General features: G+C 44.3%; 2 protein-coding genes and 1 non-coding gene across 8 annotated transcripts in view; 2 read left to right on the top strand and 1 right to left on the bottom strand.

The window, feature by feature from the left end:
- The window catches only part of C2H9orf152 (chromosome 2 C9orf152 homolog), a 6052-nt gene extending 4397 nt beyond the window's left edge, over nucleotides 1–1655 (top strand). Inside the window, exon 2 of the mRNA XM_066365629.1 lies at nucleotides 1–1655. This exon is cut by the window's left edge and continues 160 nt beyond it. Within this exon, the coding sequence (XP_066221726.1) occupies nucleotides 1–364 (364 nt within the window). The 3' untranslated portion in view covers nucleotides 365–1655.
- A 23577-nt stretch (nucleotides 1656–25232) lies between these two features.
- PALM2AKAP2 (PALM2 and AKAP2 fusion) lies at nucleotides 25233–473197 on the bottom strand. Of its 6 annotated transcripts, XM_066367466.1 has the most exons (14): nucleotides 473179–473197; nucleotides 472740–472929; nucleotides 356158–356203; nucleotides 282940–283020; nucleotides 269302–269432; nucleotides 234174–234288; nucleotides 233272–233293; nucleotides 226905–227006; nucleotides 214964–215659; nucleotides 163671–163756; nucleotides 53493–55914; nucleotides 36532–36710; nucleotides 31301–31339; nucleotides 25233–29403 (listed from the first exon to the last, which is right to left on the bottom strand). In XM_066367466.1, the coding sequence occupies exons 2-14, from the start codon at nucleotides 472799–472801 to the stop codon at nucleotides 29305–29307; spliced, it is 4080 nt and encodes a 1359-aa protein (XP_066223563.1). In that variant the 5' UTR covers nucleotides 472802–472929; nucleotides 473179–473197; the 3' UTR covers nucleotides 25233–29304. The 6 variants fall into 6 exon arrangements, with proteins under 6 accessions (XP_066223563.1, XP_066223564.1, XP_066223565.1 ...); XM_066367467.1 differs by lacking the exons at nucleotides 31301–31339; nucleotides 356158–356203; nucleotides 472740–472929; nucleotides 473179–473197 and adding an exon at nucleotides 300601–300747; XM_066367468.1 differs by lacking the exons at nucleotides 31301–31339; nucleotides 36532–36710; nucleotides 356158–356203; nucleotides 472740–472929; nucleotides 473179–473197 and adding an exon at nucleotides 300601–300747.
- A 48440-nt stretch (nucleotides 473198–521637) lies between these two features.
- TRNAI-GAU (transfer RNA isoleucine (anticodon GAU)) lies at nucleotides 521638–521713 on the top strand. Its single transcript has one exon. It is a non-coding gene; the product is annotated as a tRNA-Ile (tRNA).
- Nucleotides 521714–563855: the final 42142 nt, after the last annotated feature.

The following is a 563855-nucleotide window of genomic DNA, read 5'->3' on the forward strand; positions in this document are numbered from 1 at the left end:
CACACACTTACAGATGCACTGCTCAGTCCAAGCCGTCCACCAGGAACCCTGTCAAGTAAAACATAAGGGCAAGTTCATGGGGTCTGAGCAAAGGCTTCCTCAGGAAAGAGACCCTGGTTTGCTTGAACACAAGCAGATGACTCAGCAAGGGACCATGATGCCAGAGGCAGCCCAGCATGAACGTCAGGTGGGTAACACCCAAACAAAGGCAGTGGGATCCGGCTTAAGCAATGGCATTCGGCGCGCTTCTTCCATGAAGAACACACCCAGGCCTGGAACACCAGCTCACTATCCATTTCCCCAGAGGAAAACTCCCAGGATCTCCCAAGCTGCTCGGAACCTGGGCTTATATGGCCCAGCCTGAAGTCTTCTACTCAACCAGATGTCCCAACCTTGAGGCCATCTGTGGTCTCATCAAAGAAGCCAGGAGGCAGAGTCACAATGAGGGCCTCTAGGTCTGAGCAGAACTGGACTGTCTCAGTGGTAGGGATTGTGGGCGGTGGACTTCACAGTGGCCACGTGGGCTTGTCCTTCAAAGGAGAGGAGGTTGTCCAGAGCAGCCTGCTCGCTGTTCAGGATGAAAGTCTGTCTGGCCAGGGCAGCCCCACTCTGCTTACATAAGAAGACATCGCCACGCGGCCCTGGACGCCCATTCCTTGGGGAGGTCCAGTAAGACATCTGCTTAGTCTCGAAAACCAGGGAATCTTGAAACACAAAATAGGGACCCTAGCCAATGCAAAGCCTTAGCAGTACCCTGGAGTCAACGAACAAGGGCAACCTTGCCTCTAATATCTTCTGGTGATTTCTCACATGTTCTGGAGAAGATGAGCTCTGAGAATTGCCTTTCTTCTGGTGGCTCCGCCTGGAGGGTCAGCTCACTTAGAAGTCACTACGTTCACTTGTAGTGACCACACCATTACAACCTGAACTTCCCAAAGTATGGTCACCCTGGGTAAAAAGGGGTAGAACAATGCCACCCACCATTTTGTATGTGTAAGGGGTCTTTAGGAAGGGTCGGTCCCCTCTCACCTCTCACTGAGGCTGCAGGTTCTGGTGTCATCACTGATTTATTTCCTTCTCTACCTCCCTCCTTCCCTTCTTCTTTCCTTCCCTTCTACTTTTCTCTTTGTCTTCTCTCTCTGTTCCCTCCCTCCCTCTCCCCCTCTCCAATCATTGAAGATCTGTGGCAATCGGAGCCTGAGCAGAAGGAGCCAAAGAAATGCTCCTGCTTGAAACAGGTGTTTCCCACAAACTGCTTCCTTTTCAGTCCGTTGGATCACTCAGACCCTCCCTGGGATACTTCAAACCTCAGACAAAGTGGAGCAGCTGTTACTGCGGTGTGATGGCAGATAAAAGTATGTCTTTTCCTGGTTAGCGTTTAACTTTAGTAATGACATTTAAACACATCTAAAGTGCCTTCTCCTCATATCGATCCTCTCACTGCACAGGTTCAGCCACATCTTTCTCCCCCGCCACAGTGCAGCCTCTCCTGTCCACAGACAGGGTTGTTAACCAGGATTGTCATTACCTGTCAAAAACGCATATGTGCCTGCTCCTTGGACCACCCGGAAATGCACTCCTATGTGGAGATTCATTGTGATTCCTTTTGTGAATAATTAATAAGAGCCAGTAGTTAATTTTTTTATAGCTAATGAAAAACAAGAAAATTTTCTGAAAAAAAAAAATTAACTGTGTCCTATGATTTTGTTTTACAAAAGATTCCCACACTAACCTCCTTTTCTATACTGTATCAGTCAGGTTAGACTAGACTGCTGCAGTAACAAACAGCCCCCAATTCTCATACCAGGAGCTTTTTTGTTCACTCATGAAAAGTCTACCATGGGTGTGGACAAACTCCCAGGGCAGCTGTCCCGCATCTATTACCAGCACTGCAGGCTGCTGCGATCTTGCAGCCCAGCCACATCAATATTGGTTGCCCCCATCACTGTCACGGGAGAAGAGAATATGCACTAACGGTCATGTACCGCCTTTCATCCCTTTTACTCACATTTCATCGGCCAAAGCCAGTCACACTGTCGTATCCCCACTTGCAGGGTACAAATGAGAAAGTGCAATCACCCCATGTGCCTAGAGGAGAGGAGCAGTGGAATCCTGGGTGAGCAGCACTAGTGGCTAACACAGGTGGAGAGGGGCCAGCTCAGAGGACAGGACCAGATTTCACGTGGAACACGCTAAGTAGCCACTAAGGGACTTAGATGCGAGACTCAAATGATTTGATTTGCGGTCTAACCAGGTTACGTTGGTTGTTCTATGGAGGATGAGTTGAGAGGGACCTTGAGAGGCAGTGTCAGGGGGAAAAGGCCACAGCAAGCTCAAGGAGGACAGGTGTGGTTATCTCCAGCAAGAGTGGAAGCAGAGAGATGGAGAAAAAGCGAGTACATGTGATACATACTTTGGAGATAGACTAGGTAGGATTTACTGAAGGAAAGCCCTGAGTTCGGTCAGAAGGAGACAGAGTTTGAGACACTCAGGAGACACACAAATAGAGATACCAACTAGGCAAGTGGGTCAGTGAGACTGGAGTTCTGGGCCACACTGAAGAATGTGTCATCAAAAGAATGAGAAAAGCTGAGCTCAGGGATGCAGGGTGGAGAGAGAAGACAGGGTCCAGAATGCGTCCTGAGAACGCCCAGTTCACTTCATGGAAGAATCTGTAAGGATTTTTATGATTCTTACTGTTTAGAAGAGGTGGGGTAGATGGAGGAGGGGGCAGCAAAGGGAACTGAAGGGGAGCGACCAGGACAAGGAAGAGGCAGGCGGTGTGAACTCACAGACCTCAAGAGGCAAGAGATAGTTGGAGAGGTTGCAGTTTACTCCCCTAATCACAAACCTTCCACCAAGGAAGGGGGGAAGGGTTTCCCAGAGTCCATATTCTTCAGTCTGGGGTCGTTTCTTCTCCACGATTTTAAGAGTCAAGTCCAAGAGGAAATGCCAGATGGGGGAAAGTTTTCAACCAGGGGCAGGCCAGGTCACGGTCAAGTGGGTCAGAGCAGGCTGAGGGTGCCTTTGCCTTGCAGGCCTGCCTGACCCCAGGACTGGGTCAGCCCTGGCCTGGGCTGGGCTGCAGATTGACTGTTCACTGCGGTGGAGCTCGAAGAGAAAGGAGACAAGGGGAGGCTGGTTGGCAACCCTCCCCCTCCCTTCCCACAAGGCCGCCCTGCCAGGAGCATTGGACCGGAACCACCTGTCTGTGTCTCAAGCACACATACATACTTTCACCAACCCTTGGGCTTTCAAACCCCCTCTGGGACAAAGGGCTCAGATTACACATGGGCTGTCACTCTACCCCAGACTCTGATTTTCTCTCCCGTGCTGGTCAAGCCTGAAGCTCATGTTCTATTCCCACAGTCTGCACAGTGCTAGCAGAAGGCTTTTCTCCGTTAGAGAACCGGCCCACATTGTAAATCCTACACCGGGCAGGTTACATCCGTTAGAGCCACCCAAGTCAGAGCCCACCAACCTTCAGCACCCCGACCTCCCAGCCCACAGTCAGGACGCCCCCGCGTGGCTGCCGAGAGATTTGCTTCAGTCTTCCTGGGGTTGGAGGCGGGTGCATCTGGGTTTCAGTTTCAGCACTGCCTTTGGTAGACATGACCTTGGCTGAGTCACTTAATTCACAGTCACAGATTTCCCAGTTGTAAAGGGAGACAATAAATAGACCCTGTGGGGTGCGAATGGGGATGGGAGGGTCTTTCCCATTAGCTGTCAACTGTGCTCCGTCCAGCTAGGGAGCAGGCACTCTCCACACACGCTCAGCCGGTTCCCTAACTTTTCAGTCACTCCCCATCATTAAAACGCTTTCGTTACCGTTCTTAAGTATGGGAATTTAAACGTCTATCTCATAGTCAAGTCAGGGCCGACCAACCCTCAAACTGCCCCTCTCCCCCAGCACACACCCCTCCCCCTTCCGTGCCCACAGCACTTTGGCATTAGTGCAGAAGGACGCACAGAGGGCACAGAGGGCTCTTTATGTGACTGGCGGTGGTGTCCTTTGGTCTCCTTTCCCCGGGCTGTTTACACTGACCTAACTCGAGCCTGCTGGCTTGGGATGGACACGCGGTGGGCCCCACAGGCTCCTGCAAAGGAGAGACGCACCTGAAGCAGCTCCTCTAGCGCTGGGGGTCCCCTGCTCCTGCTGGCCCCCTCCCACTGCAGCAGAGGCCCACCTCTCTTTGCTGGTTACGCCAGTCTCATCTGTCCACAGTCGGTCCCAAAATTCGAATCGGTTTGTGATCCAATAAACTCTTCAAGTCTTAATATGCCTCAGTTTATCTTTTTAACACTACTATGTTAAACTACCTTCTTCCGACCCCTTCCCCTCACTGATTTCTATATCACCATAGCTGAGAAATCCCTCGAATACAGGAGGGGGCCAACATGGCATATAATACAATAATTAATAATAATAACAGGAATAAACTCTGTTTCATCTACTCACACTGTACACCCACTTTTGCCCCACCCTGTATTTTGAAATGGTGAAATCGGTGCTTCTATCTGGAGGCCAGCGAGAACCATGACTTTCTCTAAGTGCATGCAAACGAAAAAGGGGCGATGTAATAAACCTGACAAGCTCTGGGAGTGGGGTGGGTATAACGCAGCCCTGACAAACTCAGTGACCAAGGGGAACCACCCAGGAGGGTCTGATCATAAATCCCTAACTGGGTAGGCCATGCGGGGAGTCCCATACCGGGCCTACAACCTCCTTAGCAAAGGCCAGTTTGTACCTAAAGTGAGCCCTGGCCACAGTACTTGTGCATCTATAATAGGATAACACACCTTTGAAATGTCTGAGTAGTTTTCTTTTCTAGACCCATCTGCAGGTGTCTTTTCTAGACACAAGCACAGGTGTCAGAACAGGAGACGATGGAAGCCCTCTTTCTTACCCTGTGCCTCGCATACCGTCTGTCTCCGTGTGCCGTAATGTTAATTATTAACTATCCTGTACCCACCAATGTAAAAGAAGTATGCGTTTCTCCTCTTGTCTTTGAGCCAATCCTAGAGCTCATCCTGCTGTGCTTTCTCCTGCCTCCTTAGTCCACCACCAAAGGATGTCAAGGAACCCCCTATGTCTCCTCCTTTGATGCTAATGTAGAAAACAAGCTGCAAGGCTGCCTTCCCCGGAGCGTTTTCTCAAACCGGTGAGATTTTGTTTCTGGGCATGTCCTCAACACTTTGGCTTAAATAGGCTCTTATAAGACTTTTCTATAGGTTGGACATGTTTCCTGAAACCTAAACTTTCCCTGCTTTGCATAAACATCCCTTTAGGTCATTGATTGTCCCTGCTTTGCACAAACTTCCCTTTAGGTCACTTCCCTATTGTTGAGAAGGACCCAATTCGCCTCCTTTCAATGTTTTCCATGAGCACACTGTTTTCTGCACTTTTCCCTGCTGTGATTGTGTTTCTCCCACAGCTAATGAATAAGAGGCTCCCTAGAAACAATGTTCAAGGGACTGAAATTTTGATTGTAATTTTATCTTTTGCCCTTAGGTTTGTGACAATTACATTAAGTTTTCTCCTCCACTTCCACCCGGAAGGACGATACACCCACGATATGTTATTAATCCATTTATCTTCCCTTTGTCTGTTCATTGATAAACCTGAGACCTGGCGATGCTGGAATCCATCCCCGAGTTCCCCAAATCCAGGATTATAATCAGGATTTGGCATCATATCAACCCTTCAGCCCTGGCCAAGAAAAGGAGGAGCAGGAAAAACTGGTGGCGGCACCCAGAGCATCACCTGCCAACCCAAACTGCAAGTGTTTTTTTAAAGGACCTTGAGCTGGCCCTCAAAATCACTCTCAGGCTCAGATCCACATCAGCAAATACTGTCCCCGTGCAGGCGCTGCCTGTGCTTCTGTCCCTGTCCCTGCCAGTCTCGGGTCCCACCTGCTCAATCCCCTCTCAACACCTTGCTCTCCTTTCAAGGTGCCATCCACGACATGGGTGGTGGCGCTCACAACCTGAGGACTCAGAGAGACTGCCCGCCAAATCCCAGGCTCCTCTCTGCTGAGCTCTACCAGATGCTGCCAAGATGGATGGGGCCTTGGCTGGATAGCTTCGTTGGTAAGAGCATCATCCTGAAGCACAGAGGTTACTGGTTCGATCCCCAGTCAGAGCATATACAGGAACAGATCGATGTTCCTGTCTCTCTCTCTCTCTCTCTCTCTCTCTCTCTCTCTCTCTTGTGTGCGCGCGCGCAAAAAAAAAAAAAAAAAAAAAAAAAATGGATGGAAAAACCCCTCAACCTCTAACCAGCCAACCACCGCCACCAGAGGGTGTGTATGCAAAGGCAAGGCGAAACAAGTGCATACTGAGGTGAAACCCTGGGACCTCCCCTGAGCCCCTTTTTGTTCCTCCAGCCCTAGGATTACACCAAGGTTGGCCCTGTCCTCTAAGACAGGCTTCTCTGCCTGTCTACACAGAGAATCATCAGGAAGCTTGGAGAATAGTCAATGAAATTACAGTCTCTGGAGTAGGGTCATCACATTAGTATTCTATATTTTTCTCTTTAAATCAAGGCATAAATATGTAGTATGGGAAGTGCACTAATCTTGTATATAGCTCAAAATTTTATTTTCACATATATATATACTTATTTTCAGAGACACACACAAACACACTTGTGCGATTACACAAAATACACACTCCCAGCATTCTAGAAAAGTCCTCTTCCCGCTCATGAACCACAGTTGACTTTTCCATTGTCCTGTTCCCATTTTTTTGCCATTATAAATAAAGCTAGTTTCATTCTTTTTGCATGTCCTTTGCTGAACGTTTGTTTTCATTTCCTTATTATGTATCTATTTTTACAGATGTCTGTCTGGATGGGCTGGCCCTGAGCATGGGCGCTTTCAGAGAGCTCCCCCTGGTGGTTCTCTGGTGCGGTCAGCATTCCGGCCCTCTGGGGCCACACAGATTGCAAATCGGAGACACAGACAAAATTGCTCAAGGGACAGATGAGGCCAAGCTTACCACTCGTCAGAACCTCCACATCCCCTCTCTTTTGGGTCCCACTCTTACTCTACTTGACCTTGCCAGGAGGGGGAGCAGCAGTGGGGGATGGTCCTACGTGGGAGGCAGCCCCATGCCTATGTGATGACATCAGCCTGTGGGTGGGAAGCTCTGAAAAGAAAGTCGACCAGAAGGGCCATGGTCCCTCCTACCAATGTGCAGGCCGCCCATGTCCTCTTTGGGGGCAGAGTCACGGGGGAGGGAAAACCTCGAACTTCCTCACTAGGACCAATCACAGAGGGAGCCAGGAGCACTGCTTGTTGGAGGGTTCTCTCACATCAGGAGTCTTCTGGAGATGAACTAGAAGCCATACGCTGAGGAGGGCATGCTCAGTGATGACAGCGGGGACCACTTCAGGGCCAGGGCCTGAAAGGGTTTGGGCCAGAAGCTCCCGAAAATCCTCTCTGTGTTTTTTAGCCAGAGGTGCGGAGGGAGGATGGCAAAGGATTATCTTCGGAGTGTTTTAAAGACACTTAAAAATTTCAGAGTGGCTTGACCAGGAGGTGGTGCAGGGGATAGAGCGTTGGACTGGGACATGGAGAACCCAGGTTCAAGACCTCAAGAATACTGGCTTGAGCGCCAGCTCATCTGGTTTGAGCAAAAAGCTCACCAGCTTGGACCCAAGGTTGCTGGCTTGAGCAAGGGGTTACTCAGTCTGCTGTAGCCCCACAGTCAAGGCACATATGAGAAAGCAATCAATGAACAACTAAGATGTTGCAACAAAGAATTGATGCTTCTCATTTCTCTCCATTCCTGTCTGTCCCTATCTGTCCCTCTCTCTGACTCTCTCTGTCTCTGTCACAAAAAAAAAAAAAAAAAAAGAAAAGAAAAAGAAAATTTCAGAGTGATTGGAGCTGCCAATGGCATCCTGGCCAAACTCCTATAGCCCAGCTCAGTGGCTCACAAAGTGTGCTCTGTGGACCAGGACCAGGACCAGTAGTATCCACATCTTGTGGGAACATGTGAGAAGTGAAAATTCTCAGCCCCACCCACCACCCTGACTCAGAAACTGGGAGTGAGGCCCAGCAATGCTTTAGCAAGTCCTCCAGGTGATTCTGAGGCAGGCCCGCGGGTCACGATATAACTAGGTTGTCCCCTGTCTTCCTGTGTGTGTGATCAGTATGGATGGCTCACGTTTGGTAGATTTCCTCTTGCAGATTTTTTAAGCAAAAAGTATCCCCATTAGTGTCCTAAGCACTTGTACAGAGATAGAGAATTACTCACTCATATTGAAGAGACTATGCCATTTTAACAAGTTCACATAGGTACTTCCAGCCCCATTTTCCTATTCTCATCTAAAGCATGTCAGTCCTGTTAGCCCTGTGAAGAGGAAAAGGAGGACAGAGAGATCGTCCCCTGCAGGCCCCACAGGAAGGTGCACAGAGCCTGTCCCCTTTGGTAACAGTGGCCCAGCAGATGGATGTCCGCTTGCTGAGTGCAGGCTGGTGCGAGGTGGTTAGGAAGTAAACAGTCTACTTACAGACAGAGAACAAACCTTTTGCAGGTACTGGGCATCTCCTGCACGCCAGGCTTGGTACTGGGACAAAAAGGAGAGAGACACACAGGCAAGTTACACACTTGTTCTTTTTTTTTTTTTTTTGTATTTTTCTGAAGCTGGAAACGGGGAGAGACAGACAGACTCCCGCATGCGCCCAACCGGGATCCACCCAGCACGCCCACCAGGGGCGACGCTCTGCCCACCAGGGGGGGATGCTCTGCCCCTCTGGGGGGTCGCTCTGCCGCGACCAGAGCCACTCTAGCGCCTGGGGCAGAGGCCAAGGAGCCATCCCCAGCGCCCGGGCCATCCTTGCTCCAATGGAGCCTTGGCTGCGGGAGGGGAAGAGAGAGACAGAGAGGAAGGAGGGGGTGGGGGTGGAGAAGCAAATGGGCGCCTCTATTATGTGCCCTGGCCGGGAATCGAACCCGGGTCCCCCGCACGCCAGGCCGACGCTCTACCGCTGAGCCAACTGGCCAGGGCCCACACTTGTTCTTAAAGAGAGAAAGAAAAATTTTAAACACACTGGACAGGCATGACTCATGGGATATTATCATAAATGACTTCCATGGATGAAGTTCATGGCAGGGCATGTCACCTTTCTGATCCATCATAGGAAACAAAAAATAGTCCTGGCCACTCTGAGTCACAAAACACAATTCTGGGACTTCATCTTTCCTAGCCTGCAGCTCTGGCCTAGACGGCCACATTGGGAGTGGTCGCTGCTTGGGCAGCTGCTTTCCATTCCACCTGGGGCTGCTGGCTCTCATCCCGAATGACTTAGCCAGGCTCTGTCCTCTCCAGGGCTGGGGATGTGTAATGGCTGGGAATGAGGGGGAGGGAGGTAGGACTTTCCTCGATTAATATTGTCATCAGATGGGCAGGGAAGGAATTAAACACCAGCACATTTTCTTTCCTGGTTTTGGGGACTCATCTTCTCACCGCTGGGCTCCTCCTCTGATGTCAGAGGACGCATCCCGGCGTCTATCACCGTAGCAGCCTCCCCGCCCCCTGTGCGCCTGTCCCCGCCCCCTGTGCGCCTGCCCCCGCCCTGGGCAAGCCTCCAGCTCCTTTCTGCTGTTGTCCCCCTACCTCTGTCCAGGCAGCCCTTGTGTAGGGGATGTGAGAAAGCCTCACACCATCCCTCTTGAATGAGATACCCATCTCTGCTCCCTGGGAAACCCACACCATGCTTTACACCCACAAATTCTGGACAGGGGGCCAAACTCACATGGTCACCTCTCTTTGCTCTGTTGTTAGGAAGTGGCAGTTACAGCCAGGAGCCCTTTGGTACATCACACACCAATACGCATGGTCCATGATCTCCATAACACACTGCGTGCGCCCCCTCCCAGTCCCCTTGCTCTCAGATAAAAAAGAGGCCACATCCCCCTTCCTTTGGGGAGGGACTCTGAGCTCCCTGACATTCTCTCCAACACCCTCTTTAATTGCCAACTCCCTACGTGGCTGTTTATGCGGTTGTTGATGGTTGTGTATGAAGTTAAAGTTAGAATTATCATGACCCCCGCAACTCCATTCCTAGGTGAGTACCCCCCAAAATAGAAAGTGGGGACTCAAGTGCACATACACACGTGTTTACAACAGCATTGCCATTCCCCTTAGAATGAGCCTTTCCCTTTCCAAGTCACCTGACTCGTCGCTAAGGTTAGGTGACTTAAGCATATGAAGATGCAATGAGAACATATGTATGTTGCTATCTCTCCTCCCACCTCTCCCCCTCTCTCCTTTCCAAAAATGTGAGGACACAGCTAGAAGGCAGCCAGACGCAAGTCAAGGAAAGAAACCTCACTGGAAACTGAATCTGTAGTCACTTGGACTTTGAATTTTCCAGCCTCCGGAACTATGAGAAAAATAAATTTCTCTTGTTAAAAGCCACACAGTCCATGGCAAGATGGTGATGGAGTAGGCAGACATACCAACTTCCACCTCCCAGAACCAAAGTGAATTACAACTTAATTTTAAGAACCAGCATCTGGAAAAACCAACTTTGTACTAAACTAAGAGGACTCTTTAACCAAGGAACACCGAAGAAGCCACACTGAGACTGGTAGGAAAAGTGGAAATGCTGAGGGCTGCTCCCTAGAGCGAACGGCATTCCGGAGGGACTTGCATGGCGAGAAGTGAGTTTAGCAGAGAGGGGAGGGTCCTGAGCCCCAGCCTGCAGCCCCAGAGCCTAGAAGAGGTGTATGGACAGTATTTAGCTGTGAAACAAGTTGGGATACTGTTTGTGAGAAAGAGACAGATTTCTTGAACCCAGGATTCTTCTTAAAGGGATTGTGCAGAAAACCTCTCTCACAACCACCCACCCGGGGCTCCAGGGAATGGGAGAGAGGAGAGGACCGGAGCAGTGGGAAGAGAGTGTAATCTAGGAGGCATAGGGAGAAACACTTTGAGGGGAAACCACTCTAACCCCTGGGCTGAGTCACTCCCCAAATCTGAAGTGAATATTTCCCCTGGAAACAGCAATACCAGCAAAGGGAAGCAGGACACCAGCCAAACAAGCTCTCCTGCAGCATTCAGAGCAGAGTCACTTAGAAGGAGGGAGCTTTTGGGACTACAATAGTGAGTCTTAGGGTATGAGCTACAGTGCCCCCACCCACAGGGCTGAGGGCTCCCCCGAGGATGGGCGGGGATGCAGAAGCACAGTTCAATTGGCAAGGGCAGAAGCTGGCTGGCCACCACTGAGGCTGGGGGGTGAGCTCAGTCTTGCCCAGCAGGGGTGAAGGGGAAGTGGAAAGTGGTCAGGCCCAGCTGCAGCCCTCCTGCAACCCAGCCTGCAGGGGAAAGGCGGGAGCCCCAGAAGGGGTAAGACACGTCACTGAGCAAGGACATGCGGGCGCACAACCTTGCTGGGCCTGTGGAACCAAGGCTTGCAGCCCAACACACAAGCCGGCTGCTCCCACAGGGTTGGAAAGAAAGCTTGAAACAGGCGGAGACTTGCGACTGACTGTGGGTGCACAGCCCCACCTGGCCCATGGAGCCAAGGCTTGCAGCCCACCTGCAAGCAAGCTCCTACCACAGGGGCTGGGCGAAAACCTGGAAACAGGTGGAGACCCGCAGCTGAGCAAAGGTGCTCACCCTTGCCTGCAGTGCCAAAGCTTGCGGCCTGGGTGCTGTGCATAACCCCACCTGCGGGAGTAGGGCAAAGGCCCAGGCCTCCGAGGCTTGTAGACTCCACACGTGATCACAATTCCTCCCATGGAGGCTCAGAAACCACAGCGACAGCCCCAGTGGGCTAGCATTGGCAACACCCATACCTGACCGCCCTAGGCCCATGATGACAAACCTTTTTATAAAAACCACAGTGCTGGTCAACCTGGTCCCTCCTGCCCACTAGTGGGCATTTCAGCTTTCATGGTGGGCAGTAATGGAGAAACCAAATGGCCCCACAATTGGCCCACCATGAAAGCTGAATGCCCACTAGTGGGTGGGAGGAACCAGGTTGACCAGCACTGCAAAAGTGGGCGGTTTTTATAAAAAGGTTTGCCATCACTGCCCTAGGCAACAGTGGCAGAGGAGGTGGCGGGCCTGTGAAGAGATCACACCTAGGGATCACAAAGGCCACACCCATTGGACTCTAGTGGCCACACCCTTCTTATACACAGACAAAATGGGAAGGCAGAGAAATGCAACACAAATGAATCAAGAGAAATCCCCAGAAAAGGACCTGAATGAGTCAGATATAACCAAATTACCAGATGCAGAGTTTAAAATAACAATTATTAGGATGCTCAAAGATCTTAGAACAACAATAAATAGATGGTCATTACAAACACTTAAATAAAGACATAGCAAATATAAAAAAGGACATTGAAATAATAAAAAAGAATCAGTCAGAAATGACAAATACAATATCCGAAATGAAGACCACAATGGAAGGAATTAAAAGCAGGATAAACGAAGCTGAGGATCGAATCAGCAAGTTAGAAGACAAGATAAATGAAGGCACAAAAGCAGAGCAGAAAAAGGAAAAGAGACTCAAAAAGTCTGAGGAACCTCTAAAAGAGATCTGTGACAACATAAAGAGAAATAACATCTGCATTATAGGGGTTCCTGAAGAAGAAGAGAAAGAACAAGGGATAGAGACTTTGTTCAGCCATATCATAGCTGAAAACTTCCCTAAATTAATGCAGGAAAACGTCTCACAAGTTCAAGAAGCACAGAGAACTCCACTAAAGAGAAACCCAAAGAGATCTACACCAAGACAAATCATAATTAAAATACCAAAGCTAAGTGATAAAGAGAAAATATTAAAAGCTGCTAGAAAAAAAAGGGTTATCACCTACAAAGGAGCCCTCATAAGGATGACATCTGACTTCTCAACAGAAACACTTGAGGCCAGAAGGGAATGGCAAGAAATATTCAAAATAATGCAGAACAAGAGCCTACAAACAAGACTACTTTATCCAGCAAGGCTATTGTTTAAAATTGAAGAAATAAAAAACTTCCCAGACAAAAAAAATACCTCAAGGAATTTATTACAACCAAACCAATGCTGCAAGAAATGCTAAGAGACTGGCTGTAAACAGATCAAAGGGGAAAAAGAATATAGCAAAAGAGGAATGCAGCTTTAAAGAATAAAATGGCAATAAACAACTACATATCAATAATAACCTTAAATATAAATGGATGAAATGATCCAATCAAAAGACATAGGGTAGCTGCGAGGATAAGAAAACAAGACCCATACATATGCTGTCTACAAGAGACACACCTTAAAACAAAAGATGCACATAGACTGAAGGTAAAAGGATGGAAAAAATATTTCATGCAAATGGAAATGAAAAAAAAAAAAAGCTGGGGTAGCAATACTTATATCAGAAAAAATGGACTTCGGCCCTGGCCGGTTGGCTCAGTGGTAGAGCGTCGGCCTGGCGTGCAGAGGACCCGGGTTTGATTTTCGGCCAGGGTACATAGGAGAAGTGCCCATTTGTTTCTCCACCCCCCCCCCTTCCTCTCTGTCTCTCTCTTCCCCTCCTGCAGCCAAGGCTCCATTGGAGCAAAGATGGCCCGGGCACTGGGGATGGCTCCTTGGCCTCTGCCCCAGGCGCTAGAGTGGCTCTGGTCACGGCAGAGTGATGCCCCGGAGGGGCAGAGCATCGCCCCTGGTGGGCAGAGCGTGGCCCCTGGTGGTTGTGCCGGGTGGATCCCGGTCGGGCGCATGCGGGAGTCTGTCTGACTGTCTCTCCCCATTTCCAGCTTCAGAAAAATACAAAAAAAAAAAAAAAAAAAAAAAGGACTTTAAAACAAAGACTATAGTAAGAGATAAAGAAGGTCACTACATAACGATAAAGGGAGCAATCTAACAGGAAGATATAATCGTTATAAATAGCACACCTAATATAGGAGCACCTAAATATATAAAGCAGACTTTGATGGACTTAAAGGGTGAGATCAACAGCAATACTATAGTAGTAGGGGATTTCAATACCCCACTAACATCACTAGATAGATCCTTAAGAAAGAAAATTAACAAAGAAACAGCAGACTTAAAGGACACACTAGATCAACTGGATTTAATTGATATCTTCAGAACCTTTTACCTTAAAGCAGCAGAATATACATTCTTTTCAAGTGCTCATGGTACATTCTCTAGGATAGACCACATGTTAGGGCACAAAAGCAGTCTCAACAAATTTAAGAAGATTGAAATCTTATCAAGCATTTTCTCTGATCACAATGGCATAAAACTGGAAATCAATTTTATGCCATTTTCACAACAGAAAAACTAAAAGATACTCAAACACTTGGAAACAAAATAGCATGTTACTAGTAATGACTGGGTTAACAATGAGATCAAAGAAGAAATTAAGAAAAATCCTAGAAACGAATGATAATGAGCATACATCAACTCAAAATTTATGGGACACAGCAAAAGCAGTCCTGAGAAGGAAGATTATAGCATTACAGAAGCAAGAAAAAGCTCAAATAAACAACTTGACCCTGTGTCTAAAAGAACTAGAAAAAGAACAGCAAGTAAATCCCAGAGGTAGTAGAAGGAAGAAAATAATAAAGATCAGAGTGGAAATAAATGACATAGAGGCTAAAGAAACAATACAGAGGAGAGGATCAATGAAACCAGGAGCTGGTTCTTTGAAAAGGTAAACAAAATCGATGAACCCTTAACCAGACTCACCAAGAAAAAAAAAGAGAGGACTCAAATAAATAAAATTAGAAATGAGAGTGGAGAAATAACAACTGACACAACAGAAATACAAAATATTGTAAGAAAATACTATAAAGAATTGTATGCCAAAAAATTAGACAACCTAGATGAAATGGACAAATTCCTTGAAACATATAATCTTCCAAAAATTAATCTGGAAGAATCAGAAAACCTAAACAGACCGATTACAACAAATGAGATCGAAACAGTTATCAAAAAATTTCCAACAAAGAAAAGTCCTGGACCTGATGGTTTCACAAGTGAATTCTACCAAATATTCAAAGAAGAATTAACTCCTTTCTTTCTCAAGCTATCTCAAAAAATTCAAGAGGAAAGACTTTCAGGCTCCTTTTATGAGGTGAGCATAATTCTAATTCCAAAACCAGGCAAAGACAACACAAAGAAAGAAAATTATAGGCCAATATCCTTGATGAATTTAGATGCTAAAATCCTCAACAAAATATTAGCAAACCGGATCCAGCAATATATGAAAAAAATCATACATCATGATCAAGTGGGATTTATTCTGGGGAGGCAAGGTTGGTACAATATTCACAAATCAATCAATGTGATTCATCACATAAACAAAAGGAGAAAAACCACATGATAATTTCCATAGGTGCAGAAAAAGCATTTGATAAAATCCAGCACCCATTCATGATCAAAACTCTCAGCAAAGTGGGAATATAGGGAACATACCTCAACATGATAAAGGACATCTATGACAAACCCACAGCCAACATCATACTCAATGGGCAAAAATTAAATGCAATCCCCTTAAGATCAGGAACAAGGCAGGGGTGCCCCCTTTCATCACTCTTATTCGACATAGTTCTGGAAGTCCTACCCACAGCAATCAGACAGGAAGACGAAATAAAAGGCATCCAAATTGGAAAAGAAGAAGTAAAACTATCATTATTTGCAGATGATATGATATTGTATATAGAAAACCCTAAAGTCTTAGTCAAAAACTACTGTAGCTGATAAATGAATTCAGCAAGGTGGCAAGATATAAAATTAATACTCAGAAATCAGAGGCATTTTTATATACCAATAATGAACTGTCAGAAAGAGAAATTAAGGAAACAATCCCCTTCACTATTGCAACCAAAAAAATAAAGTACCTAGGAGTAAATTTACCCAAGGAGATTAAATATTTGTACTCGGAAAATTATAAAATTTTGATAAATATATCAAGGAAGATACAAACAAGTGGAAGCATATACTGTGCTCATGGTTAGGAAGAATAAACATCATTAAAATGTCTATATTACCCAAAGCAATTTATAAATTCAATGCAATACTAATTAAAATACCAATGACAAATACTTCAAAGATATAGAACACATATTCCAGAAATTTATATGGAACCAAAAAAGAACATGAATAGCCTCAGCAATCTTGAAAAGAAAGAATAAAGTGAGAGGTATCACATGTCCTGATATCAAGTTATACTACAAGGCCGTTGTACTCAAAACAGCCTGGTACTGGCATAAGAACAGGCATATAGATCAATGGAACAGAACAAAGAACCCAGAAATAAACTCACAGCTTTATGGACAACTGATATTTGACAAAGGAGGTAAGAGCATACAATGGAGTAAAGACAGCTTCTTTAACAAATGGTATTGGGAAAATTGGACATCTACCTGCAAAAAAAAATGAAACCATGGTGTAAATGAAAAAAAAAAAAATGGTGTAAATGAAACCAACTTACACCATTCATAAAAATAAACTCAAAGTGGATAAAAGACTTAAACGTAAGCTGTGAAACCATAAGCATTTTAGAAGAAAACATAGGCAGTAAGCTCTTCGACATCTATCGCAGCAATATATTTGCCAATTTATCTCCAAGGGCAAGTGAAATAAAAGACAGGATAAAAAAATGGGACTATATCAAACTAAAAAGCTTTTGCACAGCTAAAGACAATAAGAACAGAATAAAAAGACAAACTACACAATGGGAGAATATATTTGACAATGTGTCTGATAAGGGGTTAATAACCAAAATTTATAAAGAACTTGTAAAACTCAACACCAGGAAGACAAACAATCCAATCAAAAAATGGGCAGAAGAAATGAATAGACACTTCTCCAAAGAGGACATAGAGATGGCCAATAGGCATATGAAAAAATGCTCAACATCACTAATCACTAGAGAAATGCAAATTAAACCACAATGAGATATCACTTCACACCAGTCAGAATGGTGCTGATCAACAAAACAACACAGAATAAGTGGTGGCGAGGATGTGGAGAAAAGGGAACCCTCCTGCACTGCTGATGGGAATGCAGACTGGTGCAGCCACTGTGGAAAACATTATGGAGATTCCTCAAAACATTAAAAATTGAACTGCATTTTTGACCCAGCTATCCCACTTTTAGGAATATACCCAAGAACACCACAGCACTGTTTCAAAAGGAGAAATGCACCCCCATGTTTATGGCAGCATTGTTCACAATAGCGAAGATCTGGAAACAGCCCAAGTGTCCGTCAGTGGACGAGTGGATTAAAAAGCTTTGGTACATATGTACTATGGAATACTACTCAGCCATAAGAAATGATGACATCGAATCATTTACAACAACATGGATGGACCTCGATAACATTATACTGAGCGAAATAAGTAAATCAGAAAAAACTAAGAACTGTATGATTCCATACATAGGTGGGACATAAAAATGAGACTCATAGACATGGACAAGAGTGTGGTGGTTGGGGAGGGGAGGGGCACAAAGAAAACCAGATAGAAGGTGACGGAAGACAATTTGACTTTGGGTGATGGGTATGCAACATAATTAAATATCAAAATAACCTGGAGATGTTTTCTCTGAACATATGTACCCTGATTTATCAATGTCACCTCATTAAAATTAATAATAAATTTATTTTTATTGAAAAAATGTGTGTTAATTACACATTATAATTATATAAATCTTCTACTGCTGGAGGCACTCACAGAGTCCAACAGTTTACACTCAGACAGCCTTGTCACAGGCCAAGATTGTATATAATATACCAACTTCAGGGGAGAGATGGGCATTGGAAGGGCCTCCCACTCTCAGGCATAGGCTTCACTTTTTTTTTTTCCAATTACAGTTTACTTTCAATATTATTTTGTATGAGTTTCAGGTGTACAGCACAATGGTTAGACAATCATATACTTGACACAGCATTTTCCCCTCGTATTTGCAGAACCCATCTGGCACCACACATAGTTACCGCACGATTATTGCCTGTGCTCCCTAAGCTGTACTTTACGTCCCCGGGACTACTTTGTAACTGCCGATCTTGACGTCTCAATCCCTTCACCTCTCCCCCAGTCCCCCCCACCCGCCTGCCCTCTGGCAACCACCAGTCTGCTCTCTGTATATGAGCCTATTGCAATTTTGTTTTTGTTCATTCGATTCCACAGATTCATAAAATCATATGATTTCATGACTGACTTCTTTCACCTGGCATAATACGCTCTGGGTCCATTGATGCTGCCATGGATGGTGAGATTTTCTTCTATTTTAAGACACAGGCTTCTTTAAGCCACATAGGTCTTCTGCCACTACTGAAGCAGCATACAGGCAAAGCACCTGAGTGCTCCAAGCCCAAAGTCTCCTGTGCTGGGGGGTCTCTCCCATTTGGTCTTTGGGTGTCTTCCAGCTATGTGGCCAGTCTTCAGGATCTCCCCCTCCAGGCCCACTAAGCCCAGATGCATTTCATAAGCTCAGTTATTATTACTTAGCATCTCTGGCAGGCTGGTACATCCCACCCAGAACAACTCATAGACTCATGATTCAAGAACATCATTTATTTTATTTTTTTTCTTTTTCTGAAGTTAGAAGTGGGGAGGCAGACTCTCGTATGCACCCGACCGGGATCCACCCGGCATGCCCTCCAGGGGGCGATGCTCTGCCCATCTGGGCATTGCTCCACTGCAATCAGAGCCATTCTAGTGCCAGAGGCAGAGGCCATGGAGCCGTCCTCAGCACCTGGGCCAACTCTGCTCCAGTGCAGCCTTGGCTGTGGGAGGGGAAGAGAGAGAGACAAAGAAAGGAGAGGGGGAAGGGGGGAGAAGCAGATGGGTGCTTCTCCTGTGTGCCCTGGCTGGGGATTGAACCCAGGACTTCCACACACCAGGTTGACGCTCTACCACTGAGCCAACCAGCCAGGGCCACATCATTTATCTTTAGTAATACGTTATAGAGGGCTAGCTGAGGGTCACTGCCATGCGCCAGCAGTTCTGGAGATAAGCATGAGGTCATTCCAAATCCACTGAGATGAACCCAGACTAAACAGCATGCCAACCATATTCAGCAGCCACCAGAATCTCCTCTGGATCAATCTCCATGGCTTACAACTCAGAGTGCGAGGCACTTGTGCAAGTACAAGCAGCTGCGCCTGAGAGGTTCTGAGAGCCCTCAGCTGCACTGGCGTGAGACACAGCGACATTTAAACATAGTCAACTTACATGTATCTGTGAGTGATTGTCCTGGTGACATCACAGCCCAGGCTACGCCTCCCATAAGCCTTTGCTAAGCATGCCAACACTGTTATGCTCCCATGTTATGTAGGATTTGTGGAATACAGGAATTTTAGCAATCTTGTATTGCACAAGGAGGCATGTGTTATCCTTGGTGTTAAAATATAATCGGTATCCTGATCGATTTAGAACACTTTCCAGGACCGGGGAAGTTCAGTGTCCCTCTCATCCGTCCTAACTATTCTTCTTCCCATAATTGGTGCTGCTGTAACTACGGGAAGGGGTAAAGTAGATGTGGAGTGTGTACTGAGGGACAATGTGCAACCTCAGTGACAGTCACAACAGCCCACTCCTTTGGGCGTTGAGGTGTGCCCTTGCAGCTTTCGTGATAGCAGTAGGAATCCCAGAATTACTGTTTCCTAACTCTAGAAGCCAGCTTGCTATTTTCTCCAATTCCGGGAAGTCACCGCTACTGAAGATCCAGGGAAGATCCAGGAAACGGGCACACCTATTGTTTCAGTAAATGGCTTTATTGCATCTTCCCGTTTCCTAAGTCTGGGCCATGCCCATGATGGCAGGTTCGCGGGGTGATGGAGGAAGAGGTAGAAGAAGTCCGAGCCTCTAAAGTTCTGCTTGAAACATGTCTTCACTCGGAGCTCGAATGCTCCCCGTGGACCGTAATGTGAGAAATAAACTTTTATCTTCTTTCAGCCACTGAATTAATTATTGGGTCTCTTTGCTGGCAGTCTAGCTTTACACCACAGAATACAGAAACAGACACTCAGAATTGGGATGACTCTTTAATGTGTGTGCATGCGCGTGTGTGTACACGTGAATAATAGGAGCCACAGAAAACAGGTGCTTCGGGTTGGAGAGCAGCATCTCTCTGGCCTAGAATACCACAAGCTTTCTGGGGCACTCTAGAACATTTGCGTGGCTCAGGGACACGGGTGACAACTTAGTCGCATGCCTACGTGCTCAGGGAAGCTGTTGGAAAGAGCCAGGATCTTAGTGGGTGTCGGCTCTTCGTGACAGCGGCTGAGTACCGTGAACGCTCCACTCGTACTCAGATCCCCACGGCTAGCCCCTTCAGCATACAAGCCCATTTTCCAATCGTCAGTAGTACCATCTCCCTCTTGGTGCTGGTGCGTGCTGAAGAGAGGCCCTCCTGGTCTGAGAGAAGACCGGGCTGGCCCAGAGGTTTGTGTGCCACGGAATCAAGTCAACGAGAAGGAAAGTCTGGGAGGTGAGAGCACAGGCTTTGGCACGACTGCCTGGGTTCGAATCCTCCTTCCACCATTGGTCACACCACCTGAAGCAAATTATTCACGCTGAGTGTGAGTTTTCTCGTTTAGAAAGCGGGAATATAAACTGAGAGTCGTGGACGTAGATAAAAGTGAAGCGGTTACCAGGGGCCCGGGGCTGAGGTGGAGGGCAGTAAAGAGGGACACATATACGGTGACAGAAAATGATTTGACTTTGGGTGATGGGCACACAATGCAGTGAACAGTTCAAATGCTATAGAAAGGTTTACCTGAAACCTACGTACTCTTATTGATCAATGCCACCCCATTCAATTTAACTTCGAATAAAACAATTTTAATGACAGAAAAAGTGGGGATGATACGAACAATGAATACTGCAAAGGAGCATTGTAAGAATGGAATGGCATAATCGGTGTAAAGCCTTCATCACAGTGCCTGGTACAGAGCTAGCGTGTCAGAACCGTGGGGCGTTATTGCTAGCACGCAGGTGTCTGCTGCCATCTGGTGGCAGCAGGCAGTTTTTCATTGAAATGTAAGAGTAAGTAAAGTGCCGCATTTGACCTGCATGTAGGATTGCAGAAGTGGTGGTTTGCATTGCGGTGTTTCTGGAGTGGCTGCAAGCCCCTCTCAATGGAGTCCTGTCTTGCCCGAAGAGTGGGAAATGCCCTCCATACCCCAGGAAGGCTCAGGGCTGTGGAAGTTGTTTTTACTTTAGGAATCACTGCCACCTACTGGCCACATTTCACATTTGTGGGCGAGGTTGACCATCTTGAGTCAAACCCAAAACATTGAGAACAGCAGCAAAAGGAATTCCCTCCACCCTTTTATAATCAATGCGGTGCTTCTGCAACCTTCATGTTCATCTTGGGAAGTTGCTTCCAGAATGTCTCCTTGCAAGCTCCTAGCACCTTTTGACCTCCTACTGGTGAGTTCTGAATCTTTCTGGCTTTTATTAAGCATTCTATCACTTGGATCTCTCTGGTGCAAAATACAACTTTATGGGCCCTACAATGAGAAGAAAAATTGAAAGCATGCTAAGACAGTCAAGTTTATCCCAGGTGGCTCTATTTGATAGGCAGCTGCAAGAGCATTGCTTGACCTTGGAGCAATTTTGTCCCCACATTCCCAATGAGCTTCCCCAATTCCAGTTGGAACCATCTTTTAAAACGCCCCTTCCATTGGTTGTTATATGATATGCACAGAGCTTGACACATGCTAAGCACTCAGTAAATGTTTGCTGACTGAACACGGGACTTTAAAGGAAGTGAACTCTGAGCACATTTGTACCTCCCACTCGCCAAGCACTTCACACCTGACTTACTTAATCCACACAGCAACTCCCTGAGTCAGAAACCCAACCTGCAGTAAGCAAATGGTTAATGGTTCCACTGAAAAAGTGAGGGAGCCCCACGTGTGAGTGCCCTGCCTGATCCCACAGGCTGAGCACTTGTCAGAGAGACAATGACACTGAATGTAGGGATTGCTGATAGATAACTGGGAAACTGTCTGCAACACAGGCGCTCCTGTGTCACATATTTGGTCTTCCCAGCATCCCTTTCTCCCCTTTCCTCTGCCCCAAACCCTGTCAACCGGGGTGGGACCAGGCCCTGGGCTGGGTTTCCCACTATCTAGGACTGATCATGATCAGATGATCAGAATATTGAATCCCTGATTACTACCTTCTGCAACTGGTTCGTAAGAGCCACTGCAGGCAAATGAAGGCTCTTACTAATGGGGGCTTTAGTCCTACATCTCCAGTCATCCTGTATGTCTTCTTATCACCGTGGCCTTGCTCTCCACCAATTATTAAACATTCAGGAATTCTGTGAACTAGTTCAACTCTTGGTATCTTGAAATCAGCTATTATAGAAATATTTACACCACGAAAATTGGCAAACACTTATTGGACAAGTAAATGGAAAGAACGGACATGGCTTCCTATAGCAAAAATCATCCCGTGGCATTTTGGGCCTCTGTTCGTTTGAGCTCTTTCTCCACACATACCTATGACAGGTTAGAGCATGCCTACGGCAACCCTTGTAGCTTGTTTATCCTTCAGTTAACCCCGAAGTTTTATAGCTGGGCCTGTCAGTCATAGGCACGAAGGCTTCCTGGCGGCAGTAGAGCTGAGAGTCTCAGAGGAGGGATAAGTGTCACTTTGAACTCCCAGCCCCCTCCCATCACCAACACTGCTCTGACTCCTGGTACCAGTGAGATGGTCCGGTTCAACCCTTCAAGGCCTCTTACTAATTTCACTTTGATGTTGCCCCTGAGAACTTTCTGAAGTGGATCAGGTCATGAAGCAAACACATTTCTCCACGAGACTAGAGATGCACAACCCTGGCTACACATTAGAAGCCCCTGGGGTGCTGCTAAAACATCCCCACGTCGCTACCCACGCCTGCCCCATTTAGAGAAAATAAGACAGAATATGTAGGGATGAGGCCTACCTGTCAATTCCTTAACACCCACCCAGATGATCTTAATGTGTAACAGATTTGAAGCCAAGCCCTGGACGGCGATGCTCAATGTCCCTGGATGCTTCTGATACAGATTAATGCCTGGGTTCTCACCAGGACCACCTGACGCCAAATACTGAGGCTCTCTAGGTGATCCAGGCAGTGTCAGAATTGAGAAACGCTTTTCTAGACCAAGTGAGAATTACCTCTTATTTTGCATCTTATCTCAAATCGTGTAACCACATTATTCAAACAAATTTATATTATTGAGTCTTGATTTTTCTATCACTCTACACAACAAAAACTTCTTCCTGAGAGTCAAAGTAATCCTGCGAGCTTACCCTGCAATTAAAGCCTGAGCATAGATAGATATCCTCTCTTTACATTTTCTTCATAGTCTGCTCAGAGCCATCGGAGAGAGGGATTCGCTGCAGTCTGGGGTCTCCGGTCTGCTTCTCCAAGACCCACAAAGTTATGCGTTGATATGCTGAGAAAACACCTAAAAGCCGCCAACAAATATTCAAAACAGCCCAGAATGACATGTGATTGTATGTGAAGCTTATAAAGCATGAAGCAATTCCCGTTTTCAAACAGAAGTGGTATGCCCAGGTCCTGTTCATTACTTATTCTCTGGACCAGTGATTCCCAGAGTGAGGTCCCTGATCCAGCAGCAATAGCAGCATCTCCGGTCTATAAAGTCTCTGGGCTGCACTCAGACCTACTGAATCAGAAATTCTGGGCTTGGGGCCCAGATCTGTGTTCAACAAGCCCTCCAGGTGATGCGAATGTCCTCCCAACCCCACATGTGAGAACAGTGCTTTCCAGGGCCGTGTGGATGTTACCAGCGTATTACTGCAGAAATGCAATGTTTTCTAAATGGGAGGGCAGAGAAAAACCAAGATGGGAGACAGGAGATTGTGATTTCACCTCTCTAGGGTACCAGCAGAGCCAGGCCAAGGATTTCAGAGCCCGCGGCCTCTGAACTCTGAACAAAACGTCTGGATAATCCCACCGAGGTTCACAGATGCCCCAATAAACGCAACAAAAGGGGTGGGAGGTTCACTGACACCGAGATGATCTTGGCTACATTGTTTAATAAAAGCTGTATTATGCAAACACTCTTCCTTCTCCGAGAGAAAGTACTGGAATGCTTGGGCAGCCTTTAGAAGTGGCCAGTGTGGTATCTCTAATTATTTCCCGAGGCCCCACTCTTTGCTGTTGTGGCATCTTGTACACCGAAAACCTTTTGAATGCTTCCTTTCACTTCCCCATTTGTTCTCTGTGCCCCTAGCAGCCCAATTTTGAATTTTGTGTGGGTTCTGTGTAGGGAGAGATATAGTCACTATCCTCTTCACACATCAGGGTGGTTAATTCTTTCATGGACGGGCATGAAAGTCCTGGTGGACCAGTCCACTGCTTTACATCATAGATCAAAAATTCTGCTTCGCATGAGGTTAATGCTTCACATGGGTGGTTTTGCAGGAAAAGCCTCCACAGAATCCCTCAAAAACACCTTCTACTCGGACCATACTACACATACGTCCCAACTCCCGGCTTTTCTCAGCCCGAGCGCCCAGCAGCTCTGCCCGCTAAATCTCAGCCCTGTGTTTCTCGACTCACCTGGCTCTGCCCAATGCCCCAGATGTTAGTATGGATAGAACGAGGACCAGGACATCTGAACCCACAGCCAACCACAACGCTACTGGCAGCTGCATGTTGGCATGAAGGACTCCACACATTCCTTTCAACCTAAGGCTGGGGTGTCACATAAATGGGGAGAGATTAAGAGGCAGGTGAGAGGGGGACCGTAGGAAGAGGGGCAGGGTGGGGGTGGGTGAGGAAGAGCAGAAACAGGTGGTCAGGGGCATGGTGAGGGCACGGGGTGGAGATGTGGCACGAAGCAGCTGTAGACGGAAGAGGGAGGAAAGCCTGAAATTCTCTATTCTTCGGTGGAGGGCCAGCTACAGGTGCTGGGAACGTAATAACGAGAGCCTAAAGGCCACATGGAAAGCTTGCGTTTTACTGGCTGTCCTACCATCTCACTGACCTTGAAGTCTACTTACCTCATCAAGACGCACCCGTGCCATTTCGGTGGGTCCTGTCAGAGTTTCTGGCTACTGTCTGGGGCAGCTGGAAACCATATTGCAGAAGGAGCCTGTGTGAATAGTGCCCCACCAGCTGGGTTGCTGTCTTGGCCCAAATGGGCAAGAAGCCGACTCTGCCACCCAGTAGAGACCAGGGGCACTGGATGCCACGGGCTCATCAGTCTTCTGACCTCCCCCCCCCCCCCCAGTCAAACAAGCAGCCATCATCTACAAAAACACAACACACACCGGGTTTTAATGAGAAAATAATTGTATACTTGCATTGAATGCCTCACAATCACTATAAAACCGAAGCAGAGTAATGACATTTAAGTGGTTAACATACACAGGAGAGCCAGATACAGAATATAATATTCAAACACAGTATTGCTGCTTTTCCCCCCTCCTCCTCCTCCTCCTCAAAAAAAAAAAAAAAAAAAAGTCATTTGGGTAAAGAGCAACACACAATCAAAATTGGCAGCTCACTCACTGAATGCTTAAAATTCAGAAAATTGGTTGTCACTAAAATTGGATATAGTCACCATCTCTAAACACTTAGGCTATTTTTGTTTTTCAATACATAGCTTCTTTACATCCATTTTTAGCTGGAAAAAAAATGTTTAATTATTTGTCTTCAGAGACAAGAGTCAACACTGTTGTAGCGTTCCTTGTTAGGCGTTATATGTGTGTATTGTGGATATAGGCAGACATTGATCAATATACTGCTTCTAGGCCATTGTCTAGGGTGGGCGGCATGCACGGGTGTGAAGAGGCAGGGAAACTGCATTGTGTCATCCCAGGAGAACACAACCTGGCCTCCTGCCACTGACAGACCCTGTTTCCATAATTTCTGGATGAGAAAGCCAAGGCATGTCAGTAGTTCATCAGCGGCGGAGGGAAGTGGACATCTATTATAAACACTGCGGAATGGGACACTTTCAGGGAAGCCTTTAACATCTACAGAATCTAAACATTTGTTTATAGTTGAGATTAACAAGCTTGCATACTACTGGAGGGGGGGCGGGGACGCGCATTGGAGGCGGGGTTTCCCACCAGCCTCTTCCTCTTGAAGCGTTAGATGGGGATGACTTTCCTCCAGGGCTGTTACATCTTCATCAAGTTAAATAGGGCTTCACTTGGGATCCTAGAGCCTAGCACGGTGCTATGTACAAAGCAGTGGCCCGGTGTTTCTGGAATGAGTAAAAAAAACTAGAGAGCGCAGAGAAAATCTGGCTCTTCCAAGGGAACTGCAATTTACATGTTAGTAGGATTTGAAGTGAGTGGAAGGAGGAAATAGACGACAGTTAGCCAGAAGGCAGTATAAGAGAACAAGCTAACTTCAGAAAGGAAGGGGCCACAGTCAGTGAAGAGAGGGCGGGGCAGTCACAGAAACTCGGCACTTGTTGCCTCATCTACACACGGAGCGTGGGCTGAAGGGCTCAGTGCGCTAAGCGCCTCTGGTTCAACGGGCTGCAGAGACCCATGTGTCTGCCTCCCAAGTGATCTCAGGTTGTGTGGCCTCCTAAGCCTTCTTTTCAGCTGCAGATTCTCTTCTCAAGTGTCGGTGGAAGGTAGGTACACGGGTTTCCTTCTCTATGGAACAAAAACCTTCGGGGAAGTCCCGAGGACTGATTCCTCTTGGGAAAGATGAAGGAGGAGTTTGTTTAGATCAGTGTTTTTCAACCACGCGCGTCCATGGACCGGTGCCAGTCCGCCAGACATTTCCTGCCGGTCTGGTCCGTGAAAGAGTTAACCACCCTGATGTTGTGTGAAGACTAGATTAACTCTTTTGTGGACCAGTGTGGAATTTCTGGCGGACTGGTGGTTGAAAAACACTGATTTAAATCAAGTCTGTGGTCTTCACCAGATTCGGAGTCAGTCCAGAAAACAGGAAGCTCATCTCATTTTTCTGTGCAACTCACAGAAGCACTGGCTCTCGGGGCCACATGAAGCTGCATCCCCATTTCTTTCCATCCACGTGCCTGCCTTGGGAACCCTGGAAATCCTCAGGCATCCTTCTTGGTTGTCCCGTTTCACTTGCTAGGACTTCTCATCTAACCCAGATCTCATTTTCCTGAGAATGTCTGTCCCCACGCCAGCCTCCCCGACTCGAACACGAATTCCTTGCAGTAGGGATAGTCTCTGTCTGATATCCCCAGCGGCTGGTACGTGTTGTTGAACATTCATTCGGAGTGTTCAGGAGCATTAACCGTCTCAGAATGGCACCAACTGCCTATCGGTAGAATTTGGCGTCAAATTGCAGGTTCCCTTGGCAGTTTTAAAGGATCCTTGTAAGTTATCAGACAGTTCCATTTTCACCTTGTGCCCATTACTGGTCTGTGAATAAACTTTCCCCTAAGTCAACACTAGGCTAATAAAAGAAACAAAGATAATGTGTGTAAGGTCTACATACAAATTTCGTGGAACTGCTACTTGTCAGAATAACATATGAGAGCTTATGACACACCCATATAAAAATGAAAATAAATTTTAGTGAGGTCTGACTTAATTATTGCTTATTTTTAAAAACCACAGTTTTAAAACAAGAGGAAAAAATAGAAAGAATGCTGGTCAGTTTTTTGTTGTTTTTTTTCTCGTGGCCAGAATGGAAAATTTTCTCATCCAGAAATTTAGGGCACCCAATTATTGAATGCCCTTATCATATTGCTTTAAATGACAGAAAGAGTAAAGCTGGTGTCCTCTATGGTATACTAAGTATGACTACAAAGCATGAGAATAAATATGGTACTTTCCTGAATGTCAAATTACAAAACCGCTCAAAACTCTGCACTTGTGACTCATGCGGATACCATGTTATTAGATCAATTCAATATTACAAATACTGCATCAGTTCAGCGCCTCTATATCCCTTTTCATAAAAAAGAAATTCTCACTCACTCCTGATGCTGGCTATCAGCTTTGGAGGAAATAACTGTACACCCTTGTCCCATTATCACTCTAGGATTTTAATCCTAACACACGCACACCCTTAACTCATGAGCATACATGCTTTACACAAATGCACCAAGGTATGAGTCTGAGTGTGTGTGCACGCACACTTGTACAGACATGCACACACATACTATCCTTGGGGTTTGTAGCTGATTCCAAGCCTGCACTTAAATTCTATCCTATATTTCTCTGTATCATCCTGAAAAACACTGGTTACTCAGCAAAAATATCTCTTACGTCCTTATTTTCCCCACTCTTTGTCCCTCCCTTCTCTACCTTCATGACCTTTCTTTAATGTTTCACTTCTGATTGATCCAAAATAATCTCTGATTCTTCCCTTAAGGTCCACTTTATGATATAAAATATAAACCCTTTTTTATTTCTTGTCACCTTCCTTTCTAAGGCAGCGTTTGCTCTGTTTTTCCCCCAATTATTGCCACTCTAAAAATACCCCTACCCTCTTGAACCAGGCTGTCCAATGTGTACAGGCTTTGTACAAGTATATATTCCCCTATCCCGTCACAAAAATAGTTGTTGTCCACTAAATATAGTTTTCATATGAAGAAACGTAACTGCAAAAACGTGTTCTCCTAACCTGCAGATCAGTCAATATAATAAGCAGACAAGATCCTAAAGCTAAAATAACCCATTTGGTTTGGCTTTCTCCCCCTTTCTCAACCTCCTAATGCAGAATAGATTGTGTTTGCAACATGAAGAAACATTGCCTTGAAAATATGGATTTTATGTACTGTGATCATTCATTGCTCCCGATTAAAAACAATTAAATATAAGAGAATTGGAATCATAACTGCCTCTTCTTGGCAAGCAGAGAGAGACATATCATTCATTTTATGGCTGCTGGAGTAAATGGAGTTAACCCAACACCTCTCGGATGCTGAGCAGTGGCCAGGAAGGAAACAGGTGCGGAGAATATCCTATGCCATGTAGATTGCCCCAGCTTGGGCTCTACTGCTCCCTAAATGGCCCCATCGCCACTGTTTCCTCACCACCCAGCACGGCTGGTCTCAGTTCTGCCTGTAGCAACCATGTTGATTTGCTTCTATCTTCTTTGTTCTGTCAGATCAGCTGTGGATTGGTCCAAAGCCAGGCGATTATTGGAGTCACACACAAAACAATCCTTTCTCTGTGGACTCCTGGGTGTTGGAGTTTAATGGGCGGACTTCTTTTCACTTTGTTTTTCATCACTGTTTATTGCAGCTCCTGGTCTATGGAAGGATTGTTGAATTGTTTGCACTTTAATAAATAGTCCATTAAAATGCTTTGATGAGTGGATTGCTTGGTTTCTTGGTAACCCAAGCACCAATAAAGTTTCCTGGGTGGAAGGAAGTTTATTCATTGTCCTCTTCCTCCTGGTTGGCATAGATCCCCGCCTCCCAGCGCAAGGCCAGGGCGCTCTTTCTTCGATTAACCCGTGTGGCCTCAAGGACCTGAGAGAGAGGGAAAAAAACAATTATGCAGAGTTCATGGATGTTCATGGACAAGCCAACTTGTCCGTTTTGTTCCTCCCTGTCCTCCCTCTACAGCATCTAACGAGAGGGGAAATTTTAACAAGTGGGACTCTGGGAGGGAGGAAGAAATGAAAGGTTGTGAGGTTCTGCGTGTACATTCAACTCATAGTCAAAGCTCACGTGCTCTTGGACCTATAGTTATCGATACGGAGAGATTCCATTTTCCAGAAATGTTCTGCTAGCTTCTTTGAACTGCACTGAGGTTTTAGATAACAAAACTTACTTATGAAAGAAAATTGCTGATAATCATCAGCTTACAAATATATGTAGTTAACTATAATTCTTTGGCTAAATATAGAGATTTTAAAAATATATATTGTGCTATGGGTAAGCACAACCAACTGGAAGAATAATTTGCAACATGTAGTGAGTGTAAGCCCTATAACCACTTTCTCTTTCTAGATAGTGAGAGAAATTCTCCCATAGGTGCACAGAGAGATATGTATAATAATATCCAGCCAAGCATTGTTTGTAATGGCAACAAGAATTTTTTTAAGAGAAACAACCTACATTTCTATCACTAAGAAGATGAATAAACAGTGATATGTTCATTCAACAGAATACTATACAGCAGTTATAATGAGTGGCCTAATGTCATAACTATCCATAGGGACACCTCTAAAAACAGTGCAGACGAAATAAAGTAAGGAGTGGAAGATACTACAACATGATGTCATTTGCAGAAAGCCCTAAAACATGCAAAACCAGCACATATTATTTATGTCTACATAGTAGAAGTATAAAAACATGCATGAAATTGATGAACACCAAACTCAAGGATAGTTACCTTCCAGGAGAGGGAGAGATGGGAACAGGGAGATACAACAGGAGGGCTTGCGTTCTGTTTGCAAAATTAATTTCCTTTTAAAATATGAAGCAAGTTTATGAAATGATAAGAATGGACAAAGCTGGAGAGATGGGGATTATTATTTTATTATGTCATCTGATTTGGCACAGTTGAATGCCTGCCCCATGACATCGGGGACTTTTGTTTTGTTGACAGCTCTATTCTCAGAACCGAGGAGGGCCTGAGAGAGGGGGTGCTCGATAAGCTGTTAACTGAGCACATGAATGGATGATGCTCCCCACACTGCTGTATAGCTGAAATAACCCTTTTAAAAAAGTAAATACAATACTATAGAAATAAGAATATGAAAAACACTACGCTTTTTCACAGCAAAAACAGGACAGAAGATATGAAAAAATAGGGAAAATTTAAAAAATGTGCTTTTTCACAGCACAAGTTTGTGAAATTTGGGTAAAAGGAAGTTGTGTAAAAGGGGAAAGAAAACTTTTGGAGAAACTCAGTGCTTAAAGAAGCTTCCAGAACAAAGATGCAGAGTTAACCACTGGGTAAGAAGGAAAGCTGGGGTGGCTCACTTTGGGCAAAACTTATCCTGCTGTTATGACATGGAGCTCTCTGGATTTGTGTTAAGATAAACAAAGGACTCCATTCTCCTGAGTTGCATTATTTTCTAACCAGACTAGGGTATATTTGTTATCTGTGCCTGAGGAAACTTTTTTAAAAAATCCACTTTTGTGCCCTCTAATGCATACGTCTTCCACATCCCGGAGCCGGACAAGTCTCAGATCGCAGCACACGGCACATCAAAGCGCCGTGGGGTGGGTCGCCGTTGCGTGCACACCACAGCACTTTGAGGCAGCCCCCCAGTTCAGAAATGGCAGGAAGAAAACAATATGGAGACCAACTGCTTTCTTGCCCTTCTCATTCAGCCCACCAGGAAATGGCAAACCACACCAGCATGCACCTGGGCCAGGCATGCAGCAAGACCAAGACACACGAGTTGAATAGTACCTCGGAAGTCACCTTGCAAGACAGTAACTTAGAGGTGTACTGGCAGAGAGGGAAAAGACCAGGGTTAGTACATGACAGAGACACACTCACGGAATCCCAGCAGCCCATGATACACCCATGCCAAGACTTGCTTTATCTGATATTAGTTTATTTAGAAGTCTGTATCTTTTGAAGCACATAGATGCCCTATTATTATTTAATAAAAATATCAGATAAGCCATACTTTGTTAATTCAAGATTTGTTGCTTCCATTTTCTGTGCTTTGAATTAACAAGATTCCCCCAACCCATTGGTATGCAGACAGGTGCTCACAGCAAGGTCCTTGATGGCCATTTTGGATTTGCTAAAATCTATATACATCTGTAGATAAAGAGATTTTTCCCTTCCTGTAGGCTTTTTTGAACCCCAAAGCAGTCTTGTAGCCTGCTGTCCTTAGAAAAAGAGATCCTAACTATAGTTAAAGGTCATTCGAATGCAAGTTTATTGCAGGCTGATACTCTGAAACTGACCTAAAGGAGGCCTGAGGGACCTGTGGTGGCACAGTGGAGAAAACGTCGACCTGGAAATGCTGAGGTTGCTGGTTTGAAACCCTGGGCTTGCCTGGTCGAGGCACATATGGGAGTTGATGCTTCCAGCTCCTCCCCCCTTCTCTCTCTCTCTGTCTCTCCCTCTCCTCTCTAAAATGAACAAATAAAACACCTAGTGAGGAGGCCTGAGGAAACCACACAGCCCCTCTAATCACTACCTTGAGGCCCGGGACAGCTGGGGTGCTCGTGTAGGAATTAAAATGATCTTTTACTTCCTATAGGAGACTAAAAGTCACTGCAAGAAGAGCTCCGGGGGAAAAAAAGTCCTGGTTATGGGAAATGAGATAGAAGAACCAACTTTGGACAGCCACCTCTAGAATTTAATAACCTTGCATTTATACTTCTAAGGGCATCGGAGGCATGACTGGTGTTTGGCCTTGGTAACCACCGAGGTCATCTATACCTGTGATCACTGACTGCTTCTTATATGTAGCACTTAGAAATCCCAGTCCCGTCATGATCAGGCTGACGGCTCTGAGTGGAGGAAGCTGGAGCTCTCCTCCCCTCTGGACCTTCCTGGGGTGTGAGTGAAGCAGGAGGCTCCATCACTGATGGTGCCCGAGCTCCTGTAGAGCCTGGGCTGCGGGGGCCGGGGGTGGAGGGTGGAAGCAGATAGGCTTTCCTTCAGTGAGAGTACAGCCACAGCTCCCAAAGGGGTGTCCTGGTTAGAGAAAAGCATGTGCCCGGAATTCTTCAGAGAAGCAGTAACTGCTTGTCCCAACTTTGACTTAACCCAGGGGAATGGATGAGACCTTCTCTTAGTTCAAGACAGGGAGGGACATCTGACAGTCCTCTCAACACCTGTTCTTGGGGTGAGAGGGAGAGAGAAATATAGGAAAAACCCACCAAGAGTGGATCCTGTGCTAGCAGTGAGGGCGGGGCTGTCATTTAGACTCATGCCAGCATCCTTTCAGTCAAGAAAGGGAAGGCAACCCACCAAGCTCACGAACATCACCGACTTGAGGGCCCACCGTCTTCTGAGGCTCAGGTCAAGTTGGGGGAACAACTGGCCAGAAAAACACTTGTCTCAATAGCCTTCTTTTGCATGGCACCAAGAAACCCTTTAGGACACTGACTCACCAGTCTAGTTCGTGCTGCGTGACGGACCAGAGACGGCATCAGGCCCAGAGAAGGGGACATTTCCACACAAGCTTTTCAGGTAGGAGAGACCACAATAAGAGCAGGGCTGCTGCACCTGTTGTGTGGTGTGCCCACTGCACAGAAGCACTGGGCAGGAGGGGAGCGATGGGGTTGGGCTCAGTCCCCGCACTCCACTCACCCACTGTGTGGCCCAGTGCAGCGCTGTGTCCCCACAGAGGATTAAGGGTCCTCACTAAGGCCTTCTGTAGGATACTAACCAGTCCAGGGTAGGGGGTGGGGATCGCAACCCTCCCACCCGCAGATAGCCGAGGGGCGCTTTAGTAAGTGGGGCCCGGTTGAAGGCTCGAGCACAGACACTGTTGGGGACTACACCATGCAGAACAAGGAAGCTGGCCCAGGGGGTGGGGAAGTGCAGGCTGTGGGCTCACGCTCCAAGGTGGTAACTAGGATGGCCATTTGGGGGCAACTTTTTGAGAGAAGGGGCTCGTCCTGGTTCTTCGTCATTGAGTTTTTCACCAATTGCAAAACGAGCAGAATACCCACAGGCAACTCAGCATCACCGATACAGTGACTCCCAGGTCGATGTTCCAAGAGAGAGTTCCTGATTTAACTCATCATCATCTGTCATTCTCTGAGCCCTCCCCTGGTTTCCAGCAGAAGAGAGGGACAACTCAGGAACAAGAGAAGCCCAAAATGTTGTCCAGTGTCCCCCACATCACCCCTGGCAGGGATCCCATAAGCCAGAGGCCTCCCTGCCTGTCCCAGATGTGATTTTTCACAAAGTGGAACTATGTCAGGGCCCTGATCTAGGGGTAGGTCCCCAGAGACCACTATTGCTCTGGGGTGGGGGACACCACACCTGTTTTGATGGCAAAGGTCAGTTTTCTCAGGTAGGTTGGCAAGAGTCACTCATGAACACTGGGCACAGCTTCATGGGGCTTCTCTGTCTCCTCTCCCTTCTGTCCTCCAAGCTCATTCATTACCATCATGTCTAACGTATCACTATGCACACATCCTGGCCACCCTATTCTGTTTTTAAGTCTGCCTTCTCCTTAGGAAGCACAGCAAATAAGAATTGTTTTTTGTTCAATTCAGAAAGAGCTTGCTACTTCCTGTGGACAAACACATGGTCAGGTCTCGGTCATGTGTGAGGGACTTTTTGGAAGGCATATTGGCAGGCGGTCCCACCAATATTGGTGCCGGGGTGACACAGGACCCGAGTGAGCCATGTGCCGTTCTTAGAGATTGGAGACTCTAAGAAGCCAGAGTTTGCCCAGAGAATAGTGGGCGTGGATGGAGCCAGAACAGAACTACAGCTTCCGGGGGCAGGGAAGCCAGTTACACAACTCAAGCATCAAGCGCTCCACCTGTTCTTATTTAACCTTCTGGTATCAGAGGCAATTAAAGAAGGGGCCACGGATCAGGTAGGAAAACAAATGGAGGCTTGTTCATGCCAGTAGGTGAACTTCAATGTATTCTCCAGTGACTGATGCAGACACAACAGAAAGACCCCCTGGATCAAGAAGGGTAAGAGACTTTGTAACAGGGGACTCTGATCATATATTTGCTTTCAAAGCAATCTAACTATGCTTTTATTCCAGATCCGGGTTTCTTAAATGCGCTACAATGGATTAGATAGATTTTGTTGTGTTCTGTTCCTAAGAATTTTCAACAACAACAAACTTGGTTTTCTTGTAATATCAGTAACAGTGCAGAAACACTTGGCCTTGAATCCAAGATCCGGGGCTAGTAACAGCCCGATTAGTTTGCAGGTTTCTTCCTTATACGAAATGTATATTTACTCGGAAAAAATAGAGACGGGAGGCTGCCACGTCATCGTTTCATGCAGAGCGATCAGCATTTACAGATCTGAGTCCGAGCAGCTGCCCTAATGCGAGGAGGAAACCCAACCCGCCGGCATTCGCCCGGGGGCTGCCTGAGTGTTAGGGTTTGCAAGAAAGAGGCTCTGGCAGCCTCCGCCTATGAAATGAGGTAAGAACAGGCTCTCCATTCTGTATTTTTTTTTGCCTTCAATATCTGCACTTCAACACAAAAGGCACACACCGGGGACATGTAAAGGGTGCTTAGAAAACACTCGCATGGCGCACATGCAAAGTGGTTCCATCTGTTCTTCCTCTCCACGCCGGAACGCGAGGGGTCCACTCAGCCAACTTCCCCGAAGCTGCTGATGGATGCAGGGCGTGGAATCACTGGAGAAAAGAAACAAGCTATTCTTTCCAGCACTAGGCTTCAAAGTGGTCACAGACTCCGGAAAATACCTAAAGGTAAACTCCGTCTTTTAAGTGGGGCTGCAAAGAAGGGCCGGCTAAAGTTACTCAGTGCAAGGAAAAGTCCTGTGGGCTCAGGGAAGGAGGTCCGGCAGTGGCCCAGGCCGCGGAGCGCCAGACCCCATCCCACCGTGCGACCGCAACACAGCTCAGCAACGCTCCGCCCCACAGAAGAGCTGAGCCAGGACTCCACGGAGCTTAGGTGGAGACCCAGGAGAGAGCCTGTGTGCTCGCTTTCTTTACTATCAAATATTGTGAAGGCAACACTGAGTATCAGCTGCAGGGATCCTTTAACTCAGTCAACCAGGATATGACGGTCGACGACATTCTGACTGTGATCCCTGCAGCATTCAAGTTTAAGGTGACCAAATAATTGATCATCCAAACTGGGGCACTTTTAAGAGTGAGAGGGGATGCTATTAATAATAACACCAGGACAAGAAGCATAAACCAGGCCTGTCCCAGGTAAACTGGGTGGCATCTTCCCCTGACCCAAGCTATCTGTGACCTAAGTGTAACCAGGGAGAAGAGAGGGTCACCTCATTAAATTCTAAGAGATGGAGACCAGCAGACTCGTAGGAGCTTGGCGTGGACCCGAGGCTGATCCCCAGCTCCTGTCTGGAGTAACGGCCCTTATATTTTACTGGAGAAGGAAACCACAGAGCAGATGACTTCCTCCATGGTTAATGTGAACATCAGGTGCAAAGTTCTTAAGGCTGGGGGTAGCAGGGTTGCCATATGGTTTTGTAACTGTCATTTTAAATGGCTCTTTGCTGCCAAACTGTACACACTCAGTCTTTCTGAGCACTGAGTACCATTTAGACTGGGACTGCAGACAGGGAAGGAGAGGTATTGTCATAGTTCTCTAGAGAAATACGATCCTACAGAGCAGGCCGGCAGTGGTAGGTATCAGCTCCTTGGTGCCTGGGATGCCTCCAGGGTCCTTGTGTGTTCCTTCCCTTCTCGCCTGGTGTCTTCCTACCCACCAAACATCTCATGCACTAACACTGCCGATGGGCTCAAGCTAGAGCTGGCAGCAAAAAGACCTATTCCTTGCATGATCAGTGTTTTTTGAGAAACAAGGCAAAAACCCAACCCCGAGTCCAGGCATGTTAAACCACACCCTTGAAAACAGGCTTTGGAACCGGGCTGCTGGCGGACAGCGGTGGACGCGTCTGGGCCTGAGCCGGAACACCGCGCGCCCAGCGGACGCTCGCCCGCGGAGAAGTGAAAGAGGAAAGGAGAAGAAACTTACACTACTATCATCCATTCTCTCGCGCCTTTTAGATTTGTGTGTCTCATAGTCTTCCATGAGGGTCTGCATCAGATTCTTGGGCCGCTGGGATCCGGCAGCCTCTTCAGGGGCTAAGTCAGGCTGCGAGCTGGGGCCTTCAGGTGTGGGGGATGGAGGAGGTCTGACTTTCTCTATTTTCCCTGAAACAATACGAAGAGAACACCCTTTCTAAGCTTGTCTGCTCGTGACTGCTTTCAGAAAGAGCAGAAAACTGGCAAAAAAAAAAAAGCAACCTCTGACTTAGTGGTACCCGAACGATGCTTACATGCAGGAAATGGTATTACAGGATCGAAGCGCTTAAGGATAATGTCACAAACCATCCAACAAGGACCCCAAGGACCCCAGTGCTAAAAAAAGTCTGACCTGAGTAGCCTTTGGGCACTTTGCAAAGACATGTCAGACAGACAGACAGACAGACACTGGATCCAGCTGTTTTGGGGGACATGTATTCTATCACAGATCAGAGAATCAGACCCTGAGGTGACCGCGCGGTGGAGCCTTGGAGAGCCACTTTTCACAGACGAAGAAAGCAGAGGTTCTGCAAAGGCAGGGTGTGCTCAGGTCACTGGGAGCCGGTGAGGGGACCCAGGTCTCCTGGTTTCCTCACCAGGTTCTTTCTTCTCTATCAAAGGCCACCGGTCATCTGACCTGCCCTGGCTTTGGGCACGGAGGGTGCAGGGTTGTAAAACCTTTGAGTGAGAACTAGGTTTGCATTTCCCAGGTCCCCCAGTCTTACAGAGGCCGGCTTCATTCACTGATCTTACCTGCTGTGGTTCTACAGCATTGGGTTTGAGACACCCTCCCCCAAACCTTAAGGAATGAATGCCAGCGAGGACAGCTTTGGTTTGGGCGGCAAGGCGCGCACTGGACTTGGGAAACGTGAGATGCGGACTCTGGAAATGCCTTAGAGGAGTTCTCAGATAAGGAGACCAGGTCCGTGGGGGCCTGCGCCGAGACCTTCTGCATCCCCCCCTCTTGGAGAATGCCTGGCCCTGACCTTGGGCCCATTGAGGAATGGGTTTTGACATCACAGAGCCCCAAATACACCTCCGAGAAGCATCTTTGGGTATAACAGTCATGATTGTTCCAACTTTGTCCCTTGTGGGAAACAAAGGGCCCGTGAATAAAGAATGTGAAACATACACACACAGAAATAAGTGGGACCATTCAGGTCCACAGTTTGGAGATTGCCAACATTAGAGTCGAGACCCATCTGACCCCTTCCAGTCCACAGCTGAAGGTGACTCATCTTTCTTTGTCTTATCCCGCAGACTTTTAACTTGGCAACTGCCTCACACAGCTGGACCTCCAAGGGAAGCCTGGGGTCCGTGTCTCCCGGTGGGCTGGTAGAGCCCCTTTCTGGGCACAGCTGCTTTTGATGGGAGCTGGAAATCGCCCTAGAATTCAGGAAACCAGGTTTGAATTCCTGCTTTTCCAAGAACTAGCTGTGTGGTTGGCTGTAGACAATCATTTAATATTCCCACTCTAATCTTGGGCTAATCTTGGGCTGATCACCTCAGTTCTCTTAGTTATGAAATGAGAATTTTGGAAAAAGTGGTCTTTGAAGTCCCTTCTAACTCGGGCATTTTGCTATTTCTCTCAAATATAATTGGCCAGAAGAGAAACCCTTATTGATCCAAAGAAAAACCATGGCCATCACATTTGGCAATTAGCAGGGAAGCTGTTTCTTAATAAACAGAACAGGGCACCCCGTTTGCAAGAGCTACTAGCACATCAGTAACTTAGGGAAGCTCACTGCCTTGCCCTACAGTACCCAGATCATTTACAAAGAGTCTTTTGATATTAACAGCAAGGTAAGCAATATTTCAAAGTTCCTATTCACCCAGCAATGATCTCTATTTTTCATTATGGAAATTAGGGAATGCTAAAATGGCTCCCCATCAATTACATAAACAGAAGCGGATTTAATGGCAGGCGCACTACACGTGCGCCCTGGGCCCCGACTTCTGAGGGCCCTGCCAAACCCCAACTTTACAGTTTTTTCTAATGACACCAAGTTTGGTTTCATGTGTGCAATTTTAACATTAATAGTACATAATATTTTTTTATTTATTTAAAACTATGGTTATCATGTATTTTTATTTTCCCTGTCTCTCTCTCTTTTTTAAGGGGCCCAATATTTTCTTCTGCACCCAGGGCTTCAACCGACTTTAATCCGCCTCTGACATTAAACATTTATCAAGCCTTTACCACACCTGCTTTATCCTTCTTCCCCCCCCTTCCTCCCTCCCTTCCAATACTGAAATATTTTATAGGAATCCCAGACCTAAGCTAATATCACCTCTGTGTACTTAAAATATATCTTTACAATTTCAGATTGACTTAAAAATGAAGGTTTGAGAACCAATTTAGCACAGAGCTGAGCATGCAAGCCCTGGAGCCAGCCTGCTTGGGTCTGCATCCACTACTTAGCAGTCAAATAAACATGGGCAAGTGACTGTTTTCCTATCTTAGTTCCTTCATCTGTAAAATGGGCATGATAATAGAGGCAACCCCAAACAGTCTGTGAAGACCATTTCTATCCTCTATGACCCCTTAGTTCATCTGGATATAAACTCCATTAAGGCAGGACCTTGTCTGTCCTGGTCACTGCTGGATCCCAGCACCCACTGTGGTATTTAGCACAAGGCAGGAGCTCCAGTTTGTTGAATGCACCAGTAAGTACATTATGCAATGTGCATAGCAGCCATGTATTAAATGCTTGTGGGTGGGGACATAATTCCCAATAAAATCTGAGGAAAGAGTTTAAATGCCTTCACCAAAGCACACAAATGAAAACGTCTTGGTCCACAGAATCACAGGCTCAGTAGCATTGCAGTAATATAACAAGCACATTTAAATGGCATTGCATCTGCAGGCTTCACATCACTCGATCCTCACAGTAACCTTGGGATGCAGTCAGGGTGGATATCATGACGTCTGGGAACGGTTTGGACCATGGAGGGTCATATGCTAATGCCAGCCCAAGTTACATTCGCTAGTCACAAGCAGAGTTAGGTCTGGTCTGGAACCCAAATCGTGTTGATTACGGCTAAATTACACTGATGGGATGCAGGCTGAAAGAGAATTGTAAAGAGGGCAAAGGGTTAATACAGAAAAGTGGTCAAGCATTAAACATTAGAGACATTTCCTGCTTATTTCTTTGTATTCTAGCAACAACCACCCATCCCTAGAGCAAGTTGTACCATTCATAGACACTAGAGGTCACACGAGTAGCAGGAAAGAAAGACGAGTTAGCAGGTCTGGACCAGCTGTTTACAGAGAAAGCTGAAAGGTCTTTAGGAGAACCGGTGATTACAAATAACCAAGCCCACATCAGAACCTCAGGAGAAGCTGTCACAGGTCCCCAAAGAAAGGAGACACTGCACCCATCCCCTTGGTGTTGGGGAAGTCAGCTTGGCCAGGCTTCTCTGCTGGGCCCTGTGATCTGCAACCAACTCCCCTCACCCATCCATCCCCTGGGTGGTGCAAACCATGCACTGGAATGCTGTGTGCCATTCTAGGAAGCACGCAGACTGCTACAAAGCTGTAGAGGGACCTGTTCTACACCCACCTTCTTCTTCAGAAGTCTACAGCCAACAGTGCTTGCGATTAGGACGGTGAAAAAACTTCGACTGTTCTTCCCCAGTGGTGGACATAGACACCATTGTTTGGGCCTTGAGGACCATTACAAGAATGCGATGCAAATGGCCTGTGCCACAGGTCGGGAAAGTCTGTCTCTTCCTCATCTATGGCCTCAGGGCCCGCTGAAATTTCTCAGCTCTGAGGACACCCCCAGTAGAATCCCCAATGACAGTCCTCTCGGGTGCTCATTGTCACACCCTCACCCAGCACCTCCCCAGGCCCCCAGTGACCATCCCCACCTGCCTCATCACACCTCACTCTCATTTTTGTTTAGTCACCTGGTGAATGGCTGGTGACAACTTAATGTGAGCTCCACTTTCAATAACAACATCCTGCCAGTCTAGCTTCTCACCAAGGCTGAACACTCTACAAAACGACTCTCTTGAAGGACCCCAGTCACTGTCCCTGGGAAACAACAGGAACAGAAAGTGTCACACAGACCTCAGGGCAGACCTCATGGTCTTAGCCAAAGGCTGGTACCCGATGTTTACAGAGCAGGGAGCAGGTACCCCACGAGCTCTCTGATACAAGGAACTAACAGAACAGAACAAAGCTAAACTAGAATTCTGAGTGTAGGGTAGAAAATAGTTTCCAGTTAACTTTATAAACATGATTCTGTGCAAACTATTCCACCTAGAGTAATTTTAGACTGAAGCTTTTAAAAGTGTTTAAGGGTAACCAGCTTCACTTGGCTGAGATGATTCCAAAGCTGTAATCCCCAAACTATGCCCAATACCTAAGTTTTGTAAGGTAGTATTCAGTGCTGCAAACAGAAAGTCATTGATCACATAAGCTTGGGAAACACTGGGTTAAAGAAATCTTTAAAAGAGAAAGAGAGAGAGAGAGAGAGAGAGAGAGAGAGATTTCTTTACCAGTGGACTTCTCCAAGGAATGTGATTGTGAATCTCTAATTCAAGGATGGGTATGCAGCATTTCTCAAGTTGATTTAACCAGAGCCCCTCACTTCATAGAATTCCTATTACATCTTAAGGAAAAATCTGTGAAATACCATTCTCGAGTTTCTACCAGTTAACCAGCTCCCAAGGGACTTCACAAGTTCAGCAAATAATTAAGTACAGGCACAAAACTTTCACCATTGTAGTTTTCAATAAATACACGAGTGGAGCCTTGGCCACTAGCTCAATTGGTTAGAGCGTGGTCCTGGCAGACCAAGGTTGCAGGTTCAACCACATACAGGAATCAACCAACAATTGCTTAAAGAAGAAACAACAAATCAGTGTTTTACTTGGGGAGGGAAAATTCCAATAAATAAAATAATAATTACACAGGTGTTAACAACCAAGATATCTGACTACAGAATAATGGTTAAAGGAGTTATGGCTCATTTAGATGATGGAGTATTTACTCAGCCATTACAAATCATGCTTTAGTCAGATTTATAGAGTCATGGAAAAACATATTAAGATTTAAAAATAAGATATATTGCAGTTGTTTTAGGAGTGCAGGTTCCAGACCTGGACTTCCTGGGATCAAATTCTGGTTCACCCCTTATTAGCTGTAGGAAAGAAAGCAGAAGTATATGCATGGCACACGGTCAAAACTCCGTCAGAATCGGAGGCCCACGAGTAAGTTTTGTGATAGGCGGGATGGTAGCTTCCACAAAGATGCCTAAATACCAATTCCCCAAATCTGTGAATATGTTTCCTTACATGGCAGAAGGACTTCGCACATGTAATTAATATAAGAGCCTGGAGATGAGAAGACTATCTAGATTATCCAGCTAGGCTTGGTGTCATCGCAAGGGTCCTTAGAAGAGGGAGGGAGAGGGAAAAGGAGAGAGAGAGAGAGAGTTGAAGATGTTATGCTGTAGGTCTGCATGGAGGAAGGGGCCAGGAGCCATGGAATGCTGGCAGCCTCCTGCATGACCCCATTCTCATCTCATCTAACCCTAATTACCTCCCAGAACATCCACCTCCAAATACCATCCCCATTGGCAGTTATGACGTCAACATATGAAATTGAGAGGGGGTAAAGTTCAATCCATGACCAACACATTATATAGATTGCTAACCTCTAGAGCTGTAACAAATTTGTGTTGTTTTAAGCCGTGGTATTTGTGCTCATCTATCACAACAGCAATAGGAAACAAATATAAATACAAATATAAACCCAGTGTTATCTTTCACGCACATCTGTGCACGAAGGCAGATAGGGGGTTAGGATCGTGAGTCACTTTGATTCTTGTCATTATTCTCCAATTTTCTTCTACCATAAGCATCAATTAATTTTAAAATATTATTAGTCACAATAATTCTGACTATTATTATTAGTCAGAAAAGGAGAGAAAGCTGCTCTCTTGAACCTTTAGGAATTAGGCGGATCCACAAGCCTTCCCCCTCGCCAGGCAGCACACAGCAGGGGAGCTGAGGAGCCCCAGGCCTCGGAGAAGCACGGGTCACACTGGTGGCAGTGCTGCTCACAGGCTGCAAGCGTTGCCAGGCAGACTAAGGAGCAGAGAATTTCACTCCAAATGAGTAAATGCTGTCCCCCATTGTGAGTGGAAGAGAAAACTAGGAAATGTGAATTTACGTTTCCTGTTTATTTAGTATAAATAGTTAAAGCACTTTGTGGACCTAAGAAAGCAAGCCCTGTCTTGGCTGCACTCCTGGATTTCCTAAGCAAGATGGTTTCCCTGGGGCATTGGGGACAGGCTGTGTGGATGGGGGCAGAGGGAAAGAGCTCATTCCTCTAGCCCAGGGGAACCCAAGCAGGGGGCCTCATGTCCTCAGAGCACAGCTGTTGCCATCCCTGGCGGCCCAAACACCCCTGTATGAATGGGACTCAGTTCTAAAGAGCCAAGGACGAGGATTCCAGAAGTTTAGAAACTTAAAATCTGGTCACACGTTATGATCTTGGTGGTTAGTATATTCCATGTACATGGTGTCTGAGATCTTAAATCAAAGAGCCTTTGTTTCTACACTTTTCTCAAAAGAAAAAGCCAGCACCCACTCTTATTTAAAAAACAAACCAAACTGAACAAAGACGCCCACCAGATGACATGCCTTGGCCCAGGCCTCCTTCCATGACCTTTCCTTATGCAGCATTGGAATGAGGTTGCAAACATCAAAAAAAAAAAAAAAAAAAATTAGCTCACAGGTCACTGACGTGAGCTCAGAAAGAAATGAGCTCAGACTTGCATGTTCAGTTTCATTTCCTCTCAGTAAAAGGGAGGATCCCGCTGTCAGGCTCAGCGTGATGGGCCGGTGCTGTGTGCAGCTGTGACCCCCACTCCCAGGGCTGGTCCCAGGTCCTTCCATCCCCTCTGCTGGCCCCGGCGTTGGGGGAATGCGATGAGACGACTCTTTAGGATAAGTCTAGTTCAGAAATGAGAAATACCCTGCCTGGTGAAATAAGTCTGAAGAACATCCAAACGACATTATTTACAGGAGATAAGCTGGGGTGCTGGATGAGTGGCTGACACTGGGACATTCCTTATGAAAGAAACCGGAAGATGATGACGGGAAGAAGGAAGGAGCTTGCTGTTCCAGGGGAAGCCCAGTTTAAAACCCACACAGAAAACATCGAATTGAAACAGTAAGAATGAACATCGTGGTAAATGGCAATTCGCTTAACCCAGATCTTTTTGCAAAACTCATTTCTACCAATGTGGTGGGCTTTGGCTGTGTGACAATTTTACTCCCCAGGAAGGAAAAAAAGGAAATGCTTTTATGGTAATACTTGTCACTTTACTGTTTGTTACCCAGTACACCTAATGATGGCCTTTGTTTATTTTGAAATCACAGCTGACTATGGAAAGCTAATTCCTGAACTCCGATGTTGTAAAAGAAACTTTAAATCTAAGGAGGCAACTATGAAAAACATCCCATCTAGAAAGCAATTTCATAATGCATATTCCGCCATTTATTTCAGGGTCACAGCAGCTGCAGAAGAGTGACTCATCTGTAATTCTGTTAAGGTTTTCTAAGCCTTTTCTTAAAACATACTGGTAACTGTAACAATAACCACAATCATAAAACTCTTCTTGGAAGTCTTCTGTGTACCAGGCACTGCCCAAAGTTATTGATGTGATTGGTACTGTTTTACTCCCATTTTACTGGTGAGGAAACTGAAGTCTGGACTGCTAGCAAGCAGCAGTCAGGGTAGGAACTATAGATATAATTCCAGACATGTGGCTGTCACATTTAGGTCCATAATTTTCTCTGACCAGCTTTTTATATATAACTTAAAGTGTGAATTTTTTTTTTTTTTTTTTTTTTACAGAGACAGAGAGAGTCAGAGAGAGGGATAGACAAGGACAGACAGACAGAAACGAAGAGAGATGAGAAGCATCAATCATCAGTTTTTTGTTGCACGTTGCGACACCTTAGTTGTTCATTGATTGCTTTCTCATATGTGCCTTGACTGTGGGCTTTCAGCAGACCAAGTAACCCCTTGCTCGAGCCAGCGACCTTAGGTCCAAGCTGGTGAGCTTTGCTCAAACCAGATGAGCCAGCGCTCAAGCTGGTGACCTCGGGGTCTCGAACCTGGGTCCTCTGCATCCCAGTCCGATGCTCTATCCACTGCGCCACCGCCTGGTCAGGCTAAAGTGTGAATTTTTATTTGAGTAATGGGGAATAACTATGATGTCAGATGCATACAAGTTTGGGGAAAGCTCTGATGTTTACATTCAAGCTCATGAGAAATAACACACGTTATATGAAATATAAATGTGTTCTCTGGGTGGTCTCATGGCCTGTCCTGTACATTCTGTCTTCCAGCCCTTAAGTAGCCGCTTATTCACAAAGACCAAGCGGAACTGAAGTGTTGGTCTCCTTAGTGAAGTACACAGCAAGTCACCACAGCTAGCAGGAGACACAGTCATATCCTGCCCTGAACTCCAGCAGTCACAGGGAACATCCTGTTCCCAGGCCTGGCTTTGATTAGCTCCCATTTCTTACCAGGCAGAAAGCAGGGATCCTGCAAGAATTAAGTCTTTTGATTCATCTTTTCATTCCAAGCCTAAGACTACATCTTTCTCTACATGTGGTGAAGTCTGATTTTTCGGAAGCTGCTCTCTAACTTGGAGCGTGGAATAGCCATGCCGGGTAAAGGCAAGCAACAAGGATACCATGTGGTGTCCCCAGTAAGTTACAAATTCCACTGGGAGCCAACCCAGACTCCCTGGATATAAAGGAAGACCCAGCACAATTAGCAGTGACAGCAGAACCTGCTGACAGAAGGAAATTATACTGGTAAGAAATGTGCATTTTCCCAAAGTCTGTTTCCAAGAAGCCATGACCATAGCCGTGTCACAGAAGAAAAGACAGGAGTCTAGCCTTGGCCGGGTAGCTCAGTTGGTTAGAGCATCATCCCAATACGCCAAGGTTGCAGGTTCCATCCCCAGTCTGGGCACATATAAGAATCACCCAATGAATGCATAAATAAATGGAACAACAAACTGATATCTCTCTCTCTCAAATTAATAAATCAATTAATAAAAAAAAAGAAAGAAAGGAAAGACAGGAGTATATATCCTCTCAGGAGTGAGACTGATGGCTTTAACCACGGTATTTGCGCTTTGGAAACCAGTGAATAAAATATCCAAAAAGAACTGTGAATTCTGTAATTTGCGAAGTCCTGATGACTTCATTATATACCTTCACCCTTTGCCAAACACTGCTTCAATCTACCTTTTCTTACCAATTCTTTCCCAAATAGCATTTTTTAAAACAAACATATTGGGGGTGGGGGTGGGGGTTCAGATAAATAAAATTCTGGGTGTTTCTGGTGCAAGGCAGAAGGATCAATCTCCAAGAGCAAAAGAGAACAGCAGAGACCAGTCCTGGTGTTCAACTACCGCAAATAAGCTAACATGGTTGACTGGCTTTGCCTGCACATGGCCAAACACATTCAGTTAGTGGAGTGAACACTCACTCCAGCTCGTCCTAAACTCAGCAATGGATTCCTTGCTTCAGAACCCAGTTCTCTCAATGATTTCAGGGAATGAGCCTGTGTGGAGTGGATGACTGAGCTTCCTCCTGGAGAATGGACTTTGGGAAAGAACTCAGAACAGTTGGGCTGGACGGGTGACCTGGGCTGTGCCAGTCCCTCTGCCAACTGCTCAGATCTTTGGCCAGTACCGGCAATTTTGTCTATTGTAATTTGGAGCACTGGAACTTTGTTCTAAATGAACAAGGGAACCATTCTGGGTCACTGGGAACCACTGTCTCATGGCCTCTGGGAGCAAACTCATCCACCCTGGCCACTCGAGCAGAGGATTCCAGAGCTACAGTGGCTCTAAGAAGGAGGGGTAGGAAGGACCCGAGAAAACATAGGGGTCTGGCCCGAGGGCAGGAAGAGGGCCGAGGGAAGCAGCTCGGTCATGGCTGGTGGGAGAGGGGAGCTCTCCTCCGCACCTCACGGACCTCCTCAAGAGCAGAGGGTTCAGCAGGGGGCAAGAAAGGGTGTCAAAAGAATACGGACTTTGTGGTCAAATGAACCTGGGTTTGACCCTGGGTCTGCCCTTCCTAGCTGGGTGACCTCAGCCAAGTTACTTAATCTCTCTGGGCTCTGGTATTAATTCTTCAAAAAGGAAATATTATTAGAGGTTCACAATCCCTGATGCACAACTCCGAAATCTAGAAAAAACTGTGAAAACCAAGTTCTGTCATAACCTTTCTGGCAGCAAAACCTGACGTTGATTGGGCGCAAGGCCCCTCTTAGTCTCTATTTATCCGATGTACTGTAACCAGCTCTTTTTAGTTGTACAGCAGAAATCTAACTTCATGACAGGGTGCTGCCCCAAATCCTGCTTGAGTGTGTTACATAGTAGTATATACATTTTATTGATTTTCTAAATAACAGTATAAACATTTAAGGCTTTTCTAAAAATCAAAAAAATTCTGAATATATCTGACCTCAAGGGTTTGGATAATTTGTATTACCCCTTAGCCAGGGGTCTCAAACTCGCGGCCCGCCCACCAATTTTGTGGGGCCGCAGACTGGCCTGCAGACTAATCCACGAAGTTTGATTAGTCTGTGGGCCGCACAAAATTGGTGGGCGGGCCGCGAATTTGAGACCCCTGCCTTAGACACCAGTTGTAAGATTAAATGAGAAAATATGTGTGAAATAACTAGTAGAGGTAACAGCTTTTAGGTCTTGGTAAGTCAGAACAACCAATGATTAGGCTTGTGTCACCAGAGTGTTCAGGAAATACGTTAGACAGTAGATATAACCCTCTGTAGGATCTATGCGTGGAGTGAGTCATGAATACTGTGCTGACATAAACATTTTTTTCTGTCTAAGACTTTTCCTTTGATATTTGAAGATGATAAAGGAGAAAGAAGAAAAACCCAGTCAACAATCTTAATAATGTAATCATCATCACATGTGTCTCGTAGTTCAAACTGGTAACAGAAGCTGAAACTCCTTAATGCTTTATTTTCATACAATACATAACTATCATATCATTCCACATATTAAAAGAGATGAACAGACACCCTAAGTTATGGGACTCAATATGCACGCCTCCTCCTTTACCCCTCTCCGTAATGTCCCTTTGGGAAAATTATCTGACCTGGTAGATCTATTCAGCACCTGGCATCAAGTCAGAAACTATTTTAAGACCTAGACTTAAAAAAATAGAAAAGAGCAAACATACAAAAAAACTAAACAAATCAGCTAACTGGGTTTTCTGCGATGCCTGGAACTTGGAAGTGAAACCAGTGTGTCTAATAATAGACTACAGGCACTACAATGAGAACTGTTGAGGCCCTTCATTTGAAAAGAGATTTTTAAGATCTAAATTGTTAACTTCAATAAAATGTTTGGGTTGTCCTCCTAAATTGACCCCTCAAGGGTATGTGTTAGACCTTCAACTCAGGCTTGTGCACCTGCCAAAGCACTCTCTCTGCTCTCTGCTTCCAAGTACCACAACGGAAAGTGCACACGTGTGCACTCTGGGAGCCTGCCCCCTCACACAGCTCGTCATTGCTCAAGTGGGCAGCAGGCACTCAGAAGTGCTCAGAGGAAAGGCTCAATAGAAGCTGGTGGCCCTGGCCGGTTGGCTCAGCGGTAGAGCGTCGGCCTAGCGTGCGGAGGACCCGGGTTCGATTCCCGGCCAGGGCACACAGGAGAAGCGCCCATTTGCTTCTCCACCCTTCCGCCGCGCTTTCCTCTCTGTCTCTCTCTTCCCCTCCTGCAGCCAAGGCTCCATTGGAGCAAAGATAGCCCGGGCGCTGGGGATGGCTCTGTGGCCTCTGCCTCAGGCGCTAGAGTGGCTCTGGTCGCAACATGGCGACGCCCCGGAGGGGCAGAGCATCGCCCCCTGGTGGGCAGAGCGTTGCCCCTGGTGGGCGTGCCAGGTGGATCCCGGTCGGGCGCATGCGGGAGTCTGTCTGACTGTCTCTCCCTGTTTCCAGCTTCGGAAAAATGAAAAAAAAAAAAAAAAAAAAGAAGCTGGTGGAATGACCTCCTTAGTTGATGAACCCATCAGTTCATGAATGAAGGAAGGACAGCTTGAAGATGTGTGGAGATAATCACCCCTTTGGATAATCCTCATGGGCTTCCTACTCACCATGGGAGAAAGTCTAAAATCTAAAACCTAAAGGTTGTCTGGCTCCAACCAACTTTGTTTTGATTTACATTTCTTCCTTTAATTCACCAAGACCTCCAATGTGCCAAGTTTTCTATTCCTTTTGGGCCCCTCTAGGTGCTTTTTTCTATAAAAATTGTTCCTGGAACAATTTCCTCCGCCCCCCCGAACCTAACTTCTTCTTCAGTGCCAAGCTGAAAGCTGAGATGGCGGTTTCCTAGAGAGGAAGACCTCCCTCAGCCCCCCAGGGAGGTGGTCTTCCTCGCTCTGTGCTCCCCCACGTCTCCATGCTTCTCTGTCATGAAATTCCCACCTTTGTTTGATGTTGTTTTTCTTCCTGAACTCTAAGCTCCCCAAGGATAGGGAACTGCCTTGTTCTCCTCAGTATGAACAGATGTAACACAAATCCTATTTAAGAAGGACGTCTTCCTTTAAAAATCACATAAGAACCAACAAAATAAAGCTTCTAGATAATACTTTCTAATAATTGGTCTTTGAAAATTACTGGATCCTTTAAAAAATATAAAATCCCTATTATCCTCCATCTTTGAAAGATAGGGAAACTAAAAGCAAAAACAGGTACGGTTTCAACTCCTGGGGTATGGTTAGGGAAATTCGTGGATTTCTCTTTCCTTATCACATCTTGGCTCTCAGTGGATTTTGCTTAAGGTGAAATTCCAGCATGTCATTAGCACAATATTCACAAGAGGAAAAGTTAAAAAGTATATTTTTCATCACCTAACATTAAATCATCAATCTGAGTCATGCAGCAAAGCAACTGAGTCACCTCTTCCAGCATGAAACACGGAGGGGTACATTAGTAACATCTCCATTCACAACACCGAAGCTGGAGCCAGCGGTCCTGACTCTGGCCATGAATCATCCAGTTTGGCCACTTCGAAAGATGTGTCAGCCTCCTCCCTGATTGTGAATTTGGAGGTTGGCTGGCCAAGCAATACTCCAAATGTTCCCAGGCACGGATAGAAAGCATATTACATTTTGCATTCAGTTTCTTTCCATCCGTGTTGTAATCCTGGGAAGCCCTGCCACCTACTTGAAATGTTCAGGAGATGAATGTGAAAGAATGAGGTACACACACATCGTTATCGTGACTGTGCTCAAGGCGACAGCCAGAAGGGAGCAGTGCTCAAGGCGACAGCCAGAAGGGAGCAGTGCGCAGACCTGAGTGGATGAATTAGCCTCTTACCAAAGGGGCAGCCGTCAGCCCTACAGGGATGGGATATGGGAGAGGAGATTAGCATCAGTGTGGGGGGAAGTGCTGGGACAATCAGTACTGCGCTGCTGGAATGCTGAGGGCAAACAGTAAGATCCTGTCTTATTTTAAGCCTGGTGGGGAAGACTGACAGACCACAGCAGGTCAGGGAACTAGGGGACAATGAAATGTCTTTATTGTTTTATCCGTGTGCTAGAAGTGAATTAAGGGGGCACTAGGTAAAGTGAAGAAATTACCCACTAAGCATATGTACCTGAGAGAAGGTTCTAGAATGAATAATGTAACGGGGGCTAGGTAGGTGGTACCAGCTATACTTGATAGGAGAACCTTGGTACCTGCCTCCCATGTGGGCGGAAGGGGCTGAGATGCCCGAAGAACCCTCCTCTGTCAGACTGGGGGTCCTTATGCAGGCCACTGAGAGTCACTTACTTGTGAGTAGGTTTCCCAGACTGGGCTGAAGTCAAGTGGTATGAAACGTTTTTCTAGAAAGCCGTATAGAACGCCCAACTGGCATCTCTGTGTTAAGCCAGCCCACTGTTAAGCATGAACAAAAAACCCTCCCCTATAAGTCCTCTTTGCCTGAAACACTCAGCTGACCACTGTTCTGAGACCTGGAGAAATTAAAAAACATACCAAGTCATCATGCTTTTCCCTCCCTTCATCCCCTCGCTTTCCAAATAATTTAGTTCAAAAGCCACGAGGTGGAGTTGAACAAGAGGGTGTCTCCAGTGGGGGTGGGAAGAGCCACCGTGGCCCAGAGCGGTGTGCTGGAGCCAGAACAGGATAGGCAAGGGAGAGTGGTGACCTGGCAAAGGGCGTTGGAGTCCAAGCTGGGTAAGGAAGACAGGAGATTGGTTGCATGAGGCGGGAGAGGATTGATCATATCATTAGCATATTGAGAATAGGAATCAAATATCTTCTTATCAAGGAGGAGGTTTAAATATAAAAAGAGAGAAAATGAACCCTGAGACTATGATATTAGAATTAAAGATATCAGGGTGAGCTCATGGTTTTCAAGATAGATAGATAGACAGAATATGCACACATTTTCTAATTCTGTCCGCTGAGAGTGCTTGTGATAATCCAATAGCAATGAGCACACCAACTAACCAGATCATGGTTTCTAACTACTACTCTCACTAAAAGGAGAAATGGCTAATTTCAGGCTTAGAAAAATATAAAACATGACTGGGACATTTCATGGTGCCCAAAAGACAGACGTGTCCAAATAATAATGAAGACATGTCAAAAGGACACTGAAGTTATTTTGTAAGGTCTTCCATGAGCTAAAACTGAACAAATTAAGGATAACAGTAATAATAGAAATGTATTATAACCCACTGAATATAAGAATCCATGAGTCCATAATGATATAAATAGACAAAATGAGTAGATTTCAAGTGTGATGAGGAGCAGGATAAAGATTACATAGAACCAGAGTACCTCCCCATAAAATACGTATTAATTACCAAAGGAAAGAGTAACTCTACTGTGAAGAAGCCTGGCAGATACTCCTTCAATCAGGTGATCAAAATTAGTACTTGTGTAAGAAGTTAACATCTGTCCCTGTGATGGGACAAATTAACCCATGTTCTACCTGACTGGATACAGTGAAAAGAAAATAAACATCATGGCACAGCAGTAGAGTGGCAGCCTGGCATGTGGATGTCTGGGTTCAATTCCAAGTCAGGGCACACAGAAGAAGTGACCATCTGCTTCTCCACCCTTCCATCTCCGACTTCTCTCTCTCTCTCCCACTCCCATGGCCATGGCTCGAATGGTTTGAGCAAGTTGGCTCCACGTGCTGAGGATGGCTTCATAGCCTTGCCTCAGGTGCTAAAATAGCTCAGTTGCCGAGCAATGGAGCAATGCCCCAGATGGGCAGAGCATCGCCCCATAGAGGGCTTGCTGAATGGATCCCAGTTGGGGTGCATGTGGGAGTATGTCTCTCTGCCTCCCCACCTCACACTTAATAGAAGAAGAAAGAAGAAGGAGAAGGAGGAGGGGAGGAGGAGGGGGGGAGGAGGAGGAGGAGGAGGAGAAGAACAAGAACAGGAAGAAGAACAAGTAGAAGAATAAAAAGAAGAAGAAAATAAGCTCTCATTTCTGTAGTTTCCTACTAAAGATGCAGCACTTAAATGAGAAAGCATCAGACAAACCCAAATGGAGAAACGTTCTACAGACTATGGGGCTGATGGAGCATCATGCTGGCGATTTACTTGCCAATGGTTGAAAAAAGATATTTAAACTTGGGAACTTTTCTTTAGGTTGAGATTGTTTCAAAATTTAAAAATTAATAACAAAAGGAATTACCCTGTGTCACTGTAGATTTGATGGAAGCCAAGTGTCAAGATGGGATTCAGATTTGGATGGACCAATTTAAATGCCCACAGTTATATATAACTGCTCACAAAAATTAGGGGGTATTTCAAAATGAATATGAAGCTCTAAAATACCCCCTAGTTTTTGTGAGCAGTATATATTAGGGTAATACTTTTAAATTACCTCTGGTGAAAAACAGTTTTTTCTCCCAATCTATTACAGACCAATACTTTTTAAACTAGGATTTGAGGACAATATCAAATGGCTACAGAGTTTTCAAATGCTTACCCTCACTGCCTGTATTTATGTCAGCATAGTCCCATAACCAACACTCCATAGACTAGCTTAGGCCACACTTTCAGCAGCGTCTCACTGTGGTTGAATGTGTGGTTCTCCAATCACCATCATGTCCAAGTGAGAAATAAAAACCACTGGTCACACTGTTACCCTTAATGGTAGCAGTAATAACTACCACTATAATTAGCATCAACTGTCTATACAAAGTATTCCAGAAAGGGCCTGCCCAGGCGATGAGGGAATGGATGAAAGACCTACTTTTTCAAATAGTAACTCAACGTCTCGAAATGGGTCACAGGACATGAATAGATGAGACCACCCCTAATTACAAAGTCGTTGCTTTGTGGTGACTGAAAGCAAACCCAGTCATGTAGAAGGAGGGACAAAAGCATCTTCTCTGGGTCAACCTGTAACACCAAGTCATGGCTGTCATTACCAGGAAGGGACCTCCCATCAGAAAGGATTAGTAGAGCACATCCCCCAATCAGACAGGTTTGATTTAACTACAGACACCAGGGGTTAAGCTGATGACTCCAATAGTCCACATGGGCCTCACACAGGCCCTTCCTCTGCCAAGAAGCAGCCCCTTCAAATAAGAGAGAACAATTCTCTGTACTAAACCACGACCAGAGCAGAACGACGAGACAGGAGCCATTGCATCCTCTGGGAAACAGCTAACACCATCCAGGCTCGAGGTTCTTCCAGAAGACACTCTCACAGTTCCATTGCATGTCCTGAATGCTGAGGTCCTTGTGCTAGCGCAGCCTGGACTTTTATTCCAGCCACACACAGAGGAGGCCTGCACACAGAAACCTGCAAGCTGAAATCAATCAACAGCATCTGTCTCCGGTCCGCAGCACCTCACTTACCTGGAGCGGTTTTGTAGTATGACATCCGGGAGGGCAGAGATAAGGCGTTCTTTGCCCTGGAGCTCTGGGTACTCTGCAAGACTTGTCTCTGCCTCTTCAGCTCCTCCTCCCTTTCCTGGGCTGCTCGGATCTCTTCTTCGATCATGGACAAAGTCCGCTGCTTCCTTGACCTCAGCTTGAAGGGCCCAACCATCACGTCAGACTCTTGAGTAGCCAGGAGAGAGGCCGTGCTTCTCAGCTCAGCTGCCTCTGAGTACTTGCTGAAATAGCTGCCTTCTGGTCTGGTCTCCTCCATGTTTATTGGGCCACTGGGCTGCACTGCTGGCAATGGCGGGGAGGGTCCCCCCCGTTCCCTGAGCACCCTGTCTTCAGCAGGCAGGATCTTTGGTAATACATCCCTTTTCTCTTGAACAGGAGAAGACACCTGAGGTGGTTCAAATGTGCTCTGAGGCTTCTCTGAGCTAGGAGCCCCGGTTCCAGCTTCCTCCAGAGTTGCCTTAGGTCCCTGCTGTCCTGCTCCACCCTTGCTGGGTCCAGACACAGCTCTATCCACTTGCTCGGCAATGGCTTGTTGAATGGCATTTTGCACCAGGAGACCAGCCTGATATTCCAAGGGGTCATCAACCGACGGAGAGTCTCCCAGAGTGGAGGAAGGGGAATAGAAACCATGATCACTAAATGATTTGGAGACACCTTCTCCTCGGCCTTCTGAAGGGTTGTCAGTTTGGGGAGTCTGGGGCAGAGAAAAGTCAGCCAGTGAATTATCCTGGAGGGCACTGGTTGTCTCATTGGAAGCGCCGCTGTCGCTGATGTTGTCCATGCTGAAATCATTGGACAGGGTCTCCAGGACGGTGGTATCCTGGGACCTCACCGACAATTCATCCAAACCAGAGTCAAGCTCCTCTTGGGTCAAAGAGACATTGACGGATCTTGAAAACTGATCCATAATCCCAGGGTCATCATCCTTGACCACGGTGAGGACGGCCCGGGCACTTGTGAATTCTCCGTCGTCCGCCCACAGTTTGGATAGGGGCCCGCGTTTGGAGGGCTCACTGTAGGGCCCTTCCTTCCCCTGAGGGGCTGCGCTGCCCTGGCCTCCTCCCAGAGACTGGCTCTCCGGGGCACAGTGGGCTTTCTGCCCCCTGGCGGCTGATGCACCACGGTCTTCTGGAGGACCCGCGACCGAAGCTGGTCTTGAGATGGTCAGTGGCTTGTCTGAGTTGATTGAACCCAGAGGCCTGTAGAAGGGCTTGATGGAGAAGAGCCTGGGTGTACTCTGGCCCTTGGCCACTGTCGGCCTGGAATTCTCCATGAGCTGGAACTGTTTGCGAGCAGCAGAGAAATCTATCTGCTCCGTAACGACGTCCACCTTCACATTCTCGGTCATGCTGGACGGTTCCCGCGATGGGGCAGGGGCAGGGGCAGTGCAGAGCTGCGGAGGGGGCTGCTGCTGCTGCTGCTGCTGCTGTTGCAGCAGCAACTGCTCCTGCTGCGCCCTTCTCTCCTTGCGCTCCTTGTACTTCTTGTGCGACTCCAGGTGCTCCTCGTCCAGCTGCTCCTCGATGCTTTTCTCCTGGGGAGGATTCCACCATTTGGCCGCAATGCCAGGGTTCTTTTTCACGGCCTGGCTCCGGATGAGCTCTCGCCTCTCCTTTTCCAGCTCCAGCATCTCTTCGGTCGGCCTCACCTTTCGGACGCAGTACTGTTCTTTCTCATTCACGTCGTCCTCAAAGAGCTTGGAGGGCTTCTTGTCCTCGTGGAAGGCACGCAGCTCGAACTTGGCTTCCTTCTTCAGTGTGGTGAGTGTGAACTCCCCATCTCGGGATGAGCACCACGAGCTGGTGGAGGAGCTGGGGCTTGCGGGGGCCTGCAGGCTGTCCCCCAGCAGGTCTCTGGGCTGGTCAGGGGAGTGGCCGTTCGTTCTTTCGCCCTCTGCCATGGGGTCAGAGTTGCTCTTACTGAGCTCAATGTGAGGAGGCACCTGCCTGCCAGCTGCTCTCTCCATGGATTCCGGCTGGACAGCTGTGTGGGCAGGTGGGCTCGGGCTGCCCACCAGGAGGGCTGTGCCGGGCTCCGGGGAGGATGTGCCGTTGTATGTTCCGTCCACAGCAGAATCACAGCAGTTGGCCTCCAGCACCTCGTCTAGATATCGGATCTCACTGGCCACGTCATTATCCAGAGATTCATGGTGATCAGCGAGGAGGCCGTTGTGGGGGGGCGAGTAGAAAGGGGAGGGATGGTCCATGGAATGTGGAGTAGAGGTGATTCCGGGAACACTTTTACATTCTGCAACAGAGACCTCAATTTCCATGTTTTTGTGATCTGGGGGAAGGGAGCTGACCACGGGATCCAGGGGGTTGGCACTACAGTTGTCTCTTTCGGTTTTTAGCCGGATATCATCCTCGGAAAGCTGAGGAGGCTTCTGGAATAAAGAAGAAATGAAAATCAGGCTTAGATACCACATTTCTTACAGATGTAAACACCAAGAAATTAACTGATAACTAACAGAAAGGAACATTGAGGCCCTGGCCGATTGGCTCAGCGGTAGAGCGTCGGCCTGGCGTGCGGGGGACCCGGGTTCGATTCCCGGCCAGGGCACATAGGAGAGGCGCCCATTTGCTTCTCCACCCCCCCCCCTTCCTCTCTGTCTCTCTCTTCCCCTCCCACAGGCGAGGCTCCATTGGAGCAAAGATGGCCCAGGCGCTGGGGATGGCTCCTTGGCCCCTGCCCCAGGCGCTGGAGTGGCTCTGGTCACGGCAGAGTGACGCCCCGGAGGGGCAGAGCATTGCCCCCTGGTGGGCAAAGCCTCGCCCCTGGTGGGCGTGCCAGGTGGATCCCGGTCGGGCGCATGCGGGAGTCTGTCTGACTGTCTCTCCCCGTTTCCAGCTTCAGGAAAAAAAAAAAAAAAGAAAGGAACATTGAAACAACAACAATGAGTTCTTTCAATGAGTTCTTTCGAATAGAGATTTTCCTTCTAATAATGCATCACATGTTCATTTTGTTGTTATAACAGGTACCTACACCTCTCCATTATACAGGTTCCATTTTGTTTATTGGGGTCCAGAGTACGTTCAATCAATGCTAGTCCTTTTTTTTTTTTTCTGAAGTGAGTAGTGGGAAGGCAGAGAGACAGACAACCGCATGTGCCTGACTGCGATCCAGCCGGCATGCCCACTAGGGGGCGATGCTCTGCCCATCTGGGGCATTGCTCTAGTGCAACTGGAGCCATTCTAGTACCTGAGGTGGAGGGCCTAGAACCATCCTCAGTGTTCAGGCCAACTTTGCTCCAGTAAAGCTTTGGCTGTGAGAGGGGAAGAGAGAGACAGAGAGAAAGAAAGGGGGGAGGGGGAGAAGCAGATGGTTGCTTTTCCTGTGTGCCCTGGCCAGGAATCAAACCTGGGACTTCCACATGCCAGGCTGACAGTCTACCACTGAACCAACCGGCCAGAACCCCTAGTCCCATTTTTTAAATTTAAAACTAAATTAGGACTCTGATCATTTAAAGATGTACTCAAATATCTTCTAAAGTAGAAGACATTATACAGCAAACATACCAGAGTCTTCCAAAATATTCAGAGCAAACTACTGCAGGACAGTAATAGGAGTATTTGTGTGTCCCCAGCTACAAAAAGGAGATCCTTTTGCATGAAGAAATTTTCTTGTAACCATGATTCTCTGCCAAATGTGATACAACTATGCTGGAGACAAGAAACTTCATAGAAATGTTTTCCAAAATAAAATACTGGAAAACAGTCGACTCCTTCAATTACTCCTTACAGGCTACAGAGCCCGGCTGCGTGGCTGTTTGGCTATGTGCATTATAAACACCATCCCCAAAGCCCCTGACTGTACAGTTCTGTTCTCCGGGACTCCATCAAAACAATACTCCTTAGTTTAGGAGTGAGTGTTGCTTTGAAAAGCTAGTGTCTGGTGGCACCTCTCCCCTAATTCCTCAAAGGTTTTATTTTATTTAACCACAAAATTGGAGCTATCATATTAAATCCAATTCTGTGGGTAAACAAGAACACCATATCTTCTTAATGGTTTTATACATCATATTTTGTCATCAGTTATCAACCCCATGTAATTCTGTTATTGACTTTAGTAAGATTAACTTCAAATTCTAGGGTAATTATTGTTCCATACTGAAGGACTCTGGTTTGTCTCAGATAATTCAGCAGTGAATTATGTGCTTATTTTGAGTTCCACCCTCAAAGATGTCACTAACCCCTTGGGGTTAGCTTTACTTCCTTGTCTCTGCTCGATGTTGTGCCTGGAATTATGGACGTAGCACCACGCAAATTGGCAACAGGGTACAGATTTTTATTTATTTAAGTTTTAAACAATTTCAAAGGCTTACAATATAATATTAAAACCCCACCTTAAGATGATTCTAGGGGATTAATTTCAAAATCCTTCCAAGGAAAGTGGATAATTATAGATTTGTTCGTGAGACAGAGAAAAGCACAGTCATTCAGCTACTTGCTGTGCTCTGCTGTCAGAATACTGAAAAAACCCTCATGGTTACCCAAGCACTGACTGGGAGGTTATCCCTGAACCAGATGCTTATCCCTTAACTGGGGATTTCCTTCACTCCTCATTTCCCATACCCCCCTTCAGACTTCAGTCAATAGAGTGATGTGTACTCCTTTTTTCGTACAGGCAAAAGATGATCTAGTCAAGGTCTGGACTTTGACGAAGCCTGCTACTTAATATCATTGTAATTGCATTTTAATTTTATTGTTGACTATCAGCAACTCAAAATCTTTTATCTTTATAGTGAACTACTACAGGAGCACATCAAAAAACTTTTATTGTTCTTTTAAAAACATTAACTAATTTTTTTATTTTAGTAAGGCAATTACCAGTGAGTTCTACGCCATTAAGAACCACAGAACATTTGAATGCCTAAACGTACTGGCCACCATTCAATTTCAAGTAAACCCAGGTCACAATGAGCTCACTCCATGCCAAGCTGTTATTGGAATAAACAGACCAACACAGAGAGAAGCATAGCACTGCTAGGGAGAAATCAGATTATCCTCCACCCCCCCCCCCCCAGCTCCATTCAGTCAATAGTTTACTGATAATATTCTTCATGGGAATAAGTGGAACTTTCCTCTTATGCTTTCTGGAGACTGAGGAGAGGAGAAAAAAGTAGTAGGAGCTGCTGGGATGGAAATACAGTTAAAAATCACTGCTCTACTGAAATACAGAACACTTTCAAAAAGTTGACAGCCTGACCAGGCAGTGGCACAGTGAATAGAGAGTCGGACTGGGATGCGGAGGACCCAGGTTTGAGACCCTGAGGTTGCCAGCTTGAGCGCGGGCTTATCTGGTTTGAGCAAAGCTCACCAGCTTGGACCTAAGGTCGCTGGCTTGAGTGAGGGGTTACTTGGTCTGCTGAAGGCCCACAGTCAAGGCACATATGAGAAAGCAATCAATGAACAACTAAGGTGTCGCAACGAAAAACTAATGATTGATGCTTCTTATCTCTCTCTGTTCCTATCTGTCTGTCCCTATCTATCCCTCTCTCTGACTCTTTCTCTGTCTCTATATAAAAAAAAAAAAGAGAGAGAGAGAGAGAGAGAGAGAAAGTTGACATGAGAAGGAAGAGGGCAGTCTAACATGAAAGAAAGCTAAAAGGCAAATAATTAATTCTATAGTTCATTTAGTCATTCATCCCCTCATGAAACACATGAGAGGCTTATTCTGCAGGCCCATAACACAACTAGCTCCACGATAAGGTCCAGACAACAACACCTTTTTCTTAACAAAAATTAAATTGCCCACGCTTCTCAGAAAGCCATGTCTGTTGTGGAATTAACTTGGTCTAGTTGGGCGGAGTAAAAACCTTCCCTATATTTATGTCTTGTAGTTGTTGAGACTTTCTCCACAGCATTTCCCCAGAACACTTTCTGGTCCTCACATCAGCATGTGTTTTTGTCTTAGATGTTTCCTGGCTTCATGTTTGATGATGGATAAGCAAGTGCCCTGACAGCGTTCTTTTTTTTTTTTTTTTTCTTTTTAATTTTAATGAGAAGCAGGGAGGCAGAGACAGACTCCTGCAGGCACCCCGACCGCACTCCACCAGGGCCCTCTGCCCATCTGGGGCCCTTGCTCCGTTGCAACCAGAGCCATTTTAGCACCTGAGAACCACCCCCTGCCCCGAGGCCAACTTGCTCCAATGGAGCCTTGGCTGCGTGCGGGAGAAGAAGAGAGAAGGAGACAGAGAAGTGATGGGGGAGGGGTGGAGAAACAGATGGGCACTTCTCCTATGTCCCCTGACCGTGAATTGAACCCAGGACATCCACACCCTGAGCCAAACCTCTACTACTGAGCCACCCAGCCAGGTTTATTTTAAAACTTAATAATTCTATTGATTCTCTCCAAGGCATACTCTCTGAATGAGCAATAAGTATTCCAATTCAAAATCTCAAATCTGAGAATAGCATCTAACAGTACATTTTTTGCAGCATCAAAGAAACTACCTTTGTCCTGGCCTGTGAGGGCACTGTGGATAAGGTGTCAGTCAACCTGGAATGCTGAGGTTGCTGGTTTGAAACCCTAGGCTTGCCAGGTCAAGGCACATATGTCAAGCAATCAGTGAACAACTGAAGTGAAGCAACTATGAGTTGAGACTTCTCACTCCACCCACCCTCTCCTCTTTCTTTAAAATGAATAAATAAAATCTTTTTTAAAAATACCTTTGGCTTTCAGTCAGGAATCATGAGTCTGTTGGTTATGTTTTTTGTGATGTGTCCAACTGATATTTTTAAAATGCTAATTATTGGTTAAAAGCCAAAGTTTGCGGTCCCAGGGCAATGTGAGATGCATCTTTTCCAACACATTTAAAAATAAATATATTTAGACACTGGAGGGTGTAAACGGAATAGAGGCTCCCCATTCTGTTAGTTACATGTGCCTGCTCCATACTGAAGGACTCTGGTTTGTCTCAGATAATTCAGCAGTGAATTATGTGCTTATTTTGAGTTCCACCCTCAAAGATGTCACTAACCCCTTGGGGTTAGCTTTACTTCCTTGTCTCTGCTCGATGTTGTGCCTGGAATTATGGACGTAGCACCACGCAAATTGGCAACAGGGTACAGATTTTTATTTATTTAAGTTTTAAACAATTTCAAAGGCTTACAATATAATATTAAAACCCCACCTTAAGATGATTCTAGGGGATTAATTTCAAAATCCTTCCAAGGAAAGTGGATAATTATAGATTTGTTCGTGAGACAGAGAAAAGCACAGTCATTCAGCTACTTGCTGTGCTCTGCTGTCAGAATACTGAAAAACCCTCATGGTTACCCAAGCACTGAGGTTATCCCTGAACCAGATGCTTATCCATGAACTGGGGATTTCCTTCACTCCTCATTTCCCATACCCTCCTTCAGACTTCAGTCAATCGAGTGATGTGTACTCCTTCTTTCGTATAGGCAAAAGATGATCTAGTCAAGGTCTGGTCTTTGACGAAGCCTGCTACTTAATATCATTGTAATTGCATTTTAATTGTATTGTTGACTATCAGCAACTCAAAACCTTTTATCTTTATAGTGAACTACTACAGGAGCACGTCAAAAAACTTTTATTGTTCTTTTAAAAACATTAACTAATTTTTTTATTTTAGTAAGGCAATTACCAGTGAGTTCTACGCCATTAAGAACCACAGAACATTTGAATGCCTAAACGTACTGGCCACCATTCAATTTCAAGTAAACCCAGGTCACAATGAGCTCACTCCATGCCAAGCTGTTATTGGAATAAACAGACCAACACAGAGAGAAGCATAGCACTGCTAGGGAGAAATCAGATTATCCTCCACCCCCCCCCCCCCCCAGCTCCATTCAGTCAATAGTTTACTGATAATATTCTTCATGGGAATAAGTGGAACTTTCCTCTTATGCTTTCTGGAGACTGAGGAGAGGAGAAAAAAGTAGTAGGAGCTGCTGGGATGGAAATACAGTTAAAAATCACTGCTCTACTGAAATACAGAACACTTTCAAAAAGTTGACAGCCTGACCAGGCAGTGGCACAGTGAATAGAGAGTCGGACTGGGATGCGGAGGACCCAGGTTTGAGACCCTGAGGTCGCCAGCTTGAGCGCGGGCTTATCTGGTTTGAGCAAAGCTCACCAGCTTGAACCTAAGGTCGCTGGCTTGAGCGAGGGGTTACTTGGTCTGCTGAAGGCCCACAGTCAAGGCACATATGAGAAAGCAATCAATGAACAACTAAGGTGTCGCAACGAAAAACTAATGATTGATGCTTCTCATCTCTCTCTGTTCCTATCTGTCTGTCCCTATCTATCCCTCTCTCTGACTCTTTCTCTGTCTCTATATAAAAAAAAAAAAGAGAGAGAGAGAGAGAGAGAGAGAAAGTTGACATGAGAAGGAAGAGGGCAGTCTAACATGAAAGAAAACTAAAAGGTAAATAATTAATTCTATAGTTCATTTAGTCATTCATCCCCTCATGAAACACATGAGAGGCTTATTCTGCAGGCCCATAACACAACTAGCTCCACGATAAGGTCCAGACAACAACACCTTTTTCTTAACAAAAATTAAATTGCCCACGCTTCTCAGAAAGCCATGTCTGTTGTGGAATTAACTTGGTCTAGTTGGGCGGAGTAAAAACCTTCCCTATATTTATGTCTTGTAGTTGTTGAGACTTTCTCCACAGCATTTCCCCAGAACACTTTCTGGTCCTCACATCAGCATGTGTTTTTGTCTTAGATGTTTCCTGGCTTCATGTTTGATGATGGATAAGCAAGTGCCCTGACAGCGTTCTTTTTTTTTTTTTTTTTTCTTTTTAATTTTAATGAGAAGCAGGGAGGCAGAGACAGACTCCTGCAGGCACCCCGACCGCACTCCACCAGGGCCCTCTGCCCATCTGGGGCCCTTGCTCCGTTGCAACCAGAGCCATTTTAGCACCTGAGAACCACCCCCTGCCCCGAGGCCAACTTGCTCCAATGGAGCCTTGGCTGCGTGCGGGAGAAGAAGAGAGAAGGAGACAGAGAAGTGATGGGGGAGGGGTGGAGAAACAGATGGGCACTTCTCCTATGTCCCCTGACCGTGAATTGAACCCAGGACATCCACACCCTGAGCCAAACCTCTACTACTGAGCCACCCAGCCAGGTTTATTTTAAAACTTAATAATTCTATTGATTCTCTCCAAGGCATACTCTCTGAATGAGCAATAAGTATTCCAATTCAAAATCTCAAATCTGAGAATAGCATCTAACAGTACATTTTTTGCAGCATCAAAGAAACTACCTTTGTCCTGGCCTGTGAGGGCACTGTGGATAAGGTGTCAGTCAACCTGGAATGCTGAGGTTGCTGGTTTGAAACCCTAGGCTTGCCAGGTCAAGGCACATATGTCAAGCAATCAGTGAACAACTGAAGTGAAGCAACTATGAGTTGAGACTTCTCACTCCACCCACCCTCTCCTCTTTCTTTAAAATGAATAAATAAAATCTTTTTTAAAAATACCTTTGGCTTTCAGTCAGGAATCATGAGTCTGTTGGTTATGTTTTTTGTGATGTGTCCAACTGATATTTTTAAAATGCTAATTATTGGTTAAAAGCCAAAGTTTGCGGTCCCAGGGCAATGTGAGATGCATCTTTTCCAACACATTTAAAAATAAATATATTTAGACACTGGAGGGTGTAAACGGGATAGAGGCTCCCCATTCTGTTAGTTACATGTGCCTGCCCCTTCCTCTTCTTTCCATAAATTCAGAAAATCCTTCCTGACAATTCCATCTACTTCAGGAAGTAACAGCTCTAAGCCTTAAATCCTAATGGGGGTAGACATATCTGAAGAAATAAACAACTCTGCATTACTGAGTCACAATCATGCACCAGAGGTCCAGAGCTTAACGAAGAGCAAAGTCCTGAGTTTTATTCTCAGCAGGAAGAATTTACCTTCACGCAAGATAACCTGGTGTGATCAAAGCCACCAGCAACTGACACCAGGTAAATGGAATTGGGCTGCAAATCCCAGAGTCTGAATCTGGCAGGAGTCTGGACTTGACATCGTTAAATGATGTCTTGTTTAAACCAACAAATGCTTATTGCTCTCTTTGAAGATCAGAAAGACCAGAGTTTTCTCCATGCTTCAGATAACATGAACCCGATTTCAGATTCAGATAAAATGCATATTCAATAAATGGACTGGAAAATCCTTTCTGAAATGAACTATGCCCCAATGCAAAAAAACAAGAAGCTATCAAAGGACCACTTTCAAAGGTCAGAGAAAGCTTAGGGTGCTAAGGGGCCCATGGGAAATCACTGGCTTCCTCCCGCTAACACTTCAGGTGGAGCCCTAACAGCATGGCACAGGATACCTGTCTTCCCAGAATAGCTGTCAGCTGGTCAGGATGTCTACTCTACCATTTACTTTAAAATACTCGGGCAGAGACACTGTAACACAGCTGTGTGTGTCTGAAATTAGCTTAAATTATATTCCAGGGGTAGACAGTCATCCCCATTGGGAACATCCGCTCCAAGAGTGGTCAACCTGGATCTAATCAGAAATGCCATGCTCCCTAGGGGGTGGCTTCCTTCTTCCAGTAGTTCAGCTCTCTTAAACTCCCACAAGGACTCTGAGCCCTTGCTAATTGGCAGTAATTAAGGTGAGAAATGAATTTTTATTGGTAAAATGAATGGCTTGTCAATTAGCATAATAAAATGCTAGAATTGGTGGTGTTCAGATTTAGACTAGAGTAATTCCCCACCCTTCCATGACTAGGGCACACCAACAGAGGAGCGCCTTGGCTGGTACAGCCTCAGGGGTGGTGCTGGAAGTCCGAGAACTAAAACAGCCCTGTGCCCAGCCTTGGGTTATGATGGTTGTTGTTTAATACCCACGATGTAGTAACAGAATCCTGCCTTTGTAAAAGTGCCACATCTGTCTTGGTGCAAGGTAGGGTTGGAGCATCTGGAACCTATCAGAGCTGAGACTTCTTTGAGATTACAGAGTGATCTTATACCTCCTTTTACAAATGTGTATTTAATAGATGTCTCTATGAGCACCAGAATTTGGTCTAAGATCTGCTTTTTCTATTACCTAGTGGCCAGGTTATGTCTAAAGCTATTATTGACCTAATAGTGTTTGTTTAATAATTATGTAAAGCAAATTAGTTATGGTTTAATTTACAACATAGGTGCCCATGTCTCAGGTAAGAGTTCTGCCAGACCCTGTGCAAGAACATGAACCTCTTCTGAGAAAACAACTCCTTTGTAAACACGGCTCAGAATAATCTCTCAAATCTGTTTTGAGACATAAATTAGATAAGGTATTTAAAAGTACTGGGTGAACTATAAAACATAAATATAAATGTTCATTATTCTTAAGCAATTTTACACTAAAATGCAAATGACCAATGTTAAATTCTTGTCAAGAGCAGGCTGGCTTTCCTTTGGGGAGAAAGCAGGGTGTGATGGTGAAGTGTTGCTGTTGAGAAGAAAAAAGAAAATCAACATGAGGAGATTAAAGGACAAAGGCCCAGGCAAAGATGACGTCAGATCCTAGGCACCTCTAACTTCCCCATCTTTCCTCTTCCCAGCATTCCAGATCTTTAAATGTCAATTTTAGGTGAAGATAAGGACACTAAGAAAGATGCCTTTACTGCTGCAGGAAACAGAATAATTGCATACAATACCCTTAAAAGTCAAATTCTGGAGGTGCAATAGAATGGACAGTCAAGAACTACCTCTACCTGGGGCCCTGGTCACATGGGAGATGGAGGTGGGGTCTCACATTGGTCTGAACAGAACCTGGTCCATCCCTGACACTCTCTAGCCGAGTAAATGAGCAAATGAGCATCAGGAGCCTGTGCTCGGGGTGTGATGAGGGCCATGTCCCCGTTTTATTGTCGACACGTCCAAGAGCTTATCACCATGGCGGTATACATGCACAGACACGATCTCCACCAATGCTCACAATAGGACCCTTTGTTACCTGGGAAAGGCAGTTTTTACTCTGGTTTTAAAACTTCAGAACAAGAGAAATCAAGGAGCTTTTCCCAAGACCGCCTGGCTAGCAAGAGGCACAGCCAGGATCTGAAGGCAGTTCTTCCTGCCCTGGCACTTCCAAAAGAATTCTCAATGGCCGAAGGCTTCCGAAAAGACACGGGGAATGTTAAGAAGGGCGGGTGGATTTAAAGAGCATTTATTTGGCTTTCTGGTTGATAGTTTGCACACTTGACTCTCCAGAAGTCATGTGAGACTCATGCTTTGGCTGCAGAAGTCAAAGACCCCTTTCTTCTCTTTATTCAGAACTGGCTAGAGACAGGCCCCCTGGAGACTTTGAATGTGAAAAAAGAGGGGCCACATGCTGAACCTGACCTGCATGGTGGCCTTACAAACTCGGAGACCTAAAGTAACCACATAGGACAGTCTGAAATGAAAAATTTCTAACTAAAAGCAGTTTATAGATTGGTGTTTTTCCCTAACAAAGCCCAATCTTTACCTTAAGTCTGTCTGTTGTAAAAATTTTCCTGAAGTGAGAAGCAGAAAGACTCCCACATGCGCCCAACCAGGATTCACCCAGCAAGCCCACTAGGGGGCGATGCTCTGCCCATCTGGGATGTTGCTCCGTTGCAACCAGAGCCATTCTAGAGCCTGGGGTGGAGACCATGGAGCCATCTCAATGCCCGGGCCAACGTTGCTCCAATGGAGCCTTGGCTGTGGGAGGGGAAGAGAGAGATAGAGAGAAAGGAGAGGGGGAAGGGTGGAGAAGCAGATGGTCACTTCTCTTGTATGCCCTGGCTGGGAATTGACTGAGGACTTCCATACACCAGGCCAATGCTCTAACACCGTGTCTGTTATACTTTTATTATTATTATTATTATTATTATTATTTGTATCTATCTGATAACATACTTTTACGATATTAATTTCTTTTTTCTGGACATGTCAGCACAACCACAAAGACCAAAAATCCTCTCACAGTTATTATTATCATGTTAATTGTTAGCAATCCTAAACCAACTTGTATAAAAAACGTATGTGTCTATTTGTCTTACTTCTTATCCAATCCCAGAGATTTCCTGCTTTGCTTTCTCCTGCTTAACCTATCACGCATGGATTTCAGTAACCCTTTCCAACTTTGATTGCAATGTGCAGAATAAGCTACAAAACTGCCATTCTCAGGAGCATTTTCAGCATCCACTGAGATATTGCATCCCAGCAACTGTCTCCAGTTTGGCTTAAATAAACTCATACAAAATTCTTACAGGTATGGACGTTTCATACTTTGACAGGACTTCTAACTTCTGCTCTACCTTTAGGATCAACCTGTAAGACCCTCCAGCTAGAAACAAGGTGCTGACTTCCTGCTCGGTCTGAGGACTTTACCCTCTGAGACAGGTCTCCTCCTTCCTCTGATGATATCCCAGAGCTGAAATATTAAAATCCTGCATCCCAGATGTCACCATAGACACCGTGGAAAACGCCTTGGACTCCTCCCCAGCACCAGAGTCCACAGAACAGGTGAGATCCTAGAAACCTATTTAGTTTGCATAGAAAATACATCAGGGACTTGACACCTGTCCAGCTGGGATGATAGACAGCAGTTTTTGCTCTTTCCTCCCAGGGTACCCAGGCCTGCAGCTAGCTGCATCAGGACAGAAAAAAGGATGCATTTTCCTCAGCAGATCTGGCTGGGCCCAGAGACACCAGAAAGATGTCCTGTCCTTCACTCTAAGGACAAGCGTGAAGCTGAAACTTCTACTCATGCCCACCGTGTTCTCAGCTTCCCAATTTGCCCATCACATTCAGGCTGTTACCTCTTGACAGTATCTGTTACCAGCTTCAACCTCCTAGGCTCATAGCCTAAATGCAGTGTGACCCAAATTACTCTCATCGGGTGCCTGCCTGCTGCACAACCAGGTTTCTACACCCTGAACAACGCAGATTACTTCCTCCTACAGCCAGGATATTTAAATTAGAAACCCTTTTCCCCAGGTAATAGGTGACCTGATCCTTTAATCCAGTTATTTTTAAGTTCCACTGAAAATACAAACTCACTCTTGGCCCAGGAACAGAGGCTTGGCTATGAAATAAAACTTCCTCATATCTGTGAAGCCAGACAGTGTCTCTGTTAGCCCTTCTTCCCTCCCTCTCTTTCCTAAATTGGGTTTTTAGTACACGGAGCACAATTGCTGTAGGCATAGAACTGGCTCCACGTGCCATAGGTGGCTGGCTTTCGAATGGCTCTTGCAGGATTCTGCACTTTCTAGATGAAGTTTCCATTACTGTAGGCAATGTGAGGAGGGGGTGCAACCTGGTTGATGGATGACGCTCAGACACCTGCAAGATGCCCACTTTGGTGGCTGAACTTCATCAGTCTTGAGGGAACCAGGGCAGAGCTACAAAGTCAGGAGGTTTGGGAGAGACAGGCTCCTCCAACCAAGGGAACCTGCCCTGGCTGGATAGCGTGGTTGGTTGGAGCATCATCCCGATGCTCAAAGATGGGTGATTCCATCCCCGGTCACATACAGGAGCAGCTTGAGGTTTCCGTTTCTCTCTTTCTCTCTCCCTTCCTCTCTAAAATCAATAAATTACACACACAGACACAGACACACACACACACACACACACACACACACACACACACACACACCCCAACCTGAGGAATGTGGGAGGCGGCCACAGAGGCTAAAGAGGTCAAAGTGCATTCCTGCAAGGATAAGCAAGCACTGAGAACCTGCAGGGACCGTCCCTGTGCCTGGGGTCAGGGGAGGTCCCCAGGGCTCTGAGGTGGTCCGTCTCTGCAGCAAGGAGCTTACAGCCTTGGAGGAAGAGAGTACCGAGTCTCATAAAGAGAGCAAACAGAGGAAGCGCTGTAACAATAACGGGAAGGAAAATCCCGACCCTGTTCAGTGCTGCAAGTTGTGCCGGTTGAGAAGAGTTTACGAAGGAAGCTGGGAACACCAGCGGTCCTCAGCGGCTGGCCTGCAGCAACTCTGCCCGCCCCCTCGCCCCCTCCACCCCCGATGAAGATGGCAGGCAGAAGGCAGGCTGGAGAAGAAGCTGGGATTCCCAGTGGGCCCCTTTCGCCCACCCCTATAAAGTCACCAAGAGTAGGAATGTCTGAGAATGACTTGACTTGCTCTGGCAGAGCCTTCGGGCCAGGAAGCGGAGGGGAGAGGTGATAACCTAGGCCACATTCCAGTCCAAGGCGGCCTTTCCGTTTCCACCCCCAGCAGCGCTTCTTCCGCCTGGAGGACCGGGGGCCTGTGTTGATGGGGGAAGCTGGAGCCCAGCCACCCCACAAGGAGGCAGAGACACCCCCTCTTTTCCCACTGACGGAAGGCAGACTGAAGACCCCAAGCACTACTGAGTAGTTGCAGGCTAAATTTAGACCAGGCAGGCTCTGGTTAACTGTGCGACACACACACACACCCCCCACCCCCAGCCCCGGGCCCCACCTCCCTTAGGAGCACTAACACTAACAAAGCCTCTTGGTTTCCCCTACACTGACCTCCTGCCATGAAGCCATTACAGCTAACAGTGCCCGGGACAGTTCCTGTCCCTACAGACCCAGCCTTCCTTTCCCAGAGCTCCCATGGTACAAACAGCCAACACAGCAGTCGCACCCTGCTACCCTCTCTGTCTTCATGCTTGAAGACAGCATGAAAATCCCTTTCATTGGAAACAAGGCCCACCTATGTCTTGGCTCCCTCTCCTGGGGAAGGAAAATGGTCCATTGGTAGCGTAAGGGAGCCTCCCCAACACCACAGCCTGCCTTATGAATAGCGTCCATCACCTGGACCCTGCTAAAAAGTCACCCACCCGCTCAAGCAGCAGGCTGCACATCTGGAAAATGTTAAGGTGGTGTTTGATTAACACATTTACAGCTTGGGCTTTCTGTGGAAGAGACTGAAGACGGTGTGTGCGATGGGGGTGAGAGGTGGGGAGGGGAGGAAGCTGTGGCTTTTCCTGCCGCGCCCGCCTGGTGAAAGGCACGTTTCTGTTACTTGGAGGTCCACTCCCTGCAATAGGGACTGAGAACCGCTGGGAGGGCTCAGGGTTTCCCCAGCGCAGAGAGAGATGCTTCATTTCAGTGCCAAGAAAGTCAAGTTTCGCTGCCTCCTCCTCCATGCGGTCCACCGCGTGCTCCATCCAGGGGTCCTTGGGGGCTGTTCAAACCAAAGGCCTTAGCACTGTGAGATTCTTTTGCAGGGCAGTCTCCACCTCCAGAAAAAAAACAAGATCGAGGCCACAGAGGGAACCCTGGCTCCCGCAGCCTGAAATTTCTAGGGTAACTGACTCTGCTGAAAGCCGAAGCAGCTTTAGTTTTTTATAACTTAGCTGTGTCCCTCTTGGTTTTAAAATAGTGCAGGACCTTGGGTTTATGCCTGGCCAGCCAGTAATGGCAGAGAGCAAAAGCTTAACAACAACAAAAAAAAACCCCAAAACTGTGGACCCGGCAAAAATTCACTATGTTGGGGCAAAGAGCCAGGAGAAAGGAGAAGACAGAGCCAGATGCATTTGAGATGAACCCTTTGTGCAGAGCGACTCCGTGCACAGATGGAGCTGAGGAGCTTCTCACGGGTCCCGCAGCAGACAGGCACACGCGTGCCCTGAAACGCCGTAAGCCACGGGGATTGGGGGAGTTCCACAACATGGAAACAGAGGGCTAGCTGTAGACTAAACAAACACAGGCGATAACTAGAAAACCAGGTACCAGAATCGATGGGTCCTTTGGTTCCCTTCTGGAAGAGGGCACGCACACACACACACACACACACACACACACACACACACACACACTTTCTCTCTCTCTGTTTCACAAACACACTCATGCCCCATCTTCAAAGCATTTTCTGCCGCAGACACCTCGGTGTCTTTGCACGCGCTGCCTGTGTAGTGCGGAGCTTCCCCTTTGCCCTTCCTTTAGCATGAAAGCTGGGATTTTACAAGATTTGCAAAAGGGATGCCGGTGGCCACTGTGAGCTCAGGTGCCCACTCTTTTTCTAGCTGGAAAGGACTCCACCGTGCAGCACAGCAGTCCTGACTCTACGGAAACTGTGGCCTCCAAAGGAAACCCTCTCTGTGTCCAGATGAGAGAGAAAAGGACAGTGAGACAGGTCAGCAGACTTGGCTTACCCTGAGCCCAGCATGTGCATGTCAAAGGTCCCCAGTCGGTGGCTCTTTTTCCCCTGACAGACTCCGGAGCACTGGCTCAGGCTGCTGAGCCTCCAGACTGAAGACTGTGATGTCACAGCTGGCCCTCCCTCTGCTCCCTAAAAGGCCATTCACACAAAGAAGTACTTTAACCCCCTTCCAAGAGGCCCGGCCCCTCCCTCGCTGGCCTGAGCCTGCAGGGCAGAGGCAGCCCGGCCCAGCCGGCGGCTCCCACAGCACGCAGGGCTCAGTGGGGCAGGCACGTGCCGATGTGAACCAGTTACGGCCGTCTTCTTGAAAAGTCAGAGATGGGCCTTGGATAGGCAAAGAATTAATATCCCCCTGAGAATGAGGTACCAAAAAATCTGAAAGAGCCTGAAGATCCAGTTAAATGAACTTTTTAGGACAGTTTATATGTGTGTGTGTGTGGGGGGTGTATATACATATATATGCAACAGTATCTGTAAAGTAAGAAATGCTCACTGTAGAAAATAAGTTATTCATCCTCCCTCCACTCAGAGAAAAACAGTTAAGAGACTGCATTGCATGCGGTCTCCTTTATAAAAACATGTATTTAATATATTTGAGATCAGACAGTATATGAGATTTTGTTGCCAACTTTTTTTTTTTTTACACTCCATATTATCTCACACACTTTTCATGTCTTTTAATGGTTTTTATAAGGCATATTGTCACTGGTTACATTATGTCCCATGCTGAAGTGGGACAGAAGAATCTGAAGTCAGGGACGAGTGCTCTGATTTCAAGGAATGTCTGGGGGAAGTGCTCCACTTTCCCATAGCTAACCAGCATTTTCTGCCACAAAGAAAACATCTCCACAGTTGCCTTGGGTAGACACAAGTGTCACAGACAAATCTCTCACCCTTACACTGTGAGAGAGTGTTACAGACAAAGCTCTCACCCCTACACTGTGAGAGAGTGTCACAGACAAAGCTCTCACCCCAGCACTACACACGAGAGCTAATGGAGTGCTGATGTGTCCCCCTGCCTGAGAACTCCGAATGGCTCCCAACACTAGCCCCAGCTCGACTCACCATGTCCTCAACTTTGGGGCAAGCCCTGGCCAGGTAGCTCAGTTGCTTAGAGTGTCATCCAGACATGACAAGGCTGTGGGTTCAATCCCCAGTTGGGGCACATAGAAGAGGCAACCAATGCAGGCATAAATAGGTGGAACAACAAAATGACGTTTCTCTCTCTCTCTTTCTACCTCGCTCTTCCTCTCTCTCTAAAATCAATAAATTAAAACAATTTTTTTTTAAAGAAACTGTAGGGTATAACTTTGGGTCTGGCTAACTAGAAAGTTAATCAAAATTCTAGGTCCATGCAGAGCCACAAAGAACTCTTTTTCCTCCACAAGATTTTGGAGAAGGCAAAGAAAATTGAGATGTACAGTAAAGTGACTGGGAAGACAAATGTCAAAGATGGTCCCCTGGCCTGACCTGTGGTGGCGCAGTGGATGGAGCGTTGACCTGGAATGCTGAAGTTGCCGGTTCAAAACCCTGGGTTTGCCTGGTCAAGGCACATATGGGAGTTGAAGCTTCCTGCTCCTCCCCCCCTTCTCTCTCTCTCTCTCTCTCTCTCTCTCTCTCTCTCCCTCCCTCCTCTAAAATGAATAAATAAATAAAAATAATTAAAAAAAAAAAAAAAGATGGTCCCCTGTGGGGCCAGCTCTCTGGGGTCAGTGTGGGAGCAGTTTGTCGTGGTGAAGCAGCTGAACTGCCCAAAGATGGCGGCAGGGCTCCACCCCCGCAGCCTGCCAGTGGCCCCGCAAGGCCGATCCTGCGACCCTCTAGAAAACGCAGTTCAAGGAAGGAATAGTCGGAGTGGATGGGGGTTAGGAAGGTGCTTTTGAAAAGGAAGCTACAAACAGGCTATACTTTACAATGAGTCACCATGCCTAAATGTTTTTCGTATGCTGAAATGGATCCGTGACTAACTTGGTGATACCAAATCACCAGGGAGCGCTATGGCAACTGACTTCATGCGCCCTTTGGAATAACTGGAATGTTTGGTTGTACAGCCAAAGGCATTTCAAGATGCTACTTGACTGTCTAAAGTAAAATGAGGTGGAAAAAAAATATCAAACACCAAGGGTAGCATTGTTCTGCTTGAGAAAGATGAGCCAGAGCAGGGAGGGTCCTCCAGGAAGGGGTGTCTCCAAGCCAGGAGGCAAGAGTGACACCCAGGACCTGCTACATAATCACACCTGCCCCCCACGACCATGAGGAGGTTGGCTTTAAAAATGCTTTAAATGTGCCCCGTTCACAAGAGAGAAAACTTACATATATATATATATATATATATATATATATATATATATATATATATATATATATATATTCTGAAAATGCTATTATCTAAGTATTAGGCATGCTACTGACTGGAGTCCGAGATACTCTGGCCCACGACACACACGTACACACACATACATGAACACCATTATACAATGAATCGCATCTCTCCCTGTCTCTACTCCAACTTCCTATGTTTAAATCTGAACACACAGTTCCTCAAAATGTGACCTTATTTGGAGATAGGGTCTCAAGTAATCAAGTTAAGCAGCCATTAGGGTTGGCCCTAATCCAATACGACTAGTGTCCTTATAAAAAAGATGCAGACACAGAGACATATCTAGAAGGCAGACAACGCAGAGGGACAGAGAAGACAGACAGCTATCTCTAAGCCACTGGAGAGGGACAACTCTTCCCTACAGCCCTCGGCAGGAAGCCCCGCTAGTGACACCTGGTGTCTGCGCTTCACATCTCCAAGCTGTGTGGCAGTAAATTCCTGTTGTTTAAGCCATTCAACGTGTGGTACTTTGTTTGCGGGACTTGTAGCAAAGTAATATACACACACACATACAGATGGACACACACACACATGCATGTACTCTCATGCACACACATACCGAAATTCACACTTGTGTACACAGACATATAAATGTACAAATACGCATATGTACACTCGCCTCCCTCCAGCTACAAAAGGGTTTAAGTTTAGAAAAATACCCTGTGGCAAAGTCACAGTGAGGTGCTTATACTCAGAGGTAGAGGGAGAAATCAAGCCCTGGCCAGATAGCTCAGCTGGTTAGAGATTCGTTCCAAGGTGCAGAGGTTGTTGGTTCAATCCCAGGAAGGGCACATACAAGAACAGATCAATGTTTCTCTCTCTCTCTCTCTCTCTCTCTCTCTCTCCCTCTCCCCCTCTAAAAATCAATAAAATAAACATTTTAAAAAATCAAATCAAACTGGTGAAGTGGCTTTAAGCCGCAAAAGCATAAGCCCAGCTGCCCCACGTACAACGGCAGTGGGGTCTCTGCCAGGAACAAGCCAGCCCAGCAGGCAGAAGCCAGCAGCACTCACCTCGCTCCTGCTCATCTTCCCACGTCCCTTCCCTCCCAGTATGAACACTGAGCTTGGGTTGATTTCTCTGAGTTTACGGAAATCGGTTTGTACTGCCAGTTTACTTCTCCTGGTGCTGTAACCTGATCTGTTTAGTCTCGGGGCCGAGGGCGCCTTGCACTGGGGGACACGAAGCGGTTCTGAAACACAGTCCTGGCTGACTGGGAAGCAAGCAACAACCTGCAATGTGTGCGGCTGGGCAGCTGGGGTCTGGAGGCAATCGGGTTTCTGTGACCGTCATTCCGCATATATCTGGCACACCTATGAGGTGCCAGGCCGGTGTGATACACCCTTAGTTACCTTCTTTACTCCTCACATCAACAGCAAGGTGAGGGTCTCACCCATTCCACAGAGGGGTGCGCCTTAGCCTATGGGGCCAAGCCCGCCCAGGGTCGGGAACAGGGCTCTGAATCCATCAATCCCATGCACAGAGCAGGGCTCTGCCCCCGGGAGCCACACAGGGGGCTGTTCAGGAGGGAGCAGACCCAGGAAGGGTGCGGAGCCAATCCACAGAATGAAAAAGGGACACTTAAAGAGCAGACGCGAGGCAGCCATGCACACTCTTTGAAACCACGCGCCTGCCTGACCTGGTGGTGGCGCAGTAGATAGAGCGTCGGACTGGGATGCGGAAGGACCCAGGTTCGAGAGCCCGAGGTCGCCAGCTTGAGTGCGGGCTCATCTGGTTTGAGCAAGGCTCACCAGCTTGGACCCAAGGTCGCTGGCTCCAGCAAGGGGTTGCTTGGTCTGCTGAAGGCCCACGGTCAAGGCACATGTGAGAAAGCAATCAATGAACAACTAAGGTGTTGCAACGCACAATGAAAAACTAATGATTGATGCTTCTCATCTCTCTCCGTTCCTGTCTGTCTGTCCCTGTCTATCCCTCTCTCTGACTCACTCTCTGTCTCTGTAAAAAATAAATAAAATTTTATTAAAAAAAGAAACCACGCGCCTGCTGCCTCCTGTAAAATGAGAGAACCAGACTGGGTGAACCTCCCCATATTCACTTCCTTTCTGCTGCTAAGCTATAATTCTGTGATGTTAGCAGGACCCTTGTGCAAAGGTGAAGCACTGGGTAGGTCTGAGTCTGGCAATGACGAGGGCAGAGCTGAGGGGAAGCAAGCCAGAAAGCAAGCCAAGGCCGCCGCAAAGCCCTGAAACCACCTGACAGTCTTGCCAAGAGAGAGAGAGATAGCAAGGGTTCCGTTCCGGGAAGCCACTCAGCTCTGTCTTAGATGTTCTCCTTGTCAGAACTTTTATCTCTTCAGTTGGAGGAGTCCATTCTGCTAAGTGGAACCATCCTGTTTTGTACCTTAGTGTGGTGGAATGTTCCGAGGTGGATTTGCTGAGATCAGGAGGCAGGCAATGTGGAGAGGCTGGCTTCAAACATGCTAAGACAGGGAACTGCAAAGTGGGAGGGGGGCCGGGGTAGAGGGCGGTGCAGGGGGCTCCCTCTGCATGCTCCCAGGGGTGTAGGGAAGCTGAAGACTTTTCAAACTGCTCCAAGGCCTGGTTCAAGGCACACACATGGGCCCAGGACATCCAAACGCCCTTTCTAAATGGCCAGGGCAACGGTGGTGTCCTCCTCTGGCTGTGCTGTCCCCGTTAACTTTCAGTTAGGTCCCACCTCCAAGTCCCATCTCCAGGAGGCTCCACATCTCAGAATGCAGCTGGGTCTTTAAATGCAGCTGGGTCTTAGTTGTGAATCTGATGGGAATAGTTACAACTGAAAATAGATGCTTGTTTACCCAAAGGAATCCCTAAGAGGGTTCAGTGTGGGAAACAGAGACTTACCCAGCCCTAATTTATGGAGGGAAGACTGATGAGAAGGGAACAGAACAGGACTTGCCTTAGAAATGAGAGATTTCCTTAGGAAGTCTAGACTCAGCACCTCCCCGGAGGTCAGGACGCTGACATCTGCAGGGCAGGGAGGAGAGAAGAACCTACATGGATAGACAGACCACCTAACTGTGCCCTACCGGCAGAACTCCCGGGGAGTCCAGATGTCAATCTCATTTAGACTTGTAAGAAATATTATTCTACAGAAAAAAATATATACATTTCACCACTGCCAAGCTCTTCCCTTCCCACTGTACCCTGCCAGCTCCCAGCCTATTCTCTGATTGCTTCCAATACTGCCCAGGACGTCAGCTTGGGGAGGGAGGAAAATCTGGTATGTTTCCTTCCTTCCAGGACCAGGTGAAGCTAGTGGTGACGTGGGAAGGAGGCTGCAAACTCGAGCAGGTCCAGTGCAGTTCCCAGCATGCACTCCGTTTCTGCCTTGAGTCTGTGAGTCCCTCCATCAAGCCTCGTAGACTGGAACGGTACCTCTGCTTACAACCTCAGACCCTGCACTCTCCTCTTCTGTAAGAATATCGGTGTCACCATGGTGTACTATGGAAGGCAAAGCTTTAGAAGAAATGCACTGCAATCCTGTCTAGAACAATGAAAATTGCTGGCCACAAAAATGTGTAGTAAAAGAATCAGCATCCATAAAGGGCAATTTGCTTAAACGATGAAATGTATGCAACCTTTAGAAAGGATATTTATCAAAACTGTACAGCAACCTGGAATGATGTTACATCAATATGTTGTGCACGTAGGGGTACAGAGTTCTGGCTAATAATGGGCTTTGATATCCAACAGACCCGGGCTTCTCCCTCTCTGTAATTGGTACAAAATTACTACTGCTTTAGGGAGCTGACATGAGGCACACGTGCTCAAGCTGGAGCTTGTCCTACTGTAAAGACCCAATGAATGGTGGTTAGGATAGAAATAAACAAGAAAATATTCGCAACTTGCAAAAGGGTTTAATATTCATGATGTATAAAGAATTCTTACAAATCGGTAAGAATAAGACCAAGAACCCAAACACAAAAATTGGTGAAAGGCATGGACAGTTGACACACAAAAAACACATAAATTATTCGTAGACAGACAGAAGGATTCCCAATCCCTCTCAATAAAAGGAAAAGCAGAATTAAATTGTGAGATAAGTATGCCACTGATAAAATTAGTTATCAGTGCAAAAGGAAACAAGTATCTTCATCCAACTCCATGAAGTTGCATGACAATTTGGCATAGGTACCCAACTATAAAATACACAATGTCTTTTACCCAGTAATTCTACTTCCAAGAAATTTATACTCAGATATAGTGGTGCATGTATAAAATGACCTGTGTCCGAGAATCTTCGACACCACATTGCTTGCGATAATAAAAATTTTAAATAACCTAAGTTAATAGGGGGCTAGACTATTCATAAAATGAAATATTATTAAAACTTTAAGAGAACAGTATAGTTCCCAGTTCTGAGAATTGATATAGAACAATCTCAAAGAGCTATTGTTAAGTAACAAGTGGTCACTTATATATAAAATATATAGTATATAGTGTATATACTATGCTACTTTTGTCATTAACAAAAATGAATGTCTATATATATATATATATGTATATATATATTTATATGCATAAATAATCCCTGAAAGGATAAATGAGAAACTGATTAAGAGTGGTTGTCTGTGGGATGAGGAGGACAGGACATCAGAGGTGGTAGACTTCTTTTCACTATGTCCTTTTCTACACCATTTGAATTTTTAACCACGTGCATATGTTAACTTGTGGAAAAAAAAATAAGGCCCTGACTGGGTTGCTAAATGGATAGAGCGTCATTCCATTGCACCAAGGTCACGGGTTCAGGGCACATATGAGAAGTAACCAATGAGTGCACAGCTAATGGCACAACTAAGTAGAACAACAAGTTGATGCTTCTTTTTCTCTCTACTTTCCTCTCTCTCTCAATCTCTGAAATCAATGAAAATATTTTTTTAATTAAAAAAAAGTTAAGTACATAAAAATATAAATAGTAAGACAGATAGATGGGTAGGAACTAAAAGGAAATATGGCACCTATGATGGGAAATTAACTACCGGGAGGTGACTGAATCACCATCTCAAAATTGAGGGTATCACCTGCATACATAACGTATGGAAGAATCACATCCACATATTAACTGGTTAAACTGGAGAATGGGGAAGACTTGATGTTGAAGGGAGGATAAAAATCTGAAGTATAATCTATAATTTTTATTTTATAAAGGTTTGCATTACTGAGCAACTTTTGTAATTAGAACATAATCATTGAAAGTAATCATTCATAAATAAATAAGTGGCAAAGTTGAGCTTTACATATACCTAGACTTAAACAAAAACAAAAACACCAAAATCAGCCAAGGCTAGTCGGCTTGTTAGATACTGCAACACCTCAATCTTCTCTTCCTGTCAATATAATGAGTAAAAGTGAGGCCGTTATTCAACCGTGATGAGCAAATTGTGTATCAAAATGTGGCCTTCTCTTGAGGAAATTGTCCTTTCTTATAACATGTCATACTTCCAGGAGTCGACTTTCATTCTGCACAATTGTGTGATAATATAATCGTCCTTTTTCATCAAAGATATGCAATTGACTGCTGTTTTATATAGATCTTTTCCTTCTATGAGCTGCCTTTCCACAGAAAAGTTGTAAAACACTCTTGTGAGTAACCAAATTCCTCTTTGGGAGTCAAATGGTGTAGAATTTCATCGACTATGTCACAAACAGGATTTGTCATAGGACACCCCCACTAAAAAATTTCCCCAAGGTCCAATCAGTCAAGCAGAGAACAAAAATTAGAGGCTGACTTTATCTATTATTCTAAACAACAGTCCTTTTTTCTCCACTCAACTTAAATGTGCAGATGAGTTAATCGTGTAACCTCCCCATCCACCTATCAAACCGACTAACAGACAGACAGGTAGATACACACATACAAACAAAAACTCATTTGAGTGAATTTTTCACTCTACTCAAGTATTTCAAAGCTTTGAGTAAAGTTTTAAAAGTAATATTTTGGGTTTGCTAAATCTAGTCTTCTGAAAGCAAAACCACCATGTCTTTTATTACTGTTTAAAGCAAATACGGAGGGATGGGGGATGTACAGTAACTGCACTGAGGCAATCACAGATGCTGGACGCAAAGTCAGCGTCGGGATCCCTGCCCTCTGCCACCCAGTGCCTGGCCCTTAGGCTCAGCCTGAGGGCATGAGGTCAGCAAGAGGACTTAGCTTGGAGCCCAGTCCTCTTACAGGAATCACCAAGCTCTCCCCTGCTCCAAGGCAGGAAGTGTCACACAACAAGCCATCTGGTCCCCAACACAGCACTCCCAATTCTGGAGATGAAAAGAAAACCCAACAACTAAGAAATGTTTTTTTTAAATATATAAAATACCTGGTGGGCACTAAAAAAACTCAACCAAAGGATGTACCTGCCACTTACCGACAGGAAAAGGTTTGATTCTATTGAATCAGCTACTGATGGAGTGCAAGGGAACAGCTGGAAAGCTCCAGAAGGTTTAGATGGCCATCTACAGAACAGGTCTCATCGAGGCCCTGGCCAATTGGCTCAGTGGTAGAGCATCAGCCCAGCATGTGAATGTCACAGGTTTGATTCCTGGTCAGGGCACACAGGAGAAGCGCCTATCTGCTCCTCCACCCCTGTCGCTTCTCTCTCTGTCTCTCTCTTCCCCTCCTACAGCTATGGCTGGACTGGAGCAAGTTGGCCCAGGGGTTGAGGATGGCTCCATGGCCTTCACCTCAGGCACTAAGAAGAGCTCAGTTGCTGAGCAACGGAGCAATGACCCAGCATCAGCCTGGCATGTGAATATCCCAGGTTTAATTCCTGGTCAGGCCACATAGGAGAAATGCCCATCTGCTTCTCCACCCCTGCCCTTCTCACTTCTCTCTCTGTCTCTCTCTTCACCTCCTACAGCTATGGCTAAACTGGAGCAAGTTGGCCCCAGGGGTTGAGGATGGCTCCATGGCCTCCACCTCAGGCACTAAGAAGAGCTTGATTGCTGAGCAATGGTATATTGCCCCCTGCTGGGCTTGCCGGGTGGATCCCGGTCAGGGCATATGTGGGAGCCTGTCTTTCTGCCTCCCCTCCCCTCGCTGAATTAAAAAAGAAAAGAAAAAAGGAAGGGGTCTCATTATCATGGATTTTAGTATCACCATGAATTGCTGCTTATTCTAAAAACCCATGAATGGCCTTTTCTTAAGTTTCTTTAAAAGCACAAAGCCATATGTGAAGCCCGACTGAGCAGCAAACAGACTTCTGATCCTATTCGCTCTGATACAGTCTGGCGAAATAGCAAAACTCCCGGGGAGTCCAGATGTCAATCTCAGAGTCTGCCCTGCCAGGACTAAGTGGTGCTTCTAGACCAGGTCATGCACTGGGGGCACTGTCTGAGGTGAGCAGGGCGTGGAAGGCACCCAAGCAGCAGTGAGGGCACAAGCCAGGCCTACTCCAATTTCCTGACTCCAACCTCATGCAGCAAACTGATGCCATTGACAACACGGGAATCTGAGCCTGGTCCCAGAGGTGCGTTTGCGGTTTAAACGAGGAGGAACTTGCCCTACACACGGAGGACCTCACTCTGGTGCTCGTCCTGCTCCACTCCTGTACAGCAGCCAGAACCACGGCAGCAATGGAATCACCTCTTTCCTGCTACTGCTCTGTGCTCTGTGCTCTCCCAATCTTGCCCGAGACATCTCTGCTGGACCACGTTCTAGGAAAAGTGGGGCAGCCCAGCTCTGGGGGCAGCTGAGGGCCAGTCACCTGCTTCCGTTTGTCGCCTCTGTGGTTCTGAATGCCAGGAAGGAGCCTCTGCAGGAGAAGGAAAGCATGGCATGTCTCCGTCCACCAAGGGGCTGCACGATGAGCACAAGCCAGCAGTAAGATGGGTGCAGGGAAAGTTGTGGGAGGGTATTTGGCCTCATGCAAGAAATGTGCTCCTTCTCTTTGCCTAAAGCCAACACATCCCAACCACTACCTCACGTGTCGTCTATGAGGATGCTCTCTGCCCGACCATCGAATCCCAGGAGCAGAGCACTGTGGTTAAGAGTCAACAAATTATACTGACTGTGCGAACAGGATAAAGTCTGAGGACCAGAAGCCAGAAAGGGGGTTGTCGTTCACTTGAATAGCCTCTGCTTCATCCTGTTTCCCCTGCAGAGACCCCCTCTGATCTAGTGGTCAGCTGCTGCTCACCATTTTCCTGCCATGGTTTTTAGACCCTGGTCTATTGTCCATTTCTTTGTGTGTGGTAAGGTGATCCGGCAGAAAGAACACGAGTCTAGAGAAAAGAAGTCCATGGTTTTGAAGTCACTGGTGTCACAAACGGACTGTGTGATGTGATGCTTACAGAAGGGCTTTTCTCCACTCTGAAACTCAGGTTTGTCATCTGTCAAAGGGGTATAATCACTACAGTAGGTTTAACAGGGTCCCCTCCAAAATGCATGTCTATTTGGAAACTTAGAATATGACCATGTTTGGAAGTAGGATCTTTGCAAATGTGATGAGTTAAAATGAAGTCCTATGCCCTAACCAGGCGGTGGTGCAGTGGATAGAAATTTGGCCTAGGATGCTGAGGACCCAGGTTCAAAACCTTGAGGTCGCCCCCTTGAGCGTGGGCTCATCAGCTTAAGTGCTGGGTCACTGGCTTGAGCATGGGATCATAGACATGACCCCATGGTCGCTGTCTTGAACCCAAATGTTGCTGGCTCAAGTCCAAGGTTGATGGCTTGAGCAAGGGTTCACTCAGTCTGCTGGATCCCCCTGGTCAAGGCACATATGAGAAAGCAATCAATGAACAACTAAGGTGCCACAACGAAGAACTGATGTTTCTCATCTCTCTCCCTTCCCGTCTGTCTGTCCCTCTTTCTCTTTGTCTCTCTCTGTTACCCTCATTTAAAAAAAAATGCTGAGGTCATACTGGTGAGAGGAGGCCCTAAATCCAAGGACCGGTGTCCTTACAAGAAGAAAGGACACACAGAGATACACACAGAGAACTCCAAGTAACACAGACACAGATGTTGCAGTGATTCATCTACAAGTCCAGGAGTGCCAAGGATTGCTGACAATCACCAGAAGCCAGGAGAAAGGCAGGACCACGAAGTTCGCTCACAGCCCCCCCAAGGATCCAACCCCACCATCCCAGATTTCAGACTCTGATCCCCCACACTTCTCATTTTAAGCCAACAAATGTGTGGTCCTTTGGTGCAGTAGCAATAAGAAGCATGCCACCTCTTAGCCATCACACAGATCACCTGAGAGGCAGCACGGGAGATGAGCACAGTGGCCGTGACTGAGATACGACAGGCCCTCGCACGTGGCCGGTCACTCCTGCGTTCTCCGCTGGCAGCAGGCCAACCAGGGGATTTTTCAAGACTTATCAGGGACGAATGGTCCCACTGCATTTGCACATTTTAAAACTTGTGGACAGAGCAGAAAGAATAAAGAAATGCCAGGGGACAGAGGTAGATTAAGGTTGGTTGAGGCCTCGGGCGCAGAAGCAAATATTGGGCCCCTTAAAAAAAGAAGAGAGAGGGAAAATAAAAATACATGTTAACCATACTTTTAAGTACATAAAAAATATTATGTACTATTAATGTTAAAATTGCACATATGAAACCAAATTTGGTGTCATCAGAAAAAAGTGCAAAGTTGAGGTTTTGTGGGGCCCTTCATCAGAAGTCGGGGCCCAGGATGTGCAGCTAGTGCGCCCGCCATTAAATCCGCCTCTGCCTGGGGAATAAGTGCATGCAGGCAGCTGTCCCCAGAAGCCGGTGCGCAAAGACCAAAGCTGCAAAGTCCTAGAGTTGGCAGTGAGCATGCACCTTGTTAAACTGGAGAGGGGACACAGGGGCCGGTTTTGCTGAGGTCGATGAACAGGTGATCATGACCTTATATGGAGCATCTGTGACACACCAGGAATTGCACTAAGTGATTTTAATGCACAATCCCATTTATGTCTCAAAAATCAGCCTATGAAGCCATTGCTCTTGATCACACAGCTCAAGAAACTGAGAGTCACAGTTATAAGTGACTTGCCTGTGGCATCAGCAGTAAGTAGTGATGCTGGGGTTAAATGGAGGCCACCTGTCTCCGGGTCTTGAACCACCATCTTGGCTCTGGTAAATGCAGACAGACAAATTGAAACAATCTAGACTGGAGGCTTATCAAACAAGGAAGATTGGCCCCAAGATTCCTTATCTGCTTTACCGCCTACTCTAAATGGTTCCTAGAACTCTTCCCAGGTGCTCTCTGGCTTCAGTATGTGCCAGCTTTCTTTACAGGAGATAGAAATGATACGGATGGCAGTAATGAATTAAAGACTGCAATGTGTAGGCATTTCACTCTGCCCATTCCACATGTTATGTCAGTGAACCCACGCAGCAACGCCTTGAATTAGGGTATAACCTCTATTTTGCAGATGAAGTCACTAAGGGTCAGAGCTTAAGTAATCTGCCCAAGGACACAAAGCAAGTGACAGAGTTGAGATCTAAGCCCTGGCTCGTCCAGCTCTCCAAAGTCCACCGGCTTGGAGGCAAATCTTGCCATCCTTTTTGCCTTCTCAAGACACACGGTATGCCGCAACTCACTGAACCTAAGAGTTCACTTTGAGCTCTTAGCTATACCTTAAAAGGCTGGGTCTGCCCTCTGCCCCTCCTTCAGATGCTTGGAGTTCTCTAAATGCTCCAGGTGAGTGACGTCTTGAACGGAGTGGTTGGAATTCCCTAGATAATGTCTGGTCACTCCCAAAAATGGCTGTTTGTCTTGTACACAGTTTCGACCACAATAGCAGGGATCCAGCCAGCCAGTCCACTAGGGACACGGACCCCTCCCCAGACAAGCAGGGCAGAAGGTGGGGGGGGGGGGAATCCAAGAACAGGAACTCACAGAGACTGAATATAGGAATGAGAGGCTTCAATGTGGCAGGAACACAACCAACAAACATCTCAAGCTGTGAGATGGTAGAAGGCTGTGTAGTTAAAAGGTTGACTCCAGCCAAGATGTTGCATTGTTGTATTCTAAAACGCTCAATCTCCCCTTTTTTTCCCCTAAGTTTGTTGAGCACGTCTTATGCAAGATGAAAAAATATAACCTCGAGCCACACTCCCTGCATTGGTGACACCATGCTGAACCTCAGAGTGGGTGCAGATGGTTAAAACTCCTGTGTCTCATCTTATCAAGACATCTGGCCATTGGGGATAGAGAAGGGAGAGAACATGAGGCTTTGCCTGCAAAGCCTGACGGGTCATAACAAGGGATTTCTCAGTCCCGTACTAAGTCAGCCCCCCTCAACGTCACTGTGCGATGCTGAAGTGAGTAAGTTGGCATGTGTTCCTTTCAGTAAAGTGCTAGAACCTCTTAGGAAAGCATTCTTTAAAATCACTCCTTGACTTCACTCTCTAATTCATGTTTAACAAATAACAAATGGGGCCAACGATTTTCGAACGGTGCACTGCAAGAACTTTTTAAACATGCAGTACCTGACTCTTTAGTCGGGGGGCACTGAAGGCTTTCCCCTTAGACTGTCAAATAAAAAAAAAATGACAGCAGCCAACACACTAGCTGTCTGGTATGAGTGAATCAAAAACATACCCTTATACTGGCAAAAATATATATTTGATGTGCCACAGATGTTTAGTAATTAGTCTATGTGTGCCATAAGATAAGAAAGGTTGAAAATCACTGGTTTAAGCCAGTGAATTTCAGAATTGGGATATGAACATAAAACTGGAGCCCAATCTGATTCAGATCTCCGGCTTGCTGTAGCCTGGATCTCATTGTTTGCAATATTTCAGGATTCAGGAACATAAATTCTGCATGATCACTGCTTCTAAGACCAGAGGTCCCAGGGGTAAAGGAGGTCAGATGTGTGGTCCACAAAGATGCCCCCAGTCTGCAGTCTGAACCCTGGCCACCCCAAAGGGTGCTTTAGATCAGGGGTGCCACTGTTGCCTGCTTGCTCTGGGTCTTCCTTCCCTGCCCCTCAAAGCTTGTCACAGACCTTTCATGCCTTTCCCTCTCTCACTGGACTTTCCCACAAAGCCCAGGTCAAACCTGCTTCCCCCACCCCCATCCCAAATCTCCAGGTGTGAGAAACACCCCAGGGAAATGAACTGCTCAATCACCATCCTTCTAGAGGGTTTCTCCAGCTATTGTTGGGGCTCCCTGGGGGTAGGCTTTGCATTCACACTTTTGTAAACTGGAAGGCTACTGGGGAAGGTCCTCATTTGTCATTGTCACTTAGGAGCTATCATCACTGCTCTCTTCCCAGGGACTGAGGACATCAGGAGGAGGCTCCTGTGTTCCCCACAGGGGTTTAATGACCTCAGCCTGAAACCTGACCTCTCAACCCTCAAAGTTTCTGAAGTTTTAACAACACCACCCCACTGCTGAAATTTTCTCTGAATTACCGGCTTCATCCAAACACTAAACAGTATTTGAAAAATCTCATTTGTTGAATCTCACAAAAAATAAACTCCACACTAAAACTTTCCCCTGGCATTACAAACTCGGAAATCTGTCCATGCTTTCCTTCTGAAAAAAAAGGAAAAAAAAATGGCTAGTTTTCATACACCTTTTATAAAACCAAGATAAATATTTATGACATAAAAGTTGCCGTTTTTTTTCATTTTAAGGGCCTAATGCAGTGGCCATTAATTAAACTCACAATGTTGTGTAACCAGCACCACTATCTATTTCTAAAATTTTTCATCACCACAAACAGAAACTCTATGCCCATGAAGCAATATGGGGCAAAATTCTAGAAACATTTATGAGGTTAATGCACTATGAAACAGAAGCTAGGTAGAGGATTACATATTTGCAGCAAACACAGGGGGAAAACAGACTAGAAGGGAATAAAATAATTACTGATTGTATTAGGGTAGTGGAATAATTACTTTCTACATTTTTGGTAATTAATTTTTTATATCCCTTTTTGGCCTCATAAGCAAACTAGAAAACTAAAAGTATACTAAAAGACAATACGAAATAGCATGATTTAATAAAATGAATGTTTCCCTAAAATTGTATGTAAATTAACACTAGCATTGATCAGTATTTGAAAATTTCTAAAAGTAAAAGAAATAAAGCAAAAAAAATCTTATTTTCACTTGCAAATTACAAACACACAATTACAATTTACCACATCGGCTTTGCACTTAAATTCACAATTTTGCTAATATTATCATAAAATAAATGGTTCTGCTTACTTTTAGTTTAAAAAAAAAAAAAAAACACCCTGGAAATGTAATAGTATTAGGACCAGTTCTTGAAGGAATTAAAATGGTAACTTATTTGGAAAGGAAACTAAAGTCATTTCTATCCCAGCCTCAAGTGATTTTGAGATCCAATTACTAGAGTGACTGCAAAAACAAACCAAATAACTAGAATACTTCTGCACTTTTGTCAGCCTTTGCCTAGGTAGAGATTAAGTCTTTGCATAAGAACATATCCCAGATAAATAAAGTCAGTGGTTAACAACTCAGAGATAATCCTATACTGTAAAAGTCCATTTTCAGCTTAACCCTGCAGTTGGGTTAACTGACCATTTAGCTTCCATTAGGGGCGCCTTGCACATCAAAGCCCAGTTTGGCAATGGGGCAAAGCAGACTGGAGGGAGGGAGGCTCTTTACTCCTCGGAGCTAATTGCTGGAATTGAGTATTTCCTAATGGAGAGAGTAGCTTTCAGCTTCATAAACAAGCCATTTGTTTGAGAACTGAATGGCAGTCCAATTTCTAGGCTGTTGATGGATGGATTTGTGCACACACGCTTGTGCACACATACAAAGCAACAAGCCTCTGTCCACGAAGCCTCCCAATCCGTTCCTGGCTGGTGTTCTCCCTCCTTCCCTAGCACTCCTGTCTTGCTGCACCTGGGACCCAAAATCATGGACATGCACTGAGTGTCCATTAGGTACCTCTCTCTTCCCAGTAACTCCCTCCTTCAGTGCACACCTGCCATGGGAGCCTCCTCCCATCCCCACCCAAAAGAGAACGCTGCAGCCTTCCACAGGCCCCAGCAATAGAGCCCGGAGGACTCTAAGGTGCTTAGAAGAAGGACCTCTCCCCTTTAGGGCCAGTGCCTCACTTGCACTCCCTGAGCTGGAGGGATTAGTATGATATATTCCTCCTGCCAGCCACCCTGGGACCAGCTTTCGGGACTTCTGAGCACCTTAGTGATCAACTCTCTCAGACTTTGGTCAGTTTTGCTAATAGTATCATAAAATAAGTGGTTCTGCTTACTTTTAGGGAAAAAAAAACCACTAGAAATTTAATAGTATTAGGACCAATTCTGGAAGGAATTAGAATGGTAATTGTCTGGGATTGGAGCTGTGACCCTACTGAGACTGCGTAGTTCCATCTGGTTGTACACCTTGGAAAAAAACCAACCCGAGGGACATAAGGTCTTCCTTTTCAAAAAAAGAAAAGAAAAGAAAGAAAGAAAGAAAGAAAGAAAGAAAGAAAGAAAGAGAGAAAGAAAGAAAGAAAGAAAGAAAGAGAGAAATAAAAAAGAGAGAGAAGCCTTGTTTGCCAAAAGAAGTACTCTTATCAATGCAAAAAATATGCAGATATAGCCACTTGACAATTTCTAAAATAATTAAGACCGTTGCCAACCTGGATTGCTTTGCTTTATCAAGCAGGGGTTCTTACAGCATTACACAAACAGGTTTGGAATGAAAAACACCTAGACTATTGTGCAAAATTAACTAACTAGCTGAGGGAACTCCCAAGTCTAAAGGATACTTGTAATAAAATTAGTTCCTCTTGGATTAGCCCGCTGATAAATGTTTTGTCCACCCATACGTAAAAAAAATAAAAGTGAGACCAACTACCTCACAGTAATGAGACATGAAACATAGCAGTACTTAGGCATCTCATTAGCTCTGCTGGTCATCGCCAATGAACAATAGAATACCATGAATACGGGCAAAAGACCTGTTTAAACATAATACATTTGTAGCCACCAATTAGACATTATAAAAAATTTCTAATTATTTCTTTAATGATGTGTGCACATGTGGGTAAGTAACCAGAATCCTTTACAACAACCACCACTTAATGTCCATGACAAAACCTCCCCCACACTGTAGAAAAACAAGGCGCTTCCAATCAAGTACACTTTTTTCAATTCAACTCCCCTGTAGGAGCTACAAAGCAACCACATTTCAAGTAGCTATAATACAAACATTTAGCTGCTATAACGGAACCACCAGCATAGACTATTGCTGTTGCATAGGAGCTAAAAAGCAAGCATTTACATCCCAAAGTTATTCTGTGGGCTCTTTTTTAATATAATTAACCCAAGGACTTCACAGCAAGCCAATCTCAAAGGTACAGGATCTCTACCTACGTAGGCTTCTGATTTATTAACCCTGATAAAACTCTTCATTAAAATAGTTATTTTTTTAAAAAAAAAAAAAAGGTATGCAGAACTGTGCCTGAATGTATAATCTAGAAGGATCGCTCCTCCTGTAAAATGAAGGTGCTGTGTCAGGTGACACAGAATAGAATCTAAGAGAAAATATCACTAAACTGAGCAAGTTTATCAATCTGTCAGCTAGTATCTCAGTTTGGTCAGGGGCCGGGGGAGTTCCAGAGAGGAAGGACTGGGGCAATCTCAGGACACATACAGCATACCGTTTGGCGCTTTGGAAGCACTAGGAAGATAGAATCGATACTTCTATGATTTCATCAGCAGCCTTACCAGAGAGCTTGGATCTATCATCATGTTTTTGAGATAAATACACAAAGGAAGCATAATTCCAGGTTCTAAACATTCTAACCAGGTGCAAAAATCTCAAGTGAGTCCAGGTTCTAAGCACATTACGACTGAGCAGAGGAATCAGGTTTAGAAACTGGTTTTATTCTCCGTCTGTGAGCCGTGGCAGCCCTCTATCTCGAGTCTGCCTTCTTGGAATTCCTAAACTCAGTCCACTCTGCTCATCCCAAATATTCAGGTCTGAGGCATTTTCAGGCCATTGGAGCTCATAAACCAAGGCTATCCGCCAGCTATAAAAACCACCCTTCAGAGCTTGATAAGATGAGGCCACAGAGGTTTTGATGCGTATTTTCCAAGTCCCTGGAACACAAGCAGATTAATTATTAACTGTTTTCTACCGAGAGTGTTTACTAGGAATGCAAAGATTCAAGACTGAAGAAGGGCACTTAGGGGTAGCTTCAGGGTAAGGGTTGATTCGTGCTCTGGGAGGAATCTTAAACATGACCGAACCTGGACCTGTTTCAACTTAAATCGCACTTTGTTTGGGGCTAAACATCTGAAACCTAAAACAAAAATCTGGACAGAATTCCGCTTGACACTGAACACAACTCAAGAGAATATGATAACTTGAGCCACCCAACCAAAAATCCAACTCCTGTGAGTTTCCTAACTGGCATTTATATTTAGATTAGGGACAAGGAGGGAAGAATAGAACTGGGTCCCAGTGACAAACAACAGCAATGGAGGAGCTTCCTGGTGGGAAGTCAATAGGATTCCCTGTCCCTGGGTGGAGTCCCCGGAGTAGTCCCAGGGGACTGGCAAGCCTTTAGATGTCCCAGGGATCATAACACAGGCCGGAGAGGAGCCGAGGGAGAGGAGAGGGATCCAAGTTCACGTGGCCCAAATAGAAATCTAAGCAAAAAAGAAAGTAATAAAAATTTTAAATGGATCTTTTGCCAAGAAGGTAAATAATTTCTTTCTACACAAAGGGGCTTTGGGACCAAGAGCCCAGCTCTATGTAATCCTGGACGCCTTGGTGTCAGTGCCTCGGACTGATCGCAGATCAAATCTCAATGACAAATGCCCCCTTAGGGCAACTGAGGTATGTCATGCGGAGTCCGGTGAGGGCATTTTGCCTCAAGATAAAAATGCAGGAAAAAGTAGAAAAACCAGCGAGAGTAAACACCACAAAGAAGACTCTCAGCAGAGGTCAAACTTCAGGTTCTAATTCCAAAGCAGAATGGGCACAAGCTGAAGAGCGAAGCTTCCTCAAAAGCCAATTCTTGGGATTTCCCAGCCACTCTCCTAAAAGACTCTCCATAGGCTGTTTACACGAAGAATGGCCGAAAAAGTATGGAAACTTGAAGTGAGAGGGGACAAGCTCTCCTTTTCAACTTAATACCACTGCTAAGAAATGTGAGCTGTGCGCCTGAGTGTCTCCCTTGTTGCAACCTGAGCACAGCTGACGCAGTCACTGTGAGCAGGAGATCCAAGTCCTTTGCTGGGCTTTACTCCATTCATTCATTTGCCTTCACAAATGAGTGCCTACTGTGCTTCAGGCACTGTGCTGGGCATAGGGGGGAGGACCAGGTATAGAGCTGCCCTCTGGAAACTTATTGTGAGAGGGAAACAAGACATTTTCAATCACAAATAAAGGTCAAGTTGTGTCTACAATAAGTACTTTGACTCAAAGGAGCCTAGTGCTTTGACAACCTCTCACAGGGGAATTTGAGCTAGTCAGAGAGATCTGGGGAGGCTTCTCTGAGGAGGTGACAATTGAGCAGCCATCTGAAAGATAAGAAGTTAATTAAGCCATGAAGGGGACAGAAGGCTGTTCCAGACTAGTGCGAAAGGCCCTGAATAGGGGCAAGAAAAACTTACAAGAAATGTACTTACAAGAAAGGTACTTACAAGAAATGGTGATAGTTTTGGTGGCCGGTAATGGGTAGCAGAAAATGCCACCCTGAGATAGGTCACTTGGCCGTAGGATTATTTTGAGCTGGAGACAACTGAGACTAAGCAGATGCCAGAAACTCTCTGCCCTCCCTCTACGTGCCGAAAAGCAGGACCTGAATGTAAAAGGTGCCCCGCTCTCCTCTCTGCTAGGAAGGACAGACGTTAATCATCAGAGATAACTCCAGACCCTCCTCAGCCCAGAGGAGGGATCGACTGTGCTCTAACAACAAACCGTGCTAAAACTACCCCTTCTCTACCATTTGTTTCCCCATAAATTTGCCTTCATACAATTTGCTTCTCCTAGAAACTCAGTCCTTTTCCCCTCTGTCATGTTACTTCTCTACAAAATTATCGTTCTTTGCTAAGATGCTATAGGAGCTCAAGTTCTCAACAACCCCTTTGAGTTACTCATCGCTAAGTACTCCTGAACACGCACGCTATGCGCACTGTAATAAACTTCTGCTTGTTTTCCTCCTGCTAATCTGTCCTTTGTCAGTCTAATTTTCAAGGCTCCAACCAGTGAGCCTAAGATGGGTACAGGGAAAAGATTTTCCCCCCACTACCTAGTGGAAAAGATGCCTGGAGAGGGCCATAGCCAGATCTCGCAGGATTTGGGACTTAATTGAAAGGACTCAAGTGTGGGGGTGGGGAATGACATACCAGTTGCTTAGCCAGTCTGGGTTTTCATGTCCTGCTAGCAGCCTGCTGGTCTGGCTGACCCTCAACAAGTCTAAGAGCCTGATTAGGGAATGCCCTGGTCCAAGGAATTTGGGATTATGATTTCATGGCCCCATAAAAACAGGGAATTTGAAACCAGGCCTGAAATAATTTATTTACTTTTGAGTGTCTGATCTCTTTTTAAATTAACTTATTCTCTCTTAATCCAGCCTTAGGAATAACATAAAAAAAACAACAAAAAAATGATGTCACAAACACTGGACTACAAATGTCTTCTCTGCTTGATAGTTTAATATTTAGTATATAATAATAAATTCTGGGATTCTTTCCAAACCCTTGCATCTTTCTAACAGTCTAGGAAATGTGGTCTGGGACCCAGAAGCGAGCCTGATTTCTCTCGCATCTCCCGCTAATTCAGACAGTCCTGTTCTCAGGTGGGGTTAGATGAGCTCACCTGGGGCTCAACGCGCATGAAGCAAACTGCACGAGAGGTAGAGTGTGGGATTCGGCATCAAACAGCCCCGTTTGGGGATCCTGGTTCTGCCACCTGCTCGTTGTAGAACGAGCTGCTGGACCTCTTTGAGCCTCAGTTTCCTTATCTGAAAATGGGATGAGAACATGTCCTTGGGGGCATCACTGTGTCAAAGATGATCACGTTTGCCACATGCACAGAGGGCACGCAGGAACTGTCGTGGCAGCAGGAGGGGTGATCTGGGAAGGACACCCCCAGCTCCCTGTGGGCCAGGGATCCACCAGGCTGCTTTGTGAGAGGCTGCACGTTACATCCACAAGGAAAGGGAACCACAAAAAAGAATATATTTCATACAGAGGATTTTCCAGATTAACCGCAGCCCGAAATCCCTTTATACTCATTTTAAAAGCATGTGAGCAGCTGCACTCCCAGACAGGCACAAAAACGCCAAGCGCGGTCTCTCCCTGGGGAGGCCAGGGGAACGGCAGCGACAGCTGCCCCGGGACCCCCAGTGGAGAAAGGCAGGGGTGGGGGGGGGGGGTCCGCATCGGAAAGCGCCCACGTGAGAGTGCGCAGCTGCGACTGTCTGCCTTGTCCTGGCCCATCCCCCGACAGCCACTGACATTGTTTCCTACCCTCTGTCTTTTAGACAGATTCGGACAGTGACAAGGACAGAGGATTAGCTCCCAGTAAATGTCCTGGATACCATGGGAGAAGCAGGGGACTCCATTTCTGGACATACAGCCTTGGCACTGGGTGTCAGTGTGCCTGGTTTCCTAACAAGGTTTGACCCTCGATTTGCTAGAGAAGCTCGTGGGGGGCGGGGGGGGGGGAGGATATGATACCCACTAGAAAGCCACAGGGTCACATCGTGCACTTCCACCGCAGGACAGAGACTCGTTGGCTCTCAAAAGCCTCAGCTTCTGTGAAACGGTCTCTATCATTTCCATTCACTTTTCTTCTATTCTGGGTTTCTGGGAAAGGTCTGATGGGTCATCAAGTTGACATCAGAAGGCATCCTGACGTGGCTTCTGGAATGTTCTCCAGACACTCAGCTGCCCTGCAGCCACCACTGGCTCCCTGGCAGGCCTGCAGCCTCATGGCTAACCCTCAGACCAGCATCCTCAAGTTCAAATACAGAACCTGCTCCTTTTCTAGCCTGAGGGGTCAGGCCAGCCTCACATGACCTTGTCATGCATTCAGTGTAAAACCATCGCAAGTTCTGGGGAAGGATTTCTCCTAGTTACAAGGAACTTCATAGCTGGGACACAGATATGAAATAGAGAAGTGAAAATGAAGCCACCCACTTCTGATGTCCTATCTCAGCCCCCTTTCCCCTGTCCATGGACACAGAGCTCTTTGGGGCAGATCACCTGCTCATCTGAACCAAAACCTGAGCCCGTTTTATATTAAATGACTCTGCTGAGCCTTAGGATCTGCTGCCTCAGTTTCCTCTGTGTGTGACTGAGAGAAGACCAGATCTGTGGGCAACCACGGAAATAGGCAGACAGTCACCAGCTCCCATGTCAGTGGGCAGAGGGCTGCGGCACAGGCACAGCCTTCCTCCCCACCAGCCCGCACCTTTCCAGAACAGCGGCCATGCAACCCGCATCGCTCTCTGGGCCTGGTGCTGCTCCTCTCCTCTGAGCTTTTAAACCGCAGCTTGGGGGAGGGTCAAATGTCTAGTCCTTGGTAAGTCAGCTTTATAAAAGGATGTGTGATGAAGGAATTCTGCTACCCAGTTCTTAGTTCCTTTCTTGCTAAAGTGCTCAAGTCAAGAAAATAAAAACGTGTGTGTTGTGCATGTGAATTGAGTGAGTCTCTTCTTGACAACCCCTCTGCCACCCCTCCTGCTCCAGTTCTTAGCTGTCAGAGCTAAATTACACGGCCCAGATGCTGCCATCTTAGAAAAGGGAAGGGGAGACAAAAAGGCTTTTACAGCTGGTTTTGTCCCTGCTCACAAGAAATGGAACTCCGTTATAAGCCCTCTCCATCACAAAAGTATGAAATCACTATGACTATTACCTGCCAAGTCAGAGCAGTTTCAGGGCAGGACCCTGATTTTGATGGGTCCCTGTACATTACTGTCCTATTTCACCATTTTTCATTCTTCAGATTTTGTTTTCTCCGGACTCCTGAACTGATTCATGCAAAGTAAATGAGGTTTCATAATAGACTTTGGTACAATTACACCCCCTGGGGGCAAACCTATTCATTCAATGTCCGGTGAGGTAATGCTGCCATCTGCTCGGAAAAGCCTGTGCTGTCTGGGCCTCGGAAGGAAGAAGCACTTCCAGTTCATCTCGGGGAGATGGATGGGCTGAAAGCATGTACCTTCTTAGGTTTCCTTCCTACAGATAGCTGCTCAGGACACCCAGGAAAACGTCTCATTCAGAGCTGCCTGGAAACTTGAGCTATTTTTTCCTGATGATAGTAATTTCACTAGTTCAGGGAAGTGGTTTCCCCTGGTCCTCAATACCAGATGTCAGGAGGAGAAAGAAATCCCAGAACCAAGCATATGGCAGAGAAAGCAGGAGCCGAAGGCTGCACGGCGACACTGGACCTGAAATGGTTTTGATACTGTACAAATGTATTCAGCAGGGAAAAAAAAACCACACAAAAAAACCACATCACCATTTTATTTCTAAAGCACGCCTTCCTTATTTTCTATTCTCGATCTTTAGACTTAGAAAGTCTCAAGAATAAGATTTTCTTCACCATGGGAACAAAAGTTATTAGTTTTGATAGTGGTGGTGGTATAGGGGAGTGGAGGGGGAGGGGAGTGATTTTTAAATACTGTCCCTGTCTTGCAAGAAGAAGCTATGTTTGTCTTTCTCTCTCTTTTCTTTTTCTTTCTTTTTCTTTCTTTCTTTCTTTCTTCTTTCTTTCTTTCTTTCTTTCTTCCTTTCTTTCTTCTTTCTTTCTTTCTTTCTTTCTTTCTTTCTTTCTTTCTTTCTTTCTTTCTTTCCTTCTTTCCTTAGAAGCTACAATCCTTTTTCCTTTGACAGCTAATTCTTAACTGTTAGAAATTGGGGAATTGGAAGCAATAGCTTCAACCGGAAAATCTAACAGAAACCTGTCCATTCTATATCCAGAGCTGGAGAGGATGTTAGGAGTATTTTTCCTAGTATACACAATATATTTGTCTGAAGTCTTGGAAAACATGGAGGTATGTGTGTGGCAGGTGAGGGGAACAACTGGAAAAAGTTACTAAAGGTAAAATGCTCAAGTCTGAGGTCATAGCATTATTTTTTCTTAAGGTCTGGCTCTACGCCAGAACAGAAAGCGACTTCAGCTTCCCATCTGAATTGCGATCTTCACTTATTTATTTGCAAACAGCTCAGCGTGTATGCCAAGGGACCTGAGCTCTGGCTGCATCTCTGCTACTTACTCGCCTTGAGCAAGTCACTTTCCTGCTCAGTTTTAAAACGCAGGGCTAAGCACATAATAGGTACGCAATTAATTTTTCTTTTGTATTAACAGCTTCATTGAGATGCAATTCAGCTACCATAAAAATCACTCTTTTAACATATGCAATTCAGTGGTTTCTAGTGGATTCACAGACTTGTGCAACCCTCACCACTACTCCGTTTTTGAATGAATCGGATGTTTAAAGGTAACATGGCTCTCAGTGCCACGCTGTATTCTGAACACTTCTGATAAAATACTTCATGCAATGCCCGTATAAATTTATGACACTGGCACTATTATCACCTTCATTTTACAGAACAGCCCACTGAGACGTGGGCCCAGGTTGTCCAGCAACAGAGCCAGCATCCTTAACCAGCTTGAAAATTCTTTGATTCTATGAAAAGAGTCGTTAATAAAGAAGTTCCTTATTTATTACATCATTCCTGCTAGGAATACCAATAAAATATCAACAGCCTTCCTTTTCCTGTTTATGACAAATTTGCTGTCCTACGCCTTACATTTCTCTTTTCTAGGAAGTAGCTGGCAGGAGGTTCAGCAGACCACACACCCATTCGTGCAGGGCTGCAGCTGACTGATTGTCGGGCCCCTAGCACCTAACATGGAGCAGAATCTCAGTAAATGACTGAATGGTAGGAAAAGGCATGACCGCTGCCTGTCACGCATCGTACATGGGCAGCCTAGACATCTCCATTGAGGTTAGCCAGGAAAAAGAGCCAGGTGCCTGTGGTGCATGATTAAGCTGTTCCAAATCACATTAGCCATCACCAACTAGTGCCAGGGGCCCCTGGACCTGACACTGCCTTAATGCTGCAGTTTTGTTTTGGGAGCAGTAAGAATGAATCAGTCCAGATAAAACAAGAAGAAACGTTTCAACCCTCCGCACAACAGAAGGAGTAGCCTGTCCACTTCAGCTGGAAACCAGATTCAAGCACGTGCTTTCAGACACCACAGGCAGACCCGGAAGCCTGTGTGAGCAGCTGTACATTTAAGCAGACAGGAGCGTGGGGGAGACAGATAGACATGCTAGTTCCCACCAGAGGACAAGATGTGGCCTGCCCAAGGTGGTCCGGCTCCATTAGCTCTGCTCTCATTCTCAGTCTGTGAACAGCAATCACTTTTCCATGGCTGCGGCCAAATGCTGTGATTCAGCCTAGAGAACAGCAGCAGTCCTGGTGCCGGTGTACAGCAGCAGTTCTGGTGCCGGTGTACAGCAGCGGGCCTGGTGCCGGTGTACAGCAGCGGTCCTGGTGCTGGTGTACAGCAGCGGTCCTGGTGCCGGTGTACAGCAGCAGTCCTGGTGCCGGTGTACAGCAGCGGTCCTGGTGCCGGTGTATAGCACAAAATGGGGAGAGGGTCATGGAAGGGAAGAATTACGGCAATGTAGTGTCATGCTACAAGAAAAAGATCTCCCTCCCTAGAACAGAAAAGCTATTCTCCTGCTTGACAGCAGGCCATGTGCAATCTGCTTTTATAGCTCAGGGTCACCAGGAAATCTCAGGACTGAGTGGACGCTCAGCTAGAAGCCTGGCGTGGCTGAAGGGAGGCCTGGCCCCTTTGTGCCTGAGGCATGCCACCCACCCAAACACAGCAACGCAAGTTAGAGGCACCCTCCCCCTTTGGACTGCCCCCCCTCCCCCGCTCACATCTAGCAAGCCTGTACAGAGCAAGACCACCTGTATCCCCTTGGCCTGCAGTCCTGAATAACGAAATAGGTTTCAAACTCACTGCATTCAGGGTGACCCACTTAGACTGTGGCTCCCATTTACAGTTTGCAGAGACGCCTCCATGAGGAGTTCCTGAGGTTTCCTGGCGGCCCCTTGCTCCCAGGCAAAAGGCCCAGGGAACGAGGGAGTCGCTGCCTTGACACGGGGTTTGGTATGAGGGGGAAAAAAAAGTCCAGTAGCCAGAATACTCCAGGTTCATTATTTCTGCTCCTAGAGTTGTTCCTTGTTGATTTCCTTTTTCTTGCCCATCTAGTCTCACCAATCCAGATCTACACATATACGGAAAGTGGAATGGTCAAAAGTGAAGGTGAGCACTAGCAAAAATCTTTGCCAGAAGCAGTTCCAGAATGTGGCCAGGCCCCCAGTTCATCACGCGAGACGTAAAATCGAATGGTACCCTAACTGTGCATCCAAAAGAATTGAAAGCAGGCTCAACAACAGCTACTTGTACACTGATGGTCACAGTAGCACTATTCGCAATAGCCACAAGGTAGAAAAAACCCAAATGTCCACTGATGGATGAATGGGTAAACCAAATGTAGTACACGCCCACAAGCACAAACACACACGTAGGAATGTTATTCAGCCATGGAAAAGAATTAAATTCTGATACATGCTGCAATGCGGATAAACTTTGAAAACATTTTGCTGTGTGGAAAAAACAAAAATGAAAAGGACAAATATTGTATAATTCAGTTTGGGATGGCGAAAAAGGAACTGGCAATAGTGGTGATGGTTGTATAACACTGTGAGCATACTTCATATTAATTCTTATGTTCTGTATATTTCAGCATACTAGAAGACCAGCCAGTAAGCCTCTCAGAGGCTGAGACCCTATCTTGGCCATCTTTGAGTATCTCTTGAATCTAACACACTCCAGCTCAGAGAAGCAACTTCCCAGAAGGCTGCTGAACTGATCACTGAGGCAGTAGAATGGTTGTACGGTTAAGGTTTATATTAGTCTACAATACACCTTCTACCAGGCATAGCTGATGTCCCAGGACCCAAACCACACTAGAGTTATCATTTCAAGAACTCACCAAAACGATCTCATCTGCAGAAGTAAAAATTCACCCAGCTATGGTTGTCCAGAAGTGTTATGTCCATTAACTTTAGGAAAGTTTCATATAAATCGTCTTTCTCTTGCTACCAGGACCGAACGTTGGCATGATAGCCTACATCATGAACAGAAACACTGAAATGGTCCCAGACACACACCTATTTGGCACAAGAATATAGAGGCAGACAGCTGTTGATGAATCTTCAAAGTCACTATAGTTTTACAGAAAAATGCAGATATGGAAGGGGTCTTCGAGGTGATTTTCTTAAAAAACCCTCAAATAAAACATAAGGATTAAATTTATTCAAAAAATATTTATTGAGTAGCTGATCTGAACTACTAGGTACCCACCATTCAGGGATGTGGTGTTTAGTGGATTTTCTTAGATTCTAAATTTGTGAAAATCAACTAAGTCAGACCAACCTGTCCATTTATAAAATCATTTATAACCAAATGACATATTATTTTATAAGACTGAGGCTTTTAAAAAGTACCATGCTAACACTTCTTTAATTTCTTCCACTGTTTGTGACAATCAACCCCAAGGCACCTTTCACAGAAGATCGAGAAGCAAAGACAGGCTTGGGTTTGCAGCTACGCAGTGCAAGACGAATAGGGCCTCTGGTGGCCTTGATCTTGGAAATGACTAGTCTTTGCTATGTGTTCACTGGTAACTAAACCAGGAAATATTTTATCTTTTCTCTTATCCAATTCTCTTTAAACTACTTTTTCCTAAGGACCTACCCTGTGCTAGACCTTTCGGTATGAAAGATGTAAAAATGCAAATTACATATATAGACTTCAGCCTCATTGAGAAGATAACACTCAAAACAGAAACAGCAAGCACTGTGGCAAGCGCACTGCTTACCAGGGTTCCCCACTCTGGCACTATTGACATTTTGATCAGATATTCCTTGTTATGGGGCCATCCTGTGCATTGTAGGCTGCATCCCTGGCCTCCACCAGCTAGATTCTAATAGCAAAATAATCACAGATGTCTCCCACCATCGCCAACTGTCCCATGGGGACAATAGAGCTACCAGTTGAGAGCTGCTGGTAAAGACTCACACAAGATATCACGAGAGCACTGAAGAGAGATTCTTAAGCCAGAGAGGTACCGTTAGTGAATGCTTCTCAAAGAACATGCCGCCTACTGAGTCTTAAAGGACAAGTACAAGCAAGCCAGAGAGGGATTCCAGGTAGAGGATCGCACTAGAGATACAACAGGGTGGTGTAACATGCCTGATATAGACTCCAAACTACAAACAGATTAGTGATGTTAATAACAAGTGCAAGGCCCTGGCTGGTTGGCTCAGTGGTATAGCGTCGGACTGGCGTGCAGAGGTCCCGGGTTCGATTCCCGGCCAGGGCACACAGGAGAAGCGCCCATCTGCTTCTCCACCCCTCCCCCTCTCCTTCCTCTCTGTCTCTCTTTTCCCCTCCCGCAGCCGAGGCTCCATTGGAGCAAAGTTGGCCCGGGCGCTGGGGATGGCTCTGTGGCCTCTGCCTCAGGCGCTAGAGTGGCTCTGGTCGCAACAGAGTGACGCCCCGGAGGGGCAGAGCATCGCCCCCTGGTGGGCAGAGCGTCGCCCCCTGATGGGCGTGCCGGGTGGATCCCGGTTGGGCACATGCGGTAGTCTTTCTGACTGTCTCTCCCCGTTTCCAGCTTCAGAAAAAATACAAAAAAATAAAAATAAATAACAAGTGCAAGACAGCAATAGAGGGGAGGAGTAAGGGGACAGGGGACGTGGGGGATAGGGCTGGAGAGTTAGACAAGGCCAGGTTATAAATGCCATGTTTTGGAATCTAGACTTCCTTCTGGAAGCAATCACTCTTCACGTGATTAGACCAGCTATTCCAGTCCTTAACCTTCATAAACTCTCATCAAATGTTCCTAATAGCTATCTCCTCCCAAGAAACCATTTCTATTCTTCTCGGCAATGCTGATCGGTGCTGAATTTTCAGTCGATTGCCATCTCTGTTATCTTCTCGTTGCCCTGACTTTTCCCCCAGATGCCTGTTCCCTGTTCACTGATGGGTACAGGACCAGTGCTTCCCATGCCTCACCCGCCTAACGTGGCAGAATCCTACGGCACTCGGTTTCTACTGTTCTCCAAAAATATTGCATCTCACATAAAAAAAAAATGAATCCTGAAAACCTTTTCTTGTCTGGGAAGTTAGCTTAGAATAGATATTTATAAAGATGATTAACACACACACACACACACACACACACACCCCTCAGTACGTCGCCTGAATGTCACAGCTATAGAAAATACATATTTTCTTGATCTGTCTGGTATCCTGCTCCTTGATCTCCCTTAAAGTCTTTCGCCACAATGTCCTCCTATGCTGTGGTCTAGGGAAGCTGACATCCCTTTTGACTCCTGCAAGCAGGGGACCCGAGCCCAGCCCTACCACCCTGCACCTCATGGCCATGAGGGGCAGGAGAACCAACCAGAGCAAATGAGACTCCAATCTGAGACTTCAGTTGGACATCTAAGGAACTGAGAAAATGAGACAAAGGCTTGGAGGTGCTGTCAGTCATCTTGATACCACAAAGAAAAAAAAGGCGACCAAGAATGGAGCCTGCACAGAGGAAGACACAGCTGAATGGGGAAAGAGGTGCACAGATGATGTCACTTGAACCACTGGCGTCTGCCATGCCTGGAGCCTATCTCCAGTCATGTCAGTGATTGGAGCCACTCAATTCCTCTTTCCAAGCTGGTTTGAGTTAGGAAGTTCTTGCTTTTAGCAGCATTTCCCTTCCCATCAGACCACACAGAACTAAATTTACATAGGAATGTAAAACTAAACTACAAAAAAATGAACTTTTCATTTTAATATATTACTTTTACTAATTATAGTATTTATTACAAATTTCTTCAGTTGTTTTTTATAAAGTGTACTTTCCATTATGCCATTTTAATCCTCTGATTAAAATATGAAGAAACAACTAATCACATAGTGTGATTTTTTTTCATTTATAACTCTTTGAACGAAGACTCAACAAAGCAGACCTTGCTTCTAACGTCTCACTCAACCTCACACATGGAAAGGGCCAGACACAGCTGTGTTATTTGTTACACGATGGTTTGGCTCCCTCTTCAAAAGTAAGAGTAAACTCCACATCCAAACACGCCAATAGAAATTCTAAACAAAATACAAGGCTTGGTATAATCGAACTGTTCTGCATCTTGACTGTGGTAATAGATCCTCAACTGTATGCATGTATTCAAACCAGAGAGTCCGTTTTGCCATGTGTAAATAAAAAGTGAATAGATCTTAAACATAAGTTTTAAAAAGAAATCATGCACACCTACACACATACACCAACAACACAAAACCATATGGGATTAGAAAAGCAACAAAAATCATCACACACATTATTACTTTACAAACCAGCACAGGCAAAAATGTAAAAGGGTTCTAAATATGAAGTCACCTCTTTTGATTTAAGAGGGCTTTTTAAGCAGTCTGCACTGACACAGACAGTCCCTGATCTCTGCGAACTTGAAGAAGTTCAAGTGCGCAGCTCCGCGTTTCCTTTCTCTACTTCGCTGTCACTGAGTGGTACAGACAGGATTTGATTCGGGCTAAAATAAGATCACAAAACACAAAAACTGACCCTCAAGCCCCTGCAGGGTACAGAATGCCTGGCTAGAAGTCGGTCTGAAAGGGAGTTCATATAATAGTTTCAAACCCCGAGAAGGAGATTCTTTAGCTTTACCCCCGTGCCTACCTACCTTGCCAACATGTTCAAGGTCAAGGGCAAATAATTTGATCAGATTTTCATACATGACATATCTACCTTTTATGTCTCCCATAGCTTGTAAACGATGCCTCGTTTTCCAACAATGCATCTAAAATCATTACTAACTGGTTTAGAAAGAATTATAGCATGAAATGATTAGCTAAAAATCCCAGAAAATGTTTCCACTTAAAACTTTGCCTCCCTGAGAAGACAGTGCTATCTATATAAATGGAAGGTCCAAAGCTATTTCAGTAATTACTAGGAAGAGAAAACTAATTTACACCCAAAGTGGGACTTGAAACAAAACAGCATTTTCATAGACTCAGAGCTGTGCTGCTGGCTTTCTAAAAGAAAAGTTGGCCATCAGAGCACACTAGTAGCTATTGAGAATTTCCAGAGCCTGAAATGTCACTCTGATGCCTCGCGTTCATCAAGGTAGTCTCCCTAAAGAATAATGGAAAATGCGCCTAAATGAGTTTGAGGCACTGAAGGTGAACATTGCCTGAGCGGCACACAGCAGAACTCGACAATAAAGGCAAGTAACTGAGGAGACCTACCGTGAAGAGAGAGAACAGCATCCAGGTGGCAATCATGACCTAACTGTCCCTTCGTTACAACCTTGATCGTGAGAACCAGCTGCTCCCAAAGCGTCACCCAGGTTTCCCTTCCTCGGACGGACACCCGTGGGAAGGACAGAGCCCTCTGCCAGGTCACAGCGTTTCAGGAGGAGTGGGATTGAGCTAGCATCCTGGGTGCGCTCGAAGCCGGTGGACGCTGCCCCAGGCAGCACACAAACTGCAACGTGAACCTGCCCGACTTCTCCGATTCAAAGGTACACTTTGGAACCATGTTAGAGCCTTCAAGGGCAAATGAAACAGGAGTCGAGTGTATTTATTTTTACACAGCTACTAATTATCAGATTACATTTTATCAGATCCATTATGATCCAACAAATGCTAGCTGTTAGTTGAATTTAAATGTAATGGGATAGCAAGCCCTGAGGAAATAGTGGGCAGTTCATTCTTTTTTTTTTTAAAGTTATGATGACTTATTTTATAATACAAACACCAGAAAGTGACCTTCAAGACTTTTTTTCCTTCTGTACAGCCTCTGGCTCGCGACAATAAGGAAAGTCACTGGACACTGTGTTTACAGTAAAGACAAGTAACCCTATTGGTTCAGACAAAGGCACCTTTACAAAGAGAGGAAGAAAACCTGTTTAGCAAAGAGGCAGGTGCAAAAAGGGACAAGCATTTCATGAAAAGTGATACGAAATGAAGTCAAGGCACTGATGCTCCTGTTAATGGAACAAGAATTCTAGCCACCTAAGACACAAAAGTCAGAATCCTATTTTTACTAGGAAATGTATTACAAAGGATTAAAGATAATAATAATAATAATAATAATAATAATAATAATAATAATAACAATGTCCTGTTTTTAAGAGATTTGGGGAAAAAAGACATGGGAAATGATGTTCCTGGCATCAGTTAGGAAGGTTGGCTCCCTCCTGCTGCGGCTGACGGGCTGCACCATGACCTCACCCACTGCACCCACTGGTCACTGACTCAGCCACTAGTTATCTCCGACCCAGGCTGTATTCTTCAACAGAGGTCTTTTCTCAGTCGGTTTCTTTTCTTCACATATTTTATATTATTTATAGAGATCATTTCTTTATTTTAGAAATTCTATCAGACACATCTAGTTTTGACTTCAGCCTCAATTTCAACAAGTGAAATTAAAGGAGGCATTTCTTGGAAATACACACATGTGCTCTTCTCCAAGTCATATAAGTTCACTTCCTACCCTGCTTTCCTCATTGGCCTAACCAATGCCCTCTCTCCAGGGCTTACTTCACTCTAGCCACAATTGTCCCCTCGACACCAATCTGTTCCTGCCTCATGACCTTTGCACTCGCTGTTCCCTCTCTTCTGAATGTTCCTTCTCTAGCTCAGTTCTGTTCAGCAAAACTTTTCTGCGATGATGGAAATGTTCTCTATCTGTGCTGTCCAGTCTAGTGGCCATCAGCCATATGTTGGCTGTTGACTATTTGAAATATAGTTAATATAACTGTAGAACTCATTTTTTTTTCTTTTAATGTTTACACTGAATGACAGAGAGGGGAAGAGGTGGGGAGAGAGAGAGAGAGAGAGGCATCATTTTGCTTTTCCACACAGTTGTTCCATTTTCTTGGGTATTCATTGATTGCTTCTCATACGTGCCCCGACTGGGGATTGAACCTACTACCTCGACACAGTGGGACAACGCTCTATCTCCTGAGTCACCTAGCCAGGCTTGACTGAAGAACTGATTTTAAAATGTTGTTTAATTAATTTAAATGCAAATTTAAATAGCAAATTTAATGTGGCCAGTGGCTTCTAGATTTTCACCATTCAGGCCTCAGCACAAATGCTGCCTCTTCAGACAGCCCTCTCCTGATGACCTCATCTAAGCAGCCTCCTGCCCTCTCTTCCCTTCTCAGCACTGACCAGCCCCTGAAATTGCTGTCCCTGTGTTTGCTTCACAGCGCTTCCCTCCTCCGGAATGGAAGGTCCCCAAGAGCAGAGACCTCATCTCATTTACTCCCTGCTGTCTCCCAAGTACCCACAACAGTGCCTGGCAAAGGGCAGACACTTGGCACATGTTTGAATCAGTCAATGAACCATTCAGTTCGCCTGGTCAAGGTGCTTCCTTGAAGGAACAGGAAGAGAGGGAAACCTACACATTTTGGCAAGTGAACTGTGAATTGCTATCATCAGAACTTGGGCCCATGGAACCAGGGCTCAGCCTTGGCACCCAGCTCTGTTCAAACAGCAAGGAGATACAGAAGCCTCCAAACCGGAATCTCATGGTTGGAGACTTGGAAACCATGGCCTTGCAATCCTCTATGAACAGACATGAAGCTCCTCTCAAGGATGGGGAGAGCCACTTCTGAACCAATGGCTACAACCCTGAAATCCCACAGGACTAGTGGCAGCCCCAGTGGGAATGACCTGGGTCAGGCACTGGGTTTAAGGCAGTGATTGAGCACCCTACCCTTTGGGTACTCAGCTCCTCCCAGAAGAGACAGATACATCAATAGTGTTGAGATGTGGCATTAGCTCTGGGACTCTATGGGCAGGGTGGGGGCAGCTCTCCCGTGCTTTGAGAGCACAAGAGGAGACACCTCACTTGGCCTGTGGTAGTCATGGAAGGCTTCCTGGATGAAGAGCTAATAAAGCTGAACCTGGAAGAGGGACAGAGTTAGGACTGTGGTGGTTGTGGGGGTTGGGGGTTGGAAGTGACATGGAGCTGGGGAATGGCTATTCCAGGCAGGAAGAACAGCAGAACAAATACAGGCATAAAGCGTCAAACTGTTTACAGAGAACATTTGCGTTGGTTTTACTAGAGTGCAAAGAGCAAGGTCTGGAGTGGCAAGAAAGTAACGGGAGAGCAAGTGAAAGCATAGATCTTATAGGCCCTGAGTGCCAAGGATTAGGGGTTTTATTTTTAGGGAAATGGGTGAGGGGCTTTAATAAGAAGGATGAAATAGATATCTGCTTTGAATGAACTTCATGATCCTAGAGATGAGATGTGCTGGGGGTGAAGAAATTGGAAAAGGGCCTAACACTTGAGACAAATACACTATGTAGGACAGGGATGGAAAATACTGCCCGTGTGTCCAGGAGCCTGCTGGTGTCAACTGGACCAGAAGTGATATGGCTGCCAAAGACAGGCCGAAGCAGTCCCATCATCGGGACTGACTTTACAACCTAATGCATGCACGCGCGCACATACACACACGTGCACGCACGTAAGCATACACACCTTGGGGATCATGAGCCCAATGCCCAATGCCCTCAATACAATAGTGACCATTAGCCACAGCAAGAAATACCACCTTAGAAAGTCAGAAAAAGTTGTCAAGTTATTCCCTGCAGCTTTGCAAAAAACTGTCTCCAAATGGGTCTGGTCAAGCACAGATTGCTTAAGATTCAAATCAAGCAAACATTTATTTAGCATCTATTGTATGCTAGGTTCTTTCACAAACATAATCTCCTTTAGTAATCACAGTAATAAACACATCTCTTAGGCAGACTAATGATCACAACTGTCTGTACCTGTACATTGTTTTCCTTTTTTTTTCTGAAGTGATAGGAGGGGGGATAGTGAGTCAGGCTCCCACATGCTCCCCAACTGGGATTTATCCAGCAATCCCTGTTTGGGCCAATGCTCAAGTCAACTGAGCTATTTTTAGTGCCTGAGGCTATTGCTAGGACTAACCAACCTATCCTCAGCACCTAGGCTGATGCTCAAACCACTTGAACCACTGGCTGTGAGAGGGGAAGAAGGAGAAAAAGGGGAGAGAAAAGGGAAGAGAAGCAGATGGTTGTGCCCTGACCAAGAATCGAACTCGGGACATCCATACGCTGGGCCAATGCTCTATCCACTGAGTAAACCGGCCAGGGCCTGTTTTTCTTTTTGATATTGTAATTTTTTAAAATCACCATTAGATAAAAATGCACATAGCATATTCTAGAGGAATCAGATGGTTGTTTAAAACTCAAATGGTTGTTTAAGGGTTAAACTGTCAAATAGTTACCCCATGTCCTCTCATTTCTTAGTCTTACATAATTTTCAACTATTTTTGGCTATTTCTTATGGTATTGGCCAAAATTTTCTAAATGAGATGTTTATGTTATGTGGCTTTTTATTTATCAGTTTCAGACATTGTCCACTGACTTCCTTTCAGTTTGTTCTCTTAATGTTTCATTTACTTTACAAATTTTGGTTAGTTATTCTTCAGTATTTACATTACAGGGGGTTCTTGGGTTATATGTCAGTGTCCACATAGGATGTTTAGAGTTCATGATGCTCACTCCCATAAAAGCTTTAAAAAATTGAGACAAGAGTGTTTCAGCTTACATTGTTAGCATTGTACTTATGGATTACATAGGCAAACTAGTTTGGCTGCATGCAGTGGAAATGTACGCAGTAACGCAGCATGTGAGTGAGGGAGTTGGTGTCCCCCAATATGTTTACCTACGCCATTTTGGACTGTTAAAAGTGCAAGTGTTCCATTTGTGTTAGGCTAGGTTGTGTCTTGACTTACTCCAAAATTCAGGTTACGTACTGTTGTAGGAATGGAACTGTGTCATAACCTGAGGACCCCCTGTACTAGGACACCAACTACACAATGATTAGGTTTTTCTGTCTAATTTTATATATTTTCCTGGAATGAATAATTACCTCATTTCCCCCAATTCTTAGGGGTTTTTTTGTGTGTGTATGTGTGACAGAGACAGAGAGAGAGAGAAAGAGAGATAAAGAAGGATAGATAGAGACAAACAGACAGGATGGGAGAGAGATGAGAAGTATCAATTCTTTGCTGCAGCACCTTTCTAGTTCATTGATTGATTTCTCATACGTGCCTTGACCAGGGGTCTATAGCAGAGCGAGTGACCCCTTGCTCAAGCCAGAGACTGTTGGGCTCAAGCCAGCAGCCATGGGGTCATGTCTATGATCCCATGCTCAAGCCAGGAACACCGTGCTCAAGCAAGCAAGCCCACAATCAAGCTGGCGACCTCAGGGTTGAGAACCTGGGTCATCTGTGTTCCAGTCCGAAGCTCTATCCACTGCGCCACTGCCGGGTCAGGCTCTTAGTTTCCTATGTGCATATTTCTAACTCTTCCCACAATTCCATAAGGTCTGTAAATCCTTGCCATCATATTTTTGAAATAGTTGAAGTGACCAGAAAACCGATCCTGTTCCTTACCCTTGGTCTTCCTGTTGCTCTCTGGCCTGATTGATGGCTAGACCACACTTTGCATACTCTCTGAGATCGCTGGTTTTCTACATGCCTTCTGTTTTCATTTACTCCCTCATTTTGCTGGAGCATATCCTCTAGTACTCTTTTCCTTTCCCCACATTGTCTTCAATTTAATTACTACTTTTATTAAAGTCATATATAGGCACACAATTTAAAGTGCCTAACAGCTTTAAAGATTTTACAGAGCACAGCAATCCCTTAACTAACTCCACCCCCTCACCCTACTTCTCTCCAATTCTTCCTCTCAAGAAATAAGCACTTTAACCTGTTTTAGATGATTCTGGGTAACAATTTTATATTGCTCCTTTGTGATTTTTCAGTTCTTGGCACTATTCATGTTGACTTTCAGTACTGAAAATGAGGATTTCCTGATTTCTTCCCATCTATGCCCTCACCACACAAGTGTATCCTTCCCATGTCCCTATCCTCTCAATATAATTATATTGAAACTTTTAAACATCAACATTTTTATGAGTACAGGACACTCCTTTCAAGTGAGGCATGTGGCAAACTATGACGAGTTTTCCTTTTCTAAACATCTTACTGTTTCCTCTAAAGTTAATAACAAACCTTTCCCCCCTTTACTTGGTATTTTACATACTTAATAATCCACACAAAATTTAAACTCTATCCTTATATCTATTCTCATGACACTGAAATGCATCAACTATTCTATCAATTCCACGTTGGGAAAGAAATCACTTCCTGAGCCTTCTGATGAATTTTGGGAGCACAGCTGTCATGCTGGGATTTCCCACACTGTCACACCTAGAAATTTCCTCTGCCTCTTCCACGTTTGATCTCCTGTTTCCTGGATCACTTGTGGTTTACTTTCCTGGTTTACTCCTTTATTCCAGTGAACCACCTCCTCCAGTCACTTCCTGACCACCTGTGTGTCTGAAATGGTCATTGCTCTGCTCTCGCTCTTGATTTAGAATCTGGCTAGACATAAAGTTCTAGCTTTAAAACCATTTCCCTCCAGACCACTGAGAGCATATGTCCCATTGCCTTCTAGCTGTCAGTATTGTTGTTGAGAAGGCAAAACCCATTTTGATTCCTGATCTTTGCATGTGATCTATTTTTCTTCCCCAAGAAGCGTATTAGATCTTCTCTTTGCCACCAATGGCTTTTAAATAAAACTCTGAAAAGTCAAAAGCAGACACATAAGTAATTATTTTTAAAAATTCTTTTTGCTTGCCTAGAAAATAACAGATCCTAATCTGTTGGTAGGGAAGGCTGAGAGCCCATGGATTTGTATAAAAGACTCAAGAATGTTTTGTCATTCTTAAAACAGACCAATCCTCTTTGTTTTAGCCATATATCCCCTTCAGCTTAGAGCCAAAAATAGTTTGTTCTTGTTGCGCGTGTGCTTATGAATTTTATGCCTTTTAAAAAACTCCCTGAGATGAGATAAGTCAGCCACAAAACAACAAATGCAGTCAACTCCACTTGTCTGAGGTATCTGGAATAGTCAAACTCAGAGAGTAGGGTGGCTGTTGGGACTGCGAGGAGGGGAAAAGGGGGAGTTATGTTTAATGGGCACAGAGTTTCATTTGGGGAAGATGAGAAAGTTCTGGAGAAGGATGGTGGTGATGGTTGCACAACAATGTGAAGGTACACTTGAAAATGGTTAAAATGGTAAGTTAATGCTATGCTACATAATTTCACAATGACAAAACACACCTCCTTTTACATCACTCTAATGAGGATTTGCTTGGTATGGAGCGAATGCATGTGTTCAACCCACTACCTTTGTGCCGCTTTGGCATGTAAGATTTGTTGTTTCTTTAATTCTATTCTTTAAGCTAGATCATTAGTTCTAAACTTTAGGGTGCAAAAGGATTTTATTGTAAAAGGTTATAAAACCACATGTTGTTGCCTGATCAGGTGGTGGTGCAGTGGATAGAGCGTCAGACTGGAATGCAGAGGACCCAGGTTCGAGACCCCGAGGTCACCAGCTTGAGTGCAGGCTCATCTGGTTTGAGCAAAAGCCCACCAGCTTGGAACCCAGGGTCACTGGCTCCAGCAAGGGGTTACTTGGTCTGCTGAAGGCCCGCAGTCAAGGCACATATGAGAAAGCTATCAATGAACAACTAAGGTGTTGCAACGTGCAACGAAAAACTAATGATTGATGCTTCTCATCTCTCTCCATTCCTGTCTGTCTGTCCCTGTCTATCCTTCTCTCTGAAAAAAAAAAAAAAACCAAACACATAGTGTTGCCTGACCAGGAGGACAGGGACGCAGAGGGCCCAGGTTCAAAACCCCGAGGTCAGCTTTAGTGCAGGCTCATCTGGCTTGAGCATGAGCTCACCAGCTCAAGCACGGGGGGGGGGGGGGGGGGGGGCGCTGGCTTAAGTGTGGGATCACAGACATGACCCCATGGTGGTTGGCTTGAAGCTCAAGGTCACTGGCTTGAGCAAGAGGTCACTCACTCTCTGCTGTAGCCCCCCGATCAAGGCATATATGAGAAAGCAATCAATGAACAACTAAGGAGCCGTAACAAAGAACTGATGCTTCTTATCTCTCTTCCTCCCTGTCTGTCTGTCCCTATTTTTCCCTCTCTCTGTCTCTGTCACGAAAAAATAAATAAATAAAACCACATGGTATTTCTATATATTGTACTTAATACCAGTTTCCACCTCTTACATGCCTGTGTTTTAGGGCCTGACCTCCCATGATAAGATGCTGCTTTCTGCATTATCTTGGGCTCTATTAACAAAAGTAAGAAAGTAAGAACCAGAAGTGATATTCTGGACTGGCACATGGGTCCTTCTCTTGACTCCACATACTAACAAGGTTACGGTTAGTGGTGAAGGGTTTTAACTATCAGATGACTTGGAGGAACTGACTGATATTCAGCTCGATGAAGAAGGCTGGGAGAGTTGAAGGGTATGGTGAGAACGTGTAAACATACCTTCAAATCTCTAATACCGTAAGGGTAGTCACAGGACAGGAGACGCACAGATTCTGTAAAACCTCCAACAAGGATGAGGCTCAAGAAGAAAAGTCAATGTGAGAGATCTGAGTTTAGTCTAAGCGAGAATGTTCTGTCAGTTGGGCACTGCCCAAGTACCGACTGGGCTGCCACTGAACAAGGAAGCCCTAGGGACTGGCAGAAACACCGCTCGGGAAGAGGCGGTAGGACCTGCACGACCTGACCCTGGGGAGCTCTTCCAGTCTGGGGATCGTCTGTGCAGAGTTTCATGTCCACAGAGCACCGCCCGAGCAGTCACCACGCTCCTGCCAGGCTGGAGAGTAAATGTAGTAGGCTCTATTTTAAGAACATAATTCACTAGGAAGACAGGATTCCGAAAAAGGAACACATGATTATAGGCAAGGTGCAAGCCATGAGTCTATTCCCACCCCTGCCTTCCCAAAGTCTCTCTTTGGACAAAGCAAATTTCAAAACGCAAGCGACCGTAATTCTCAAGGAAAGGCTCTGGCGTGAGTTGTGAATATTTTCTCCTTAGATGTACTTACTGCCTTTGGGTTCATCACTTTTCATCAAGGGAACACCTTCAACTTCAACTAATTTGATTGATTTTCCAAACTACACATTTTGTTAGAAGGCTTTGGAAAATTAAGCAAATAAGAACATATTTTTTAAAAAAATCACCTTCTCTTATTTCTGAAAATGTGTTTTTTCCCCCCAAGATTTTTGTGTTGAAGCGGTTTAAATTTGTATTTTTATTCAATTTCTGGGAAAATACAAAATATAACACAAACCACAGCTTCTTGAACTTTTGTTCATTGGTTTCCTAAGAAGCTCAAAACACTGTAAATATTCAGCTTATCCAGGTCTTTCTGAATTTATTGGTGGGCATTGTGTTTATAAATAGAGAGAGTGAAAAAATCACGAGTGGTGAGCACACTCTTGGGATAGGCTCCCCACATCTAATTTTAACCACTATGTGTCCCAGGCAGACACTGCGCTTCCCATCTCTTATCCTATCTAAGGTCACTACTCTGTGGTTTTGATTATCTAGAATTATCAACCTTAGCGGTCACTTCAATCAAATCATCGCCTAGTGGCATAAAGCACAGAGATGAAAATGGATAGAACGCATGACTTTTCCTCCCTCAAAGTTTTTGTTCTCTTAGGAAAACAGAAGACACTGAAGACCTTGCCTGCCAGTTTCCATGACTACCATGGGTCTTCCTTCTGGGAGGCTGCCTCCAGATCGCCAGCAGGTCAACAGTGACGATGGGCCACCTGTTTCTATCCGCAAGGTGACCTAGGACAGTGCCTTTCACCTGGTATGTGTGTTCATGAAACTAAATGAGGAAGAGAGAACAAAAACACTCTTTGGGGAGAGGAAACCCCCACCTTCTAATCAAAGTCTACACGCTCTCCCACACTCTCTAGAGGTGACAGCGCCGCTCTGTTCATTGGCTGAATTGCAATAATTTTCCCTCCAATTACCTAGGGAGGCTGAAGGTGAGCCCAACATCTCAGCTTGAAGATTAAAACAAGCCCATGCCCTCGCTCCTTGCTGTCCAGCGGAAACCTGTGATTTGCTTCCTTTCAGACAAAGCGCTGACCACAGCCAGGGGATTCTGAGACCCTCATCAACCTCTACAAATGGCCAAGCAGCATTTCTTGGCAGGCTAATGTAGAATAATCACCGAGGGCAACAAAGTACTTATTTTAAGAGGAAACATCTTTACTCAGCCAAAGTTGAACTGCCCAGGGCAATTTTCAAATGAACTATACAAGTTTCCTAAAATTAATTGTCATACAGGGCTGCTATTATTGAACACCCTCATGGACAAAGTAGAGCTAAATGCATTTCAAACACAAGAAATGTTCCTAGAGCAAACACCCCGTGTGCACCCACAAGCGGGCTCTAGATTATAAAGGGCAGCTGTTTACTTTTGAGAGAACAAATGTGTCCTCAGCCGTTATTTTTAAAAATTATTTGAGTTAACAGTAGTACAAGGGTGCAAGTGAGTTGTCTAATTAAAACAAAAGCTGTGTAAATCCCCAAAGAGAGTTTTTATTGAAAATTGTCCTCAGTGTGAGAGAATGAAAATAAAATAACAAACTGATATATAATAAACACTAAGAATGCCTGAAGATATTTTGTTAATCTACTTTTGGGGATAAAAGTTCTTTTCCCAATCTGCTTTTCATGTCATTTCCAAACAATGAACAAAAACAAAACAAAATTTTAAATTCCCACGTGCTAAATAAACCATGCTTTAAAAAAAAAAAAAAAAAGAAATCTATAGCGTTAGAAAAATTCACTGTAGGAGAAAATAAATTGATAGATGTTCTCAAGTATTTACCAAGGAGTGAGCAAGTACCTACTATGTGCTAGGCCTAAGCTACTGGAGCATTCTTCATTATGTCTAAGAACTCAAAAGAAAGTCCTTGTGAGGCCCAAGCAATGAAATGCACATGCCTCCCATCGTGCAAACTGTCTAAATCCGGGGTTGATAAAAACAGCCCATGCCTGAGCCAAATGTGGTTGCCACCAGTTCTTATAAACACTGTTTTATTGGAAAGTGGCCACACCCATTTATTTACACATTGCCTGTCTGTTTTCAAGCTCCAACCGCAGAGATACTGCAATAGAGACCACATGGCCTGCAAAGCCTAAAATATCTGCTATTTGCTCTTTACAGATAAGTTTGCCAATGTCTGGTCTGTAACAAGATATACCTGGAGGAGAACCCTGGGGTTTATTTGACATCGGCCTAAATAGCTTTGGACCTTCAGGTACAGGGTTATGGGACACGCAGTGGAATTCTGGCAAAGAGCCCTCACCTGGGAGGCAGAGAAGTGAGATGAATGCCGGGCCTCGCTTGCTGTGCGTCGGCTACAGAGCTTCGGCAGCTCACAGAACCGCTCTGAGTCTGGGCTTTCCCAGCTGTCAAATGTAAGAGCCACTCCTCACAAGACTTGAAAGCGATGTGGGCCACAGTAAGACACAAACAGACTGTTACAATAATTATGAAAGCTAACAGGGAATATGTGCTTAGGATGTGCCGAGTAGAGTGCTAAGTGCTTTCTGTGTGTTATCTCAACCACCCTATTAGATGGGTACTATTACCATCCTCCTTTTACAGATAAAGGAACCAAGGTTCAGAGAGGTTAAGGGATTTGCTCAGTGTCACACAGCAAGTGAGTGGTGGAGCTGAGACTCAGACCTAAAAGTGTCAGACTCCACCGCTGTGCTCTTCACTACTAAGGGCACTGATTCCCAAAGCTGACCCAAGGAGGGGTTACCTACCAAATCTATCCATTTCATTGAACAAAGGCCCATTGGAATTGTTTCTGAGACAAGTGCTGTGCCTGGGCCTGGCACTGGGGTGGTACGGTCTGTGTGACAGCCCCGCTCGTATGCTAGAGATTAAGAATTGCCCATAAAATAAACATTACAGCTTTATCTACACAGGCAGTGAAAGGGAGCCTCAAGCAATGATACAGTCCTCTTACCATGATGGATGTCAGGATCAATTTCAAATTAAGAAGTAACCCATAAAAACTGGCTTGCCTACCAGCTCAGAGGTGGCCTCAACTACCTTGTTTTCTCCACACTTCTAAAGTTTATGCATGCAAAAGTCAGGGCCCTGCATTTTTGCATAACAAAGCACATTTAACACAAATGTTAGAGTATACTTTGTGGTAACAACATAGACTCTCTCTGTAGATCTTCATTTTATATTCCTGGCTTTCAAACATGGACCTTAATTTGACAACTTGTGAGATTTTATTATCGCTAGTATTGCCCTTTTGAAAAACAACCTGGAAATACGTCTCAGGAGGCTTTATAGCTTTGCCAGTGTATCTGGTATTTTCATTTCCAGGATATGTTAGATGGAAATAATCAGGAGTGCTTACAAACACGTGAGGATAAGCGTGTTCACTGCAAAATTATTTATAAAGGCAAACCTCTGGAAGCCACCAAACCACCCAACATAAACAATTATCAAGGGAGATTTCAATGGGACAGTCTGTAGCTCTAAATGACCATGTGTCGAAAACAGACTAATCTACCCAGAGGGACATTGCCTGGACTCTTATTAGTGTCAATGGCAACTAAAGGGCTGAGGAACTTTCCCAGATTAAAGGAGGCTAAAAAGACATGACATCTAAATGATCCTGAATTGGATCCTGGTTTAGGAATTTAAAAAATTGCTATACAGGGAATTTTGGAGAAAATTAGCAAAATTTGAAAATGCAATTTATATTAGATATCTGTACTGTATCCATGTCAAATTTCCTGAATTTTAAAACTTTATGTGATTATGTAAAATAATATAAATAAAGGAGCATGATGTCTGCAACTTATTTTAACTGGGTCAGAAAAATATATTAAAATTAAATATAATAATGTATATATAATACACATACATTATATATATAAATTCATATACTATATATACCTATGAAGAAAGACAGAAAGCAACTATGGGAGATGATAATAATTGGTGAAGTGAACACAAAAATTCTTTGTACTATTTTGGCAATCCTTTTGTAAGTTTAAAATTATAGGCCCTGGCCGGTTGGCTCAGTGGTAGAGCGTCAGCCTGGCGTGCAGGAGTCCCGGGTTGGATTCCCAGCCAGGGCACACAGGAGAAGCGCCCATCTGCTTCTCCACCCCTCCCCCTCTCCTTCCTTTCTGTCTCTCTCTTCCCCTACCACAGCCAAGGCTCCACTGAAGCAAAGTTGGCCCCAGGCCGCTGAGGATGTCTCTGTGGCCTCTGCCTCAGGCACTAAAATGGCTCTGGTTGCAACAGAGCAATGCCCCTGATGGGCAGAGCATCGCCCCCTGGTGGGCGTGCTGGGTGGATCCCAGTCAAGCACATGTGGGAGTCAGTCTGACTGCCTCCCTGTTTCCAGCTTCAGAAAAAAAAATTTTTTTAATTAAAAAATTAAAAAAAAATTATATCAACATGAAAAGCTAAAAGAAAGTCTGAAATTCTGTTACATAGGAAAATGCTTATGTTAAAAGGAGTAAAAACATTAGGATACAAACTATATATTCAGCATGATGTCTCAAAAATGGCAGTTTAAAAAAATAAATATGAGAATAAAATCAGCCTACATGTTACTTACCAGTGACATGTCATTTCTAAGTGGTGAGATTCTATTTGGACTTTATTTTTTAAATTCTTTTTATACCTTTTGTGTGTCTACAGTTTTTATAGTATGTAGCATTTTCACAATTGGGAAAGAATGAAATGTTATAGGAAATATAAACATTTTTATGACTCATACAAACATTTGACTCAGTCTTCAAAAACCTTTACTCACTAGTTTCATACTTCATGGCAGAGGAATTTTAAGATAAGGCATCTAAGCCCTAAAGAGATTAAATCCTGTGTACAATATCACACTAGTAAATTTCACTGCATATTTGAAATTGCTTTCCACACTAAGCTCAGAAAAGCAAGGGCAGACTAGAGGGTCAGTGCATGAAAAATCTGGTGTCCCAAGCTTCAGCTAGAACTTTTTCAAGATTGTCAAACTAACAGCATAAATAGTTATGCCCGCATGAAAGAACATATCCTTCTAATTTGTCTCTTACAATAATGTATTTAATCTATTTTCAGTCCTAAAAATTAAAACACTACACGGTGTCTGTATGTATATTATTTTTTTTCTAAACCATTGGAATCAGTTGCAGATAGAATGTCCCATTATTTCTAACATTTCAATGGCCATTTCCTAAAAACAAGGACTTTTTCACACCTAAGAACAGTACAACCTCAAAATCATGCAATTAGCATTGACAGAATCCTACCATCTAAATTAAAATACCCTATTCAAATTTTAACAGTGGTTCTAATGATGTTCTTACCAACAAAATGGTCCAATCCAAGGTCCCATGTGGCATTTAATTCTCATGTTCCTTTAGTCTCCTTCACTTGGACCACTCTCTTGGTCTTTCATGTCCTTGACATTTTTAAAGATTACAGACTGGTTATTTTGTTGAATTGCTCTTCAAGTTAATTATCTGCTATTTCATCAAGGTTAGAGCTAAGTTATTCCTATATTTTGTAGGAATATTGTATGCTGTATTTTTCTCTTTTCTCATTGTCAATTTGTTCGATTACGGATGGTTTTAACTTTGAATATTTGATTAGGGTGGTGTCTTTACAGCAGGTTCCTCTGCTGTAAAGTTGAGCTATTTGCTCCCTTTGCAATTAATACATATTTTGTGGGGAGATTCATGAAGCTATATAAAATCCTGAGGCCAGTATAACAGTTTAAAAAAATTCTATGCTAAGTAACAATAAATTCAGCCTCCAGAAAATAACTAACATATCTTCATAATATAATTGCTAGTTATAGTTAAGAAATATAGTACCCCTAAAAAGATTTTTTTCAGAATGTCACAGATACAAGATTTTGGGAGGGGATGGGAAGGGGATTTCCCATGATATAAAACTGCAATTTGTCAACAGTAAATCTACTTTGATCTGCAAGAGTCACAGAAGGATGTGCAACCTATAATCCCTGGGGAAACTGAGAAAATAAATACTGTTTGATCTCTAGTTACATTCTTGGAGCCGGCATCTAAAATACATTCTTGACTCAGCTAAACTTTGTTTGTTCTTCTAACAAAAGCCTTTCAAGTGAGATAAAACAACAAGCCAGGCTAACCCTGGGCTGAGTCGGTGGGTCACATACAAAGTGGGTCCTTGCAGAACATCCTATTAAAAGCCATGTCCGCCATGGTAATTCTCAGCCCAGTCACGAGGCTCGCTTCAAGTATTCCAGTTGGGAGTTGCAGAAACTCCCACGGGAGCACAACCTGAGTCTTTTTACTTAAGCATCCCCCCCCCCCCCCGAAAGCTTGTGTTTATCTAAAAACACAAGACCAGTGATGACGCACTCTTGCTCAGAACAGAGAATGTCATAAGATGAACTTGCAGATAGAGGGTTCAGGGCTTCGCAATAAAGGCTCATTCTGTGCTTTAGAATTTATGATGAGGCCTTAAAAAGAATAATGCAGAATCAATTGTAATTTTCCTTCTTGTATCTGGCAGGCACAATGTTAGAAGTCTTTCTCAAGGCAATACTTTACAGTTTGAGTTTGTTGCTGTGTGAATTCCTAGGCCTAAATGAAGGTTTTAAAACAACAACAACAACAACAGTAATGCATTTATATACTTTTTCATTGCCACAGATTTCATTTTTTAATAAAAAGGTCTCTGAATCAAAATGGAGTTGACATGGAGAGTTAAGCAAAGGAGAGGGGAAACCTGGCTAGGTGTGGCAGAGAAGGGTCACTCGGGGCATCAGGTCAAGGTGGACCTGGGGCAGAACCCAGGAGACAGACAGGTGAATGGAGCAGTCCGGGAGATAAGAGCAGAGTACAAGGAAAAGAGTCAATTAATCAGCGAGTCATCTACAAGCCAGCTGCTCCCCAGTGTGGTGACCCGGGCAGGCTGGCTGCACTTGAAGGATAAGATTCACACAGTTGCATTATCCCTTTTGGTGGTTCATATACCTCGAAAGTATTTTTGCTCTTATATAAACACTGCACCCCAATCAAGATATTATTCCTGGCCCTGGCCGGTTGGCTCAGCGGTGGAGCGTCGGCCTGGAGTGCGGGGGGACCCGGGTTCGATTCCCGGCCAGGGCACACAGGAGAAGCGCCCATTTGCTTCTCCACCCCCCCCCCTTCCTCTCTGTCTCTCTCTTCCTCTCCCGCAGCCAAGGCTCCATTGGAGCAAAGATGGCCCCGGAGCTGGGGATGGCTCCTTGGCCTCTGCCTCGGGCGCTAGAGTGGCTCTGGTCACGGCAGAGCGATGCCCCGGAGGGGCAGAGCATCGCCCCCTGGTGGGCAGAGCATCGCCCCTGGTGGGCATGCTGGGTGGATACCGGTCGGGCGCATGCGGGAGTCTGTCTGACTGTCTCTCCCCATTTCCAGCTTCAGAAAAATACAAAAAAAAAAAAAAAAAAGATATTATTCCTGCACCTAAGGATGCCCGTGTCCTAACTCCAGATCTCTCTCAAGCTAATGTCATCTTCACTGCCATCCCCAGCCCTTAGTGCCACGTGCAGATACTGGGGGACACAGGACAAGTAATCTCTCTCAGGTCCACTTTCAGTTTTTCTTTCAGCTCCAGAAATGACACCATAGGCCAATTCTATCATCTGTATGATTCTGGAAAGATGCACGTTTAACAGTGGGCCTTCTTGCAAGACTTCTGATGGATCAGGGATCACTCCACTCCGATTGGCCACTTGCTAGGCAAGACAGGGGGCGATATGGAGTGAGCCCACCACTCTGAGCCACAGTGGGCAGCCTGGCTTTAGGGTGTTCTGAGGGCTATTTTTGCCCTCCTGACCTGGGCTTAGCACCCTTCTCTCCTTCACGCAGGGGCAGGAAGTCTTGTGTTTTCTTCATTTTTTCTTTTTCTTTTTTTATTCAGTGAGAGGAGGTGAGGCAAAGACAGACTCCCGCATGTGCCAAGGGGTCCACGTGCCAAGCCCACTAGGGGGTGATGCTCTGCTCATTTGGGACCTTGCTTTGTTGCTCTTCTTAGCACCTGAGGCAAAGGCCATGGAGCCATCCTCAGCACCTGGGCCAACTTACCGGAGGGAAAGAGAGAGAGAGAGAAGAGCTAGAGGGGGAGGATGGAGAAGTAGATGGGCTCTTCTCCTGTGTGCCCTGACCGGGAATTGAACTTGGGACATCCACACGCCAGGCCGATGCTCTACCACTGAGCAAACTGGCCAGGGCCAGGAAGCCCTGTGCTTCAAAGAGCCCTGCCTCAGCGCCGGCAGCCTGGCCCGTGCTGGGCATACATCCCAACCTGTTTCTCTTACGGGCCACCCTAGTTGATGAGTTACTAAGTTTACGAGAAGCAAGAATTCACTTGATAAATTCCCAGAGCTGAAGGTAAATGCCAGATCTTGAAAGGCTGCTGTGGAATCCTGCCCCCACAGAGAAGAAAAGGAGGAAGGATGGAAAGGGAGCCAAGCAGGGGTCACATGAAAGGTCAGGAAAGGATGAGCCTGCCTCTTCCTTGTTGTCCCATGACCGTCGCCCTCCAATGCTCACTGGACTTGAACCATTATGAGTGCCTCCAAAACCATCCTCTGGTGGCTGCCTGGGAAGTCTTTCCAAATGATACCACTTCAGGAAAATGTTTTCTTTCTGCCTTAGATCCGGTATTTAATAAGGCATCTAAACAGGCAGGACCTGCCCCTTCACAGGACAGTATTATTCACAGTCACTGCCACATGGAGGTAGTGAAATTTATTCTTCCAATGTTCCCATTTCTTCTGTTTCCTGTTTTTAAATCTAGATTGCAAGGCTAATAAGATGCCTAGTAATAAAAACTATGAAGACAAGCAAAACAGATGACACATATCTGAAGTTTTAATGAAACAAGATAAATCTTGAGAACGTACGCAGGGAGATGAATTTTACCACTAGGCATAAGAAGTTGTTGAAAAGTTAAGTTTTATATAAATGCCACCTTCCTTTTTCTTAATCGTTCCAAAGACAACAAACAAAAGGGCTTACTTAGCTTGTCACTTTTGAGAACAGAAAACTGAGTTGAGTCCTATGAAAAAAGATGAAGGTTTTAGATCGTCTCATTTTCTCTTCTTTCTCCCCTTCCCCCACCTCTGCCCAAGTCAACAGTTTGTTTTATAATGAACCGTGATTGAGAATCTACATTTTACCAATAGGCTTAAGCAACAAATTTCCCTGGGTGTAGTGTTATATTGGTTCAGAGAAAACTTTTGAAAAGGAAAAACGGGAAATTCCAATAAAAGTAATTAATAATACGAACTAACAATAACTCCTCCTTCACTGTTTCCTTAACATTCACTGTCTGCACTGTCTATAAATATACAATGGTGAGAAAATCACAAATAACCAATTATTTTACTTAGAATGTTCTTACAGATCTTGTCTATTTATAAACAAGTCATTTGAAGCCCAAGGTCAAACATTTAGCTAATAACTCAGTGATGTCCAGAATATAAGTATCCCAAAAATCACCCTCAAGTTCATATCACTCAATAACACTGCTTCCATATATGGGAACTTTATAGCTATGATCTTAGCCAAAATTTACCCAATAGTAGACTTCCCAGCTAAAAATCTTGTAAGTACACCTATATTCTATGCATCAATGAGTTAGGGCAGTTATTACACAGAGAAGCTTCTAAGCTAAAAAGAAACTGATCTTTGCCTGACCAGGCAGTGGCGCAGTGGATAGAGCAGAGGTAGTCAACCTTTTTATACCTACTGCCCACTTTTGTGTCTCTGTTAATAGTAAAATTTTCTAACCACCCACCAGTTTCACAGTAATGGTGATTTATAAAGTAGGGAAGTAACTTTACTTTATAAAATTTATAAAGCAGAGTTACAGCAAGTTAAAGCATATAATAATTATTTAACAAGTACTTTATGTTGGATTTTCGCTAAGTTTGGCAGTATAAATCTTTATAAAACAACTTACTAAAGCTAAATCTATCTTTTTATTTATACTTTGGTTGCTCCACTACCGCCCACCATGAAAGCTGGAACTCCCACTAGTGGGCGGTAGGGACCAGGTTGACTACCACTGGGATAGAGCATCGGACTGGGACCCAGAGGACCCAGGTTCAAGACCCCGAGGTCGCCAGCTTGAGCGTGGGCTCATCGGGTTTGAGCAAGGCTCACCAGCTTGAGCCCAAGGTCGCTGGCTCGAGCAAGGGGTTACTCCATCTGCTGTAGCCCCCACCCCCACCCCATCAAGGCACATATGAGAAATCAATCAATGAGAAACTAAGGAACCACAATGAAGAATTAATGTTTCTCATCTCTCTCCCTTCCTGTCTGTCTGTCCCTATCTGTCCCTCTTTCTGACTCTCTGTCTCTGTCACACACAAAAAAAAAGAAAGAAAAGAAACTGATCTTCAATAAAAGAAAACTGGAAGGAGGGGTTGCAGAGGACCTGTCTCCATCCAAGCGAGCAATAACAGAACAGGAGAAAGGGACCTGAGCCATGAACCATCAAAGATGTCAAAGGGCTGGACTTGAGGGACTGTCAGCGGAGGAGGACACTCATGTAAGCGGAAGGCTTTCCAAAGTCAGAGAGCTCTGAGTAAACTTAAGAAAATGCAAAGCCATATTCATGTTCATCATTTCTTTGAGAAAATAGACATTTGAGATCTAACTATAATATCCATAAAATTATATTTTTAGGCCCTGTCACAGCTCAGGTAGTTTTGCTATTTACTGAGTGCCTGCCAGACTCTTTAACTGTAAGGTTACCTCATAAAAAAAATTCCCACCATTGGACCATTTTAATCTATAAAAATAGCAACTTCAGATGCATTCTACCTAATTCGTTATCTCTAATTTCTAATTATAGCCTCGCAAGATGGGGAGTATTATTCCTGTTCACAGGTTAAGAAAGAGACACAAGCCTGACCTGTGGTGGCGCAGTGGATAAAGCGGCGACCTGGAACGCTGAGGTCGCCGGTTCAAGGCCCTGGGCTTGCCTGGTCAAGGCATATGGGAGAAACACCTACGCTCATTTCTCTCTCCCCCTTCTCTCTCTCTCCTCTCTCTAAAAATCAATAAATAAAAAACTTAAAAAAAAAAGAAAAGAAAGAAACACAAAAAGGAAGAGTGAGTGTCCCAATGTCATGCAGGTACCACGAAGTGTCACGTACCAATCCAGGTCAGAGGACTCTGTCACAACAGGACAGGCTGGAGCCGTCTGGGTTCCTTCAGGCCACTAAACACGCAGCTAGCAGAATCCAGACCTTACATCATCATATGAAGACGACTAAGTTTATTTGAAATTGAAATTATTTTAAATTAAGATATATTTTGTACCACTAGCCAGGTTATCACATTGACCAAAGTACTTGTTTGTACTTGTCTTAGATTTCTGGTCTGTAAAAATGAGAAGAATGGACTTAAGGACCCTCTTTTCATTTTCTTACGTTTGAATAATTACAAATATAATGAACAAAATTTTTAGCTTTTATAAATGATAATTTTAAAAACTGTCATTGTTCTTTGGAAACTAGCCAACCAATATAGAAAGGTTGAAAGAAGAGAAAGACTTTCCAAACCACTTTGGTGGTCTGTATCCATCTAGAATTTTGCCAGACCCAAGTCTGTGACCTTGAGCCATTCGCTTAGCTTCTGAGACTCAGTTTCTGACCAGGTGATGTCAGCGCTGACTCCTCCCAGGAGATGATGAATGTATTAAAGTGGGTGAAGGTGGTTCATGATGGGTTTTGTGCAAGGTTGTTAGTCCTGCTTTGCTGGGAGTCATGATCACATGTTTCCCCTCTCTGGAATATGCCAGAATACCCGTGCAATGGGGATGCCTGCCAACCCTCTTCCTCCCGGGGGTTTCACTATTAAGTAGCAAGCAGCCTCCCTCTATGAGACCGATACAAAGGTTGGACATCCTTGAGCTAATCAAATGACTTTAGAAAAATGGATGGAGCCAGCAGATGATGATTCCACCGAAATAAAAATTCTTATAAAACCACCTGTGAATCCTATTTGAGTCAGTCCTGAGAAATCAGACCAGGCGGAAACCAGTGTGTGTGAGTGACCCTGGGGGTCACTTCACTGCAGCTCTCCCTCTGCCTCACTTGTCCAAAGACACGGGTTCTGTGGGGCAGATGGACTGTTCGGAAGCTGTCACTTCCTCAGCGCCTCCTGGTCATCCAGGCTTTGGAATCAATAAGCAAGTGCATACTGTGCCCCCAAGAATGTGAAAGGGTTTAATTTAACCACAGTAATAAGCGGGAAGAATGACATGCAGTTGATTTCAAGGAACCCTTATTTTCATGCAACTCGGCTGCCCCCTTAAAGGAGACAGAAGCCTCATCAGGAAAACAAGAAAAGAACAAAAGAACAAAATTAGGCAAGTGAGATCCGATGGAGACTTTGTCCTATGTAACCAATCCATCACACAAGTTTATTTGAGTGAAATATACAACCTCAAAGGATTATACATTCCATGAAATTCGATGTGCTTCAAGTTCTACTGATACTCAAAAGTATGCTCTACCAAAACTTTGGAACATAAACAAACACAAATCTAAACCCAATCTGGGAAATTCTCACTTGCTAAATCCTCCTCTGCTAAAAGCTACAGAAGTATTTCCAACACTTCAGCCTTTTCATTCGTAAGAGACTTTGGCAAAAAAAAAAAAAAAAAAAGAGCATCAAAATGTAAACAGAGAAAATAAACCTCCAAGGTCTGTTTTTACTTTTAATGACAAATAAAAAAATGCATTTAAAGGCAGCACAAGAGACTTCCCCACCCTGGCAGGTTGAGCAATTGTCAACACAAAAAAATTCTTGATCAGAAATGCTCATGAAAAGACCACATCAGAATAACATGGAAGATGTAAATAAATGAATAAATAAATAACCTTCAGGAGTCTAAGGAGCCTGGGTACCCTAAGTTAACCAAAACAAATTCCAAAGTCTGCATATTAAAGTGCAAACCATTCGGCTTAAAACCAGCATTTAGGGGAAATATTCATTAATACTAGTAAACAAATATACAAAGCAAAGTGCCAAGGAAAGTTGAGACCTTGATATATTTTCTCTCACATAATATTAGCTTACAGCTTAGCAACGGCTAGGGTGGAGGAGGAAATTCCTATGCTCACACCCACCCCCCTCTAAGGCCTTTTTTTTTTTTTTTAGATGACTGTGTACAATGTATTTAAAAAAACCTATTGTTGGTGCAAGAAAGACGCAGATGTTTTTTCTCCTGGCTAATAATGGATTCGATTGCCTTGAAGTCAATGAACTCCTGGGTAGGAAATACCAGGCAGACAGACAGGAATAGGGTAAGTAATGCACCGGCCAGATGATGTACCTTATACCTACATTCTTTAAGGCATCCTTTAAACAGAGAGACTATTTTATTCTGCAAAACTATTCTGTTTTACTTTATTGGTTAACTTCAAAAAGTTTTCATAATTATTACTAGAAAAACAAGAGTATGTTAATACTTGAGATTAAAAGAATCTAAATATGAAATCCTTCACTGAGCATAAAGCCATGATAGCACATCAGACCTCCTGTTATCCAGAGACTGGAAGCTGCCAACCTCCTGTTTCTAATCTGCTCAGAGAGTTAGAGAAAGTGAACTCCCTGGTCAGTCAGGTGAAGGTTATCTACTAATGGTAATTTTCCTTCCTCATTCTACATCTTTCCCAATGATAAGAAGGCCTGGCCATATTTACTTTCATTATCAATTATCTGATAAGAACAAGTGAAGCACTTTCTCTGTTGATAATATGAGTCTCCAAAATCGGCTACTAGGCTTGCTAAAACTATAATCTTAAAAGATCAAGTAGGAAAGACAGAACAAGGATCCATAAATACTTCCAAAACTGTGACAAATACAGATACTAATGTTTAGGACAAGATCAGTATGTTAAACAAAGCCAAACCGCCTGACATTTAGGGTAATGTGTTGCTTCCTCCATATTCTAGTATTGAATGTTAACCATGTGCGAGGCCCTCTGTTTAGGTCTCTGTCTACATTTTCTCATTCAATCCTCCCAACAACTCTACAAGGACAGTACTATTATCTCCATTTTGCAGATGAGGAAACTGAAGCTCACAAAGGTTCAATGATTCCCCCAAAGTGACATGGGTAGTGAGTGACGAAGCCAGGATCTGAGCCTGGGCTACCTGACTGGCATTCATGCGCTAACATAAACTCTGCCCAAGCCATCCCTTTTGCCAAGCCATCCATCCAAGCTCTTGTAACACGTCATCAATGGATTTCTCATATTATACAACTTTTGCACTGTGATTTACTTTTTCCTGTGTTGTTTGTCCTTTGCCACTTGCTAGAGATAGTGAACTCCTTGAAGGTAGGGACTGGGCAATTCTCTTGATCTCCTGAGGACCTCACAGGTGGGTTTCACGTCTCAGAAACAAGGGTGAGACCAACCGTGGAAGCCATGTGTCCACTGAGAAATGAGTGGATAAACAAAATGTGGTACATACATACAAGGGAATGTTATTTACAAATATTAGAATGGAAGGAAATTCTGACACATGCTATGACATGGATGAACTTTGAGGACCATATGCTGAATGAAACAGCCGGTCCAAAAAGACAAACATTATATAATTCCAGTTCTTTGAGGTTCCCGAGTGGTCAGTCATAGAGACAGAAGGTAGAATGGTGTTTGCCAGGGACTGGGAGGGCGAAATGGAGAGTTATTGTTTCATGGGGAGAGTTTCAGTTTTGCAAGATGAGAAAGTTCTGTGGATGGATGGTGGTGATGATATTACAACAATGTGAATGTATTTAATGCCACTAACCTGTACATTTAAAAATGGTTAAGCTGGTAAATCTTATGTTATGTGTATTGTACCCAATTATATGAAAAACAAACAAACAAGGGCCGGAACTACAAGGAGTGCCCATCACAGAAATGCCTCCACATGCATGTTGGGGCTGACAGCTGTCATGATGTCAGGATGGACCTTGGGAGCTAGCCTTCCATCAGGAAGTCACCCTGTTGGTGAGGCACCAGAGCCCATTGACAGGGACAAGCCATTCAGAGCTGCCACCACTGTCCTTCCACAACCTTGCAACCCAAGGGTCACTCTCAGAACATACCCTTTGTGACAGCCATGGAATCACAAGCAAACAGCCATCTCCAAGAGAGTGTGTCTCTGAGACGTCGGCAGGCACCTCTTCCTGTTTCAGAGGCTGGGCCAGTAGAGGACCCAGAGAGCTGGCACTCTGCATGCCAGAGGACAAGTCTAGGCATCCATCATTTCCCTTGTCACGGGGCCACCGGGACCAGGGGGAAAATAAAGAGGGAGGGGGAGGAGGAGTTTCCAACTTGGAATTGTGACAAGCTAGAGTTAATTTGCAAAGGAAACAATAATTGAGAGATGTGACAGCTCAGGATTCCTTTGATGATGGTAATTAAGGAGCTGCCTGGGCGGTAGGGAAATCCCAGTCCTGTGAGGGCACCATTAGCTACTCAGGCTCGTCCCTCTGAGGGCTCTTCAGGAAACGGACCACTTGGACCCTCAAACATTCTCTGAGCCAATTCATGCTTGTGTGATCAGGGCTCAAGGTGCTCAGGACTTAGGCTGGGCTCAGAGGTGACACAAGACAGGGAAGATGAACACAGCCACCACTGAACAATTCAAGTTGACCTGTGCCCTCCGACTTTCAAAAATCATTTTTCATAAACTTTTTTTATCATTATAATTGTTTATTTTTTTATTTCTGTCATTTGGCTATTATATTTTTACTATTTTTAATTAAAGTGGAAAAAAAAGAGCATAACATTTCTGCATTGATGACTTCACTTTTTTACTGCGGTAAAATATACCTAACATAATGTTTACCATTTTTTTACCATTCCACTGTTTTGAAGCACACAGTTCAGTGGCATTAAGTACATTCACATTGTGCTACCATCACCACCATCCATACACAGAACTCTTTTTATTTCACAAAACTGAAAGAAACCCTGCACCCACTGAACTCGCCACTCCCCTCTCCTGCCAGCCCTTGGCAACCACGATTCTACTCCGCGAACATTTTTGAGATCTTAATAAATGCCTTGTCCTTACTTTCTCTCCTCCTTGGGCAGCCAGCCAGGCTTATAACTTAAATGCTTTCTTGAGGAATCTGATGTCATGGAGTCAAGGTTCTTCCTGGCTTTTGTAAAACTCTAAGCCATCAACAAAATTACACAAGATGTTTTAGATAGGGTCCTTTCTTCCTCCACCCTGTGTGTTTTTGCTCTGTTCCCTGGAAGATCCTGGGGGAACTGGCAGGACTTTAAAGAGGAGAGATTCCAGGCCAAGTTTCCAGACTGGCCAAGGATCCCCGCGCTCCAGCTCACGCCTGCACAGACTAGCAGGGAGGGAGCTTCAACCTTGACCATGTAGACAGTAATAGTCAAAAGCAATGCAGACACGTGACTGGAAATCGCAGCTAGGACCACTATGGATGGGTGTCTAGATGACCCCCTTCCCACAGCCAAGCTCCTTCTCAAACTATAGGCCCTGGATGCAATCGCAAGGTGGGTGTGTTCCAAAAATAACTGAGGTGAAATTTCTTGTTAGCTGAATAGGTTGAAGGCTTGGAAACAAAATTAATTTATGTAAGTTTTAAAATGCTGTATCTGCCTGATCTGTGGTGGCGCAGTGGATAAAGTGCTGACCTGGAAATGCTGAGGTCGCCGGTTCGAAACCCTGGGCTTGCCTGGTCAAGGCACATATGGGAGTTGATGCTTAGAGCTCTTCCCCACCTTCTCTCTCTGTCTCTCTCTCCTCTCTCTCTCCTCTCTCTCTCCCTCTCTCCCTTTCTCTCTCCTCTCTAAAATGAATAAAAAAAAAATTTTTTTTAAATGCTGTATCTTTGCAAGCCTTTGTTTATGGTCCGAGATTTACACCCTCCGATATTTACACCCTCAATTGTAATAAAAGGAGGGACAAGCATAGCACATGAAGCACTAAGAAGGCAAAATAGGAGGGTAATGATTAGGAGGTTATCTATAAAAACCAGATTAAAGGAATTCAAATCCTGGCTTTGCCACTAGCTATGTGCCCTTGCCCATAAGCCTCGTGCCTGGTTTTCTTCATCGGTAACAAAAATATTATAATAGGAAGGAGACTTGACTTGGGATGGTGTGAACACACAGTACAATACACAGATGATGTCTTATAGGATTACACACCTGAAACCTATACAACTTTATTAACCAATGTCACCTATTAAATTCAATAAAAAAATTAAAATATATCATGATCATGGTATCTTCCCCAATAGGCTGTTTATGAGGGTCAAAATGACACATGAAATAAGGCTTGACTTTCGGTAAATATTTATTATCAGCAAGCAGCTTAAATCCACTTTAATTTCGGACTCTCTGCTTTTATGGAAGATTCAGCTCTCAGAAGAAATAGAAAGACTTGAACTTTTTTGAAGTGACACTCTCCTGAAAGAAGCTTGACCACAACTTGTGGATGGAAACAGGCCCATGTTAAAGGTTCAAGGTTTTATTCAATTGTATGCACAGTATAGTATGCCTTCCTGTAGGTTCAAGGTTTTATTCAATTGTATGCACAGTATAGTATGCCTTCCTGTGTTCATGCAAACTCTGTCCTTGGTTTGGATCCATTTTTCATAAAGCCCTTGTAATTGTTGCTTTGTAGTTGTTCAAGTATTTACAGCACTCAGTTGTGGTTTTTGTTAGGCTTTTTTTTTTTTTTTTTTTTAAGAGAGAGAAAGTGATAGATGGACAGGAAGGGAGAAAAATCAGAAGCATCAACTCATAGTTGTGGCACTCTAGTTGTTCATCAATTGTTTTTCCATATGTGCCTTGACCAGGGGGCTACACCAGAGCCATTGACTCCTTGATCTAGCCAGTGACCTTGGGGCTCAGGCCAGCAACCATGGGGTCATGTCTATGATCCCACACTCAAGCAGGCAACCCTACACTCAAGCTGGTAAGTCGCACGCAAGCTGGTGACCTCGGGGTTTTGAACCTGGGTCCTCAGCATCCCAGGCCAATGTTCTAACCACTGTGCTACCACCCGGTCAGGTGCCTGCAGCAGTCAGTTGTGTGAGGATTCTTGTTAGCACTTTCCCAGGTCAATTTTGAAGGGCATAATTTATGGCAGAGGGAGTCTGATGGAGATTGCAACAGATGACATACAGTCTCAAGCCCAAGAGGACCCTTGAGGAGTTCACAAAATATGACAATGCATGTACAGGGTGTGGGTTGGAGGGAGGAGGGGTGCCTTGCAGGGACAGACAGAGCATTTATGGAAAAGACACTCAGAGGATGCCTTTAAAATGAAGGGACTAAACAGGCAGGGCAAGGGATGTTCAGTCTCAACAAGTAGTTTAAGCATATCAAAGTCCAATATCCTGGTGCGATCTCCTCTCTGTCCTCAGAGGAGAGGACAGAGGCTCTCAGCCTGACAGACACAAGGAGAGAAAATGGCCCAGGTCTGACCTTGACCGCCTCATCTCACCCCTCCCAGCTGCAATGCCTTCATCTTTAAAACGGGATTAAAATGACCCAAGCGCCCCATACGGTTATTGTGGGACTAAAATAAGCAGTAACTGGCCTATGAGCTGCACCTAATCATTGATTACAATAATGAAAAGTCTAGAAACCATCTCTCAGACAGCGCAGACTTTTCTCCCTTTAGTTTTTATACCTTTAAGAATGATATTAAAGACGGAATTGTTTCTACTACAAATTTCCAAGTTATTTTCTTAAAACAATCCTAGGAACCCATTACCAGGTGTCAAATCTCCCCTTTTTGTGACATGATTGATAATCCTTCATAGCACTTCCTTGGAAGTTCTCTGGTCCCAATATTCCCTATGACTCCCCGTTTTCCAATTTAAAGCCCTCTGGAGCAGACGAGCCATTCTGCTGGAGAAACACAGGCTCCCCGACCTGGGCAGAGACATGCCGCTCTGGCCAGGGGCCCAGAGCCTGGCTTCTCCTGGCCAGGTCTCTGAGATCTGATGCTGGGGGCGGGTGTTCTGCGCAGCTGCCAATCACTCCCCAGGCCTCCTTTCGCTTCTGCGCTCCCACCTTTCTTTTGCAAGAGATGATGAAAGTCATGAAAAGAAAGCACACAGAAGTTGCAAAGAATTTTTTGCTTGCTTAGAATGCCTTGTCATAAATCTCCTTTGGTTCCCAAACTTCTCTTGAATAATCTACTTCACTGATCATGTTCACAGAAAAGGCATGAGAAATGATTGTTATAATAGCAACAATGGAAGAAAGCTGGGAAACACAGGAAAGGTGAGGGGGGAAAAGAAACTCCATTTTCAAATTCTGGAGCTCAATATAAGCAAGGCAAATCGGAGCAAAACAAGAACGCAGGTAGAAATGTTGCCAGCAACTTTGAAGGAGGCTCACAAATGAAGAGCAGGGACTCTATTGGCTATAACTTCACTTTGGAACTTTCCCCCTTAATATACACCGGGCTGCCGCTGCTCTCACTTCCCAGTTGTAAAGCCAGTAGCCACGGCCACCATCACAGCCGCCTGGCCCATGCAGGTTCACATTGAATTTGGACAGTCTGTAATGAAACAACGGAGCCAAGAACTGGTGGGCCATTAGCTTTAATCCTAGCTTGCACCCGCCAGGCAAGTAAAAACACACACTGGGCTCCATACACACTCATTCAGTGCTCACAAAGCTACTGACTTATCCGAGTTTCCTAGAATCAAAGGTTTCTAGCTCACCAGCCTTATTCACCTCTGTTCCCCATCTTCTTCTTCTCCCGGTACAAACTCTGCACAAACTGGCTTCTCCTCAGCACTCCACCATCTTGGCTGCTTCTCCTGGCCTCCTCCACGTGGCCTTTCTCTGCTCTCTCCTCTAATGCTAATCTCAGGAACCAAGAGACCAAGCTCCTGGTCCGCTCCACTTTATAGTATAGATTCAAAACCTTTAATCCAATATACAAACAAGGAAGTCTCTGATACAAAGTCATCTATCTGAGGCATAATGGGATTCCTCATGAGAATGTACCACCCCACATCAAAAAGGGTGGGAAAGGCTTAGTCTTAAAATAAGCCTTAGGCTATAAGTATCCTGCCTGCCCACAGCCCGCCCCCAACACACATTAATATAATCACGCCCATCCCAAGCAAGAAGGGCAACCAATACCATCACCTGGGCGATGGGCTTCCATGCGGACAGCGCCATCTTTAACAAAGTAAGCATAATATATTTTATCTGCCCAACACCAGTCATGATCTGAGCTGATGTTTAGCTCACAAAAGGAAGGAAGACAGAGAGAAAAGAAAGGGAGGCAGAGGGATGGAGAAAATATGGTTTCAGATGTCCTGGGCCAGAATCTAAAGAGAAGAAGGGAGAGAGGCTAGGAGGTCACCAGGGGAGGTGCCCGCAGCCTGGTGGAATTAAAGGAACTAAGGATGCATGGACCCAAACAGGTGGGAATGAGGCTTTGCCTCTCTGTCGGTCTTTCATTTATTCCCTTTCCAACCCAGCCTCCAGGTGGCACAGCTGACTAGGGAGCTGCAGGGTAAGACAGGAACTTGTCAAGTTTGGGGAATACAAAAAACAAAAGGTGCTGTTGCCAGGCAGGATGGGCGAGTGTCACCTTTGAGCATCCTCAGAGGTTCTCGGTTCTTGCTCAGAAACGTTTGGCTGCATCTTGAATAGGATAACCAGAAACTCGCAAAACTCCATTCATACTGTAATTTAAGCTCTTATTCTCCTTTCCAGTCCCAAAAAAGAGAAACACATTTGCATAGCACACAGCAGTTTGTATCATCACTTCATTTATGATATGCCTGCTAGAGATCTGCAGCTATGTGCACCTAGAGACATACTGTATTTGCAGGGCGTGAATTCTAAATATGGGCATTTGGGGCAGGATACTCCTGTGTTAGCTGGGAGGTAGGAGGGCTGTCCTGTGCACTGTGGAATGTTCAGCTGCATCCCACTAGAATCGAGGAGCACCGTTCCCCTCCCCTAGGGAGCCTAAGGTTTCGGAGTTTGCCCAGTCTTTCCTAGTTTGCGCATTCTTTTCTAGTTGTCATAGTGGTGAGGCGCTTCTCACAATGGATTTAGTTCAAAATGCAGATTCCAATTCAGCAGGTCTGGGATGGGGCTCAGGATTCTTCAGTTTCAAAGAGCTCCTGGATGATGTGGATGCTGCAGGCACCCTGACCACACTTTGAACAGCAAGGACTCATAGCACGTACTTAGTAATAGCAGGGGGCTGGGTAACACTGGACGGACATTGTGTCACTGTGGGACCCCTGGCTGATAAAATAACTTCCAAAGATCTCAGCACCTTCATTTGAAAAGTGATGATGATTGTTAAGGATTAAATAAAATGGTGAAGATGAAGTGACTCGTTTGACATCTGGCACTCAAAAATTGTTAATTCCCTTCCTCTTTCCTCTTAGCTCCTCCCAGCACCCTGCCCGGAAACCAAGATCAAGGCATCCCTGGGGATTGCAGGGAATTCCCTAAAAGAGAAAGCTCACACTTCCACTCCCGCTGGTGGTTGGAGAAGGAGGGATTTCTCCTCCCACTCACTCCTCTATCTTATGCACTCTATGTTGCTTATGCCATAACATCTGTCATCGTTTGGAGGCTGTGAATTGTTTTGATAATGAAGCATATGAGGAAAAGAATATTTAAAAACAATGTACACACTGTGATTACATACAAAAGCAATGCCTCCCACTCAGGGCCTATCTCTGTGCACATTTAACACTAAATTGATCTTTTCTCTAAGGGACACGTGATTCCCAAACAGGCATAATCACAAGCGCTTGGGATATGATCTGAGTTTCCACTACAGTTTGCTCATTTTCCTCCCCAAATGAATGAATTCTGCTCGTCTGGAACTTTGTCAAAAGAGCATTCCTGATCTCAGAAAGGATAAAATGTTCTAATGCAAAATAAGAATTAGCCAGGCTAAATATAGCCTTGGAATCACACAGCATGTGGCACATGGACTTCGATGCTCACACACATACAGAGCTTTTGAATCCAGGATCGTGAAATACTCTAATTTTCTAAAAAAATTAAGATTTATTCCTTTGGGAATAAAATCACTCTCCCCACTCCCCATATAAAAAAGACTAAACAATTGTGGCTTTCCTTGGGTGTAGGCCATATCACAAAACTTACACAAGGCATCTGAGGCATCGTTCCAAACAGAGTAACTTACAGCATGATTCCACTGTGCAGATGACATCATGATAAGGCAAGCCAGTGCAGTCAGGGAGCGGCGCTGAAACAGTCAAAGCGCCTACAGGAAGTGTGGTTTGGCCTTCCTCACGCCTTCTACAGAAACTTCACCCAGGTGCGGGGCACAGGTGGGCCCTGGCAGAGCTCTGCATTCAAGGCTGAGGTCAGGCTGGGTGGGAGGAGAGGTGGGTAGGTTCCTCCCTCCCCTGCACAGGTCTGGGGCATTCCCTGCTGCAGGGCCAGTCTCTGCTCCAAGAAACATTAGTTCAGTCCCAGCCCCAGGTTCACCACGACAGCCTGGGAAGAGTCACGAGCCATGGATAGGATGATCACCGAGGAACCCTCTCTCTCTTCACAGAACTTGGTGTATAGGTGGCTGCTCCAAGCACACGCACTGTCCTTCCAACCAACAAAGGACCAAACACCTAGAATTCCTAGGGGAATTCCCTCCTAAACTTTGCCAACCAGGGAGTTCTAAGCACTGTGGAAACCCAGTCAGCCCCTCTGACAACCCAGGAGAATCTGCTCCAGCAGGGCAGAAAGCTCAGGTAGAATCCAAAGACCAGTTGACAGAGCCCCAGAATTGCCGTCATCACCTGGTATTTGGCATCACCAAGAAAGCTGGTTTCAAAGGCAGTATTGAGGCTCCCGAGTGATCCTGACAGTCTGTGCTAGGGTCTAGGAATCCCTACGTGGATACTGGGGACCCCATGTCCAGACATGCTGCCCAAGGGAACAGGCAGATTTCTGGGAAACTGGGTCTTCCTACACAGCCGAAGTCTTTAAATGGAGTACAGACACCGGAAAGTCCCTGGACCTGAGTTGGGCAGTTCCCCGTCCATAGACATGTTGAGTGGGGACTTCCCTCCAGCAGAGAGTTACTGAAAAGAAAACTTCACAGTGGTATCACAAACTGGGTTAGGTGCTACATGTTCTGCTTTCTAAATCATGTTGCTTGTGACTCCCCGGCTGTTTATTCTAACCAACTCACTTACTTAAATGTACACGCTCATCCCAGTCCCCGGCCCACTGCTGGCTGGCACCACGATTTTGGTGGAGAGGTTTGGATCAAGGGTGGAAGACACCTTTTATATATGTTTGTTTAAAGGCATGGAAATCACTCAAAATAATGTTTATGGTGTGCCCACCACAGCACAGTGCTACTTAATAATCCCTGTAACTAGCCAACATTCCTGCAAATCTGTGAAAAGATAAATGGAAAGACAGAAAGGACTGGATTCGCTAGGCTTCTCAGGCTCTTCTGGAAAACCTCTTTCACTTTAACCCTCTTTGCAAATCTTTACTTAATATATTAACCCACATTTCCTATGTTGGTGACAGACTAAACTCATAAGAGCTGGCAAAGCATCTTGCAATCGTTCCAGAGAGTAGTCCCACTGACACCTGTCACTTGCTGGTCACTGAGTGAGCTTAGAGCCCACGATTAGGGACCTGAAAGTGGGTCCATTTTCCCAATGAGAAGCAATTTCTGACATACTCAAAGCATGACGAGAGAGGAAGTAAAGATGACTGGGGAAGCCTCCACATAACAGTGCCGGCGCCTGAGGGCTAAGTGGAGGGGAGGATGTCAGCCAGGCTCCCCAAGGTCAAAAGGAGGAAACTGCTGGGTATGGGTGAAGGTCAGGCCTGGAGAACACCGTGCTCAAAGCTTCTCGATCAGATCAGTGCAAAGGATGAACAAGTGATCTGCTACACAATTACTGCAGTTTTAGGGTTTTTTTTTAAATTTTTTATTTATTTATTCATTTTTAGAGAGGAGAGAGAGAAGGAGAGAGAGAAACAGAGAAAGAGAAGGGGAGAGGAGCAGGAAGCATCAACTCCCATATGTGCCTTGACCAGGCAAGCCCAGGGTTTTGAACCGGTGACCTCAGCATTTCTAGGTCGATCCTTTATCCACTTCGCCACCACAGGTCAGGCCTACTGCAGTTTTTTAAACCACCTTTGAAAGCCATTGATTTGCATCTGACATAGGATGAAGTAAGCTTTGGTTAACTTAAGAAAATAACCAATTTGGGGGGAGGGTGGATACAACATATGCAAGGTACTTCTATATAAACCTCATTTAACACAAATTTGAAATCGGTAGGTTTTGGTATCCCCATCTGTACAGATGAGGGAACTAAAACTCAGTTTACATGACAGACTCCAGACCTTACAGAGAACTTGGCCGTGCCGTGGTCTGGATAACTAACTGGGCCATTACAGCATCCACGTATTTGGCTCTGCTTATCCTATCCACTCCAATTGAGCATCCAAACCAACCAGAGTCCCTGCTCACACAAGAACAAAAGGGCTTAAAGAACAGTGGCATTTCCCACCAAGTTCTACAGCTCTCTGCCCTTCCCTGGCATTCGCACTGCAACCCTCTCAACCAGGACATGTATCTTATAAGACTTAAAAGACAAAACAAACAACAACAATAACAACAACAACAAAACCCCACCCCTCCAAACCACTTGAGGGAAGCAGCATCATTTCACCCCCATCCCTGTCCCCTGTCCTCTGCCTGGGTAAGGAATCTAGCAGCATTCTTCCCGCAAAGGGCACCTTCTCCAGTTGCATGGTCTGCTCGTTCACTGAGACTCCCACCAAGAAGGGAACAAATGCCAGTCACGTGTCCCTTGTTCCTACTCAAATGCATCCCCCTAAGGCCTGGTAGCCTTGGAGCTCCTAGACTTGAGAGAGAAGAAATAAAGGGGAAAGAGTTGTATGTGTTCCAAGGATGGCCCCTTCTCCCGTGCCGTCTGTCCTCCCCTGTACCTCCTCAATCTCAGCGTTCACTTCAACAGGAATAAAGAACCCCTTGCTGAACCCCAGAGAAAGCGCACCCCGCTTTACTGTAGGAAGAAGGGAAGGTTCTGATTCCTTCCTTCTGCTGGCACTCAACTTTCAAGGGAGTGGGGAAAAGAAGAGAAGTTACATTTGTATCAGGATGCTCATTTTCTTAAAAGCCAGCTTCCAGAGTCTGTCCTGGACTGGGTTCCACAAATACACATCCACATGCCCATAAGTCGTAATTCACATCGATGCAATCATCACACTGAAGCTACAAGACCCTGAACTGTCCGAAGGAGCACACAGTATTCACCACGGTAAACTCACCAAGGCGAGAAGTAAGCAAGTCAAGGTACTCCATTGTTACGTTTTGGAAATGCTTTCAGCAATAATATAGTTGGAGCACATTTTCAAGGTTTAAACTTCAGTTACTGCATTACTCCGAGCACTTAAACAGTAGTTATATGTATATTATATACAATATATGTATATATATATTCTTAGAAGGAAATTATCTAACAAAGATATATCTCCCGTCATGGTCGGGCCCAAGCCACTCAAGCGCTGTTGGGTGAGGCTGTTGTCAGTGTGGAGCCCTGAGCTCCATCCAGGCTTTCTGAACTTCGCAGAAAATCTACTTCCGGGTAGTAAGTTTACAACCACTAAAAATTACTGAAATCGGTAAGAGTATTAATCAATTACTTCAAATTTCTAATAGCTGGCACAGGACGCTTGATCAATAATCTAAGTAGAGGGCGACTCCCAAGCTTCTTAGATCACAGAACAGCCATCCAAAAGTTAATTCAGTGGTGAGAAATGCGTACAGTTAAAAGAATGGAACCAAATGCCTCCCCTTTGTTTTCAGAAGTAAACTGTCAACATGCTCTTGTATCAACAATTAAAATCCCTCAGCACAACCTCCATCTGAATTCAATTTCATCTCTATTTGAAACATTTCTCATTACCCTACGAAGGAGAGACTTATCACAACAACCATGATAGAAATCTGGGACACGGGTGTTTTTACGAGTCTAACAAATCTAAAAGGATGATATCCAGATAATAATTAGAATAATTAACTAGGAGAGTTTAGGGTGTTCACATATTTAAAAAGAGATATTTAATGTGTTAGTTCTATAATAAAATATTGAAAGTTTTCAAAACTAAAAAAAAAAAAAAGTGAACCCTTTGCCCCTCACTTGTTAACAAAATTAAGACAACCTGCTTCAATTTATTACCCTGAGCTCCGGAGGCTACAGAGTCAGAATGAGCCGCTTGTGAAAGTGAAATAAATTCTGGCAACACCACCCTGAACTCTGCAGGCAGGAAGCTGTGCCAACTGTCGTGCCAGAACTATGAGATAATGGGTATTTCACAATGCTTGTCCCATCTCAGAGCCCTGCCATCCCTCTCAGGCTAGAGCCTCAGCATCCCAGCAAGAATCTGATGTGAACTCTGCTGCCGGAGGAACAGCTCAACACCTTTAGGCACAGTTTGTTGGGTCAAGGATTGGGAGACCCAGGTAGTATTTATTACTTTCGTTTTTCCTGGCTTGTGGCAAATTTTATTGGAACAGCCCAGAGTAATTGCAGGCCCTACAAGACCACGGTGTGCTCACTCAAAGAAGAAAATGCCCTTTTAAGCAAAGAGCCTGTGTCAGAACGCAGGAGGAGAGAGCTGTCATAGGACAGCTGCTTAGAAGGTGCTTTAGGGCAAGTTCCCATTCTTGGCCAGCTTTAAAGAAACAAAGTAAACTCTTTATCAACTATACCTCTTCTAGAGGGGCTACTCTGAAATGTTATTGATCAATAAATAAATTCAGAGAGGCTGCCATTCTGGGAGAAGAGTGTTTAATTAAAATGGGAACATGTCCAGGAAGAAAAGTGTGATGCTCAAGCAAACTCTCTTTAATTAGAACAAAGTCAAGTCAAGGACACAAATCCTCTGGGATTATTATGGTGAGGGGTGGGTTTGTGGTTTGTTCGCACTCAGCCTCCAGGAGCCTGGGAACTGGTAAAACGGAAGGGCGCGTCCTCTGAGAAGTTAAACTCGTTCACAGACTCCAAGATACACTGTATATGTAGAGACCGGTGTGTGTGTGTGTGTGTGTGTGTGTGTGTGTGTGTGTGTGTGTGGTCTCTTTTCTAAGGTAAATGCATTGGGGACAGCGGGGGGGGGGGGGGGGGGTTTGCCAAAATTAATGGCACTGCACTTAAAACTGCTACAGGGAAGGGTAGAGGTTTACCAAAGTGTCACTACACAGCCTATCAGAGCCAAACTACTACTACCACAGGAGGGAAATGGGCTTGACCCGGTCGGAGAGATAATTCACTCGATCTCTAAATTAGTCGACTCTCTCTAAGAAACCCCTCCCTCCTTTCTGCGGATTGGGGAGAGACCTCTACACTGGCGAGCACCTAGCGTCAGTGCCCCGGAGCTCAGGAACCCGGCAGCCTGAATTGCTCCCTCCGCACCGCACCCAGCCCTTTGCCTTCGGGTCTCACCCGGCCACAGCGCCGCAGCTCCCTTCGCAGGCTCGCGGGCTCCTACGCTCCCGGCTCTCAGGTACTTCGCTTCAGTTCCCGGTCCTCCACTATGTTTCTCTAGAGTTTCTCAGAGCTGCGGGTATGTCCTTGCCCCTCTCCCTGTGCGCGCTCAGGCTCCACGCAGGATAGGCACCGTTTACCTAGCGCTTTCTAGAACGATGCTGCTTTGAGAATTTCCAAAGTGTCCCTAAAGGGCCCAAACAGGCGTGTCCTCCGGGTTTACACACCGGATAAAATACCCGAGCCTCGGGCCAAACTTCCAGGCTCAGCTTGGACCCGGCCCATCTTCCTGCCCGCGCAGAAAGGCTGCTTCCTCCTCCCGCAGCATCTCCCCAAATCAGCTCCCCGGACCCCCAAAGGCTCCGGCTTCCCGGGGACCCGGCCCTCCTCGGCCTCAGTCTTTGCAAAGCTCTTGACTTCTGAAAACGGTCCCAGCACTGCCATCTAAGGAGGCAGGACCCGCACCTTCCACGCGAGCTGAAACCGGTGGCTCCATCCACCGTTGCTCCCGAGTGCAGGGAGGCGGCTACCGCGGTGTGATTTTCACTGTTTTCCCTGTATAGCCGGGTGTGCGTGTGTGTGTGTGTGTGTGTGTGTGTGTGTGTGTGTGTGTGTCGGGGAGGCGTCTTAAGTTTATTATTTTAAAGCATTTATAAGTAAATAAGTATTGAATAAAGCAACCAACAGCTTGGCCCAGCCCCAAACATAGGAATTCAAAGCCACATGGCCACAGCCCTTTCCAGGCCGGCCCTCTCCCCGCACACGCTCCGCTAGACTAGTACCGTAAAAAGCTCTTTAAGGTCCGAGGTGGTTCCGAGGACTCCCCAGATCACCAGTCCCACCCAGGCTACCTTTTCCCCACGCCCAAGGTCCCAACACCAGGAGGGCGCCCCAGGGACGGGACGTAGTGTTTGGGGTCGCAGGGCCACAGCTTGGACACCTACCTCTGGGCGCCGGATCCTGGGGCGGGGGGGCCCGCTTCAGCAGGGTGCCACTGCCTCCTCCTTAGGGCGTCTGAGAGACTCCACAGAAAGGCGACAGCCCCGGGATGGGGCCAGAGCATCTGTCTAGAGCCGCGGCCGCTGAGAGATCTGGAGCGTTGGGAGCGCCGCCCGCCGGCTCCTGGGACCCCGCCCCTTCCCCGCCCCCTCCCCGCGCTCCAAGCCGCAGGTCCGCCCTCCGCTCCTCAGACCCTGCTGTCCACCACCGATACCTTATCTCCGCGGCCTGGGTGGAATCTGTGCACAAACCAAGAAATGAATGGATAGAACGGTGGGAAGGAGAAATGAAGGGGAGACAAGGAGGAGAGGGAGGAGCAAGAAGGGCGGGGTTGGGAAAGAGAAGCCCAGCAATTCTTAACTGTGGAGAGAGAGAGCTGTGTCTGGGAAGGTAATAGCACATGGAGGGGCATGTCGGCGTGTATGCGCGTGGAGGTGGGGGTTGGTGTATGCACCGGTGTATATGAGTGTTTGAGGGAGTGTGTCGGAGTATGGGCGTGCTCACAACGCCAGGAGCCACGGAGTTCCTACCCAAGTGGGGAAGAGCCCCTCATCCCTTACCCAGGACCACCACGACTGTCCCTGGGGGAGTACGGCCGCAGGGACGAATTGGGAAATGCATTTTTGTGACAGCATGGGGTCTCCGTGTATTTGGGGGATCTCCCTGATGGGGCTAGAGGTTGAGATGTGTTCAGGGATGCTTCCAGCTACTGGCTCGCCAGAGCCTTCGTGCTGCCCTACGGATTGTGGCCCCGGTGGCCTGGTGTCAAAAGCGTGTATGTTAACAAAGCCAGCCGCTGGGGAAGGAGGCAGCTGATACACTGCGTGGGGCTCGATCAGGTAAAGTGGCCAGCCATCCCTCACTCCCGAGCAGTCTGAAATTTCAGTCTGTTATCCCCTCCCCCACCATGAATATTTAAATAATGTTAATGACCCTTTGAAAACGGACTGTCTAGAAATCCTGAGAGAGGACACACACAGGAACACCCTACCCAGAAAACAGCATTTAGAAAGCTAGCAGTTGTCATAACTCTGCACATTGTCAGCAGAGGAAAAGAATATACAGTCAGATTTTTAAAATTTAACTTTCCACGAGGCACGATCGGGTTTTCATTTTCCCAGGTACTCTCTCCAGCTTTGCAAGTCAGAGCTTCTTACGCTCCTTTGAAATTCCATACTAGGCTGGAACTGCTGGTCAAGGTCCTGGGGTCCTCTCTTCAGAGAGTCAGTTCTGCTGCCAAACCCAGCAGGGGAGGGCAACTGTAGGATCTGGTGTTACTTTCTTAGTCCACCAAGTCCTTGACTCCCCGTATGAAGAAACGATATCATGGGGAACTGCCCAGAAAGCCTGTCCACCCTAATGACACATTAAAAATAGCACCCTTTTTGCTTTATTCACCTTTACTCAGGGAGGGGATGAATTCTATGTAAACACATCTGCTATTCTCCTCAGGGTTCCTGAATGTTAATAGGCTTCTTTTTCTTTGCATTTAGGAATTATTTCGCCTGCCTTTTTGTATGTTTGTCTCTTACATTCTTGAATTTCAATAGAATTTACTGACTGGTTGGAGATTATTACATCAATCGTCTTGGGCTTCAATCAATTCCTTTTCTCCTCTTCTTTCTTCCCCTCCCCTCTCCTCCCCTCCTCCTCCTCCCCCTCCTTCTCTCCCCATTCCTCCCCTCCCCTCACTTCCCCTCCTCCCCCCACCCCTCTTCCTCTTCCCTCCTCACTCCTCCCCTCCCCCCACCTTTATTACTGGCTCAAGGAGTTAAATATTTGAGTGCTCTACATCATGATCTATTTTTAACATTTTACTATCATGTGAAAAGCTCACATTGAAATGAGCATTTTGGGCCTTAGTTATTTATTTATATAGACCATAGACTCGCCAAGGAAAGATTCTAAAATTACAGTAGAGGTGAAATTTTATAAACAGTATTTTGGCAGGTGTGTCATCACCCTTTCTTCATATGTTCCTAAGTTTGAAGTTTACAACTCAAATTTGTTTTGTTAGAAAAAGAACAGCAACTCTCACAGCTTTATTCTGAATTAGTTCTTTCCTAAAGCAATGTCAATGTTTATTAATATTAATTTAGTATTTTAATTACTCATTGATATTTTTTGGTTAATATTAATTTTAATATTCTAGTATATCCTATAGAAAATGATTGGCAATATTAATTTAGGAAAAAATGCCTGTTCAATAGATATTAATTTACAAGAACATTTTCTTTTCTTCCATCTTATAAGATACGTATTTAAAAGGTAGCCATGAGTAAATTAAACATTTTAATATAAAATGCTTGGTATATACCAGATGCTCAGAAATATTTTTTAATATGTTCAATGAAATCAGTGCCAGGGTAAGAATATATCTGCATTCAAAAGTAAAACTTGTTTTTAATTAACATTTTCTCATTTATTTTACTCTAGGTCCATGATTCTCAATGGAGGGTGTTTTGACACCTGAATTTTGGCAATGTCTAGAGACATTTTTGTCATGATAGAACGAGGGTGCTACTGGCTTCTAATAGAAGTCAAGGATATTGCTAAACATCTTAAAGTATACAGGACACCCTCCCAACAACAAATAATTATTGCTCCACTAATGTCAAAGTGCTGAGGTTGGGATAGCTTGCTCTGGACTAAGAACCACAAATCTCAGAACTACTGCTGTGCTTACTAAAGTACAGATTCCTGGGCCCCACCTTTACCTATGAAGTCAGACTCTCTGGGGGCAGGGGCAGGGAAGCTGGATTGTCAGAGCTCCCAGGTAGTCCTTAAGAACACGAAGGAGTGAAACACTGGAAATGGGAAAGGCTGGCTTTATTATACAATGCATGCTATGAGTTCATCACAGCATATTTCTTTTAACAGTTATGAGAGCTAAGAATGTTTTATGAAAAAAAGCACATTTAGTCTCCTAGACGCATGTTAGAAGCACATTTGAAGCAAATAAAGGGCTACTAATTCTGTGGGGGGAAAAAAACATAGCTGGGATTTGTAAATATTGAATGCTGTCAAAGGCCCTACACGAGTGGTCCCCAACCCCCGGGCCGCGGACCGGTACTGATCTGTGGGCCATTTGGTACCGGTCCGCAGAGAAAGAATAAATAATTTACATTATTTTTGCTTTACTTATATTTAAGTCTGAACGATGTTTTATTTTTAAAAAATGACCAGATTCCCTCTGTTACATCTGTCTAAGACTCACTCTTGACGCTTGTCTTGGTCACGTGATACATTTATCTGTCCCACCCTAAAGCCGGTCCATGAAAATATTTTCTGACATTAAACTGGTCCGTGGCCCAAAAAAGGTTGGGGACTACTGCCCTACACCATTTAGGACACAAAACCTTCTATGGACATTTTTTCCTGGTAGAAGAAGGTAATAGGATTTCTTTCGCTATGGCTTTAGCATACATTTTGCTCATGTTGTGTCTGCCATGCTGTTGGCCCACTTTAAACTGTGCCCTGGGCAAGCATGGCTTCCAGGAGGACCCGAGAACTAGAATGTACTTACTAAAGAAACACCAAAAGTGAAGTTTATGTTTCTGGGAAAGGAATCAGCCTAGACACAGGTTGACAAAGCTTCTTCTCCCCAAACTGAACAAAGGAACCAAATCTAGAAAATAATGGTCTAACAGTAGTCATGTGCTCCCAGCTTAGAAGAAGAGTAAAAGCTGAAAAAAAGACCCATGAATGGCTTAGAGCACTGATCTGAAAACCCAAAGGATGGGCCAAGACTGACATCATAAAATTTGCCATGTTCTCCTTTAGCAAGGAGAAAGAACACAAGCCCGGCTGGGTGTAGTTTTCAAGTGCAAAGTGTGTCCCTCAGAAAATAAAGGTTGGCTAAGGGGGAAAAGCAAGCAAAACTCCCAAAGTCCTATCAAACCAATAGGCCTAGGTTTGGGGGGCTTTCCTACTAAGTACCAGGTGTGGTCACTGGAAAGTTAGAAAAAAAATCCCAATCCCAAGGGCATCCCGTGGGACTAGATTCACCACTGGAAATCTAAGAGAAGAAACAACCTGGGGCAAATATTTGCAACACACACAACAATGTGTTACTGTCTCTAATATGCAAAGAGTTCTTAGGAATCAGTAAGAAGATTATCAACTACCTAATACAAAAATAAAAGAACATAGTAGTTTATAGATAAATGAGTACAGGTAGCCCTTGAATTTATGAAAAGAGGCTCAAACTGTTCATCATTAAACAAATGAAGTGAAAATACTGGGACAATATATTTTGCCTATGATATAAATATATAAAATACAGATATGACCTCTTTTTGATGAGGGAATGGTGAAAATTGCATGATTGTATTCTATTGATGGAAATATAAATTGATATTAATAAAATGGTAGATTTGGAAGACAGATCAGTGGTATTTCTTAGGATGAAAAATGTTTAAACACTGTTCACGTGCCACTCACTTTTGGAATTCAGAAGCTTATAAAATCTATGGAGTCAGATGAAAGATTGGGTGTTGGGGAGGAGTCGGTGAACAAGAAATTCCTGGTCACAGGGCCAAAAGGAAGAGAATATTTCATATTCACTTTTAAAGTTGTTGCTGTGCTATGTTGTGATGGAAGCACTTCTGGTAACGCCTGCACCTCTGAAAACAGCATTTGTTTATAAAATCAAAGGCAAGGGCCTTGTACATGGCTCAGTGTCAGGTGGATATAGGCAAGATAGATATGAGAGTACAAATTCAGACAAAATAGGAAATCAGAACAAGAAGTCACCAGGAGAACTAACTCCGCCCCAATGGAGTTAATCACTTGAATGAAAAATCTACTATATAATAATAGTGCAGGGGGCACTGAATAACCTTTGACACTTTGTCTGTTCTTGAGGTCCAAGCAATTTCACTTTAAATATGAAAGGGAAGATTTGTTCCTGCAGAGTGCAGTAAGATTTAGGACAGCTCATTTGCTTGCTTTCGAGGTCAGATAGTGGTTTTACCGTGTTCATCTGGATGTACTGTATGTGTTGGGCAAATGAGTTTGTAAAATTTGTGTTATTTGAATTTTCTCACTTTTATTGTTAAAAATGGCACTGCCCACGTGAATGGCGCTGCCAGGTGAAACTGCTAATTACCTTCGTGCTTGGGAAGGGGCTTTGTTACACTAATGTGTGCTGGAGGAGGGGTTTTGTGCCAAAAAGTTTTAAGAAGAAGGAAGAAGGAGAAGAGGAAGAAGACAAGATGGAAGGGAAGGAGAGAGAAGCCAGTTTTGCAGAGTAAGAAGCCATGTTGGCAGATGGGGAACTAGAGGTGACTTAGACTGGTGGGGGGAGGGGGCCTTTGGTTCTAGGACAACCCAGATGTGTCAGTGGTTTTGGGAGCCCTGAATGGAAAGGAAAGTGTTTTCCCCCTGTCTGTTTTTACACGCCAGCTGGGTGTGAGGCTAGAATAAAGGAATGGCCCGCCAGTTTTTGGCTCCGCAGTTTCTTGACCATCTGTCCGAATCTAATGTGAACCTGCACATGCCTGGCTGTGGTGGCCACGGCTACTGGCCCTACAGTATGTTCGTGGGTTTCCCTCTTCAGACACTTCTCTGCTGATCTCCTATTCTTATCCAAGGGCAGAAAGGTCACCTCTAGATCATGTGGCTTTATCATAGAAGGGACGATCCAACCGTCAACTTTCTGAATTTACGACATACAAGACTGACATGCGTCAGTCTATGAACTATTTGTATTGACTTCTAATTGTGTTTCATTAAATTAAAAACACCCTTCTCCAAAGCATCTCTCCTCTAAAAGTCGGGCCTGGTTGCAGAGGAGTGGTAGTCGGCTCTCAAGACTTGCAAATCAGTGTTTCCCAGGCTGGCTCCCATGGAGAGTGGCGGGAAAATGGAGGAAAACATTCTGGATTCTTTACCTGGGAGATTGGGGGCCCAGGAACCTGTACTTGTTTCAGCTTTCCATCTGATTCTGTTACACAGCCTGCCCTGGGAACCGTTTGGGGTGGGCACAGTTCTCTAAGTTGAAGGAAGAAGGATGTGGATGCCGAGGTAGAGGCCTGTCATCTGCGAACCCCTGGCTCTGCGGCTGTGTTTACTCCTGCTTTAGGCCTAGTTTGTGGTGCCTGTCTTCCCTGCATTTCCTCTCCAGGGTCCCTGTCTTCCTGTGCCCGCACGAGTGCCTTTCCTGCCCAGTCCCCAGTTACTTCCTTTCCCTGCATCCTCACACTTGGCCTTTCCTGTCTGTCTTCCCAAACTGTCTAAAATAAGGAAGCAGTGACCTGATCACAGTCACCCAGCCTCCTGAGACTCTTCAAAACACTCGATCAAAACATTCCCAAACCCAAGCGACATGTGTCCATCTAATGACTTTCATTTTGTCCCACATTATAACTGGACTGTGCCTTCTGTCCACAGTCACAGTGACATTATGCCATCCAGACTGCCCACTGTAATATGCATTTAAATGGTACCATTACAAAAAGAAGGTCATACATTGTTCCACACTAAAATCTTCATTGAAAAACAAATCGGGATGCCCTGTGTTAGGGAAAGAAGGGTGGGAAAGGGAGAGAGAGCAGAGGACAGAGACCTCCTGTGGGTCCCACATCTCCATTCCAGAGGCCTCAAAGCTCACATGCTAAAGACAAGAATGTATTCAAGTGTTTCTTTGGTAATTAACAACGGCAAGGCCCAAGTGCTTTGTTTCTTGGCTGAGCATTTTATCTCATTTAACCACCCAAGCATTTAAAAAATCTAGTAAACATTCTAGAGTTCATGCCGCAACGTAGACACAGCATAGAACCAGGTACTTTTTAAGTACAGCATCGAAAACATGAAATATGCCAAACGTACTTGGAATGTCCACAGCGCAATGGCAGGTGGGAGTCGGGGAGAGGTGTCCCCTAGGCTGAGGACAGTTTCCTCAGAGTAAACCCAGTCAATTTGCTTCTCATTAATGATCTGTGTTTTAAATGCAAAACTGCCTTTCTTTTCTGTAATGCTCATTCCATTTTAATTTTAGGAAAGACACAAATTATCTTTGAGGTTTTTTGTTTGTTTGTTTGTTTGTTTGTTTGTATTTTTCTGAAGTTGGAAACAGGGAGGCAGTCAGACATACTCTCACATGCGCCTGACTGGGATCCACCCGGCATGCTCACCAGGGGGCGATGCTCTGCCCATCTGGGGTGTCGCTCTGTTGCAACCAGAGCCACTCTAGCACCTGAGGCAGAGGCCACAGAGCCATCCTCAGCGCCCAGGCCAACTTTGCTCCAATGGAGCCTCGGCTGCGGGAGGGGAAGAGAGAGACAGAGAGGAAGGAGAGGGGGAGGGGTGGAGAAGTAGATGGGCACTTCTCCTGTGTGCCCTGGCCAGGAATTGAACCTGGGATTCCTGCACACCAGACTGATGCTCTACCACTGAGCCAATCGGCCAGGGCCATCTTTTAGTTTTTAAAAAATAGGGCTGTAGTATTTTTCCAGCAATTCCCAAGTGTTTCCTTCAGAACTTTTAAGTACAGGTTGTTAATTCATGGGAAGAATCATAAGGATTTTCAGTGATTTAGGGAGAAGACAAAATCTTGATATTTTAAATAGTAATAATTCTGATGATCACAGTCTTTACAATTGTCTCATCAAATGTTTTCATATTGAAAACTACCCAATAAAAAAATAGGCTTTTTCCTTCTACACTACTGAACCTAATTACATACCCTAATGTTAATGTAAGTTCATTAAATATGATGTGGAAATAGTAGGACGGCAGTTTTAAGTTTGTATATACAAAGCAAGTTAATTACTTACCTAAATAACCACTAAGATCATAAAATGTTAACATCATTTAAATATGAAGAATGTTGAATAGCTTATTCTACAGCATATTAAAAGCCTCTTGGAATGGGACCCAAAGTAAAATCCTTTTTGAAATCACAATAGCTTATGATAAAGTCAACTAAAGCAAAGATATCAACATTATCTGTGAAGACCCTCCACCTCCTCAACTGAATACCTTCTGCCCCACTCCCTTTCCTTCCTTCCTTCCTTATTTCCTTCCTACCTTCTTTCCTTCCTTCCTCCCTTCCTTCCTTCTCCTCATTCTTCCTCTCTCCCTCCCTCCCTCCCCTTTCCTTCCTCCTTCCCTTCCTTCCTACCTTCTTTCTTTCCTTCCTCCCTTCCTTCCTTCTCCTCATTCTTCCTCTCTCCCTCCCTCCCTCCCCTTTCCTTCCTCCTTCCCTTCCTTCCCCCTTCCTTCCTCCCTCCCTCCCTCCCTCCCTCCCTCCCTCCCTCCCTCCCTTCCTTCCTTCCTTCCTTCCTTCCTTCCTTCCTTCCTTCTCCTCATTCTTCCTCTCTCCCTCCCTTCCTCCCTCTTTCCTTCCTCCCTCCCTTCCTTCCTTCCTTCTCTTCATCCTCCCTCCCTCCCTCCCTCTTTTCCTTCCTTTCTTCTTTCCTTCTCCTCATCCTCCCTCCCTTCCTTCCTTCCTTCCTTCCTTCCTTCCTTCCTTCCTTCCTTCCTTCTCCTCATCCTCCCTCCCTCCCTCCATTCCTCCCTCCTTCTTTTCCTTCCTTCCTTCCTTCCTTCCTTCCTTCCTTCCTTCCTTCCTTCCTTCCTTCCTTCCTTCCCTCCCTCCCTCCCTCTTTTCCTTCCTTCCTTCCTTCCTTCCTTCCTTCCTTCCTTCCTTCCTTCCTTCCTTCCTTCCTTCCTTCTCCTCATCCTCCCTCCTTTCCTCTACCCTCCCTGACTCCTCTCCTGCCTTCTTTCCTTTTTAGACCATTGCCCAGTTAATTTTACAAGCAGGCATTACCAGCTCAGATATGCCACAAAGCCAGACAGCAGAAATGAGTAAAGCTGCCAGGTCTCAGAAACAGTCTGTACCCGCTGGAAAGAACTGGGCACTGAGGAGCCCGAGTGCTGGACTGCTAAGTAATTTATAGACTGGCTGAGATAAGACAGGCAAGCACCGAGAAGGGAACTGAGTGTTGAGATAGACGGTTGCTGCTGCTGCTGCTGCTCCTGTGTTATATCAGGCATTTTCTTTACTTGATTGAGATGGGTGAGGGTGTATCAAAGTGCCAGAGACAGGAGAATTAGAGCCGGGAGGAAAATTACCTGTCACCTAACCCTCTTTCCTCATTTTACAGTATTGCAGAGTATCAGTGAAAAACAAGGTCTTGAGCCAAAGGACGGGGTTCGAATCCTAATCGGTCACTTACTAGCTGTGTGGACTTGGGAAAGTTGCTCAGCCTCTCCATCCCTCGGACTCCTCACCTGTAAAAGGCACAGCATGAGCATGTCTACCACGTGCAAAGGCTGCGGGCATAACGAGATCAGAGCTGTGAGCTCAGGTCCAGCCACAAGGCAGACCTCGATGTAAGTTGTTATTAGTGAAGCAAGTGGATCCTAGCTGGGGCGCAGGACTTGAGCAGAACCACCCAACAACGATGGGTCATAGTCAGGACTCAAACCCAGGCCTTCACACTCCCAGTTTCAGGCTAACTTATTTGCTATAAGCTTGCTTTCTTTGGTATTTTTATTATTTCTAAAGAAAACAATTAGCAACAATAACTACATGAGTTGGTAAGAGGAATCGCTGGTTACTTTAGTTTAAAGCCAGAGTCATATCCACGGCTCACTTCTAACAGCCTTAGCAGTAAGGCTGGACATGTCCAACGCCGTGGTTATTGTCATGCTAGGAGGCCCAGACACCCGGATGGCAGTGCCGTGGGCATGGTTATATGTCTACCAGCTCTTTCACGGTATTCTAGAAATATTTGCCTCTTAGCCTTTTTGCCTGTGGTTTTGTTTTGAGTTCTATTAAAGCCTCCAGCCCATTCTCAATATTCTGGAATATTCTGAAGACAGAAGATGCAGCTTGGACCTGAATTATTGGAGAGAGAAAGAGAAGGCTCCATGTTGACAGCCGTATGTGCTATCATTTATGGCCACTTTCTGAAAGGGGCCCCTTGCAGGCACTGTATCGAGGGCCTGGGTCCTACAAGAGCTGGGCGCCATCTTATCCCAGGGATGGGCCCTACAGGGGAAATGAACAGAATCAGTGCCCCTGCTGCCTGGCCCCTGCTCCTTCTTCTAGCTTGAGCTCTACCCACTGCTTCCATCTGTCCTGGGACCACGCGGGCTGCCTCGAATCCACCAGCCCCTTAGCCCCTCGGCTCATGCTCTGCTCTTTACCTAGAAAGCCCCTTTCATCAGTCACTCCCTACTCAACTCCTCCCTTGAAAGCCCCTTCCTCAGCGTGCCCCCAAGACTGCTGCTCCCAGCGCCCATGCACAATCTTCTTCCTCCCATTCCTACTGTGCCGTCACTTCCCCAGATAGAGATACTCAGTGCATGCTGGAGTCCTACCTGGAACTCTGCATCTTCTTTTGAATATCCACCAAACCCACATATTCCAACCAAGCCTCCCATCTTCCCTGTATTTCCTGACTTAAGGGTCCCACAATCCCTGTGGTCACCCCCACCAAGAAAGGCAATAAGGGGTGAGGGAAAGAGAAAGAAAATGAACAAGGAAGGGAAGGAAGAAAGAAGCAAGGAAGGAAGGAAAAGGGAAAAGAGGAAGGAAGGAAGGAAGGAAGGAAGGAAGGAAGGAAGGAAGGGAGGGAGGGAGGGAGGGAGGAAGGAAGGAAGGAAGGAAGGAAGGAAGGAAGGAAGGAAGGAAGGAAAGGAAAGGAAGAAGGGTGAGAGAGAAGAAGAAAATAGAAAGGATGGACCAACTACTACAGGATAAGAAAGCTTGATAAAATCCACATGAGAAAGAAAGTTCATTTTAATAAATTGTTAAATACAGTGGAAAATGCTTAGAAGCAGGATGCATTTTTTATTTGCAAAAGAAAAAAAGATTCTGTGCCTCTTTTGCAATGTCATTTCTCTTAAGAGGGATTTTCCTATGTCACTCATGGGATAAACTTAATATAACTTGGAAAATTTTTTCATATTTGGATTTTGTTTCTATTTTCTTTACAAGAACTAACATATTTAAAGCACATTAAGATTAAATTTAAAATGGCTCAGCGGATGAATATCTATGTCTCAACTAAAATAAACTTTTATTTTCAAAGTTTCTATTTATCGACATGAATTTGAAAAATCACCCTCAAAATTTGAACCTGTTTAAATGTGGTGTGTCACGTGTAAGAGTATGCAACACAAAAGTCAATAAGCTGATTTTTTTTACCTAAAATATAACCAATGATGTGTAACATAGAAGTGCAGATACCTTAGGAAAAACTAAAAGAAGAAACTGCCCCAAGCTCAGGCGTGTTGCGTTTAGTGGTTTCCTAATAAATACTGAAGGTTGTCTGTATATTGAATTTCTTCAAATTCAAAGAAAGACCTTTTTTCACTGTAGGCCCAGCATTCCTGATTTACTGAAGAAGCAGTTCTGTTTTATCATATTCATAAATGGCTGCAGTAAAATGATAATGAAAATGTAATCAGAATGTTGGTGTTTTTTTTTTTAGCAGGGGGTCGGAGGAACAGACAGGAAGGGGAGAGAGATGAGAAGTATCAACTCATTTTGTGGCTCCTTAGTTGTTCATTGATTGCTTTCTCATTCATATGTGCCTAGACTGGGGGGCTCCAGCAGAGCCAGTGATCTCTTGCTCAAGCCAGTGACCTTGGGCTTAAGCCAGCAACTATGGGGTCATGTCTATGATGCGACACTCAAACCCTCAACCCTGCACTCAAGCTGGATGAGCCCAAGCTGAAGCTGGTGACCTCGGGTTTCGAACCTGGGTCCTCAACATCCTAGGCTGATATTCTATCCACTGCGCCACCACCTGGTCAGGCCGTAATCAGAATGTTGATGGGATGAATATCCCAGGCCAAGCCTGAAAAACAACCAAATCTCTGGGGGAAAAAATCTAATTTTATCCCACCAGGTAAGCTTCAGCTTCGCATCTAAAGAACAAATACAAACAGAACCAGGCAAAAACTTCCTTATTGGTCAGGAGCTGAGAGACTTACTTATGTGTTTGCATGTGAGCATCATCATTTTCTGCTACAGGCGAGTTATGAAGAGCAAGGGCTGCCTGGTTAGATCTGGGTTCTGAGGATTCTTGGCTGTGTGTCTTTGGACAAGTTATTTAGTCTCTCTGCACCTTTTCTTCCTCTTTAAATTGGAGGTACTCAAAATACCCATCTCTTAGGGTTGCCGTAAGAATTAAATAATAGAATGCCCTAGGCACCCAGGGCAATGCCTGACACACAGAAAATTCTCAATAAATGTTAGCTATTGTTCTCCTTATTTATTTTTCTAAACTAAAATTCACCAGAAAATTTATCATATTAGAGATCAAAACTCACAGTCTGCTTATGAAGAGTGGGGTGACTGACCCACTACCCTATTGTCCAGTTTAGATCCCTCTGGGAAAGAGAGCGAGGATTGTAACTGCCGGTACATTTTTCTTTTTCAGAAACAGACATGCAAATGTTGAGCTAAAATAAATGTCATATCTCCACTGGTTCATTTCTTAGTAAGAAGCAATTGTTACAATGGTAATAAGCTCAGGTGACATCAAAATAGCCCAGCTCTCGGTGTGTGATGCCAGGAGGAGGCCATGGGAGGATGGATAGAGGGAAGAGACAGAAAAGGAAGGTATCTGATCATTTATCAAGAGGACCAATAGAAGCTCACTTAAACAATCTTAAGTGCTTGTGGAATGAAGCAATACCTTTCTGTCTATGACTCCAACTGATAGTCTTGAGAATTATACTCAAGATTTATGAGACCTCTGTGATACCTGACTTGTTTCAGGTATCTCAGGCCTATTGTAAATGGTCACAAGTTATTTTAGGATGTTGGAAGCCTTCCCAGAGCCCCAAAGACCAATGGGTTCTGCCAGTAGGTTCTACGTTTGGTTTGCTGGCCATTGTTCTGTAGGAAGTCACAGACTTTGGTATTTGCTAATGAGCACTGTATCAAAGCTAATTAGACTGGGGCATTACCTCATAAGAAGATAAGCTTATCTGACATGCAGGGACAAAGTACTACTTCTAGAGCTCTAGCATCATTACACATTCCCACCCCAGGAATGCTAGAACTATCCATGGGAGGAAATGCACTAGTGTAGTCAGGAAATATTTGTGAATGTGTCAGAATTTTTGCTAGGTATATCCAGGCCAGTGTCATATATTTTAGGAGGTAACCGCTCAGAGAAAGGGGATTTTTACCAAGTTATAGAGTTGGTAAAAGCACAAACACAAAAAATTCATCAACATTTAAAAAAATAGGATGAAGCTGTCTGCAGAAAGGGAAATCAGGCCGACACCGATTGCCCAGCTAGGACCCATTGTTAAAGACTTCCTGATTGGTTAACTACATGTTGCATACTTGAAACAAATAAAAAATAATATTGAATGTAAATTGTAATAGAAATTTTTTTTAATTTAAAAATTATTTTAAAAAAAGACTTCCCAAGTGCTGCCCAAAAAACTCTTGGATTTCAAGTGGATTTTGATAAATTGTGCAGACTTCTGAACCTGGTTATTCAGATTGGTATCAGTTAGTCCATATTGTTAGGGAAAGGAGATGAAAAGGAATGGATGGAATTAGCCAGCTGGAAAGAACCTTTAAGCAAGCTTTTCCAAGCAGTGCAACAGATAAAATGACAGCTCAAAATCTGGCCAAAGACCTATATGATAAAATGTAATATTTTCAAAGAATATTGATCGGAGGAAAACTGAGCAATGTGTTCAAAGACTAGATGAAATTGTTTCTTGATTATTCTGGACATTTAGAGAAGACATTTTTATATTTATAGTTTCCAGGCATTGAGAATATCAAGAGAGAGGAAACTTCCTTTTTTTTATTTTAATTTTATTTTATTCATTTTAGAGAAAGGGGGAGCAGGAAGCATCAACTCCCATATGCTCCTAAACCAGGCAAGCCCAGGGTTTCAAACCAGCGACCTCAGCATTCCAGGTCAATGCTTTATCCACTGTGCCACCACAGGTGAGGCTAATACTACATTTTCAAATGGATTAGATGATGAACTTTGTGCGCTAGTTACAAGAAACCAACTTAATTGGGCCACAATGGATACTCATGATTTAGTTAATCTGGCCAGTTAATTATCCAAAACAACAGATAACAGTTGGAAATATAACAAAATAACAAAAGGAAAATAACCAAAGGAAGAAAAATAACAAAAGGAAAATTAATCAGGCTCTGAATTATTAAATTAAAGCAGCCCAAGTCATGAGTTTACAATTACAATGAACATACCCATCAGAATTGAAGAATCAGAAAGGGTTCTATAACAATCAAACTGGAATTTGTCATTGTTGCAAAAAACCTAGACACTGGAATAAAGGGTTGCCATAAGCTCAAATGGCTATTGGGAAAATGGCAGTCTGTTGTTATATCACCAACAGGACGTGAAATGGGATAGAAATGGGATAGGGCTACTCTGAGGATAAAAGGGGGTGGGGTTCTCTTCTCCAAAGGACTTATTAGAACAACTTACCAAAGTTGATTATAGAAACACAACAAAGTTCAACCTTAAGTTCAACTGAGATTACATTACAAACATCTAAACATCTGACAAATGGTCTAATAATAATATCATGGTCATAGTTTCTCCTTGTCCTATAATGCCACTGGTCAAGCAGCCTTAAGGATTGCAGATAGCGAGAATCCTGACAAAATCCAGAGCACTTGGACAATATGTAGACATTTGAGATAGATTCATATGGTTCACTCCTGGATATGGATATTTAGGCTCTTTAGCTCCTTTATGTAGGGAATAAAGAAACCATTCTCTACTAGAGTTTCCTAATAGTACCAGAATGTTAGGGGAAATAGCTAACCATCCATGTAATTCCTTTATAGCTTTTAAAAGTTCTAATTGGGTCCTGGCCAGATAGTTCAGTTGGTTAGAACATTGTCCCCATATGCCAAGGTCGTTAGTTCAATCCTCCATCAGAACACATACAAAAATCAGCCAATGAATGCATAAATAAGTGGAACAGCAAATTAATGTTTCTCTCTCTTTCTCCCTTCCCCCTTTCTCTAAAATCCATAAATAGAAAAAAAAAATGTTTTGAAGTTCTGATTTGTTTGGGACAGACTGGGAAAGAAGAATGAAATGTATTTGTAGCCCCTAATGAAACACAATGGCTCTGTGGTACAAAACTCTGGTCTTGGCTACCTCCAGGTTGTAGAGGGAGATGAACTATCAGATATCTGTGGGCTCAAAGACATATTTGCACTTCAGTCTCCTCTACTGCTGATCTCCCTTTTATTGAAAGCATGATGGACCAGAACTGTTTTCCATTGGCATGATAGCTTAGCAGCTATTTTTGCACCTGCCTTAGGAACTGAGGATGTCATTGCTTGTACCAAAGCTTTAACTAAATTCACACAACAAGCTCTCAATGACAGTCATCAGAGCTGAACTTTAATAGACACTGATAGGCCTTTAATGAGAAAAGCCATCTGGGCGGCATTAGACATTATCACTGCATCTCAAGGTGGCACCCGTGTCATCATAAAAACAGAATGTTGTGTTTGTACACCTGATGAATCCGGAAATGTGACCTCTCTTTAGGGACATCTGCACAAACAGATAAAATCCCTGAGGGATCCCATGCCACGCTTAAGAGAATTACTGTCTAGTTGCTTCACCTTTTGGGGTTCCTGGGGAACTTCAAAATATCTTTCAAATTGGTGTTATTATTATCTTGGGAATATTTCTTGTGGTCATTGAAGATTTTTATATGTTGTGCTAATACTAAAAGTAAACCATGGCATGCATCAGTCATACTATGATAACATGACACATTAGCCTCATTGAACATAACAAGCCATCACTAAAACTCACATGGAAAAGTAATTAGTACTTTCTAATGCTTCACCCTAAAATTGGCATGAATATTGGCTAGTCATAAGACCCACAAATGGCAAGGGTGTCCCTGACTCATATCTTCCCTCTGAGGGACACAACTGGACCCAGGGAAGGCGTTACCACCCTAGCAATGAGCAACTTTAAATTTACGTTTCAGGTAGCCAATGAGCAAGTTCTTAGTATGTCCTATGCAATATTTGGGATATGCTAAAACTAGAAAATTAGTATATCTTATCTAAATTAAAATTTAACTGGATGTCTAATATTTCCTCTGGCAAAGCCGCCACACCTGGTACTCTTCTGTGTTAGTTAATAGTAAAATTAGTGTGCATTCATTAATACTCAAATAGAGAGATTAAAAAATGTCTTTCTCTACCTGGGTTCAAAGGCTCACATTGAGATCTTCGATGCATTACTCAAGCACTTTTCAGCACACCTGTAAGGTGGGATTCCTAACAGTTCCTCCTCCTCAGGGTTGAATGGAGGAGTATATGCGGGGGCCTACCGCAGGACTCAGCTCATAGCAAATGCTCAGTCAGTATGAGCTATGATTGTTGGCAAGGGAACACGGCAAAGAAATAAAATGGTAAAGAAGGTACTTGACCACCTTTCATTCAGCAGGAATAGTCCTTATCTATACATAGATAATTGAGAGCTGTCGATGGTCATGACTTCATTTATTTGACTTTAATTTTGATATGTAGCGTGTAACGCGTAAGCATAGTAATAACCAATACTGATGCAGCATATGACAATTTACAACAGGGCCATTCACAGCTGTTACTTTTTCATAACACAAAATGCCTATTTAAAAAAAAAATCAAGACAATGATTCTCAAAGAGGAGGGACCTGTGAACATTTAGCCAAATAGTCCTGGCATGCTTCCTAACTCCCACCCCCACTGCTAACGCTCTCTGAGATCCAGTATTCTAAATAGTTTCAAGGATTTTTAAATATCTACAATAAAGTATTTCCTTTGGCAAGGAAGCAAATCAAGAGCTACCTTACGTATGGACTCAATGTAGAAAGGACTTCTGGTCCCACATGAGTCTTTTTGTCCAGAGTTCCTGCCCAAAACAGAGCTCATCATCAAATACAAAGGACAACTGGTTCAGCCCTGCTGGCAACAAAAGTCCCTCAGCAGAATGGTTTTGTCAAAGCAACCTCCAAAGAAAGCTGTAACCTGTGGCCTCTGTTCACCCCTAGAAGAGTCTAAATGCTTCTCCCCTTTTGTGATGGAGAACATCTCCCCTTTCAGAAGGACATCCCTCTCCCAGTAGTGAGTTTTACATACACAGACCCAGAGTCTTTTTTTTTTTTTTTTTTTTTTTTGTATTTTTCTGAAGTTGGAAACGGGGAGGCAGTCAGACAGACTCCCGCATGCGCCCAACCAGGATCCACCAGGGGGCGATGCTCCGCCCATCTGGGGTGTTGCTCTGTTGTATCCAGAGCCACTCTAGCGCCTGAGGCAGAGGCCACAGAGCCATCCCCAGTGCCCAGGCCATCTTTGCTCCATTGGAGCCTTGGCTGTAGGAGGGGAAGAGAGAGACAGAGAGGAAGGAGAGGGGGAGGGGTGGAGAAGCAGATGGGTGCTTCTCCTGTGTGCCCTGGCCAGGAATAGAACCTGGGACTCCCACACTCCAGGCCGATGCTCTACCACCCAGAGTCTTTTTTTTTTTTAAATGCACTTGTCCATGTGATTAGGAACCCTGCCCCTTTCAAATGGTTTTATGGCCAGAATCTCTAGTTTGCCTCAATGGTACCCATCTTGTTTCTTGCCTGTACTCAAGTGAGAAACAGTGTGTATCTTCTTATATTAATTGAACAAGGAGGCCACTGGACAACAGATGGCTCTAATGCTATGACGGCCTATAGACACAGACCCAAATCTAAGCCTATCAGTGCCTCCAGGTTACAAAATTGAAACACTAAGAGCAACCAATCCCAGCCAACTAGGCTTTAAGCTACAACCAATTAATCAGAGCTACAGCCTTTCTTTGCTTCTGCCGTTTCTCTATAAAAGTCTCTCCGCACCAACAACCGCCTTGTAAGGGAAAAGATATTAAGAAAAGCAAAAGCAAGATGAGTCAGGACAGGTGCAAAATTGAAGGGTTAGGTAGGAGAGGAGAGGGGGCTACTGCTGAAATACAAAAACTGGCCTATGAGTGTCCAAACTGGCTGAGTGGACAAGGGCATAAAGCCTGGAAGGATCTCTGAGGGTCACTTGACCACACTTCATTTCCAGCTAATCTGCTGACTTTGGAAAACTGACCTCCGCCGAAGACAAGTCTCTACGGCCTCCATGACCTACACAGGTATTGCTGTATCCCTATGTATTAAAGACCCTTGCCTGGTAGGTGGGGAAAAAAATAAATGGTCTAACTCAGAGTGTGAAAAAATTGGGAGAAATAAAAAGTTGTAATGCTCCCGAGGGGAAAAAAAAGGTCTCTTCCTGAACTCCTGTTTACTGAGCACTCCTAACCATTTCCAGTTTGGCATGGCCCCATTCCAACTGATTTTTATCGAATAAACTTTTTAAAATTTACATATGTCTCAGTTTATGTTTTAACAATGTAAGTGAGTACAAGGCTTCTTTCTGAGAAAAATTCCAGTGACTATTCAGAGCAACATAGTACACTACAATTTTCTGTGCAACTTTTTTGCAAATGCTTAGTTTTTAGTGTCTTTATAGAAAAGGGCCAGGGAAAGACGGCCTCTGGGATGGAGTGGGTGTGTTTGATTAAAATGGCAGCCAAATCACATACTTTCTACCCAGGAGCTATTTCTTTAACATATATTGATGTAGTTTTCCTGTGGATGAATGCCGTTTTGAACAGTCACCAAATAAACAAAATTTAAGAAAGCAATGCAGAGCCAAACAGGTGTGATTTGTGGCCCCAGCAAGGCACCCGGCTGAATAAAGCCGAGACACTTTTGGGAAGTTGGCACTGGGCAGTTAGTTCAATCCCCAGAAGAAAGGAAGCTCTGTGATCAGCAGATGCCATTAGCGTGTAGCAGCAGACCAGTAACTTTACTTAGGAACACTATTTGTATGTAAAGCCTGCCTTGCCCAGAGGATAATAAAATGCTTGGCTGAAGCTTAGCCATCTTACTGGCTTTTTACGATTAACAGGATGTATTTAAAACCCCTTTGAGAAGACAGCTAGAGATTATTATATATAAAATGTACCACTTCAGTTGTTGCCCAGATCTGGAGGGAGCAGCGAATGGGGAATTAGTGTATAATGGCTAATAAAAATGAGTAAGTTAAAAAAAAAAAATAACTGAGATGTGAAGGGGAAATAACCAGACAGAAAAAAGAAAAAGAAAGGAAAAGAAATGGAAAGGAAAGAGATTGGTGAGATTGGTCAGATTGATGAGATTGATGAGATCCCCCTCCTTGCCCAAGGCAGGGTGGGGGCAGCAGCGATCCTAAAGAAGGAAAGTGGGTGTCTCCCCTTCTCTGCAGTCAGGAAGACCCCTCGGTCAGAACACATTGACCGGGCACCGCAATGGGAGAGTGCTGTGTGTGGTGGAGAATTTAACAACAACGAACGATGGAACCCACCCTTCAGCAAATAAAGAAAAATCAAGACATTAAAAAATTAACACACATGATCAATAAGCACATGACAAAATACCCAGTGTCATTAACCTTCAGGGAAATGCAAATCAAAACCACAATGAAATGCCACATCACACCCAGTAAGATGGTTACAACAAAACACAGACAATACATGTGTTGACCAGAGTATGGAAAAGTCAGAACTCTCAACTGTTGGTGGTGGGAGTGTAAAATGGTGCAGCCACACTAGATAGTCTGACAGTTCTTCAAAAAGTTAAACACAGGTTTACCATATAACCCAACAATTTTATTCTTAGGCACGTGCCATGACAAAAAAAAACATATAATTACATAAAAATTTGCACATGAATATTTATACCAACATTATTCATAATAGTCCCAAAGTGGAAACAACCCAGAAGTCCATCAACTTGTGAATGGACCAAGAAACAAAACAAAACACTGTTATACCCAGCTTGACTGGTGGTAGTGCAGTATATAGAGCATCACCCTGGGATGCTGAGAACCCAGATTCAAAACCCCAAGGTCACTGGCTTGAGCACAGGGTTGCCAGCTTGAGCATGGGATCAATCATATCTGAGATCCCATGGTGGCTGGCTTGAGCCCAAAGGTCACTGACTTGAAGCTCAAGGTCACTTGGCTTAAGCCAAGATTGCTGGCTTGAGCAAGGGGTCAATGGCTTGGCTGGAGCCCCCCAGTCAAGGCATGTATGAGAATCAATCAATGACGAACTAAAGTGACACAACTATGAGTTGATGTTTCTTATCTCTCTCCTTTCCTGCATCTGTCTGTCTCTTCCTCTTTCTCTCTCACTAAAAAAAAAAGAAAAGGAAAGAAAAAACACTGGTATATCCATGAAATGAAATACTATTCATCACTAAAAGGAATGAAACACTGATAGGGCTATTACACAGGTGAACCTCAACAGCACTAGGCTAAGTGCAAAATGCCAGACACAAAAGACCACACGTTGTATAAGTCCATTCAAATGAGATGTCCAGAACAGACAAATCTATAGACAGAAAATTGGTTAGTGTTTGCTTGGGATTGGGGGTGAGAATGAAGATTAACTGTAATAGGGCATGAGGGCTCTTACTGGAGTGATAAAATTGTTATAAAACTAGATTATGGTGAGGGTTGGTAAATTAACATTTTTTGAATGGTACACTTAAACATGTGAATGTTATTGTATATAATTTATATACCTCAATTGAGTTGTGTTTTTAAAGAAAGGAATGGTTTTTAAAAATGAACTGGCCTGATCAAGTGGTAGTGCAGTAAATAGAGTATTGGTCTGGGACACTGAAACCCCAAGGTCACCAGCTTGAGCTTGGTCTCATCTGGCTTGAGAATTGGCTCACCAGCTTGAGCGCAGGGTCTACAGCTTGAGTGTGGGATCATAGACATGACCCCATGGTCGCTGGCTCAAAGCCCAAGGTCACTGGACTGAGCAAGGGGTCACTGGTTCAGCTGGAGCCCCCTGGTCAAGGCACATATGAGAAAGCAATCAATGAACAACTAAGGAGCTGCAACTATAAGTTGATACTTCTCATCTCTCTCTCTCTTCCTGTCTGTCTGTCCCGCCCCCTTTCTTGTTTAAAAAAAAAAACAAAACACAAATGAACAATGAACTGTAATTTAGAGGACCTAACAAGTGAAAAACAAAAGACTGAGGCAGGTGGCACATGAGGGGTAAGTAGGAAGCCACAAGAGAGAGAGGCTGAGGTGGGATTACAGGGGTAGGTTTGAGGAAGGCCAGCAATCCAGCTTAACCGCAATCTAGAAATAGATTGCTCTTCATTCATTCATTCAACACATATTGGCACACATGACAGACGCTCCACTCAGCTAGCTGCTGGGGATGCACGCACTTATAGAAATTCCATTCTAATAGGGGAGACAGGATATTAAGAACAGTAAGAGAGCCTGACCAGGCGGTGGCGCAGTGGATAGAGTGTCGGACTAGGATGCAGAGGACCCAGGTTCGAGACCCCGAGGTCGCCAGCTTGAGCGAGGGCTCATTTGGTTTGAGCAAAAGCCCACCAGCTTGAACCCAAGGTCGCTGGCTCCAGCAAGGGGTTACTTGGTCTGCTGAAGGCCCGCGGTCAAGGCACGTATGAGAAAGCAATCAATGAACAACTAAGGTGTTGCAACATGCAATGAAAATCTAATGATTGATGCTTCTCATCTCTCTCCGTTCTTGTCTGTCTGTCCCTGTCTATCCCTCTCTCTGACTCACTCTCTGTCTTTGTAAAAAAAAAAAAAAAAAAAAAAAAAAAAAAAAGAAGAAGAAGAGTAAGAGAAATTCTTGGTAGATCTGAGTATATTAATTTCCTGTTACCACACAACCTTGGTGGCTTAAAACAACAGAAATTTATTCTCTCGCAATTCTGGAAGCCAGAAATTGAAAATCAAGGTGTTGGCTTCCTCTGAAGGCTCTAAGGGAGGATCCTTCCTGCCTCTTCCAACTTCTGATGGCTCCATGGGTTCATTGGCTTGTGCCTGCATATAACTCCAATCTCTGCCTCTGTCTCTTCACATGGCATTCTCCACGTGTGTTTCTTCTTCTGTCTCTTATGAGGACATGTGTCATTGGACTTAGGTCCTACCTAGTTAATCCAGGATGATCTCACCTTGAGAGTCTTAACTTAATCACATCTGCAAAAACCCTTTTCAAAACAAGGCCATATTCACAGGTACCAGGGTTTAGGGCTTGGCCAATATTTTTTGGGGGGGAAGAACGGGTTCATAATTCCACTTACTACACTGATTAATTTAAAATTATTGATCTGGTTCATTTGATGCTCCTACCTACATTACATTAGTACATTTAGAGGGTGTTTTTAATATAAATGCTCTTAGTTCAAGGTTCTTCAGAATGACAGTAGTTTGTTTATGAACAAATTCACTTATCTGAGTCATGTGTATTTTTAGAAGCATGACTTTGTCATTGAAAATAAGACTTGGTATTAAAAGGTTACATATAGTAGAAAAAAAACATGCAGACAATTATGACACTGCAAAAAATTTTGCACCTTTTTCAGAAGGAACATTTTTAAGCACTAGGGTAGATGTGTCTATCATAAGAAGAGTAATAATGGAGGAAACCAAACCACTTTAGTGATTTCTGCTGATATTCCCTTTCAGAAGTGTCAGTGAATCGGGTGTTATTGTAATTAACATTATAACAGAATGTTTTGTTTTTCCAAGGCCAAAGGGGTAGATCAGGAATAGCCAATATTGCAAGGCTATATGAAGTAGCTCATAGAAACAGGAATAGCTGTAGATACATAAATATATATAATGAGGAGCCTGTTGTTAATTAATGAACATCAGGCACTTATAGACACAGAAAGAAAATAGTATTTTAAGATGGATAGACGGATAGGATGGATACATGAAGCAGTGTGGGGTGGGGAACAGCATGAAACTCAAGGGAAAAAATGAGGATGGCTGATTAATTGGGAAGTCTTAAAGACAGGGATCTAGACAAGCACTTCCCCAAGGAATATCCACCTAGAGGTTTCACAAACTCTCTAGTGAGAAGAGACTGGTATTCATGAGGGAATTTAATAATATATGTGCAAATTTATTAGGGTATTTAAATACATTTCTATTTTGCCCAACTTGTTAAAGTATATATATATGGTGTTCATTCTTCACAGTGGGTTCAGTTCTTATGAACTGAAAATCCTCTTCTTATAAAAATGCAATTCCCAGGTATGCAATAAAAACCAAGGAAACACCAACACATCATTGCAATTTATATTCTTGTCTTGCAAATTCTGCTAAACACAGTGACAAGCAAATGGATTTTCAGTACCAGATACTTATTTAGATTAGTTGACTTTTTTGACCAATCAGGCTATACTACCCATCTTTCATTTCATTTCACTGTGGTATTTTTGTTCACTTTCTTTAACATTGTTAACATAGAAAACATAAGTTCAGCCTTCACTTTACAAGGGAAGGCCTGAATAAAATCATCCTGTATATTTTTTTGGACAACCCCTATCAGTAACTCCAGCAGTGAACTGTCTCTGGTTATATCTCCATAGAAAAAAAGAACATTACTTTTTTGTTTTGCAAAGAAAAATTCAGAAGTGACATGAATTCCTTAATCTAGGCAATGATTATAAATTAACGCATTTAATTTGAACAGTGATAATTAGGTTGATTTCCAGATGACTCATTTTGTAAACTGTTCGTGTCCCAGCGGGAGTGGGCCATGTGCGGCCTTCCCGCTGACATCAGTGGAAATCTTGAGTCAAAATCAAAGCTACTTTATGCCTCTCTGACCTTTCTTCACAATGCACAGTGGGGCCCAGTTTCTCCGCTCTGAATTTTCAGATTGGCTTCACTTGTGCTCATGGGATTACCACTTGCAGACAACCTACATGTGGGTATTCACTGGAGCCCCTCCAACAGCCTCACTGGAAATCACATCTTGGGTTCTAGCTTTCAAGCAGTTTCCTAATCCAGATCTCAATTTCCAGGAAATCTCCTCCTGTCTTGGTGACTTGCTGAGGCTTTCAGTGAATAGAGTGAGGGAGACTGGGTTGATGGGCACTGCTCATTCTACCCCCAGAAGTCTGTCACATGCTGTTTCCTCTAGAGGCGCACTTTGAGAATCAAAGTAGAGGAAGGACGCCTTACCTTGACGGTCATGTCTGCGCTGGGTGTTCCTGCAGCATTGGAGGCGGCCTCATCTCCCTTCAGCAGCACGCTCTCCCACTCGACTCCTGGAAAATAGCAGAGCAGTGGCATTGGAGCCAAGTACACCCAGCTGGCACGGACAGACACACTTGTCGTTCTGCAGCTCCCAATCCCATGTGATTTGTAAAAGACACCGATGATCATCCCCAGCACCTTACCTGCCTGGCAGTTACCACAGGGAAAGCTTCCTTTTAGATTGTGGGCAGTCAGCACCTCCTTTGTTTTGACTCCAAATATGGAGTCCATTGTCTAAATCCCGTGCTGTACAGACAGTTCTGTTCTTAGCCCAGAGTGAAGAAGAGGTTGGATGAACTCCTCCCGAATCCAGGCCTTATATTGAGGTCTTATTTAGGGCTTAGGGTGAGTCCCAGAGCAGAGAAACATGCACATCTGAATCCAATTCAACAACCAATAGAAAGCATTCTGCATTATTCATTGTCCTACATTCCACACACCTACTAGAAATAACTGGGCTTTCACACTCACTTTTAAAATCTATAAGTGCTTTTTCTCCCAGTCTTGATAAAGCTTAGTGTTCCTTTTCTTTTCTTAAGCTGTCAGACGATCTTCAAAAGTGCTTATTTGTCAAGATATAAGATTTTGCTCTCTCCAACCTCAACAAAGAGGTAGGGGCTGATGTTTTGAAATACCTAAACAGAATATAGTAATGTAACGATGTGCGTGAATGGAGGTGGAATGGTCTGTATTCATGAAAAAGTTTGAAGTAATGACAAATATTATTTTTAAAAACACAGATTTATTGCCATTTAACCTACAATAGCCGAGATATGGAAACAACCTAAGTGCCCACTGATGGACACATGGATAAAGAAGATGTGCTATAACTACTCAGCCATAAAAAAAAGAAAAAAATCTTGCCATTCGTGACAATATGGATGGACCTTGAGGGTATCATGCTAAGTGAAATAAGTCAGATAGAGAAAAACAAATGCCACATGATTTCGTGTATATGTGGAATCTAAAACAAAACACAACAAATGAACAAAGAGAACAAACTCATGCATACAGAGAACAGATTGGTGGCTCCCGGAGGGGAAGGAGATTGGGGAGAGAGAAATGAGTGAAGGGGACTAATTGTGATGGATGAAAAGTGGACTTACAGTGGTGAACGCTATGCAGTGTATACAAATATTGATTACAATGTCATACACCTGATATATTCATATATAATCTTATATACTAGTTTAACCAAAATAAAAATAATTATGCAAGGATTTTATAATTATATATATATATATATGTATATGTAAATATATATGTATATGTATATACATGCCACCACCTGGAGAATGAACAAAAGCACTAAACAGGATCTCAGCCAGAAGAAGGCAAGATGTTGACAGTCGTCACAGAAGCAACCAGTAGAGTCTGTCCCAAGAGGACATACCCATAGATTGCGATGGTAGGCAGAATCGCTTATACTTTTAAAATTTCTGTTTTCTTTTCTCTTTCTGCCATTAGTTTAGTTAGAAATATACACATGAATTCATAAGTTAAGTACACAGGTGATGCCAGGACTAAGCCTTACCTCCCAGTGCTGATTTCTTGGAGATTAAATCTTAGGTCAACAGCAGAGTTGAGGACAGTGGAGGCTAAGGCCTCTCCACCGTCTCCCTCCGCTGTGAGCACACAGCCCCAACCATTAGCCCCACTGATCGGGGCGCTCATTAGGGCCTGAGCAAGGAGAACCCGTAAGTGTGTCTGTCAGCTGTTGTTTGCTCATCAGTGTTGCCTTAGAGGGCCCTTGTCAACTAACTTGTCAGCTCCTGTGGGCAGGACCGGGCCTGACACCCAGTCAGTATCACCCAGGTGTCTGCTAAACGAGACATGTGAGTTTGGGCAGCCAGGTTGGAGGGACAGGAGCTCAGAGTAGGGTCTGGGTAAGAGCAGACAGTGCTCAAAAGAGACAAGAGAAACACTAAAGGAAAGGGTGTGGAGGGCATTGATTTACACTAGATGCTGAAGAAATAAGCAGACTGTGATTTGTCCTGTCCTCCAGAGCCAGGCGGGGTCTGGTGGCCCTGGACACTTGCCAGCAAACCCAGAAATAGGAATGACATGGAGGTGTGGTCACCAGATACAAAATGTCTGGGTGGTAAGACCCTGAGGACAAAGGCTCTCCATTCACGGGCCCAACCCCCAGGCCCACCTCACTCCACACTCACCCCTGGCTCAGAGCAGGGCTGCATGACCTATTTCTCTACCTGAACTGCCTGGAGTTGGAAGGGGCCTTGTGACTGCCTAAACTGCTTTCACATTAGGGGAGAAGGCTCCTCTACAGCGTCACCTGATGGGTGCCCCTCCGCCTCTACATGGCTCTTCCTGGTCAGGTCCCTCCCCACCTCCCAAGGTCACGCTGGCTGGGCAGCTGAAATGGACTGCCATAAAAAGAGCTGAGCCACCAACAGATTGGTTGGGGGGGAAATCCTAGATTCTTCAACAGCTAGGAGTGTTCCTTCGGATTGCGGGGATTTTGGCAAAGCCTTCTCAGATGCGTCCAACCTTCCCATCCATTCTGGCTATTCCCTCTCTCACCACACCTCTACCTCAGTCCTCACCAGCCCCCTGGCCGAGACACAGCCAGAAAACTGCACAAAGTCTGGAGCCCAGCTTTTCATGTGAGACCACCGAGGACCCGAGATGGAAAGAATGTGCCAAGGTCTCACAGAGAGCAGCTGGCACGCTAGGACCAAAAAAAAGACGAGATTGCCCGATTTCCAAGAGCAGGGTTATTCCTGGGGCCCAACTTATATCAAACCCATTTTATAGACAAAAGACAGCCCCACTGTGAAATCATTTTGCTTGATCACAATGAACAAAACGGGATTAAGGTTGCGTTCTCACTACATCCTAGCTCTCTTCCTCGTCCAAGTCTCTGCCCAGGTGTCTCGGAATTGAGACTTTCCCAGATATTTCTCTTACTTTTAATTGCTTTTGATTCTCTGTGGGTATCCAAAAAAAAAAAAAAAAAAAAAAGTCACTTTGTTCTTGGAGGAGTTCTCAGCGAGGTGGTCATTAAAACTTAGCGGAACTGCAGAACAATGATTTGCCTTTAAACACTGGGCTCTGGGAAACCCCACCCACGGATAAGCTGATGGGGCTGCTTCCTCGAGTGGGAAGCCCTGCCCCGGGGTTTGGAAGGGTGGAGCAGGATGTGGCCCCACCCCAGCCTGCCCTGCTGCAGGTGGCCACTCATCCTTGCCCCTGAGCCCCAGCCTTCTCTTCCTTGGCACAGACGTAAGGCTGGGTGGGCCCTGGGGCCTCTAGAAGCCATGGCAGCCGGGGCATTTCCCCTTCTCTTGGCTCCTCTCCCTGAGATGAGCTCATTGGGAAAGAGAAAGGGCCACCCTTGGATGACAAGTTATTTTCCACACACTCACCCAGAGGTCGTTTCCCCCTCCCCCACCGCTACGTCCCTGAGTAAGGGAAGATTCTCTGGGTGCCTCTGAGCGGCAGATGTTCAGGAGGCTCAGGATGCACAAAGAAAAACCTCAATATCTTGCCAAGTGTGCCCCCATGCCTTCTCGACCGCATTGGTCTCCCCACCAACATGGCCACAGTGACACCAGTCCTGACAGCTAAACTGTGCTGAGGACACACGCTAGGTCGAGAACTATGTCTTTACGTGTCTCATCTCGTTCAGTCAGACAATACAGGTCCATGAGGCAGGTACAATATTATCCCCACTTTACAGAGGAGAAAGCTGAAGTTGAAACAATTAAAATGGAACTACTAAGGAACGGAACCAATACTCAATCCAAGCACTCTGACCTCCGAGGCTATTTGCTTAACCAGTCACCTTATGACTACTACTCAAAAGATTAGTACTTCTTCTGTTTTCAGAAACAGAAGAACAGAAAACTTAGGGTTCTGTTCATAGAAAGGACATTTCTTCCCTGTGGTTCCAATTCAAGCTGGCTTCAGAGCTCACAGTGCATAGGTCATTAAAGGTTTTAGGGTGAGGTCCTGGAGAGATACAAATGGGGTTTGGGGGGCTGGGTGAGTCCCCACATATACAACAGTATGTGATTGCAGGAGAGAAAGGGGGCAGGGTGAGGTGGAGGAGGGTAGGGGGGGTTAGATGGCGAGGGAGGGAGACTTGACTTGGGGTGGTGAACACATCATGTGATGTAGAAAAGCTGTACTGTAGAGCTTTACATGCACCTGAGTCCCATGTAATTTCATTAACCATTGTCACCCCCAATAAATTCAATAGAAATTAAGAAAAAAAGAAAGGTTTTAAAGTGAGGCCCCTAGAGAGATGCAGAGCCATGCTGGCACTGAACCCAGCCCAGGGCAGTTCAGCAAACATGTCCAGGGCTTCTCTGTGGCAGCTCGCGTGGGCAATTCCCCTTTCATGCAGGGGGAACTCCAAGGCATGGTTATGTGGGATCCCAGAACAGTCTAGTTCTGCAGAGGGTGACCTGAGTCGCAGAAATTTTGGAAGATGGAAGAGGATTATGACTATAAAGCATCTAGTGCCTCTGAATTTCACGATGGGTTTAGACAGCCCACAAAAAAAAAACAACAACCCTGGACAAACACTGGGTGATGTGAGAAGCAGCCATGCACGAGGAAGATGTGCAAACTTATAACACTCCGAGCTGGAAAAGAGCCTGCTGCTTCTACCTGACTCTCCCGGTAAACATGGGCTAGGAAGTGATGATGATGATGATGATGATGATGATGATGATGATAATGGCAGCTATCAGTTCTTATATGTCATGCTTATATGTCATCTTTGTATATATTTTTTCACTAATAGTAAAAAAGTCACAAATGAAATAAGCACTATTTTTATCCTCATTGTCTAGATAGCAAAAATGAGGCTTAGAGCTCAATAATTGGCCCAAGGACACACAACAAGCACTAGCAGACGTGGGGTTTAGATGCGGCTCTCCAGCCAAGTGCTCACGTCGCTAAGTGCCTCTGCTAACCGGCATGCCCTTGATTAGAAGGGGAGGAAGGACAGCCCTCTTGAAATCTAGAAGATACCTGTACCTGATCACCATATGCTTTACTCTATGTAAGCACGTGCCCACACACGTGCACACATAGACATCTATGTGCTTGCCTGGGTGCACACATGGAGATCCACATGTGCACACATGCATAACCCATGTGTGTGTACACACACATGTGTGTACCAGGACATGAAGCTGCAATAATTTTTCAGCTACCATTTACTGTACACTCCGGAACCCCGGACCTCTCTGTAAGGAGAAAAGACTTTTTCCTGTCAGGGCATCCGAGAGCAGGCCAGGAACTTGGGTGTTTACCTTCCAGCTCCGCCCTCCAAGGGGCACTTTCAGCATCCTTCCTGATGTGAAGGGGCAAGCAGACCCCCACTGTGCGAAAACAAGAGCACCAAAGCATCGTGGTACAGCGTTTACAATGAGTGTTACAAGACCCTTGAGGCCCAAACCAATTTTGAAAATGGCTTGTTTGGGCTGGCCTGAACCATTCCTGAGAAATGAAAGCCTTTTCAGGCAGCCGCGCGACCTGCTGCAAACTCAAGGGACTGCTCACGAACAGCTTCCCTAGGCAGAGGTTCAAGAGCCAACAGCTCTAAACCTGGTTAATTCCCAAATTAATCTGAAGATATTACCATTCAGTGGGGCTCTTCCCCGAGTTTAATAAAGGATCCTGTTATATTCTCTACAACATCCTAATTATTAGCTTTATCGGCCTGATTTCACTAGGCTGGAATGATATTTGATATTTATCCCTAGACAATGGGATGCAAAATTAAATAAAAACCCAAGCTGCCATCTTGGATGCAGTTCCACAGCAGAGGAGATTAATAAAACATCAGATGATGACAGGGGCATATGTAAGGTCCTTGGGCTCTTGGGAGGGTCAACGCCCCCGCTGGTGTGCTGGGACTTTCCCTCTCTTGGCCGTGGAAAGGGTGCCGTCGGACTGAAGGCTCCATGGACAGCATGGCCCGTGGAGACACGGAGAAGCTGGTCTCTGCCATGTCCTTCCCAGCAGACTCCTCCCCTCCAGTCCCACAGCCAGTCCAGCCCTCTGAGGCCAGGTTCCCAAGCTCACATCTGTCTTTTCAAACCATCACCATCATTAGTTTTCAGAAATGTAACTGTGGTTACATCACTCCCCACCCTGACATCATTGCTTGCATTTCTGCCGTGTACCACTGCCTTTGGGCCGGGGACACCCAGAGGGAAGGACCTGACCCAGACCTCAGAGCTGGAGGTACGGAGGTTTTCTCTCGGGACACTTTGATTTCTAGCACTGCTTCTTTCCTCGCTGTATGGGGCCTTCCCCCTCTAGGTGGTCAGGATGTTCCATTTCCTCCCTGAGTTCCGGGCATCTGCCAACAGAGCTTCCTCCCCTTCCCTTGTGAGGGGGAGAGGGCTGTGGTGGTGTCAGGTGACCTGTGGGAGCTCACCCAGCCATTCAGAAAATCCAATGGAATTAAGTAGAAGTGTACAGGAAAGAATGTTTTGAAAAGAATCCTCTAGAAAGTTCAGGAAGATTCTTAGGGCAATCATCAGAAATTATAAATGGTGAACTGTCTAGCTCATAGACATGCTTTAGTCTGCAAGACGTTGTTGTTGCTTTGAATGACTTAGTTGCCAATATTTAAAATTCACAAGAATTTATATGAACATCCAAACATCTAATTTCTCTTAAAAAAAAAAAAGAGAGAGAGAGAGAAAAGAGTTGGCAAAACTGGGCTCAGAATCCTTAGCTCTACATGGCAGCAACTGCTAAGAGCTGAGACTGCTGATCTGACAGCCCTCATTACCCATCATGCTCCATTGTTTTATTGCAGGTTGAAGTCATGCACGGATATTTTCTGACTGGCCCCTGATGGTATCTGAGTAGACAACTCCAATCTGCTTTAATTCTCTCAATGTCCGTCATAAGGAGGCTCAGAAAAATTGTGAACTAATCCCATTCCAAATTCTGTTCTGAAGAAGACTTTTTGAAGTAGATTGAATTTAAGCCATCAATTAAAAAAATAATTGCCTTGGTCAAAGCTTGTTGAAAACTCATTGTGGAAAGTGGCAGAACCACATGACTATTGACTTCACCAGCCTTAGTTTCCTTTACCTGAAAAATGAGGCTAGTAATAGAAAACTCAGGGTTTGGATGTGGGACAACTGAAATAATTCATATAAGTCCTCAGCTCAGGGCCAGGAACACAGCAGCTACTCAAGAAAAGATACTATTATCATTCTGTTTATGCTGTGACAACACAGTGGCTTCACTTTTAAGTAAATGACTTCTAGGAATACGCAGCCACACAGATTGTGGCTAAGAAGAGTGTTACCAGGAGAGACAGCAGAAATTCTGACCTAAGCGAAGCTTCTAAAATCTTTATGTGGTTGGGATCACAATTAGGATCTCTACTGGCTGATTCTGCTAACTCCTATGAATAGTGGTGATGAGTAGTTCTTTTCCTTACTCCTCAAATGATCATAGTTCTTAGTCTCAAGTAGAAATGACTTGAGCCACAAGGGAGTTTCTGACTCCCAATTCGTAGATTTAGGGATGTGCAGGTGGAGAGAGAGCTAGCTAACGGTAAAGCCCCAATCTCCAGTTCTTGAGAATATGACCGTATATGGACATAGGGTCTTTAAAGAGACAAATAAGTTAAAATGAGGCCATTAGAGTTGGCCCTAATCCAACAACTGGTGTCCTACAAGGTGAGGGTATCAGGACACACAGAGACATGCCAGGGTGCATGCACACAGAGGAAAGACCGTGTGAGGAAACAGGTCACCTGCAAGCCAAGGAGAGAGGTCCTCAGAAGAAACCAACCTGCTGACACCTTGATCTTGGGCTTGATCTAGCCTGCAGAACTATGAGAAAATAAACTGCTGTTGTTTAAGCAGCTCTAACAAATCAATCCACCTGGGTACCACAGGGTCTGGGCATAAAACAGGAGAGCCTTTGACTCGCAGCTAATGGGCATGGGGCAGTGGGAGATTCCCAGAAGCAGGTCCATGGCAGGGTTTGGGATCAGAGCCTCTCCCCAGAGTCAGGGAAGGAGGAGGAGCAAGACCAGTGATGCAGGACGGGAAACAGAAGGTGGTCAGGATGGGTTCCAGAGACAGGTGGTCAGGATGGGTTTCAGAGACAGGGCCAAAGCCCTTGACTGGGATGTTAAATGCTCTTAGCAGGCTGTTTGTGCATAGGGGCTTGTTTCGCTTAAAGGGTTTGAGTATGAGCTGCTTTAGGCTGAATGGGCTAAAGGCGGAGAATAAAAGATATCAATTATTTTTAATATTATTTCATAACCCAGTTTTCTGTGTTTTGTTTTGTTTTGTTTTTTCAATTCAAGAGTACTTGTCTGATTAAAAACAAACAAGCTTGATGTTTCTCAAGTTTAAAAGCCCATTTGGGAGTTTGGCTTGATCCACTACAGAAGTCTGGAAGCTAAGGCCCAAACACTGTTTGAGTGGACTTTTGGGATGCATCCATAACTTCACATCGCAATATTTATATTCCAAACTCTTCTTTCACTATTATGTGCAAATTTATCTACTTCTTTCCTGGCGACAGATGCAAAGTTTTATAGCACCCACACTTAAAACGACACAGGATCACTCTGGTGATTTAATATACGATGGGGACAAAACTTAGTACTGCGAGTTCCTCCCATTCTTCCTCCCCACAGCTGCCGAAGGAATCTGGTCTTGGCTGAGTCCGTGTTTCTCTTTTCATCCCCCTTAAAGGAGAGATCAGTATTTGCCAATCAGTATTGGCTAGGCATTTATAATTCATATTTTTGGAAATGAGTAGGAAGAGAAAAGCTGGAAAGGCAGGAGGAAGGGGGGAGGGAAAACCAAAAGACAGATGCTAAGCTGCCTAGATTTTAGATAGAGAGGTAGACAAATGAATGGATGGATGGTTAAATGGATGGTTGGATGGATGGGTGGATGGATGGATGATCTATTTAATGGATAATATCTATCTATCTATCTATCTATCTATCTATCTATCTATCTATTCACCTACCTACCTATCTATATCTATTATCTATCTATCTATCTATCTATCTATCTATCTATCTATCTATCTATCTATCTATCTATCTATTCACCTACCTACCTATCTATATCTATTATCTATCTATCTATCTATCTATCTATCTATCTATCTATCTATCTATCTATCTATCTATCTATCATCTATCTATCCATTGAGAGACACACGTGGTTTGAGGGAAGTCTTAAGGAATCATAGTAGACAGTTATTACTTTGTCCTCTCCAACCCTGATTCCTATATGTTATGTGAATAACACCCCTATTTCCCTTTGGGGAGCTACCCTTCATCCCTGGTCTGTGTGATTCAGATAGGGCTATTTATATTCTTCACTTTCCCTCCTCAGGAGGTGAGCATGGGACACAACGAGAAATTTAGAACAAGCATGTGACAAAAACAAGATGAATAAGTTGGCCCAAAGTGAGTCAGCCACGGGACTTCCCATATAGTGTTGGAAAAGGGGAACCTTCTCAGTGAGTCAGATAAATGGCTAAGATTGAAGCCTGAGGGTCCTGGCGGCCGCCATAGCAAAAGAGCTTTTCCAACAAAGAAGCCAGCTAAGCAGGAGGCAAAGCTGAAGAAGGGAGTTCGAGTCAAAGAACGACTCTAGACTTTGCAGTTTTGAGAAAAAAAAGTAGAATCTTCTTTTTAAAATTATTGTGAATTAGGATTGTGTCATGGATGACCCAAAGAGTTCTGATTAAAACAGAAAGATTTCAAGATTCCAAGCAGCTACAGGGGACAGAGAAAGGGGTATTCACTGATGTGCTTCAGGAATTACAAGTTAAGACTGGCACTCCTGTTAATGATTTTTGGAAGCTGGACTCTGTCTCTGTGCATGTGACATTTCACCAAGACTGGACCAAGTGTAGTCCCAGGTTTAGTAGAGCCCTTTACAAGAGGACTCATAGGAATAGGACATGTCATGGTTGAAAAGATACCTGCAGTCATCTAGTTATATTCTCCATTTAATGCTCATATCTCTTCTACTCATTTTGATTCTATTTGTAGGACTAAGGAAGTTATTACCTGCAGCGGTTTTCAACCAGTGGGTCGTGACCCCGGCGGGGGTCGAACGACCAAAACACAGGGGTCGCGTAAAGCCACCAGAAATACATATTTTATTTAAAAATGTATTGTATAGCCTGACCAGGCAGTGGCGCAGTGGATAGAGCGTGGGATGCAGAGGACCCAGGTTCGAGACCCCGAGGTTGCCAGCTTAAGCGCGGGGCTCATCTGGCTCGGGGGGGGGGGGGGAGCTCACCAGCTTGGACCCAAGGTCACTGGCTTGAGCAAGGGGTTACTCAGTCTGCTGAAGGCCCGCGGTCAAGGCACATATGAGAAAGCAATCAATGAACAACTAAGGTGTTGCAATGGAAAACTAATGATTGATGCTTCTCATCTCTCTGTGTTTCTGTCTGTCTGTCCCTATCTATCCCTCTCTCTGACTCTCTCTCTCTGTCTCTGCAAAATAAATAAATAAGTATAGTAATTATTAAAAATAAATAAATAAATAAATAAAAATAAAAATGTATTGTATAATAAATATGTATTTTCCGATGGCTTTAGGCGACCCCTGTGTTTTGGTCATTCGACCCCCGCCGGGGTCGCGACCCACAGGTTGAGAACCGCTGCCTTAGAGGCAGTTGAATTGTGTTCCTAAAAAAAAGATGTTACAGTCCTAACCCCCAGCACCTTATATATAAAATAGGGTCTTTGCAGATCTAACCAAGTTAGGATGAGGTCATTAGCATGATGTCCTTACAAGAAGAAAGACAGATGCACAGAAAAGGCCACATGAAGACAGAGGCAGGAATTAGAATCCTGCTGCCACAAACCAAGGGGTCACCAGAAGCTGGGAGAGGCCAGGAAGGATCCACTCGAGAGTCTTCAGAAAGAACATGATTCTGACAACACTTTGATTTTGGACTTCTGGCCTTCACAACTGTGAGAGAATACATTTCAATCCAGAAACAAAAAACAAACAAAAAACAAAGTTGTTTTAAGCCAGCAGTTTGTAGTACTGTGTTATGGAAACTCATACACAGTCTATTCCATTTTTACCAAGTTTCAAGTCAAAACGCACTTGATACTGAGCTAAAATTGAACTCGATGCAACTGATGGCCCTCACTCAGCTTTCTGGAGTAAAACACATATCTCCGCCTGCCACTCCGAAACAGCCTTCAAGTATTCCAGGCCGTGACTATATCCCAACTGATATGTGTCTTTGTTTATGTTCCTGGTCCATTCACATCCTGGTGCCTCTCAAAGACGAGTTACGGATAGCCACTGAGCCTTTCGTGGTTTCTTTAGTGGCCACCAGAGCTGACATAATCAACCTCAGTGTCTTCTTCTTTAAGATACGAGATAACAAGGCTTTGGGATGGGCTGCAACCCAGTATTAGGGGTGGTAGTTGCTATCTCTGAAACCCCTCCAAACTGATACCCTTTTATTCATAGTCTTAAGGAAATATGGTGATGATTAAAAACTATGATGAAAAACTGTTAGAGGAAGAAGCAAAACCGTTAGCCACAGAAAGAACGTTGCCAAAGGCAGCATTTAAAGATATCCTGGCTCCTTTCCCAAACAGGGATGCAGGGATGTCTCTCTGGGAACCAGTCCCACCCCTTGCTCACTGCTCCCAAGCCCCCTCTCCCAACCCCACAGCCAGAACCAGAGGGAAGGTCAAATTGCCCTCAGGGAGCCCATAGCCCCAAGCCTGAGCCTTAACTTGGAGGAAGTCTCCACTAACCCAAGATACATCCCTACATTGATGTAAAACAAATTACTCAGCATTGAGGGAAATTTGGATAGGGGAAAGAAAGCCTGTGAACTTGTCTTCTAAGTTTTTCTCCAAGAGTAAAACTATTACCCCAGAATTACAGGGTTCTGGGCACATGCTGATCTTACAATGACCATAGAGGCAAGGTGTTCTGCCAATTGTGCCAATTTCTGGCAATGTCACTGACTCCGACCGATTACACTCCCATGTCCCAAAGACTTGGCGCTTTGGTCTGATTCTACTGGGGTAAAGGTAAGATGCCTTTGTCCTATTTAGCCAGTTGTCTTCACTTTTGCTTTGATGGAAAGGTAAAAAAAAAATATTTCAAAAGTTTTTTATTTTTTATTTAATTTATTTATTTATTTATTTATTTATTTTGTATTTTTTCTGAAGTTGGAAACAGGGAGGCAGTCAGACAGACTCCCACATGTGCCCGACTGGGATCTACCCGGCATGCCCACCAGGGGGCGATGCTCTGCCCATCTGGGGTGTCACTCTGTTGCATCCAGAGCCATTCCAGCGCCTGAGGCAGAGGCCACAGAGCCATCCTCAGTGCCCAGGCCAACTTTACTTCAATGAAGCCTTGGCTGTGGGAGGGGAAGAGAGAGACAGAGAGGAAGGAGAGGGGGAGGGGTGGAGAAGCAGATGGTTGCTTCTCCTGTGTGTCCTCGCCAGGAATCGAACCCGGGACTCCTGCACGCCATGCCGTCGCTCTACCACTGAGCCAACCGGCCAGGGCCTCAAAAGTTTTTTATTTTTATTTATTTATTTATTTATTTATTTATTTATTTTAAACTAAGCTTTGCCCCACACTTGACTGTTGCATGATGGGTGGTGCACTCTTTTTATTTATTTATTTATTTATTTATTTATTTATTTATTTATTTATTTTACAGAGACCAAGAGTGAGTCAGAGAGAGGGATAGACAGGGACAGACAGACAGGAACGGAGAGAGATGAGAAGCATCAATCATAGGTTTTTCATTGCGCGTTGCAACACCTTAGTTGTTCATTGATTGCTTTCTCATATGTGCCCTGACCGCAGCCCTTCAGCAGACTGAGTAACCCCTTGCTGGAGCCAGCGACCTTGGGTTCAAGCTGATGGACTTTTTTGCTCAAACCAGATGTGCTCGTGCTCAAGCTGGCCACCCCGGGGTCTTGAACCTGGGTCCTCTGCATCCCAGTCTGACACTCCATCCACTGCGTCACCGCCTGGTCAGGCAGTTTTTTATTTTTTAATTACTGCTTACTTTCAATATATTTTGTATTGGTTTCAAGTGTATAGAATAGTGTTTAGATAACCATATACTTTACAGAGTATTCTCCCGATATTTCCCATAGCCAACTGGCACCACACATAGTTATTACAATATTATCAACCATATCCCTGTGTTTTACTTTATGTCCTTATGACTATTTTGTAACTGCCAATTTGTACTTCTTCTTTCTTTTTTTTTTTGTAAGTGAGAGGACAGGAGATAAAGAGACAGACTTCTGCAAGTGCCCCATCTGAGATCTACACAGCAACTGTGTTTGGGGCTGATATTTTAATCACTCAAGCTCTCTTCAGTGCCCAGGGCCAATGCTTGAACCAACTAAGCTACTGGCTGTGAGAGGGGAACAGAGAGAGAAGAGGGAGAGGGAGGGGAAGAGAAGCAGATGGTCACTTTTCCTATGTTCTCTTACCAGGACTCAAACCTGGGACTTACACATGCCAGGCCAACACTCTATCCACTGAGCCAGCTGGCCAGGGACTAATTTGTTCTTCTTAATCCCTTCACCTTTTTCACCCAGACCCCCAACCTCTTCTCCTCTGGTAACCAACAGTCTACGCTCTGTGTCTATGTGTCTGTTTAGAGAAAAATATTCTTAACTAAAGTGTTCGTTCAGCATTTAGATTAGGATGGGGAACTCTGGAGACAGATTGAGGTATGATCTATGTTCCCACATGGCTAATTTACAATTCAGATAGGACAAGGGAAAATAATCTTGAGTACAAGTGAGAGAAGTGTAGCAGAAACCATTCTTCTGTAAGACAGAACCCATCTGGTCTAGGTAAACTGCTCTCCTGCTTAAGACCTGTGGGGAATATTTTCTTGTTCTTTAAAATGATGAACAAAATTCCCTTTCTTCTTCTACTGAACATTGTCATATGAGGATTGGTGATGCCTAAATTGTGGCAGCCATTCTGTTACCATGGTTGATGACTCAGATGAGCCCCTCATGATGGCAGGACAGAGACACGGAAGCAAGCTGGGCCCTTGACGATGTATGTCCCCATGCTGTGAAATTAACCACAGAGCAACCCCACCACAAGAGTTCTTATTATGGGCCATTATATTGCTTCCTTATGATTTAAGCCAATTGAGATATAATTTCCCGTTACTTGTAGCAAAAGAACTCCAGAAAACTATAATTTGCTTTGGAGAAAATACATCAAAATAATGACCAAATAATGACTAACAACTTTTATCCTGAGCTGAAAAATGCAGACATGTACCACATTTCCCCAATGTATAAGATGCACCCTTTTTGGAAAAATTTCAGGTCTTTAAACTGGGTGCGTCTTATACAGTGCTTGTGGCATTTCAAATGCCATCAATGAAACTGAGGACGAGGCAATATACAAAGACAGTGATTTGTCATCAGACACAGATAAGGACAAGCTAATGGATGGGGGTTTTGACAGTGATGTGGAGTTGTATGAATTTTATGATGAATAAAACTTGAGTTCAATAACTTTATGTAATACATTTTTTTTCAAATTTTGGGCCCCATAATTAAGGTGCGTCTTATACATGGGAGTATCTTATACATGGGGAAATAAAGTACATGAAAATCACATTTTGAAGAAAAGCAGAATGTAAAAGGTAGGTGCCTCATCCTAACCTTGTCAACATTCACACAGTTTCTATCAAAGAGCATAAGGAAATTCCACTGCCTAGGGACAGCTTGTCAAATGCTCATCAGCTTGTTACTATAAATTAGCACTCCTGTTGAAATAGTCACTTTAAAATTTCTGAGGCAGGAAACAGCATCAGACCCCAAAAATAAACTTCTGCACAAAATAAATAGCAGAGAAACGGCTATTGAGAAGGAGCGGCACGCGCTTTAGGAAATGCTTCTAGAACGAGTCATTCTACGTCAGGGATTTGGAATTTTCTCCCTGGATGTAATTACCCATGACGATAACCCAAATGTATGAAAGGTCTTTTCAAAAAATGTCAAACACACGGACTTCAGAGGAGACAAAGGACGGGATTTAAAGAAGAGAGGCAAGGAGACTAAGGGGAAGCGGTGCAGGGGACCGTCAGCATCTCTTACACAACGACTTTCTGAAAATAAGTCACAAGCACAGCCTGGGGCTTGCTTTAATTGGCACAAACACAAGGGAAATAGAAAATCTAAGCCACAGAGGCTGTCGCACTGAGAACTCTGTCTGCATCTGCCAGGACATCAGAGAAAATTTTGAGCAGGGGAAGACTGGACGTAAAGGAAACCTATCCAATCGATGTTTGACGGAAGGCTATGGGGATATTTTTGTAGTAGACAATGATAGCCCTTTATTTTTGGAATTCCTCTTTTAAGTCACCAGTGAAAGTGAAATCTGCTATTCATTTAGCTTAGTTTTACTAACAGCTAAACTAAGACAGATCAGAAAATCAAGGGCAAGAAAATTACTTGTCACATTGAAAAGTTCCCTATGAAGTGCAGCAAAATAATTCAAGAAAACACACTTAATTACCTTAATTAAATGCATTTCTACCTCCCCAAACTTTCACACAGCTTCTTGTCATTCCATTTCTCAAATGTTGATTCAAGCAACATATGATATGGCGGTTTTATTACATATGGATTGTCTCTTTATTTTGAGCTATAGCTTAGATTTGGTGGAGGAGTCAAATTTCTTTTGAATTTGATGGGTTGCCAGTTGAAACCAGTTCAATGAGGTGAAAAGATGCCAGGTTAACTGAATAATGTGCAGTGGAATAAAAGAAAACTCAGGGAATTTTAAAAGACAATTAGGCATAGTCTATGTGGAGGAAAAGAGCCTAAATACATTTTATCTTTTTATAAATATTTAGTGCAGGAATATTCTACAGATGTGCCTTGACTTCCAAAAAGTTAATGTACTAAATATCTAAAGTTATAAAGTATGCATTCTTTAATTCTAAAATGAGCTACCTTGTATAGTCTTTAAAAGTTCAGTTTCTAGCCCTGGCTGGGTGGCTCAGTGGATAAACTGTCCTTCTAGCATGCAGAGGTTGTGGGTTCAATTCCCAGTCAGGGCACAAATGAGAAGCTATCAATGAATACAAAAATGAACAACAAGTTAATGCTTCTCTCTCTCTCTTTCCCTCTCTCTCTCTTTCCCTTTTCTCTCTCTCTTTCAAATCAATAAAAAAAAAATTTAAAGTTCAGTTTTCTATGGAAAGAGATAATTTGATTTGCAATAATTACACATAGTACATTTTCAGAAATATATGTTACTTAAAGATCCACTTAAGAGACTAGAGATATATACTTCACTATACTAATTTATTTTAGCCACCCCAATAGCATTCTTACAAATAAATAGGATTAAGGATCTCAGAGTCAATGGAGAACAAAACTCCAAAAAATGGACAAAACTGAAAAGATGAAGTCATATTAGATGAATTTTTAGTATCCCATCAGAATTACTTCTTAAGTGATTTTTCTCCTGTTGATGTTAAAAAGATATTAATTATGGTGATAATAAATATTATATATATCTCAATACGTGTTTTTTGTGTAAATGATTTTTTTGATGACACCAGTCACCCTGACTCACAGAATTTTAAACTGAAATAGATTATAGAAAATACTCATATCTAGAGAGACTGGCCTCAGACTAAACATTGAGTCTTCAGGCAACAAGGAGTATCTCCCAGTCACAGAGATCTGATTGGCCCCTAAATGCATTGTAGTGCACAGCTGAGCCCATAGGAAGATCAGAGCCCACTACATGCTACCAATAATTTCTTTTTTCAAATGTATTGATTTTTTAGCAAAAGAGGAAGAGGGGGAGAGGGAGGGGGACATGGAGCTGTTCCTGTATGTGCCCTGACCAGGGATCAAACTGGCAACCTCTGCACTTCAGGACGACACTCTAATCAACCAAGCTATCAGGCCAGGGCCCTGCATGCTACCAATAAAATGAGCAGAGTTGGAAGTTGGAATAAAGTACATCTACCCAATGGAATACTATGCAGCTGCACGTGTATGTGTGTAAATAACTTCATATGCACTGATATGGAAAGCGCTCCAGAATATATCATTAGTAAAAGTAAAACCAAAAACAATAAAGAAGGTGCAAAATAATATATATAGTATCATGCCTTTTGTGTAAAAAAGGGTGGGGAATAAAAATATGGGGGTTTTTTGTGGGTTTTTTTTGTTTTTTGTTTTGGTGACAGAGTGAGGGACAAATAGAGACAGACAGACCAGAAGAGAGAGAGAGATGAGAAGCATCAGTTCTTCATTGTGGCACTTTAGTTGTTCATTGATTGCTTTCTCATATGTGCCTTGATGGGGGGGTTACAACAGACTGAGTGACCCCTTACTCAAGCCAGTGACTTGGGCTCAAGCTGGTGAGCTTTTGCTCAAACCAGATGAGCCTGCACTTAAGCTGGTGACCTCGGGTTTTTGAACCTGGGTTTTCTGTGTCCCAGTCTGACGCTCCATCCACTGTGCCACTGCCTGGTCAGGCAAGAATATGTTTTTTTTAATTTGATTATATTTATATAATCAATATGTCCCTACACATTGAGTAAGAAATCAACTAAAAGTGGTTATCTTTTGGGGGGATAACAGAAGAAGGAATAGGGGATATGCATTCAAAATAAGATATCTCATACAGAACCTTAAAAGCAATTTTATTCTATTCTAATGTGCTCTTAAACCACATTGACTTAGTGGACAGTTGATTAAGCCGAAGGACCTCACTGATGCACAGCAATACAGCTGTGAACATCTGCCACTGAGCTTAAAGAACTAGCCACATAGCCCTGAAAGCACACTCTAAGTTAGATTCTACACTATTTAGATGTTTTATGTTTTATTTGTTCAGAACCATGAACGTAGTCTGTCAAAAATATTAAATTTAGGTTTTCAGGCTAGCCCACAAAAGCCTCTTAGGCTTTTTAATGTGGCTACCTAGAGAGCACTCTTGTCAAAAAGACCCTTTTCCTCAATATTACTAGTCATTAGGGAAATGCAAACAAACAAAATCTTGGAGCTATCAGCTCACACCTGTTAGAAGGGCTATTATGAAAACGACAAGAAATAACAAGTGTTGGTGAGGATGTGGAGAAAAGGAAACCCTCATGCACTGGTGAGAATGTAAACTGGTGTAGCCGCTGTGAAAAAAAAAATAAAATTTTTTAATTTTTATGGAGGGTCCTCAAAAAATTAAAAATAAAATTACCTATAATTTACCAGTTCCACTTCAGATTATTTGAAGGAAACAACAACATTAATTCGAGAAGGTCTACGCATGCTTATGTTCATTGCAGCATTATTTACAATAGCCACGATACGGAAGAACCTAATTGTCTATCAATGGATGAATGAATAAAAAAGCTGTGGTACATACCCAATGGAATACTACTCAGTCATAAAAAACAATGAAATCTTGCCATTTGTGACAACCTGGATGGGCCATGAGGGTATTATGCTAAGAGAAATAAGTCGGATAGAAAAAGACAAATACCATATGACTTCAGTTCTACGTGAAGTCTAAAAAATAAACAAAGAAAAACGAAACAAAACTCAGAGATAATACAAAGAAAAGATTGGTGGTTGTCAGAGGGCAGGTGGGTTGGTGGGGGTGATGTGGGTAAAGGGAGTCAGGTGGTACCAAACTCCAGTTATATATAAAATCAATGAGGCATAGAGCTGTACCCAAAAAGCACTAGAGATGGAAGTGCTAGAGTGAAGATTGCTATATGATATTCAGGAAAGTTGTTAAGAGAATAGATCCTCTGAGTTCTCCTCATAGGAAGAAATTATTTATTTCTTTTCTATTATATATGTATGAGATGACAGGTTAACTAAACCTATTGTGGGGAACATTTTATAATACATGAAAATCAAATAATTATGCTTTACACCTTAAACTGACGCAGTGATATATGTCAATTACTTCTCAATAAAATTGAAAAAGAAAAACAAAACAAAAAACCTTTTTCTCACCCATTCCTACTTGCTTAAAGGGATTAAGGGAAATGTTTTAAAGTGAAAGCCACCTTGTGTCCCTCTTCCATATATTCCACGGCCCCCCCTCTCCGGGACTAATGGGGTCTGGTTTTCATGGGGCTTGAAGACTCTCCATGTTAAAAACCAAAACAAAATAATCTGTCTCTGATCTCCTTCCTTGTCTCAGTTAGATGTCAGGGAGAAATCTGCAAAGTTATATTTATGTGTTAATGACTTATTAACCTGCTCAAGGTCATTCCCCTGATCAGAACTTCTTTATGAAAGCTTTGTGGCTGCTGGGGGCTCCAGGGACAGCTCAGACATGTGCAGAATCTCACAGTAAATGGCCAGACCACGGCCCAAACTCAGGGTGTCTGGCTCCACTTCCCCATGTTCACAGACTTAATCTTCGCTTGTCTTTCAAAGCCACTTAGAATATAAAGCAGTAAAAGTGCCTGGAACCCAGTCAACCAAAAAGTACTTAGTGAATGTTTATTGCTGTGTGCAGAATGCTGTGGGAGGATGCAAATGGATGTTATTAGTCACAACTGAGCCTGCTTCAGAGCTGCTGGGATGAACTTGAAGGGTCAAGAGAGCAGAGGAATGGAGGAAGGAATGCTGCTTTGGACGGCAGGAGCTGGTCTAGGGTGATGGGATCAGGAGCAGAGCCTTAGGCAAGCAGCTTGGTGTTCCTGAGCCTCTGTCTCCAAAAGGAACATGCAGAACCCTTTCTAAGTTGCATAAATCCTCTCACTTGATCCTTCAAATTGCTTTGAGAAAGAAGAACTCTCCTCACAAAAGAACTTGAGCTGCCTACTAAACATCAGAGGTCCTCTTAGCCCAAGGGCTGACAAGGTTGATAACATTCCATTAGTGAGGTTCAAGGTGATTAGGTGGTTTTGTCCAAAGACAACAAGAAGAGGTGGGCCCATGGTCCAGTGCCTGGTTCTCCCCTTCATACAAGGGGCAAATCTACTGTTTGCCAAGTTCCTAGGACCTCAGAACCAAGAATAGTAATAGTGGAGAGGCCTACAACAGGCATGGGGTACAGCTCAGGGCGTAGAAAGGACAGAGCAAGCCTAGGCTCTGGGGACACAGGATTTAAGAGCAGGTGTGGCAGGGTCTTGAGCATGTGTGGTACAACCTTTCCACTCTTTTAGGAGCATCCCTCCAAAACCTCTTTCTCTCCTCTGGACCTTTAAAAGCAGCCTGAGGTAGGCCAGCGGTGGTCCAGACCTGTCTGAAATTAGGTAGGATGATTTAATTTAGGTGAGGGAATCTATTCAGCACACAGATCCAAACCACATCCTCTAATCAGCTTTAACAAAACACAAACAAAATCACCCCTCACTGTGTCTTATTTTTCAATTGATTCTGAATTAAAGATTTAAAGGGGACTTAAGAAGTATTCTTTTTTTTTAATTAAAAAAATTTTTTTTTAATTTTTAGAAAGGAGAGAGAGAGGGAGAAAGAGAGAGAGAGACAGAGAGAGAGAAGGGGGAGGAGCAGGAAGCATCAACTCCCATATGTGCCTTGACTAGGCAAGCCCAGGGTTTCGAACCAGCAACCTCAGCATTTCCAGGTTGCCGCTTTATCCACTGTGCCACCACAGGTCAGGCTTAAGAAGTATTCTTAATTATTTTTCCCCAAACCCAACAATATGACAGGAAACTAGAACAATAAGTGTTGTTCCTACATCACTCCTTTACTTTACAGGAAGAGTTAGGCTGGTTCCTCGTAGTTATATCAGTGGGGAGAGTCCATTTATGGAACACCTGTTTGTCCAAGCCCTGGGTTAAGCATCAAAGAAACAAAGATAATAAAGACAGTGACCCCCCAAAAAGCTCCTGGGAAGAGAGGCACAGAGAAAGGTAAGACACGATGGAAAGTACAAAGATGACACTGGACAACTTGAAGCCTAGTTGACTACAGTTCTTCAGAAATGGAGCATGCTATGGGTATTGCCATAGGAAGAAGAGAAACAAGTGACACGTGTCCCTCCCCGCCACACAACATTCCCAAAGCCACACTGTCCCTCAGATTCTTCCTCCACTCTCATGGCCAGACTCTTAAGTTAGGAAACCAGGAGCAGAGAGGTATGTGGAGAAGACAGAAAGCAGAACAAGAAGCCCAATGACATTGCCTTCTGTCCTCCGTGCCACCAGCTCACCACTCAGTCAGAAAAATAGAGTCCAGTGTGCCCATGGTGACACAGCCAAAAGATTCAGGAGAATTTGCAATGATTGCTCCATTTATTAAAAAACAAAACAGCCTGACCAGGCAGTGGCACAGTGGGTAGAGCGTCAGCCTGGGATGCTGAGGACTCAGGTTCAAAACTCCGAGGTCTCTAGCTTGAGCGTGGGCTCATCAGCTTGAGCACAGGGTCACTGGCTTGAGTGTGGGATCATAAATATAAGCCCATGGATGCTGGCTTGAACCCAAAGTTTGCTGGCCTGAAGCCCACAGTTGCTGGTTTTAGCTCAAGGTTGCTAGCTCAGCTGGAGCCCCCCAGCCAAGGCACATATGAGAAAGCAATCAATGAACAACTAAGGTGCTGTAACTATGAGCACCTTATAGTTACATCATCTCTGTTCCTTCCTGTGTGTCTGTCCCCCTCTCTCTTGCTACAAAAAATAAAAATAAAAAAATAAATAAAAACAAAACAAAACACAAAAACCTCTGGAAGTCACAGCTTAGGACAGCAAGGAGTCTCAGGGACAATGTCAAGATAATCAAAGGAGACAACATGAAGGGATGGAAGAAGACTCTCCAGTCAAGGCCCAGATTAAGCAAACAGAAGGCTGCAGGGCAAACTGACAGTTCTCTGTGAGATTACCCCGCCAGGATGAGGAAAGCCTTGGACTATGAAAGTTGGAGCTTGTCTGGGAAGAAAGCCCCAATGTGGCCATGTAAGGAGTGTGGGGACAGTGATTAGCTAAGGTGCAGATGCTCCTTCTCAGGAAGCTTTCCAAACAGCTTTGAGAGTGACTGTCAGACTGGGGACAAGGCTGAATGCCACCTCAAGGCATACCAGTTCCCGAAGATCGTTGAGTGCAGGCACAATAGTTAGCACGGTAGATGCTCAAATGTTGGCTGGTGGGTGAAGAAAGGAGCCTGGCCAGGAGAACCCAGGTTTTCTCAAAGCCTCTGTGATGTCCATCCCTGCGTTGCCTCCCTCTGTGACCCACAGCAGTTCCCACCCAGTTCCACCGACGCCGATGGCATGCCTTAGCCCGCTTCCTAGACGCGAGCTCCGGGAAGGCAGGGGCTTCCCTTGCTCACCTCTCTCCTTCTCATACAGTTGCGGACACAGTGCCCGATGCCGAGAGGGCATGCTTCCTCCTGTCCACTCCCCCACTCACCTGCGGGCTTCTGTTTTTCTGCCCAGTGACTCCTCTACTGTCTTCTGGGAAATGTTCCTTCCTTCATTCCAACAAGCTTAACCTGCTCTCTCCTCCCCGGGTCGACCCAGAATACAGGCCCCTCAGGTTCCTCAGCAACAGGTATGACTTCCTTGCTCCCTCACGTGTCTAGAATCTACAAGGAGACTCTGGGGCCCCCTGCCCATGGCCTAGGGCCAAGTCAGAGCTCAGAAGGGGCTCCTTTCCAAACCCCGAGAGAGAATTGTTAAAGGGAGCATGCATAAACTCAAAGCACTTTGGTGTCCACCTGCAATTGTCAGATTAAAATTAAAGGTAAGAAGGGTATTTTTATATATTGTTATATATATATACACATACCTGTATATATACATGTGTATATATATATTCAGCTTTGTGATATTTTCTGAAATTTTCAAAAATGTGTGTGTTGTGGCCTGACCAGGCGGTGGCACAGTGGATAGAGCGTCGGACTGGGATGTAGAGGACCCAGGTTCGAGACCCTGAGGTCGCCAGCTTGAGCGCGGGCTCATCTGGTTTGAGCAAAAGCTCACCAGCTTGGACCCAAGGTTACTGGCTTGAGCAAGAGGTTACTCGGTCTGCTGAAGGCCCGCGGTCAAGGCACATATGAGAAAGCAATCAATGAACAACTAAAGTGTTGCAACGCACAACAAAAAACTAATGATTGATGCTTCTCATCTCTCTTCATTCCTGTCTGTCTGTCCCTGTCTACTATCCCTCTCTCTAACTCACTGTCTCTGTAGGAAAAAAAAAAAAAGAATGTGTGTGTTGTCACCAAGCTGAAAATAGTCACCTTTTCAAAAAACATTTGAGATGTGATGTGTGGCCAGAAGGTGCAGCCATGGGACACATGGGCTCTATTTCAAATGCTTTCCTCATTCCCGGAGGGACAGGCCACAGCTGTGCTGGCTTCTTGCTGGGGTTTATCCTTATTAAGAGGCAACGTGTTTCGCAAAGCACATGCCGTCTTTGTTCGGGGGCAACTGCTTACTAATTAATTGGCTGTACTTGCCAAGACAGGCGTAATGCTGGGCCCAGGCCCTGGCCCAGAGGCAGCTGTGATCAGCAAAGGCTTGCTCTTACCGGTACAGTCCACTCTGCAAACCACAGCTGGGGATTTCTTTCCTTCTCCTTTTTATCACTGTGCCTTTAAAATGGAAACCAATTGGGGAAGTGAGAGCGGTGTCTTTGGCAAGTTAGCGACCTGTGTCCCTGTGCTGATTCGAAGTGAGATCGACCTGTATTTCCCTTTCTCTCTCGGACTGATGTTGGGGCCTCTAGGTCTTTGTCGCGTGCGTGGTTCTGAGTGTGTATAAGGTGGGACAAAGTCCCACAAGAAGCCCAATAAGGGGCTTGGGTCAGATAGGGTCCCAGGATCCTGCCACACCAGCACAGCCTCGGGAAGGCTGGAGAGCAACAGACTGCACACCTGCCCATCTGCACTGAGCTCCTGCGAGTCCTTTTCCAGTTGTAAACAGGACCCTGTCCTTGGCATCCCCCTGCCAGGCAGAGCCCGACAAGAGCCGTGTGCCAGTCTTTCAGCTCTCCGCTTCCGGCTGTCACCACAGAGGCGCTCCCGCCACGGGCTCTCGCCGCCTGGGTCCTGACTGTCCTCGCAAAAGCACCCACTCATCTTCACACGCCTCCGGTCTGCCTCTCTCCTCCGCTGGACTCCAGGCTCCAGGAGGGAGGAACGGTATCTTGTACATCACCATGTTTCAGGTGCCAACACAGTGGCAGGCACATAGTAGGTGCTTAATATATGTCTACTGACTGACAACATCTATATGAAAATGAGTCTTCAAGAAGCTGCTGCCCAGGCCAAGGCTGGTTACACACCATTGGAACCAGCTTCGTGTCAAGCAAGCCTGTTAATTTACTGGCAATGTCCTGGGCAGTTAGCTATATCAAGCCTTAATTTTCCACTCTGTAAAATGGGGATAATAATACATAGCTCATAGGGTTATTATCAGACCAAAACTAGATACTCAGACTGGATCAAATTTTGGCAGACTGTATGATTATTCCCAGTTATTTTCTGCCTTTTCTATAAGAGGATTATATGTCCCTACCCATTTCCAAGAGATCTGGCAGTGCTACCCTGCGTGAGGAGATTACTTCCCCACCCCACTGATGTGGGGCTTGGTCACGTGACCTGCCTAGACCAGTGGAATACAAGCTACACACTCCACATCCAAGCATGAACTTTAAGAGCCGTGGATAGCTCTGCCGTTCCTTTCCCCCTCTGCTATGAGAACAGTGTGTGCCATCTAGAGACTGCTCCTTCTCCCTGTGCCCCAGAATAAAGACACCCGGAGCAGAACTATAGCAATATCCAACCATCCAAATTAAAACGTGAGCAAGAAAGAGTTCTTTGTTGGGGTTGTTTGTTACAGCAGCATCAGCCAGAGGGAAAGCTGACTGATACACAGTGTGAGTCTCCATGGAAGGAACACACGCACTGTGGGGCCTCTACCAGATCAACCACACCAGCGCTACTTGTTCTTTTGGGTGTGACATTCAATCACTAGAATAAATTTGAGGTGGCTTTTTGTAGCATAAAAGAGGAAATGGATTTTTTTTTTTTTAATGGGACACAAAGCCAACAGGGTGCCTGTAACCTGGACATCTCACCCAGAATTTTCTTCATGGATTATTCATTCCAACTAATAGTTTATACTGATTAAGTCTTTTTTGCTTTTGGAGAGCGATGTGCTAAGCCCCTTACACATGTTGGCTTATTTAATCCTCACGTGTGTGCTTTGAGATTCAACACTATAGTAAAGGCGCATGGTGTCGAGGGCAACATAAGGCTTGTGAGCCTCCTCTCCCACGATACTGTGCCAGAATTTGCAAAGATTAGCATCTATATCACACTTCCGGTAGCCTGGCAGTGGGATCATATGTCCCCCTCAGCTTCCCCTTCACAATGCCTCGAGCACAGAGGTACTATTTTTTTTTTTTTTTAAACAGGGACAGAGAGAGTCAAGGAGAGGGATAGATAGGGACAGACAGACAGGAATGGAGAGAGATGAGAAGCATCAATCATCAGTTTTTCGTTGCGACACCTTAGTTGTTCATTGATTGCTTTCTCATATGTGCCTTGACCATGGGCCTTCAGCAGACCGAGTAACCCCTTGTTTGAGCCAGCGACCTTGGGTTCAAGCCAGATGAGCCCGCGCTCAAGCTGGCAACCTCGGGGTCTCGAACCTGGTTCCTTCCACATCCCAGTCTGACACTCTATCCACTGCGCCACCGCCTGGTCAGGCAACACAGAGGTAATCTAAACATTACTCATGTCAGACAGATGAGGAAACTGAGACTTTGAGTGGTGAAAAGCATGCCGGAGGTCATCCAGCCAGTCAGCGGCAGTGCCGGGATTGAAAACCAGATGTGCCTGACTTCAGATCACGAAACCCTAGTCCGGGCTGTCTCCTGCATCCACCCACAGTCCTGGCCCCTTCTACCTCTGGTGCCAGACTGAGGACTGGCACAGTGTTTCAGGGTTGGGCCTCTGTTCCTCCTACACCATCAGATTGTCCAGAAAATACCCAAACTAGGAAGTGGAAAAGGAAACGTGATATGGGGGCAGCTGACATGGGCCTTTCAGTTCCTCTTCTGACCGACATTTGGGCAAAGTGAAGTCTGCTGACCTTTCACTTGCAGGTGGGAACCCACCCACAGCTTCGACCCTGTGCACGTTTATGTGTCTACCCCTGCATTAAGCACACCAATGCCCTCTTGTCGTCAAGGTGCTTCACCTCAGTACAGGGACAGACAGCAAACAATTCATTAGAGCGCAAGGCCTTCTAAAGGGGGAGGGTAGACACGAGAAGGATAGAGATGAGCTCTGGCTGACTATCAGGAGCAGCTTCAGGGAGTAGGTGGTAGCTGAGCCTGGATTAGTAGAATGAGTCATCTTTCAACAGGCAGGTGCCACTGAGAAAGTCCTGTTGGAGGAAGAGCAGGCTCACGGCGTAGCAAGCAGTCGCTGCTGGGGCGGCACAGCATGTGGTGGGTCACATGCCTAGAAATACAGGTTGGAACCAGATTTTGGGTCTAACTCTCCATCCAAGATCTTGTAAAAATATATCTGCCCAGCCTGCCCAGAAAGCACTCACATCTGAGGGGCAATTCAAGTCTTTGTCACATGTGTGGGGCTTGGAAAGCACAGTCTATGTCGGATGTCAGCACAGAGGACAGGTAGACCTCCCTTCTCATAGAAAAGAATGAAATACGTACAGTTGTCTGAAGCTCAGTGTGCATTAGAAGATGGATTCATTCCCTGAACAGATATTTATTGAGCACCTACTGTATGCCAGTCATGGTTCTAGGTATTTGGGAAACATCAGGGAATAAAAACCCCTGCTCTCCTAAAGCTTTGTTTTAAGAAAACGTGTTCACAATAGCAGGCACTTATTATTTGCTATTTGCGAGACTCTGAATATCCGCTTATTTGTTCATCTAGTCTTTAAAACGACCCTGGGAGATAATACTATTATCTAAATTGTACGGATAGGTAAACTGAGGTCTGGGGGCTGTTCACTCATTCTCAGTCAAGAGTTGGAATGCAGCCTCAGGAGCAGGCTTGAGAAGCGAGCTCCAGACCCCTCCCCTGTCCTGTCTCTCTGCATTGTAAGCCGTGGTAAAAGAGGCTGAATTCAGTTTTGACGTCCACTGAGGAATGGCTGTCCCTGCTTCTGGCTTCTACTCTAATGTCTTGAATCTATAATCCACAAAACTTCTCACGTTTGGGGTGAGGAGACCCTGTCCACCCTCCCGAGTGCTCCAAGGCAGTGCTCTTCAAAGTGGGTGGCCCACCAACGTGTACCCCCCCCCACAATGGGCACACCTGTCTGTGATGAGGTGTTTACAAACGGAGAGAAAATGTTTAGAATCTTTTATAGGAGATTGTCGACTCTAATAAAAAGACTGGTGCCTATATTCTCTCTTTCTTTCATTTCATTTTTTCTAATAATCCACTTTTATCATACTTTACAAAAGTATTATTCTGGAATGAATTGGAGATTTAAAAAGATGAAAATAAAATCTGATCCTTCACTGCCGTATTGTTCTCAGGGAGTGCAAGCCCTGGGCCTAGGTGGATTGTATCCCTGAGAACAGGGGGCCCTAATGGCCAGGGCCAGGAAACATCTGTGTGGGTGCTTCCGACAGTCACCCTCCTTTCCCATCCAAGTACTAACCAGACCCGACCCTGCTTAGCTTCCGAGATCAGCAGATAGGGCGCGTTCAGGGTGGTATGGCCGTAGACAGTCACCCTCCTTGCCATTCCTAGTGGGGGAGTGTGTTCTGTGTGCTCCTGCTTGGGGAGAGGAGGGGTGGGGACAGAAGCTACTTTTTTTGGTCATGGGCCTTCAGGTCTTTTGCAAAAGACAACATTCATTAAAGAAATTAAGCTATAGGCCTTTTGGGTACCCTTGCACAAGCCTAGGTGCAAGAGAGTTCCCAAAATGACTGAGATTGAACTGCCTGCCCGGCCAGCAGCCCTGGGACTCAGAGTCAATAGAATCGGATTTAAAGACAATGAAGTGGTATTTCTAGCACATGAGTTTATAGACCAATAGTTATACCCATCACCCTTCTGGAATGAATTGAGGAGTGCAGTAAATGAGGAAGATGCTGGACGGTTAGGCCAGAGTAAGTTCAAGGTCCCAGAGGGAGGCGGTTGAGGATTTGGAGGAAGCTGTGAGCTGTCCTCTTTGGCCCGGACTACAGCTGTGATGCGTGAGCCTTTGCCACTGCTGTCCATTCCGCCTAACATCCCAGCAAAGTCGCTTTCCTCATATTTCAGGCATCAGCTGAAATGTCTCATCTTCACAGAGCCTATCTGGGAGGGGTGTATATGTGTGTGCACACACATGTGTGCTATGTGCATGTATGTGTATGCATGTATGAGGTGTGCACATGTGTGTATGGTGCACACGGGGGGTGCAGAGAAGAACTGTTAGGTCACACAGCTCTGGGGTCTGCAGTCCTTCAACTGTTCAGTTGTTTTCTTGTCACTCTTTCATCTTAGCCCCTAATTCCCCTGGTGGACCGCTATCTGTGTCAAGCAGGACAGGAACTGGGCCTAGTCCACTCCCTGACAGCCTGAGGCTCCTGTTCTGTGACCGGAGGCCATGTTGGCTCTTCACGTGAAGACAGAAGGCATGTCACATACAGCCTTCCTACGGGGGGTCTGAAACTGAAACACAGTTGCCCAGGTGGCCCTGAGAATACCATCTGCACTCCTGGGGCATCCCTCCCCAAACCATTTGCACCGCCTTCACAGGAAGACCCAGGGTCCAGGGACCGGGAGCTGGGTATGAGTGGTGGGTGCAGAAGGCGGATGGCACTGAAGGCTCCTGCCGAAACCCACATGGCCCCGCCCACCGAGCGCGTGGTCAGACCCGCCAGGCTGCCCAAAAGCCTGACTTCCGTCTTGGCAGAGTCCTTCCTGTTGCACATCTGGCTAGAAATCTCCAGAGAAAACCTTTCCTTACAGATCTGGTCACTTTTGCTCTGTGTAGGCTATAAACAGGAAGTGGAGAGAGCTGCTTGGAGAACAGAGATCATTATAATCAAAATAGCCGTTGATGACTTTCATTTTCTCCTGAAATTCCAGTTTCAGTTTCCAAGTAATGGAAGTCAAGACAGAGGTTTCCCAGTAGATCCAGGCCTCCCACAGCCTCAGGTCCTGCAGGGGCTCAGGTGCACACGACCAGATCCCCAGGGCAACAGCAGCCTCTGAGCAAACACAGGAAGCAGTGCCAAAGAGGTCAAGCCTGTGAGAGGTTCCCAGAGTTACAGACCCCAGAGTCTCAGTTCCACCCCTTTCCAATTCATCCATCCATCCATCCATCCATCCATCCATCCATCCATCCATCCATCCATCCTATAAATATGTATGAGGCACTGTGCTGGACTATTGCACTGGGACTACTGCAGAGAAAAAGGCATATCCCTGATTTCATGATGCTTATTGTCTAGTGGTCAAGATGGAAACCCAGGTACTCGCCTCCTCCCTGCTGGAGAAAATCCCCATTCAGCCCACCACACCCCCTCCCCCTCGACACCACTACCGTGAACGCAACCATGTCAGCTCTCCCTGGTACACTTGTCCTCAGCTTCCTGTTCCCGTCAGAGCTTCCCAAAGCAAGACCCTGCAGTGATTTTTAACACGTGTGTGCACGTTGTTCGACACTTCTGTCATCAAGGCATGGAGCCGGACTGCTCTCCCTGTGTATACAGGATGGCTTTAGTCAAATCCTTCTTTTCTTATTTTGATACTTGCATCTGTCAAGTTTTGATATTTAGACATCCAATCATTTGACTGAGTCACTCCGAACAGTCACTCGTCTCCTGCGTTATGTTTGTTACACGTCAGCGATGACAACACGCCCCTCTGCAGTGTGAACTCTGCCCACCCCTCCCCTGTATCTCTTATTCAACAGCTAACAACTCACAATTATCTAGTCCCAGACACTTCACGTAGTCGCTCTCATTTCACTTTCAGATCTCAAAGAGGAAAACCATTTCACAAGATGTGGTAAGTGAGGTGCAAAGTTTAATGATATGTGTGGGAATTACTAGACCACTGCAGCCCTCAGTGACATCATTTCTTTCCAATAAAAAGTACCTATTGAGTCACTATATACATCTTGTGTGTGTGTGTGTGTGTGTGTGTGTGTGTGTGGTGAGAATATTTAAGACCTACACCCTTAGCAACTTCCAAGTTTACATTACAGTACGGTGAACTGTAGTCACAGCACTGTGCATTATCAGGTCGCCAGTCACGTCTACCAAACAGAAGACGCAGAAGCCACACTGTGTGACTTTGGAGGTAGGGCTAGAAAAAGTGGTACTTCTACCTGGCTTTCTCTTGGGACACTTGCTCTTGGAACCCAGCTGCAGGGCTGTGCAGGTCCCCTTGCCACGTGGAGTGTTCATGGGGCAGTGTTTCTGGCTGACAGCCCCAGCTGAGGCCCCAGTGGACAGCAGCATCAACTAGCAGACATAAGGTGACTCAGCCCAGCTGCTCTCTGATGACCAATCCCTGCGACGTCCTGAACAAAAACTGCCTAGCTGCACTGGGAGGGAGAATGGCAACAACAACAATAATATCATTATTTCGTTCTGAGCTACTTGGTTTGGGTGGCTGGTTGTGCAGCAATGGCCGTAACCAGAACAGTTGCTGTCCTAGAAACACTGGTGGACCTCCATTCCTTGGATCTGGTTAACTAAGGAGCGGCCAGCAGACCAGCACCGTCAGATGACCTAGAAGCCTGTCAGCAATGAGAACACTGGGTCCCATCTCAGACCTACCAAACCAAACTTTCATCTTAAGAAGACTGTCAAACGTTGCGCATACATGTTAAAGTTTCAGAAGCACTGGTCTGCAATTTTTTTTTTTTTGTATTTTTCTGAAGCTGGACACGGGGAGAGACAGTCAGACAGACTCCCGCATGCGCCCGACCGGGATCCACCCAGCACGCCCACCAGGGGGCGATGCTCTGCCCTTCCGGGGCGTCGCTCTGTTGCGACCAGAGCCACTCTAGCGCCTGGGGCAGAGGCCAAGGAGCCATCCCCAGCGCCCAGGCCATCTTTGCTCCAATGGAGCCTCGCTGCGGGAGGGGAAGAGAGAGACAGAGAGGAAGGAGAGGGGAAGGGGTGGAGAAGCAGATGGGCGCTTCTCCTGTGTGCCCTGGCCGGGAATCGAACCTGGGACTTCTGCACGCCAGGCCGACGTTCTACCACTGAGCCAACCGGCCAAGGCCCTGCAATTTTTTTTAAAAGTACATTATTGTAACTAGAATCTATGCAAACACAATAAATGAAAAATCAATAAAAAAAGAAAGCAAAAAAAGAGTACATTATTTTAATGCAATGCTTAAAAAATTCAAATAAAAATATAATATAAGGTATAAACTTCCACTTATAGAATAAATGTCATGGGGCTGTAATGTACAGCTTGGGGATTATAGTTAATAACACTGTATTGCATCTTTGAAAGTTACTAAGAGAATAAATGTTTAAAGGAAAAATTTGCAATGATGTATAGTGACAGATGTTAACTAGACTTATTGTGGTGATCATTTTGCAATATATACCAATATCAAATTATGTTGTACATCTGAAACCAATACAATGTTGTTTGTCAATTATACCTAATTAAAATAAAATATAAAATAAAAGTAAGACATCTGAAAAAAAAAAAGAGGCCCTGGCAAAATAGCTCGGTTGCTTAGAGTATCATCCCGAAGCATAGAGGTGGCCGGTTCGACCCCCAGTCAGGGCACATACAGGAACAGATTAACGTCCCTGTCTCTCTCTCCCCCTGCCTCTCTGCCTCTCTCTCTCAAATCAATAAATAAAAATTTTTTAAAAAGGAGTGTAACAATACTAAGAGGCAGAGAAGATTAAAAATAATAATGATGTAACAGACCCTAACCCTGATATACCTACCACCCAGATTTAATAGATAATAATAGGAAGTATGTGTATTCTGTGCTGAACACTATTTTAATTACTTTACAAATATTAACTCATTTAACCTTCGTTACAGCCTTGTGTAAGAGGGGCGACTGTATCACTCATCCATAGGTTATGGATGAGGAAGCTGAGGACAGTAAGATTAGGTCATTTACTCAAAGTCATAATTCATAATTCATACCAGCAGAGCTGGTATCTAAATGCAGGGTTCCTGGCTCCAGGGCTAAGCTATTCTTTTTCTAGACAACAACACTCCGCCTCTCTTCCTGTCCACCCCCACCTCCCCACCCTTCCCATATCTTAAGTTGATCAAGTCTCCTTTGAAATCGGTCTCCAATTAATTTCTTCCCTTCTTTTGCACGGCCACAGTCCTAGTTTATCTGGGACCCCTATGGGCACCTTGGCTGGCCTTTAGCCTCATGAGTCCCACCACCCCAGTCCGCTTCCACTGTGCCCCAGATTAATCCTTCCGCAAACGTTGCTCCTACCACCCTCCCTGCCCAACGTCTTCATTGCCTTTGCTCTGCCTGCATCTAATCACATCATCCTGGGCTCCAAGGCCCTGGAAACCTGGTCCCACCGCTGCTCTCTAACAGGAAACAGCACGGATCACAACGTCATCACCAGGGTCCACGACCACACGCTACAGTCCCAGTCTCCTACCTGGGTTGGCCTCCTTCCTCACCTGGTCTCCTCAGCCTGCAAGTCCCGTCTCAAATCCCACCTTGTTGGGAAATTCTCCCTTGACCACTTATACAGTTTGAACTCCCAGTCCTGAACTCAATTAATCCTTAGTAGCATCTTGATATCTCCTTTTAGCTCTCTTTCTCTCTCTTTTTCTTGGAGCACCTTTAATGGCCAATTAGTGAATGAGGATATCTTTTTTATTGTGCTACAATATTTATAACATAAAATTTACCATTTTAATCATTTTTAAGTACACAGTTCCAGGGCAGTAAGTACATTTGCAATGTTGTACAGCCATCACCACCACCATCCTCCCTTTCTCCAGCTCCTGGTAACCTCTGCTCTATCTCTGTCCCTATGAATTTGACCAGTCTTGCTACCTCACAAAAGGGGAGTCATACGACATTTATCCTTCTCTGTCTCGCTTGTTTAACTTAGTGTAATGTTTTCAAGGTCTATCCATACTGTGGCATGCATCAGAATTTCATTCCTGTTTAGGGATGAATAATATTCCATTGTAAGGATAGACCATATTTTCTTTATCTATTCACCTGTTGATGGACACTTGGGTTGTTTCCACCTTCTGGCTATTGGGAATAATGCTGCTATGAACATTGGTGTGCTGATATTCGAGTTCCTGCTTTCAGTTCTTTTGAGTGTGAAACATTTAAAATATATTCAAAAAACAAAAAAACCTATGATAAGAATTATCAGATGAGGGCCCTGGCCGGTTGGCTCAGCGGTAGAGCGTCGGCCTAGCGTGCGGAGGACCCGGGTTCGATTCCCGGCCAGGGCACATAGGAGAAGCGCCCATTTGCTTCTCCACCCCTCCGCCGCGCTTTCCTCTCTGTCTCTCTCTTCCCCTCCCGCAGCCAAGGCTCCATTGGAGCAAAGATGGCCCGGGCGCTGGGCATGGCTCTGTGGCCTCTGCCTCAGGCGCTAGAGTGGCTCTGGTCGCAATATGGCGACGCCCAGGATGGGCAGAGCATCGCCCCCTGGGGGGCAGAGCACCGCCCCTGGTGGGCGTGCCGGGTGGATCCCGGTGGGGCGCATGCGGGAGTCTGTCTGACTGTCTCTCCCTGTTTCCAGCTTCAGAAAAATGAAAACAAACAAACAAAAAAAAAAAACAAAAAAAAAAAAAAAAGAAGAATTATCAGATGAGCCTGACCGGGTGGTAGTCCAGTGGATAGAGCAGTGGTTCTCAACCTTTCTAATGCCGTGACCCGCAATACAGTTCCTCATGTTATGGTGACCCCAAACCAAAAAATAATTTTGGTGGCTACTTCATAACTGTAATTTTGCTACAGTTATGATTTGGAATGTAAATACCTGATATGCATTATGTATTTTCTGATGGCTTTAGGCGACCCCACCGGGGTCACAACCCACAGGTTGAGAACCGCTGGGACAGAGCATCAGACTGGGAAGCAGAGGACCCATGTTTAAAACCCCGAGGTCACTGACTTAAACGCGGGCTCATCTGATTTGAGCAAGGCTCACCAGCTTGAGCCCAAGGTCGTTGGCTTGAGCAAAGGGTCACTCAGTCTGCTGTAGCCCCCTAGTCAAGGCACATATGAGAAAACAATCAATGAACAACTAAGGAGCTGCAACGAAAAATTGATGCTTCTCATCTCTCTCCCTTCTTGTCTGTCTGTCCCTATCTGTCTCTCTCTGTCTCTGTCACACACACAAAAAAAGAATTGTCAGATGAGGAAACTGAGGGCTCAGAGAAGTTAAGTCATTTGTCCAAGGCCACTTGTCAAGGACTAGAATATTGTTTTCACAAGGATTCAGATTTTACAAACACTTTTTCTAGACCAGATGGGAACTAACTCAGTAAGGATTCCATAATTCAATGTCCACGTGTGAACACGAACTTGAAGCCGCTCAGTGAGTTAATCAGGTTCTGAACACACCCTTGCCTTGAAGAACTGCATCTGCAGCACATGGAGAAACCTCGGTGGCCCTGTCAGGAGGAGTTGTGACTTAGGGCTAAGGAGTACAAAAACAGCTGGACAGTTTGCTTTCAGAGCAAATGGGCTCAGGGCCAAAGCCCCTAGTTTTGCAGCTAGCTCATATATAAGACGATCTCAATCTGATGGGGGCTGATGTTTAGGTAGCAGTTAGGGGACCAACCTTTCCAGTGTGACCAGGCCAGAGGGGTTTCAAAGGATGCAAACTTTCAGAACTAAAACCAAGAAAGTCCCAGCAAGCCGGGATAAGTTGGCCACCCTATTATAAGAATCATTGCAGAAGAAAAACCAAACGAGTCTGTGTACCTTCCTTTCTCGTTCCCAGGGCTCAGATCTATGACCTCCTACCTGCCCTCTTACAGCCACTGGCTGGTCTTCCGGCCTTACTTAGTCTATAGTAGTCGGTTTGGCACACCGCTGCTTGAATCAAAAACCTCCAACCTTCCTTCCCACTAACTGCTCACAGTAAATGCTACAAACACGCATGACTGGAAGGACCAGACAGGCCATGGCAACGACGGGCGCAGTCCTGGTGTCAGGCAGTGGGACCTGATGGAGTCTGCACTCACCCCCACCCCAGATGTTTTCGAGGCTTAGAGCAAGAGCACACAGGGCAGCCCACACACAGTCTGTCTCAGTATTTAGAAGTTAAAACTTAAGCTCAGAATTATTAAATAAACTATTTTCTCTCCTCCTAATTTTGCAAATATACTGCATACTGATGTAGAAAGTCAAGTTCAGATTATGTTCTTGGATGCCTAGGAGTCCCATGTTGACACCTGGTGGATTCTGAGTGCAGTCCTCTGGTCTGTTACCCACATCTCTTCTCGCCCCTGGCTCTGCCCTGCCCTTCCTGGGGTGTGGCAGCCCCTGGTGGACACCCCAGCCTGCACTTCAGGGCTCTCTATACACATGCATCCTACCACCAATACAATCTACTTCCCCTGGGTACCTCCTCAGTGTGGCCCACCCTTGGGAAGACAGACCTAGGGAAGGGGCCTGCTACATCCTGGAAGTGAGCTTGGAACATTCGGGTGGATAGTTCTGAGTCCTGGCATCTGAAGCATAGCCCGGTGCAGGAGCGGGGTGCAGGCTTTGACAGGACAGGTCCCCTTGGGCCAAAGACTTCCCATGGACAAACGTGAGCAGAATAAAGCCCTGTGAAAGCCCGGAGCCCAAGACAGGAAATCCTCCTGCTTGGGTCTGAGATGGTACTGACGAGGCCCACAGGAAAGCAGATGCCCCATGTAAAGGAGGCAGCTGAAGGCAACTCTGGTTAATTCCTGCCTCCTGGGAATGTGGGTCCCTGTGGCTAGATAATTTGCTTTTTCAAGAGAAGAGAAGATTATGAAATTTGTTTCTTATAAATTTAAAGTAAAACCAAACCAAACCAAATACCCTGTGTGAATCAATACAGTAAAGAATAAAGCCAATCCATATACAGGCTTGCCCTTGAACTCTCAGTCTGCAAGTTCTTCCGGGGAAGTGGTACCCTTGCCCCTCCTCATCCTGGCCTCAAGCCACTTCTTCCACTTCCTGTCCTCAGTCCCTTCAGTTTCCTCCTGTTCCATGGATTCGATGACCAGACAGCCTGAGCTTCCAACCTCAGGGCCTTGAATCAATGAATTAGTTCCTCCTGTCCGGAATGCCCTCTCCCGGGGTCTCATTCTTGCTAACTGACAAGCACACTCATTCTTCAAGAGCAAATGCAAACCCAGCTCCCTTAAGATACCTGTCCTGATGACTCCTGAAGTTCCGGACCGAGGGTCAGGAGAACAGAATGTGAAACCTGACTCTACAGTTTTACACGAGTCCCAAGTGCTCTGAATCTCACATGTAAAATGAGGTGATAGTTCTGTCGACCTTGAAGAGCTACATCTTGTGAAAGTGAAATGAGATAATATATGTAAAACATCTAGTCCAGTTCAGAGCCTTTGAACAGTGCTCAGTAAATACAAATAGTATAGGAAATGAATTTGAGCATCTGACATGTTTTAACCAGCAAAGTTTCTTTTGTAAAATATCAGACAATACATATTTTAGACTTTGTGGCCATTTCTTTACTGACTATTCAACAAAGCATCCCTAGACAATAAAATAGATAAATGGACATAGCTGGATTCCGATCTACCGTCACTTTATTTACAAAAACAGGAAGAGGGCTGACAGTTACTGACACCTGCTTTACACGCTTCTTAGAGTGTGCTCTCTGGCTCTTGAAGCTGTTGTTACTGCTCCAACTCATAGCAGATACTTTCATTCTGCCCATTTTTACCTGAGAGTATCCAAAACTCTTTATAAGAGATTGAAACCTCGCCACTACTTTATATGTGAAGAAACTGAGGCACAAAGAAGTGGCAGCTGGACCGGAGAATCAGAGCCACTGTGGGTTCAGGCCTTGGAGGCATCTGCACAGTCTTGCGTGTTGCTTGGTTGTTGGATGAATATGCATTTGCATTTGCAAAAGATGTTAAGCCCCCACCTCCCTCCCATGCATCCGTGGGAATTATAACTGTGAACACACCCAACAATGAATCTCCTCCTCCATTGACAACTGAGCAGCGGGCAAGTGGCACAGCCAAAAGCCAAAGTCCTCTCCTCGGTCTGTATCTGGCTAGTAAGTTCTGTGTTGGATGGTATTATGCTTTCTTTCTAAATTCTTCTGCTTCATGCCCATAGGAATATGAAACCGATGATAAATGGAGGCCAAGAGGAGAAAAGGGACACACACACAATGAATGACATAACTAGGACAGAGTCTAGGCCATGGGTCTCTTCATACCAAAAAATGCTGATTCTATAATCTCATGTTTTGCTGTTTTCCAAAACACACCCAAGAACGCAGGGTTCAGTAGCTTGGTTGATAAAGTAGAATTACACAGTACATTGTATAAACTGACTTGCCAAAAACAGAGGAAAGAGAGAGAAATCAACATTCAGAAATCTATGCTGGACTGAGTCTTCTGGTTTTATCCTATTTTTCTCTTGACCTTATTTCTATTTTTTTTTCTGCTGCATCTTTTTCTATAAAACACCTCAAAAACTTTTCTTTTGTAAGGAGACATAGAAAGCAGAGAGGAAAGTCTTGAAAACATTCCTAATAGAAATCCAACACGGTATTAGCCTCATTTTACAGACAAGGAAGCTGAGGTTTGGTCAATTGAACTAATTGTCCAAGATTACCCAGCTGGCCAATGACAGACTTGCAGTTTGACTTTGGTCCTGACTGCAAAGCCTTCTTTCTTTCTGTTTGTCTGTCTGTCTGTCTGTCTGTTTGTTTGTTTGTTTTCTGGCAGACTCGAGGTGAGGATTCCAGCCTGGACCATTCCTCTGGACCATGCCTGCCTCCTCTAAGCTCTTCCCTGTTGCTGCTTCCAACCCTAGCTGCCCATTAGAATCACTTGGAGCCATTTCACAAATGCCTCTGGCCTCACCCACACCAATTAAATCAGGATCTCTGGGGTGGGGCCCTAGTATAATTATATTTTTAAGGAAATGTCCCAGATTTCCTAATGTGCAGCAAGCAAGAACTGAGAAGCAGAGAGCTACAACGTGGTGCTGCGTAGGAGAATCCATGGACTTTTTGAGAAGTTCAACTTATCCTATAGGTGTGAGTCTATCTCATGGGAAAAATAGGCTCATTCAATAGAAAAGAATAGAGAAGAGAAGAAAGAAGGGAAGAGCAAAGAGAAGTTGCGATGTCCCTGAGAGGTTCTTTTCCCATTAAGTTCTGTTTATTCTCTAGGGCTGAGCCAGTCCTACAGCTTACAATGACTAAGTCCCGACTCTTCAAGCGTTAACCAAGAAGGCTTCTGTGCAGGAGTCAGCTTGCTGGAGCTCAGAAGGCATACTGAAGCTGGTGGCAGGAGTGGATTCCAGTGGACAACCAGCCCTTGAACCCTTCAGGGGCTTGCATATTATATCACTTCCACCTCTCTCTGGAAACTCACAGCCGATCATGTAATTTACTTCACTCAAGCAAGACAGGAGCCCTATTAGATCTGGCTTCCATCAGTGAGAAGCTGCTTATGCTGAGACAGCCTAGCTAGAACAGATGTTACTTTTGTTTGTTTAAAAGATGGATATCTTTACTGGAGAGTTTACATTTGCTACTGATGTATTCAGTTCATTCCCTATAAAAGGAACAGTGTGACAGGCACCTGGTGAAACAGAAACAATTTGAAGTCACTGGGACCTGGGTTGCATCCTGATTCCATGTTTCCGCTCTTCTTTCCTGTTGCACTGAGCAAGTCTAAGTGTCTCTCACTCTAATCTTCAAGGTGAGGCAGAGTTTCCCAAATGTTAGGGGTAAACGAGCATGGCATTAAACAACACTGAATCACTCAATGAGAAAATTATTCCCATTTTGATTCTCTTTCATTCCATCTGATTATATTAAAGAGACAGAGGTATGTTTTTGACATCTCTCTGACCCTATTCCCTCCTTTAACAATACCAGAGCTAGTAGGTAACTGTATATATACTTATGCAACTGCATGCAAGTGAAAATGAATAATAATGTTGATTTATATTTATTCTAACAGTTACCTTTATAGTGTGTGCTACCTATTTAAGATATGGCTACGTTATTTTTAAGTAAATTTAAATCAAAGAAGTGGTCAAAATATCAAATAATGGTCCACAGGTGGTAGACACCCAGGACAAAATTAATTAAGGTGATACTCAAGAGTCAAAGTTTAGAAAAACAGAGTTGGCTGACCTGTGGTGGCACAGTGGATAAAGCGTCAACCTGGGATGCTCAGGTCACTGGTTAGAAACCCCAGGCTTGCCCGGTCAAGGCACATATGGGAGTTGATGCTTCCTGCTCCTCCCTGCTCCTCTCTGTCTCTCTCTCTCTCTCTCCTCTCTTTAAAAATGAATAAATAATATATATATATATATATTAAAAAGAACGGAGAGGAGCTATGCGACAGACTCTCATGTTGAGTCTCCGAGTATAGTTAGGATGTCATCAGAATTCAGGGAAAGAAGAAACTATTAACCCTATCTGTGTACTCTGATTTGAAATAAGCTCTTTAAGAAAGGAAATTTGAGGTATATTCTGATAGTATGGACGAGTCCCACTGCCTGCCGAATCAATCTCATGTTGGGTTATCTTTGGGCTGACCTAAAAACTCTGGCCTGAAAAGATAGGGCCACAGCTCACATATTCAACACTCAGGTTCTTAGAAATAAAAAGAAAAAATAAACAGTGGGAAATATAATTATCTTCCTAATTTGATTAGTTTAGTTAAAAACATTTTTTTTTTTTAAAGAAAACACGAGAAACACTAGATCACTTGGTTTTAAATGACAAGCCATCGGAAGAAAGATTTTTGTTTCATCAATTCTTTGAATTGACCAACTTCCGGCAGATCACTACTCTTAGGAAATAAGAAAGTGATTGTTAGAGAATATTACTATTCTGTGACCACATGACCTCAGGAGACTGATAAAAGATTAAGGATCTGGAGCGGAGAGAGGATCACATTTAAATTTAAGCACATATGGGATTTGCCCCTTGTTATTTTTCCTAAGAAGAAATACAAACCCCCCAGAACTATTCAACTGTTGATTACAAAGTTTTTGTTTATTTTTCAAGGGATGAAAATTCTACCTTAAAGCACATGATACCACAAAGTTCTAAAAACCTTGCACTGTTCATTTTACCTAAGGAACATAAAGTAGAATAATCTATACACTATAAATTATTGTAGAAAATAATTTTTTTCTCATGAGTTTTACGTGATCTCACCAGCCTGTGATAACCTATCAGTAGATAAGTCATGTGGGTTCTTCTGTTAAAGAGCCAAAACACAAGATTCTGATATTGGCTTTTTGCTTATAACCTGTTCAAAATTTAAAATGTTTGTATCAGATCCAAATCCAAACACAGTGCCAAGCCTCATTCTTCCAAAGAGGTTGAGGAGACATCCTCTCTAGTTCTGGCTCTACTATGATCTTGCTATGAATAAGTCTTATCTCTACTTTGGAATCATTTGACCCATAAAATGAGTGCATTATGGCTGATTAGGGGCAACACACTCAAATGCCAACAGGGGTCAGGCAGCGATATAAACCAGTGTTTTTCAACTGCCAATCTACCGGAAATTTCATGCCAGTTCATGAAAGTGTTAACCACCCTGATGTTGTGTGAAGGTTATAGACCTAATGATCTTAGTTGAGTTTACTAAAGCTCAGGGTGATTTCTGCCTCAGGGGTGCCTGAAGTAATTCTCCTATTTTCATCAGTTCCCAAGTGTAAAGAAGGTGAAAACCACTGATATAAACAAAGGAAGATGGGCAGGAGTAAAACAGGAACCGGTGATGGTGAACAAGAGGATACGGCTCCCGTAAAGGCGGCTGCCACCATCAGCTCCAGGCACCTGTCAGCCAGAAAAATAGGCCTACTGTTGGCAGAGCTTCTAAAATGTCAAGAGAAGTTAGAAATCCATACTTTCAGAGTGAGAGTTTTCTTAATTTATTATTATTGACAGTGAATTAAAAATGATTTTCTTAAAACACTATGCAGGCAAAACTAACATAACTGTAGGCCAGACTCAGCCTATAGATAACCACTTTGTGACTTCTGCACTAATAAGCTCTGAGATCTTATTGCCTTAACTTCTAAATAGCAAATCTTTGCTTTGTTGTGTTGTAAATCCTCCATAAAATGGAGGATTTAACATTGTTTGAGAAAGCAGGACAGGGGCGGGGCTGTTGCAGAGATAATGTATTCTCTTGGTGGCTGCAGAAGGGTCACATTGCCTAGATCAAAAGGCACTTGCACAATGCCATAGGGCACTGTTCCTCTTAGCCATTTTGACATGGGCAAAATAATAACAATACTATCAATAAACAAAGCCACCTTTGCTCATTTGGAGATGGGGCATGCCACTCCTAGACTTAACAGAGTTGTTTTGGGCAATTTTGTTAGTCCTTTTTATGAATGAGGAAGGAAACACTATCAAGCAGATAAACAGGATTCGTAATGAACAGAGAGAACAAAGGGTGATTCCACCCTCTGCTTCTGCTTTGGGAAAGAAGATGTGGCAGAGATACCTCCCATCCTCTAGAGGGCAGTATTACAACAGAGCATTTGCTTGAGCAGGTGAAAGTGCAAAATAAGAACTAGTGCCATTTTGGGTTTTGGGTTTTTTTGTTTGTTTTTGTTTCACATAGATAGTTCTGTAACCTAACTCTTTCCGTATCCAGTCTAAGTAGCATATCCAGGCCACTCATGGCACAAAGCTTTCTGTGTAGAAGCTTTCTACGTCAGCTGAGCTCAAAACTTGTTTCCTCCACATCCAAATTTTTAGCTTTGCTACATTGGGCAAGGTGCTATTTCTGTATCTCAGTTTCCTCATGTATAAAGAAGAATAATATCAATCTATCGACCCTATAGAGTTGATGTAGGATTAAAGGAAATCCTATTCACCCAGGGGATTAGTAATACTGAACTATCTGCCTTTCCAAAGTTCCTATTTTCTCATCTAAATTCCTCCTGCTAGAGTTAGATTACACCTGGTAAGCTTTTGTCCTCCATGATGGCAAATGAAACCTGGAACTAAATTATTAGGTTGAATTACATGAAACTGTCAACATTATTGGTCTATACTATGTCAATTTTATATGATTCTATAAAATACAAAAGCATTCACCAATCCATGGGAGGTAAAAGCAGCTTCCCTTTTTATACTGGTTATGAAACACACTTTTACATAAACAATCTTTACATTTGGGAAAATTGAGACTTTTGGTAGAGGGACAGACACTTTCTCATCACAAGTAAACCAACATTTGCTATCCACGTCCATCTTACAAGGTGCTTTGCATGAATACAATTTCCTCTAACCCACAGCAACACTGGAAATGAATGTGAGCACACAGTTTTTTATGGGTTACTTGATATGTCACCATTGGTATATCCTGGAGTTGTGAAATGTGTAATGTGCTATCATGGTTCCAGTCTACATGTCCACACAGTAAAGAATATTTCCATTTACAAAGAGAATAATTAAAGAAAGCTCTGCTGCTCACTGTGTAGGCTGGATCAAAGCCTAGATCCACAAACACTTGGACAAGATACTTAGAAGCCTAGAGACCACCAGTTCTGGTAACCCTAGAATTTCTGACCAGATTCCTTGCACTTCCTCAACTTTTTCTTGGTTGAAACTCTTATTAGTATCAGCTTGGCAGTTTGAGCAGTGTCTAAGGCACCATTCACGTTTCCACCTTGAAAGGTCCCTTCCATGCATAAAGACATAAAATAAAATCCACCATGGGACCCAGACATACCAGAATTCTCTAAATGATTTCATTTACTCCATATCCTCAAAGACAACAACTTTCTGTGACATTCTTACAGGTGATATCACATCTGCCCTTTGTTCATTCTTTCATGCAATAACTTCTCAACTTTTTATTGAGTACCTACAATGGTCCAGGCCCCACTGGGGGCCAGTGTTCAGCAAACTACAAGCCTGAGGGCTAAATTCAGCCAAAGGCTATTTTAGTAAAGTTTATTGGAACACAGACACAGCCATTCAGTTACATATAGTGAATGGGCCACTTTCTGGCAGAGCTGAGTAGTTCTGACAGAAATCATCTGTCCTACAAAGCCCCCCAAACATACCAGCTGGCCATTCACAGAAAGAGTTTGCTGAGCCTATTCTAGGGAAAGAGGATACAACAGCAAAGCAGAATAACAAAGTTCCCATGTGTCTTCCGATGCTCCTGCTTAGAACACTACACTGGATGGACGCTTACCACTTGACCTAAAGGGCAGCCAGGGTTTCAGCCATGGGCTCGCAGTCTATGCCGCTGCTGGGGGCTTGCGAGGAACCAGAGAGAGGACGACAGGTGTGAAGAAAGATGTGTAAGAGCGGGTGAGAGGGAAGCAGTGTGGGAGATCGGATTAGTTAGTGTGGAAACCAGCTGGAACGGGCAGGCCACAAAGATTCCCACCAGGGGACACCCAGACCCACGGCTGGGGCAGGTAGCACGTGGATCAGAATCACCTAGAGACATTATTAAAAATACAGGTTACCAGTCCCAACCTGGGGATCTGAATCTGAGCTCCAGAGGCACAACTGAGCTTCCCTACCCTTAGCAGCTACCCCCTGGTGATTCTGAAGCACGTTCAAGTTCCATTAGTGTTTAGTTTGAGTGAGCGGTCGGAGGCGTCCCCAGCGCCGTCTGGCCTGGCGTCCACCACTCGGGGCAAGTGAGAGGGAGGAAAGAACTAGGGCGCAGACACACAGAGGTAGATGCAGTGAAAAGGCAGTTTATTGTCTATGAATACTGTACAGAGGAACAGAGAGAAGCTACAGGTACAGCATTGGCTGTCGCTGGCAGTGTTATTTCTGAAGTCAGTTTTTGTTTTTCATCTGAAGGAAACAGAACAGTCAAAGTACACTTCAGGTTACAAAGTACAGCAGCTAGCCCAGCATGTCTAATTCAGAGAAAGCACAACAGGCTCCCTCCCCACCCCACCCCCAACAAACCACAAAATGGAGATATTTACAGAGATGTCACTCACCCCGAGGTGAGCCGCTAAAGCTGAAAATTCCATCAACAACCTACATTCACTGAAAAGCTGCATCACACACAACATTTTCTGGAACCCCTGTGCAATTTTAATGCTACTAAGTCAGGAGCTTGAGGGGAGGAAAGAATGTTCCAGAATGCCACAAAGGATAGAACTCTTTCCACATGCCGGAATAGGAGATCACAAAATTGGAGTTGGAGCTACACACGGAATAGTTCAGATCAGGCATTGCCGGGTGGCCTCTTTGTAGATAAAGACTTGTAGTCGCAAAGCCAAGGGACTGGATGGCTCCCTGACCCGCCCACCTCATCTGAAACCGAGAGGTCCCCGGAGTGATAAGAAACTAGAGTAAATTGGTCTCCGTAGCACCATCAGGCAGTTTGCATAGTTCTTTCATTTTTTTGGAAATTGTTTCCATGACACTAACGTTCACAGCTGGACTTGAGTTGAGCCCATTGGAGGGATTCTGGTGATGGGAGTTAAAATGATTTGCATGGGCATCAGAGGGGTTATTTTTCTTGAAATAGAGAGTTTATGACCTTGCCTTGTTGGGTAAAGGATCTTGGGCGTTGGGTGTGGGAGAAAGAGGGCCCATCCTGGGGAAGGACTGCCTGGGAAGAGTCTAATGGGACGGTGAGCAGACTCTGAGGCTGGTCCCACTTCAGCAGCCAGAGGACCGGGTGTAGGTGAAGATCTGTGTGAAACTGAGTGTGACAGTGATGGGAACTCAGGAAATTGGGGGGTGGGGGAGCACAAGAACTCTAAAAGTTCAGAATCATCTTTATGGATGGATAAGAACAATCCTCATCTCCACTTAGCTCTGAAAATATGATGCAGTCCCATTAAAATGTACAAGGCCAATAATGCCTGGTAAGCTCTGTATTGTTGGTTTACACCTTTATGTATAGACCGGAGAGCCAGAGGCTCCTGACTCCCGTTTCACATAAATTTCTCAAATGCACCATAGTGAGTGAGTGGTCCCTTAACCTCACATGCAGCAATTACTCCTTAAATGTGTGAAAGAATTGGACTTTGATAATCGCTGGGTTTGGCTTACATTTAAAAGAGCTGTCTGCTTTCAAAAGATCATTATATATTATTAAAGATGGAGCCCAGAGAGCTCTCAAACCATATAAAACAATTTCTCTAATGACAGTTACAGAAAGTTTGATCTTACAACCTAGGTGTGTTTGGAAAAAAAAAACTGGACTTCATGCAGTGGTGGTGCAAGGGGCGGTCACAGAGCTTTGTTCATGCCCCCAAGGTCTGGGGTCATGTAACAGAACTCACCAGGTTACCTTAATGGAATGAAGAAATAACTCAGTCAATCAAGGGTGTTTTCAAACTCAAGCTTCAGAATGTATATAGATTTCATTATAAAAATATTTTTCCTTAAAAAAATAAATAGATGCAAAATATTCCATTTCTATAGCCACTCCTTAACTCCCACCCCATATTATGCTACCCATCTTAGACTCTCAATGAATGAGTACACCCATCGGTAATGACTCAATCACACACCATTTGAGTCCATTTCTCTTGCCTTTCCTAGCTATGCCAATTGTGCTTAAAAATATGCTCCCAGACCCAAAGAGGGGATCCACAAGTTCACCTCCTTTACAGCAAGAGGGACTGGAGGTCATGTGGCCCACCCCAGGAATGTCAGAGTGTGATATGGCAGTCCAAGACGAGAACACAGAATGTGTTTGGTGGGTGGATGGCCAAGGCAATGCCCACGCTATGCCCACTTTATTCCCATGGGCCAGACCTGCAAGATTCTGCCTCAAGGCTCCTGTAATAAAATTCACAGCTCTAGAGAGGGCTGGGCAGGGGTGGGGAAGAGAATGTTGTGTTAACACAGCTTTGGAATACAACCTGCAATTTTTCAAAGGACAGAAAGGAACATAAACAGCGATGCTAAGGCAAACTTTCCGGTGGCACATCAGAACTCTCTCTCTCTCACTCTTTTTTTTGTCATTCATTTTGTTAACATCACAAGGCAGATACATTCTGTAAACATATATACCATACAGTACATTAACCATAGGGAAATAAAAAGAAAGCCACCCTGTAATTCTTTTCTTTCTGTATTTCTGTTCTTTCACTCTAGAAGTACTGCCTGAAGCCTAGGGAGAATTTTGTGGTTCGTGAGATACACTTTTTTCTTTTGATGAAAATGCAGTGACTTGCAAAAAAGAGCCCCAGGTGACTAATAAGAGGCAATACGGGGAGAAGATGACCATGCACACCTCAACCTGTAGAAACTTAGAAAAGAGTCACAAAATATAAAAAAGTCATTAATTTCAGGAAACATTTTGTTCTCCTGCTTTGTAAAAGAGAGCGTTGAAAAAAATTTTTTTTTACAAAAGTTAAGGCTGTCCAGATCTTAGATGCAGAAAGTCTGTGGTCCCCCAAAATTGCATGTTATATTTTCACATTGAAAGCAGGTGTTTTGTGCTACAGTTCTGGCCTTCTTATGTTAGACTGGAGTGGAGAGGGAAACAGAGGACTCTTTAAGTCGTATAAAAATTAAGGGTGGGGGGCAAGTCTGGTCTAAGGACTCCCCAGTGAAATTGCCCTTTGAAACTTTCAGGATGTCATCTTTATTCGATCCTGTTCTACATTCAAATAATAAGTATCTTTTTGTTAGATTGGGAATTTTTTTTATCGAATTTGCTGAAGCTATGAAAATCTAGACACATAACTGCACTGCGATCCTCAGAAAAGACTAACTCTTCTTTTTCACTAGAAAAGGCAGGTTAAATTTTCCTGATAAGACCAGAAGAAGGGGCCCCAATGAAGGTCAGGTGGCAGCAGGAATCCGAGGGCCCGTCTTGCTCATGGACTTTGAGCTGTTCTGTGATGTATACTAAACTGCATGGCCCTGCTGGTGGTATTACCCCACAGGACAAAGGGTCTTCTGGTTCTGTCCTAATCACTGGAGTTCTATGTACCTTGCTTAGGAAATTGAGGAGCTCCTAAAAGATTGCATACTTGCAAAGTTTCTGACACTTATGTCTTAACTGTGCTGAGAACTTGTGGTTTCAGTAACAAATGTGCATGTTGCAAAAATACAACTGATGTTGGAATTTGTTGTCAACAAAGTAACATTGTGGGAGATGAGAATATTCTCACAAGGAATGGGCCTTCCTGTTCAACTCCACAGGGTGTCTAGTGATCAACAGAGACAGCTGAGCTGTGAGATTCAAACAAGAACCAAAAAAAGTCTTCTGTGCATATTCTGTTTATGAACGTCTGTGTTTTAAATTGACAGGGTGTGTGTGTGTGTGTGTGTGTGTGTGTGTGTGTGTGTGTGTTTTATTAAAGGAAGGACTGGGTTAATGGTTCAACTTTTGCCACTGTCCCCATATCCCCTCCTCTCTGTTGCTACCTGTTCATTCATTGGGATTGCATATATGGTCATTGCCAAGGGAGTTCTGTGGTCCCTTGAAGTGAAATTCTGCAGAAGTGCAGAGAAAAAAGCTATTTTCACACTTAGCCTCAATGTTTTGCTTCAGAGATATTGTATCTCTAGATATACAGTTTCCCCTCTTTTTACAAACTTGACCCTACCCAAAATATTCTACTTGCATGTAGGAAAAACACATTTATCACCGGAAGTAAGATGTAATAAGTGAGAATTTGAAGCAGATACGTGCCTATCAACATTTCAGAAAGAAGTCAAATCAAATAAACAGTACAATTTGTTTGAGTTTCCTGCAAGTCTTTGAGTAATTGTAGGCTGCTCAGGAGACAGATGGAAACTACATTTTGGGTTTGGCCACAAGGGAATTACCTCACCCCTTTTCCTCTCTACTGCTAGTAGTAAGTGACATCACTGGACATTGTCAAATCACTGTCAGAGCCAACACATTTTTGCTCATAAAGGGAATTAATATACTGATGAGAAAAGAGGTACTTAAAAAGTGCTCCGTAGTTTGTCCTATTACTCATAAAAAAAAAAGTCAAGGATATACAAGTCACCAAGATTTTTCAGGATATCTAAGGTTAAACTTTATCATTTTAACCACTCTTAATAAATCTTTAATTCAATGCCACTGAAAATCTATTTCTAAACAAATGAAATGTTCCTTCTCTCTCTCTTTCTCCTCTTTTTATTTAAAAGGGAACTAATTATATAATTTTATAAGGAAATCCAAATAACCATGAGCTCAGAAAAAGACCATAGTTTTGCAGCTTCATTACTGATTCTCTAGTTAATCTGATTATATAATCCACAGAGAATGCCGGTGACAGTGGGGGAGGCAGAATGTTCACAATCACAACTCGATGTTTTCGTTAGGAAGGGTAGTTACTTGCTGCTGTTGCTGGGGTCCCAGGTCTCATCCCATAAAAGCACAGGCTGAGCCTGACTCCCCCATTATACTAGGAGAATGATACAGAATATGAAAATATTTATGCCATATTCAAACACACCTGCATTTACTGTGGCGCCAAATCATTTTAATAAAGGTAACACTTACTTTAAAAACCATGACAGGATAAGCTTTCATAGTAAAAGTATGGAGAGCACTCTAAATCACGTAATTTGTTAATCCCTAGAATAATAATTGGTGAATGAGAGTGCAGATTCTCATTGGCCTTTAAGTCTCTGTGTAGTGTAGAGGTACAGATCATTTTCTCCATGAGAAACTAGTTCATTTCCGGAAGGAAGGGTGGGTCATTTCAGGGAATTATCTGTCCTAAAACATTCTGGTTCTGTTTATCAACCAGCAAGCCCAAGGATTCTAAGTTCCACCATTCCGCTCATTCGTATGGAATAGTTTTCATCTACAAGGGAACAGCAACAACAAAACTGATAAGCTATGGTAAACTTTTAGTTTTCTTCCTTAGAGTATTAAAATAATAGATTGTCCAGAACATTGGAACTGTTTTCTTTTCTATGTAAATAGGTTTATCTAGCATGTCATTTTATGTAAGATTTAAAGACTGCTTAAGTGACCATGTGCTGAGGGGCAGTGAGAGTTATAGGCAGCAACCAGATACTATTTCTAGATAACAGAACAGTTTTATCCAATTGCTGCTGGTTTAGGGAACCTGAGATTTAGAGATAATTCCCTCAACTATTCAAAACCAAGCCATAGATGAAAACATCTGAGAAAGTAGAATAGGTCCTTTATTTTTCTCTTCTTTAGCTTTTTTTGTTTACCTATCAGTGATAAAATGACTCACTTTGTGGTCATTAAAATATAATTATTAGAGAAAAGTTAATCTTGAACAATAAAAATATTTTTTTTCTTTCAGATTAGAATACATATAATTTCAAGGCAAGAGATTAAGAATACTAATAGATTTAGCACTGAGAAAGCTATTTAGGGCAAATTTAGTTGGTTCTGTAGTCAAATTATCTAAAGACTATCTTCTTTTTTTCCCATCTACTTTTCACCAAAGTTAGACTTGATGTAGTATGTCTTACTGCATTTTTTTTTAACTATGTTCTATGGAACATAGATAATTCTGTGAATGATTTGCAACAATGCTATTAACATTTGGGCAAATAAAGTTAAAATAACTCTGTTACTAAAATCAGTTAAAATGTTACATCTTTATTTTATTATTATATTATTATGTTATTAAATTACTTCCCTTTGGTATTATTATACATGTGGCTGTTTGCTTTGGGGCAGTGCTAAGAATTTATTTTTTAAAAATTATTCATTGTGTTCTAGCTAAAAATTATTCTTTGATGTTCTGAAGTTTCCAGAATTTTAAGAAACATGCTTTAAGAAAGCTCAGCTATGTGCCACTTAATCAGTATTTGTGGAATGAACTTAATGTTGATCAGACAGGTCTTTTTTAATCTTTTACATTTTTTTTTTCTTTTTTTTTTTTTACATTTCAACATTTATTTTGAGAGGTGGATAAACCTACATGCTGACAGTATAGGAAACATTCTCATTATCTTGGGGACAGAAAGAAAAGAGTCCAGAAGTAAGGCTCTGTTATCAACTGGGCAGGTGAGATGAACGGGTAATTAATTCAGTTACAGCACCATCCACAACAAAGTGGGAGCATCCCAGCCACCACTGTAGGTCAGAAAGACTGTTCTAGAACTATGGTCACTGCAAAGATACGCCTCAAAAGGATCCCTTCATTGGAAAGAGATTAACATGATCAGCCAAGGTCCGTGAAAAAGAAAACAATGTCAAAATGCACACTGCTGTGAAAGAGCAGAAGCGAGGCTCGTGGATTTGCCTACATTTGGAGATCACTGCTGATGCTTAAAACAATGTTTGTTTCATGTCCTTAGAAAATTTAAAAAAAAAATGGTGCTTCTTCTAGAAAAAGGTCCATCGGTTAAGCCATGAGCGAGGGGACAGCTGCTCCTGGGCAGGTCCCGGCAATCGGTCCCTACGTTTCGGCTGGGACGAGCCCTGGGCTCTTTTCTTTTACACCAGCTTCCTTTCAGGTCTAACAGAAGGCAAGCCATGGATGCACAAGACCATAACCTGGAAGCTTATGTAAGGCAGCAAAAAGCATCGCCCTAGATCGGACAGACTAAGTAAGGTCCACTTTTGGCTACACTGGCAACCGGCTAGAGCCAACGGCATTTTGCCACACAAGGTATAAAAGCAGAGATCCACAGCAAAGGGAGGCAAGTGAGACACCAGCGACGTGGCGATGTGTGAGTACAGTAGAGGAACACCCTACACAATGGACCCCCGGGGCCACGGGGTTCGGTTCCGCTCAAGTGAATTAAGGCTACTATAGAACTCGTTGATGTGAAGAGTCCATTCCAGTGGAGCAGTAAGGAAGTGAGTCACTCTTGAAGACACAAGGAAAAGTTTAAGAGGAAAAGCAAGTTCTTGGAAAGAATGAAGCACACACATGCACGTCGTCTCTGAGGTGAGGAAACTGGAGAAAAATGAAAAGGGGTGGGAAATGAGAGAGATCAAAGCAATCCAACTGCAAGGCAGGCAGGTGCTGGCTTCCAGTTCACAGTATTGCAGTTAGTGGTACAGTGAGGTCTACGGGAGTGGTGGAGAGCACAGAGGCTGCCCAGAAGAAAAGGGAAGAAAAGTGGTCACATGACAACACAGCATTGACAGCGCTTTTTCTTTTGGGTACCTGGGGCCGGCTCTGTGGCCAGGCTCTCTTCCTTCCCTTCTGGGGACGAGGGCTCTGTGGTGTCTGAGACAGGCCTCCCAGACACAAGCTCAGCTGCGTTCCCGTCGATAGTGGACACGTCCGTCACTGTCTTCTCCCTCAAGGACTTCTCATCGTCTTCGTCAATGAGGACCAACTCAGCCTTGATGGTTTCGTCATAGCCTAGCACCTTCTTAGTCTCCTCTTCATCCTCGATATTTTGGTAGCCCATGAAAATCATGGTGACGGGCTGATCCAAGTTTGCCTGTGGCCCTTCAGTGCTGGGGGCGTGGGCTTGCTGCCCTGGGTTCCCGGGAGACTGCTCTTTCCTAGACTTATGTACCATTTCTAACTTGGCCTCTTTGCAGAGCACGTGTTCCTTAGGGTGGCCAAGGCTCCCATCTGCAACCACAATCCTTTCTGACACGTGCCCACCTCTTAAGCTTGATTGTCCAGCCTTCTGAATAAGCTCTTCTACATCCTTGGAGCTTAATCTGTGCACTCCGTTTTCTACTACGGTGCCTCCTGAGTGCACCTCATACACTACTTTGGTACCATCGTCATAGACTTTCACTCCTCTCTGATGGACCCCCTCTGGGCCAATGGTGGATGTAGAGAGAATCTTGGTCTCTCCTGTTTGTTTGTCTTTCTCCACATTAATTTCCATGGCGTACACAGCTTGAATGAAAACAAGAGAAAGGAAGTGCATGTTACAACAAAAAAAGCCAGTGAATGGTTAATTGCCAAACAGACAAAAAAAAAAGGTTTTGTGCCCTCTCTAGTCTAACTGCCAAGCATCTGGAGTGTTAGAGTGAGTGCACATTGTGGACAGGGGTGGTTACTATGTGTTTTAACACAGCAGCTCAATGTGCTGGGAAGACTGGTGGGCAGAGTTACCATATCTTGTAGGCACTTACACTTCTGAGGCAGGTTGGCATCCGGCCACAGTGACTGTTTAGGTACAGAGTAATGAATTACAGGGAGGCTGCAACATGCAAGTTTACCTTGACTGACAGCTTACCCTCTGACTTACAGACAGTTTTAAAACCCTTGGTTAAGATGTATCCTAGTTCCAAACCTTGTATTTTTTTTTAACCCTTTTATGAACTGTTCCACTGTTGCTTTTACATTTCCATTTGTTGTTAATGGAGACTACGTAGAGGTTTTGGCAGGTGGGACCGGATTGTCCTCCATCGTACTATAAAACAGGATTATTTGCAAAATGGAAAAGCTAGAGAAGTAGTCAGATGATACGCTTTGTCACTCAGCTAGATTCCTCAAATAGGAACTAGAAAAAGAACGGGAGAGAGGTCGCATTATTCCCTGCCACCAGAATCAGAGGACAAGAGTCACAAGAGGTACCTCCTTCTTCTTCCATATGCTCAGTGCCAAGTCCTCGTGATTCTTCCCCACACCACCCTTCTCCTCTGTCACCTACTTTCTGTTCCATGATTCAGTGTGAGACATTATTATCTTTCCTCCCTGGGTCATTGTAAGAGCTTCCTGCCTCCTCTTCCTGCTCTGGGCTCACCTCCCCAACTCACCCCAGATCCATTGCGACCAGCCTGGGGTTCCCAAGGACCAGCTCTTTCCTGTCTATAGTTTCATGCGACACTCCATCCTTTCAAATCTGTCACTTCAAAGACACACAGTATGAATGTTAAGAAACTGGGCATTAGACCCATAGAGCCAGTTCTCCCCAAGTAACCTTTCCCTGGATGACCCATGGATATATCCATAACCTCTGCATCTTCAAAACTAAATCCGTCATCTTCTCTCCGAACTCCCCCAGAGTCTTGGTGATAAATAATACCAGTGCCACCAGTATCTCAGCAAGAAGTCTTAGAATTGTATCCAATTTGTTTGTCCTGTTCTTCCTAATTACTGAATAGCCAAACAATTGTTGAAAGTAACTAACTGCATTTCAGATCTATCCCCATACCTCTCCTCACTACTGCCTACGTCCGCACTGCCCTAGGTCACACCCTCCTTTGCTCTCTGCTCACTAGCCTTGTTTCCAATTTTACCTGCCACTTCTCTCTTCTTGTGGCTAGAGGGCCAAGGCTTGCTTTTTTTTTTTTTTTTTTTTTTTTTGGTATTTTTCCGAAGTTGGAAATGGGGAGGCAGTCAGACAGACTCCTGCCTGCACCCGGTTGGGATCCACCCGGCATGCCCACCAGGGGGCAATGCTCTGCCCATCTTGGGGCGTCGCTCTGCTGCAACCAGAGCCATTCTAGTGCCTGAGGCAGATGCCACAGAGCCATCCCCAGTGCCTGGGCAAACTTTGCTCCAATGGAGCCTTGGCTGCGGGAGGGGAAGAGAGAGACAGAGGGGAAGGAGAGGGGGAGGGGTGGAGAAGCAGATGGGCGCTTCTCCTGTGTGCCCTGGCCGGGAATCGAACCAGGGACTCCTGCATGCTAGGCTGACGCTTTACCACTGAGCCAACTAGCCAGGGTCCAAGGCTTGCTTTTGAGTGGCCAGAGGAGCACAGAATAGGTTGTATATTATTAGAAGATTATAAAAAGGAAAAAGGGGAGGGAGAGAGGGAGGGAGGGAAGGAAGGCAGGAAGGCAAGAAAGCAGGAAGGAAAGAGGGAAGAAAGGAAGGAAAGAAGGAAGGAAAGAAGGAAGGAAGGAAGGAAGGAAGGAAGGAAGGAAGGAAAAGAGAGAGGGAGGGAGGGAGGGAGGGAGGAAAGAAGGAAGGAAGAAGGAAGGAAGAAGGAAGGAAGGAAGGAAGGAAGGAAGGAAGGAAGGAAGGAAGGAAGGAAGGAAGGAATATTAAGAAGTTGTGACAGAGATAATATGTAGTCCACAAAGTCTGGAATATTTGCCATCTGGACAATATTTGCCTATACTCCATCCAATCTTACTCATAAACTCTCTGTTGGTTCCTATGTCTGTATAGGATAAACACTGAACTCCTTAATTTGGCATGAGATTCCCTTCTGAATTTTTCTGCAACCTTCTTCTCTAGGCTTGTCTTGCAGCCCTAACAGACTTCCCACCATGCCCAGGACACTCCACAGCCTCCCACGACCACCATTTCTCTGCCCAGGCTGCCTTTCACCCCTACTCCACTGCGGTCTCCTGGAATCGCCTGTCACGTCTCTGCTTATCATTGCCTCTGAGTCCCTCCTTCCCTTTCTGAATAACTACAAGCCCCCAACTGTGTTTAGAAGATCCAAAATATCTTTCCAATTACATGTTCTATTGCTTCCTTTCCCTTCAGCACAACCAAGTAACTCTATCCCACAACTAAACATGTCCTGCTTTCGTGAAGATTCCCTTCTCTTGAAATGTCCTTTATTTTAGTTTCCATGTGTGACTCGTCCATCTGTGCCCAGGTCAACCATCCCTCTTCCAAGATCTGCCTTTGATCCTCCCATCTCTAAGTCACCCCTTTTTAAGATTATTTGAACACATCTTCTAAACCTGTCTGAAGGCACTTAACACTTTTATTATACTTCCACTCAGTAGTATAATTGTTTGCAGGAATGTTTTTATTAGCTTCACAGATTTGTAAGGTCTCTGAAGGCCAGTTGTTTGCCTGACATCTTTCTGTGACCCCACCCTCCTCACCAGCACCTACCACCGAGCCTTCTGTACAGCCGGAACCGGATATGCACACCTGTGAGACACATGCTCCTACTTAAACTGTCTAATTTGGTTGTCTTAATCTAGTCACAGATACTTTGTCTAATATGACACCAATGAAAAGATACACACCACAATTAATGTTTGAGCTGGTTAAAAAGAGAAACAAACAGCAATGATATTGTTCCAGCTACTTGTATAATAAGATACAATCTGTTCCTGGTTGGCATGTAACTAAAAAGACTCTGAAGCAAAATCCAATGCTTGATTTTCATCGTGTCCACTTTGAAAATTTCACTGTCCAGCACAAAGGTCTTGAGTTTCTTTAAGTGACACAATGGGAGGTCAACCATGGTTGGTCATGGAGGTACATGGGTCTCACACAGTGATGGGAACATGAAGAGAAATGTTTGGTATTTCCTGATTTTCCACAAAATGTGTCATCAGAAAAATAGAATAGGCATTTCAAATTTTACATGGGCTCCAAAAATTCAGTTCCTTAAATAACACACTTATATCAAAAAACACATTTTGGGGTTAAAATTCTGTTTTCTATCACTATTAACACACTCATGGAACTGATTGATAAATAAGAAAGATTATATGATTATTAGTTGTAGGCATAATATGTAATTATCTCCCAAACATCCAGAAATATGTGAACAAAATGACACTTTTACTTGCAATTAATACAGAGTATGGAATAGAATATTTCTATTTTTATATTCAGATGATTTAAATTGGAAATCTTTAGAGATCTCCCTCTACTTCTGCCCACCAATGAGGATGCTGTCATTGTTGGTCCATTTTGCCTTTTACCACCTTAACCCGCAACCTCATTTTGTCTTTGCCTGTTCCTAGAGTCAGAGACTAGACAGTAAGGAGGAGGGATGTTGAGCTGTTCTTTGCTAGAAAGGTTAAGTAGATTCACACAATAAAGCATTGAGAAAGAAGTAGTTCAGTGGAAGAGAGTAAGAGCGGTGTGGGATACAGATAGAGAAGGAACACTGTGTGGTGTCAGGTGATGCTCTGGAGACAGTGTTATGTGGAGGGAAGAAAAGGGAATATGAGAAATACATCTTGGATAGAGATATGCACTGGATTCCTTTTAATATCCTTCTGGAAAAACAGGTCAAGAATAGAGTTCCTTGTCTACCTGTCTGTCTACCTACCTACCTGTCTGTCTGTCTGTCTGTCTATCTCTCTCTCTCTCTCTCTCTCTATGCCTGTGATTTTAAACTTTATTCTGTTAAATGTGAAATGGCCCAGGATCTGAACCCATGTAACATGGTTTTATTAGAGTTACACATTACTATTTATATGTACATATTGTACACTGTTCTTCCAATTTTTTCTAGAGTAGGAGGCCAGAACATTTTAAGACATTTTTTATAATATGATAACCCTAAATATACTATGCCATAAAACAGTGGTCCCCAACCCTCGGGCCGTGGACCGGTACCAGTTCATGGGCTATTTGGTACCAGTCTGCAAAGAAAGAATAAATAACTTACATTATTTCTGTTTTATTTATATTTAAGTCTGAATGATGCTTTATTTTTAAAAAATGACCAGATTCCCTCTGTTACATCCTCCTAAGACTCACTCTAGATGCTTGTCTCGTAAGTTCTACAATTATATTTAAAAACACCACAGTTTTTACTCTGGTCGCATAATTTTATTTTGTGCATTTATCTGTCCCACCCTAAAGGCTAGTCTGTGAAAATATTTTCTGATTTTAAACTGGTCTGTGACCCAAAAAAGGTTGGGGACCACTGCCATAAAACACAACATCATCTACATTGTTCCCCTCAGCTAAAACAAGGCTTCAAAGGAACCACACACTTTTAGCAGGTTTCTCCAGGGTTTGACCTCATATTCCTTGTCTGCATTCACTCTCTTTGCTGGCGAGGGGTACTCGGGGGAACATGAGGGGCTCTGGCTAAAACATGAAGGCCATATGTAGACTCCACAGAGACACATGTGCAAATGTTACTAGACATTCAGAAAACCAAGCAAGAGACAGGAATCTTCATCTTAAATGCCTTGTTTATGAATAAGTATTTATATCTTGCTCCAGTTCTCAGCCAGTAATATTTCAAATGTGAACTAGGGGGGATAGGCACCAGGAGGAAAATAAGACTTGAGATTTTAAACTCAGCATTTTGTTTTTGATGTATGCACACGACTAAAATCTCTTCTGCTTTTAACGGCTGCCAAGGAGTCTATCCCAAAGACCTCTCACTTAAATCATGACCTTGTCTCTAACCACAATGAACACTCTCTAACCCACCCTTTTCTTGCCTCAAGTTTTCCCGTGCCACAAGGACACGAAAACCTGTTGTGATGAGACTCCTGCAATTATCTCATTGAACGAAGAATGAGGAGGGGGTGCTGCTCAGGGGAGAAGAGTTTCTGGGGAGCCCCCTAAGAGAGATTTTGAAAGAACTCCATGGACATAAAAATATTTGAAGCAAAACTGTCTGAAATTTCCTGGAGGAAGGTTCTGGAGACAGAGCCAAAAGAGAGAGGATCCAATGGATGAAAGTTTCAGCAAAAGGATGACCGGAGACCGGAAGTATGTTCTTATAAGACGATGACTTCCATACACGACATGCTAACGACAACAAGATTGAAGTATATAAAGCACTTTTTGCTATTCCTTCCAATAACCCCGTAAGACAGGGAGTAACGTGCTCATTTTGTTAATGAAAAAAGAACCGAAGTAGCTAGTCTCTGCAATGGGATATGAATGACTGACTGAACTGGTGCTTTGACATTGGGGCTGGGACATCAGAGCCAAGCCAAGAGCGTTACAGAACAAGACACCACATTCTGTAAGGATGGAAATTCCATCATTGTTAAAGCCTTTAACTTGGGCTTCTCCCAGCTCCCTTCCTTTGACACACTGATAAGTGGGAGGAGATAAAGGCTGAGGGTCCAGCTGTAAAGTATAAAGTGACACCCTCACTGTCATGAATTCAATAAGATGGGAGGTGTCAGAAGGAGGGAGAAAGACAGTGGGTCTGAATTCCTATCCAGATGAGACCTCATCTTTGGGTCTCACCCTTCCCATTTGTACAATGAAGGGTATACAGCATTGATATTCTCTGGTGCCGTGACCAGCAGGGATGCTCGTGTGACAGTGACATGTAAAGTACAATAGGAGGGTAGCAGACAGCCAGATCATGACTGTCACCCTGAAATGAGGTCATCCTAATATAATGAGCATTCAGTAGCTGGTATCACTTCTGGAGCGTGGAAGAGAAGCAATGCACATGCGTGGCTTATTGAATACACATACACATAGGTGCAGTGTTGTCCCTTTGGGCATATGTTTGTGCATATACACGTACTCCCATACCTCCTCTTCAGGCCAGAAATATAAAATTGGCTATCCTGATGACCATAACAATGAAAACAAGGAAATTAATTCTGAGTGGATTCTCCCTTGCATCCCGGGGTGGGGAGGGGCAATCACTAATCTTCAAAAGCCAGTAATCAAACATATCTTTGAATAACTGTTTTCCCAGGACACCTGAATATTAACAAAAATAAGCTGGCCGATGGGTGCTACTGATGGATAGGAAAAGCAAAAGCCTACTTCTCATACCCGTTCTTGCTTCCATTTTTTTCGGTCAAGGGCAGCTTTCAGTCTGAAAAAGTGCCAGGAAGCATACTGCTAATAGGAAGTGAAGACTGTAAAATAATAAAGCACCCGAGGATATAAATGCTGTCAGTGCTTTTAGGCCCAGGGTCCCAGTTCCCCTGTTGATGAGTTTGTCTCGAAGGTCTTGTATACCAGAAAGGTGCTGGATGGAAGCAGATGCTCCAAGTTCTGATTTTCAAAGAGGAGGAGGGAATCCCATATACTCTGTAGATGCGAGCTGAACGTCACGGCTGGCTAAATTCAAAGGGTCGACACTAGCACGAGCCAGCACGGGGCCCTCAGGCAGAAGCTGTGCGTATGAATCTCACTGTCGTTCTTGTTCAAGGCCCCTATGCAGATTGGTCAAACGCCAGAGATACAGTGGTACTTCTGGATCAGCACAAAGCCCCTTATATTCCTGTGGACAGGACAGGAACAAGTGCCTTCTGTGAGGACAATTGCCAGCCTTGTTACTTGTTGAACGATCATGCCCCTCAGGTGCCAATTCAGGCCCCCCTGGGCCAGGAGACCCTTAACGGTGTGCCCTCAGGCCTCGGCCTCGGGTTCCAACTATGCAACGCTGGCATCAGTGACACGCTGAAAACTAACGAAGGTCTGCGTTTCCGGGCTGGGGTGAGAAGGAAGGCTGTGAGGTGCCACAATCATGAGCTATAAAGACGCCGACAACGGAGTTGTTTCTATTTCCAAAACTGGTAAACCCTTTATTCACCTGAAACCTGACACAGAAATACAGTATGTACCCACAAGCGTGGAGGAGCAGCTGTGTCGGAAATGGGAGAGAACACCGGAGCCCTGGCCACCAAAGCGCCCGCCTCATCCCCTGCCCACCATTCACAGAGGTCCTCAATGTCCCCGTGGAGGAGCAGCTGTGTCGGAAAGGGGAGAGAACACCAGAGCCCTGGCCACCAAAGCGCCTGCCTCATCCCCTGCCCACCATTCACAGAGGCTCCTCAATGTCCCCATGACACGGCCTGCACTTATGAGGGACAATCTAACAGGAAGGAATTTAACAATCCTATCAAATTCTACGAAGGGCAGAAAGGTGTGTAGCTCATCCTTATTTCTGACTTGGGAGATTAAGAAAAAAGAATTTTGTGGGTTCTTCTGCGTGTGAGCCAGGAAGCAGCGTGTGCACCATTGTGGGGAAGAAACTGCAGGCGTCAGTGGAAATGATTCTGGAACAATGACTACCCTGGGTAGAGAAATGAGGCTGAGCCTGACCAGGCGGTGGCACAGTGAATAGAGCATCAGGCTGGGATTCCAGTTGAACCAGGACCCAGGTTCAAAACCACGAGGTCACAGGCTTGAGCACAAGCTCATCTGGCTTGTGCGCAGGCTCACCAGCTTGAGTGCAGGGTCACTGGCTTGAACAGCAAGGTCACTCGCTCTGCTGGAGCCCCCACCCTCCCAGTCAGGGCACACATGAGAAAGCAATCAATGAACAACTAAGGAACCACAACAAAGAATTGATGCCTCTCATCTCTCTCCCTTCCTGTCTGTCTGTCCCTGTCTCCCTCCCTCCCTCTCACTCTTGCGAGAGAAAGAAAGAAAGAAAGAAAGAAAGAAAGAAAGAAAGAAAGAAAGAAAGAAAGAAAGAAAGAAAGAAAGATGAAAGAAAGAAGAAAAGGAAGGAAGGAAGGAAGGAAGGAAGGAAGGAAGGAAGGAAGGAAGGAAGGAAGGAAGGAAGGAAGGAAGGAAGGAAAGAAGGAAGGAAGGAAGGAAGGAAGGGAAAGAAAGAAAAAGAAATGAGGCTGAGCCATGGCACATGCTCAATGACTTTGAGGCTTGACCTTAGAACCTGAAGCTGAAAGGCCATGAGGCCAATAAAATGAGTCCAATGATCTGTGGCATCATGTCCTGCTCTGTGGGGTGACCAGTCCCTCCCAGCGTGTGCAGGGCAGCTAGGGACAAAGGGCGGTGTGCTCAGAAGGGAGGGATGGTGAAGATAGACCGTGTTTCAAAGCAAGCCCATCATCTCAGGACCAGCGAGAGACTGGGCTGTGGGCACGGAGGGGTATGAAGTGAGGATCTGGGAAAGACAGGAAATGACAGTCATTTTCAAATACTTGAAGGGGAATCAGAACTTAGGTTTGGTCTGAGTGGCTCCTGGGGGCAGGATAAGAAGCAATGGAGGGAAGAAGAGGGCAGAAAAAATGATGGCTCTAACAGAGGAAGAGCTTCCCAATGGTTAGAACCAAGTATAGAGAGTGGGCCACTGTAGGGACTAAGCTCCAGTCACAGAGGTGTGTGACCGTGGTTTGAGCACCTCTTGGCAGCAGTGGCGGATTAAGGTCGGTTAAGGTCCCGGGCACAGAAGAAAATATTGGGCCCCTTAAAAAAAGAAAGACAGGGAAAATAAAAATACAGGTTACCATATTTTTAAACAAATAAAAAATATTATGTACTGTTCATGTTAAAATTGTACATATGAAACCAAAGTTGGCATCATTAGAAAAAAAATGTCAAGTTGGGGTTTGGCGGGGCCCTTCAGATGTCGGGGCCCAGGAAGCGCGCCTGGTGAGCCCGCCGTTAAATCCGCCTCTGCGTCACAGGGTTGCTATACCCTGGCTTCCATGTTTGAATACGGGATTGGAATAGATCCCTCTTAATTCTGAAAAGCAATGATTCTAAATATATTCTCATTTATTCAGAATCCTAAATCTCCCAAACTCCAAACAACTAGAACATTTGTCATCATAATACTGAGTAATGACAAGTGACATTTATAAAAATGGCCCTAAGTTTGTGCAGATCTCCAAAAGAATGTTCCTAAAGCAAGATGGATGATACCTAGGAAAATTCTAGTCGTATGCTAGTGGAAAATTAGTTGGTACGCTCTCCACGCTCTGTGCAGTCACCGCCATTGGTAACGAACCTGAACACCCTATTCCCAAACCAGTCTGGACAAAGGAGTACACCACATCAAAGGAGATTCCTCCCACCACTCCGCTTATACGATTTCCACAGTAGATGCATTCACGAAAATTAGTTCTTTAATAATAAACGAAAGTACATGTAAACTTATTTTTTTTAAAAGATTCTGATCACATAATACTATTTTTTTTAAATGCATTTGCTTTTTGGATCATCATGTCTTTAAAGTACCTCTCAATGTGAAAGAAGCTAGGTTGTAATGGTTATGCGTATTCCTATACACGCAGCACTACGATCACATTAACATACACTCCTGAGTCAAATGCACCTTCACTACGAACACTACGCAGATCCTTTGTATGTCTCTTCAAAAGTAGTTCTCATACATTTCCCCTACCCCTTCCACGAGCCGATGTATTAGTTGGATCCCACGGCATGTTCTGCGGGAACAGGTGGGAGGGGTCGGAACGCTTTCTACCCACAGCTTGAGAACAAGCAGGAAGGTGTGTGACTTCTGAACAGTTATTACTGAGCTGGTTTTAGAAGTGCAGCTAGGAGCTTGTCAGTGCCAATGACTCCCTTGTAGCACGGCTGCAGGCCGCAAGTTCTGGTTAAACCATCCTCTTAACTATCCAGAGAAATGCGGACAGGACCTGTGTTTGATCAGACACCATTTTCAGTCCCACCCCACTCTAGAACTCTGTGCGCCTGCATATAAAGTAATAACGCTAAGGTGTTTACAGACAAACCTAGTCATTATTTAAATTTAATCACTACATAGGACAAATATGTCAATACTTATTTGCTGGTTCATTTTACTTTTACATTAAAATAAGGAGGGATTATTTGCTTTATAAAATATTCAGGTTGGCCCATATAAAAGATACCCTCTGGCTTAAAGGTCCATGACTAAGTTCTGTTTCACAAAAGGTGTCATTGTGTGATTTATTTTAAACATAAGCATACCTAGATTATGGAAAGCATAATCTGACGTCATATTTGACTTCATCTACAATGTTTCTAACTGTGCAACCTTGGCAATTCACGTTTTCATTTAACCCCTGACACTCGGGACATCTCTGCAGAGAGCGAACAGGTTGATGTAGAGATTCCTTGTTCACGTCCTTCCATTCTGACTTCTGAGGCACAGTCACATTGAACAGAGCAAAGCACAGCTCTCTCTGTACTTACACTCATGAATGCCTTAGTCTCTAAATTCCACAACTGGGAGAAACATTAGCAAGAAACCTATGCTCTTGACATTGCTACTTCTCCCCCCTTCCCCAAATAGACCACAGCAGCTAAGAAATAACTCCAGAAATGGGAAGGCTTGGAAATATGTTTACAATATACAAGCAGCTTGATTTCCAAAGGATTTTGGCAACATAATTCACACACTTTGAAAATACTTTCTACCCAACTCCCATCACCGGTTGTTTGATCTTGTAATCCAGTAAAGAAAGTAAAATTCCCTGGAGGCAGAGTACAGATTAATGTTGAGAATAAGGACAGAAATAAAGACCACAAACACAAGAGACAGACCCCTCCGAAGATGGAGGGAAAACACTATGTCTCCTCAATACTCCCTCCCATTCGGTCCTCAATTAGTCCTCAGGGCTCAGTGCCTGCCCTGTGCGGCCACTGTAAATTCCATGTTTGAGGCTGGGCTGAGGACAGGGTCCCTCTATGTAAGAATACCTGGCCATCCCTCAACAGTAAAGCGCAGAGAAATGCAAGCCCCCTGGCTGGTCCTGGCATCAAAACTGAATAGCTCCCCAGGACTTACCAGCTGCTCTGCTGGTCCCGTCCTGCCCAGGTGACGGTTCTGCGGTTCGTGAATAGAGGATTGGCAGGTCGGGGAGCTGGGAGGAAATGCAATTTACTGCATCTGGTAGCAGAGAACAGGGAATACAATTAGGCACAGTGTCGGGAGGCCCAATGGGTTCACTGCCGAGGCAGCAGCTCATCTGCCCTACATAACGGAGCTCTGAGCTGGGCGCTGGGTGAGAGGATCGAGGAAAACAAAGACAAGCATTTGCCCCGTGGCTGGTATTCGGCAGAGTAGCTGAGGCAGGAGGGATCCCGGCCAGGGAGCTCAAGCCCAGGACTGCTCTGTGGATTAAAAGATTCACCAGAAAGCTCTAGATTCTAAGAGTAGAATGAGTTCAGGGTGGGGAAATGAAAACAGGCCAGGGAGAGCCATTATTGACTTGGTGGGACTGAGTGAATACAGGACGTCACATTAGAAACGTGCGTTAAATGGTACTGAAGAATAGATTTGGGGCTCATTCCCTGAACTGGAAATATAGTATTATTTGCCCGATTCATTCAGAAGACCAGTTTCATATGCATTTAGAAGAAATGTGGAATTTATCCCACGATTTCAATACTTCAACTGTTGTTTCAGCCAGAAAACCCTGAAATTCTAAATAACAACACCTAGTAATCTCACCATTAGCTCAGTGGTAGGAAATGGTGCCAAAGGGGGAAAAGGCTTTGACAAGCCTGTTCGGGGAGGAGAGACCCTGGAGGGCATGGATGTCAGAAGAGAGGAGGAAGACACTAGGCTGAGACAAGGAGAAGAATCTATGGGCGCCCCAGACAGAAGTGGAACACCAAGGATGGAACATTCTAGAAAGCTGGACTGTATGGGATGTGAGATTCCTTCCTGTGTCATAACCATGTCCCAGGTCTCAGAAGGTCAAGCACTTAGCCACGATCAAATCTAACTACTTACTGCTTATCTCCACTGAACATCCCACGATCACCTCCCACTCAACATGTCCAAAATGAAGCTCGTATCTTCATGCGTCAGCTGCTTCCCCTGTATTCTGCATCTTGCCTCACTGGGGTCCTGGGCAGCACCCTTCATTACCCTGTCCGGTGCCAACTAGCCCCCTCGCTGCTACCTCCCTCACATTTGCACATCTGTCCCAACCTCTGTATCCCCGCTGATACCGCCTTCATTTTACCAGGTTTGTGGGGGTTTTTGTTTGTTTGTTTGTTTGTTTTTTCTTTTTGTATTTTTCTGAAGCTGGAAACGGGGAGAGACAGTCAGACAGACTCCCGCATGCGCCCGACCGGGATCCACCCGGCACGCCCACCAGGGGGCGACACTATGCCCACCAGGGGGCGATGCTCTGCCCCTCTGGGGCGTTGCTCTATTGTGACCAGAGCCACTCTAGCGCCTGAGGCAGAGGCCAAGGAGCCATCCCCAGCGCTCCCGGGCCATCCTTGCTCCAATGGAGCCTCGGCTGCGGGAGGGGAAGAGAGAGACAGAGAGGAAGGAGAGGGGGAGGGGTGGAGAAGCAGATGGGCGCTTCTCCTGTGTACCCTGGCCAGGAATCGAACCCGGGACTCCCGCACGCCAGGCCGACGCTCTACCACTGAGCCAACCGGCCAGGGCCTGTGAGTTTGTTTTTGTAATTTCATGCCGGAACAGCACTACGTTAGGATTAGGATTAGCTCAGTTCCTGATCATTGCTGACTCACATGAGTCTGACAACCCAGAGTGTACTGATACTGGGCTACCTGGTTCTCAGTGCAAAGAACATACCCTGGAAGAGAGGATGGAGTGGAGTGAATGGACTTTTGAGGGTCGACCATTTGGGGAGAAGGAACAGGAAATCAGGAGCGGGTGGGCAGGTGGGCCTCAGGTGGGAGAAAGCCTCAAATTACTGTCTCTCTCTGGGGCCTTCGTACGCTAGAGCCTGGACCCTGGGCCGGGCAGACATAGTTGAAGACCTTTTACTGCAAGAAAGGAAGCTAAGCCTTTGACATGACAGTGGGGGCTGGGAGATGGCCACAAAGCAGCCCAGGGCACCCCTGAACACGGGCTTGGACGTGAGCCAGGGCTCTGCGGGTAGCCACAAGTCTGAGGTTGCACATTATTTTCTGTGTTGGACTGCCCTGCCGGTGCTCCCGCCTCAGGCTGCAGCCCCTACTGCACTGTGGGGCGCCGGAGCAGGGTCTGGGCCCCAGCGAGCACAGGCAGGACCAGAGAGCCGTGGCTCGGGGTGAGCCGGTCCTGACAGGGTAGGCTAGATAGCTGACAGTGGCTCATGGGGAGAGCGGAGCAGCAACCCGGGGCTGGAGGGACAGTTTGGGGCAGAAGTGATGACCAGAGTCGATTTGCAGAACTTCAGAGTGTCACCGAGGATTCCCAGACATCTGCAGGACAGGATCTCGGGAAATCTAACTTCCTGCATTTGAAGGCCATGGTGCTTCAAGCCATTAAGACCAGGGGAGAGCCCTGGCCGGTTGGCTCAGCGGTAGAGCGTCGGCCTAGCGTGCGGAGGACCCGGGTTTGATTCCCGGCCAGGGCACACAGGAGAAGCGCCCATCTGCTTCTCCACCCCTCCGCCGCGCCTTCCTCTCTGTCTCTCTCTTCCCCTCCAGCAGCCAAGGCTCCATTGGAGCAAAGATGGCCCGGGCGCTGGGGATGGCTCTGTGGCCTCTGCCCCAGGCGCTAGAGTGGCTCTGGTCGCAACATGGCGACGCCCAGGATGGGCAGAGCATCGCCCCCTGGTGGGCAGAGCGTTGCCCCTGGTGGGCGTGCCGGGTGGATCCCGGTCGGGCGCATGCGGGAGTCTGTCTGACTGTGTCTCCCTGTTTCCAGCTTCAGAAAAATACAAAAAAAAAAAAAAAAAAAAGACCAGGGGAGAGAGAAGCCATGGACTGGTCACACAAATGCCTAGTCTGCTTTATGCTAAATATAGAGCTTCTCGGGCGCCTCTGATTGCTGAAAGTTTTAATAGCTAGAAACGAAAGCCACTCATGGACAGGGGACCCAGTGTCTGAAAGAGCATGTGATTCTCAGCTTCCCTCTGGAGGCAGCCTCCTCCCAGACGTGAGTGGGGGATGAGTTACTTTGGCCCAGTGTTCACTTGTAGCCTGAGGGTTATGGCTCTTGGAGGGCAGTGGGGGCTACACGGCTTCTGCTAAGAGATAAGGGAGTGGTGAGGAGTGGGGCATGAGGAAGAAAACAGGGCCGCCCCTCAATGTATCATTAAGTAGTAAACCCTAAGGTGACGCAGCCGTTAGGTGTCTGATAGCCCAACATACGGAATAGCGAACGGAACCTCTGAAGCATCGTGGGGAAAACATCTCCACGTGGCCTCCGTCAGTCCATTGCCCTCTTCCCGCCCAAGTCAGGGTGGCCTGTCATCATTCTTCCCACCGGCAGAGGCAGTAGTGAGGAGTCAAAGAGCAGAAACGGAAGATGCGTGCTTCTGATAAGTTCCAGCACGGCTAAACTGTTCACCGTGGCTATGGAGAACAGAGGCGGCCAGAGCTGGAGAAGCAAAGTTGATAAAAACGCTCCTGAAAGTGTGAATTCTGGGCAACTTAAAGACACACTGAGATTTCCCAACAACTGGGATGAAAGGGGGGATGGCTCCAGGCCACCAGAGACTGGGATGGACGGAAGCCTAAGGTCAGTATCACACAGCATGGACTGACATAGGGCCGGGGCGTTCTCCCCTGCTGGTTCTGGCCAAGGGTTTCACACCAGCTCCTCTGTGGGGACAGAATCGAGCTGGCACTAGAAACCTACTGTATGCAATTTATAGTTACACAAGACACTCTGCCCACTTCAGGCAGCAAAAAAATCAACCCACTCACTTGATGAAGATGTCACTATATAACAAGTGTGCAGCTTAGAGGGAGGGAAGAAGTGAGGGGGTTTCAGGATGTGCATGGCCAGGAAATTCTACTCGCCATTGGAATACATTGCTCTTGATTGCCCGGGCTACCACGTGATCAAAAGCCATGGGGGACCCGGCAGTACAGTACCTCCGTTTCCTCTGACACGCGCAGGGAGACAGGCGCAGGGCGTGTGGGGCCATGATGCATGCACACACCAGCAGCCATCTCCCCGATGCCTCACTAAACTCAGGCTGCTTTTTGCGAATCATCGGCAGCCTCTCATAACAATTGTAATCCTAGTTGGCCTCAGATTCTGTAATCAGCGTGTTTCAGACGTTGGGTACTTTTCTTAAGGTATTATGTTATTATTATTCCATAATAATGGTGTGTTCATTCTTAAGGAACAACATTTGATTGATTCTAAGAGGATCTTGGCAAATTCTGAAGTCTCCGGGGCCTTGGAAATTAAAGAATGAGAAAAGAATCAAACATCTCACAGTCCCTTAATTGGACACGCTTCAGTTTTTACCCTCAGACCACAGAGTGACCTAGACACTGACCGCATTCTTAGAAGGATGCGTTTCCTCCTTCAAACTCCTTTCTTTGCCAGCAGACAGACGTGCTGTGACGGAAAGCCTCCCCCCCCCCACTCCCCCCACCCCGGCTAAATTATAACCAGAGATGGCAGGACCCATAATCCAGGGTGACAGGTAAGACCACAGAAACTTGTCCCTGGCCCTTTATCGGGCAACCTAAGGCTGCCGCGTCCTCTTAACTATGAGGTCATGCATTCTGTCGAAAGCGACAGAGGACAGAATCACAAAGGCAATTGTCTCTGCAGCTCTTTTTAGTTTTGATCAGGGTTCTCACCACCTCTGTGAACTGCTTAGTGAGCAGATGAAAATGGTGGGAAGTAAGGCAGGCAGAAATGAGAGAGGGTCGGAGTGAAAATGAAAGGGACAGTGGCAGGACTGTATAATGAGGCTTCATGTTTGCGTGTTAACATGTCATAGAACATGTGGGTCTCTGTGCCCCGCACAGATGTCCAGGGATATGACGTGCAGGCTCCTCCCCTTCCCTAATTAGAGAGAGAATTCCAGGAAAGGTCCTGGTTTGAGAAAAGAGAGCGAGAAAAAAAAAAAAGTGAAAGCATAACAGGTCAATGTATGTGGTGACGTCAGGGGTCAGTGTCCCAAACCCCATCCCAGCCTGATGCTTCCTGCCTCGGGTCCTCCCTGGCACCAGGGAGACCCACTGCCTACCCCCTGCGGCCCCCTTTGGTCCCCCAAACAGGCTAGGCCACGTCCTCAGACCGTGCTCCACCTCCAAGCACAGAACAAGAGCCTTGATCAGGCCACACCTTAGAGAAGGTTCTAGAACTGTTGTACGTATTCCCCCTGGAGTCTTTGCTGGCTTAGGCCTGCCCACATGCGCTGGGAGTATGTGGTTTAATTTAATACCTTCCCAAAGGTCACCCGGGAAGACAAAATCCAGATCCTCTGCTTTCTACTTGCTGAAGGGAAATATTAAAAACAAAACAAAACAAAACATAATACTTTTTTATTTCTGAGTCAGAATTCTCCTTAGTGCAAGTATCTTTGCTCATCTAGAAGACTACATTACCCCTCTCCGCATTTTAAAATCTTTTCCTATAACTTCCCAATGCCAGGAAAACACTGATGTGAACTCTTATTCTGGCTTCAGCTATCTTCTCAGTGTAGAGGTTGAATTTGTAAGACCCAGGTGCGCAGACAGGGCCTGGGCCTTCCAACCAGTCTGTCATGTTGCTGCAGGTCTAGCTGAGGGCCAGTGTGAGTGGGAACTGAGATTAGGGGAGCAAGGGGAATAATGAAAAGCGCACAACCCCAAGTTCATCGCCGTGGCCCTAGGGAAGGGGAGTGGGGGGCAGGGGCAAGGAGGGGGCGGGAGCAGGAGGAAGGCCCGTCCTGCCAGGATGGGGGCAGGGAGTCAGGGCCTGCTCCCACACCTCCAGCGCTCAGGGCCAATGACCCCCCCACAGGGAGAAAAGTTCTGCCCAGCCCCGCCTCCCTGGAAGGCTGGAGAAACTGCTGTTTCCTGAATCAAAGAAAAACCAGAGGCCTTAGAAATGTTTCCTAAACACCGGATAGTGGCCTTCTGATGTGTGTCGTGACCCAGAGACCTAACACCAGCACGGATGAGCATCTTCCTGCCTGAGGTCTGGTCCTGATTTTAACTCTCTTTGCTGAGCATCTTTCAAGAACTTTGGGGACTGGGCGGGAAGAACAGCCAGGCCAACTGCATAAGACTAGAGACAGTGAGTCGAGAGATGGTCCTTGAACAAGAAGCTGAGGAGACGCGGGATGCGATGCAGGCTTCATCCGTGCCCTGCAAACAGTGCCGCTCTTTCTTTCTGATGTGTTACCAGCCCACGCACCGCGTCTCCCGCTGAGCCTGTGTCAGTACAGCTAAGCTGACCGGGAGGAAAGCATTCATCTACAGGTGGGGCGGAGAGCGCTTACACTTACCTCCATCCGTACTGGAGAAGCTCTGTGGAAACAAAAGCAGGGCGGAGCGTTACTACAGGTGGGAGAAGACAAACCCTCCTCCGGTCCCCCTGTCCTTCTGCCCCAGGCCCAGGTCCAGATTCTGACTGTGACGGGCTAACCCACTGTGCTCTTTCCTCCAGGGAAATCTGTTTGGGATCCTGCAATGCAGGGGAAAGGTTTACCATTCCCACTTTTGACCGAAGGTGAGATATACTTCGATTATTCAGCAAATCCCCACGGTTGTGTTGGAGAAGTGATGTCAGAAAATCCCACCTTATAATTCATTCGTTTAGATAGCTTTCCTGTGGCTGAGGGGTCCCCGTGGAAACGGGGGTTCTGAAATAGAGAGCAAGTCCTAAGATATTCGGAGCCTACCAGCTTTACAGACTCTCTCCTCTGCTCCCGGCCCCGTCTGTCTTCATATACAGTAAAATCTCACGTATTTTCACTTTATTTTTCGAACTCATGCTCATTTGGTATGGTTTTGCCTCTGGTATTTTTTTAAATAAAGAAAAGACTTAGATGAAAGCCACTGGAGCATGTTTAATTTGCTTAATAAGAATTGGTTTTAGGATTCTAGAGTCCAACAGAAGATGACTTTTCAGGCATTAGACATATAAAGGGTTTGGACTTTGGTAGATGGGGTTGATTTAGTGACTCTTCCCTGGGCCTCCTCGGCAGGCCGAGTGGTCCCAGAGGACAGGTCACCCTCGGCTTCAGACGCGGCACACTGTCCTCACACAGCTGCCCCTCGTTTCCGGGGGGTGTGGCTCAGCTTCCTGCTCAGTGCCAACTGGCCCTTTCTCCAGCCGGCATGGCTGCACCCGAGCTCCCTGCGCCCCCAGGGTATAACTTAGAGGAACCACAGGCGCTTCCTTCACCTTCTGAAAGTCCTGGAAGGATTTTTCCGTCTCCTTTAGTTTCTCCAGGATGACTTGCTCTTTGGCAGATATCTGGGACTCTTCACTTTCTAGCGCTTGTATTTCCTGCTCCAGCCTGGAAAACACACAAACAGAGGACAGGTTACTTTGTCGTGCTGCCATCCCAGGGCCAGAGAGCAGCAGCTCCTTCCGGCGGGGCGACTTCCTGCTCGTCTCCGGTGTCCCTTCCACCGAGGTACGAGGCCCAGGTTGTACGTGACAGCGCGCCCCCTGTGTTCTCTGCTCTGCCGCTGAGCTGCCGTGGGTCAAAGGAAAGCCACCCAGAGCTACTGCCGCCAGGTCACCGCCGCCGCCTTGCCACCTCCTCTCCAACTCAGCCTACATGTTCCTAATTTGGAGGTAGCTGTTTTTATAGAGCAGAGGACATACTAGCCGAAGGAACACGGCCTCCTATTTTCCTGGCTACCTTGGAGTCGCTGCTCTTCTATTTGGTTGGCCGAAGGGTCAAGAGCCAATCTCACTCCGAGGAAACATGCTACCAAGAAATGGCTGGTGGCCAGCACCCTAGAGAGCCTGCTGTCATCTTTCTCTGTCACCCAAAGAAGAGGAGCTGAATGGGACTGGTCCAGGAGTCCCTACTCTTCACAAAAATGAGGGGGTATTTTAGTGCTTCCTATTCATTTCGAAACATCCCCTAGCTTTTGTGAGCAGGATCTATTTTCCAAAAGGGAAACTTCAGCACTGCCTGGAGACTCTGGGAATATTCTAGACAACAGTTCTGATTTGGGGGAAGTCTCAGCAGCGGAATTCTTTCAATGAAATGATAATAATAACTTAACTTTTATTAAGCACTAAGTCTGTTCCAGGAACTGAGCTGAGAATTCACATGGTTTATTTGATTTTACCTTCCCAATGACCCTGTGAGTAAGGAGTCCCCGTCTTACAGATGAGATCATTAAAACTTGACAAGGGACTAGTTTGCTGTTGCTGAGCCTCTAAGCAAGAATTCAAGCCAGGATGTCAAACTCGAGACCCTGCTCCTAACCATTGTGCTGTACTCTTAAACAGGCTCACAGTATTTCATATATTCCTGCCTTGTTTCTTTATTTTTTTTTTTAAGTGAGAGGAGGGGAGATAGTGAGATAGACTCTCACATGTGCCCTAACTGGGATTCACCCAGCAAACCCCATCTGGGGCCAATACTTGAATCAACTGAGCATTTTCAGTGTCTGAGGCTGATGCGCTCAGACCAACTGAGCTATATCCTCAGTGCCCAGGGTTGATGCTAAAACTATCAAGCCAGTGGCTGCAGGAGGGGAAGCCAGAGAGAAGGGGGGGAAAGGGGAGAGAAGCAGATGGTTGCTTCTCCTGTGTGTCCTGACTGGGAATCGAACCTGGAATGTCCATACGCAGGACCAATGCTCTATCCACTGAGTCAACTGGCCAGGGCCATATTCCTGCCTTGTTAAACACAGAATATGTTGGCATACCAGGGTGGCACTGTTATGCAGCAATGCCTTTGGGGTTACGAAGGGATGGATGTTCCTTGTAGATTATGGTGCTTCCTAAATTATTTGGTCTAAATTAATTTGTTCACTCATTCATTCAATTTTGCTTTTGGTCTCTTTCCCCTCTGCCATGCTGGAGGCTTTGCTGCAGGGTCTGTGGCTGCCTATGTTAGCCCTCTCCCTCACACTTACTCCCTTCCATCTTCTGATCTGCTGCTGGAAACAGCCTAGCCAACTCTATGAGACTAAGACCTACCACAAGACATAGGCATGGATTTGTTTAGGGATGCCTCATACCCTGAGGCCTTTTCTGTTTTTTTTCCAGGGCATCAGAAAAATAACCTCTGGAAGGATGAGGCTTTGCAGCAATTACTTCGGGTTATGCAGACAGACCCTATGCATAGTTGCTCCCCTCCGAAAAAAATACTGTTTCAGATATTCTTACCATTTCACTCACAGTAAAAGCAGAAGTCCTTAAATTACTTAAATGCCCTAAGTACTAGGAGGCTAGTACCTATATGGTCTCCACTCTTACCAACACGCCTATTTCACTTACAATTTAGGCAAACAGAGCTACCTCCCCCCCCCAAATGTTCCCCTCCTCCAAGAAACCCATCTCAAAACCCAAACCATTCTTAGAGTCTCTGCTCAGATACTACCCACCCTCCGAGGCTTTCCTAGATTCACCACCAAGAAATAACATCACCTCCTCTGAACATTTAATGGTACATTACTTTGGTATCGGCAGTCTCATCAAGCCTACTATATATATGTTAGCCCAGCGGTTCTCAACTGAGGGGATACTTTGTCCTCTAGGAGATACTGGGCAATGTCTAGAGATATTTTGGTTGTCCGTAATTCAAGGAAAGTAGAGCTGGTGCTACTGGCATTTAGTGGGTAGAGGTCAGGGATGGTGCTAAATGTCCTGCAATGCACAAGATGTCCCCCGCCCCCCAACAAAGAATTATCTGACCCCAAATAGCAATAGTGCTGAGGTCTGGTAACTCTGTTGGAGCACAGATAAATGATTAATTTTCCCTACTAGATTGTAAATTCTTCATGGAGAGGACAGAAATGCTCAATACAAGTATGCTGAATGAATGAAAGATGCTGAACCCAGTGACAAAAAGCCATGATTCAACCACGGTGAGAACCTTCAGAATATCTGAAACCAGGGTGAATTCTTCAGCAAGCTTTGACTCAGGAGAGGCTGGGTGTGGGCTGCATCATAAAGAAAATTTGAGGAGAGGGAGGCCAAGGAACATAGATATTAAAGAAAAAAATATAAAATCCCTTTGCCATTCCTAGTGTAGAGCAAAATCTTCTATACACACCTGTGCAAACTACTTGGGGGGTGGGATTAAGAGATGTGTGTGTGGAATAGGGGTGGCACATATGAAATAGCTGAATGATCTAGAAACTGAACTAGTTCAAGGGGTAAAGGAGCTCTGGCTAAAAGCTTCTGGGAAATACGGGATGATAGTCCCAGCCAGGGGTCCTTTGAGCAGATTTCATCTGAATCTCACACAGTACCTCAGCAGGTATGTAGGATAATGGTAGAGACTATTATTCTCAAATATATTCCCTCCCTTTCTCCTTCACCTCCGTGGGAAGAGTATATTCGTCCCTGACCCACTGGTGTTGTGACCTGCATTAGCCAGTGGGATGTTAGCAGACACAACACAAGCAGAGGCTTGAAGTAAGTTTGCCTGATCGGGTTTGTTCTCTTGTGCCTCCACTAGTGGGCAGTATCTGGGTAACTGCTGTCCCTTCAGCCTGAGCCCCTGAAAGGACACATGGGGAGTAGACTGGAGCCCACCCCAGAGTCGGGAGCCATGCCTAGTTGGACCTGCACCCTAAATCAGAGCAGTTCAGCTGAGGCCCGCCTGGGTCAACAAACACCCAGTCTATTCACAGAAGTAAGGACAAGATAAATGATGTTTGTTTTAAATCACTGGGTTTAAGAGTCGTTTGTCATAAAGTACTATGGTGATGACAGCTAAGTGATATAGCTCAAATATATAGTAATATAGTACAGAGATATATATTATGTGCATGTAAAATATGATATATATATATATATGTGAGTATGACTCCTAATTATATATACATAGATATATAAATATACCAATAGTCCCTGAAGATAAAAGATTAGAAAGAAGCTAAGCCACCCTTGTCCCTCTTCCCCTCCTCAGAAAACTCTGAAGGACACAGGGCACCCTTCATGAGGATGAAGATTAGAACATAGGAAAATACCCAAGGTACATAATTGTCTCTGGGTAATGGAATATTGGGTGATTTTAATTTCATTCAACATGTTCCCAAATTATTTTTTAAAATTCATGCACTCTTTAAGCAGAATAAAAACAATAAATCGCTTTCTTAAACTGCCTCCTTCGGCCTGGTGCAGAGAAGGAGCCCCTCACGGCTGTGGTGCAGGGGAGGAACCAGGTCCTCAGCCTCATGGCTGTGGTGCAGGGGAGGAGCCCTTCACGGCTATGGTGCAGAGAAGGAGCCCCTCACGGCTGTGGTGCAGGGGAGGAACCAGGTCCTCAGCCTCACGGCAGTGACAGGGCTCAGGGGTGCACACCAACACCATCTGCCGTCAAGTCAACCAGTGTTTATGGAGCGTGTGTGGCTGGACTTCTGTAGGCAATGCAGGGGATTCTAAAATAAGCACGACTGTGTTAAAAATGGCTGACTTTAAAAAAGAAAGAAAGAGGCCCTGGCCAGTTGGCTCAGTGGTAGACCATCGGCCTGGCATGTGGAAGTCCTGGGTTCGATTTCCAGTCAGAGCACACAGGAGAAACAACCATCTGCTTCTCCATCCTTCCCCTTCTCTTTCCTCTCTGTCTCTCTCTTCCCCTCCTGCAGCCAAGGCTCCATCGGAGCAAAGTTGGCCCGGGCGCTGAGGACGGCTCCATGGCGTCCGCTTCAGGCGCTGGAATGGCTCCGGCCGCAACAAAGCAACGCCCCAGATGGGCAGAGCATCACCCCCTGGTGGGCATGCTGGCTGGATCCCGGTCAGGCACATGCAGGAGTCTGACTGCCTTCCCACTTCTAACTTTGGAAAAATACAAAAAAAAAAAGAAAGAAAGAAAGAGAGGGAGAGGAGGGAAGGAGGGAGAGAAAGAAGGAGGAAAGGAGGGAGGGGAGGAGGGAGAGAGGGAGGGAGGGAGGGAAGAAGGAAGAAAGGAAGGAAGGAAGGAAGGAAGGAAGGAAGGAAGGAAGGAAGGAAGGAAGGAAGGAAGGAAGGAAGGAAGGAAGGAAGGAAGGAAAAGAAAGACTCCAAGTAATTTGCTTCTTCTGGTGGAGCAGCCTCAAGTCCCCAAGTGGTTCAGAATTCTCTGTGACCTGATGCCCACTGGCTGGCCCTATGGGTTTCAGGGTTCTCAGCTATATAGTTCAAGTGCTAAAGATTTAGGTCACGATACTGAGTAACTGAGAAGGAACAGAGAGAGAGAGAGAAAAAAAAAAGTAACGAAACTAGACTTTTGAGATAAGACCTGAGTTTCACCCGAAGGAAACGAATGCGGGAAATGGACAGTGGATGGAAGTCTAAGCGAGTCAGACCCAGTAGCAGATTTCTCTGCAGACGCACAGGTGGGCCTGGGCCAGGTCCTGAGGGCGCCGGCCAGGGCAGGCTGCTATTCTTCCCTTGGAGCACCTGAGTCCTCGGGGCTGAGGAGCATTCCAAGGCACAGTGTTATGGGTTAACAAGAGTCATCCCAGCCTGGCTAGAAATGCCACTGTTTTACAGTTTCAAGTCTGAAATCTAATGCACTCTTCCCTGGAGGAGCCGAATAGGATCTTGCTGAGCTAAAAATAAAGAATGGGCAGGAAGTGTAATTTATACACAAGGTTAATTGAGGCTGAGACAGGTGTATGTAACAACAGTCTCGGACCAGCTAGCTCGGCTTCTTCCCAGTCAAAAGCAGACTGTAATGGGCGGTAAGAAAAGGTGACAAACTGCAGCTGTGTAGGTTTAATTTACTGGAGATGAAGTTGCAGTCATGGCCAAATGGTCTCATAAAGTCTACCTAACCCCAACAGACCTTCCACACGGGAAGTACAAAGGATCTACGGCTCTGGGAAGTGCACTGATCATTCTCTCATTTCAAAATCCATTTACGCATCCATCCATCCAACTTTTTGCAGACATCTCTCTCTACCAGACACTGCATCGAGCATCAAGGACAGAGAGCTAAATCAGCCACAGTGTCTGCGCGGGAGGGCTCTTGGTCAAGTGAAAAGAACAGCCAGGTAAACATATAAATTATACTGCAGCCCTGAAATAGCCACCACAAAGGAAAGAACGATGTGTTACGGAAGCGTCAGATCTGCCTGGGAACATGGCGGGACTCCAAGTTGCCTGCCCAGTATCTATCCTCTCCTTCCTCCACGCTAACAGAATCTTTCTTTACTGGGAGTGGCAAGTGTGCTCAGCTGAAATGTACCCCTCCCAGCTTCCACTGCAGAGAAGGGTGGCCACAGGACGGCTCTGACCAATGACATAGATGTAAGTAAAACTGTTGGGGGAGACTTCTGGGAAACGTCCTTAAAAGGAGGAAGGTTGATTTCAGTGGCATATGTCCTTTGCCCTTTCCCTTCTTCCTGCCTGCAGGGACCTGGTGCTAGAGCGATGGATTAGTTTCTGATAGTTGCCATAACAACAACCACAAACATAGTGGCTTCCAACAAGGTAAGTTTACTGTCTTGCATTTCTGTGGGTCAGAAGTCTGACGTGAGTGTCACCAAACTAAAATCAAGGAGTTGGTAGAGTTGTGTCCCTTCTGACAGCTCGGGGGAGAATCTGTTTCCTGCTTCTTAGGCTCCCAGAGGGCACCCGCAGTCCTTGCCTCGTCCCCTTCCTCCATCTTCACAGCCAACAATAATGCATCTCTGACCATTCTTCCCCAGTCCCATCTCCCTCTGACTCTCTTCTGTTGCCTCCCTCTTCTACTTTAAAATATAAATAGATATATGATAGATAGAAAGATAGATAGATAGTTTCTAGAAAGAGATAAGGAGAGAGAGACAGAAATACAGATTTGTTCCTGTGTGTGCCCTGACCAGGGATCGAACCCACAACCTCTGCACACCAGGATGATGCTCCAACCAACCAAGCTATTTGGCCGGGGTCCTCTTCCTCTTTCAATAATTCTTATGATTACATTGGGCCCACCCAATTGTCCAGAATACTAATCTCCCTATTCTGAAGTCAGCTATTTGGAGAACTTAGTTCCATTTGTAACTTTAATTCCCCTTTGACAGTATTCATAGCTCTGGAGATTAGGATGTGAACATCTTTGGGCATCCATTTCTCTGCCTGCCAGAAGGAACATGACACCAAAGGTAGAGTGGTGGTAGAGTCCATGAGGGAGTGTACTGAGGGTGTTGCACGTGCAGGAAGAGAGCAACGGCCTGGGTTCTGGACGGCATCACGCACTAACTGCACCAGCTCTGTTGGCTCCAGATTTCTCGTTATGAATTGGAGCCGCTGTTGTGATTACAGCTGAATCCAACTGATCCCCGGTGGTGAGAAGACCCTGACTGAGCCAGTGATATGCTGGCTGGGCCCTGAAGGCTGAAGTCACCAGTTGGAAAAGAGAAGAAAATGTGCCAGGAGAGGAGACAGCATGGGCCCAGGCCAGAGTATCATACGTGCCTACTCTCACGCCTTGCACGGCGTGCGGGGCGTGCGGCCTTGCATGGCCTTCTGAGCCACCGCATGCCGAACTCTCCAGTTGACATGGCTCAGCACGATGCTTCAGAGAGCCCCCCAACATTCCCGTCCCTCCCCCCCATAGCTCACTTTGTGCTTTCACTCTGCTGTGCCCACCCTGGCCCCGAAATACCTGGCCTGCCAGGACCTGCTGGGGACCTACCCTCCTTCCTCTGCAGTGAGAGAAAATAAGGTTCAAACAAAGAAACAAGAGAACAAGAGAGGCTGAGTGAGGCCTCTGGGCCACTGAGCCTCTGCCCACGGCTTCCCATGATCCTCTGCCATACCCTTAACCTTTCCCTTACAGGGGCCAGAGCCGCTTTCCTCTGTGTGGGTGTCTCTCAGTTGAATCCAAAAGAGTACAAGCTAACACAAACCGGGTTTCCAAGAGTCTTACCAAGTTTTTCGGACAGGGCTTTGACTACAAACTCAGATACGCTTCACTTTTCCTTCTCCATCAATAATGGCAATGGTAAATTCAATATTGTTTTTGTTGCGTAGGCATTGCTAGTCTGTAGCAACAAAAATATACTGACTAGGATTACTGAGTGTTTACTGTGTAGTATGTACAGTTCTAAGTATGCATTATGATACTTAATTTTTATAATATCCTATGAATTAAGAAAACCTTTAACTCCCATTGCACAGCTGAAAGAACTGAGACACAGAAAGGTCACTATCTGCCCAGGGTCACAGTGATAATATAGGACCAGGATGTGGGCCCTGGTACTAGAGAACCAGTATTTTATTTATGTATTTATTTATTTTGCCATTACTTTCAACCCCCTCCCTAAGATTACTTCCTCTTTTCCCTATATTTCCTCGAGAATGTATAGTGAGACACAATGTATTTTTCATGCTCACAGAACACACAGAAGGTCAGGCTAGGAGTAGAAGCCATTTAGTCTAATTGCTTTCCAGAAACATGAATCCCTGAACCGTATTCCACCCCACAGTTACCCTCCCTCTGCTTGAAATCCTCCACACACACACAGGAAACTCACCACCTCCCACGACAGCCCACACCCTCTCTGAACAGCGCTGACCAGCAGAGTGCTTGCTTACAGATTCAGGCCAAGTTCATTTCCCTGTAGCTTTTACTAATTGTCTGAGTTCTATCCCTTGGAAGTACAGAGGTCAAGTTTAGCCAATACCACGATTCATAGGAGCTCCATTCTGGAAAATGAGAAGACCCAGGGCAAATGGGGAGCATGGGTGATGGGAACTGGGGCCCAGGATTGGGGTGGGGGGCAGGGGGAAAGAGTGAAAGAGAAAAGGGGCAGTGTATGGTCAGTAGTCACCGCCGTCGTGACCATGCAGATGCAGGTTCTCATTGGATTCGGGTGGATGGTAAGGAAACAGTGGAGCCAAACAATGGTGGGCCATTCCTTTATTAACATCTCGTACTGGCCTAGGAGCAACACACACAGGGAAAACACTACCCTTTCACTCAGGGCTCCCAAAGCCACTTGTACATTATCCGGTTCCACAACCAGGAGGATCTTCTCGGGTTCCTCCTAGAATCAAAATCCTCACCAGTCTCAGCAAAGCTCACAAAGGCCCCTCACCTCTGGTTCCCCATCTGCACGTCTTCTCCCTTCTCTCTGCACAAACTCTGCAAAAACATGACTTCCTCCCTTCTCTTTCCAATACTTTCTGGCTCAAAAACCTTTCCTCCAGCAAACATTAGCAAGACAATGGCCCTTCCCAAAGAGAAAGGTAATTTGCAATTTCACAGATCACAGACCTGGCACTGCCCAGTGCCATTTTTTAACACTAAAAATGAGCAAACTTTAAAAAATACAAATTTTACAAACTCATTTGCCCAACAGGCGGGATGATCAAGAGGAAGGGGCACTTCTAGCTTCCTCACAGAATGAACTTAACGCTAAAAGCTGAGGCCAGAGGAGCAGTAAAAAAATGTCCACAATATCCTCAGCACCTTAAGTATATGTCTGAGCAAGCTCTGAGCAAGACCCGTCTATTCCTGACAATGGCGTGAGTCTTTGCACCTTTCCTCACTACTGAGGGACGTGGGCTAGGGTAGCACATGTCAGCTGTGAAGGGCACAAATACTACCGCTCAGCTAACGCGCATCTCATAAATTCTCCCAGTATAAAAGGAGATGCCGACAGACTATCCAGTGTTGCTGAATTCAGGCCTGTTCTCTTCTCTTGAACTGTCATTTCACAGCTGAGCAGTCCAGTGGGATGTCTGACTGGCCAACCGACCAAAACAAGAACACCAGGAAGAAGGCCTGCTTCTCGGAAGAGAGGAGAGCGCCCACAGCCTTATGCATCCAGCACAAGGGAAAGTGGAAGAGACCACAAGCTGGTCCCGATGTCCAGCCTCCCTGCTTTCACCATGATACAATCCCCCGGATTAACTAGGCGTGTGGCCACCCGAGGTACTGCCCACAATTCTCAGCATCTTCTGAAGCTGTGCTGGCCAAAGGGATATAGTGAAAGTATCTTGGGCCAGCTTCTAGAATCTTCTTTAGACCTCTTTCATCAGCCCTTTCTTCATCCTTCTACCTGAAATGCACATGAGAGCAGCTGGAGCTCTAACTGCCACCTTGGACTCTGAGGATAAAAACCGGGGAGGGAGAAACTGGCAGAGGCCTGGGTCCCAGAGGAATGCACAGGGCACGGCCACCAGACAGCTCTTGACTGTCTAGACACCTGTGGAGTTTTACTGCAGGGAGAAATTAACACCGTTACTGTGGGTCTCTGTTACTTATATCTATATCTAATCCTAATTAATGTAAGACATGTGCCACACTCTTAGAAATATGTTGAGTATAAGGGGCTATAGCTAATCACAGCCCAGAGCCTCAGTAATGACTCAGTAGTGGAAGAAGAAAAAAAATTGAGCAATTGCGAAGTTTGGAATTCATCATTGCTAATCATCTGTTGTAAATAGGGCTCCACAGAGCTGCACTCCACCTCCACTCCACCTCAAACCCCTGCCCCATCACGAACCTCAGCAGGGAAGCTCCCTGGCTTTGCACAATGCCAAGCATCCAGGTCATAGCATCTCTTTTGCTTGCTGTGACTGTGATGTTTGTTTGGGTCAACCTGACTCTCAGAACCTTGCCAGCTAAATTAACATCAGAAAGAGCCAAGATTGGGCTATCTGCATACTTTAAATGCCTGTCCAGCCTTGCAGTACAGTGAGCCCATCGCCCCTAAACAGAACAGTGAATACGGAGCTCACCCACTACGATAAAGCTTCAGTTAGACGGAGGGAGCAGAGGACCTATCATGTGTGGTTCAGAAGTGAGTGTGGAGACAGAGGCTCAGGTGCAGTAGCTGTTGTTTTGCCTGCCCAGAATCCCCACCACTTTCTGTTTGGGAACAAAACCCAGCTCCTTCTCCTGGAAACAATCCCTCTGTTGTTCCTTGTGGACTTGGTCAAACTACTGATCAGAGGACTCACATCCTGGCCAAAGAGTGGAAATACAACTAACCCAGTTCGACCAAACGCTGGCTCGGTAATCTGCCTCCTGAGAGGAGTGACCTAAGAATGGAGAATACTTCTGAGTGAGTCACTCCCACAGCAGGATTCTGAAACTGTCCCAGTAGTTCTTGCTGCCTGGGTCCTCACTTCTGCCTGAGACCTCATTATCTGACCCCTCCTTGCATTTTTCAAACATCTAGCCTTCTCTCTCTCGTGATCTCTCTCTATGTCTCTGTCTTAATATCTCTGTTTCTGTATTCTCGGTAGAGCATTTGGGAACAATGACATTTGTTTTCAGACAAATAGATGCTACAACGTTCACTTTCCATATTTCAGGAAGACAGTGTATTTGTTTCTATGGCACTTCCCAAATATTATCCATTTGTGACTCAAGTTGCAAGGAAACAGCTTCCTTTTATTTAGATAAGTATACCTGGAATCACTGCACATCATTTGGTATTTTACTGCGAAAAGAAAAAGTTCAGGGCCCTTCAGTAAACAAAGGATTTCCACTTCTCCTTATGAAAGGACGGGACCTTCCTTGACTGCAAAGTGTCAATGGAAACTCCAGCTCATTTCATTTTTCTTCTACGTCATCACTGAGACAGAAATATGGCAAAGAGGAGAATGGACCCTTTAAGAGTTCCTAAAATACAGCTCATATCCCTTTCCCTTGTCTCCACCGCCTTCTTCCCGCATTTCATCAAACTGCCTTGGCTGGAAGTTCACAGCCTCTGTGCTCTGCTCTAACCCTTGTCCAGCCTCACACCTTCCCCTGTGTTCCAGCCAAAAGAGATTGCTTGTGCTCTGTGGCAAAGCCAGGAATGAGTCCCCACTCCCACCTCCATCTACTGATAACACACCAAATAACAAAGACCAAACCAAACTCCATCTTTTTGTAGAAATGTTTTCTTTAAGTCCCTCAACCTAATGCGTTCACTCCCTCCAAATCCCCAAGCATTTCCAGCCCTCGTAGGTACCTGGGACACCCCACCTGGTATTAGAGTTAAAAATATATTTTTTTCTCCACAAACTATACTCCCCCTCCCAAGTATCGGCTTATTGAGAGGCAGCACTATATTTTATTTTACTGTTGTGTCTCATATTCTTTCCTGAACATATTTGTTGAAAGGATAAAAAAGCAAGCTAAAGCAAGAACACACCTTTAAAGGATTCTATTGTGAAACTAGCTTGAAAGTAGTGATATCGGCCCTGGCCGGTTGGCTCAGCGGTAGAGCGTTGGCCTGGCGTGCGGGGGACCCGGGTTCGATTCCCGGCCAGGGCACATAGGAGAAGCGCCCATTTACTTCTCCACCCCCCCTCCTTCCTCTCTGTCTCTCTCTTCCCCTCCCGCAGCCAAGGCTCCATTGGAGCAAAGATGGCCCGGGTGCTGGGGATGGCTCCTTGGCCTCTGCCCCAGGCGCTAGAGTGGCTCTGGTCGCTGCAGAGTGATGCCCCGGAGGGGCAGAGCATCACCCCCTGGTGGGCAGAGCGTCGCCCCTGGTGGGCGTGCCAGGTGGGTCCCGGTCGGGCGCATGCGGGAGTCTGTCTGACTGTCTCTCCCCGTTTCCAGCTTCAGAAAAATACAAAAAAAAAAAAAAGTAATGATATTAAGTATAATTTTTCAAATCTTGGTTTGGTTTTGCTACTTTCCCTCAAAATATATTAACATATACTTCTTGAGAAGAAAACACATTGACCTGACCGGTGGTGGTTCAGCGGATAAAGCACTGACCAGGAACGCCAGGGTCGTTGGTTCGAAACCCTGAGGTTGCTTGCTGAGGTCCATGGCTCTGAGCACAGGCTTGTCAGCATGGGGTCACTGGCTTGAGCAAGGGATCATCCACATGATCCCAAAGCTCGACAGCTTGAGCCCAAAAGGTCACTGGCATGAAGAGCCCAAGGTTGCTGGCTTGAGCAAGGGCAGACTGGCTGCGCCCCAGTCACGGCACGTACGAGAAGCTCAATGTACAACTCAAGTGAAAGCAACTACGAGTTAATGCTTCTCACCTTCTCTCTTTCCTATCTCTCTCTCTCTCAAAACCAAAAACAACAAAACACTGATACATTGATATTAGATTGATTTACATCTTTTTGAAAAATTTTCCCACTGATTTGAAAGAGAGAGAGAGGAAGGGACAGAGAAAGAGGGAGAAAGAGAAGTTTCAACTCGTTGTTCCACTTAGTTGTTGCATTTAGTTGTACTGTACACTCACTGGCTGCTTCTTGTCTATGCCCTGACTGGGTATCAAACTGCCACCTCAGTGTGATGCTCTACCCCTTTAGCAACCCGGCCAGGGCTGATTTATATCTTTATGTAAATGTACAGCCGGGGCATAGTAGCACTTTTCATTAATATGTTGGTTCAATCAAATTTAATCTAAAATATTTATGAACTAAAATTTCTCTCTCCATAAACTTTCCTTAGCCAATGGAAAGCAGTCTCTCCCTCCTTTCCTTGTGTATTTATTCCATCTGGAACCACATGGCTCACACCCTCAGAATCAGGGCAAGTTGATTTCCACAACAGGAAATCATTTCCAAGCTTGCATTGATTCCTTGAGAGCGATTCTTGTTTGAGTCTGTTTCATCAGAAATAAAGTTTTGATTACATGAAAGTGAGATGATCTCCTTCTAAACAGCACACTTTTCAGCAGTTTAAACCCTCCCCAAGAAATGTCTCTTTTTAGAGCAAGAGAAAAAGTCTCGTCCAGCCCTTACCTACAGCCTCTCACTTAGACACTCTCCTGAAGGCCAATGTCTCCAACTGTGCACCTGGTCTTGCACAGAGTCCTCTGGGATGGCAATCTATCAACTTCCCCCTCTCCCTTGAAGCTTCAGACTCTCTCCAAGATGCCTCCTTCCTCTTAGTCCATAAAAAAGAAAAAATCAAGCCTTGCCAGATAGCTCAGTGGGTTATAGCATTGTCTCAATGCACAAAGGTTGTGTGTCCGATCCCTGGTCATGGCACATATAGAAACAGATCAATAGACTGTGTTTCTGTCTGTCTGTCTGTCTGTCTCTCAAATCAATAAATTAAAATAAAAAAACTGTACCACAGGAACTGTGAGAAGTGGAATTAAAAAAAAATTTGAAGAATCAATTTTCTCACACTAAAAATAGGTGAACGTCTCTTGAACCTGCATCCTGTTCAAGTTACTGTTGAATCTCTCTTCCAGATTTCCCCAACACTCACCTCTTGTTGTCTCAACATCCTCACATTCCAAGTAACCCTTTGGCTTACCCCACTGTGCCCCACCCCTCACTCTGTTGTATGATATATAGTCTTGTTAAAGCCCATACTTGCCACATCTAATACTTGACTCTTCTGTAGGAATCTACTAACTTCATTTTTAAAAATCTTGTGGATCTGTCCTCCTCCCCTTTGAAGCCCATGATACCTTATTCTCCAACATGGCTTCTCTTATCCTATTTCATCAAATGTTCATTTAGTTCACTGTTCTTCTTGTTCCACATTCTATCCCTGGCTAATCACGTCCAGCCTTGTGCTTTAATTCCTACCTACATACTGACATCTATCCAACCCACATCTTTAATTTCTCCCCTGAACTCCACTTCTCTATACAATTTCATTTTCTTTAAAAAAGTTTTTTTTTAATTTATTGAGAGAAAGAAAGAAAAGAAGGAGGAAGAAAGAGAGAGAGAGAAACATCTACTAGTTGTTCCACCCATCAATACATTCATACATTGATTCTTGCATGTGCCCTGACCAGAGAGATCAAACCTGCGACCTTGGTATATTAAGACAATGTTCTAACCAACCAACTGAGCTACCAGGCCAAGGCAACAATATTTTCAATGTCTTCTCCCTGATGTGTTATAGATACTTAACACCCAACATATGCAAGACCAAACTCATCTTTCTGCATATAGCTGTTCCTCCCTCTGGCATTGTTTAGCTCAGTTTTTTTGTTTGTTTGTTTGTTTGTTTTTGGGTTTTTTTGTGTTTTTTTTTTGTATTTTTCTGAAGCTGGAAATGGGGAGAGACAGTCAGACAGACTCCCGCATGTGCCCGACCGGGATCCACCCGGCACGCCCACCAGGGGCAACGCTCTGCCCACCAGGGGGCGATGCTCTGCCCCTCCGGGGCGTCGCTCTGCCATGACTAGAGCCACTCTAGCGCCTGGGGCAGAGGCCAAGGAGCCATCCCCAGCACCCGGGCCATCTTTGCTCCAATGGAGCCTTGGCTGTGGGAGGGGAAGAGAGAGACAGAGAGGAAGGAGGGGGTGGGGGTGGAGAAGCAAATGGGCGCTTCTCCTATGTGCCCTGGCCAGGAATCGAACCCAGGTCCCCTGCATGCCAGGCCGACACTCTACCGCTGAGCCAACCGGCCAGGGCCTAGCTCAGTTTTTGATACCCTCACCATTCTACTTAAGATGGAAGCAAGGATGTTACCTTGACCTCTTACCTGCCCCTCTCTGATAATCACCACACACATATATTAGCCATTAAGTTCTGCCAATTTGTCCCACAAATGTTTTTCATATCTCTTCCTCTTCTGCCCTATATGGCCTCTCTGCTTCTTTCTCCTAAACGCCTTCAGCAACCTTCTAACCAATTGTTCTACCTCTATCCAGACTCATCACCTTCAAATCCAGAATGTTCCTGGACACACCACAACTGCACTTTCCCGCTGAAAACCCCTCATAGACTCTGTGCCTTAAATTCCTTCACCTGACATACTTCCAGCCTCTCACTTACCTCCAGGAACAATGGGCTCCTTGTAGGTCCCTGCACACAGAGTGCTCTTTCTCGCCTCCATGCCTTTGCTCATACCTCCCCCTCTGCCCGGATTGCCCCATTTCTCTCTCTTCCCCATCCCCTAAGTAACTATTACTCATGCTGTAAGAATCTCCTTGCTGTCTTATCTCTGGGCATATTTCATCACCAAATTTATCCCATTGTATTTTTTAATCACTTTCAAAACTCCTGAGGCTAACGGCCATCTCTTCTTTATCTTTCTTTGAAAGATAAAGCATCTACTTACTTTGCTTCTAGCAAGGAACCTGGCTCAGTGAAAGTTCCCAAGAAAAATGGTTGAGTAAATACCGTGCAGTGAATGCATGAATTGTTTCTTGGCTGGAAGTGGCCTCAAGACAAACCCTTTGACACAATTCCTTCGGTCCAACATAATTCTTAAAAAAAAAAAATTCAAGCTAAGGGCAACTCAGGACTTAGTAAAAAGAACTGATTGAAAAGAAAATTGCATTACTTGCTGTCTCGGAGATCAGATAATGCTGAAGGTAACTGCTACATATCTAGACTTTGCGCTCTGTTCCCCAAATATTTCAAATTTCGCCTGACCCCGTGTTTGTGTGTATGTGTGCATTTGTGTGTGTGTGTGTAATGCACTGTTCCTATTTACTCTGGGGTTCACCTAAATAAAACCACAGGTGGAGGGCACACAGACACGCAGGAATTGGGCCAGAGTGGTGGATGGCCTCAGCAGTCATGTTGTTTTCACCCTAGGATTCTCTCTCGAGTTCATCCCTTCATGCAGGAAGCATCTGGGCTTTCCTAACTGATTGTGAAATTTGTTTATGTGGCGCATCCTCCTCCTTCCAAATCCCTGTTTATACATTGTTTGTGCCTAAATCCAGCACTCTGTGATAGTGTTGCTGCTGAGTCCGAGTGTCTCATCGGCCTCTGTGTGTGTGTGTGTGTGCTCGTGTGTGCGCGCATGTGTGCATGTGCGTGCGTGTGCATGTGTGTGCGCGTGTGTGTGCATGTGTGTGTGCACGCGCACGCCCACACAGCTTCAGCAGCAGCTTTTACAAATGCTCATATTGGGTACATTTTTGCCTGTTCTCCATATTGGAGGTTACTCTGGGGAGATTGATGGAGTGTTCAAGATACTTGAGTTAGTATCTTAATGAGTCCTGTATTGAAAAAGAAATTATTTAATGTCTAACAGTCATCGCGGTAAAATTAGCTAACATTCATTGAGCATTTACCATTGGACATTACACAACCTGCTAAATGGTTTGTAAACATTATTCAGTCTCTGAAATCTGCAAAGCAACTGCTGCCACACGTGATAGATGACAGACCTGAGGTGGAGAGAGTTGGGTCTCCTGTGACCCGGTGGCAGTTAGGGGCAGAGCTGGGATTTAGACCCAGGTGGCCTCTTGTGGGAGCCTAGGACATTAGACTGCCCTGCGCAAGTGAAACCGTTCCACTTTCCAGTATGTAATATTTTCCCCAACATCTTGGATCAAATATTGCCGCTCCGGTTGAGGCATGAGCAGATTGGGAGGCCCCCCTCCCCCAACATCCTTGCTTCAGTTGGGCCTTGGCACGGAACAAAAAACGGTTTGGAAGCCATTGCTCGTGTGAGTGTGGCAAGTATCCGTGTATTACTTTGGTTCCCACTGTGCCTACAAGAGTGCTTCGTATACAGCTGGCGCTCAATCCACAGGAATGCAGTTCTGAACGGGAGCCTCCCCCGCCTGCGGCCACAGCCTGGGCTTCCAGGAGCGGCCTGGACAGGCCACCAAAGGATAAGCAGCTCCTCCGGCCTTTAAGCCCCAGAAGGGAGAATGTTTTCTATCTGGAAGGCACAGGTGACAGCTCAGTTGAGCCCCAAGTAGACACTCAGGAGGAGGCTAGCTTAGGGGGCAGTAGCCGGGGCTGGGAGGCTTGGTTATCTGAACGGTCTCTCCTAAAGGGACCTCCCTCTTAGGTTTTGTTTCTTTCTCATCATGTTTTCCATGCATGACACGACCAGAGGACAGCTCCTCCTAAGTGGAGAAATTTGTCATCCCACTGGGATAATCCCAAAGTTATTCTAAGAGTTCCTGCTCAGAACAAATCAAGCCAATCAGGAAGCTACTCCGCATGGGCTGTGCCGGTTGACCGTTTCCCGCTGGGCCACTTCCTGCCATTGTTCCCCCCACGTTCTCAGAGCCCTGCCCCTTCCCCTCAGGAGCCCAGGGCTGCAATCAGGCCTTTGGGCCGGGGGCACACTAGGCTCACAGATCAGACACCTGCCTGGCAGAGAAGGGCCTGAAATGAAAATAGGGGTGGTCCCGGTCCAGCTGGCTAGGGCAGGAACCACAGCGTTTGGGTCTCTTGGGCCTTGGAAGAGAGGTTTGAAATAGTCTGGATCATTCACTAATTGCTTATCAAGCATGTGTTGAGCTAATACCGTGCTAGCTGCCCAGTCTCTCCTTTTGAGACAGTCATCATCTGATGGGGAAGGCAGGTGTAGAAACAATTACAGAACAGTGCTCAGTGGAGCTGAGACTGGAAGTCCAAAATGCAGTGGGAATGCAGAGACCAGAGCGAGACTAACTCTGCTTAGAGATGGGGCAGGGCAGGGCAGGATTGTAGGGGCTGAAACATTTCAGTAGGATATGAGGGCTGAGAAAAAGAGCATCAAGGCAGAGCGGGTTCTGAGGCCTTTTAGAAGGGCTCTGACGCAGAAATGCACAAGGAGGTTCGAGCCGGTGTGGGTGAGGACTTCTGCAGGCCTGGGTTATTCTGTGTGTGAATTCTGGGAGAGTAATGGGGGGGAAGGACCCAGGATATGATAGCGCTTGAGTGACACAATGAGTTTAGAGTTGATCCTGAAGGCAACAGGAGAGCATTTCAGTTTCTTATTTATCTCTCTGTTTATTTGTTTGTTTTAGTAGAGTGATGAGAGTAGCCTTGTTCTAGAAAGGCCACACTGGCAGGTGCACGGAGGATAAATGTGGACAAATCAAAGAGGGACAGAATGAAAGCACAGGGACCAGGAGGCTGTGCTTGGTATGGATTGTTGTGGGAAGCAGAACAGGGAGGTTCCATTTATTGATTTTTATGTTGTACTGACATTGAGGGCCTTCTGAGTAGGCCTTTTCACAATACTGTGGCCCCACAGGCTGGGCTGAAAAAAAAAAAAAGAGTGACATTAAATTGTGAAACTGTAAGCAAAAGCAGAGTGAGCCAGCCCTGTGGCTAGGTTTGTGTGAGGCCTACAAGACCTTCAGCTGTCCTCTCTGGACCACGTCCCTGTGGCTTAGCAGCTCCTAGAGGTACCGGAGCGCTCCGTGTCCAGAGGAAGGGAGGACAGAAAGCCAAAGCCAGCCGTATCTGCTCCCTTTGATGACCTAGGGCAGTGACTTTCAGCAGGTGTGCCACGGCACGCTGGTATGGCACAGGAACTATGAAAACATACAATACCTGACTCTTTAGATTGTCAAATAAAAAAATTTACAACAGCCAACACAATAGCCATCTGGTGGGAATGAATAAAAATTATACATATCTTTTTGTTGGCAGATCTGCAAAAAAAAATTTTTTTTGGTGTGCCGCAGAATTTTAGTAATTAGTTTACGTGTGCCATGATATGAAAAAGGTTGAAAATCTCTGGTCTAGGGTAAAATGTTGGTCAGGACATTCATTTGAACTTTGAGGCCCTAATGTTCCAAGGATTGAAATTGTCTCAGATCCACGAGTTTCTACAAGCCCTTAGCCTGCTTGGTGAGCTGCACCAGCGCCCTCGCACGGATGCAGCAGGAAAGGCCTTACAGGGACAGACTGAGGGGTCATCAGGGAGTCTGCGCAGATGCTGGGGCATCGCCTCTCCCTTACAGCCGGAGGCTGAGTCCACACCCAACACTGCATCCTCCTTGAGTGGCTGCATGGGTTGTAGGTGCAAGGTGGTCCTGCACTGTTGGTTTCTCCCTGGCACATTCACAAGAACCTCCAGCATCTTCCTGTCATTTTTCTATGTTACAGGTACAAAAGAGACATTTGGAGGAATCTCTTCAGTGGTGCTGGTTGTTTTGAGGCAGAAGCTACCTCCCCTGGTGTTGGCTCATGCCTGCCCCCTGGTGACCTGGAGGCTGGCCAGTTAGGGACAGAATGGCCTTGGTAGATAAGCCCACCTACCCTGAACTCCTGATTTAAAGTAGTTGGGTGAGCCAATGTCCTACTGAGGCCCTGCAGAAGGTAAAGAAGTCACATACACTACATTTATTATGGGGATTTTAAAGCAAAAACTTTAAGAACTAAAAATATTTATAATGAGAAGTTCATTATTCTCTGATGAACTTTATAGACTTATCAACACTGATTCTGTTTCATAACAGTTTAGTGTATTGAAAAGTCAAATGAGAATGATGTCTATTCTGGGTTTTCAAATCCAGAAGGAAAATAGAATTTTCCTTATTCTAAGAGCCTACCAATGAGAACCCTCAGATACAAAATGATTCTCCTGTAGGGGTCACAGCCTGGTTCAGAAATTAAGCCAAATTAGAGAAGCTCTTAGACACAACATGAAAGTGGCTTACATCAATCCCAAAGAGGAAAAATGCCCTTTACAATTCATCCAGAGACTAGTGCTTTTCATCGAAGTACTTTCTCAAAGAGATGATCGGATTGGCCGTTTCAAATGGGAACTCCTGGATACAGAAATAGGAATGCATTGTATCCCAAAATGATAATTTTTAAAAACAACCCACCTCTTCTTGGTGGTTTGGGTTGTGCAGAATTGGTGGGTCATCTTCCTGTTCAGCTGCGGTCCCACCCCAAAGTTGTCCCACCACTGTCCATTATTTCTGGATCCCGAGAGTAAGGGAACACTTCCTGCTAAAAGCACAGGGAAACCTTGCTGCAACTCTACTGTAACAGAGAATTCAGGGGAGACCAGATTTGTTGCTGAAATAGTTACAGGCACATCAAAATGGGATGTCTCACTCAGAGAGGCATTATTTGTTTTTGTGTGACTGAGTGAAGAATCACAAGCCTCCTGGGCATATACAAGGGTTCTCGTATTTCCACAAAACCCATATGATTCCAGATACACAGCAGACACCTGTAAAATGCTTTAGAGCTTACATAGTCCTTCACGGCTATTAGGGATTGGTTTTTCTTCCTCTGCTGTGGATAAGAAAATTGAGAGGAAGGAGAAAAAGAAGTCAGAATCCAAAAAGTTCCTATTGCATGCAACCTGGTTTCTGCCAAGCCTCTCCTGACCGTTTTGACCAGTGGGAGGCAGCAGGGGGCAGTGCAAACCAGGATCAGGAAGTCCAGCGAGCTGCTACTTGCTGGGTGAAACCCTGGGTAAGCTCCTCACTTTTCTTAGACTTCGTTTTCTTGTCTATAAGATGGCTATACTGATGGATATGGAAAAGCTCATTCAAAGCTGTGGAGATTGAGTCATTATTCAAGATATCTCACAACACTGCGGCTATGGCATACACACTATTAAAAAAAATATTTTTTTAAATTAAAATATATATATATATTTTAATTTAAAATATTTGTTCTTCCTTTCTCTCCTAGTGCTTTTTTAAAAAACTGAATTTAAAGACTATTCTGTTAAACACTGCATGCACTGCTTTATAAGACAAACCAAAACATACTGTTTAATAAATTGACTCTGCTCTTAATCATGTGGTTTGTGACCCATTAGATTTAAGAACACCCATAGATTCTTATATTAAACAAATTATCAAGAAATGTGAATATGTTCTATCATTTGAATGCTAAAAGGAAAATTAAAGAATTGACTATTGGCTTCAAGAAGGATAGAAAATTGTGTGTGTGTGTATTGAAAGAAAATCTAAAATCTAATTCAAGTTCTCAATGTGGGAGAGTTTATGTGCTCAGGAGGTGCCATCTAGTGGCGGGTCCAATAACAGTCCACTAAAGGAGGTAGTGTGTTTGGGAATTTAGGTTTAGAAGCATCTAGGAGAAAATTGCTGTCGTTCTGCAGATTTGGTACCATGTGGTTACTTCAGAAGAGAAAGCTCAATATATCAACGTCAAAATGCCTACAACTTTGAATACTTTGTTTCTTGTTCCTGTAACAGTACATCGTTCCTAGTTCCTAGCTTGGTTGCAGAAACCTCCAGCTGAGCCATGTAACCTGTGAACCTAGCTTGTTACATGCTCTATAACAGGGAGAGAAACTTTGAGAAACTCCAGAGGTTCAAGCCTTCAGGAAACAATGGCTGGGAGTATCTATGCCATCTTCCTTGAGACCATTGCATCTATAGGAGCCACGTGCTATCAAATACCATCAATGGACTCATTGGATCCTCACATCAGTCCCCAAAATAGATACCATGCGTAGTTCCATTTTACAGATGAGGAAACTGAGGCACAATATATTAAGTAACCAGTCCAAAGCTGTAAGAAATGGTGAGGTGAAGATTCAAATCCAGTGAGATGCTTGCTCTGGGCCCTAAACCACTCTGCCTCCCACGGTGGGGGGCCAGGTCGGCCTCAGTCCTCCCTGCTGAAGGGTTCACTGGTGAATATTTAAACCTTGTGGAGAATCCACATTTCCTGTTATGGGAATTCTGTATCTAGCATCAGATTCACATTTAAGGAGGAGCAAAAAAGTACTTAGGGCTAATAACTAAGTAAAGCAAAGACGGCTGGAGAAAATTCTCATTAAGACACTTGAAAACCAGAGAAATTATATCGTTTGAAGAGAAGTCTGAAGACCCTCTTTTTTTTTTTTTTTTTTTTTTTTTTGTATTTTTCTGGAGTTGAAACGGGGAGACAGACAGACTCCTGCATGCGCCCGACCGGGATCCACCCGGCATGTCCACCAGGGGACGATGTTCCTCCCATCTGGGGCATCGCTCTGTTGCAACCAGAGCCACTCTAGCACCTGAGGCAGAAGCCATAGAGCCATCCCAAGCGCCCAGGTCAACTTTGCTCCAATGGAGCCTTGGCTGCAGGAGGGGAAGAGAGAGACAGAGAGGAAGGAGAGGGGGAGGGGTGGAAAAGCAGATGAACACTTCTCCTGTGTGCCCTGGCCAGGAATCGAACCCGGGACTCCTGCACGCCAGGCCGACGCTCTACCACTGAGTCAACCGGCCAGGGCCTGAAGACCCTCTTAATGATGTTCTTTATCCAAGCTGCACTTGGCGACACTAGATACAGGACACACTCAGAATGCAGGTGCCACCGTTCTTGAGATATGAGGATGTCCCTCTGGCCCTCTACCCGCAGGGACTGTGCCCTGAGAAAGCCACACTCCGTCCTTGCCTGACTCCATTAACACTGTCATGGCCAGGACAGCAGGACAGTGCTGGCCAAAGGAAAAGCCACTCAACTATAGACTCTCCCCTCCCTTCTTTAAAAACGGGAGACCTGTGCAGCACTCTGAGATCTTAAGTGTAGCCCTGCCTGACGGCGGAGGGACGACCAAACAAGCCCATTGTTCTCGGATGATTTTTTAACTACAGAGAGAGAGTCTTACAGAAGGAAGAGTCAAGTTTTACTTCTGCTTTCTGGGACCGAAACATCTTTCTGGTCCTCCTCCTGTTGCCTAACACAAAATTCCCAGCATGTCCCCCTGGGAGAGCAGTCTTATTCTTGTTCCTTTTTATAGATTCAGCTGGGACATCCACTGATTTTCTCAAGATCAAAACCAAGATATCTGCGTGTCTAATACTAAAACATCAGTGTCCCATGTTTAACAGAGCAGACCCCAGCAACAGCAGATTACCCCGTTGGAAAGGTCTGAGTGTATGAAACAGCTGCTCCCAAAGAAGCCATGCCATTCCAGCGCATTCATTCGGAGCGTGGGACTCCTCGTCAGGGGCTGACTTTGCTCTTCCATCAGCTGCAGGGGAGGAACGGCGGCCTGAGAGAGCACCCATGACCTGGGTTTAATTCCAAGAAGATCACTGGCCGGTTGGGTCACTCTGAGAGCCCTGTGGTCTGTCCCAGCCTCGGGTTCTACACCTTTAAGGTGAGAAGTGTGGGAAGGGTCTTAGTCTAAAGACTCTCCAAGTTTTATTTTTCTAGATCTAAAGATGACCGGTGCAAAACATGGCAATGATAATATTTATACATGTAGGCTAAAAAGTGGCCCAGGGTACATGCTCATCTCTCTGCCATTTAGTTGTTTCAAACTCTCTGTGGAAAGGACTATGGTTTTCTCCCAATCCACTGCAGACTCGTATTCGTACTAGAACTTGTCTCATGCCACATGCAAGTCACCACCGGCTGTGACAACACCCCAACTGGTCTATTCAATGAGACAGGTCCACTGATTACCCATCCTTTGGCTGTCGTGGTGATGTCAAATTATTTGTAAAGTTTCCAAACACCTCCCTGGCAACTTCTGTTCTTATCTCACCATGGACTGATAATAAACATTTGCTTAGCCAGAAACAGTCCTTGGACCATCCTTTGATTAGCACTGGGTTTAGTCATTTTCCTCTAACAGAGCAAGTCCCCTAAGGAGCAGAGCAGGGCATCACTCAGACAGCCTACACAGGGTTCTTTAAACCAGCAACTGGAAAGCATAAAAGGTGCTTAAAAAAATAATAATAACCCTCTGAGATAACTCCAGTCTCTCACCCTACTCAACCCAGTCTGCCCCACAGCTGGTCTAGTTCTTCTCAAATCCATCAATCACATTGTCCTACTTCTTCTGCCCTTGGAGTTGATCTTTTTGCACCCTGCATTTTAGCTGACAGGTTCTGGGAGGCCCTGGAGCTCCTGCTGAGGGCTTGATCACAGAAGCTGATCACAGGAAGGAAGCTGAGGGGGCGGCTGCCCCAGGGACAGAAGCTGCTCTCTCCCCCCGAAGGCAGCAGCCCCAGCTCCCAGCGCTGTGCTCCAAGCCTCCCTTTCCCCTCTGCCTGGACCTCCTGGGAGGAGGCCTGAGGCTTCCAAAGTCACCAGTGGGCTCACACGGCCAGCTGTATCTGACTTCTGAAATGGCATGCTAGGCCATTTCTGAAGTTTCTGAAAGTGGAGAGGAAGTTATGCAAAATCAAACAATTTGGGGTTATTTACATATTGTACATTGTCATAGCACTCTTTCATTTTTATAATGAAAATGAAAGCTAACATCTATTAGGCGCCAAGTCCTAGACAGATCTAAGCCCTTTGCATACATTAATTTAATCATCGCCACTACCCAATAAATTTGATCTCGGTATTTATCATTATCTTCCTTTTTATAAAAGGGGAAACTCAAGCGGAGAGAGGATAAAGGAACTTGCCGAAGATTACACAGGCAGGAGGTGGAAATCCTGGACTTGAACTCAGCAAATATAATGTTGATTATAGGCCTACACTATCGCTGGATGTAAATGTTGGTTTTGAACCTCACAGCAATCCTATGGATGGCCTAAGGCTAAATTTTAAAAATAGACATATATACTGAGCAACCTACTAGGCTCCAGGCAATATTCTAGGCCCTTGGGGCATATGCGGTGGGTCGAGTGGGCTGAATGGTGGCCTCCTAGAGCTATGGCTATCTTAGCCCCTGGCACCTGTGAATGTGACCTTATCTGGAAAAAGGGGGTCTTTACAGATGTCATTAATTTAAGGATTTCAAGATGGATGAGATTACCCAGGATGGGTCCTAAAATCCAATGGCAAGTGTCCTTATAAGAAGCGGAAGACAGGAAAACACAGGGAGAAAAGGAGAAAGAAGGCATATGAAGACGGAGGAAGAGATCAGAGTTGCGCAGGCACGAGTCAAGGACCACCTGGGGCCAGCAGAAGCTGGAAGAGGCAGGAAGGGTGCTCCCGCAGGCACGAGTCAAAGACCACCCGGAGCCAGCAGAAGCTGGAAGAGGCAGGAAGGGTGCTCCCGCAGGCATGAGTCAAGGACCACCCGGAGCCAGCAGAAGCTGGAAGAGGCAGGAAGGGTGCTCCCGCAGGCACGAGTCAAGGACCACCCGGAGCCAGCAGAAGCTGGAAGAGGCAGGAAGGGTGCTCCCGCAGGCACGAGTCAAGGACCACCCGGAGCCAGCAGAAGCTGGAAGAGGCAGGAAGGGTGCTCCCGCAGGCACGAGTCAAGGACCACCCGGAGCCAGCAGAAGCTGGAAGAGGCAGGAAGGGTGCTCCCGCAGGCACGAGTCAAGGACCACCCGGAGCCAGCAGAAGCTGGAAGAGGCAGGAAGGGTGCTCCCGCAGGCACGAGTCAAGGACCACCCGGAGCCAGCAGAAGCTGGAAGAGGCAGGAAGGGTGCTCCCAGAGCCTCTGGAGGGAGCACAGCTCTCCGAACACCTCGATCTTCAACTTCCAGCCCCCAGGACCATGAGAGAATGCATTTCTGATGTTTCAAGTCACCCAGTGACCTGAAGAGACGACACGGAAAGGAACCAATGAAGTCCTTGTTCTCTTAGACTTTGCATCCTAGCCAGGAACAAACAGAATGGAATGGAATGGAGTGAAAAAAAGAGAAAAACATTTGCCTAACAGGAGAGAAACACATTCACCTCAAACATCACTTCTCCAGGAAGTCTGACCTGCAGTCACTAACCGGAGTGCCGTTCCCCTGTGTACGTTCTCATCAAGACCCTCTTGGGCTTTCTAAAAGAAGCTCTCCACCCATTTATAGATGGATTACTTGTCTGTGTTCCCCAGCGGCCTGTGAAAAGCTTCATATCCATCTCCTCTGCTGTCTGAGAGTAGGTAAGAATGGGGGAAACTGGGACTTCCTTAATGACCAAACAGAAGGAGCCCACTGGAGACCGAGAAGGGAGCAGGGCCACTGGTCACACGTGTGCGGCTTATGTCTGCCCCCAGGATGCTGGCCGAGGAGCAGAGCGGATGGGCTCCAGCCAGTGGGTTTTAAGAGGTGCCCTGTGGGAAGCTGTATTTCCCAATTTGCTGTATTTCCCAAGGAGCTGTGTGGCCCAGAAGGGGCCTTGAATGCCACTGGTGGTGAGAGATATCCCGTTCTCCCATCAGAACCCAGCTAAGGTGGGAACCCTTATGCACACCATATCACAGAGCTTAAAGCCCTTCCTCCGGGCACCCAGACAGAGGTGACGGTCCACGCTGGCAGAAGTGTCCCTGAACCCTCGCAGCTATCCTCTGCGCACTGGCAGCATTCAGACATTATTTGCTTTTTTCCCCCTTTGCACTTTTTACATGGGAGAAACGAACACAAGACTCCAGGACCCCCCGTGGGTAATACCCCAACAGATTCTGTTTCAAAGGAGATCAAAAGGCGAGGCGGAGCTTTCGGCTGGCAGGAGGCACCGTGGTCTTGTCACTTCACATGTGGCTTTCGGTAAGTCACACTTAGGCCTCCATCCCTTGATCCTTTTTTTTTGCTAAACTTCATCAAAACAGATTTTTAAGACAAATAAAAGTAAAGAGGAAATAAGATAAAGATAAAAGAACATTCAAACAAAAATATATAATAATAAAGGCTTGGTTTTCAGATACGCACCAAACAACATAAGCTCTGAGGCAGACTGTATTTTCCAAATCTGGCTGCAAGAATATCTCCCATCCTACACGCCCTTCTGCAGGGTGGCCTTGCTGCTCCCATTGAGAGATGGAGTTTGATTTCCCTCTCCTTAAATCTGACGTGGCTTTAGCGGGTCAGTTGGAATCAGTCTCACTTAGCAGAAGTGATGCTATGAGACCTCCAGGGACCAGGACAGAAGTCCTGCAGCTTCTACCTGGGTCTCTTGAAATGCTTGCTCCCCAGACACTCCCCCTTGAGCTGCTCCTTGTCAGAGTCCAGCTACCATGCAGTGAGAAGGCCAAGCCCTTGAGGGGCCACGTGGACGTGCCCTGGACATTAGTCCCAGTCTTTGAGACACCAGAGCTCAGGCCCTAGACATACAAGGAAGAAGTCTCCAGTGATTCCAGGTCCCAGCCCCTCGAGGCACTCCCAGCCACGTGTGTCTTCCCAGCTGAGCCCCACATTCAGAAAGCCATTCCTGCTGTTCACTGCTCAAATTCCTGACTCCGAATCTGAGAGCGTAATGAACCTTAAATTCCTCACTTAGCAACTATTACTACTGCACGTGCTCTCCAAATGTGCTAAATAAGTTTCTCAAAGAAGGGAGGGGAAGAGGAGGATGTAGGTGAATCTCTCCTCATGGACGCGCCCCACACCTAACCCATCACCCATCTACTGCTGTGCACCGCCCCCTCTCACCTGGCCTGAAACCCCCCATCAGGGTTCATACTCGGGGTGTGAGAGATTCAAAGACTCTTTGATGGCAGAAGTGGCTTTCAGTGTGGGAGAACGCAAGGGGCGTTTCTGCCTGTGTCCCCGTGACGGAGGTGCCAAGTCAGCCTGAGCATGTCTGCTCCCTGTCAGAGCCTTTTGGGTCCTCCTGGTCCTTAGAGGCCAGACCACAGCCACCAGACTGGCCTGTAAGAATGCCATGTTGTAAGAGCGTAGGCTGGCCTCACTGGAAAGGACCCGGGAGACTGTCCACTGCCTTCAGACAGCACAACCGGTGAAGACTGTTCAGGAAAACACCAACAGGGCCCTTGATACTTTCAGTCCGTCAAGAATACCGAGCGGTTATAAGCTACAGGGGCAGAAAGATACTACTTTCCAAGCTTTTTGTAGCAGGGAGACTTGAGGGATAGCAATCATAGGTCAAAAAGGCCAGGCCAGCTGCCAGGAGAGTAGACTGTGCACAATTCCTTTAATTATGGAGATTATTCTAAGGGCTGGAGAATGCAAGTGTTCCCCAAAGGGGGCTCTTACATGGTCTCAGTGTGTGGATGGAAGCCTCCCACTATTTTCATAGTTCTGGGCACTTTAAACCCAATTTACCTGACCGGCAATGAGGCAATTATAGCGAGTAAGGCAAGAAGCCTGGGAAATGTCTGGCAGCGGCTCTTCCACCACTGTCGCTAGGAAACACACAACCATGTTGCCATGATTGACAGCAATCTTAGAGTGTCTCCTCCCCTACCTGTCTCAGCTCCCCAAGCTGACCGCAGGTCACAGGCATCCAGATGTCAGAGTCTATGAAGAGTGACTCTTCTGTGTGGTCCCAGGAGGGCAAGCTAGGGGCCACAGAGCCAGGGAAAATCGCCGAGAACATGACTGTTATCCCAGAGGAGGACCCTTTATACTAACGAGAGTTGCTGCAGTGTGGACTTGGGCGTTACATGGAGAGGAAGTGAGTTCCGACTTCCGGCCTATGGAAAGAGACTGTTTATTGACTCCCATTCACTGAGTTTATTGCAAACTTGAGTGTCAAATAGAAGCTGATCCAGATAACAGGTCAGTTATGCACCCTTTAGGATGCTAGGGTTTTAGGAGCTGTCATAAAATCACTGCCTTTGCAAAATCAGGGCAGCATTGGAAGCAACCATTTTTTTTTAAACACAGAACTGACTTTCATGGCTCAGTGCTTAAGAGAAGCCTCATACTTCCAAGTAACTGACACACTTGATGTCGTTCTGCACCAAGAATCATGATTGTTATTTTCAACTGTCTTTTCAGGGTTCTGTATTCTGAATCTACTTGGTGGGTTATTTTTATCTTAGTATCAGTACCTGTAAGTCCAGGCTTTAGAGCAGAGGCTCTCAATTGGGAGCTATCTCCTCCCTCAGAGGACATTTAGCAATGCTTGAATAGACTTTTGATTGTCTTGACTTGTGGTGCTACTGGCATCTGTTGGATAGAGTCAGGGATGCTGTTAAATATCCTGCAAAGCACAGGATAGGCCCCCAACAAAGAATTATCCAGCCCCAAATGTCAATAGTGATGCTATTGAGAAACCCTGTTCTAGAAGGATAAAGGAGAAAACAGTAACAACGGCAATACTCTTTTTGGCTGACAGCCTGCTGTACATGGCACTTCACAAATGCCATGATCTTGACATGTTACAACTTTCCATTGTTATCCTCAGTGTCCAGGTGAGGAAACACCATCCAGAGAGGTTACAGGGTTTGTCCAAGATCAAACAACTCATAAATGCAACACTAGCACTCAGAACAAGGCCAGCACTTAAGGTCCAGGTTCCTAATCAGCATGCTATGCTGGAAGCCCTTTATATAACCACACACTGTTTCCAACAGAGATTTGGGCCAGAAAAGTGGATTCAGGAGCGAAGGGCTTCAGAGAGACAAAGGAATGAAGCCTAAAATGGAGCTTGTACTTCCTACAAGAGCCTGAAGGGGGCCTCCCGGCCAGTCACAATGATCGTTCCCAATGGACCCGAGCCCAGCCCCTTGCACATTTACTACACTGCTTCCTGCAGGAGCATTTGCCGGGGCAGAGGGAGCACGTTACCTGTCCGTCTGCCTATGCCATGAGGTGAGCAGCTTCAGTGTGACTTCACTGAATATCACAGATCTCAGACCTTTTTAAGCTTAAAATAACAACTTTTGTAGAGATTTTTGACAGTGTGCTTTGGAGTTAGGCAGAGCTGAGTTCAAAGAGTATTTACTCTTTCACTTATGAATGGGGCCAGTGTAAGCAGCGTATTACCTCTTAAGCCTTAGTTCTTCCAACTGCATTATGGGTATCATCATGGTCCCTGCAACTTCATGGGAGTGTTAGGAAGATGAAATGAGAAAATCAATGAATTAATGGGGACCAGAAAGCTAGGTCAGTACCCAGAACAGAGTACAAGACCGATACATATCAGATGATATAGAGATCTCACTATATCACTATATGATTTATGGTACATATAGCTTTATGTTGGTATAACAAAAGGAACAAGAAGGAGACCAGAGCTAGAGTGCCCAGCATGGTTGTGGGAGGTGGGGCACAGGCTGGGAGGGCACAGAGGTGGAGTGCCAATGTGCAGCGCCCTGCTCCCTGCTGAGAAAGAACAGTCCACCACGGAGTCAACAATAGCGAGTAGGGAAACACAACAAATCCCAGCCAAGTGTAGGTTGTGATTCCAATGAACATTTTTGTGGCTGCCTTTTCTAGAACAGTTATTTGTGGGTGGCTGTCTTCTTGGCTGCCAAATTCCTATAATATAACGCACACGTGCTCATGCCTGATTTCTCCAGTCTTCTGACCTGAGATTTAAGAATGTGGAAAATTAAGTGAATTCCAGTATCCATCAGAGACCCACAGAGGCACTCGGAGACTCTGAAATCAGAAGCAGAAATGAACCAGCCCACTTGAATCTTGAATTTTCTTTTAAAAAGTTGCCCTCTCTGGCTTTACAGCAGAGACTTCAATATTTTATTCAATGAATATTTGACGTGACATATTTTAGAAATGACAACTGTTCAGATGAGTTAGTCACCCCTGTGATGAGTCAGTTACACACGCGGCTTTTGTTTCCTGAGAGCTTAACCTCTTTCCCCAATTCTAGCCTGTCTCCAAAACCACTTCCTTCCACAGTAGTGACATTCCCCTGCACAGGTATATTCGTTCAGAAAAGGGATCCCTAGCCAATTCTCAAATTAGAGGGCCTCCGAACACCAGGGCTGGAAGATCCTGAGAGAGCTCTCACTGCAGAGATGAGAAAACCAGAGAGAATGAGACTTTCGCAAATTTTCAGCAGAGCTGGAATTAGCATCCTGGCTCTGTGACAGCTCATTCCACTTCCATTTACTACTCCATGAGGTTCCTACTTCACTGGGGTAATTCCAAGGCAAGGGGCAAATTTCCCCCATATTTCTCACGAAAGAAAGTTGAGGATGCTTGAATAAAACCTGATGACATTGGAAAGAGAATCTTAAGTGGGAAAATCACGATGCAAACGACAAGACTTGTTGATTGGCACAGACATGAAAGTAGACAGGGCTTCTGTGGATCTAACTGCCTAAAATCTCCAAAAGTATCAATATGAGACTCATGTGTGTCCCCAGGGACCCATCACATACTGCGATGGCGTGAACCACGGTTAACAAGGGGCCCGAACCAGAAGCAAACCTTTGGGCTTTCCTAATATGGTACTCCAATGGGAACCAAAGCATATAAAATATGTGACATTTCAAACTTTTAAAAGAGCAAAAGTTAAAAAGAAATCTCTGTATAGATTTTGCATTCAGCCATTCTGATTTTTTTTAAGTCTACTTTACATCTGGTTTCTAGAGAGCTAGGAATAGAATCAATAGACCGCGCCATCCTGACATTGCCCCAGGAGAAATTGTGCAAAAAATGACAACCTATGATATTTATCCATATTAATGGCCGGTTCTCTCCATCCTTTCCCGCCATCTTGATGTCATCCTTCAAGGCTATCATGCCCTTTGTTTCGACCAGAAATATTTGAAAAATGATGGAATTTTCTGGCCTTTGGGAAAGTACCCAGCTTTCCTGACCTGTATAATTTTTAGTCTGGTCAACCAAGGGTGTTTCCAATCAAGTTTAAATGGGAGCTTGGCTCCACCACGGGGCCTGTGGCAGAGAGACCCAAGCTCTGTACCGGAAAGATAGCTCTATTGCCCCCTACAGGAGTCCCACAGCAGGTTTCAAATTCCCTTGAGTCAAAGCACTAAGGCTGACAGTCAGCCTACAATCAAGGGTCAGGGTTGTCCTTCTTTATCTGTTTGTGTGAAACCAAATTTTCTTATAAACACTATTTACTTCTCATTTCCCTTGGGAGTTTCTCGGTATTAAAATGGGATTTTATTATATGATCTATTCTTTTTTTTCCCCATTTACAGCAATTGTTCTTGAGCCTGACCATGCTAAAGAATTACTTGGAGCACCCTTTAAAAACTACCAATTATTGGGTTCCTCACCTGGTTCAGTGAATCCAAATTTCTGGGAACCAGGCCCAGGAATCTGTATTTCTTTAAAAAGCTCCTCAGGTGATTGTAATGCCCAGGATTTAACAATCTGTTACATATTTGCAGCCTTCCTTCTCTCTCTCCCTTTGTGAGCCGACCCCTCAAGATCTAAGCACTGCATATAATAGTTTGGGAAGAGAAACAACATTCTCAGTTCCAAACTACTAACAACTTACAATTAACATTTTGGAAGAAAACATGTCTGCAAATTCTTCTTATGTGGCTATTGGTAGTATAAAGAACTTGAGAATCAGAATTAGAAAAGTGGTTATGTTCTTTCTTCTCGAAGATATCTAGGGGAATAGATATATGTCTAATTCTCATGCTTTAAGTCTTTATCATATTCAGAATGGCCCTGCCAGTTGGCTCAGTGGTAAAGTGTCAGCCTGGCGTGTGGATGTCCCCAGTTTGATTCCTAGTCAGGGCACACAGGAGAAGCAACCATATGCTTCTCCACCCCTCCACCTCCCCTTCTCTCTCTCTTCCCCTCTCGCAGTCATGGCTTGATTGGTGTGAGCGAGTTGGCCTCGGGCACTAAGGATGGCTCATGGCCTCCACCTCAGGCACTAAAAAGATGTCTTGGTTGCTGAGCAACAGAGCAATGGCCCCAGATGGGCAGAACATCACCCTCTACTGGGCTTTCCAGGTGGATCCCTGTAGGGGCACATGCGGGAGTCTGTCTCTCTGCCTCCCCTCCTCGCACTAAAACAAACAAACAAAACGAGAATGGCCCAGACATAAAAAATTAAGACATGACCTACATCTTATGTACACTTGAAGTTCTGAGTTAGGTCGCTATTATCTCTTCCCGTTCTAAACTAAATGCCCCACCTTTCCCTTGATCTGCCTTTGCAGGCGCTCTCTGCGTTCTGAGTACTGTTCTCTCTTGCTTCTTCACACGTTACTCTTGGCTCACCAACAGCGATTAAAATGCTAGCTTTAGAGCACAACTGTACTAATATACTTTATAGTTTCCAAAGAGTTCATATAGGTCTTTAGGAGAATCTAATTTGTTGCTGGGGAGGGATTTAGACCAGGAGACCAAGATTGAAAGATCCACAGATTGCTTTGCTTCAGAGTTTCCTTTAGAATTTCTTTCTTTAGTGGTTCAGCTGCATCTGCTCTGTAGACAGTTTCCGAATTCCTATTATATAAAGAGCAGATTCTGAATTTGATCTCTAAGTGCACAACCCCAAACCTGAACCACAGTTCTCACTGTGAACCGACCGTGCCCAGGCCGCCTGGGCCCTAGGGTTTTTCTCAGCTGGACTGGAGAGGAAACGGATGAACTTGCCCTGCCAGGCAGGGGTCCCCCAATGCACAGTGCACCTAGCCCCAATTTTTTTCCAGCACACAGCTATGGAGCATACACTTGGCGCCAGACCCATCTGCTGTGATTATGTAAAACCGGTAGGAAAGGGACAGGAAGATGACTGTCACTTTGAACGAGGGTAAAGACAAAGAAATCCTGTATCATGTAAACTGTCACCGCATCACTGCAGCTGAAAGCACCATGGACCTGTCTCTTTGAGCCCGAAAAACAAACCTCTTATGTAACCATTTCTCAGAGCTGCCTTTCCTCTCCAGTTTATTGTCAGTATGTCCGATAATCCCTGGCTCCCTCACCTCGTCTGAGCTCCAGGCAGCTGAGCCACTTCTGAGGAGAAGAAAGCCTGAGGCTCAGGACTCCGAGTTACTCCATCCGGCTCCTCACCTTCATGTCCTCTGGGCTCCTAACCGGAAGCCATTTCCTTTTCTGGGGCCCTAGCGGTTCTTGTCCTCACAAGTTTATGCCAGTATCTGCAGACTAAAATTTTCTTCTTCCAATTACATGTACATATATACACACGGAGTAGAGCAAAAGTAGGTTTACAGTTGTGTGTATGCAAAACACAGAGTTTATCCTTGTATTATCATTTACTAATTATTGTATTATTTTCCATCCAAACAACTGTCAACCTACTTTTGCCCACCCTTGTATATAACAAAGTGCAGACAAGCTGCTCTGAGAGCCCTTTAGAGTACATTCAAAGTAGGGTCGGAGGCCCCCAGGGCTTTCCTCCATTGGTGGCACTACTGGAGTCTTCATTCACTCTTGGGTATAAATGGCTGATAGCAGGTTAGCTAGTACCTCCTGTATTTTAAAAGAGCTCATAACCTCAGGAGGAAGAGGTGAAGCTCTCCATGGTGCGATTTCAGCAGAATTTGGTGGGATGGGGTGGAGCGGGGAGGTGGTTCTAAGACAGCTGCACTTACCACCTCCCACCTCCACCTCACATCCCTGGCAAGGTGTGCGGGTACCCATCACGGCTACAGTTCCCACGTAGAATCTACGTTGCCCCTGTGTGAGCCCAGCCAGCCCCTGGTCATAGAATGGTCACTTAGTTCCCAGACTGAAAAGTTCAGAATCTGGTTGCAGTAAGACCATAAAGGAAGCCACTCACGCCCTGAGTAGTGGAAGTAAACAACACAAAGTTAATTTTTGGAGCACAGGCACATAAACCACAGGGGTGACCTCCTTCAGGGCTTCTACATTCTTCATTTCAATCCCAAAACCCTTGGTTCCCATTTTCCCCTGGTCAAATTGATCAAATGTAGCAAACTGAAAACAGACCTACTATAGTATATAGCAGCAATAATAGCTAACAGCCTGACCCAGAGGAGGAGAAGGCCAAAGCTGATAGAATAAATATAAAAGGGGCATTTAGTGAAGGGACAAGCCACTTACAACACCTCATTCATCTCTGAAGACATCACTGAACTGTAGGATAGCTCAATATAATAGTTATTAGAGTAATAATTCTAGATTCTCTGGAAAAGTTTAAATGCTATCAGTGTACTCTGTTTAGGAAGAGAATTCTAAATCGCTGGATAAAGGGTGACTGCATTGAGCACAGCCCCCTAGAGGACACTAGTGGTTACTGCACTGTGAAACTACAACCTGGGGACACAGGGCAGGAAACCACCTACCTCTGAATGTTATCTTCAAGTTGTTTGACTCTGAATTCATCTTCCTCAGACTGCCGCCTCCTGGCTTCCTCCTCTTCAGCAGTTCCAGCGGGTATACCCTGCAGCAGCCATTTTTCCCGGAGCACTTTGGACTGTGAAAATTAGAGAAGGGAACAGAGTGGATGATACCTTTTAGCCCACAGTGTCCACTCCATCCTGAGATCCTGTTTTAGGTGTGCCCCTCACCAGCCCTGACTGGCTGCCCTCACCTTCACACTAACTTGGCTCCCTACTTCACTCCCGCCCAATCTCTGGAGAGGGGTTTATTTCTACATTTTCTTATTATATTATATATACATATATGAACAATGAAAATGTACAGAATAACAGAGAAAACTGTATAATGAATGCCCGTGTGACCTCATTTAGGTTTAACAATTCCAAACATTTTGCCACATTTTCTCATATTTTTCACCTAAGCATTAACAATAACAAACATCATATTTCACTCATACATATTTCAGTATGAATTTCTTTAAAAAAGGACATTTTTCCATGCAACTGTAGTTACATTACACAATTTTCTAAGATCACCTAATCAGTCTATCTAAAAGTCTCCTTTTTAAAAGATTAACCACTTTTAAGAAAAGATTAGCTTTTTCTTAAAAACTCTAATGACTCCCAGTCATCCTCAGCAGTGGTCTCCAAATGGTTATTAAATGCATGCACCCCACCCCACCCCATCCTAGTGTCCCAATATAGCATGGAATGAAACTAAACATATGTGTTTTAGGTCAGTTGCAGGGGAGGAATCATTACTACTTTGAGAAGGGAAATGAAAACAGCTCAAAAAATAAGGCATGTTGAAATGCCTTAAAATGAAAAGCAAGATGAAAACAGTAGGTAAAATAATTTTTGATTTGGGTTTCCACTATACGGACCCTAGACGACAGATGGTGGCTACTGGATGCCTACAAAGGCTAGACCCTGGGCACCATGGCCAAGTGTCCCCGTGGACAGGTGGGTGGTCACTGGAATGAACCACTGTGAGGATGCATGGCCAAGTGTGCCAGAAGCAGGGCACATGACCAGCAAAGACAGGAATAGCCACTATGAAGCCAGTCAACACAGAGTAAGCTGTGTCCCTGGGCTCCCTGACAGCGCCTCTATCAGAATCTCATGTGACCTCCTTAGGCGAGTGCGCAAGGTGAAAGAAAAGGGAGCCCTCGCAATGACTAAGAACCAGTCACGCCTGGCTCAGAGCCAATGAAATATCCTTTACAGACACGAGTGAGTAGGATGTATCTCTAAGATGGCAGACACACAACTGATACTCACTGAAGTTTCCTTTCTATTGCTCTTATGAGCAAAAGATTTGTAATTCCATAGACTCTCATTTTTATGTGGGATTAAGGGCTACTTATTATGAACCCATGAGTTCCTAAAAATTACTAATATTTATATATTGGTATTTATAAAAATATGTTCTTATATAAAACATAAAACTGAGACTCATTGACATAGATAAAAGTGTGGCAGTTATCAGAGGGAAGGGGATGAAGGGGAGGGGAGTAAAGAAGGACAAATATATGATGACAGAAAAGGATTTGACTTTGAGCGCACAATGCAATCAACAGTTGAAATGCTATAGAGATCTTCACCTGAAACTCATGTATTCTTTTTTTTTTTTTTTTGTATTTTTCTGAAGTTGGAAATGGGGAGGCAGTCAGACAGACTCTCGCATGTGCCCGGCCGGGATCCACCCGGCACGCCCACCAGGGGGCGATGCTCTGCCCATCTGGGGCATCGCTCTGTTGCAACCAGAGCCATTCTAGTGCCTGAGGCAGAGGCCACAGAGCCATCCTCAGCGCCCGGGCCAACTTTGTTCCAGTGGAGCCTCGGCTGCAGGAGGGGAAGAGAGAGACAGAGAGGAAGGAGAGGGGGAGGGGTGGAGAAGCAGATGGGCGCTTCTCCTGTGTGCCCTGGCCGGGAATCGAACCCAGGACTCCTGCACGCCAGGCCAACGCTCTACCACTGAGCCAACCGGCCAGGGCCAACTCATGTATTCTTATTGATCAATGTCACCCCACTCAATTTAGTTTCTAAATTTAAAAAAATTACTAATATTTAGGAATAGTAAATTAGAATTCACTAGTGGTTCTGATTCACATCCTACGAAGAAGTCCAGGAGCCACTCGGCACTGTGGAGACCCTGCCGGCTGCACATGCACAGTTCTGACGGCTGGAACCCTGCACTTTCAGAAGGACCTCGTGTCAGCAATGCTTCACCGGGGTGGTGTCCAGGTGGCCCTGGTTTCCATCGGTGTTATTCTCATTTTTCAATTATATATCACTGTTGGTGGAGATTTGTTTGCTTACTCTTAGAGTGCAGAGAGAAGCATAGTTATTGCACTTGACCTGTAGTTCTCCATTAATGAAAGATATGAGTCTATTCATATATGACAACAGTGCCCACCGCAGGTTTGTTAGGAGGATTTAAGGAATTAGTACCCTGAATGTCCGGGCCCATACATAGCGCTTGAGACATGTTTATTATCATCATTGTTCATCCTGTTCCCTTGGCTTCCCCACTTGCACCTGAGAAAGAGCAGATACAATGCCAGTGAGAAGCCTTCTTCCACTGTGGCTGGCAGGGTCCGCGGCTCTCTGCTCTGTCTCCTTCAGCGGGGAACACACTCCAGAGCAGTGGTTTTCAATCTTTTTACACTGGGGACCAGTGAAAATAGGAGAATGAATTTAGGGACCGCGAAGGCAGAAATTACCCTGTGCATAAGAGAATTCAACTGAGATCGTTGGGTCTATAATCTTCACACAACATCAGGGTGGTTAACTCTTTCGAGGACCAGCAACGGAAATTTCTGGCAGACGGATGCATGGACCAGCGACGAAAATCACTGCTCTGGAGCCCTTCCATACTGTCCTTCAATTACTGCTTTTTTAGATCTTCCCCCCTCTCGACTCCCAGCTCCGCAAAGGCAGGGACTAGTCCTTATTCACCTTTGCTTCCCATTGTCACATTCACCCCAAGTCCAGAAAATAAACGCATAAATGGGTAAACTGGAAAATTCTCGATTTCCTTTCACTCTGATTACTTGGGGTGGCAGTGAGCACACTTTCAGGGTGCTTTCTGTGCTGAATTGTTTGACATTAATATAGCTCAACCCATAAAAGGTAAGACTCTTATTAGGATTTGGAAAGGCAGACCATGCTGGTAACCTTGGTCTTGGTGTGTGGATCCTTCTGGAAAGGCAGCCACGGACAGTCCCAGTGCCCTCCACCCCACCAGGGACCCTCTGAAGCCAGGGCTTCTCAACACCCAAGAGAGCGGTTGCCCTTGGGGGTGCTAGCTCTGCTCTCTTCCCCCAAGGGAAGGGCCTACCCCCTCTTCTCTGGCTGAGCTAGCCCCAGCCATCAGTCAGTCCCCGTGACAAAAGCAACCTGGTGGTCATGAACACAGGAAGCCCATGTGCCCCCAGAACTGTCTCCTCTCTGGCTATGGAGATGACATCACCAAAACATCCCCAACAGACGGAGTCAGGAAGAGAGGGTCTAACAACAAGATGGGCAGCCTGGTTGTGGGGGAAGTCTGTCACAAAAGTGTTCTGATATCACAAAAATAAAAAGCAGACCTGATTTTTCACTTGGCCCCAAAGTAACGCTGTCAGAAGCAACCATCAAGTCTAATAGATTTACTTCCAAAGGCTCCCTTAACTCGCTGCAGATCCCCCCACGTTGTCTCCGAGGGTCGGCTGCGTGGGAAAGGTCTCTGAGTACCTGCCTGCTGGAGCCGCCTCTGAGATAACGCACTCCCGCATTCTGATCACGCACACTCAGCTCATCGAAGCACTGACTCCCCTTCTCTGGTCTGGCTCTTACCGGCTGTCTGAGTGTCTCAGAATTAAGTGGCAAGCAGAGCTCCAAAGTGAAAACTAAAAATAAAGTGTTTTTCTTTAATGCCTTTACTGTTGAAATAATACACATAAAAAAAATGTAGCATCGCTTCCAGTTGCTAAGAATTGTCAAAAACTCACATTTGTCAAGTGGATGCAACCATGAAGAGTGGAGGCAGGGAAAGAGCAGACGGAGAGCTGGCGGTGCACAGACAGGGCCTGGCGGAGCTCCTGCAAAGCAGGACGGAGAGAGCTCCTGGTGTCACGTGGGCCCTCCCTCTATGGGGCCTGCCCAGCTGTGTAAAACAGAACCAGAACAGAGCCTCTCCAACAACAGCGTGCCGTTGGCTCAGCAGGACAGCTTGCTACGACACAGATCGCAGGGCCTCACCCCCCAGAGCCACTGATTCTATAAGTCCAGGGTGGTCTGGGAACCTGAACTTTAACAAGCCCCCAGGTGATGCTACTGTTGATGCTGCCAGTCCGAGGACCATGACTCGAGCAGCACTGCATGAGGACCTGTGACTATCCAGATGCCTCAAGAACACATAAGCTTTCCTGCTGGCTGGCTGGCAAATGCACTAACCCCCAAAGGAGCTCCTCATCCTCTCGCAAACCTGTCTGTCCTCTCGTGCCACCATCTCAGATGCAGCAGTGCCCCCATCCATCCCCCCCCCACTCTGCCAGGTCCCGAAGACACCACTCAGGAAGGCAGGCAAGTCCCCACTCTCCCTGAGCCTTCGTCCTGATAAACAAGGATGTGAGACAATTTTAGATGGTGACACTGGCATGGCAGGAGGCAGGCAGGATGAGCTGACAACCAGGGACCGAGGGAGGACACTTTAGGGTAGGGCAGGGGTCCCCAAACTACGGCCCATGGGCCACATGTGGCCCCCTGAGGCCATTTATCCGGCCCCCGCCACTCTTCCAGAAGGGGCACCTCTTTCATTGGTGGTCAGTGAGAGGAGCACATTGACCATCTCATTAGCCAAAAGCAGGCCCATAGTTCCCATTGAAATACTGGTCAGTTTGTTGATTTAAATTTACTTGTTCTTTATTTAAAATATTGTATTTGTTCCCATTTTGTTATTTTACTTTAAAATAAGATATGTGTGGTGTGCATAGGGATTTGTTTATAGGTTTTTTTTTTTATAGTCCAGCCCTCCAACGGTCTAAGGAACAGTGAACTAGCCCCCTGTGTAAAAAGTTTGGGGACCCCTGGGGTAGGGCATTCCAGCTGGAGGGACAGGCAAATGGGATAGCCCAGCGGTGGGAGAAAACGGTGTGTTTGTGGACCAGAAAGAAAGCCATGGTGGCTCAACCATAATGAGTGGGTCTGGATCAGGGAGCGTAGAACAAGCTGAAGATGGAGAGGAAGGCAAGGGTCAGATTAGGTAGGATCCCACAGCCTTGTTAAGGAGTTTGGCGTTTGTTCTGAGACCAGCAGGAAGAAGACAGATGGCAAGGGGCAGGATTACAAAGTATAAGTGACAGGACCCTATTACATCATTCGGGTGACAGAGCATGTTAGCTGAAATAGAGGAGCAGCAGAAGTGGAAGGCATGGGGTCGTGTTTTAAAGGCAGAGTCAGGATGCCGTGACAACAAATAAAACACTGGGATGAGGAAGAGGATGGGATTAAAGGTGATGTAGAGACCTTTGGTTTGAGCAAAAGGTGGATGGGAGTATCATCCACTGGAGATTGGGAAGAAAAAAGAACAAGAGCTTGACAATCACAACTTCCATTTGGGGCATGTGAAGTTTGAGAGGCTTACAAATAGAAGCGACATCCATCTATGTAGACATGTCAAGAAAGCAGCTGGAAACAAGAGCTTGGAGTTCAGGGGCTGCTGAGCCTGGAGACCTCAATCTTGGAGTCATCGATGCCTAACTGGCATTTGACGCCATGGTAGTGGGTGACAATGACGATAATCATGACAATGCCTATAAAACTCTTACTGTTTTAACTGCTTTCCATATACATGCATTCAACTTTCACAAAAATCCCAAGAGGTAGGTGTTAATACCAAGAACTTATCCAGGGTCACACAGCTAGTAAGGTGTGGATCTGAGAATTAAAGCTAAACAATGCACCTGCTCTCCTGCTTCAGCCTAAGATCACCCAAAGTCTCCCCCCCACCCCCAATAGGATTTACAAAATAATCAGCCACCACTGACCGACTCCCCAATGTGGGTGAACATTTCCCAGCTTCTCTAACAGTGTGTTTCGTATTGGTGTTCTGTGTCCCACTCACCCCTGAATCCCTTATAGTCAGGGGCTGTATCTTTTACTCATCCACAGAGGCTAACCCGCAAGGTTCCAGTTGGTGTTGATAAATAGACGCTGAATGAATGAATGACCAAACAACCACATATGTGCACTGTATCTGAGCAAGTATAAAATCTTAAGACTATTAAAAAAAGACCTTAGAGATCATCTAATCACCCCCCAGGTTTATTGAGATATAACTGACAAGTAAAAGTACATTTATTTAATGTGTAGAACATCATTATTCAAATCCTTTTCATCTGCAGGTAAGGTATCTGAGGTTAAGCATCTCTCAAGGTGACCTGGGTAAATGGTGAGGAGTGTCTGGGATGGGTGGAGGAGCATGGGTATTGGGAGATGAATCAGAACTAGTAAGTTTCCAATTTTTTTTCTCATCATTTGTAATTTTTATACAGTCATATGTAGCCATCTTGTTACTGTATAGTTCTGGCTTTGGTGTAATACAGAGACAAGACTTTCCATACCGTAAGACTATGAAATATTTAACTAGAATGTCATTTTATCTTTTATGATTTTACTTTTTTTCTCCAAAGCTCCCATTCACCTGTAACTGATATTGTGTTAGTGGATGATGGTTAGAATCTGAATGACTCAAATTTTATAATAGAAAACGATTAACCTGGATGGACCTTGAGAACAAATACTAAGCAAAGTAAGTAAATTAGAAAAAGCTAAGAACCGTATGATTCCACACATTGGTGGGCTATAAAACCGAGACTCGTGGACATAGATAAAAGTGAAGTGGTTATGGGGGGGCAGTGGGGGAGGGGTGGTGAGAGGGGAGTAAAGAGGGACAAATACATGGGGATGAAAATCCATTTGACTTTGGGTGATGGGCACACAACACGTACAACAGTTCCAATGCTATAGAGATATTTACCTAAAACCTATCTACTCTTATTGACCAATGTCACCCCATTATATTTAATTTTATAAAAAGAATTAAAAAGAAAAGAAAATGGATTAAATGCAGGGAGGGTGGGAAAACAGCTGTGCTTGTTTTCTCATTCACTCGTGTGCCCCTCCGTTCCCCTTCCCGTCACCTGGATCACTTCCCTTCCTCCCCACTGTCGGGCCTGAGGCTTTGGTACCTGAGTCAGACCACACAGAAGCCAACCCAAAACTTTTGATAGAAGAAACAAAGTCTTAAATTCCCCTCTAGCTGTTTACGGGGCCACAGGATAGAAAAAAGGATGAGACATCAAGTCCCTTCATGCCGTATACCCTGGCTGTCTGTTCAATATTTTAAAATGTGAAATTGGCCTTTCACACACACTAATAACCAAGAGAAGGCTAACATGAGGGCTAAAGGTCCATCGCAGTGAGACACACTGCACTGTCTTTGCAGCCAGGTGCTGCTGATACCTGCAGGCTATTTAGCCAATGACCTTGGTGGGTTGACAAGATAAATATTTCTCAAGGTCACAATTCAGTCTTTGATTAACTTTTTTTCCCCATTCAGTCTTCTTGAAAGGAAATGCTGTACTTTCAAATACATAAAAATCACTTGGATTAGAGGAAAAGTCTAGTCAGGGTTCCCTACTTGTGAATAAATAATTCAAAAGCAGCTCATGTACTGAAGAGGTGGGATGAGCCATTTGATGCTGACAGTGCTAACTCTGTCACACAAACCCTTATAAATGTGACAGTCCCAAAGGGCTTCACGTGGCAATATGTACTGTGCTGAGACCTTGAACCGACCAATAAAATAGACAAATCTCTGGCAATTCAACCAAGAGGACAAGGGAATATTACATTCAGTCTGTCCGGGTGGAACACAATAGTTGATTTATTTTTTTAAATTCACATGATCACAAGCCACATAATAAAAACAATAAAAATAAATAATTGTTTTCCATAGAGTAAAAAGCCAAAACAATTTTTCAAAAGAAGAATAATAACAGCTCTGACTTTATGAGATCTTATATTAAAAACCTAGAGGGGCTGAATGAGGATGCTCTTGGCACAGGAGCGGCAGATTAATGGACTTGAAGGAATTTGCAAGAGGCAGACTTCGGGACAAGTGAGAAATACAGACGCAATCGAGGAGACTTTTATTTTTATTTATTTATTTTTTCAAGGAGACTTTTAAGTCAGTGAGGAAAAAAATGAACTGATCCCTAACTCATGTTGAGACTCACCATCAGTAAAAAGGGAAAGTTATTCCTACCTCATACCTTATAGGAAAATAAATTCTAGCTGGATTAAAACTACTGAAGTATAAGAAACATCCTAGGTAAGGGTTTGAAATGGAGATACTCTTCCCAAGGATAACATCAATATCAGAAATCATAAGGTTAAAAGAATGTTAGATGGGATTTCATAGAATTATAAAGTTTTGTATGAGAATTGAAAAGAGCCCATTTATAGAAGTGAACAAAAGAGGTCAAGGTCAATGTATTTTAGATACAAATGTTAATGCAATTTCATTTCACTCACAGGCTGATGAAGCATGTGAACAGAATTGTATCTCTTCATCTATAAAATATATGGCTGACCAGGCTATGGTGCAGTGGATAGTGTCGAACTGGGACGCAGAGGATCCAGGTTCAAAACCCCAAGGTCACCAGCTTGACCGTGGGCTCATCTGGTTTGAGCAAGGCTCACCAGCTTGAGCACAAGGTGGCTGGCTTGAGCAAGGGGTCACTCAGTCTGCTGTAGCCCCCCAGTCAAGGAACATATGAGATGAGAAAGCAATCAATGAACAACTAAGGTGCCACAAGGAAGAATTGATGCTTCTCATCTCTCTCCCTTCCTGTCTGTCTCTCCCTCTCTCTGTCTCTGTCACAAAAAAAATATTGGGGGGCCCTGGCCAGTTCGCTCAGTGGTCGAGTATCTGCCCAGCATGTGGATGTCCTGGGTTCAATCCTGGTCAGGGCACACAGGAGAAACAACCATCTACTTCTCCACCCCACCCCTCCCTCTTCTCTTACTCTCCCCCCGCCCAACCTCCCTGTAGCCGAAGCTTGACTAATTGATTAATTTGAGGGAGTTGGCCCCAGTCACTGAGGAGGGCTCCCGAGGCCTCTGCCTCAGGATCTAAAAAATAGCTTGGTTGATGAGCAATGGAGCAATACCCAGATGGGCAGAGCATTGCCCCATAGGGGGCTTGCCGGGTGGATCCCAGTATGGCACATGAGGGAATCTGTCTCTCTGCCTTCCCTGCTCTCACTTAATTTAAAATATATATATTTGGGGGAGGGGAAGCACAGAAAGATATACCTGTGTGGGTTATATCTGGTTGGTGAGTATACAACTGTCACGCTTTATATATATATATATATTTTACTATACTTTTAAATCTTGATTTTGTAATGATTAAAATGTTCTTTGTTTTTATAATCAGCAAAAGTAATACCACTATTTAAACTGCTTACAGGTCACATAAGCTAGCATTTCTTGGATATACTAACATCACACATACTAGATACTAAATACAGCTAAGAATCTTGGGGGGAAAAAATCTGAATTTACTTTGTCCAGGACTTCAAAGCACCTGGAGGTTTCCTAATCCCTAGGGTATAGCAGCTAATAGCTCAGCATTTCATACCTTGTTTGGTGTTTCATTGCATTGTAGCATTTGTTCATTGTCTATATACAAAGTAATGACATTTCTATCTTGTGGAGTTACTCACTGTATAGCCCTAAATATTATTATAAGCAAGTATATTAATCAAACATACAAGTGTCAAAATTATTGTCTTACATTATATTTATTTCCTTTAACAAGAGATCGTGAATTTGTCTAAATTATCTATATCTCACTGCATGAGAGTAAGTGTCCATAGACTATTTGATCATGAGAATTATAACTGAATAAGTATGAAATTTAACTGTATTGATTTCCCATTTAATTTAACTTCATACTGAGAATATTTTTTAGGGAACATCTGGTATTTTGCAAATTGGTGAAATAAATAATTACTGACATATTTCCTGATATTTTCTAATTCAATAGTTACTATGGGATGTCTTCACATGATCTAAATTTTCTGGAGACCATGTACATGCCTTTAGAGTAAAAAGGCATGTGAGGTAAAGATAATCAATACATGTGCTGATGGTAATTGCATCTGGACAAATTATTCAAAAGAAACATTTAATTTGGGGGGCGGGAAACCAGTGTCCAGGAGAAAGCAAGGTTTTAGAAGCAGACGGCCCTGGGCACCTACACTTACAGTCTCTTCAGTTCTGGGACAAATTACTTGACCTCACAGACTTGTTTTCTTGCCCGTCATGCAGGGAGGGTAATATCTATTCTGTGGTCATTTATGAGGGGAAGTATTTTAAGCACCAAGTATATTAGGCACTCCAATAAAAAAAACCCTGTTGTTGAGTGTGGGCAAGGGGAGGACAAAGCTGCCTGCTGCCAGGAGGGGGCTGGCCGAATCTCCACCACGAGGCTCACAGAGCAACTCGAAGCTCAATGAGTTTACTGCCATCTAGGACAGGGGTCCCCAAACTTTTTACATAGGGGGCCAGTTCTCTGTCCCTCAGACCATTGGAGGGCCGGAGTATAAAAAAAACTATGAACAAATCCCTATGCACACTGCACATATCTTATTTTTAAGTAAAAAAATGAAACGGGAACAAATACAATATTTAAAATAAAGAACAAGTAAATTTAAATCAACAAACTGACCAGTATTTCAATGGGAACTATGCTCCTCTCACTGACCACCAATGAAACAGGTGCCCCTTCCAGAAGTGCGGCGGGGGCCGGATAAATGGCCTCAGGGGGCCACATGTGGCCCGCGATCCGTAGTTTGGGGACCCCTGATCTAGGAGTGAGGCCACCAAGCTCAACACTGAATGATCACAGGGAACATGACTCATGCTATTCAAGTGCAGTCAACAGGTAACTGATTTGAAGTAGAACATATTCCTTTCCGGTGTCTGAAGTGACAGTCTTTCTCAGTCAGGCACCGCCTTCTTTGTGTTAAAATAACTCAATTATTGGCCTTGGCCAGGTAGCTCAGTTGGTTAAAGCATCCCAATATGCCAAGGGTGCAGGATTGATCCCTGGTCAGGGCACATACAAGGATCAACCAATGAATGCATAAATAAGTGGAACATATCATCAGTGTTTCTCTCTCTCTCTCTTCCTCTCTCTCTACAAGCAATCAATAAAAAATTATTGGGGTGGGGGAGACTAAAGTCAGAACAAGGAGGTAGGCATGAGGGAAGTTTCACCTGGGTGATGGGAAGCCATCTAACTGACCCTGCCTAACTGCAGACCCCACCCCACCAGGGTATAGAAACCTGGTACCTCCCAGAGCAGGGGTCTCTCACCAGGCCAGTACCAAAGGAACCACCTTAGGGACCTCTGAGCTTCCCTTTTTCATTGCTCAAGGCTGGCAATCCACCCTCACTCTGTCTACACAGGTCTTCCCAGAGAGAACATTACAGTGCACCGCTCTCCACTTATTAAATTACCATCTCTTCCAGTCCTTTCTCCCCCAGACTATGGCAAGATCACCTTAGGAAAAGTACCGGGTGTTTCCTTGGATAGCCAGAGAAAATAAAAATTTTACCAGGATACCATTTACCAGGATACTATCTGATTCCCTTGTCACCAAGTCCCTGAAGGAATCTCACCTCTTCCCCATGTAACATTAAGTCATTTTTTACAGTTGTTTCTGTTGATTGATTGGATGGATGGACAGATGGATGGATGCATGGACACATGGATGGAGGGAGAGAGGAAAAGAAGGAAGGAAGGAGGGAGGGATCAAGGGATAGATGAAAAATGGCTAGATGGAAGACAAACAGGATGTCGTAACATCGTGCTGAACGTTAGTAATGACTGAGTCCTTGGTACCTTATCTGGCACCCAGAATGATGAGAAGTTGCATCAGAAAAACTGATCTTCTCACATATGTTTATTGCCTGACTTTTGATTCATGAAATGCAAAAACAAAGAATCACATTAACCTTAAAAAGGAAAGAGGCTGAATAGTCAAAGAACAGCCTCTCATCTTTCAGCCCCCTCGTTAGCAAGTTTACCTTTAACCAAGAATTCACCGAGGTTTTAGTACATTTTGCTCTTTTGTGAGGAGTGAGTTGACTGTACTGAGCCAGAGACCCAGCTCTGTCCAGACTGACCTTGAACAATTCCCTCTATTCTATTAAGTGTTTCTCAGCCCCCTCCCCCTCGTGAGGAGAGGATACTATCTTTAGCCCTCAATCCTCCCGCAGGAATGTTCTAAGGAAAGAGCAACAGCATATGGGGCAGACTGCAAGCTCCTACAAAGGAAAGTCCATAAATGGATTGACATGATGAGCAGAAAGAAAAGGGAAATATTCTTAGTATTATGCTGCTTCTCTCTTCCTTTTAAACACATCGCTCTGGTTAAAGTTAATGGCAACTGGTGACTATGCTAAGCAGATTTAGGTCATGTTGCTATTTGAAATCAGCAGCTAAGCTAGCTTGCCGAGGATTTATATTTTGAGAACTCATTTAGCACAACCCTGTCTTCCGGAGAAGAATGGAAAATGCCACCATAAAGGTCCACCTTGTTTTAAATCTTTCAAATAACCCAGAGCTAGCATTGCCCTGCAAGTCAGCCCCACCTTCCCAGCCAGCTCACTGAGCGCTGCAGTTCTGCACGTGCAATGTCGCTGCCAGTCGAGGTGAACAGAGGGTGTGCCTCAGAAAGCCCAGGAGCTCTCCAAGGCCAGTGGCAATATGGGCTGGCCCCTGGAATGCGCTGGCATTATTCCTGAGCCTGCTGAAAGCAACATTCTGCAACCAGTGGAGCCCTTGTGACAGTGACAGAGCTCTCTATAATCAATTAAGGCGCTTAAGTGCGTGATGTTTTAAAGAAAAATAAATACATAAACAGCTTGTGCTCCCTCCCCACCCTACCCCACCCCCTTTAACTGGGTGCACTGGAGACCCAACCAAGTCTGATCATTTAAATGCTGCTTTTTGACCAGCTGCTTGTTCTAACAGAACACTTTCAAAATTGTTGAGGTAGAGATAAAACAAATGAACAATCAGACGTTCCCGGGGCTGTTCACCACACTGCTTTTATCTCCCTTTTCTCCAGAGCAAGAAGGAAAATTACTAACAGTTTTAATTTTAAAAAGAGAGCATTATGTTAACTATATCTATGGGAACCTACAAACGCACACAGCCCCCAAACACTCCCTCACCCATCATGTGGAAATTCTCTCCCAATTTCTATATATAAGCACACTTCCCATGCACACCCCCCATAAACCTGGCCACGCGCACACCATAATCTCATCATGCTTGCAGAAACCAGAATGCTGTAACAATGCCCTGAATTTGGGTGATTCACAAGCAAAGCCCAGTGATGGTTTCCCGGCTGAATGAAAAGAAGCTAGTTCCGTCGGCGTCAGCGCCTTCACGCCAGGGCAGGCTCTGCCCGGCTCTCCGCAGGGTGAGCTGCATGTCTAATCATGGAAGAGGCGCCTGGCTCGGCCGCTTACCTTGCAATGCTGCAGCAGGAGTATCTGCTCGTCAAGCTCTTGTCGCTTGCCTTCTATTTCAGTCTGCCTCTTTCTTTTTTCCTTGAAAAAGAGAGAGAGAGAGAGAGAGAGGCTGTAAGAGAGGGTGGGTGTTGGCCCCAGGAATTTTAAGGCAGGAGGCAATAGCAGCGCACATCTGTATGGACTCTTCCAGAGATGCTGGGCACACACGCAGTGTCACCTGCCCCTCGGTCTCTGGGTGTGTTGCAAGCAGCAGCATTCTCCTAACATGTCTGCTGTGGGCTGGGTGAGTGGGAGAAATTCTCCTCCCTCAGCGAAGCTGCAACAATTTAACCCAGAAGAAAAGGCTGTTTCTACACACACACACACACACACACACACACACACACACACACACACACACCCCGTCATGTTCTGTGCAGTATTAATCTGGAGATAAAGAATAAAAATGTTTCAGTTGAAAACACAGAGGCTGTGATAAACTGCAAATATGATAGAATAAAAGAGTGGGAATTCTACTGTAGATTTCTTTTATCAAAATCATATGCAAAAATAACCCAAGGTAATTTCAAATTCTGTATCATCCAGTTGGACATACCAAATGATGCAAACTAGATGGGTGATCTTTCTTACACTAGCCTTGTGGAGGGGGCATTTTATGTGGGTGGGGCTCACTGAGTTTCTGATAAATATGAAATCTGGGGTTGGTCTGCCTGCTTCTAACTCCCAGCCCTACTTTTGGCTACCCGTGTGACCTCTGGCAAGTTATTTCACCTCCTGGGTCTAAGTCTTCTCTTGCATAAAAAGAAGACAATGACTATACCTAAACCACATGGTTGGGGCATGTGTTAAGTGAGATTATACATGCAAAGGACCTAGTACAATGCCTGGCACATAGTACACACTCAATAAAAGTTACTTGCGGTTACGCTCATTGCCACATACTACTTGTAGGTAATGCCTAGAAATTGGCTTTAAACAGATGGATTTTGCTTGGATTCATAGCATATAGCCTTTCTATTGCAGTGCACACTTCATACTTTTCTTCTCCATACTTTGCAAGTGTAAACAATAAACATCATATGACTGGGCATTTATCCAAAGAAATATAAATTTGAAAAGACATATGTATCCCTATGTTCATTGCAGCATTATTTATACTAGCCACTATATCAAAGCAACCTAAGTATCCACTAATAGACAAATGAAGAAGAGAAAGTAGTATGTATATACAATGGAATATTACTCAGCCATAAAAAAGAATGAAATCCAGCCATTTGTGACAACATGGGGGGACCTAGAGGGTATTAGGCCAAGTAAAATAAGTCAGACAGAGAAAGATAATACAATGGAATATTACTCAGCCATAAAAAAGAATGAAATCCAGCCATTTGTGACAACATGGGGGGACCTAGAGGGTATTAGACTAAGTAAAATAAGTCAGACAGAGAAAGAGAAATGCCATATGTTTTCACTTATATGTAGAATCTGAATAAAAATGAGTAAACTAAACAGAAACAAACTCATAGATACAGAGAACACTTTGATGGCTGTCAGATGGAAGGGGGTTTGGGAGGGGTGGGTGTAGAAAGGAAGGGATTAAGATGTGCAAATTGCCAGTTATAAAAACAGTCAGGTAAATTGCAGCATAGGGAATATAGTCAACAATACCATAATTACTATGTGTGGTGTTAGATGAAGTCTGGGGGTACTAAACTTACTGGGGTGAACACTTCACAAGTTATACAAATGTCTAATTACTATGTTGTACATCTGAAACTAATATAATATTGTATGTCAGATGTCATTAAAAAGAAAAAATTATTTAAAATAAACATCATATTAAAAATGGTAAAAAAAAATAAACATCATATGAATCTGATTAATTAAGAATAGAAAGGCTTTCCCTTATAATAGCTTCCTTATTCAGTGTTTTTTCTTTCAAAATGTACAGGATGGGGTGTACTGAGACTTTTACTGCACTGAATTATCTTGCTTTACTCATATATGCAGGGAGAAACTTGTTAGACCAGACATAATGGCATTCTACAATACGACAGCCAAGTCCCAGGGTAGACAATAGCTGGCTGCTGTCCTCTATGTTAACAAAGCTGTTATTTCATGTAGTTGCTGTGTTTCTGGGGATGTGCTCACCTCACTGCTATTCAAATCCACTTAGTAATAATTTGTGTCATAACCACGTTCTTCTGTGCAATGCACAGACCTTAAGAAATACAGCGATACCTTGGCTTTTGTCAGTAATCGTCTGAAAACAATCGGCGAAATCTGAAACTGACGAAAACCGAGGCAATAATTTTCATATGAATCAATGTAAATCCAATTAATTGGTTCTAGACACTCCAAAATACACACCAAAAACACATTACACCAAATACTGTATATGCAGTAATAATTTACATGTGATTTACAAGTATTAGCACTTACAATCAATAAAAAAAGCACAAAAACACTGGAAAGCAATGGAATTGTTTGGCTAGACACAATGAGAAACAACGCCACATTGAGCAGGAGAACACGTGGGTCGCCCCTTGTTTTTGCAAAATTAGCAGCGAGGTCATATGGGCACACCGACGAAATCCAAGGCAACCAACGAAAGCTGAGACAAAATTTTCAAGAAAAAATCGACGAAATCCAAAACCAACGATAACCAAAGTCAGCAAAAACTGAGGTATTACTGTATCTTATAATATTTCTGGAATATAATCTCTAAATTCAGGATATAACGTCCTTGCCAAAGTTAGGCATGAGAAACTTACCATCTACTAAAGAACTCCAACTGATGGTGCATCACTGCTGCTGTTCAATCCCAGAGTGTCTCCATGCACATACAGTATATGACAGTAGATGGGAAAAGTAAGGCCCAGAGAGGAAATCCACTATCCAGCAACTCAGAGTTACCATGTAAAAAAGCAAGGACCTCCAGAAACAGCCACTGTCTCTATAGTGGGACATTTCTCAAGAAGAGATTTATTGGACCTGATCATTCATTCTCATTGTCTGTCAAGATATGAATGGTCCTACGTTTACATACAGAACCAAGATATAGTATGTCAAGAACACAAGGTGCCGATGACTCAATAATTCTATACATGTTAACTGAGTGCTGGATGTTTGCTACAGACTGAATATTTGTATCTTCCTCAAATTCATATGTTGAAATCTAAACCCAATGTGATGGTATGAGGAGGTGGGACCTTTGGGAGGTGATTAAGTCATGAGCATGGAGCCCTCATGATTAAGTCGTGAGCATAGTGCCCTTATAAAAGATACCACAGAGAGCTCTTCTGTGCCTTCCTCCATGTGAGGACACAACAAGAAGACACCATCTATGAAACAGGAAGCCAGACCCAACCACACACCAAATCTGCCGGTACCTTGATCTTGGACTTCCCAGACTCCAGAGCTGAGAGAAATAGATTTTGCTGTTTATACATCACACTGGCGATTGTATTTTGTTATAGAAGTCCAAATGGACAAAGACAGTGTTCTAATTATACTTCCTGTCATTTGTGAACCTTTCCTAGGCTATCCCATCTCTGTTTCTGTGCCTTTGTTCATAGAGAAGGTCCTCACTCCAGAGTTGCCCACCGTCATATTGGTGAACCACGCCTTGCACAGAAGAAATATAACCAGATGTTTCGGGTAGTAAATCTTTATGTGTTTGAGCAATAGGCTCATTGATGGTCACTATGACAGATATGATCATAAAGATGTTGGTTAGGTTAGTTCTCTAACAATAGATAGGAATTAGGTAGGTACAGATTAATAGGCAGTGCATTCCAGGCAAAGGGAACTGTAGGTCCAGAAATGCACTTCATATTCCAGGGGCAATGAGAAGGGACATATAACCAGGGTGCAGGGCTTGCCTTCAGGAATAGAGATCAAAGATTCAGAAGAGTGGCTAGGACTAGATCACTGAGGGATGTTAGGTCCAGAAGTTGGGATTTTATTGTATGGACAATGTAATATCATTGTAGGGTTCTCAGCGAGAAGATGAGACAGTGAAATGACATTTTAGGAGTGTTAATATGGCACTAGTGTGTAGGATGGCTTAATAGGGATTGGGATACTTTTCCTTTAAAGGGACAATTAATAAACATTTTAGTTTTTGCAGGAAATACAGTCTCTATTGCAACTACTCAATGCTGCCACTGCAGTGCAAAACAGCCTTAGGCAATATACAAATGAATGTGTAGGCTGTGTTCTAATAAAACTTTATTTACAAACATAGTTAATGGGCTAGATTTAGCTCATGGTCATAGTTTGCTGACCCCTGGATGAAAAGATCATTAAGTGTCTTATGAGGATGCCACATTTACCCCAGGATGTAGTGAGGATGGATGGACTAACAAGTTCACCCCAGCTTAGACTGGTTCAATCAGAATGGAAGCAAGGAGACAATATGACAACTCAAACTGATGAGGCTTAGGACTAACAGGATCTAGGGGATGAGGCAAGATGGTATCTTGGCTCTTAGCCACACAGACCAGAGATGGCTGGTGTAAGGATGGGCAATAGCAGGAAAACAGAACTTTCCCATTTTTTCCATATTCATATTTCCCCTGAGGAAACTCCTTATTGACTTAAAACTCAAAAAGAACCAGTTGCTAACATATCCAACCAGGTATCAGTATCTATAAGTTCACACCTGTGCTTTGTCAGAGGAGGCCCCTGGACTTGGCCCCATCTACGGCAGGTACAGAATTCTCTGATTAGTTATTCCCCTTCCAACTCCAGTTGGGTCCTGAAATCACTCCTAAACGAAAAGGAGGTAAGATGTTTAATCATACTCTGTACGGAATTAGATACGAGTCAAAGTATGGCTAGCTTGAGTAGGGCACACTAGGGTTCCTGACGCTTGCTTGCTTGGACTGCTGAGGTCTGAGCTGTGCTCTTCACCTGGCTAGTCTGCTGCTACCCAGACTGACTGTTCCTTCCCTTAATCAAGGCAAAATTACTGATCCTTGGGCCTTCTTCCCATTCCAGATATTTAGCTTATGTGATTTCCTTTACTCTGATCAAATATACAACCTACATAAGTGATAACTTGAAGATCTATATTTTCAACCTTGATTTCTTCTTTGAGCGCCAGACCTCCACATCCAACTTACAAATGTTCATAACCAGCCCCCTAAACTCAGCCCTTGTCGTCGTCATCTCTGCCATCCCCTGCCCTGCTCTCACATCCGTTCCTTCTGTACTCATCTCAGCCATGACTACTCAAGTCAGGAACCTTAGTTGTCCTAGGTACTTCACTTTCTTAAAAGATCAAGTCCTTTGCCTGACCAGGCAGTGGCGCAGTGGATAAAGTGTCAGACTGGGATGCAGAGGACCCAGGTTCGAGACTCCGAGGTTGTCAGCTTGAGCGCAGGCTCATCTGGTTTGAGCAAAGCTCACTAGCTTAAGCCCAAGGTCGCTGGCTTGAGCAAGGGGTCATTCAGTCTGCTGTAGCCCCCTGGTCAAGGCACATATGAGAAAGCAATTAAGGAACAACTAAGGTGCTGCAATGAAGAATTGATGCTTCTCATCTTTCTCCCTTCCTGTCTGTCTGTCCCTATCTGTCCCTCTCTCTGACTCTAATAAAAAATAAAAATAAATAAATAAATAAAAAGATCAAGTCCTTTGATTCTGCTTGTCAATTTCCACATCTCCCGTGTCCCCACTATACCCTTTGTTACTACCTCGACTCCTTCTCCTTTGTTCTCCCACCTGCCCAGGCAGGCTAGTCTACGTTAGCATCTCTAGCCTAGCCCTCTGTACCATTTAACTGCTCCATTTCCATATGGATTACTGCAGTAGTTTCCTCACTGGTCTCCCTGCTTCTGAGTCATGACTCTGAGCAAGTCACCCTATGCGTTGATGTCAGAGTGATATTCTAAAATGGAAATCCGACTATCACCAACTTTTGCCTAAAATCCCACAATATCTCTCACTGCCTACAGTGAAAAGAGCAAGTCCCTTAGCCTAGCCAATGAGGCCCCTCTTTGTCTCACAGCTTCATCTCAAGCCATGACTCCTCTGCCCCTCCAACTATATGCTCCAACCTCAACAAGCCATTTGTAGTTTTTCCTGATCTACAAAGCTGCTTCATGCCTTTCTGGCTACGCTCTTACTGCTTCCTCTAACAAAACTGAAGGTCCTTCACTGCTTCATCTGTCAAAAAAAGATTCTTCTTCTTTTGCAGCATAGCTTAAATATCAATAAAGATAGACTTATCATCTGCTTAGCCTTCCTTCTTTCGGAAAACCCACCAATCCTCATTGTCAATGGCATGGTGGGAATGCCAGCCATTGTTAGCCACTTAGAGCTCAGCTCACCCCTGCCACCAGGACTTGTATGTGACACAGGTTAGGCCAATCATACTACCTTATCTTACTAAAATAGATTTTTGTCTAAGGGGCTAAATGACCCAAGAAGGACAAATAAGAGACATTTCTAGGGCAAAACACACGCATACTGGGAGATATTGATACTAAGGATAAGCTGAGATGATGTACATCTGAGTGGCAGTTTCCCCTAAGCCACGCAGAAGAAATGCATCTACGTTGGAGGAAAGTCAACAGGCAGAGAAAAGGCAGAGCTGAAAGACAGAGAGAGAGGGTGCTGATGACACTGCTTGAATCCCACGTCTAGTCATGCATGAAGCCAGAACCATTCCTGGGCATCCTAAATTATATACACTAACAAATCTCCCTTTTGCTTCAGCTAGTTTGAGTGGTGTTTCTGTCACTTGCAACTCAACAAGTACTGACAACTACAGAAGCCTTTTCTGCTCCCTCCAAATAGAACTCATCACCCTCTCCTTCTTTCCTCCCTTTATAGGCTGTGGATCTTTCTACATCAGCACCTTGAGCACTTGAGAACTTTATACACTTAACTGTTTGCACATAACCTTACTATTCCAAACTACGGGCTCCTTGAGGACAAGGATCTTGGCTGGTGCACCTCCAAAGCCTAGAGTACTGCACGACAAAGACATGTGGTAGAGGTGTGGTAAGTCTCTCTGAATAAGATACTTGCCCTCCTCTGATCATGTTTCTATTGGCCTGTACCTCTCGCTCAAATGAATTATGAGTTGGCACTCATGATTTCAATGGCAGTAAAATGTATCACTGAAAACACATTAGCTATCGGTCTTGAAAACCAGAAGTGTCTTTCTGTTAAAGACATTATCACATATGGAATAGACCGTTATTGCTATGCATATAAGAAAACTGTTGGAAAAGCTGATTCTGGGAAAGAGTCATGACAGCTGTCCTGGGAAGAGCTGGGGGGAAGTGGACATTCCAGGGGAAGCGTAATGAGCTGACAGTAGCAAATCATTCAGGGGAAATGTGCCCCAGGAGACACATGAAATGAAGTAATCTCAATCCATTAGGAAGCTTTCCAGATCCCCACACTCTCTGGGAGGCCTCGCAAGCCATTTTCATCATCTTTCTGTAAATTGTATACTTTCCTGGCACATATTTTCTGAAAGTATTGCAACACTGTAACACTGCAAACTCTTAGTACAGTAAGGAGTACCCACCTAGAATGGAGCACACTGTTCAAAGGTGGTTAAGAAGTATGATAGGAAGACAGGTATTAAGAGTAGTTAAGAAGCCATTCATCATTTTGGACATTTTGGTGTATTTTCTTCTAGTATTTCTGTGAATGTAGCTATAGATGCATTTCTCTTTGACAAAGTTGTTATTCTACATTTATGTGCCAGTATATACTGATTTTAAGTATATTCAACTTTTTTTTGTATCATTAAATATTCTTTTAAAACAAACAAACAAAAAGTAGTTAAGAAGCCTATGTCCACGGTTCGCTTCAGGCAGAAACTCTCTTCTCTCCTGCTGGCTCTGCTGCATCCCAGGCATAGGGAAATGCAAGGTGGAGGCTTGGGAGGGGCCCAACTGAGTCTGGGAGAAGCCTGGCGCAAGGGGAAGAGGCTGAGGAGCTGGGACAGTGAGCAGCAGGGATACGGGGTCTCCTCTGCTGACACCCAGCTGATTGGAGCAGACACCTAGAGCCTCCGGGTACGGCAGTGGGAAAGGACCAGAAGACCTACTCAAAGCACTATTGTCATCAGGATAGCCCAGAATTTAGATGAGAGGGGGGAAATATGTTAAATTTTAAATGTGGCAGTCTTCCCTCCAGTTATAGGTAAAGAGAATTTGGCTTTGACATCTCCCATCATGAGCTAAAGGGAATTGTATGCCCTTCTCCGTCCCATAGGCCTGTAAGTGACTGGGCCAGCTGGTCCCAGGCTTTCACAATGCAGAATCAGAGAAAGGGGTGGGGTGCTGAAAAACTGCATGGATCAGACTATTTTAAATAGCCTGCACTTGGAAAGGGAATGGGAGGGATGCGTCAGAAGGGGGGGAGGGGGAAGAATCAAAGAATGAGAAAAGGGATGAAGGGATGAAGGAAAAAAAAGCCCAAAATGGCTTGGGGACAGTTTTGAAGTTCAAGAATTTTAAAATAAAGGGGCTGACATATGAAGGCCAGAAAAAAATCAAGGCAGAGAACTTAAGATATTTTACTGTGGCTTATAAAATGAAAAATGAATCCCCTTTGCTGTTCTCCAAGAGTCCAGTGAGAATACTGGACCTTTACCTTCTACACTATGTTTCTTTGAATGTGAACTTCATTCTGAAACGAGATCACCAGGGTGCCAGGCTTTATATAGGTTATGCTAAGAAGTAAGGTGACATTCTGAGAATTAAATTATGGAAAAATCAACTTGCAAATGGGGACCCAATGAGCTTTTTCTATTAAGGAATGAGAATGCCATCTCAGCCATGGTTGGATTATAATTACCTGTTAAATGCTGCTGCAGAACCAATGCTATTTATATATCTGCAGAAAAAAAAAGGAGGGTGGTCTGTCTGAAAACTGAGAAGCCGAGCGATCAAGCATAAAACGACCAAGGCTGTGCCCACTCAGCTTTGTCCAGCTGCCTGTCCAGCTAACCTGAAGGTTGAGTTTGCTTAGCAGACATCCCTACTAGAGATCAGTTATCTGATTTCAATGCCATTAGATATTAAAACTCTCTCTCTCCTGGCTCTGACTTCAAGGTCACCAATCATGATTCTAATTATATTCAGGCTTCCCAAGTCGTTAGCTAAATGGAGAGATAATACTTCTTAAGGCCCCTGCAATGTCCATCCACTGTAAATGCACAAGATGGCACTTGGGTGTGTAGATGAGGGTGTTGAAAGCTAAGCTGGTATGTGATTTTCTGATCCCACAAAACTAAGGAACAGAAACTGGAGTCAGCTTAAAAGGCTTGGTCAAAAGGGCAAGTAAACTAGATTTCCTATAATCATGCTGTTCTTCCTACTCATGTCCCCATTCAACCTACAACATCACCGCCACGTGAAGGAAAGAGTTCTACAATGCTGCTCATTCCTCATTGCTTAGTTTTAACCAGCGTTTCCATTTAGGTAACTTCTCTTTTATTCAACTAATTACTTGGCCTTGAACTTACCATCTATTAATGAAAGAGGAAATTGCCTGTTTTGTTTTGTTTGCAAGAAATTAAAAAGTCATGAGAAAGAATTTTAAATAGGAAAAGAAGACACTGATTAGCTCGAACTTCACTACTGGTTTTTGAAAGAAAACGTTAACACTTAAAACCTTAAGAAACATTATAGAGAGTTTAGATGCAAAATTGTAATTAATCACACTGAACAGTTAATACAGCTAGCCTATTAGCAACAATTCTGATGCCTAACAAAGGAAGGTTTTAGTTTAAAGTCTTTTGTGGATGCTTTTTAGTCCATATGGATCATAACTTAGATCTATTTTTAAGGTCTACCCAGAGTGTTACTCTTTAAATAATTGTTTAACCATATAGCTACATTTTTGCTTTAATGTTAATGACATCAAATTCTTTCCTGGGTATCTTTCTCTGAAGACCAACAAGGAGAGTGGTCTGATATAGCTCTAATGAGAAAGTAAGATCTGTTCCTTGATATCATACTGATAGCCTGTATTATGGTGACAAAATTTAGCACTTTCTATACAGGAAAATGGTAGAGAACTCTGAGGAAGTCGCCAATGCCAGAAATAGCATAGGGAAGTTCACCTGCAAAATCTCCATATCACCCTTCTTGACATATTGCATTATTCCCACCACGAAACCACAGAGCACTGAATGAGGAGCCAGGAGACCAGGCTTCAGGTAAAGGTTCTGTCACTAACCCCTGGTTGATGTAGACAACCCCCTTATTGTTCCTGGGACTTTGATTCCCCATGTGTGAGATGAGGTTGGGCCAGCTTCAGTCTCTGATTCCACTATGCTGAGAAGAACAACGACTTCCCGCGCTAGACTGTCGCAAGTGCACCTCCTCATCAATGAAGTCATTCTGGCAAACATTTACACAGCGCTTATTGGGTGTGCTAGGCACTGTTCTGATCCACACCTATTAACACATTTAATCTGTACAACGTCCCACTGAGTTAAGGACTATCATTATCCCCATTTCACAGAGGAGAAAACTGAGGCACAGGGAGATAAAGAGATAAGGTCCCAAGGCTAGTACCCTGTTTCTCCGAAAATAAGACCTAGTGCAATTTTTTTCAAGCTTAGAAATATAAAGCCTCTCCTAAAAACAAGACCTAGCATGTTTTTAGGAGCAAAAATTAATGTAAGACACTGTCTTATTGTCGGGGAAACGGTACATTGTTGTACATGGAAATAGAGTCACAGGAAATTCTTGATGGAATTCAGAGTTTGGCTGGTTATGCCGATGTTTGTGATGACATGACTACAGTATATTAATAAATGTTGATTTTTTTTTGTTCAACAATAAATGTGAATTCTTGTTCATGGAAAAATAAGACATCCCCTGAAAATAAGACCTAGTGTGTCTTTAGGAGCAAAAATTAATATAAGACACTGTCTTATTTTCGGAGAAACATGGTAAGTGTCAAACACTATTAGAACCCAGCATGAGACCCTGGCCGGTTGGCTCAACAGTAGAGCCTCGACCCAGCATGTGGCTGTCCCAGGTTCAATTCCTGGTCAGGGCACACAGGAGAAGCACCCATCTGCTCCTCCCCTCCCCTTGCTTCTCTCTCTCTCTCTCTCTCTCTCTCTCTCTTCTGCCCTTCTGCAGCCATGGCTCAACTGGAGGTTAGTTGGCCCTGGGTGCTGAGGACGGCTCTATGGCCTCTGCCCCAGGCGCTAAAAAATAGCTCCAGCTGCAATGAAGCAAGGGCCCCAGATGGGCAGAGCATCACCCCCTAGTGGGTGGATCCTGATAGGGGTGTATGCAGGAGTCTGTCTCTGTCTCTGCCTCCCCTTCTCTCACTAAAATAAAAAATAAAATAAAAAGAACCCAGCATGAAATATGGAAATAGAAATGTCTTCAGGTGCTACTGCGGAGCTGAAATGAAGTACAATGAAAATCGAACCAAGTACATCTCTGGCTGGAGTCCAAAGACTCAATGAATAAAGGGGCTTCTTTGGACCTGGCACAGAATTTTTGGCTTAGGGTTTTGCCTAGGCAACTGCAATTTACTCCTGGGACCAGTTCTGTAGTGGCTGAACCTAAATATCACAATAACGGTGGTGGTAAAAACAATAATGACAATAATATGGCAGCTAAGTGTCTTGACTACTGGCTATGTGCCAGGCACTATTCTAAGGATTCCTTTCATTTAATCCTCAGAACTCTTTGAGGTGAGTCCTTTTAATGTCCCTGATTTTACAGATGAGAACAGCTAAGGCTTAGGGAGGCTGAGTAAACACGCTCAAGGTCCTGAGCTAGGAAGTAGCCAGGCAGGGGTTGCAATCCAGACAGTCTGACTCCAGAGCACTTTATCATGAACAGAGACATGTTTTGGCTACTAACATTTGTTTAGCTGAACTCCACACAGGACACATGAAACGTATTACCTCGCCACATTCACGCCTGTGCCAAAACCTTCCAGAGCAAATGAGATGTTGAAAATGCAAAACATTCTGATGTCAAATCATTCTGTCCCCCCGCCCTCCAACAGAAGGCCTCTTACAAAATCTGGGAGCATTTCCCAACCCAAAGCAGAAAGAGGTTGAGGCCGGATTGGAACTTTCAGCAATGCCTGATGAACCAATTCATTTGTTTATGTCAATCCCTATATGAGATGTTACCAGGGGACTGAATGATCTCATAAAGAGAGCAAATGCAAAATATGTGTCTGCCATTTGGACTTTTCATTGGGGAAGAGACTGTAGCAAATGTGGTGGCATCTTGGAAGGCTCTCAGTTTACTATATTGGGCTCATGGGTGGGAAAGGCTCTAAATCTGGGGCTTCTAGATATCAGGATATATCTTCCTAAAATGAGATGACAGGGAGAGGAAGGGGCAGAGGAATCCACTGCACTGACAGTCCAACGCTAGGAAGACATGCAATGCCTGGAGGAAGTGGCGAGGGGCAGGAAACAGGAGAGGATGCTGCGTGGATGGCGCAGTGAGCACCTTTCCCATGGCTCCCTGCAGGTCCCAGGGCAGCAACCCAGGGAGCAGCTGTGATCGCTGGAAAGACAAATCAAAATCGTGCACCAGAATAGAAAGAGAGCACACGATTCAGCATTCTGATGACAACAAAGGAAGACAAACTCCAAGAAGTTAGCACAATTCCAAAGAGATGTGTATGCCTTCACTTTTTCTCTTTTAGAGGTTTTCTTTTATCTTTTTTTTTTACTCTTACTGATTGATTTTTTTTTTTTTTAGAGTGAGAAGAAGGGGGGGAGAGAGAGAGAAAGAAACATCTATTTGTTGTTCTACTGATTTATGCATTCATTGGCTGATTCTTGTATGTGCCCCAACTGGGGATTGAAAACCCTCAAGCGTGGTGTATCAGGACAATACTGTAGGCAACTGAGCTACTGGGCCATGGCAGAGATGTACACACTTTTTCTGACTTTTGCCAATCATGTTTTTTGTTTGCTTCTTTAGATGTCAATATCTGGTAAATATCTAAACTTATATCTATATCTATGTATCCATGTCTATCAGAAAGGTATAAAGAAGTAAATGCAAATAGTCCAGATAAATTACAGTGTTTAAATAAATAGAAATCAAACTAATAAATACACATGGTAAGAAAATTCAAACGATATACACAAAAAAGTAAAATGAACATCTTTTCACCCTATACCCCAACCCCACTGATTCCTTTAGGTTTTGTAAGTATCCAACTTAGGAAAAAATACAAATATATCAACATAGTAATCCACAGAGATCTTTGATTCTTTCCATAAAAAGAATTACAGAATATACTTCCTGCCTTTCAGCTCATTTTCTTCTAACTTAGGGATGTCTCACTGAGATTCTTCTATACCAGCCCATGGAGTCCCCCTTCCTCTGTAACTGACATCTGGTAGTTCACAGAAGTACCTTCATTTATTTTACCAGTCTGCTGCTGATAGATGACTGAGCTGGTTCCCAGTGTTTTATTTGCTGTTATAAACAGAATTGCAATGAATCTTCCTTTCTGTACGTGTTAGATATACATCTGTGACTACATCCACAGTGTAAATTTCTAGCAGAACTACTAAGTCAAAGTATTTGAGCATTTAAAACTTTAATAGGGACAAATTGTCCTCCCCAAAAAAACATTTCCTCTGCTTCGGATTTTTTTAGTGTTTATTTTATTGGTTTTAGAGAGAGAAAAGGAAAGAGAGAGAGAGAGACAGGAACATCAATTTGTTCCTGTATGTGCCCTGCCCAGGGATCAAACTGCCAACCTCTGTGCTTTAGAATGATGCTCTAACCAACTTAGCTATTGGACAGGGCTTCTGTGTGTGTGTGTGTGTGTGTGTGTGTGTGTGTGTGTGTGTATTTTTATTGACTTTAATTTATTGTGTTTACATAGATTCAAGTGTCCCACTGAATATATCTCTCTCTCACCCCTGCGTTCCCCTCGACATCCCCCTTGCCCCCTCCCCCAATGCCTTCTCCCCTTCTCTCCAGGATTTGCTTTCCTGCTCTCTATAGCACTGTGTTATGTATATATAATTTCACTAATCTCTTTCCCTTCTCTGATCCCATCCTCTCATCCCCTTTCCCTCTGTCCGCTTTCCCTCTGATCTCTTTGATCCTGCCTCTGCCTCTATTCTGTTCCTCAGTTCATATTGTTCATTGGATTCCTCAAATGAATGAGGTCATATGATATTTTTCTTTCTCTGCCTGGCTTTTTTCACTTAACATAATAGTTTCCAGGTCCATCCATGTTGTTGCAAAAGGTAAGATCTCCTTCTTTTTCAGGGCTCCGTAGTATACCATTGTGTATATGTACCACAGCTTTTTAATCCACTCGTCCACTGATGGACACTTGGGCTGCTTCCAGAACTTGGCTATTATAAATAATGCTGCCATAAACGTGGGGGTGCATTTCTTCTTTTAAATCAGTGATTTGGTATTCTTAGGATATATTCCTAAAAGTGGGATGGCTAGGTCAAAAGGCAGTTCCATTTTAATTTTTTGAGGAATGTCCATACTGTTTTCCACAGTGGCTGCACCAGTCTGCATTCCCACCAGCAGTGCAGGAGGGTTCCCTTTTCTCCACATCCTCACCAGCACTTATTATGTGTTGTTTTGTTAATGAGTGCTATTCTGACTGGTGTGAGGTGCTATCTCATTTTGGTTTTAATTTGCATTTCTCTAATGATTAGTGATGTTGAACATTTTTTTCATCTGCCTATTGGCCATCTGTATGTCCTCTTTGGAGAAATACCTATTCATTTCTTTTGCCCATTTTTTTATTGGATTATCATCCTGGTGTTGAGTTTTACAAGTTCTTTATAAATTTTGGTTATTAAGCCCTTATCAGATGTATTGTCAAATATGTTCTCCCATTGTGTGGTTTGTCTTTTTATTTTGTTCATATTGTCTTTAGCTGTGCAAAAAGCTTTTTAGTTTGATATAGTCCCATTTGTTTATCCTGTCTTTTAATTCACTTGCCTGTGGAGATAATCAGCAAATATATTGCTGTGAGAGATGTCGGAGAGCTTACTGCTTATGTTTTCTTCCAAGATGATTATGGTTTCACGACTTACATTTAAGTCTTTTATCCATTTTGAGTTTATTTTTGTGAATAGTGTAAGTTGGTGATCTAGTTTCATTTTTTTGCAGGTAGCTGTCCAATTTTCCCATCACCATTTGTTAAAGAGACTGTTTTTACTCCATTGTATGCTCTTATCTCCTTTGTCAAATATTAATTGTCCATAAAAGTGTGGTTTTATTTCTGGGTTCTCTGTTCTGTTCCACTGATTTATATGCCTACTCTTATGCCAGTACCAAGCTGTTTTGAGTACAATGGCCTTGTAGTAGAACTTGAATCAGGAAATGTGATACCACCCACTTTATTCTTCTTCTTCAAGATTGCTGAGGCTATTTGTGTTCTTTTATGATTCCATATAAATTATTGGAATATTTGTTCTATATCTTTGAAGTATGCCATTGGTATTTTAATAGAAATTGCACTGAATTGATAAATTTCTTTAGGTAATATAGACATTTTAATGATGTTTATTCTTCCTATCCATGAGCACTATATATGCTTCCACTTGTTTGTATCTCCCTTGATTTCTTTTATCAATGTTTTATAATTTTCTGAGTACAAGTCTTTTACCTCCTTAGTTAAATTTACTCCTAGGTATTTTTGTTGTTGTTGTTGCAATGGTGAAGGGAATTGTTTTCTTAATTTCTCTTTCAGACAGTTTATTGTTGGTATATAAAAATACCTCTAATTTCTGAATATTTCTCTCTGTGTTTTAAATCAGATAAATCTGAGTTGAAAATAAGACTCCAGCAACTAATATGAGCTTTGACAGTTTCCTCCTTATCAGCTGTATCCTAATTTTAAATGAAAGAAAATATCTACCACTTTGTTCAAACTTGCAAGCTGTTCTGAAAACATACTCAGGTCATCTGCTCTTATCCTAGAGCAGGGATCGGGAAATGTTTTGGCTGAGAGAGCCATGAACACCACATATATTAAAATGTAATTCCATGAGAGCCATACAACGACCCATGTATGTTATGCATTATCCAATAAAAATTTGGTGTTGTCTCAGAGGACAGCTGTGATTGGCTCCAGATACCCGCTGCCATGAACATGAATGATAGGAAATGAATGGATTGTAATGCATGAGAATGTTTTATATTTTTAACATTATTATTTTTTTATTAAAGATTTGTCTGCGAGCCAGATGCAGCCATCAAAAGAGCCACATCTGGCTTGCAAGCCATAGGTTCCCGACCCCTGTCCTAGACGATTCTTCTGTCCTTTCAGGTTAAAAGCATTGATTGCTACCTCATGAACAGAAGCTACTGTAACTCCATCAGTTTTCTAGGAGGAATCGAATTCATACCTCTCCTCCTTGCACTATTAATGTTAGAATGATCACATTGCCAAAGTTGTGCCCATTTGTCCATAAGGAGAGTGCTTATTCCTTCTCCGGTGGTGGCTATCCTGCACGGTTTCAAGTACAAAATTTTCCACCTACCGAAATAATGTCTAGATGGACTCAGGAAAAACAGTGACTATCTGACTGTCGGATCAGAAAGGACTTTCAACACAGAAAGTATAGAAATAAACCACGAAGTACAATACTTCATTACCTAAACTTAAAACATTGTTTTTTATGGTGCCCACTAACCCTAACAACTCCAAGGCAAGTGTCAATCTGGGAAAAAGTATCAATATTTGCAATGCATAAGTCAAACGGCTAAGACCTTTAGAAAATAAAGGTTCTTCTAAAATAATATCATTTGTAAATAAAGATATGAACACTTAAATACAGAACCAAGAACAAAATATAGGAGAAATAGTCAATGTTATTAACAAACAATGAAATGCAAATTAAGTACTGAGATGTCATTGTCCACCTATGAAATGGACTCTCCCCCTTTTTATACACACACAGTATTTTTTAAAATACCCTGTGTTTTGCATTGGAGAGGGAGTGAGGAAAAAGAGCCTCTTTTTAATCTCTGTCAAAATGATAAGTCAAGACCATCTTTCTAGAAGGCTATTGCAAAAGCTTCTATTCAGTTTATCATAAAGAATTCATCCAGAGAAAATTATCTGCATGTTGAAAGATTTTTGTAAAGAATATTCAACACAGAGATATACGCAACACCAAACAAGAAATTCAAACAGCAGATATTGTCTAAATAAGAGGGCATCTTCTGAACCATCCAATGACTCCCCTTTTCACTTAGAATAAAATCGAGGCAGGTCCATATATGACGCATTGGCTTTCTTTCTCTTCACTGCTGTACCTCTCTCCTAACCCTCGCTTCCACTCCAGCCACCCTGGCAGTCACCAGAGAGGGGCCACGGAGGGCAGGCAGGTGCGTGGGGATTCACACGAAGTCTGGCTCAGAATATAGGGGTATCTCCTTTGGGAACCTTCCTGAGTTATGGCTGCAGTCTGGGGCAAGACTCCAGATTTCCTGCTATTAATACTGTGTAACTGATGTCCCGATCTAATTATTTCTAACATCTGGCTTCCAGTCTCATCCAGTTCTTAATGTGCATAAGCTAGTTAGATGCCTCCACCCCTTGACCTTAACTCTCCCCACAGTGAGCCACCCCCCGATGACCATTAAGATCACCCGAGGAACATTAGAAAGTACCACGCCCAGGCCCCACCTCCAGAGACTCTGATCTTATTGGTCCAGGCCTTGGAGGCTGCAAATGCTCCCAGGTAGGCTGAACGTCAGCCAGGGTGGAAATTTGTTGCTGGGCATGTCCAGCCTCATGGTCCAGGCTGATAAGCATTTTCTACCACTTCAGCTGGGTTGAGCTCTTTCTTATCGGTCTGAAATAAACTGTTTGGTTAAATTTTGTTAGAAGACAGCACTGGGTCAGTCACTTTTCAAGGTTAGCAGTAATGTTTTTGCTCTCTTTGCTCTTCAGCGTCTGGGCTTTGGCCACAGATTGGTGGGGTTTTTGAGATCAAGTCTTGTGGGGTTTGTACGGGAACCTTGGCTGCTCAGGATCAACGCTGCTTTTCCCCTGTAGTATTTATCATCCTTACCTACTGCTGTCTCGTTCCTCTTCCCCTCCTGGGAGGCCCCTGTCTTATGATTAGTTTAGATGACTATTTTCTAGCCCAGGTCATGCGTGATTAGTCAGGACAGAAGGGACAAGGTGGGGGGGTGAGGATTGAATACAGAATCACAGCAAACCCCTCAAAGGCAGGTCACACTGAATCTGGCTTTGATCTAAGGTGAACAAGTTTTATGCTTTTCAAAATGTGTTTAACTGCCTTTTGGCTGCACTGAATTTCAAAATTCAGAAAGATGATCAGGAAGAAAAAGATCACCCCTGAGAAAAGCCTGCACTAGTCACACCCAGGGGAGGGCGCCTTAGAAGAGCGATGACAGGACCCAAGGAGTCCTCAACCCGCTTTTGAGTCATAGACGGCGGATCCTGTGCACACCTCCAAGGGTCACATTGCTGATGGATGACACCCTGAGACAAGGAGAGGGAATCAGTCATAATGAGGGCCTGTGAGACCCCTGGATCTCTCAGAACTGGCTCAGCTGCCTGGGGCCCCCTACATGTAATGAGCAAGGGGACCTGTTCCACCCTTCTCCTTTGTTCTGGCACCTTCCAAGATCTTATCAGCATTTATCTCAGGCAAGTTACCAGTCAGGGTGAAGACTGAAGAACCCATGCTAATATATGATAAATGTCTAAGTTAATGAAAATTTTTTTTGTTATAATTTTTTTTTGAGAGCGAGAGAGGGGAAGAAGAAAGAAAGAGAAGCATTTACTCGCTGTTCCACTTAGTTGTGTACCCATTGATTGTTTCTGACTAGGGCTCAAACAGGGTCCTCGGGGTTGAGCCAGTGCCCTCTGTCGTTGGGATCAGGCCAACGACCCTAGGATCCAGCCTGTGACCCTGGGATGGAACCTGCAAGCTCAGTGCTCGGGACAGTGCTCTATCCACTGCGCCACCAGCCAGGGCTGAAAAGTATTTTTAAAAAGTGCAAGAATGGCCTGGCCTGACCTGACGGTGGCGCAGTGGATAGAGTGTTGACCTGGAATGCTGGGGTCACAGGCTGGAAGCCCCGTGCTAGCCTGCTCGAGGCACATGCAAGAAGCAACTGCAGGCTGATGCTTCCTGCTCCTCTTCCCTGCCTCCCATCTTTCTTTCTCTCTCCTGTCTCTAAAATCAATAAATAAAACCTTTTTTAAAAGTGCAAGAATGAGAAACCAGAAACTGGGCAAATGGCATCCCTAGAATTACATGCTTCTCCTTCTCATTTGCTTTTTGACCTGTGAAAGCAACCAACTTGCAGAAGGAAAATGCTATCCAAGAAACAAAGAAAATTATCAGGTGATGCCAAATAGTTATTTTTAATGGGGAAGAGATCTGTCTGCAAATCCCAGCTGGCTGCCTTAGGTTTAGGCTCATTTTAGATCAGGGGTCCCCAAACTTTTTACACAGAGGGCCAGTTCACTGTCCCTCAGACCGTTGGAGGGCCGCCACATACAGTGCTCCTCTCACTGACCACCAATGAAAGAGGTGCCCCTCCCAGAAGTGCGGAAATGCGGCAGGGGCCGGATAAATGGCCTCAGGGGGCCTCATGCGGCCCGCAGGCTGTAGTTTGGGGATGCCTGTTTAGATTATTAACTAATGCCAGCCTGGAGTCTTGGGGCTCTGGGCCCTGGTGGTGATCTTTGGCAGTTTCCTGCCCTCCAACAGAAGACTGAAAGTGCCCCAGACAATACCTAAATCCCGGGCATCGCCTTTGTTAGGGAATGAAGGGCTTCGTGAAAACTCTGAGTGATATCTCCCTCCCACTCCCTCTTTCTTAAAAGGAGTCCATGTTCTAGCCTTTATCCTATGACCTCTACTCTCTAGTGTAGGGGTTGGCCAACTTGTTCCGTAAAGGAACACACAGTCAATATCTTTGGCTTCACAATCTCTGTCTCAAGGACTCAGCTCTGGCCTTGTAACACAAAAACAGCTCCAGACACTAGTCGGCCGAGCGGGGGCGGCTGCTCTCCGTGGGGCCAGCGGGCTGTGGTTTGCAGACCCCACCCCCACCCCACTACAGTGATGCATCAAGACTGGATGGAAGGTGAAGGGGTTAGAAATACAAATTGGGGGGGTATACCTGGAGGAGGTATAAATAGTGATGGACGGAGACTTGACTTAGGGCGGTGAATACACAATGCAATGTACACATGATGTGTTGTGGACTGAGCTCCTGAAACCTGTATGATTTTGTTAACCAGTGTCACCCCAATAAATTCAATTTGAAAAAAAAGTACAAGTTGGCAGATACAAAATAGTCACAGGGATGTAAAGTACAGCACAGGGAAAATGGTCATTAATATTGTAATAACTATGTACGGTGCCCGGTGGGTACTGGGAATATCAAGGGGAACACTTGGTGAAGCATATGATTGTCTAACCAGCATGTTGCACACCTGAAACAAATATGAAATAATACTGAATGTCAACTGTAACTGAAACATAACATTTAAAAAGGAAAGAACCACCACCACTCCCTGAGATGTGCTAGAGACACACAGGCCTGAGGGGGTGGTAAGGGGGTGGTGGTGCTGGCTGGGTGCAGGGACAGGCCTGAGGGGGTGGTAAGGGGGTGGTGGTGCTGGCTGGGTGCAGGGACAGGCCTGAGGGGGTGGTAAGGGGGTGGTGGTGCTGGCTGGGTGCAGGGACAGGCCTGAGGGGGTGGTAAGGGGGTGGTGGTGCTGGCTGGGTGCAGGGACAGGCCTGAGGGGGTGTTAAGGGGGTGGTGGTGCTGGCTGGGTGCAGGGACAGGCCTGAGGGGGTGTTAAGGGGGTGGTGGTGCTGGCTGGGTGCAGGGACAGGCCTGAGGGGGTGTTAAGGGGGTGGTGGTGCTGGCTGGGTGCAGGGACAGGCCTGAGGGGGTGGTAAGGGGGTGGTGGTGCTGGCTGGGTGCAGGGACAGGCCTGAGGGGGTGGTAAGGGGGTGGTGGTGCTGGCTGGGTGCAGGGACAGGCCTGGGAGGAACACGGGAGGAAACGCTGAGTCTCACACATTGAATCGCTGCAATCCCTACTTCTTAGAGAAAAGGAGAAAGCAGGGAGGACCGAGGGAGGAGATTCCCACTGAGCGCTACCTGCACCTGGAACTGTCCAATGTCATTTATGGGTCACAACACCAAGAAAAAGGTGGCATTATCCCCACTTTGCCAAGGAAGAAACTAGGCCCAGAGGGGTGGAGTGCCCAGAGCACAGAGGCAGGAAGGGGTGGCGCTGGAATTTGAATTCAGCTCTGTCTGGCTTTGAGCCCAGGCTCCCGCCACCCCCAGTAAGGGTGGTCGGGCCTGGCGAGGCCTCCCTTCTAACACCTGCATCCCGCATCACAAAGCTTGGTGAAGGCCGGCCAATGGAGGAGGCTCGGGCACAAAAGAACCACAAAGGCCAGAGGCTTCACCTATGGTGCTGAGCCCTCACCCAAGGGGCCGCCGCCCTCAAGGTTCTCTTAGCAAGATCTGCGTAGCAGCCATGACACCAATCTGTCACTGAGCTTCTCTTCCTCTACAGAGGTCCCCATCATGGTGGGCCTAACCTGAGTGCCAGGAGCTTCTCTCCTGGCCTGAGGCTGGGGAACTTCTCTTCCTCTACAGAGGTCCCCATCATGGTGGGCCTAACCTGAGTGCCAGGAGCTTCTCTCCTGGCCTGAGGCTGGGGAACTTCTCTTCCTCTACAGAGGTCCTTATCATGGTAGGCCTAACCTGAGCGCCAGGAGCTTCTCTCCTGGCCTGAGGCTGGGGAACTTCTCTTCCTCTACAGAGGTCCCCATCATGGTGGGCCTAACCTGAGTGCCAGGAGCTTTCCTCCTGGCCTGAGGCTGGGGAACTTCTCTTCCTCTACAGAGGTCCCCATCATGGTGGGCCTAACCTGAGTGCCAGGAGCTTCTCTCCTGGCCTGAGGCTGGGGAACTTCTCTTCCTCTACAGAGGTCCCCATCATGGTAGGCCTAACCTGAGTGCCAGGAGCTTTTCTCCGGCCCGAGGCTGGGGACATGTCCCTCCCACCCGGGACTCCTTTGCTGCTCTACCCAACTTCTTTCCCCTTCCCGGCCCAGTTTCTGTGCAGGAGTTCAGAGTGATCAAGGGGAGGGGAGGGCCTGCTCTTCCACCAAGCTGCCACTTTCCCCTGTCCCCTTCCCATTCTTCTGATCTCAACTCGAAGGTCACCACCCAATCCACGCAATGTGAAGTAATCGTCCTGCCCCGCATGCAGCCCTCTCTGTCACATCAGTGTAGTTCCTGGTGTTTAGCAGAGCCTGAAATTCTTAGGTTACATGTTAACTGGTTGTATCCACCTCCTCCCTGCAGGCTGGAACGTCCTGAGTCTGAGACCCGGTTGTCCTGACCGTAGCCTGAACGCCTAGAATGGTGCCTGGTGCATGGTGGACAATGAATAAATGCTGGAGTGAGTGAACCTACACACACCCAGGAAGCCAGTCCCGTTTCCAGCAGAGACGCGAGCCCACGGAGCCCTGCGCACACAGGGTGCTGCACTGTCACAGAAAGCACTTAGGTGACTGTGTTTTCTTCCTGCCCCTGGGACTGTGCAGTTAAGCGTCACCCGGTGAACGCTGAATATGCATTCATCCTACTCACTGGGGGCCTCCAGCAATTACACTAAGGAGCAGAATGAAATGAACACAGTCTAACCCATAAACCCTGAAAAGCCCAGAATCTAGTTAATAGAGCAATTTTTAGCAAGTCAAGCACTTTTCCTGGCTGTCTCAAGCCATCTGGGAAAGCAACTGCTTTCTCCTCAATTGTGAGGCGTCTTCACTCCAGCCTTACGCTGCCGCCAGGAGATGGCTGTGAGCCAAGTGACAAACTACCCTCTCGGCATCCACACATGTTAAGAAACAAAGCAGGAGTCTGTGGCCAGTAGCATCTAGCCTTGCCTTTTAGATCAATGCTCCAAGGGACCCCTTTGCTTCCTTCTGGGAGGACCACGGAAGGATACAGCAGGGGGAACCTCAGGTGCACCTGCGAAAAAGAGGCCAGTGGAAATGGCCTTGCCTAAGAAGAGCACTGAAGGTGTAAGCTGGTCATTCTGAAGTGTATCCTCTACCTTCACACCTGACTTCGTGAAGCCCTCCTACCAACATACACACACCCCTTCCTGACCCTTGACACTGGGGGCAAAGACCACCACTTGTGATACAGGATTTCTACCGCCAAGGTGAGGTGTAACTAGACAGGGCATGTCACCTGTGAGTTGTGTGGGCTTCCCGCTCGCCGACAGCGGTGTTAAGTCCCGGATGGGGTGGGACGCCCTGCTGTCTGAATGGTTCAGCACACCGGGACTGTGGCTGGTGCGCAGTAACGGGCAGGGTGGGTTTCAAAGCCTCAGCCTGCATATAACCACACAAAGCCACATGGGCAGGCGCCTGTGCCCAGGAACATATACACGTGAGGTTGGCTTTTCCACTTTTACATACACATTTTTCTTACGATAATTTTTTAGGTTTATAACTTTAGGTGGCTAAAGATGCTTGCAAAGATAGTGCAGGAAATCAGCGCATAACCTTCACCCACCCAGCTTCCTGTAATGGGGACATCTTGCAGAATCGTGGTGCTCTGTCAAAACTAAGAAGTTAACATTGATATAGTGCTGTTAACTAAACTATAGACTCTTCGGAGTCTGCCGTGCCACATGGCACTTAGGGCATTTCTATTTAATGATTTGGGAAGGGGATACATCCCCTCCGTTCCTTATAAAATGGGCTTTGGAAATAGAGAAAATGGCTCCCAGCCTAGTGAGATGCTGGAATCTCTTCCTTCCACCTTTAGTTTACTTTCCTTCTACAAGATCACTTAAACTCACTAAGTCTCAGCTTGCTGATGTGTAAAATGAAGCCAGTAGGAGAATTCACTGCATGTGACTGCTGTGAAAATTAAAGTAGGTAATTCTAGAAAAAGGCACAGGTAAGGCCCTGCTGCTCAGGGGTAAGAGCCCTGGTCTTACAGCAAAGGGGTCAGCAGATGGCTGGGTGAACGAGCGCTTAGTAAATGGTAGCTACTGCAGTCCGCTTTCACCAAGAGTAGCAACCGTATCCCACATTCAGACTCACCAATAAATGAATAGTCAGCAGCCAGGATGAGGACTAACCCCCACATCTGAAAAACATAGTTTTCCTGGACAACCAACCAAAGCATTGGGTGTGGCTGCTGGAGTCAAGACCTACAGATTTGAATCTGGGCTTCTCCTCAGCTGCCTGGTGGTTGGATGTCAGGTCTGTGACAACAAGGCCTTGGTGACAGAAGAGGCCACTAACAGGCAGCCAGTTGACCTTGTCCTGGATCCTATAAAGGTCTTCAGCTCAGTGAGAATGCTTGGGAGGGGGCCAGGCCTACAGTAGCATGGCCACGCTGGTTAGTTTTAGATGCACCTTGCTCCTGACATCAAACCAACCGGCCTTCTCCCATTGGCACGTTTCGTGTGAGCACTACCGACTCCACTCCCAGGGGAAAGAGAATGGAAACCAGCATTTATCAAGCATGTACTGAGTGACAAGCCCGGCACATACATTATACACTGTGGTCTTTTGTTATTTTCCACACATCTTTATCTGTAAACTATTATCTTGAGTACATACCACCTGTGTATGTATCAAGAATAGATACACATAATATACATGCCCCAAACAACTGTAATGTGTGCATTACAGAATATGCACAATCAAAATGGATAGTTTGTAGATGAAGTAAGCAACACGGTGAATCCATTAAAAATTAATAGGACTGTTAAGGAGAGTAGATGATGTCAATCTTTAGTGTCAGCCAACACAAGGTGCTGGCTGAGGCCGGAGCTGCCCCCGCCCGTCCTGGAAGTCCCCTCTCTTCTCACAGGACATGCCCAGCACAGGAGAGTGCCAGGGTTGACCTATATATTAAATACTAGTAAAGCTTCAGTTCTTATTAAGTACCAAAGACATAGAAATGCTAACATTTTCTACCCGTATGCCCAAGAAATGACCTGTACACCACCTGGTGCTATTCATCCCTCTTCTGATTCCATTGTCTCATTGCTCTGAATTGTCACAATAGCCCAATTAGGTAAGTGGGTAGTGCCATCTATTTCCCAGGTGAATGGGAAACGGGGCCCAGAGAATCTGTGCATGTAGGATGTCATCCAGCAAAGACACTTCAAAGTGGAGTTTAGACCCAGGTCTCTTTATTTCATCCTCTCCTCTGCTCCTCCACTTCTGCCAATGCGTCACCTCTCCTGTTCTCCTCTATCGGGCTGTTGACATTAAATGCCAACTTCCAACAGGCCAATCTGAGCAGTGGAAGCAGACAGACAGACACCAGGTGACAGCTGAGCTATTAGAGACCCCTCCCAATATTAAGCAGAAAGCATCTGTATAGGAGGTGTTGCTCACCTCTGAAGTATTTGAGTTTTGGGAGAATCAGATTGAATCCTAAAATGAATACTAAGCAATGAATCTGGCAAAAGACGGGTGAGAAGCTGGATGGTCCAGAGGTCCAGAGTGCTGTACCACTCTGAATGTGAACCCCAGCTCTACCCTCCCTGGAGGTCCGACCTGGCCGCCGAGCCTTAGTTTCCCCAACTGCTAAAGGCTAAAAACGTTGGTTGCTGTGAGGATCTAACAGGTCCTCGGCACTCCACCCAGTGGCTGCCGTGAGGGTCTAACAGGTCCTCACAGCACTCCACCCAGTGGCTGCCGTGAGGGTCTAACAGGTCCCCGGCACTCCACCCAGTGGCTGCCGTGAGGGTCTAACAGGTCCCCGGCACTCCACCCAGTGGCTGCCGTGAGGGTCTAACAGGTCCCCGGCACTCCACCCAGTGGCTGCCGTGAGGGTCTAACAGGTCCCCGGCACGCCACCCAGTGGCTGCCGTGAGGGTCTAACAGGTCCCCGGCACTCCACCCAGTGGCTGCCGTGAGGATCTAACAGGTCCCCGGCACTCCACCCAGTGGCTGCCGTGAGGATCTAACAGGTCCCCGGCACTCCACCCAGTGGCTGGCATGTGGTAGCACTCAGTGAACAGAAGCTGTCACCCCACGTGGTGGCCCCAGGCAGGACTGTAACACTCCTACAGTTGGAACCTTGGGTTGGCCTCTCTTAACTCCAAGACCCCCCCCCCCAACACCTCACAGCACAGAGGATCAGCCTTAGACTCTCTACTGCTTTAAGTCCCAGTAGATGCTGATTACAAACCATCCTATTGCCTTACGAAGCCTACTCTGCCAAGACACTCATTGGCACATCAGTGGGAATAAATAAAGCTATTTTCCTTTATAGAAAAACAATATGGCCCTGGCTGGTTAGCTCAGGCGGTTAAGAGTGTCATCCCAAAACAACAAGATTGTGGATTCCATCTCCGGTCAGGGCACACAATGGGAAGCCAATGAGTGCACGACTGAGTGGAACAACAAATGAATGCTTCCATCCCCCCTCCCCCTCTCTTCCTTTCTCTCTCTGTCTCTCTGAAAATAAAAAAGAAATAAAGCCCTGGCTAATGGCTTGGTCAGTTGAAATGTCCCAGGGTGTGGAGATTGTAGGTTCAATTCCCCAGTCAAGGCACATACAGGAGCAGCTCCATGTTCCTGTCTCTCTCCCTGCCTCTCTCAAAAAGAAAAAAAAAAAGGTGGGAGGGGGGAGAAAAGAAAAACAATATAGGGGTGATTAAGGAGCTTCTTAAATCCCAACTGGTTTCTCCCTGTTACAAAATGGCTCTTCTTTCCTGTTGGTTGATTTGTGTTAACTCATTGGTTTGTTAAAATATATACAACTTGGCCTGACCAAGCGGTGGTGCAGTGGCTAGAGCATTGGACTGGGACAGGAGAACCCAGGTTTAAAACCCCAAGGTTGCCGGCTTGAGTGTGGGCTCAACAGCTTGAGCGCAGAGTCAATGGCTTGAGTGTGGTATCATAGAGATGACCCCAGGGTCGCAGGATTGAGCCCAAAGGTCGCTGGCTTCAAGTCCAAGGTCACTGGCTTGAGCTCAAGGTCACTGGCTTGAGCAAGGGGTCACTCACTCTGCTGTAGCCACCTGGTCAAGGCACGTATGAGAAAGCAATCAATGAACAACTAAGAAGCTACAACGAAGAACTGATGCTTCTTATCTTTCTCCCTTCCTGCCTGTTTGTCCTTATTTGTCTCTCTCTCTCTCTCTCTCTCTCTCTCTCTCTCTCTCTGTCACACACACACACACACACACAAATATATATATATTTATATATATACAACTTGTACAGTGTCAAATGACAGTTGCAAGAGAGCCGGCCCCAGGGAGAGCTGCTCACTCAGGGAGGGGCAGAGCTCCAGCCTGAGTGAGGACGGGCTGGACTGGACAGAGGCCTCAACCAGGGCCAGTGTCATCCCACCAGGGAACATTTAGAAATGTATGGTGGCATTCGTTTTTCTAGATTGTCACAATGATTAGGGGCACAAAGTTGGGAGGATAGAGATGCTAAATTTCCTGTGATGTGTTGGGTAGCCCCACACAATGAATACCCATCCCGACATGTATACCAGTAACTCCCAGAATGAATCATGCTTGGAATGTTCCTTGATGTTCAAAGAGGTCTTCAGACCAGGTGCCATGGGCCAGAAGCTGACCTGTGGGCAGGCCTTAGGCGGCTAGGGCGGCCTGGGACAGCTCTGCTCTCACAACCCTTTGTGAGCCTGGTCATATATGGAAGTCCTTCTGGCAGGGTCTCCTCCCCGGGACCATGAGTTCCTTGTCAGCTTGCTCCATGCTGAATTGATCTGTGTCAACTCCAGCTCCACCATGGTGCCTGCTTTTAAAAGGGGAGTCAGTTTGTCTTTAGTGGGATGGGCTGGCTGGACAACGGAGAGCACCTACCCCAAGGACACAGGTGCCACAGGGATGAAAGCACCCCAAGGGCCTAGGGCTTACGTATCAGAGTGCCATCCACTAACCTTCTGCATCAAAACGCATGTTCCTAGGTCCCAGCAGCCTCCCAGGGACAGGCTCAGACATAAACATTCTAAAGCAGCTCTTACCATTTGAGAACCACAGTGAAACTGTTCAAATGACCTGTGACTGCAGAGAGGTTTTGCTAGAATAAAGGAGGTTCTAGGCTTGTGAAAGCTCTCGGTCACTACTGGTGCATAGTTCTCTGGACCAGAACTCGGTTTCTGTGACCGTCTATTGAGATGTCTCTGGGTTTTTCCACGGAGACATGGAAATTAAACTAGAAATTAGGTTTCTAGGGACATTTTTTTCTTACCTGCAAAATAACGTTTCTCTTGAAAGCGGCAATCACCCCTGGATTCCTGTCGGGCAGGAAAGGGGGATAAATGCCACCCTGGAGACTGAGGTTAAGAAAGTTCCAAAGAGCTAATTACCGGCTTCTGCTGAGCACCCAGTGCGAGTCCTGTGCTGACACAGACATCTCGTTTACTCCACACAACACAGCGTTCTTATGAAGTGGGAACGGTTACCGCCATCCCCAGTTCACAGAGAGTAAAACTGAGGCTTAGGAACATTAAGTAACTTGACCATGTAAACACACTCCTGGGCGACTGAACTGGGACTCCAACTCGGCCAGTGAGACCTGCCAAACCTCAAGCCTGGCACCTTCTACGCAGCCGAAGCTGCCCCACGTAAGCACACTACACAGTCCCCACGAGAGGACGTGGGTCTTGCTTCTGCGGGCACTGAATCCTTGACACGTGCTCAGCCCTCCCAGTGGTGAGGCTCTCCCGGGTCTCTACGTCTGCGGGTGGAAGTGGAGCTCTGGGACTGGAATGCAGAGGAAAGCATCTATCAGTATTCCCCCCAGAAAGGAAATATTTACACCTTGGATGGTTGGTTGTCTTCCAGTCTGTGACTTTAAAAATGGAAAAGGCTCTACTGCTTGAAAATAATTGGCTTTTTAAGTTTAACTGACAGCTCAAGTCACCCCAAACGAGAATGTGTTAGATCATTTTCTCTACCAAGAACAACAAAAGAAGAGAAGACTGATTCTGCCATCAAAAAGAGAGTTTCTATACTGACTCAGACAGTTCATTGGCTCATCAGAGCAAAGCACTGTAAAGCTCAATATTTTCCAATAACTAACAAGAAACTCTGGGCATATCAATTATAAACAATGAAGAGGGTTTGCATAATTTTAGACTTCTTTATTCTGTTCCTCTAACTGCATCTGTCATTAATTTTGATTAAAATCCAGAAAGGAGCCCACTGTCGACAAGCCTGCCAAAGACTCACAGAAGATTGGATAGCCACCCTCCCCTGGAGGAAATGGCTCTGCTAGGAACATTTTTATTGTGATTTTTAAAAGTTAACCAGCTTCATTTAATATGTAACAAAGTACCAATGGTAACATAATTGTCAAACGGTCACCTACCTTACCTGTCAAGAAACACCCCAAACCATCAGGCAGCTTCAGGAAACATTCAGGGGGAAGGAGGGTTCAAAGATGAAGGAGGCATGCTCTCTGGACCCTGGGTGAAGACTTCTGACCTGTGAGTGCCCTAACACAGGGCCCAGTTAAGCCACAGAGAGGCACACATTGCTATGGGCTGCAGATGGGGTGGGAAAGGGGCCCTTATGTGGGAGAAAACACATGCCCTGGATGCAAGTGTGTATGTGTGTATGTGTGTATGTGGGCATGAGCATCCCTCTGTGTACACCTGCATGAGCTGTCCTGTGTGTATTTGTATTTGTGCATGAGCACCCCTATGTATACGTATGTGAACACCCCTTGTGTACACATGCGTGAGCACTTTCATGTATATACATTCATGAGTACCCCTGTAAGTATATGTGCATGAACATCCCTCTGTGTACACGTGCATGAACATCCCTCTGTGTACACGTGCATGAACATCTGTGTACACGTGCATGAACATCTCTCTGTGTACACGTGCATGAGCATCCCTCTGTGTACACGTGCATGAGCATCCCTCTGTGTACACGTGCATGAGCATCCCTCTGTGTACACGTGCATGAGCATCCCTCTGTGTACACGTGCATGAACATCTCTCTGTGTACACGTGCATGAACATCCCTCTGTGTACACGTGCATGGGCCCTCCTTTGTGTGGGCAGTAGGGAAGGGTTACAGTTGTCCATAGGAAAGAAATGACTGCAATGGAAACCCCTACTGAGCACCTCACCTCCCACAGAACAGCTCCTAATTCCAGCAGGTTTTCTTTCCAAAGCTCTGGGGATCCAAATACAATCCACTCACTCTCCTAACACTCCCGCCTAGGCCCGATGTTCCACCCAAATCTGGGAAAGCAGCAGGTGTCTCCATCAGCCTTCACCCTTTGCCGATTTTAAGAGTCTGCAGTGAGAAACCTTTAGATGTGGGGTTGAAACAGACCTGGGCTGCAGTCTAGACTTTGTCAACACCGACTTTGTGACCTTCAGTAGTCCCTGAGCTTCAGAAGCAGAGTTGGTGAAAGGAGAGAATTGTTCCTTCCACTTGAGATTGTCATGAGTATTAAGCACAGCACTCAATGTACAGCAGACATGAAACCCAAACATCCTCTTCTCTTTCCTTCTCCCTCTCTCCCTCCTTCAAGTCCGTTCTGTTATTCCAAATCAGGTTTAGAACTACAGTACTGGCTGGGACTGTTCAGTTAAAATTAAATAAACACACTCCATTCTCCTTAGTGAATGAAACCTTTGCTTGGCCGATGTTGTTTTTTCCTTTTTCTTAACAGTTCCTTTTTCTCACTAACTGAGATCAGAAAGGTGGGCATGAAAAGGCTTTGCTCAACCCAAGCTGGCAGCTGGACCGAGGTCCGACTCCTGGACCCAGATGCGTTCTGTTGATCAGACATCAACAGCAGCCCTTGGTCTGGTGAGCTGACCAGGCCCACCCCTCCCTCCCCTCAGCCCCCGTACACATGGACGTGTTCACAAAGCCTTCCAACCCTAGAGTCAATCTGGACAACAAATTCTGTACCTCCAAGAAAGTCACACGCAGTTTCTATCAGTGTTTAAGGTGAAAATCATCTAGAATCAAAATTACCCTTGAGAATCCCTTCAAATGTTCATCAAGTATCTGACAGCAGTGTCTCACCTGAGTCCAGCATGGTCACCTCTTTCTCCTACTGTGAACCAGGTCATTACATCTTTGCTTGACCATCAGATACTGAAAGCTGGCTTGTACATTGAGGGCACAAAGCCTAAAAAATATTCCTGCATCTTTAAACAGTCAAATCATGAACAGATGCCAGAAGAGATTTCAGCTGCTCCATCAGTCTCCCTCCTCACACTCACCTGGCGCCCACGCCCACAGAGAACCAATCATTCTCACTATTCAAATAGGGCCTTATTTTCTCTTCTCGTGATCTTGCCTTTCTTTCAGTTTTTTTTTTGTTTGCTTGCCTAAGTGGACTCACTTATGTTAAATGTTTACATGATCAAATTCCTAATTACAGTTTATTCTGTATTGACTTTTTTCATTAAACATTAATAACTGATTGATGGATTAATTTTTCAAAATGAAGAAGATCACCAAGCAAAACTAGTTATCTCAGTCCTGAGACCTTAATGAAAGTCACTGAAGACGGCATGAGCCCGTATCTGGCCGAGACAGAGGATGCGGAGCCCTGACAATGAAGAGACAGAGGAGCAGGATGGATAGAAATGTGAAATGGAAGACTTCGGTACGTGCAAAGAGCATACTTGCTACTTTTTCATCCCAGAACGTCATGGCAGGTGGAGAACTTAGAAACCTCAGGGTTTTTTTTGTTTTGTTTTGTTTGTATTTTTCTGAAGCTGGAAATGGGGAGAGACAGTCAGACAGACTCCCACATGCGCCCGACCGGGATCCACCCGGCACACCCACCAGGGGCGATGCTCTGCCCACCAGGGGGCGATGCTCTGCCCCTCCGGGGCGTCGCTCTGCTGCAACCAGAGCCACTCCAGCATCTAGGGCAGAGACCAAGGAGCCATCCCCAGCGCCCGGGCCATCTTTGCTCCGATGGAGCCTCAGCTGTGGGAGGGGAAGAGAGAGACAGAGAGGAAGGAGAGGGGGCGGGGTGGAGAAGCAGATGGGCGCTTCTCCTGTGTGCCCTGGCCAGGAATCGAACCCAGGACTTCTGCACGCCAGGCCGACGCTCTACCACTGAGCCAACCGGCCAGGGCTGAAACCTCAGTTTTTATCTTCTATCCACAGTGAGCAGGACTGCCCCAAGATTCCTTGAATTGGATTTGCCACAAGTCCCACTGTGTGCTGTGCTCTTTGCTCCAGGGTGCTGAAGAAACCAAGATAAAAGGCTCACTTTCCCAGCCTGCCAGGCACTCACACCCTGATGGAGGAAAGTAGGTAAAGAAACAGTGCGTCTGTGGCTCTAACAGGACGCACTTGGATGGAGTGCAAAGGATGGCCTCTTGGGAGAGGACGGCCAACGGGGATTACAGGGCAGGTGACCTGACAGGGTCTGTGCTCCCCAGACTAATGAGAGCTGAGATGGGTATCCCAGGGAGAGAACAGAGCCTACACAAATAAACAAGTTTGATCATTGGGAATTTTCACTATCTTAAAAAATTCTTTAAATAAATAAGCAATACTTCTTTACGCTGGTGAGTGGCTAAACAGGAACTGAAGCAGAAACCAAACTCCTATGAAATCAATAACAAAGCATTACAAAATGAATCATATTTCATATCACCTCACCTGAGAATTTGGAATAAAAGAGTCCATTCACACACACACACACACACACACACACACACACACACACACCTTCTACACCTCATCACCACATTATTGCCTTTTGACAACACTCTTTTAAGATCCATTTTCTGATTATAATAGATTGAGCTTATTTTAGGTCTGTTTCTGAAGACTTATTTGTCTCTCTCTTTCCATTATTAGATTTGTGTACTGATGTTATTCTTCCCATAGGGTCAGAAAATAAGAACCCAGGAACTCAATGCCACAACACTCACCACCTTTTAAGAAACCCCAAAGTGCAAGTTTTCTCTATGAACTCATCTTCTTTATGAAATCAATTCCCATTTTGTGAAATAATGGTAAAAGTCAAAAATCTCTTGCTAATGGCACAGCAGCACCCTGATAGAGTGCTGATACATATGTCGTTTTTATAATTACAGAGCACACTTGAAATGAGGTAGACGCTGGGCAGGGGAGTGTGCCATCACTCACAAATCATCATGAATTCCCACGAACTGGCCGCTTGTATGGGCTGTCAATAAATCACCGACTGATCCTGGATGAGCAAAACAGAAGTAGGCTGTACACTGACTGATTCAAGGAACTTCATACATGAATGAATACTAAGGAGCTCCATACACCTGGTCACTCCATACTTGGCATAGAAACTTGAAAAATAGAAATAGAAGGCATTTTGGCCATGTCATATTTGGAAAAGTACAATGAGGATGGTGTACCTCCTTATTAATTAGGAGATAGCCAGGTAGGCTACCAGGACAGAATAAATCAAGAAATAAATAAATCTAAGTGCTGAAAGGAAGAGCACAAATGCTGGCTTACCATATCCTAGATAGGTGCTCCAATTCAAATCCTTTAAAATGTCTGAGACACTACAGAGCTTGTAAACTTGAAGTAAGATGAAAGGAGATGACAAATAATACAGTACTCGGGACACGGGTGGCAGGTAAGTAGTAAAGGCTGGTTCTACTCCTCTTGCAGTGTGAATGGGCTATCCAGTTATTTCTTACAATGCTTGGTCTTTCTAAATGACTAGTATATGATCTTCAAACAAAGAGATCTTTTTCTCTTTTTTGTTTTTCAAACTGCATTTTATACCACAGAGTATGTTGCATAATGCTGAAAACACAGTTTTGATCATTTTCCTCAGTCAGCAAGACTCTAGTCCTAGGGGATGAGTCTTTTAAAAGTTTTTATTTTAGAGAAAGAGAGAGAGAGAGAGAGAGAATAAGAGACATCAATCTATTGTTCCACTCACTCACGCAACTCCATCCTATAGATCATTTTTGAGCTTCCCCTGGTTTCTTATGGGGGCAAGGAGTGCCAGTTCTCCACAGCCATTCAGTGCCACGACGGAGCCGGCTGACTGTGAGAAAGCTCTGTGGGATCTTCAGCCACCGTCACCACACTGTAGTGTCCACTGTGGTTAGACAGTAAAACTGGACCGAGACAGGTAACACCTGTTCCTTCTCTTACACTATGGCCTTTCAAATAATTGAAAGCTGCCTCGGTGACCCCCAATTTGAGCAGAAAAAGAAGGCTCAGCCAGGGTAAGGACTGGTCCCGTGTCCCAGAGTTAGTCAATGGTGGATCCATGACCGGAAACAAAGTATTGTGGCTCAGGCCCAGCGTGTTCCTGGAAACTCCAGGCAAACCCTGTGAATTCTTCAGCTCAAGTCAGAACCACATCTTCTCACGTGGTTTCAGGACAGGGCCTCTCTGACCATCTCCAGTTAGATGTGTAGCCACGAAAGGGATTTGAATATATGGACTACAGGTATGTCTGTGTGTGTCAAAGCAGGCGTCCTAGATACCTTAGGGCATGTCTGTCCTGCTTAAGATGTGTCCTTCTTCTCTAGAAGTTAACCCACATTCAGAAAAGTGTCCTCCAGGAGCCATATAGGAACAATATGACCCCGATCCTGCCATGCCTAAGTTGAAGGGAGTTTCTGTGATGTGGCCAGTAAACTTAGAGATCGTGGGGAAACCATATTTGATTGACTGCATGCACCAGGAAAGCAGAGGAACCTAAGTGGAGAAAGAGATATGGGGGAGGGAAAGGAGAGAGAGAGAAAGAGGGAAAGGGAAAATGGAAAGGGAGGAGAGATGGATGGATGGAGAAGATGAGGAGGGACATGAAAGAGAGAACAGATTCTGGGAGCTGGCCACTTCCCAGCTTTGATGTTCAATTTAGGCCCAGTCACAATCTGTTTCTGATTCTGTAAGACACCTCTGCATCCTTATAACAACCCACCCCCTTTTCCTGGGGCTAGCACAATCTGGTCTCTATTTCTTAGAACCCTGGGCTTCTAACTAATGATGATTCTCGTGTGACATGCCATGATGAGTCTGGTATTATTTTACCCTTCAAACCTGATTAGCTGCATGGGCAGAGGATAAATAAGAGAAGGGCACCCAGGTCTAGAAGGAAAAACATTAACTTATGAAAAATGATTTTTTTCATTATAAAGAGATAAAATGCCTTTGGTCCCAATATGCCAATGATATGCAGTGGAATCTGAGGCATCTTATTTTTGACATCAGAAGATCAGTTTACAAAGGTTCCTAACAGAATGGGCTCCCCCTTTGGGAGAGGAATGACCAGGGAGGAGATGAAGATAAAGCAGGGCTGGAGGTCCTGGACAGATGCCAAGAGTCCTTTCCTAATCAGTGAACACAGGGGAAGCATCGTGACCAATTCATTGGGGTCATATGACACCCTACAGCTATTCCAGAATATCTCTTCTGTTAGATTATGAAGCCCTCAAGGTCAGGGACCATGCCTTTTCACCACCATATCCCCTCCACCTAGCTCAGTATCTGACCTAGAGGAGGTGCTTAATATTCATTGAATGAATGCATGAATGGGTGGACACAGGGCGGTCTCTGACAGGTTCCTAAAGGAGGTGGATGGATCCCAGGAGCTGAGTTACGAAGGCTTCTAAAGTGAGGGAGGGGCCCATTCATTTCCCCAGATTACATGAATATTCATTCAATCAGCCATTCAAGGAATAGCATTCAGCACCTAATCTACAGATGAAGACATCAGGTAGCCCCTGCTTCGGGTTGTACCTGGTCCCACCTAGCAGCTCACCGGGAGGCCACCTCCACGGGCAGTGACAGGAATTGGAAGGTGCTATCCATGCCTGGTGCAGTGACAGGGGGGCACTTTAAAATCAAATGTCAAAATAATCTGGAGATGTCTTCTCTGAACATATGTACCCTGATTTATCAGTCACCCCATTAAAATTAATAAATAAAATAAAATTTAAAAAAGCCTGACCCATACTAAAAAACAACAACGACAGTAAATTGAAATTGAGGAGAGTGAAAGAGACTGGCTTCTTAGACTGAAACCTGGCTGCCGTGTCCTATCTAAGAGTTCCTGGGGTAGCTGGGAGCGCAGCCGGGATAAGCCTCGGGCAGCAAACACGTAAATGAGTTCCAGCCTGCTGGGCTAACTGAACTGTCCAGGCAACCTCCGCGGCCGCCCCGGCGAGAATATTGCAGTAATGAAAACCAGGTCTACAAAGCCACTGGTGTATGTTGTGCAAACCGCTGTTCAAAGGAAAAAGCCGGGTCCACTTTCTCTAGTCACTTCATGAATTTCCCCAAAGACAACAACTGAAGGAGACTTGAGGTTTCCCATGTCTTGGGCATAAGAGCTGCTCAAAAGCCAGAATTAAAACAATAAAGGACCAGCATCTTTGGTGAGTCCCTTCCATTGATTGTGTGGAGCTGGGGCTATCTTGACTAAAAAAAAATATTGGAGTATGTTGCCCCTTAATGATTTCACTGCCCGACCCAGGGGCTTTGGGCTAATAGTAGGCAGGAGAGGGGTTGAGACTGAGTCCTGAACCATCATAATTCACCAACACATTGGACTGAGTCAACAGCATCCCTTCTGGAGCACTCTAGACAGAGACACACAGGAGATGTTTCCCCCCTCTGTCCTTTGAAAAGTCTTTAGGTCAAAAGGTCCCACGAGACTTAGAATTCAGGGTAACATCGACAGACACTTCAATCATATGGGTTTGTTTATCCCCAGGCCGTGTAAAAAGCTTTTAAAATGTAGACTCCAAAGAGGTTTAAATTGGACTAATTTGAATTTTGAATTACACAAGGAACATATGAATACAATTTTGGTATTTAAAAATTGTAATAAACAGAAAAGACCAAAGTTCCTTCTTTTCACCCTCAATAAAATTCCTAGCTTTTTCTTTATGAACTTACATAAAGTATGTGTATGTAGAGTTTTTCATGCGTCAATACATATAGAGCTACTTTACTATTTAGACTGCTGAACATATCCTATTTAACCATTTTCCTATTGAATTCCATTTTTTAAATTATTGCAAACAATGCTAAAAACCACTTCCTAATCCATGCTTCTTTGGGCATATGTTGTAATTTCCATTTTAATATTTTCTAAAGGCTTTTGTTTGTTTGTTTGTTTATGTTTTTGTTTGTTTATGTTTTTGGTGATTGGTGGTCAAATAAATTAGGAAAGTTTATTCCAACTCAAAGTGCCTGACCTCTCTATATATGTAGTGCTATGGAAAATGAAAAAGGCGCACCTCCCCCAGCTTAATATATACAATACACACATACACACATAATTAGTCTCTGTGTGTATGTGTGTGTGTGTCCAAACCACTGGGAGGTTGGCAGAGTTCCATGACGGGTTAGGAGCTACCCCCGGAATGTGTGTGATCATAGCATCCTGTTCATCTCAGGACGCCAGCTCTGTCCATAATACACTAGAAGACGTGAAGGGAGATACACGATCAGACTGACCAAATCATAATCTCATTCAGATCCGAGAAGAGAGTCCTTGCTCTCCTCAAGCCTCCCTCCCCTACAAACAGCTAGCAAGACTCGATGGAAACTTGGCAAGTGCTTCTGGAATCAATTTGGGTCTTTCAACTTCATTGCCTTTTTTTTTTTTTTTTTTTTCTCTCATTTTTCATCTGGATTATACAAATGTGAAAGCCATTTTTGAGATTTCCTTTAAGGTAAAAATTTTAAACTATTATGTCTTGAAAAAATTTAATTACAACTGAATAACTTAGAATTAAACTATGTTGGATTTAATATTGCAAGCCAATGTTGATTTACCAGTTATATCGCTCTTAAATAATTTCTCCTGTGAAATGCGTGCTCACCATCAGAGGGAAGTGGTCAGATATTTCAGCATAGCTAATGCATCTGTTCACCACTCGCTTCTAAAACGAAATGCAATTATTCTGAGTTTTCTAATGGGCAGATGACCTCCAAAGTAATTATTAGTTTCTCTCGCTGACTGGCCACTAAGTTATCACTAATCTATGATAACTGGATGTTCCAATTATATTATTGAATTTGAACTTCTTTGAAAATTGTGCTACAGAAAACAGAAAAGCCCATATTCAAATACACAGTAGGACAAAAGAATACAGTCTATTAAAAAGCATATTATGTCTATTGAGGTAAAAAGCTTCCTAAGTTTGAATGATGTTACCAGGCCTGCCAACGCAGGTGTTTATCGGTACCTAAGCCTAATTTTGAAAGTCAGATGAAATAAGGTCTAAAAAGTACACATGCTTTAGCATTTTTAAGGTTTCTCTGAAAAGGGCTATACATTTAGGAGGTGGTAGGGTTGGCCAAAAGTTTCAGTATTTTTTGACCTTTTAATTAAATACAGGCACAGAAAACATCATAAAAATCAATGTTTAGTTAAATGAGTTCCCAGTTAAAAATAAACAGAACTTGCCAGTCACTTCTAGAAGCCTCTCCATGAGCCCCATCTCAATTTCAACCACTCTCCCTTCCTTCAAAAATAGCCACAAATTCAGTTTCCATATTATTCATCTGTGTAGCTCCTGTAGTTAGTTATAAGACACCATGGTACAGAGTCATTATTTTCACCATTAAAATATCATGTAATAAATTAAATTTTTTGAAAGGACTATTTACACCTTTCCATTTTACTGTTATCTACAGTTAACAAATACCTTCACTAGTGTGTTTGTTAAAATCTTGCCTCTTTCCAAAAAAAGTTGTATTTTTTTTTGTTTGTTTGTTTGTTTTTAATAATGTGCAGGGTGGAACAGATGCTAAGAAATTGCTCCACTAGGCGGCACTACATTCTTGAATGTTCTCCAACAGCCGGGAAGACAGAGTTGAATGTAGCTGGGGAATCAGTGCATTTCTATGAATGAACTTAACAGATGAACATATGGGAAACCCACTGAATGACTCCTTTACCTTGTTACATATCACCAACAAGATCCCTTGTCTTAAACTGAAGGTGCCCCAGAAGTCCCGGTGAGCGGCAGGCTCAGCAAAAGTGAACCTGTATTTGAACAACTACTTTTCCACTAGCAACCAAAGTCTGTGAAATCGAGGGGTGGGGAGGGGGGCAAGAACATTTGGAACAGACAAAAGGGCGCTGTTTCCAAGCTGAAATGAAATGCAGCTGGTTCACAGCTGTACTACCTTCCTCACTGGAAGTCAAGTCACAAAACAGAATGAAACTTTCAGTGGCCACCACTATGATTTGCAGGAATTCTGAGCATCCCCGTGGGCTCTGAGGTGATTGATTATTTGCATTCTGGATTCCACTTTTCAACCCATATACACTGTATAACCCATCAGACAGGTACATTTCTGCTGCAAATGTACACAATACCTTATGTATATCGTCTACTTATACCTCAGTGTTTGTTTTTTGCATTTGTTTATCAGACTTTATAAAAAAAAATATGGGTAACAGAACTATAAACTCTTTAATTATAAAGGTTCGAGGAGGTTTCCTTAGATTATATTTGCTACTTTTGTGATTCACAGCTATTCACATTTCTCTGGTCTGATAATTCTCCGCGTAACAGGCAGGTTCAGATGCCAAGCGTGTGTTAGAGACAGCAGGACATCACGCATACGCATGGAGTATTTCTAGTTCAAAATTGTCCTTGGATCAGACCAAAAGGCCAGCAACTGTGCCCAAGCATCAACCAAAAGTGTCAGCTGGAATGCTTTCACAATGTCAGTGTCCGCCGCTGTCTAAATTTTAACCTTCGACTTACTTGTAAGGTTATCTTGAATGATTAAAGCAGTTCTGTTATACGTGTCAATTTATTCCTATCATTTTTGTGTGTGTGTGCCTGAGATTTATTCCTTAAAATGCAAACTCTCTGATTTGGAAAATTCAAAAGAGGTAAATAAATCTGATTAAAAAAATAAATAGGATAGACTACATCTTATACCAAGCTTTTTGGTTTTTGTTAATTTGTTTGTTTGTTTAAAGTATTGGTACCACCTCCAGGCAAACTGGTATCTGTCAGTTTAGCTTTAGATTCAGTGAACAGGACAGAATAGTTTTTAAAATATGGGTTTTTAAACCAAACTGTATCGGAATTAGGATGCGGTTTGGCAGTTTTTTTCACTCCTTAATGTTGCTTCCAGACCATGGCTTTTTGGGCTCCTGGAAAAAGTCTGGTTTGTTCCCTTGTTCTATCTGTCCTCACCTCCACCAGCAACTGACCTGGTCACTTCCTCCTATCTACTGCTGACTTCATTCCTTGGCTCACAGAATCCATATCAAACTCCACCATCATCCTGGGTGACCTCAGTACTTGTGTGCATGACTCATCCAACTGTTATTCCCACAGTTCCCTGACAATCTCATCTTAGATAACCTTGATCTCCCCTCTCCTCAATCACCCCTACCTGGGGCTAAAATCTGGCTTCATCGTCAAGGATGAAATGTTCAGGTAAAAGGCCCGATTCCAACCACACCCTCTCCTCCTTCCCTCCCTCACTGGCTTGTCCTCACCACACCTGCTCTTCAATCTTTCCAAGCCCTCTCACCTCCAACTTCCTTTCTGTGCTCCCCATCCATCATAGCTCTCCTGTCTATCCCTTCATCTCTTTTCAGGTAAGTCTATGTGAACAATCATTTCTAATCACTATCTTCCTATATTCTCAATGACCTTGCCTCTTCATTCTGTGGCTATGCCCACTTGGCAAAGTCCCAAATCGGGGTTAAGTGCCCATTCTGATTTCCCAAGACCAAACACCCGGGTAGGCCACCACACCCTACTGGGGAAAATCATACCGCTGGGCAGTAGAATAATACCACTATAAATCTATGGTCTTCAACCTCAGGCAGGCTCCCAAGACTGCCCAGGAGTCTTCATATGTGTTGGTTACCAACGCCGTAGCTTCGGTAGAAGATCACCCCCCAGGCACAAGCACATGCTCATCATAAGCAGGAACTCAATATATTACTTTCTACTCAGGCATAAAAGGCTAGTACCACTGCCTTGAATTTCATCATCTCAAGACCTCTCATTGACACCATGCCATCAATTATCCTTCTGTTCATCTGTGGCTTTCACCACTTTTTCTATTTTCAACTAATTCTTTCACTTCTTAAAAATAAAAAAGCTGCGCAAACCCTGTGCCCTCTCTAGTGAGTCTCACTTCTTCTCCTCCTCCCCCTTCTGCTGCTGTCACAACCACATCACTTGGGGAGGAAAAGGCTTTATTAAATATCCCTGCTTCTTTTCAAATCAACTCCTCACCACGCCACTCTATAATATTTAACCAAACTTTTTCCAATCCACCAGGGACCTTCCAGTTGGAATGTTCAACTGTGTCATTTCCAGAAATCAAGTTTCTGCCTGTTGGCAGCATTCAACATGACCCATCACTTTCTTCTTTCTGGAAAGTTCTTTGATCCTCACCCACTACCCTCCTTCTGCCTTGATTTCACTTCTGCCTCTGTGGCCACCCTCATCCCTTAAATATGTGACCAGATTGACTTTATATGCTATATTCTCTCCCTGGATAGCTTCAATCACTGCTATGGGTACAGTTTTTTTTAAGTCCCCATACCAGATCTCCTTTCTGAGTTCTACATCTCACATGTGTGTCCCAAAAGCACCATGATCTCAACATGTTCAAACAAAACTCATCACCTTCCCCCCAAATTTTCTTCTTCCGGTATTCCCTACTCAGATGAATAGCACCATCAACTCATCCGCTTATCTATTCTGTGTATTACCTTTACTTCTCCATACCTCTCACACCTTATTCAAAAGAGAGGCAGGAAGTGGGAACAATATTGACCTCACAGTGTAAGACATTAAAGGGCGGCAGCTTCAGCCATGAGCTAAGTATTTACCCAGAAAAGACACTGTTATGGATTGCTGGCAACAGAGACTGAAACTTGACCATTTATTCTATAGATGTGATTTACACACCTTATCCCAATTCATTAAGGCCGGTTGAGAGACGAGCCATCTTTCCATGCTGTGAGGATCTCTTAGCTCTCAACAAATCAAGGCTGCATCAGTCCCACGGTGGTTTTTCTTTCACTTCCTGTGGGAAAACTTCTGGGGAAATCTGGGTCACTGATAGTCTACCACCGGATTTGTAGCAACGACCAATTTCTAACTTGGCTTTTCCTGATCTGTTCTGGAAAAAATTTGTAGCCACTGTGGGCAGTCCTGTTAAATGGTGCAGAGTTGGAAGCATTTTTTAAAAATCACTAAACCATCAAAGATTTGATTTGGTCTGCTTAGTTTGTGCTGACCTCACTTCGTTTTGGCCTCCATATCCCAACCGACCACTGAAGCCTTCCAGCTGTGTCTTGTATTGCATTTCCCCAAGGATGTCCACATCCCCTTTCTCGTGCTACTGAGAAAACAGCTACCGCCACCTCCTTACCAAGGATGAGGAGACGCAAACATGGGACGGTTTTGTGATAAGACTTTGACATCGCTGGACTAAAATCAGGATTCACATCTAGGAGAGTCACCTTACCTCACATGCCATACGCACGTGGCCCCAGGCAAGGATCAAGTCAGTGAGGCCAAGAGGAAGACCCGTGGTTTCCTTTCTCCATGTCCTAATTTATGTTAAACATGGACTATAGAGCCCTGGGCAAATGCGCATGGATTGTTGCCACCGATGAAATAAACGGTGTGCTGGTATTCGGGCCTTGCATCTGTGCTTGGGAAAGGGAGCAGCTGTTCCTCGTCAGCCGCTCCTCTCCCCCTCTGCCCCTGTCTGTCCCAGATTCTGCAGCTGGATCCTCCAGCATCCCAGCCCTCAGGCTCAGTTTTACCCAGTGCCTGAGCCGTCGCAGACAGCATCAGGAAGAGTATCCAAAACTAAGAGGCTCGCCCAGGCTCTTCCCTTTTGTCTGGGTTACCTTGGCTGCCTATTTGATTCTGTAAACAACACTGGCCGCAGATGCAGACTTGATGGAGAGTCCGTGCTGTCCCTCCTCTGTGGTCTGTCTAGTACACTGCCGACTACTCCGCTCTCTTTCTCGGATGGGCACCCTCACTGCCCTGCTAGTCTCAGCTCTGATCAGTTCTTTTCCTGGGCTGGGCAGACCCTGGCTCCAGATGGCCAGCTGCCCTCTCTCTGTTGGCAGCCCCTGCCCTCTGACCAGACACTCCATTGACTGCCAGTTCTTTTATTGTAACCAAGACTGTTCCTCCCTTGGCCAGTGGGCACCAGCTCCACATTCAAATCCAGCCCTTGGGGCTGGACCAGTTACCCCTAGGTCACATGTGGCTTTCACTCAGAGCCTTCCTAGTTGACCAACTGCATTGGGATTTATCCATAATGCCTTACAGCTAGTTTCTTTCAGTTACACTGTGACTTATTTTAAGAAAATACAATATAAACAGCAATGGAGGCAGATAATTATTACTATCATATAGAATGTTTCATATGTAAAAAATGACTACAGATCTTTAAAGTGTGGTAACTTTGCAACACGCATTGGAAATATAATTTAAGTTACATTAAAAAATCCAGTTTATAAAAACATAATACTCTTTTTATGCTATTTTGATCTTATTACCTCTCCATGGCCCAGTACCTGCCTCATGCCCTCACTTCCCTCTTTGGCCAGATTTTAGATGCCATGATTAATAACTATAATCATGCTCTTCCAAAAGCCCAGAGCAGATGAAATCCAACACTTCGCCTATTTGTACCTGCACATGTTCCATAGAAAATACTGGGGGAAAACACGACCATGTTGTCTGTTTTTGCTTTCAGTTATGACCTCAAATCACAAGGGGGGGGGGGGGCTTGCAGGAATCCAGAAATCTATTTTCCTAGACTAATTACTCTTGAACTGTCCTCAGATTTCCAATACTTCTTCCCCTTTCCTCATTGCCAGCAGATCACCTGCTTCCCATTTCACTGAGGAAACAGAAGCAGTTAGAAGGGGCCAGCCACAGGCTGCCATCACGAGGCTCCAGCCTTCTCATTGGTCTCAGATGCTCTGCCGTCACTGTCATATAAGGACAATCCATTTGGGTTCTCAGTGACATACTCACTCCCCAACTCAAGGATGACCTTCTAGCAATTGTCTCCTCTCTGCCAACGTTTCCCAGTCACGAGATCACTCTCAACAGCACTCTGACAGGCTCTAGTATCTCTAAAAGCAGCCTCCCCTGAGCCCACACTACCCTGCAGCTCCACTTTCCTTTCTCTTTCCCTTTATAGCAACATTCCTTGAAAGAGTCAACACTGGCTGTTTCCCATCCTTCTCGTCTCACTCTCATGAAAATCCACCCCGCCCAGTGTTCACCTCCACCTTTCCACCAAAATAGCTCTAGTCTAGGGCACCAGGAACCTCCACACAGTTACATCCAATGGCCAATCCTCAAGCCTTAAATTTCTTGGTATATCAGCAACATCTGCCAAAGATGATCACTCCCTTTTCCTTAAATTCCAGGTCTCACTCCACTTAGTTCTCTCATTCACTGCTCATTCTTTCTTTATTTCATTTCCTGTTTTCTCGTCATCTCCCCAAGAGTCCAAAGCTCCATCCTTAGACCTCTTCTCTATTTTCCTTCACCCCTAGGTGATCTCACCCAACCTCTAGGCTTGACATACCATGTAAATGTTGGAGATTCCCATCTTTAGGCCATCGGCTCAGACCTCTTCTTTGAATTCCAGATTAGCGCACTTGACTACCCACTGGACATTTGCACTTGGGTATCAAGTAGGCATCTCTAATTGATCATTTCCAAGACTGAGCTTCTACCTCCAAAACAGACCTTCCCAAAGTCGTCTCCACTTAATTAGAGTGAAATGCCATCCTGCTAATTGCATGAGCCAAAACCCAGGAGCATCCTTGACTTCTTTCTTTCTCTTCTGTTCCACTTCTACTCAAGAAGGAAGTCCCTTGAGCTCTATCATGTATGTATATCCATCCCTTACCACCCCCCCCCACTACTATGTTGGCCCAAGCAGGTTCCTTCTGTCTCTTGAATTACCACAATATCTTCCCAACTGGTTCCCTGCTTCCACCATTGGTTGCCCTTGTCCTAAGTGGTTTCATCAAAGCAGCTAGTGTATTTCTTTTAAAAGGTCCGATTGTGTTCCCAACCCTCCAAAAGACCGTCATCTCACCTAAAATAAAAGCCAAAGTCCATACCCCAGTACGCAGATGACTTTGTGATCAACCTTGCCCGCCACCTCTTGCTCATATCTCCTACTACCCTTCTTCACCTGCTCCATTCCAGCCATACGGACCTTCCTGCTGCTTCCTGAACACATCCAGTATGCTCTTAGTTCAGGGCCACTGGTGCTGCTGTGCCTTCTGCCAGGACTGTGCTTCCCCAAGCAACCCCGGCTTACTCCTCTGTTGCTGTCACAGCTCGAACACTATCTTATTAGTGAGGCTTTCCCAGACCAACCTATAATAGTGTCCCCATTCCCTAGCCCCCACACTACAGACCAACACAGTACATATTCACCTGTTTATTTGTAAATTGTTCCTCTTTCTTCATACATTCACTTGTCTATTTGTAAACTGTCCCCTTCCCCCTAGAATATAAGCTCCATGAAGGTGAAAGACTGTGTTACATTTACTACAGGGGTCGGGAAATTTTTTGGCTGAGAGAGCCATGAACATCACATATTTTAAAATGTAATTCCATGAGAACCATACAACGACCCGTGTACGTTATACATTATCCAATAAAAATTTGGTGTTGTCCCAGAGGATAGCTGTGATTGGCTCCAGCCACCCACAACCATGAACATGAGCGGTAGGAAATGAATGGATTGTAATACATGATATATATTTTTAACGTTATTTTTTTTTATTAAAGATTTGTCTGCGAGCCAGATGCAGCCATGAAAAGAGCCACATCTGGCTCGCGAGCCATAGGTTCTCGACCCCTGACTTACTATAACATCCTCAGCACCCAAAACTGTGTCTACCATGTAGGAGATATTCTAAAAACACTTGCTGAGTTGGTTTCAAAGCTTTATGTTGTTCACACAGAATGAATTTAATTAGTGAAACTTTCCATTTCAGTAGGACGCTTTTGCAAATAAATCAAAGGGATGATGGTTTTGTGTTTTTCCTTACTTTGTAATTGAGTAACATCAGAGATAGAATCCACATCATTCTCCTTATGAGGAGCATGCTCCTTTTATTGGCCCAAAAGGGGAACTCCATGGCATCAGGAAAAATAATACAGTCATATTAAGAGGCAGTTAGGAAAAAATGATGTACAACTTTGGATGGGGCTAGTTTACAGGCCAGGCAAGGGCTGGGCCAGAATGCCAGCCAGAGCTCTCTTGTGGCACCAGAGCCAGGATTCTAGGAGGTAAGTCCTGCCATCTCAGCAATTACTCTGCCCAGCTACACTTTAGGTAACTACATATTGATCTGAAGTAACATCGGAGCCAGCCTCTGCCACACAACCAATACCCTAGGTACTTGGGGAAGTATTTCAGCAAATGTTTCACAATTTTAAAATTATGGAGATATACAGATGTTTGATAATGACCTCTTCCACCTACAAACCAAGTACCTGTTCAGTCCCTGCAACTTGGGGCAGACAGGTTGCCCATCATTAGTTCCAGATCGGGCCACCTCTACGTGTTGAGGGATTTTTCCTGACTTTGTGTTAACAGCTGCTTTCTTGAAACTGATATCCACCATTCTGGGTTTTGATGCTACTTTCATAGCTGGTTTTCCATGCGTGCTTCCAGCACCAAATTAGACGGTCGTAAATGGAGCCCAGGCTTTTAAACCCTGCCACTTACCGGGTAGGCAATCAAACTGGAATTCTGAAAACAAAACAAAACAAAAAAGCCAACTGCCCTTGACGTGGTGCTTCTAACTCTGGCCACCGTATTCTAAGAAGCCCCCATTCCTCCACTGCTGAGGCTGCAGAGTAATCAGTTCACCTTCCCAGACTTTTTTGAGCCAGGTGGTCATGTGACTCAGTCTGTAGGAGGTGAAATTTCCTGGTTCCTCTGGGCAGGCTCCATGGCTGGCATGTGCCCAACTCCCTACGGCAGGCAGAATGTCGAGAGTTCCTTTTCCCCTCAGTGATCAGTCTCGTTATCCCCAAAGCCTCCACAATTGTCCTCATGTCTTCTTCCATGAAGCTAAAAAACTCCTTAAGCTACTATTTCTCAGGTTTTCTGGTATTCAAAGCTGAAAATACTCCTAACTAATGATTCTATAACCAATTAAAATTAGATTTAAGAGTTTGGCCCCGGCTGGCCCAGTGGACAGAGCATTAGTCCTGCACATGGTCATCCTGGGTTCAATTCCCAGTCAGGGCACACAGGAGAAGCGGCCATCTGCTTCTCTCCTCCTACCTCTCCTCTATCTCTTCCTCTTCCCCTCTCATAGCCAGTGGCTCAACTGGTTCAAGTGTCAACCCCCTGTACTGAGGGTAGCTCGTGGATCCGAGCACATCAGCCTCAGGCACTAAAAATAGCTCATCTGACTCAAGCATCTGCCCCAGATGGAAGTTGCCAGGTGGATCTCGGTTGGGGTGCATGCAGGAGTCTGTCTTACTATCTCCCCTCCTCTCACTTAAAAAAAAAGTTTGTAACAGCATAAGAAAATGTTCATAAAAAGGTGAAATGAACCACTCAAAGTAAAATGTATAAGGAGTAACTATAATTACAACTATAAAATGAATGCAAAGAAAACCCCTCCGATTTGTTTGATGTTGAGATTATAAGAATTTTTTTTCTTTTAAAATTTAACAATATTTACTGAGTGTCCAGCCCCATGCTAAGCAGTTTTTAGATTATAGGCTGTCCCGGATTACAGACAAGATAGGTTCTGTAGGTTTGAAAATGTTTAAGTATTTCTATACACAGAAAGGTAAAAATAAATACTATGTAAAGACAAACATCCGTCCATGTTGCACTCAATAGGTAAATGTACCTGCTCCAACTTATATACAAATTCAGCTTAAGAACAAACCTGCAGAACCTCTCTCATTCATAACCCGGGGACTGCCTGCATTTCACTCTTTTCACTTTTTTGTATGTGTCACATTTTGTTTAAAATGAAGAGAATATGTAAGAAAATTAAAAAATCCTTTCTCTTGGAAAACCTGAAGAAGAAAGACAAGAATGAACCAATTATGATTTGGGTAAAATCCATAAAAGTAAACTCTGCCTGTCCTCATTCTGATTGGTCAACTAGCCAGGAAAATGTGGACTGGAAGTAACGGAAGGCTGGCAAGAGATTGACATTAACCTCAACTACAAAAAAAAAAAAAAAAAAAAAAAAGGCTCGATAACTGCTTGATTGCGTTACTACTAAAATAATAATGACTTGAAAAACGAAGGGAAAGCAACAAAGTTCTCTGATTTCATCATTAGAATGACAGGCTGCTGTCGGGCATATAAATATCACTTTGGAGGAAATAGCTATTGAAATGCAGAGCCATTCAAATCCAAACTGAGATGATGGCTCAGAGTTAATTAATTGAAATCCAATTGTGTGGAAAGTGAATTTTAAAATATAATCAAAATATGCAGATGATACTATTTCTGACCCGCTGTGATGCCACGCTGGCTCTTCTGTTGCCTTCATTCCACACTGGGTTTAGGAGAGAAACTGTGGGAGGGGGCAGGTCCTGTACTTGCTCTAGTGGCGTGGTGACACAGACATAACAGCGCCCAGGCAGGTGAAGGTTTCTGCCTAACTCAGGGTAAAGCAGGAGACTTGGCTCCATCCATCAGCCCCCCAGGGAAACGATCTAAGTGGTTTTGGCAACAGCAATGCCCACAACTCGGCCATTGAATTCAGCTGTCAGAACTGGGCAGGGAATTGTCTTTCTCTGGAGCTGCCCGGGGAAAACGTGGGGCTTCAAGGGTGGCCAGAAAAGCTGTTCTGTGACTGTCTTTGATTTTTCTTTGGATTCCAAGGGCTTGGTCTGGGACACCGCCCTAGAGCTTCCAAGCACCAAAAAGTATATTTATGGCCACCGCCTTCGTTTAGAGGTCCGTTAACCTCATTTACTTCCTTAACTCCCAAGGAGCACATATCCATCAAATGCAGACACTAAGAATTCCAAGGAGCCGTCTCCGTTTCCTCTTCCCACCGTGTCTATTACGGGAGGGAGAAGCAGGGTGAGGGGTAGGGGGGTCGAGCCTGTGGTGCCTGCTCCCCCATGTTGGCGCTAGGTTGCTTTTTGGCCTTCTGCATCCTTCCCATGCAGCTTGCAGACACACCAACGCTCCTGCATCAAGTTGAGCTGATGAGAAAACTACATGGGAAGTTGCAGAGCTTTGGGAAGCCATCCAGGTCTCCAGTCCCTGCCTGGAACACCACCAGCATTTTAGGAGATGAGTTAAAATCACCTCCAAGGTAGTCCTCTTTCTGGCTTGGACCCAAATGATTCTAAGGGTCCCAGAGCTTGCATAACACACATACCCAGAAATAAGGCTCCACAAGATGAAGTCAGTAAGAAAGGGGCTACCAGACTGGAGGGTACCCCGTCTGGGCAACAGCATTTTGATCCCAGCTCTGTCCTGATCTCTGGCCTCAATTCTGTAATCAGATTTCAGATGAATTTTGCCCTACTTTCACCCACCCCATTGCCAGAGACCTGGCCCTCAATCCCAAGCCTATGGCTGAGGTCCTGCACCCTGCTGACGGTCCTCCAGAGACCCTTGACTTGAGCTTGCTTTTGACCTTTTTTAAAAGTAGAGCAAAGAGATTTTATTTTGTTAAACGTTGCCTGTGTTGGCAATCTCTCAGAGGTCTCAAACTCGCGGCCCGCGGGCCGCATGCGGCCCACCGAACAATTTTGTGCGGCCCACAGACTAATCCAAGAACTACAGTTTCTGGTCGTTTTGTGACACTGAAAAGTGTTGCGTAACAGTTGCCTTTTGTAGACCTAGTGCGGCCCGCCAAACGGCTGTGATCTTGCTCTGCGGCCCACGTGCTGAGTTGAGTTTGAGACCCCTGCTACGTGCTACCTGCCATCCATGTCTACTGTTCAACCCCGTTTTAGCTCAATCACCTGCAGTCTTGAAGAAATCATGGTAGCCTCCATGTTTCTAAGCAATATGCTTATATTACTATTTCTCAATGTTCAGTTTTAGATCTTGACTGTGGGCTTGCTCCTGGGTAGACTGCTATCTCATCCTGCTGCACAACTGGACCCTCCACGCTCCCTTCACCACCGTCCTGGAGGTCCCCTGCCCCTTTCTCTTGCCCAAACTTGCTTTTAAGGAGCTTCTTTCTCCCATTGGGACCTCCAGCCCCAATTGGTGCGTTAAGGACAACAGGCTCGCGTGCGGAGCTGACTTCTTCCCAGCAACCAAAGCAGAGCGTGTTCCCCAGAGTCCGCCCCATTTTCTTGCTTTCTTGGCCTGCCCACCCCCCCCCCTCCACTCCATCCCACCCCACAATCCTGCTGTTATTAATCAGACTGGGCTACTTGAAAATTTACTGCTATAAACGGCCTGAGTTCTGTAGGTTCATTCTCCATCTCTGACTCATCATCATCACAGACACCACCGACACAAGCCAATTGTCTATATCAAGGCCTTGGGTCCTAAAATGTCACTCTTCCCTCCAAGGCAGTCAGGATCCCCTATTAAAGAACACAGTCTCTACTAACTGCAAAAGGCAACTGTATTGAATGCCCCATTTCTTACAAGTGTTTAGAAAATAAGAGATTATAAATAGATCTGTAGGAATCAACAACAAAGAAATTCTCTGGGCTTAAAGATTCCATTCTGAGCAAATACAAAGATAAAACTACAGTGACAGATGAGCTTTATCTCAAGTACTAACGCTGCTCAATGCATCACAGTAGTTGCCTAGCGAGCACTGTGTTAAGAAGGATCCTGAGGCCAAATCCGAGCTGAGGAGGAAATAATTCTAAGATGAATGAGTGACACACAGGACCCAAGAGTGGCAGCACATGAGCCACATTCATCTGCTAAACCTGAGGTGGTCATTTGCATGGGCTTTGGACCTGGATCTGAGTTCAAACCTCGACTCAGCTACCTGGTCCTAGGCTCGTGTTTAACCTCCTAAAATTAACATGTACTCACCTATTAAAATGGTGATAATACCATACGGCTAACGGAGTATCAATGTTCCCATTAAATGTTTGCAAAACACTTACCATCATGTGGAGCACACATTAAGTGCCCAATAAAAAGGAATTCTTATGCTATAGTTTTTTTTAGCTCTAAAGTCAGTTCTCAAATGTAAATGTCCTGAAATTTGCTTCTCTGACTCAGAGGTTTGTTTACGTTGATTCCCACCCTCTTTTCAAATCAATAAAACCTGGGACTGGTGTGTAGGAGGCTCTGACTAACTTTCACTTGATGATAAACACACATTTCTGCCCAGCAATGTCTTCACCAATAGCACATGCTGCATGGGCGGCAAGGGGGATACTGAGTGGTTTCAGGCTCAGTTCTCAGCCTTCCCTAAAAAGAAGCTCACAGACTGGAGTCACCCCTTTCTTCCCAGGCTCCTCTGAAAGTTGAACAGGATGTCATAATGTCCAGAAATAGCCTTCGCATTCCACCCCAAACTGGCTTCCGTCGGCTCCGAGGCTTTCCGCTGAGGCTGGTTATAAGGATGCTGCCTCTGGGTTTCATAGGAAGAATGATCTTAGCGACTTTAAAAGCTGCAGCTGACCCCTGCACGGAAGGACCAGAGAGGCCGCCTCAGAAGCATTCAGGAACATACCAGCACTGGCCATGATGGGACCCTGGGTGGGCACTCAGGGACCTGAAGCCGCTCCACCAGAGCAGTCCCTGGTAACACAGGTCTTCAATGGCTCCTGCCATCCATAGTGCCAAGTCCTGGCACACCTGGTCCTCTGCGACCCAGCATGTCCTACCCTCTAGCCTCATTTCCCGACGTGCTTCAGCAACACCCAGCTTCTTGTGGTTTTCTGACCCTGCTCTGCTCCTGCACAGCCTTTGCCCCTGCCGCTGCTTTGTCCTAAAACTTGAAACAAAGAATACTCCCCCCCTGACCACCCTCCTCAGTCTTAGGCTACTTTTTGTCCCCTGTGGGGGAAGGCAGGAGGGTCTGGGATTGGGCCCTGAAACAGGGCCAGGGGATCAGTGAGCCTTTAAGACTTAGGTCGCATGGACCACACTGTGAGGACCCAGAGGAGCAATGGAGGATGACAGGGCAGGCATGGTGGAGGTAAAAAAGGGAACTAGCGTAGAGACGCAGGTGACGTGGCCCTGCGTGAGCATGGACGAATGACTTAGCTGAGCTTCTGTTTCTATGCAAAAACTAATGCTTGTTCTGCTCATTGATTTCCCAAGAAGATATTGGGAGTGAGAAAATTCTATAAACTCTGAATAGCAATGAACCCACCAGGAATGTTTTGTTCATTATTGAGTAGGAAGACAACACAGATAGCTCTAATGGTGGCTTGAGTGGACATTCTGAGCTCCTGTGATGTAGTTACCAGCTTTTCCTCTCTTTTTAACTATGTTTCAGGGGGAGAGAATGTTGAAACTTTCTTCATCACACCTTAGTGTAAAATGCTGCTCTGGTCCTTTGCAGATAAAAAGCTTTGACTGGAGACAGAGGCTTATGGGACACTGAGGGTCATAGGTGCTAAAAGGAAGTCATGAGTGTGAAAAAAGGGCAGAGGTTTGAGGCATTAATGGCAACTGGCACCCACCACGTGCAGGGCTCTGGGGCATTTTCCTTGGACACAATTTCTACTGCCATGGCCAGAAGCAGAGTAGGGTGCCAAGGGCCATTGCTGTGAGATGCAGGGACCAGCAGACAACACGCAGTGATCCTGTTATGGGTTGAATTGTGTCCCTCCAACAAACATATACTGAAGTCCTAGTCCCCAGGACCTCCCAACCTTATGTTATTTGGAGACAGGGTCTTTAGAGAGGTAAGGAAGTCAAAATTATGTCCTCAAGGTTTTCTAACCCAATACGACTGGTGTAGTGGTAAAAGAGAAAATCTGGACACAGAGACAGTCACACATAGAAGATGGTGTGAAAGGACACAGGGAGAAGATGTCACCCACAAGTCAAGGAGAGAGGGCTGGAGCAGATCCTTCCACTCAGCCCTCAGAAAAAGCCCACCCTGCTGACACCTTGATCTCGGACTTCCAGCTTCCACCACAGTGAGACGATACATTTCTGTTGTTCAAGCCACCCAGTCTGTGGCATTCCGTTAGAGCAGCCCTAGAAAACCAGTGCAGCACCTGTATAATAATCCGGTGGGAAAAGATTCAGGCGAGGATATGAAGGGAGCCTTTAAATCGACGACCTGGTTAAGAAAGAACGCAGAGAGTCCAGGGAGAAGCCAGAATCCAGGGCGTCCAGTTAAGGGTTATTTGCACTCACCTCTAGCTGAAATTTAGCAGCATCTTCACTTATGACTCTGAGCACAAGACTCAGGCATCTCATTAGTACCTAAGACTTTGTCATGAGTAGAAATCACAGGTGTTTTCATATCACTGTACTGAAGAGTTGTGGCAGATAACTCGCAATATCATTTATGTTCATCAATAATATGATATTGAAAAATGTAACAGAATCGCCACTAGGTTTTATTAAATACAAAAACAAAGGAGCACCTTTGTTCTCTCGCAATTTTCTATTTTACTGACTGTTGGCATAATTGGTTATGTTTTTAATCATCTATATCTTATTTTGTGCATGTAAGCATCGTTTTGTGTCCTCAGGGCTGCATGACTCCAAGATACAAAACAGGTGCACCTTGCTTAACGTCACTGCACAGGCTTGACGCTATGAGAAAAGTATAATGACATTTGACAGCGAACAGGCAATGATGGAAACGGCACAGTCCTTGTCCTCCAGAGGCGTACAATCACGTGGGGCTGTTTCCTGCTGCTTATTCCCATCAAATCAACTAGAGCGCCTCCCTGAGCCAGTACAGCAGCTCTGCAGGATATAGAGAAGACAACCCTTCCTCGATACACCTTTCTGGAGCCTGCTGGAAAATCACCCCAACAAGTACACAAAGCCACGGTGGCCCCGTGTCAACGGAGCAATTACAATCTGTGCAGACATATTAGGTAAAAAGGCTCCTTCCACACATGTGGCAGCTCCTCACCCCTAGCACGTGAAGGATGACTCTAATCTATCATGCTGTTCCTTCCCCAAAACCCAAGTGAAGCTTCAGAGATCTTCCTAAAACAGTAGTGAACAGCAGCTACCTATCAGAGTTGACACAAGAGACGAAAACCATAAAACTTGAAGCTTTACCATTTTTGAGAAACTTATATTTTCATGGAAGATTCTGGGAAAATAAAAACACTTCCAAGACCTAAAGGAATGAATCCCCTAAGGAATCCCTAAAGATGAAAGTGAACACTTTTTTTGCATCTATTGAAATTATCCTGTGGTTTTTCTCCTTCCTTTTGTTTATGTGATGAATCACATTGATTGATTTGCGAATATTGTACCAGCCTTGCCTCCCAAGAATAAATCCCACTTGATCATGGTGTATGACTTTTTTCATATATTGCTGGATCCGGTTTGCTAATTTTTGTTGAGGATTTTTGCATCTAAATTCATCAGAATATTGGCCTATAATTTTCTTTTTTGTGTGTTGTCTTTGCCTGGTTTTGGAATTAGAATTATGCTCGCCTCATAAAAGGAGCTTGGAAGTCTTCCTTCCTCTTGAATTTTTTGAAATAGCTTGAGAAGGATAGGAGTTAGTTCTTCTTTGAATATTTGGTAGAATTCACTTGTGAAGCCATCAGGCCCAGGACTTTTCTTTTCTGGGAGTTTTTTGATAACTGTTTCAATCTCATTTGTTGTAATTGGTCTGTTTAGGTTTTCTAATTCTTCCAGATTAATTTTTGGAAGATTATATGTTTCAAGGAATTTGTCCATTTCATCTAGGTTGTCTAGTTTTTTGGCATACAGTTCTTCATAGTATTTTCTTACAATATTTTGTATTTCTGTTGTGTCAGTTGATAAAATCCAGCACCCATTCATGATCAAAACTCTCAGCAAAGTGGGAATACAGGGAACATACCTCAACATGATAAAGGCCATCTATGACAAACCCATAGCTAACATCATACTCAATGGGCAAAAATTAAAAGCAATCCCCTTAAGATTAGGAACAAGGCAGGGGTGCCCCCTTTCACCACTCTTATTCAACATGGAAGTCCTAGCCACAGCAATCAGACAAGAAAAAGAAATAAAAGGCGTCCAAATTGGAAAAGAAGAAGTAAAACTATCATTATTTGCAGATGATATGATATTGTATATAGAAAACCCTAAAGTCGCAGTCAAAAAACTACTAGACCTGATAAATGAATTCAGTAAGGTGGCAGGATATAAAATCAATACTCAGAAATCAGAGGCATTTTTATACACTAACAATGAACTGTCAGAAAGAGAAATTAAGGAATCAATCCCCTTCACCATTGTAACCAAAAAAATAAAGTACCTCGGAATAAATTTAACCAGGGAGATTAAAGACTTGTACTCAGAAAATTATAAAACATTGATAAAAGAAATCAGGGAAGAAAGTGAACACAATGTTTAAGTGAGTGAATCTCTAATGCTCAAAGTATGGGAAATACATTCAGTCACACCCTTATGTGTGTTACTAGATCAGGAGCTCTCAGAGGGTTTACTTCATCCCCCAGGGAATATTTAGCAATGTCTATAGACCTTTAGATTGTCATGAAGGGGCATAGGAGATGCTACCAGCATCTTCTGGATAAAGAACTGGGATACTGCTAAACATCTCCCAATGCACAGGCCAGCGCCCTCTCAGCAAAGAATTATCTGGTCTAACATGTCACTAGTGCCCAGTTGAGAAACCTCGCACAACATAGCTGGCTTCTTATCTCCAGGCAGTTTCTCAGAAGTAGCCCAGAGAGAGCACAGTATGGCCGGGCATACATAAGACCAGAAGGATAAAGCCATCCATTTTCAGAGTGAGCAACACGAGTGTCCACGCTGCTGCTCCGTCCAGCATGTGCACGTGGCCAGCCAAGTATAATATATTGTATTAATCAGGTTTTTTGTTAAACCGATTTCACAATTATAGTGCTGCCATCTCCCAAAACCTTGGGCAATTTGAAAATATTTACTAAAGCACCAAAGTCCCTTTGGATATTTCCAGGAAGGCAGTCAAAATTGCAGCTGGCCCCTTTGAACAAGAAAGGGAACACTGGATGATTCAAAGGCCAGAGCGGACTTTGCTCCCTTCGGCCACCAGCAGGTTTTTTACCTGATGGTCACTTCATTTGCACATGAAGACATTGGCCCGAGGGGTTCCATGAGGTTGCTGAACCTTGGTGAAGGGCTAACAGCAAGGCTGAACAACAAGGTGGCTGGTCAGAAGCCACTCTTCACTGGCTTCCTGCTAAGACTCGGAATGTGGTGGGTGTGTTCTCTGACTCCCATTCTGACACTTCACCCTTAAAATCTCCAGGGTAGCAGAGTGAGGGTTCTGGCAATTTCCAGGGAGAAAGAAAAGTGATCTGGAAAACCAGTGGTACTTTCTACCTTCTCAGTCCCTGTCAAAAAAAAAAAAAAAAAAATGGTTTTAAATGTAATGACTTATAGCCTTGGCTGGGTAGCTCCATTGGTTAGAGCAGGGGTCCTCAAACTTTTTATACAGCGGGCCAGTTCACTGTTCCTCAGACCATTGGAGGGCCGGACTATAAAAAAAAACTATGAACAAATCCCTATGCACACTGCACATATCTTATTTTAAAGTAAAAAAACAAAACGAGAACAAATACAATATTTAAAAAAAGAACAAGTAAATTTAAATCAACAAACTGACCAGTATTTCAATGGGAACTATGGGCCTGTTTTGGCTAATGAGATGGTCAATGTCCAGTTCCATATTTGTCACTGCTAGCCATAATAAGTGATATGACGTGCTTCTGGAGCCATCCCGCGTCACCGGAAGTAGTATTGTACATGAGTGATGCCACGCTTTCTGGCGCTGCCACATATAGTACTCCAACATCTGCATCCTGTGCTCCTCTCACTGACCACCAATAAAAGAGGTGCCCCTTCCGGAAGTGCGGCGGGGGCCAGATAAATGGCCTCAGGGGGCCGCATGCGGCCCGCGGGCCGTAGTTTGGGGACCCCTGGGTTAGAGTGTCGCAATACATCAAGGTTGTGGGTTCAATCTCCTGTCAGGGCACTTATAAGAACCAACCAATGAATGCATAAATAAGTGGAACAACAAATCAATGATTCTCTTTCTTTCTTCCTTTCTCCGTCAAATCAACCAATCAAACATTTTTTAAAAATGTAATGATTTATGTTTAGATGGACCAAACCATTGCCTCTAAGAGAGCTGATTTTCTGGTTTTCAAAAGAAAACCACCTTCAGCTGGCTTAGATAGGAAGGATATTCTACAAGAGAATTCTACAGTTGCAAAACTCCCACACGAGCTCTTCAGTAAATAGCAGCCGCTTGTCAGGGCAGCCCTGAACACAGGGAAAAGGTTGTCTGAGATTCTTTACTGTTTTGACTGCCGGCAAGGAGACAACAGCTGCTCCTTTAGCTAAAAGGTTCGTAGAGCCTTAATGGCAAATAAAACCAAAGAATATATGCTATTGGGAACAAAGGTTGGCAAGGTTTTTATATAAAGGCTTGGACAGCAAATATTTCAGGCTTCGCGGGCCCCAGGGTCTCTGCTGGAACCACTCAATGCAGCTGTGGTAGCACGAAGTCAGCCACAGACAACACATGTGGCTGTGTTCCAATAAAACTTTATTTGTGGACATTGACATCTGAATTTCATACAATTTCCACATGTCATAAAATATTCTTAAAAAAATTTTTTTTCTGACCACTTATAAATGTAACAATCATGCATTGCTCACGGGCCATTGTTTGTTGGCCCTCGGTCTAGACAGCAAATTGAAATTTCCATCCATTCTTAATTCTGAAATGGCCCTATATAATGGCTTTTCCTTCTTGTCTCCTGGTGATTCTGAGATCACACTAGTAAAATCGCTAAATGAAAAAACAAACAACACAGGCCCTGGCCGGTTGGCTCAGCGGTAGAGTATCGGCCTGGCGTGCGGGGGACCAGGGTTTGATTCCCAGCCAGGGCACATAGGAGAAGCGCCCATTTGCTTCTCCACCCACCCCCCCTCCTTCCTCTCTGTCTCTCTCTTCCCTTCCCGCAGCAGAGGCTCCATTGGAGCAAAGATGGCCCGGGTGCTGGGGATGGCTCCTTGGCCTCTGCCCCAGGCGCTAGAGTGGCTCTGGTCACAGCAGAGCGACGCCCCAGAGGGGCAGAGCATCGCCCCTGCTGGGCGTGCCGGGTGGATCCCGGTCGGGCGCATGTGGGAGTCTGTCTGACTGTCTCTCCCTGTTTCCAGCTTCAGAAAAATACAAAAAAAAAAAACCCAACAAACAAACAAGACAAATAGATCAACCATCACAGCACTCTCCTCCAGAATGTCCAGGTGGGGAATGATCTGGTTGTGACTCCTTTGCAACATGCCACAGGCGCCATCTTGCTCAACGTAGTGTAAGATCCGGGGCTTGCTGAAGGCTGGCACTCCAGTAGTGTTTTTCAACTCTCCCAATGTGAACCATCTTCTTGTTTAGTCTTTGCAGTTCTACATTATCCCAAAGTTGGGCCAAGGGAAGGGGGGTGTGGGGGGCTGGGAAACGTACCAATTTCTAAAATCTGTACCCCTCCCTCAGACATACATGAGGCTATTTCTTATTCTCCAGAAAAGATATGTCTCACAGTCACAAAGCATTTCTTGAAAACACATTAATGTATTGAGGAGGCACTCTCAACCTTCCAATACATGTCGTATCTCCCTACCAGCACAATATAACTCTAAACTAAGTATTTTCACATTCGCCATGGAAGAGTGAAGCACAGACCTAGAAAAAGTGGGTTCTGAGCACAGCTGTGAGTGCAGAATGTATGTGGGGGATGATGAGCTCACCAGATACAATACGGGATGCCCAGTTAAACAGGAATTTCCGATAAACAACAAATAATATTTTACTATAAAAGTTTGTCCCATGCATTAACTAGTATCCTCTTATTTTTTGGTTGTTAAACGTGATGATCCTGGTGGAAGATAGTATAGGAAGGAGCCAGGCTGAAGCAGTAGGTATTTATTGGGGAAAAGCAAGACTTTGTTATAGGTATGAGAGTCATAGGTTATGTTTCTCATTATGAAACAGTCATCCACCAAAGAGTGGATGTTCCCTGTTCTGGTTCACCTTCCTACCCCCACTGTCCTCATAATTCTTAAAGTCGGGGTGCAAGGTGGGGCCAAGCAGAACTACTTACCTTCCAGTGTTTGACACCATTTAAAAAACAATGCTTCTGGCCTGACTTGTGGTGGCGCAGTGGATAAAGCATTGACCTGGAAATGCTGAGGTCGCCGGTTCAAAACCCTGGGCTTGCCTAGTCAAGGCACATATGGGAGTTGATGCTTCCTGCTCCTCCCCCCTGTCTCTCTCTCCTCTCTCTCTCTCTCTCTCTCTCTCTCTCTCTCTCTCTCTCTCTCTCTCTCTCCCTTTCTCTCTCCTCTCTAAAATGAATAAAATAAAATAAAATAAATTAAAAAATTAAAAAAATAAAAACAATGCTTCCTAGGGGAGTTCTGGGGGCCGAGGGAACTGTTCTGCTTCGTGACTGTGCTGGTGGTTACACAAATCTACTTGTGTGTTAAAATTCAGAGACGTGAACACAAAACCGTCACTTCTGCTCTATGTTAACGAATTCATCAGAGGGCTTTCAGTTGCTACTCCTTACAGAGGACTCATGGGTTCATCCAGCACGCTGGGTAAGGACTTGATTTAGACAGCAGTCCTGATTCCAACCCGAGACTAGAGTTGCCTCATAGGCCGCCCATCCCCCTCCCGGGGGCCCTCCCGGGGCCTCTGGCAGACCCAGCCCATGAACGTGTCCAGCACGCGTGATATCGCCACTTCGTTTAGCTCCACGCTGTACCGTGGCACCCATCACCTCCACCTACCACTGGTTTTACAATTAAAATTTTAAATGCTGTGAAAGGCAGATGTGAAAAACTGGCGGCTCGGGATGGGGGCTGGGCTCGTGGCACAGGGAAGAATCCTGCCCACGCTGTGTTAAAATCTCCTTATGTTCAGTTTGGCCCACGCCATGTTTAATGCGTTGTGAACATTTAAACATCAACTGACTTCCTTCAAAAGCTAGATTTCCAGGTTCTTTGGAGGAAGGAGAAGATCCTGGGCTTGTCCTTCTGGAAAGTACCAACGAGCTGTACGTGAGTGCCGTCTGTCCCTTGAGGAGCCCGTCCTCTCCTGGTCACCACAATCCCCAAAGCTCAGCCGTGAAATCAACCTGGCACTGTGCATACCTGGGTCTCTAACGTCTGATGTAAGGCCTTCAGCAGGGTGTCGGGAACATGGGAAGCTCTCAGGAACTGGGAGGCCCTTCCCCCTCTCCCCGTACAAGAAGCTGCAGGACAAAGCTCCTATCTTTTGCTCGCTTTCTGGGCTCTGGCGTGCCCTGTTTCCCATGGGGGCGACAGCCACTCCTGCCCTCCACTGCTAAGCCACTCAGCTCCCAGCTTTCCTCTGTGGACCCAGGCCTGGAGCAGATGCAAGGCTGGCATCATCCAGACGGTAGGAAGGAGAGAGAGAGGAGGGTAACTGAACAGTTGGAATTACTTTCACCTTCGCCTCCTGATTTCTGTGTTGTCACAACCTGTACTTTCTCTTTATTCTCCCCTCCCAGATCCAATTTTGACCAAACACCTACCATTCTCACTCCAGTGTGAATAAGGATGCGGGGATCAGGTTACTGGAGTCTTATTTCCAGCAGTTGGTCAGACGAGAGGGTATATTCTACTGCCAGCCTCCAGGGCCTGCTCTGCCTTCTGACCCCTCCCCACCAGGCTTACCCGCCTATTACTCAATATTCCTCTGGTTTTGTTGTGAGTTTTATCTGATGAACAGCACTAAATATTAAACACATATGCTCAGATGTCACTGTTCATGAACGAGGCTGCCTGCATACCCCCTGGGGGAAAAATGAGCACTCAGACGTGGGGCTCATCACTGCCCTACAGTGTGTTCTTACATTTTTGGAGGAGTAGCAGTATTTCCCATCAGGGCTACCCAGGTTACCTGTGAGCTTTAAGATGTTTTCATTTTTTAATTAATCGGGGTTTTTTTTTTTGAGTTTTATTGAGATATGGTTGACAAATAAAAATTGCATCTATTTAAGGTGTACAGCATGATGTCTTAATATACAAATATATATGAAACGAATACCACAATCAAGTGAATTAACACATCTATCACCTTGTGCAGTTTCCACTCCTTTGTGGGTCCTGAAAACCCTGGAGAGCTACTCCCACAGCAAATGTTAAGTATATAATACATTATTATTTACTATAGTTGCCATGCTGTACACTAGGTCTCCAGAATTTATTCATCTCATAACTGAAAGCCGTACCCTTTGATCAGTATCTCTCCTTTACTCCTCACTCCCTGCCCCTGGTAACCACCATTCAGCTCTGTGTTATTGTAAGTTAGATTTTTTTTTTTTAGATTCCACATGTAAGTGAGATCATGCAGTATTTGTTTTTCTGGGTCTGGCTAATTTCATTTAGCATAATGTCTCCAAGGTAGATTCAAGTTTTAACAAATCGCATAATTTCCTTCTTTTTTTAGGACTAAGTAATATTCCATTGCAGGTATATACACTTTTTTTTACTCATACATATGTCAACAGACACTTAGGTTTTTCCATTTCTTGGCTACTGTGGATAATGCTGCAATAAACATGGAAGTGTAGCTATCTCTCTGAGAGGCTGATTTTACTTCCTTTGGCTAAAGTCCTAGAAGTAGGATTGCTGGATCACCTGGTAGTTCTATTTTTTACATCTTGAGGAACCTCCATACTGTTTTCCACTGTTTTTCATCTATATGCCTCACAGTTCTACTGGGGTAGGAAAATTTTTGAACCACTTTCCATTCCATTATTGGCAGCAAGTATTACCAGCCCAAGTTGACAAGTCAGGCCATAGAAACCCAGATAAGGGGTAATATTCAAAAAATAGAAGGAACTCATACAATTTAACCTGCCCCACCTCCCCAAAAACAATCTGATCAAGAAATGGGCAGAGGACCTGAATAGACATTTATCTAAAGAGGCCAGACAGATGGCCAATAGACATATGAAAAGATGCTCAACATCACTCAACATCAGGAAAATGAACATTAAAACCACAATGAGATATCACTTCACACCTGTCGGATGGTTATCATCTATAAATCAACAAAGAAACAAGTGTTGGAAAGGATGTGGAGAAAAGAGAATCCTCATGCTCTGTTGGTAGGGTTGCAGATTGGTGCAGCCACCATGGAGAACAGTATGGAGGTTCCTCAAAAACTTAAAAACAGAACTACCAATGATCCAGCAATTCTGATTTTGGGTATTTATTCAAAGAAATTTAAAACACTAATTCAGAAAGATTTATGTATCCCTACATTCATTGCAGCATTATTTACAATAACCAAATATGAAAGCAACCTAATTGTCCATTGATAGCTGAGAAGATAAAAGAAGATGTGATACATATATAAAATAGAATATTACTCAGCCTTAGAAAGAGTGAAATCCTACCATTTGTGACCTAGGTCAGTGTAGTCAACCTGGTCCCTACCGCCCACTAGTGAGTGTTCCAGCTTTCATGGTGAGCAGTAGCGGAGCAACCAAAGTATAAATAAAAAGATAGATTTAACTATAGTAAGTTGTTTTATAAAGATCTATTCTGCCAAATTTAGCGAAAATCTGACATAAAGTACTTGGTAAATAATTATTATTGTATGCTTTAACTAGCTGTAACTCTGCTTTATAAATTTTATAAAGTAAAGTTACTTCCCTACTTTATAAATCACCATTACTGTGGAACCGGTGGGCAGTTAGAAAATTTTACTACTAACAGAGATACGTATAAAAGGTTGACTATCCCTGACCTAGATGAACCTATAGGGTATTGGGCTAAGTGAAATAAGGCAGACAGACAAAGATAAATACCATGATTTCACTTATATGTGAAGTCTAAAGAACCAAATAATAAACAAAACAGAAACAAGCTCACGCATACAGAGAACAGACTGATGGTTGCCAGAGCGGAGAAGGACTGAAGGCTAGGTAAAAAAGGTGAAAGGTATTAAGAAGTCAAAATTTCCAGTTATTAAAATAGTCATGGGGATGTCAAGTACAACCTAGGGAATACAGTCAATAATATAGTAATAACTACATATGGTGTCCAGTGGGTACTGGACTTATCAAGGTGATCACTTCGTAAGGTATATAAATACCTAGTCACTCTGTTGTACAATGAATAAATGTCCATTGTAATTGGGGGAAATAAAAATAAGTAAAGCAAGAGTCAGAGCCGTTAGTGTAGTGTTTCCCACAGTCTTAGGAGAGGGTTAGGAAAAACTACAGGCTAAAACATTGACAACAAAATCTCAATATTCCTTTAAATATTAGATTTTAAGATTTAATTTCAAGGGATTATATCAACATCCAAAGAATAGCAATAAAATAAATTTAAAATAATTTTTTAAGACCAAATAGGAGCCTGGGCAAAGGACTGGATTGATTCCATGCCTCTCAGCCAAGAGACACCTCCTCTAGACCCCAGCCTATCTATCACGTCACCTGTGGGACATACATACTGTCACAGCTGCTCAAATCCTGAAGCCCCAAGTCATATTTATTTGCTTCAAAGTTGTTGGCATTATTGCTCAAACTCTGAGACAGAAGATCCTCTGCCTACCACCAAAGGGGTTAAATTTTCAAGCATATTTTTTGCTTAAGAATAACATTTTTTTTAATAACCCTCAAAGTTTTAAGTTTCATCCTTGAATTTAAAAATAAAGTGAATACTCAGATGACTGGTTATAATTTAGAAGAAGGGGGAAAAAAATCCCACCCACCTAGAGTCGTAAGTAAACCAGTATAATTCAGCAAAAAAGTAAGGGCAGGTTTTCCCAATGCCTTGAAGACATTTGGTGGCGCACACACTCTCCAGGGCCGAGAAGCCCACAGGGTAATGACATAGCCGCCCGGGGCGAACGATGGGCAGGAAGATGTGTTCTGACATCTGGCCCGCCGCCTTTTCATCTGCAGCTGGAGCTTTTATCTTGGGAAGCATGTGGCTTTTCTTTTCCCTTCCATCTTCAGCAAGCGAAAGGCACCATGCTGCTGCTCCTTTCTTCCAGCTAAGTTCATAGGATGCTATAGAAGCGTTGATACTAGAGTCGGAGATTAACCCCCCAAGTATTTTAATATATGTTCAAACATTATGGAAATAGGTTATAGGCTTGTCTCTGTCTGTTTGTCGTCTCTGTGTTTATTTAATAATCTCCTTTTGAAGATTTTAATCCAACATGAGACTCATGAAGAAGACTGACATCACAATTAACCAAGGGCACATGGAGCTCCAACATGCACCACCCCACACAAACCTCTGCTTCTGCTGGCATTTCCCGTCAGAAATGGGTCTCAGCTGTGGGGGACACGCCCAACCCCACCATCCCCCTGTGTGCACTTTCCTCCGTGGAGGACCCCATGCCGCACGGCCGCCACCCACTGTCCATCCACGTTTTCTCAGGCCTCATCTTGTACAGCAGTGGTCCCCAACCCCCAGGCCACAGACCGGTACCGGTCCGTGGGCCATTTGGTACCGGTCCGTAGAGGAAGAATAAATAACTTAAATTATTTCCATTTTATTTATATTTAAGTTATTTTTAAAAAATGACCAGATTCCCTCTGTTACATCCATCCAAGACTCACTCTTGATGCTTGTCTAGGTCACGTGATACATTTATCTGTCCCACCCTAAAGGCTGGTCCGTGAAAATATTTTTGACATTAAACCAGTCCGTGGCCCAAAAAAGGTTGGGGACCACTGTTGTACAGCGCGGCCTCTGTGCTTTGTGTTTTAAGACAGATAAGAAACTGGGTGAGGCTGAATCCTCCTGAAAATGAAGGGTTGGCTCGCACAACGAATGCTACAAACACAGGTGAGGGAAGTCCATATGACATCTTCTCAAGAATCAACTCCTCTCTGACATGCCAACGACAAGCCATGCTTCTGCACATCCAGACTGGCTTAGGAGAGTCATTGACCGCCTCTCAGTAAACAAACCTCAGTTGCTGCCCGTCCTGGAGTCCTGCTAGAGTTGCCCACATGAGAAGCAGCTGCACTGAGATGCCGTGTCTGCAGGCTGCAGCGGCTGCCACGGGGCCTGACTGGCTGGTCTGCTAGGCAAATTCCCCCTCTACCGCATCAGAATAATGCATCGTGCATGTCTCTCAAACAGCCTCCCACCGCACTGCTGGATAGCTGCTCTATGGCACGACTCGTGTCACTGAGGTGCCGCTAGGACCTCCCCAAGCGAATTTTGCTGCCTATAGCTTTTGATCAGCCCATCTCAAACACAGCCTTTGAACCAGTACCTTTGCATGACCAACAGACAGAAACATCCCTTTATTTAAATAGGTGAAAGCAAGAAACCAAGACAGACAAAGGCCTCTTGATGTGAAAGGAGCACAGCTTCATCACTCAAACTGAGAGTGATGTTCAAGCTCTCAGTCATTAAGACTGCATTTGGTCTTTTCTTCCCTGCACCTCTTCAAAATAATGCATATTTCACAAACCCCAGAGCATGTCACAACAGGCAAGCGGCACTCACCAAGAGGCAGGTCATAGCCTCCCTGTACCTCCGGTCTTCTACCTCTTCACCAGGGGATATCACGGTGTATGCCCCAGAACAGGAGCTGTCGCTGGGAGCAGCACCCCTGGGAACTTGTTAGAAATGCACATTCTCAGGCCCTGCCCCGACCTACCGACCCAAACACTCTGGGAGTGGGGCCAGCAATCTGTGCTTTAACCAGCCCCTCAGGTGATCCTAATGCCCTAAAGTCTGAGAATCATCGTGTTTGTCCATTTCTGGCAAAAAGTCTACGTCCAATGGCAGTTGCTCCTATTATTACAAGTTCTGAGCCCGGTTGGGTGGCCCAACATTGTCCATTTCTTAAGACTAATAAATTAAAATCATCTCACACATCCTGAGTGATATGTGACAGGCTCAGATTTACATACCTTGTTCTTAAAGATTCTTCTATAATAACAGGAATTTCTCACTTCAAGGTACTGTCTTTCATTTGACTTTCTGTTAATTATGAGAGAGCAATCCTACCTAGATGGGAGTATTCTGAGTTACAGTGTCAGTGAATTTCAGGAGCTCACTTAATATCAAAGATAGAGCAAATATACACTATTTTTCCAACAGTTCAAACATGTGGGCACCACACTCACAGAACTCTGGTGAAAATGCAACCTGAAGTTATAACATTATGAAAGATCTAAGGATGCAGTATCCTTATGAAATCCAAATAAGTCAAGCATAAGGAAAGCACATTGTAAAGTTCAAGCTTTACCTACATCTGAAGGTCACAAAAGGTCGACCTGTGGGCCAAAAGGAATTTTGTTGTGTCCACAAATTAAAAACAATTTTTTAAAACTAGTTATACCACTTTTCTTTCTTTTTTTTTTTTTATGAGACATCTCACAGTTTTAAAAAGCAGATTTCTGGCTTCTCTTGAAAATGAGTCAATGAGTCAATGTGACAACATAGGCCCACGCTCTCACACGGTATAAATGAACTGTACTGAAACTGAGAGGTGGCATCTGCTCCCCAGGTCCTCACAGCTTCCCACTCGGTCTGTGTCACTCGTTTATGTTACATGCTGGCCCCGGAAGCCTGTTGTGTTTGCAGCTCCTGCCCATTACAAACAATTCTTTTTATTGTTATGACTCTCCTCACGCACTGGAAACTCTCAGCAGTTACTGTATTCATCTGAAATTTCCTAGTTTGGCGAAAATGTTGAGCTCTTGGTGTCCATTTTCTATGCAACGATGCATGAGTTAGGATCTGTTGATTCACTTATTATAAATATTATAGAACATTTGTGCTGGGTGCTGTCTGTATCTTTGCTCTGAGCATTGCCCATTAAATCTCTCCAATAACCTTCACAGCAATTCCATGAAGTGGGAAGGATCAGTATCCCCATCTGATAGATGAGGAAACCGAGAGAACAGCAAGGTCATACAGATGCTAACAGAATAGCCAGGACATGACTCAAGGCTTTTAGACACCAGAATCCCTGTTCATTAACTTGCATTGCCAGCCCAGGGGTCCACCATCTCTGTGTGCCAATGCCCACTTGTTGTCTCAGTCAATGTTACACCACATGATACCAACTCCTACTGCCGAGCAAGTTGATAACGTCTCCAAAAGGGATCAGTATAAAATGTAAGTAGTTCAAAGGACCAACAGCAGGGTCCCAAAGTGTTGGGTAGCACCAGAAAAATGTAGATGTGTCTCTATTGAGCCCCGGTTATTGACAAATCAACCCACAGACCCCCTGGTTGGCTTTTTAATGATGACTACTGTATTTCTCAGGGCACTTGCCAGAAAAGCTGCTCTTTGTCCCTAAAGGCTAACACTTCAACTACTCAGAGAAAAAAAAAAAAAAGGTAGCTAGAGAGGTATATGGCCCTTGTGAGTGTTTGTGCAAGGCCTGCCTTAGCACTCCTAGACCCAGCAATGACTCCACATGGGCTCAACATGTCAACTCTCTGCTGGGTGGCCCTGCAGACTCAGCCGGAGTGAACCCTTCTTCAGCACCAATGTCCTGAACAACCCATTTCGTTTTAGGCCTTCACTTGGCATTTTAGAATCAGAGTATCATCAGCATCTCTGAGACAGATGATAATGAGGGCCAGCATCTTCAATTCTCCAGTTCTTTCCCAGCTGCCTGCCACTGACAGAGATTAACAAGGCACATGTATGGGGCTGGTCCCTGGAAGTGTCACCATTTTTGTTACCAGAGGCTTGGGTTTAAGTCTCTTAACCCTCTGCAGGATCTCTGACCTGGGAGGCTGGGCTGGATCCCATGCAAATCACAGGGAGGATGACTGGCCTCCTTGGCCCCTGCCCCCACACTCTAGCCTGGTACTCAGGGCATATCGCTCCAAGGCAACAAGAAGTATGGAACAGTGAATCCAAGGAGACACCAAAGTGTTTCTCTGTAAGGTGCAGGGCAGGCCAGCCTGCCTACCTGTCCACACACAGGCCTTCTCAACACAAAAACTGGGATCGTTGGCCTAGCATGCGGAGGACCCGGGTTCGATTCCCGGCCAGGGCACACAGGAGAAGCGCCCATTTGCTTCTCCACCCCTCCGCTGCGCTTTCCTCTCTGTCTCTCTCTTCCCCTCCCGCAGCCAAGGCTCCATTGGAGCAAAGATGGCCCGGGCGCTGGGGATGGCTCTGTGGCCTCTGCCTCAGGCGCTAGAGTGGCTCTGGTTGCAACATGGCGATGCCCAGGATGGGCAGAGCATCGCCCCCTGGTGGGCAGAGCGTCGCCCCTGGTGGGCGTGCCGGGTGGATCCCGGTTGGGCGAATGCGGGAGTCTGTCTGACTGTCTCTCCCTGTTTCCAGCTTCAAAAAAATGAAAAAGAAAAAAAAACAACAACAACAAAAAGAAAACTGGGATCGGGTGGAGCCACAGGCCCACTAACTGCACCCTTGGAGCAAGAGTTTCCAGAGGGAGGGGAGTCCAGAAAGAAACTCAAAAAAGGGAAGATTCCATAGAGGCACATTCAGGCCCACAAGCGGCCAAGCTCAGCCCTCTCCTCCCGTCACCCACCTAGAAGTCTATCTCAGAAGGATCCTATGTGCTACTAACATAAGGAACTGAGAGTCAGGAGAACTTGGGCTTAATACAGTTCTTCCACATCTCACCGTGTGAGCTCGGATACCCCTGCATGTTCAACTGTAAAGTGGACATAATGAGACCTGCTTCAAACAGCTCAGAATTAAGGTAACATGTGTGAGTATTTATAAACTATAAAGCATTGTACAAATGCAAAAACACCATTTTTTATTATTCACTTGAGTGGGTTCTTATTAAATGACAAAATTCGCTAAAGACCAAATGTAGGTAGAATTGGCATTTCCCATTTCAGCACATACGAACACACTCATGTTGGTCCCAGGTGCTGGCCTGAACCTTGTCTATATGGCTCTGTGGACTTTTGGCCAAGACCATCTCTATAACTTTTAGTGATCTTTCTATGTGTCTAAGGAAGGCTCTCTTTCTGTTGGATGTGTAGACATCACAACGTCTTTTCACATCTTTCCATTGAGACACAGCGGCTTCTTCCCCAAGGGAATGGGACTCATTCATTTATAGCCTACATCCGGTGTTTCTATGAGTCAGACCCAGAGACTCTGACTCTCTAAGGATGTGGGATCCTGGTTTGTCTCGGACTTTCCTAGTGCTACTGAGTCAGTCTGCTTCTGCCTCATCGGTGCACACTGAAGCCGCTGGAAACACCTGCACAACAAGCTCGTGGGAAATTCTTGAGATGCTGCCACCATCTTGGGGGCAGTTCAGGGTTAACAGTCAATAGAAGGGCTCCGGTGCCCTGCAGTGTGGGTTCAAATTCTGGCTTTGACAGTATCTGTTCATGTTGAGCTCTTCATTTATAAATCATGGATAATATAGAATATAGTTCTTTCCACCTTATCAGCATGTTATTAGGATCAAATGACAAAACACATGTTGAAATGCACTCCTGGCTTTGACAGTATCTGTTCATGTTGAGCTCTTCATCTATAAATCATGGATAATATAGTTCTTCCCACCTTATCAGCATGTTATTAGGATCAAATGACATCACACATGTTGAAACGCACTTCAGTCTTATTACTGAGTTTTTCCTGTTTGCTATTGACTTAACTTCTTCGTGCTTTTGACTTTTCCTTTCTCATACTAAGTGTTCCAAATAACTAATAAAGAAACTAATGACAAACAATAAATAAATGCCTTCTGGGAAGGTTCTGATGTTATTTTATATTTTATATTACCCAAGCTTTAAGACTTGCTCCAATGTCTCTTCTCTGGGAAAGCATCCACAGCTCCTCAAAGTTGGTTGACATGCTCCACGTGTGTGTTTGTCTGCATAGTAATTCCCTGGCACTGAATAGTAATTCTTATGTGCTTTCCTATTTCCTCCATTTGACTATTAACAACTTAAGATTAAAAAAAAACAAAAAAAAAAAAACAAAAAAAACGCATGTCACACACTGCCTGGCTGAATAATGTTCAATAAATGGCAATCATATTATTAGTTCCTGAAATTATCACTCGCATGCATTCTGATACAGAGATATAGTGTTGTCTTCTACAATCAGAGCAAGGGGAGTGACCCTACAGATGACAGGAACACCTGGGGCAGAGGCAGCAGTCAGCGGTGGACTTTGCACTGCTTTTGGCAGGAAACAGAATGAGATGCCTCTTTGCTCATTGATTGGTCTCTGGACTCAACTGGAAGATTCAGTTAAAGAGCCATTGTCTCTGAGTATTTCATTCCCTCCAGATAATCACATGACAAGTATCCTGGGTCTCAAGACCTTTCACAACTTGAGTGTGCAATGGGTAACATCTTCCCTCAGGTGGCTAAAACTTGGGGACACTGACATTTTAGTGTTGCCTATAACTTCCTAGAGGAGCATTCTGTAAATACATGTTGAATGCATCTTCAAGTGACATCTCTGAGCCTGTATCTAAAGCAGCTAGAGGAAATGACACTGGACAAAGCCCTGGCCTTCAGCGAGTTTAAGGAAAATCCATAAAGGGCTATAAAGACTCTTTCCACTTCAGATGTATTGCCTGTAACCCCACAGGACAAGGCAGTGGTGTAGACAGGAGCTGATGGCTCGACCTCAACACCGTCCAACGGCACCTGTGAACCAGGGAGTTCACCTCCCATGTCATAGCTAAATCCCACAGTCAGTCCATTTTACAGATGAAGGAACTGAGACCCAGGCTAAACACCGCCAAAGACCCTACTGACAGAATCCTAGTCTATTGCTCTGCTGCATGGAGAGGAGCTCAAGTTGGTGAAGAGGGAAGGACTCATCTCTTCCTCCCGCATGTCTCCAGGGAGACTTCAGGAGCGCTAGGCTCTGAGGGCAGGCTGTGATCTCTTCAGGGACCCCTGAAAATTCTAAGAAGATGACAGAGAGAGGCAGGTTTTGGGCCAAATTTGGAGAGTGTACACTAAGCCAAAGCACAAAATTGAACAAATTACTGATGTAGTCACAAGCCTCCCACTTCCACTCCATCTCTCTCTCTTTCTCTCTCTCTTTCTCTCTCTCTCTCTCTCACACACACACACACACATACACACACACTACACACACACACAGTGATTCCACTGTTAGAAACACCTGCACTGACAACAACACATGCATTCATTGAAGCTGACACCTTCAAGAGAATCATGAACACCTTCCCAGGCACATAGGACAAAGTCAATGCCATAACTAAATAAGTATGATTATTTGTGTTTATTCTTCTCATGCACTCAAGAGAATTCCAAAAGACTGTCTAGATCTTTCTTGAAAATCCACTTGGCCCATGCTGGGATTACCCACCCCACTTAAAAAGGGGTGGCCCCAGTGTTAGCTGCTACTGGCTCCCTGTTCAGAAAACAAGTCCTTTCATGAAGCTCAGCTGTTCCTCGGGCATCTAGTAAAGCTGGTCGTGCAAAGGCAGAAACTGCGACAACTGTTGGAAACCTTCAGCCGCAGCCTAGGGGAGTGGCTGGACGTCTTTTGGACCAGTCACTTCATGGACTGTTAAAGCAGCCTATTATTCAGTGTGCATAAAACACCCACCAGCGACATGGCACCAATAACTGAATATCTCCATTCTTGTCAAGCTCACGACACACTGGCCACACTGCCTGGCCACTAACTTCAGAAACCATAAACAACTTCACTAAGCATCCAAATACACATGCCCAAAGGGAGAGAAAAGAAAAACAGGCTTCCAGAGTTCTGGAGAACCAGAACTCAAAGATTGCTCCATAGGCAAACCACAGTATTTCAACATTGCCAACAAACTCTCTGTCTTGCTCACTTCAGTGGTAGAGCCTCTAAGACATTTAAGGTTTGAAGTTTGATAAAGAAGGTCTCAGAGCCACAGAGACCGCATCAAAAGCTTCTTTCCAAAAGAAGGGCCCATATGCCTTTTTCCCAATGAAGAATCTGTCCAAAGGATTTTTAAAACACTTTAATATGTTTTGTTTCCAAAACATTACACATTATTTCTCCAACAAATTTATATGTGTTTCCAGGGAACTCCTGGACCAAAAGAAAAAAAAAAATGCACTTAAGTAGAAAAATGTCTGGAGATTCTTGTATGCCAATATGTTAACAGACCTTCTCTTTTAATTGTTATTATTTCATATAGCAGCAGTAATCATTCCCTCATCTGCAAAGGAAATATATAATCCAGCTGCGGTGGCTCCAGTAAAAATACCACATCTGTGGACCATTGGCAACACTGTGGAAGCTTGCTCAAATCTAGGCAGTCTCTGAGAGTTCTCTCTCTCTCTCTCTCTCTCTCTCTCTCTCTCTCTCTTTTTAACCAAAATACACATGGGTACACTTTCCTAAAAGTGCATATAAACTTTGCCAAAACTGGTTGCTCCTTTGTATGTTGAAATTGAAAATAGGTTTTTAGATTACCCACACCCATAAGAAAGAGGTTCTCTTATCCCCAGGACCCAGATGTCATAAGAAGTCCCCAGCCCCCTCCAGGGTGGTGGCTTGCGCCAGTGCCCTTGTCAATATCAAGTAGAACAGGGAAAATGAACACTCCTTGTTGGTTTCGGAGAGGAGGTTCTACCGCATGGCTGGCAGTGGAGCTGAATGCTGGTTTTCCACTTAGCAGAGAAACGTTTCCGCAGAGAGGATGGCAGCCACCGTTCCGGTCGCTGAACTCTCTGTCTTCAGTGTATGAAGTCAGAGGTATTACTGAGCACTGGGTGAGAATATTCCAGGAATCACGTCCCCCACCCCACTAAACCAAGCGTCTGTTTAGTCTTTCCCCAAAGCCCAGTAGCAAGCATCTTATTTCTAAGCCAATTTTCCACATTCAAATCCCCAGCCCAAAGCGCGCCCGGGGGGGTTTCTATCTACAGACTTGTAAAAGAAAAAGCAGTCGAACTGAGCCTGGACAGACTTTTATCCCCAAAATGCATGCCCCGCGGCTACTGTGCTGGAATGTCGGTGGCCCGAAACACTCTGGGTCCCTTTGCATCCCAGACAATAGAGCAAGAAAAATAAAATGAAAGTGGACTTACTGCTATGGCTTGCAGCCTTTCCTTGTGTAATTCCGCCTCTGCCATCCTGGAGAAGGGCACACAGGGAGGGGAAAGAAGAAAGAAAAACAAACACACGCTGTAGTCACTCAAGGAAATTGATGGGCACCCCGGGGGGCTTCGCTAGAACCCGGGAGAGCCGAGGGGCGGCGGGGATCCTCTCAGGGGGTTGCGGGCAGAGCTGTGAGCGCAGCTGGCTCGGCCGGCTGGCTGGCCCGGGCTCAGCCTCTGGCCCCCGCCCGCTCGGCCGCCTGGCTGCGCCCCAGCGCCGCCGCTAACTGCATCTCCCCACAGCCGCCGCCGGCTGCGCTAGTCCGGAACGTGGGCCGCGGGCAGCCGCGGGGAGTGCGCGCTCGCCCCGTTGCTCGTCCTCCGCCCTGACGTCTCGGAGCCTTGCTCCGCCCCTGGGGTATGCGGGGCCTGTGGCCGAGGCCCCCGGCGGCTCTAGGCCAGTTGGAGGTGCTGCAGCTGTCGCTGCAGAGTACGAGTGGGGGTCTCCAAGGCGCGGAGGGCTGCGCGCCCGTGCGGGTGGCACCAAGGGCGAGGGCGCACAGCTAGCCGCTAGAGCGCAGGGCTGGCGCGCCTAAGGGGACGCGCGCTCTCGGGTGGCACCTCCAGGGAACAGAAGCCAGGCAGGGAGCCTCTGGTAGAGGAGAGGGGGCTGAGCATGTGCCCTTACGTTCCAGCTGTGGCCACCAAGTGTTCTAGCCGCCTTCTAGCCCATGCCAGATGCTTGGGCTCCACGTGGGGACATTTGCAATAGGGAAGGGCTGCCTTGCTCCCATGCCTTAATGGTGGGGTCCTCAAACATCAAAGACGCCAGCAGAGGTATAGGTCAAACCAGGCCTGTGTGAGACCAAATGTGTTTGTAGCCCTGGGTGCTCAGCTAGGTTGGGGCTAGACAACTGATTAGCTGTGAAACATTGGGCAACTCACTTAACCACTCTGAACTTCAGTTTCCTCGTTAGAAAAATGGAGGCTCACAATAGTTACCCTCACAAGGTTGTCAGTAATGAATGAGATAAAGAATGTAAAGGTGTTTGTAAAAGGCAGTCTGTTCTGTCATTACCCTGTGACATTCCCGGCTGAAATTCTTTGAGGATCTTGACTTCAATAGTCTCTAAAAGGGAAAGTAGGATCTGCTCACTAAAATGCTTCATGTCACTAAAACAGATGACAGTGCTAGAGTGCATCTTTTGTGTGACAGGCCCTGGGCAGGATATGAGAGATGTGTAAGACCAGTCCAAAAAGGAAATAAATGTTAAAAAAACAAAAACCTTCTTAGCATTCAGGAGGGACCCGCTAGACTCACCAACATTCATAAGCAGACATTCCTCCCCCAAAAATGAATTATACACCAAAAAAAAAAAAAAATACCCCAAAATAAACAAACAAAAAACACCCCACCCTAATGTGTCCTCTTTAGATCCTCTATGCTTCTCTAAATGCAGGACTTAAGAAGGCATTTTAAAAGGTATACACATCAAATTTCCCCAAATCTCCTGTTTCCTGGTAAAAATTCTTACATCTCAACTAAATTGCCTTTTCAGTTTTCATGGAGGTTTTACCTGTCACTTGATGAGCAATTACTACCCTGCCAGAAGACAGGAGCAGTCACCCGAACAATTTTACTGATGGACTGTTTCCCCGCCCCTTTCCAAGCAGGTGGAGGTGGAGCCGTGTGTGTCATAAAGCCAAGCCTATGCCAGATTGAACAATCCCACTCCCAACAAACAAACAAACAATCCAATAAAAAAAAATGGGAAGAGGACATGAACAGACACTTCTCCCAGGAAGAAATACAAATGGCCAACAGATATATGAAAAGATGCTCATCTTCATTAGTTATTAGAGAAATGCAAATCAAAACTACAATGAGATACCACCTCACATCTGTTAGATTAGCTATTATCAACAAGACAGGTGATAGCAAATGTTGGAGAGGCTGTGGAGAAAAAGGAACCCTCATTCACTGTTGGTGGGAATGTAAAATAGTACAACCATTATGGAAGAAAATATGGTGGTTCCTCAAAAAACTGAAAATAGAACTACCTTATGACCCAGCAATCCCTCTACTGGGTATATACCCCCAAAACTCAGAAACATTGATACGTAAAGACACATGTAGCCCCATGTTCATTGCAGCAGTGTTCACAGTGGCCAAGACATGGAAACAACCAAAAAGCCCTTCAATAGATGACTAGATAAAGAAGATGTGGCACATATACACTATGGAATACTACTCAGCCATAAGAAATGATGACATCAGATCATTTACAACAAAATGGTGGAATCTTAATAACATTATACGGAGTGAAATAAGTAGATCAGAAAAAAACAAGAACTGCATTATTCCATACGTAGGTGGGACACAAAAACGAGACTAAGAGACATTGACAAGAGTGTGGTGGTTGGGGGGGAGGAGGAAGGAGAGGGGAAGGGGGAGGGGGAGGGGCACAAAGAAAACAAGATAGAAGGTGACGGAGGAAAATCTGACTGTGGGTGATGGGTATGCAACATAATTGAATGACAAGATAACCTGGACATGTTTTCTTTGAATATATGTACTCTGATTTATTGATGTCACCCCATTAAAATTAATAAAAATTTATTTTAAAAAAAAGAAAAATAAACTTTTCATCTAAAAAAAAAAAAAACAATCCCACTCCCATATTTCCAGAACTTCAACTCTGGCTAAGGCTATCACTGTCTCCAGATCTTTCATTTTCTCTTCACTCCCAGCACCAGCTCCAGCAGGACAAGTCCTCTGAGGGGGTTTGCTCCCACATGCATAAAACTGTTATTAATTCAGCCTGACCTGTGGTGGCACAGTGGACAAAGCATTGACCTGGAATGCTGAGGTCGCCAGTTCAAAACCCTGGACTTGTTTAATCGAGGCACATAGGAGAGGCAACTATGACGAGTTGATGCTTCCTGCTCCTCCCCCCTCCCTCCTTTCTCTTTCTCTCTTCTCTCTCTAAAGTCAATGAATAAAATCTTTTAAAAGAAAAGAGTGATTGTGTACGCAACAGGAGTAGAAAATGACACGATGAGGAAAGTGAGGCAGGGGAGGTGGAGAGGCTCAGACAGAGCCCAGAGCTGAGGCTGACACTCAGATCAGTCTCCGCAGCGCCCGGGTTCTTCAACACAGAGGAGCATGACAATGCGCTCTGACTTAATGTCACTGGACTGTACACTGAAAAGTGGTTTAATTGGTAAATTTTATGTTATGTAGATTTTACCAGAATCCATTCTTAACAAGGAGTCATGGAAGAAGAGACGGGATGGGAGAAGGGCCTGAGTACCCTCTAAAAGGAACCCGCTGGAAAGATCCAAAGATCAAGATAGAAGAATCAGGATTGGTGACACGTATCCAGATGTCGGTATTTTGTGTTTATAGCTAAAGAAAAGAGAATGGCCGGAGGGAGAAAACAGAATGAGAAGAGGAGAGAGCCCAGCTGAGGAGGCTGACAGTGTCTCATCTGAGAAGTAGAAGGAACACTTAAGAGGGAGGCTTGTACCAAAAGCCACAGCAGGAGGAGAAGGGTTTTCAACAGGGGCAGATGCTTCTGAGAGGTCAAAGACACAAACTAAGAAGAAGCCATTGGCTTGGGCCATCAGGAAGCTGCGAGTGACTCTGGAAGAGCAGTGTGTTTGCGGTAGATGAACCTGGAAGCAATTCTGGAGAGTTGTGAATGAGTGAGTGGTGGGAAAGACGCATCCATGAGTACAAACCACTCCTCTCAAGTCTTTGGTTGTGAAGGATGCAGGGGTTGGGGTGCAAAGGGGGCAGGAGGGTGGTCAATGGGCAGCAGGGTCAAGCTGAGGGTTGTTAGATCAGGTGAGACTTGAATGTTTCAGGGCAGCATGGAAATGAGGTTAGAGACACAGTCACCGGGAAGATAAGTGTGGGGTCTCGGGTTAGACCAGAGAGCATCCAGGTGAACACTGACAGCCAGTTTAGCCTTAGAAAGGAGAACTAACACAGCAGGGCAGGAGGATGGCATGGGCAAAGACAAGAAATTTTAAGTTGAAGGAGAGAGGAGTTGATACTGAGTAAATATGCATTAGACGGCCTCGTTTCCCCAGCTGATGGAAGGGTCATTGGTTGAGACTGATAACACAGCAGTGAGGGAATTCAGAAAAATAGAAAAGAAGCAGTGAGAAATGGGAAAATACTAAAACATGCTTGCCAGCCAGAGGTATGCATCAGAGTCTCGCTGGGCACATTTATCTGAATACATGTACAGAATTAAATTCCTATGGGGTGTGGAAGCGGTTAGGGATGGGTTTAGAACCATTGTACTGAGTTTACTAGAAATAGATAAAAGACTCATGATCAACTGTGTGTGACTTTTAAACAGCTGAGACTTCCTCAGTGGTTTTAACCAGCTGAGACCCATGATACACAGTGACTATGTTTACTCAGTGTTGAGGATTGTCCAAAGCAGGTATGGCAAAAAGTCAAGGGAGAGAAGAAATTTACAACGCTGGACCCTGGGGTTTTGGCCAGCTGGAAGTGTGGTGGACTCTTTCATAAATTTTGGCTGCCTTTCCATCTTTGGGGAATTCCCATATTACAAGCCATAGTGAGAGTCAGAGGCACCTTTCATCATAGAAGCTGGGAAATGCCAGACATTTACTTCCCCAGAACCCCTGGAATCTATGACATGGCATGCAGTCTGGGCATGGTCAGGGGTGCGCACCTGCCAAGGATCTTGAAGACACAGCATTAGAGAATTCTTTCAGGTTGGTAGCTAACCTTTGGTCCTGCCCGTTGTCCAAGCCTCCTTCTCTAGCCTTCCCAGCTATTCTGTGAGCTACTTTAATGCACTTTTAATCCATGCTGTCTCTGCTCCTATCTGCTGGAATCAGTTTCTGTTGCTTGCGACTAAGAATCCTAAGTGAAACAGAGGCATGTGAAGGCATGTGAAATGAATGGCTAATGTGTGGCCAAAGAGCAAAGGGAAAACATTTTCTCCTCTTCCAGCAATTCTCCCCTCAAATCTCTAATTTTAGCACTTTAGAATCATTGAACCTGTTCCAAAATAGACATTTATAACCCAAAACTTGCCATTTCTTTCATAAACTTCTATTGAGTAGCTATTCTATACCAGACATTAGGCTATGGTTTGGTATTACAAAGAATTCATAGTCCAGTGTTAATATTGGTGACTTTTTGCCCTGTACGCATTCAAAACCTAGAAAGATCTATTACAATGGTACATAATGCATGTAACAAATCACTGGTTTTTGCTGGGACATTAAATTGTGTTGCATAAGCACTACCTGTATTGTTGAATGGTTTTTCTGATAGATGATGCATTGCACAGCATTATACAGAGAGAATGTAGAATGCTAGATTTGCAAAATAGATGTTCTGTCAATAAAAACTTCAAAATCCATTTTAGGGCATGAGTCCTTTGGGAATCACAAATGATTACAGCCTATTCCCCTGTGGGGAAAACAGGAGCTCTATAAACTGAAAGGGAGATAACTTGCCAAGGCCCGTTGAGTGAGTAAAAGTTAAAGTTCTGTGGAGCAGCAGCAGTGAAGAGTATAAAATTCCATCGTAACTTAAAGCTTTCCTCTGACAAAGTAATTTTAAAAGGAATGCCACAGTCCTCCCAAATGTTCGTGTTTTGTATTAACTCTCTTTTGCCCAGGATCTTGTAAATTGTGTGGTCATCGGAAACAGGGCACTAGCGTGGGCACTAAATGAGGCTGGGTGACACGAGAGGTCATCCAGTATTGACTAGATGACACACACACACTAGATGGCACAGCAGGTCCAATAGGAGCCACTGAGATGCTATCTAGAAATAAATATTAGTATTTCAGTTTGGCATCTTCCTGGTCCCTCAGCAGTGTTGGTGAGTGACTTTGTGGGTTGCAGAAGAACTGAGGTCTTATGAGGAATATCAGGAAGTATAGATGGGTAGTGAGAGGTCATTCTACATTACCTTGCTGGGACATTCAGATGTTGGTTCATTACAGTCTTGTTATTGACAAAAGTTTTGAAATGTGGGATGAGGAAGTGGGAGGTAGGTGTGGCACAGAGCAAAGGCATGGGCTCTAAAGAAAGTCAGAATCCAGTCCTCAGATGCACCAATGGTGTACTACCCTGAATTCCTCTAGACTCATTCTCCTCACCTTGAATGAGGGGATAATAACTCTGACATCACTGGAATATTGTGATAAATCAGAATAATGGATATAAAATGTTTGAGAGTGGGCTCAGTAAGTCATAATGAAGCCTAAGTATTGCTTCATTAAAAATGCCATGGGCCCTCCAAAGCCAAGAGAAGTGAAGGCAAAAATTAATGAATGGGACTACATCAGACTAAGAAGTTTTTGCTCAGCAAGAGAAACTGACAACAAAATAAACAGACAGCCAACTAAATGGGAAATGATATTTTCAAACAACTGCTCAGATAAGGGCCTAATATCCAAAATATAAAAAGAACTCATAAAACTCAACAACAAACAATCCAATAAAAAAAATGGGAAGAGGACATGAACAAACACTTCTCCCAGGAAGAAATACAAATGGCCAACAGATATATGAAAAGATGCTCATCTTCTTTAGTTATCAGAGAAAGGCAAATCAAGACTGCAATGAGATACCACCTCACATCTGTTAGATTAGCTATTATTAACAAGACAGGCAACAGCAAATGTTGGAGAGGCTGTGAAGAAAAAGGAACCCTCATTCACTGTTGGTGGGAATGTAAAGTAGTACAACCGTTATGGAAGAAAGTATGGTGGTTCCTCAAAAAACTGAAAATAGAACTACCTTATGACCCAGCAATCCCTCTACTGGGTATATACCCCAAAAACTCAGAAACATTGATACGTAAAGACACATGTAGCCCCATGTTCATTGCAGCATTGTTCACAGTGGCCAGGACATGGAAACAACAGCCCGTCAATAGATGACTGGATAAAGAAGATGTGGCACATATACACTATGGAATACTACTCAGCCATAAGAAATGATGACATCGGATCATTTACAGCAAAATGGTGGGATCTTGATAACATTATACGGAGTGAAATAAGTAAATCAGAAAAAACAAGAACTGCATTATTCCATACCTAGGTGGGACATAAAAGTGAGACTAGCAGACATTGATAAGAGTGTAGTGGTTACGGGGGAGGGAGGGGGAGGGGAAGGGGGAGGGGGAGGGGCACAAAGAAAACTAGATAGAAGGTGACAGAGGATAATCTGACTTTGGGTGATGGGTATGCAACATAATTGAACGACAAGATAACCTGGACATGTTTTCTTTGAATATATGTATCCTGATTTATTGATGTCACCCCATTAAAAAAATAAAATTATAATAAAAAAATTTTTTTTATATGTCATGGACCAAATTAAGTGAGTGACTTGATTTTATATACCCTTTTATGTAGGCTTTTTTTTTAATGAACCTTTGGTATTCTTATAGTTCCTTGCATACTTCTTTCTTTCTTCATCTTTTAAAAGGGACAATTCTGCTCTGTGTCATTCATTGTCTAGAAATTTTTTCACCAGACTCTCCTTTTAATGATTCATAGATACCTACATTCTTATCTTTTGGAGTGGATCAACTTAATAATTATTATTTAGACAGAATGATGGGACCCCTGAGAGGAGACGGATTAAGTCCTAAGAACGAGTGGAAAGGAAAGCTTAACTTTGGAGGGTTTAGGAGAGATACATGCCTATATGTGAAAAGCTCTCCTTGGTGGAGTCGATTCTCGGTGTGGGTGTGAATCAGCTACAAAGTGGAAAAGGCGTTGGGACGCCCAGTCTGGTTCTCTAATGCCAATAGACACAATGGGGTCATCAGCTTCTCAGAGAGCTTAGGGGACAGTCTAGTTTGCCTGCATACAATGACCATGATGTGCCCCGTCAGCTTGGAATCCCTTTTTGTAGTGTGGTCATCAACACTTTCATTGTTGGCCGAGATTGGATAATGTCATACCCATTCAGCAAGTCAGCACTGCTGACAACAAGAGAGATTTCCTGTGGGGCTGGCAGTGGAGGGGCAGCGGCCTATCCACTCAATCCCGTGTGCCCTCCTGATCGGGGAATGAACAGTGAACTTGGGAAGTCTAGCTTCAGCTCTTACCCCCTATGGATGCCGAGCCTTTCCAATGCGCTTTGGAGTGTCCAGGATCTTAATACTCCATGGCCAACCCTAGCCACCCTTCATACACTGGCAATGTGGACCCAACTCAGGTTTAGCCCCTTTGAGCCTGTAGCAATGAGAGGTAACAGTCCTAAAAATTGCTTCTGACTAATAGGCAACCTTCCCAGCTCAGCCTCCTGGCTGAATCACCTTCACAAGAAGCAGTTCAAGGCAGAGTAGAGAGAGCACCGGACAGAGTCTCAATTCTAGGCCCTAATTCTAACTTGGCCACTAACTGGAGGACCTCAGACAAGTGCCTTAAGCACTCTGAGCTGCAATTGTCTATTTGTAAACCAAGAATAGGAATAGCCAACTTCCCCACAAGGTTCTTCTAAGGATGAAAGGAACTCATTAGTGAGAAAGTGCTCTGAGAACTATACATGCTCTGTGTGCTTAAGGGCCACAGTGAAAGGGGTGACTTTAGCTAGGGACTTAGGGAGATGCTGACAGGTCAGCAGGGACAAGTTCAGAGGGCCTACACAACCAGGAGAAAAGAGGCTGCTAACACGTAAGACAAAAGAGGCTTCCGTGTTTCTGGTGGGTTTCTAAGACAATCAAATCAATAAACAAAAGTGACTGACCCCACTGAAGTCTCTCTTGGACGTCTTGATATTTCTATTTATTTATTTATTTATTTATTTGCTTTTTTTTTTTTTTTTGAAGCTGGAAACAGGGAGAGACAGTCAGACAGACTCCCGCATGCGCCCGACCGGGATCCACCCGGCACACCCACCAGGGGCGACGCTCTGCCCACCAGGGGGCGATGCTCTGCCCATCCTGGGCGTCGCCATGTTGCGACCAGAGCCACTCTAGCGCCTGAGGCAGAGGCCACAGAGCCATCCCCAGCACCCGGGCCATCTTTGCTCCAATGGAGCCTTGGCTGCGGGAGGGGAAGAGAGAGACAGAGAGGAAAGCGCGGCGGAGGGGTGGAGAAGCAAATGGGCGCTTCTCCTGTGTGCCCTGGCCAGGAATCGAACCCGGGTCCTCCGCACGCTAGGCCGATGCTCTACCGCTGAGCCAACCGGCCAGGGTTTGATATTTCTAAATCATTCAAGTGACTTCTGTCTCATTTGTCCAAAGACAAACAGCCTTGTTTTCTGAACTACATATTGTATTAGCTTAAATAAATGCAGAAAAGAGTGCAGGGGCCCAAACATGAGATGGAAGAAGCAGAGAGAGGCAAGAGAAAAGAAAACAGAACAACTTGGATCTTTCATGCCAATCGTGTGTGTGTGTGTGTGTGTGTGTGTGTGTGAGAGAGAGAGAGAGAGAGAGACAGAGACAGAGAGAGAGAAACTTGTACTTGAAAGCTTTTTGGTCTGTGTTTACATTGACGCACTCTTCTTTTCTGCATTCATTCAGAGCTAAATTCATCCCACCAGAGGGGAAGGCATCTTTACTGGGGGGGGGGGGACAGAGGCAGTCCCTGCGTGGGAGCCTGAAGCACTGGGGGAGCTCCAGCACGTGGAAGGCAGCCTCTCCAGAGCCTCCAAGCATGGAACCTGTGCTGACTTGACCAAGGAACGTGTTTTCATCGCAGCGTCTGCAGCCTTGGCTTCCGAGAAGGGCGTGAGCACAAACAAGACTCAGATCTTGTGTGTCAGAGAAAGCGGCCCCCAGATTCCTAGGAGCTCCCAAACCTGATCCCACTATTCAGAGATGGACACTCGGCAGCCTTCCAAGCTCCACCAGTAAAAGCAGTGACGGTCCTTATGGGGAGAGCTAGCAGGGCAGCTGGCAGGGCTACTTCTGATGCAAGTTTGAGCTTGCCTTCTGTGGTGATGCCGTTCCGTTCCCGTTGTTTTCTCTGTCCAGGCAACCTTTCTGGGGTGGGGGTGGAGGACAGGGAGGGTCTTACATTGCAAGATCTGTCCAGGCAACCTTTCTGGGGTGGGGTGGAGGACAGGGAGGGTCTTACATTGCAAGATCGAGGCTGGACTCAGAACTGTGCACCCATGACTGGATACAAGTTTGTTGATGCTTGTGTGAGGACACAGGTGCCACCTGTTGGTCTTGATTTCCCTCTTCCCATTCAGTTACTGTCTTTCCTCCTCTAAGTCCTTACCTTTCACTTATTCCTAAGTCTGACCCTTGTTAAATGATCATTTGCAAGTGGACAAGTCGTTGCTATTAAGATAGCTGTTCCTGTGACCAGAGCGTTAGGCCTGTGCTAGAACTGAAGAGCTCCCGTAGAACAGGCAGTCAGTTTTCATCCGGGACTGCGTCCCCTTCACTGTGTGGAACTTCCCTCTGTGGGGCAGGAGAGGGGAGGGTCCCTCTGCGGGCGGGTTCTCCTTTGTGTGAGGCTCAGCTAAGTCACCAAAGCATCCTGCCAGAGCTTTACTCTGTTTTTAGCCTCCAGTACCCTCTACTCCTCCCCAGAGAACTTGACACCTTCTTCATCTGTTTGTCCCTCTCCAAATTTGGTGCTTTCTCATACCATGAGCTATGCCTGGAATGCAGCCTCCCCCTCCTTTTCCCAACTTTCCAAGTCTTCTCATGTTAACTCCACAGAGATGCAAAAATCCCACTCCCACAGGGTATGCCTGACAGTCCCTTCGGGAAGGAAAAGTGGTTATTCCTCCCAATTCCTAACATAGCATGTGACTTTCCATCAGATAAAGCAATGTCCCAAGAGCCACCGTGATGGCTGTTTACTTCAGTTGGGAGGAAACATGAACTGGGCAAACCTGACCTTAAATCCCAATTCTACCACTTAATGACGTTGAGAAATTTGTTAGACATACTTGAGCTTAAGTCATTCTATCATAAAATGGGCACGATAACAGTATCCATTTTACAGGGTTATCGTGATGACCCAGTGGGGTCACGTATCTAAAGCCCCTGACCTACTGTACGTGCTCAGTGAATACTCTTTGTAATACGAACGCGGTCTTGAGTATCCGCTGATATCTGGATCACTCTGGATGTGTTTCTATGTAGATGTGCCTGCATTTGAATAAAAACTCCTGAGTTGTTTATTCAGCCCAGCACCAGGTGCTATGGACTGCATGTTTGTGTCCCCCCCCCCCCCAAGATTCATATATTGAAACCCTAATCCCCAGTGTGACAGAAATGGGGCCTCTGAGAGGTGATTAGATTGTGCGAGAAGAGCCCTCGGGATGGGATTAGGACCTTTACAGGAAGAGAGAGAAGAGAGCTTTCCTCTCTCTCCCCCTCCACCATGTGAAGACACAGCCCCAGGACGGCTGTCTGCAAGCCAGGAAGGAAGGCCTCACTAGGAACCAAGTCTGTTGGCGCCCTGACCTCAGACTTTCCAGCCTCCAGCGCCGTGAGTGGTAAACGGGGCTGTGTCAGCCACCCAGTCGACGGGAATTTGTGCTAACAGCCTGAGCTGACTAAGAGACCAGAGAGGCCCACACGGCCCTCCAGACTAGACCAGCACTGAATGGCCTGGATCCTTGCCTCTTAACCCTAGAATTTGCAATCCAAGGTCTTTTGATGCCGTAAACCTTTCTGTGACATTTGGCTTTGCCAAATTCTGCACATAGCCCAAGAGACAGAAGCACCGAGTATCCTACGCTGTGATCTAGGATGCCACAGTGGTTCTAAGCTTTGCAGGAAGGCCGAGCACAGAATCCTTCTGAGACTCTGTTATGAGCTATGGACTCCTTCCCAGAGCAGTGCACAGGCACACAACATTTTGCATACAATTTCTGAGCTTTCAGGAAGCCTTTGAAGTCTTCCACAGACACCCTTAGAAGACCCATGGACCTTTGGTTTAAAAAAAAAAAATTCTTCTCTGGAACCTAGAATATCAGAGGAATTGAGAGAGGCAAGAGAGGGAGTTTATCTCCAAGAGCCAGTATGCTCACCTTGGTCATGAATGCAAATCAGCAGAAGTCCTGGTCACTCCTGCTCAGTTCTGTATCACTCTTTCCCTAGCCAATGGCCGCCCAAGCTGCCCACTGTCTACTCTGAGGGTTGCTCTTCCTTCGTTCCCACTCTCAGCAGCTGGCAGAGAATAGGCACAGGCTCCAGAGGACCCCTACTTGGGGGCAGGCTACCTCTACTGGCTTTCTCCTGACCCAAAGCCTCATCTGCCTTCATACCCATCCAGCCCTTAGTCCTACAGTGGCCGTCACTCAGTCTCCCCCAGAAGGGGTCTGTCTTGCATCTGTATACAGTAGGTATCCTTTCAACCCATTCTTAAATGGGTTGCCTCACACGATTGCCTTAAAACCACTTTCTAGGGCCTGACCTGTGGTGGTGCAGTGGGTAAAGCATTGACCTGGAACAATGAGGTCACCGGTTCAAATCCCTGGGCTTGCCTGGTCAAGGCACATATGGGAGTTGATGCTTCCTGCTCCTTCCTTGCCCTTCTCTCTCTTTCTCTCTCTCTATCTATCTCTATCTCTCTCTCTCACACACACACATACACACACACTCTCTCTCTCCTCTCTAAAATGAGTAAATAAAAAAATATTTAAAAAAAACACTTTCTACTTTAGATGGAAACAGTAAAAACTAACAAAACCAGATATAAGAACAGATATTATCTTGCCTTTGAACAGGATAATAAAATGGTTTGTCCACGTCACCCTCAAACAGCATTAGCTTCCCCTTCATTAGACACCATGATGAAGAAATAGCCACCACTATTCAAAATCCACTTTCCAAAGACCTGCCCCACCTTCGCCCCAACCCCGCCATGGCTGGGTGACGTCATTTGACTTCCAGTTTGGAACTCCTAGCAAGAACTCACGCTTGATCCAAAACCACGGGGCCCTCCAGCTTCCAAGGAAAACAGTCTATCCCTGAATTCTATACACTGTTAAGTCAGTTGAAGCCAAAACAAATGGAGCAGGCTTTTCCTTAGTAGGGGGAAGATGCCTTTCCAAGGTGGTGACCTAATGAGGCTAGCAACAAATGAGTGTCAGGTTCCAAACCCCAGTGCCCTTGAAAGCCAGGCAAAGGATCCTGTCTTTTTAGGAAGGACTACAGAGCAGACTTAAGATTTCACACTTGCCCTCTGAGCAAGGGAAGCCCTAAATTTGATAATCCTATTAATTAAAAAAAAGAAAAAAAAAGAACAACCCTCAGTAACAACCCTAGTCCATAGAGGAAACACTTATTTGGTGAGAATATGCCTGCTGGTGGAAAAAAGAGAAATGAGCCAAGATCCACTATTGCCACTTGGCTTTAACAGACATGTAAACAATGAAGCAGGAACAAATTGATTTAAAGTAATAACTGAAAGTTTCCAAATGTTTTTCTAAATCAATAAAGGTTGAATTGAGTATTGGAGAGAATAGTTTGGATTTAAGTGTAAACGTCTGGTTTTTGCAAATACCCTTACATGATGCTTGTTCTGCCCCTGGGTCCCTTCTAAGTGGTTTGCAAACTTTAATGAATGTAATCCTCATAACAGCCCTACGAGCACAGAAATATTATTATTGTACCCATTTTACAGATGAGGATATTGACACACAGATTTCCCGGTCACACAGCTTCTAAGTGGCAGATTAATGACATTAGGTAACAAGCTTGCGCTGTTGGGAGTGTGTGTACTTGTGTGGGACTGTTTAAATGTTGGGACGATTCAACTGTATAATAAATAATATGCATTTGAAAGAGGTAAAAGTACCATATTTCCCCATGTATACGACACAACTTTTTTAGAAAACTTTGGGGTCTAAAAACTGGGTGCATCTTATATAGTAGTGGCATTTCAAATGCCATAGAAGTAACTGAGGACTAGGCAATATATGAAGACAGTGATTTGTCATCAGACACAGATGAGGGCAAGCTAATGGATGGGAGTTTTGACAGTGATGAGGAGTTGTATGAATTTTATGATGAATAAAACTTGAGCTCAATAACTTTATGTAATAAATATTTTTTTCAAATTTCCTGCCCCAAAATTAAGATGTGTCTTATACATGGGGCATCTTATACATGGAGAAATATGGTAATTCCTTTCCTTTCCAGAGACTTGTAGTAGCATCCTCCCTAAGAGATAAGGCCTCAGACAACAACCAAAAACAGGACAGCCAACTAAGTGACTTCTTTCATCATTCTTTTTTTCTTTCCTTCCTTCCTTCCTTCCTTCCTTCCTTCCTTCCTTCCTTCCTTCCTTCCTTCCTTCCTCTCTTTCTTCCTTCCTTCTTCCCTCCCCCCTCCCTCCCTCCCCCTTCCTCTCTTTCTTCCTTCCTTCCTTCCTCCCTCCCTTCCTTTTTTCCTTCCTTCCTTCCTTCCTTCCTTCCTTCCTTCCTTCCTTCCTCCCTCCCTTCCTTCCTTCCTTCCTTCCTTCCTTCCTTCCTTCCTTCCTTCCTTCCTTCTCTCCTTCCTTCCTTCCTTCTTTCCACCCCTCCCAGGTGTTGGGCGCACACTTCACCCCAGGCATTGTCCTGGATACTGGGGGTCTGCAGAGAACACAGCAAAGAAGCTGCCTTTGTACACTTCCATTCCAGGGAAGGGAGAGAGACATTAAAAGTAGGGACACCTACACTATGCCTTCAGAAACGTTCTGAAGAAAACCAACCACACAAAGGAAAGACAGTGGTATTGAAATAAAGACACGACACTCCATCAGAGAGACTCGAGTGGAGTGAATGACAGAGCCACGCAAATACTGAGAGAAGAGTGACCCAGCGTCAGGGAACAGCAAATAGAAAGCCTCAGCACAGTGGAGGCATAGCCAGGAGACCAGGGTGACAGGAGCAGAGGGAGCAGAGGGACGAGTAGTGAGAAAGGAGGCCAGAGAGTTGCCGGTCAGACCGTGGCCTTGGAAGGGTTTTGACAAGCTGTGAAAGGATGTGCTTAGACTGCAAAAGATCACTCTGGTGGCCAGTGATGAGGGAGGGAAGAAGATGTGAGCAGGAGACCAGATGGAGGATTGTGCAGGAGTCATATGAGGGAAGGATGGAACTGTGTATTCGTGTAGACAGAATAACGGCATCCAAAGATGCCCACATCCTGACCCTGGGAACCTGTGAACATGTTACCTGACATGGCAAAAGGCACTTTGGTGGGGTGGGCACAGGAGGGCACTGATGGAAGCAGTCCATGGGCAGATCCAGGACACCTTCTCTTGGGGGTTGGAGTAGAGGAATGGCAGGGAGCAAGAAGCCAGAGTCAGCTAAGGAGGAGGGACGTGGACCCCGTGGGTTCAAACCCCAGCTCGAGCGCTTACAAGGTGGAGTGTAAACTTGGGGCAATGACATCATTTCCCTCTGATCACCTCCTTCAATCAGAAAATGAAATTAACAGTGCCTTGTCCATGTGGGCGCTTTAAGGGCAAATAATCCATGGGGAGCCCTTGGCCCAGGCCTGGCAGATACTGAGCGCTCTCGTCAAAGCCGAGGAGCAGCCTTCGCACAAAAGGAGTCCAGTGCAGCGGTCACGAGCGTCTGTGCCAGGATGCTCTGAGTTCGTATTTATTAGGCAGGGGAGCCTGGGCAAGGTACTTACCTTCCCTGTGCCTCAATTTCATCCCAGGTAAACTGAGCCTAATAATACCTACTTCGTGCGATACATGGTAAGGTCTGTGTTGGCTTTCATTGTTCTGGTGAGGAAGATGATAGAAAATGCAAGCCTTCTTCAAAAAAAAAAACCCCAAAACTCTTAATTAGTATTGACTCCAGATTTTAGGAACCACAAAATATAAAAACCTCAGGATAGGTTTGCCATGTAAAAAGGAAGAGTCTTTGTAATCAGGTATTTAAATGACTTACTGTTTGTGCCTAACTGACACACAGCACACAGATGCTGTGATGTCAGATACATTCAGATAAATGAAGATGCTCTCAGCTTTGTCTTCAGGGTGATTTCATGATGCTCTGAATCCCATGTCCTCCACCGAAGAGCAGAGCCCTCTGCTTAAAACTTAAACCTTGCAGAAGGCAGCTTAGAGGAAGGAAACCACAAGGAGTTTGCAAGAAGATGCAGGTGCAAGCTTGGAGCATTAATATCCTATGCCTATTAGCCAGCTCTGATGTTAATCTTCCTCCCTCCTCGTTTGCCCAGTTTGACTGTGGGCATCTGAGCTGTCACACCTGGATCAAATCAAGGGCCAAGGACTTCGGCATTTAATGATGTTTGAAAAACATTCAAATCATTTGTGCCAAAAATAGAGGCAACAATACTATTCCCATGCGAGAAGGTCATTGACTCAGCAGCTTAGACACACACTAATGACCCTTTTATGGGCAAAGCGATGACCCTGAGCTTCACAACCTGAAGAGCTAAGTGATAAGTGTGCGGTGTTTCCTTAAATGTCTTCGAAAGGACTCCGGGGACAGTAATGAATGTTCATTTGACATGTCTTATCAGAGGAGTCAGAGAGAGCCTCGTGGGGTTTGTCTGTCTTAGTGAGCGGCCCGGGAAGCGTCCAGTCAGAGTGTAGCACAAGGTGTCTGGCGGGCCTGGATGTAAGCAGGACCACACGGCCTCTGTCACAATCTATTCCTGTGTTGACACTGAATCTCCGACCAAGCTGTGGGTTGTGTCTGCTTGTTCTCAGTGGGGGTTGCTCCAAAGCCTGCGACTCATAGTGTGCTCTGTGGACAGCAACATCGGCATCATCGTTAAAATGCGATTCTAGGCATGCCTGAAACCTTCTGAATCAAAATCTGCCTTTTTACTAGATTCTCTGGTGAATCACGTGCAAGTTTCAGAAGCGCTAATCTAGGGCCTGCTAAGTCTCAGCTGGGAGTGTAAATTAAACCTGGGATGCTTTAAAAAAATACCCTTCCAAGACCCACTCCGGACCCACTATATCAGAATCTGCTTTCAGATTTCCCAGGTAATTTTTATTATGCAGCTGGGATTAAGAACTACTGATCTAGTATCTCGATGATGATGATGATGATGATGATGACGACGACGACAACAATACAGGGATTGCAGGTAACCTTATTGAACACTCAAAAATGTCAAACTTTTATTTCTACTATATTAACTCACCAGAGTTCTAGAAAGAGGCACTATTATTTTCTCTACTTCAGAAATGAAAAATAAGAAACAACCTAAGGTCACACAGAGCAAATGGAGCAGAGTTAGAATCTGTACTTTTAACCTCCCACAAATCACTGAGTCTACCCCAGGCTGACTTTATTAGAATCTCTGAAGAACCCTAAAGATGCCACCAAAAAGTTCTAGAACTGATAAATGAATTCTGTAAAGTAGCAGGATACAAAATAAATATTCGGAAATCAGTTGCATTTTAATACACCAATAATGAGCTAGCAGAAAGGGAAACTAAGAAACAGTCCCATTTACCATTGCTTTAAAAAGAATAAAATACCTAAAAATAAATTAACTAAGGAAGTAAAAGACTTGTACTAAGAAAATTATAAGACACTGAAGAAAGAAATGGAAGAAGATACAAATAAGTGGAAGCATATATATGGTGTTCATGGATTAGAAGAATTAACGTCATTAAAATGTCCATACTACTCAAAGTGATCTATAAATTCAACACAACTCCTATCAAGATACCAATGGTGTGTTTCACAGAACTAGAATAAATACTCCAAAAATTTATAGGGAGCCACAAAGACCCTGAATAACCACAGCAATCTTGAGAAAGAAGAACAAAGTTGGAGAAATCACCCTACCCGGCATCAAACTATACTTCAAGACCATAATAATCAAAACAGCATGGTACTGGCATAAAAACAGACATATAGAAAAATGGAACAGAATAGAAAGCCCAGAAATAAACCCACACCTCTATAAAGTCAATTAATATCTGACAAAGAAGGCAAAAATATACAATGGGGTGAAGATAGTCTATTCGAAAAATGGTGTTGGGAAAATTGGTCAGAAAGTGCAAGAAAAGTGAAACTAGATCACCTTCTTATACCATACACAAGAATAAAATGGATTTAAGACTTAAATGTTCGACTAAACACCATAAAAATCCTAGAAGAAAATGTAGGCAGTAAAATCTCTGACATTTCTCATAGCAATATATTTTTCTGATATATCACTTGGGCAAGGGAAACTAAAGAAAGAATAAATGGAACTATATCAAACTAAAAAGCTTTTGCACAGCAAAAAAAAAAAAAAATCATTGATAAAATAAAAGACAACCCACTGAGTGGAAGAATATATTAGCCAACAATACATCTGATAAGAAGTTAATATCCAAAATTTATAAGAACTTTTAAAACTCAAAACCAAAAAAGCAGTTCATTTTAACAATGGGCAAAGGACCTGAATGGACACTTCTCCAAAGAGGACATATATATGGCCAATAGACTTGAGAAGATGCTCAGTGTCACTAATCATCAGAGAAATGCAAATGAAAACCACAATAAGATACCACCTCACACCTGTCAGAATGGCTATCATCAATAAATTAACAAACAACGAGTGTTGGCAAGGGCGTGGAGTAAAAGGGAACCCTCGGGCACTATTGGTGGGATCACAAATTGGTGCAGCCACTGTGGAAAGCAGTACAGTGTTCTCAAATTCATAATGAAACTGCTTCGTGACGTATTGATTCTACTTCTGGGGATACATCTGAAGAAACCCAACACACTTAATCGAGTGAACATATGCACCCCTGTGTTATTTATTATACAATAGCCCAGAATTGGGACTACTTTTTGAGAATGAATTGTTGTGTGAAGACTGTAGGTAGGAAAACCATATTCAGAGTCTAGAAAAGAGATAATAATCTCCTGAATTGAAAATAATAATTATGACAACTGTAATGGGTTGATAAGTCCCCAAAAGATATGTCTAAATCCTAACTCTCTGTACCTGCTAATATGACCTTATCTTGAAATAGGGTCTTTGCAGATGTAATTAAGTTAAGGTTCTTGCAATGAGACCATCCTGGCTTTAGGGTGGGTCCTCAATCCAATGATCGGTGTCTTTATAAGAGAAAGGAGATGAAATTTGAGACACACGGTTTCAGAGGGGCCGCCACGTGAAGATGGACACAGAGAGCAGAGTATTGCGGCCACAAGCCAAACACCGCCAAGGACACCAGCAGCCACTAGAAGGGAGGCATGGACCAGATTCTCCCTCAGAGCCTTCAAAAGGATCAAGCCTACCGAGACCTCGACTTCAGAGTTTCGACCTCCAGAACTGCCAGAGAATACATTTCTGTTGTTTTAAGCCCCTTGGTTTATGGTAATTTGTTACATTAGCCCCAGAAACAAATACATCAATGAACACTGAGTACTTACTCCGTGCCAGGTACCATGTGAGTGCTTTCCAAGTGTTAGCTCATTTAACACTCCCAATGATTCCATAAGGTAGGTATTAGCATTATCATTCCTATCTTTCAGATGAAAAACTGAGGCATGGGCCTGACCAGGTGGTGGCGCAGTGGATAGAGTGTCTGACTGGGATGCGGAGGACCCAGGTTTGAGACCCCGAGGTCGCCAGCTTGAGCGTGGGCTCATCTGGTTTGAGCAAAGCTCACCAGCTTGGACTCAAGGTCGCTGGCTTGAGCAAGGGGTCACTAGGTCTGCTGAAGCCCCATGGTCAGGGCACATATGAGAAAGCAATCAATGAACAACTAAGGTGTCACAACGAAAAACTAATGATTGATACTTCTCATCTCTCTCCGTTCCTGTCTGTCTGTCCCTTCCTATCCCTCTCTCTGACTCTCTCTCTCTGTCTCTGTAAAACAAACAAACAAACTGAGGTATGGGAGGATAAGTAATTTACCTGGGATTACAAAAGTGGTAGGTAGAGCAGGGTGCTACATGTAGGTGGTCTGGGAGTAGAGCCTGTGGTCTCAGTTCTCTGGTTTAGTATCAGAGAGATGGAGAGGGAGGAGCAGATTTGAGTAGGTGGGGAGGACTAGAACCTGGAAATTAACTGGGCTTCTGGAGGGTGGGCAGGAGGAACTGAGTTTTCTGAATTCCAGGTGCTCCAGCGCCTCCGTCCTCAGATACTTAGCCTGTGTCCCAGGTCACACTGTGCCCCAGGATGCACCCATCCAGATCTCTAGTCCTGCTTTTTGCACCTTCATCTCAAAGTGTCTTCCTTGGTCCGCCTCAAATATGTCTTCGAAGAGGCTCTCCCCTTGTTGACTCCTGGGACAGGGGTCTCACCACCCCCTTTTCTCTCTTGGCTGTGGCTGCATGCTTTCACACCTTTGAGCTCTCTCCTGGCACACTCAAACTTCTCCTAACCCTAGAATGCTAATGTTTATTCTAGTTTCTGCTCTCAGTATCCCCTACCCTCTCCTCCCTCTGACGCCATCTCCCTTTAGAATGACAAGGAGTAGCATCCAGGTGAATGGCTGGCAGGAAAACCATGCCTTCCAAGGAGAAGCATCACTTCCTCTACACTGTTTTCCTAGTTCCCGTTTTAAAATTTCCCAGTCTCTCAAAGCTCAAGGCAAGTGACCAAAAAAAGCATGCAAAAGTACTTTTGGCTCCTTTATAATAACATAGTTTTCTTTCTGGTCCTCAGGGAGTAAGTTATGTTAGCCTGAGTTGCAATGATAAAGCACAGAGTCTGTGTGTTACTACCATGTAGATGTGTACACTGCTATTTCAAGAAACTGCCAGCTCCTGTGAGTTCCTCTGCAGGTCTAGGATGGCAAATCTGCTACTGAGCATAATCGATCGATGAATTTAAAGGCGTGTAATAGTACTGTTCCACACATTTAGCATCAAAATGAACTTTTATTATACTCTGAGATAATATTTTATTGGAAAGGTTCACGATATTAAATAAACAAATATTTTAAATAAAATATGCATACTTACACTAACAACCCATATACCACTAGACTTTCACTGACCAAAGTTCATTGCCAAAAGAGGATCTATTTTGGAGATGTAATTTCAAAGGATTGAAGAATTTTCAACATTCCCTGAAATACTTTGGAAATCCCTTTGGGAAGTACTCAGGTTTATATGATAAAATGTGATGTTTTATATTGTTTATCTTTGTCCTCAGACATCATTTACAACATTCCACAAAGTGATAGTGTCATCATTCCTGACATATTCATCTGCTTTTAAACATTCAGATTGTTTTTTGGGAAAAGCAATAATCTTATTTAGGAAGAAATTTGCCATGTGCCCTGTTGGTTTGCCAGCAATTTAAAAACTCAATAAGATTGGATTTTGCTTTTATTCCAATACTATTTTATATATAGCCAATTTTGTATTCAAACCTATCTAAGGCATTAAATATTTATTAAAAAATTTTTGCAGGTATTCCTAATAAGTTCATTTTACTCCAAGTTGATTTTTATTCCCTAGGGTCTATATACAGGACATAGCAAGTAATGATTAACTGACTATTACCTCTAGGGTTGTCTTTAATGAACATAAACCTCAGTTAAAAAACAGACAATCAAAAGCAGGATATCAGGACTCACTCACACTCCTTCAGTGCACGGGTTGCGATAATATGCCCTGACACAAAATCGCAGAGATTGAGAAATAATTTACGTTTTACTTCGAGTAAGAAAGGAAATATTTAAAAATAATAGAAATGTCACAGTTGAAAACCTCCCAGTGACCTACTGGGAGGGTAGAGTGAGTGCATTTGCATTAGAAGAGCCAGAAAGATAGATTCCTCTTTTCCCGGTTTGTTTAACAATATTTAATGAACACCTACTATGTGATGGGCACAGTGCTACTTTCTGGGCTTATTGTCAGCGAGCTTCTGGGTGAGTGAAAGGGAGAAACCTCCTTCTGGAGCTTATTGGCCTTCTTCATTCTCACTTGCCAGACTGCAGGGAAGAGGAAGCCTGGTGAATTCCACAAAACAAAGTCTTTCAAATCGGAGCTCAGTGAAATTCTGGTTCTCTCCCTACGAGGATTCTGTATGGGGACAAAACACTTGAACACTCTGAACCTCACTGTCCTCATCTGCAGAAAGGGAATAATAACAATTTCTAAGGTTTTCATGTGGCTTACATAAAATGCTGGGCAGGTTGGAAGTGCTCCATATGAAGTAACAAGTCCTAAATGGTAAAGAATACTCTAAAACATACTGAACTTTTCTTCTGTCTCTGTCTCAGTTTCTGTCCCCTCTCTCCCCCACTTCCCCTTCGCTCCTTCCATGTGACCATGGTCTAACCACTGGCATGATTTTAGTGAGCAAGCCTTCTTAGCCTAAATTCTGCAAAGCAATGAAGAAATTGTTTCCCTTGTGTTTAATTGCAACACACTGTAGCTTAGAGTGAACCTAGCCAGACACAAAAAGCTGAAAAAATATACGACTCCTTTTACATGACATTCTGGGGAAGGCAAAAACTCCAGAAACACAAATCAGATCAGTGACTGATAGAGGCTGAGGATGTAGAGGAGAGATTGATGACAAGGGGCCCAAGGGAGCACTTTGTGGTGAAGGAAATGTTCTGTATCCTGACTTTGGAAGTGATTACAGATCTGTAGACGTTCGTCAGCACTCACTGAACTGTATGCTTGAAAAGGGCGAAATTTACTGTATATAAATTATACCTCAATAAACCTGGCTATGAAAAGAAGACTGTGGCTTGGGACCTACAAGACTTCCTGTAGGAAAAATCTGCGATCAGTTCAGGAAATTAAAGGAGCCCTTGTAAGAAACTGACTATAGTAAAGGCAGACATTGATAATCTCACTAAAAGAGGTACAACGTTCTCTGGGAATTCCGAGGCAACAGAAACATCCATCCTGGGACACCGAGACATTCTTCCTAGAAGAGGTTTCATTCCAAATGGGTCAGAAGATGGCAATGAGTCATTGGTTTCTTTTTTTCTTCTTCTCTACCAACTATGATCAATGTTTTAGACTCCAGCCTCTGTTTATGAACTGCTTTCAAAATTTTTTATAGGTTTGATTGTTTTCTATTCTAACAGTTTATATATTGTGATGCATTTGACAGAGATTAAATGATTTACATTATCTTACCCGTTAAAAAACATCACAGTTTCAAGGCTATGTTTTCTGTGTTTGTGGTGTTTAGGAAATTGTTTTTTACATGCCCACTTATGAAATGTTCTTCTAGTCTAGGAAATAAAGAAAATTACAATGTCATTAGAGGAAACAGCATGGCCAAGTATCAAAGGTTGGGATGGGGCCCAAATATCTGAGTTCTATAACTCATAAGTGACTTTACAGATCAAGAAGAAAAAGATCAGTAATCCAGAAGATATAAAAAAAAAGGAAGAAATTATGTAAATGAACAGTTCAGGAGAGAACACAGAGTGACTCTTAAACATATAAAAAATGTTTAATCTCAATATAATTAGTCAAATGGTTAGTTCACTTAATAGATGTTTCTATGAATCAGTGAAACATCAGATCAACCATCCACTTTAGAAAATGAGCAAAGGAAATGAACAGACAGTTCACAGAACAGAAAATACAAGTAGCTGTGAAACACATGAAAAGATGCTTAAACTCTCTAAAACTAAGAGAAAGGAAAATGAAAATTGCCCCATGTAGTACTAATCATGTAGGCAACGTTTACCAAGTCTGCTAACACAGTGTCAAAGAGCATGCAGGAAAATCAGCTACCTCTGGGACAACTTTTATGAAAAAAAAAATTGGCAATGTCTATTAAAATTACAAGTGCACAATGACTTTGATCCAGCATTCTCACTTCTATGAATTTTATACTACAGATCACCCACATACAAAATGACGTGTGTACCGTGTTATTATTCACTGCAGTAATAACAAATAAATGCCCCTGAGTAGGGTTAAATAAGTTGCCGCATATACTACAATAGAATACTACTCCATTGTAAGAGAGAATGAGAAAGCTCTTCATAGAATGATAAGGAACAGTTATCAAGATCTATCAGAAATAAAAAGTCACAATGCAGAACAGCATACAGTATGTTAGCATTTAGGTTAAAGAAGGTAGGGGTGTGTGTTTGCTGGTGTACACCTGGACTGTCTCTGGAAAGCTTTGTCAGCAACTGGCTGTCTGTGTGGAACAGCAGAGGGACGGAGGGCCGAGTGCTGGCAGAAGACTTTTTGGAGTATGTAATCCTTTGTGTCTTTTGAATTTTAGCCATGTGAATATATTACCTACTCAAAATAAATAAAAAATTTAAATAAATAAAAACTAAAATAGATAAACTAAAGGGGAAAAATAGAGAAATATGGGATCTACTCTTTATTCTACTGTTAAGTTTTGTGACCATAAATAAGACTCTTCTTTTTTTTTTTAAGTGGGGCTCTCCCCACATGTAATATATAAATAAGTGAATATATAATGTCAGGTAGTGACATGGGCTTTATAGAAAAGTAAAGCAGGGAAGGCAACAGGAAGGGCTAGAGGTGGGGCCTGGGTGCTATTTTCCATCAAGGTGTCTGGAGGACGGGAGATGGGGTAGGGGGAAGGGTGGGGGGTGGAGGAAGCACCTTAGAAATCCAGAATCTCAGGCTCTGGAGTCAGCACCTTCAGTATAACAGGATCCCAGATGATTCCTATACCCGTGAAAGACTGAGAAGTCTGACCTAGCTACTTTCTACTAGTGGTCACTTTGGCCTTGACCTCTGAGCAGTCCTGTTCTCTCGCTTCTCCTTTGTTCTACCCAGTCTGCATTGAATGCCTTTCTTTGGTCTCCCATTTTCTTATGTGTTTCGCTCCATATTATCTGCCACATTATAATTTTCCGGACTCTCTGTCACCCCCCCACTAGGAGATATGCACTGCTGTCTCAGTACTTAGCACAGAGCCTGGTGATACATAATAGGTGTTAACTAAATGTTTTCTGAATAAATAAATGAATAAATGGGTAGATGAGCCAGGCCAAATAAAAGTGTGAATGGAAAGGTCTGCTTAGTTATCTTCTTGCCATTTTCGCCATTTATGTTTTCTTGGATGCTTTTCCTTCCTAGTTCTTGCTACACAGTCAACTGCCAAACAATTATGAAAAAACAGGGCACCCTTGGGAATAGTTACTCTGCCCACATGCCCTCAGTCCAATAACTGCAAGCATTTGGACAAATAAGCCTTCCAGATCTTTGCTTAGCTATGGATTCAGCTCAAATTAGAAATCAAAGCTTTGGGTTCAGATGACATTTTTGAAGAGACAGAAATCCCCTAGAAATCCTAGCTTTATCTTACTTTATAAGATGGATTTTCTAGCTTTGGCTGGTTGGTTCAGTAGTAGAGAATCAACCCAGCATGTGAAAATTTTGGGATCAATTCCTGGTCACAGGAGAAGTGACAATCTGCTTCTCCATCCTTCCCCCTTGTCCTTATCTCTCTCTATCTCTCTCTCTTCCCCTTCCACAGCCATGGCTTGATGGATTCGAGTACATTGGCCCTGGACACTGAGTATAACTCCGTGGAGCCTCCATCTCAGGTGCTAAAAATAGCTTGGTTGCGAGCATTGGCCCCAGACGGAGGTCACCAAAAGAATCACAGTTGGAGCACATGTGGGAGTCTGTCTATCTCCTCTCCTCTCACTTGATAGATAGATAGATAGATAGATAAAAGATGGGTTTTCCTGAACTGACTCAAGCTCTTCATTAGGGAGTATTAGCTAACAGTTGCTCAAACTGATGCAAAATTCCAACCACCAAGAAAATGGACTCTCGGAAAAGCTCAAAACACACGGGGTATTAGAAATGATTTACCATCATGTGTGCATGTGACTTATAGGAGGGAAACTGAAGGGATGCTGGTCAAATCACCACATGGCCGGAGTTCCCTCACTGGTGGCAGAGAAAACCAAACAAAAGAAACATTCTTTCTACTTGTGAGTGAAACAAAGACCCTACTGAGAAAAGTGAAGTGAGCAGTGGAGGTGTAAAATCAACAGAAAAGGGGGTGTCTGCGAAGGAGGCATCTGGTTTCAATGTAAACATCCGTAAAATGTTCCAAGAATGAATGCACATTTGAATAATTTATTATCAAGTGTTTTTCTTTTGACCGTGAATATTTAGGGTAAATTGAGAATTGGAGGGAATGCTTGCATGTGCCCAACTCAACTTAGCTCCCACTCAGGTTAGACATTTTTCTAAGTGGAATGCATTTGAATTAAACAGGATTGCTTGTGCAAATACAGGATCGCCTGGCTGGATGCAGGTAGAGTTTGAAAGATGCACGTGAACAAAACACATTAGATAGACGATGCAGTTTGTGCAGAAAGCCAGAAGCAGGGGTGGGCGTAGGGTGTGGGTTTCCGTCTGGAGTTTCTTCATTGGGAAAGAAATTTGTCTTGAACTTCACTGCTGCTTCTGATCATGAATGTAAATGAATTAAGTTCTGAAAGATGCTCTAGAAAAGAGGTTGCAAACTAGTGACCGACACATGTTTTGTTTGAGCTACATGGTCTTTAAAAAAAAATCTTAAATTGGATACCCACATTTTAAAAATCTGTATGGCAACCACTGGCTGGATCTGAATAGAATCTATTTGTTAATCACCATTAGGAGAGACGCATTCCTATTTTGTCATTGCCTTTCTTTTATCTAGCTCTGGTCACTCCAGCTGCTACACACACACACACACACACACACACACACACACACACACCCTAAACACCCTAAGGATAAGAAGGAAGTAAGTTGTCTCCACTGGTTGCCACCTTTGGCCATTCTAATTTAGGCATCTTACTTGGTATTACATATTTCTTTCATATGGTAAGAGAAATTCTTTTTCGTTCCTTTTTTTGTGTTTGTGTGTGCTATTTTATTTACATTATACTATTTTTGCAGAATTGTATAAATGTTAAATTTTTACATATTTCCTCTGTTCCCTCTCCCATGAGGAACCACACATGCCAGTGTCGGGGGACATCTTCACAGCTCCTTTTGTCTCAAGTGAGGGAAGCCAGAGACTCCCCTTGACACTGCTTACTTCCTGTAGCTCCTTCGGCTCCCTGTGTTTCTGACCATAATTACAGCCCTCTAGGGATTCACCCACAAATCTCAATTTCTGACTTTTCCTTGCTAAATCAGGAGGGCTGGCCATATTGGCTATACTGAAATCACCATTCTTGCACTCATGCAGGTGGGAAGGTACAGTTGTCACTTATATGATCAATAAGCCATGCTGATGATGTCTACCACCTGCAGATGTCTAGGTTCTAAAGGCCAAAGGACAGCCAGGAACTGAAGTTCACTGTCTCCAACAGATGAACCTTTGACATTAGCCAAGGTTCCTGAATATGCAAAAAAAAGGAAACAGGTTGACTATGAGTTCTTGGGAGCAGGGGACCAGGACTTACTTACCTCTGAATTCCCACATCCTAATTACAGTGCTCAGCACTGGTGCCTTGCATGGAACTGGTGGTAAGAAAATGTCAAATTTAGAAGACAGAGATTACAGGTTTAATTCTAGACAACAGCAGTATGGTCCTGAATCTTTCTACAAGATTATCTAATATTTTAACTTTTATAATAAAAATATTTTGTAAAGTTGCAAGTTCTTAAAACTCTCAGTTCCTAGAAAATATTTTGTGTGTTTTTTTCCAACCTGTGAAAACACATTTGCACTCAGTAGAGCAATTCTCATATTGCTGACCTTACAAACCATAAAACTTATACTACCCCAGGTAAGGAAACCAGACCCAGATAAGAAAACGACTTGTCCTGGAGCAGGTCAATGGTGGTCTGGATGAGAACCAGATCTCTTGATTCCTAGTCTAGTGATTGTTTTCCAGCACTTGGGATATGCCCAAACCCAGAAAAGTGGTCCTAATATGGCAGGACATGTGACCAACTTCAATAGCCTATTGGAGAAAACTTGAGAGGGCCTGCTACATACTGTGAGAGGCCTGGGCTCCTCTGAAAGGCATCTGGACCTGTCAGACCAACACTTGCAAAGGCTAATGGACTGCCAAGGGGGATAGAGCTGGGAATACAAGAGCTGGTTTTGTCACCTCGTGCTTAATGCAGACAGCCCAGTTGTCCTGTCCCACCCCAACATCAAACTGTAATTCCTAAAACCAGAGCATAAATGGGTAACTGTCAGTCATGACAGGATACGCCACATGCAATCAGTCTTTTAACTTATGAAACATCATAACTCTGTTTCTAATACAGTGGTATCAAGATCACACATTATTCGATCAAGGTAGAAAAAAGCAGCGGAGGGGGGTTGGGAGTCTGGATGAAAGAGGTGAAGGGATTAAGAAATACAGCCTGACCAGGCAGTGGCGCAGTGGATAGAGCGTTGGACTGGGATGCAGAGGGCCCAGGTTCGAGACCCTGAGGTTGCCAGCTTGAGCATGAGTTGACCTGGTTTGAGCAAAGCTCACCAGTTTGGACCCAAGGTCACTGGCTTGAGCAAGGAGTTACTCGGTCTGCTGAAGGCCCATGGTCAAGGCACATATGAAAGAGCAATCAATGAACAACTAAGGTGTTGCAACGAAAAACTAATGATTGATGCTTCTCATCTCTCTCCATTCCTGTCTGTTGTCTGTCCCTGTTGTCTGTCCCTATCTATCCCTCTCTCTCTCTCTGTAAAAAAAAAAAAAGAAAGAAATACAAATTGGCAGTTGCAGAATAGTCAAGGGGATGTAAAGCACAGCCTAGGGAATGTAGTCAATAATATTGTAAGCACTGTGTATGGTGCCAGGTGGGCACTGGAAATGCTGGGGGAAGGGAACACACTGTAAGGCATACGATTGTCTAATCGCTATGTTGTACACCTGAAATAAATACAAAATAATATTGAAAGTAAGATGTAATTGAAAAATACTTTAAAGCCAACAACCCAGAACCACTGCCCTCAAAAAAAAAACAAACAAACAAAAAAAACAAAGGTAAAGATGGTTTGCTATCTTGTTGAACTCCCCTTCCCCCAATTTTTCTTGCTGCTCTTATTATATTTTCTGGTTTCCAGTGCCCTATTAGGAACAAGGACCCGGGCAGTTGATGTGCCCACAGGACAGAAAGGCATCTCAATCCAGCAAACTAAGATGAAAAGAGCACAGGGGGCCCTGGCCAGTTGGCTCAGTGGTAGAGCGTCGGCCTGGCGTGCAAGGGGTCCCGGGTTCGATTCCCGGCCAGGGCACACAGGAGAAGCGCCCATCTGCTTCTCCACTCCTCCCCCTCTTTCCTCTCTGTCTCTCTCTTCCCCTCCCACAGCAAGGCTCCATTGAAGCAAAGATGGCCCAGGCGCTGGGGATGGCTCCTTGGCCTCTGCCCCAGGCGCTAGAGTGGCTCTGGTGGCAACAGAGCGACGCCCCAGAGGGGCAGAGCATCGCCCCCTGGTGGGCGTGCGGGTGGATCCCAGTCGGGCGCATGTGGGAGTCTGTCTGTCTCTCCCAGTTTCCAGCTTCAGAAAAATACAAAAAAAAAAAAGAAAAAGAAAAAAAAAGAAAAGAGCACAGGGGCTGGGCACGTTCCCATTGGTTCATCCTTTCCTCCTCCTCGTCTGCTTGGTCACTCCATAACAGTGAAAAAACACTACCTCACTTCATTCCAAATGATTAATCAAATGAGGGCCCTAGACTAAATTAAGTGTATAAATAAGAAGAGGACATTTTAACAGCATAAAATCAATTTGATCTGGTAAATATTTGGGTAAAAGTGATTTTAAACATACCTTTGGTGGACCAATTTTTTTTTTTTTCATTTTTCCGAAGCTGGAAACGGGGAGAGACAGACAGACTCCCGCATGCGCCCGACCGGGATCCACCCGGCACGCCCACCAGGGGGCGTTGCTCTGCCCATCTGGGGTGTTGCTCTGTTGCATCCAGAGCCATTCTAGCACCTGAGGCAGAAGCCACAGAGCCATCCCCAGCGCCCAGGCCATCTTTGCTCCAATGGAGCCTTGGCTGCGGGAGGGGAAGAGAGAGACAGAGAGGAAGGAGAGGGGGAGGGGTGGAGAAGCAGATGGGTGCTTCTCCTGTGTGCCCTGGCCGGGAATCAAACCTGGGACTTCCGCACACCAGGCCGACGCTCTACCGCTAAGCCAACCGGCCAGGACCTGGTGGACCAATTTTGTGGTCTCTAAAATTAGGGAGTCATTGTATTTTAGACAAAGAAGGAATCTTACTTCTTTATTCAATACTTGTTGACCCCCTACTCACATAGGCAACATTTTGTGCAATCATGTTTGATTGTGCCTTTTATTCAGAAGTGTTTATTTTTGCAAGTGACTGGCAAGAAGAATTATTTGATTCTTTGGTTCTCATGATTTCACAGAATTGTAGATGATTTTGTATCAGATGGTACATGAACTCCAAGACATCATCATTCAGGCAAACTTGTTAGTCATTACTTAGAAATAGAATAGAATATATATATTTAAAACATTCCTAGAGTAAAGCATCCATTGAAAAAGACATTTTTCATAAAAGACCCAATACCAGAGACTTTTAAACTGAAAACCAATATGGTGGTTTGACATCAACCACTTTATAGGACAAAGGCTAAGAAATGAGGCTGGTGAACTTGTCAGCTGGTGACCTTATTTCAGGTATCTGCAAAATAGAGCTAGACTATTATATATTTAGTCCAGGTGCCATAAACAATAAAGAAATTGAAAATATTGACTTACAGTAGCAGTAATAATCATCATGCATGTTCACATCAGCATTCAAGACCCTCCACAATACGCAGCAGCTGTGCTCCCATTGTCATTTCCCACCCCCTTCTTACACATGCTCCAGTCCAACTGGACATATTTCTTTTCTCTCCTCCATGCTTTTGCTCTTGCTCTTTCTGTCACCCCTTCTGTGACTCCTATGTGCCCCCTACCCCTGTCACCACCATGTCTGTTAAAATTCTCATGGAGCCAGACTACCTGGGTTTAAACTCTAGGCTTCCCCAAACTAGCTGTGTTACTTTGGGTGAGTTTCTTGACCTCTCTGTGCCTTGACTGTCTTTTCCACCGAATGAGGATAGTAACAGTACTAGCACATAGGGCTGTTGTAGTGAGGAAATGCGACATGAGATCTGAAGCCTGAATCAGACCCATACTATTCCCCCTTGGTGCTGCTGTCTATTGGGCTAGCACACTAGACTCTGTGAGTGGGAGGACATTTGGATATGGTTCTAATAATTATTAATTAATACTGATTACTAATTAATAAATACACTTACAGGATTTCTGTTAATGCTGACCTAAGGATTGGATTAAATTACATAATTAAATATTAGCATATGTGATTAAGCACCTACTTTAGATCTTGTATTTTACTGCATTTTTTTCTATGTATTTGGGAAACTCTTGTGTACTGTACTTATTACATGTGCATGCACACACACACACACACACACACACACCAGAGTGAGAGGAATACATTCTTGTGTGCTTTCTAAAATAAGATCATCTGGCTAGGTTTTAAAAATAACTCCTATTTCTCTCCCAACCCTCTGGCATTCCGAAATTTATTATCAGAGAGAGGGCTCTTTAGGACATCCTGGGACTAAGAGCAGAGTGGATTTTTGCTGTCATCTGTTCCTTGCTGGCTCGCCCTCTAAGTGGTTGTCATCCCCTCGTGCAGACAGAAAATACCGTAAAAGGCAAGGCTCAAGCAGCCTTCGAGCTGTCTGAAGTGTTCCCGGGCTGTGAACCCTCTGGGGATAGAGCAGCACGCCCTGGCAGAGATTACAGCCCACTTCAGGGCAAACTTGGGGAGTAACAAAGCCCACATTGTTACCTCTGAACGCCAAGCTCCGCAGGCTAGTAAAAATCCACAGTATACCCTTTTAACAGGGTAAGGGGGATTGGCTTCCCTGGAACGTTTTGGATGGAGTCATAACACAAATAAACTGTATTCTAGGGTCTGAATTTATGAAGCCCAGAGCCAAGCTGCGTGGTCACAACTGGGGCAACCCAGACTATTGTGTAAATCAAGTCCAGAAGCCGAGGAGTCTGGCAGCTGCCCCTCTGCATGCTCATGGGCAGAAACGATGCCTTTGAAACACTTCCCAGACGTCTTTACTGTCTGCCACTTTTTTTTTCTAGACGTGTTTATTGTTCATAGAATTGATGATATCTGCCCGTTTTTATTGTTGCTAAAAAATCTGGCAGCTGAGTAACGTTTTAAATAAACTGGAGTGGGATTTAGCAAGACAGGGGAGGGTGTGAGTGTACGTTCTGAGTGATGTTGTTTGTGTCCCCTGCATTCTTTCTTGGAGCTGAGTGTAAGCATGTCTGCAAACACACACACACACACACACATACACCCCACCCACTGGAGGGATCAGGGAAGGAAAGAAGTGAAGCGGCAGTATTCACACCAGCCAATGAGTCAAGTCACAGAGGAAGTGAGAAGTTGGAACAACGAGTGAGTGCCATTTTTAATTGGAACCCATACCTATGGCCGGTAATGGCGGTGGTCTAAATCAGTGGTCCCCAACCCTTCCCCCCCGGGGGCCGCGGACCGGTACCGGTCCGTGGGCCATTTGGTACTGGTCCGCAGAGAAATAACAAATAACTTACATTATTTCTGTTTTATTTATATTTAAGTCTGAACGATGTTTTATTTTTAAAAAATGACTAGATTCCCTCTGTTCCCACCCATCTAAGACTCACTCTTGACGCTTGTCTCGGTCACGTGATACATTTATCCGTCCCACCCTAAAGGCCGGTCCATGAAAATATTTTCTGACATTAAACTGGTCCGTGGCTTAAAAAAGGTTGGGGACCACTGGTCTAAATGATCTGGAGCTGCCTGCCATCTTGCCATTTTATGGAAGGTAGTAGCTCTTAACAGCTCTCTGTTGGGCTCTGAAAATGAGCAAAAAGGAAAACTGTGTTCACTGATGACATGGGATTGAAATGCTGAATAAGCTGTAGGAAAGGTTGCTTGGTGCCTAGGCTGAGGGCAGGGGCTGCAGAAGCCAAACGTCCCTGGGGTGAGGGCACGCGAAGACTTACATGGCGTTCAGGGAAAAGGTACCCCAGTCTTCAACTCTTACAGAAGAGAGGACCGGAGCCAGAAGAGAACATTGCCAGAGACTGTCAGGACCTGATGTTACTATAAGAACATCTGGGGTGCTCATAACATTCCTGGAATCCCAGTGAACACACTGGAGCAAATGATCCGAATAGGAAGTAAAGCCCTGTTTGAAGGGGACTTAACAACTGCTGAAATCAATTGCTTGACTTTTCTCAACTGCGATATTAAAGTAGTCAATCAATGTTTGAGACCCTCGGGCCCTCGAAACATTTATGAAATCATCAGATAATCAAGTCCAGCAGGGACCTGGTGACTCTGCCAACCTTTTCCTGGAAAGATGAAGAAACTAACTCAGAAAATTGCCCCGGGCCATGCAGCTAGACAATGTCAGCCTAGATCTGCACAACATTTTTCTTTCTCCTCGTGATCCAGAAAGATGGTCATTCACTTTGCCTAGGGTGTGACGACCATATTTCTTGATTTTAGTACAGAAAACTGTTTCTTCAAAGTCTTTATAATTATTTTTGTTCCAGTTACTGTCACTAACTCAAAAATACCTATAAATGCTTAGACTGAAATTCCATTCCTTGCCCTCCATCTTAAAAACATCTGTCCTGTCATTTGCATATCTTTACTTTTTTTCTTTGCATTCCGAGGGAGATTTCTAATTTATAGTCTTCAATAATGGTTCGGTCTTCCACTGGTTTTGTTTGGTTATTTACTGCCTCTAATAAGGATTTTCATTCTGCTCTTGAGATTTTTTACTTTCAGGCATATTTTACCCATTTCTCATTTCCATTTTCATCTCTCCTCCCCATCCTTATGACCTTGTGATTTTTTATTTCTAACTTTCAAAGACTATATAGAACTTGGACAAATGAATACTTCCGTATACTAAACAAGAAAAAAAGGAGTCCATTTTATCATTTGCTGTGATTCATTCATTCATTCATTCATTCATCCATCCATTTAGAATCAATGATGTGACAAGCACTATGCAAGGTTCTGAAGCAAAATGTGTCTCCTGTTCACAAAGTGTGTGTGGATGTGTATTAAGAAATACACATCATAAACAACCATCATGCAAGGTAGAAAGTGTTACCTGCCCTAAGAAAGACTTAAAAGATATTTTGAATGCTATATGTTTTTTGAAATTTTCTTCTGGTTCCCACAATATATAATTTTCAGAGGTTTAATTTTCCTCTAAACTTTAAAGATTGATACTCTCTTTCCTAAAGTCTATACATAGCATTTTCCCAGGCTTTTATATTATTTATTTTGTCAGTTTTATTATTTCAATAAAATGAGCTCTCCTTAGCCCTGGTGTCAGCAGCCATACATGGCACGGCCTTGACCACATCAGTGCCCACCCTTCACATGCATGATTATCTCACACCTACAGTTGGAAGACAGGTGGATGTGGGGTTTCCACCAAGCTCCAGATTCTGATGCAGCTTTGTTCTCCTGAGAACGCATCTCCACCCACCCCCCATTGTCTGATTCTTTGAGACTCTGACTCAGTGTCCATGAGAAACAACGACCCCAGCATATAAAATGCTTCTGCCACGAGTCTTACTTGTCAGACCCACCTAAGTGCTGAAGTTACAGAACTACACTTCCCAGGATGCAATGAAACATTATACATTTCAAGGGAGAGAAAAAGGTTTCTCTCTTTTTTCCATCCTTTCTGTTTGGGGGAAAAAGAAAGAACGGTGAATGGAAATAGCTTTGCAGCTGCCTTAAAAGGAAGCAGACCCTGGAAAATAGGAGGAGGAGGACTCAGCTTTTAGGCTGAAATAGAACAACGGTTTCTGTGAAAGGACGACTCAAGGATAGGCATACACAGTCTTTCTCCTTTCCTTCTACCTCGCTGTCCCCGCAGGGACACTGCCCCTGGATCTTGGCAACAGGCTCTGACCGCCATACTGCTCAGAACTGCGGTGAGCATTCTTTGTTGTTTCTGCCTCTTTCTGGGCATTTCGGGAGAGAGCAGGGGGAGCCGCCACAAGGCTGCAGTCCAGATGCCATTTCTCTGTTGTCCGCATATGCTTTTTAATCTTCTCTTACCAAGTATGACAAGTAAAAATGAGAACAAAAATAGAAGCTAAGTTAACCATGCAAGGGGCCAGTATATGTTTATGTGGTACGAGTTGAAGAAATATATAATCCTGCATACACACTATAAATGCCCTGTCAATCTGAGACTGACAAACCTAAATGGACGTGGTTATAGTCTGTGTGGCAGCCACACGGGACACAGACAAGTGAGTACACCCACATACTAAATAAGAGGGAAATAGCTAACTTTGTCATTTGTTGGAATTCATTCATTCGTTCACTGAGTACCTATGCTGTGCCATGCACTTCACTAGGTGCTGAAGTTGGGGATAAAAATTCAAACAAGATATAGTCCCTATTCTCAAAGGGTGCATGGATGCATTTTAAGATATGCACATAATCGACAGCTGTCAGGGGGAGAGGGTGGGGGGACTGGGTGTAAAAGGTGAAGGGATTAAGCAACAACAACAACAAAACCCAAAACTTCACAGACAACAGTTTGGTGAATAACAGAGGGAAAAGGGGGGTAGAAGAGGGTCTAGGGGAGATAAATGGTGATGGAAGGAGATTTGACTTGGGGTGGTGAGCACACAATATAATAGACAAATGGTTTATTATAAAACTGTACACCTGAAACCTATATGATTAAAAAAAGAGATATGCACGTAACCAACTATTGGGCAAGATGGAAAGTGTTAACTGCCTCCAGAGAACTCTTTCAAACTCTCCAGCAGCTTTCTTCCCACTCACAGTAAAACAAGCTCCTTCTGCCAGAACAATTCAATGGGAAAATAAAGCGCTTCTAACCAATAGTGCTGGGACGGGTTCTGCACCTTTGTCCTGCCTACTGCACATGCAAGAACTCATTCATGATACGTCTTAGAGCTCAGTCTCAAAGCTAAGCCCGTAACCCCTCTATTCTCATGACTAAAACAGACAAACATTTCTTATACAGGACACAGAAAGGACTAATCATAAAAGAAAAAAAATGACAAATCAAATTTCGTCTCAATTAAAAATATCTGCCTATCAAAAGGTACCATGAAGAAAATAACTATCTAACCTTCAGGCTTAGATTAAAGTAATAGATAGATAAATAGATCTGTTAAAGGGCTCTTATCAGGATATATTTTTTTAAAACTCCCACAAACAACAATAAAAATACAAACAACTCAATTTTAAAAGACTAGGCAAAACACATGAACAGACACTTCACAAAAAAGGGGGGGAGGGGATACGCAGATGCCGAAAAACTCATGACAATGTGCTCAATGTCAGTAGTCAGAGGGTAAAGGCAACTACAGACCACCATGAGGTATATTTCAAAGTGCTTAGAATAATTAGCACAAAAACAAAAAAACCCACCTGACAATGCCAAATGTTGGTGAGCACACAGAACAGTTAGAATTCTCACACATTGCTCACAGGAGTGTAAAGTGGCACTACACTCGGGAAAACTGTTGGGTACTTTGATAGGAAGTTAAACATATTATCACCCTATGACCCACTCCTACATCTATACTCAAGAGAAATGAAGACAGATTTCCACAAGAAGTTTTGTTCAAGTATATCTGTGGCTGAAGTCATAGAAAAAGGGAACAGATTGGATGGGAAAATGGGGGAAGGTGGTCTAAAAATACCAAAAATTTTTAAAAAACCCAAAAACCATATCTATTGCTAATTTATTCAAAATAGACAAAAGCAAGAAAAATCCTGAATGCCCACCAACAGGACAATGTATAAACCAACTGTGATAGATTTATAAAACAGACTACCACTCAGCAATAAACTGCAGATAAAGTCTACCACATGGGTAAACGTCTAAAACGTATTGAGTAAAAGAACCCAGACTCAAGAGCATGCCTACTGTATAATTCTGTTTTTATGAAGTTCGAGAGCAGGGCTAGAAATAAGAACCCCGGTTTCCTCTGGGCTGGGGAGAGAACTGACTGGGAAATGTCACAAGGGAACTTCCTGAGGTGATGGAAATGCTAACCACCCGGTTTTGCATAGTGATTCCAGAGCAATATAATTTCCAAAACAAATTCTTGAGATTTTTACATTCTATTATAAGTAAATTAGACCTCAATTTTTAAATTTTAATTTAAAAAAAATAAAAGTCTTTATATTGGCCCTGGCTGATGACTCAGTGGATAGGGCTCAGCCTGGTATATGGATGTCCCATGTTCAATTCCAGCTCAGGGCACACAAGAGAAGTGGCCGTCTGCTTCTCCCCTCATCCTCTCCTCCTTCTCTCCCTCTTCCCCTCCCGCAGCCAGTGGCTCAACTGGTTTGAGCGCGGCCCCACGTGCTGAGGATAGCTCCGTTGGAGGGCACCAGCTTCGGGTGCTAAAATAGCTCAGTACTCAAGCATCGGCCTCAGATGGGGTTGCTGGGTGGATTCTGATTGGAGCGCACGCAGGAATCTGCCTATCTACCCGCCTCTCCCCTAATAAGAAAAGTCTTCATATTCTTTTATTAGGCCCTACATGACCTGGCTTTGCTACCTCCCTGATCTTACCTTCTATCCCTCTGCACCCTACTCACTCCCCTCTAACAAAGCAGGTCTTCTTGCTGTTTATTGAACTTACCAAGCACTCTCCTAACTCAGGGACCATGCCTTGCTGTTGCCTCTATTTGGAAAGATAGAAATATAACTAATTTCTCCACTTGCTCCAGGCCTCTGCACAAACGCCACCTTGGCAGAGCAGCCTTACTCAAACATCCTGGAGAAAACACAGTCACCAGTCCCTACCCTCCCATACCACGCTTCTTTGCCACTCATCAATATCTCATATATAAAAAAATTAACTGTATCTTTGTTTATTCTGTCTCTTACCCAGGAATGAAAGTGCCTTGAAAGCAAAGACTTTGTTTTGATCACTGCTGTTTCCCAAGCAGTCAGTATAATTTCTGACATGTAAACACCCACTAAGTATACTGCTCACAAAAATTAGGGGATGTTCTAGAGCTTCATATTCATTTTGAAATATCCCCTCATTTTTGTGAGCAGTGTAGTTGATGAATGGATGAGTGAATGAATGAATGGACATATGGAGAGAAGGTGATGGTAGGTCAGAGAAAAATAACACCTTGCACTGGTATATTTATTCTTAATTAAACTTCTCTTTCTACTTGCTGGCGAAACATTTGCATTTTATTTTATTTCCAATACCATTTTGTATCGGTTTCAGGTGTATGGCACAGTGGTGGGACTGTCATACAGTTTACCAAGTGCTCCTCGATATTTCAGGTACCTGTCTGGCACCAAGCATAGTCATCCCAATATTATTCATTATTTTTCCTATGTTGTACTTTACATCTCCCAAAACAATTGCATTTTAAAACACAAATAAGACCAATAGCAGATGTGTTTCAGGAAAAAGAAACTATTTCAAAGAACTCTACAATATTTTTAAAGGCCTGCATGGCTGACTTTGACAAGCCTTTAAGATGAGAAGTCGTGGAGCAAGGCGATATAAGACACTGTCCTTTGCATCCAGGGTGGGGAGCTTCGGAGATGCCAAGGCCTGGGCATGACCCGCATTCTGCAGCCCTCCCCCGTGGCCCTACAGAGCGTCAGGCGTGAGGTTTCCAAGCTGCCATCATTCACATCCCAAAATCACCACCATTAAAAACCAGAGGCCTGTAAGTTATTATTGAAATTTAAAAAAACTAGAAACAGAGGGAAATATTCCCAAGCTTGGGCATCACCATAGAACTGGGCTGGAGTCTGGGTCTGGATTCTCAGACCAGCTCCGTCACTAATCAGTGTGTGACCATAAGCAATCTGCTCAAATCTCAGAGCTTCTCTTCCTTCAACCAAGAAAGAGGGGGTTCAACCGGAAGAACTTTAAGATTGCTTTGCAACTCTGAAATGTTCTGAATCTGGGATCTTTGTACCTATAGGCCAAAGAAAAATTCAACATTTTTTTGCAAGTGAAGATTTCAGTTGTGACGGCTACATTTTTTAAAATTTTTATTTATTTATTTATTTTTTACAGAGACAGAGAGTGAGTCAGAGAGAGGGATAAACAGGGACAGACAGACAGGAACGGAGAGAGATGAGAAGCATCAATCATTAGTTTTTTATTGCGCACTGCAACACCTTAGTTGTTCATTGATTGCTCTCTCATATGTGCCCTGACCGTGGGCCTTCAGCAGACCGAGTAACCCCTTGTTGGAGCCAGCGATCTTGGGTTCAAGCTAGTGGGCTTTTGCTCAAATCAGATGAGCCCGCGCTCAAGCTGGCGACCTTGGTGTCTCGAACCTGAGTCCTCCGCATCCCAGTCCGACACTTTATCCACTGCGCCACCGCCTGGTCAGGCCTACATTTTTTTTTTAATAGGCTTATTATAAATGAGTTTGCTATTTCTTTATACAACTGATGGCAATCCCTAAAACATGAGGCCTAGCTTCCCCTTCTCCATCCTTATCAGGGGTAAGCAAATGGATGTAGCAAGTTGCAGTTCTTTAAATACATTCCAATGCTCACACATTGTCTAAGACTCTAAGTCGACAATTCAATTACATGAATTGATGAAATATGTCTATGTCAGGCAAGCCTGGAGCTCCTTGAGAATTGTGTTTTTGAAGCAGATTTTTGTTCCATTTCTAGCTCGGTTTCTTATAAGCAATATGACAATGGTCGAGACAAAACCCATCTGAGCCTGTCTGTATATCATCCACAAAACTGAGATAATTTCAGTGTCTTCTTACCCACAAGTTATTGTGAGAATCAAATGAGGTTAAAATATAGGAAAGTTTAGGCCCTGGCCGGTTGGCTCAGCGGTAGAGCGTCGGCCTGACGTGCGGGGAACCCGGGTTCGAATCCCGGCCAGGGCACATAGGAGAAGCACCCATTTGCTTCTCCACCCCCCCCCTTCCTCTCTGTCTCTCTCTTCCCCTCCCGCAGCCAAGGCTCCATTGGAGCAAAGATGGCCCGGGCGCTGGGGATGGCTCCTTGGCCTCTGCCCCAGGCGCTAGAGTGGCTCTGGTTGCGACAGAGCAACGCCCCGGAGGGGCAGAGCATCGCCCCCTGGTGGGCAGAGCATCGCCCCTGGTGGGCGTGCCGGGTGGATCCCGGTCGGGAGCATGCGGGAGTCTGTCTGACTATCTCTCTCCGTTTCCAGCTTCAGAAAAATACAAAAAAAAAAAAAAAAAAGAAAAAAAAGAAAAAAAATATATATAGGAAAGTTTAGTAAAATATATTATGTGTATATGTGATAGTAGTGTTATAATACTGGACTTTGAAAGCCAACCTAAAACCAAATGGAAATGCTGGGAGTTCAGGAAGAATTTTTGAAATGTTGGGCCCTTGGAATAGAGAATATATCAGGTCTCACAGCATTCACTGTGCACATTGAGAGAACAGGGGTGTTGTGGAAAAAAACAAGAGATTTTTTTTTTTTAGTCAGAGAGGCCAGAATTTCCATCCCAGTTTGTGGGCTTATTAGCTATGAGGCTTTGGGACGGTTAACGACTCTGGGCCTGTGCAATGGCTCGTTTGAGGAGTCTCAACTCTTTAGGAGTAAGCAAACTGTAGAACATTTTTATGTTCCTAGCAACTGTTCTGTTGGCTCCCCTTTTTTACTGGATAGCAGACTCCTTTTAGGATACATCAGTCAGCCCTGGCCAGGTGGCCCTGTGGATAAAGTGTCATCCCAGGGCACCAAGGTCACGGGGGTTTGATCTTCAGTCAGGGCATGTACGAGAAGCAGTCAACTAAATAGAACAACTAAAAGATGACGCTACTATCTCTCTCGTTCTTTCTCTGCCTCCCCTGCCACCATCTTCTCTCTCTCAAATCAATGGGAAAACTTAAAAAAAAAAAAAAAAAGATAAATCAGTCAGATCCTAGCTTCTTAGGAATGCTATTTTTGTAAGTTGAACATTTTTAAATGGCATTTTGTAACTTTTTAATGCCAGTAAATTATATAGAAATACAGTAGATTTTTATATGTTGAGCTTTATCCTGAGACCTTGTTATATTCAATTATTAGTCTAACCTTTTTCTGTAGGTGTCTTAATTTTCTATGTAAACTATCATTACTCTGTGAATAAAGACAACTGTTTTGTTGTTGTTTTTCCTAACTGCATGTCTTTTATTTTGATCATTCTTCAACAATGGTGCACCAGCCAGCAAGGCTTTGGCGGCAGTTGTGGTTTCTCCAAACTGTAAGCTCTCTACGGTAGGCTCTGGGGGCAGTTGCGAGAAAATGGGAAGATCCCACTGGACACCTTCCTTCGCTGCATCTGTGTCTTTCAAATGGGGAAAGTAATTCTACCTCCCAGGCGTGCTGTGAGGGTAACACGGGATCATGTAAAGAAATGCATGGCAAATGCACCAGATCACAGAGTCAGTGCTCAGTAAATAAGTACTAATTTTTTGCCAATCCTGGTATCAGGAACGGTCTCCAACTACATAATGACTGTCTGTGCTTCTCACCCTCTGAAGACGTGAGCAAGGCTTTCCATGCCGAGGCACCAACGCCATGTTAGGCAAGTTCGTCCCCATCTACCTGGCTTCAGACTTCTTTGGTTCTAACATTTAAATGTTGCAAAAGTTTTGAGAAAACCTATTTGGAATAGAACCTTAAAACTGGATGCAGACTTTCCATTTTAACCCTTTGAGTAGTGAGGGTTTTTTTCATGCTCGCTGACCCGTGGAAATGAGTTTTGGGTTTTTTTTTCAAAAAATGAAATTAGTTCCAGTTACAGCTTTATTAACTTAAAATCATGTTTGTTTGATAATCAGTTTATGGAAACAAGAAGAACATACATTTTGCCTTTTTTAAATGTTGCCTTATACATTTTTAAAATTAAAATTTTTGTTACGATCGTACTCTGGATGGTCAGGCAGCACGAGGACATACTACATGAACGTTTGTACTACTCTAAGGACTAAGAGTAGTAACGCTGCAGGTTGAACTTCGACTTGAATTACACACAAAAAAAAAAAAAAAGAAAGGGAAAAAATGGTTAGTGATAATGTTTGAATGGGGTTCTTTATTTTGGCTTTTTGAAAGCACAAGCAAGCTTTGGAGCCCTATGGGTAAAATACTTAAGAGTTCTGCTAAACAATGTAGGGTCAAAAATCACTAATTTTTAGAATGTAAACTAGTTCTATTCTTGTTGAATTGTCAATTAGTCTTTCTGTGAGGTCCGTAAATGCCATTTAGATAAAATTAGCAAAACCCCATTTCTAACCCTGGCCCTGTTTTCCTTCAACCTTTTATTGTTGTGTGCATAGGACGCCGGCATGCTTCACTTCAGTTTATAGTGGCTGCTGCTGCGGCTGCTGCTGCTGTCTCTCAGGTTTCATTTGCCTCTGTCTCTTCTCACATGCACTCTTGGCAGAGCATGTGACACTTTTCCGCATAATCAAACCAGAGCTCCTCCTTGGCCACGTGGTCATAGAGTCAGTGAGCTCATTAGTCACTTCTGCCCAGGCTTTCAAGAGTACAGTCCTAGTTGTGCGCTTACAGGACCATTAGATCCACTGGGTACTTCTTTCCGGTTGTGATGACCACTCAGGCCACCGGATGCTTGGTCCTCTATGTTGGCCACACTGATCACCGGTCCTTCTGTCTTTTCCACCGCATCTCTGTAAGCCGCTCTAATCATCTTGTTCCCAGGCTCCCTTTGGCACCTTGTGATCCGGACAGTGATCTCTAAGCTTCCTCTGTTTCCCTGAGGAATATAGCATGAGAAGGAATGCTTCTGAACACTGACCTTCCCAACTGATGTTTCCCTAGAAATAAAAGAATCTTTGGCTATGTTGTCTTCCAAATCAATTTCCAAATGCTTTCTAGCTCTCCCACAATGTTGTTAAAGATTAGAATGGCTGAGCTTAATATACAGAAGATACGGCTAAACTGGGCGGCTATGCAGTTCTTTAAGACAGTTTAATCCTTTTCTGTTGCATATACATGGGTTGCAAGTTCAAACCAATATTTCAGCTGTAGTGAGGGAAGACACTTTCTCCAGCCTTCTGAAAGTGGCAAAGAAACCTTTTCAGTTAAGAAGGAAAAGAGGCCGCATGTAGCGGCCTTCCACTAAAATTGAAGAAAGGGTACTTCATCTTGCTTAAACTAACTGTGGTGACAGTTAGAAGAGTCTTATAACACTTAAGCTGTTGTTTGAACATGTCTTCAAATACAGTATCAACTCATTTGATTTGAATAAACTGATCTCATGTTCATAGTCCCTACAGAAGAGAAGACATTGTTCCTGTAGTGTGTGTGTTTATATACATATTCACAAATGTATTGTGTTTATGATTAGTCCTTTTTTTTTTTTTTTTGCATAGGATTCAACCCCTGGGACCTATTTTACATACAGACAGATAAAGGCAAGACAGAAACACGGGAGTGGGGGTGGGTGCTTAACCCTGCTCATGCCTTGAAGAAACCTGGTCCTGGTGGCTGGGATGGTTGCTGATTTTCCAGATTCCAAGAATCAATGTGACTTTGGCTCCCGCTCCCTGAGCAGGCAAGTTTCTCGCGGTGGGAAATGACCTCAGCGTAGACTAAAGATAACCACCGTGGGAGAAACGCTTACTTGGCTCTTGTCTTTGCATCTGGCCCTATTCTTTCACATCTGAGAACCAGAGAGATGGCCTGTCCTCCGAAGCCCGTGACACCAAACGGAAGGCAAACCCACATTACAGTTCTGAAAGGCAGGGGGAAAATGAGACTTTGTCCTGATTCTCTTCTTTCCACCGTAAAAACGATGATAAGGTGTTTGAAGGCCAACTTGCCACTCATGCTTTGAACAAAACTAACAAATGTCCCAGAGGAAAATTTATTAGGTGAAAATCAGCATATACACCACTTCCCCCCTTTCTCCTCGGCACACAAAACATCTTTATGAAGGGTAGAGTACAGTGAAGAGGACAAAGTTCTTAATCATGCAACATAAATTTCAGGCAAAAGAAAGTCATTTCTTGATTCCATAGTTAACTTGCTGTGTGATTTCAGGCTTTTCACTGGGCCATTCTGGGCCCAATTCCACAGCCTTAAGTGTGGATATCATTGGACTTAGGCCTCCTGGCTCCCTGCAGGACATGATTCAACTTGGAATTTTGTCCCACGAAGCTGCCTTTAATCCAGACTCACTAGGTACATGGAGTCTTTGGAACAACACTTCTAACAATCCTTAGATAGCATGTTCTCCAAGTGTGCAAATTACATGTATGTGTGCACGCATATACAACCTTCCCCGCAGCACTAGGAGATAATATGGATGACGGGCTCAAGTTCTACCTGAGTTCAAAGTGCTGGAGATCAGGGTCAGCACAAGCCACAAAGGAGCTTCAGGAAAAGGCCTATGCACCTAGTGTCCAGGCAGCAACCAAGCCTGAAGCAACTCATACCAGAGTCAAGAGAAAGGACAGAGCGCTGAAAAGGACACACTCTCTCAACTTTGTAGCATTTTTGGAGGACAAGGTTGAGTTCTCACACTCTCAAGGTAGTACTTGACAGGTAGAGCTGCTATGATTTCTCTATGCTCTTTTGAAAAACAGCTTGGTGCCTGACCAAGCAATGGTGCAGTGGATAGAGCGTCAGACTGGGATGCAGAGGACCCGGGTTCAAAACCTCGAGGTCGCCAACTTGAGCACGGGCTCATCTGGTTTGAGCAAGGCTTACCAGCTCAAGCCCAAGGTCGCTGGCTTGAGCAAGGGGTCACTAGGTCTGCTGTAGCACCCCGTTCAAGGCACATATGAGAAAGCAATCAATGAACAACAAAGGTACCGCAACAAAGAATTGATGCTTCTCATCTATCTCCCTCCCTGTCTGTTGGTCCCTATCTGTCCCTCTCTCTGTCTCTATTCAAAAAGAAAAACAGCTTGGTGCACAAGATAGTCTCACACTTGAAAAGCTGTTTTGTCCCCCACATCAATTGAGCAATGTAAATGTGTTTGCCACGGTGCAAGTGAAGAGGCTTCACTCTATTTCTCCAGAAATGGGAATGGCTAAGTTCATTAAAATAGGGCAATAGGGCTCTGTGATTACTTGCTACCCATGCTTTCGGCCACTTTGCAAAATACTCTAAGATCTTGGGGATATCAGCACATTGGAAATTGTAGGAATGTTAGCTTCAGTTTTCTTCCTCTGGGTTCATTAGTTCCAACACATAGATACATTGCTGAAGATGTCAGTGGTGAAAGGGTATGAAGTTAAAATGTCATGGAAACTGTTTGACAAGAACACCATCCTCTTTATACATTCTAAAGAACTCTTCTCTTGATTCCAACTAATAAAATTCCTAGATCAGGCTATTTGTAGAATTGCCTGCATTGAGGGAAATATTCTATATCTATGCTATCAATATTGTAAACACTGGCCAAACATGGCTATCTAGCACTTGAAAAGTGTGTAGTGTGCCTGAAGAACTGAATTTTAACATTATTTAATTGTAATTAATTTAAATTTAAATAGACACACATATACCTAATGGCTATCTGTTAGTGCAATTCTATTCGGTTAAAGATTTATTTGTAATTTATTCTCTTTATACTAGCTGCAAGATGTGAGTTTTGATGCATTGTTTGTGGTAATCTGGATTGATGCTTGAGAGGATATAGCTGAAAGGAAAAAGAAAAGACTGTAAGACTCTTAAAGTATTTAAAGCAACTATCTAAAGAGGAGAAAATTGAGTAGAGGAGGTACCTTAAGTGAAATTAAAACAAAATGGACGTTAGACTCTGCCAAAAAAAGAGAAGTTAGTTATAATTATGGTCTTTCCCTTGGGCTTACATTAAGTCAAGGTTAAATCATCTAAAATCTGTCTTAACTGTTCTTTAATAAAACTGTAATAGGAATTAGACAGGCATGAGCAGAGCAAGGATGGTGGGCCAGGTACGGAAGGCCACCAGGATGGAAAGCCCCAGGTGCCTAGCAACGGACAACTGTGAGGTGGGACCTCACCCCCACGGTAACCTATCCTCATGTAGCATATCACTGGCCATTGAGTTTAGAACCCCTGACCTTTCATATTGCTGGTCATGCAGTTCAGACCCTCCCCTGACCCTTCCTCGCTTGGTGTGTTTCTAGTCATGTGTTAGACCCCTTTAAAGGAGGAATAATGGGGCCAGAGAACAGCCTCAGTGACTCCCATACAAGCCCTTGCACAGCCACTCACTTAAGCATTAAGTACTAAGGACAATGAGGTTCTGACCTGCACCAACTAATCTTGGGGACAAAGCCTCGGGTCTATTGACCACAGAGACAGAGTTGTGCTCAAAGTCGAAATAACATCTAGGCCTCAGTTATGTTCCAGCTTTAGGCCCAAAAAAGTAGCAAGGCCATGTGGGGCAATGCTGTGGCTGACATCAAGACCATCTGTAATGATTAATAACCCCCTGCACTAACCAATCAGTAGAGACCAGAACTTTAAAAGGACAAATCTGGAAAGCTGATGAATATCTTATTGAGATCCTCCCCTAAAATCCCCCCTAAAATTCCCACCCTTCCCCTCATCTCTCTGTCTGCCTCTCTTTATTGCACCAATACTTCACCCCCTTCTTTCCCCAGCACATGCTCTCCTTGAAACACACCTGAGACTTTCCTCTTCTCTTTCCCCCAGATGTGTACATCCTTGCCTGTCTCTTTCCCAACCTCCAAGGGCCCTTCTTTTGCTTCTGTAACTTGTTTCCTGAACCCACGTAGCTCAGCTGGATCACTTCTTTCATGGCTCACTTCTCCTACCTCTGTGACTTTCTAAATAAACTTTTGGTTGTATTTGAGTCTTGCCTCTGAATTCTTTCTTAGCCAGAACTCAAGTCCCGAGGTTGCTACTAACAAAACTACTCAAATGTGTCTGCATCTCCCCCTGTGCAATGGTGCGCTCACCTTTGGATGTATGTTTAGGCAACCTGAAACCTCTTCTGGTCTCCTACAGGCTTTCTTTTGTGGTGCAAAAGAAATTATGATTCTGACTAAGTGGCTGACCACAGCAGCTTCTCATTTCCTGCAACATCAAAAGCAAAAATCTTTCCTTCTCTGGGTTGCACAATCGCTATCTGTGGTAGCAGTAAAAAGAAAAAAAGAATCTCCTGATAATTTCCAGATTGATTCCCAAATGATTATGTTAAATGCTGTGATTAAAATTAAGGGCAAATTTACATATAGTTGGTTCCCTTCTCTGGGAGATAAAAGCCATAGGGTTATAAACTATCATCAAACTTGAAAGGCACTTGGGCTGATTCAATGTCATTCCATGAATGAGGAAATGGCCTTAGACACTAATTGAAAACAAAGCAGGGAAAAGGGATGAGAGATGAGAAAGAAGGCACACTAATGAGTGTCTGCGTGGTACCATGCTAGCATATTTACACAGGAATCACAGCCTCTGCTCTCACCCTGCTTCACCATTAAATCAGACACAGAACTTCCTCCACTTGCCATTCAGGATCTGCTCACCCTAAAGCAGTGTTGAGCCATGCAGAACTTCCTGAAGACTTCCTGGCAGAGGTGGAGGTAAGAGCTTTCCCCACACCTAAAAAAAAAAACCTAAAAAATGTTTCTTGGTCATCTCTCTCCTCCCCGAGGTTCCTCTTTAGTCAAGCGAACAGGAAGGCAGGTCAGGGGATATGCTTCCCCTCAACCCTTTTCCAAGTTGCATCTTAATTCTTCTAACTCCTGTCTCTAGGCTCCCTCGTTCTCCCTTCTAGGCTTCTAAGTTCCTCACCAGTTCTTATATGTAGCATCGACCAGACCAGAGCGTTCTTTTGAAAACCCTTCAACGGCTTCCCACCTCTTTTAGAATAAAATCCGAACTCTTTGCCTGAGCCTCCCTACCTGATCTGAGCCCTCCCGCCTCTCAGCCCTCACCTCCTACCCTCCATCCCTTACTCTACTCACTCCTGGTCAGTTGATTTCCTTGGGAAATTCATCGAACACACTTCTCATAATACATATAGGTGTACAACATGATTAGATGTACTCTAGCTCACATCATAACATTTTTCACAATCTTCAGTATTTAATTACCATTGGTAGTTCATTGGATGTAACATAACCTGAACCTAAGGTCCACTTAGATAAAGGGTAATTAGGCAGTTAGATAATGTAAAGAAAAACATATCCTAATGTATACAATTTCACTGATTGGAATATTGCAGTTCACTATTTTTACTACTGAATAAAAAAAAGTTATTGTATTGGTGATACAAATAGTAGTTTTTTAATTTTTGGAAGGAAGGGAAGATGGAAGAGATAGGATAATGATTAGATTTTCTGAAAACTAAGCTACTCCAAGATGTTTGAGAATTTCATCATTTGACAGAAAAAGAGAGGAAACATGTCCAATTCAAACAGCCTTATGGACTCTATTCTTCACTGGCAGTAGAGGCATAAAGAGGACCATTAGGAAAAAATGAGATATCCAGATAATTTTCTCTGCAATTACTCTAAAGCAGTTCAGCATAGAGACTGTCTGCATGTATATGTATATATCAGTTAACTTTAATAAACATTCCAGGTGTGGGCGGTTAACATCGGCAGTACCTAATAAGGAATTCATAGTCCAGGATAGTTCGTTAGCATTTGATGGTCCCTAATTGGAAAGCAGAGGCAAGTATTTCAAGAATAACTATCTAAATTTGTACCATATGGTTTGTTAATTAGCATAAGAGATGCTACACTTTTATCCATTAGTAAATGAGTACTACTAAAAGGTATATGGTTAGTTGGAAAGATTGCAGACATCTCCACCCTAGTAAAAGTAGGGACTGTGTCCCCATTCTTATTTGTAAAGTGTCCCACAGGCAGGGAAAAGAGTGATTATTGTTCCTGAAGAACTCTCTGTACATGTACACTATATACTAATATATATTATACTAATTATATATAATTAGTAATATTATATATAATTTATATTATATTATATATAATATTATATATAAATATAAATTATATAAATACTAATATATAATATACTAATTCTCTGAAAATATGACAGATGTTTAAAGATATAGTGATTTCTACACATTGCCTTTGATTTCTTAAGCCAAATCCAAAATCTCAGAAGTACACTGTTGGCAAAAACACAGCAGTTTTTCAAAGACCAATTGTAGAGAGAATTTCCCACTTTATCAGACACAGAAGATTAACGTATTTCCCTGCCCAATTGGTGTTTCATTAGTAGTGCTGGTGATGTAGCCCCCGGCACCATTCTAGAATAAGTCGACAATTATGCAATGGCCTTATAAATCCAGCAGGAAGAAGCTTGCCAATTTCTAATAATGGTTCATCGCCTCACAAAGGTAATTGGCCTATATAAGGCATATGTGCAGCTGAATTCCAACTTCTCGCCACTGTCCACAGCAGGACATATATAAATTGAGGTTTTACTTGTATTTTGATATGGAAGGTTTGTCATTTACTACCTTATGCAAGGTTTTACTCATGGATTCCTCTGCTGTGAATTACTACATGCTTGGAATTCATATCTCTGTTTCTTTGTGCACGCTGTTCCCATTGACTATAATTCCTCTTCCCCCCACGACTCTCCCTTTCTGTCACTAAGACCTACTCATTCTTTAATTCCCAGCCCCAAAAGTCTCTTCTGTGAGGTGGCTTCTGTCTTCTCAAAGCGCTGCTCACCACTTCAGTGCATTCACTTGTTCAGGAGATAATTATTGGATGCCTGATGCACGCAATCACTGTGATAGACTCTAGGAACTCAACAGTGAGCAAGCCAGGTACAGCCCATGTTCTCTGATTAATTTGGAAGAAAATCAAATGTAACATCATTTTAGACCAAATCATAGAATTCTCACTCACAAACTTCCATAATGCAAGTTCCTCTTTTTAGGAAACAAAGGTTCGTCTGGGGGCAGAAATGTATTTCCTGAAGGCCTAACTGTACAGAAAGGATAACGCGTCCTCCATAGATGCCAAACTCCAGCCAAGGGACTACACCTTGCACTCTGGGAGAAGACGTCTCCTTATGTTTTTGGCAGAATAGCCAAAATACCTGCACTCTTAACTAATCCCCAGGTTTTTTTTATCGTTTTTTTTTTTTCTTTCTGAAGCTGGAAACAGGGAGAGACAGTCAGACAGACTCCCGCATGCGCCCGACCGGGATCCACCCGGCACGCCCACCAGGGGCGATGCTCTGCCCACCAGGGGGCGATGCTCTGCCCCTCCGGGGCGTTGCTCTGACGCGACCAGAGCCACTCTAGCGGCTGGGGCAGAGGCCAAGGAGCCATCCCCAGCGCCCGGGCCATCTTTGCTCCAGTGGAGCCTTGGCTGCGGGAGGGGAAGAGAGAGACAGAGAGGAAGGAGGGGGCGGGGGTGGAGAAGCAAATGGGCGCTTCTCCTATGTGCCCTGGCCGGGAGTCGAACCCGGGTCCCCCGCACGCCAGGCCGACGCTCTACCGCTGAGCCAACCGGCCAGGGCCTTAACTAATCCCCAGTTTAAGATGAAGTCTATCATACTGCAATGACAGCAGAATCACCTTTGGTCTCCTCTGCTAAAGGGCTGACATGCTAGATTTCATCATATTTATCTCTTCAATCAAAAAGTGCCTGCGGGAGGGATCCAGTGTCCCAGGTGCCCTTGACTACACAGAACTGGCCTGTTCATGCTTGTGATCACTTGTAATCATGTTTTTCGAAGAATTAAGCAAGAGTTTGAAATGTTGGGAATATGTGTATCCATTCTAAGTGCACAGCACCTGGTTTTGGACACATGCAATGGGAGGTGCCCCCTGGAGGTCCAGGAGGCTACAGCAGGTCAGCAATGCTATGCCCACACCATTAATCAAGCCACTCTCGGCAAAGTTTATCAGCAGACTGCCTGTCGTCTTTGATAAGGGGACAACGGGATAGCATGAAGCACATTGCAGTTAAAAAGAAATCTTGAAAGTGTCCTCATAGAAACTAAAAAAATTCCAACAGGGTTTGAAAAAAGGAGCGGCCAACAGAGACCAAAGTAAAACCCTTCTCAGGCCTGTCTCAGTTCAACGTGTTGTTAAAATATCCAAAGACCTTTCTCAGCACATATATTATTCAAAGGTCAAAAAATTCCCTGTGCAAATACCTAAAATATCTACAGGATGTTTCAGCGAAATGCCATATGAAATTATTTCTCCAGGTCAGCTCAGGGCTTAGGTCCCAGAATGCTGAAAGAAAGAAGAGTCTGACGTGTGGACCACCACACCCAGCCAGCTCCCAGAGGCCATTCTGGGAATCACGGGGTCTGCACTGGCATCACCTAGGAAAGAGTAACTGAGTTTATTTTTATACACTCCAGAATGAAAGTGTTCCCTGTGGATAAGGTTATGTATCTTCATATTGGTAATATTAATTAAAACAAGTCCGCATCAAGTAAGATTCTGGAAAGTACGAGTGAAAGAAAAACTGACACCCCCACCACCACCTCCCACCCCAACCCCCAACCCCCCAAACATTGATCCTTCACAGCTTCAGAATGCAGGGGGAGAGCTGGCTTGGGCTTGACTGACTTCAGGGTTCAAAGGCTGTCATCAGGACAAGATATTTCTCAGCTCCTTCCATCTCTTCCTTCTGTGGGCTGTTGTCATTTCCCAGCTGTATGTGGTTAAAAGATGGTTGCGACAGCTCTAAGTTTCAAATCCTCCCAACTGATGCCGCCGGTTAACTCTAAGCTACAAGGCTAGGCAAGACTCCAAACTCTCTGTACTTCTGTTGCCACATCTGTAAAATGGGGGTGCCAATAAAGCGCTTAACACATGGAAAATCCTTAATGAATGTTAATGACAATGTTGTTGTCCTAACACAATTCCCTGTTGACAATGAGGAATGTCCATTTTCCTGAGAGAAAGTTCTAAAAAGATATTCTAAGGATCAAATATCCAAAAATAATTAAAAAGATATTCTAAGTTACTAAATCTCTAAGGGCTCATCACTCTCTCACCTAGAATACCCTTCCCAAGAGTCTTCGGCCTAACATTTTCGTGGTTATAGAAGCTATGGGATCAGGAGAATCAACAGAGACAGGCTGGCATTGTTGTGTGTGTGTTTGAATTCCTGAATAGAAAGGCTCACACAGTCTTTCTCTGAAATGGACTAGGTGGCTGACCTAAAGGGGTAACTTTGAAATATGTGACTCGATTTTTTTAATAGAACACACAGTTAGTTATATGGAAAAATAATTTAATCGGTTTTGGGTAGACTATGTCCCATAGCAAGGAATGAATTGCCAAGCATGAAACTGGGCCACCCAAAGAGAAAGTGCAGATTTAAAACTTCACTTATTTGCACACATTAACTATATTTTATCATGCAATAAAAATATGACTATTGGGTAATTTGAGAGAAAGAGGTTATAGACTAAATTTCTCACTTTGTTATTTATGCCTTTCACATCTGTAGTAAATTGGACCACTGCCCATCAAAGCTTGAATAAAGATTCATTCTAGATTATTGTCATCTCCATCTTCCTGACCACTGCCCACCAACATCAGAACTCTATTCTCAGCTCCCCTGAAGAGAAAATAAATAAATTCTTTAAGATTCTATATGGGATCATAGAATTTTCTAATGTTGGTAATGGAAGAAAGCTCAGAAATGATCTCATTAACTTCTTCACTTGACTGGTGAGAGAACCAGGAAAGTTGAGAGGTTTGCTCAAAGTCAAATGGCTAAAATCAGAGAACCATCTCATCTCAGGGTTCATGCCCACCAGTCATCAACATGAAATCCCCTCCCAAATTCTATTATTACCCTCAAAGCAACCTTGTGATGTTGGCAGGGAAAATGCTATTATTACAGAAGACATCGCATATATCAAAAAAACGTGAGTGGATTTACCAACATGGGGTTTGGCAAAGAAATGGAAAGCAAAAGAGAGATTAGATGGCAAAGGGCCAGACAGAATCAGTATTACTGATTTTTCCTTTTGCCTTGGGCTCTGAAGCAATATTCCTTGGCATGGCATTGTTCCCACAACATGTTCTTGCCAACTCCAGGCATTTATAAATCCTTTACTCTTTACCATTCTAATAGGAGAAAAATGATCTCATCCTAATTTTCATTTCTCCAATTGTTATTGAGAATGACCATCTTATATGTTTATTGGCCATTTATATTTCTTCTATAAACTAGCCTATTTGTATTGATTCCCTGCTTTTTCTATTTAGGTATTCATATTTATTGATTTGTAAGGACTCATTATATATTAAGGATAGTAAATCATTGCTATCATATATTTTTCAAATATTTTTCTAGTTTTTCATTTTCCTTTTTAACAGTTTTTTCAATTTATTGCTTTCAATGTTTACATAATCAAATTTGTCAGTCTTTTATTTTTAAATCCCTCTGGTTTTAACCTGAAGAAAGATCATTTCATTGTGATTTAAAATGAAGGCTTTTGAATCTGACAGCCTACATACCACCTACTAGATGACACGGAACATAATCTACATGTGCTTTGTTATATGTAGATTAGAATGAGGATAATACTAGTACCTGTTTCATAGTGATTTGTGATAACAAAATTAGTAATACAAAAATGCTTAGAATAATGCTGAGCAAATAGTAAGTACTCAATAAATCTTAGCTATAATCATACACTAACACATGAATCTGTTTCTGGTTTTTCTATTCTAGTCCAGTTTTCTGTGTGTTCCTGGTCCAGTACCACACTGTTTTAATTACCATAGATTTATATAGTGCCTTTTGATCTGGTTAAGCAAGCTCCCTTCTCATTTTTCTTGGTTTTTCAAATTTTTCTTGGCTGTCCTCTTTCATTTATACATACAAATGAATTTTAAAAGCTATTTGTCAAATACCACAAAATCCCACTGGGATTTTAACTGAAACTGTATTAAATTTATATATTATTTTAGGGAAACATGACGTCTTTACAATATGAGTCGTCCTGCCCAGGAACGTGGTGTTTCTCTTTATTTAGTCAAGACTTCTTCTGACTCTTCTATCATCAAGTTTTATAGTTTTCTTAATGTACAACTTGCATGCTCGTATATTACTTGATATTTTTTGTTTTGATTGCTATTTATTTTATTACTGGCAATTACACAGATATATAATTGGATGGCATTTGCCTGTTTATTTTGTACCCAGCCTTCATTATGAGACCTTTCATTAACTTTTTAGTTGATTATTTGTGTGCTTATCCAAAATGTAGTCTAATCATGTCACTTGTCTGCCTAAAATCCTTCAATAACCCTTCAGGATAAAGTCCAAATTTCAGGACCTGACATACACTCATTTTTTCCACATACAACCAATACATATCAAGCGCCTCCTTTGTGCCTAGAACTGTGGAGCACCAGGGACACATCAATAAAGAGACAAAAACTCCTGCCATGAAGATGCCTACATTCAGGAGGAATCTGTGTTTTGCTTTAGCTCTTCTGAATTACTTGTAATTCTCCTGAAATGCCTTCCTGTTGGATACCTCTTTGCCTTGTTCTTCTCCTACCTGGCATCCGAAAAGCTCCTCTTACATCTTTCTGACTCATGTCAAGTACAGTCTCCTCTTAGCAGCTTCTCCTGATACCCACTCCGCCTCTGCAGTTAGGTCTCTCCTTCATGTCCCACTGACTTCAGTGATGACTTCATCACTTAAATGCAATTACTACTTTAGTGATCCATGTGTTTTTTGAGAACCAAAGTGGAGCCTTGACCATCTTTTTGCTACCTGGTGACATGGTATGAAGGTGGTATTCGGTAGGTATTTGTTGCAGGCATAAATGCATTGAGCTGGCTAGAGGGCACAGCACGACCATAAATATCAAGGTAAGTGACCACTCAAGGTCGGTCTGGGCAACACTATGGGCAGTCACAATTAGACTTACAGGAGTTCAGGGGAGGAGATCACCAAGGCTGCCTGGGGCGGTGGACCTTTAGGCAGATATTAAAGACAGTTGAGACTTCTGCCAGCTCTTTCCCACTCCATTCCTTCTCCTCCCCTCCTCAGAGGGCCTACGATCAAGGATAAGACCTCCCTTCCACACTTAAGAAAGGGAGAGCTATGGATGGGTCCAGTCTGAGGTCACTGATCAGGCCACGTTTTGTAGGGATGATGCTCTAGGACAAGAGACATCAACAAACCTAGCAGAGAAACCACAGACCCTACGTTAGCCAGGCTGCTCCTCTTTATGAGGGCTCCCGTGGACTCTGTCAGGGGTGAACTTCCAGCAGGAAGGAGATAAGGCAACCCTTCTGCCCACCAAAATTCTGTGATCTGCTCCATTAACAGCCTAGTTCGTACTAGTAATAAAGTGTCCACCATCCAGTCTCACTCCCTAGAGGCAGTCTAGCATAATGATCAAGGGCTGGTCTTGGGACCCAAACTGCCTGGCTCCAAATCCTGGTCCTTTCATTTAGTAGCTCTGGACATTAAGTAAAGTGGAAAGTGAGTGACCCAAATGAGGGGTATTTTAATAGAGACAAAAAATAATTCCAAGATCAACAGCTTGTAAGTCACTCAGTATAACATGCATAGTGTTGAAGGAGACAGAATACCTGGGATCAAATCCCAGCTTCTACATTTAGCAGCCCTGTGACTTTGGACAAGTGGCTCAACTTTTATAGGTCTCAGTTTTTGTATTTATGCTAATAGTACCTATTATATAGGGTTACTGTGAGGATTTAATGAGTTAATGCATGTTGGCTGCTTGGACCAATGCCTGACACAGAGTAAGTGCTTAAATATTCTAATATCACATGGTATCTGCTACTGTTTTGGTGGATCAAGAAAATATATAGAGTTTTGCTGTTTTAGGTTAGAATCCTATTTGGAGAGTACAAAAGTTCTGCAACTAGGAGAGGCCTAAGGGATCTGATGAAATCACGGTCACTGTAAACCCACCAAGCACCATCACAGAGAGTAACAGCATGTGGCATTAACTGGAAAGGGAACTCATTTTTGGGTCAAGGCAGGTACTAAAATACATCAAACCACAAGTGCACCTTCAGGCCTACTGGGCAATATCTCACCAGGAGGCTGCAGAGATCTCGTGTTAGACAGGATAGAGATCCTTTATGAAAAGTAAGGAACTTCACCCTGCAGGAGTCACAGCCCTCCACAATAGTGTCACCCTAGGGCCATGATGGCGAACCTTTTTATAAAAACCATCCACTTTTGCAGTGCTCGTCAACCTGGTCCCTACCATCCACTGGTGGGTGTTCCAACTTTCATGGTGGGCAGTAGCGGAGCAACCAAATGGTGCTGCAATTGGTCCACCATGAAAGCTGGAATGCCCACTAGTGGGCGGGAGGGACCAGATTGAGGAGCACTGCAAAAGTGGGCGGTTTTTATAAAGAGGTTTGCCATCACGGCCCTAGGGGATAGGAGAAAACTGGCTTTGGCCTCTCCTCAGGGTGGTCCTGTGCTAGATTTGTTTCTAGGGACAGGTGAGCTCACTTGCAGGAGGCCAAGCTGCAGTGTGCAGGTGTTTAGACCAGTGAGGTCACCTCCTATAGCACAAGTTTTGCTTCATTTGTCTCCTTCAGTCAGGGCCTGCTGACTGAAAGAAGGGTGAAAAGGACATTGTCATAACAAATGTCACCATTATTCAAGAAATCCAAAAAGTGAGGAAAGGCTAAATAAAGAGAGTAGCACATGCAGAAGGCACACTGATTTTCACTGAGGTCCCAGAAGATGTGGGTTGGTGGAACTAGAAGGGGAACCTGGTACTTTGACTAGGAAGGGATCTAGATGGGACAATGTACTACTAGGTGTCTGGGTTAACCACATGGCAAGAGCAGAGGGCTTCTGCAGGGAGAGATATAGTAGTTCCAGAAATATGGTTGCAAATGTCACAGAGGGCCAGACTGTGAGGCCCTCAGATGCCAGATAAAGGATTTTAAAATTTAAAGTGTATGTATGTATTTGCAAGAGTTCCCTTGGCTCAAAACTCAAAAGGTATCAATGTGTATCACAGTAAAAATGTCCCTGTCATTTCTATCCCCCTGTCACCTAACTTGCCACTCCCAAGGCATTTGATGTTTTTTTTATGCATGCTTTCAGGGGGTGTTAAATGCACACAGGAAAAAAAAATATGTGCATGTGTTTATGTGTGCGTGTGACAACATTTTTTTTTTACAAATGTTAACTGTTTTTATTTTACAGAATAGTTTAAGATCATTGTTATCACTGTATAAGAATTTCCTTTTTTATACCTACATAGTAATCTACTGTATGAATAAACCATGATTTATTTAATCAGCCTATAACTGACAGTTAAGTTGTTTACTGTCTTTTAAAATTACATATAATGCTGTAATAAGTAATTTTGTAAACAGGCCATTTTGCATGCATGTGACTATACGTGTAAGATTAATTCATAAAAATGTTAACCACTGCATCAAAGGGTAGGCTAATGAGTTTGGATCCATTCCATAATAGAGTTTCATTGCAAGTCACTGGCCAAAAAATGCATGTACAGACAGTATTTTAAGAACTTGACTTCATATGTAACTAATTAGATATGATAGATGATGGATAAGGAAGAAGTCAAGGATTATTCCAAGTTCATTAATTAAAAGGATGAGCATAATGGAGTATTTTCTCACCCTTAAAGACTATTTCCTTTCTATCTCTTATACCATATAGATTTTCAGCTAGGTCTCAACCAGTCAATGGAGAAAGAACAGAGGGGGAAGAAAAGCTTCCATGCAGGAAATCAAAGAACCAGAAATGTTGGGGACGTCATTGGCTAGAGCCATTAACAGAAACAGAAAATTCTAGAGGTAGAGTTGGCTTATAAAGCCACTGGGGACCCAAATCATACTGGCCTCAAAATGGAGAAAGATCTTTGATCTCCTAAAATTGTTCAAGAAAATTTTAACAACAACAATAACAAAAAATCTGGGGGAAGCAAAATGATGCAAAGATGTAAGGCAGATTTGCCTTTGCTTTTTTTAGAGTTGGAAGACCTAGAGTTAGAATATCCTGACAATGGATTAAAAGGACAGTGTTTTGCCCTGGCCGGTTGGCTCAGCGGTAGAGCGTCGGCCTAGCGTGCAGAGGACCCGGGTTCGATTCCCGGCCAGGGCCCACAGGAGAAGCGCCCATTTGCTTCTCCACCCCTCCGCCGCGCCTTCCTCTCTGTCTCTCTCTTCCCCTCCCGCAGCCAAGGCTCCGTTGGAGCAAAGATGGCCCGAGCACTGGGGATGGCTCTGGTCACAACTTGGCGACGCCCAGGACGGGCAGAGCATCGCCCCCTGGTGGGCAGAGTGTCGCCCCTGGTGGGCGTGCCGGGTGGAACCCAGTCAGGCGCATGCAGGAGTCTGTCTGACTGTCTCTCCCTGTTTCCAGCTTCAGAAAAATGAAAAAAATAAAAATAAAAATAAAATAAAAGGACAGTGTTTCCATAGAAAGTGATCCCTGCAGGCTTGGTCCTCAGAACCTACCATCTCAGATTTGAACCATGACCTCCGCTGCTCCCCTGTCATCTGGTAACGATGTTGTGAAGACAGATCAAGGTCCTGCTGATGCCTCCGCAGTATGAGCTCAGCCTGCAGATGCCCAGCTCCTTAGTAATGTAAGACAGACGCCAAACCGGCTCCTTTAGCTGAGAACTCTTTTAAGGGAACATACTTTGGCTAGAATCCTGTAATTCAACCATCCAGTTAACCTTTCAAGTGAATAAAGGGCCAATACGAGAACAAGGCCAAAGCAATATGTTGATAGTGATGACAGGCAATCCTTTAGGTGAATAATGGGTCTTGATCTAGTAAAACTACAGGCACATCTACATTCCGCTCTTTTTCTTGGGGAGCAGGCTCTAAAATATTTAGTACAGCGTGGTGTGATGTGTTGTGATATGTGTGTTTGTGTGTGCAATGCTAAAACTCCACTAGGAAAGAGACTTGACCTGTTTTGCTCATTGTTGTATTTCCCAATGGTTAGAATAGTCCTAGACACGTAGTAGGCCCTCACTCAACACTGGTTAAAAGAATGAATGCATTCACTGTGAATGAGTGAATGAACAGGTCCACTGTGTGCGCGTGCCCTTCCCTATATATATGTATGTCATCACATAACACAAATCACATCTACACGTGGGCGTCAACCTGTCTTATGTTTTTGCTTATGAAATGACATTAAATCACTTTGTAAGTAGCTCCAAATGAGCCTATACATCTTGCTAGCTCTTTTTTCACCAACCCCTTAACTGTTAGTGTTCCCTGGAGCCCATCCTTGGCTTCCTCTCATTCTCTCAGCGAAATCTCATCCATGGCTTCAAATCTCATCTAGACAAGCTAATGACTTCCAAAACTCCCTTCAGCCCAGACTGCCTGCATGACTTCCAGATCTCGGTATCTACCCGGAATCTCAGTATCCACACTCAGATGTCTCAGAGGCTTCATTCAGCATTCGTGTGTCACCAACTGAATTTATCATCTCATCCCTTCCAGTTATGTTCCTTCTCCTTCGTTCAGGAGTTTTTAAAATAAGAAGTAGAGAATAAAAATTCAAAGAAGTGCTATTTTTAGCGGCCATTATGCCTATTGTGTAAACTTTCCTTCTTCGTTCCATAATAAGAGCTGTTGTCTGGTCCAGAGCTTCCTGACTAAATGTGCTGGGTATGCCGTGACTGGGTTATAGATTGATATCCTAGATACTTTCCTAGCCCTTGGGACACCTGGGAAAAGCCTAGGGAACTACGCCTTAGGCTTGAGCATCCTCAGCTGGTTCTCCCAATTTTCTATGCATGCCACATCATTAAAAGGGTTCAGAAGCATTGATCTTACCTTCAATCCTCAAAATCTCCATTAATTCTCACCTACACGTTTCGTCAACACCATAGCTAACGTTCATGCATGCCCTCCTTTACAGCAAAGGCCCAGATGCCGAGTGAACCATCAGATGATACTCAGAGCCTCAGTGTTGGGGCAATCTGATTTTGTTGTGAAATCCAGAATTTGGGGAAAACCTTAACTATCTCTCTGCCATAGATTGGATAGCTTAGAAACATTAGAAATTTATTTCTCACAGTCCTGAGGGCTGGAAAGTCCAAGATCAGGGCACTGGCAGATTTCTCATAGATTTCTCACTGTTAACCTCACGTGGCAGCAGGGGCAAGGGAGCTAGCTCTCTCAGGCTGCCTGTTTAAGGGCACAACCCCACGCATCAGAGCTCCGCCCTCATGACCTAATCACCTCCCAAAGGTCCCACCTCTTCATGCCATCACTTTGGGTGGGGATGGGGGAGACACAAACATTCAGACCATAGCTCTATTGGTACTACCTCTCATTTACAGGTGAGTGAGGACATCAGACCTAAAGTTAAGTTACCCGCCTTACATGAAACAAGTCAGCCAGAGAAGCTGGGAGCAGGTTCCCAGCCCTGCACGCTCATTCTCCAGCACTACGCCTGGCTGCCCCTTCTCTTTAGAGTGACCCCACAGTGACCATCTTTGATCAGGAACACTTAAACTAAACACGTTTTGCCCTTTCCATGCTCACTACCAGAGCTTTATTGTCTTTATTTCTTGGTAACAATTTCCAGACTGAATCAGTGATGAATTAAGTAATTTTCAAATGGTTCAGTTTTATGAGAGGATTAAATTCCAGAGTTTGGCCTAGAATTTGGAAAATGAATGTGTTTTGTGGGGTTTTTTTTACCCCATTAGTATTTTTTTTCTTGTCAGAACAATGCATTACTACCCCAGTTCTAACTCTAGAAGTGCAGAAAATCATTTTGATATATATACTTTATTTTACAATTAAGAATGTACAGCCCTGGCCGGTTGGCTCAGTGGTAGAGCGTCGGCCTGGCGTGCAGGAGTCCCAGGTTCGATACCCGGCCAAGGCACACAGGAGAAGCGCCCATCTGCTTCTCCACCCCTCCCCCTCCCCTTCCTCTCTGTCTTTCTCTTCCCTTCCCGCAGCCAAGGCTCCATTGGAGCAAAGTTGGCCCAGGTGCTGGGGATGGCTCTGTGGCCTCTGCCTCAGGCGCTAGAATGGCTCTGGATGCAACAGAGCAATGCCCCAGATGGGCAGAGCATCGCCCCCTGGTGGGCATGCCGGGTGGATCCTGGTTGGCCACATGCAGGAGTCTGTCTGACTGCCTCCCCGTTTACAGCTTCGGAAAAATGCAAAAAAAAAAGAAAAAAAAGAGAATGTACAGCCTGACCAGGAGGTGGTGCAGTGGATAGAGTGTCGGACTGGGATGCAGAAGGACCCAGGTTCGAGACCCCAAGGTCGCCAGCTTAAGCGCAGACTCATCTGGCTTGAGCAAAAAGCTCACCAGCTTGGACCCAAGGTCGCTGGCTTGAGCAAGGGGTTACTTGGTCTGCTGTAGCCCCACAGTCAAGGCACATATGAGAAAACAATCAATGAACAACTAAGGTGTCGCAACAAAAAACTGATGATTGATGCTTCTCATCTCTCTCCATTCCTGTCTGTCTGTCTCTATCTATCCCTCTCTCTCTCTGACTCTCTCTCTGTCCCTGTTAAAAATAAATAAAAAGAATGTACATAGGGATGTGGTTGAAAGGGGGAACTTGAGAGTTAGACATTTAGTTTTAGTAATAGTAGCTTTTAATTATAATCAATAGTAATAATGATTAATGTAAGTAAAAAGCTTTATTCTGGGAGCTGGATACATGAATAGGCCTACGTGACTTCATGAGGCTGCACGCAACCCACCTTTGTGCCCCAGGCCCAGGAGATCCATAAGCAAGATGGTATCTAAGCCCCATGCTCCAAGGACAGAACACCCACTGACAAGGGCGCAGATAAAGGTTACTGGTCAGCAGATAATGAAACATTAGACGAATCCCTGGTCTGCAACTTTTATCTAATTAACTTTTCCCTAAATTCCAAACCCCTTACCTACCCCTTCCTTCCCCTTCTAAACAAGGTTGGCTGAGATCAGCTGTTAAGATGGGTTTTGGGTACAGAACCCATATCTCCTCAGATCTCTGGCCATCTAAATAAAGTGCCCATAAAGATTCATTCCTTGCCTCTACTTATTTGGCTGAGTCGTGACAGGCAGCACAAACACGGATATTTTTCCGGTTTCATGATGAATACAAAAATCAAGAAAGTGAGAGGAAAGCACTACTGAACAGGGACTTGTACATTGACAACAAAGGCTAGGGTAGGAGAGGTCAGGTTTACGGGGCTAGGGAAAACATCGGTCTGATGATGAGAGCGAGTCTCAACTCCTGAATACTTGGGCGCTTCGAAAAACATTCAGAAGTTACTTTAAGAAATACTCAGGGCCAACAGTGTCCACGTCAAACAGTCAATTTTTTAACATTTTAATATTAAACTTAATTAAAATTAACGTAGTAGAAAGCAACTGGATAAGGAATACCGTATAGAAGCTGGTCATCACATTGCAAACATTTTTGTGTTAAATACGAAGTAATAAGGCATCAACGTCCTGCAAAGACTAATCTTTAGAATGCTCAGTCAAAACGCCTAAATCGGGGGACTGACGGCAAAGAATGCCTGCACGCTTTGGGGGCCTCTTTCTTTGCATTTCTTCCCATTTGCTCTGTTACTTTCTCTCAGTTTCTCCCTCATTTTCCCAAACTCTCTTCTTTGTTAGCTTTGGTGCTGCCAAGGCATCTGGACTTGTTTCTGTGACTTTGCATGAGGCAAACTGCACTAAATTCAGTTGCGACCTCCAACCTGATGAAAGCGTGCACCCTTCTGTTGAGGGTTCGGCTATTCGACCTGCAAGCTCTCCCCAGCGAGAGCCTTTTTAGGACAGGTTCCTGTAAGTGCCTAGCAGAGATCACACACAACCTACAAAAGCCTATTCCCCCCTTTTTGCAAGGGTTTCAGTTTTTCAAAGGAAGAAGACCTTTATGGCTTCTAATGCTATCTTTATAGAATGACTCACCTGCCTTTTTGGCCTGTACTTTCCTGTTTCAATCAGTCCTACATCTCCAACTTGTTTCTACTGCTTCTTCAAATGGTGTCAGGGACACGGGCTGTTCTTTACTGCACACACATACTCCTGGCATGGATGGGGGAACAGCAATTCTGCGTTTTACCTGGCAACTCCTATGCCAGCTTCGTAAGTGGGATTCAGACAGCAGATAACTAAACTATCCTCAGGGGACCCTGACACAGAACTCACACATCCAGTGGGAATTGAATGGCTCACAGGAGTCACACCGTCATGCTTGCCTTCATGTGTTTTTAATCTTCGATAATACTATAAACACAAGAAGACATCTGAAGATTTTCTTGGGAGCAATGTGACATAAAGGGAAGAGGCTTTTAAGAAGCAGAGTTAACACACACACACACACACACACACACACACACACACCTTTACTTTTCTGTATTTTTACACAATTCTCACTCCTAGAATTACATCATGGAACAGTTTGAGCTTACTTAAAATCTTCCTTCGCCCTTGGCTGACATAAGAAACGCTCACATAGGAAAATACTCAGACAGTTCAGTGATTTCCCAGCTGCAGATGGTAAAACATTCTGGCCGTCTCAGTCAACCTGGCAGAACGATCCAGGCCTGATGGTATCTGAAAACCAGAAATCACATGGGCACCAGACATGTGGTAAGAAATAGAGAAGAGCATATCGGCTTAACAAAGGTGGTGAAGATTAGCATTCTGGAGCATATTATTCTAAGGAGCATTAGCATTGCATTAAAGTGACACAGGGATGTCACTTCCGGTCTTCTGAACAAGGGAACAGGAGAAGTCAGAAAGAGGTGCTTTGCCCCCCCAGTTTACATTCTGGGCGACTCATCAGGACCCACATCTCAGGAAGGGGATGCGAGGGCACTGTGCCCCATCCTTGTGTGTCCGTAGAAGAGAGAGGTTACCCCCTGGCCTCCCCATGAGGACACAGTATTGAAGGAACATTTCAGAGTCCCATCCCCTCCACGTGGCCCTGCTCCTCTCCCCTCCTGGTGAGATTGAACTGGTCTGGCCTCTTTCTCTCTTTTGAACCTGCCAGAACTTAAACAGGGCCTGAGCTCTTGATCTGCTCCTGTCCCTTTTGATCGCTGTACTTGCATCACCCCAGAAAGCCAAAATTTGGGGTAAGGAGTAAAAAAACCAGAGCTGCCTCCTCTAAGCCAGTATTCCCAAATCTCTGAATTTTAGCATAAGAAATTTAGTATTATATTTAACTTCTATTCCTTTTCGTGATTGGTTCAGGATGTCGGTGAGATTAGAGTCCCCTGTCCAACTAAATCTCCAATCTCATCAAAAGAAGCTTTCTGAAATCAAAGGGCAACCTTCTACAAGATATGACTGAGGAGAGAAGAGCTATAATCACAGTTACTTAGGGAGGTGAGTTCTATATCTGAGGGGTAGCATTAGGGAAGTCTTTATGAAGCTAGAAATGGGGAGAGACAGTCAGACAGACTCCCGCATGCGCCCAACCGGGGAGCGACGCTCTGCCCACCAGGGGGCGATGCTCTGCCCCTCTGGGGCGTCGCTCTGCCATGACCAGAGCCACTCTAGCGCCTGGGGCAGAGGCCAAGGAGCCATCCCCAGCACCCGGGCCATCTTTGCTCCAGTGGAGCCTTGGCTGTGGGAGGGGAAGAGAGAGACAGAGAGGAAGGAGAGGGAGAGGGGTGGAGAAGCAGATGGGCGCTTCTCCTGTGTGCCCTGGCCAGGAATCGAACCCAGAACTTCTGCATGCCAGGCCGATGCTCTACCACTGAGCCAACCAGCCAGGGCCAAGGAGATACATTTTTAACCAAATTAAACTGGATATGATGGGCACAGGCCGATGAATGGGCATGTCTGAAAGAAAAGCGAGGCACAGACAAAGGTCGGTGCTGGGTTGGGTGACATTTAGCAAAAGGGATGGAAAGCAGAGTAGTTAGCTTTCAACAAAGGGCACAGGTAATAGTAGAGTGCCTGAGGACGTGGCCTTGGGCATAGGGACAGCCATGAGCCCAGCCCTCCCAGACCCACTTAGCTGCCATCTCCCGGCACCAAGCTTGTCCCTGGCCAGGAAGAAGTAAATGATGATAATTCAGTGCCAAGTCACTTATTATCCAGCCTGTCATTTTGTCTCCCTGTTACCGCTTATTGGACTTCCTTAAGTCCAAACATCTTTTTGGCTGGACTATTTCTGCACATTTCCAAATTCTGTAATTCTTAGACTACTAAGAATTAAAGAATTTGGAAATCTGGAAAGCAGGCCTGTCACAGGGTTGATGGAAAAATTAGAACTCATCTCTATAAAATATCCTAACATAGCACCTGGAACCTAGAATGTATTTTAAAATGTCAGCTATTTGTTTCCTTGTGTTTGAAAGTTAGTGTACATCAGTGGGAAAAGCACAATCCTGGATACATTTAACCTTGGATGCTGGCATAGATGTGATTCCCCACAAAGCAAATGCCAAGATGGGGATCAGTGTGAAGGAAATTCATGGGGGTGGGAGAGAGCTAGAGCCGTGGGAGTTGGAGAGGAACTGAACTGTGATGCAGTCATAACCTGGCAGCCGTCCCATAGGGAGCTGTAGTGCTTGTCTGAAAGGTGCTGCTTCAAGGCAAGAAGATAGGGTTCTTGTGCCCCTCATCCACCAGTCATTGGGTGTGAGCTGCCCTTAAGAGGCGCTGTCTTCAGGGGAGAGCAATTCCTAGAGAGAGGCTAACCTGGGAGCTGCCAGCCCCCAACACTCCCCACAGCGGGTGGGGGAATGAGTGCTCAACAAACGGTCATTAATTATCTTTGTTGAATTAGCTAGTGACTAATCCTTCTCCATGTCCCAGTGCTGACCTGGTGGGCACCTGTAATACCCAGGTCTTCAATCATTCCACTCATCTGGATGGTGGGGAACACAGACTTACAAATTCTCAAGCAAACGAGGAATGGGAAGAATTGAACATAAGCACATTATTTGAACAGATGTTGGCGGATGGCAGAGTAGCTTTATCAGACTTGGGCTGATAGCGCTTCTAGTCCATGGTAACAGTTGTACAAATTGGACAGGCCTGAGATTCTAGAGTGAGGAAGACAAGGGGGTGGGGCAAACAGCAAGATTTAGTGATAAACTAAATGTAGTATATTAAGGAGGGATAGGAGCACGGTATCCTCTAAGATGAGCCTGAGGATCTCAGAAGTTGGCAACTGGTAGTAACTAGATAGCCATACCATTTGGGGCAGGGGGGAGTGTGACTGATTTGGCTTTTGACATGAAATATTCTCTGGAGATGTGGTAGTGAGTAAACAGATTGGTGATGATCCCAGCTGATAAGATGTTTTTTTTTTTTCAAATTAATATATGTTGAGCAGTTTTAGGCTTACAGAAAAATTGAGCAGAAAGTATAGTTTCCATGTTCTCCCTTACTTACCCACCCCTATTCTGAACATCTTGCATCTGTGGGCTACATCTGCTATAATTGATGAGCCAATATTAATACATTATTATTCATTGGAGTTCATATCTTACATTAGGATTTAATCTTTGTGTTGTATATCGCATGGGTTTCTACAAATATATAATGACATATATCTAATATTATAGTATTATACAGAACAGTTTCATTGTCCTGAAAATCCCCTGTGTTCCATCTATTCACCCCTCCCCCCCCCCCAAACCCTTGAGAGCCACTGATATCTTCAGTGTCTCCAGTTTTGCCTTTTCCATTATATCATAGAGTTGAAATCATTCCATATTCAGTAGCCTTTTCAGATGGTTTGCAAATGAGATTTTTGAACCAGATTTTGATTTCCTTGGAAACTCATTTGATTTTAAACAAGATAATACAAGCTTTGGGGGGAGGGACTTGAGTCACCTTTATTCTCAAATAAAGTTATGTTTAAAGCAAACTGTATGTCGTTATCATACAAAGAAAAATAGTATCATCTGCCACAATAGAAGACAATTACAAAATATATCATTTAGATCAGAGGTAGTCAACCTGGTCCCTACCACCCACTAGTAGGTGTTCCAGCTTTCATGATGGGTGGTAGCGGAGCATCCAAAGTATAAATAAAAAGATAGATTTTAACTATAGTAAGTTGTTTTATAAAGATTTATTCTGCCAAACTTAGTGAAAATCTGACATAAAGTACTTGGTAAGTAATTATTATTATATGCTTTAACTTGCTGTAACTCTGCTTTATAAATTTTATAAAGTTACTTCCCTACTTTATAAATCACCATTACTGTGGAACCAGTGGGCGGTTCGAAAATTTTACTACTAACAGAGATACAAAAGTGGGCGGTAGGTATAAAAAGGTTGACTACCCCTGATTTAGATGGATAGATTAATTTTGAACAATCCATATGCTATCTAAAAATAATCTTTCTCACCACCTGTCAGTGCCAACACTTTAGGAAACACTGACTGAGCTATTTCCCAGCCCCCTCTTCTCCTGCCCAGCCTCTACTTTCAACTCCAGCCCTTTGATCTGCAGTCTAGTGGCTGGAAAAAGAGAAGACCAAAGACATAGATGTGCTGCCTCCAAGTGTTTGAAGAGCTGCCAAGTAAAAGGAAGGGGGAGCATTCAATAAATGCCCACGATTTTTGCCAGGCTCTTCGATAGGTATCAAAATATATTATTAGGTTCAAACCCCACAATAGCTCAGGTGATTGGGACTCTAATCTTTTTCTAAGAGACCAGAAAAGCAAAATTTTGATGGATTCTGAACTGCTCAGCTAGTTAAGTAATGGAGCAGAGTCAAACCCAATATCTCTATCCATTTGTCTAGACTGCGTAGTCATTGTGGAAAAAGAGATTTATTTTTTGTTGTTGTTGCTTTAGAAAGCAGAACTAGGGCAAAATGTCACATAAGCATATTTCAGCTCAACAGAAGAACTTTCCTTGTGCTACTGTGGCCAAGCTGTAGAACTAGGTTGCTTTGGTTAGTAGTGAGCGTCCCTTCCCCTCAGTGTGCGGAGACTGTAGCTGGGACCACCAAGAGAGAAAGCCACAGAGGGCATGTTCCACTGAATGGGAAGTGGGTGCAGGAGCTCTATAATCCCCTCTGGGACAAAATTTCCATCACTGTAAGCCTCCATGGCTACTTGTGCTAACACATAAACTTCCAAAGAAGGTGCTGACTTGTTTCAATGTCGGCAGGGCATTAAATACTACTTTGGGACACTTCAATCTTTCTGCAAACCATATTCTTTCTGTAGCCTTTATTAGGGGTCATATGAAAGACATAAAAAGCATCAAAACAACTATTTCCAGATGGACCTGACTTGTGGAATTATTTGAAAAACATGTCACTGGAAGGCTGACAAGCTTCTGGAGACCAGAAAAACTTATTCCATAGGTCTATCAATACCACCTTGGACAGAGATAAAACAGGCTCCCCGCAAAGAAGTATGCCGAGACGTGACTTGGGCATCAGCTTGCTGTTTAGCAAAAGGCTCTGAGATTAATCTTCTCCTTTGTTGGTAGATATTGGCACTAACACTAGGATAACACATGGATAATGTTTTAGCTAATCCTTTAGCATCTTTAGTTAACGACCCTTTAAGCAATAAACTTTTGCCTAAAAGTTCCTAGTGATGCTGAGATAGTGCTTAAAAACACAGACATTCTTATATTACCCCTGCTTTATTGGATGAACAAGTCCATAGTCCCAATGTCTATGCATCTGTCAGTTCAGAAGGCAAAACCGAGCCCTTTAGAACCTACTTTTTCTGTGACTTGCTCACACACACTTGCACACACACACACACTCAGGCACATACCACAGGGATAGCCTAGTGAGTCACTACTCATTTGGAACGTCTTCTTTAATAAGTACCGTATTTTTTACTCCATAAGATGCACCTGACCATAAGACGCACCTAGGGTTTTAAGGAGGAAAATAAGGAAAAAAATATTCTGAACCAAAAGGTATGTTAAAATATTTAATAAAATATACCACAATAATATTTCAACAATGTAAACTCAACAGCAGTATTAACAACCATTAGCACTGTTATTAACAAATGAGAAGAAACTTTAATGTTCAAATACTCTTCTAGTCATCCAGGAACACTCAGCAGCTAAAAAAAAAAAGAAAGAAAGAAAGAAAAGAACATTCACTCCATAAGATGCATGGGCATTTTCCCCTCCACTCTGCGGGGGATAAAAGTGCATTTTATGGAGCGAAAAATGCGGTATATACATAGAGATAAGAAAGCCATGATTTTGCTATCTCCTGCTCAGGAAGAACTGTAAGATCCCAGCTACTGGAGAGCCTAATATCTTCTCACAAAGGACCCTGATGAACCCAATAGAAATATCCCAGGTTTCCCTCGGGATGGCCCTCCGGGTGGGAGCCAAAGTACCCTCAGCTCTCTCCTCAGCTGCCCTGTGCTCCACCAAGGGTGAAGCATAAGCTTTCATAAGGCAGCTTTGAAAGAGGCACAGGGCGCAACCATCACTCTGTCCTCATTGTCCCTGGACTCAGTGCATTGCAATGCTGGGCACCTGAGCACCTCTCTAACCAGGGTACTCAGGACCAACCTTGGGGCTCCCGTGATTCCTCAACTTGGACACACAAACCACACTCCAATGTCACACCAGCACAGGTTTATAAGAACAAAGACTTTGATTCCCTTTATCTATTTACATACCTGTAGCACAACACCTGACTATAATCAAATGAGAAACAAACAAGTGTGTCTATCTTATTACTTCATCTCTGAAGACTCTTCAGCAATTCTCTCTCATACATGATTCACAAGGATTTCATACACCATCAAAATCCTACAATAGCGCCTATTAATATTGTATTTCAACAAATTCTTCCATTCAGGCTCTGAGGATGTGGAATATCGCTGTGCTTCAGAATGGCCAGACAGACTCCATCTCCTAAAACTGTGTGACTCGGCTTGCTCTCTTCAAACCCAAGGCTGATGCACCGACATCTTTTTCCTTTTCTCTCTCTCTTTTTTTTAAAGAGAACAAAATCATTCCCTCTTGCCTGGCAAAGACAACAACATCCTCCCAAACTATAAACATCATTGGAATAAAGAACTCAAATTCCTACTAAAATCAAAATGGTGGTTAAAATACTTGTGTTCATCATGGAAATTGCCTTAAGTCAACTGTGCATGTACACAGAATTACATATAAAATAGAAATGCACAGTAGACCTCAAGTTGTGTGCACGGTGGGGCAATAGTATTTGTAAACTGTAGTTCTTGTCCAATCTCTTCCCTCTTCTCTCCAGCTTTCTCCAATGTGTTCATTTCATTCTCCTTCCAAGGCCCAAGGAGCCCAGGGCAGATACCACTGGCTTCCATTGCAAGAGGCCCCAGCATTTCTGAGCTGAACAGAGCTGTAGAACAGACCCAGGCAGCCTTCTTGTTCCTGCAGTCCTGAGGACCAGTTACCCAAGGAGGGAAGAGAAAAGGAAGTAAGTATCTGCTGAGGAAGGATGGGCCACAGAGCACTGCGCTTTGCCATCCAGTCCTGACAGCTATCCGGTGAAGTGAGAGGAGTAATTCCCAGCAGGTGATCAACAGAGGCTCTTTCCCTCCTCCTCCCCATCTGCAGGTGAGGAAATGATGCTTAAAGTCCTAGGAAGCTGTGACAGTGTTAGCGTCCCAGGCTTCTGTCTGACTCCAGAATCTATTCTTTTTCCACGGCCATATGCCGACTTCCCTCTAATCTCTGGATTTGGGCTCTGTTTCTTCAGTCTCCAGCAGAGCCTTGGAGAATGGTGCTGTGGTCTGCGCCTGCCGATGGTCAAAGAAACCAGGCTCAGGGGCAGGGAGGGGCTCAAAGCTAGTCTGCGCTCTGCCCACATACCCATGTCCCCTTCCTAGAGAGTGCATGAGTTTTCTGCAGCTGCTGTGACAAATTCCTGCAAATGGCGTGACTGAAAACAACAGAATTTTCTTCTCTCACTGTTTTGGAGGCCAGAAGTCTGAAATCAAGTTCCCTCTGGAGGCTCTGAGGGAGAATCTCTCCACGCCTCTCTTCTAGTTTCTGCTGGCTGCTGACAATCCTTGGCATTTTTTGGCTGAATAACTCCAATCTCTACCTCCATTGTCACATGGACTTCTCTCGGTGTCACCTCTGTTTCTTTTTTTTTTTTTTTTTTCATTTTTCTGAAGCTGGAAACAGGGAGACAGTCAGACAGACTCCCGCATGCGCCCGACCGGGATCCACCCGGCACGCCCACCATGGGGCGGCGCTCTGCCCACCAGGGGGCGATGCTCTGCCCATCCTGGGCGTCGCCATATTGCGACCAGAGCCACTCTAGCGCCTGGGGCAGAGGCCAAGGAGCCATCCCCAGCGCCCGGGCCATCTTTGCTCCGATGGAGCCTTGGCTGCGGGAGGGGAAGAGAGAGACAGAGAGGAAAGCGCGGCAGAGGGGTGGAGAAGCAAATGGGCGCTTCTCCTGTGTGCCCTGGCCGGGAATCGAACCCGGGTCCTCCGCACGCTAGGCCGACGCTCTACCGCTGAGCCAACCGGCCAGGGCACCTCTGTTTCTTATAAGAATGGCGGTCATTAGATTTGGGGCCCACCTGGTAAATTTGGGATGATTTCATTTAAAGATCCTTAATTTTATTATGTTCCAAAGGCCCTTATTTCAAATAAGGTCACACTCACAGGTATTAATGGTGAGAACTTGGATACATCTTTTGGGCGCCACCATTTAACCCACTACAGGTCATATCTATCTGGACAAAGAGCAGCTTTTTCTAATTGTTCTACCCAAAGAGGATGTGTTTTTCTATTTAGCATAAAGTCACTTACAGACTAATGGAAAACTGGCCTCCTCAGTGTGTTCCCAGATTGCTTCTGTCCCTCAGCCTATGATTTTGACCTATTCTTTCTCTGCAAGGTTATTAGAGCCTTTAACTCATCATTTGGCATCATCCTCTGCTACCTCTCTGAGGAGTAGAGCCTGGTGAAATCAGCATGTAGTCAGGTTCTTAAATTAGAATTGCATACAGGATCATACGGTGGGAATAAAGGCCCTGTGGACACAGGCCCTACCTGACAGGAGGCTGTGAGGGATGGTACTATTGGAAAGCCATGACCTTGACAACGGGCAGTGGCTCAGGTGAGCAAGCCGCATCCCAGAAAGCCACTCAATGGGCTCTAAGCTCATAGCAACAAGAATGGAATAGTAGCCATCTTGAGATGGGCATAGGGAGAGAAGGGGCAGGTATCAGTTATCTGGGTGCTAGGCTGAGCCTTACAGGAATATTACATTCAGGGCCCAAAGTTAGGGCCAGACACTGCAATAAAAGGATACGTCATAAGTGCCCCAGAACATGGACTGTAGACCCTTCAACCCCTTTGCTAACAGTCAGGATCTGTTTGGAGTCCCCAGAGCTCCACTGAGAGGAGAGGAGTAGTGTGAGGGAGGAGCCAGGCACGGCTGCTCTGCTTGGCCCTTGGACAGGATCAAGTACCCGCTATGGGTGGTCCTGTCCCTCCTGGCCAACCCTCCCCTGGTGCCCTTGTTTTTCAGGCCCATCCTTGGCAGGTGCAGTGCAGTCCTCTGCCCTCCCCTTGCTCAGCCTCCTTGATTCATTGTGGTTGGTACCATCCCAGATCTGGCTGAGTCTAGGCTTCAACTGCCCAGGGCTGGAAAAGGGAGAGGCGAGAGAGAACTCCGAAAGCACGTGAGCTTCCCTTGGGGGATTCCCAGTGCCACTCAGGCAGGATGTGAGCAGAACCTCGTGGTGATTTTATTTTTGGACTCCTTGCCACCAGCATAAGTGAGTAAGAATAGACACTCAAAGACTTTCTAAGAATGTGCATGCGTAACAAGGCTTGCCCGGATTGATTTCAGAAAGCAAACCTAAATTCCATTCCAAGAATTGTATAGCCTTGTAAGTTCTTCGGCTTCTAAATAAAAATCCCTGGGAATCTAATAATAAAATCTCGATGATCCACAACTTTTTCAATATTTATATTTAGCAAACATTTTCCACTCCAAAATGATTTCCTGCCAAGAATATCACATTCCAATAGGTTTTTGTCATATGATGTTTCATGCTTGCTTTTTTGTTCCCCAATCATCATTGCCATAGGTTTGGGGATCGTGATGGAAGAATGAATTCAATATTTTGGCTTTAGTCTGTCTCCAGATTAAGATTTATTGAGGGCCCTTCTGCCTGGAGTAAATTGAGCCAGACTAAGAGACAACAGGGCTGGCCCTAGTGGCATGTGGTGGGCTTGTCTAGAACTGGTGAGAAATAGAGCCAGAGAAGAAGGAGGTGTTGGATGTCAGCAGTAAACGCCTTTCTTAGGTCTGCTCATCTAGATAAGAGGTAGTAGGTATAGACTCTTATACAAAGGAATCAACAATACTTCTTTGAAGAAATCTGGCAATGACGCCAATGATGATTTAAAGAGAGAAGAGAAGAGAGGAAGCGGCAGTAAAAATGGAGAAGGGGCTCAGATAGAAAGGAAAGGACTCTGGACTCAGCCTGGTTTGGGATCTATAAGGTCTTCATTCCAAGGAGTTGTTTCCTCATTTGTGCAAGGGGAACTGCTAGTATTTGTATCACTAAGTGATTAGGAGGCACCAGTGAGATCGTGGATGGCACAAGGGAGTCACTAAAATAAATATTATAGATACCTACAGAATGAGAAGGATGAATCCAAGAAACCCTTTGGGATGGAAATCACCTTGCCTCGCTGACTGTATCAAACAGGATCCTTTATTGCAAGCAGAGAAATTGGTCATGAAAGGAAAAGGATTGATTGGAAGGGCATTCATTTGCTCCTACAATTGCTAGGAAGGTTCGAGAACCAGGCTTTGAAAAACAGGCAGGGCCAGATGATCAAGCAGCATTCAGCAACAGCCAAGTCAAGCCAGAACTCAATCCCGTGCGATCTGCCTGGCTGCTGAGCACGCAGGCAGGCCATGCCCGGCACCCACTGCCGGGCACTGAACACAGACGCTGTCCCTGGGGACTAGATTGGCTGCGGCCGCTGCTCTCACCCTCCATCAGCACGGACTCCCCACTGGCCCTGCGTCTTTGCATCTGTCTCCACTGCCTGACTCCAAGTCTGGGGCAGGTTGGCCAAACCTAGGTTGGGTGCCTCGGACCTCTAGCCAGCAATTAACTGGTGTTTCCCTTTTCTATAATGAGAGGTGGCTGAGGCACCTCCCCAGAACTCATAAGAGGGGGGGGTTCCCCAACTTGGAAATGGCTTCAAATGCTGGGAAACCAGAAAAATGACAAATGTATGTTACTAACTGATTGGTTTCTGAGGCCACATGGAAAGAGAAGGTACAGGTCATTTGTTCTAAAGTATAAAGCCCAAGGCAAGGGAAATGGTGGTTCTATTTTCAAAGGCTGAAAAAATAATTGATTTTTTTTTTTAGTTTTATTGAGATATAATTCACATGCCCTAAAGTCCACCCATTTAAAGTGTACAATTGTATGGTTTTTAAAATCTATACAATTTAAAATCCATACAATTGCCTGACCTGTGGTGGCGCAGTGGATAAAGCATCAACCTGGAAATGCTGAGGTCGCCGGTTCGAAACCCTGGGCTTGCCTGGTCAAGGCACATATGGGAGTTGATGCTTCCAGCTCCTCCCCCCTTCTCTCTCTCTGTCTCTCCTCTCTCTCTCTCTCTCTCTCTCTCTCTCCCTCTCTTCTCTAAAAAAAAAAGAATAAATAAATAAAAATTTAAATATATATATATTTTTAAAAATAAATAAATAAAAATAAAATCCATACAATTTAAAATCCATTCAATTTAAAATCCATACAACATAGAGTTGTGCAACCAGCACCATAATCAAAATTTCAAATATTTTTATCACCCAAATAAAGAAAAACACACTCATAATCATTAGTAGTCACTTTTCACCCCACTCTACACTCAGCTCGAGGGACTCACAAATCCACTTCTGTCTCTCTAGGTCTGTCTATCTTGGACATTTTGTATCAATGACACCATGCAATATGTAGGTTTTGTGGCTTGCTTCTTTCACACAGCATGATGTTTTTCAGCTTCATCCATGTGGTAGTGTGGTAGCATGTATCAGTGCATCATCCTTTCATCGGCTAAATAAAATTCCATTATATAGATATCATATTTTGTTTGACCATTCATTGTTCAATGGACATTTGGGTTTTTCTTTTGGCTATTATAAATAATGATGCCATAAAGATTTGTGGATATGTTTTTGTGTGGACATATTTTTGCACTTTTCTTGGGTGGATACCTAGGAACAGAAATGCTGGGTCCTATGATAACTGTGTGTTTAACATTTTCAGGGACCATCAAACCCCTTTCCAAAATAACTGCGCTATTTTACATTCCTACCGGTGATGCCTGAGCGTTTTGGTTTCTTCATTTCCTCGCCACTACTTATTGTCGTCTATACTGCTGATCAGAGCCATCCGAGTGGGCAGGAAGGAAAAAATGAATTTTCAAGCTTAATAGCTTGCAATGAACAGTCAAGAAAACTCACCCTGAGGCCATTAGCCACAGTCATCACCGAGGAGCCAGGTTTGTGGAATAAAAAATGTGAAATTGTTTTTTTCCTTTAAATTTGCCATAAACCTTTTTTTTTTTAATTTTTAATTACATCTTGGACAGATTTCATAGCTTTCTAGACATTTATGAAAAGTTATTTAAAAGACCAAGTTCCTTAAACATTTCCATCTCCAATGTGATTTCAATTTCATCTTCTCTCCCCCACCACCCCTCCTCTTCTGTACAGATCTGACGGCCTGAGGGGAGACCCGAGGAGAGGGGATGAAAAAGGTGTACTCCTTTGCTCCTCCTCTCCTCCCCCGCTGGGGCTGGGGGCAGGGCAGAAAGATTGGGGAATTATAAAGATACTGCCATTGTTCTCAATAATTGTTTCATTTACTTCAACTGTCCCGTGGGGTAGAGACTGTTATTATCCCCATTTTATAGATGAGAAACCAGAGGCACAGAGAGGTTAAATAATTCAATCAGTTCAAGTAATCACGTCACACCATTTGTCAGTGGCAGAGTCAGGATTCAAACCCTGGTAGTCTAGCTCCAAAAATCTGAGCTCTTAACTATTGTACTATGTTATTTGGGGGAAAGGACTAATAGCGCCTTGGTTAACTGGGAAGTTCTGCCTCCTCCCGGTAAGTCATGGAGAGGTATTTGGCTCCAACTGTTGTTGGCTCTTCTCAAAATGTTGGACATTTAGCAATATTCTGTCCTGCTCAGCATCCTGGGGCAGCTGTCAGAGTGACTAGGCACCAATGTGAAGAAGTGAACCGTGGGATACAACATGGGAAAAGGTAGAGAACACAAGGGGCCAAGTAGTGGGTGGGGCAAGGTAACCCGAGTGAGGACATCTTCAAGAACTGTGCTCAAGAGTCTCTGAGTTTGCCTGAAGGCCAAGGGAGATAGCAGAGAAGGTGGGGAAAGTGTGGGGACAAGGAGCCTGAGGGATAACCAGCAACACAGGTTTGCAAGTACATTTAGGAAAAGGTGACTCAGTGGAAATAGAAAGTGATGTGTGGACATGAATATCAAGTAGCTAACAGAGACTATGCAAAGGGAACTTCATTGTCCAAGTGAAGGAGGAATGAGGTTGTTCATTCATTTTCAGGAAGAGCACCCACAATCACAGGTGACATTCATAAATCCTTGTCATGCACTAGGTACTTTCTAGATATTATCTTTTAGGCTCACAAATGCTTAGAGGTTATGTAAATTTTATTTATTATCATCATCATTTCCCAGATGCAGTTAAGAGAGTTGGCAAAGGTCCCTCAGCTGGTGAGTGCTCAACCATTCATGCCCACACCCATGTTCTCACACTTTTTACTGCCCTGCCTCTCAGCAGGTAGGACAGAGGGCGGAAGAGGCAAGGAGACAGAATTGGTCTAAACGGCCCTTTTGAAGACCTGCCAAGGAGAAGCAGAGAGATGACAGCCCAGGTGGAGTGAATGGCAGCTCAGGGACAACCAGGTCTTCACAGTCACATGTGGTCTCAGATCCTCTGGGCAGAGGAGCAGGGATGAGGAAAGAAGGTGGTGGCAGAGATGAGCTGGAGATTGTGGCAAGAGTGAAAGGAGACCCACGGATGAGAGGCCTGAGTGACGAAAAAGCCAGCCTTGAAGCTGTGACCAGGGTCACCTGTGGATCCCCAATCAGCGCCCTGTGGCTTTGCTGGCTTCTCTAAAGATGAGTTATGGCGTGTCCATGCATTCTAGTTTTGTGCGGGCAGAGGTGTTTTCCATCAGAATATCCAATCTGCAGCATCCTCTCTCTGAGACTTCTTCTCCCTGCGACATACCAAGGACTACATTTGGCTACTTTTCCCTAATCCCTGGACCATTTCAATAACTGACACATTGATGCCTGTGAATTCACAGTCCTACACATCCCATTTCAATCACTTGCACGTCGTGTGTAGGGAGGTCATCCAGGGCCAGGGGCTGGTTTAGCTACGGCTCTATGGGCTAACGAGTGGGAGAACTGGGAATGAGCGTGAACCCGAGGGCCTCACAGTCATGGTCTAGAACCTGCCACATCTGAGCACCAGCTCTCCTGTCCCTCTGGTGAACCCCTCCCTGAGGCTTTCCATGGAAAGGACACCTGTCCTCCATTCAGACCCTAGGCACTTGCTTTTTTCTTCCCTGAGCTCCATCTCAGGCTCCAAGTGCCCAGAAGCCACCAACCCGTGCTCTCAGCGCTGTCCCCTTACCTCTGTGCCATGGCTGACAAGGCTGCACAGAGTGAGGTCCAAGACACAAGGGCCGGCCAAGGAGCTTTCCAGAAGTGGCCAGTGCAGACTGAAGACAACCAGGCCCTTCTCTAGGTTCTAGACAGACTACATAAGACCCCTGAGTTTTTGTATGACCCTCAGTTGGGGTTGGGGGGGCTTGAAGAGTGCCCACAAAACACGTTGGGATTGAATTCCCTCCCAGGCACGGGTGTAGAGGGTCAGAGCAGATTAACAGAATGTTAGGAAATTAAAGAATGTAAATTTTCTGGTATCCACGGATTGTGACGTCAAGTTAATGTCCTCCATAGATGGATTAATTAAAATATTCTCCAGCTCTCATCCCGCTAAGGAATATTTTCACCTCTGCAACAGCTATAAAAGATCTTTATTGTCTACCAGCCTGAATCATTTGTGAATATTAAAGTTATATATCTAGGTTTTCTTTCCCACGAAACACAACTACACGGCCGTCTTTCATACTGATACCAGCTTCCTTTCCTTTAGATAAGGTTTTATTTCTCATGGGAATAAATAAGCAAAATAGCCCCAGTGATACTTAGTCATAAAATTCATGAGAAGGTTTGTCCAATTCCTCCTTTTTTTAATCTAGTCTAACAAAGATGCTATTTTTAGTTTGACCATCTACATTTAGGTCTTTTTTTTTTTTTTTTCCCCAGGGACAGAGAGAGAGTCAGAGAGGGATAGATACGGATAGACAGGCAGGAACGGAGAGAGATGAGAAGCATCAATCATCAGTTTTTTGTTGTGACACCTCAGTTGTTCATTGATTGCTTTCTCATATGTGCCTTGACCGCGGGCCTTCAGCAGACCTAGTAACCCCTTGCTGGAGCCAGTGACCTTGGGTTCAAGCTGGTGGGCTTTTTGCTCAAACCAGATGAGCCTACGCTCAAGATGGCGACCTCGGGGTCTCGAACCTGGGTCCTCAGCATCCCAGTCCGACGCTCTATCCACTGCGCCACTGCCTGGTCAGGCACAAAGATGCTATTTTTTAAAATAGTCATACACGTTAACTTTTCCCAAAATTTTGCCATTACAAAATACCGCTTCACAAAATGTATTTTTCAGTCCATGATAAAATTATCAGAAAAGCATACTGCCTAAAATGTATTGGGTATGCAATACAAACATTTTGAACGAATGAGACTACTCTATGATCTTACATATTGAAAACGTAGAAAATAAGAAAATTTTTTCTCTTTAATCACAACACATACACATTCCAAACTGAAACTGTTCCTGTCAGGTAAAGCCTTAAAAATATTGTTGTAAGTTATATAATGCTGAATAAAACTTTTACTGGGAATACTGACCTAAATATCCACAACATTGCAAAAGCAAGATAAAGTTATATGTATGTACATCTGAATTTCTGAATTCAATCAAATGAGAAATGGTTTTAGGAAGTGATTTTTTTAAAGGTTCATTATGACCAAGGATGTATTGTATAGCCACTAAATGTTGATTGTTTTGTTGTCTCTAACTCTAACTTTTCTATCCCAATCTTATAAAATTGAATACTTTATGCAAAATCATCTTATAAGCAATCCCTCTTTCCCAGCTAGAGCAAGTTGCATTTCAACCTGAGTTTTCATGTCTACCATATCTGATATCCTATAATTTGTCCCTGTTACAATTTCAGTCATATTGTTGACTTAAATACACATTTGAAGAGGATGAGAACTTTAGGTTCTTAGAAATAGCTCAAACTTTTCAATGAGACACTAAATTTGTAAATGTGAACAGAGCATTATATCCTAGACAAATTTTGAGAGGTTCTGAGACAGTCACATTCAGAAGGACATCAGGAATCTTTTAGTTGGAACATTGAAAGATTTATAGTCATTGAAAGATTTATAGTCATTTATAGTCATTGAAAATACATTGCCTATAAATATCAGGATCAGGTGCAGAATGAATTGGATTCATATCTCTTCCTTCTCATTCGATATAACCTTTTAATGTATTATAAAAATGATCTTTGTTCACAGTTGAGATTGGAAGATACAAGGAGAAAACTAAAGTAGAAATAAAAAATCTGGCCCTGGCCAGTGGCTCAGGCAATAGAGTATCATCCCAGCATATGGATATCCCAGGTTCAATTCCCATAGCACACATGAGAAGCAACCATCTGCTTCTACCCCTCCCCTCCCCCTTCTTTCTCCCTTCTCCTCCTGTAGCCAGTGGCTTGATTGAGTCGAGCGTGGCCCCAGGCTCTGAGGAGAGCTCTGTTGGAGCACATCAGTCTCAGACACTAAAAATAACTCTGTACTTGAGCATCAGCCCCAGATAGGGTTGCCAGGTAGATCCCAGTCAAGGTGCATGTGGGAGTCTGCCTCACTATTTCCCTTCCTCTCACCTAAAAAGAAAGAAAGAAAGAAAGAAAGAAAGAAAGAAAGAAAGAAAGAAAGAAAGAAAGAAAGAAAGAAAGAAAGAAAGAAAGAAAGAAAGAAAGAAAGAAAAGAAATAACTCTGATTTCACCCCCTAGAAATAACTTTCTTTTTTTACTTATTCCTTTCTGTCCATGTGCACATTACTAACCCATGAGGGCTTACTGTGCTTTCTTGCTTGCTTCTCTTAATAATATACCTCAAGCACTTTCCCATATCCCTAATCTTTGAAAATATGAATGTTAATGGTAGAATAATAGTCCACTCTATAATTTCTTTAATAAATTTAAACATCTAATTTTGGAATAAATAGTTTGTAATTTTTCATGATTACAAATAATGCTATAATAATTATCCTTGTACAAAAAAAAATTTTTTAATCTTTGATTATTCCCTCAAGATAAAGTTCTGAAAGGTGACATTAAGAAGTCAAGTGGCTGAAACTGGTTTCAGGCTTTTGATTAATACAGTCTCGACGTCCTCCAGATGAGGACTAGGAAGGAGGTACCAGTTTTTCCCACTAACAGCTGTATGTGAGGTCTATTCAACCTCACTCTGGCCTCATGAGGCCCAGCAAAAACCATTCTGCTAGTTTCATGAGTGAAAATGATACCTCACTGTTGAATGTGCTCATTCTCTGTGAATTGTCTGTTCGTGTCTTTCGCCCATTTTTCTATTGAGCTGTTTGTCTTTCTGTTACTAATTTTTAAGGGACCCACCATTTTTCTGTCATTCATGCCACAATCAAGCTGTCCTCTTTAGACTTTGCTTGTGCTATTTCCAGTGCACGGCCTTAAATTTTATGTAGTCAAATAATATAAACATATATATAAAATAAAGTGTTAAATTTCATGAACACATGCATGAACCCATTTATCACTTGTCCCTTTGCTTTTTGCACATTAAAAAGATATTTGCGGGCCCTGGCCGGTTGGCTCAGCGGTAGAGCGTCGGCCTAGCATGCGGAGGACCCGGGTTCGATTCCCAGCCAGGGCACACAGGAGAAGTGCCCATTTGCTTCTCCACCCCTCCGCCGCACTTTCCTCTCTGTCTCTCTCTTCCCCTCCCGCAGCCAAGGCTCCATTGGAGCAAAGATGGCCCGGGCGCTGGGGATGGCTCCTTGGCCTCTGCCCCAGGCGCTAGAGTGGCTCTGGTCGCAACATGGCGACGCCCAGGATGGGCAGAGCATCGCCCCCTGGTGGGCAGAGTGTCGCCCCCTGGTGGGCGTGCCGGGTGGATCCCGGTCGGGCGCATGCGGGAGTCTGTCTGACTGTCTCTCCCTATTTCCAGCTTCGGAAAAATGAAAAAAAAAAATTTAAAAAAAAAAAAAAAAAAAAAGATATTTGCTTACTGTCTGGCTCTCGTGTGCTCACTGTCCTGACTCAAAATAAGTGAGAACTCCATAAGTCTGGAGACTATATTCACCACTGCTGGCCCAGACCTTTAGCACAAGGCCGAGCTCAGAATAAGAATTCATTAAATGTTCATTGGAGGAACAGAAGAAAAAATGGCCACCCCCACAAGGTGCATTCATGCCAGCCCACCTTCTCTGTGCTTCCTGTGGCATCTCTAAATGGACATACAAGTGTGGCAGAGGTGAGACGTGGGGAGGGCAGGTGGTAGGGGGAAGCACTCGCCTGCCTCCACAAGCAGCACCCATGCACTTGAAGGCGGAAGGCCAGTCTTTGTGGTTGTTATACACCCTAATCTCTTTGATGGACCAGGAGAGAAGCATGAGATGCTCTCTGTCATGTTTCAGCCACAGAAAGGTTTTTTTATTTAATCATGACCACTGTTTTCTGAGGCAGAGACGATGTGGGGTCTTTGGTTTCAGAACTGTGCATTGTTATTACTTTCTGTGTTTAAGCCCTATGTTGAGCATGTTTGATCTTTAATATAATGTACAATTCCAAGCAAATATGCATATATAATTTGTGACCAAAGACCAAACTATGACTAATAATGGTATGATGTCTCTGTGGCCCCAGGCATGAAGGAGTCAGGAAATCTATCATAATTAATGCAGTAAAGTGAATGGTAATTAACTTCAAGTTCAGAAAAAGCACATTCATTTGAATGAAGATACTTGGCAATTTGTGACCATTTAGAAAGGGCCAATTGGAAGTTGCCATGCCATTACCTATAAGGAAATTGTTTACTAAGTAAATTAACAAAATTGCAGAGAGAATCCTTAAGACACAGATAATTAGATGATTTCAGTATTATCAAAGGACTTAAAAAACATGTTTCCATTTAAAATGCTGACATGCTAATTTTTTTAATGTGACCTATTCCTAAAAACAAGTAAAAAAAAAATAACATCCTACTAACTACACCTAAGATATTTGATAATACTTAAGGTTTTTGCTTTAACATTGTTGACACAATATGATTTAATAAGTGATTGATTTACATGGTACAATATTATAAAGGCAGAAGAGCATATAAAGTGCACTCTCTCTTCACAGAACCCAGTTAGGTTTCCCGTGGCATCAAGCAAATGCCATTGTTATTTCTTGGCTAGACTAACAGAGGTATTCTATGCATATTCAAACATATTTGTAAATTGACTATTTTAACATAAGTGGTAGTTTATTCTACATATTGATTTGCAACTTGCTTTTTGCACACTGTTTTGGAGATCATTCCATATCAGTAAACAGAGAGCTACGCCTTTCTCTTCTTCACGTCTAGGCAGGCAGTACTCCATTATATGGAAGATGGTCATTTGTTTTTTTGTTTTGTTTTGTTTTGTTTTGATGGTCATTTGTTTAACCAGCCAATATTAATGAATTTCTTAGACTGGATTCTCTAGGAACATATCACGGGATGAGAATTCTTGCACAGATGATATCTTGAAAAGTGCCTTCTAGTGAAGCCTATTAGAGAAACCAAGGAGAAGAGCAATGGCGGGGGCAGGAGCTAAGGAAAGCAGTGGTCTTCGGCAAGTCTACCCTCAGCCTGACCCCCTGGGGAGCTCTGGAACATGCAGGGCACCAGGAGAGGGTGTCCCACCGTCTGCGTCAGATATTGGTTTGGGGCTATCTCCAGGGGTAACCCCTCAGCCATTTCTGAGTGAGAAGGATCCTTGTCAGTTGAGGACAAACTTCTGGAGAAGGGTGCAGCTGGAAACCTTTTGTAGCCAACACTTAGAGTGGTTGGAAATGAATATTCTTGCCCAGAAGAGGGGGTGTAGGTGGAGTACCTCAATCAATTCGGTCCTTTCCAATTTTCCAAGCATAAGCAATGCTGATATCCTTGGGGACACATGCCCTCGCCTATGTGCCAGGACCACTGAAGGGATCAATGCCTAGAAGTGGGGTAACTGTGTCAAAAACTATAAATATTTAAAATTCTGATAGTGTCAAATTACCCTCCAATTTACCCTTCTACCCAAAATATATGAGAGTTTCCATCTTTTCTTACTCTTGTTGAAAATACAATGAAAAATTTTAAAAATACAAATCAAATAGAAAACAAAATATCAAGATAGTAGATTTATTTCTGGGTTCTCTGTTCTGTTCCATTGATCTGTATGCCTGTTCTTATGCTGGTACCAGGCTGTTTTGAGTACAATGTCCTTGTAGTATAACTTGATATCAGGAAATGTGATACCTTTGCTTTATTTTTCTTTTTTAGGATTGCTGAGGCTATTCGTGTTCTCTTTTGGTTCCGTATAAATTTTTGGAATATTTGTTCATCTTAGAAGTATGACATTGGTATTTTAATAGAAATTGCATTCAATTTATATATTACTTTGGGTAGTATAGATATTTTAATGATGTTTATTCTTCCTATCCATGAACACAGTATATGCTTCCACTTGTTTGTATCTTCCTTGATTTCTTTTATCAACGTTTTATCATTTTCCGAGTACAAGTCTTTAACCTCCATGGTTAAATTTACTCCTAGGTACTTTATTATTTTTTTTGTTGCAATAGTCAAGGGGATTGTTTCCTTAATTTCTCTTTCAGACAGTTCATTGTTGGTGTATATAAATGCCACTGATTTCTGAATATTGATTTTATAATCTGCTACCTTGCTGAATTTATTTATCAGTTCCAGTAGTTTTTTGACTGAGACTTTAGAGTTTTCTATGTACAGTATCAAGTCATCAGCAACTGATATTTGACAAAGGAGGTAAGAGCATACAATGGAGTAAAGACAGTCTCTTTAACAAATGGTGATGGGAAAATTGGACAAATATATGCAAAAAAAATGAAACTAGACCACCAAGTTACACCATTCACAAAAATAAACTCAAAATGGATAAAATACTTGAATGTAAGTCGTGAAACCATGATCATCTTGGAAAAAAAACATAGGCAGTAAGCTTTCCAACATCTCTCACATCAATATATTTATATTTACTGATTTAACTCCACGAGCAAGTGAAATAAAGGACAGGGTGAACAAATGAGACTATATCAAACTAAAAAGCTTTTGTACAGCAAAAGACAACATGAGCAAAATAAAAAGACAAACCACACAATGGAAGAACATATTCGCCAACACGCCCGATAAGGGGTTAATAACCAAAATCTACAAAGAACTTGTAAAACTCAACACCAGGAAAGTAAACAATCCAATCAAAAATTGGGCAAAAGAATTGAATAGACACTTCTCTAAAGAGGACATACAGATGGCCAATGGATATGTGAAAAAATGTTCAACATCACTAATCTTTAGAGAAAGGCCAATTAAAGCCACAATGAGATACCACCTCATACCAGTAAGAATGGCACTCATTAGCAAAACAACACATAACAAGTGCTGGCAAGGGTGCAGAGAAAGGGGAACCCTTCTCCACTGCTGGTGGGAATGCAGACTGGTGCAGCAACTGTGGACAACAATATTGAGATTCCTCAAAAAATTAAAAATAGAACTGCTTTTTGACCCAGCTATCCCACTTCTAGGAATATATCCTAAGAATAACAAATCACCAATTCAAAAGAAGAAAAGCACCCCCATGTTTACTGCAGCATTGTTTATAATAGCCGTGATCTGGAAACAGCCCAAGTGTCCATCAGTAGACGAGTGGATAAAAAAGCTGTGGTACATATACACAATGGAATACTACGCGGCCATGAAAAAGAAGGAAATTTTACCCTTTGCGGCAACAGGAATGGACCTGGAGTCTATTATGCTAAGTGAAATAAGCCAGGCAGAGGAAGAAAACTATCATATTACTTCACTCATATGAGGAATCCAATGAACAATGAGAACTGAGGAACAGAAGAGAGGCAGAGAAAGGGTCAAAGAGTCCAGAGGGAAAGGGGAAGAGAGGACGAGATCAAAGAAAGGAAAGACATTAGTGAAAGTATATACACATAACACAGAGATAGAGGGCAGGATAGTAAATTATGGAGGAAAAGGGGGCAGGCTGTGGAGGGAGGGGACAAAGAGGGTTTCAAGGAGAACAAAGGGGGAAGGGAGGGAGATATATTTGGGGGTACACTTGTAACTATGTAAACACAACAAATTTAAATCAATAAAAAATATGATTTATGTCAAACCATATTAATACTTACACTAAACACTAACAATCTAACTACCTTAATGTAAAGGTAAATTTTATCTCATTATTTTAAAAGGGGACAAAAGTAAGATTCAGTTTTGTGCTATTCAACCCCCCCCAAAAAAAATACTAGTTTAAATATAAAGCCATGAGTTTTAAAAAAAAGTGATGTAAAAGATGTAATCTGAAGACAATAAGGAAAGCTGGAACAGCGATATTAATATCAGAAAAAGTAAATTTTAGAACAAGGACTATTATTAGAGAGAAAAAAAGGTATAAATAAGGATAAAACAGCAAAGGCAACAAAACATAACAATAGTAAATATGTATATACCAAATAATAAAGCTACAAAATACGTGAAACCAAAACTTATAGAAATAAAAGGAGAAACAGGAATATTCAAGTTATAATGGTGATTTCAATACTCTCATCTTATTAGTTGATAGAATAACTGAACAAAATTATTAAGGATACAGAATACCTGACCACACTACCAATCACCTTGACCTAAATGACATTAACAGAACCTACTACCCAATAGTGGCTATATACTGAATGTTTGTGTCCTCCCCCACCCAAATATACATATGTTGAAGTTCTAACCACCAAAGTAAATGAACTAGGACCAGTGGTGGGTCTTTTGGGAGATGACTGGGCAGATCTGCCTTTGGGTCATAAGAGCAGATCTTTATGAATGAAATTAGTCTACAACCTGGAAGAGAGGCTTTACCAGAACTGGATTATGCCAGCACCCTGATCTTGGACTTCTAATCCCCAGAACTGTGAGAAATAAATTTCTGTTGTTTATAAGTCATCCAGTCTGTGGTGTTTTGTTATAGCACCCTGAATAGATTAAGTTACATATTCTTTCCAATTATACATGAAACATTCATCAAGATGTTACATTCTGGTCCATAAAACATGCTTCAATAAATTTAAGAACTTAAATTTGACCATAATTGAATGAAATTAGAAATCAGTATTAGAAGACTATATTTTAAAATCTTAAATATTTAGAAATTAAGCAACATATTTCTAATTAACCCATGAGTCAAAAAGTAATTACAAAGAAAATTAGAAAATATTTTAAACTAAATGAAAATGAAAAGACAACATATCGAAATTAGTGAGAGGTAGCTAACACAGTGGTTAGAGGGAACTTACAGCACAGAATTTTAGAGATGATAAGTGTAAAATGAATGTTCTAAGTTTCTACCTTAAGGGACTAGAAAAAAATTAATTAAACCTAAAGTAAGTAGAAGAAGAAAATAATGAAGATAAAATCAGAAATCAGTAAAATCAAAAACAGAAAAACAATAAAGCAAATCAATGATAGTTCTTTGAAAAGGTCAGTAAAACTGATTAGACTGATCAGAAAAAAGAGCAGATATATATACTACCAATATTACTAATGAAAGGGGAAATTCCTCAGAGATCCTATAAACATTTGAATAATGAGAAAATATTAAGAAAACTAGGTGGCAATAAATTTGACAAGTTAAGATGAAATGAGAAAATAATTTTTTTAAGACAAAACATCAAAGCTTACTCAAGAAAACAATAAATAACCTGTATAGCCCTGTAACTATGAAGTAATTTGAATTCATAATTGAAAACATTCCCGCAAAGAAAATACCTGGCCAAAATAGCCTCTCTTGTAAATTCTACTAAATATTTAAGGAATATAATGATAAGGAAGATTTATAAATAAATCTTTCAGAAAATAGAAAAAAAGGGAACAATTCCAAATTCATTTTAAAAGGCCAGCATTACTCTGTTAACAAAACAATCTTGGCCCTGGCCGGTTGGCTCAGTGGTAGAGTGTCGGCCTGGCGTGTGGAAGTACCGGGTTCGATTACCCGCCAGGGCACACAGGAGAAGCGCCCATCTGCTTCTCCACCCCTCCCCCTCTCCTTCCTCTCTGTCTCTCTCTTCCCCTCTCGCAGCGAGGCTCCATTGGAGCAAAGATGGCCCGGGGGCGCTGGGGATGGCTCCTTGGCCTCTGCCCCAGGCGCTAGAGTGGCTCTGGACAGAGCGATGCCCCGGAAGGGCAGAGCATCGCCCCCTGGTGGGCAGAGCGTCGCCCTGGTGGGCGTGCCGGTGGATCCCGGTCGGGAGCATGCGGGAGTCTGACTGTCTCGCCCGGTTTCTAGCTTCAGAAAAATACAAAAAAAAAACAACAAAAAACAAACAAACAAACAAAAAAACCCAATCTTAAGACCTTATTTTTCAAGGAAGCCACAGCCCTGTGGGTAGCTCAGGTCGCTGAAGTGGCGTCCCAATGTGCCAGAGTTATGGGTTTGATCCCCAGTCAGGGCGCATGTAGGAATCAACCAGTCAGTGAGTGGTTGAAGGAACAACAAATGGATGTTTCTCTCTGTCTTCCTCTCTCTCTAAAAATCAATAATTTTTTTGAGAAAGAAAACCACAGATCAATCTCTTCCATGCACATGGATGCAAAGCTCCTTTAAAAAATGTTGAGCAACAAATAAACTAATACAGAAAAAGGATAATAAACCAACCATGACCAAGTAGGATTTGCATCACAAAGGCAAAATTTAACATGTTTAGTTAATTAATGTAATTCCTCAGAGTAACATATTCTAAAAAGAAAACCATGTGATAATCTTAATAGAGAAAAATCATTTGACAAAATTCAATATCCATTCAGTAAAGTAACTCAATAAACTGAAAGTTGAAGGAAACTCTATTGTTTAATAAAGGGTGTTTATGAAAAACCTATAGCTCTATCAAACCTAATTGTGAAAGAGTGGATGCTTCTTTCTCAGATCAAGAACAAGTCAAAGGTGTCTGCTCTCACTACTGCTATTACCAATTTATTTAAAGTTTAATAATAACGCATAGTAAAGAAATAAAGGATACAGATAAGAAAGGAGAATTTAAATTGCCATTTAAAAGACACTATGATTGTTTATGTAAAATAGGATGTGAAACATTTTTTTCAATTTATTTATTTATTTTTCTTAAGTGAGAAGCAGGGAGGCAGAGAGACATACCCCCGCATGCACCCCGACTGGGATCCACCGAGTAAGCCCCCTATAAAGTGATGCTCTGCCCGTCTGGGGTGTTGATCCATTGCTCAACAATTATTTTAGCACCTCAGGTGAGGCCATGGAGCCATCCTCAGCACCCAGGGCCAACTTGCTCCAACTGAACCATGGCTGAGGGAGAGGAACAGAGAGAGAGAGAGAGAGAAGGAAGAAGGGGAGGGGGTGGAGAAGCAGATGGTTGCTTCTCCTGTGTGCCCTGACTGGGAATCAAACCCAAGACATCCACATGCTATGTTGATGCTTTACCACTGAGCCAACCGACCAGGGTCATATCCCATGAAACTTTTTAAAAGCCCTATTAGAACTAAAGATGAGTTTAGTAAGGTCTCAAGATACTAAGCCAAAATACTAAATCAATTGCATATCTATACAGTAGCAACTATATACACTACATATAAACAATTGGGAATTGAAATAAATAAATCAGAAAAAGCTAAGAACTGTATGATTTCATACATAGGTGGGATACAAAATTAAGACTCATGGACATAGATAAGAGCACAGTGATTATCGGGGGAGGGGAAGGAGGAGAGGGAGAGGGATGGGGAGGGGGAAGGGCATAAAGAGAAACAAATTTAGGGTGACGGAGGATGATTTGACTTTGGGTGAGGGGTATACAGCATAACTGACTGTCCATATTATGTGGAGATGTTTTCTCTAAATCTATGTACTCTGGTTGACCAATGTCACCCTCTTAAATTTAATTGTCTAAATAAAAAAAAATTTTTTAATGTCATTTTAAAACTATAAAATAGTGATTTTTGGACAAGTTAGTGAATATGCTAAAAAACCATTGAATTATACACTGTAAAGGGGTAAATTTATGTATTTTTAAAACTTATGAGTCTTAGAAATAAATTTTAACAGATATATGCAAAACCTGCATACTGAAAAAATAAAAAATATTGCTGAACAAAATTAAAGAATACCAAAGCATTGGCCTGTGGTTGCCCAGTGGATAGAACATCTACCTGGAACACTGAGGTCACTGGTTCGAAACTCTGGGGCTTGCCTGGTCAAGGCACATATGACAAGCAAACAGGAACAACTAAAGTAAAGCAACTATGAGTTGATACTTCTTGTTCCTCCCCCCTCTATAAAATCAATAAAAAATACCAAAGTAAATGGAAAGTTATACCATCTTTAAGGATTGTAAACTCAATATTGTTAAGATATTAATTCTCTCCTGGAAATACCATTTATTCAGATGGGAAAGACCTGGATATAAATTAGCCAAAAAAAAAAAGGCTTATTGCAATGTGAGAGATTTCTTCCAACATCTGAAAGACTTTTATGAGAGGAGGGCAGGGGACTAAATTTATTCCCTAGTTACAGAAGACCGGATGCAAATCAAAGGATGGATGTAGCAGGATGCGGAAGCTCAACTCAGATCCGAGAGTTGTCCAATGGCTAGCACTGTCCGCAAAGAACATGAGTGTCATGATTCTGGAGCTCTACGTTTTCAGTCCTCTTTCAAGTAGAAATAGAAAGACCAGAATTTGGAACGCTAGGGAGAAAATTTCTAAATTTGGTGAGAGATTAGGCTAGATCCTTTCTAAGTAAGATTCTTTTCACCTCTCAACATCCATGAGGCTACATTGTAAATAAACATAGTTAAATTATTCAAGTAGGAAAGGAAATCAAAAACAGGGATGGGCCCTGGCCGGTTGGCTCAGCGGTAGAGCGTCGGCCTGGCGTGCGGGGGACCCAGGTTCGATTCCCGGCCAGGGCACATAAGAGAGGCGCCCATTTGCTACTCCACCCCCTCCCCCTCCTTCCTCTCTATCTCTCTCTTCCCTTCCCGCAGCCAAGGCTCCATTGGAGCAAAGATGGCCCGGGTGCTGGGGATGGCTCCTTGGCCTCTGCCCCAGGTGCTAGAGTGGCTCTGGTCTCGGCAGAGCGACGCCCCGGAGGGGCAGAGCATCGCCCCCTGGTGGGCAGAGCGTCGCCCCTGGTGGGCATGCCGGGTGGATCCCGGTCGGGCGCATGCGGGAGTCTGTCTGACTGTCTCTCCCCGTTTCCAGCTTCAGAATTAAAAAAAAAGAAAAAAAAAAACAGGGATGAATTTTTCTACTTCACTATTCAATTAGATATGATTCTATCTTAGTTTCCCTCGCTGTCTCAGCTTTTGCCCCTGACCAGTTACAGTTAACTGAAGAATACAGAGTGTGAGTGTGAGTGTGAGTGTGTGTGTGTGTGTGTGTGTGTGTGTGTGCTCGCAAAATGCAAAGCAACGCAACATTTATGCATCTCAGAGATCTAAGTGCTCTGGAGGAGAACATTTGTATTTTATATTGTGGTTATGTTTTAACCTCCTCTGATTTTATGCCAACAGCAAATTCTTCCGCTACCCCTTCAACTTCCTCCCTCTTTCCCTTCTTTCAAGATTTTCCAGGCCCCTCTTGAAGGCACTTAAAAGCCATTTTTATAGCTTTTGTTCTGAAACATACACATTCATTCTTCACTCTGAGAAATGGCCAGTGTGCCCAGACTGAACTCAGGAGAAATACCACAAACAGGCAGAACTGCTGTTGTAAAACACATAACATATAAAACAAAGATCTTGTTTTATCTCATAGTTGCATAAGACATGATCATAACCTTGTAAATAGTCCCCATGTGTGTTGGGTGCACACAAAGGAAAACAGTCTTTATAATTTACACATTTGTACGTTATATTTATTGAGCAAATATGTATTGAGTTATACCTTTAACTAAGATTTAATTCCTATGTTTAGTAATATTCAGTAACTACATTTAGTAACATTTAATCCCAGTTCTTCATGCTTTCTGTGTTCATTTTATTTTTGAATTCAATTGGGAGGGAACCCTAAAAGTATATATGAGGACAATTATAATTGTATGTCTATTATAAATTGGAAACTTTATGTGTTATTCCTGATTATTCAATATTAAGCTATGATGCCTAAAGCAATATAGTGGACCATCTCAGAATTATAGTTTTAAAGACAACTGGGTCCTCTGAAATTGAGACATAAATTCAGAGCAGAGATGAGACGGTCCTTTGGAGGCATATGTGAAAGAGAGAATTTCAGACCCCCACTTTAAGCCAGAATCCAGAAAAGAAAAAGACTTATTCTTCTAATTTCATAATTATCAAGATACAATTTACCTATCTACAATTTATCTTTCAAGATCTTTTGCCAAAATATACAGACTTTTAAAGTACATATTTCTAGACTGTGAACTAAAATAAAGATAGTGTCTTGGACACAAGCCAAGGCAGGATGAGGTGTCGGTGAGCAGTGGCCGGTGTGAAAAACAGTGTCACAGGGATGAGGATGGGACCATCCTGCAACCATGGATCCTTTTCCCACATGGGAAAGGCCACTCCATGGCTGAGCACAGATTTCGTCTTAATGGGTTAAGAAAACAAAGACATTTCCCACTCCTGGTGCTTCCGTCCATGTGGAAGAAGCTTTATTTCCATGACATTTCTGGTCTCAGTCCAACTCTCACTCACTCTTCCCCTGCGAGTCACTCAAGTTGAGCAGTGGATTTGGTGGCAGGAATTCAACTTGCATAATCCTGCTTCTTTCTCCAGAAGTGGAACCGGCCCTGGGAGCATGCAGCTTGCTCAGCTCCTCCTGAGACAGATTCTGTCCCCTGTCCCCACAGCCAGATTCAGTGCAGCCTGAGACCAGAGGACTGAATCCATCCCACGGAACAGCAGAGATTAGCTGTCACAGGGGAGTCTCATGCTAAGCTATGGACTCTATCATGACCTTTACTAGTAGTCATGAAGGTGATCCTTTTTTTTCCAATTGATTCTTTTGCCTTATTTCTCAATTTGTTTAAAACTCAAGCAATAGATATGTAATTTATTGTGCTCTCTTAGAGATATATATGATATTATACCCACCTCATGTTATGACTTCAATAAGGCTTTGAAGAAGGTATTGTTTTTGTCCACTTTACAGATGAGAGAACAGAGGATCAGAGAGAGTCAAGGACCCAGAGTCGACCACTGAGCTTATTTAATGCATTATATGATCACCTCCCATGGCAATGTGATTCTGCCGAGCCGACATCCACCCCAAGGACGGAGCCCATGCTGACTGGCGGTGGGGAGGTGTGGAAGATACATGGGGTCTCTCAGAGAGGACAGCAACTGGTCTCAACCTCACATATTACTACAGAAGAATACATTTGGCATCCCAAATGCTACAATGGAATTTGCCTCTCCTTTGAGAGTTTCAACCTTTTATTATCTTTCCTGCAGTGCCTAATTTCTTGGCAGCCAGGTAAATTGGACCATTCTGCACTTTTTGGAAGTAAGCATTTATTTGCCTTCTATTCAATCCATAAACATTTATTAGCATCCACTCTGGTTCCTTTTGGAGGTTTCGGGGGAGAAGCTGTTCCGTGCCTCTCTTTGGTTTCTCATGAGCGCTGGCAATCTTTGGCATGCTCCTTGTTCTTTGACTTGTAGCTGCATATCTCCAATCTCGGCCTCTGTCTCTACACGGCTTTCTCCCTTCTGTCCCAAATCTTCCTCTGCCATTCTAAATCCAGGATGATCCAATTTTACAGTCCTTAACTTTATTACATCCGCAAGGATCCTTTTTCCATATAAGGTCACATTCATAGGACATGAGTGTAATTTTTTTTTTTTTGAGGGCCACCATTCAATCTATTACAGGAAATTCAGAAATAAAGTCAAGAAGCCAGAGGAGGGAAGTGTGCTTCGCTAATGACAGGACTTCTCCATTTAGTACAAAAGACACAATGTATATCATCAGAAGGTCCCTGGAACGTAGCGGAGAAAGTGTTCTCATGCACTGTAAGGTATTGCAAATGAATTAAAAGATCAAATACCCTAAAAACTACCTCCATGTGAGAGCAACCTCCCAGGTATGCATACACTGACCTGGGTCCCACCTGCGGTCCACTACTGCAGAGTCAACGACTTTAGACAGGTATTTACTTTCTCTCTCTGGGCCTGGAGGTCTTCATTTATAAAATAAGGTAATTAGACTAGAGCACTTTTAAGCCCCTTCTATTCAGATATTCCATGATTCTGCACATTCAAAAGCCAAAGATGTACTTAAACAGATAATTATATGAAAACAGATTTTCAGTGGAAGATGCGACTGTTTCATTATCTAGTGAACTGTGCACAACGCAATATTTTTCCTAGAGTGAGCACAGCAACATGAACCAGAAACATCAAAACAGCACATGTTTTGAGAAACGGTTCCATTTATACCATTCTGATTGCTAACACTCTGGTCATTAGAGTTTACAAATTATATTTGGAGCTACATTGAACTGCCAGCACTCGTTATAAATCAGGGTGCTTCTCATTAGGATAAATAGAGGCATGTCACGAACAATGGCTCCCTAATTGCCTTGACTAGTTTAAGGGAATGGAGTTGGGATCAAATTACTACGTTATTAATTCTCTGAAATTTCTGATTTGGGAAAATGACTGTGAAGCACTACGATGATGCTTTACCAGCTTCTGGAGACAGAGCAGAACCTCAGATGAGCGCTGTCAGGCTGGAAGCAGACGGCAATGAGATGCTTCTGTCCCTGTCAGAAATCCGGTCGCCTGGAATCCTTTGAGCAAGATTTCCATCGGGAATGAAGAGGGGAGTGATGATCCAACCTAACCTGAAAGTCTCAAGATTTGTTATGGGATCCTGCGAGGCTCCTACAAAATCGATGTCATCTGGTGCCAGTGACTCGGAATGGGACATAGGATTGGTCCATCATTTGAAGGCTGCAGTGGTGTTTTTTGAACTGTCCATATAAAAAGTCTAAAATAAACTGCTCACAAAAATTAGGGGGTATTTCCAAGTGAATATGAAGCCATAAAAAAGGAAGTATGTGATTTTTTTTATTAAACAAGAACATCAGAAAAGTAAACGACAAGTCAAAGGAAGTTGTTCAGTTATGCAAATAAGAAGCAAAACCAACTTTTATTTCACTGGTGAAGATGCACTATACAAAGGCTGAAAGCACTGGAGCAGGGGTCCCCAAACTACAGCCCCCGGGCCACATGCGGCCCCCTTAGGCTATTTATCTGGCCCCCGCCGCACTTCCGGAAGGGTACCTCTTTCATTGGTGGTCAGTGAGAGGAGCATAGTTCCCATTGAAATATTGGTCAGTTTGTTGATTTAAATTTACTTGTTCTTTATTTTAAATATTGTATTTGTTCCCGTTTTGTTTTTTTTACTTTAAAATAAGATATGTGCAGTGTGCATAGGAATTTGTTCATAGTTTTTTTTATAGTCTGGCCCTCCAATGATCTGAGGGACAGTGAACTGGCCCCTTGTATAAAAAGTTTGGGGACCCCTGCACTGGAGTATCTGCATGTTCCCTGATCCCCTAATTTTTGGTGAGCAGTGTACTTAGCTCTGCATTTCAAATCTCAACCCACCTTTTCAGCCTTCTTCCTTCTGCCACTCCCCTGCCTTTTCCTCCTCAAACTTTTGTTCCTCTGAAAAATCCACCATTCCCAGAAAAAAACAACAACAACACCCTGTCCTGCCCCAAGGCCTTTTGTCATGCTGATCCCTCAGTCTACCTTTGTGTACCCTGTTCCATGATGGACATATACGTATCTTTCCACCCTACTGGGTCATAACCTATCTGCAGGCTGGAGCCATTATCTTCTTCATCTCTCTACGTTGTACTCAATGTAATGTCGGCCATGGCTTAGCATGGCCGTAAACTTTCACCAATATTTGAATTACACTGTTGAATGTGAGCAGTTTATAACCTGCGAGCTTATTGTGAATGTTAAGTGACTTTATATCCCTGACACACAATAAATACTCAATAACTAGCAACTATTCAATAGAATTCTGCCAGGGATTAGTGAGCTCTCTCTCTTTCTTATCTGGTAGGATATTACAAAGTGAACCACATGTTATTTTGAAGACATTCTGACTTAATCCAGGTATTATATTATATTTTATCTTTTTTTTTTTTTTACTCAACAAACATTTCCTGGACTCCAGTATCATAGGAAAGCTAATGTGCCCTCAAAAAGTTCATAGTCTACTGTAGGAAAAAGACAAGTAGACAGATGAATGTTTTTGTTTGTTTCTTCAACAGATAATTACTGGGAAGTGACAGTAGGCAAGAAGTTGTGCTAACCACTAAACTCAAGCACACTTATTGTCTGTGTTTGAAACGTAGTTAACATTTATATAACTGTACATTAACAAAGAAAGCTTTCCATTTTTTTTTCTACTTAGCTTTTCTTTTATTTTCATCATTATCTAGGGTTCTTAAGCTGGGGTAGGATTCAGAGGATTCATAAACTATACTGCTCACAAAAATTAGGGGATCATAGAACATGCAAATACTCCAGTACTTTCAGCCTTTTGTATAGTGCATTTTCACCAATGAAATAAAAGTTGGTTTTAAGTATTCTGTTTGCATAATCAAACAACTTTCTTTGACTTGTTTGCTTTTCTGATGTTCTTATTTAATAAATTGCTTCTTTTTTTATTTCTCCATATTCACTTTGAAATATTATCTAATTTTTGTGAGCAGTATAATAAAGAAAAAAGTACATATTTATTTTCACTACTCTCTAACTGAAGTTTACCATTTCTTTGGATTATGAATGTAGGTAACTAACTCCAGCAGTATTAGCAGTACCTGTGACTTTGTCCTCAATAAAAATCACAGGTATTTTCATGTTAGAACTGTTGCAGATATGTCGAAATAACTATTACAGTCATCACAACTATGCAGTTAATTATTGGATCTACTTCTAGGCTTAGCCTTTATGCATGAATAAAAAAGCACATGTCTTACTATTTCACACATTTGTTTTATAATAACTTGACTATATTTGAGCAGAATTTTTTTTTATTTTGTAATCCTATACATTTTATATAATTCTTTTAAGAAACCCATAGGCTTCACCAAACTGCCAAAGAGATCTGTGGAACACTAAAAAAAAAGTTTATGGACTCTTAATCTATGTCCTGATAGTAGGTATTCCTGGTACATATTTGAGATCTTTTTCCAAGGTAATGTTCAAATCTTTGGGACCTAACTGCACACGGACTATGTGACTGCTGGGGACTCCCATGTGACTGTCCTGCTCTGATCCCCCGTTAGAGAATGTGGACCCATTTGCAAGTGGCTTGGACCTGTCTATGTGTATGCTTTGGCTTCCTTAACAGAGAATGGAGTTTAAACATAATCCACACCATTTGAATCAAAACCAACGCGTACACATTGCAGACAGGAAGAAATTGATTCAACAGATCCAGTTGTAGCAAGGAGTACCTGTGAGTTTTGGTGGACTACAAGGCAAATGTGAGTCATTGGTGAAAATGAGTTAGCTCCCAGAATAAATGTCAATAAAATATAAAATGACACGAGCACATAAGAGCTGAAAAGTTAATCTTTCTTCTTACATGAATCTAGAGATAGGATTATTATTCCACTTTAGAGATGAACAACACAGAATGATTAAGGTGACCTTATCAAGTCAAACAGACAGTAAAATGAAGTATCCCGTCAAACACAGTTTGAGGATTCAGTCTGTATTATAGAACTTCCACATCCAGTTACAATATTTTTATTTTTAAAAAGAGCATCTCCTTGTATAAGAGCAATGAAACAGACACTCAGCCAAAGAATTTCTTTACCTTTGAGGGGTGCATTTTTAAAATGTGGGTTCAACTGTAGTGGAGAACACTTACCACCTCTGAGCTTACACTAATCCAAGCCAGATGACCTTTGATCTTTAGAATTTTTTGTTCCTTTTTTATTTTTTATTGAATTTATTGGGGTAGTAAAATTATCCAGGTTTCAAGTGTACAATTCTACAGTATATCATCTGTATATTGTATCTGTGTTTACCACCTCAAGTCTCCTTCCATTTATCCCCCCTTACACCCCTTTCTACCTCCCCCCAACCCTCTTTCCCTCTGGTAATCACCAAACGATCATCTGTGTCTATGAGTTTTGGTTTGGGTTTTGCTTAATCCCTCCACCTTTATCACCCAGACAGAGCTTTTGAATTCTATGCTTTAGAGTTGCTCTGAGTCTCCCAGTGGGGTGTGGGAAAGCCAAATATTTATATATAATATAATCAGTCTAGAATCATACTCAAGTGGCACCTGAAGCTCAGAAGTTCAATTACTTTCTGAAGATCATGTAAGACAGGGTTTCCAAAGGCAAAACTCAGTGCCAGGGACCCGAGAGAGAAATCATTTACCTCCACCTGGTGACGCACTCGGTCTCAATCCACGAAGCAGAGGAGACTAGGTCATCCGGCTGGAGAAGAAGCCAGATCTAAGCTCTTCACGTTGCTTCTTGTCTTACACCCTGACCGTTCCCATTCCCATATGACACTGGTCTCCAAGTGTAATAATATCTTTGCTCTTCTCATTTAGGAAACAGCTGTCTTTGAGAATGGTTTCCCTCTAATCTGATATAACTACAAAATGAATGCATTTTAATAGGTTGGCACTGTCCACAGGAAGCCCTCCGCAGCCACAGAGTGGCAATAGGCACTCTGGAATACTCCGGGGAAGAAAGAAGCACCAACAGGAAGCTAATGCAGTTCCCGACACTCAGAGGTCCTGTCTCCAGTCGTCACAGAGACACAACACTTGGAGGGCTTCTTGGTATATGGAGATTTCTAAAATGATGCCCAAGAGGTGAGAATGGACTTCTGTAATCAGATCTACCAAGGCAGATCTAAGCCCTAAACATGAATCCGCCTTTGCCCTCGCGCATTTCTCAGAGTTCTCACCTCAAAAAGCTTTATACACTGAATCTTTTATAAAAAACATTATACCATTTTAATTTTTTAAACAAGGAGGTAGTTAGCATTCCAATTTTCTATATAAAGAAATATGTTTAGAGGTTAAATTGCTCAAGATCACTCATGAATAGTCCATTGCAAAGCTGTGTATCTATTTACCCTCAATACTTATTTCCCAACTTGATTCAGAAAATATTTCAGACCTTTATTCAGGGTCCACACATCAACCATATAGCTTAAATGTGGGGGGAAAAATAACAAGAAATAATAACCAAAACTGAGAACAGGGAATTACATCAATAGTGAGGCTAGGGAGGTGACAAAGGCCCGCCTCAGCCCTGGGATCCCTGAGACCATCCATCATCCACATACGCTGTGAGTCGTGCTTACACGGCCTTGTTGGAGGGGAGGAAGCCCTGCAACTACCCTAAAAATTGAATATATATAAATATAGTATTTAGAACAGACCTACGGCCAATGGTGACAGAGTCTCCCTAGAACTATGCTTCGTGTACACATTGAATCTTACACTCAGATAAGATATTTCAAAGTAAACGTTATTACGCATTAAAAAAAGGTTTGATTCCCAGACACCTATGAATTAGCATCCAAATTATTTATCAAGCCATACCGTCAGCAGTATAATTAAATTTCGGCTTACCTCTACCCAGGGGAAAAAAAAAAAGGCACTGTAACATTTGGGCCAATGATGATCTCCTCTTCCCAGGACTTTAATTTCCTCTGTCTGTACCTTGTCTCTTCTGGACATTAGACAGGCCCATAGATTATCTCTCCTAGATAAGAATGTGCCTCAAGAAGTGGCATCTGCTTGCAAATCTTCATGATTATAAATGAAGCCCAACATTATCAGCTCCTAGTGCCAAATGCTTTGCTTCTCTTACATTGAGTGTAAAGCCTGGTAAACAATGAGGAAGGGAATTGAAGAAAGATTTTTTTTTTCATCCTTTCTGAAATGAAATGTGGGTCATGTTTATTTCAGAGGTTTTGAGGGGAACACAAATTAAGGCTGAGCTGTGAGACAGATGTTGAGGAACTACTGCAGAATAAGGAACAGGATGTATGAAAGCAGCCAGAAGCGTTTAAGCATTTCGACCATTGCATGCCCCTTGCTCATACTTCATTGTATAAAAGATGACATGCACGTTGTTTTGTCATCCATTCTCAGTAGAGCGCACTGCACAGAAATACCTATGAAACCTGATTGTGCACTTATTCTGGGAACGTAGAGCAGCGTCCACAAGAGAAATTTCTCTTAAGCCTTGGGACTAAGAAAAGCTATTTCCTCCTTAATGACTGGTTTGTTTTTGTTGCTTGGGCATTTTGAATCTTGTAACCAATTATTTTTCCCTTTGTTCTAGCACTGGCCAGCTTAGGGCCACATTGGCAGCCTACCTTTAGCAACTAAACAGAACAATGTGATATGAATTTGCTGGCATAATCTTGCTAGTTTTATATTCCCAAACTTAATTTTTCTCTTGTCTTAGTTTTATCATTCATTTCTTCTTACCAATTTTATTATTAAAATAAATAATAAATACCTATTAACTTATCACAAAGCCTTTTTAGAATGACACAGTTTCTATTAGGTTGCTCTGTTAATGTTATTGATATTAATCATTGTATGCTGCAGTTAGGAGGCTTGAGGTAGAAGAGACCTCTATTTTAAAATGTAGGACAGAACCAACTCCATCCTTGTTATGGCAAGAAGTCTACAGCCAAGTCAATCCTTATATTAAAGCCCTCTATGATCCCTACGGCAACATAATTTCTAAACTGGATCCAGTGAACCACAGAGTAGGTGGTTTACAAACAATTTTACTTGTTCCTCTCCACCATGTTCATCCACTGGGAACTAGTTCATGCAGATATGTATACATATATGTCTGATTGAATATATATGTATGTGTGTATGTGTGACTGAATAAATAAATTAGAAAGGTAACTCTCTCATACAGAAGAAATCCAAATAAATTATCCAGATACAGCAGGTCCTTGAAAAATATCATGTTACTCAATGTCATCTCGTTATAACATAGATGAAATGCCATAGGAACTTAATTCTTGTTTATATCAATTAGCCTATGGTAAAAGTAATTTTATTATGCAGTGTTTCACTTAAAGTTGCAGAACTTGTCAACAATGTTAAGTGAGCACTTACTATACTTTCTCCCTGAAGGAGATGCAGCTTATCCCCCCAGCCTTTAGAAAAGGAAGAAAAGTAACTTTACAAAGGAGAAACGTGGCAAACATTACCCTGGCCCGGTGATCAAGGTAACATCATGGTGATAACTCATCAGTCAATAGATAGTTTGTACCCCCGAGATAGTGTGATGATACTGGCACTTCATCTCTGAGGGTTTCCTCCAAAAAAGCCATAACCCCACTCTAACCATAAAAAAATATATATATCAGCCTGACCTGTGGTGGCACAGTGGAAAAAACATTGAACTGGAATGCTGAGGTCACCGGTTCAAACCCTGGGCTTCCCTGGTCAAGGTATATAGGGGAGTTGATGCTTCCTGCTCCTCCCTTGCCCTTCTCTCTCTCTCCCTGCCTCTCTAAAATGAATAAATAAAATTTTTTTTAAAAAATCAGACAAACCTAAATTGAGGGAAATTCTACAAAATACCTAACCAGTATCCCTAACAACTGTCAAACATAAAAAACATGGCAGTCTAAGAACCTATCACAGATCGGGGAGACTTAGGAGGCATGATGACTGACTACAATGTGGTATATTATCTTGGAACACAAAAAGAACATTAGGAGAAAACTTGTGAAATCTGTATCAAGGATGGAGTTTGGATAATAATGATATACTAGTGTTGATTCTTTGGTTGTACACTAGTAATGTAAAGTGTTAACAATATGAGAAACTAAGTAATGCCTGATTTAATGTTTAATTTTAAAATATTGGGGGGGGTGGGGGAATGAGCCCAAGAGAACATAGAATAAAAGAAATAAAAAGAAAGGAATAGAAATCATGAAATGGAAAACACACAATAGAGAACACAATAACCAAAAGTCAGTACTTTGAAAAGATTACCAAAATTGATAAGTTCTTATAAAAACTTATCAAGTAGAAAGAGAGAAAACACAAATAATAAATATCAGGAATGATATCAAGGGTATCACTATAAATGCTTGGGCCCATTAAAAAGATAATAAGAGAACATCATAAAATACTTTATCTCAATAGATTTAACATCTTCAATGATATAAACAAATTTCTTAGAAAATGTAACTTTCTAAAAATAACTCAAAAAGAAATGAAGTCTGAGTAGTCCTATATCTATAACAGAAAGGGAATTTATCATGTAAAACCTTCCAATCGAGAAAATCTCAGTCCTGAAAGTTTCACTAGTGAATTCTATCAAATATTGACATCAACGTAACACTGACACCAAAACCTGACAAGGGCATTACAGGGAAAAAGATATCTTTCATGAAGAAAGATGCAAAACCCTCAAAAAAATTAGCAAAGGGAATCCCTATGATTGTCTCATTAGCTCTAGAAAAAGGTACTTGACAAATATAATAGCTGTTTATTAAAAAAATAACAGCACACTAGGAAAAGAAGGGAACATCCTGAATTTGATAAAGGGCATCTATAAAAACCCTATAACTAATACAGTAATTAATAGTGGAAAGGTCAATTTTTTTACCCTACTCAAATGTAGACCTATTTTATAAACGTATCATCTAAGTGCAGGTTAGTTTTCGTCATCAACTACAAGCTTAAGCTTCCCTTCATTACTAGGCTGACATTAGGCACCAGTAGGTATTACCTCTGGTCTTGATTTATGCTTTTCTACCTCACAGATCTTTTACTCTAGAAATCAAAGGCAGTATCACCCTAAGCTTTGAGAGCGTCAAGATAGGTCTCCAGCTATTGACGCTCACGTGAGAGTGCATCCCTCGACCTGGAAAGCCAGGATCCAGGGATATGGCCTAAGACATGACGAGAGACAGACATGGGCAAGGGAAATGGAACAGAGCTCCCAGTAGATTGCTCCAGCCTCTGCTTCCTTGCCAATATCAATAATTAGGCAACTTTCCATGAAGAAAACAGCTCTGGGAGAGTTCAGGAGTCTATTGAAGATACTGCAGTCACACAGCGGAACAAAAATGACCCCAGCCTTTCAGGGCACTCCGTGAAAGACCGACTTGGGTTTCATGCCACCCAAATCTGAAATGCACAAGGAGATAGACAGTTAGAAATGAGGAAGACAGGCAGAAGCTACCCAGATCAGTCACACAGCGGGAGTGACAACAGTTCTCAGTGACCCGCTCTGCGATGGCCCCAGCAGCTTTTGCCACTGAAGAAACCAACAGCCACCAAGGATCTCCTAAAGATTTTACTGGTTTTTGCCTACAGGTTTATTCATTCAGATTGCCAGCTGTCTGAGTCCCTTCCCGTCCCCCTCTGCTCTCTCCCCGCACCCTGCCTGAGCCCCGGATCGGCCTGGCAGCCAACCCCGGCCCCTGTGGTTGTGCAAGGGCAAGACACCGACCAATCTCCTGAAGCAGGCAAATTTGGGCCGCAGGTGATGAGGGTCAAAGCTTGGACATTTTGGTCTTAGGAGTTCTTTTATAATTCCCCAGGTAAAGAGGAAGGGGAGAAAAGAGCAAGTATCAAAATAAGACACATCTCTACATATCTGAAATGTGGCATTTGAGAAGGAGGCCTTAAAAAGTAGAGATTTTCAATAAATAACCTAAAAATGCTTGGAACATGCATGGGAACAAGCAAGACTCCTTGCTTGACTACCATTTGGTTGACTCAAGGGATCCATTCAGAAAGCACAGAAGCCGTTCACCCTCCACCCAGTGAATCTACTACCCATGCACAAGGCAGGTGCTACAGGGCCCGCGACGGAGGGATGGAATACAATGACACTAAAGCTCCCGAGGAATCATGTGACTCTAAGTGCTATGGACTAAATGTTTGTGTCCCCCCCCCCAAACTCATATGTTGAGGCCCTAATATCCAGTGTGATGGTATTTGGAGGTGAAAATTTTGTGAAGTAACTTGTTTTAGGAGAAGCCATGAGGGTGGAGGCTATATGATGGGATTAGTGCCCTTCAAAGATAAGGAGACCAGAGCTTTCTGTCTCTCTTGACCATGTGAGAATACAAAAAAAGTCCTCACCAGACCCCAAATCTGCTGTCACCTTGATCTAGGACTTCCCTATCTCTAGAACTGTGAGAAATAAATATTTGTGCTATAAAAAAAAAAAAGTAGAGATTTTCACACATACACACCCTAATCTTTATTTTGCCAGGGCGCCCCTATTTTTCCTGCACCAGGGCCATATGCATATCACCTTGATAAAATAAAATGATTCTAATTTTAAGACCTGGAGCAAAACTAACAGGAGGGTACATTATGCAGCTGCCATGGGCTGGGAGGGGACTACGCTTTAATTCACACAAAGTAATTAGGTTTGGAGAGCCATCATTTTATTAAGCAATCAAGAATCTGTAACTGAACCTGTTCTGTACAGTTTAATTTTCAAATATGTATTGTCCTTATAATATTTAGCTCCCATAACCATGAAAGAGTCTTGGGTATCACTCAACCCACATAAATAAAAACACAACTTAACAATATATTTGAATGATCCTTTATGACATAGCTTGCTCGTCCCAGGCTTTCGATAGCGAGGAACCCTATGTCTGGCAATCTTGTTCAGAAAATGTAACACCACAAGCTTCTTGTTCCTAACATATCACACTCATATTTGTATAAGTATCGTATTTATAGGATCATAGCTTGACATTTACACCAAGACATTACAGATTTGCAGACATCTGAGGCAACGGATAATTAGATTCACTAGCTCTCTTTTTAAGTATTAAGAAACTGGCCAAAGGAAAATATTTTTAGATTTTAAAATATTTATAACCACAAACTTTTTTAAATTACTATTTTATAAGACAGAATTACACTTCTTTCCCTTGTAAACACTTTTCCACAACCCTCTAGCCTGCCTTCATTAGTGCTTTAGTGATAAAAAACAAAAATAAACTAAAGATATTATCCAAATGAAATTGCCAAGCTTTGCTAACTAAAATAAAGAGCCAATTTTGCTCTGTAGATTGGCCTGTTTCATACACAGATTGCTGAACGTCAGTTCATTGGAGCGATCCCCTACGACGAGGGCTGTTCGGGGGGAGGAAGTGCAAAAGGATGAGACGCTCGCTGCTTGCATCACAGACAGCCCTGCCCCACGTCTGCTCTGTGAACATCGCTAACAAAGCGTGGACTGCAGACCAGCAGCATCAGCACCAACATTCTCTCTAGGAAGCTTGATGGAAATCTAGAATCTCCAACCCCACCCCAGACCTACCTAATGAGGATCTGCCTTTTAACACTATTCCCAGGTGATCCATGTGCACAGCACAACAGAGTGAGTCTCTGAAGAAATGAGACATTATTGTTAAAGTCATTAACTTTAAATGCTGGGCGCCTCCCTCTTGGAAGAAGGTTAAGGAAAGTATTAGAAGGATGGAGTACTTACACATTGTTCTAGACCAGTGGTCCCCAACCCCCGGGCCGCGGACCGGTACCAGTCTGTGGGCCATTTGGTACTGGTCCGCAGAGAAAGAATAAATAACTTACATTATTTCCGTTTTATTTATATTTAAGTCTGAATGATGTTTTATTTTTTAAAAATGACCAGATTCCCTCTGTTACATCTGTCTAAGGCTCACTCTTGACGCTTGTCTCAGTCACGTGATACATTTATCTGTCCCACCCTAAAGGCCAGTCCGTGAAAATATTTTCTGACATTAAACCGGTACATGGCCCAAAAAAGGTTGGGGACCACTGTTCTAGACCAACTTCATTAGTGCTTCCTGAATGGCTAATAGCTTAAGGTGAGCAAATCTTAATGCTTCTCAAGCGTTAGAGGCTTTTGATGTGATTTGAACAGAGATGGCTAAAACAAATCAAATATCTAACTTAGTGCCCCCATAAATCTTCATGTGTTTTGTTTGTTTGTTCTGCTTTGTTTTTTATTGCTTGCTTTTTGTGCTTTGCTTTGCTTTGCTGTGAGTGATCACGCTTTGCACTGTTCTCGGAAACACTGACTTTCTGATTCCTCAAGGGGGCAGGCATTTACCACGACACTGTAGCATGAACGCTCTTGGAGGCAGCCTTAGCCCTAGGCTCACTAGCGCAAACAAAAATATTTGATGACTGTCAGTGATTCAAACTAGTTTTAATATTGGAATTGGCTTGGCTATGCTTTTTAGAAAGTGACTTAAGCAGTTGTAAGATGACTCATCCGGACATGGAAAACAAAGTGCTTTTATGCTAAATTAATTGCAGGGACTAAGAATTAGACTTGTATTTTGACTTCATCTAGAATCTCCGGACTCCTAAGATTTACGTAGGCCCTAGTCCCTTGCTATGTGCTTTGAAGAGTATCCCATCAAACTTTCCTCAGCACACTTAGCATATTTTAATATCATATTTTGGTCAATTATGTCCATTCCTCAGTAGATTATGGCCTCCGGGAGGCAAGAACTATGTTGTCCTCCTATTCGTATCAGAGGTCCCGAGAACAGTGCCTAGTACAGAGTAGGTACTTAATAAGTATCAGTTATGAATGAATCAATGAACATATTTGAAAAGGAAGGCACTGAAATCAGGTTAAGCAGTCTAAACAACTTACTTTACAAGTATCAAATGCTAAATAAAAACAGACAAGAGTATCAGTTTAAAACTCATTTATTTAGAACTTATAAAACACACCTTTTGATTAGACTAAATGTTGTGTTTTTGTACTATCTTTGAAGAAGAATGGGACAAGTGGGCAAAAGAAGATGGGACAGATTTTATTGACTTGACATCAATTAAAGAAGTGTCCATTTATACAGGCAGTCCTTGGGTTATAAATGAGAAAGGTTCTGGAGGTTTGTTTTAAGTTGAATTTATATGTAAGTTGGGACAGGTATATTTATCTATTAAATGCAACTTAGACGTTTGTCTTAACATAGTCCTTATTTTTACCTTTCTGTGTATATAAATACTTAAGCATTTTAAAATACAACCTTAAACAATCTTGGATGATGCAGAAGATGGTGGACTTGTTGGAGAGGACAGGCCTGGTGTTAGAGAGCTGAGGTTTGGTTTTGCTGCTGGAGTCAGTTTCTTGAATTAGACATGGGGGGGTTGTACAGAGCTTTTCTTTGTCTCATCGTAAGTGGCCCTGTAGCATCTTAGGCCTCCTTTAACTGTACAGTAAACTTCGGTGAACCTCTGTGCATCAGCACCTCACTCCTCTCACTTTGCCGTTCCTGCTTCAATGAGATGAAAAACATCAGCTAACTCTTTTGTAGAACTTTTTATTGGTTCTGGAGTTTCTAGGTCCCTGTCTTCTTCCCTAAATGCTATCATCTGTTGCCCTAGTCCCATAAGGTCTTCACTGCTTAGTTCTTTGCTATGGGAGTTAAGTAACTCTGTGATACCATTTTCACTGATGTCCAACTGCAGTTGATTACCAGTAGCCCTTGTGGCACTCCATTCATAAGTACAAGTTGACTTAAGTCAGATGCTTGTAACTCGGGGATTTAATGTATTACTGATAGGTTAAGTTGTCACTTATGTCTAAACAATAGGTCAAATTTTATGAAGATCTATTTATGGAAACAGAATTTTGACTATTACAGTTCCTTCCTATAATGAAAAGAAATAAATTTGCATTCCTTAAATAAAATTCTAGTTAAGTTCTTCTATAACTGAGTCTGGTCTTCCTTCTGAAGAGCCAAATTTGAGGAATTTTTTATGATGAAATATAAGAAAAATGACATTTTCAAGGAAAGGCAAATGAACACTTTGGTAGCTTGTGGAGTCATAGCGCCTCCTTCTCAAGTGTATGAGTAAGCTCATGACCACTCTCAATGCCTGTTTCATATTTTGAAACCTTGAGTTCCAATGACCAGAATGTGTAGACAAACAAAAATTACTAAGTTCTATTCCAGTAAGGCAACGTGTGTTTTTCTAAGACTTCAAATTCCTCCATGCTTTGCACACTCTGTGAGTTAGGATCCAGCTAGAAATAGATGGCATGCTCCAACTGCATCATTGCAGCCAGCTTGATAAAGGGACTGCTTTACAAAGGCCTGGGCACAGTGTAGGAAAACCAACAGAGCAGGTGAAGCACCAGGTGCTAACAAAGTGGGGAGGTTTACCTAGTCTAGAAGGAGCATAGGGAGGAGCAGTGTCTAGAATCCAGAGAATCCAAGCTCTAGCTGCAGGAGAGGGCTGCAGGAAGGCTGTGTGGGAGAGACAGGCTGTAAGCTGACAAAGTCCTTATAGCCTAGGGCTTAGTTTAAGACTAAACTCTTCCCTACACTCTTCTAAGACTAAGATCTTCCTTACACCCTTGATTGTTGCATGGTGGGGGGGGGGGGGGTGTGCACTCTTATAAGGATTCCCCTTTATGCCTCAGATGTGCGACTTTGTATCAGAGACTTCCTTATTTGCATATGGCTCTGCACTATATAATAAAGCAGACAGGGGGCTTTGCTTTTGCTCTTGCAAGCTAAAGGCGTTGCAGAGACCTCCCGATCCCATCCTTTTTCTCTCTGAGTTTATTTCTTCATTCCACACCCTTCTCACTCAGGACCTGGACAATTACTAGCCGCGCTGGTCCACAGCAGCTGTGGCTCTTAGAGGAGAAAGTGTACTGTCAGCCCACTCCCCTGCGGGGAGGGAGACCACAGAGTAAACATGCTGACCTCACTCTTCGTTCACCCTTGGGTCTCCTGCTGGTGCCTTCCATTGATCCAGCCCAACAGGAAGCAGAAGGGTAAGACACCCTTGTTGACACAGTGCAGAGGGCTCAGCCTCCTAGGGCACAAAGCAGTGGGAGAAGGGCAAAGAGTAGGTTTCAAGGGTGAGACAGAGAATATCCACTATGTCCATGTGTTGGGCAGATAAAATATATTATGCTCACTTTGTTAAAGATGGCACTGTCCACATGGAAGCCCGTTGCCCAGGTGATTGCTTGGGATGGGCGTGACTACATTTTATATTAATGTGTGTTGGGGGTGGGCTGTGGGCAGGCAAGATCCTTGTATCTTGGGGCTTCATTTTAGGACTAAGCCTTTCCCACCCTTTTTGATGTAGGGTAGTGCACTCATGAGGAATCCCATCATGCCTCAGATAAGTGACTTTGTATTAGAGACTTCCCTATTTGTATTAAAGGTTTGGGTTTCTACACTATAAAGTGGGGCAGACCAGGAGCTTGCTCTCTCTGGGTTCCTGAGATTAGCATTAGAGCAGAGAGCAGGTTGGAAAGCAGAGTAAGGCCACGTGGAGGAGAGGAGAGGCAGCCAAGATGGCGGAGTGCTGAAAGAGAAGCCAGTTAGTGCAGAGTTTGTATAGAGAGAAGGAGATGTGGAACAAAGGAGAATGAGGCTAGTGAGCTAGAAACCTTTGATTCTAGGAAACTCAGATAAATCAGTAGCTTTGTGAGCGCTGAATGAGTGGGTTTTGGAGCCCAGTGAGTGTTTTTACTTGCCCACCAGGTGCAAGCTAGGATTAAAGATGATGGTCCACCAGTTCGTGGCTCTGTTGTTTCATTACCATCTGTCCAAATCCAATGAGAACCTACATGGGCCAGGCTGCTGTGATAGTACCGTGGATACTGGCTTTACACCATGCTTTCCCAAGTTCTTCTACTGCTAAGTATTTTTAATCTCAGTCATAAACTTCTCTTGCTGTACTCATTTCTAAGAACTGATTGAAAAAAAGATGTAGAGTAACAAGAAATTTTCCAGTAATAATGATTCTGGGTATTACTTACTGCCCTCCATACCTGCTTTGAATTGCCTTCATTTTCTCCCACTTTCCTGTGAGTTTTTGTTACAGTCAAGTCTATCCTCTAGGAAATTGCCTTTTATTTTAAAGCAATATTTGTTTAGTTCTTATTCCAATATAGCCCTCACTTCTGTGGTGGTTTTATCATCATCTTCAATTTATTTTCTGACCCTGCCAGCTCACTTTGCACTTATTTTTTTTAAGGTTTCATGTTTTCTTTAATTTTTTTTAAATATATGAAGAAGACTTTATCTGAAAATTGGACCTATTTCTTGTGGGGTTGTTTTTAATTATTTATCTGCCGCTGGCTTTCCTCTCTGAAAGTATTAACTAAACGTATAGAAACTACGTGTGTTAACAGCTTTGTACTTGTTACCCATTTCCAAGTGGAGGTAATTCTAGCCAAACCAGCTATTTGCCCTCCCACCTATTTTGGGGCTTTAAAGATTCATTGATTCATTAATTCTAATGTATGGTAAAAATAAGTTTTCTCTAAATCACCCTGAAAGCTGCTGAAGTGAACAGAAAAAAAAGAAAAATTGAAAAGAAAATGTTATCTACTATGAAACTAGCAAAGAGCCAAGATTCTCAAACTACAGACTGTAAGAACTATCTGCCAAATATCAATGGACAGCCCTAAAAGGTGATATATACATCTATAGTGGATGTTTTTATTGAAAGCCATGAAGAAAATAACTTTTAAAAAAATAAAAGAAAATATGACTATTCAGATAAAAAAAAAAACATACCATTTTTTCAGGAAAAAAAAAAAACTGACACAATGACTTAAAGTGAGAAATATCACAGAAAAGTTACCAAACCTTTATGTTTAAAAATAATTCTGTCAGCATCAAGGCAAGAAAGGAAGGAAGGGAAGAAAGAGGAGGAGGAGGAAGAGGAAGGGAGGGAGGAAGAGATAGAGAGAGAGAAAGAGAAAGAAAGAAAAAGAAAGGAAGAAAGGAAAGAAGGGAGAAAGGGTGTGAGGGAGGGAGGAAGGAAGGAAGAAAGGGAGGGAGGGAGGGAGGGAGGATGAAGGAAAGAAAGAAGGAAAGAAGGGAGGGAGGGAGGGAGGGAGGGAGGGAGGAATTCAAGAACAGGAGAAGAGAGAGAAAGCAAGACAACTACAAAGAGGAATAATCAGGCTAGCCTCATACTTTTTCTGGAGCAAGAGTCAATGCCAGAACACAATGAAACAATGTCCTATAGAATTACATAGAATTACGGGCACATAATTCCATAATTGTATATATATTCAGTTTGTTTGCTCATAGAAGCAACAGAAAGGCATTCAGAATATAACACACTTGGCCCCTATTTGAAAACAGAACCTTCCCACTAAACACCAAATCAACACAAAATACTCAGAAAGGAGGATGCCAGGGATAAAAGTACTGGCAATACTCCTGACTGCATTTAGATCAAAGACTAACACTACCCACAAAGCATGATTCCCACCCTCCCCGCCCAGGATCATTGCAAATGCTCTTCCTTCTTCTGCATGGCACACCCTCTCAGTTCGTGCAAGTCGATAATCAAACTCTCCATCTCAAAAACCTGTCTCCTGACCACTCTATCCAAAATAACTCTCCCTCATCACTCTCTGGTCTTTTCATGTGTTTTACTCTTTATTGGTAACATTTATCACTTCTTGACATTAATGAATACATATATATAATGGCTCCACTATTATATAGAAGCTCTGTCATCAGAGGACCTGTTTTCAGTTTTGTTCACTGCTGTAGAACAGTGTTGTTCTCAGCACTTAGAACAACAGCACTTCGTACATAAAGGGTGCTCAACTGATTGAATGAATTGTCATAATTATATTTACCATTCAAAATTGCAAGTGTTAAAAACTTTGAAAATATAAAACTTACAAAATAATCCAACAAATTGTAAATGGGGGGCTAAGTAAAATACTCTCAATTCCTCAAGTGTAAGAGTAAGGAATTAATAGTCTGGGTTTGACAAACTAAAGAAACCACTTGATCACTTTTAAAAGTTAATGAGACAGCCTGATCAGGCGGTGGCGCAGTGGATAGAGCATCGGACTGGGATGCAGAGCACCCAGGTTCGAGACCCCGAGGTCGCCAGCTTGAGCGTGGGCTCATCTGATTTGAGCAAAAGCTCACTAGCTTGAACCCAAGGTCACTGGCTCCAGCAAGGGGTTACTCGGTCTGCTGAAGGCCCATGGTCAAGGCACATATGAGAAAGCAATCAATGAACAACTAAGGTGTTGCAACGCACAACGAAAAAACTAATGATTGATGCTTCTCATCTCTCTTCGTTCCTGTCTGTCTGTCCCTGTCTATCCCTCTCTCTGACTCACTGTCTCTGTAAAAAAATAAATAAATAAAATTTAAAAAAAAAAAGTATGCTAGAATTAAAAAAAAAAAAAAGTTAATGAGACAGTGTAAGTTTTGCCTTTGTAAAGAACGTTCATTAGCTCCTGGGCTCAAGCTTGCTGTTTGTAACTTATGGCTCACCAGTGCTTTGTGGAAAACTGACAAGTAGCCCAAAGGGCCTAAATCCAGTGGACATAGCAGAGGCTGTGACCACTGGTAGACTGATTACATGAACTTAGACAGGTCAGATACCAATTCAGATATAAATATATAGTGTGGTGAAGGTGCTCAAGGATTTGAGGAAACAAGGACTCTCAAACATTTCTGGTGGTGATGTAAAGTGATATAACATTTTTGGAGCCATTTTGACAATATTTAGCAAAATTTATAATATTACATATTAACTCACTCAAAAAATCCATTTCTGGACAATAGTATACAGACTCATGTGCAAAGTGTACAAGGATGTTCACTGCAACATTGCATATAATAGAAAAAAAAGAAACAAACCTAAATCTCCATGAAAGGTGGCTGATAAATGACGTTCCAAAAGTAAATTCTAAGCAGCTAATAAAAGCACCTGAGGTAGATGTGTATATATTGGAATATGAAAATATGCATAAGTTATTAAATGAAAAAAGACAAAACTTCAGAACAACACATGCAGTGTAATTTCATTTATGTAAGAGGAGCTATTTAAACCTATATAAGTATGTATTTCCAACTAAATTTTGTTGCATGGAAAATATCTGGAAGGATACTTCCAAACTGTTCATGGTAATGACCTGGAGGGACTGAGACTTGAGGGAGAGAATAGAGAAATGAGGAGGTTTACTTCACAAAATTCTATAATATTTAAATTTGTTTTTTAAAAGCATGTATTACTTTCATCATAAAAATTAAATTTTAAGGCCCTGGCCGGTTGGCTCAGCGGTAGAGCGTCGGCCTGGCGTGCAGGGGACCCGGGTTCGATTCCCGGCCAGGGCACATAGGAGAAGTGCCCATCTGCTTCTCCACCCCCCCTCCTTCCTCTCTGTCTCTCTCTTCCCCTCCCGCAGCGAGGCTCCATTGGAGCAAAGATGGTCCGGGCGCTGGGGATGGCTCCTTGGCCTCTGCCCCAGGCGCTAGATCGGCTCTGGTCGCGGCAGAGCGACCTCCCGGAGGGCCAGAGCATCGCCCCCTGGTGGGCGTGCTGGGTGGATCCCGGTCGGGCGCATGTGGGAGTCTGTCTGACTGTCTCTCCCCGTTTCCAGCTTCAGAAAAAAGAAAAAGGAAAAAAAATTAAATTTTAAAAGCTTCACATTTTTTTAAACGTATTTAGTCAATGCCTATAATGTGTCGAACACATAAAATGGTACGCTTTGTGTCACAGAAGGACAGATACCTACCAAGGATACCCGCAGTATGGCTGGCAAGGCAGACCTCAGGAGCCTCCTAAAACCAGCGTATGTGGTGGAAGACCAAAGAAGGGATGACTCGGGCCCATCCACCTGCCTCACGGCCTGCTGGCCTGCTCTCTGTTGTTGCTGTCTCTGGGACATGCTCACCTGACCAGCCCAGCCTGCTGGCCTGCCAGCGCTGCAGCTACCCCCAAAAGGCGTGCCTGCCCCCATCTCTTCTGATTGCTGAAATGACTAGCTCTGCAGACACTTCTGCCTTCAACACAGCGGGATTCTAGATTAGCGGGCGTTGCTGTTTAATTCAGTGACTCGATCTTTCTAATGTTCAAAATCCATTTCCTATTGGCCTTTCACAAATGTACTAAACGACTTTCCTTCTATTTTTTTGGCCAAAGCCTTAGTTATGAAATATATATATTTATAATTTTAAAATTATACATTCAAGGTAGTGGCATAATGTAATACCACTGAATGATTTCTCTGCTAACATCCTGTATGTTTCAATAAATGTGTATAAACCTCAAAAAAAATGGAAATGATTCAAGGTCAATAGCATCCACAGCCACATATAGAATAAACCGTAAGCTCCTTGAAGACGGAACCAGTGATGTTTTGGTTACCATCTAGCCCCAGTACCTATCACTGTGTTTGGTACATGGGAAATATTCAATTCAATAAATATATGCTGCATAGATAAATGCATGAAGGAAGGCATATGTTACGGACCAGAAGTCATCCGTGACTCAATATCCCAACCACACTTACCCCTTCATGAGCCTAGATTTGTTTATCGGAGAAACCAAACTTTAGTTTAGATGCTCTGTGATCTTCTCTGGATGCATTAAACTTATACTGTGGCTAAGTCTACGTGAAAAGCAGGCGCCTAATGGGTGATGGGGAATATCACTTCTGAGTCCCATCTGACCAGTTCTGAGGCTGCCACCAGTGATGCCAGAGCCCCAGTACCTGAGAAGGAAACAATTTAAAGAGGTCCCATGCTCTCTGTGCCTTCTGGCTCCCATACTGGGGTTTTTCCTGGGAGGGTGAGGAACCGGGGATGACATTCAATACTGTATTAGTTTCAGAGGTAGAGCGTAGAGGTTAGATATTTATATCTTACAGAGGATCCTCCTGATAAGTCTTGCACTTACCTGTTGTATCTTACATAGTTATTACAGTACTATTGACTATATTCCCTATGCTGTACCTGGAATTTTGTGACTATTCTGTAACTGCCAATGTGTACTTGTTAACCCCTCACCTGCTCCCATACTGTTTGGAAGACTGTTCCAGAGAAGTGTCCAGCAAAGCATATGGGTGTGAGATCAAATTAGTGACTGTTTGTACTAAAGTGCATTCCCATAAACACAACGATCTCATATTTAACCCAGTGAGAAAGTAGTCAAGTACAATCAGTTATGACCCTCTTTGCCTGTTACCTAGATTTTTTTTTATTTCATCTAAGATGTTCTTGTTTTATTAAAATCAATAATGCGCTCACAAATACATGATTATGTTTTTATTTTCACTTCAAATTGCTGACCTCGACTTATTCAAAACTATCAGATAATGGCAAACAGCAGACTATCTGGCTTTTAAAATTAATAATCCCTTTCTCCTGTTGTAGACATTTGCAGCATTCTGAGGTTTGGCTATAGCATGTTTTCTATGCCATCCATGTAAATACGTTCAGAAGGAAAAACGGTTTTAGTTTTTCTGAACTTTAAGCTCTGAAGCTTTAAAACATAAATAATTATTATCATGCCCATGCATAAAGCTCTTTGGTGGCTGCCAATGTACTCAGCCACATCTCTGAACTGTCTTCCCCTCACTGACAAAGCTCCAGCCTCATTACCCTTCTTTTCAGTTCTTCCAACTTGCCAAGGTCTCTCCAGCCTCAGGCCCTTAGCACATGCTGCTTTCTCAGCCCAGAGTGCTTCTTCCCTCTACTCTTCACCTGGTCAATTCCTGCTTGTCCTTCGGATCTCACATTAGGTATCCATTCCCCAGAGAGGTGTCACTGACCCCCATTCTAACCTGCATTTCTTCCTATTATTTTTTCTGTGGTTTTCCCTCTGTGGCATTTATTGAAGTTTGTATTTATATATGTAGGCACTTGTGATACTATTTATAGGTAAGGGATGATATTGATGGAGCTCACTTTGTGGCAGATTCTTTTCTAAGCCCCTTCTAGTCACCAACTTGTTTCATCTCCCCCAAAATGGCATAAAATAGTTATTAGGATTATTATGCCTGTTTCCAGAAATGAGGTCTGGCAAGACTGATGTCACTCAGCAAAGTGCAAAGGGACTCAAACCCAGTGAACTGACTTCAGAGCCTTAATCCTCAGCTCCTGGAGTTGGTATATGCCTCACAATTTACAAAGCCCTTTAGAAGAAATGGAAATATTATCCAATCCTCTCAACAATGCTTAAAAGTAACATTTTTGTCTCCATTGTATAGATAGGGAAACTGAGGTTCAGAAACATTAAACTTCTAGTGTAGAAAGTCAACAGCACTAGTACCTGCCACGCAGGGGCTGAAATTCTCATCTCCTCACTCCAAAAATGCCCCACTGTCTCTCACTTCGACGTTAGCGGCCTAGTTGGTAAGGATTAAATTGCATCTGCACAATCAGATATGCAGAGGGATAAAAGCTTCATCTAGGGTTTATTGGTTTTGGCATGAAAGTCCTGATACTGAAAACGGGACATTATCTCCAAGCTGAAATATGACTTCATGCGGCCTTGGTGTCAGGGAGTATCCGTGGGAAGAGAACAGGAGGAGGAGACCGCTGACCAAGTGAGCGGTATTTAGTAGCTGACTCTCAAAACGACCCTTTCTTGGAGCCTACTGCCTGTCAGAGTGGCCCTGCTGCAGCAGCGGCCTGAGAGAGTGACCAAAACGCCACGCAGGATGTGAAGACAGGAGAGGAAGCCCAGTCCACTGAAGCCATTGCTGTGTCTTTCCTGGTTAACGCCCCTCTTGCCTTCTGCCCTCTCTTCCCCACCCCTCCCATGTCGTGCCTACGGAGCCAAACGTTGTAATTCAATCCCTTGGCCACAGTTCCTACTTTTCTGTCTCCTTTCTCAATTACCCCAGGAACAAATCAATTATTTTTTTTTTGGGGGGGGGGGGCTTCGTCTGATGGCTTCTAGTAGCCACGGCATTGCAGCTCGGGCTCACATTAACCACTGAACCACCTTTTCTTCAGATCCGCAGTGACCCCCACCCCTCTCCTCCTTAAAAAAAAAATCCTGCAGTCCAATAATGCTGACAGGGTTAGGAATCGGAAGTAATGGCTAGTGCGGCCAACACCCTGAGAACCGGCAAAGATGGGGAAACCTGGAATACACTTCCCACCTTAGCAACATCGTCCCCTCTGCAGGACCTGCTGGCCAAGGGGTAGCAGCACAAAACCACGCATCCCGCATCCCGGGGCTCTTACTCCTTGGCTCCTGGTGCCGCGGCTGCTGCTATAGAAACACCAAGCGTACACACTGAGCTGAAATTAAACACCCATCCCAGAAGCGGACACAAGCCGGGCTCGGCCTGCTGCCTCGGTCGCCATGGCAACATGCCGGGAGCCGGGCAGCGAAAGACGCGCACTGCGCGGGGATACTCACTCCATCGCGGGGCTCCGGGCTGCCGGGTGCGCTGCTGCGTGGTTCGCCGGCGCTGCTCGCATCTGCCAGAGCCTGGCGCTCTGGCCGCGCCGCGCGCAAGGTGGAGCCGGGAGCGTCTCCCCTCCCCGCCCGCACCCTCTCCTCCCCTTGAGGGTTGAAAGTGAATGCTCAGGCTCTCTCAGCAACCAGCCTGCGAATAAAACGGGAAGCAATTGGATAATATTCTTCGTTGGGCGCTAGACAAGCCACTCCACTTAAGGGTTTCGGGGAGGGAGCAGTCTGGCAGCTGCGCGCCAGGCAATGTGGTCACCAGCGCTCAGTGCCCCCGGCGCCAAGGCGCCAGGTGCGCCGGCAGATCCCCTGGGACATGCGGCTTTTCACTGAGACACCTGGGTCAGGTGGGAGAGGGAGAAGGGTCGCTGCGGTGGGTGGCACAAACCAGAGAGCACAGGGAAACGATGGAGTCATTGGCAAGGTTGCAGCTCTCGCGGTGTGGAAGTTGGAAGAGAAAGAAGCGTCTGGCCTCCGCAAAGAGCAAGCACTGCCCCCAATGGGCTGGGCATGGATTCGGAAACACCATTGTGCCAGCCCAGTGGGCATCGGTTTGAGTTACCCAAGGAAAACTCCAGCTGTGTTGCTGCGCATTAGTGCGGTGTTTCATCACTTCCGCGATCCCACGCCCTTCTCATCATTGCACATTCTGGGTATCCTGCCTGTCAAAAAGATCTTGTCCAGCGTTACTCTCCCTACTTCGTTCTTTGAAAACAATAGATATATTGAATATGGTTTCCCAAATTACCCAGGCCCCACCCCAGAGTTGTAAGCCTCCCTGACATATGTCCGCCCTCCCCACTCCCCCTCTGAGAATTCCCTACTCCTAAAGGTTTCCGGGGTGGGAGCCTGGCTCCCATCCAGGTGTCCTGCACCTGGACAACCGTCTGGCTTCACTGTACCTCACTGCCGGCTACCTCTATGAATAGGTGCCAGCTAGGTGCAGAGGACGCAGCCCAGGCGTAGCCATAACAGTCTCTTTCCCTGTGAGTGGAGCTCACAGGTTAAAGTAGAAAGACAAAGCATGAAGAAGCAAAAAAAGAGACAATCACAGGATATATTAAACTGTAGGAAAAGATAACAGGCTTTAGAGTCAAATAGACTTTGATTAATATTCCACTTGAGGCCCTGGCCAGTTGGCTCAGTGGTAGAGCGTCAACCTGGCATGTGGACCTCCCAGTTCAATTCTTGGTCAGGACACACAGAAGAAGCAACTATCTGCTTCTCTACCACTCCCCCTTTTCCTTCTCTCTCTCTATCTCTCTCTTGTCCTCCCGCAGCCATGGCTTGGTTGGAGCAAGTTGGTCCTGGGCGCTGAGGATGGCTCCATGGCCTCACCTCAGGTAGTAAAAATAGCTCGGTTGCTGAGCAACGGAGCAACAGCGCCAGATGGACAGAGCATCTCCAGGTAGAGTGCTTGCCGGATGGATTTCAGTTGGGGCACATGCAGGGGTCTGTCTCTCTGCCTCTCCACTTCTCACTTAAAAAAAAAATTCCACTTAAGCATTTACTAGCTTTGTCATTTTGGACCTATACTTAACCTAAGTCTTGGGTTTCTTTACTTATAAAATAAGGACAATAATACTTATCTTTAAAGGCTGGATATAAAATTAACTACAATGTTTATAAATTTCCTGGCATGGTATCTGCTACTTAGTAGATATCCAATAAACAGCAGCTATAATAAGCTATTATTAATATTATCACCACCACCATCATTATTACTACATTGCAATTTTCCTCTGAAATCTCAAACATTTTAAGAGCTGTATCTTTATCTCATAGCATCCCTTTAAAGAAATGAGATCATTAGAGCTATAGATACTTAGATCAATTTGCTTATTCTCCTTGATTAAATGAGAATGTTACACTAACTGGTATATTTATTTATTCATTAAAATGATATAGATTTTTCAATAAATATAGCATAACTATGAAGTAGCCAGATATAACTATGTGGATCCATTGATTCATGTTTTTTAATAGATTATTCATTTAAGCTGAGCTCAATGGCTATTGCTTGCACACCACATACACACTAATATGTCTCTAACTTGAAAGTCAGTAACTTACCAACTCTACCTATCTGAAATTTAATCTAGAACCAAAAAATAAACAAAACAATAATATAAAGTCTATGCCATAAGCACTTATTCATAACTTTCTTCAGGCCATTACATTGAGTATCTAATGAAATCTATGGACCCTGCTTCCAGAAACACACACAGGTTGCTCATAATATCAGGGGAGTCACAGACAACCTGAAGCCCATCCATTGTCCATGGGCCCCAGGCTATGTTATCCTTATCCGGAGTTCGCAACTTGCTTGCCTATACATGACTTTATATAAATGTTTATCCTGCAATTATCCTGGGGGACAGTTATTATTATCACCATTTTGTAAATTAAAAAACTAAAGCTTAGAGTAACTCAATAACTTATTCAGGCAGTATGTTACTAAGAGTCAAATTTGTCAACAGAGTCAAAGTCTTCAGCTTCAGTCTAAAAAAGAATGAGCCAGCTCTGAGAGAATGCCTAGCAGGACTGTTATATAGGTATACTGCAGAAGCTTTAGAACAGCACTCTCAAACGGGGACCAGGGATGGGATTCAGGGACCAGCCTGAGATTACAGGCAGAATTATAAATTGCAAGCAGTGGTGAGATTCAGCCAGTTCGTGCTGGTTGGCACTGGTTGGGCAGAACCAATACCTAATTTTTTATAGAGGTCAGCGAACCAGTTGTTAAAATGGCACTTGTAACCAGGATTCTCTCTAAGGTGGGCGCCTGGGCAGCCTCCCAATGTGGTAATCACAAATTTACATTCCTTACTCTTTTTTAACGTTCATCTGCACAACAGCGTATTTAAGTGCCCGTAGTAATGTTCATTCTGTACATAGGTGAAAAAAATTTGCAAGTGAGGATGTCAATCAAGAAGCAATATGGAAATATCTTAAATAAATAACAGTTTTATTTATTTTTGTCAGATATTATTTAATATTTTTTCATTAATATTTTAAAACTCTTGTAACAATCTAGTTTTTTATACCTCTTTTATTGTTCACATATAAGTACTAAATGCTTGAAACAATAAACTACCATTTGGTATATCATTTTTTCATACTTAAAACGATGATTAGGGCAGAGAACTGGTTGTTAAATTATTTGACTCCCACCACTGGTTGCAAGTGGGGGCGTAGAGAAAATGGGATCTATACCTTTCATTGGGATCTCAGTGTTCCCTCATTCAAAACTAACAAAACTCTTCATAGGACTGCTTTAGATATAATACTTAATATTTCTGGTTAAAGGGTTTTCTGGTTCACTAGAAATAAAAACCCAATTAAAGGGGTTGGGGAGAAACAAGAAATGTGTAACTTCAGGCAGTGGCAGCTAAAAATGAGGAAGAATAATGTGAAAATGGGCACGAGAAAACAAAACAAAACAATGAAAAGGTCGGTTTGGCTCCTTCCCTGTAGGAACAAGCAGCTGTCACATCATGGTGGCCCCTGAGAACATCACAGGATAGTCACGTCCGGGCACCTGAGTTTAAGACTGAAAAGGCTTCCACATTTTCCCATTTATATTAGGTTTTTAATTTTATATTTTGGCTGGGCTAACACTAGGTGTTTAGAAAATGTATTCAGGGTTTATGTTCCCTCTCGTTCCTCATCAGTGTTGGATATTACTATAATTTTGTTTATTTTTATTGCTATAATTTTAAATGTCTGGGAGTGAAGGCAATAAAAACAAGCACAATCTCTATGTCAAGTTCAAGGCACCATTCCAATACATTAACAAACCCAAAGCAAACCATTGATCCTTAAAATATGAAAACAGGAAGTCTTATATACTTGACATTCCTGGATTTCAACTGTACTCCTAGAAGTATCATGTCCTGTGAAGCTTTACATATTTTATTGATTGTATAACACGTACTATTTTGTGTTTTACTTCCCTCTGGATAATGTTACTGTCAAAGATACGTAAGAAGGAAACTAGGTATTTGTTCATCTAGTGCTGTGTGTGTGTGTGACGGGTATGTGTGTATGTGCGTGCATGTGTGTGTGTGTGTGTGTAATTAAATAATCTACTGAATTGTATTGATCTGTAGGTTTTCTGCTTGATTTACAGAGCTAGAGTTAATATTATAGAGTCACAGTTACCTTCATGTCTCACTCTTCTACCAATAATAAGTTCTCTCTAAAAATTTGTCACCTCAAATTGCTTCTTGTAATTCTACTAACGTTGGGTAAAATTAGCCCATCGATTGTGATAGGAAGGATGTTGGCAAAATGCAGAGTTACAGTATTTTCTTTGGTTAACCATTGGCAAAGGTTAGCTCTCTTTCATATTGACTTTTATATATATTTATGAGTACGCTCAGACAAGACACTAATAGCACTGACTTCTGATTCCTAAGTGATTCCAAGAACAGTCCATTGACGGTGGAAGGGATTCTAGGGGTTACCTAATCCAAAAGCCAACAAAAAAGTCTCCAGTTGACCTGGGATCATCCTCCTTGTTGAAACACATTTATTGTTTTCTTTTAGCTGAAAAAGCTGAAAAGGCCTATTTGTTTTTTGTTTTTAGATTCCTCTCACCCACCCACAAAATGACGTATGTGTTCAGAACAGCCCATGATTATGTATGTACAGATGTAGCAAGAACATTTATTTCACTACTGCCAAGTCTGACCTACGATGGAAGATGAACAATGACCTCTCAGAGATAACCCAGTGAAACCATGGACTCATCAGGGGGACTTTGCCAAGGAAAAGCTTCCCTTTAACCACACATTGGAGAAAAACCAGTCGATGTCACCCAGATACACTGCACATTGGTCAAGCTGAGATCTAGAAGACCTTGGGGATGCTGGATATAAGGCTATTAATACTTAATTTAGTATAATCCTACCAGCCCTGCTATGCTGAGTAAAGCTGGAAAAGTTATTTGGTTACTTGGTGGTATCTTTGAAAGTATATCATCATTAAATACTTTCATCTCCTGATACAAACTTAAATGTCAATGTTTAAAGTAGCACTACCTACAGTGGACCTCAAGGTTCTTTTTGGAAACTGCTTTGAGGGGGATCACTGGAATGTTGGAAACCATTTCTCCTTTCTGAGAGCTGAAAACTTGGATTTATTTTTTCTTATCATTTTTGTTTTTCAATTAGAGTTGATATACATTATATTATTTTCAGGTGTACAACCCAGTGATTAGACATTATATAACTTAGTAAGTGGTCATTCTGATAAACCCCACACACACCTGGCATCATACATATTTATTAGAATATTATTGACTGTATTCCCTGTGCTAGACTTTACATCCCTGTGACTATTCTGTAACAACCAGTTTGTACTTCTCAATTCTTTCACCTTTTCCACCCATTTCCCAACCCCCCTCCAATCTGACAACCAACAAAATGTTCTCTGTATCTATGAGTCTGTTTCTGTTCCACTTGTTCGTTTATTTTGTTTTTTAGATTCAATTGTTGATAGATAATTATTTATTGCCATTTTCTTGATCATATTGTTGATTTTCTTTTCTTTTCTTCTTAAAGAAGACCCTTTAACATTTCATGTTTTACTGGTTTGGTTGTGGTGAACTCCTGTAGCTTTTTCTTGTCTGGAAGCTCTTTATTTGTCCTTTGATTCTAAATGGTAGCTTCACTGAGTGGAGTAATCTTGGTTGTAGGTCCTTGCTTTTCATCACTTTGAATATTTCTTGCCACTCCCTTCTGGCCTGCAAAATTTCTGTTGAGAAATCAGCTGACAGTCTTATGGGAGCTACCTTGTATGTAGGTAACTAACTGCTTTTCTCTTACTGTTTTTAAGGTTCTCTCTTTGTCCTTAACCTTTGCATTTTAACTGTGATGTGTCCTGGTGAGGACCTCTTTGAGTTCGTCTTGTTTGGGACTCTCTATACTTTCTGGACTTTATGTCTATTTCCATCAGCAGGTTAGTAAAGTTTTCTGTCATTATTTTTTCAAATAGGTTTTCAATTTCTCGCTCTCTCTTGTCTCCTTCTGGCACCACCATAATGCAAATGTACATTTGAAGTTGTCCCACAGGCTCCTTACACTATCCTCATTTTTAATTCTTCATTTTTGCTTTTCAAATTGGGTGCTTTGGCTTCCTTACTGATTTGATTCTTAGCTTCATCTACTCTACTATTGATTCCTGTAAATTTTTTTCGCTTCAGTTAGTGTATCCTTCATGTCTGACTGGTTCTTTTTTATGGTTTCTACATCCCTTTTCATGCTGTTGAAGTAACTTTCTTGAGCATCCCTATAACCATTGTTTTAGACTCTGTATCTGGTAGTTTGTTTGCCTCTATTTCATTTAGTTCTTTCTCTGAAGATTTCTCCTGTTCTTTAATTTGGGACGTGTTTCCTTGTCTGCACATTTTGCCTGCTTTCCTGTGTTTGTTTCTATATATTAGGTAGAGCTGCTACATCTCCCAGAATGGCCACGTGCAGGAGGTGTCCTATGCGGCACAGCCTCCCCAGTCACATGAGCTGGACACGCCATGTGTGCCCCTGTGTGAGCTGTGTGTACTGTCCTGTTTTTGTTGATTGCTGTTGGTGTCACTGGGAGGGATTGACTCATAGGCCAATCTACTGTGAGGATGAGCTGTGACGCTAGTGGATTGAGCTGCTGTGGAGTCATCCCTAAGGAGCAGGACTTGCTTCAGTGGGGCTTTCCACCCTTGACTGTGTCAATCACGGAGGTGGTAGTGTTGTAATCCAGCATGGTCTGAAGCTGTCCACCAGGTGCCCTGGCTCTGGGACCTCCTGGGAGTTGCAAGGTCAGCTACCACCTGTGCCCTGCCTGGGGACACCCAGTATGAGCAACATAGTGATGTGCTGATGGCTGCCACTTGTGCTGGGCTTGTAGGTACCCTAGAGAGGCCAATCTGTGAACCAAGGTTGGCTGTCACTAGAGGCGAGCCTGGGGCCACTTAGCAAGAGGTACATGGTATGCAAATGCCAGATTCTGCTCGTTTGAGAGATTTTAGGAAAGTCCAAAGCATGAGGCAAGAGAAGGCATTTGTATAGGAAAGCTACTGAAAATGCCTTGGGTGGGCCTGCAAGTTGGTTGGGGCAGCGTCTCGGGGAATCACCTGGGTGAACAGTAGAAGCAGGTTGATGGAAACCAAGCTCTGGGGAGGATGTCTCCAAAAAGATGCAATGGCCTCTGCCAGCACTTTTGTCTGGCAGAAAGCAGACCACCAGTCAATCTGATGCTAGACACTTCAGTTCCTCCCCACATATCCCTGATGTCTTCTGAGCTGTTGTCCCAGCACCAGAGATCAGAGTAAGTGAATTGGAATAAGTTCATGCATGGACCCTTTAAGAGAAACTGCCTGGGACTCCAGCAGCTCTTCGGCTCATTCAGCCACATCCCCATTTCTTTTTACAACCAGAACTTATGGGAAGACTTCTCTTCCTGGCTCAGGAACTCTGGGCTGTTCATATGTGTATGCTGCTATCTAAGGAATCAGAAACATGACCCATACAAACAAATACACACACACAAGTACAATAGGTAGGAAATGTGCAGATCTGTCTTCTTTTCGTTGATGCTGAAGAAAAATTTGAAAAGGAACTAGATAACACTGACGTAGTACAACTTGGTCTAGATTTTCTATGTTCCACCAATGGAATTAATACTCTAGAAACCTAGACTTTGGGAATATGTGTGGAATCAAGTATTACTTTTAATGTGTTTTAGGTGTCTGTAGGAAAAAAGCCATAGCCTTGTAAGTAGAGCGGGATTTCCAGTGAAAGGAGTAAATAGTCCTACTCTCCGTCATCCTAGGAATGGGCCATCCTTGGGAAATCTGCACTGCAGAGAGAGATGTTAGCAAGGGATGAAAGAAAAGATGGTATCAGGTACTGTGGTAGAAACTGGGACTAGCCCTGGCCGGTTGGCTCAGCGGTAGAGCATCAGCCTGGCGTGCAGGGGACCCGGGTTCTATTCCCGGCCAGGGCACATACCCATTTGCTTCTCCACCCCCTCCCTCCTCCCTCTCTGTCTCTCTCTTCCCCTCCCGCAGCCAAGGCTCCATTGGAGCAAAAGATGGCCCGGGCGCTGGGGATGGCTCCTTGGCCTCTGCCCCAGGCGCTAGAGTGGCTCTGGTCTCGGCAGAGCAACGCCCCGGAGGGGCAGAGCATCGCCCCCTGGTGGGCAGAGCGTCGCCCCTGGTGGGCGCGCCGAGTGGATCGGGTGCATGCGGGAGTCTGTCTGACTGTCTCTCCCCGTTTCCAGCTTCAGAAAAATACAAAAAGAAAAAGAAAAAGAAACTGGGACTATAATTATGCATGAGACATGGTATCTATTCTTAAGGATCTCAGAGTTTAGTGGAAGAAAGTCATGTGTACATTCAAAATTGAAACACGATGTAAGTGTGATCACAAGGTGAGGCTGAGTAGAGAAATAGGAAATGCTTGCTGGAGGAGTTGATGAGTAGACTCTATCTTTAAGGATGAAAAACACTTCACTGGATGCATGCATGTGTTTCTGTGTATGTCTCTTTGTGTCTGAGTCCGAGGAGGTGGGAAAAGGTAGTGAGGAGATTTTCTGGAAAGAGACCAGCAAAATCAAAGCCAAGGAATCAGCAAGATGAGGTCTACAGACAGGGGTGGGCAAAAGTATGTATACAGTTGCAAGTACATGAAACTGAGTTTATTCTTGTATTATTAATTATTGCATTATTTATTTGTATTACAGGGGTAAACCTACTTTTGCCCACCCCTATATTTTTGGCATTTGCTGGCATGAAAGACAAAGAGAAGGTGTATGATATCACTCAATTCCAGAGGCACCCCTGACGTACAACACAATGTGGTGATGCCGCCTAGAGTGGTGCCGTGCAGTGGTCCTGAAGGAAGTGCTTAAAGGTGAGACTAGAAAAGGTCGCCAGAGGGCTTTGAAAGCAGAAGTTTAAATAGGACATAGGATGATGACAGCAAAGACAATGCTTTCCTTACCTCCAAACTACAAGCGGAGCATCAGGACTGGAGACACAGGCTCTCTTAGCTGACATTTTCTTAAAGATTTTGAGACTTTATACAGAACAAACAGAATTGTGTTTTATGATTGACATGTCTGATTTCATCTGTAATCACAGGTTATGTTCTATTGCATCTCATATCATTTGCATCCTCCCTTCACCCAGGGATTTTGAGATCGTTTATTGTGATGTGGAAGAAGGTACTATCTGGAGGTTATGCACCCCGATAACCCCCTCTCAGTCTTATGCTATTGCTTCCATCTCATGTTAGAAAGGTACTGGTTTTCCATGACAGCATGGATGATGGATTTTAGGGTGGACAAGACTGGAGGCTGGGATGCTAGCTGGAAGGCTGTTGCAATAGTTCAGACAAGAGATGATAAGGTCTTAAATTAGGGCAGTAAGAGTTGGCATGGAAAGGAAAGAAAGTCAAAAAATATGCCAGGACTCAGAATGTGAGGCTAAGAGAAAGGCATCAAGCCTGATTCTCACGGCTCGAATGACTCAGTAACAGGTGATAAGACCAGTTGAGCCAAAACATTCAAGAGGAGCCTACAGGTGCCACCGGAGAATTCTGACCTCAACAAACAAGCAGTTTGTCACTATTTCCCTCCAGACTGGAATCCCCTTGTATTTTGTTGTGTGACCTCTGAAATATATTAAACTGTTCACTGTAGAGCCATGCAGAGAGGTCAGGAGAGAAGTAATACTAGAGGAACCAATTGAACTTAACTTTTTACACTACACTATTCTTGAAAGCTGTGAAAGCATAGTATCAGAGGGCTCAGGGGAAGATAAGCGATGCAACTGATTATTCAAAAGTTGTGCTTTTCTTTTGGTTATGTGTTAATCTAGAGAATTAGGTAAGATACCTCCAATAAAAATCATTTGATTTTCAGGTAGCAAACTTTTTTCATCTTTAGAAAAGTCAGTAAATGGGGCTGGATTTTCTCCAAGCTACCAGTCAGCAGCCACTTTCCCCCATTAAACCTCCATTCTCAGATTAAATTTTGAATATCTTTCTTTGAACCAAATGAACGATCCCAACCTTTCCCTCCCACTACCTTTGTCAGTTACTCACCTTCGCTGACACTCCCAGAATTCCTCTCTAGGCCAGATATCATCACATCCCTGGCTCACATGCACACAGGAATGCTTTATGGAAATCCTTCTTCACCGTTTCTTGACCTCCTGAAACCCAAAAACTTCCCTTCCATTTGTACTCAAGCCAGCTACGCCCATCAGATTTCACACTCAGATGCCAAATATGAATATGGCCTATTTTTAAAGAAGAGTACTAGTCTTGTTTCACTTTCTCGGATTTCTAGAACCCATGTTCTTTCATACCCACTTTCCCCTCTAGTCATACAAACGTACCGCAACATGAAAACAGCACAGGGCATGTGCTTCTGGGTCTAAATTTTGTGAAAGAGAGTGTACAATGGCATCTCATGGTTCTGGAACTCTCAGATTGCTTAAGAAAAATAGAAGTACACCCTGGCTTCTTTCTAATGAGTAAAAGAGGATATTTCTATCCACATCGCCAGTGTTGGCCCAGTGAGACACACAATTGCAGATCTGGACAGTGAACCTCAGTCAGTGAGAAATTCCAAGTCTGAATCAGGCTAAGTTTGTGTGGCCTACAGGCAGTGGGTGTCCAGATAAACATTTGGAAAGGAATAATTTTGTTGTCGACCCCTTCCTGCTGTTTTTCTCTCCTCTGTGCCATCTGCTCTGAGCCTACTCTCACCTGGCTAAGATTTTAGTCTAGATGAGTTTTGCAAACTTAGCCTACAGAGACAGGTCATGTATTTTAAATGAGTAAAATGGGCTGCTTAGAGAGACAATAGGGAATGGTGAGGACTGTGACCAACTAGGAGTCTATAGAAACCTCCACTTAGCCACAGCCAACTACCATTATGTAGAAACATTGATCTGGTGGGTCCAGATATTCTCAACTTTCTCAAGGAAAACAGGAAAAATCCTTATTTTTGTGTAAAATCTCCCCCAAGAAAGTGGTTGTGTGACTACTAATAAATTTTAAATGGCCTTACGGATCAGAAGGCCATATTTGCCCTTTTATGACCTCTGGCTTAAAGGATCAGCTATGATGTTTGAATTTCACAAACTACATCGATATTTCATAGCTTTCCAGCAGATTGATACAATTTACTGCAGGGCTATTAAAGTGATAGGTTTGAGGTGATGTGGGGGAGGTCTGGACTGCTTTAAAAGTTGTTGTTTGTGCCTGACCTGTGGTGGTGTAGTGGATAAAGCACCAGCCTGGAATGTTGAGGTTGCTGGTTCAAACCCTGAGCCTGCCTGGTCAAGGCACATATGGGAGTTGATGCTTTCTACTCCTCCCCTTCCTTTCTCTCTGTCTCTCTCTCTTTCTCTCCCCTCTGTAAAATAAATAAATAAATAAAATCTTTTTTTTTAAAAAGTTGTTGTTTGTTAGGAAGCAGGAGCGGTCAGGGCATAAACAGATTGGTGGAGGATATAGGTTATAGGTTTCAGAACAGGTCAGGACAATGAGCCTGTAAGCAAAGGACTGACAGGAAGTGGGGCTGTTTGTCACACAACTCAGAGGTGGCCGCTGTCCCTGAACTGTAGCCACCCCTCCTTGAGATGACAGACTCAAAGCCCACTCTGTTGCCTGTAGGTATGATGACAAGATAGTAGCTGTATGTCTCACTGTCAAAGCCTCTGCCTAGGGTGGCAGGTCCGCCTCCCAAGCTGTCCTTGAGGCCTCCTGCATCTACTCCCTGGTTCTTTGGGCCCTCTGCCATGACCCATGGCGCTATTTAACATTACAGATAACCTTTCCCCTGGGCACTCTCTCTAACTTGAGCTAAAGTCCTCTGTGCCAGCATCTTAAGCAACTTACAAAGATTAACTTGAACTAAGACAGTGTTTGTCTCCAAGAATGCAAATAACTCCTTCCCTTTTAATTTTCCATATTTATAGGCATCATTTGCACAGCAGTCTAAAACCAAAACATTAGAAACTGTTTGAGAAGTTAAAACAAAAATAGTGGGCAGGGAAGAGTCCGACTGTGAAAAGTGAAATCGATCTCAAGGCCCCACCACCTCCCGGCTCACAGTCCTCCCTTGGAGATTCGTATTTCCATGGAGGGCACTTAAGGACCAAAAATATTTTAAAGATTTTTTTTTTCTTCATCAAATGGAGCTCTGATGTTCAAATTTCAGACATTGTGTCCAGTCTTGGGGAAAAAAAATATTTATTTGAATACTGGGTAATCTTTCAAATAATACCGATTTTAAAATGAATATTAAAATGAAGGAGTAGATTGACCGATCAAACATAACATTGTGCACATCATAGGATTCTCCCATCCAAATGAAATGTTAACTATCGATGCCTCTGGGCTTTGACTTCCTGCACTACAATGCAGACGTGTTCTAGAAGATGTTCTGCTCTGTGTCAAGTGCCCTTGCCCCGGTCAGCGCTGTGGGAGCCACATCAGGAGCCCAGGCACGTGCAGACTGCCAAGACTAAGCAGGGTGAGGGGAGGACACGAGACCCAGGGACAATCTGAGGTCAGAGCCAGCAAACCTGAGGAGGGGAGAGGTGAGATACCCAGAAACCCAAGAAAATATGTGTAATCTTACTAGTTGCTGGGCCAGAGTACAAGAACGTGAAGTTTGTTAGATGAAAAGTCAAGCAACTCTGGCAGGTCCTCCTGTAAGCATTTCATAGGAGGAAGAGCACAGGAGGAATTTCAGGTGTGGGTTGTGCTGCTGTTATTAGAGTTAAACGAAAAGAGGGAGCTCTCCTGAAAATCTGAACAGTTTTCATTTTAATGCACTTGTCACCCATTAAACCTTGACAGAAACTTGGAGCCCATACGGAAAATGGTTATTTGTTGGTACATCATTCATTTGGGGCATTTTCTTTAGTTTAGGCTTTACTCTTAATAACCAAGATTTTCTTTGCATGAAATGCCTCCAATAAGTCATAATCTTTTTTTCTTTTATTTTTACACTATGTAAAAATTACAAATAATCCTGAAGACACAGCCACTATTGACAGAGATGTTAACTCTTGAACTCTTGTAAGGTAGCTATCTGAAAAGAAGGAGCTATAGGTAGCAAATATATATATTTATATTATTTATATATTATTTATATATTATATATATAAAATACAATATCTTAAATGTATAGTATGGTATATCTGAACAAGGTATACCTTGATTGTTTTTAATAAATGAGACATTGTTAAACAATATTATATTAAAATTATCAACCGGGTTGACTATCAGTCAGGTCAAACTGGAAACATTAGCACAAATGGAAGATGGGTCACCTGTGGGGGGTTTGAACAAATAAGTAAATACTCATAGATCATGGGAGCCAGGTTTCTCAGTGTCAGAGAAGGGAGTAATAAATAGAGAAAGGGAGAAAACCAGAATGAAACATGTGCTGTTGGATTGGAATTAGAGGTGTGAATTCATGGTTTTCAATATAAAGGTAGGTAGGTCAATACATAGATAGATAGATACAGATAAATATAGATATGGTTATAGTAATAAGGATACAAATGTGTACATATATAATGTGTATATGTAATGTCAAAACACAAACATATATTCTCTCTAGCCCCGTCCACAAAGAGAGAGTCTGGGAACAATGACTCCCCAATAAAAATAAGGCCACCTAGCCCCAGATCTGGATTTCTAGGTATCATTCTCCATTAAAAAGAACTAAATATCTTTGGAGAAATGATTCATTCCAGAACTGGGACTAGAAAAGTATAATAACTTATACCAGAAAGCAAAGAAATACTCAAAGAATAATGGAATATTAAAAAGACACAGGAACCAACTTGAACTAATTTGGTCACAGGGGCCAAATTAGGGGCAATGGAAATAATGATAAAAACAGATTATAACTCACTGAGTAAAATAGAAATGTATAAATCAATAGTGATGGAAAGGAGGGAGGGAGGAAAGGAAGGATGAAGGGAGATACAGATGGAGGGTAAGGGAAAGAAGGAAAGCAGCTTGGTTGGATGACAGATGGACTATTGGGAGGAAGACATTTATAGTGCAGAAGCCTGGAAGACATCACCTTAACAAGGGATCAAAGTGAACACCACTAGTAATGAGACAAACTGACACCCTGTACCACCTGATGGGCGCTGTGAAGAGAACAAGCATCATTTCTGTGGTATTCCTACAAAGATGAATAACCTGTGCTAGTCATGAGAAAACATAAGACAAATTCAAACTGAGGAACCCTCTACAAAATAACTGATGTTTAATCTTCAACAGTGTCAAGGTCATGAAAGTCAAGCAAAGAGTTGAGGAACTGTTACAGACTGAAGGGGACAAAAGAGATGACAACCAAATGCAACTCATGATAATGAACTGGGTCCTTTTCCTATTAAAGATATTATTAGAAAGCTTGAATGTGGTCTGAGGATTGTATAGTAGTAACACATCAAGGTCATCTCCTAATTTTGTATTATGGTTTTAGGGAAGAATGGCTTTGAAGGAAATAGCGTATACATCAAACAGAGTAATAGGGCACTATGTTGGCAGACCACTCTCAGATGCCTCAGAAAATAAAATGTTATGGTAGCATTTTCTCACTTTTCTGTTTATGGTTGTTTCAACTGTGTGTAAGACTATATATAAAATATATATAGGTTTTGATCTTCATAAACTGTAACAATTCCCTTGATAAACATATTCTTATCTTGTATATAAATTTTTTTGTTATACCAGTGTAATATCATATTTTTATTAACTGCTACCTTTAAATAAAGCAACCAAGGTTTTTCTTCAGAACAAAGTAACTGAACAAAAACTAAGAACTATAAAGCTATTTTTGTCCACAAGTAACATTATATGTCTCTATAAAGAAATTACCTTTTATAATTTAATTTAGTTGAACACAGGACTTTGCAATTGTGTAATCTTAAACAAAGTGATGTTGGCTACTCTAACCAGATAAATCAATAGGGAGAATTTAGGAAATTCAAATTAATTAGGCTTTTCATGGAAAAAAATATATCCAAGACTGTCATAGAAGGAAGAGAGAAAGTTGTTTTGAAACAAATTTATTAAATCAGTCTAATTTTGTCATTTACATTATGAATATTAGAAGAGCTACTTTTTATATTCTTCTATTATCATCCATTAAAACCTCTGAAACACCTAAAAGCAAATTTTCCTATTTGATTCTCTAACCAAGTTACAAGGCTGTTAATGATACTCATAGTTAAACCTATTTTTTCTTGACTTACAACTGTAACAAGAAAAATTTCTCATACAGTCAACATATTTAAATCATACTTAGAATTTTTAGTTTCTCTTATTTTACATTTATATAAGCACTTAACATTTTTAAATTATTTATAAAAGCTAACTGGAAAAGGTACTTAATTAGTTTTAAAAATATTTATACTGATTAACTCTCTCTAGAGCTAGACAAAGTACAATATAATTATTTATTTTCTCAAAAACTATTTTGTATTTATTAACTGGAAATTTTTATCAACTCTTGAGTTATTTTTATCAATTTAGAAGAGCTAATTGTTATAAACAACAAAATTTAAAGTGAAAATAAAAGCACCAGTATTTATTAAGAATGTTGACCTGTACAAGAATGAAATGTGCTAATTAATCACCATTTGCTCCCTTTGGAAAACATTAATGTTGATCATTCTGTAGTTTTGTAGTTTTTCCTCTAAATTTATCAAAGAAATGCTTCTCTTGTATTCTAGTGTCCATATATTTTTTTAAACAATAATGATAATCTCCTCTCTTTAGCCTTATTTTATAAATCCTGAATAGAGTAATTTTGTCATTATTCAATTGTTTTAAAAAATGAAAGTTTATCATTAAATACTAGGAATTCAGCTTCCTTTTAATCTTGGTTCAGGAAGTTTAACAGATATTAAAATAATTGGGTCCAGAATACTACTTTTTAACAAAAAGTTAAAGTTAATAACTTCTCACACCAATCTCATTTTTTAACCCCAAAAAGGGGATAAAAACACAATTAATGGAATGGAGTCTGTCTTTTTCACCTCTTTTCCTCATAAAAATATTTCATCAAAATATTTCATAAGGCCCTGGCCAGTTGGCTCAGTGGTAGAGCATTGGCCCAGCGTGTAGAAGTACTGGGTTCAATTCCCAGCCAGGGCACACAGGAGAAGCTCCCATCTGCTTCTCCATCCTTCCCCCTCTCCTTTCTCTCTATCTCTCTCTTCCCTTCCCACAGCCAAGGCTGCACTGGAGCAAAGTTGGTCCAGACAGTGAGGATAGATCCATGGCCTCTGCCTCAGGCGCTAGAATGGCTCCAGCCACAACACAGCAACGCCCCAGATGGGCAGAGCATCGCCCCCTGGTGGGCATGCCAGGTGGATCCCAGTCGGGCGCATGTGGGAGTCTGTCTGCCTCCCTGCTTCTAATTTTAGAAAAATATAAAAAATAATAATAATAATTCATAAAAATCATAAATATTTTTGCATCAAAAATATTACAAATAAATATGCATACATATAGATGGATGTTTGATTAGATAACTCATTATCTTGTACCTTGCTCTTTTTTCTTTAGAAAATTATAGACTTCTCCCTCTGAGTCTTTATAATTCTAAAACTGGGTTGTTTTTCCAAGAGAAGACAACAGCAGTGGGTACTCACAGGGTGACTTAGAGACATAGATATAGAGAAGACATTGTCTGGATGTCCAAAGCTGGCATTATTAATCTAGTTGTGAAAGGCTGCTGACTTCCATTCATAAAGCATAGGTGACTGTATTCTTGAATGAAAGAAAAGAAAGGAAAGGAATGAACACTCCTTCGATGGAGTAGACGAATAACAGAATTAGGTAACCAGTTGGTTTAATTTCAGTTTTCAGACTTCCCTTATCTAATAAGCTTTGCAATCATTTTACCTCTGGTCAAAAACTGTTATGTTTGTGATTATATGCCTGAGATCAATAAAGGGAATAACAAACAGTAAATTTATTCCCTGGGGGGGGGGGGGTTCATTAGGTTTATTTGCAAATGATCTATTTTGCTAAGATTCCATTGTTTGTAAATGGTTCTTTGTAGACCTTCAGCATATAAACTGTGAGGAATGCTATGTACGAATGAAGATTCCTAGGCCATGTTTAGGTGCTGCTCCCAACCCCAGAATTGAAATATCTGGGGATGGAGACAGATAATTTGTTTTTTTAAAAAATACCTTTCTTTAGGCTATTTTAATATGCACTAATCTACTAGGTAACTACCTCCAGGCCTCCCAACAGCTCTGAGATTTGCCATCTTGTCTTTTTAAATGTCCTAATTACTTTCTCTAGCCTTCTGATTGCTAACATCACTCCTATTTTCTCTACTCTCTATCCACTACCCCAGGTAGGTTATGAAAGAAGATACTTACACACCCTTGGGTTTAAACCCGTGTAGGCAGGCTCTGGATAGCACCTGGGTCCCCAGCAGAATGTGCAGAAAGCATGACTGATTTGCTTGGGCCTCAGAATTGCCCCTGAGTATGTTCAGACACAGGAAACATTAGTTCTGAGTCAGCTGGGGCCCGAGGAGGTGCTTGAGACAAAATGCTTTCTATGTCTATGAGAGGCCAGAGCAGCATGCAGACACTTTAGTGCATGCTCAGAAGAAATGCCACAGAGGGCAAGCAGGGCAAGGTCTGACCCACAAGGGCAGCAACTTCCCCTTTTTGATCTTCTCTCTCATTCAACGCAAACAGCCAATGACTGTTCTTGAATAAGTAAAAAAGGTCCATGTGGGGATGAGTGATTGAATAAATTAGTTTAAAGCTTTTCAGTGACCCAAAACAAACAACAGCAGCAAAAAATAATTTTCTAATCCCCGAGAGGATAACCCACTTTCAAAAGACACATGGGTGCCTTGTATTAGTCACCAGTCAGAATGTCATCTGTAACTTTTAGTAACGTCTACAAGGAAAACAGGTGGAAACAGGTTTAATAGATTTTAAAATCCAGAGGGTAAAGTACAGAATTCCATGGAAATGCTTTGACACTAAGATAGTACAAGGAAACAGTTCTGGACCTGTAGAGCTGATTCAGGGCCTCACAGACAGAAAAAAAGAAATAGTGAAACTAAGAAAAGCCAAGGTCAGAAAGCTGCCCTGAGCAGACACAACTCTGCCCACCAGCTAAGTTCTAGGCTACTCTGTCCAACATCAAGGAATCCGAGCTCTTCCCACACTCTAATGTGACCAGACATCTCCTCTGTTAGATTGTGATACAAGGGAGAATGAAAAAAAAGAGATTCTTTGGAAAGAATGAAAAATCCCATTTTATGAGAAAGATGAGACAATTAGCTGAAATACAGATAAAATTTGCCACTGGCACATCATTTTTACCTCAAGGATATTTTTTTGGAACCTAACCACAAATATTTTTGAAACTCAGGAACATAGAGCTCATTCTTTTTTTTCTTTTTAATTCAGTCTGAGGAGGGGAGGCAGAGAGACAGACTCCCGTATGCACCCAGAATGGGATCCACCCACAGGGCTGACACTCTACCACTGAGTTAACTGGCCAGGGCACAGCACATTCTTTATAATAGGATAGGACTATGATTCCTTCAACCAGGGACACTGTCCTTGCGGTCAGCTGAGTCTACGATGGCTCCCAATGATCACCACATCCCGGTATTCACACTCTGTGTAAATCCCCTTGAGTGTGAAATGGCCAACAGAATATAGTAGAGGTGATGTGATGGCACCTATATGATTATGCTATAATCTCTGTCTTGCTTTCTCAGCTTGCACTATTGATGAAATAAGTGGCTGTGCTGGAGAGGTCCACAAAGCAAAGAACTGAGAGCAGCCTCCAGCCAATACCTATGAGGGGTCTGAGGCCCTCAGCCAAACAGTCCTCCAGGAACTGAATTCTTCCAGCTTAGCAGTGGACCCTTCACCAGTTGAGCTTTCAGATGAGGCTACAGCCCAGCTAGCAACTTTACTGCAGCTTTGTGAGCAACCCTAAAACAGAAGAATCAACTAAGCTATTGCCAGACTGATGACCCACAGAAACTGTGAGCTAATAAATGTGTATCTTTTAAGTCACTAAATGTGAGGTAGTTTGTTACACAGCAATAGATAAGTAACACAATCCTGATCCAAGCTGATACCAAGGAGAGACTGCCTGGATTTCACAGTCCTGAACAATTACTCTTGCTGCCCTTGCCCTGTGTCTGTGAAATAAGACACACTCTTTCAAGCTGCCAGTATCTAGCACATATACGGCAACCCCCATAGCCACAGCAGGGGTCTGGGAGGAGCCAAATGGGGAAGTCAAGCCCATGAAAATATACTTACTGATTTGTTAAAATAGTAACTGGCATCAGCTTGTGTTCTAAAGAGCCCTTTGAATCTCAGAGAAGAGGATGATAAATTGAGTGCCACATCTGCGTTTTTAGTCAAAGTCTTGAGTTATAAGTAATTCCACGTGCTGCAACCATCAGCTGTGTGCAAGGAGGCTGCCAAATGAATGAGCCTTCATTTGCTTGAAGCCAGGATTTGTGGGGGTTTTTTAAAGATGAGATTCACATCAACACACACACAGGCTGCTTTGGAGGAGGACAGATCCATTGAACTCACTTTTCAACTGCGTCAGCTTCTCTTTCAAAGTCGTGATGAATGGATTCAGTTAGATGGAAACCACATTTGTGGTTGGCATATCAAAAGTCTTATTTCTTCCCACAGATTTCATACTGTGCAGTAACTAAAGGCATTGCATTTCTTTGCTGTCTCTCCAGGTTACACCTGCAGGCAGCTCTCCCACCGGAAGACTGAAGATGATTCTCAATGTGACACGGGTATAAAGAAGAGAAATTCCCCGAGACAATAGGGTTCCTTATTTCATTTTTAGTTAAAAATCAGGCCTCCCTAGACCTAGCTGACCAATGGAGTGTAAGACCTGGGTCACTCAGAGCGTCTCTTTGTCAAATTTGTACACCTGCGTCACAAAGCTCACGGGTCCACAAGACCAGCTTCACCTCTGTCACCAACTGCAAGTTGGAATTCATAAGTCCCTTAAATTACAATTCTAAAGAATGTGGAGCTGTTGAAAGTTTTCGAACTGAATCCATGTTAACACAATAAATTAAAGTTAATAAATTTTTTTTAAAAAAACCAATAATTTCAAGAAGGTAGCCACAGAGTGTTCAAACCCAAACTTAGGGCCTTTCCAGATTCAGGCCCCAGCATAACTGTGCAGTGAGCCAGGCCTTGCCAGACTTAGCCCAGCCCTGACCCTATCTCATCTCTTTCTCTCTTACCTAGCTAACTGCACCGACCCTGAGCTGTGCCTTTAACTCCTTTGCCTTCCTCAGGTCTGCACTCAAATGTCACTTTCTCAAGGAGACCTTTTATAACCATTTAATTTACATTTAAAACTCCCTGGGTATGGTATCACACTTATTCTATTTTTTTTCAAAGCATTTATTATCTCCCCAGATTCTATAGAAATGAATTATTATGTATATTATTTATCAGCTGCATCCCCTACTAGAAGGTAAGTTCCATGAAGACAAGGACCACTTTCTGTTTGGTGTACTGATGTATCTTAAGGCTGTATAATACTGGCTTGTGGTAGATGCTCAATCCATTTTATTTAGCTGATTAAATAAATGAATAAGTGAATGAAAGATCTATTCAGGAATAAAATGAACAAAGTGATATAAAAAGAAAGTTTTTGAACAAGGGCATACCATGACCAAAACTGTGCTTTAAAAAAAAATTGAACTCAGGCAGAATCAGCTTCCTGGGTAGGAAAACTATGGGGTCACACCAGACCCCAGGACAGAAGGGCCCATTGCTTGTTCAATGCACTGCCATTCTTGTGTAGAGAGGTTCATTCATTTTGAACAAGAGACTTCCATTTTCAACTTGCACTGGGACCTTTAAATTATGTATCTGGTCCTGAGCTCAGGAGATAGCAGTTATGAATGATTGAAACGAGGGAGACTACATAGAAAACCACAATCCACAATACTAGTTCAAATGCCAGCTAATGAGGACATGAGATGGGGGTACCCGTCCAGTTCTCAGTCGATACTATAAATATTTGGGTGGTGAAGAAAGCCTTGGGTCAGACATATAACGAATCCCTTGGCTCCAAACTACATAGAATGATTCTTAATTGAAGACCTAACTCTGAAGAAAGTCCAAAGTCTACAGGAAGCCACTGAAAGATTTTAAACAGGGATATTACCTTAAAAAAAAACAAAAAACATTTAACAAATACTTGTTGAACCCCTGCTATGCACTAGGCCTGGTGGTGGAATTAGAATCTACTGGGAGCAAAGGATTGACAGTTCCTGCCTTAAATGTTACCATCGTTGGGAGAATTTTGAAAACAGAAATTATTTGGTTATGGTCACCACATGATTTGATCACTGTGTAAAGTGGCAAGTGGACTGCTCTGGCCGGTTGGCTCAGTGGTAGAGCGTCGGCCTGGCGTGCAGAGGTCTGGGGTTCGATTCCCGGCCAGGGCACACAGGAGAAGCACCCATCTGCTTCTCCACCCCTCACCCCTCCTTCCTCTCTGTCCCTCTCTTCCCCTCCCGCAGCAGGGCTCCATTGGAGCAAAAGATGGCCCAGGCGCTGGGGATGGCTCCTTGGCCTCTGCCCCAGGCGCTAGAGTGGCTCTGGTTGGACGCCCGGGAGGAGCAGAGCATCGCCCCCTGGTGGGCAGAGCGTCGCCCCCTGGTGGGCGTGCCGGGTGGATCCCAGTCGGGCGCATGCGGGAGTCTGTCGGACTGTCTCTCCCCGTTTCCAGCTTCAGAAAAATAAAAAAATAAATAAAAAATAAAGTGGCAAGTGGAAAGAGAATGTAATGGTGGGGGCGAGCGGGACAGCAGCACTCAGATGTTAAGAGTGCTCTGAGGACACGTCGGTAGGAAGCTGGGGTGGTAGGAATCCCGGCTCCAACAGGAATTTAAACCTCATGTCAAGCAATATGACATTTCAGAATGCAGTGCTCGCTCCTGGGATTTTAAAATCAGATGAACAAATCTCTAAGAATATAATAATCTTTGTATTATGGGTCAACTGCAATTTTTCTTTTTTTTTTTTTTCCTTTTTCTTTATTTATTTTCATTTTCAGCAGGCACAGGTGACAGAAAGGACAGGCTCGGACCTGACTGGAATATAGAGAGTGATTTGAGATCATTCCAGTCCAGAAGGGCTGCTGGTTAGGACCGGAGCAACGTGAAAGCCTTGCCCAGGTGCTAGCCCCGTGCACTTTCTCTGCGTTACAGAGAACAGCTGCTGCCCACGCTCTGTGACCACGTGCCTCACCCGAGACGTTCTAACTGACTTTTTCTTTGGTTTACTCTGCTTACCCCAAGTCAGAACTCGGGGCCATTGGCTTATATAACTGGAAAAATGCTAATGGAAACTATTGGGTTGACAGTGGGGATGAGCTGGCTAAGTCAGCTCTTGAACTTGTGTCACCCTCACACAAGGGCAGGGCGTGTTTTTCTTGCTATGAAATCAGGACCTTGGCAGCGGAGGCAGCGACTGATGTGAATGCAAACACGTAGCTGCTCTCTGAATTTTTTTTACCTCCTCCTCGGAAAGTGAAGTGAACACACGTGGCTCTCTGTACAGTTCACCTGCTGTTCCTTCCTGTCCTCTTCTCTTATGAGAAGAGAGTCTTGGAGCTTAATTGTTCATCAAAATGAGGTCCGTCTGTCTGGGAGGTGCCTCATTCTGAGGAATGCCAGGATTGACTGCTATCTTGCCTCGATGCAGCAACCTTGGACCAAAGGGCCCACCGTGTTCTGGGCTTGGCCATATGGAGGAGCGGTTGGATGGACCCAGAACCTTGGGAGATGGGAGGGAGGTTGGGGAAGTGCTCTCTGGGCTCCAACGCAAGTTATGCTTGTGTATGATACCTTTGCTTAACCCCGGGGAGAGTCGTTGGTTCTGAGAGACGTTCAGACTTCCCTGGCACAGAACTGGTTCTGCATACCATTCTAATACTACAACTACTATACCATTGTGTAACGAGGGGGGGAATTCTAGACAACATGACTAACCATTATACAAATTTCATAATCTAAAGTCTTCTCAGCCTCTAGGTCTTTCCATATGCTCTTCCTCAGCCCCCAACTGACAGCCTGTATTGACAGCCTTTTCATCTTCCTCAAGACTCAACTTACAATTTTCTCCTCTCCAGAGCTCCCCTGACCTCTGCAGACAGTCAGGCCCCCCTGAGCTAGGCTGCCCGGGGCCGCAGGTGTCCACGCTTGTCTCTAACAGGTTGTGCAGTCATCATCGCTGCCCTGTCTCCTTCCCCCCGCTGTGAGCTGCTCAAAGGCCAACTTAGTCTTATCAATCTTGCATCTCTACTAGCTAGGTCACTAGCACAATGCTGGACATCTCACAGATGTTTAATTAGGGTTTAGTGAATGAGAAAAGTCAAGAATAAAGAATCCTTTTGTAAGTCAAATGTGCTGCCCACTTGTCTTAGAGGAGCTAAACATCATACCTTCTATAGTGTTCTGTGAAATATGGAACTAATGGAAATGTCTTGCTAACCCTAAGATAGCACAGGCTCAAAGCTCCTCTGGGGGCCCTGGCCGGTTGGCTCAGCGGTAGAGCGTCGGCCTGGCGTGCGGGGGACCCGGGTTCGGTTCCCGGCCAGGGCACATAGGAGAAGCGCCCATTTGCTTCTCCACCCCCCCTCCTTCCTCTCTGTCTCTCTCTTCCCCTCCCGCAGCCAAGGCTCCATTGGAGCAAAGATGGCCCGGGCGCTGGGGATGGCTCCTTGGCCTCTGTCCCAGGCGCTAGAGTGGCTCTGGTCATGGCAGAGCGATGCCCCAGAGGGGCAGAGCATTGCCCCCTGGTGGGCAGAGCGTCGCCCCTGGTGGGCGTGCCGGGTGGATCCCGGTCAGGTGCATGCGGGAGTCTGTCTGACTGTCTCTCCCCGTTTCCAGCTTCAGGGAAAAAAAAAAAAAAAAGCTCCTCTGGGGGGTGGGGAGGAGCAGCGAGGGAAGAAGGGAAGATCATCATGAAAATTAGGAATGATGTTGAAGGAGTCCCTTATAGTGCCCAGGAAATCGTGTCCATTTATAATCTACAGTTTTAAAGATCTCTATGCTCTTTTCTAATAGTTGGTCTTCTACCTGTCAACTTATAAAGAGCCAGCAAAGGGGGAAGATTATCCTTCCCAGCCTAATTAAAGATATTCCCACAAGTGTCTACAGACAAAATAATCCATGAGTCCAGATTCCCATGAAAATAACTATTGAGAAGTTGTGCCAGGTGCAACCTTGGTCATGGCCTTTTCTCTCCAGTGTGTTGTGCATTAATTTTGAATGGTTCTTAACGTTCAGGTAGAACTGATGTGATCATTTGCAGAGAAAGGTACCTGCCTTCCAAATTTCATCTTTGAAGTTATGTGAGTTAGAATTATTATTCTAGTAAAAAGAGACATATGGCAATAATATGAACCCTCTTTACCTATAAAACTTTTTCCACATTTAAAAATATTTTCATATATAGTATCTCATTGGTAAACTCACCAACAATCTTATGGAGGTAGCCAGAGCAGGGGACTATTTCTGAAATGTTAAGCTAAGGAAACTGGGTTCAGGGGAGGGAATAAGTGACTTCTCCAAAAGTCCCAAGCAGTAAGTGGCAGATATAGTCTCTAGATTCCAAAACCCTAAGAAAACTTTACCTGGTTTTTGTCTAAAATATAAATGCTGAAATTTTCAGATTAAGATTAAAGGGTAGCACAAGAATCTAATGCATTGCACCAAATATTTTGGGTTCTCCATGTGGACACATGGTTGGTTTGTACTTCCCTGCTGCTTGAAGTAAGGTGTGGCTGAGTGACTTGATTGGTGGGTTGAAGATTTAGGGTCCAATAGAGACACTCTTTCTCTCTTTGGCACCACTTAGAAGTTGCAGCTTCATCAAGCTGGGTCCCAGAGTGAAGACACAAGGCAGAGAGCACCCAGCTGACACACAGTGGACCCGGCAAGGAATAATCCTCTGTTTCTTTGATGTGTATTGTTCCCATAGCACAATCTGACTTACCCTGCCTGATTCACTACACACAAGGGCCCCACTGAATGACCAAAGAACTATAAAAATAGGGAGAAATCACATTTTTCTGGAAGCTCTGAAAGAGTACCATCAGTAAGCCATAAGTTTTGAGGAGTTCCAGCATGATAGAATGAGTTTAAGGAAGGATAACAAGTGATGAGTCAATACTTCTTCTTTAAATAAATCAATATCCTAGGAATTTTTACTTCTCTGTGCTAAATAAGGACATGGTGGGGAGTCACCCATACCCACCCCAAAATTATAATGCTCTCCAAGTTTATATTGGTTTTGGAGAGAGAAGTGCCTTACAGTTGCTGACTGGGCATGCTGTGATAAGCACCAGCTCTGTTACAGAATATACTATTCCGTTCTCCCTAAGATAACACACACAAAGCGCAAACTAGAGGTCACCTTTCAAGTGGAGGTAATGGTGTGCTGTGCCTCCAATACTCTGTGCTGACCCTGAGGGAGTGAGGAGTGCCAGGCACACTACCCTACCTGGTTTCCAACCAGCATCCACGTGGCCCCAAATGGAAGACTATATCTACCGAAACAAAACCTTGAAGCGTGAAAACGAAAACATATTGGCCGTATTGCTGTTGGCTTTTAAATCACAGAGAATAAAATAGAAACAACACTATGTAAAATGTTATTCACATTCTGGGTAAAAAATTGATGTCCAAGTAAAACGGAGCACGTGCAGACTGACAGGGTACGCCCACCATGTGGGGGTTGGGGTAAGTATAGGCAGTGGGGAGTATTGGGTCATGGAAAAGGCAAACAAGGGTTCAAAACCAGAAACCAGCAAGCAATTTTTACCTCCCCCATTTAGCAGCTGAGTTACCTTGGCTAAGATTCTTGTCAAAAAGAAAAATAAAGCTCGGGTGCTTGATCAATGAAGACAATAATGCCTACCATTAGTGATCAGTGCTGTGAAGGCAAAACAACATCATAGCTGTGCAGAAGCACTCTGTCAATTATGAAGTTCTGGTACAAGTGGTAACTGCTTAACTTTGGGCACGTGTGAGTGTGATAAATTCCTGGAAGGCAATGTTGGTGATTCTGCACCTTCATTTGGTCCTTGGAACTTCCAGCTATATCTCACAACTCTGACGTCCTCAGGGAAGTTAAAGGTAGTTGGTTATTTCTTCATTACATTTGCTTTTTTCCCCCTGATATTTCTAGTATGGCTAAAAGGAAATTGTATGTGGTTGCTCGTTATATTGTCCTTGAATGAAAGCCATGGAATTAGATCGCAATCCTATAAAGAGTATTCAGGAAGCTGTCCATTCTGTCCAGATATGGGTCTCAGACAAAGAGACTCTGGAGATGGTTGGCACAGTTCCAACTTTGTCTGGAATGTCCATAGGAACGATTTGGCAGTTGATACAAAATGATAGTCTCTAGGGAGTTCCCAAAAGATGAGAAACCCTGGGTAATGAAAGTATTTGATTAAAGACTCCAAATTATTTACAGTGAGCCACAGTGAATATGATGTTGGCCTGGTAGATTTTGAGAGCAGGCATTATCTACCCACTTTTATTGCAGCAGAATCTTAATTATCATAACTACTCCGGAATGTTTCATTTTGAACAGAACTATTTCTAGGTGAGTGTGGAGTTACAGGATGCTAACTATGGCTTTCCCTCTCATGGCAGAGTTTTGGCTGAGAACAATAAAATGAGACCACTAATGGAAGATGTGCTAAGAAATGTGAGGCAGGTTTTGTAGATCTTTACTGACCACATGGGACAAGCTTGTGGGTTTGTCACAGAGATTGAGAAGTGGGAAGTCTTTTAGAAAAGAATTTGGTGTGCTGTGGCACATTCCCTACCCTTCCTATGGAAAGTAGGAAAGATGTGGGATGCTTTTTTTTATTTTAAACCACATGAAGATGGGTTTTATGTCTTAGAGAGCTTAATAGGTATACTCAACAATTGGAAGACAGAGTCTAGAGCAAACCCATATCTGAAATTGTCAAAATGTGAAAGGTTGACTGACCAGAGGGGCCATTGGTGGCTACCAGGTTTTCATGAAAGCAAATCTCAGACCAAAATCTGCCACATGTTCAGATACTAATTAAACCAACTTTATCAGAAGGATGCACAAAACAGATCCTAGGATTGCTTTTAGTTTTTAGGTGTTCCCCACCTTGCATGGTACATTAAGCAGAGGCTGATGTCACAATATTCCAGAAGTTGGATTCTGCCTTCCTTATTGTCCACAGAAAGCAACCAGAGTCATCCTACTCTGTAGCTCAACACAGGACCACTTAGGGATCACACCTCACATGCCACCCCAACAGGCTAACAGGACTTGCTAGGGTGGCAACTGTCTCTAAAACATTATAGCCAATACACACATCTGGAGAATATTTCATTTCACTAAGAGACCATTCTCTGTTATACAAATTAACAAAATATGAGTTCATTCATGAAAACCATTTCTGACATTCATTATGTAAATTGATAAAGTCTCTGGTAGTGGTTGAGATATAGTCAGTCACCTGCAATGCAGTAGCAGCAGCCTTTGGGCTATGGCCTTTCCGATTAAATGCCAGCTGATCACCCCTGGGATGTGAATTATTGATTAAAGCAACTGACAGCCCTTAGATAATAGCTTAGACTAACTCACACACACACACACACACACACACACACACACACACACACACAAACCTGTATCTATGCCAAAGTAACTTAAAGCAAATTACAGAAATCATAACATACAAATAAGAAAAAACATCTGCCTAAAGTATCTCATTTGGTATTGCTCTAATTGACATTCATGACATTAAGTAGAGAGCTGATTTAAATAACATAAAAATTATAAAATTTGTTGACTTTATTCTTACACAACTTCACTTTTTTTTAATGTTAGAAACATAAAAGTATGAATTATGTTAAAAATCAACCACAGTCCTATATGGAACTTACATTAACTTCTAGCCTTTAGTATGTGCTCACCCACAGACACTTTATTTTATAAAATTGGGTAATCCTGAATATTATACCATGAATATTTTCATTTGTCATTAAATATCTTTTTTCAAAAACTCAAATTCAAAAATTTCAGAAACTACATATGGTATCCCATAGCTCTACCACAATTTGGTCAACTAATCCCCTATCCTCTGTGATTATTTTAGTTTGTGTCTCATCTTTCACCAACATAAACAACTTGGTACCTATTACTCAGCAGGGACACAAGTGCAGCACACTTATATTGGCAGAGTCTACTAAAGGCACTATTTTAGAAGTCAAGGGGAAGATGTAGGGAAAGCCACTGTGGACAGTGCGCTGCCCGGTGGCTTGAAAGACTGGGGCACTGTGACCTGATGGAGAATCAGTGCCCACAGACACAGAAAGAACCCTGGGCGAGGGCTGCCAGACAGCTGCTGCAGAGCCTACCACCAACCCAGAGGACAAGGCACAGAGGGAGCTGTAGGAAGAAAACTAGGACTTCACTCCAAGTCCCCTGCCTGTGCCCCCCACTGGTCAACCCCAGCCAGAAGCCCGAGGGCAAGGAAGCCCATTGATGCAGCGCAAAGGGTGAGCAGGGTAAAAGGCGGGAGACTGAGTCAGGAGAGGCAAATGCACCACAACCATGAGAAATAGTTTCCGTTGTCATGCAAAGACTCACCAAAATGTATGTGTCTAAAGAAAGTTAGATATGTGAGAAATAACTCCAGTACTAAGAGACACCATCTGTGATCACAATAAGGGGAGAAATGAGTTCTCTTCAGGACAGATGAAACGGGCCCAGCTGCCTAATCCTCTGATGAATAAAGTTATACCTGCCCTGGATGCAGGACAGAGCAAGTGGAGTCAGTCGCCCAGGGGTGGGCAGGAAGGAAGTGCTGCCATTTGGCAGGGATTCCTCTGGGTCCAGATGCATCAGTCAGGTCAAAGTCTGTTTCCAAGGAGCTTCTCATCACAACAATTCCCATTTTCCCAACCCTTACTGCCTGTCAGCGCCTTGCACACGTTATCTCATTTAACACTCACAACAAGATTCAGCATAAATAATTATCATCCTTTTTCTACCAAGGAGAAACTGAAGCTTGGAGAAGTTTGGTGATATTATGGCTAAGGTCATGCACCTGTTCCAGGTCACACACCTGCTAAGTGGTGCAGCCAGGATTTGGACCCTTATCTGCCAGAGCCCAAGGCCAGTCCACTTAGCCACCCCAATAGACTGTTTCCACCATCAGCTGTCCCACGCAGAACCACTTCACCGAGGAATGTGGTGACTACAGATTGAGCCACCCCAGGCAATGTTTGCCAAGAATGAAAGGAATAAGGAAGTATCAGAGGGTGCTACTTGGGTTTTTCTATCATTTTAAAAAAATTAATAATAATGTCAATAATAATAAGCATTCATCACTGTTGGAGGTGGTCCTAGGGCATCACCTTACTCTCCTTAAAGTTGATAAAAGGCAAAAATCAAGCATTTAGCCAGCTTTTCCAGTATAAACTGTATTTCAGGGTAACCAAACAATTGATGAATAAGTTGTTGTTCTTTATGGAGAATTCCAGCTATGTGCAGAAGGAATGATAGAATTAGATGTAGAACTTAATAATACTTAATGAAACAATGGATCTAGGTCATGGTTGGATGCTAAATTATTGAATTGATGAGACAATTTATAATGGATGGATCAGGCTGACAACTCTTAAACCCATAATTAGCATCACACAAAAATTAGGAAAATGGAACATTGTATTTCATGGGAAGTATTTAGCAAAGCCTGTGCATCTTCTTGCCAAAATAATTAAACCTGAATCCAATCAAGTCTCTAGACATAACTACAGAAAATATGAAAGATATAGGGATAGAAAAACAAGTTAAACACCACAATTATCCAAATTCGGAATGTAGGAAATTCTGCAGGAGAATTGACCATATTTTTTCCATAAATAAATGTCATAACAAAGGGGATGGAGAAGAATGGTGATAGATTAAAAAGAGATTTAAGAGAGCTACTGCTACTAATATTTCCAATTTACAACATTTGAAACCATTACCTTCTTTATGAAAATTCTCTTTCCAAGGCTGACCTAGCCCATCTTGAAGGAGAACTCAACCCTTCCCCCCAACCTGCAGCAACAAATACCTTCCACAGCAAGAGTGAGCAATATCAACTTGACCAAAGGTTGTATTGAGGTGGAGGGAGGATTTCACACCCCAGAACCTCCCATCCAGCACATGGCTTCTTCCAAAAACCTTTTCTCTTGCTTGCCCTTACTTGGCTTCTAGCTTTCTCCTAGAATCCCAGAAAGCCAAAAGTTATTATCCCAAGAAAGACTTTGCTTTCAGCAAACAAAAGAGTGCTTAAACCATGACCATGCAATGGGAAAGTTATAACTGACAAGTGATTTTTTTTCCCTTATAATTCTTCCTGTCACACGCTAATGATTCCAATTTCTTAGATTGCTACCCAAACAACATGATTTTCATCTTCCTTACTTTCCTAAACAACATTTGAATCTATAACAGTTTAGTTATATCTATCTTTAGTGATGTCTGGAACCTAGAAGCAAAGATCAAAGTCTGGTCTAGGCTGAAAAAAAGTAGAATAGGGCCCTAATATTCATCATTCTAATAATTTTACTGATGTGGCCTAGGACCTCCACAAGTTTTGTAGAAATCATTTTTCACCCGTTATTTATGTTGAGATTCCTGGCAGCAGAAATTCTCTCTTTTTCACACGTGGTTCTATTAAACCACATCTTTCTGCATCCTATACTTACGGCTTAGTTTTCACACTCAAAGGTTGAGATATGCAAGTTGTTCTCCCTATGAAACTTTAACAGGTTAGTCTGCCATTTTAATACATCAACATTTTGGGCTCTCTGATTCTATTGCCCAACATTTCTATGTCCCTAATTCCTCCTAACATCACCTCTAGATATCTGAGGCACATGCCATCTAGGAATTTCTAAATAGGGCAGAACACCACAGTCTGCCCTACAATTCTCCTACAAGTTAACTTCTGTCCATCAATCAATCTCTTTCATGAGTTTTACTGGCCACCCAGTTATTTTCTAAATGTTCCCGTGTAAGATAGTTGTGCTTTTCAGTTTTTCCAAGGATCAATCACATCATGCCCCTGTTCTATAGTTTCTGCTATGAACATCTGTGCAGGTAATGTATTACTTCAGAGTGGCACAGAAAGAAGGGCCCTATACATGGTAAATATTTTAGACTGGAGAACCAAATACTGTAAAAATTGTTCTGGCAGAAGGCTGTGGAGTGTCCTATTCTTTAAAAATGGTATTATGATCATTTTCCAACAGATGGAAAAGTATTTTAAGGAAGAGGTGCCTTTTGCTTATTTACACAAAGGCTCCATATGGGCCAGTGGTGGCTCTTCTAAAAAGTGTGTCAGTTCATGCTATTGAATGTATGTATCCCTCCCCCAAATTCTGTGCTGAAACCCTAATTCCCACTGTGAGGGTATGTGGAGTTGGGGCATTTGGGAGGTGGTTAGGTCACAAGGGTAGAGCCCTCATGAATGAGATTAGCATCCTTATAAATGAGACCCCCAAAGAGACCTTAATCTTGGATTCCCAGCCTCCAGAACCGTGACCAATAAGTGTTTTCTGTTTGTAAGCTGCCCAGTCTATGGTGTTTGATTGTAGCAGCCCAGACAGACTAGGATAACTCACCTCCAACTGCCAGGACAGCCCCAATTTTCTACAATTTCTCCTGGGTTGCTGACAATAGCTTCATATAGTTCTAGCTCTTTAATCTCTGAGTATAATTCATGGTGGCCTGATTCTTACCATTTCCCTACCTCTCATAGGTTGCAATTCTCTTTTCACACACTCGTTCTTCTACTCTTTCCAGCATGAAGACCATGTGCTTGAGAGAGAGAGTGGAAGAAGAGATGGGAATTGTTCTGCATTCTTTGTCAACAGCCTTGCCTCAGTGCCTCAGGGCCAAGCTGTGGACGCTCTCTCCTTCTTTTATGCAAACCAGGCTCCCTTCCTCCCAAGCTTCCTGTCCCCAACCTCCTCCCAGGTGTGATCCAGTGTTCTGCGCCCCTTGACCAGGGCTTCCTCCCGGATCCCGTTCCACTGGTGTCATTGGTTCAGCTTCTAGTCTCACACCTGCCTCACTGCTGCTTGTTCTAGCAACATCGTGCGATTATCAAGCTCTTCTGCCTTTTCTGTGTCCAAGAGCTCTTCCTTTCTACACAGCGCCTAAGCGTACATTTCTTCTGCATCAGCTCCCTGTTCTGAAAAGCCTTCTGCAGGTCAGTCAGAGCTGCCCCCAGCTGGCCGGGGACTTGCCCAGTGCATGCCTTGCTCCGTCACTAGGAACGCTTCCCCCGAGCCAAAGCCGTCACTGCACCTGGTGGACACTCTGTGCTGAGAAACTGGCGATTCCTCTCTCTTTCCGCCAAAATTCTCGTTGACTTTGTCCACAGAGACAACAAAGCTTTTTTTTTAATTGATTTTTAGAGAAAGAGAGAGGAGATGTGGGAAGCATCAACTTGTAGTAGTTGCTTCTTATATGTGCCTTGACCGGGCAAGCCCAGGGTTTTGAACCGATGATTTCAGCGTTCCAGGTCAATGCTTTATCCACTGTGCCACCACAGGTCAGGCAATAAAGCATTTCTATCATGAGGTTCGCAATGTCTTACCCACTTTTTTTTTAAGTCACTTTCAATGTGTCACTTCCTTGGAGAAATGATTTCTTTTTTTTAAATTATTTTTATTTATTTATTCATTTTAGAGAAGAGAGACAGAGAGAGAGAGATGGAGAGAGAGAAGGGGAAGGAGCTGGAAGCATCAATTCCCATATGTGCCTTGACTGGGCAAGCCCAGGGTTTCGAACCGCGACCTCAGTATTCCAGGTCAACACTTGATTTATTGCACCACCACAGGTCAGGCTAAGAAATGATTTCTTTTCTTTTCTTTTCTTTTCTTTTCTTTTCTTTTCTTTTCTTTTTAGGGTTTTACTTACTGATTTTACAGAGAGAAACAAGAGTGGTAAGGAGAACAAGGAGTATCAACTCACAGTTGCTTCACTTTAGTTGTTCAGTGATTGCTTGTTGTATGTCCCTTGACCAGGCAAGCCCAGGATTTCAAACAGGCCACCTCTACGTTCCAGGTCCCACATTCTATCCACTATGCCACCACAGGCCAGGCAAAATGATTTGTCAAGCTCCCTCTTTCCAGTTTTGCTCTTCATACACGCAAAGCCTCAGAGAGTACCCCGAGGGCTCTAGCCCTTCCCTCCTTCCCTTCCTGGGAATGCCCACACTCCACCCACCAGGACCAGGCCCCACTCATGGGCATCACCATGGTGTTTAAAAAGGAAAAGAAAAGAAGAATAAAATGCAGGTGTGGTTTCTGTCTCCTGATATTACCTGACTGCTGCACATGATCTGCCATTCTAAGGGCCCTGCACCCTGCACTTCCTTTTGGGATGAGACCCTATTGACAGCTCAGAGGGACGGGCAAGGTGAGTGGACGCCTGTTTCCTACAGGCTGGGTTTCATTGTAGACTGAGAAATCCACAGATCTGGACAATCTCCACATTCCTGAGTAACCTTTACTGGGAACTGAGACATAAGGATTAGGGTTAGAAATGGTTTTTAACACGAGAGAAAAATTGCCCTGGCCGGTTGGCTCAGTGGTAGAGCATCAGCCTGGTATGCAGGAGTCCCGGGTTTGATTCTTGGCTAGGGCACACAGGAGAAGCGCCCATCTGCTTCTCCACTCCTCACCCTTTCCTTCCTCTCTGTCTCTCTCTTCCCCTCCCACAACCGAGGCTCCATTGGAGCAAAGTTGGCCCAGGCACTGAGGATGGCTCCATGGCCTCTGCCTCAGGTGCTAGAATGACTCTGGTTGCAACAGAGCATCGCCCCCTGGTGGGCATGCCAGGTGGTTCCTGGTCAGGCACATGCGGGAGTCTGTCTGACTGCCTCCCTGTTTCCAACTTCAGAAAAATACAAAAAAATAAAGTAATAAAATAAAAATTAAAATGAGAGAAAAATCTTATTCGAAATAGCTCTTCCCCCAAAACAAACGATCAAAAGCATGAATTCCTGTTGGGCAGATTCTTTCACTGTGATTTGGGCTTCGCTGGTCTAACCTACTGCTTCCGCTAGATTCACTCAGAGATAGACTTCTCTGTCCTGGAAGCTTCTTCCTAGTTAACGGCAGAAACGCAATGGAACTTTCTACAATGAGAACACAATTAACTAGACACATTTGGCCTTGTATTTTTTTTTTTTTGAATAAACATTTACTAAACCACAAAGCAACTGGCACCATTAAGTCTGTGTATCAGTGGGGCTCAAGGAATATATTCCGCTTGTGCCAGGGAAAGCGAACGCCTGGTGTATTATCTCTGTAGCGATGAGGGGAGCAGACACCTGATGGAGACAGCCCTACGAGGGAGCTGTCACTTGGTCCTCCCAGCCGGTCCTGGCTCTGCAGTCACAGGACTCCACAGCCAGGGCTCCAGCCCCAACATGAACAAGTCACATAGCCTGTCCCCTGTGTGCTGGCACTGGTCTTGGGGTGGGGGCAGGGCTGAGCCAGCCCAGCATGTATGATATTTTCTTTGTAGCTTAAACCCGAACTAAAAACTAGACCAGAGATAAAGAATGACACATGGCAGGAGAAATCCACCCCTGTAATCTCACCGGAAGTGACGACACCAAGCAGTGTGATGACCACACCCGGTGTTACCTCAAAAGTTGGCAGCTTTGGCAGCCGTAGGGGACTGGCCCCTTGTCACAGACACCAGCATTCCCCTCTCACAGGCACGGCGGTGGCGAGGGGCCACTTCACAAAGTCTCATGGGCCAAGGGGCCAGGAGACGACTCTGAAGGCAGGAAAGAAGCCCCATGGGCAGAATATTAGAGGGGCAAAAGAACTGCCAACTCAGTGAAGGAACTCCAGTGAGATGTGCCCTCAGGACACACGGCAGGGGCTCCATTAACTCCAGCTGAAGGCCGAGATGTCGGACCTTATAAGACCCGAGGTGGAACTCCGTGTTTTCTTCCTCCTGTGGGGAGGGTATACTGGGTCCCAAAAATGAAATAGAAACTCTAAAACCTAAAGAAAGGACTAAGGGGGAAAAAAAGAGGAAAGTAAAGGAATGAGACCCAATCAACAGAGGGAAACTGTCCCCCGTAGGCAAGCGGACCGTGGCAGGCAAGCAGGATGCAACACAGAAGCACAATTCTCTGCTCCCGCCTCTCCTCTGTTACCCTCCCCATCACCCACCTTTGGGCAGTGATTTGAACTCTTGCCGGAAAACAACTGAGGAGATCTCCATCAGAGTCAAGTGCATGACCATTCTAAGGAGTCCGGGCGATGCTCAAGCTTCTCATAGGCAGGCACCAAGTGGATCATTAAGCAGAGAAAACAACTGACCAGTGGGTAACTCTTCAGCCTAAGAGAACCATGAGGCTGATTCCCCAGGTTTGCTACCCACTCCCCCTCCCCTCACTGCCCCCAGCTCCCTAGAGAAGAGCCAGAGACGCCCTGGTCACACTTCCTTTAAGCCCTGGTGTGTTCTCATGAGTATTCATATTCTTGCTGAAAAACTGGATAGATCAAGGAAAATAGTAGTTAAAATCAATTGGTGTTTACCCCAGCATGTGCTGTGGGAAAAGGCAAGATCTCACCGCAGTCTAAACCACGCCTGCCTGCCATGCCAGTCTGCAGAGGACCAGGAAAGCCAGCCCTACTTGGAAACCTTAGTAATTACTATGGTAACCTGTCGGATGCCAGGCGACTGGGAAGACAGCTTAATTAAGTGCAATCTCTGACAGTTCTGATTGGGAAATTGAGGACATGGTAACCAGGTGCCATTCAGGCAACAATCTGCTCCTTCTGTTAAGACAGAGTGAGGGTCTCTCCTTTTGCCTACAACAAACAAGAGCTGTAATTATGCAGTATCAAACTGCAGTTGGGCGTGCTATTTTGGATTTCATATTTTCCTGGAGAGTTTTACAACCAAAAACTAGGGAGTGCTACCCTCACTTGAATGGTGCCCGTATTCAAGGTGCTTGAGGCCCTGTGACACTCCACAGTCCCAATTCCACTTCTCATGTTGAAGAGAGGGTGGTGAGCCAAAATCTGGTGGTTTCTACCACATGTAGCTGTAGAGGGCTTCTGTATTGGTCTCTTAGGGCTGCCATAACAAAGCACCACAAACTGGGGGGCTTGACTGACAGAAATCAATTGCTTCTTCCGGTTCTGGAAGCTAGAAGTTCAAGATCAAGGTGTTAGCAAGGGCCCTGGCCTGTTGTCTCAGTGGATCAAGTGTCGGTCCAGCATATGAACATCCAAGGTTTGATTCCCAGTCAGGGCACACAAGAGAAGCGACCCTCTGCTTCTTTCCCCATCCCTCTATCCACTCTCTCTCTCTCTCTTCCCCTGACACAGCTAGTGGCTCAATTGATTTGAGCGTCAGCCCCAGATACTGAGGCTAGCTTGGTTGGTCTGCACACAATAGCCTCAGGTGCTAAAAATAGCTCAGTTGATTCAAGCATTGGCCAAAGTCAGGGTTGCTGGGTAGATCTCAGTCAGGGCACATGCTGGAGTCTCACTGTCTCCCCTCTTCTCACTTAAAAAAAAATCTAAATAATAAATAAAAAGGTGTTGGCGAGGTTGTTTTATGCTAAGGTAGAATCTTTCCCAGGCCTTTCAACGAGCCCCTGGGGGTTTACTCAAAATTCATCACATTCCTTGGCTTGTAGATGCATTGGCCCAATCTCTGCCTTCTTCTTCATATGGCCATCTCCCTGTGTGTGTCTCTGTGTCCAAATATCCCCTTTTTATAAGGACATAGTCGTATTAGATTAGGCCCACCTTAATGACCTTATCCTGACTTGACCATCTGCAAAAATCCTATTTCCAACTCAGGTGGCCTTCTTAGGTAACTGGGGGTTAGGACTTGAACACCTTTTGAGGGGGGACACAATTCAATGTATCACCCCTCAGTTCTAACGAAATCTCACATGGATGTTCCATGGGAAGAAAAAGGCGACCTTCTCTGGTTGACAAGAGGGTGCAAAGCCCATGTCAGTATTCTCGCTATAGCTCCTCCTGTAGACTAAGAGGTCTCTGCAGACTACAGCTCAGCCTTCCCTGGTCTTAGAGCAACAAGACTGGACCTTGAATTTATTTTTCCTTTTTATTTATTTATTTATTTATTTATTTATTTCCTTGAATTTATTTTTATTTTTATTTCAAAGATTTATTTAACTCATTAATAAGTTAACTACTAGGGTGCTCCAATCAGTCAAAGGAACATTCAAAGAACACACCTATCAAGGCAATCCGGAAGGCTGAAATGAATTTACAAATAAATGCAAAACTAGTCAATATCCACAGTGCAATACCAGCCACACCTTCACTGGACAAACTGCATTTGCATTTCTATAAGCAAGAATCATTTGCATTGCTGCCAGTTCTCTGCAAATGACAGTTACAGGAAAGCTCAGACGCAATGAAAGGGAGGGTGCACTAGACGACACCCAGTAGTTGTTTTTTTTTTGGGGGGGGTTGCTATTTTCAACATTTTTCACAATTTTTCCTCATAATATATATGCCTCCCAGGTGCTAGGACCACCTGCTCATATATCATCAATCACTGAAAGTGTTTACGTCCTTTGCAGAGGGTGGGGGTGGTCTGCTGGTGGGAGTAGTGGGTGTCCTCCTTCAGTTCTCGGGAACGGTTTGAACGGCTCCTCCTCCCAAGGCCCTGCCAGCCAGGACACAGGAATTCTCAGTGGTGGTAAGTCTCCCTCGGTGCCTCCTGGGAGACCAGGCTTTCTGGATTGCAGCACCCAGCTTTCCCCTCCCACCCAAGCCTCTGCTGCCAAGTCCTACCCACACGCTGCCCCCGGCCCCTCCAGCTTTTCTCCCCCGCTCCGTAGACACTTCAGTGGTCAACCCAGACCGGACAGGCCTGCCATTCAGCCACCGCCACCCTGGAAGTCCACCAGTCTCAGGGTCACCCTGGTTCTGTCCTCTCTGGTGTGCCTCCCCACCACTCTGAGCCTTTAAGCTACGAGTTTAAGACCAGAGAGCTAAGTTTTTCTAATTCACTTACTGGCTACGTGACCGAATTGGCATCATTGCTCGAGTTTCCATTTTCATCATTTCAAGCTCAGCTTCACTGTGAGTGTAGCAAAAGCTGTGCTCTTCCATCCAGATCTCTCCTGGGACCTAAGACTGGGACACTCATACCCCAGCCCAGGGCACAGCCGCTCCCTCAAAACTGACCTCTGCCAAAGGGAGCCCCTTCACCCAAAGTTATGACACCCTCCAGCTGTGAGTAGCCCACTGGTCCAGGTGGAGGTAGAAAGTCCTAGCCTGCTGGCCTCCATCTGGACTGACCCTGAAGGGCCACCCGGTTTCAGTGCGCCCCCATGGCATCAGCTGGGGTCCCTGTGGCTACTAAACCACAGTTCAGCTCTTCCTCTGCCCAGTCCTGCCTCGTCCACTCCCTTACACACTCCCTTGGGTGTGCTCCCGAGGGCACTATGCAATAACTTTTTGCACAAAAGCCTTCGAGTCTTAGAGTCTGTTTCCTTGGGAACAAGACCCTGCAACAATGAGATAATGCTGGGTGTACAGTCGGGACTCAGATGGGCCACTAGCAAGTTATGTGACCTTCATCGACTCCCTTCTTTATGGCCTCAGAAAATGAAGAGGTCCCTAACAGGAGGGTATCAGACCAACTCCGCACTAGGTTTCTTTTGAGCAGCAACATTCTAATAGCTACTGAATCTGCCTGCTGCAGAGGGAGGGGCGTGGGCCTGGAAACAGACACCAACCCCACCCCTGCCCGGGCATCACAAACATGCAATTCCACACTGGTGCGGTGATGAGAAAAAAGCTAAGCCAGCTTGGGTAACTTGGCTCAGAAGTGGAGCAGGGGCACGGGGCCATGGCTGGTTTTCTGCCTCCTCCAATGGAAAGTCCACAGGGGTGGGGGGTGGGGGGACCCTGAGCAAGGTAAGCCAGCCTGAGATTGTTTCCCTCCCACATCCTGCCAGCCTGCCGACACTGATAGCCCTGGGAAAGGTTGGCCTCTTACAGGGTTACACTCCCCGGGAGGTCGGCGTCATCCTTAGCCAGGGAAGTGCTGGGATCTTGTCAGAGAGTCACAGAGCAGCAGCCGCACTGGGGATGAAGTTTCCGGCCCATTGGGGGTGACTACCAAGTGCCCAACAATGTCCAGAAGCAGAAATACATGGTGTAGCCCTCAATCCCTTGGCTAGGGTACAGTATGGGCCCCAAAACTTGTATTTCTCATTCTTACTTAAGAATGAGAGGAATGCTAGGGACCCGAGAACCCACAGACTCTGGTAGAATTGGTAACACACACACACACACACACACACACACACACACACACACACACTTCCCATCACTGTCTCGCCACTTTATGTCCAAGGAAGCATACACAATTCAAGCTTCCATAGATCTGCTTATTAGTTTGAGACTTTGCGCAAATAAAATGTTCCAAGGCTCAGTATTTTTCTTCCTCTACCTCTAAAGTGAAGATGAGTATTAATGTATCACAAGTTGCTATAATAAGTAAATTCCAAAAGTCTCATTGACTCAGCGCAATAAAAGTGTATTTGTTGGTTTCCTGAAGTCTGAAATGGGTGTTACCAAATAACAGCTGTCCTTCAAAGTGTAATTCAAAAGCCAGTCTCGTTCGGTTTGTTTTTCAACATCGTCATGCCTGTTGTCACGAGACAGAGGAGAGAAGGCCGTGGAGGGGCCCAGATGTGGAAGAGAGTGCAGGGAGGCCTCCTGGAGGTAACCAAAACCCAGTCGTGTCACCATGCCTCACCGCAAAGCAGTCTGTCTGGGAAATGGAGTTTATCTGTGTGCCCACCATGGGGAGCCAGCCAGTCCCTGCCATAGGATGATAATCTTACAGGATTGTTGTAAGATTAAATAAAATAACAAGCACTCTAGGTGCCCAGTGAGTGCTCATTAGTTATTGTTTCGGGTAACGTACCACGAGGGCACACAAGCGACCCTTGAGATGGTGCTGGGGATGCTGCATCAGACATAGGTCCCGAGCCAGGGAGGGTGACTTTGGTTTGCTTGGGCCCCAACTATGCCCATGATAGGCTTGGAATGATGAGCTCAAGCTCACACTTCTGCTGACTCCTCCCCTAGGGGAGAGAAGAAATGGTGGCCTTTAGTTCTGAGTTAGGAGGAGGCAAAGAAATGGTCTTTCTTTCGGTTGCATTCGAATTCTCTCACCTACCAGCCCCTGACCAGTCTTCTCAGCCAATATCGGAAGGCTAACATGACTTGTAGCCACAATTCAAGAACTTCCGGTCAGGCTACAAGAAGGATGGAGGTTCCTGACCAGGCGGTGGCGCAGTGGATAGAGCATTGAACTGGGATGTGGAGGACCCAGGTTCCAGGCTCCAAGGTCTCCAGTTTAAGCACGGGCTCATCTGGTTTGAGCAAGGCTCACCAGCTTGAGCCCATGGTCACTGGCTTGAGCAAGGGGTCACTCACTCTGCTGTAGCTCCCGGGTCAAGGCACATATGAGAAAGCAATCAATGAACAACTAAAGTCCAGCAACAAAGAATTGATGACTCTCATCTCTCTCCCTTCCTGTCTGTCTGTCCCTCTCTCTGTCTCCCTCGCTGTCTCTGTCACAAAAAAAGGGGGAGGATAGAGGTTCTTCTGCGACTTCGACATTGGCCCCACTCCTAGAGAAATAATAACTTGGGCCTTATGTTTCTGGAGACACATTTGCCTCTTTCCTTCCTCATTTTAGAAGGTCTACATATTGTTTCAAATGCCTCTGCCTATAAGACATTTGGGACAAAGGCTTCATGCTCAAATTTCTTCTCTCTGACCTCCAGGTTTCTCTCTTAATAGTAGAACAGAGGAAAGGGGTTGTATTAATGCCAACATACAGAGGGAATAAAAACAACCATTACCTGATACCCCCAATTGCTACATTCCACATATACACACACACACACACACACACACACACACACACACCTACACATAAACAACAGAAACAACTTTTAGCTGCATTTGTCATTTTGGCTTGGGGGCTTGCGAAAGAAGAGAGCAATGGGAAATAAAGGAATTGGGACAAAAGGAAGATAAAGTATAACTTTATATAAGTGGGAGAAAATGTAAGTAAAAGGTCTTTGGAGATATGTACGCTGTGAACTGTTGCCTCACCCCTAGATAACTTTAGTTCTAACAATCTATGCTTCTTAGATAAGGACATTACAGCAAATAATTCTGTAGACTTGAAAATGCAGGAAAATCAAGAAATAAAATGAGTCTGTGATAAAATACAGCAGCCTTTTGGAAACTGTTGGCTCACAGGCTTATGTAGATCTTCCAACATTGGCTCATTTATTATAGGGTATCAAAAAAAAATCTGTTATTATTATTACCTGTCTCATCGGAAAATTTGCTAAGTACTAAGAAACTCTCAAGCTCATGGCAACAGAAACAAGGTTTTCAAAATTCTAATTGTTGCTTGCTGACTTGTATTTTGATCAATGGCAGCAGATTCTGTCAGTTGTTCTGGAAGGAGCAGGCTCATTCTATTCATTTCCAGGGAGCTATCTGCCCAGGACCCTATTCTGAAGGACTACAGTGTGTCAGTCCATCAACCTTTTCGATAAAAAATGATATTTTGTTTCAAAAAGTGATTAATTGAGCTTTCAACTCAAACATACAAGCGTTTTTACTCAAGACAACCATCACAGCTCATAGAATCCGAGAACGCAGAAAAGGTGCTTCGGGTACCCTTCATTAAAAAGGCAAATAACAATCTTCATGTTTTTATAAAAGTAGCTTGACTTCCGAGATCCCGTGAAAGGGTCATGGAGACTTTGAGAGACCCTCAGAACACACTTTTGAACAGCTGTTCCAGTTCAAGCTGACGTCCTCCTCCTCATCCACTAATCCCAATCCCACCAGCACAGCTACCAAAGTAACCACAATTACAGGAGTGGTGGGCTATCCTTAACACATACATACATACATACATACATACGTTCACGTACCGCGATGTCCACTGGAAATCTGTAGACTGTTTACTATTTTTACATCTAGAGAACTATCAAGCGCTAGCTGTCATTTTGCAGTGTGCTATTTTCACACAATCATGTAGTTTTGAGCTTCGGTGGACACCAACAGATCCGGTCCACCGTCTGAACCGGTACAGTGTTCCACGAAATGTATTACCCTGTTTCATTTACCCAGCCCTCTCGTCAAAGAATTTTTTCTTTTCCTTTTGAAAGTATCCGTCTTACTCTTATTTGTTTATATTTTCTAAGCAGTGCAGTTTGGAATGTATCCTGAAACATTCCATCCATATAAAAGGCTCTGTATAACACGCCTGCGACTTCAAGACCAACATACGTGTGGAGCCCCCAGGACAAGGGCGCGCTCACAGCCCTGGAGGGGCGTCGCGTTTGGCAGGAACCGGTGCCGACCGGCGAGCCCGAGCTGGCTCTGGTTTCCCACTCTCGAGTGTTGGCAGAGCTTCAAGTACCCCTGAAGACGTGAAAAGACATCCTTCTTGAAGGTTAACGTGAAACTGGCTATTTTACGCAGGGACAAGCCCTCTCCCCCTTTTCTGGGACTGGGAGATATACAAAGTTTCCTTGTTTCCCCAACGCCGCGCTCAGGTCGGAAAGACAGGTCATTTTCTGCTCTCAGCACAAGAAAGCACGATGATTTTTTTTTTTTTTAATACCTCTAACGTTTCTGAGGTGCCCAGGGTGCCCGGTGACAAACAAGCGATTGCCTTCTTTGACAGTTAGGTGAACGTTCAGCATTTTTTTATTTTAGGAAAGAGATTACTGTGTAGTCGTTTTTAAATTCTTTTCAGATATTTAAAAGGGGGAGGACATTTCGAGGTTGGAGTTGAGGTGCAGAGGCATGACCGTGGCTTACGGGTGGGTCGGTGATAGGCTCAACTGGCAGTTCTGTCACCTGGTAGTGAGTGACATTGAGCAGATCCCTTAGGGCCCCTGCACTCTGTCAAAGGGGCACAGTCCTCGTCCTGCTACCGTGAACATCCCACAAGGTGGTGTGGGCAGGATGCCTGACACCATCTCAGTCCACCGTGAGTAACAGCTATGGATGCTTAGTCATCGGTCCTGAGAATTATATCATAACTTTCCGGTGGATTATTTTAATTACCAGGATTATAATGGATGTGACTTGAATCTGTGATTCTGAGAAATTTTTATAAAAACAACTTAACTCTTCATTCCTCCTCAGCTGCCATTGAAACTAAACTTCCTGCGATCCATTGCCACCCCCAGCGCTGACAGACCTTTTCCTTCCCGGGAAGCCGTGACTCCCCCATGCCCGGATCCAATGGCACTTCTGCGCCCTCATCCTCTCTGTCCCCTCCATAGCACTGACACTGTTGACAACTGGCTGTCGTGAGGCTCCGCCCTCCTTGGGTTCAGTGCCCCTCGTTTCTCCCCGCGTTCCCAAGCTCCCGGGCAACAATGTCCTTCACAGACACCCACGTGGCAGTATTCCTGGGGCGTGGTCTCCAGCCCTCATCTCTTCTCGCTTTTCATCCTTCTCCCGGAGTGATTTTGTTGGTTCATGCATCCAGATAAGACCCATATCTCCGTCTTCAGACCTGGCCTCTTGCTGAACTTTGGATTCTATTTTCTAACTCCCCAGTGAACTCCTCCACTGGTGCAGTCCCTCAGACATCTAAAGGCCAACATGTTCAAAATGTCCAAACTCTCCAATCGGTTCTCACCTGCCTGGTTCAAGCCCCTCCTAACGGACCTCTCTGTCTCTAGTCTAGTGTCCTTCAAATCCATTCTCCAAAACGCATCCAGGATGATCTTTCTAAATCACTTACATACACCTATAAGTTGACACAAGGATTGCCAATGAGGTAGGACCATATCGTGTATCAGCCAAACGGCGACATTTCTGATGGTAGAAGTGTGTGCAACAAACAAATCCTAATTGTATGTCATATATGTGCTACGTGCTTTTATATACTCAACAAATTTACCAGGTATCTATTATTGCTATCCACTTACAGATGAGAAAATTGAGGTCGGCAGAGATCAAACGGCTTGCCCATAAGCACAAAGCTTACATCCCACAATTTGTATGAGTCTCGAGCTCATACTCTTGACTACTCCCCTATACTGACCATTATCATCCTTTAAAAAAATGTGTTAGGGCTCCTTATGAATTCCACAACAAAGCTTTCACGGACTGACATGAGCCCCCACCATCTCTCTGATCTTCCTCCAAGGAACCCACACTGCAGCGGGGCGTTCACCTCAGTGCACTTGCTCCTTGTGTGTCCCACAGTCTCTCTCTCATATTCTAATCTAACTCCTCAGAGTCCATCTAACAGCTCAGCTCACAAGTCACCTCCCCAGGTTAGAAGCCCTTCCAGTGGGCGCCCTCAGCACCGTATGTATGTGTAAGTAGGGCCATGAGTCCTACTGCCATTCTCTATGCCCCCACTACTGGAGTTGACTGTCTCCTTCCAACTAAAGTAGTGGAATGCTTTGTCTGCTTTCCTTCATGTGTTCCTGCTTTCTGATAAATGCATTTAAAACTATAATTTTCCCTCTAAATACTGCTTTGGCTGTGTCTTGTGGATTTTGACATATGATGATCCCTTTAACCCAAGGATTTGGGGAACTGTTGCTGTTTTTTATGTGTTTTATTGTATGTTGGCTTCCAGGAAATGGAAATTTATTTAAGTCCTTCAGTTGCTACTGATTTTTCACTTTATTGCATTATGATCACAGAACATAGTCTGCATGACATTGACTCTTTGGAATAAACTAGACCTTTTTCTATGGCCTAGAACATGGCCGATTTTAATAAACATACAATGTATGATCACAATGTAGATATTCTATTGGTCAGATAGGAAGTGTGGTATGAATCTATCTTTTCAGGCATGTTAGTTATGTTATTTAATTCTTTTATATCTTTGCTTATTTTAGATCGGCTCTGTTAGCTGTTGCCCAAGAGAGAGGTATGAAAATTTTCAACCGCTGTATTCAAAATTGTATTCCCAGCATTTCACACAGACACTAGATGCAAGACAGTTTGCAACTGAATATATAAAAGGATACCACGACTTTCTCAATAGCTAGGATTCACCATATTAGAAACAAGTCATGTAGAACCCAGCACAACTTACCTTTAGCTCAGACTCAACATGCCCTTGGCCACTACGGCGCCACTCCACTAGAGGAGAAAGGTTACACGGTAGACAGAGACCAGGGCCTTGGGAGGGGCCCACGCAAGAGAGAGGCAGTCGTGTTTACATTTTACTAACTTCTTGGCAGCTCATTTGTGGAAGTGCTTTTCAGGCCTTAACTACTTGGTTTTATCTTCATGCCAGGATCATCAGGGAAACAACAAGTCAGGTTTTATTAGCCCAAACCTACAGCTGAGAATCTGAAGGACTTTCTCATACTACAAGGTCACACAGCTAATGACAGAAAATAATAGTTAATGGTAGAGTAGCCCAGTTCAGTGTTCTTTCTGCAGAAGCATACAGAAGCCCACCCATTTCTTTAATAAATAAATAAATAAATAAATAAATAAATAAATAAATAAGGGCCCTGGCCAGTTAGCTCAGTCAGTTAAGATTGTCATCTTGAAACACCAGGGTTGCAGGTTCAAACCCCAGTCCTGGCACCTATAGGAAGCAACCAATGAACACATAACTAAGTGAAAAACAAATGAATGCTTATCTCTCTCTCTCTCTTGTTCTTTCTCTCTTTGTTTTTCTCTGTCTCTCTGCCTTCCTCTGTCTCTCTAAAATCAATCAATAAAAAAATAATTAAAGACCATCCTATTTTGAAATGCACCTGAGAATTTAGTGATTTCCCTTTTAATTAATTTCTTATCACAAGAGCATGATAAATCAATAACAAGCATTAGCAAATGTATGATGGAAACGCTGTTGGGAATGTAAAACAGTCTGGTGGAAGTCCCTCAAAAACCTAAACATTGAATTAACATGACCCAGCAATTCCAATCCTACAATATCCCAAGAGAATTGAAAACATCTGTTCACACCAACACTTATACATAAATGTTCATAGCAGCATATTCACAATTACTTAAAAATGGAAACAACAGGCCCTGGCCAGCCAGCTCAGCAGTAGAGCGTCAGCCTGGCGTGTGGAAGTCCCAGGTTCAATTCCCAGCCAGGGCACACAGGAGAAGAGTCCATCTGCTTCTCTACCATTCCCTCTCTACTTTCTCTCTGTCTCTCTCTTCCCCTCCTGCAGCCAAGGCTCCATTGGAGCAGAGTTGACCCAGGTGCTGAGGATGGCTCCGTGGCCTCTGCCTTAGGTGCTAGAATGGCTCCGGTTGCAATGGAGCAACACCCCAGATGGGCAGAGCATCACCCTCTAGTGGGCATGCCGGTGGATCTCGATGGGGCACATGTGGGAGTCTGTCTCTGTCTCCCCGCTTCTCATTTCAGAAAAAAAAAAAGGAAACAACACAAATGTCTATCAATTAATGACAGGTGTATCCACACAAGAGAATATTGTTCAGACATGAAAATGAATGATACTTGCTCTACCATGGCTAAACTTTGAAAACTACACCGTGAAAAAAACGAGACACAAAAGGCAACATATTATATGATTCCATTTATATGAAATGTCTGGACTAGGAAATCCATAAGTATAGAAAGTAAATGAGTGGTTTTCAGGGGCCAGGGAAAGCAGAAATGAGGAATTGACTGCTAATGGGTAGGGATTTCTTTTGGTGGTGACAAAAAAAATCTGGAATCAGATAGAGACAAAGGTTGCACAACTTTGTGTTTAAACTAAAAACCAGTTAAAAAGCTGTTTATGAGTTTGACTCAGCATATAAGTCATACTCAATTTTTTTTAAGGGTATGGCAAGACAAAAATCATAGACCATACCTACACTGCTGCTGTCAATACCAATAAAAGGGTGTGGACTTTGGAAAAAAGAGGAAGCATATTTAAACTCTACCTTTACCATTATGACCTCCAGAACTTTGACATTTTATTTACTATCTCTAAGCATCGGTTTTCTTACCTGTAAAATGAGGGGCAGTGTTGCCTATCTCATGGGGTGGTTGTACAGTGTAAATAAAACCCTCTACGTAAGGCAGTTAATTCTATACCACAGATTTAATAGGTATCAGTCAATGACTGTCACTATAATTATTACTTTTACAATTTCTATTATTATTTTTACATCTTTCAGGTATTTTATATCTAATAATAGCTTTAGCATTGTTCTTTTTTGACACTTCTGAGAACAAAGATTAACGGTTTCTAGTTTCTGTAAGCACAATCTTGGCAAATTCCTTAGAAGACATGGTTTAAAGAAAGATCTATTTTTAGTATACTAAGATAGCTACGGTGCCTGTTCTATGAAATAAATAATAATTAGCAAAACAGCTGCTGAAAAGTATGTCACATGAATTCACTCAATAAATACACCGTTATAAAAAATAGTAGAAATACTTGCCTATTGCGCCCCCTTGTGAGAGCTCAGGGGAACTACCTCTATTCGAGACAGTACTTGGCTTTAAACCATGCCATTCCAACTGTGGTCCTCATCAGATCAACAGCATGGGCATCATATAGTGATTTTCAACCTTCGTTTCTCATGCACTCATAAACAAATTACTAAAGAAAAAGGGGCTCTGACCTCTTATTTCTTAATAACTAATTTATTTGTGCCATGAGATGAAAATGGTTGTATTTAGTCAGGGGCACTGACCTTAGTATTTAGTGTGTGTTTGTGCCATGAAAAAAAAAGGTTGAAAATAACACTCTCCCTAGATGACCTGTAAGCACATTAAGTTTGAGAAATACTAGCTGCAGTAAACTTTCTATTATTATTATTATTATTATTCAGGAAACATTTGTATCTTAAAATTGAATGTTAAGCACTATATCAAAAGGCTTGAAAATACTAAGATAAATATAGTTCTTCCCATAAAAAATTTTGGATTAAAAACTTGTAATAATTAGAATTAATTATGTACTTTTAAAAGGTGAGTTTAGGGTATGTAAATTATACCACAATTTAAAAAATAAAAGAACATGACAAATCAAGAATTATAGTTCACTGATTTAAACCCAATTAAAAAAAATCTTCCGCCTGACCGGGCGGTGGTGCAGTGGATGGAGCGTCGGACTGGGATGTAGAGGACTCAGGTTCAATACCCCAAGGTCGCCAGCTTGAGCACAGGCTCATCTGGTTTGAGCAAAAGCTCACCAGCTTGAACCTAAAGTCACTGACTCAAGCAAGGGGTTGTTCGGTCTGCTGAAGGCCCGTGGTGGTCAGGGCACATATGAAAGAGCAGTCAATGAACAACTAAGGTCTCACAATGAAAAACTGATGATTGATGCTTCTCATCTCTCTCCGTTCTTGTCTGTCTGTCCCTGTCTATCCCTCTTTCTGACTCTCTGTCCCTGTAAAAAAAAAAAAAAAATCTTCCAAAAAAGCAGCACAACATACAACAGTGTGGACTCTGAAAACACATGGATTATATTCAAATTCTACCCTCCCAATGCAATGAACACTCCAGCAAGTTATGTACAAAGTCCAATGAATGGTACACAGAGAATGTCTCTGATTGGAAGCACTGAAGGAAGGTTCCAAGACAGGGTGGCACTTGAGGTGGACTAATGCAGGAGTTTTTCAGTTAAAACACGCTGAGCAGGCCCTGGCTGGATGGCTCAGTGGTAGAGCATCGGCCTGATGTGCAGGAGTCCCGGGTTTGATTCCCGGCCAGGGCACACAGGAGAAGCGTCCATCAGCTTCTCCACCCCTCCCCCTCTCCTTCCTCTCTGTCTCTCTCTTCCCCTCCCGCAGCCGAGGCTCCACTGGAGCAAAGTTGGCCCAGGCACTGAGGATGGCTCTGTGGCCTCTGCCTCAGGCACTAGAATGGCTCTGGATGCAACAAAGCAACGCCCCAGATGGGCAGAGCATCGCCCCCTGGTGGGCATGCTGGGTGGATCCCGGTTGGGCACATGCGGGAGTCTGTCTGATTGCCTCCCCGTTTCCAACTTCAGAAAAATACAAAAAAAAAATTCAATTTAGTGAGGTGGGGAAGAATGCAGAAACAGGTTTTGAGTGAGGATGGAAAGTTGAATTTTGGAAATGCTATGTTTGAAGTACTTTTAAGCATCTATGTGGAGATGTTTAATAGGCTATTGGATATTTGAGTCTGGAGTTAAGGGACAAAATGAAGTCTAGAAATAAAAGTCTGGGAGTCGACAGCATGTTGATAATATTTAAATCCTTGAGAGTGGATGAACTTTAAATAGGAGTTAGTATAAAAAGAGAAGAGGTCCAACGATTAATTCTTGGGTTATAGCCATGTTTCACAATTGGGTAAGTGTGAAGAGATGAGCTAGCAATGGAATGGAAATGTGGTCAGTGGAGGCAGGAGGAAAATCATGAGCTCATGTGATATGTCCTAGAAGCCAAAGGTGTTTTAAGGAGAAGGGAATGGTCGCCAGATGAGGACCGTGAGTGGTTACTAAAGAATTGGTGGTGACCTTGGCAAGCATGTTCTTGGAGGAGTGAAAGGTGAGTGGAGTGAGTTCGGGAGAGATGGCAAGGAAACCATGCTGAGCAAGGTGCCCTGGTCTGAAGGAATGCCATGGGTAAAACGCACACACATTCAAAGGTATGTGATGTGTTAGAGTGTCCAGTCCTTTGGTGAGTCTCTGGTGGGCAGAGTGTTGATAATACCTCATGAGGATTGAACTATGCGAAAGTCTCACTTCTAAGGTACACATTTCTACACATGTGACATTAACAATGAAAGACAATAATAAGAAATATCTCAAATTATCTAAACTTCCACCTTAACCCAGATAAAGAAAAGAAAATTAATTGCAAATTAAGTAGAAGGGAGGAAATAGCAAAAAATAAAAGCAGAAATCAATGAAATAGCATTTGGTCAAACAAAAAGAAGAAATTATTGTAGTCTTTCCTAATCTGTAGGAGATAATGTTCAAGACCCTCCTGAAACAGAAGATAGTATAAAATCCTATATATACTATGTATGCATACCTATGATAAAGCTTAATTTATAAGTTAGGCACAGGGAGAGATTAACAGCGATAACTAATAATTAAATAGAGCAGTTATAACAATGTACTGTAATAAAAGTTACGTGAGTGTGATCTCTCAGAATAGCTTATTGTCCTCAAAATAACTTATTGTCCTATGCTCACCCTTCTTCTTGTGATGGTATGAGGTGGTAAAATGCCTGCGTGATGAGATGAATGATGTGGACATGGTGGCACAGCATTAGGCTACGATAAGGGTGACTTGAACGCAAGCCCTGTGCTCTCACAGCAATCAATCTGATAACCAAGACAGCTACCAGGCGACTAGCTAGCAGCCGGGAGCAGAGGAAACAGAGCAGGAGCATATATAGCATACAGTGTAAACAGCATGGACATGCTGGACAAAGAGATGACTCCCATCCAGGGCTGCGGGATGGAAGAGAATATCACGAGATTTCATCACACTACTCAGAACAGCATACGATTGAAAACATGAATAGTTTATTTCTGGACTTTCTCCTTTAATATTCTCAGACAGCTGTCAGACCTCAAGTAACTGAAACCGCAGAAAATGAATCCACAGATAAGGGGGGGAGGGGACTACTATACACCAAAAGCTAATTCCCTGAAAAGAAAAAAAATCAATAAAATTGACAAATGCTTAGCCCAGGCTGATCGAGTTAAAATGAAAGAAAATATAGTTGCCAATATCAGAAATGAAAATGGAACAATTAAGAGGACATTACGAAAAGATTTTCGCCAATCAATTCAACAACTTAGAGGAAATGGACAAATTTCTTGAAAGATACAAATTAACAAAAATGACTCAAGAAAAAACAAAAAATCTGAGGATCCCCACAGCTATTAAAGAAAATAAATTTGCAATTTAAAACTTTCCAATAAAGAAACCTCCAGACCCAGACATCATTACGAATAAGTTCCATCAAGCATTTAAGGAAGAAATAATACCCATTCTATGCAAACTATTCCAGAGAAGAGAGGAAGAGGAACGCATCTCAGCTCATTTTGGGGACCAACATAATCTCAACACCTAACTAAACCAGGCCAAACACAATCACAAGAAATGAAAACACTGAAACCGATAACCTTCATAACATAAATGCAAAAACCTGTAACGACATTTTTAGCAAATCAAGTCAGGCAATGTATAAAAAGTATACTATATCATGGATCAAGTGTTTGAATACTTAACATTTGAAATTCAGTTATTGTACTTTACCACATTAACAGACCGAAGCAGAAAATTCTATATGATTTTTTCAATAGATGCAGAAAAAACATTTGCCAGAACATTAATTTCTTACAAAGTCAGGCATACACAGACTCAGCAATTTCACTCCGAGGTGTTACAAGAGAAATGAAAACGTATGCCTGCACAAAGACTAGTATGCAAATGTTCACAGTAATTTTATTCCTACCAATCAAAAAGTGGGAGTAATTTAAATGTCCATTAATAAAGGAATGGATAAACAAATAATGTCATGTCCATACAATTGAAAACTACTCAGCAATAATAAAAACGGACTATGATACTTGTAGTAACATGTAATCACCACATTCTTAAGCTGAGTGAAAGGAATTAGACATAAAAGAGTACATATTATGTGATTTCATTTACATGAAATTATAAGAGAAACAAATTTAATCTATTGTGATAGAAGACAGATCAGTGGAGGCCTAGAACCAAGAGTGGGTGAAAAGTTGACTGAGAAAGGACACAGGGAACATTTTAGGATGATGGAAATCAATACATTGATTGCAGTACTGATTATACAGGTGTATAAATATGTCAAAGGTCACCAAATGTTCCCATAAAAAGAATCTTTTCACCAAAAGCACGTTTACGGAGGTTTTCGTTGGAAGAAAGGAACTGCCCTTGGAGAGTCTTACAGTTGCTGCGTGTCCGTTTGAACTGGACCATGGAATGTTCTGGCATCACTGATGAGGTCAGAGAAGCTCAGTGACAGTTTGAGTCCTAACAGTCATACCGGTGCAGTGGGCACAGATAGTACCGCTCACGTTGCCAGTTCGGTGAAAACGAGAAATGTCTCCAAACATGGGAGGGCTCTGATTTACACTTTTGTGCTTGGGTCATTCCCACTGATTCCCAGAGAAGCGAGATCTGCCCGGCTTCGTGGACAAAGACATCAAGCCTCCAGTGACTTTCCCAGGAGCCCCCTGGTGCTGGTGCCAGTGCTGGGACCTCTTCCTCAGGACTCTGTGCCTTCCGGCCGCCGGCTCCAAGGCTTCCTGCTTTGCCTGCAAGTTCCTGGCAGCTCTGCCTGGATCTACAGATGTGGATTTTCCTTTTTTTTTTTTTTTAATTATAATTTTATTTTTTTAATGGGGCGACATCTCGGGACTGAACACTTGACCCTTTTGTTTAGGGTTTACAAAGCTGAGCAGGCCTCTGAGAATAAGAGCCGATCCTTACTGGGCCCGTGTCTCTCCGCAGGCAGGATTTTTCTGCTCACTCCCCTGGGGGATGTCACGGATCACTCCCAGCAAGGCTGAGAGGTTGGTACCATTAGCCCCAGTTTGGATCAGAGGAAGCTGAAGCACAAAGAGAGAAAGCCGATTTTCTGAGCTCACAGGACAAGGAAGTGGAGCAGACAGATTCTCCGTCTTACTTGGGGGCCCCAGCTGCGGACACCTCTGCTCCGGCGCTGGGCTGTCCGGCCCAGTATTTGGAAGCCACTACGGTAGCTATTCAGGTTTAAATTTAAATAAAATAAAATTAAAAATCCACTGCCTCGATCATACATAGCCACATTTCAAGTGCTCAGTTGTCACACGTGCCCACTGGGTGCCATGTCACAGAGTGCACATCTGGGGCACTTCCACCCTCATGGCACACTCTTACACATCTGGGCAAGCGGAAGGTCACTGCCTCCCCAGCTACTAAAATAGCTCCAAGTCTTCTTTAGGAAAGCATGGCCCTGACTTGTCTGTCCTTTCCAGGCTGCCAGCTTTCTCCAGTCCCCAGGAGCGTGGCGGGCACACTCGTCACTGAGACACAGGGCAAGAATCAAGACGTGCGTGCGAAGAAGGCGCATCGGGCCTCCCAGCACCCATGCTGGCTGATTCCCAGGGGAACGTCAGTGAGTGAGGTCCTCGGCCGCAGCTCCAGTAGAAGTGTCTCTCTCACTCTCAGCCTGGACACTGCGGAAGGCCTTCAGGAGTGCCCTCCTGACCCCCAAGCTGTGTTATAGCCGATTGTCCCTAGAAACAAGGACTCTGCTAGCTTCTGTTGGGTGAGAGGTCAAGGAAGGACCAGTTGTCATAAAGTCCTGGGCTCCTCGCGGCTTCTCTACACTCAGAACTTGCATCTGGAAGAGAAACCTCATTCTCTGCTTAGCCATCTGATGGCTCTTCTCTACAAATAAGCTTTGCTGAAGGAACGTGCCCTCCACCTGGGAACTGGAGCGGCTTCAGGGCTGGGCCTCCTCTACCCTCAAACCCACATTCCCGGGGTATCCAGTTCCCTTCTCCCCAGGAGCCCCCTGCTCTCAGGGCCCAGCGTGGGGGCCCCACGTCCTGTCTCTGCCTCAGCAGCCTCAGCCCCCTTGTTCATCCTGTTCATTTCTGGCCCAAGGACAGCTTCCTGCCACCCTCTTTTTGCTTCAAACTGCTCCCTTCTCAACTTCTGTGACCCCCGTCTTCAACTCGAGGCAGGTGCAGAGAGGGGGTTGCAGGCTCTACTTTCTGACCTCACGCCAGCCAGCCTGAGATAAAGTCAACCTCAAGATGCCCAAGTCTTCCCAATCCGGCGATGTGAACGCTTGCCAAGCTCCGGGCTGCCACGAGCTGTTGGGTGAGCCATCCAGACTACGGGCCCCTCTCCTTATTGGGTGGGTCTCTACCAGAGAGACGGACTGTGTCCCATCCTTTGGGCTTGTTCTTCCATGTCAGACACAGTGTCAACCAGGAGGTTCTCAATGGACACATCCTCCCGACAGCAAGCTCCTAGGGAAATTCTCTTTCCTTGCGACTCCGAGCCCTTCTCTCATCGGCGAGACTGGTGGTGACTTATCATTTGCAAGTCGTCAGTATCAAGGGCCCTTTGCCTGTTTGACAGTATGGAGAAGGTGGACAAAGGACAGTACTGTGAAGTGAAGGTCGACGGGAAGAAAAAGTATTTGCAAAGCGTTTGCTGCAAGGGCCACTGTTGGTCTAAATTTGTAACTGTCATGTTGCTAGGGAGATGGATAAGAAAAATTTCAATGAAAAGTAGGCAGAATTTACGAAAAGGCAATGCTCACACATAGAGAGAGAGAGAGAGAGAGAGAGAGACATGCAGTACTTGAAATGTCTAAGTTGGAATAGTCCTGTTTCACTGATAGCCGGGGACATAATAATTATTCAAGGAACTGTGAGAGGCCAGCTCTGACCCATTAGTCTGGCAAAAATTAAAAATAGTGATCACTCCCAGTGCAGGCGGGATGTTTCATTAAGAACTATGAAGGTTGGAATGGTAACCCAGGAGCACAATTTCTGTGCTTTATATATGTGGGGACTGCAGAAACACAAGGCACCCAGGTCAGAGAATAGAGTTGTTTGTTGATAGAAGAAAATCAACAGCCAGAGTCAATTGGCCGGGCAGGCCCTGACCCCCGGGCAGGGCCATGAGTGCCCAGAAGAGCTCTGTCCTGAGCAGTGGGTTTCACTGCACAGACAGGAGGTGGGGAAAAGGATTTCCCCCATTTGTGTCCAGGAACAAGGTAGCCACCCCCTCCTCTAGGGAAAGGAGGGAGAAAATCCTTTGCTCCCAGGAAAGGAATGAGAAGGATCCTGGATTCCCACGTTAACCTCTGGGAATGTAAACACGTCTCCCCCAAGGGCCGATGAAGCCCCAGCGTCTCAGGCTTTTTCAACGAAGATACATCTCCAGGTCTAGGCTTTGTCTGTTTTGACATATAAGCCCCCAGAAAGGTAGCAGCACACAGTGTTCCTGGCACTCGGGAAGCTTAACTGAGGGAACCTAGTCCCGGTTATAATCATTTACCCCTCCTGGGGAAATGAGAGAAACGTTAGCACCCTTTTAGAGGAGAGGGCATGGAGAGATTAACAAACGGGGGAGAGAAAGACATTCTCTGTCGTTCTAACGTGCATGTTTCTCTGTCTGGGGAGGCCAGGGCTTTCCACGGGCGCTCTAAGAAACCCAGGATGGTCTGTTGCCCACACAGGGCTGCAAGCTGCAGAGGGAAAGACACACTCCTGGGCTTTGCTAGTAGAAATAGGAATCGCCATCGCCCTTTGGGGAAGGGACCTGGCAAACTGTTCTGACCACACACCTGAATACTCCAGCAGTCCCAGAAATCCCACTTTATGAAATGCAACAAATAGAAGCAAAGTGTGTGTGTGTGGGGGGGGGGGGGGGGGGGGGCGGTGTCCAAAGAATATGTGTATAAGAATGCAAATTGCAGGATTGATAGAAAGGGCAACAGACAGAAAAGAATCCAAATGCCTCTTGGTAAAAAAGGTAATAATATAAATGGCTGAAACAGCTATATTATGCTGGGTGTCTTTTAAGGTTTAGTCTAGATCAGGGGTCTCAAACTCGCGGCCCGCCGAACAATTTTCTGTGGCCCGCAGACTAATCCACGAAGTTCAAAATATTTTGGATAAAATTAAGTAAGCCTAGGGGCCTACTTGTATTTTTCATTTCTCTAGCATCCTAGCTAGATATTAGCTTAGTTAACAGCAGTTGTGATGCGAACTACAGTTTCTGGTCGTTTTGTGACACTGAGTATACTGCATGTACGATTGTGCTTGTTGTACTGATTTTTTTTTGTTTTCAACTGCAGTGAGAAAAGTGTTCCGTAACAGTTACCTTTTGTAGACCTAGTGCGGCCCGCAGAACGGCTGTGATCTTGCTCTGCGGCCCACATGCTGAGTTGAGTTTGAGACCCCTGGTCTAGATCTTGACCTGGAAGAAGTTGCACTATCCATGCAAGGGAGAAAGACTGAATGCAAACTTACCTGTGTGTATCTCACATACATACATGATTATAGACCATGGGCAAAGATGTGGGAGAGAAGACTTTTAATATTAATTGCCTTGGGGAGAATCGAGATGGGAAAGGAGAGAGGAAGGTACGGTTTAAATGCTGCAAAAAAGGAAAAATACTGCCCTGGCTGGTTGGCTCAGTGGTAGAGCGTCGGCCTGGCGTGCAGGAGTCCCGGGTTTGATTCCCGGCCAGGGCACAGAGAAGAAGTGCCCATCTGCTTCTCCACCCCTCCCCCTCTCCTTCCTCTCTGTCTCTCTCTTCGCCTCCCACCAAGGCTCCATTGGAGCAAAGATGGCCCAGACGCTGAGGATGGCTCCATGGCCTCTGCCTCAGGCACTAGAATGGCTCTGGTCGCAACAGAGCGATGCCCCAGATGGGCAGAGCATTGCCCCCTGGTTGGCGTGCCGGGTGGATCCCAGTCGGGCGCATGCAGAAGTCTGTCTGACTGCTTCCCCGTTTCTAGCTTCAGAAAAATAAAAAAAATAAATAAAATAAATTTTTAAAAAAGGAAAAATATTCAGAGCTCAATATCCAAGGAAAATTTAGGCTATAAAATTCTCTCCACAGATATTACTAAAGCGTATACAAACTAAATCTGTTCGTGGACAAGGACTAAAACAGGGTATCAACAAATGAAAATGCCTTATTCTGAAAGTTTTATTTATTCATTCAACAAACATATTGAATGTCTACTCTGTGCCAGGCACTGATCTGGTCTCTGGAGAGAAGACGGGATGAGACAATATCTTTGAATTCAGGGAGTTTACTCTCCAGTGGGGGGGAAATAGACAGTGACCCACGGTCAAAACTAAGTTCACCATAAAAAGTCAGGCAGTGATAATTGCTAGGATGAATATTCAACCAAAGGACCAGAGCAATTGGGCTGCAGTGTCAAGCAGGGTGAGGTGGGAAGGCCTCTCTCAAGAGAAGAAACCCCTGAGCGGGAACCTTTCCCCAGTCAAGCTGCAGCAGGCTCTCAGCCCTCCTCTCTCGGAGGGCTCCAATGAATGCAGCCCAGAGCACACCCGGAACCCTTCTGTGTGTGGTGCGCCTAGCACGGGGTGTGGTGCGCCTAGCACGGGGTGTGGTGCGCCTAGCACAGGGTAAAAAGGCCGTGAATATGTCCCCGCTTTTCTCCTGGAAACACACACTGTGCGTGTAGGATGAGATTGCTCTGCAGACACTAAGATGTCAGAGTGAAAAGTGAGCAACCCAGAGTCCAGCACGCTAGATTCAACTCCTAGCTCTTCTACTTACTCGTTGCATGACCTTGAGCAAGTTATTTAACCTCTCTGTGACCTTATCAATTATATGGAGGATAATCCCTCCATGCCCATGGAGATAAGACATTTTAAAGAGTTAAACAATGCCTGGTACATAATAAAAGCAAAAAGAAATTGTTGTGATCTCGTTACTACTTATTATTGCTACTAACTGAAGAGTCAACCTTTTCTCTTTTTTTTAGATTTTATTTATTCATTTTTATTAGAGAGAGAGAGAGAGAGAGAGGAAAGCAATAGAGAGAACAGGGGGAAGAGCAGGAAGCATCAACTCCCATATGTGCCTTGACCAGGCAAGCCCAGGATTTCGAACCATCAACCTCAGCACTCCAGGTTGACGCTTCATCCACTGCGCCACCACAGATCAGGCCAACCTTTTCTTACAGTGTTGACTCATACTAAGCTTGTAGAATTTTGAGGGCCTGGTTTAAAACTCACAAATTGTTACCCCTCTCCTCTTAGAACTTACCTCTTATTGCAGGGGTTGGGAAACTTTTTGGCTGAGAGAGCCATGAACACCACATATTTTAAAATGTAATTCTGTGAGAGCCACACAATGACCCATGTACGTTAAGCATTAACCAATAAAAATTTGGTGTTGTCCCGGAGGACAGCTGTGATTGGCTCCAGCCACCCGCAACCATGAACATGAGCAGTAGGAAATGAATGGATTGTAATACATGAGAATGTTTTATATTTTTAACATTATTTTTTTATTAAAGATTTGTCTGCAAGCCAGATGCAGCCATCAAAAGAGCCACATCTGGCTTGCGAGCCATAGGTTCCCGGCCCCTGTCTTATTGCCTGGGAGGAAAGGGAAAATTGGTGAAGACAGTCATGGGTAATGGGACAGGACTGCTTTTGAATCATGCAATTTGAGCAGGCCTCTCTCTGAGGAGTTTGTATGAAGCAGTATATACGCAACTAGAAGATGTTTTTGTACTCACTCTTGACTACCAACTCAATGAAAAATGAGAAAATTATTTTCATCTGGTATGTTTGTCATGTGACAAATAAAAAGATAATTTGTCTTGCTGTTCTCTTTTCATCTTTTATCAGAAATGTCAGGGCCGTGGCCAGTTGGCTCAGTGGTAGAGTGTCAAGCCAGTGTGTGGAAGTCCCAGGTTCAATTCTTGGTCAGGGCACACAGGAGAGAAAACCATCTGCTTCTCTCTCTCTTTCTCTCTTCTCCTCCCACAGTCATGGTTCAATTGATCTGAGCGCATTGGCTCCTGGCACTGAGAATGGCTCTGTGAAGCCTCTGCCTCAGGCACTAAAAGTAGCTAAGTTGCAAGCATGGCCCCAGATGGGGGTTGCCAGATAGATCCTGGTTGGGGTACATGCGGGATTCTGTGTCTGTATCTCCCCTACTCTCACTTAAAATATATATATCAGGTAACAATCATTTTTTATATGACTGAAATATATGATCTTATTATAACACATTGGTTGATAATCAACAGATCTTATATTTTTTTTTTGTTTGTTTTCTAAACAAACAAAATCTCTGAAATTTTTGGCACAGCCCTATCATTTTATTTTTATTTATTCTTTTTTTATTATTATTAAGTGAGAGGCAAAGAGGCAGAGAAACAGATTCCCGCATGCACCCTGACCAGGATCCACCTGGCAAGCCCTCACCGGGGCAATGCTCTGCCCATCTGGGGCCACGGCTTCGTTACTCAGCAACTGAGCTATTTTAGCACCTGAGGTAAGGCCACAGAGCCATCCTCAATGCCCAGGGCCAACTTTTGCTCAAACCACTCAAGCCATGGCTGTGGAAAAGGGAGAAAGGAGGAAGAGAGAGAGAGAGAGAGAGAAGGGGTAAGGGTGGAGAAGCAGATGATTGCTTCTCCTGTGTGCCCTGACCGGGAATTGAACCCGGGACTTCCACAAGCCAGGCTGACACTCAACTGCTGAGTTAACCCACCAGTGCAGTCACTATCATTTTAAAACAAGCAAAGTTATGAAAATGTAAGTTTTAGATTTTTAAGAATAACATGATTTGAAGAATTCCAAGAAACTTCTACTTTTTGTTCTTTAAACTCCTAAGATAAATATCCACCAGAAATTTGGAAATATAACTTTCTAGGGGGAGAAGATAGACAATCACATATGGAGGAAAATGAATAGATAAGAAAATGTCAGGTGGTATTAAGAGATGAACTGAAACAAAGCAGGAATATAAGGTTAGACTGAGACAAGGGTCGCTGTTTTAGAAAGGGTGGTTGGCGGTGAGGAAGACACGTGGACACATAAAGAAAGTATGGGGCATCTGAAGAAGGCCTTGAGCAATCAAAAAGGAGGCAATGATGATGGGCCATGGACCCAAGGAGGAGGTCCTGACAAACTTCAACTCCAACGCTCAAGGTTGGGAGTTTACTGCGAGGGGAGGGGGCCGGTGCTCTCCAGGCGCCAGGTCCTGCACATGCAGATGGAGGGAAACAAGCAGCCTGAGCACATTTAGAAATAACAAAGAGGAAGAGGCCACGCACAGGAGACTGGCAGATTGCTCTGGCCACAGAGGGACAACTGGGGCAGGTGCAGCGTGCATACCCCGCTTGGGAGTTCAGCTTACCAGAAACTAAGATCCAATCTCAGACCTGAGCGGGTCAGTTCTGGGATGCCTCCTAGCACAGCAGCGTGGCTGAGAAACTGAAGTCTTCCTGCCCCAAGTCCATCAGGACCGCTGTATGGACCGCAGCAGGACACATCCTCATTGTTCTGCCTTTGCCTGCACACTTCAGAGTCAGCTTCCTTCAGGCAGCACTGGCAGAGGTCCTGATTGCCTATCTCAATATGCATTTCCTGGAAATGACAGGAAAATGACTTTTGCAGAGTCATAGAGCTGCCAGCTTTAGGAAACCCAGAGCTGCTTATAATAAAAACCTTATTTCCCAGGCTTGCTCAAGACTAGAGCTAAGTTCCAAGGTGAGCTGTCAAGGAAAGTATTGTGGGAGCTTCCTGGAAAGCGTATAAGACCGCGGGACCATGCTTTTACCCTCTTTCTGCCTTTACCTCTTCCCACTTCCTGTTAAAGAGGATGGTGGTCTGAGAGTTGGAATGTGAGCCCCATTGCCCACCAGATGGTTAAGTTGGACCCACAAGATGGTGGAGAAACAAAGAGCCATCCTGGGTCCCTGCTGATGGTGGAGCTGCCCTTCCAGCCCTGACATCCTACCTCTGACTTTCATTTAGATGATAAATAATTTACTATAGTTAGGTCACTGTCATTTTGAGTTTTCCATTTGCAGCCAAAGTCCTAGACGGGGAAAGGCTATGCAGTTTGGGAATTCTGGGGGTTTTATTGTTTTGCAAAGATGTTCATATTCCAATGTTGCTGCCCTTGGAGAAGAACAGTTCGTTCCAGTGAACTGAACGTTGTGAGGACAGAGTCCTCCCTGGAAGCAGGTGCGCCGGGCACACCTGGTGAGGTGTACCCGCTGGAGCCGCCCACAGCACTCCCACATTCTCAGTCCAGCTGGTCATGTCTCTTTCGCTGTGTCTTACTGGTTTCGCAAGGGCTGCCCTATTTGCCTTTGGGGAAAATGTTCAGGTAGGGTTGACTTGAGAATTATGGTTATCCTTTTATGTATTCACTATTTAGTGAGCACCTGTGCCTGTCACCATGACAGCCATGTTCAGAACGAGGAAAGCAATGGGCCTGCTGTGTTCTGTGCAGGTCAGACCCCTTGAGGGACAGTAGATTCCATTGTGGGTACAGCATCACGTCACTGACAAACTTAAGCATATCCAGAGGGTGCTAAATGTCTGAGTCACACCCTTGTCTCATGTTTTTCTTCTTTAAACTTAAACTTAAAGTCTAAAGGTCAGGGCAATTCAGGGTATGGCAGATGTCCTATTTCGGTCTAACTAGAATCCTTTGTCTCCTTATTCTGGTAACCAATTCTTCTGTTCTGTAGAGAAGCTGCTCCTTCCCACTTCCCTGTGATTCTGGAAGGGCTCTCGGTGACGGTACTGTGACTGGCAGCCACAGGGACAGACACGTGACCTGCACCAGACCAATCAAAGCCCCTCTCAGGGGTTTTTGTCTTTTTCCCCTTGACTTGGGAGTTAAAGGCTGTGTTTACAGAGATGATGGCACTCATATTCCCAACCATTTGGAAGAACTTGAAATAATGAAACACACAAATAGAAGACAAGCTGAGAAAGGCAGAGATGGAGTGCAACTGGAGCAAATACAGTCAGGCATCACTGAACAGCAAAGCTACATTCTGAGAATTTCGTTAAGTCATTTCATTGTGCAAACATCACAGAGCGCACTTACACTTAAATCAAGCACAAGAGAAATGATGCAATCAAGAGACAAGTATGAGGCCACTGCTGGAATAGCACGGCATACTGATTTACAGCAAAATTTTATAAGTAGCAAGAGTACACTCTAAAATAACAATACAAAGTATGATAAATATATAAACCAGCAACACAACCATTTATTACCATTTTCAAGTATGATGTACTATACATAATTGTGTGTGCTATTCTTTTATCCCCCGGACAGGGCAGCGGGGTTACTAATATTAGCATCACCACAGAACACATAATATGTTTCACTACAACATTAAGACAGCTACAACGTTACTGGGCAATGGAAAATTCTCAACTCCATTATGCTATGGGACCATCATCGTATATGTGGTCCTTCATTGACCAAAACTTGCTATGTGGTGTATAACTACAGAGCAGGGGTCAGGAACCTTTTTGGCTGAGAGAGCCATGAACGCCACATATTTTAAAATGTAATTCCATGAGAGCCATACAATGACCCGTGTACGTTAAGCATTATCCAATAAAAATTTGGTGTTGTCCTAGAGGACAGCTGTGATTGGCTCTAGCCACCCGCAACCATGAACATGAGCAGTAGGAAATGAATGGATTGTAATACATGAGAATGTTTTATATTTTTAACATTATTATTTTTTTATTAAAGATTTGTCTGTGAGCCAGATGCAGCCATCGAAAGAGCCACATCTGGCTCGCGAGCCATAGATTCCCGACCCCTGCTATAAAGGAAGAAGAAATCTACTCAAACTTATCAAAGACCTGATAGAAATGGCAATTTGAAGTCACAGTTGCAGCCATCCAGCAAGCCACCTGTCTGTCCATCCATCATCCATCACCCATCCATCCATCCAGCCAGCCAGCCAGCCACCATTCAACCAACAATGAATGAATCTGTTCACCCATCCAACCATCTGTCTATACAGTCAGTTAGCATCTACTCTCTTCACTAGGGACTCGTGCTAAGAGCTATGTCTATAAACACAGAAGAACTTAGACCTCATTTTTAACCTGAGAGAATATAAAGGTCTTCCAGGGGAAGCAGATAGGTAATCAAAACAATACCACGAACGGTCAGAGGAGCTGGAACCAAAGTGTGTGTCTCACTCAGTGACACCACGAACCATGAAGGAGGTAATAGGGAGAGTAGGATGGGGTCTGTTAAACAAAAATTCAGAGTAAGGTGATACCTGAGCTAGATAGGAAGGAGGTACTGGGCAAGCAAAAGGCAGATGCGGTAGAGCTAGGATGTTAGGTCAAAGAGCACCAAGGCACAGGCCCCCATCGACCTTTAGGGGTAGGTAGGTAGTAGAGACTGCTAAAAAATGAGTTCAGAGTAGGTCAGGGGTTCAATAAAACCTCATGTAACTAGATGAGGGAGCAGAGTCCATCAAAGAATTATAATCAGAGAAGAAATCTAACCAAAATTTAAATTAAAAAAAAATTGTGAACAGTAGTATAGAGGATGGATGGTCAGACAGCATCTTTTTTAGCCCAAAATCAGGTGTATCTATTTTCATCAGATGTAATGTTTAATGCTGTGGTGAACTTCAAAGGGTTCAAAGCTCTGAAGATCAGAGGATCTCAACCAAGTTCCGTGCTCTGTCACTGTCTGGCTGTGAGACTTCAAGCAGTTTATTTAACTACTTTGAGCCTCAATTTCCTCACCTGTAAAATGACAATAACCCACTGTGTGAGGTTGTTAAAAGGACTGAATGAAATAAGTTGTGTGGAAGCATCTAGGAAACTTCACATAAACAAATGCTCAGATTTTTGATTTGTTATGAAGGGTATTCTTGTCAAGGTGTTATCAAACAAAATTTATAATGATGTTTACTGCATGACGTATAACAGAGAATTTGGAGATAACAGTGTTTTATGAGGTGACAAAGCTGGAGTGAATGGAGAAGGCTCGGCCTTGAATTTTATTTTATTTGTTTGCTTGTTTGTTATTTGTGAGAGAAACATCCACTCATTGCTCCACTTAGTTGTGCCATTGATTGATTCTCATATGTGCCGTGACTGAGGCTTGAACCAGTGACCTCAGGGTCAACCTAGTACCCTTAGGACTGAGCTGGCAACCCCAGGCTCCAACCAGTGACCTCAGCACTCTGGGGCGGCACTCTATACCCTGTGCCACCGGCCAGGACTGGGCCTTGAATTTCAAACAGATTCAGATGACAGAGGATTATTGGGTTATAGGACAGGAAGGGCTAGACACAGTGGTGGCATTCAAATAATTTAACAACCAGTTCTCTGCCCTAATGACTGTTTTAAGTATAAAAAACAATATAACAAAAGGTAGTTTATTATTTCATGCACTTAATACTTAAATAAGAATAATAAAAGAGGTACACAAAACTATATTATATTATAAAATAGTTTTAAAATATTAATAAAAAATATTAAATAATACCTGACCAAAAAAAAACAGTTAAACTATTATTTAAGATACTTCCAATGACAGCTTGTCACCCCTGGGTGTTTGGCACTTTTTCTCTTCACGTTACATGTTTACTGAAATAACAAATGCAAGGGAATTAAAATACAGTATTTCATCAAGGGTATGAGTTTTATGAAATAAATAAATAAATATTACAAGCATAGTTCCGTCAAATATTTTTCACATATGGACGGAATGAACTTTACTACAGGCGCTTAGAATACGCAGTTGCACAGATGAATGTTTAAAAAGAGTAAGGATTGTAAATTTGTGATTTCCACATTGGGCATCTGCCCAGGCGCCCACCTCAGAGAGAACCCTGATTACAGGTGCCATTTTAACAACCAGTTCACGGATCTCAACAAAAAATTAGGTATCGGTTTTTCCGAACTGGTGCGAACTGGCTGAATCCCACCACTGGCTAGACATATGAGTCCAAACCAGATGATCAGTAAGAGAGAAGGCAGAAGCAAGCAGTTAGCACCACACGCCAAGGTCAAAACCAAGTACAAGGTCCAGGTGTCCATTTAGGCAGCAGAAAGAGACAGTCAGCAAGATCCAAGTAGAAACCAGAGGGCAGAGATCTAAGCCCCCAGGGTAGGTGGCAGGAAAGAGTTTGAGACAGCTGGTAATAAAGAGCTCCCCTTACAAGACCGGGGTTTGCTCGTGCAACAAACATATATCTAGCACCAACTACATTTTAGGGTCTAGGGATACAAAGTTAAATAAATGAAGCTAACGATCCAATGAGAAAGACAGACACTTACTAGACAATTCTAATACAACCTGATAAGAGAAACAACAGACAGAAATGTGGAGTGTCCTTGGAGCACCAGGAGGGGCAGTGAATCCAGGCTAAACTGTGTCAAGGACAATTCTGAACAAGGTAATGACCGAGTGGAGTCTTAAAGGAGGAATCCGAGTTGGCCCGGTGAACCAGATGCATTTGGAAGGTGAGGGCATTCCAGGCAGCAGGCACAGCGTGTCAACGGCAGGGAAGCAAGAAGAAGGAACTGTAAGCAGTCTATGTCGCTGTACCATAAATCAGGGATGACAGGCAGGGAGGGGCATCTGCAGGTGATGGGAGAGGAGGCTGGAGAGGTTGACAGAAAGCTCCCTGGGCCAGCCTAGGACAGCTGGGGCTTTGCCCTGAAGGAAGCCATGGGAACAGGTGAGTGACAGGACAAGAAGATTACTGAAAACCAAGTTGCTGTGACTGAGGGGATAAAGCAGAGGACTTGTGTACAGAGGAGGTGGTGGACCAGCAAGACACAAAAGAACAAGGCAGGACGTTGTATTAAGACTTGCTAAAGAAACAGAAGATGTATATTAAGGAATTGGCTCCAGAGAAACAGAAGATATATTTTTAAATGTATTATAAGGAGCCCTGGCCAGTTGGCTCAGTGGTAGAGCGCCGGCCTGGCGTGCAGAGGTCCCGGGTTCAAATCCCGGCCAGGGCACACAGGAGAAGCGCCCATCTGCTTCTCCACCCCTCCCCCTCTCCTTCCTCTCTCTCTCTTCCCCTCCCTCAGCGAGGCTCCATTGGAGCAAAGATGGCCTGGGCGCTGGGGATGGCTCCTTGGCCTCTGACCCAGGCGCAAGAGTGGCTCTAGCTCTGGTCGCGACAGAGCGACGCCCCGGAGGGGCAGAGCATCGCCCCCTGGTGGGCAGAGCGTCGCCCCCTGGTGGGCGTGCCGGGTGGATCCCGGTCGGGCGCATGCGGGAGTCTGTCTGACTGTCTATCCCCGTTTCCAGCTTCAGAAAAATACAAAAAAAAAAAAAAAAAAGGTATTATAAGGAATTGGCTCACACAGTCATGGAGGTTGAGAAGTCCCAGGCTTGCTGTTGACAGGCTAGAAATCCCAGAGAGCTGATGGCATAGTTGCAGTCCAATTCATGGTATAAGTTCCAGTTCAGGTCAGACTCCAATGACTAGAAGAGACCAGTGTCCCAGCTCAAAAACTAGCAAAGAGAGCCTAACCTGTGGTGGTGCAGTGGATAAAACGTCGACCTGGAAATGCTGAGGTCGCCGGTTTGAAACCCTGGGCTTGCCTGGTCAAGGCACATATGGGTGTTGATGCTTCCAGCTCCTCCCCCCCCTTCTCTCTCTCTGTTTTTCCTCTCTCTCTCTCTCTCTCTCTCTCTCTCTCTGTCTCTCCCTCTCCTCTCTAAAATGAATAAATAAAAAATTTAAAAAAAAAAACTAGCAAAGAGAGTGAATTCTCCCTCACTCCATATTTGTTCTACTCAGACCTGCCATGGATTAAATGATGCCCATCATCAAAGCCACAGTAACTGCCATTGAGTTCTTACTATGTGCCAGACACCACAAAAATACTTTACTAGCATTACTTCATTTAATACTCACAGCAATTCTATGAGGCAGACACTATTGTATCCCCACTACCCCAATGAGGAAGCTGAGATTAGGGAGGCTATGCCCAAGGTCAGAGGCATATAAAGTGGTAGAGTCATCTGAACCCAGACTGACCTAACTGCAAATTCCTTGGTCTTGACACTAAGGTTCTGGATTTATTCTCCTACCAAAGATTTCCTATAATAATAATAATAATAACAATAACAATAATAAAATACTATATTATTCTTTACTTCCAAATTAATTCCAGAAGGATCAAAGATTTAAAAGTAAAAAGATGAAACTGGCCCTGGCCGGTTGGCTCAGCGTTAGAGCGTCGGCCTGGCGTGCAGGGGACCCGGGTTCAGTTCCCGGCCAGGGCACATAGGAGAGGCGCCCATTTGCTTCTCCACCACCCCCCCTCCTTCCTCTCTGTCTCTCTCTTCCCCTCCCGCAGCCGAGGCTCCATTGGAGCAAAGATGGCTCGGGTGCTGGGGATGGCTCCTTGGCCTCTGCCCCAGGCGCTAGAGTGGCTCTGGTCGCGGCAGAGTGACGCCCTGGAGGGGCAGAGCATTGCCCCCTGGTGGGCAGAGCATAGCCCCTGGTGGGCATGCCGGGTGGATCCCGGTCGGGCACATGCGGGAGTCTGTCTGACTGTCTCTCCTTGTTTCCAGCTTCAGAAAAAAAATACAAAAAAAAAAAAAAAAAAACATGAAACTTAGTGTTAGAAAAACTTCAGGTGCCCAATAGGGTGAATAGAGCCCACGATAGCCTACCTCTCTGGAATCTCTGTATACAACTAAAAACTATGTAAGCGATGTCGAAAACAACTACCTGAAACCGCTAAAAAGGAAACAATAGCAAAAAGAGTAGGGGAGTGAAAACTTGGAGCAGCAAGCTGTCCAGGGACAAGCTTCTCAGGTTTTCCTTTCCCCCTTATTCCCTTGTGCCTTTGAACCGAAGACAAGTTCCAGAAGACCTAAAATAGACATGATTCTGACACCGGGAGGAGGGGAGAGGGCCCAAGAGAGAGAATTTAACTGAAGTTCTAGAAAAATAAAGCCACCTTTGCTTGACAGATCCAAATTTTGAGACCAGAAAGTCATACTCACTCCCCATGTGTGTTGGTTGACTGAATGAACGGCGTTGGGGGCAGGTCAGTGGAACTATAAGGCAGCAAGCACTTGGGAGAGCACTCTTGGCTGCTCTCCAAGACAGACAGTAATTACTAAAAAGGGTATCTGCTTTCTAGTTCTTGCTTGGCCACTTATTATCTGTGGCTCCTTGAGTAGGTTGCAAGGCTCTTTGGGACTCAATTTTCTTATCTGTAAAATGGGTATAATGATACCTGCCCTCCACACAATGTTATCATGAGGACCAAATGAGCTAACCTGTGTGGAGGCACTTTATATGGGATTGTAATAACAGCATGAGGACCACCCCTATTCTGTGATTCAAAAAGCAAGAGAAGAGTAAGTGAACTCATGGGTCAGAGTTCTGCGGTACCCTTCCTCCCAACCACAATGATTCTTCTAGACCTGGCAAGGAACAGCAACTCCATTTTCCCTGGAACCACATTCATACTCGCTGAAGTCTACCAAGGACTGCATTCTCGATATTAGCGAGCACACCTCAACAGGAAGAAATTCTCAGAGCACGAAACAGATTTCTTTTCAGGGTGAAGCAGTCTGTCTGCCACGCAACAACAAATTAAGCTCTGGGTGACTGTTCCCGTAAAACACGTTCTGCACTCAGCTCTGCTATTATGGGGTGGATAGACATGGCAAAGAATCAATTACAACTCTGACACATGAAATGGAGCTCGAAGACCTGTTGCACAGGTTCCCGCAGAGGAAGATAATCACGTTGCATTATACGTTGGAATCCGATCAAGGCAAGATTTCTGAGTCAAGTTCTGGGCTTTACAAAACAGACTTTGGCTTTTCTAAATCATTTTTGAAGGGCTGCTTAAAGGATTACAGCATTCAATTTTCCATTCGTCCGACAGCATAATGGTGGAGCAAGAGGGATTATCATCGTGTGGGCACTCACCGGAAAACTGTAAGTTCTCTTTAAAAAATCATTTAAAGAAAGGGTGAGACTATGGCCGTGTTTATACGTAGGCCCATTTTGGAGTGAAAGCAAATATTAAGCAAGTAAAATCAGAGGGCTATTACAATTGAATTTCCTTTTTATTTTAGGATAGGGCTGCACCACCCAAAGGGGCAATCATTGTTTAGTCTCTGTTTTAAAAGAAGTTCTAGAATTTTCAAGAAGAGCCTCACAAAAAAAAAAAAAAAAAAAAAGAATGAGAGGGTTAACAGTCGAATGTGGATGGTGTCTGCGGTCACGCTGCTTATACCGCGCTTCTGGGACGGCAAGCAGGAATGTTAATGACAAAAACACCGTGTTTGTCTGGGCTCATTCAGACATCTGTGTAAACCATCTTCAGTCTCAGCGCCTGAATAACTTCTGTGCCTGAAGCTGAACAAACAGAAAGGGTTTTGAGGTTCAGGCTGGATATTTTTAGAAATGTCGCCGGCGAATGAGCTGCAGCAGAAATAAAGAAGTGAAGGAGAGCAAAGCAAGACGAGCGTCTGCGATGACCACCGCGGAGGGACAGGCCACGGCCTGCCGACAGGATAGGTGTGTCAGGGGAGGGCCTGGGGGACAGAAGCAAAGAACTAGAGAGCAAAGAAAGCATGAGGGTATATTGTAAATGTCATGCTTTCATGACATTTCAGAGAGAGAGAGAGAGAGACCCAGAATGTCAGGACTAGGCTGGGCCTTGCCATTGACACATCCCGCTTTCAAACAGAGCAGGACGTTGTCAGGGGAAATGTCACGGTGCAGGAATCCATCCACGGGGGAAAGTAAAAACGTCAGACAATGCTGTGCATGGAGTCCACCCGCGACATCTTTTAAAGTAGGAGGAGGTGAGCGGGAGGTTAGGGATTCCCTTTTAACCGAGTGCACCAGTCACTATCATTTTTCCTATAGACCTTTTGTTTTTTTCTTGTTTAAGATGCTGTCGAAACCCTTAAACTTTCCCCCATTGCTTGGGGGGGAAAATACTTCTTTGCAGAATAGCGTGTACATTAATGCTTTTCTTAATCCTTTCTCTCAAAATGTGCTGGGATCTTGAAGTCTTGGGGTCCAGCCAAGGTCCTTGGGGCCGCAGGGACACAGGGTGCCCTGCATCCTGCCCTCCCCTCAACCCTCTCTCCTAAATGCATAGTCCAGCCCCTCTGGGCTTTCACCTGTGAGTTCATATTTTTTTTAAATGTTTCCATTGCTTAACACAAACAAAAAAAAACTTGAATATCACTAAATTATTCAACCTTTTCATTTGACAGCGGAATTTAACTTCACAAGAATTACAATGAGTTATTAGAGACAAACCAGCAACAGAGGCCATAACCGTGGATAAGTAGTTCTACCCTCACTCCCTATCTCCAGTTAGCTCTACACTCATATTCAGAGCCTTACCACATACACCACTTTTGCCTCAAGGATAAAAATATATATAATCTCTGTACAGTCAATCCAGTTCCATCAACATTTGCTGAGACCTTCCCTGCACAGCCCTGAATGAGGTACTGCAGATTCAAAGAGGAATAAGACACATCCCTGCCCTCAGATATGTGTACAGCCTGTTTTACTTAAAGGCATCTTATAAATAGTAGTAAGACAGAAATTCCCTTGAACATATAGTATTATTGAAATGCATACAGAGAAAAGGGAGGAAAACAGTTTGGTGGTTCCTCAAAGTGTAAAACATAAAATTACTATGTGTCCCAGCAATTCCACTCCTTACACATACCCCAAAAATATTGGAACTATGTACTCTAACAAAGACACGTACACGCACTCACTATTCGCAATAGCCAAAAGGTATAAACAATCCAAATGCCCATGAACAGATGAATGGATAAACAAGTTGTGATATATTCATACAATGGAATATTATTCAGACATAAAAAGGCAGAGACTTTTAATATTTAATGCCACTACTCTTATGAACCTCAAAAATATTATATAAGAAGACCCTGGCCGGTTGGCTTGGTGGTAGAGCGTCGGCCTGGAGTGCAGGAGTCCCGGGTTCGATTCCCAGCCAGGGCACACAGGAGAAGCGCCCATCTGCTTCTCCACCCCTCCCCCTCTCCTTCCTCTCCGTCTCTCTCTTCCCCTCCCGCAGCCAAGGCTCCATTGGAGCAAAGTTTGCCCGGGCACTGAGGATGGCTCTGTGGCCTTTGCCTCAGGCACTAGAATGGCCCTGGTTGCAACAGAGCAACACCCCAGATGGGCAGAGCAGCCCCCCCTGGTGGGCGTGCCGGGTGGATCCCAGTCGGGCGCATGCGGGAGTCTGTCTGACTGCCTCCCTGTTTCCAGCTTCGGAAAAATACAAAAAAAAAAAAAAAAAATTATATAAGAGAAGGTCACAGATGATGGGATTCCATACAACAGTCCATACACTGATTCTGGATATCTGAGACAGATCCACGGAGACAGAAAGCAGATTGGCAGTTGCCGGGGCCGGGGAAAGATGCCACGGGGAATGACTGCGTACTGTGTACACGGTTCCCTTTTGGGGTGAGGAACCTGTTCTGAAACTAGATACCAGTGATGGTTGCATAACATCGTAAATATACTAAATCCCGGACTGGATTGTCCAGGTTTAATGGGTTGATTTTATGTTACATAAATGAACAGAGGGCTCCGATGAGGCTATGCGGGGGTCAGGAAGCCAGCTGGCAGGATCAGTGGAGGAGCCGCTCATGCAAGCCTGAAATTTGGGCAGATACTGAAAGGTGGGATCGCTCGTGAGGAGTTTTAAGCAGGAGGATGGCTTGTGCAGAAATACGTTTTAGACTGGACGTTTTGAGTGGAGGGCTGGCAAGAGTGGGCAGGGTCTGGACCCGTGGACACTGGGCACATGGAGTCCACTGGCCCAGTGAGAGATCATAAGAGATGTACCAGGACATAAAACACATGCCTGATCACGCTCGGTTACGTCATTGGCGTCGCCTCCCACTAAATTTGAACTCAGAAAGAATAACTAGAGTGAAAAATATCAGCCACAACTCTTTTAAAAGCATTTTTTTTAGATTTTAGTTATTTGTTTTTAGAGAGAAAGAAGAGAGAGAGGGGGGAGAGAGAGATAGAGAGAGAGAGAGAAAAGAAGGGGGGAGGAGCAGAAAGCATCAACTCCCGTTTGTGCATTGACTGGGTAAACGCGGGATTTCAAACCAGCGACCTCAGTGTTCCAGGTCGACACTTTATCCACTGCGCCACCACAGGTCAGGCTAACAGCAATTTTTAAAAACAGTTTTTTAAAACTATTTTTGCACCAGCTTTGACACCCAACCGAGTTTTTGAAGTAAAATGTATCTGCTTCCCTCTTTCTCTGAAGATTACATAAAGGTGGGTCTTTGAACAAATACTGAACCCAAGAAGAAAGCCTGGTTTTCATGAGAGCAAATTGCAGTCCAAATATAAGCTTAGAAAAAGGAGCTCTGATCCAAAATTAATACATTTATTATTCTCAGTCTCAATTTGGGCCACTGTTGAATGTCGAGAAATGCTACACGCTGTAACTTTTTAAAAAGTAGTCAACAAAATCACTTTGTCCAGAGAATACAAATTTGAATGAAACCAGAATGAAAATCTGATCTGCTCTATATGTATCTAAATACTAAATTCAATATAAACCATCGGAACCATACAGAACCTATCAGATCTAACTTTACAGGGAATTCAAGCAAATCCTACCTCGTAGTCAGCTTCTCCTTGTCTGTAGAGAATGACCAGCTGTTCTGAGGGAAACCCCAGAACTGAGGGGTTTCCTGGACTCGGGACATTCAATGCTAACATTGGAGCATTTGGGTAGCTGGCTTCCACCTCCACCCAAGCCCCATGGAAAATCCGATCTTCAGTGCAAGATCGGTTTCATTGGGAAAGGAAATAAACGGCAGCAATGAAGAGAAGAGAGGAAGACATGGGCACCAGTCAGCATTCCTACTAAGAAACTCATTCAAAGAACACATTCTGCCTGACCGGGCGGTGGCACAGTGGATAGAGCGTCGGACTGGGATGCGGAAGACCCAGGTTCGAGACCCCGAGGTCACCAGCTTGAGCGAGGGCTTATCTGGTTTGAGCAAAAGCTCACCAGCTTGGACCCAAGGTCTCTGGCTCGAGCAAGGGGTTACTCGGTCTGCTGAAGGCCCATGGTCAAGGCACGTATGAGAAGGCAATCAACGAACAATTAAGGTGTTGCAATGCGCAACGAAAAACTGATGATTGAGCCCTGGCCAGTTGGCTCAGCAGTAGAGCGTCGGCCTGGCGTGCGGGGGACCCGGGGTTCGATTCCCGGCCAGGGCACATAGGAAAAGCGCCCATTTGCTTCTCCACCCCCACCCTCCTTCCTCTCTGTCTCTCTCTTCCCCTCCCGCAGCCAAGGCTCCATTGGAGCAAAGATGGCCCCGGGCGCTGGGGATGGCTCCTTGGCCTCTGCCCCAGGCGCTAGAGTGGCTCTGGTCGCGGCAGAGCGATGCCTCAGAGGGACAGAGCATCGCCCCCTGGTGGGCAGAGCATCGCCCCTGGTGGGCGTGCCGGGTGGATCCCGGTCGGGCGCATGCGGGAGTCTGTCTGACTGTCTCTCCCCGTTTCCAGCTTCAGAAAAATACAAAAAAAACAAAAAAACAAAAAAAAAAACCTGATGATTGATGCTTCTCATCTCTCTCCATTCCTGTCTGTCTGTCCCTGTCTATCCCTCTCTCTGACTCTCTCTCTCTCTCCCTGTAAAAAAAAAAAAAAAAAAAAAGAACACATTCCACATGAGTTCTCAGAGTCACAACTTCTGACTAACCTGTGTGCCATGACCATGGTTGTGGCTTTCAGGTGGGCTGCAAGGAAGTGTTTTTCACCTTTCAAATCATTCACTCAACGAACACCGACTGAGGTCCTCCCACTGACCAGGCTTGGGATCAAATGTTGGGAGTCCAGAGATGAAGATGTACCCGCCTGACCCTGGAGGGGTTCGTGGGAAGAAGCCTAGCAGAGGAGATGTACCACCCAGTCTAACACAGGCAGTGAGTCATCAGAGCTCCCAGCACGCACCAGCCGGACACTCATACACATTCTCTGTCATTCTTACACCGATACTTCAAAATAGGTTTTATCACCACTTTAAAACTGAAGCTCAAAGAGGTGGAACTTGCCCAATACCCCCCAGCTGGCCGGGGCAGAGGCAGAGACAGGCTGTAAGGCATGATTTTGAGCAAGACCCACTTGATTCCAAAATCTCTGCCTACTCTACTGTTCCCAGGTCCCTTCCAGTGCAATCAGGGTTAAGATCAAGGTCACTGAGATTTCTGCACCTACTCCAACTTGTCTTAGCCTTTCATCAGACAGCAGCTGTAACTACACTGTGCACTGAGAGCAAAATTGCCAGGTTTTAAACATTCACGCTAATGACAGGGGCAGGGTGGGGGTGAGGAATAGCTGAAGATTTATGTTGAACTAGCAGATAATTGGAAAATGCTATTAGAGGCTGGAATGCATAGATCAAGATGGCATACAGAGAAGAAAATATCCGGCTTCGTCGTGTTGGATTTGGCACTAATTTCCTTGGATAAGACACCAAAGGCATAAGCAACAAAAGGAGAAAATAGACAAATTGGCCATCATCAAAATGGAACGCTTTTGTGCATCAGAGGATGCTATTAACAAAGTGAAAAGGCGACCAACAGAATGGGGGAGGAATAGCTGTGCATTGCACATCTGAGAAGGCATTAATATCCAGAACATTTAGGGCACTACTAAAACTCAATGACAAAAAAAATAAGAACACAGTTCAAAAATGAGTAACGTGTGGCCCTGGCCGGTTGGCTCAGTGGATCGAGCATCAGCCTGGTATGCAAAAGCCCCAGGTTTGATCCCTAGTCAGGGCACGCATGAGAAGTGACCATCTGCTTCTCTCTCTCTCCCTCTCCCCGCCTTATCCCTCTCCCCCTCCTCTCTATCTTCCCTTCTCACAGCGAGTGGCTCAGTTTGTTTGAGCATAAGCCTCAGATGCTGAGGATACCTCAATTGGTCCAGGCATGTCCTCCTCCGGCACTAAAAATAGCTCGGTACTAAAGCCCCAGCCCCAGAGAGGAGTTGCCGGTGGATCCCAATCGGGGTGCATGTAGAAGTCTGTCTAACTCCCCTCCTCTCACTTAAAAAAAATTGAGCAAAGTACTAGAATACATATTTCTCCAAAGAAGGTACACAAATGTCCAATAGGCACATGAAAAATGCTCAACATCACTAAATACTAGGGAAATGAAAAATCAAAAGCAGAATGGGATACCACTTCACATCCATTAGGATGATGATCATCCAAAAGGAGAGAGAGAGACAGAGAAACAAAACAGAAAATAACAATTAATGGCAAGGATATGGAGAAATTAGAAGCTTTATGCACCATTCAGAACATAAAATGGAGCAGCCACTATGGAAAACAGTATGGCAGCTTCTCAACTGAAATTAGAACTACCTTATGACCCAACAATTCCCATTCTGGCTAGGCACCCCCCAAAATTTGAAAACAAGAACATGAAGAAATATTAATGCACCCATGTTTATATAGCAGGGTTATTCACAAGAGCCAAATAGTAGAAGCATCTCAAGTGTCCCTTGAAGGATGACTGGGTAAACACAACACAGTACACATGCAAGAGAACCCTAGCCACCCTTTAAAAAGGAAGGAAATTCTGTCACGTGCTGCAACATCGATGAACCTTGAAGACGTTATGCTAAGTGAAATAAGCCAGCCACTAAGGGACAAAAACTATATAATTTCACTCAAATGAGGTACTTAGAATAGTCAAATTCATACAGACAGAAAGGAGAACAGAAAGGTTGCCAGGGGGTAGCAGGGGGATAAGAGTTGGTGTTTAACGGGTACAAAGTTTTGGTTTGGAAAGATGAAAAAGTTCTGGGAATGGATAGTTGGGATCCTTACTCATCAATGCAAATGTACTTTATGCCACTGAACTATATACTAAAAATGGTAAATTTTGTTATGTGTTTAACCACAACTTTTAAAAATGAGAGACAGAATACATATATCTACAGACCTCAGTTTCCAACCAAAATTCCCTTTAATGACAGGAAAAAAAAGTGTGCTTTTAAAAAAAACAACCCATTAAGCATCGTTTGGTATTAGAGTTTCAGTTCTGCAAGATGAGAATGTCTCTGAAGATGCGAGGTGACCAACGTTGCACAAAATTGTGAGTGTATTTAACACCACTGAGCCATACACTTAAAAAATAGTAAGGATGGTAGTTTTTGTTACTATATGTATTTTTACCACAATTAAAAATAAAAATCCATTAGAACACTGGAAAATCAGAATGGGTGCTACCAACCCACAGGAAATGTGCGGGGTGTCTGAATGATAGAAAGCAGGTGGAATGGGACTGACTGACGGAGAAACAGGAAGGAAGAAACTTCAGCTTGAAATCGAGGCATTACCTCGGACACATTGTGGGTCCAGCCGCAGCCCACCGCAGGGAAGTCACGGGCAGACCTCGGCGGTATGACAGGGTGGGTCTGGGACCACCGCAGCGAGAAGAGTATCGCAATAAAGCAAGTCAGGATCTTTGTGCTGGTGGAGGGTCTTGCCTTCCATTTGTGAGAACAGAAAATGCACACCTGGGAAGCGCAACAAAGCAAAGCGCACTAGAACGAGGTGTGCCTGCACTTGCAAGAATCCCTCTGCAAACAAGGGTCAAGGGAGAGAAAGAGTGGTTGTCTGGGAAATTAACTGGGGTGCTGTGTGAGAGGGGGCAGTGGCATCACCCACAGGACGGGTTCAAGCATAGATTGCTGCACCCCACCCCAGAGTTTCTGATTCAGTGGACCTGGGGAAAGGACTGAGAATTTGCATTTCTTTTTTATTTTATTTTAATGGGGTGACATTAATAAATCAGGGTACATATGTTCAGAGAAAACATCTCCAGGTTATTTTGACATTTAACTATGTTGAATACCCATCACCCAAAGTCAAATTGTCTTCTGTCACCTTCTATCTGGTTTTCTTTGTGCCTCTCCCTTCCCCCCACTCCTCCCTCTTCTCCCTCCCCCCCCCCCCCTGTAACCACCACACTCTTGTCCATGTCTCTGAGTCTCAATTTTATGTCCCACCTATGTATGGAATCATATAGTTCTTCATTTTTTCTGATTTACTTATTTCACTCAATATAATGTTATTAAGGTCCATCCATGTTGTTGTAAATAATCTGATGTCATCATTTCTTATGGCTGAGTAGTATTCCATAGTATATATGTACCACATCTTCTTTATCCAGTTATCTATTGAAGGGCTTTCTGGTTGTTTCCATGTCCTGGCCACTGTGAACAATGCTGCAATGAACATGGGGCTGCCTGTGTCTTTACATACCAGTGTTTCTGAGTTTTGGGGGTATATACCCAGTAGAGGGATTGCTGGGTCATATGGTAATTCTGTTTTTAGTTTTTTGAGGAACCACCATACTTTCTTCCATAATGGTTGTACTACTTTATATTCCCACCAACAGTGGATGAGGGTTCCTTTTTCTCCACAGCCTCTCCAACACTTGTTATTACCTGTCTTGTTGATAATAGCTAATCTAACAGGTGTGAGGTGGTATCTCATTGTAGTTTTGATTTGCATTTCTCTAATAGCTAGTGAAGATGAGCATCTTTTCATATATCTGTTGGCCATTTGTATTTCTTCCTGGGAGAAGTGTCTGTTCATGTCTTCTTCCCATTTTTTTATTGGATTGTTTGTTTGTTTGTTGTTGAGTTTTATGAGTTCTTTGTATATTTTGGATATTAGGCCCTTATCTGAGCTGTTGTTTGAAAATATCATCTCCCATTTAGTTGGCTGTCTGTTTGTTTTGTTGTCAGTTAATAATTTTTGATAAAGGTGCCAACAACACACAATGGAGAAAAGAAAGCCTCTTCAACAAATGGTGCTGGGAAATCTGGAAAGCTACATGCAAAAAAATGAAACTCGACTACAGTTTGTCCCCTTGTACTAAAATTAATTCAAAATGGATCAAAGGCCTAAATATAAGACCTGAAACAATAAATTACATAGAAGAAAACATAGGTACTAAACTCATGGACCTTGGTTATAAGAGCACTTTATGAATTTGACTCCAAAGGCAAGGGAAGTGAAGGCAAAGATAAATGAATGGGACCACCTCAGACTAAGCAGTTTTTGCTCAGCAAGAGAAACTGAGAATTTGCATTTCTAATCAGTCTCAGGTGGTGCTGAGGCACTGGTTCAGAAACCAGGATTTATGAACCACTTGGAGGAGCAGCTCGACCTGTTGGCCCTTCCCCTGCCCCACCCGTAAAGAGAGACATGCAGCAGCGCTCTCTCCCAAGTGAAAGTACTGAGTGTGGCTTCTGCACGCCCAAGTTTCTAGAAAACTCAAGGGGTGGAGACGAGAAATCCCCATTCCAGGGCCACCAGCGCACAGCCTGTCTCCCTGGCGATGACAGCAGGCAGTGACTTGGACCATACCTGCAGTCTCAGAGCTCACCAGACATTTCTAAAGTCAAAGAGGAGAAGGCAGCCAAGAACTGCCAAATAGTTGAGAAAAGCCAGTCGTGAGGAAGAAAAGCACCAATGTCAAGAATGAGAATTAATTCACAAGGAAGTAGACTTAGAAAAAGTAACAGATGCTGAACTATATATCCTCTGAGATAAACTCTAATGATACACATTGGCACATACCAGGAAGAAGGGGGAGGACAAAGCGAGAAGAAAATGAAGGTGGGGAAGAAGGGACTGTTACAAAAAACACATACAACATGTATAGATTTGAATTTTTTAGGCATTATATATGTGTGTGTGTGTGTGTGTGTGTGTGTGTATATATATATATATATGGTATACCAATATTAATAGCACAGCTCAGTGAACTTTTGCATTTGTATATATCTTTGAAATCACCACCCAGGTGAAAATAAATCCATCCAGCCCTCCAGAAGTCTCCCTCCTGTATCAGTAACCCCGGAATGGAGTCGCTGGCCTGCCCTTGGTCACTATAGCAGTCTGGTATCTTGTGCAACCAACCCCGAGAACTGCTTGGCTAAAGACTACTTTTTGCAGGTGGAGGGGGGTTCTTTTCAAGTTGTAAATGCTGTATAACAACTGTCACTAAAAGAAATGGCTGAAAAGGGGGGGGAGTCCTACATCATCCTCACAGTCTTACACAGCAAGTATTCCCAAGGCTTTGTTCACATGTGGACATATTTTGCACAACTGCATTCATTGTGGTGATCCAACTTCTCCTTTTTTAGGTGCCATTGATTATAAACTTCTCGCTCGTGTCCCTGTGTAGGGAGGCAGTTTAAGTTTAGAATCTGGAATTAGACAAACCTGAGATCAAACCTTGGGTGTTACCAGAGGTGGATTAAGGTTGGTTGAGGCCTCGGGCGCAGAAGAAAATATTAGGCCCCTTAAAAAAGAGAGAGACAGAGAAAATAAAAATATATGTTAACTATATTTTAAATAAATAAAAAATATTAGGTACTATTAATGTTAAAATTGCACATATGAAACCAAACTTGGTGTCATTAGAAAAATGTGTAAAGTTGGGGTTTGCAGGGCCCTTCAGAAGTCGGGGGCCCAGGGCGCGTGCCCAGTGCGCCCACCATTAAATCCGCCTCTGGGTGTTACACGTGCACACCGCGGATCTCCAGCAAACTCCTTAACATAAGTCACCTTCAGAGGCTCTTACTGTAGGACAGGAATAACAGCACCTCATCGGTTCATCCTGAGGACCGGCGTTTGTGAAATCACCACAGCGAAACACACTTCCAGCTTTCAGTTACCAGTAGCTGTTAATATCATTGGAACAAGTAGGCTTATCCACTGAAAGGAATGACATTCTAGGGCAGTAAATGTAAACAGACCCAAGAGATTGGGAGAGGAGGGAAGGGACCTCATTCATGCCCAGCAACAAGGACTCAGCTGCCTAGGGCAGTGGTCCCCAACCCCCGGCCTGCGGACCGGAACCGGTCTGTGGGCCATTTGGTACCGGTCCACAGAGAAAGAATAAATAACTTACATTATTTCCATTTTATTTATATTTAAGTCTGAATGATGTTTTATTTTTTTAAAATGACCAGATTCCCTCTGTGACATCCGTCTAAGACTCACTCTTGACGCTTGTCTCGTAAGTTCGACAATTATATTTTAAAATACCACAGTTTTTACGCCGGTCGCATAATTTTATTTTGTGCATTTATCCGTCCTACCCTAAAGGCCGGTTCGTGAAAATATCTTCTGACATTAAACTGGTCTGTGGCCCAAAAAAGGTTGGGGACCACAGCCCTAGGGGAGTGGTTTGCAGAAAGTGGTTGTGCATGTGTGCATGCGTGTGTGTGTGTGTGTGTGTGTGTACACATGCGTGTGTGTGTGTGTGTGCGTGCACACACGCGCGTGTGTGTCTGTACTAAAGAGCTGGGAGTCCAGGCCTATATGGAGTGGAGTTACCACAAATGAGCATAATTCTGGGGGAGGAAGAATTCAAGAGGGCCCTGCGTCACCTGTTTCAATGGTAACGCCAGGACAGCAACGAGAGCCATAAAGAATGGAATGCACAGGCCGTTGAGCAAATTCTCTTGTCTTCTCTCCCTGAGGCTAGAAAACCAGGCTGACTCCCAGGAGAACTGAGGGGCCCTCCTCAGGGCGGGGGCGGGGGTCACTGACTTATCACAGCAGGTCAGGCCCTGTAGAAGGAAGAAAAGCAGTCTTGCAACACAGGGCTGGCATGTCAGGCCATGTGATTTGACTGTAAAAGATAATAATAATATAAATGTATGGAAAGACACCGTTTCACACTTCAATTCATTTAATTAAATAAATCACTTAACCCTCACAATGATCCTACGACATAGGTATTGTTATTATCCCCATTTTACAGATAAGGAAAATGAGGCATAGAGAGGGCAAACTTGCAAGGTCACACTATAAATGAGAGATTCGGAACTGAAAAAACCAGACACCGCACTCCTAAATACCACTGTACCCCAAGCAGGTGAACTGAGACATTAATTATAATTAATTTTAAATGGGTTTTTGTGAAGTACCATATGACAACATGCTCAAGCACTCCGTTTTATTTAGTCTTTTTTGCTTTTAGCTATAGTAAACATCTTCGTGCACAGAGCTTCTCACTTCTGTTTAATTATCTCTGTTGGGCAGATAAAATGTATTATGCTCACTTTGTTAAAGAGGCCATCGCCCAGGTGATATTAATGTGTGTTGGAGATCGTTGTAACCTGGGGCTTGGTTTTGGGATTAAGCCTTTCCCACCCTTTTTGCTGTAGGGCGGTACAATCCAATCATGCCTCAGAGAAGTGACTTTGTATTAGAGACTACCCTATTTTGTATATTGGATTAAAGGTTGTGAAGCTACACTATAAAATAGGCGTAGAACGGGAACTTGCCGCTTGGTTCCTGATATTAGCAAGAGAGAGCAGAGGAGAGCAGCAGAAGGAGGCCACGTGGAGTAGGCCAGGAGAAGCAGCCAAGATGGCGGAGTACTGAGTGAGATGCCAGTCTGTGTAGAGTTTGTATCTGGGATAAGGACGGAGATGGGGAACTGAGGAGAAGAAGGCTGGTGAGCTAGAAACCTTTAATTCTAGGAAACTCGGATAAGTCAGTGGCTTTGTGAGCACTGAGTGTGACTGGGTTTTGGAGCCCAGTGTGTATTTTTTACTTGCCCGCCGGGTGCAAGGTAGGATTAAAGGCTATGGCCCATCAGTTTTTGGCTCCGCTGTTTCTTTACCGACTGTCCGAATCCAATGCGAACCTGCATGGGCCGGGCTGCTTTGATGGTGGCCCTGGCCCTGATTCCTGGCTTTACAATCTCCTTAGGATTATTTTAATGCCCTGTGTGACTTGGTCCAAGGAGATAAGTAATGTCGTAGTTATTGCTACCTGCTATAGTGTTTTATCAAACAGGTCGTACCAGTTGGCAATGTTGCTATCAGGGTGTGGATAGATCACTTTCGCCACCAGCTCAAGCAGCATGGGTGAAATTATTTGTATAAATTAATATATATTTGTAAAATAAAAAAATTTTTTTTTTAATAATAGCTACAAAAGTCGACAATTTGACTTGCTGGTCAGCTGTGCTTCTAGGAGTTACCCTTCACGAAGGCCCCTTCATCCCCCTCACCTGAACTTGAACCATTACCCTCCGTCACACCAGGCCCTGGACTTCCAAACTATCTGGAACCTCAGGAGGTGAGGGGCCCGCACTTTGGGCCCTCTACAGCATACACTGAACGCCATGATGTTCTGGCTGGGTTTTCCTTTCCCCTTTACCAGTTGGCTTTCCTGCATGAATTGGAATGACGTGTAAGCCAGCCATGCTGTCCCCTGGTCACTGAAATCAGTGCTCTTCAGACTGTGCTGTGTCTGCAAAGCACCTGGGAATCTTGCTAAAATGGAGATTCTGATGCAGTGGATCAAGGGTGGGGCCTGAGAGTCAAACATGCTCTCAGGTGATGCTAATGCTATCGATCCCGAGACCCAAAGAAACCTTTGTTTCTTAAACAAATCAGACAGCAAACAAAGCCCAGACAATCCCCATCAGAACCCTCTGATTCCAGCTCTGCCTCTAGCAGCCTCCAGGACCTTGGTCTAGCCAAGCCCTCTCTGAGCCTGTTTCCCCATCCATCCAGTGGAAGGACAAGACTGGACACTCTCTGAGTCCCTTCTGTGGTTTTTATTTCCATCTTCCATTTGCTTAGCCCATTCATATCATTTTCACATAATGTGTAGACGACAAACAACATTGAGCTCCAGGGATGAGCACTTTTAAACACTAGGAATGAGAGGATGAACAAGACAGACATCATTAGTCCCTGCTTTGGTGAGAGTGCAGCCTTCCAGGAGAGACAAACAATTGGAGGTGGAAAATAGTTTGATACGTGTTTAGGTAGGAAAAGCTCAGGGAGCTATGGGAGCCAGTAAACAGGGCTCTCACCCAGACCCATGGGCATTAGAGGGGATTTCCAAAAGGACATCATTCCTAAACTGACCCCTAAAGGGTGAGAGGTGTGATCCAGGTGAAGCTGGATGGAGGACACAGGACTGGATTCCAGGCAGAGGGGAAGGCGTGGCAAAGGCCCAGGGCCAGAAAGGGCGTGAGGCTTTCCAGAAGCTGAAAGAGGTTCGTGCAGAGCATAGGGGAAAAGTGGTGATTGGGGCCCGGAGATGCCGCAGATTCCAGAGGGTGGTGGGCCCGAGTGCCGTGGGCTTGGATAGTTCCCTATCCAAGGGCGATGGCCAGCCCTTGGAATGCTTGAAGAAGGAGAAGGAGGAGGAAGAGGAAGAGAAGGTGGAGGAGGAGGAGGAGGAGGAGGAGGAGGAGGAGGAGGAGGAGAAGGAGGAAGAGGAGGAGAAGGAGGAAGAGGAGGAGAAGAAGGAGGGGAAGAAGGAGGAGGAGAAGGAGGAGGAGGGGGAGAAGGAGGAAGAGGAGGAGGAGGAGGAGGAGAAGAAGAAGAAGGGACTTGGATTTTAGGAAGGCCATTTGTAAGAAGCCTCAGGATGGAAATTAGACTAGAGGGGACAAGATCAAATGTGAGGAAGGAGACCAGTAAAAAGACTTGCAAGGGTCCAGGTAAGAAATGATAGAAGCCTGGACTAGGGCCACAGCTGTGGGAAATGGGAGCATTGGGTGTATCAAGACAGATGTAGCCTGACCAGGCGGGGGCACAGTGGACAGAGCATCAGACTGGGACGTGGAGGACCCAGGTTCATCAGGACCTTGGGAGGACCCAAAGTCGTCAGCTTGAGCATGGGCTCATCTGTTTTGAGCAAGGCTCGCCAGCTTGAACCCAAGATTGCTGGCTTAAGCAAGGGGTCACTTGGTCTGCTGTAGCCCTCCGGTCAAGGCACATATGAGAAAGCAATCAATGAACAACTAACATGCCGCAAAAAAAAAAAAAAAAGATGCTTCTCATGTCTCTCCTTTCTGTCTGTCTGTCCCCATCTGTCCCACTCTCTCTCTGTCTCTGTCACACACACACACACACACACACACACACACACACACAACAGATGTAGAAGGTAAAATTGACAGGTCTTGCTTGAATGTGGGGAGGGAAGAGGTCAAGTGCACATGTCTTAGTGGCTTATAATAAGAAACCTTTTTTATATATGGGTCAGTGGGTCAGTTGGGCTGAGCTCCAAGCTACAGGTCAAGTTCAGGTATGATTCACATCTGTCCCATTCAGGGACCCAGGCTGAAGAAACAGTAGCTCTCTGTGGCATGCTCTCTCTCATGATGGATGGCAGGGGCACAGTCGGAAGCAGAAACACAGATGCCTCCTAGCACAATACCGCTAGAGCCTCCATTAAGATCGGCCATATGGCCATTTCTTTGTTCAAAATAAGACCTAGTAACAATCCCAAAGTCAATGGCGTGCAGAAATGTACTCTGCTCCAAGACAGAAAGGGAAAGGAGAGTATTTGCTAAACAGTAATGTCATCTACCACAAGGAATTAAGCCCCACCTCTAGGTAGATGGTGGGAACCATTCACTGCAATAAGAAACACATACGGAGGAGCATGTTTTTGGATAGGGGTGCAGAGAGAAAGTGGATTCGATCTAAGGATATACTGAATGGAGCTACCACTGAGATGTTCAAGTAGTAGAGAGTCAAAGAAGCAGTTGGAGAAGTGGTCCACAGTTCAGGAGAGAAGTATAGGCTCAAGAGTTACTTGTGAGTCATCAGCACAGGGTTGGCCACGAGAGAAGGTGAGATCATCCAGGGGGAATCTGCAGAGTTAGAAACGGGGCAGACCACTCAGGAACTTCGAGGAATGGGCCTTGGAAGAAAAGCCTGCAGAGGAGACAGAGCTGAAGCCAAAGACAGAGCAAGAACACTGAGTCCTGGGAGCCAACGGGCAGGAGGAGGTCAACAAAGGGGAAGTGAGCAAGAGTGGCGAACACTGGGAAAGTCCGCTGGGTCTGATTACAGGAGATAGATTTCAGTGGAGTTGAGCAACCGGAAGCTAGACTTGAAGACAGCAAACAGAAATGGCTCTTTCAAAGAAACACAACAACGTGCCTCCTGCCTCTACCTTTGGAACAAGAAAGGCATAAGGTGACGTATCTACCAAGCCTCTCACACTGGATTTGTGTAAGCCTTTTAGCAAAGTACCGCATGCATACATACAGAAAGGTGCACAAATCCGAAGTGCACGTAAGTGTACAGTGCAATGCATTTTCTCAAGATGAACATACCTGGGTGTCCAGTGCCCTGAGCAGCGCCCCCAAAGCCCTCTGCTTGCCCCCTTTATGAAGCCCCTTTGCCCGCTCCGATTTTGAAAAGATGACAGTGCAATGTGAGGTCAGCTGGGAGCCTCGCTGAGCCTTACTGAGATTAACTAGTTCCAAAGTCAGCACTTCCCTTCCTCTCGGCTCCCCACCACCCACCCCAACCTTTCTCCAGAGGGCTCTCTCCTTTGTGGTTTCATTCATTCTTCTCTCCATTCATCATCCGTTCAATACACTTGAGTTGAGGGCCTGTGTGTCATACACTCTATTAGGGGGCAGGGAAAGAAGACAAAGGTGAGCACCTGTCAAGCCTCGCACCTTAATAAAAGGCAGACATGTCAACAGGCAATTACCATACAATGTGGTAAGTATAACAACAGAGGCAGTACTGTGTGCAGGTATAGAGAGTGTGTGGGCACACAGGCACTCGGGAATAAGCACTGTGGAAAACAACTGAAATCAACAGAACTTCTAAGTCTTGGATGGGATGGAACAGGGCTGGCTTTTGCTTTCTGTCCGGGACTTCGGTTGCACTTGGCTGCGCACCACTTACAGTGTGTCCGTAAAGTCATGGTGCACTTTTGACCGGTCACAGGAAAGCAACAAAAGACAATAGAAATGTGAAATCTGCACCAAATAAAAGGAAAACCCTCCCAGTTTCTGTAGGATGATGTGGCAGCATGTGTGCATGCGCAGATGATGATGTAACACCGTGTATACAGAGGAGCAGCCCAGGCCCATGCCAGTCGAGCTGTGGACGGTACAGAGAAAAGTTCAGTGTGTTCTGTGGCTCGCTAAATTTGAATCCGTGACCAAAGTGCAACATGAATATCGGCGCGTTTATAATGAAACGCCATCACATAGGAATAACATGACTCGGTGGGATAAGCAGTTGAAGGAAACCGGTGGTTTGGTGGAGAAACCCCGTCCTGGTAGGCCATCAGTCAGTGACGAGTCTGTAGAGGCTATACGGGATAGCTACCTAAGGAGCCCTAAAAAATCTGTGTGTGAGACCACATCAAACTGCACTGAATAGGTATGAAACTGGGAGAGTTTTCCTTTTATTTGGTGCAGATTTCACATTTCTATCGTCTTTTGTTGCCCTCCTGTGACCGGTCAAAAGTGCACCATGACTTTACGGACACACTGTATATCAGGCATGGGCCACCCACCTCTCCCTCCAATCTAGCAAACCGCACCACTGACAGTGCTGCCACTGGACAGTAGAGGGCGCTAAAACACTGAGCTTGGTACAAACCTCCCGGTTCCCAATCCAAAGGGAAACACTTGCAGGAAAGCTCTGGAAGGAAGATGAAGAGATGCGCTCAGGATCACACAGCTGCTCCGCAGGCGACCTAGCACATTCCACCAGGCCCATGCAATTTACCTTGTAATGCTCTAAATTTTCCAAAACTCTCAATTTCTATAATTCATGATGCTTCTAGAAACATTATCCTTTTTTTTTCAAAAAAAAAAAAAGTTTGTTTTTTACCATAGATAGCCATGTGTTTTTTTATAAATTTCTGATAAGTCCAACATTGGGCTGTGCTTTTTAAAAATAATTTTTGTTAATATATTGATTTTAGAGGGGTGGGACAGAGAGAAAGAAACATCAATTTGTTGTTCCATTTAATTCATGCACTCACTGGTTGATTCTTATATGTGCCCTGACTCGGGATCGAACCCACAACCTTGATATATTGGGATGATTCTCTGACCAACTGAGCTACCCGGCCAGGGCATGGGCTGTCTTTCCTCTTTCTTTCTAAACCTGAAGCTGATATCATGTTCCCTGAGGGGGAGTGCAGTGGTTAGAGCCTGGGCTCTGAAATAAGTCTGGGTGTGAATACAAGCTCTGCCTCTTCTTCTTGGTATCCAAATGACCTTGGATGCGTTTCTCAGCCGCTTCTAGTCTCTGGGCCTAATTTGTCAAATCAGCGATGATTAGACACCTAATCTCACAAGGCTGCTGTCAGGGCTGAGTTGATGCAAATGCTCTGAACAGTTCCTGGCAAGGAGTGATTGCTCCACCAGAGGGCGCTCTTCTTCTCAAGCTCCCCGCTGAGCAGCGCAGGCCGGCCGCCCCGCGCTGTGCCTGTGTGGGTGCGATGCCCAGCCGTGTGTTTTCCAGCCCTCAGAACCAGCAGGTTTGTTTGGTTTCGCGTTCCAGTTCTCCCCTGTCATTTACAGGCTGCGTGATCATGATCATAAGTCCCTTACGGCCCTGGGCCACCGTTTCCTCATTCCTCAAATAATGCTGATAATCCACTAGTATTATTACCTCTTTGTCTAATGAAATAAGAATTCCTTCGGTTCAACAAATATTTTCTGACACCCAACTGTATCCAAGGCCCAGGGCTGGGTACTAGAGAAAAAAGAGACAAATAGGTCAAAGCCACATACTGGAGGATTTGGTAGTCAAGTGGAATAGATAGGCTGGTGATCATACCAAGTACCAAAGACAATGATGAGTACAAACTATAGAAATGATCCCTGAAAGTATAGTCTTGACAATGATGAGTACAAGAGAAGGAGACTAGTTAGGGAGCTCCAGAAATTCTTCCTGGAGGAGGTAAGAGTCTCAGTTGGCTTTTGAAGGATGAATAAGAGTTTGCCAGACTCATCCTTCTTTAAAGTCAGTAAAGATAGTTTGAGGAATCAGGAGTCCCAAGGGGGGAGTCTTTTGCACATTCCAGCCAGAGCTTTCTTTCTGTCATAACCACATGGACCCCAGGCCCATTACTGCAACCAGTCTCCCTCTTTCCATAAAGACATCCCTTTGAGGGAAGCAGGGGAGCCTTGGAAAGCTGGTGGATGAGACCTGCTTTAGAAGGAAAGGAGCCTGAATTGGCCCTGGCCTGTTGGCTCAATGGTAGAGCATCGGCCTAATGTGTGGACGTCTCGGGTTCAATTCCCTGTTAAAGCACACAGGAGAAGCACCCATCTGCTTCTCCACCCTCACCCTCTGGCATCTCTCTCTCTCTCTCTCTCTTTTTCTCTTACCCTCCTGCAGCCATGATTTGGTTGAAGTGAGTTGGCCCTGGGCATTGACGATGGCTCTATGGTCTCTGCCCCAGGCATTGAAAAGAGCTCAGTTGCTAAGCAATGGAGCAATGCCTCAGACGGGCAGAGTATTGCCCTGTAGGGGGCCTGCTGGGTGGATCTTAGTCCGGGCACATGTGGGAGTCTGTCTCTCTGCCTTCTCTCCTCTCACTGAATTTAAAAAAAAAAAAAAAGAAACGAGCCTGAGTAATGGAAGTTGGGAAAGGGTGGGAGGCACACAGATCACCTGGCTAGCACCTGTCCATCACCTGTCCCAAGGGAGCATTGCACCGCTCAAGTGTCTGTTGCATCCCGCTGCCTCCCAGCTGAGTGGGCATGAAGCCCCCGCCTCTGACTCACCTCCAGAGAAGTCACACCCAGCACTAGCACTCAGAACTTCACGAGTCGGTCTCTGTCTGCATTGTTCTTACTCTCTTTCTCTGCCTGCTCAAATTCTACCTGTCGCTTGCTCTGGGAACCCTTGTTGCCTGCCACTCCCAATTTCCCCGGCACATCCAATGTTAGCCTGACCTGCTCCATCATCACCCTGCATTCGGGGGCTCTCCCTCCCATTAAGCCATGAACTCTCTGCAGGAAGGTACCGGGCCTGAATCACTTTTTGTACCCTCACCTCCTGGCACAGAGCCAGGCTCAGAGGATCTCGCTCCATTTATATATATTTGCCGAATTGAACTGAACTGTACAGAACTGAGCACAGAATTCCTGCCTCTTTCCAGTCCATGGATTGGTTTCCCTGGCTTGGAAGGAAACAGAAGGCACTCAAAGAGGACACTGGAGAGCTTGTAATAAAGGAATGACGTAGCGGTCTGGGTGGGGTTAAAGGAAATAAAGATGGTGGCGCACCCAGAGACTAGCTGCTGTGGGAAGCTGTCACCCCTCACCTGATGGGGCAGAGGAGGAGAGCTGGTGCAGAACTTGGTGAGGGCGACAGCCAGCAGAGAGGGGCTGCCCAACAGGAGCTGTGGATGCAGCGAGTGCCAAACCCCAGCCTGGCAGGGGAGCCAGGGAGTCAAAGCCCACCCTCCCTCCTCCCATCCCTCTCCTGCTGTCGCTTCTCACTGGTGCAACCGAAAAGGAAGCCAGAGAGCAGAGGAGCCCAGATGGTGCAGGCCACAGATGGCAGCTTCTCTGCGTGCAGAGCAGAGCGGGTAAACATGGAGAGCAGGTCTGGATGGAGAAATGGGGGCTCTCCACCACGAGTGGTTTCCCCCCAAGTGTGGTCCATGGTGCTTCTGCATCAGAACCACTTCCGGAGCTCATTTCAAAAGCAGATTCCTGGGCTCCAGCCTAGACCTACTGAATCAAAATATCCATGTTGTCTGGAGAAATCTGTATTCTCAGGGAGTTCCCCCAGGTGATTAAGGAAAGTATGGGGATTCTGAACCTGGTTAATTCATCATTTGAACCTATAGAAACAGCCCAGGTATGGAAACTGACAATGTTGGTGCTTTATCTATGACTTCCAAAGGACCAGGGGGTAGCATTCATTCATTCATTCATTCATCCAACATTACTGCGCATGTGCTGACGTCCCAGCCCTGTGATGGACTGTAGCAACACAAAGGTGAACAAGGATGGTCTCTGCCTGAGGTTTCCCAGAATAACCTCTTAGGTGCCATCTGGGGATTCTTCTGGAGCTCCCGAAGTCGTCCCTGCCACAGGGGAATGACTCGTGAGTGCTTCTGCAAGACGGGCTCTGGGCAAGTGAAATAACACACCAAAGCCATCATTCCACCCACCATTACACCCTCATGACACCCAAATACATCCCTGTCCTGAGTATGGCTGTGTAGCTGCCTGTGAGACATGCACTTGCAGGGCCCACAGTACCTCTTGATCCACAAGACCCCAAGGGGACTCATCCGCCATCCCCCACGCCCTAAGGCCCCAACCTCAGTGAGTGGTGTCAACATCCATCTGTTGTTTAAGCAGAAACCTGGGGGCCATTTCCCACATCTCTCTCCCCACCCTCAGCGGCCAGGTCTATCCGTTCCGCCTCCTGCCTCTCCCACCCTTTCACTTCTCTAGGTTTGCATCTTCACACACACCCCTTTTTTTTACTGCAATGACCTGACATGCTTCCTTGTTGCCAAGTCATTGTCTCCGGAAGGATCTGGCAACAACACATCATGTCACTGCCCTGTTAAAATCTTCAGTGCTCCCCGGGCCCTCGGGACCTAGTCTGGACTTTTTACTGTAGCACATGAGGCTCTCCCCATCGGGCTAGGTCTGAGTTTCTACCTCATTTCCCACCAGTTCCCACCCCCCATTGTCAGCCTAGACTTTAAGGTCATACACCTGCTCTCCTTCTTCCCAGAACGGTCTCCCCTTCTCTACCTGGCCAACTGATCCTTGCCTATCAACTCATCTCAGGTGTCATCTTATCCTTGGAATCTTCTCTGACCCACCAAACTGGATTCGTCTGTACTTCTTCCAGATCTTGTTCTTGCTTCTCTGATAAATTTTATCTCTCCACCTTGGAATAGCCTATTTGTCTCTTCTGTCACTCTGTGATCTCTATGAGGGCAAGGGTCAGTCATGCCTAATTTGCCTCTCTATCCCAATACCCGACAGAGTGCCTTCCAGTCACAACGTGTGTGGGCGAGTGGGGAAGGGAACAGATGAACTGAACTGATAACAGTGTCTTGCGTGGAAGGGAATCTTCCAAGGGAGGACCCAGGGCATACTGCCTCTTTAAATTCACTAAGGTCGACAGTCTTATCTGGTTGCACAACTAGTGGGGTATACCATGCCCTGCGCCAGGCTCTCTGCCAGTGAAGTGATCAAGAACAATCTCTGTCTTCAGGCCCTCGCATTGTGTTAGTCAGGCTCTTTCAAGTTGCCAGGAAAAGACATGCTCAGGTTGCTTAGATACTGGTGTAAATGTCTAGATTAAAGGCTCTTGCTCATGGAAGGGTTTCTTGTATGGAAGTAAGAAAGTATGAGGATTTCCCTGGCAGTAGCCCAGTCCCTGCCTCTGGTACACACCTCCACAAGCAGGGGTGTCAAGTCGATCTCATTGAGGACAGCATTAAAGTTCC

This window comes from Saccopteryx leptura, chromosome 2 (assembly GCF_036850995.1).
Source record: "Saccopteryx leptura isolate mSacLep1 chromosome 2, mSacLep1_pri_phased_curated, whole genome shotgun sequence".
NCBI classification, from domain to species: domain Eukaryota; kingdom Metazoa; phylum Chordata; class Mammalia; order Chiroptera; family Emballonuridae; genus Saccopteryx; species Saccopteryx leptura.

Coding starts and splice junctions, on each gene's coding strand:
- PALM2AKAP2 (XM_066367466.1), bottom strand. CDS start 472,801: ATGCGAGCAGCGCCGGCGAACCACGCAGCAGCGCACCCGGCAGCCCGG. Junction 215,660..226,904: donor CGGGACCAGCAGAGCAGCTG/GTAAGTCCTGGG, acceptor TTTTCATTCAAG/CTGTGTACGCCATGGAAATT. Junction 163,757..214,963: donor GGCCACAGAGCCGGCCCCAG/GTACCCAAAAGA, acceptor GCTATTTTCCAG/GAGTCGAGTGGGAGAGCGTG.